The sequence below is a fragment of the Castor canadensis genome, chromosome 16 (genome assembly GCF_047511655.1).
Source record: "Castor canadensis chromosome 16, mCasCan1.hap1v2, whole genome shotgun sequence".
NCBI lineage: Eukaryota > Metazoa > Chordata > Mammalia > Rodentia > Castoridae > Castor > Castor canadensis.
The window spans coordinates 85614695-86191410 of NC_133401.1; the positions used below are offsets into that span (position 1 = coordinate 85614695).

At 46.0% G+C, this 576716-nt stretch overlaps 4 protein-coding genes, 4 long non-coding RNA genes and 1 pseudogene across 18 annotated transcripts; all 9 read left to right on the forward strand.

Moving 5' to 3' along the window:
* The first annotated feature begins 17283 nt into the window (after positions 1–17283).
* Positions 17284–298918, forward strand: Ranbp17 (RAN binding protein 17). Of its 10 annotated transcripts, XM_074057769.1 has the most exons (29): positions 17284–17422; positions 23443–23589; positions 27241–27331; positions 35139–35305; positions 38452–38517; positions 54409–54513; positions 56132–56297; positions 58411–58484; positions 59560–59679; positions 62005–62151; positions 62702–62874; positions 63718–63911; positions 76675–76780; positions 87560–87695; positions 199874–199933; positions 207247–207320; positions 208783–208863; positions 215555–215618; positions 215710–215818; positions 228751–228854; positions 234281–234369; positions 241295–241402; positions 243090–243172; positions 260018–260232; positions 261895–262033; positions 272912–273078; positions 293618–293716; positions 295485–295612; positions 297416–298918. In XM_074057769.1, exons 1-29 carry the CDS (start codon positions 17405–17407, stop codon positions 297510–297512), a joined length of 3327 nt encoding a protein of 1108 aa, XP_073913870.1. In that variant the 5' UTR covers positions 17284–17404; the 3' UTR covers positions 297513–298918. The 10 variants fall into 10 exon arrangements, with proteins under 10 accessions (XP_073913870.1, XP_073913871.1, XP_073913872.1 ...); XM_074057770.1 differs by lacking the exon at positions 199874–199933; XM_074057771.1 differs by lacking the exon at positions 59560–59679.
* Positions 48450–49207, forward strand: LOC109696987 (cyclin-dependent kinase 20 pseudogene; annotated as a pseudogene).
* Positions 102396–111892, forward strand: LOC141418016 (uncharacterized). Its single transcript, XR_012442653.1, has 3 exons — positions 102396–104900; positions 105229–105319; positions 105780–111892. It is a non-coding gene; the product is annotated as an uncharacterized lncRNA (long non-coding RNA).
* A 6762-nt stretch (positions 298919–305680) lies between the features above and the next one.
* Tlx3 (T cell leukemia homeobox 3) lies at positions 305681–307793 on the forward strand. The gene is made up of 3 exons (XM_020180314.2): positions 305681–306101; positions 306458–306701; positions 307583–307793. The coding sequence occupies exons 1-3, from the start codon at positions 305681–305683 to the stop codon at positions 307791–307793; spliced, it is 876 nt and encodes a 291-aa protein (XP_020035903.1).
* A 35924-nt stretch (positions 307794–343717) lies between these two features.
* Npm1 (nucleophosmin 1) lies at positions 343718–356428 on the forward strand. The gene is made up of 11 exons (XM_020180312.2): positions 343718–343900; positions 345486–345565; positions 347183–347302; positions 347502–347595; positions 347903–348009; positions 348110–348174; positions 351694–351751; positions 352285–352368; positions 352982–353083; positions 354853–354927; positions 356073–356428. Exons 1-11 carry the CDS (start codon positions 343843–343845, stop codon positions 356109–356111), a joined length of 882 nt encoding a protein of 293 aa, XP_020035901.1. The 5' UTR covers positions 343718–343842; the 3' UTR covers positions 356112–356428.
* Positions 356429–361954: 5526 nt separating this feature from the next.
* Positions 361955–390656, forward strand: Fgf18 (fibroblast growth factor 18). 2 transcript variants are annotated; one of them, XM_074057787.1, is made up of 5 exons: positions 361955–362109; positions 362254–362290; positions 373989–374169; positions 383932–384033; positions 389643–390656. In XM_074057787.1, the coding sequence occupies exons 1-5, from the start codon at positions 362078–362080 to the stop codon at positions 390512–390514; spliced, it is 1224 nt and encodes a 407-aa protein (XP_073913888.1). In that variant the 5' UTR covers positions 361955–362077; the 3' UTR covers positions 390515–390656. The 2 variants fall into 2 exon arrangements, with proteins under 2 accessions (XP_073913888.1, XP_020035902.1); XM_020180313.2 differs by having other exon boundaries at positions 361961–362109; positions 383927–384033; positions 389643–390044.
* Positions 390657–428701: 38045 nt separating this feature from the next.
* Positions 428702–443256, forward strand: LOC109696979 (uncharacterized). Its single transcript, XR_002213361.2, has 3 exons — positions 428702–429036; positions 429476–429606; positions 442058–443256. It is a non-coding gene; the product is annotated as an uncharacterized lncRNA (long non-coding RNA).
* A 9004-nt stretch (positions 443257–452260) lies between these two features.
* LOC141418018 (uncharacterized) lies at positions 452261–456169 on the forward strand. The gene is made up of 3 exons (XR_012442656.1): positions 452261–452979; positions 454705–454893; positions 455482–456169. It is a non-coding gene; the product is annotated as an uncharacterized lncRNA (long non-coding RNA).
* A 277-nt stretch (positions 456170–456446) lies between these two features.
* Positions 456447–485150, forward strand: LOC141418238 (uncharacterized). The gene is made up of 3 exons (XR_012442928.1): positions 456447–460355; positions 460487–460815; positions 484638–485150. It is a non-coding gene; the product is annotated as an uncharacterized lncRNA (long non-coding RNA).
* Positions 485151–576716: the final 91566 nt, after the last annotated feature.

Consider the following 576716-nt stretch of genomic DNA (forward strand, 5'->3'; position numbering starts at 1 on the left):
GCCACCCTTAAAGTCACCAGAATATAACCTTTTAGTGGCTCATTCCTGAAATAACCCCTCTGTGCTTTTATACCCAGAAAAAAAAATACCGCACTTCCATAGTTTTGTAATGCAGGAAAGAGATGCTTAAACTGAGCCGTTGCTAGTGCCACGAAATAATTTTATCATTCTTTTGCCCTTAAAACGCCGAAACTCACTACTTCCCGTTTGTCTCCATTTCAGCCTCACGTTCCATTCTTTCCCAGCCTGTTCTCCAAACAGAAAGCAAACCAAACGCCCTGAACGTTGCACCATGACCACGGCTGCTCTGAGCTTCAGGTGTCTTTAGCTTTTCAAATGCTGAGTACTACCTAAAATGTCTTGGATTTATGCACTCCATTATGCCCTACAAAGGACTTGCATGCACTTACTTCATAAAAATGAGTCATGTCTGAGGGAAGAGAGAGTGATGGAATGGAAAAAGTAGATGGGCTCAGAAATGAGATTCACCCGGGTACAATTCCTGGCTCTGCGAAGAATTCAATCCTGGGCAAATGATTGGCCTCTGCTTATATCTGCTCATTCGTTGAGCGAGAGATATGCAAGGCTGAGCACAACAGCTATTTGGGTCGAAGTTGGGCTTGTAAGGTTCCAAAGGAAGCTGAGCAGCTGAGACATGGAACCCAGAGATGTGTGGTGTGTCCCCACACTCGCATCCAGCAGGGCGGGGCTCTTATAACAGGGACTTAAAAGACTCCTTCATTAGGCCCAGGAATTAAGTAAAGGAATTAAGTAATTGTGCTGCCTCTTTTTTTCCATAGAAATGGGAGGGATGAGTTGACAGTAGGGAAAATGCAACCAGGACTAGAAAATGGGAAAACTTTTGATGCAGCCAGCTTGCATGCTGGCCGGTTTACTCTGCTTGTTTGTCAAACTGACATCCCCCACCGCCCCCATCTGTGTGCTGAAGAGCTCAAGGTTAAGACCCTTTACTCCTCACTTGAACCAGGCAGTCTTCCCTTATTTCTGCCGGACCACCAGAGGAGTAAGTCTGTCAGCCAAGACACACAGCTGTGGAGATGTGGTGCCAGGCACCTGGAGAACCAAGACCAGCACCCATGCAGGGTCATGTACTCAACCTGAGCACCTGAGAAACCCTTTAAAAAGCAGACATTTTCTCTCAGAAGTGGGATGACAACTTTGAGAGGTTGACTGTCCCTGTCCTCCTCCTCATCTGATGAATAATAAACCTTATTTCCTTTTCCCCGTGTTATTTGTGAGTTGGCATTGAGGCCAGCAGACTGGCTTTCCAGTAACACTCTCTGTGCACACTGTCCTGTTCTCCAGGATGGCAACTGCCATCTTTTCCTTTCCTGTCTCCAAACCTTTCAAATTCCTCTGTAAAACCTGAGTCTTTTGTGAAGCACACAGTGGTCTCTGACATGGAGATATCAAGTCATTGAATAAGACATGATGACAAATTTAAGAAGAATGGCACCAGCCCTTTGAAGAAAACCAAAATCAATTCCTTTTCCCTTTCTTCCTTGGGCTTCCTCCTTTCCCTCTGTCCTCTTACCTCATCTATCACCCTTAGACAGAATCCATATGTCCAGTTTAAATCTCTGTTTCTCGGGCAACAGCCAGGCCTCTTAGCAAGAGTCTAAGGCAAGCCAATACAATATTCTGCTCAGAGTAATATTCGGCCAAAGGTTACCATGGCAGAGTAAGTTCGTTATTCCAAGAAGACTTACTTTTACTGCAATTATCGATTGCCATGAACTAATGAAAAAAAAAAAAACCTGCCATTATTAAGTGTTTCTTTCTCCCTTGGAAGCTTTTACAGATATATTTCAGTTCATCCTCACCACAACTCCGTTTCATGGGCAGTTTTAACAGCAAGTTGGTGAAATTACCCAAGGTCAGCAACTGGTGATGGCAGAGCCAAGATTCAAACTAAGCCATAATTTATCATCTGATTGTCTGTTTTAAAATTTATGTTTAGCCAAGTAATATGTGTACCATGTGAAGACTATGTCTCCCAAATAGGTCAGTATCTCCAGAGAAAGATCTCTCAGGTTTTTCTGGGAAGGTAAAATCGGATGCTGGCACTCTGGAAGCCCAGAAGGAAAACAGATCTGAGGTCTCCATGTTGGGTATGCTACTCGTACAGCATCTTACCCATGGCGACAGGAAGTAAATCTTGCAGACGTTCCACACACCTTTTTCTTTGTCATCACCATCACCATCATCATCTCCTTCTTCTCCACCTCTTCCTGTTTGTTCTTTTGTTGAGCTGCTGCAATGGCTCTTGCTTTGCCGTGTAGTCATTTTCAAAGCTCCACTGTCTTCAGTCCCATCCCACAAGCCTGCCTCCAGGGTTTTCAAGTCATCACATTCTGGATTTCTGCAGTGTGATGGAGCCAACCTCACCATCTCACCTGCACCCCAACACAGATATCTGCAGACATCTGTGATCTCTCTCCCTCTCTCTCTCTCTCCCTCCTGTACTAAGTCAGTTACTACTTGTTCATTCGATTTCCAGCTTCCAAACCTTCAAACATTGTGACAAGTTCCCCCATTTTCAATGAAACCTCTTTTCTCTCCATCCTTATTACTTTGTGTTTTACAAATTCCTTCAGTATCATTTTAGTGGGATTTAAGGATAGACTGTTGAAAACACTTTAACCAGGTGTTATTCTTGAATAAAAATTCTTATGCTGAGTTATCACTTTGCAGTTATTTTAGAATCACAGCGTGTTAAATTCCAGAATCTCACTTGACCCTCAGGCAAACAGAGTCCAATCAGGTGGACCATAAACACTCTCCAGTATTTCAAAAACTGGTGGCCTACCTACATCTACAGTTTGAGTAGTCTCATGGCTAAGACAGAAGGAAAGAAGGAAGAATGGGAGAGAGGGAGGGAGGGAGGAAAAGAGAGAGAGAAGGAAGGAAGAAAGAGGAAGGAAGAAAGGATAGTAATTCCCTAAACTAATTTTTAAATTACACATGCTAATAAACTTTGAACTTTACAAAATTATTCTCCATTAATACTTCCTTGGGCTTTACCATCAGGCAGTATAAAACAATTCTACTCTCACACAGTAACTGCTTCAGGACTTGGCTCCCAAAACCACCCAGGAGGCAAACATTACAAGTCCACTGTCAAGAGTACGGTTTGTTTTAAGCTCAAAAGCTGTCCTTATAAAAATTGCATCCCAGAAGAGCGTTTGTGGATTTTGAAATATCCAATTTATCTTCTCTTGGCTTGGATGGAATCTGATGTCAATATCGGCTTAAAATTATCTATGACAGATTTGTAAATACTTTGAGGGCAAAGGAGGTACGTTAAAAGAAGACCCAGGAACACTTCTTCTCTTTTGGCTTAAATCAAAGGCTCAAAGCTGGTTTCCCTGCCTTGGAAATGAAGCCTCTGGGGAGTGTAGGGGTCTGTGTATCCCCAGAGCCTCCCTGCCTTGGGTCATGAGCACTGCTTTGGATTGTGGGGGGTAGGGGTACAACCTGGTCTTGGTGCTGATAGATAGAGAAGCCTTAAACTACAAACCATTTGTGCGAACCTGGAAATCGTCCATGGGCCCAACAACAAGGCCTGTGAGAATGTCTGCCCATTCAAGGAGCCAAATGCTTAGAGGAGCACTGGTAGCACCACACAATACAGATCTTGTGACTCAGGTAATACAGAATACTCCACCACTAAAGGGAGACTTTGAAGAATAAATGATATCCAGTGTTGCATGTCTTCTTCCATTTCTAGCCTTGACGATGTGAGTTGCAGTGGTGTAAGCATCTAACAGAAATTATGTCGGTCATAATCCAACATGATTTCTGGGTTATTTGGCCTCTGGCAGAGCTTAAAACTCAGGTTTGCAGTTAGGTGTCAAGGGCTTGATTCAGTACTCCACAAATAAAATTCTATAAGGATCAAAAAAATTAGTTATAATAGAGTTTGACTGTGTGGCTCCACATAGTCGATAGCAAATGTTTCTGTGTTCATATACTTCCTAACAACAGAAATCTCTCCTACAGTTATGTAAAATCAGCTAAGATTTTATTTAGTGGTGTCTATATGGAATTAAAAGTAAAAAGAAGCAATAAAAGAGAACACCTTAATAAAAATGAATTTTTTCAATACATATGACTAATATCAGCTGGATTCACATTTTAAAAGTATGGACACGATGTAATCAATCAGATGAATTGTGCTTTGGTGTGAGGGTCAAAAACTTATAACCTTTGAAGGAAGCATAGACATATAAGTTGTAAGTCTACATTACTTGATCAGAGGGTAGAAAAGACTTCCTAGGTCAATGAGAAGTCATTTGCATTGATGTTGGTGCACCAAAATGCCATAGCAAGGCAAAATGAAGTTCCCATAATACTGCATTTTCCTTGATAGGATAAAGAAGCCAATGTAGACACAGAACTTCTACACTCATTGGGGAAGATGAAGAAGAAGAACGCAATTATCACAGCAACTTTCCCAGGAAGCCCTGTGTTCATGTATCTCATTCTTCAAAACTCAGTTGCTCCCCTTTCTCATAGATTTCCTGATCTCCTAATGCATATTCTGCCGAGGTCTAAACTGCTTCCTAAACACTGTGAAACACAGTTCTGGAGACAACCACTATGCCCTACAGTTAGAAAGTTGCCTCAGTATTTAGGACCCACTGGGTGTTATCCCAGGCACACCTTATAAAACACACATGTCTCAGAGTTTGGATATTCCACTTAGTTTTCAAAAGTCTGTTGGTGAAATATCCCCCACTGCATTTCTTTCCAACAAGCAAACTCTTGTGATCTCAAGAAGGAGATTCCCTGTTTGTGAGGGGGTTCATACCAGTGGGAGGGTGGAAAGGTGGGGAAAGGGTGTAGTAGGGTGAATGTGGTGTAAATATGTGTGCACACGTATGTAAATGGAAAAATGAGACCTGTTGAACCTATTGCAGGAATGGGGGAAGGAGGGGGTAAAGGAGAATGGTGGGGGGGGTGAATGCAGCTATGACATACTTGATATATTGTAAGAACTTTTGTAAATGCCACAATGTACCCCCATCACAATAATAAAACAAAAATAAAGAGATTCCCTTGGCCTGAAGGTGAGGCTCAAGCAGTAGAGCACCTGTTTTGCAAACACAAAGCCCTGAGTTCAAATCCCAGTCCCACCAAAAAAAAAAAAAAATCCAAGGAGATCCCAGAACGGAATGAGTCTTCACCAGCCATTGTCATTGTGTCAACCCATTTTAACATAGAAGTGGAATGACATACACAGATCCACAGGGCCCAAGAGCCTCGAGGCTCTGGATGTGCTAGAACCCAAGACTCCTGGGAATTACATAGCTTAACAAGGATAATGGTTTTGCCTAGGCCGTTCAAAACAATGTCTCCCATCGGCTCTAGCTGGTTGCTATGAATGTATTCGGTCATTTCCTCCAGCAACAGAACCACAGTGACACTTGAAATAAGCCCAGTGACCCTGATATCATTGTCGTGTTTGTTAGCAAGGGTCACTCATGAGAAAACCTTTTCCTTGCACTGTCCGTTCTTTTCTTTAGTTTTTAAACTTCTAGCGGCTCATCTATCATCACTTTTCAAATGTCAACGCTCGTGTTCGGAAATCCTCTCCACTGCCCCCGTCACTGACTCCTCACCTCTCAGTATGATTTCAGAGTTCCTGGAGCTGAGATCAGTCTGAAAGATATTGATAACAATTATTCGGGAGTTTAGGGTCTTACCGTTCTTGACTTGGTGACCTCCTCAGACACTCTGATTTCGCATGGTTAACAGTGGCACTATTTAAAGTTGAAGTAGAAAGAAAATGAATTCAACGAGTAGGATTTGTTCAGGATCTATAACGAGCCTTTAAAAAATCACCATGTTTGCAAACATGAGCCTGTGAATTTATGCTCATACTTTCCTGTCATGGTCTGAATTCACACTCTACAAAATGCCCAATTTTACATTGTAATTATGATTTTCCTGCGTTCACATGAAATTGCTTAGAGTTGTGTGTGTGCACGCACACACACACACACGTCAGCAGCGAGCTAAAAGCCTTACAGGTATTTTAAGGGTTACACTTTCCTCAAATCTAGCTCAGTGTTTGTGAGATAAATAACACAAGCCTAATGTGGGCCTGATTTTTTAGGGGGGCCCTGATATGATGGATTGAATTTGATTTTTGATCATTCTGGGACTATGAAAAGCCTGGGAGACCCTTGGTGGACAAGTCAGGGAGGTTTATCATGAGTTACAACGAGTTTATTAAGTTGGTAATATGCAGAGAAATTAAAAGGCTGTTGTCACTGGCTAACATGTTAGCTGGAACAATGAAGCCAGTGCCGGTTTCCTTTGGCCTAGAATAGAGAAATTGATCTGCAGGCAATTCAGGATAAAAACAAATAGGTTTATCCAGGCATGGTGGTTATGCCTATAATTATAGCTACCTGGGAGACAGGGATTATGGAATAGCAAAGTTTGAGGCTAACCCTGGGAAAAAGAGTTCACGATCTCACAAATAAAAGCTGGGCACACGGCACACCTGTCATCTCAGCTACGTGGGAAGCATTAATTTGAGGATCGCAATCTGGGCCTGCCCAGTTATAAAAGCAAAAAAAAATCTATAGCCAAAAAGCTGTGGGGAATGTGGCTCAAATGCTAGAGCACCTGCCTAGTAAGTACAAGGCCCTGAGTTCAAACCCCAGTGTCACCAAAAAGCACCAACCTAAGACAAATAGGTTTGATTCATTTATGACAAAGAGTAGTACTGTTAACAGTCAGAAAATACCCTCCAAAGAGTGAAAACAAAAAGAAACTTATTTCCAAATGTTGGAAACTTTTAGCAACAGGGAGGACAAAAAAATCTGGTAATTAGGAGAACAAAGCCGCCACAGCCCTGTATGAGTTTTCTGTTATAAACTGTGCTCCCCAATGCTGAAAAGCAATGATTTCACCTTTCTCACTTTCTGTTTTATTTCTTCTCCCATTTATTTTTGATTGGATATGGACAACCTAATACCTTCCAGGGCCACATGCAGTATTTCTGTCCTTGAAAAGGGGAATTTATGTGATTTCTGGTTTTTTATTGGTGCCTGAACATTTCTGTTTTCCCATGACAAAAAGAAAGTTTAATGTTAAATTAACTGACGGCCCATCCTGATCTCCTAAGGTTACTGCTAATGAAAAAATACTTAATACTACGAAATAGAAGCCATTCTACCTTTATAGGAGCATATCAGCCATGAAGTAAATATATAACGTCAGCTTTTATCAATTATTATGTAAACAAATGAGTTACATAAGTGGGTAAGACAATTGCTATAATTTGATGGCTTTTTTTTCTTTTTACCCTAGGCCATAACAAAATCAAGTCAATTTTCAAGATATTGTATCATTTAAGATAAAATGAGCTATGTGAGCATGATATTGCATTATTTTTCAAAAAGAATTTTAGCACACATAATTAAATACTAATTAAATATATGCACATGCATATATTTGGAATTTTGTACTCAGATAAAAATGTGCTCTGAGGCAACGGGTAAAAGTTAGGGCATTTATGTGATTCTTTAAAGAGTAGAAATAACACTGAAATAGAATTCACTGTATTTTTATTTATATCTCATTTCTAAAAGAATGCTTTAGATTTAGTTCAATTATTAAAATAAAACTTTAAAAGTGGTTATGATATGAAGACCGAATGGTGTCTTGGGAAAATGCTTTCTTTGCAGAAGGACAAACATTGCCTAAATATGGGCTCTGCTACTCAACTGACCTGGGCAAGGTGCCAGCCTTCTTCCAGGTCCCCTGTAAACTTGGAAAATACCGACCTTGAGAGGGGTTGTGTTAAATAAGAGTTGCACAGAGCTAGATGCCCAAGTGCCAACAAAGATGTTTTTATTTTCTTTCATTCACATAGTGAAAATGAGAACCTAGAATAATGACTAATTTATTCCATATCTTGTATTATAAGGAGCATCTTTTGATTATGGCCCCCTTTTGGTAACAGCTTTATTGAGACAGAATTCACATGCCATACGACTACCCATTTAAAGTGTGCACTGCACACTTTAAGTATATTCCTGGGCTTGTGCATCCATCACAATTGATTTTAAGATATTTTTATTACTCCCCAAAGAATCCTTATTCCTATTCACCACCACCCTCCAGGCCTCCCATCCTGTCCTACTCTAGATAATTACTAACACACTTTCGGTCTCCACAGGTTTTCCTCTTTTGAACTGCTACAGTTTGGATATGGTCTGAGCACCTCCAGAAGTTTCCTGAATTGGAAGCTTGGTCCCCAGAGTGAAGCTGATGGAACCCTTAAGAGGTGGGGCCTAGTGGGAGGTGGACGCTTTAAGAGGTGGGATTTGGCAGGTGGGAGATGGGAGCTTGAAGAGGTGGGACCTGGTGGGAGGTAGTTAGATCACTAGGACAGGGTCCTCAGAGTGGACGAATGTTCGTTCGTCTCACTTAATGAGTTCTTGTGAGAGGGAGTTGTTATAAAAAGAGCAAGACTGGCTTCGCCACACTCTCTGGCTTTCTGTCTCAGCGTGACTCTTCTCTCCCAAACGCTTATGAGCTCTCGTCCTGATCTTTGCGTCGTCTTGCTGCAGAAAGCAGGTGACTTGTTCAAAGCCTCATTCTCCACCAGCATATAGCTTCCTTGGGGGTGGGCTGCTCCTTCATCTGTTCTGTCCCCCAGCCTTCCTCGTAAGTGGGTGTTTGCTCTGGAGACTTCTTGAGATCCAGGTTCAGTTTGGGGGCAAGAGCCCTTCCTGGGGTGCCATGGAGTTCCTGTAGCTACAAGTAGGAAAGGCACAGCAGGGTCTGGTGAGGCTTTACAATAAGCATTACATTGTTAGTGTGCAAGTCCCCCCACCTTCCTCATGGGCTGAGCTCTATGGGGTGTACATTGTTCTCTACCCCATGTCGCCTGGATTTCCTGTTGGGTTCCTTAAAATATGTCTCTCTTGGGATTGGTCTCGTCTTAGAGGCCAGCTTCAGGTGGAATCCCCTTTCCATTGTGGTGGAAAGGTCTCCTTGTGATTTGTGCTTTCTGGCACAGTACAGTTTTTACACATTTCCTCATTTTGTCCTGAGTTACCCCTCCCAGTTCAAGTTCCCTTATTTGTTGGCCCTCCCCCAATATCCACAAGCTCATCTGTAAGCAAGTGGCCAGAGTTAAATGCCTTGCCTTGAAAATGGACCACCACTGACTCCACTTCTAACAGCAAGAACCTGAAGCCAGGTGCTGGTGGCTCGCACCTGTAATCCTACCTACTCAGGAGGCAGAGATCAGGAGGATTGTGGTTCAAAGCCAGCTGGGGCAAATAGTTTGTCAGACCCTATCTTGAAAAAAAACCCCCCACAAGAAAAAGATGGGATGGTGGAGTGGCTCAAGGTGGAGGCCCTGAGTTCAAACCCCAGTACCACACAGAACCTGGAAACTCTGGGTAGAGGTGGTAATCTTGTTTCTTTCTCTTTGAGCCCTCCCAGACTTCTCCCAGCTCCAGTGGTTCTGGGCAGTAAAGCCTGATTCTCCATGGTAAACTTTGTCATCATTTTTCAGTTAAGTGATAATTATTGGCTGAATCAACCCTTTCATTGGGGGCTGCAAAATGGTGAATTCTACTGTTCCTTCCATGTGTATGAACTGACATTTTTCTGTGAAAAATATTTGCTTATTCACAGTGACTCCTAGATAATCCTGAAATACAGTGCTTAGAGGAAAGGAAAGATGAATGCTAAATTCTTTCCTTTTAATTGCCACAGTGGCTCCCCCAACCCTTTTGTGCTCCATTTGGAGCGGATCTTGCTTCACCTACTAAATGGATTTAGGACTAGTCCAAAGTACGTGTTAACACCTGTTCCTCTCACCATCAAAAGTGTCCTGTGTGAACAATAAACCACATGATCCACACTGTATATGATAAACTTGAGAGCTTTTTCAGAAGCAATTTCAGAAATACATACCCTGAGGGCAAACGCTTGTCTTTTCTGCCTCCTGCTGGTGGATTCCTTAACGTCACTGTTACAAACACTATTTATAGTAGTAAAAGGAAACAGACAAACCTGTTCCTCTTTGCAAAGGATTCATTAACTAAATGTCATAGTATATCCTTGCAGTGGAACATGGTGATGTTCTTCAAAAGTGAGGTAGGTATATAACACTGATGGTGAAAGACAGGTACAAATAGTGTTGCAGTAAATCCCTTGCATAAAAGAGTTTGCCCACATATGTGTCGGTGGAGACAGAGGTCTGGAAGGATAGATAATCTGTCTTAAGATTGGATATTTCTGAGGGTTTTCCATTCTTGGTACCATTTAACTTTTGATTTTACACAATTCGGTACCATTATGCTTTATGCAAAAAATGTGAATTTCTTCTAAAATCAGGCATAGACATATTCATTTAAAAGTAGTCATTGCAATTGAAAAGGAGTAAGTGAGAGCACCAGCACTGATTGATCTCCACCAAGCTCCTTGGCACAAGGATCTGATCATAACCTGATCTTGGGTGAGGCACCGTGTTGGGTCAGGGGCGCTGAGAGGCATCAGAAGGAGATAGGTGAGGACTTGGTTTTCTTTGATTCTTCTTAGGTCCTTCCAGCCTTCCTTCAGAGATTTGCCTGGTGATCTGCTTGACTAACTAGGCAAATTATATCCTGGCAGTAAATCCATAGTAACCTTGTATCCTCACAGTGGATTGGACACAATTCTTAGCAGAAGGAAAATGTTGACTCTTAAGGAAAGAATTTAGGTTCCAAAAAATGGTGTGCTTTTCAGGCTGCTCAAGTAATATAATTTGCAAAGAACCTAAGTGTACATTTTAACCCAAATTAACTTTACTTTAAAAACTATTAGGCAGCATTGCTCGTGTTGTTAAAGCCTAAACAGATGTTATGGCAATCTCTTAGAAGAAGGCACTTGAAATACTGACATGTCTACTTTTGGGAAATAGCTATGTGCATAAAATAGGTTACCATGGTGGCAGTTTTTTCTCTACCTTATTCTTTCCCAGAGTACACACGTTTTATATGCTCCATTTCAATTTAAATTCACATTATTTTTTTAAAGCTGTGTGTGTATGTGTGTACAGCTATCTGGTTAGGTTCACCATTTTTGATTGGCCTTTCCCTCACTTCTACACCTCCCCATTAGTGCTGCTTTAATAAGTACTTGAATGAAATCTAACCAGATCAGATCTGACTTTTCATTACCACATGAGTTTTTCTCTGATCCCAAAAAAAGGATTGATGTGCAATCTTGATACTGCAGAAACATGAGGAGGAAAAAAACCACCCATTAGCTCCACCATTCATAAGATTGCAATATAAACATTTGTTCGTATTCTGTTCCATCAATTATTTCTCTGCTTTTTTCACTTATGCCAAAATGACTCATTTTTGCATTTTGCATTTAGTCACAGAGAACTTTCCAAGTTTTAAACTAAGCTGTCCATAAACATAATTCTCTTCTTATTTTACTGAACTATACAGGCGACAAAGTGATGTCATAGCTTATGAAGAGAATGTGGAATAGTGAGATAATTTGAATTAACAAATCCACCTCTTGTATACTTACATGGTGAGAACACTTGAAATTTCCTCCTAGAAACTTTGAAACATGCTGCTATTAAACATTCATCCTGTTGAACAACCAGTCTCAAAAGCCTTTTTCCGCCTGTTTCACCGAGATTTTGTACCCTTAGGCCATTGTCCCCCCAGTCCCCACACCCTGGCCTCTGCAGCCAAGTTCTATGCACTCCAGCTCCCACACACAAGAGTTAGATTGTTTTAGATCCCACTATAAGCAAGAACATGCAGTTTTTGTCTTTCTAAGCTTGGCTTATTTCTCTTAGTATAACATATACATAACTCCTAACGACGCTACAGCATTTTGCATATGTTACACAATCTCTTCGGCTTTTCCCTATTACAAATCAGCTGTAATAAATATCTTCACGTGTAATTTTTTCACTTTGGATGTTTTTTTAGGATTGCTTTTGCGAGCTGGGCAATGAGAATGACTATTTTAGGGTTCTTTATATAGCCAATTACTTCCAGAAACGCGGCACTGTTTTGTTTATCCAATGGCATTGATTCTTCTTCTTCTTCTTCTTCTTCTTCTTCTTCTTTTTTTTTTTTTGGTGGTGCTAGGGTTTGAACTCAGGGCCTCACTCATGCTGGGCAGGCGCTCTACCACTTGAGCCACTCCACCAGCTCCAAAGGCACTGCAGGTAAAGTGACAGTTTGTGATATTCCTGCTTGGTGGAAATTTTAAGGGTACCTATTAACATAATATTACTCCCTTGTTTGCATAATCAATGCCTTAAATATTATTATGTGGAGGTGTTAATACACACGTACAGAATGAGAAATATTAATTTTCATTTTTCAAAGTGCTGGCATTATTATGCATAGTGGCAGACCTTTACTTGCCCTATGTTAAAAGTATAAAACTAGCTAAAGAAAAGTATGTGTGGTTTTAAGTGATATATGTTATACTCAAGACTGTGAAATAACTTCTGTCCGTGTTATCAGTGGGGAAGAATACTTTCTTACTGTTATTCTGGCTTTGCACTGGATAGGTAAAGAACTGGAGTTACTGGTTAGTGACTTGGCAAGACACGCTTGAAATCACTCAACATGAAAAAACACACAAGGGAATATCTTATGCCACTATTTTAGGGGTTTTAGGTAAATTATCTCCTCCTATTTCTCTTGACTCCTGCCTTCTGCCAGATTCCCAAAACTTACTGAGGTCTGAAGCAATCTTGCTGTGTATATTTTTTAAAAATTGCATTTGTAGAATGAGTTAAGGGAATTGTATCCCATGTTTTCTGTGTTCTGTTTAAATGTACTGCTAAGCACATAAATGAGTATAGCTTTACATTATAAATTGACAGAGAATTTCAGTCAGGTGTTTTGAAGTTCTAGTGTAACAATTTATGGGAAAACATGAAACAGAAAAGCTGTCACTGTAGGTGATGTCGTAATCTTTCGGAATTTTCCAGGTTGCGGCCAAGAGCCAGTGGCTCGCACCTGTAATCCTCGCTACTTAAGAAGCAGAGATCAGGAAGATTCCAAGTCAGCCCCCGGCAAAGAGTTCACAAGACCCCATCTCAAAAAAAAACCTTTAAGGGAAAAGGAACGGCAGAGTGGCTCAAGTGGTAGCGTGCCTGCCTAGCAAACGTGAGGCCCTGAGTTCAACCCCCGGTGCTGCCAAAAAAAAAAAAAAAATTCCAGGTTAGAGGAGCTGAGTGGGGTCAAGTGGGGCAGTAGGGAAGTGTCTAGCTTGAAGATAAATTTCTAAGTAAAAAAGTCTCAAGTAATTCATTGTTTGATTAAAAATATTGTCAATTGAAATATAACTTAAATATTATATCCAGAGCATGATATAAACTTGTTTTGATCATAATTTTGCATGGCACTTATGATTTGCCAGGTGCTTTCTAAGTACTTCCTAGTAATTATATTTCCATTTCACAGATGAGAAAACAAAGGCAGAGAGAGGTGAAATAACATTACTATCTAGTAAGTGATGCACCTGGCATCCAAATTCATCCATTTATGTGGCCCCAGAGACTGTTTTCTAACCACTATGCTCTACTTCCTTATTGTTTATAAAATTTCTTATATTATAGGCTTTTTTGTCATCTTAATCTTAGAAATAACAAATCAGAACTCAAGAGTCATTAGTTGAATTTCCTAAAGGACCAGAATTACAAATATTAATTGAATCCTAGGAAAAAAGGACAAAGATCAAAGATACATCTGTCTTTTTTAGAACGCTAGTTGCCATTAAGAAAGATAATTCTGTAATTCCTAAGGGCTCTAATGTCCTTTTCTTTAATTGAGTTTTGTAACAGAAATGAATTATTTGACATCCTGGAGCATCTTCTGTGCTAATTTTAATATCCATAGTGACATAATTCCATCTTAAATTTTATTAACTGATAAAAAGATCTGGAGTTAAATGCGTATTTTGTTGATAGACAATCATGGGGGGGGGTTATGATTGAAACAGAGGTCTTAAGCAGTCACTGTAATTTAGTGGTACAAACAAGTGGTTTCTGCTTCCAGGATCACCTGGTGAATTCACAGGGCAGTCAGCATCCTCTCTTGTTTTTTAATCACAAGCCTACATTTGTACCAAGGATATTCTGGAGCAGAAAAAAAGTCAAAACTCTAATAATTGTTCCTTCCCCCAGGACCTAAAATTTGAGCTGAAGTGTGACTTTAAAGCAGTAACTTAAAAGGTGGCTGGGGTTTAGAAGCTAGGCAAAGACAGCAGGCAGTTATAACAATGGAGTGTTGTAAAGCAGAGGTGACTTGAAGGTGAGAAGACATCAGTGGTGTTTGGGATGTGGGAGTCAAAGAAATTGGGATGTCCAAATCATAGCTGAGATTGTACATCAAAAGTCACGAGATGTGGAACTGGGACTTAGAATACAGTCATCAGGAATCTTGGGATCTAGAGGTAAAAATGGCAAAATGAGGGCAGTGAAAATATTTTAAGGTTCAGAAGTTGATTTGTGGGGATAAAGATTCAAGGGTTGTGGATAAGTCTTGAACATCTAGGGTCAGGACTGAAAGTTGCAAATTGAGTGTCTTCAGTTGGGTTAGATCCCTCACTGAAAACAATTATAAAAACAGAATTATAAAAACATGACAAAATGTGTGTAGATTTTATTATGTGTACTGCATATATGTAAAACAACTATACATAAATATATGTTTAAGCACAATCATATGTACATATTCACACACACACTATAACAGACAAATAAATACATTTAACAACTGAAGGGACTAGGGGACAACCAATGGAGACAGAGGTTAATTGGCTCCAATCCTTGAGAGAGTTTACACATATGGCAAGCTCTATATTCACCTCCCCACTCCCCTGAGCATTTTCTAAGTGGCAATGAGAAGAAGAGAGATAAATAGCAGCAGTCTCTGTTGGCCAGGAGCAGAGGTTGGAGCTCAGGAACAAATGCAACTGGGATTTGGTGACAGAATTCTAGGGAGAAGAAAACCACAGAGATGTTAGCCCCATGATCTGCTCATAAATTCACTGAAAATCTTGAGTCATTTCCTAAAATGTACATGCACAAGGAGAGATTGGAGGAAAGCCAGTGGAACCACAGTACCTAAAAAGTTGGATGGAGATTTTAATAGATGCACAATGCTTGGGAGATGGAGACTAGCATCTAAGCCCCTCCAGGTAGAGGGGTCTTGGTAAACATCCCAGGTGTGTAGGTATAAGATCCAGTAAGGACCGTGACCTAGGTGTCAGGACAAAATTGAAATAAACCGGGAACCAACAGCCTAAAACCAAGCCTGAATGGGGTTATGGTGATCTCTCTAAACATAAGAAAATTTAAGCCACTGTGGAGAAACCTGGTATCAGCAGTCTCTATAATTTTTCTTCCACACTGTCTGAATTCAACAAGAAACCATAAAACATGGTGGGGGGGGGGAAGCAACAATAAAACAGGGCCAAATACCAAAAAAACTGGAGGACTCAGATGAATGAGATATTGGAGTTATCAGATAGGAACCTTAAATAATATGATCAAATAAAGTTTAAGAAAATAGAGAAAAGATAAAGAATTTTCCACAGCCTTGGAATCTATTTCAAAAGTAGAAAGGGGGGGGTCACATGTTCCACATGTTGGAACTGAACATATTATACATAAAATTATGAACTCAAGAGTGGCTGTATGGCAGCACAGACACAGCAGAAAAGTGTTTCTACTGAAGGGGGAACAGGTCAGCAGAAAATATCCAGATTAAAGTAAAGGAATAGTCGGGCACTGGTGGCTTTATGCCTGTAATCCTAGCGACTCAGGAGGCAGAGATCAGGAGTATTGTGATTCAAAGTCAGCCTGGGCAAATAGTTGGCGAGACCCTTTCTCGAAGAAACTCATCACAAAAAAGGGCTGGTGGAGTGGCTCAAGGTGAAGGCCCTGAGTTAAAGCCCCAGTACTACAAAATAAATAAACAAATCAGTCAATAAAAGTAAAGGGAAAAAGTAGGTACAGAAATGAGTGTAAAAGTCCTAAGGACTATGGCAAAAAGTTCTAACATACAAATACTTGGAGTTACAGAATGCAAAGAGATACAGAGCAATATTTACTGAAATATTGGCCAAGACTTCAAAAACTGACAAAATCAGATCACACATTTGAGATAGTTCTGAGGAGGATAAACACCACACACACACACACACACACACACACACACACACACACACACACTAACTTAGTGACATCAAGTTCAAGACCAAGAGAAAGAGAAAATTTTTCAAGCAGCAGGGATGGGACTAAAAGACAATTATCTTCAAAGGATCAACAATCAGACTGATGGCAAAAGCAGTGACAACCAGAAGACAATGGAAAAATGTGTTAAAAATGCTGAGAGGTTTTAAAAAAAGGGGGGGAAAGCCAATGTGGAGTTTAATATCCAGCTAAACTATCATGTAAAAAACACATTGACTTTTATACTCAGCAAAACTATCATTTTAAAGGAAGAGTTGTCAAGAGTGCAGAGAATTTGTTGTCAGAAGACCTGAACTATTAAGAAATATTTCAGGGAGTTTTTCCTTTAAGTATAAAGTTCAATGCACCCAGATGGAAGTGTTCTAGTTCAGAGAAACGAGCACGACCAGGAAGGAGTGACTTTGTCCCCACCTGTCACCCAGTGAGATACTTTGCTGTAAACTATAACTTAATGTTAAATAGAACTGAAGAGAGGGAGTTACAGTGTAATTTTACCCAAGATAAAATTATAATTTTTAAAAACACAATGGAGGTTGGTTGGGGGTGAGGAGTGAAGGGCAGCACGCGGCTATGGGGTGCAGGGGGCGTCCGGAGCCGTGGCAATGTCGAGCGATCCCTGGACAGATTTCAATGTCAGTGACCTTGGCTGGCAGTTGGATTGAGGGTAGTTACGGGGAAGGTCAGGGGTCACGACCCTCCAGGAGCAGCCGTTGAAACCTGAGCACAGGGAGCGGTTGGGTTCCCCGTGCAAGCGGCCCCGCCCCGTCGCCCCCGCGCGCGCCGCGGCCCCGCCCCAGCCCCGCCCCCAGCCCCGCCCCGTCCGGCGCCTGCAACGCCGCGGCCCCGCCCCCTCGCCCCCGCGCGCGCCGCGGCCCCGCCCCCAGCCCCGCCCCGTCCGGCGCCTGCAACTCCGCGGCCCCGCCCCCTCGCCCCCGCGCGCGCCGCGGCCCCGCCCCCAGCCCCGCCCCGTCCGGCGCCTGCAACTCCGCGGCGGGCCGAGCGGGCTGAGGCGGCGAGGGGCGAGCAGCGCAGGCCCCGCGGGCCGCCAGGGCTTCCGCGGCGCCCGCCTCCTTCCCGCCTTCCCCGCGGGTGCTCGGGCCGGCGCCGCCTCCCGGAAAGATGGCGCTGCACTTCCAGGTCAGGGAGCCCTGCGCCGCCCCGGGAGCCGGCGGGCGCCGGGCTGTGGGGACGGAGGCCGGCAGGGTGGCGGAGGGAGGCCGCAGGGCTGCACAGCGAGCCGGGTCGGACCGGGTTGGGCTGGGCCCGGTGCAGCCCACCCGCCGCTCCCTGTTCGCCCCCGGAGGAAGCGCGGCGGCAGCGGTTGGACCGGAGCCGAGCGGGGCCGGAGGGTCGCGGGGCGCCGCGCGGCGGGCGGGAGACGCACGCCGTCCTGAGGGGCTCGGCCCGGGGGTGGGGGCGGGGGCGTCCGCGCGTCCCTCCGGTTATTCATTCAACAAGCCTCCCGCGAGCCTGCCCTCGGCCAAAGTTGAGGGGCTGGAGGGTGACGTCATCCTACCCTCCCTGCGCGACGACGGCGACGGGCGTGCACGTGGGGGCTGTTGGGGTGGAATCGGTCACGGGCGTGCCGGAGCAGAACCCGGGCGGGCATCCAGGAGTTGCACGTGAGGGTTTACTGGGGGGAATCGGTCACCGGTGGCCTGGAGCTCCCGAACCCCGGCAGGCAGTCGAGGAGACCGGCTGCACCTCCCCAGCAAAGGATGCCGGCTCGGAGCAAAGGTCCGTGACTTCAGACTGGCAGTCCAGTGGGTCCTGAAGTAGATGTTGGGCAGGTGGAGGAGAAGGGGACAGAAGGATCTTGCGAGGCAGGCATACTGCGGAAAGTTCATCCGTGGATGGCAGATGACCTTTGAGAGTTGGGGGGATTCAATGACAGTGTATCTAAGTGTCCCTCTTCTGTAGCTCCTCTGTGGTCACCCTCATTTACTGCTTCCTTATTTACTGATTCTTCCAAAAGGTCTTTTCTTTCCTGCCAGCAGCTCTGTGACAGCCAGGATGTTATCAAGCAGGAGACAGGTTCGCACTCACACTCTGCATTTTGACTTCTCACCCCTTTTTAAGGAACCCCGGGTCAAAAGAGCACATGTATTACCACATTAATAAATATACCCTGAGGGAAATTTTCACAGGAAGCATCTCGCAGAGAGGACTGTGGCTTGTAAATAGGTGATCAGATGGTCATAGAGCAGGTGTAAATCTTAAGAGGGAATTAAAAACTATGGGAGTACTTTGGAACATTCTCAGGGTTGGAAAGATCCTAAATGACTTCTTCATGGTCAGGTGCAGGGTTGGGAAAGATGGAATATGCTTTACAGTGCCATGGTCACCTTAAAAGTGGAGTTTGGACAAACAGAAGTCCAGACAATCTTGGTGACCAGAAAAAAAGAGAAGCTTCTTAGTTTGAATTCTTTTCAGCATATCATCAGTTAACTAAAGGAGCGTTTGTAAGTAGTGATTACCAGTACCTAGTGTTTTGAGTTTTCACATGTGCTCTGTATGGGTGAGCTCCACCACTAAGAGAACAGGTATATATATACTTTATTCCTTTTACAGTGTGCACATACATTTCTTTTTATTCCTGGAGATGCTGAATCTTGTAACAGTTGTGAGTTGCCTGAAGTTACATAACTAAAGTAGTCTTGATAACTAAGTTCCATATTTATCTGTATCTTATTGTCACCTGTCTGACAGGACAGTCATCCAGATGGTGGTAAAGAAACAAATTTCTTTAGGGTCAGGCTAGGGCATTGCTCCACAGGCTCCTTCCTATCATGGCAGTTGGGTGACTCACAGGGAAAGGCCATCAGTGGGGAGCATCCCTGTTGTGTATCCCTGCCTCTGCCCAACTGCCCAAGTCCTGCCTGGTTACCTGGAGGGCAGGGATCACATGATCCTATGCCCATTCAATCACAGGCTGTCTGATTAGAAAGCTGTGAGTTAGGGTATTTGACCCAAAAAGAAGAAATGGGTCTGTCTTGTCTTTGAGGAAGCAGTCCAGGTAGAGAAGAGAGTAATAAGGAGAAAAAGAAGTGGGAAAGCAAGCTGTGGTCCTTTAGAGACATTTGGGGGACTTTGAAGAAAATCAAGAGATAGTATGAGAAACAACTTAGCAGACATAATTGAGTGTTTTGTTAGGGTTCCCAAACCAGAGAATGTAGCCATGCCTTTTAATCCCCAGACTACCTGCTTTGATCCAGATGTGATTGAGAGCTGCTGTGTTTTAAGTCAACGGTAGCCTGATGAAAAAGTGATGTTGGAAAAGCTCATTCTGGCAGCATGGATTGTCAGCACCTGAAGAATTAGAACTTTTTGTGGCTCTGATGTGTGGTTGGTACTGGATTAGTCTTACCCTGTCTTCTCTTAGTCTTCACAATTATTTTAGAAGGTGGATAATTTCTGTCTGCACTTTCAACAGTGAGTCTTAGAAAGGATAAACAATTTTACCAAGCTCACTTAGTAGGCAAGTGGTAGGTTCCAAAGCTTGTGTCCATTCCATTGGACTAGTGGCCACAGTGGTGCTTCTAAGACCCTACTGCCCCCCTCTCCTATTCTTCAAGCAGTCTCTGAGAAATGAGGGCACTGGGGGCAACAGTTAGAAAACTGTTGATTGCCCCAATGTCTGAATATTGTGGGAGGGAGTGTTGAACCTGTCTTACAGAAAAAGAATTAGTAAAACTTTATCTCAAATTAGGGTTGTGCCTGTAGTTGGCCACACTGTGGCTAGAGGGCACAGTCTATAAGACCATCCTCACTTCTGAAACCAACTGCATGATCAGGGGTTTCCCAAAGCCACCCTCAGGTCTGACAGCTCATCAGGGTTCACAGAACTCAGAAAGCTATGAGGCTTACACTTGCAGTTTATTATAGGGAAAGGGTACAGATTCAAAGGAAGGAGACACAGAGTGTGTTCTGGGAAGGCGCCAAAACAAGTTCCTGTTGTTTCCCAGGACGTGCGATTCTCCTGGCATCCACGTGTACAATGGACACTACTGAGTATTCCAAGCAAAGGAAACTCACCTGAGCCTCAGTGTCCAAGGTTTGTTTTAAAACTGAGGTTTAATTGTTTAGGCATGGATTGAATGCCTGTGTGGTTGAACTCAATCTTAGTTCTGCTGATACCTTGTGACCCAGAGTCATCACCCTAAAAAACACATAGTTGGTCTTTCTAATGTGGCCAGCCCCCAACCTGTGGCTACTGGCCAGTGTCTACCCTAAATAAAAACAGCCCTGCCAAGTATAACATAGATTACTTCTGGGTTACCTCACAGAAGCTGAGTGGAAACGCCAAACCTCATTTTGGACAACGTCAAACTTTTTACTCTACTGGAGGGACTAAGGAGAGGGAAAAGCAAAGTAACCTCAAACTTCTAAATCTGAATCCTGCTGTGGACTTGAAACCACAGATAACGGACACCCTGCAGAGGTCTTAGGAAACATGGCAGTTTAGGCTGTGATACAGGGGCTGTTTTTAGCTTTTTTCTGGAAAGCCTTAGTAGACAGATGTAAAGATGTGAACAGGTGGTGTTGGAAGCAGGATTAGGCACCATCTGCAGGCAGATGAAGAAAAGGGTGAGGAGATAACAGATGCTTGGAGTCTGTAGACTAGAACTTAAGTCAAAAGTGACCCTTTACTCCAGTCTTGTGTCTGATCTGTTAGCTTCAGTTTTTCATCTGTAAAGTGAGCATGCTGAAAATATGTACTTAGTAGGTATAAACTGTAAAGCCACTTAAACAAGCATTATGTAGTTTATGGAAGGAAGAGTTCCAAGAAGCCCAGAAAGAAGCCTTCAGGGATGCTCAGAAAGTGGTAAAAAAAATAAGAGAAAGAAGAAAGCAGAGTTTGTGGGGAATGAGTAGCTCAGCAGCACTCATTTCTCCTCTCTTCCCCTCCCCTCACCTCCCCTCACCTCCCCTCACCTCCCCTCTTCTCTGCACAAGGTCTCCTTATGTTGTCCAGGTTGGCCTTGAACTCTCTGTCCTCCTGCCTTAGCCCCCAAGTGCTGGGATTACAGGCTTGCACCACTGCGCCTGGCTTGCCTCTCTTTTTTTCTTACCAAGATACTTGTAATTGGGTTTAGAGTTGGATTTAAGGCCAACTCTGAATCCAGGGTGATCTCATCCTGAGATCCTTAACTAAGGATTTCTAAAGATCCTGTTTTCCAATAAAGTCACATTCATAGGTGTTGGGGATTAAGACTTGGACAAATCGTTGTTGATTGAACCCATTGCAGTATAAGGGGGTAGTAGTAGTGATAATAAGCAGCTAGCCTTTATAATGTATGCAGTGTGCACATAGCACTAGCTTATTTGGTTCTCTAGATGAACCTATGAGGTATTATTATTAGTCTTCATTTTTTGTGTGCCTTTTATTAAGCATGTCACTGCTTCTGGCCTAGTTCTTTTTGCATTTAAAGTCTATTTCTTCAAAGACTCTTAGGCCTAAAAAAGATAAATCCTGAGGTAAAAGAATTGAGCACTCTCTCAAATACTTATGAGAGAAAACTAAAGCAGTTTGACAGGCTGTTACGTTCCTTAACACATGTAACCATTGAGCAGCGTTTGAGCAATTAACCAGTTAATGTATGAACTGGTGAAAACTTGTCTATCTAAAAAGGCAGAACCTGTGCAATATAAAAAGGGCTAATTAAGAGAAGGCGAACCAGAATTCATTGATCAGGAGCTCCAGGTGAGCAACAGAGACTGGATGAGTGCATGACAGCAGAACCAGTTATTAAATTACTCTGATTATTGTCAGTTCTAGAATTTGGTTCTTCAAATTTACTATATGAAGGAAAAGTTTTGAGGTTGATAATGGGTTTCCTGGAAAAATAGAATTCGTGTGTTCATGAATCAAATTTTTCTATACATTTCAGTATTGTGAGTAATAATATATAGTAATCTGGGCTCATTGGCCAAGTCTAGGTAGAGGAAATGTTTAAAATGTGGTTTACTGGGGTCCTTTATCTTACTTCAGTTGAAACTTTTATTTTCACTCTTGTGAAAAATTCCCAAATCTGGGGAACCGGGCTGTACCTGCAAGGGAAGTGCAAAAATGCTGTGAAGAGGCTCAGAAGAAGGGAGATGCGAAAAGGGTAGAGGAGCCACAGGAGATTCCATTCCAGTGCAGTGAGACTGTTTCTAGTAGGGGAAGGAACTTGTAATTGAGGGGATGTGTATCCTCTGTAACTAAAGGCTGCTGCTTAAAAATGCAACACAGAAAGGACCCAACTTGGGACTTCTTCAGGAATATCCCATTACCTTTATTTGCCTACCTGATTTTTAAATTCATGACAATATTTTTGTCTTCATGGGATAAGTCTGTAATTCAAGTTCCAAGTGAAATAATTTGCATTAGTAAGATGGCTTTAACAAAAATTCTTTTATGGTCAGAGGAATGCCAGACTCTTTTTAAAATTCCTCAGGTTGTTTTCCATGGCCCTGTAAATGGAATGTTAATAAGTGGAATGAATTAATTGTGCTTATAAGATAAGAGCTTCATAATAATTACTTAATTACATTGTTAGACATACCCCAAACTATGACAGTTTACCTGAATCACTGTGAGTTCAGCAGTCCAGATCAGCGTGTATTTATCATTAGTTTTTATAGATGGAGCAATTGCAAACTACCAATATAAAAAGAAAGAAAATAAATTATCTGCCATTTGGAATACCCTCTCCCCCAGCGTCCCGTGGCATTACCACCTTGCTGTGTGGTTACCACTGACAATGACTTTTTAATGCCTTGAAATGAAGGCATTACTTCAGGGCTGGGGTAAGTGCTTTCTCTGCCTGGATGGCTTCTAGTCTCTTCTTCGTTTGGCTTACCCTTTGAGGTTTGAACATCTCAGCATGACCGATCCTCCTTCAGGTGCATCTTTTCTGATTTCTTGGATTAGGAAGTCTTCCACTTTCTGTACTCGTACGGTCTCCATTGTGTAACAATCAACTTGTAAGTCTCATGGGGGGTAGAAGATAGGCCTATTCAGTTTGCTCCTGTGTCCCTGGTAAGTAGTTGCAGCTCAGTAAATATATATTGAGTCAGTGTATGCGTCCATGATATTTGAACCTCTTGTTTTCTGTGGTTATTATTTTTTTTTCATTCCAGTAAAATGTTTTTTTTTTTTTTTCCTCCTCCAGACTTTGGCCGAATTAGAAGCGTTATGTACTCATCTCTACATAGGGTCTGACCTTACACAAAGAATAGAGGCTGAGAAAGCACTCTTGGAACTTATTGACAGCCCGGAATGCCTCAACAAGTGCCAACTGTTACTAGAACAAGGAACAGTGAGTATATGATAACAGCCTTTGGCCATGAATGATCAGTCTTGATGTTGTGTGTTAGCAGTGATACTCATAGACTTTGCCACATCTTTTTACTGTGGTTTATTTCACTGACAAAGAGATGAATAAGGGAAAGAACTGGAAAGCCAGAGAAGTAAATTTAGAGAAGAGCCAGGAGGTGGAAATGGAAATTAATTGAAATACTTTCTTTGATTCCTGTTGGCCCCTTCTGTGCCTCAGATTAGTGAGCAAAAATTACACTTAGAAACAATATTTTTAATAAAAATCATCTAGATGATATAGGCAGATTGTAAGTAACTTTTAAATAGGAAAGGATTCTTCAGAAGAATGCTGAAGCAGGTCTTGCTGCCTGCTTTCTAGGTATTCATAGCTATTCATTCAGCAGTCAGTTAGCAGATACTTAAATATAAAGCCAAGCACATACTGTCAACTTGGTGTATGAACGTGCATGAAGGTAGCTCACTGCTTAGATGGAGAGGCATAGCTCCACATGCTGGGAGGTGGCCTGTATGACACAGAGCACAATGGGACAAACTTGCTGGAAAAGGTAACATAGTAAATGTTTTAGGCTTGTGCAGCAAGAGGTGAAATTAATGATATTTGTGAATACAGTAAGCCCACCTTATTTGTAGATTTATTACATGCATTTTTACCAAGTATGGTCAAAAATAAGAAAAAGCAATTTCAAAACAAAAATTTTAATTTTTTGTGTACATACTGTGCAGCTCCAGTGGACATGGAGACACTGTCAGTCAGTCCTGTGTCATTGTCAGTTGTGTTTAAATCATGAGGTCTGTAGAATGTTTCCTTACCCTTAATTTTGTGAAAATGCCCTTCAAAAAACAAGTGGTGCCCCAAAGCAAGGTGAAAGTAAGTGTGCTTAATTTAAGTGGCAAAGTGAAGATGTGAGGTTTGTTGGAGGGGCATGTCTTTAGCAGCACTTGGGAGCTGGTATGGCATGCACAGCACAGCATTGAACTATGTGCATTCTGCACATTCATGGTTCTAGGAACCGCATACCTGCAGAAAACAAGCATACCTCCGCTGTATATCTACACCAAGAGAGAAACAAACGTCTGCAGGGTTTCATTGGTGAAATTCAAAATATAACACAAGTCTTTTAATGAAAAGAAAGAGCAGTTCCTTTGGGATTTCATGGAGTTCTTTTCTGCCATCAGCATCGATACAGGTATTCATGCTGATGTGTAATGAAATTGTACATAGTTCATCTTTGAAACTACCTTTTCACGTACATGGGAGCCCCAGACACCAATACCAGTCCAGGAGCAAGTGGTGTGAGTTAAGCATATTCATCACTTAGAAGGCATTTATAGCACTCTGTTAAATCTTCTCTTGACGTTTGCATGTTAGCACATCGTTACATTAGATCAGCTCTTTTCACCTGAAGACTAGGTGAAGCTCTTCAGCTGCACAGTGAGCTGGGTGTTGAAGTATGGATAGTTCCCTTGTAGCTGCATCAAGGTCTGAGCACACTGTTGGAGCAGTAGTTGGAGTTCAGAAGTCATATGTGAGTAGAGATCTCACTTCTTGCGTAACTGCCGGCATGCAGGAAGTATGTCAAGCAGGTTGTGTTGCTTGTGATCTCCCCAGTATTTTCTGAAGTGACTTCACTGTGGTCATTCCGGCTGACAGTACTATACCGTTTGTCTTTCAGGCCATGTGAGGTTGAATTCTCTAGGAGACATTATCAAGTTCACAGTAAAGAGTAATTTCTAAAACCATTTAATATTGAACAGCAGTAACTTGGCCTTCTTATCCAGAAAAATTTCATTCTCAGCTCTGAGCTAAAAATATTGCAATATATCTTAACCACTGACAAGATATTAAACTACTGTGTGATGGGGCAAGTCAAGATATTGAGCTTCTGTCTATGATAGAAATTCACAGAACTGAAAACAAGTTCACAAAAGAGAATAAATGTTCATTGTCAATTCTCCTCACTTATGGTAAGTTCAGATATTCACTACAGAATATCTGCTAATTAATGGTCATAGGCTGTAAGCACCTTATGGATTTACAAGCTTTGTGTACTTGTCCAACTAAGCCCCTTTCTGCTCCATATTTTTTTTACCACCAGCATCTAGCAGATTCTATTTAAGGTTATATTGAATTAATGTTTTCTCAACTTCTTTGAAAATTTCCTTGAATGTAGTTACAGGGACTCTTCATGGAGGCTTATTTTTCAGTTGCTTCACACTCAGCATTGACTTGTAGAGTAAGTAAATAGTAAGTATGGGTAACATTAACAGTTAGACAATATTAGCAGCGTCTGTCCACTCATTGCAAGCTAACATCCTCTTTCCAAATTAATTGTCGTGTCTTTAGATTGACTTTTGATGTTGCTCTGGTGTCCACCTCTTTAGCATTTGTCCTCACTGACAGGCTGGTCAAGCTTATTTTCTCTGTACTCATGACTAGCTGCTACAATAAACAGTGGTGATTTGATTACCTTATCATTGCTAAGTAGCCCTCTTTGCTTGGATGGAAACTTCAGTTTGATTGCAGCTTCATTTTTTTTTTTTTTATGTTTGTAAAAATTCTGCTGTGATGGCATTATCTTTTAAATTTTCTTTTTCTGACTACTGATTTTCTGTGAGTTGAGAACATTGTGATGAATGTTTGGTTTGGTATTGTCAACACATTTTGTATTCTTTTGGGATAGCTATGGCACCATTGGAAAAATAGTACCTTGCTTTGCCTTCTAATTCAGTACTGTGCCTTGAAAGTTAGGTATTTGAAACCCGTTCATATCTTTTCTGGTTTTGACATGCTGTCATGAACATGTTCTGGTAACAGTGAAAGGTACATGTCGTGTCATGGGGATGCTGTGTACATTGGAGTTATAATTCCATCTTTTCAATTTGTGGTGCACTGAGCAGCAGTAGAAAGCAGTGAGCACATATGGTCCGTCTGAACTGTCAGTTAAGTGTGAAAGCAGCCATAAACAGTGTGAAATGAATGAGGATGGCTGTGTTTTTAACAAGCCTTATTTATGGACATTGTTACATGTTGCAAGATATTGTTACTTAAAAATTTTTTCAACTGTTGAAAACTATAAAAACCATTTTCTAGCTCACAGGCAGTGCAAAAGAAGGCATGATTTGATGCATGGACTTTTCTTGGCAAGAAATTCCTAGGGTGTAATGAATAACTGAAGTGAATTCTGAAGGGTGACCATGCACTTACAGAATTTGAGTACACTATTAAAGTAAGAGAGTTGGTGGCAAAAGAGTACAGTCAGTCACGAGTCTTGAGGGAACATGGAGGTCAGAGAGGGAAAGGCATGAAAGGAACTGAAAAGTTATGGTGATCACAATGTAATGAGGCATGAAGCCAGGTGATCTTATAGGGGATGAGAGGCAGATGTGCAGAACTGTGTAGGCCGTGGTAAGGGTGTTTTCTTTCAGCTTGCTTTGTTGAGATGCCTACCTACCACCCGCCTCAGCCAGGGATTGTAGACATCCATGTGTGTGTCTCAAACAGGTATGTTTTATCCATTATAAGTCCAGAAAACCAGAAAAGTTCTCAGTTTTGCGTAGAAAAAATTCCCTGTCATAATATTTTGGTTATTTTTTTTTTTTGCGGTAGTAATAAAATTATTATTCTTTACAGACTTCCTATGCCCAGCTCCTGGCAGCAACGTGCCTTTCAAAACTTGTTAGTCGAATCACCCCTTTACCTGTTGAACAGAGGATAGATATCAGTAAGTGATTATTACGCTTTTGACAACTTCTGCTTTAAAAATAAACTTTAAATATGTTAACCTGTGCCAGGTTTGCAAATTACCTGATTCTGTAACTTTTTTATAGTTAACCTGTTATTTTTTGCATTAAAAATCCTAATGTATATTATTTTAAGTTATCTAAGTGTATCAAAAACTAACTGGTTTTTAAATATTTTCCTCTTGCTTTTTAAAAGTGGTTTTTAAAACCTTGTCTAAAACTGGGTTTCATTATGACATTTGCACACGTGTATCCGATGTGCTTTGACCCTGTTCATCATCACCCTCTTACTCTCCCTTGTCCATTCCTCTCACCCCTCCCCTCCAAACAGTTCCTGTTTAGTTCATGCTTTTTTGGTCATGTGTGTGTTTGTATTTATGGATCTAATGTCATGTGTGAAGGAAAATGTGATACTTGTTTTTCTGAGTCAGGCTTATCTTGGTTAATATAATGATCTCCATTTCCATCCATTTTCCTGAAAATGACCTAATTTCATTCTTTATGATACTCCACTGTGTGTGTGTGTGTGTGTGTGTGTGTGTGTGTTGCCTAGGCTGATACTGTAACTTGGCTGTTGTGAATTGGGCTGTGATATATTCACTTTGGTGTGTGGGTGTCTCTCCTGTAAGCTGGCTTACATTTCTTCAGGTATATACTCAGGAGTGTCATAGCAGGATCACATGGTACTCATTTCCAGAGTGACTGCTTTAACTACGTTCCCACCAACAGTGTGTGAGGGTTCCTTTTCTCCCTCATTCTTGCCAGCGTTTGATACTGTTTGTTTTTTTGATGGCATTCTGTCTAGGGTGGAATGGAATCTCAGTGTTGTTTTGCGTTGCATTTCGGTTATAACTAAGGATGTTGAACTTTTTTTCATGTATAATTGTTTAATTCATTTGTTAATTGGATTATTCTTTTGGTGTTTCCTTTTTTGAGCTTTTTATATATCCTGGATATTAATCCCTTGTAAAGATTTTCTTCTGTTGGGTGTTTTTGCACTTTAGTAATTGTTTCCTTTAACATGCAGAAGCTTTTTAATTTGATGTAATCCCATTTGTCAGTTCTTGGTTTTGTTTCCTGAGCCATTAAGAGTCCTATTCAGGAGTACATCTTTAAGTGTTTTCCTGTAATAGTTTCACAATTTAAGGTCTTACATTTTTAATTCTTTTTGAATTGATTTTTGTACAAGGTGAGAGATAGGGATCCAGTTTCAGTCTTCTGTATGTGAATGTTCAGTTTTACCAATACCATTTGTTGAAGTGACCATCTTTTTTCCACTTATGTTTTTGGCACCTTGGTCTAGAATCAGATGGCTGTAGGTATGTGAGCTTATTTCTGGGTCCTCTATCCTTTCCATTGGTCTGTGTGTCTGTTTTTGTACCTGTACCATGCTCTGTTTGTTATGGCTCTGTAGTATAATTTGAAGTCAGGTATTGTGATACTTCTAGCATTGTTCTTTTGACTTAGGATTGCTTTGGCTATTTTGGGTCTGTTGTATTTCCGTATGAATTCTAGGATTTTTTCTGTCTCTGTGAAGAATGTGGTTAAGGTTCAGATGGATATTGCATTGAATCTGTAGATTGACGTTGGTACTGTAGCCATTTTCACAATATTAATTCTGATCATGAAAGTCATCTTCAATTTCTTTTTTCAGTGGTCACTTTTTATGATTTTCTTTTTTTTGGTTTTGGGATTTGAACTGGGCCTTGCACTTGCACTTTACTACTTGAGCCACGCCCTGGTCCCTTTTGCTTTAGCTACTTTATTGATTAGAGTCTTGTGTTTTTACCTGGGTCTGGCTGGTGACGATTCTCCTATTTACGCCCCCGGCATAGTATGTATACCATGCCTAGCTTTATTGGTTGAGGTGTGGTCTCGATAAATTTTAGCCCAGATTGGCCTCAAACCACGATGCTCCCAATCTCGCTTCCCATATAGCTGGAATTAGTTGTGTGAGCAACACACCTAGCTTCTTTGGTGTTTTACAGTTTTCTTTTTCTTTTTGTAGTACTGGGGTTTGAACTTAGGGCCTACACCATGAGCTACTCCAGCCCTTTTTTGTGATGGTTTTTTTCGAGATAGGGTTTTGTGAACTATTTCCCAGGCTGGCTTGGAACTGCGATCCTCCTCATCTCTGCCTCCCGAGTAGCTAGGATTGCAGGCTTGAGTACTGGTGTCTGGCATAGTTACACACACACACATATTTGAGGCTGTTATGAATAGAGTTGTTTTCCTGATTTCTTCCTCAGCATGTTTGTTGTTGGTGTGTATGGAAACTACTGATTTTTGTATTTTGATTTTGAATCAAAGTAGTAACTTTGCTGAGAGTGTTTATCAGGTCTAAAAGTTTTTCTGGTAGAGTTTTTAGGGTTTTTAAGAATAGGATCGTATAATCTGCAAATAGGGATAATTTAATAACTTTTTTTGGTATTTGTGTCCTTTTAATTTCTTTCTCCTGCCTTACTGCTTTGGCTAAGAGTTCAAGCAGTGTATCAAGTAAAAGTGGAGAGAGTGGTCACTGTTGTCTCATTCCTGACTTTAGAGGAAATGGTTTCTGTTTTTTCTCAGTCAATGCAGTGTTGACTATAGGTTTGTCATACAGCCTTTATTATGTTGAGATATTTTCTTTCTACTATTCATTTCTTCAGGGCTTTTATCAGAAACGGATGCTAGGTTTTGTCAGAGGCTTGTTATGCACCCGTTGAGATGGTCATGTGGCTTTGGCCTTGATTCTGTTTGTGTGCTGCATTATAGTTACTGACTTGCACATGTAAGCCACCTCTGAATGAGGCATCATCTTCCATTGCATGCGAGAACAATATACATGCAAAGGGATAAATAATTATAAAAAGCATTTGTTAATTTAATAATAAATAACCTGCATTTCTGTGTGCATAGTGTTTGCTAAGATTTGCACTATCTCATTTCATCCTTCAAACAAATTAATGAGCTGTCTTCATTTTTCATAAGGAATGGATTTGTCACTTGCTGGAGATCACACAGCTAGGAAATAGTAGAGTTGTCATTGAAGTCCGCTCAAGCTCTGTGGAGTCTGCTCTTAGCCATGATGTGCAGATAAGCAACTGAAGGACAGGGAAAAAAGTCAGCTCTCCAGTTTGTGTCGGGATGTGTCACCACAGTTGGGAACAGACTCCTCCTCTCTAGGACGATAGCTTGTGTATGGGTAAACAGTGCTTCGAATGACTGCGGTCGGAATGCTGATTCTATAAAACAGATTAACATTTTCAGAAGTCATGTATTCTAAGCTTTAGTGTACATGGAAGTTTGCATTCCATATGGACAAAACTAATAATTGAGGCATGGAATGTTTTTCTTTTTTGTTCATAATAGAGGTAGATTGTTGACTCATTTCTCTTCTTCAGCCTTCGTGTTAACATGATTATATTTCTCTTCAGAAAAATTAAAATAAATTCTGTTACGAAACTTTAAGCTCAAATTTAAATGGACAAAATCACATAGTGATATGTCACGTGCCTCATATATTTAACTCCCAGTTCCACAGCACCTCAAATCTTAGGCACTTCATGCCCTAAAAGTCCTCTGTGCTCTTCCAGTTCCTCCCTCTGCCCCCCAACCTTTCTAGCTTCATAGTTTTGCTTCTCCAGAATGTCATATAGTTGGAATCATACAGTATGTAGCCTTTTCCAGATTGGCGTCTTTCTTTTAATATGAGAGAATACACGTTTAGTGTTCCTCCATGTCTTTCATGGCTTGATAACCTTATCTCTTTTTAGTCATGAATAATAATAACTCACTGCCTGAGCATTCCACCTACTGAAGGCCATTTTGGTTGCCTCCAGATATGGCAGTTGTTAGTATATAATGCTGTAACGCGTACATGCAGGTTTCGTGCCGACATCTTTCCACCTGTCTCGGGTGAATATCCGAGCGTAATTGCTGGGTCTTACGGTAAGGATGTGCTCAGCCTGTCAGAAACCTCAAGCTGTCTCTTGAGTTGGCTGGACTGCCCTCCCAGCAACAAATGCCACTTCCTGCCAGCATTTGGTGGTGTTAGTGTTCTGAATTTTACCATTTATTTATATGTCCTTTGAGTTCATTTGTTACAGTTTTTAAATTTTTCTCATTCAGGTCTTGTACATATTTTATTAAATTTATGCCTAAGTAGTCAGTTTTTGGGTTGCTGTATAAATGATGCTGTGTTTTTAATTTCAAGTTGCACTTGTTCATTGGTAGTACAGGAGTGTGATTGATTCTGGTGTATTAACTTTGTAGCTTTGTATTTGTAATCACTCCCTAGTTCAGGAATTATTTGTTGATTCTCTTGAGTTTTCTGCATACATGATCACGTCATCTGTAAGCAAAGGTAGTGTTCTTTCTTTTTCACCTATGTGCTTTTATTTCCTTTCATTGTCCTCTTACATTAATTGGGGCTTCCAGAACATACTGACAAACAGTGGTGAAGCTGGGTGTGGTGGTCCTGCCTGTAATCACAGCACTGGGGGAGGCTCAGGTGGGAGGATCCTAAGTTCAAGGGCATCCTAGGCTACATAACGAGGCCCTATTTCAAAACAAAACAAAGCAAGACCCTGGTGAGAGGGGCCATCTTGCCTTGTTCCTGAGCTTGATGGGAAAGCTTCAGGGTTCTCAGCGTTGAATATAACATTAGCCATAGGTTTTTATAGATGCTCTTTATCAGCTTGAGCGAGCTCCTGTCTGTTCTCACTTGGCTAAGCGCTTTCATCACCAATGGATGTTGCATTTTGTTAAATGTGTTTTTTTTTTTTTTTTGCATCTGTTAATACATTATATGATGTTTATTCTTTAGTCCATTAATGATTTTTGAATGCTAACCAGCCTTGCATACCTGGGATAAATCCTACTTTGTAAGAGTGTTTAATTCTTATGCATTGTTGCATTCAATTTGCTAATATTTTATTGAGAATTTCCATACCAGTGTTCATGAGGGATATTTGTCTATAGTTTTCTTGTAATGTCTTTGGTTTTCGTGTATTAGGGTAACATTGGGGTTGAGGGTGTAGCTCAGTGGTGGAGTGTTTGCCTAGCTGCATGAAGCCCTAGGTTTGATCATCAGAACTGCTTCAGGAAATGCTGGCTCGTAAGGCGGGTTAGGAAGAACCCCTCTACTCTGTTGAAGACACTGTGAAGAACTGGTGTGACTTGCTCACGTTTGGTGGTGTCCTCCAGTGAACCCATCTGGGTCTGCTGCTTTCTGTTTTAGAAGGGAATGAATTATCAGTCAGATTCTTTAATAGATACAGGCATTCATATTGCCTGTTTGACTTAGTGTTTTTAAAGTGGACACTTTCTCTTTAGAAGTAGGGATACAGATGCTCCCTGACTGACTTTTTCTTTCACTTTACTATAATGCAAATCAATACGCATTCGATGGAAACCACACTTAGATTTTGAATTTTGACTTGCTTTGAAGTTGACTTCTTCAAGGGTACGATTAGTGGTGTTAACATGTTTACAGCTGTATGGACATTTTCACGATTTGCTGTTAGGAGCCTTGAGTTTCATCTGTGTTAGATCAAGCATCACTATTCTGTCCTTTTGATTGCGCAGTAATACTTCCTTGTGTAGCTATGTGACTTATCTGTTCACTAGTTAATAAACATTAGGGTTGTTTCATGTTGGGGCCACCATAAGTGACTCTGTGAACATTTTTATACAAGTATTTGGGCCTACATTTTCACTTCTCTTAAATAAAAACCTCAGCATGCACTTGCTGAGTTCTAAAAAGCTTATGTTAACTTTACAGTAATATCCCAACTGTTTTCCCAAGTGCCTGTACACTTTGACTCTTACCAGGAGTGTTAACAGCATCACTTTCTCTGCATGGCCACCTCATGAATCTTACCTTGATCTTGAGCTTCTAGCTTTTTTTGCTTATTTTCTCTACCTACCTCCCCCCATAAATCATAAGCTATGCAAGGCATAGATTATTGCTCCATTTGTTTGATGATACAGAGTTTGAACTCAAGGCCTCACACTTGCTAGTTAGGCACTCTGCCACTTGAGTCACACCTCCAACATTTTTTGCTTTAGTTACTTTTCAGATAAGTTTTTTTGTCCTGAGCTGGCCTCAGACCACAGTCCTCCTACTTAGGCCTCCTATGTAGCTGGGATTTCAGGCATGAACCACCATGCCTATCTTGTTTGTTCAGATGGGATCTTGCCAACTTTTTGGGCTGACCTCTGTTCACGATTCTCCTAATCTCCATCTTCTGAGTAGGTGGAATTGTATGTGTGAGCCCTTGCACCCAGTCTGTAGCTTTTTAAAAACTGTCCTTGTTATTTGGAGGTGTTCCATCAACGCATTTCTAGTTAAATGACATCTAAGTGTATTTTCGATGTTATCTTTATGCCAACCATTACTTCGCTCTTCTGTTCATGTTTTCTTTAACTTATGTGCTTGTTTTTTCATATTGGGCTATTTATTTATATTTTATATCAATACAATAGTCTTCAGTTTTTTGTTTGTTTGCAGCACTGGGGTTTGAACTCAGGGCTTTGCCCTTGCCAGGCAGATACTCTACCACTCGAGCTGCACCTCCAGCCCTTTCTTGCTCTGGTTGTCTTGGAGAGCTGGTTTTGCTGGCCTGTATCACAGTCCTGTATTAAGTCCCACTGTGGGTAGAATGGCAGGTACATGCCATCACCAGCTTTTTTCTCTTGAAATGCGGTTTCACAAGCTCTTTTGCCTGGCCTGGCTAGCTCGGGATGACAGGCATGTGCCACCATGTCCAGCTGTTGGTTGAAATGGAGTCTCCAGAATGTTTTGCCCAGGGTGGCCTCAAACTGCGATCCTCCCAATCTCAGCCTCTCAAGACTGCTGCTGGTGCCCAGCTGCAGTCTATTTTTTTAAATGATTATAATCTCTTAGCCTGGTCAGAGGGATCTGTTTTGTTTTTTAAAATTTTTGTGGTGCTGGGTGGGTATTAAACCCAGGCCCTCGCACATGTGAGGCAAGCTCTCTACTATTGAGCAGCATCTCCAGATCCCAGTCACTTTTGCCTTAACATGACTTATGTATTTATACCTGAAAGTGACTTGCTATACAGTGTTACAGACATAACACTGTTATGTGTTATGAAAGAAATAACACTATGGAAACAAAATTCAAAAACTTTGCCAGTGATATATTTAAAAAAACACAAAAATCTAATAAAGCATTGTAGAGTTTTACCCATGTTTTAAATGGTTTAGAAACACCCAAGTAGTAGAGCAAGTGTTGCATTTTTGTCCTGAAAAGATCTGTAATTTGTGCATATCTTTTTTACTGTTGGAGATTGAACTCACGGTCTTGGGCCTGGCAGGCAATCTCTATACCAGTGAGCTTTCTGCCTAACCCTGTGCAGCTCTTCATTTGGGTTGCACCTTGGGAATTTCTGCGAAGTGATGGAAGGGAGGTTATCTACACAGGATGGGAAGTGGTGACACCAGGTAAGGATGGGTATGGTTGGTAGCACACAGGTGAGATGAGACCCTCAGAAGGTGTTGGAGGCATGTGCATTTTGGGTATGGCCTGGTTGCAGTTTTCTGCATTTACCCATCATTTTTCTGAAGATAAAATCATGCAGAAATGAAAGTGGGGTTTATATTATATGCAGATTATCCCAGTTTATCAAAATACAATGGAACACATTGGCTATTTTCAAAGCAAACGTTATAGAAGAATCGATACATAATAAAGTACATGACTTGAGGAGAGGGTCACCTCATTGTCACCAGCACATCTCTGCTTCTCCAAGGTCCAAATGATGATAAAGTGTTTCTTTACAGGAAACTACATTCTCAACTATGTGGCATCACAGCCTAAGCTGGCTCCTTTTGTCATCCAAGCTCTTATCCAAGTCATTGCTAAAATCACGAAGCTGGGGTGGTTTGAGGTTCAGAAAGAACAGTTTGTCTTCAGAGAGCTTATTGCGGATGTGAAGAAGTTCCTGCAGGTGAGAGGGAATTGCTGTCTCATCAGGATGCCACTACTTGCTGTTTTTGGCTTAATGCCGTTGTCTTTAAGGCTGTGGGGTTTTTTTGTAGCTACCATTACTGTATTGCTATTTATTATTTATCCTTTGGGTCTTTGATTGTTTATTGTCAGTAAGTGAAAATCATGCTGTTACATAACTTCCACACCAGAAGAATGCAAAAAGTCATGGTTTCTAATTCAAGTGTGCATTCTTTCACTCACAACATGCACATGCACTGCAGGTATGCAGACCATGCATGTGATGTTCTTTGTCTCAGTCTGTGCAACTCTGTGTGATGGCTTTCATCTTGTAATTGAGCCTTACAAGGGTCATTAGTTTATACAAGGTCACACAGTGATGTACTGAGTATACAACTAGAATGGCAGCAAGTCTTCTGACACCATACTGTTTAGTTTTATAAACTATCACATTGACTGTCATCCGCTTAAGAATATTTTCTCCCTAACTCATTAAAGTCATAGGATATGCACATTTAATATTTAATTTAGAATATTTAATTCACATACTTGAATTGCAAAAAAGAAGCAAATCCAAAACCAACAGCAGGATGTGAGGGCAATCTGGCTGTGACATCTGTCACCCCATTTATAGCCAGGGTTGATCCAGCAGGTCTGGCTAGCTTGGCAGGTGTCCCCTTCCTTCCTCTTTGCTCCCAGTGGATTGTCCCTCCAGAAGCTGCGTGCTCTGTCATAGAGGATGATGAGCATCCCCAATAGAGGAGGACCATTCTTGGGTCAAGGTTATACAAGTAGCTGGGCTCCCCTGCTAGAACCTCCAAACCAGCTCTCAAAACCAAGAGGACACTAAGTTATCCCATGATGCCTCTTGTACTCTGCATGGTGACTATAAGTCCTGAGGTGATGTAGGGATTCCTGAATCTGCTTATGGATCCTGAGTGCCTTTTCCTTGGGATAATTAGATACTTAAAGAGACATATTATTTAATGCTGGCATAATCCCTAATCGCAAGAAAATTATTTTAGCTGGTGTCCAGTTGAAGATTAGTGATCTGTTAAATTCTTGATGGAGAGATGGCTCAATATTGGTTTATAAGTGATAAACGGCAGTATGGATTCTCTGAGACTTAACTTCTGCAGTAGCTTTGACACATACCCTGTGTGAAAGGAAAGTCCTTCACAGAGTGCAGTGCCAGAATCCTCAGAATACAAAGCACCAGACTATGCAGCTGCTCTTTTCTTCATGTGTAGAGACCCTGGTCATCTAAAACTTGCCAGGAGTAAGCACATCTTTACCACCTGGGAGTTCGGTGTGCAGTGGGACAGAAGATACTTCATTTAAAGACAGATTGAGTTTATAATTTTGGCTGACATAATAGCATCCCCCTCTTACCAGTAAGACTTACTGAGATTACCAAGATGCATTAGAGTAGACAGAGATAGTCTTGGAGTTCTTTTACAATAAAATCAAGGTTGAAAGCAGAATGGAATGAATCACTCTTGTTGACTAACATTTGTAAGATTCCTCTTCAGTGGCTGGTAAATTCAGCTTCAAGTTTTGGGTATTTGCATAGCTTCATCAGTTAGTCTGTTTCTTCATGAGAGGAAAGTGAAGATCTTGAAAGTTTACTGTAGGTCATCACAGAGCATTGTCTACTGTTTTCTGGGTGTGTGACTTGACCTAACCTTCAGTTACCACAAGACAATGGACCTGATCTGTAGTTCTCTGATACAGTCCTATCAGACTATATCAGTGGTTCCTTTGTGAATTGCAGCTTCTGTGAACTTTGTCCCAAAAAATTATCTTGAGTTCATTAAATATTTAATGGCTGAAGTCTTAGGTGTCCTGCTTATCAGCCTGCTGCTGCTGCACTCCACACGTCCTGCTGCCGCACTCCACACGTATTTATGTGCCTTCTTTCTGTGTGTACACTGAGGGGATTGTCGTCCAGGGCAGTGCTGGTCAGAGTGCTGGCCTACCGTAAGACAGAGTGCTTGTGTCAGATTGGAAATGAGCTTGGTGTTCCTTTTGTTGTAAAAGGGTTCTGTGGAAAACATGCCAACTTACCTAAGCAGCATGTATTCAGTGTCCTACCAAGCTCATGTTCTAGTATAGTACAGGCCTTTGTTTTGCTTTGGACCAGTACTAAGCCATTTTCAGACTGCCTGTGGGTTCATGGACCAGTAGTTGGCCAGGGAGCCACCCAGTAGACACTTACTGACCACTGTACCAGGGTGGGTGCTGCAGTGAGTAGGACTTCAGGAGCTCCCTCAGGCCCCTTGACTAACCTGAAGGGTTGTAAAGAGCTGAAATGCAAAAATTGCGGGGTGCTTCTTTCGTTAATTTTGTTGACATTGAGATAATTTGAACGTAATTACACCTAGTGAACAATGTCATTGGATTTGTGTGAGTTAGAAGGGATGACAGCTTTACAATGAAGATTTGAAAAGTAAACCATCTGTGCCAGTGTTTTTGCATGATTGTACTGAAATCTGTTATACTTATTGCGTACTTCTATTGTGAGGTTGCAATAAGATGATTTGTTAGTGATGGGTATATAAAATCTGAACTTTGACATGAAGGACGTTTTGGATGAAACTATTAGCTGGCTAAGTGGAAAGCAGGGGAGACTATGAAGCTTTACACATGCTGGCAGTCATGTACTTCCTCCTCTGCACTGGGTGCTTTAGGTGTCTTCATTAGAGGTGCCAGTGAGTCCACTCATGCACACCAAGTGACATTACCCCGATATTAGACCCAGCAACTTGAAGTAGTTCTTAAACTGGTTGTCAATTATTTACTAAATGTCGCTATCAGAGTAGGCTTCAAGCAAATTTCTTTATTCTCATTCTTATTCATAGTCTTATAGAAAGGACTAAGTGAACCCCTCCTATTTTGCAGCTTAGTTTCTTAGGCATCCCATGCACTAAAGATGTTTGGTGGGGTAACATACTGTTTAGTTGAGCATTTTCTGTGTAACGATATTTATTGTTCAAAAACTGAAATTCTTTTATTTATAGAACTCTTGTGATTTTAAAGATATTTTGTAAAGTAAATGTGTTTTGGTATTTAATTAAAAGTTAGTTTATACATTAAGAAGCAATCACATTTTTTCACTTCGGCTAAACTTGGTTGTTTTCTCTAAAGGGCACTGTGGAGCACTGCATAATAGGAGTAATAATCCTCTCTGAGTTGACTCAGGAAATGAACCTGGTAAGCTTTTCCACCTAACTGGACATTAAGTTTGCTTAAAGAATGTTGTTTCTTTGCTGCTTTTATTTGTGGTAAAATATATAAGTCAGTCATATTTGTGTGGCATAAAGCTGACTAACCAAGTGTGTTTTATTGGTGGGATAATTAAGTAGAGGGATACTTTCTTTTTTTCTTTTGTTTTTGCAGCACTGGGGTTTGAACAAAGGATACTTTCATTGCTATTGAAAATACCAGCAACAGTAGAAAGTACCACAAAGAACAGGGAATTAGATGTGGTCCTTGCTCCATGGACACTTGAGAATTGTCCTTTTATCCTCTTCGTGTATAGTGATTACTAACCATAAGAAATAAATTAGATGCACGAAGTAAGCAAACCTTTATTTGCTTACAAATAAAAGACAAGTGGCTTGGTGAACTGATTTTCAGCAGTGGATGCCCAGCAGGACAGGACTCCTCAAAGACAGGCCCCTTGGCTCTTTGCCACTTTGTAGCTTGGTTTTCATCCTCCAGGAGAGCTTTCAGAAGCTGTACTGCCCCAGCAGTGCTTTTATGAGCTCAGCAGCTGAGCACTTTGTCATCTGCTTCTCTTCCCTTTTGCTTTGAGCAAGGTTCCAAACAAGACAGAAGCAGAAGTTGAGTTATATGTGGAATAATTTTATAATAAAGGGGATTGGAGAGTTTAAATTTAAAATTTTCTTCATCTTGATTCTTTGTTTGTGTGTGAGTGTGTGAGTGAGAGAGAGAGAGTGTGAGAGTGAGTTTGTATCCCCTCAGGACCACTTGCCAACTCCCTTTGGCACATGATGGCCACACGTATTTTTAAAAATCTCAGATACCTGTTTCTGCTGATGTTCAATCAAGAATGAGAAAAACTGCAAGTTTATAGGGAGGAGTTCTACAATTTAAAGCAATCTGAATTTATCATGGCCCTTATCTTCATGACTTCTATCCCAGATAATGTGAAAAGTTCTTTACTCTCTCTTCTTCTCTCTCTTCTTCCCCCACTTTTGCCCCTCCTTCCTCTGTCTGTCTTTTTCCCTCTGTCTGTCTCTCTTCCCCCCTCTTCCTCTCTCTTCCTGTTCTCCTCCACCCTTACCCCCCTTCTCTTCTCCAGGAATAGTAATAACAGTGTGTTCACAGGGATGCTATGATGATGGGGACCTTAACTAATCTTGTTAACTGTAAATGTGTCCAAATAGCTGTTGCTTTTTTAAGCAAGATATTTAAAAATAATTTAAATATGGTGATTTTACTCATAAATGTGAAGAGCCTAGTATAATAACTCTGTGTAGCCATCATCTTGCTTTTATACTTCTTGCTAATCTTAAAACTGGCAGTCTGATTCATTTCCTAGTTTATAGCAAAGAGAGCAATGTAGACTGCCCTGGATGTGAGGCTTGTAAGTGTTTAGTTTGTTACTGAAATCAGATTAGGTAAATGTGGAACAACCAAATATCTTTTTGAAAATACGAACTAACTTACAAAAAGGTTTCAAGAACAGTACAAAGGTTTCTCTTCACCACTTGACACCAGGTTGCCAACATGACCCCTACTCTCAGAGATACTTCAGTGTGTTTCCTACATAGAAGAACATTCTCCTGTATAATCACAATACCACCCTTAAAATGAAAAAATTAATGCTGATATGTTACTGTTATCTAATTATTGTAGCCCATTCAAGTTTTACCAGTTACCCCCAAAATGTTCTCTAAAGCAAAAGAGCCAGTTTGGAATCATGCATCATATTTAGTTTTCATGTTTTATTACTGTCCTTCAAACTGAAAATATTTTTCACCTTTCCTTCTTCTTTATGACGTTGATATTTGGGAAGATTATGGACGAGTTTATTAAAGTGTCTTCCATTTTGAAATTGCTTGATGCTTCCTTATTGTTAGATTCAGATTGTGAATATTTGTGAGGACATCACAAAAGGGACACTGTGGCCTTCTCTTCAACCTGCTGAAAGGATGTGCATGGACTGAGTTGTCATGTGGCGGTGATGTCCACTTTAACATCTTGACTTCAGGCTTCTCTCCAGGCTTCCCACTGCAGATCTGTTCTTCCCCATGGAGTTAACACTTGTGGAAAGGTTCTTCAAGCCTCTGAAAATACCCTGCTCCTCCCCAGACTTAAATTTATTGGTTTATATTAATATATATTCCTGGTGTTCAATTTTATTTAATGGGGGCTTGGTGGAGTGGCTCAAATGGTAGAGTGCCTGCCTAGCAAGCGTGAGGTCCTGAGTTCAAACCCCTGTACTGCCAGGAGAAAAACGTAATAATTACACTAATCTTGAGATTACCTTCTGATGACTTTGCTAGTGGTTGTCATTGGTTCACCATTGCTGGATGAATTCTTTAAACCACTTATTCAAGAAAGGAAAAAGAATTTCACAATTTTCAATTTTATTTAATGGGTTATAATTCTTTCCTCCCTCTCCCACCCCCCTTTCTTCCTCCCTTGTCTTTCTTGCACTGGAGTTTGAACTCAGGGCTTCATGTTCGCTAGGCAGGTACTCTACCACTTGAGCCATACCTCCAGCCAGTTTTCCTCTGGTTATTTTTGAGATAGGGTCTGGCTTTTTGTCTTGGCCAGATTGATCCACAATTCTCCTGTGTATGCTTCCCCATGTAGCTTGGGATGACACAGGTGTGCATCACCACACCCAGCTATTGGTTGAGATGGGGGTCTCCTGAACTTTTTGCCCTGGCTGCCTTCAAAGTATGAGTCTCACAATTTCTGCTGAGTAACTAGGATTGCAGACGTGAGCCACTGGTGCCAAGCATGTGGTTTATTTTGATGCACGAATTTCCCAAGATTTGGCTGGTAAGAGATCTTGAAAGATGGCGTTTGTGTCTACTTGATATTTCTTCACCATTCTTTGAATACTTTCATTCCTTCTGGTGCAAGAAGTTCCAGACTTATCTTGCACAGAACCACGTACCTTTTAGAAAAAGTTCCAAGCTGGATGTGGGGGCACATGCATGCCATCCCAGCATTCGGAGACTGAGGCAGGAAAATGGAGAGTTTGAGGCCAATGGGGGCTGCATACTGAGTTCCAGGCCAGACTGGGCTACATAGTGAGAACTGTCTGAAAGAAAAAGAAAAGCTTCAGGATCTGAAGTGTGATTTGGGCTTCAGATGAGAAAACATGTGGCTTCTGTCTCCAGGGACATTTTACTCAATCTCAGTTTTTGACATTCTTATTTTCAGCTAGTGTGTGCTAAGCATTTCTGAGCCAGATGTTCTGGGGGTGATCTGTGTTGCACTGGGAAACTCTGATATTTTAGTGGTCCAGTGTGTGTTGAGTTTTCCTAAAAGTTAAAAGAGGATTATATAAGTTATCCAATGTTTTTAAAGAAACAACTGCACTGTTTCTGGAGTGTATTCAGTGTGTAATCAGTAAGAAATAAAGTGCCCTATTCCCTATGGGGGAGGCACAGGTGCTTAGCAGGAGGTGAATGTACAGTCTCTTTTCTCAAAACCCTGGCTGTCTAGGAGGAGCCTGAGTAAAGTAAGTACGCAGGTCTCGAAGGAAACTCCACTCTTGCAGAGTTTTGTACAAATTTCTTAATTGCTTTAAGCTTACGTACTGTTCTCTGAAAAGGAGAATGACATCTTTTTAAGATAAATTGCTAGCACAGCACCTAGTATGGAGCAGATATTCAGGAAATCTGAGTTTTTTTCTGTCCCTCTATGGATATGATGGTAGTAAGAGGTGAGCCCCAGATAGTGTGCCTATAAACTACGTTTTTTCATGTTTTAAGACAAGTATCGTACCCAGCTTAAATTTTAATTTTGAGGACTGTGAAATAATGTGTGAAGAGTACTTTATACATTGAAATTGTAATGCTGGATGCTGTTATTAATTTGTATATGTACCTGTACACCTAGATATGTGTGTGAATGTATATGTCTGTGCGTACACGCACACATACGGAGAGCAAAAGATTGAGAAGAATTGTGTGGGAGAGAGAAACAGACTTTGAAGGCTGACTTATGGGTGAAACACTGGAAATGCTAATTCAAATCGTATATATTGAATACTGATTCCAGTAACTACTTTCTGTAATAACTTCAGACCTCTAGTGTGGTTCATGTTTTATAAGCAAATGTAGCATTCACATATACTCTAAATTGTATGTTGGAGCTTAGGAATTGTCAGATAAATCAATTTTCAGCTCACTCTTTTTCAACTCTATAAATGTTAGCAAGAAAAATGGTTTATATTTGTTCTTCCAAATAGCAAAAGGAATAAAATAATAATGCTGTAGCAACTCTAGACCACTGTGTTAATGATCACTAGATATCAGGCCTCAGCTTTGTTTGCTTATTTCCTATTGATAAGGAAAATATTTCCAGTATTAATAATGTAGTTAGTTTTTTTTTTTAAGTTTTAGTGCTGAGGGTTCCAAGGTCTGATGTATTCTAGGCATGCACTCTAACATTGAGCTATCATCCCAGCCCCAGTAGGATAGTTTTAAACGTATTTTAGGTGAAAGGCTCAAGATCTAGTCTTAGTAACTTTGTCTTAAAAATTATTTGCCACTAATGTTCAGAGGGAATATGGTGTTGCCTACATCATTTTTTTAATTTTAAGTATCAAAGCATTTATTTATTTATTTTTCTTTATTCATTTATTCATATGTGCATACATTATTTGGGTCATCTGTCCCCCCTGCCCCCCCATCCCCACCTTCTCCCTCACCACCCTCACTTCCAGGCAGAACCTGTTTTGCCCTCTTCTCCAATTTTGTTGAAGAGAAAACATAGCAATAATTAAGAAAGACATAGCGGTTTTTTTTTGTTGTTGTTGTTAGTTGAGATAAAGACAGCTATACAGAGAGAGTCCTAGCATTGCTTCCATGCACCAGTGTATTACAACCTGAATTGATTCATCTCTGCCAGACCTCTTCACTACTTCCCTGTCACCTTCCCATATTGACCTCTGTTGTTTTAAGGTTTCTGTATTAGCTCCTCTGCAGTGGGGACATCAAACATTTTCAAGTTTTGGGTTTCCTACCTTTCCCTATTCCTCCTGTATGTGTTCTCCCCTTAGCATGTGACGCAAGTCCAACAACATTACTGCCTTTGTTTTAGATCTAAAATCCGCATGTGAGGGAGAACATACGAGTTTTGGTCTTCTGAGCCTGGCTAACTTCACTTAAGATGATGTTCTCCAGTTCCATCCATTTACTTAGGAATGATAAGATTTCATTCTTCTTCATGGCTGAGTAAAATTCCATTGTGTATAAATACCACATTTTCTTAATCCATTTGTCAGTAGTGTGGCATCTTGGCTGTTTCCATAACTTGGCTATTGTGAATAGTGCCGCAATAAACATGGGTGTGCAGGTGCCTCTGGAGTAACCTGAGTCACATTCCTTTGGGTATATCCCTAGGAGTGGGATTGCTGGATCATATGGCAGATCTATGTTTAGTTTTTTAAGAAGCCTCCATATTGTTTTCCAGAGTGGTTGCACTAGCTTACATTCCCACCAGCAGTGTATGAGGGTCCCTTTTTCCCCACATCCTCACCAACACCTACTGGTGGTGTTTTTGATGACAGCTATTCTAACAGGGGTGAGGTAGAATCTTAGTGTGGTTTTGATTTGTATTTCCTTTATGGCCAGAGATGGTGAGCATTTTTTCCATGTGTTTTTTGGCAATTTGAATTTCTTCTTTTGAGAAAGTTCTGTTTCATTCAGTTGCTCATTTCTTTATTGGTTCATTAATTTTGGGGGTTTAGTTTTTTGAACTCAGTGTATATTCTGGTTATTAGTCCTTTGTCTGAAGTATAGCTGGCAAATGTTTTCTCCCACTCTGTGGGTGGTCTCTTCAGTTTAGGACCATTTCTTTTGTTGTGCAGAAGCTTTTTAATTTTATGTAAGTCCATTTGTCCCTCCTTTCTCTTAGTTTTTTGAGCTACTGGGATTCTATTGAGGAAGTCCTTGCCTATACCGATCGCTTCCAGAGTGTTCCCTGCTCTTTCCTGTACTAACTTCAGAGTTTCGGGTCTGATATTAAGATACTTGATCTGTTTTTAGTTGATACTAGTACAGGGTGGTAAACATGGATCTAGTTTCAGTTTTCTGCAGGCAGATAACCACTTTCCCCAGCAACATTTGTTGAAGAGGCTATCTTTTCTCCATTGTATGTTTTTGGTACCTTTGTCAAAAATAAAGTGGGCATAGCTGTGTGGATTCATTTCCGGGTCCTCTGTTCTGCTCTACTTGTCTTCATATCTGTTTTTGTGCCAGTACCATGCTGTTTTTATTGCTATTGCTTTGTAATATAGTTTGAAGTTGGGTATTGCGATACCTCTAGCAGTGCTCTTTTTCTGAGTATTGCCTTAGCTATTCATGGTCTCTTATGTTTCCAAATGAACTTTAGGGTAGAATTTTCAATCTCCATGATGAATGTCATTGGGATTTTGATGGGAATTGCATTGAACATGTAGATTGCTTTTGGTAGTGTAGCCGTTTTTTTGATCCTACCAATCCATGAGACGGAAGCTCTTTCCACCTTCTGTAGTCTTCCTTGATCTCATTCTTCAGAAGTTTGTAGTTTTCCTTGTAGAGGTCATTCACATCCTTTGTTAAGTTTACTCCTAGGTATTTGATTTATTTTTGAGGCTATTGTAAATGGAATTCTTTCCATATATTCTTTCTCAGTTTGATCATTATTGATGTATAGAAAAGCTAATGATTTTTGTAAGTTGATTTTGTATCCTGCCACCTTGCTGTAGCTGTTTATGGTGTCTAAGCGTTTTTGGGTAGAGTTTTTTGGGTCTTTAAGATATAGGATCATGTTTGCAAATAGGGACATTTTGACAGTTTTCTTTACCTATTTGTATTCCTTTTATTTCTTCTTCTTGCCTAATTGCTCTGGCTAGGAATTCCAGGACTATGTTGAATAGGAGTGGGGATAGTGGGCACCCTTGTCTCGTTCTTGATTTTAGGGGAAATGTTTTCAGTTTTTCTCCATTAAGTATGATGTTGGCTATAGGTTGTCATATATACCCTTTGTAATGTTAGGTACATTCCTTCTATTCTGAGTTTTCTTAGCGCTTTTATCATGAAGTGGTATTGGATCTTATCAAAGACTTTTTCTGTATCTATTGAGATGATTAAGTGGTTTTTGTATTTGCTTCTATTAACGTGCTGTATTACATTTATAGATTGGCGTATGTTGAACCACCCCTGCATCCCTGGGATGAAGCCAACTTGGTCATGGTATATGATCTTTCTGATATGTTGTTGGATTTGGTTTGCCATTTTTTTATTGAGGATTTTTGCCTCAATGTTCATTAAGGAGATTGGCCTATAGTTCTCCTTTTTAGAGGTGTCTTTGTCTGGTTTTGGGATGAGTGTAATATTGGCTTCATAGAATGAGTTAGGCAGTGTTCCTTCCATTTCTGTTTCGTGGAAAAGTTTAAAGAGAGTTGGTATTCTTTAAAGGTCTGATAGAATTCAGCAGAGAATCCATCAGGTCCTGGACTTTTTTGGGAGACTATTTGTTGCTGCTTCAATTTCATTTTGTGTTATGGATCTATTCAGGTGGTTAATATCCTCTTGGTTCAATTTTGGATAGTCATAAGTATCTCAAAATTTGTTCATTTTTTCAAGATTTACAAATTTATTGGAATATAGGTTTTCAAAGTCGTCTCTGATGATTCCCTGGATTTCCATAGTGTTTGTTGTTGTCTTCCCTTTTGCATTTCTGATTTTACTGATTTGGGGTTTTTCTCTCCTCATTTTAGTCAGATTTGCCAGGCGTCTGTCAATCTTGTTTATTTTTTTTCAAAGAACCAGCTTTTTGTTTCGTTGATTCTTTGTATTTTTTGTTTGTTTGTTTGTTTCTATTTCATTAATTTTGGCCATTATTTTTATTATTTCTCTCCTTATGCTTGTTTTGGGTTTTGCTTGTTTTTGTTTTTCTAGGAGTTTGAGATGTAGCATTAGGTCATTGATTTTTTGAGGTCTTTCTGTCCTTTTAATATATGCACTTATGGCTGTAAGCTTTCCTCTCAGGACTGCCTTTGCTGTGTCCCATAGATTCTGGAGGTCATGTTTTCATTTTCATTGACTTCCAGGAACCTTTTAATTTCCTCTTTTATTTCATTGATGACTCACTGATCATTGAGCAATGTGTTGTTCAGCTTCAATTGTTTTGCATATTTTCTGCTGTTGTTTTTGTTATTTCTAGTTTTAAAGCATTGTGATCAGATAGAATGCATGGGATTATTTCTATTTTCTTATATTTGCTGAGGCTTGCTTTGTGCCCTAAGATATGATCAATTTTGGGGAAGGTTCCGTGGGCTGCTGAGAAGAACGTATATTGTGCCGAAGGTGTATGCAATATTCTGTAGATGTCAGTTAGGTCAATTTGGTCTATGGTGTCATTTAGTTCCAGAATTTCTTTATTGATTTTTTTGTTTGGATTATCTATCTATTGTTGATGGGGGTGTATTAAAGTCTCCCACTACCACTGTGTTGGAGTCCGTATGTGCTTTTAGGTCCTTCAGAGTGTGTTTGATGAAATTGGGTGCACTGACGTTGGGTACATATAGGTTGATAATTGTTATTTCCTTTTGGTGTATTTCTCCTTTTATTAGTATGGAGTGTCCTTTTTTATCTTGTTTGATCAATGTAAGTTTGAATTTTAACTTTATTCGAGATAAGTATTGCTACTCCTGCCTGTTTTCGGGGGCCATTGGCTTGGTAAATCTTCTTCCAGCCTTTTATCCTAAGCTTATGCTTATTTCTATCAATGAGATGGGTCTCCTGTAAACAACAGATTCTTGGATATTCCTTTTTAATCCAGTTTGCCAAATGGTGTCTTTTGATGGGGGAGGTAAGTCCATTAACATTCAGTGTTAATATTGATAGGTATGTGGTGATTCCTGTCATTTAATTGTTTTTGTTAAGGGGTTGATTATGTGCAGCTGAATCAGTGTTACTTTCTGATTCCTTGTCTTTTCTTCTCTTGTGGTTTGGTGCTGCCTGTCCTCTCATGGTTTTGTTTGCTTTCATTTTCTGTGCAGAATTCCTTAAAGAATCTTTTGTAGTGGTGGCTTGTTATTGTTTTAGTTTCTGCTTATTGTGGAAGACTTTTATTGTTCTATCTATTTTGAATGATAGTTTTGCTGGGTAGCGTATCCTAGGGTTGACGTTATTTTTGTTCAGTGCCTGGAATACCTCACTCAATGCCCTTCTTGTTTTTAAGGTTTCCTTTGAGAAATCTGCTGTGATTTTGATGGGTTTACCTTTGTGTGGTATTTGTTTTTTCTCTCTTACAGCCTTCAGTATTCTTTCTGTATTCTCTGTGCTTGTTGTTTTAATGATAATATATTGTTGGGAAGTTCTGTTTTGGTCAAGTCTGTTTGATGTCCTGGAGGCTTCCTGTATCTGAATGGGCACAACCTTCTCTAGATTTGGGACATTTTCTGTTATTATTATATTGAATATATTACGAATCCCTTTTGCTTTCACCTCTTCTTCTTCTTCTTCTTCAATGCCCATTATTCTCAGGTTTGGTCTTTTGATGGAGTCGGTGAGTTCTTGCATATTCATTTCACAGGACTTGAGTTGTTTAGCTAATAGCTCTTCAGTTTTTCCTTTAATTTCCATTTTATCTTCAAGCTCTGAGATTCTGTCTTCTGCTTGTTCTAGTCTGCTGGAGTGGCCTTCCACTGTGTTTTGTGTTTGTTTCATTCTTTTTTCCTGAGGTTTTCCATATCGTGGGTCACTTCTTCTTTAATATTGTCAATTTTTGTCTTTAATTCATTTGTCTCTCTATTTATGGTGTTCTCTGTTTCACTTTGGTGTTTATTTAGGATGCCTATGAGTTCATTTATTTGTTATTTGGTCCGCGCCAGGCACTGGGGCGGCGCAGCCATCGCAGTTCGGAGGCCGCAGTGCGCGTGCGCTATGCCGGCTGGGGGGCGGGCGGCGGCCCCGGCAAGGAGCCGTCTGGCTCGGGCTGGGCCGGCGGGAGCGCGAGTGAGCCATGGCGGACCCGGACCCGCGGGGCCTGCGGAAGGCGGCCTCATCGGCTGGCAGACTGGTGAGATCGTTGCCCTCAAGAAGGTGGCCCTGCGGCAGCTGGAGGAGGGCATCCCCAACCAGGCCCTGCGGGAGATCAAGGCTCTGCAGGAGATAGAGGACAATCAGTGTCTAACTAGAAATGCAGGTGTGAGCCACTGGCCCCAGCACAGGTCAAGAGTTACCTACGGGTGCTGCTCAAGGGTGTTGCCTTCTGCCATGCCGACAACATCGTGCATTGGGTTGTACCGAGCTCCGGAGCTCCTGTATGATGCCTGCCAGTATGACCAGGGCGTTGACCTATGGGATGTGGGCTGCATCATGGGGGAGCTGCTGAATGGCTCTCCCCTTTTCCCAGGAGAGAATGACATTGAGCAGCTTTGCTGTGTGCTTCGCATCTTGGGCACCCCCAGCCGTCAAGTCTGGCTGGAGATCACAAAACTGCCTGACTACAACAAGATCTCCTTTAAGGAATAGGCACCGATACCCCTGGAGGAGGTGCTTCCTGGTGCCTCTCCTCAGGCCTTGGATGGCTGGGTCAGTTCCTCCTCTACCCTTCTCGCCAGCGCATTGCAGCCTCCCAGCATGGGGATTTAAAACGACAAGGCAAGTGCTCTACCACTTTAGAGATTTTGAATCACTAGGTATAAGGTGAAACTGAGAAACCTATATTTGACCAACTACTCCCTCCCTTTCACTGATTCTGGCATAGGAAGTTCACAAAGTACCCTTTTACAGTAACCAGAGTGCAAGTATGCGACTGGCTTTGCTACTGTGACGAAGAGAAATAGAGGTGACAGGATGAATTCACAGAGTCCTCCAGGTTTCTGCTTCTAGGAGCCTTCAAGTGGAATTATCATTGGTACTAACTCACCAAACTAGAGTATAAACTTTGCAATCCAAAAGCCTTCCCAACTGCAGTAAAGGTGCAGAACTGATTTCTCACACTTAAAAAGTAAAGTAATCCTAGGGCATCAGAGAAGAGGGAAGAATCAGAACTCAAAACCTGCAACATTAAGTGTTGAAGATTCAGATTCTTAGGAAGTTGTTATGAGATTTTGGCAAGAATTCGTTCATACCATGGTCTGTAGCCACATGGAAGGAACTGTTGTGGATGAGATGAGGAGGCTGAATTCACTTATGATCTCAATGACCATCAATCATTATAACACAGTGTGTTACTCCTATGGCTGGAAAAGGATTTGTCTCCATGAACTCATGCAGGACTTTAACCCCAAGATCCTAAGTTCAAGGTATTAAGATGGTGAAGGTTTAACCCAACTATTGTGTTTATAGTTGGGTTTACTAAGTCATTGGCTAGTGCCCCAAGAGTGTATCCTGGTGCCTTTAAAGGAAAGGGAGAGAGACTGCACAGTGATAGAGCTACATGAGCCATGCACACCACCTGCCTCCTGTATTGAGATGCTCTGGACCACTTCAGGACTAAGCCAACAAATGGCTCTAACCAGATCCAAGTCAGTGGGGCCCTGCAAGAATCATGACAAAAATAAAAATCACTTCTTTTTAAATTTATCCTACCTTACGTAGTGCATTAGAGTAACTGAAGCTAATTAATACAGTTACTTACAACAATGAGCAAATGTTAGAAGTGCTTATAGGAGAAGATAAATAGCTTCTGAATAGGTTTCACAGAGGTGGTTAATGACACAGGTCTGAAGGTGGAATGGAAATTACAGAGAGGCCTCCCCTGAGTATTGTCTTTGTACCCTTTATTGCTCTTGAAATTTCAATTAAATGTAGTAAAAACCTCTTTTGTAGACCTAGTTTTTATCATTTATACCATGGAAGCAAAAGGGGTTAAATGAAATGACAATCAGAGTCTTGAAAACATCATAAACGGATTACATCTAAAATGTTTACAAAGGCTGTATGTCATCATTTGGGGCTGTATATACAAAAAAATAAAAACAGCTCATAGCCTCACCATAATCTCACTGACTACAAATATGCCTTCTAACTTGACAAGCTTCTTACTGGCAAAAAGTACCCTTAGTTTTGGCTCTGTGGTTGAACCCAGAGTTGTTTTATGAGTAATGTATTATTTTTACATATTTAATAATAGGCCTAAATTCTTGCTTAAAATTTTTTTGAAAACGTGAGAATTATTTTTGTGAAACTGCCACTATGTACGACATACTTTGCTTACAGGAAGTGTTAAGTAAACAATATTTGACTGCATTTTTACCTGAATATGACTCCCTTAGTGTATTCTGTTCCTTCTTGATGAAAGTATTTTAATTTGGACTGTACTTATGAGGGTGCCTGAGAAAGCTTTACAACCTATGGGAAATCTGCGTAGCTTTATATAAGATGCTGGAGCCTCTTCCCAGCCAGATCTTGCTGAAACCTAACAGAGGGGTGGGTGGCATGAACAGGGAGCTTCACAAGCATGTGTGGACAGGAGCTGACCTGTGTTGACCTGAATGCAAGGGTAAGAAAGTGGCCTAGGTTCTGCCCCATTGAGCATGGTATCACCCCCTCCCCCCGCATCAAGCTGCACAGTGGTCTGTCCGTGTTTCCAAGTGAGTGTTCAGGTTCTATCTAGAATGTTGAGTGTTCTCTATTGCCTTCTGTGGCCTGGTCAGGCCTTGGCAACAGACAGCTGCTCTGGCATCATGGAGGGAGCCAAGGCTGCTACTCAGTGGTACTTGAGACTAATCCTGAGAGAATTCTTCAGGCATGTGGCAGGAGGTCCTGAAGAGTTGAAGCTAGGCCGAAATCCATATGCATTGCCATGGGAGCCGGTGATATGTGTGGTTATCCTTGGACTTTTTATTCTTCTGTGCTGTTTGTGGCTTTATGCAATGAGAGAAAAAAATCTTGCCATAAAGCTTTGTGAACTGATGGAAGAAAAATGCGAACTCCTTCAAAAAGTGAGCCTTGCCGAAAAAGAGCTTGAAGACTTAGAGTCATCTTTGAAGGATGCCAGCTTTGAGAACGGCTCAACAGAGCTAGTAGAGAGTTTGAAGGCAACCTATGAAAAGCTGGAGAGATCCAAATCTCAACTGGAAGATGAAATACTCTTTGTAGAAAAAGAGCTACAAGAAGAAAAATGCAAACATTCTGAACAATGTGAATTGAGGGCAAAGTTATCAAAAATGGAGCAAGTCTTAAAAGATAGACTAAAATCCCTAACAGAACAACGAGCTGAAGCCAAAGAAGCCTGCCTAACACATCAAAACACTGAAGCACAACTGAAGGTGTCAATGAAGGATGCCTGGAATGAAAACTCCCAACTTCAGGCACACCAAAAACAGCTTTTACAAGAAACTGAATCCCTGAAGAAACAAGTGTGTGAACTTAAAAAACAGAAGATAACAATTGAAGATTCCATAGTACATGCACAACAAGTTCTAAATGATCAAGAAGATCACATCCAGTCTCTGACTGCCCATTTGCTGAACATGAAAGACTGGACTGCTATACTTGGAGAAGATATATGTGACGGTGACTTGGAATTAGAAATGACGGATGGATCAGAAAAGGCAGCTTACCTAGAAAATCAGCCAAAAGGAGCTTTGAAGAAACTGATGTATGCTGCAAAATTAAACGCATACTTAAAAACCTTAGAAGGAGAGAGAAACCAGATTGAAACTCAATTGTGTGAAGTGAATAAAATCAATCAAGACCTCATGGAGCATATTAAAATTCTCCAGACAGAACAAGCTTGTTTACAATCACAAAATACACAGCTTGAAAATGGAAATCAGATGCTTCAGCACAAAGTTAACATAATGACTGAACTGTATCTATGTAATAGTAGGGAACAAAACAAAAACTTAATAGCACAAGGCAACTGCCGGCTAGAGATGGAGGAGAAACTTTCCAAAGTGGTGGAGAAGATCCTCTATGCATCTAGAGAACTGAAGAGCTACAAAATGCAAGCCAGATATCTTGAAAAAAAAAATGCAGACAGACATTCTTTATTATCAAAACCAAGTTGTTAAATATGAGAAAAAAGAGCAGCTTTCTTTGATGTTAGTTGAGACTTCTGAAAAAAACCTCCATTATTTCAAGGAAAAAAACGAGCAGATGAGACAAGAATTAATTGAAATTAGGCTTCAAAACAAACTTTTAATCAAACATTCTTATTCACCTGATGTTCCACATACAGTACGTGGTGAAGAGCCTTGCCAACAGGGCCTCTCACCATTGGATCAACCTTCATCTGAAGAGAAGGCTTTTCTCTATCCTTCTGAAATGGAATTCAGTAGAAATGATACCAGTGAAGATCTTGGTAATTCAAATGTGCCTGACTCATCTCTGCCTGCTGGAAGCCAAGTAGTGGGCCCTGACTTTATTCCTCCTGTCACAAGTCCCACATCCAATGGGTCCAAGGAGACAGTTAATGAAAAAGCGGCCTCTTTTCCTTCCACCGCCTCTAGAAAACATGCATGGAGCCTCTGAAGTTTATATTCCATCAAGAGATTTCATTGCCACAGGAGGTCCTCAAAATTTTAGTATGCTAAATATATCAAACATAATTGAAAAAGTTTACATTTGATGTTTAGAAAAATATCCTTATACTGACCCATCATTTTCAGTTTAAATAACTGTGGTTACTTCAATGATTATACTTTTCGTTATGGGATTAGGATTCTCTGGATAGTCTTTTCTAAGTAGATGATTTAAAATTGACTCTTATTTTATTTAGATAGTACATTTTATTTCCATTATATATTATTGTAGATAGAATACTTATTTTAACATGATTGTATAATACCTTATTGCATGAGCAATAATAGGAATTTTATTTATGCAATCTTACAGTAGTAATATTTTCACTGCAAATGTGTCTTTATGTCAAGAAATGTATTTACTATAGGTTTACACAATTGTGAAAGTATCTTCTTGCTTAATGAAATAAATTTCAAATTATTTTAAAAAAAAGGATGCCTATGAGTTCATTAATTTGTTTCTGTGTCTTCTTGTATTCTTTATTTTTGGTGTCTTGAAATTTCTTGAGTGCTTCTTGTACATTTTGGTTATCCATGTCTAGTAACATCTCCATGAAATTCTCAGTGATTACTTTCAGGATTTCTTCTTTGAGGATGTTCTTGTGGGCATCTTTGGGTTCCTTGGCGTCGTTTATCTTTGTTTAGTTGGAGTCCAGAACTGGGTATCCATTTTCTTTGTTTCCCTCTGAATTGTATATTAACTTATTTTTTGGGGGGAGAATGGTTTCCATCCCTTTTTCTTCTTCCCATTGCTCCACTTGGTATTGTGTAACTATGTTCTTGATAGGCTAGTTGGTGATTTAATTCTACATCAGTTTTTGATCATAGTTTCTGCTTTCCTTTTCAGAATAGCAGTGACATGTTTGGTAAATGTAAAAATATTTCATATAGAAGAATTTTTCTCTAATTGTTGGCTGATTCAAGAATGTTAGAATTTGAAGAGTTTTAAAGACTTCTAATTATATAGGTGGCATCTGAGACATAGGGAAGTTGTTGCTTATATAATGTGAAATTTGGTATGTGGTTCAGAAGTTGATAGGGTATTACTTTATAATGAGCATTTTTTATACTGCCTCTGAAAGTATGATCAAGTCTGCCTTTTAAATTTTGGATCAGTGTGGTCTGTAAAAAGAGCACTAAATTAAAATAGTCCAGAAATTGGGTTTTAAGCCTTTGTCTGTCATTGACAAGCAAAGTAATCTTTGTCTTTGAGTAATCTCGAGCAAGTCACATATCCCAATAGGTTTTTGAAAGCTCTTATAGATATGTGTTTTATGATTTTTTAGCCATTATTTCCATTCTCTTAGTAAATTTTTGCATTGCTTGTTGGTAAGTCTGGTTAAACTAACTCATTTTGATATTTTTAGGTTGATTATACTAGACCTTCAGCAAAACACAGGAAAATAGCTACCTCATTTCGTGATACTTCTCTCAAAGATATATTAGTGCTAGCATGCTCTCTTTTAAAAGAGGTAAGTTATTTAATCACTCAGTTTTCTACAGTATTTAGAAAATTTTAAGAGTCACAAAGGAATTTCAAATGGATTTACCCCTCCAATTCTGCCTTTAAAAGGATTGTCATATACCGACTTAATTTAAGTACAGCAAATTTATGCAAACCTTCATGAGGTTCGAAGGACTTCACTTTTACCCACTGGGTGTAAAAGGTAAAACCCAAGGAAAATTTACTACTTGCCTTTACTTAGTAGTCTCATGGTCTTCCTATTGTCGATTCTTAGTTGCAGAAGCTAGTTGAATCTTAATTTCTTTTTCTGCCTGCCTATATTTTGATGGGGTACAGATTAAAAATGAAATGACGGTAAATTTTAACCAATCAGGTATCAAATTTTATTCATAGTTCTGCCAAGGTAGCCGACTTTAATAATTTTTTGGGGAAGCAGGGATTCCCCGTTGGCTATGTAAGATCCTGTGGAGCATTAAGCATAGCTTGCTTCAGAACTGTATTGTATTCTGTTGTACAGTAGGGATTTCATAATGCTCTTCAAGCTTATGAGTTGGCACGTACATAATTTCCCCAAGGATATTTGACTGAACACGTGTTTGTGTTTACTTCAATTCTCTGTACAGCTTAAGTGGCCCTTATCCTAAGTATTTCGAACCAGAAGTGTTTCAGATTTTGTTTTTTGATTTTAGAATATTTTCATTGACTTTGCCAATTGAGCATCCTAATCCATAAATCTCAAATCTGAAATATACCAAAATCCAAACCACCTTGAGTGTCCTATGGATGTTCACAAAAGTTTGAAGAGGACATTATGGATTCTGGATTTTTTTAATAGGGATGCTTACCCTGTATAGTAACATGATAATTGCCACTCTAGGTCAGACTGACAGAACCTCTATTTTCTTAATTTTTTTTTTTTTAGTATGGACAAAGTTTAATGTACACAAACATAGATAGAATATTATAATTGATGCCTTTGAACCCATCTACTAGTTAAATAATAGCACCTCACAACCAGTCTTGTTTTATCCATACCCCTCACTATCTACTTTCTTTCTTTGTATTATTCTTGAAGAATCCCAAACTTCTTACCATTTCCTCTACAAGCATTTCACAACATGTCTTTATAGTACCATCCTTCCTGACTGTGTCAGAATGACAAACACCATTGGTCACGATTGTCCTCCAGAAGCTCATGAGTGTCCTCCCACACTCAAATGGTCCTCATAGCTTTTGTGAGCTGGGATGGCTCCTTTATACATGAAGTTAGCCCAGTTTTTCTGGGCTAAGGTTATATTTTTCAGCTTGCTCAAAGTAACCCTGATCTAATGACTCTTTTATACTTAAGCACTTGTGCTATGTAAAGTCTTTGTCCTAGCATGTCACCTCTTACAACTTTAGAAGTTGACCTACAATATGTACTCAGATGTAAACATTTTTATTCTCATTTTACAAAATTAAATTTGAAAATAATGTATTATAGAAAGTGATTTTATCCTCTTTTTCCTAATGTTTGGGACAATATGTTTTTTGGGGTTTTTTTGCTGATTATCATTTGGCATTGAATTATTTAAATCCATGTAGTTAAAATTCATATGTTTTGTTTTATTTTGAATGGTTTTCAGGTGTTGGCCAAACCTTTAGATCTTCAGGATCAAGGTCAACAGAATCTGGTGATGCAGGTCTTGAAATTGGTCCTCAACTGCCTCAACTTTGACTTCATTGGCAGCTCAGCAGATGAATCTACAGATGATCTTTGCACGGTGCAGATCCCAACCTCCTGGAGAACAGGTGAGAGAAAAGCTTACCAGGAGGGACAGCCAGCATCCACAGCACAGAACTCAGCAGTCGAGGTTTGTAGGCATGGCTTGCTTTTGGTTCACAGTCAGAAAAGAGCACCCATGGTTGCTACTGATACCCAGAACCCCAGTCCATAGTACAGTAACTATCCTATTTTGATTTTGCAAAAAAGAAAAGATAGATCTAGAGTTATACGGAAAGCAGATTTAGGAGGAAAAATCAAGAGTTCTGTGTGGAAACTTTCAAATAAACAGTGGGAAAGGATCCAACAATTAGCAAGAGATGTGAAAGTATTTTTTAGAGTTATAGCAGAGTGAAAGTTAATGACTTAGCAGAGAAGCAACTTACTTTATTGGAGAGGGGATGCTAAAAAAAAGGAATGATTTCTTCCCCACATCCCAGAAAAAAAAATAGCACTTAGCACCCCTGAAGTCAGAGGCAGAAAATGGGCTGAAAGGGTTGATCAGAAGTCTGCACTCTGAGCAGGGTCTTTTTCTACCACCTGTGCAGCAGGGTGGCTGCCGCTCCATGTCTGTTCTACCCCCACCCACATTGTTTTAAACAGGAAAGTTTAACAAATATTCTAGACTTAAAAGTCATTTAGCAAAGCATTGAGTAGACGAGTTGGAAGAGAAAATTAATTAAATTTAGAAAACAGAGTAAGAAAGCAAGGAGATGTTTGGTACAATAAAACATAGAAGAAAATTGAAGATAAAACTGAGAGGTTTGGCCCTCAACTATTAGGAGTTGTAGAAAGAGAGGACAGAGAAACAGAAAGAATTGAAAACAAATAATACCCCCAAGAGTTCTCAGGATAAAGGTGTAAGTTCGGGGATTTTAGGTGCCACCAAGTACCCAGCATAATGAATGGAAAAACGAGCAGTAAGCTTCACAATCATGGCATTGCAGGGAGGGTAACAAGGGTCCTCAAGTGCAGGAGAAAGGAGAAGTAGTCATCTACAAAGCATGGGTGAGAAGGATGGTGTTGGACTTCTTAATAGCAGTAATATCCTCAGATTTATGAGGAAAATTATTTCCAGTCTAGATGGAATTATCACATGTAAGAGAATAAACACCTTTCCAGACCAAATTTATTCCTTATGTACTTGCTCTTAGGAAGTTATTTCCTTTACAAGCCAAGAATATAGAAGAAAGGGATTTGGGGGCTGGAGACATAGCTCAATTGGTAGAGTGCCTGTGTAGTGTGGTGAAGTCTTGAGTTCAAACCCCAGAACCACAAAAGAAGGGGGACGGGGTGGGGAATTTGGGAAAAGGACATCTCAACCCAGATGACAATGAATAGATATAAAAAGGAGACAATTGTGTGATAAAGAGGTTAAAACCTTTGAGAGACAGGGAGGAAGAATGGATATGATGAGTTACTTGGTGCGGTGGAATGTGTGGAAAATGGTACGAAGAACATTCAGTGCATCCATCAGAGCCTTTGGAAGGAATTAGCAACAGGTGGGTGTAGAGCGAAGCACAGAAAAGATGTGATGGTTAAGTACAGAGAGTATTGTGATATAATTATAGTATAGTCTTGGCTCAGCTGTTGAGATCTTTACATAATTATAATAAATGTAACCACTTTAGGCTTGATCACAAATTGTGATCATAGTGGTGGAGGTGTAGTTTCAAGATAAGTAGTTAGGCAAGTAAAGCCTCAGACATTAAAATAAAGGTTTAGCAAATATCTAAAGTTAAAAAAATCAAATGAAGAGATAGGACAGACTCTTTGGAAACATGCAAGTATATTGAACAGTAGTGGGAATGGGTTAGGATATAGCTATTCTTTTTAATGTCACCTTTTTCAGTGCTGTTTACTTTTTGATGCTTTTTCAGTTTTTAAACAATGTCTTTGTTACTTTACCATGAAAACAGTAAGACTGTCCTACCTGGAACTGTAGATGCTATGTAGAAATAAAGACCATCTTAGTTAATTACTATCTGTATTGTTTCATCTCTCAAGGTAAGAAGCCAGGAATTTAAAATAGCTCAAACTGGAAAGAGTGGCCACTATACAGGTCTTAGAGTTCTCAGTTTGCGTAATAATACATACTTAAGATCTCTGTTCAAAGTAATGGTATTAGAAATTTTCTTCTAGTTTTCCTGGAGCCAGAAACATTGGATCTTTTCTTCAATTTGTATCATTCTCTTCCACCACTACTGTCTCAGTTAGTAAGTAAAAGTTATTCATTATGTCATTTAAAAATGCTTGTGGATTTTTTTGTTGTTGTTTGAGAAAGGGTCTCACTATGTAGCCCAGGCCGTCCTTGAACTCATAATCCTCCTGCCTCAGCTTCCACAGTTCTGGGATGACAGGTGTCATCCAGAATAGGAAAGTCACAGATGCAGGGCAGCAAAGGAAATACTGGCCTGAGATTAAACCTGGGCCTTTAGGCCTCGAGCCCTGGGTGCTTTGCATTTAATATACTGATGTTCCCAGGCCTGCAATCAGAGGTGGGTAGTGAGGATTGTTCTTTGTTTTCTTCAGTTTTGGATTTTGACAAGAGGGGCTGTGACTTACTGGAGCATACCTAAAAAAAGGGAGTATTCTGACTTTTGTTCCAATTCTCACCCTTAAAAGAGAACCAGACATTTTGTGTGAAATCTAACTGAAACATTTAAATTTCGACAGCTAATTTTAATTTTAAAATAATCAGGCAAGCACATTTGTGGACTAAAAAAAGTCACTCTGGTCTTAAAGCTGCCAATCTGGGGCCTCTCACTTAAGAAGTTTCCAGTACCACTAGAATTAAGTAGTGAACTTGTCTGGAGATTGGAAAGGTAAGCAGGCCTCATTTACTCTTCAGGAGGTTCTAGAAAGTCACTTTCAACAGTTTGTTCCAGACTGTTCCTGAAGATGCTAGTGGATGTGTAAACTTCCATGACCGAGTTCACTTGGGATGTGCTGGATTGGGCCAAGTGATAGGATTTTTCTCTGTTGTGGGATCCACAGTGCATGAGCCACAGTACTTGTCAAACATTTGCACACTGAATGGCTGTGGTAAGTGGTTGGACCTCCTGAACATGTGCATGTGGAGGCCCTGTTCTGGTTCATTCCATACATGGAAACTACACAGAAGTAGGATGTTAGTGGTGGAGAAGGCTTGTGGCTGGTAGTAGTAGTATATTCTTATAATTCTTTACATCATTAAAACTAAGTACTTTTTAATTAAAGACTAGTATTCCTTGTATGTGGCCATAGATACTTATAAAATTAAAATGAATTTTTGTGTTGTTTTGTTTTTAGGCCCTTTCATGTTTAGTTCAGTTTGCTTCGACAAGAAGGTCCTTATTTAGCAGTCCTGAACGTGCCAAGTACCTTGGTAATTTAATTAGGGGAGTAAAGAGGATACTTGAAAACCCCCAGGTATTTATGAAGTAATCTAATTAATACTTAGTATGTAGAAATAGTATTTCTGCTCAAAGGCACATAATAAACTCATGAATTTACTATGATTCTGGAAGATTATATTCATCGTCTACAGGTCTCATTTGTACTGAAAAAAGGCAATTTTGTTTTTTCTTTTAGGCAGATATGAATAGAGGTCTTATATCTTAAGCTTCTCTCTCTGCTTCTGTTCTTTGCTTGTACTTGTTAAACTAACTCAGAGTGTGTGTCCACCTTCTGAACAAGGACACCTGATATAAATGTGAAATTTAACATTGAAGTAAGTGGCTTTAAATTATGAGCTAATGTCTTTTGCCCTCTTGTGGACAAATGAGAGTTTGTGGATTTAGAATCTACTTTGTGTTAGTGAAGGAGGTTTCCTTGGGTGCTCATTTTAGAGGACAGGAAAGCCTTTGGTAATGAGTGCTTTGGAGTGCCTGGGAAAATGCTTTGCATTGCTTTTGATTTTGTTACTGCTTAAAAACGTCTGTAATTACAGATTTTAAAAGGATAAATGATAATTTAAGAGGCTTACCTAAGCCTCTTGGTTAATAATAACTTTTGTTTGAAAGGGAATCAGATAATATCTTTGTACAGAAATAAAATGTGATCCTCCCATAAAAAGCACTTAAATTTGCAGGAACATCTTATGGGTTATGCATTTGTTTTATCTTTTCACTGTTAGTGTAAGTTTAAAATTTACTTGTTATGTGAATATAAATAGGATTTCACCAATATTTAAAACACTTAAAAATGTTATTTTTATAATTCACCATTATAACCCATATATTGAAGATACTATGTCAATGTCACATGTTTCATTGTAAAAGTTAGTTTAAATATTACATTATTTTAGAATCACAAGCATCTACTAGAAGATGTACAGTTACCCAATGGTCTTTTTTTGGAATCTGTTCTTGGTTATTAGACACTATTTTATATTCTTCTATGGAGTTCTATTAGTGGAATTTCTTATATTCTTTCAGTATCAATCAGAAATTTCTTTTTTTTTTGGTTTTATTTTATTTTATTTTTTCATTTTTCTTTTATTATTCATATGTGCATACAAGGCTTGGTTCATTTCTCCCCCCTGCCCCCACCCCCTCCCTTACCACCCACTCCGCCCCCTCCCTCTCCCCCCCCTCAATACCCAGCAAAAACTATTTTGCCCTTATTTCTAATTTTGTTGTAGAGAGAGTATAAGCAATAATAGGAAGGAACAAGGGTTTTTGCTGGTTGAGATAAGGATGGCTATATAGGGACTCACATTGATTTGCTGTGCGTGGGTGTTACCTTCTAGGTTAATTCTTTTTGATCTAACCTTTTCTCTAGAAATTTCTAAATTTGTTTTCATACCAGCTGCAATATATACTGCAAAGTGTTCAAGTTATAGAAATAATACATATGCCCTGTTTTCAAGAGCTCACAGACAAATGGGTAGATCTTTTTTGGGGGGTGAGGATTGATCCCAGGGTCTTGTGCTTGCTAGGCAAGTGCTCTACCACTTGAGCCACACACCAGTCTGGTCGTCTGGTTGTTCCCTTTACTCTTCTCATACTCCAAAGTCATCTGTATATCATGTAAGTATTTTGTTAGACTTTGTTCCGTACATGCAGTGATTTGTTTGAATGAGTACCCACTTAAAGATTTGAGTTAGCTTGGGAGCACAGTGCATGCAGGTACTCAGTTAGTATTGAATTAAAAGAAATTTGGGGGATGGATGTGTGGTGGCTCATGCCTATAATCCCAGCTAGTCAGAAAGCTTAGCTAGGAAGATTGTGGTCTGAGGCTGGCCCAGGGCAAAAATGTGAGACTCTTCCTGAAAAATAACCTAGTGCAAAAAGGACTGGAGGCCTAGCTCAAGTGGTAGAGGGTCTACCTAGCAAGTGCAAGTCCCTGAGTTCAAACCCCAGTACCACACACAAAAAAAAATTGTTATTTGTGTGCACACTTGTGTCATCTAACTTAAGTCTGGTCTGTACTGCTCCTTGGCAGAGTTTCAGGAGCCCATTGTTACTTTTCATTATAAATATCTTTCTAAGATCATAGTTGGCTTCTGTTTAAGACAAGTGCACACACACCCCCTTGTGTAATAGGTGCCTAGACATATTTTGATCATATTGGTACAAAGCTTCTTCCCACAGCTCTACTTGGAATTCCCTGTTTTAATAATTGACATTAAATCTAGCAGGAATCACTTGACAACAAAGTACTGTAGTTGCTGTGAAAACTAGGCAACTTAGTAAAAACTTTACTCTTGGTAGACTGGTTGTTTGAAAGTCTTTCTTTGTTCCCATGACTTAGGGCTTGTCTGACCCAGGCAATTACCATGAATTCTGTCGCTTTTTGGCTCGCTTGAAGACAAACTATCAGCTGGGAGAACTTGTTATGGTGAAGGAATACCCCGAAGTAATCAGATTGATTGCTAATTTTACTATTACAAGTCTACAGGTAAGTAAGATACAGAGTTAATGTAAAGCTTGATGGGGTATTTTTTTTAAACACCCATTAAATACCTTGTTGAAAATGTTCTTTGCATAGTTTTTAGGTAAAAAATTCATTGTGACATCTATAATAATAAAAATTGAGAAAGTGCTTAAATGTCTAATTGTTGAAGAATGACATGGGGCATTGTAGTAAAATACATGTGAAGAAACGAGTATTTTTAGGTTGTATTACTGGAAAATTGTTTTCTTAAGTTGGGGGCGAGGTTTTTAAATGTTTTGTACATGATGTTAAATCTGAAAAATACTTGTGGAATGATTAAAAGGAAATACAGTAACATGTTAGTAGTGGTCATTCCTGAGTGGTGTGATAATGAAGATACTAATTTCTTCTGTGTGCTTTTGCACTTATAACCTTGCTGTGTTAAGCGCTTATTAGTTACATGATCAGAACACAAGTTAATCTTAAGATGTATCTTTAGTAATTTTGCTCTGTGATTCTTAGTCTAGAAAGCTGTAGTGTCATTTTGAATAAATTTTGCTTTGTTTCTTTGTAGCATTGGGAGTTTGCTCCCAACAGTGTTCATTATTTATTAACTTTGTGGCAAAGAATGGTAGCATCAGTTCCTTTTGTGAAGTCAACTGAACCCCACTTATTGGACACTTATGCACCCGAAATCACCAAGGCCTTTATAACTTCCCGCTTGGAATCTGTTGCCGTAGTTGTGAGGTATTAAAAAACTACATGTTCTGTTATAATTTCCCTTTTGCATCTTGGAATTTTTTAAGATTGAAGTAAAATGTTAAAATTCACTCTCTTCAGTATACAGTTCTGTGAGTTTTGACAAGTATTTACAGTTATATTACCACCTTCACAATCAAGATATTGATTAGTTTTGTCATCCTAAAAGTGATTTTTGGGTCCCTTTGTAGTCAGCCCACAATTCTGGCAATGACTGATTTGTTTTCTCAAACTGTAATTTTTGTCTTTTCTAGAATGTTGGCTTTGAAGCCTACTTCCTTTCACTTGCACAATGCATTTGAGACTCCTCTGTGTTGTACCATGGGCAACGAGCATGTCTGCTTTTAAATGTTCTCAGCTTTTGGATTTCTCCATCAGTGTTTTTAGCATTCCAGCTTTCAAATCTTGCATGTGTTTAGTTAGGTTTACTTAGTATTTTCTGTGTTCTTTGCATGATAGGTTGTTTTTTTGTACTGGGGTTTAGACTCAGGGCCTTGCACTTGGTAGCTATGTAAGCGCTCTACCACTTGAGCCATGCACTAGCCCATATAATATTTTTGTATTTGACAGTTTCTAGTTGTTCATTGCAGTCTGTAGTAGCACCTCCACACTGTGACTTTAGTAAGTTCTGGCAGCTTTTCTGTCATTTCTTTGGTGTTTTCTGTGTACACGATCATGTTATCTTACATAGTTTTATCTCTTACCTTCTAACCCATCTGTCTTTTCTTTCTTTATTCTTTGTAGACTTTCATGTAACATAAAAGCTTTATAGTTGTGACACTAGTTCATTGCATTCTGATGTTGTCTGCACACTTACTCTTGTGTTTGCAGAGATCACCTAGACGACCCACTGGATGACACTGCCACAGTGTTCCAGCAGTTGGAGCAGTTGTGCACTGTCAGCAGGTGTGAGTATGAAAAGACGTGCACTCTGCTTGTGCAGCTGTTTGACCAAAATGCACAGAATTATCAAAAACTTCTGCATTCAGCTTCTGGGATGACTGTGGACATGGCAATTCAAGAAGGTCAGTAAACTTGACATGACTATGGTGTGGATAACATGCCAAACACTAGACAGTATCATTAAGGCCCAGTACTGGCAGCTCATGCCTGTGATCCTAGCTACTCAGGAGGCAAAGATCAGGAGGATCATGATTTGAGGCCAGCCTGGGCAAATACTTTGTGAGACCCTAGCTCAAAAATACCCAACACAGACACACACACAGACACACACACAGACACACAGACACACAGACACACACACACACACACACACACACACACGGCTGGTGGAGTGGCTAAGTGAAAATTATTTTTATATATTTCCCCAATTTCTAGCCCTTCAGCAAACCATTAATTTTATTATTCTGGGTGTTTCTGTGCCTTGATAGTTGATTTTCAGTTTTCCTGTCTAAGATTCTAAGTACTTCTAAGAAATACTTCACTGCTGATTCACCATCAAGAAAATCTGGCAGTGACCCTTGAGCAACCAGGGTGACAGGACTTGTGTTTTACTTGATCGTGTTTCCTCCTTTTTTTTGTCAATTGTAAAGTCAGAGCCAAATTTCACCCAGAAAAAAGTATATTAAGGCCTTGTTATAGGCCGGGCCTGATGGCTCAGACCTAACAGCCCAGCTATTTGGGAGGCAGAGATCAGGAAGGTTGCGGTTCCAGGCCATCTTGGGCAAAAAAGTTAGCAAGACCTCCATCTCAACCAAAAAACTGGGGGTGGTGGTTCACGTCCTTAACTCCAAATACGTAGGAGGTGTAAGTAGGAGGGTCTTAGCCCAGGCTGGCCCTGGCAAAAATCATGAGACCCCCATCTAAAAGGGCTGGGGGGCGGCTCAGGTGTACTGAGTGTTTACTGGCTATTTAATACTTTAGTTCCTTACGTTTCTCATTTTGTCTTTGATTCTTTATTGAAGGAGGGCACATTTATTTCTCTATGTTCAAGGAACACAGCAGGGAATAGAACAATACATTTTCAGATTTTAAAAATGGAGCGTTTAATAAGAAAGAAACTGGATTTATACTTTTCTAATAGGAAGCAATTTCATTATAGGTTCAGATCACACCCCCCCATTTGCTGCTTATCCTGTCTGGAAAGTGAGTGTGGTAAGGGATCATAGTCAAATTTACTCCAATGATGTCTGGTCAACTCTTTAAGAATCCTTAAAAAGATTATCTTTTACATTTTCATAATGTTTTCTGAAAATGCCTTTTGTTTATTGTATGCCATGTGTTTGTAAGCCACCCAGTACTGTCAAGAAAAACTTCTACTCTCAATGTCCATTCTATTGGGGATTGATTTTTTATAAATCAGTTGCGGGGTCACTAATACTTTTTGCAGTATTCATTGTCTTCAGTTGTTGATTTTTTTCTTTTTTTTAGAGTGTTAAGAATCATTAAATACCAACTGCATAAAAAAAAAACACTAGCCATCTTGAGACAGAATTGCAATAACAGATGCCATCAGCTGGCTTAGAGCCTGGCATGCAAGTCTGTGCAGTGCCCTTTCCTACCTTTCAACTCTGTCCTCCTTCCCACCACAGAAAACACTCACAGTCTTGAATTTTGGGGTTATAGATTGATGCCTTTTCTTCTTGGTTTAATTGCATGTGGGCATTCTAGGACAGTACATGGCTTTGCATATTTCTGAATTCATAAAAGGGGAATCATACTATACTTTTCTGCATTTGTGAGAGCTTGTATTGATATATGTCATTCCTTCATTTTTACTGCTTTGTACTATTGCATTGTTTAAATATGCCACAATTTATTCATGATTCCCTAGTCAATGGGTATTTGTTATTTCCCCTATTTTTTGCTAATGCAGTCTGTGTTGCGGTAAAGATTGTTGTCTGCCTGGATTACGTATTCAATTTTAGTAAATAATGTTGAACTTTTATCCAGTGTTTTTCTTGCTTTACATTCACCAATAGTATTGAAGAGTCTACATCTCTCTCTGTTGGGAATTGGCAAACTTGTTCTTACAGTGTCAGGTGGTAACTGTCTCAGGACTTTGTTGAATCTGTCAGCTCTGCTTTTGTAGCTAGGAGACAGTTGTAGGCCTTAGGCACAGCTTTGTTCCAGCAAAACTTTATTTGTAAACCAAGACACCATAGTTTGCTTACCCTGACTTAGATCCTCAAACAGCTTACATTATTAGACTTACATCTTATCAATCTAGTCAAGGTGATCCCTTCCTGAGTACTTTACTTTTTACCCTGACTAAAGCTAGCGTTGTGCCCTGTTCATTGATTGCTGGTGTACTGTCCTCAGTGAGGTGTGTGCCTCTCTGGTTCATTTCCCTCTGCCATTGGATTATTTGTCTATCTTCTGCTGATTTATAGGAATACTTTTAATACATTACACATATACCTGTATAATAATAATATCTTTACTGTGCTGAAGATTGAATCCAGGGCCCTTGCATAGGCTAGACAAGCACCCTCCCATTGAGTTATACCAGCCCCTAGCCTTGTTTTTGACGCAAGTCCTTTTGGGTTTTTTTTTTTTTTAATTGTAAATATCTTCTGCAGGTTTGTAACTTAAGAAAACTTTTCTATTGAAAACTTTGTGATTTAATATTTAATGGATTAAATAACAAATTAGTCCTAAGTCAGGAAAGAATTTAAAACTCTCAGTTCTGAAGAAATTTTGAAGCATACTGAAGAGAAAAGAAAATGAAAATGTTGGACAACTAGTTAACAAGATGGTATGAGAGTGGCAGATGTGTCAAATTGAGTCCCAGAAAGAAAGAACACAATGTTCAGAGCAGAGGTGCTCCCTGAGGAGATTCCACCTGGAAATTTTTCTGAATCACAGAGGGTGTAAGTCTCCATAGCAAGCCCAGAATGTTCCAGTCAGAAATAAAAAATAACACTACTTTCACCACTGTTTAATCCCCAAACAGGAAATTTTCAAAATAGCTAGAGAAGAAAGATGACTTACAAAGTAATGTAAAACATCGATAGCTCACTTCTTAACAGTTGAAATGGAAAACAAAACATGATGGAGAATTATTCTGAAAGACTTGGGCAAAAATAACTCCCATCCCATTGTATATCAGCAAACCCATCTTTTAGGAACAAGGATGGACCAAAGAGATTTTCAGAAAAATGAAAGCAGAATTTTTATGACCATTAGATCTTTACCATGGATTTAAAATACATGTTTCTAAGTAATTTACAGATAAGAGAAGTCATCTTTAGGGAAACTTAAAAATAGAGCTATAAAATGAGTCTGAATGTAGTGGGCAAGCTGAGGTTGTATGTGGTCACGTCTCAGAAACCTGAGTGACCAACTGTCTGAAGAGCAGATCGCAGAGCACAAAGAAGCTTTTCTGCTTTTTGGCAACCATGGTGATGAAAGTGTAACAGCAAAAGGATTGGGACTGTAATGAGGTCTCTTGGGCAGAATCCCACTAAGGCAGAGGTACAGAATGTGGCTAATGAAGGAGGTGCTGATGGTGATGTCAAGGTTGCCTTTCCTGAGTTTTTGACAGTGATGCAGAAGGTGAAAGACAGGAAGCTGGAGAAACATCCTTGTGTTTGATCAGGATGGCAAGGACTGCGTTAGTGCAGCTGAGTTTCACCTTGCGATGTCAGGGTTTGTAGAGACGGTCACAGATGGAGAGGTTGATGGGATGGTCAAATAAAGTGTGAAGCACTGTGCATGTGACAGCAGGTGAAGACATTGTACAGTTGTCAGATTTCTTGTACGAACTCGTTTGCCTTTTCTTTGTAACTTATTTATAAAATGTTACCCCCTGCTGTCACAAAAAGTGTTCATGAACAGTAATTAGGACTTTATTCCTCCATGCTTTCTTCCCTATTGTCATTGCCTTGAAACTATTGGAAAAGTGGTCAAGTAGCATGTTGCATGTGGTCTACTCTGGATATATCTATGACCTTCCGCACATGTCAGTGTAGATGAGTTTGTCAAAGAAGGAATCTGGGCTGGGTCTTAAAGTAGCTTTCTCTAAGGACTGTCATTGTGTTGTCAAGTGGGGACCTGTTACTGCATGGACTGTGGACAGTCCACGTTTATGGAGCTATGCACTATTGTATTGAAATGCTGCATTTGTGCTAGCACATTTTCTTCTGCTGATAACTTGCTTTTTAAACTCTGTTTAGCCACTTATAAAAAAATCTGCTATGGCACAGTTTGCCTCAAATCTATTCCAATTTGCATATTTGTTTTCCAATAAGAAATTATAGTTTAAAGTAAATGAAGATAGAACTACCCAGTAATGGAAATGCAGCAGCAGATTTAACTCAAAGGAAATGTATTGAACAGCTCGGTTTAGAGCAAGGAACTGAACACGAACATGCACGCCGTAGCCCAGCACGGGAAAGCTGAGGTGGGCGATCACCTGAGCAGTCAGTCACTGGCTGAAATAGGGAAGTGGAATGAGGAGCAGATTGAACCCCACGACAGGAAGAAGAAGGAAACAGAAGAGAAATCAGTGAACTAAGAAGCAAATTTCACAGGAAAAAATCAAGTTAAATCTCCAAAAAGACTAGTAAAATTAACATCTCTCATGAGATTAAAAAAAGATTTTGCAAAGTAATATTAGCAAAAAGTGATGATAGATATGGCAAAAATTTAAAAGGTAAAGTTATTCATAGTGTTTTCTGAGGTCAACAAATTAAGAAACTTGATTAAATTCATGGAAATGAATAACGTGTTGAATTCACTCAATATTAAAAAAGTTAAAAGACCAGAAATTGTGGACTGGGATGTAGCTCAGTGGTAGAGCACTTGCCCAGCATTCGCAAGGCTTTAGGTTGTATTTCCAGTGCTGAGGGGAAAAAAAACCTGAAAAAGACCAGACCTAGAGCAAGATATTTCCAATACAAATCAACAACAACAACAAAACAAGCAAGGATCACTCTCTCAAAGAATCAATAAACAGTTCCTTAGGAAAATGATCAGTAGCTATAAACAGTCATCTTGCCCAAAACAAAGCACAGATGGCGCATAAGTGGAAAGGTGCTCAGCCCCATTACTATTAAGAGAGTGAGCTTAAAGACGTGGAACTCACTTTTATTGCCAGTAGACTGGCAGAAACAAGATCTCACAGGAGAATGTGGGTCATAGGGAATTCTTACATACTTCTGGTAGGTATATAAAAGTAATCCATTGGAAAGGGAATGGAATGAATCTGGTGTTTTCTTGTAAGGGTGAACTGTTTGAATACCTGTTGACCTGAAACTTGTACTCTTCCAGGTGTCCCTAGAAAACCTCCACTAGGACAGTGCAGCAGGTGCAGTGATGCTTGTAACATCATTGTTCACGATGATGGAAAGTGGGAACAGCACAAATTCTCATCACCTGAAGATGAGTAATATAATTACATAATTAAGTCATAGTATAGTTACACAAAGGAATATTATACAGCCATAACAAGGATGGACTACAGATGTACTTAATGAGCATGAATGTCAGAGGTGAGATGTTTAATGAAGAAAATCAACTTTCCGGAAGCTACATACAGTATGAAACTTAATGTCCCCAAACGAGTGGAACTATAGAAATACATTGTCTGGGAATCTGTGCATAAAGTGATAAGATTAAATGTGAAAAGAACAGCAAGCACCACATGCAGGATCATGGTATCTCTAGGTTGGGAGGTAAAGGGACAAGCTTAGGGCAGGGAACGGAAGCAGGTGCGACAATATCGGTGATATACTGGTTCTTAAGTTAGATGGGTGTCTTGTTACATTTGATTGGAATTATATACGGCTTCCATTTAAGTGCAGAAAGATCCAGTTGCAAAATCGAAGGCCTGCTTTTCTTCAGAAGAATATTGAGTGAAAGTTCAGATGGCTAAAGATGCCTGACTAGGAGAGCAGAAATAACAGTGATTTAATGGTATGAAATAGGTCCGTATTGAATAAATTAAGCCAGACCCACTTCTTCATTAGTATAAATTAAAGGACTTTTTATGCTTGGATGCATGATGTAGTTTTCATAAAATCACATTTCAGGCTTTCTAATACAGTGTCTGGAACATAGAAAAACTTTAATAAATGCTGTTTTTCACCCTCCTAGGAGGAATCTACCTGCCTTTACTGTAGTGCTTTCAAAAATAATTGTTTTACATTTCCACAATGCCTAACTCGCTCCAGTCTGTATATTGTGTGTAGTACTGCCCAGTCTCCTTTGTGCAAACCACTTCAGTTAGTGCTGAACAAAGAAAATTATATGCTCTCGTGGTATGTGCTTTAATTTAGATGCGTAATGGCTTTTAATGTTACAAAATAAGTTTATTATTATATTATGGTCTCATTTGTACTATTCTGCCTTGCTCTTTTGTATTTGTGATGATATGGTCATGGTTTACAAAACAATAATCCCTAAGAAATAGGTCATTAACAGTAGTTAACGATTACTCGTGATCTATGGTAATGACTGATTTCTTTGGGATTATTGCAGTTATAAACCATAATTACAGATTATTACAGCAATAATTATTTTGTTAAGGAAAAATGTTATGTTCTTGAACAGCTGCTAAACCAAGTGCCCTGAACATTTCAAAATAAATAGAAAAATGGAAATTTAGTATTATTATAAAATGAGATTTTAAAAAATTTGCAGAGCTGAAACTGCTCATATATTAGATTTATTTTTCTGAATGCAATTTAGATTTCTGTGTTTTCATGGCTGTTTAAACTTTGTGGGTGCAATTCTGTTACCAAAGTAAATTCTTTTTGATACATATTTAAGGACGTGATTTTATATACATACACACAGTTAAGTGAATACCAGAGTCAGGCAGAGTATCCTGTCTGTCATCTTTCATGGTTCCTTGCATAAGAGGTGCAGTGAGCTCAGTGTGGTGCAATGTGTTCATTGTGGTCCTCTTGCTGTGGATGGGGTGTCTCGATGTCGTGCTATCCTGTATCACTTGCAGGTTTGCTTCCTCTGCCTGCCTGTAACCACAGTTCATCTTAGTTTACACAAAAGGATCCCTCATGTATGAGACCCTGTAATATTTTTCTTTCTTTTTAGTTTATTTCTCAAAATAACTTCTTGGTATTTTTTATTTTGAACTCTGAGTTTAAAATTGTTGAGGCTTAAACGAATGGTTTAATGTTTATGAGAAATACTACCTCTTGTTTAGCTAAATATTAAAATTGTATTTGCTAGCTTAAGAGTGCTTTTATATTTCATTGTTTATTTCCAGCATGAATTCTGACTTGCTTAGCTCGTTTCTGAGAGTTAGGGAATACCTGCTTTTCAGTTTCTCATACAGCAGAAATCATTACATTCTAATAGGCGCTCTCTTTTTCTACATAAGTAAACTTCCATTCAGAACTTAACCATTTTTTTAGGAAAAATGCTTACAGTTTGTCATGCCATTTTTGCATGGCATTCTTTGGTATTAAAGCTGTCACTTCAAGCTACACTTAAATGAATTGAAGAACACAAATTTAAAACTTGAGAAATTTTGTCTTATGTGCAATGTGGACTGTTCCATTGTTAGACGGGGTGCTCATGTCATAATGAGGTGGGTGGATTTTTTTCTCCACCATATCTTATCTCTCACTAGACTTAAGTTTCTTGAGTATGAAATCTCTCCTCCTTCCCACCTTCCCCTAGACATGGACACACATGACTTTTATATTCTACGGAAGGTGACAGGTACTCAGCAACTGTTTTTTCTGAATATTTTTTACTTGGAATTTTTTTTTTTTCAGTTTGAAGGGCTTTTGGTTATTTTACAAGCCACATTAAATAATATATATAATATACGTCCAGGTGCAACTAGTTTTCACCTTTAAAAAGTTAAAAATTCTTAAATACTGTGTGATTCATTTTCTTGAAAAGCTTCTAAAGTAAGACAGAATGAATATACAGATGTAACATATTGATATCCTTTGTTTTTTTTGTAGTTATGATACAGAGCCATTGTTAGAGTAGTAATATAGCCAACATCTACTGAGCACTTTCTCACAGGGTTACAAATTCTGCGTGCAGAATACTGTTTGTGCTTGTTACAACCCTGTAAGCCAGGTGGTGTTACCATCTTTGTATTTGAAACTGAGGCAGTGGAACCCTAAGAGATTAAATAAGCAGTGTAATAAATAAGATTTGAATGTAGACTGTGCTTTTCTACTGCATCTGTTTTTTAAAGTAAATATTTATCTTCCAACAGAGAAATAAACTACAGAGAAAAAAATTGCATAGTTGGTGAAGTCTTTGTTTCTGTTTGAAGTAGGCTCATTTTATCAAGAACTAATTGGCATATGTTTCTGTTTAAATTAATGAAAACCTCCCAAAGTAAGTTTGCTTGTTTTAAACATAGTTGTTCAGCCAGTTTTCATTTCGTGTCACATGTTATTGATTTCATATTAAGTGCTTTGAAAATGAAAAGTAAGTCTGAAACTTCTCTGTAGAAGTGATCCAAAGGTATATATGCAGTCTCATCGGCGATCAAGACTTGGAAGTCAGCTGGAGGACCGTTGGGATTAGGACTGAGAATGCCTTTACTCTTAAGAAAGTATGACCTGGAGATTTCATCTCAGGGTCTGTCACGCCACCTGGCAGCTATGCTGCTTGAGAATTCTTCTTTACCAGACCTGAAAGGAAGTACAATTTAATGGCTTGAGATTGGAGTCCTGAAAATTCATGGCCTAGATTTGAGTCCTAGCTCTCCACTTTGTAATAGAGATTCATGATGTTAAACGAGTATCACTTTTGGTAACAGACACAACTTAAGAGTATGTATTGTATAGTAAGTTGTGCAAATGTTTGCCATTATTTTTAGTAATAATAAAGCTTCCTTTAACAACTGGTGCTAGGGTGGGCACATGAGTATAACCCTAGCACTCAGGACACAGAGGCAGGAGAATCGAGCATTCAAGGCCATCTTGGGCTACATAGCAAATTCTAGGCCAGTTTGAGCTATGTAGCAAGATACTGTCTCAAAAGACCAAGGGCTGGGAGTGTAGCTCAGTGGTAGAGCTGGACCTTGCCTAGCAAGTGCAAAGTCTGGATTTGATCCCTAGCACTGTCCAAAGGAAAAAAATCTAAATTGATAAAGCTTACAAGGGAAGTAATTATTTACATTTAAATAATATTTTTCACTTTGAGAAATAATTTATAGTAGGATATTTTAAAAATAGCCCATTAGGGCAGATAAAAGTATTACTCACCAAAAATTATGCAACATGACCTCAGACTCTGAGGAACAAAAGTGATGATTTATGAATTGGTAGTCATGTTCTGTAGGGTCACCGTGAACACCAGCATAACAGGTGCTGCAGGTGTCCTGTTAATGTGATCATCAGCCATCAGCCTATGCACAGACCCTTGGTTTCTATGTTTTTGTTTTTATTATATGTTGTTGGCTTGGTAACATTGGACTCACAGCCAGCACCACTTGCTGACTCATGCCTGGACAAAGCATGCCTAACACATGCATAGTAGATAGAGTATTAGCAGGCTTTTTTAAATTCAGGAGCACCACACGACACTTGGGCCATCTCAAACAGCAGTAACCAATAAAAAGGGTAAAAATTTTAAAAACATGGTAATAACTCGACCATGGAAAGAGTACTTGTTTATAGCGTGAACTGAAATGAGTGGTGTTACATTGCTCCACCTGAGCTTAGGACATGTGCACTGGGCAACTCCTGCACACCTATCTGCTGAGGATTTTGAGTGTTGATTTTTAGGTTACAAATAAATTTCATCAAGTGATGGAATCTGTAAATAATGAAGGTAATTGTACAGCATCTTGTGTGGAATATGCTTTGAGAAGAAGGTGCTTAAATTTAAGCAAGTAATGTACATAAAATTCCAGTGCTAATCTTTTCTTGTTTCATGTTACGTAGTCTGTGTCATAATTTCTTAATTCAGTAACCCGTGTCCATTCCTAACCATATACCAGATGCTTTCTTAGGCTCTGGAGATAAAACAGAGAACCATACAGACAAAAATACCTGTTCTAATGCAGTTTACATTCTATTGGAATTAGGTAATAATGAAGAACAAATCTATATTATGTTAGAAGATGATGCCAAAATTAAAAACAAAATGAGGTGGAGTAGGATATGAAATTCTGGGGGATTGTGTCCTGCGTATCTATTGCCAAAACTTTGTGATGATCAGTTACTGGTTGCTTTATGCAGGAGTTTTCTATAACTCTAAGAAGAAAGTATAAAAGTCAATCTTCATGGCTTTGTTAGGTGATTGTTTCTTAGACAGGACCCAAAACCAGACAGCAATAACAAAAACTAGATAAGTAAGTCTACGTCCGAATAAAAAAATTCTGTACATTAAAGAATACCAGCAAGAAAGTGAAAACATGATCCACAGAATGGGAGGAAACATATGCAGATTATCTGAGAATGTATAAAGAATGTTTACACCTCTATAATGAAGACAGCAATTAAAATGAACAAAGGATTTGAATAGACATGTCTCCAAAGAAGGCATACATGTAGCCAGTAAACACATGAAAGGATGTTAACATCTTTAGTCATTAGGGAAGGGCATTTCACAATTACAGTGAATTACTATTTTCACACCCACGAAGATGAATACAATAAAAAAAAGACAGATAGTAACAAGTGTTGACAAGAATCTTAACAAGTTAGAACTTCATGTGTTTCTGGTGAGATTGTAAAATGGTTCAGCTGCTACAGGAGACGTTTTGTGAAGTCTTCAATATGTTCAAAGGAGAGGAACCATATGACCCAGCATTTCCACTCCTAGGTATACCCAAGAGAAAAGCAAACGTATCTCCACGTAAGAAGTTTATACAAAATGTTCATTGCAGCATTATTTGTCATAGCCAGAAGGTGGAAACAATCCAAACACACACCAACTAAGAGAATGAGTAAAACGTGGCATATCCAAATAAAGAATGAAGTAAGTTAGTCATATATAGTACCACATGAATCCACAAAGACCACATACTTTATGGCTCTGCATGTGACGAAACCAAAGAAAGGTAGAGGGGCCTCGGGCTGGGAGTGGACATGGAGCAACTACTGGGTGACTGTGGGTTTGTCTGGGGAGACGGGAAACGCTCAAGCAGAAGAGCACCTGCCTAGCAAGTATGAAGCCCTGAGTTCAAGCCCCAGCACTGCCAAAAAAACAGTTTTAAAATTTTGTAGTGATGATTGTACAACCCTGTGAATGTACTAAAAACTATTGAGTTCTATCTTTTAAGAAGGTTAGTTGAATGATGTATGAATTATACTACAGAAAGCTGTTTTGAGAAGTGACAGATTCATGAGTCTGAGCTTCCCAGTAGAGCAAAGGATTGTTGAAGTCACAAGGTTCATCATTGTGCATGTTGAACTCAGATTCTGATAGAGGTGTAGTCAGAAGAGTGGCGGCCGGGTATTTGAACCAATACCTTGAAAAAATAAGGGGCAATAATCTGCGGGAGAGCAGACAACTGCATCAGTAAAGAGTATTAATAGCTTGATGACATGATGGAGGGAGAATGTTCTGGAAATGGGAATAAGGAACATGTTCAAGACCCAGGATGCACAAGGCTTGGAAGACAGAGCAGCTCTACTTTTAGGGTATCGTCATGTTGGTCCTGAAGCACTGAAGTACATCTTTCTCAATGCTCAGTTTCCTACCTGGCCTTTCTCTCCTCTGGTCCTTTTCACTGAGTGTGTATGCCCTGGAACCTGAGTGATTTGTTCAGTTTTTTTGTTTCAGATTAAGGGATGTATATACTTGCCAGATTACGTTTCATTTATTATTATTGTACTGGGGGTACATTGTGATATTTACAAGTGTTTACGCTATATCTTTGTTAAATTCACCTCCTCCATCATTCTCCTTTATCCCCCTTCACCCATTCCTATAATATTTTAACAGGTCGTATTTTTCCATTTTTGTACATGAATGCATAATATGTACACCATATTCATCCTCCTACACACTTTCCATATATCCTCATAGAGTATATTCCTGAGTTACAGGAGATTTGTCTTAAGGCATGTTTGGTCATTGTAGTGTAACCATGGCCATTAATATCTGCAGGAAAATAGGAAAATGTGTTCTCCCAAATTTATTCTTCCTAAGTCTTCTAACAAGAACAAGTAACCTATTTCTTGACTGTTCAACAAACTAACCCAGTAGTCAAACAAGGAATTACATGGTGAAGATCTCAGATTCTACAAAATAATGCATAAAATACAAAGGGAATAAATTTTGTAGCATGTGTTATGCTCCAGGCAGAAGCAATTTCAACATGACCACACTGCACCACCGTGACAGTGATATTCAGAAAAGTGTCATGGGCCACAAGTCCTTTCTCATCCAGGGCCTCCCTGTGTGGCTTAGGCTGGCCTCAGACTCACAGTCCTTCTGCTCTAGCATCCCGAGGGCTGGGGTGCAGGCAGGTGCCGCCATTTATGGCCCATAATAGTGCTTTTAGATTGACTAACAGACCTGGTCCTAGACATTACATTTAGTTTTTTGTTACCAAATTTAACTTTTATCCTAACTCTTCATGGTAGGTATTTTTCTCCATTTTGCAAATGAAGGCTTTAAGACTGGAAGAGGTAAATGACTGATGCAAAGTCATGGCCCAGTATCGAGCTAGGTGCAAGAGCAGTCTTACCTGACTGTTATAGTTACACTGCCTTGGGACACTTAAAGCCCAACTCTCCACCATCTTTTAAGAACTGAGCTCACAATAATTACTTGTTTGGAGGAATTAATCACTTTACTCCTTTTGTAATTTTCTGAAAGTGAGTTTATTTCTATTGATCTGTCTTAGCTTTTTTCCTTTCTTGTGTGTATTAGGGCGCCTTGCATGGCTGGTGTACTTGGTTGGCACAGTTGTGGGAGGAAGACTGACATACACCAGTACAGATGAGCATGATGCTATGGATGGAGAGCTGTCCTGTCGGTAAGTCATGGGCACACAGTGTGCAGGAATTTAGTTACTGAGTTAGTGTGCTTGGCCTTTTGAGAAAAGTACTTTTTATTGATCAGAAACTCAAGGTTTAGTAATTCTAGAAGCTGAACCTTTAACAAATGATAGACTCAGATATTCTTTAGAATATATTGTACGAACTTTTGTAAATGCCACAATGTACCCCTACCTAATACAACAATAAAATAAAGAAAAATATTCTTTAGACATTTGCACAAATACTATAATCAGTATTTAGGCTGTTTTTGTTTGTTTGTTTGTTTAGTATCTGATAAAGCACACAAATTGGTATGTATTAGCATGGTACCAAAATTGGGATGACATACTTCTGGTCAAAAAGTAACAGGTAGACAAACATGGTAGTCTATGGCTATAATCCCAGAACTCAGGAGTGTTGCACGTTTGGGGCCATCCTGGGCTGCATAATGAGCCCCTTACAAAACAAAACAAAGCCAAAATGTAGTCAGTTATTCAGCATAGCCTTTCCTTATGATTATCGACTAGAGCTCTCACCCGATGATCACAGCCATAATGAGAAGCAATTGGATTCTTCACATTTCAGTTCTAAACTGAGAATTCCTAAATGCAAATAATATGAATGAGTTGGTAGTCCATATGTTTTAATTTATTTTTTAATAACATCTTTCTTTACAACAGTCATGCTTTTTTGTTGTTGAGGGCTGAAAATTCAGATGTAAAGAAAATTTGGAGATTGCTGTTACCCTTTTGGTAAAGGTCCTTTAAGTCTTTTAAAGAATGTTATTAGCATATAATAGTTGTGTAGGGGTATTCATTGTGACATTTACATATGTATTTACAATGTATCTTGGTTTGATTCACCTGCTCCATCATTCTTCCTCTTCCCCTCTTTTCCCCACTTAGAACAATTTCAATGAGTTTCATTGTTCTGTTATGTTTCATTGTCTTTATAATTAATGTTTATGGGCATTTGTAAACTACATGTGTATTTTCAACTTTTTTAAAACAAAAATTATTACAGTGTTTTCTAAACTAAAATGGAGATGATATCTCACTGGAAGCTATTGTAAGAATCAAATAAGTTAGTATTTTTACATGCTTAGAAAAATGCCTGACAAATAATGAGCACCCCCCCCCCGCCCCGCTTTTTCTTCTTTAAATCAAGCACAGTATTTGTGAGCATTTAACCTAGATATTAAGTAGTCTAAGCTCAAAAGAGTGGAGTTTGGGAAGCATTTTAGATTTTGGATTTTTAGGCTGGAATGTTCATCCTGTAAGTCTGTGCAAAACCCCTGAAAGCCAACCACTTCTTATCTCAGGCATTTCAGATAAAGGATATTCAATCTACAGCACTTCTACCCATACCTAAAGATTATAGCGTTACCATTTTCCAGCTGCTCCTCGCAAGATAATAAGGTTGTTACGGTTGCTGTTTTAATTTGTATTCCTTTGGTTACTTGTAGCATCAGACATTCTTTTGCACTCATGTTTTTGCCATTTGTGTTTTTCCTTTTTGATTTTTCTGTCTGTCCATATCAATTCTGTCATTTACTTGATATTCTTTTGTGATTTTCAGTTCTAATTTATCTGTAACACTCAGTATATATTAAAGATCATAATATTTTGCTATTCAAATATTAGCAATACTGCCATGCTTCCCTTCTAGTGGTTTGAAATGCCATTTATATCCTACACAAAAGTCTTAACATCTTTTACAGGCCCTTGGTACTTTCCCACTGTCCTCAAAGTCTGTTGTCACACCACTGTCACACTAATGAAGTCTTTAAAATCTTTGCATTTATTTGTCATAGTCTTCCTCATTATTAAATGTATTCTTAAATGTTTGATTGCTGTAATTTTGAATAGAAATTTTCTTTTCATTCCTTTTCAACTTTACACTATCTTTTTAATAAAACTTGAACTTGAATATTCATAAATATTTAGTTTTATTAGTATTATTTTCTACACCAAATTAAGTCACTTTAAATATGAATAATAGTTGTTTTGGGGACTTCTTAAAATACTAAATGAATTGAAATATTTGTCTTTAAAAAACCTCTATTGGCATATAATAGTTGTAAGGTGGATATATTGTGATATTTACATATATGCTTACAGTGTATATTAGATTTATTCTCTCCATCCTTCCCCCTCTTTCCCCCTACCCTCCTTCTTGGAACAATTTCAGTAGGTTTCATTCTTCTATTTTTATATGTGAATACTAAATACATCCACCATATTCGCCCTCATTCACCGTTTCCTTTTGCCTACCCTTCTCACACAGGTGCCTACCCCTGGGAAAGGCCTGTGTTACTCCGCTGCTGTTCATTTTTTTTCCTAAGTGTATATTGATAGTCCAGGGGGGGTTTCACCTTGGCACTTCAGGCCTGTATATATCATGCTTTAATCAAATTAACCCCCCCATTACTTACTTTTCATCGATCACCATGCTTTCCTAATATTCAACGGCTTACAGTACAGTGCATTGTATTATATTCATATATGAATATATGTATGTATATATTCATTATTATTCATTCTGTAACATTTTCTTTCCTGCTTCCCATAGTCCCTCAGACAGGCTCACAAATACAATTTTGTTCTCTCTCTCACTATGTGTGTGTGTGTGTGTGTGTGTGTGTGTGTGTGTAGATAGATAGATAGCCATTTATATATCTCTACATACATTTAACTTAAAGGTCTACCTTCCACATATTAGGGAAAACATGTGACCTTTGAGTTTTTGAGCCTGGCTTGCTTTGCTCAACATGATGTTCTCCATTTACCTGTAAACAATGTAATTTCATTCATCTTTAAGGCTGAATAGAACTCCACTGTGGATATATTCCTCATATTCTTAATCCATTCATCAATCATGGAGCATCTGGGCTATTTCCAAAGCTTCGGTATTGTAAACAGTGCTGCAGTGAACATGAGTGTGCAATCTGTTGTATCCTGGAACACATTCCTTTGGATATATGCCCAGCAGTGGTATTGCTGGATCCTGTGGTAGTTCTATTTTTATTTATTGAGGGACCTCCATATTGCTTCCATAGTGTTGCACTAATTTACATTTCCTCCAGCACTGTAGAAGTGTTCATTTCCCCCACATCCTCGCCAGCATTTATTGTTGTTTGTGTTATTGATGATGGCCATTTTGACTGGGGTGAGGCAGAATCTCAGTGTCATTTTGATTTGCATTTCCTTTAAGGCCAGGGGTGTTGAACTTATTTCTTCATATGCTTATTGGCCATTTGTACTTCTTTTGAGAATGTCTGTTAAGTTCATTTGCCCATTTATTTAGTGGGCTGTTGATTGTTTGAGAGGTTAGGTTTTGAGCTCCCTGTATATTCTACTTATTAATCCCTTGTCAGAGGTATAGCTGGCAAAAATTTTCTCCCATTCTGTTAGCATCTCTTCATTCTGGTGACCATTTCCTTTGCTGTACAGAAGCTTTTTAATTTCTTGTAGTCTCATTTGTCAATACTTTCTTTTAATTACTGAGCTATTGGAGTTCAGTTCATAAAGTTACTATCTATGCCAATGTGGTCCAGTGTGCTCTCTGTTTTTTCCTGGATTAATTTCACTGTTTCAGATTTCACATTAAGATCTGTAATCCAAATAAAAATTACCTTTTTAAGATGACATTACACGCTTAGAAAAACTGAAAGTAAGTAATTATTTTGTTAAAGTTAGTTCCTTTTTAAAAAGTTTTTATCATTAAGCAGAAAAAATACATACTTGGCACTATTTCTTGAGAAAATCTGTAATAGGAATTAAAACAGGTATTTATTTGCCAATTAGAAAAAGTTAGTCTTTTTTTTTTCTTTTAGTAACTAACATACTTGACTTCAGATGAGATTTATCTTGTGTGCTAGCCTGCATTCTCAAGGAAGCAGAACTTGATGGGGCAGATGGTGGCGTTTTCAGAGAAGAAGGCAGATAAGGGTGAGCAAATGGGAGAGGGCAGAGCACCGCCAGCCTCCGTGCTGTGGGCCCTCGTCTTGGTGACTTGCCTCGCCTGCCTTGTCCTTTGCTTTAGAGCACAAGTTGCACCTGCAGTGCTGTGGGTGTCCTTGTAGATGTGTGCACAGAGATGAAAGAGTCTGGGTTGCCTGTCGCAGTTTCTCAGCTGAGGTTGTATGAAGGACCTCTGCCTTTTTGCTTCTGCTCTTACATATAAACAAGGTATCCTTTTTGCAGTCTGTTTTGTGGCACATTTGTTTTTGTGCTTTTTGTTAGTTTTTTCACAGTTTAAAATAGCCCTGCAGTAGTGCAGAAGTACTGTGTAGTGTTCCTCAACATGGAGAAAATAGGTGGGATGGAGAAAGCTCTGCTCCTCTGTGAGTCTCAGTACTGTCGACTGTGAGGGCAGTGGTGATAAACCAGCAGTGTGTATGCAATAAGGTGTCTGAACAGACGTACACACAAAACAAGGATAGGATGCATTGATGAAATTGCGACCAGAGGCTTATAGGAACCTGGCCTTGTATTTTCCCAGGAACAGTGATTCAGTGTTCACAGATCAGTTGTTCTCCATGACTGTAGAGAATAGAACTACCCCGAAGAATGAGCAGCAACTGTATACAGTGGGGCATTACTGAGAAACACAGAGGCCACATAAGAGTCACTGTGGTCAACTTGTTGGACAGGTCTTAAATGGTCTCCTTGTTTCCTCTTTGCAGCCAGAGTCACCTTTCTGGATATAAAACTGATTAGTTTGCTACTTTGCTTATGCTCTGGAATGACATTCCATTGCTTTTTTTTTTTAAAGCTTAAATTGTGTTTTAATACATTGATGCTGCATTATTGCTCCATTTATCAAAAGAACTCCAAATTTAAGGTTTCAGAGGCAAATCAAACATAGCACACCGATACAGCATGGCACAGCATGTTCCCTAAGATAGGCAAGGTAAGAGCTGCTGTCAGACCTGCAGCATGCAGCACCTCTGCTCTGAGAATGTAGTATGCCTGTTGAGAAAGGCCATGAACAGCAATATCATAGACACAAAAGGGTCATACCCAAGAAAAAAGTGAAGGCAAGTCAACAGGAGATTTAAAAAATATATGCGTAATAAAATAAAAATCTCTAAGAAAACGTGTCCTCCTTAGGACAAGAGGAGGTAATAGATAGATGTAAGAGAACTATATGTCTGCTGTCTGTGACCTCTGGACATGTACCTGAATTCTTACCTGGGAACGAATGGAGAAATGGTAGTAGATCACCGGGGATGTTTTGGTTTTGTTGCATCTGTAGCAGTGTCTCTGGAGTTGAGGGGTGTAAGGATGAGAAGCAGATAAAACAGGGTAGACAAGAAGAATAATTATCAAGATTAATAGGGCTCTGATCCATTTTGCTATGGATCCAAGCCCTGAAAAGTCACATTTAAAACTTCAGAAATGCACTGCACAGAATTGGTTGGGCAGTATACCACACAGAACTGATCTGTTCAGTACGCCTCCCATGCACTCCGCCTCCAAGCACACTCCCTAGAATAGCACAGGCAGAGAAGAATTGGGAGCAATCCCTAGCACTTGCCAGAGTAGAGTTCTGACAAGTTCAGAGAGAGTTCCTCTTTTAAGGATTTTAGAAAACAACTCTGCAACTTTATTGGTATTGGCAATGTTTGTTTGGGGCAACTTCGACTCTAGGAGCTGCTAGGTTGGATGCAGGAGGAGTTCCACCAATTGTTCCATTTCCTTCCACTGTGGAACGTGGCCAAGCATTCAGTCCCAAGGTTCCATCTGTCATTGTAGTGACGGATCCTGAAGGAGCTGGGGTATCGGCTGGCATAGGAGCAGGGAGAGCTGAGCACACTCTCATGCGTATTTCTCACTGTTTCAGATCAGGGAAGTTTCTCTTGAATCCTTCCTTCTGTTACTACTACGTTTCTTCTCGATGCCACTGCGTTTCTTCCTCATAGCACGTGTTGTCCTCCTGCTGTGTGAGCTCCAATTGTTTTCATTTGTAGTGCAGCTCTTCCACTCTGAAGTACCTCATCAGATCCTGCATTGTTAATGTGACCCGGTGCTCATGGTGAGCTGCCTCCATCTGTATTTTGTTTCTCATAAGCCTCCTGGATGTTTCCATCCACTTGGTCCTGCTGCTGTCTCTCTCTCAGTGAATACCTTCCAATGCATGGCACACTAATACTCAAAGGAGCCACGCTGTGCAGATCTGGGTGGTTGATCTCACTCCATTGTTAGCAGGAGCCTTTACTACATCTGTCCGGAGTTTTCTGAGGAACTGGCTTCTCTGAGAACTCAACTGTCCCTTTTTCCTGTGGGCCTTCCTGGATCATCCCCAATGATCACAGCCCTCTCCAACAGTTCGGTGGACATGTACTGAAGGTTCTGACCTAAGGGATGCACTCTGGCAAGCAAAGTGCACGTGCTGCTGCTCTCCATGGAGGCCGTGTTGCCCAGCTCTGAGTCGGCAACCTGCCTGCTTCCGAGCAGGCAGCACCAAAGCCTTCATCCTTGGAATGGGAACTTCACCTCCTTGCCATACCTCTAGATAGTTTCCTCATGTCCTTTTCAATGATGACAGGGAAAGAGCACCCTCAAAGGGATGGCCACATTGGGTAAAGGTCTTCTCTCCTGATTCCTTGAAATTTGTCAGGTCAATAGTTGAGCCTTGTTTTTGGTTGCTGACCTTTTGCCCATTGCAGGTATTGGCAGTGGCTGCTGTTCCTGCTACTGGTGATGCTGGTGCTTCTTTGGAATAGGGTTTTGTTTCTTGGATTTGCAGGTTTTCTTCTGCATTTTTGCACCCCTCTACTGACAATTCATTCCGCAGAGTAAAGGCGCCCTCCATTGTTCTTCATAGATAATGTTCCATGGATTGAAATCAACGTGACTTATCAGGCTTTTCTTGATGTGGCTCCTGCCTTGCTCGTTGTCCTTATCTGGTGCCATTGATTGCTTTATGGAACAGTTTCTAAGTGAGCCACTTCTTCTTCTCTCTCTACATGGTTACTCATACTTCTGTTTTTTTTCAACACTTTCTTTGACCTGCTCTATTTCCAGAATAGTAAGCCCTTGCTGATTTCTTTATACCATATTCTAATCATCTGTTTGTTTTTCCTTATATTATAAATACATAACATGTAGAGGATGGGTATATATATATATATATATATATATATATATATATATTCACATACATATGTCTTACCCAGTGTTACATTATAAACAGCTAATACACACTTGGCATATGGTGGATCCTCGAGTATTTGTTGACTTAATGAATACTTATTAAACTGGGTTTCCAGAGTAATTCAAAACCAGTTATCCAATATCTGTTTCTTCATATTTGAAATGATATGCATATACTTGGATGAAAATTATGTGATGATTTATCTATGCTTTTAACAAAAATAAAGTAAAATTAGATGTGGACAATAAATTGAAACTGCCAGTGAATAGTGTGTGTGTGTGTGTGTGTGTGTGTGTGTGTGTGTAAAATATAAGCACTTGTGTTCTGCACATGTTAAAGTGGCCACAAGTTTTGAAGGACACTGATGAAGACTGATAGTTGTCCCCTGTATTTCTCCTTGCTTCCTTCTGTTGTAATAGTATCCTGGTTGTTTCGCTGGGTAAGTGGCCATTCTGAATAAAGACTAGATTTATTAGATGGTCTGGCCGTAAGGTATGATTAGTGATTATTTTGTGGGCACTTGGACATAAGTGAATGTGGTGTATGCATCATATGTGGCGGTTATGGCTGGAACTGAAGAAGCCATCTTCGGCTACAGGTGCCTGTGGAGTCAAGTTAACAGCAGGATAGAAGGAACCTGAGCCCCAACCAGCCCTGGAGCACTGCCTTGGAGTTTTGCTTGAGAGAGAAATAACATCTCTATTGCTTAAGCCATTGTAAATGTGGATTTCAGGCACTTGCAACTGAACCTGTACAAAATTTTTTTGACAAATGGATGGTGTGCCCTCCTGAGAATTCTCTCCTACTTACCTGCTTGGACATCATTGCCTCTTAGGCAAATGCAAGTCACTAGTATATAAGTTATAAAGGCACCCCCAGAAAGCTGTCACGAGTTGTAAAGGCACCACCCTAACAAACCAAATTGCTTGCACATCTTCCTTGGGTGAGGAGGTTTAGCAGGGGAAGGGAGGACTTGCTGAACACAGTTGAAAGCAAGACATGTACGTCTTTCTTACATTGCTGTTGGGTCACCTGATCCAAAGACGGATTTAACTTAAAATGATGCCAACAGTCTGCTAACTCACTAACGCTCAGACTTTAATTTAAAAAGCCAAATTAGAGGATAGACACATCTTCTTAGTAATCTAATTCTTCAACAGATTCTCTGTCATGAATCTTAGCAATACTGAGGAATTTGGTATATGAAGGATACTTTTAGCAAGTATTTTAATAAAACATAATCACTATAAAAATGGTTGTCAGGTGTATGAACACTTTCATGATATGTACCACTTTCTTTTTAAAAGTTCAGATACTATGACTTAGACATTTTCTTTGTGGAAGTCTTAGGGGGCTGAGGAGAGAACAATAGTTATATTTCATTTAAAAATAGAAATTGATATTCAAAACAAAATGAATGAATTTTGGCATAGTTTAATGTTACGCAACCATTAAAATGCTTCAGAAAATTATTTAGTAATATAAAACATTGATCAAGATATGCTCAGTAAGGATCGTGGAAAAGCCAGTGAGTGCACACATGAGTCTTGTGTGCAGGGAAACAGAGTTGGACAGTGAGCAAAACTTCGGCCCTATAGAAACGGGTGGTCCTGCAGCCACAGCAGCTGTCTGGAAAGATAGCATGGGGTTTTGTCTGCCTGTCAGTGATTGTAAGTCACATGCAGCTTTACAAAGGCAAATGTACAAAGTGAGATCCAGGCACAGCTGTGCTGTTACACAAAACTCAAAAAAGAAAAAAATTTAAAAATTGTCTCAAGAAAAAAACATGGTTATCACAACTAAGAGACAAATGAAAACTAAGGGAAATTATTTATAGCTCAGTTGTAGACAAGGGTTCAGTTCTCTAATACATAATTATAGAAGCCAGTAGTAACAAGATATCCTGATAGAAAAAGCCAGCCATAGAAAAGAGCACATATACCTCACACACACGGAAAACGTTAACTTTACTACATGACATCAAAACAAACTCAACCTACACTGAGAGGCCTTGCCACTTCTCAATTCTCAGATTTTCAGAGATTCTGAAGTGTTTTGTGTGTGTGTGTGTGCAGAATATAAAATAATATATGTGTATGTATGGGCAGTAATGATAAAAACGTATATTGTAAAAGCACATGTGAAAGACTCAAGATTAATTGCATCATTTTTGTCACACATACAAAAAAATAACATAGGGCTGGGCATGGTGGCCGATTACTGTAATCACAGCTACTTAGGAGGCAGAGATCCTGGCTAAAATGTGAAACACCATCTCAACACATGCCAGGCATGGTGGCATAGGTAGGAGGATAGAGGTTTAAGGCCAGCTCAAGCAAAAAGAGTGTGACCCTATCTGAAAAGCAACTAAAGCCAAAAAGGGTTGGAGGCATGGCTCATGTGGTGTAGAACACTTGCCTAGCAAGCATGAAGCCCTAAGTTTAAATCCCAGTACCTCCAAAAAAAAGAAAAAGAAGTAAACAGCCTTGGAGTCCATCGATAGGAGAGTGTTTGAAGACATCATGGTCCACTCGTCCAGTGGAATGTTAAGTAGGTGCAAAAGAGTGAGGAAGCTCTTTATGCCTGAGACATTGTTAAACAACAAAGACTGGGCTTAAAACCATCCCAGAGTGTGCTCCCTGTGTGCAGAGGGTAGGACAGACAGCATACAGTCCCATTTACTTTCTTAGGAGAATATGCAGTTTTACAAAAACATGTCTTTTGCAAGGACACGTGAACCATAAGTGATGTGTGTACATTGTTCAAGTGGAGCTGCTAACAGAAGGAGCCAGGTAGGTCAGGGCTGGGCAGCTCCTTCCTCAGCAACCCAATGGCCTCTCTTCCTATCTAGCTCCTTAAAAAAATTATTATATATATTTGGAAGCACTCACCAGGAAATTTTAGTGAAAATGGGTAATGTAGGATTTCTTTTTTGAGAAGTCAAGACTTTTCATATTTACATTAAGTTTTTCTCTAGGAAATTTAACCTAACTTTCAGTTTCTAAAAGTAGTTTCTAATAATAATAAAGAGAAAATTTATGATTTTTCCTATAACTAGTAATAGTTAAATTATACTTTTGTGTTGAAAATGTTTGATTTTGTCAAGATCATCTTCTGGGTTTTTTGGGGTTTTTTTGGTAAAACTTTTGCAACTCAAGTGATACAACCTGATAGAGACAGTTCTTGATATTTTGTTTAATTTTGAGTAATGCAATCCTAAAATGGTTTTTAAAAAATGAAATACAAAGCTACATCCAGTATTATTCTGTTATCAAAAACATATGCACACATTTACTTATATATATATGTACAGTGAATATATTTGTATATATATGCCATATATCTATATATATAAACTTTAGTAAAGAAATATCTGTATGTTAATGTATACGTTTATACTGATATGTACATATGTGGATATCTTAGATGAAAAAGACTAGAAGGATTTAGACCAAATTATAGTGCATTCCAGAGGTAAGATTTCCTCTGATTAAAGCAACATTTCCTTTATATGGTTTTGTGTGTTCTCACTTTTTAGAACCATTACCTGTTAGAAAAATGTTTTTGCTGTTCTGTAAGACTCTGTACTGAAGCAGTTTTTCTCTCGTGGAAAGCGTTTTCCAGCTGATCTCTCTTATGGATACCAGATTGCCTCAGTCTTCCAATGAGAAAATAGAGCTTGCAGTACTGTGGTTCTTGGATCAGTTTCGTAAAACCTACGTTGGTGATCAACTTCAGAGAACATCAAAGGTAGGTTTTTATGACTAGAAATGTTTTTAAATGCTGTTGAGTTTGAAGAAAGGTGTACACGCATAACAGCTGTGAGCTGAATGATGTATTTGGTGGATTTCTACAAAAGAAACTTAATTGATCAGTTGAGCTCTTTTGATGAATTGGTATTGAAATGCCATGCAGAATTTGCTTGTTTTCTACCTAGATATACTATTTTAAATGAAGGTTGATTGGCAGAGAGGTAGTAAGTATTTTTACATGGACAGTCCTTAAATAGTTAACAGCTATTTTAAATGCTTTAATTTATTTTGCCTTCTGTATTCCAAGTTTGGAAACAAGATGCTCTCGATAGCTCTCAGTTTTGGGGATGCTGCATGGTTCCCAGTATGCCACACTGATTCCTTGGTATTTTTATGTGATAAGTGACACGGATAGGAGAATTTAGATGTGTACTTGACAGGTTCAGTTAAACAACCTTAGTGTAGGGAATACTTGTCTCATGGTCATTGGAAGCTGAACATCAGCAGGTTTTGATGGTGAGGCATCATGAGATTGGTGAGGGCATTTATATGAGCCCAGGCAAATACTTAGCTGTACGCTTAGCCCTTGTATTCTTGGGTTCTGTATCCATGATTCAACCATAGTCAGAAACATTAAAAAAAAAATTGCATGGTACTGAATGTGTACAGATTTTTCTTGTCATTACTCCCTAAATAACAAACTTTCTGTACTAAGTGTAATAAATGATGTAGCAATTGCTTAACATAGGGGAACTTATGGGTAGGTTATATGCAAACAGTACACCCTTTTTATGTAAGGGACCCGAGCCCCTGACAACTTTGGTAACTACGGAGTTCCTAAAAGCAAATCCCACTGACACTGAGAAGTGACTGCTTGTGACCCTAAGCAGTGAGACCTGCTTCCTAAAACCTCTCTGAAGAAATTTTACAGATGTTCCTGATCTTGTTTCCACTTGTGTTAGTGATATTGAAGCATTTATTTTAGGGAATCAGCTTAACATTCGGTTTACATAGGATATTTTGGAGGAGAGGAGGTACAGGGATATAAACTCAGGGCTTTGTGCCACTCTCCAGCACTTTTTGCTGTGGTTATTTTGGAGAGAGGGTCTCCCTTTTTTGCCCAGGCCTGCGACCCTCCTATTTTAAGCTTCCTACCATTGCTCAGATGATAGGTGCTTACCACCATGCCCAGCTTTTTCCATTGAGATGGGGTCTCGCAATCTTTTTTGCCCATGCTGGCCTGGAACCTCAGTCCTTCTGCTCTCAGGGTGACAGACATGTGCTGTCACACCCAGATATTGATGCAGATGGGGGTCTTGTTAACTTTTTGTCTGGGCTGGCCTCAAACCATGATCCTCCTGATCTCTGCCTCCCAAGTAGCTAGCTAGAATTACAGGTGTAAACCACTGGCACCTGGCCCTTATTTTAGGTAAAGTTTTTCTTTGCTTTTTATGAAAGTGATATAGCTTGATGCTTCCTTGGTCAAATATGTACTGGTATTTTATCACTGTTTAGGACTAATATCAATAAAATATTCTTAGAATTAAGTGCTACTGATGACATCATTAGGAAGAAAAAGAAGTAGCTACAAAGAAATGTTTTAGGTCATCACTAAGACAGAATCAGACAGGAATTACATAGTATCAAATTTATACAGGATGCCTCGTTTTAACTCCCAGATGTGCTACTTGGAGATTTGAATGTAAATCAAATTATGATAATTGTCTTATTTAGTAATGTACCCAAAGAACTTGCTATTTTGCTTTTGTAAAAGTGACTGCTCCTGAAATACTACTATGCTGATATTAAATGAGAACAGTGTAAAGTGGAGTAGAAATGCCTTCTGTTTACTGTCTGAAGTATTTGGAAAGAAATAGAAAATGAGACTACTTGTCTGAGAGTAGAGTCTGATTTGGGTTTTTGTTCAATTTTTTTTTGTTTAAAATGTAGACAAATGTAACTTTGAATGTAGTGTAACTATGGAAGAGTGAATTAAAGATTATTGGTTTCCCTTTTTGAAAAAGGGAACCAGGAGGCATGTCATCAGAGTGACATTGCTTCTGTTATTACAACTAACATTTTTGGTGCATGCACCTTACTCTACTACCGGAGCAGTTTAGTCCTAAGGCAACTTTATTTCTGAGCCATTTGTGTTAGTCAGTTTTTGTCTCTGTGACAAGAGAACTGAGAAAAACAACTTGAGCAAGGATTTATGTGTCTCATGGTTTCTGCAGTTTCAGTCTGGGCTGACATGGTCCCAACACTGTGGGCCTGTGGTGAGGTGGAGCATCATGGCAGCAGGAGGGCACAGAAAGCAGAGTTGCTCACCTGTGGCCTCCAGGAAGCAGAGGCACAGAGAGGAAGGGTTCCAGGACAGAATGTGCCTGTCACACCCCAGTGATGGCTTCCTCCAGCAGGCCGTACCTTCTGATAGTCCATTCAACCCTGAATTAATCAGTGGGTTAGTCCACTGAAGAAATTACAGCCCTCCTGATCCAGTGACTTTTCTTGAGGCTTATCAGCTGCTACCATGTCCTTAACAAGTGAGCCTTTTTAGGTTCAAACTGTAACATTCCCATTGCATAATCTCAACGTGATCCTGCAGCTTCCTAGTTTTCACTTTCTCTGGCTTATCTGCTGATGTGTCTCAGTAGGAACCATGTTTTGGAATTCTTAGTATATGCCCCATCACCCTTCTCAGACTGTTCGCACTCTCTTCCTTACAACAGTCCTGGAAGGTTTATATTATTGTTCCCATTTGACTAATGAAAGAATAGACTCTTAAGACATTTAATAAGTACTACATAGACTAGTACAACCACTCTGGAAAAAAAATTTGGAGGCTACTTAAAAAGCTGGACATCGATCTACCATTTGATCCAGCAATACCACTCTTGGGGATATACCCAAAAGACTGTTACTCCAGAGGCACCTGCACACCCATGTTTATTGCGGCACTATTCACAATAGCCAAGTTATGGAAACAGCCAAGATGCCCCAGCACTGACGAATGGATTAAGAAAATGTGGTATCTATACACAATGGAATTTTATGCAGCCATGAAGAAGAACGAAATGTTATCATTCGCTGGTAAATGGATGGAATTGGAGAACATCATTCTGAGTGAGGTTAGCCTGGCCCAAAAGACCAAAAATCGTATGTTCTCCCTCATATGCGGACATTAGATCAAGGGCAAACACAACAAGGGGATTGGACTATGAGCACATGATAAAAGCGAGAGCACACAAGGGAGTGGTGAGGATAGGTAAGACACCTAAAAAACTAGCTAGCATTTGTTGCCCTTAACGCAGAGAAACTAAAGCAGATACCTTAAAGCAACTGAGGCCAATAGGAAAAGGGGAACAGGTACTAGAGAAAAGGTTAGATCAAAAAGAATTAACCTAGAAGGTAACACCCACGCACAGGAAATCAATGTGAGTCAATGCCCTGTATAGCTATCCTTATCTCAACCAGCAAAAACCCTTGTTCCTTCCTATTATTGCTTATACTCTCTCTTCAACAAAATTAGAGATAAGGGCAAAATAGTTTCTGCTGGGTATTGAGGGGGTGGGGGGGAGAGGGAGGGGGTGGAGTGGGTGGTAAGGGAGGGGGTGGGGGCAGGGGGGAGAAATGAACCAAGCCTTGTATGCACATATGAATAATAAAAGAAAAATGAAAAAAAAAAAAGTACTACATAGAGTCAACCCTCCATTTCCATGGATTCTGCATCCATGTATTTAATCAAGTGTGGATAAAAAATATTCAAAAAAGAAGGACTGTGTTGGTCTGTGCCTATAATCCCAACTCCATGCGGTGGTAGACGTAGAAGGATCACTGAGTCCTGCTATAGGCACAAAAATGTTCAACCCTACCTGAAAAATAAACTAAAGCAAAAAGACCCGGGACCATGGCTCACATGGTAGAGCGCCTGGCTAGCAACACGAGTTCCTGAGTTCAAACTCCAGTACTGTCAATATATATAGATAAGATATATATAAAATAAAATTGCTTTTGTACTGACCACTATTCCTTAAATAATCTAGTATAACAGTTATTTTCCTAGCACTTATGTTGTACTTGGCATTATAAGTAATCCAGGAATGGTTTGAGTTATATGAGAGCATGTGCATATTTATATTGCAAATACCATGCCATTTTACATAGGGATTTGGGCATCTATAGACTTTGTCACCTGTGGGGAGTCCTGGAACCAGTCTCCCACAGATACCAAGGGATACTGCATACTTTTTCTGGCAATGAAGGAAGAGTAGGTAGAAATGGTTTTTTGGCAGGTGTCTTGTGCGGCCAAAAAGACGACAGTATTGGGTAACAGTAAATAATATTTAATAATTAGAGCGCACTTCCTTGAGTGCTGTCGTATCACACTGTGTTTGACTTACCTGGCTCTTCCCAATCTCTCCTGTGCATTTTGTCGGCTTCATGCTTAAGTACTCCATTCCTCACTCCGTGCTTTATATATGCTGGATTTTTTCAACTCCGTTAACAGTCTGTGCTCTCTATCAGTTCTGGGTATTAGAACAAAGTATTCCCTCTGCCTAGGACACTTTTAAAAAATTCACCTTTTCCTCACTGCCTTATTCTATTACCTCCTACTTACCTTGTACATCAGACACTTCATCCTGTAGGATGCCTTTTAAATCCCAAATTCTAAGAGTTCCTTTCGTCTATGTTCTGTGACACCTGTACTCCCCTGTTCTGGCACTCATTGCACTCACTGTATTGTGAGAACACTGTTCTGCCTTGGTTATTGCTACCACTCCCAAGGGCTTGCATATGGCTTGTGTGCTTACTACTAACTTGACTATATATTCAGTAGAATTCTTAGGAATTGGGTCTGGATCTCATGTTTAGTACTTTGAGGCTATATTCTTGAGTTGAAAAATGACGTTGACTTTAGTGAAATTATTCAGCAATTTTAAACCTCTTGGAAATTTTACAAAGACTTGTACATACAACAGAATATTATTGATATAAATAAGTGCCTTGGAGATCAAGGTGAAATCACTGAAGAGACTTAAGTGATGTATGTAATAGAATTATGTCTGATAAGTGAGAAAGAAGCGTTGGAAATGGCAGCCGTAGGTATCTGTGGAATGATTTCTCTGTGCAAGATACTTTTCTCAGACTTCAACAAGCATATCTAATTTCATTCTCAAAACACCATTATGGAAATTGTTACTTTGTTGACACCCTCCCTTTTATAGACATGAGAACTGAGGCTTAGAGTGTTGTATTAATGTGGTTGAACCTGTGTTGGAACTTGGACGCCTGACTCCAGAGTCTTTTCTGCTAATAACCACTGTGCTGTATGCCTCTTAGTAATGGATCTTTACACTAGGCTACCGAATGGCTCTTTATTAGACTACCTGTCTAATAAAACCCGCCTCTTCTACATCCCCATTTTAAGGAAGAATGATACTGAACCCCAGATTTCTCCTTCGTAATTCTGGTATCTGATCTGTCACCTGATTCTGTTGGTTTTATTTTTGAGTATCTTTCAAGTCACTCTTTTCTTCTGCCCCTTTCTTTATGTCTTCATTGTCAGTGCTTTCATTCCTCATTGGATTTCAAAGTATTCTCTTTTTCTCTTTTTCTTTTTCCCTACTCCAGTCTATTTTCATATTGCCACCACGGTAACCTCTTCTTTATTAGAGAATGTCTGATGTCTTGAACTCTCACAGCCCATTATCCACCCATCACATGAGAATGCTTTGGTTTATTTGTTTCAGATCTAAATGTCTTTAACTGAGCATTGAAGACCCTTTGCTGCTGATTCTGTTTTTGTCATATCTTGCTCAAAAGAAACAACAATCCTAAATTTAATATCTTTTTCACCCATGATTTCAATCATTGCCTGCATTTCTATGTATAAACAGAACATAGTGCTTTAACTTTGTGTAAAAGTATGCAGTTTGGATCCTCAGGAACATGCCTCTTGAGCAAAACTACTGTGGGATTGCCTGTGGTGGTGTGCATGTGTCTAATTATTGAATGGTATTGCAGTGCATTACTGTGCCATTCCATCCTCCTTTTTCTGTTGGTATATGTTAGGCTATTTCTGGTTTTTCAGTTTCCAAAACAGTCTATAGTAAATATCCTGTGCCATTCTCCTCATTATGTATGAGAGTCTCTGAAGATAACCAGCAGGAGTGAATTTCTGGACTATGGCACACACATATCTCTAGATTTTCCAGGTGGTCAGGTTGTCTTTCTAAATGTCATAACAGTTTCTTTTTCCTTGCCCACTGGATATCAGAGGATATGCTTCCGTCGCTCTGCATTTTTTTCATGTTTGCTTTGTAGACTTTACATTTTGCTAGTCTTTAGGAAACATGTTTCTTCTTGTGCTAAGAATTCTGTATTGGTCTCCCATGATTTACAAAATGGCCAAGATCTATCCACCTTTGACACCTTCCTCCACCCCCTCCACTCTGTGACAGAATTGGCACCCTCCAACTGTGCTGCCCTTCCTTACCTGTTCTCATTCATTGCACTGATCACTCGAAAGCAGGATGGTCCATCTCCTAAGTTTTCCGTCCAAAAGGAACATGGGCAAATAAAAATATAAAATGTATGCATTCAAATAGAGTACAGTGAAAAAGGAAGAGAGAAGCTGTTAAGTACATGCTGCCGGGACCTTTGATTACCTGTGTGTGAAAATTTGGATTATGACTTCCTGTTGTACAAAGTCAGTTCCCAGTAGATTAGAGGACACTATGAGACATAGATGATCTTCATGATTTGGGGGTAGAGAATAATGTTTTAAGTCATAAAAAGCCCCAATTCAAATCCAAAGGCTGATGAATTCTACCTCTATTAAAAGTAAAAGCTCTTGTGGATCAGAACACACAATAAACAAAGTAAAAAGAAAAGCCATCGACCGGGCAAATGTTCACGGTACATGTAACTTAAAGAGAATCAACATTCCAATATTGATTTATATAGTATCTATGAGTAAAGCAGAGGATATATGGTTCACAGAAGACATTTCAGCAGCATATGAACTGTGCCTTAGCCCTTCAGTCTGTTTTAAGGAATGCCGTGAGCAATGGACACTCATTTTCACTCTTCTGGGGACTGGGAAGTCCAAGAGCCGGAGCCGGAGACCAGATGAGAATGACTCGGAAGAAGTTGCGTATGGCAGTGGGTTCCAAGAATACCCCACATGCTAGCTCATGAAGCAAAACTTTGGAAGGACTGAAGTAACATACGGTGTGATCACAACAGGAAAAACGTATGCATTTGTTTACGCACTCAGGGAGTCATACCAAGGCTTCACAGTGCTAAAGCAAGTGCTCTGACAAGCGCCACTGAGCTACATCCCCAGCATCTCCATCCCTCACAAGGGAGTAAAAATACTTGCAGATAAATAAAAATGAAGGCACAGCATACCAAAATGTCTAAGACACAAAGAGTACAGAGGAGCAAATTTATAGCCATAAACACCTACATTCAAAAGAAAAGCCAGGTGTGGTGGTACACATTTGTAAACCTAGCTCTCAGGAGGCTGATATGGGAGGATTGAAAGTTCATGGCTAGCTTGGGTGCAGAGTATGACCCTGTCTCAAAAGTAAAAGAAAAAAAGATTTCAAATCAGTAGTCTTAACACACTGGAAAAAGTACAAGAAACTCAACCAGAAGTGAGCAAAAAGAAAGAATACAATACAGACTAGGGTGGAAATTAATGGCATAGAGATTGATTGATTTATTTTGAAATACTGAGGTTTGAACTCAGGGCCTTAGGCTTGATAAGCAGGCACTCTACCACTTTCAGCCACTCTCCCAGCCCTTTTTTGTGTGGGGTATTTTCACGATAGGGTCTCGCAAAGTGTTTGCCCAGGCTGACTTTGAACTGCCATCCTCCTAATCGCTGCCTCTCAAATGGCTAGGATTACAGGTGTGATCCACTGGTACCAGCTGTAATAGAGATTTTAAAACAATAACAAAAATCTACAAAACTCTTAAGTTGGTTCTTTGTAAAGAGCAACAAAATTGACAGACTTTTAGCTGGATTGACAAGGGGTGGGGGAGAGGAGGGAGAAGACAAAATACTAAAATGAGTCAAAATTATGAGTATTACTACTGATCTTACATAAATGGAGTATAATGAAATATTATGGACAGTTGAATGCAAATAAATTAGATAACTTAGATGAAATGGACAAATTCCTAGAAAGACATACATTCCTGAAAATTTGAATAGACATAGAACAATTGAAGAGTTTGAGTTAGTAATCCAAGACTACCCAGAAAGAAGAACGCAGTTCCATATGGCTCCCCTAGTGAGTTCTTCAAACAAAAGAACTGTGTCAGTTCTTTCCAAGTGCTACCTGAATGTAGGAGAGAAGCAAACAGAGGTGTGGCCCTGATACTAGAACCAAACAAGTGCATCACAGGAGAGACAGTCAGTATCTTATAAAAATAGTTGGAGAAAATACTAAAAAAAACTGAATCCAGCATAAGTGCTTCCCCTAAAATCAAGAGTAAAATAGAATGGCTACTTTTTAGACTTAAGCATTATTAGGAGTTCTGGCCAGTAAATTGAGCAACAAAATGAGGCAGAAATAGGAAGGGGGAATTAAAACTGTTTACCGCCTACATAGAAAATTGTAAGAATCCAGTAAAACAAATGAACATCAGTAAATACGCAATATGTAATAACATTACTAAGTGTACACAAGACAAAAAGTTGAATTTCTGTGGACATGTAATGAACAACCCTAAAATGAAATGAACATAGCATTCTATTTAAGAATTAAATACTTATGAATATATTTAATGAAAAGAGTGTAAAGCCAAGTGCAGTGGTTCACACCTGTTATCCCAGTTAGGAGAAAGGGAGTGATCAGGAGCCAAGACAAAGTTCACAGGACTCCAAGAGCTAGGCATGGTGGCACACCCGTCATCCCAGGAAACATGAATAGGAGGATCACAGTCCAGGCTGGCCTGGGGATAAGTGGGAGACGCTATCTCAAAAATAACTAAAGTAAAAAGGGGTGGGACCTTTGGCTTAATTAGTAGAGCACCTACTTAGCAAGTGCAAGGCCCTGAGTTGAAACTCCAGTACCACCCCCCTTCAAAAGAAGTATAAAGCATACATACACTCATTGAAACAAAGTAAAGGGGATATAATAACTAGAAAGAAGACCCTCTGGTCATGCATCAGATGGTGTAGTGTTGTTAAGGAGGAATATTCTGCAAACTGACCTGCAGATTCTATACCCTCTACTAAAATCTTTGCAGGAATTGACAGGCTTATCCTAAAATTCACATGAAATTAAAAGGACCCAAAATAAAATAATTTTGAAAAAGAACGATCTTGAAAGTTCATCGTAACACTTGATTTTTTGACAAGTGTGCCAAGGAATTCTGTGGCAAAAGAGTAGTCTTCTATAAATGGTGCCAGCACAAGTGGACAGCCACATGAAAATGAATGAAATTGAATCCCATACACACACTGTACACAAAAAAAGGCATAATGAATCCAGCCTAATTGTGGCAATTGAAAATACAAAACAAAACTCTTAAAATATAGGAATAAGTCTTCATGACTTCAGATTGGACAGTGGTTTCTTAGATACAATATCAAATGTGAATTGATACAGTATCAAATATCATCAGTGAAAAAAGTAGATACTCTGGATTTCATCAAAATGGAAGTCTTTTGTGCTTCAAAGGACAACATTTAAGAAAATCAAAATATATCCCACAAAATTGGAAAAGGTATTTGTAAATCGTGTAGCTAAAGATCTTGCATCAAGCATATATAAAGTTTTACAACTGATAAAAATACTGACTCAATTTAAGTATGAGCAAAGTTGGCGGGGATGTATCTTAGTGGTAGAGCACATGCCTTACGTGCTCAAGGCCCTGAATTGAATCTCTAGCTTCAAAATAATAAATAGTAATGCAAAGGATCTAAATAGACATTTCTCCAGAGAAGATGCACGAGTGGCCAGTAAGCACATGGAACGGTTATTTAATGAGGGAGGCTCACATCAGTACTGCAGTGAGAACTACTTCCCACTTACGAGGATGGGTATAATAAAAGCGAGATATATTAAGTGAAGGTGAGAATGTCAAAAGATAGACTTTCTGAAGGGAGAGTAAAATGGTGCAAATAATTTGGAGAGCAATTGTGAGTTCTTCAGAAGGTTAAACATAAAGCTACCATAAAATTCAGTAATTCCACTCTTGTACATATACCCAAGGGAAATGCAACCCTGCATCTGCATTAAAAACTTTGCACAGATGTTCATGGTAGCATTATTCCTAGTAGGCACAGAATAGAAAAAAATCTGAATGTCCATCAACTGGTAAATGCACAGACACAATTTGGTGATTCTCAAAATGGAATGTTATGAAGTCATAAAAAGAAATGTAGTACTGACACATGCTACAATGTGGTTGATCACTGAAAATATGTTCAGTGAAACTAAGCCAGTCACAAAAGCAAATATAATTCCATGTATATGAAATGTCCAGAATAGGTACATTCATAGGAGAAGGAAGTAGATTAGATTATGCATTGCACAGGAGTCAAATTGTTGGAGATTGGGCACTCCTGGCTAAAAGGAGTATTTTTTTCTGGTATTAAAATAATCGAACAATGACTTGGGGGATGCTTGCATATGTCTGTAACTACATGGAAGACACGTGAAATGAAGGTGCATGAGTTGTGTGAATGCCTCAAAGCTGTTGACAAAAAGAGACTAAAACATTTCAGATAGACCAAAGATTCAAATAAGCACATTGAAAAAGGGTATCCCCATGGTTAATATGAATATAAAGATGTTCAGTGTTGTTATTGATCATAAGAGAACTACTCATAAACATCCAAGTAAAATGTCATTGCACTTTTGTCAAAATGGCTAAAAATAAAAAGACTGACAAAACCAAGCCCTGACAATGATAAGAAACATATGGCGCTGTCATTCATTCTGGTGGGAGTGTGAATTTGTGTAATTTGCTGGCATCTACCAAGTTGAACATAGCCTACTCCTCGCTTCTCATCTTAGATGTTTTCCCAGGGAAGATGAGGTTACCAAACACAAAAATGTTCATAGATGAGATCCAAGAATGGGAAGCAACCCAAGTGTCCGTCAGTAGACAAATGGATAAATAAATTCTTGTATACTCATAGGATGTAATATCACATAGCAGTCTTGAAAAAGGAAAAAACTGTGCTGCACAAAGCATTAGGTTCAGTTTATGATGATGAATTTATAATAATTGGCTTAGCTGTGATGATGAATGAGAGAGACACAAAATGTGCAGACTCTGTGATCTCCTTTCCCAGTTTTTGGAGGAGAGTATAGCTAGGGGAGTAAATAAATGTGCCTACTGGGGACTCGAAGTATTTTGTTATGATGGACTTACATATATATACACACACAAAGACTTACCAAGCCTGTCATTTAATTAGGATTATGCACTTTGCTGTGTGCATATCATACCTCCTTATAGTTTTTTTTTAAACAAAAGATTATTCAGAGAAGCCTGCTGTATAATTGTGGAAGAAAGATGAAAAGGAGAAATGGGTAAATGATGACGCCGTGGGATTCTTATGTAACAATGAAACTAGTGATCTGAAATGACGTTCACATTTGGATAAATCAAAGCCTCCATAATATCATATGGAAAAATATATGCACATATGGTAGTCTCTGTGTCAAAATGTCAATAGTGTTGTTTGTTCTTTAAGTATGTAGTGAAAATACAGAGATAGGCATAGGATTGGTGAATACTAAATCCTGGATAATGGTTTTCTCTGGTTACTAATGGAATGGAATAAGGAAGGCACTTTCATCTGCATGGTGAGAGTGTGCAGCCTTTATTGGATTTTGTGCCTTTTTCAATAGTTGAAGTATTTAGTAATAAACAAAAGGAATTTAATTTAACATAGGCTGAGTACTCACAGTTATGCCTCCATTCCATAGAAACTCTAAAATCATGATGGTAGAGGAATAAAAAGAAATAAATACTTCTGAGGGAAAAAGTTGGAGTAATATTAGAAGATCATGAAGCAACTCATTGTCAGGTGGTGTTTGTTGTAATACTCCTGGGAGATCTGGACCTTAAATTCTTATGGGGAAGAAAGCCAATAGTTAGCCGGATGATTTGCACTTAGAGCCAGGCAAAACTAAGAACACTGAGTGCCAGGGGTCAGGGTCTATCTAAAAACAGGGGAAATAGCCAGCATGATAGTCCATAGCTATAATCTCACCATCTCAGGAGACAGAGGCAGAGACAGGATCAAGAGTTGGAGGCCACCCCTGGCAAAGTTAGGGAAACAAAATACAAGCTGAAAAGACTGGGGCATGGCTCAAGTAGTAGAATGCTTGCCTAGCATGCTTAATACCCTGAGTTCAATCCCTAGTCCAGGAAAAAAATATGAGAAGTGATTGAAAATGTATATTAGGATTAATTCAATTTCCACAGCCCCTTCCTATCCCAGTATAGCTAGAAACTTTCTCTCCAAGTCTCTCTTCTAAGAGATACGTAGTTTTTGTTTGTGAAAATCTGAACAACTAGAGATAAGAATGAGACACTGGAGCAAAAGACTCCTAGATACTTTGCAGCTATTGTTACGGTAAACAGGCTAACAGTTCACAAAAGCAGGAGTTTGGCAAAATGCTTTTGTGATAAAGAAGTGTCTTTAAAAGTGAGACCTGCAGATATTCAGACATAGATAATCCCCAATTTAGTGTGTGTGTGTGTGTGTGTGTGTGTGTGTACATATATATATACATACATACATACATATATTTTTTAAGAGTGGGATGTTTGGGAATGGAGAAACATGGCAGACGTGTTCCCTGCTTGTCTAGAGAGCAAGGCGACTTGAGACTTTAGGCCTCTACAGACTGGCCAATTTGTCCTCCAATTGTGTGGGCTCTTCCCAAGATACATAAATATTCTACTCAGTGGTTAAGTAATGTGTAATCACAATTATCCAGCATAATCATGGTGTGGCTAACAGTCAGAACTGTATGTGTGTGTGAGACGTGGTTTAAGACAGAAATCTGTGTATATCCAACAGACTTTCTTATAATGAATCAGGATTTCATAGCACTTACTCACTAGCAAGTGTCACTAGTGTTTTCCTCTGTTTCATTATATGGCATTTGCTACCATTTACCACAATTACAAATTTTCTCAGCTTATTAATTGAGCACAGTTTTATTTTTTTCACTTAAGATTTTATTATTATTATTAAGTACCATTCCTGTTTCTCTTTGTAGTGATATTTTTTGGTTTTCTTTCTTTTTTTAAATATTGTTGTACTGGGAATAAATTGTGACATTTACAAAAGTACTTAGAATATATCATAATTGAATTCACCCCCCTCCATTGTTTTCCTTTATCCCCTCCCCCCCATTCCTGGAATAGTTTCAACAGGTCTCATTTTTCCATTTTCATACATGAGTACATAATATTTCCACTGTATTTACCCTTCTGACATTTTTACTAGATATCTGTTCATTTAGTAGGAAAATTCTTTAAATTTTAAATCCGATTGAAATTTGGTTTTAAGTTTAAAATCTTGGCTTTTAAATATCTACCAAGAGTTGGATATTTGGAACTTTGTTCTTAATTCCTTTATTTATTCAAGCCAACCCTACCATACACATCACTTTTCCCTTAATTGATTACAAAAGCTCACCAGTTTGTTAAATTCTAAAAGTTAGTGAAAAATGTGATTGTTTAGATTCCCAGAATGCATTTTCATTTAAAAATAGATCCACAAAGACCTATTTGATGACACAGGTAAAACATTATTCATGTAGTTTGCCTGAATTCTGGTCTCCCAATATAGGATGTCTGAAATTGGGAAGGAAGCAAATTTCCATTTAAAAATTTGAAAGTTAGTCATATAGATCTTCTCCTTTCTTTGTTCACTGTTTCTGTATCCCCTCCAGTCTGTCACTGTTCAGAGTTTCATTATCTAGAGTCATCCGTGTCTCCCTTTGTTCCATCACATGTGGACATACTCATACCCACTAGGTGTAAACTTGTTTTCTTTTCAGCACCTGGCATCTGCCAGATATCAACTGGAGAATGCTCCAGTTAAGAGGTATAATGCTAGTGCAGGAATGAATTTTCCCATAAAGAATCTGCCCTTTCAAAAGAAAACACTTAGCAGAGTCAAAAAGTTCAAGTGAAATAAAAACGTGAACTAAAAGTCAGGCCATGTTGTGGTTCTCAGGTAGGGGCACCACCTCAGCTGGTGTATAGCCTCATGTTAATTTCCCGTTGTTGTTGTTTGTTTGTTTGTTTCCTTGAACATTCCCTGAAATTTTCTTAAGATATTTCAGGTTGCTTTTCAGGAAAGTTTGCAAGGCACTGGGAAGTTTGTGATGCCAGAGAGAAGGCAGGATAGCAATTTGTAAATATGGTGCCATGTATCCAAATTTGCCAAAAATTTGTCAGCTCACACTTGTTGTCATGGTAAAATTGTTAGTAGCCTCACCTTCCATTTTTAAAAGTTGTCACTGTTTTGGAGGATAAATTATAAGACCACCTTTTGTATGGGTCACATGTTTATAAATAGATTGTAGTAATTTATAAATAGGAAATAACTTTCCTTAACATAAAGCAAGTGATGCTTTCCTTTTGACTCATCTGAGTATCTGAATAGAAGCCACATTCACAAATGTCAGCTATGATGGTAAGTATGTGTATGCCTGAGAGTCTGGAATTACTTGGAATTTGCAGTAAGTGCTCATTGGTGTATTTTCAAATTGTCTGAAATAAAAACCAAAATTATCTTAACTTTCTTTTCCAGAATGATTGTGTAGTCCTCCTTGCTGTCCAGCCTCTTCTACTGCCGACTACGTGTAGGAAGCAGTAGATGGCATTCTCTCCCTACATTTAGGTCCTCTGTATTGGGTGGGCTGACATTATGTTGCTGAGGAAAGCACTGGAGTAATGAAACAGAAAAACATAATGTAACAGTACCTTAAATGAGCTGCTGTCCCTGTAAGTGCAGTCCAGTGTTGCTACATTGTTACGTATCAGCTGCTGTTCCAGGCATTTGGATTTTTTTTATTGTTAGTAAAATGAGTCTCTTTATGCACAATTTTCAGGAAAAGTGTTTAGGAAGTTCAGCCACAAGAAAACTGTTTTTTGCATACAGTTTTCACTCTGGTAAACAATAAGAAACAGCTTTAAAACATTTAAGCATTTCAAATATTCCAGTGTAACAAATATCTTATGCAAAGTACAGAGGAAGTAGCTGTGAGGTTGAGATTGTATTTTGAAGCTTGATTGCTAGAGAATAATGCTCCATGATGTCTGGGATTTTCTCTGTTAAGTGTTTGAACTTTTTAGACTTTATTTTGGGGCTGCTTGCAGATTGCCATATTCTGTATAAATGTACCACAGTCTCTTTTTGTGAAGGTGTTATTTGATGCAGATAGGTTTTTCTTCTTGATGAATGGTTAGTGCTCTCAATCCGAGGTATTGTTCGTATTGCTAGATTGTTGTATTGCTCAGAGATCTGTCCTTTCAGTAGTCACACGACTTAAGGCCTATGCATGCGTATTCAGATAAGCCCCTTAAAAATTATTTCTCGATACCCTTTCATCCTGGATGATAAATGTATATAAACGATAAAAAATTCTGTCACTTACATAGACAATGTCAAGCAAAGCAGACTAAAGGACTAATTATCTCATTTTTAAAGTGCTGTATAAATGAATTTGCCAAGTTACACTTTTAAGTATGAACTCCCTAAGTGCACCTAAATGTTGATTCAGGAACATTAAGCAGTACACAAAAAGGTTTGAGGTAGACAATCCTAAACTTAAGACCTTAACATCACTGGTGATTGAAATTAGGATATAGGCTGTCAGTTGGAGAAATACAGGCTTAGATTTTTAACGCTGACTCCTGTTGTTTATTTATCATGCATGTCAAAGTGCACTATTATTTGGCACCACATCTTCAGTGACTCGCATGCAGTTATGCACTTTTTTGCACACGCTCATCAAACACTTCTTCCCCCTCTCAAGCCAAGTGCTGTTCTAGGCCTGGAAGAACACAAAGATGATTATTCTTTGTGATTACTTGATACAATGTATGCTTGCCCACAGAGCATTTTTAATCTGTACTTTGTTACCATTTTTCAAATTTATTTTTAATGATTGTAAATTGTAAAGTATTTACAAAGTTTGAGAACTGGATGGATAAATGCACAAAGTAAAAAAACATTCCATACATGCACATTCTAAGATTACAAATGACATTTTTTGAAATGCTCTCTTGAGTGATTATAATTTTAAAAGTAAGGTGGAAAGTGATAAGTTCTTCTTGAGGAGGTTCTTAAGTTTTCTGTTTCATGTACATTTGTTCTAACTTCTGATGCCTGAAGTTTTAAGTGGTTCTAAGAAAATGAAGTAATCAGAATAATAAATGAAATATCATGAATTATGCAACTATAATGGATCTTTAGAGAGTTTTCAGCACTAATACTCTCAATTTAAAGAGATGCTAGTTACTAAAGTTGATAACTCTAATCACCCCTGCTTGGTTTGTATCTTTAAATGGTCACTGGGTCTCATGGAAATCATGCATGGGATAATCCTACCTGTGAATGAAAAGGTGAGGCATGTGTCTACATTCTTTTCCCTGATGAATATTTTCCATAGTTTAGAATTAAGCCCACAGCTCGTGATCTAGACATGATCTTGCATTTATTTGACAGGCCTTTCTTCTGAGACAAGAATACATATTCTTGAAAATTCAGAATTCAGTAAATTCAGTAAATGCCTTACTGACCAGTTCTAGGGAGAAGATAGATTTTATTATTGAAGTCTTGGGGTGGAATCTGCTACCTTAAAAATATTTAAGTTCCTTAACGCAGGTCATCTCTAAATACATGTCTCTGTGGCCTTACAAATCAGAAATGTGCTCACCTGTGAAGCTAATACTAAAATTGGTGTTATGTAGTGAGAATCTTATACTGCAACTCTGAAAGTATTCATTTTCTTTTGCTCACAACTGTTTTACGTCAGGTCCTTGAAGGGAGTCAGGGTGAGAACAAATCCGTCATACTGCTGCAGCAGGAGCCCTGAAGCTGCTGTCTGTGGACTGTCCTCCGGGCATGCACCATGACTTGAGGGTTGATTGGAAAGAGGAGGAGTTGTGAACTGTTAGCTTAAAAACAAGTGCAGTTCAGGTATTTCCAAGACAGTGTCAAAACTGGATGAGAAGTGTTGTGGATCTTTTCACTTTTAATCGTCTGTTCCATATTTCTTTACAAGTTATTATATTAATTATTTAACCACTTAGCTACGCATGCATTATACATTTTTGTTTGATAAGTGTAAGAAAATAGTCATAGGATGTTATTCTGAAGGCACATTGCTATTTGAAGAATGAATGTGTTTAGCCCAAGAGCCTGGCAGTAAGTAACATTTTAATAACATATGGGGTCATGCACTTATTGTCTTCTTCCTCACATATATACTGTTCATTGCTAATTTGTGTTCTTGTCTAATATCCAGGCAGAAAAAATGAACAGATTAGGCTTATTGAAAAAATGTACGGGAACGTGGAGCCAGAACTGCTGACTGATTTTTGACTTCCATGCATTTGGTATGGTTACAATGGTAGAAAGCAAACAATAAAAGCTGAAGTATCAGAATGAAGACAGAAGAAATGTGATAGAATGTTTGTTGTCTCTAGTATTGAAATGATGAGCCATTATTTTTCGTCATATTTTTACTGTTTCCTTCTGGTTATTTCATATATATTTGGCAAATTCAGTAAAGTCCTGTTGAAAGTGCTTAACTACGCTTTGTTTATGTCTGATCGTATTGACTTTGTTCCGATGATGCTTTTAGGCAGCAGTTTAATTGGTGATAAGTGGGCAGTTGGATGGATTTTTAAAATGTTGTCAATAAGTATTCTCCAGTTCTTGATTCAAAGTCTTAGAAATGTAGGTTCTACTGCACATCAACGGCTGCACCGTGCATGTATTAGGCTCCTACTGTCTTCAGAGAGAATCCTGTGCTTTTTATATTTCTGCTTATTTTGTCAAACTTGCTACCTATAGGTTATGTAATGCCTCTTAACCACCATGTGACAGAAAACTAGGTAAGTTGAAACTTCAGTAGAATGAGATGTAAGAGTTAATTTTTATATTCCATTTGGTACATTTATTTTTTCTTTTCTGTGAAAAGGCCAAATTCTTTTTTGGCTTAACCAAAGGATAAATGAGCATTCTGAAGGAGGCTCTTTTACTGTCCTGATGATTAATGATCACTGAACACTTTTGAAAGATTAGCATTTTTCAGAGCTGCTAAAAACTACACTGTTTTATGTAATTACAAGAAAGTAAAGGCTGTGCACACTGACAGGTGGTGGGAATTAGCAGGCCGTACTGAAATTGTGCTGTGCACAAGAAATTAGATCTCATTTTAATTCTGCTTTTCTCAACTAGCAAATGAGGTTAATGCCATACATATTCAGCTGATATGGATGAAGAAATTGATATAAAGTAGATCAGCATAGCTACGGGGCTGGATTAATTTATAGGTAAAGAGGCAGTGATAAATGAAAGTAATGTAGTAGTGGTCACTAAACTCCTGTGCCATGAGGGATTCAACAGCGTCAGTTGCTCATTAAAGGCATTGTCGGTGCATCAAATAGAAATTTGAAAAGGAATAGCCAACTAACCCCTAATTATCAAAATACAGAAAATACTAATTATGCCTTAATTAGCTTTTCTTTTAATGTACTGAAATTTGTTACTTTTTGTGTGGCACAAATGGATAGTTATATCAACAATAAATAGGTTGTTTTAATAACTTTCTTTTACCTCTGGGAAAGCTACACTCCAATTTTTAATATGCAATAATGCTTCTTTCTAGCCTGTAGGAGATGAAAATTATTAAGTAGCTTTATTTTTTTTTGAAGATTTTACAGCAGCTTTGGGAAGAATTATTTCACCATGCATCAATTACTTTTAATTGAACTGAATATTTTTCAGATTGTACCAAATGCCTCTCATTTAAGTTTAGCAGTTAGAGTTTAAGAAAGCATCATAATGAGAACTGCATATAACCTCTGTCATGTGTTATAATAAGATCGGGATGATTATTGTTTAGCATTAAAAAACCCCCAAGGTAGAAATTGTAAAGGTAGTCACCTTATTTATTTCTAGTTAGGCTATCTCTTCTAGACACTTGACTTGGGACTCTTTTCCTTTCCTACAGTAGGGTAGAATAAATAAATAAATGCAGGTTGGACTTCTAAAGTCTACTGGACCTTTAGGCCCCTGGCCCAGAACTCGTTAGGGAAAGCCATTAAGTTTGCTGATTATTAGTTTCCTCACCTATCAACAAGAGTGATGTCTGATGTTGTGACGATCAAATAAAATATGGCAAGTACCTATCAAATTTAATACAGCATTTAATACAGTGTAGATGCTTACAAAAAAAGAAAAGCTGCTGTCATTGGTAAGAATAAGATAGGATTTTTTAAATAAAGAATTATCTCTACACAAATTTAAGATAATGCTAAAATTCTCTTTGAAAGAATCTTACTTTAGAACATGTAATATAATTCTCAATCTGCGTTGGAGACCAACCAGTTTATTCCAGTATTTTTTTTTTCTTTTGGTAGAGAATTTGGAAACAATTTGTCTTTGAGGAAGTATTTACAGTGATTATTTTACTGACAGATAGTCTTAAGTCCATGTTGTCTACTGATGCCACAAAGAACTGGGAATTAAAGTTAGACAATTTGATGCAAAAGCAAAGACTGGGAAAAGACAAAAATGTGACTTCTGACCTAATCAAACTCTTAATTAGCTCAAAAATTCTACATCCTGTCTTGTTTTTCATGGTTCCTCCTATTCTGTTTGGTTACCTTTTGGGGGCAGTAGTCATGAGATGCACTGCACATTAACTAGATCTGACTCTCACCCTCTCCATTTTGTTTTCCTTGTCAGTAAAATAAATAATAATATGCATGCCCTTTTTGGCAAATGTTTTGTATATCGCCGGCATCTTTTTATTAGTTACATTGTAACTGGTCAAAAGAACAAAAAACAAAAGCAAAACAGGTAAACAATTTGAATAGGAGAAAAGGAATAGATCACCAAAAGAGGCATTTTGTACAATTTATCAAAATCTAAGTACTAGTGTCACCTTAAAAATAAACATTTCCCAGCGTATTTAATAGAAATATCAGTGGAAATTAATACATGTGGAGTAAGATGTAGACTATGAAGCATTGTGCGTTATTTCCATCTTGCACATAAAGTGAGAATACTACCTTTCACCTGCTTACAAACCAACCAAGAAGGAAAACGAGAGAATGTCGCAATGTAAGAAAGGAGGTAAGATTTGTATGTTTCTGTTTTATCAGAAGGAATGGGATTAGAAAGTTAGAAAGGAATGGGATTTGGAGCAGTGACCTCAAACTGAGGCTGCAGAGGAGTGGCATTTAAATGCCTTGGAAATTTGCCATCAGTGTAGTCTCCAGCTATACTGTAGAGTGCTGAATCTGATCATAGCCAGCTCTTCAGGTTGACTCTGAAGAGGATCTCTGAATTGGGCAGGTGCTCTCTCTTGACTCTCTTTGTCATCACAGGAAGCTAGATTTTTGGTAACTGCCTCCACTCCTTTTAATGAAGTGCCTGATTTCCTTCTCGCTTTTATGTTAACCTAAGAAGGGGGCAGGGGCGGTGAGACCAGTTGTCCCTTACATGTTAAGCATCCTGCTGCTGAAATACCCTAAGTGAATGTTTATGTCAGTAGGATGTGTGTTCTCCTGTCCCATCAACTAAAATGCATTTGGTTAGGCAAGGTATATATGTAAAGATAAAGTTGTTTTTAGATCAAATTTTTCCTGACATACTGCCTTAGGAAAGTACGATCTAAAGGCTTCCACTCAAGACGCAGATGTCGTGAAAACCCTAACTCTTAAAGTGATGTGCTTTTAGAAAAGTACCTCAGACACAGTGTAGCAGAGTTATATCAGCAGCCACACTTCTGTTTCTAGATTCTTGCTTTAGAATCAGATTTTATGGAGTTGTCAGTCCTCTTTTAGCCTTGTGATATTAGACAATGCATAAATCTTTTTCCCCTTCATCATCTAGAAAGTAGGAACATTTGAGAGTAAATGAAATGCTTTTAACAAGGTTGGCCCAGTGCCTGGCACCAGTGGTGCTAGGAGGACAGTGGCATGGCTGCTGCTTTGTATTTCAGGGTAGCCAGCCACACACTGTTCCTGAGTTGCAAAATGTCAGAATCCAAGAGAGACTGCAGATATCTTGTTGGTGAGCCTTTCCAAGCTATTTACTACAGATGAGACCTCCACAAACATAATTTAATAAGTTAATGGTACTTTTTAAAAATGGTTTTCATCAAGTAAATTTGGAAATTCTGAAAACCCAAGGTACTATATTTCTCTCTTGGAAATTTGTAATGCATATTTACATAGTAAAGGTTTTAAGGAGGTCCTGCCTGAAATAGTCCGTGGCATTTAAAGGAAAAAAAGGAAAAGGTGCTTATAATTTAAATTAAAATCTAGGACTTCTTATGTCAGAAAACACTAAAGAGTTTTAACCGAAAAGTTTGATGCCAAGAAGACTGGGGTGGAGTTCAGTGGTGAAGCTCTTGACTAGCATACACAAGACCTTGGGTGTCATCCCTACCATCACAGAGTTAAAAACAGGCAGTAAGAATTCCCAATGAAATGGGAATATATATATATATATATATATATATATATATATATTGCTTCCAATATATAGTAAAATGTCTGCTTTCAAATGCATACCCATAGTTAAATCAGTGAATTGCAGAAAGTCAGACAGACATTATTTGGGAGAAATAAATGTAAAGAAACTATGTTGTCACAAAGATTTTGTGGGGTGATTTCATGTGTAATAGTTGAAACACTTTGGAAATTTGTTGTATGATCTTTTTTATTTTTTAATCTATAAATTTATGGCCAAGCTATTGCCAACCTAAAAAGAAACTTAGAGATAGGCTCTTCAAAAAGAGTTTATAGGGACCAGGTACGGTGACTCACATCTGTAATCCTAGCTATGTGGGAGGCAGAGATCAGGAGAATCATGGTTTTGAAGGCAGCCTGGGCAAATAGTTTGTGAGACCCTATTTCAAAAATAACCCAACACTAAAAAAGGGGCAGGAGGAGTGATTCAAGTGGTAGAGGGCCTGCCTAGCAGGAGTGAGTCCCTGAGTTCAAACCCTAGTTACCCCCCACCAAAAAAAAAAAAAAGAGTTTACTGGGAGTAACTGAAAACTGTAGTTTGGGAATGTATGTCACACAAACCATGCTTAGTGTGCCCTGTGTGGCAAAAGCAGGTGGTTTCAGGGCAAAAAGAGAAGACTAAATATGTTGTCAGGAGACAAAGAGAAGTTGGTTACTGGGACGTATTACAGAAGCTGAGAACAGTCTGCAAGAGGGAACAGTGTTTTGGGCCTGTGTTCTATATCCACCTGGCTGTGATAGTTGCTCATCACATCTCTGGCAGTAGTCCCTTTCATGGCCTCCTTACTCTGTGTGGTTAGGGTTCTGCAGAGGTGACACCATTTTCCTTCTGACCATTTTGATGCTACTGTACACATCTTCAGAGTTAGTGTCTTTATTATGATATTAGATTGAAGGTATGCTTGTGTAGTTTTGAATTTTAGAGTTATAATGCTGTTACCTGTTGTTCTCCAACTTACTTCGTGAGCTTCTTTTCTTTCATCCTTTAACTTCAGAGAAAGCAAACCAGGTAAAATGTCCAAATTAAGGTAAGAATGTCTACATCCTTAAACTCTTGTCTTTGTGGTGAGAGCATAAAAATCCTCTCTTCTGGCTTTTTTTTTTTTGTAGTAGAATGCCAGAACTAGAGCTGGTGGAGTACCTTAAGTGGTAGCGTGAGGCCCTCAGTTCAACCCCCAATACCGCAAAACAAAACAAAACAAACACCAGAACTTATTTAATCTATCTAACCAATTTAGTATCAGTTAGCCAGGCTTCCCCCTCCTTGTTCCTCCCCTGCCCAGCTTCTGGTACCACTGTTGTACTCAGCCTCTAGGACACCCATCTTTTTAGCCTCACAAATAAGTGAGATGCATTATTGGTGTTTCTGTGTCTTTTAAAAAAAAACCTTATGGATAAAAGATAATCTTTCTGCACTGAAAGGGCTGAACATCTATAAAGGTTAGAGAGAGAGAGGAAGGGTACTTGAGGAAGGACCCTCTCCTTTCAGTTGTTACTAAATCTAAATGTTCAGTTGAAACTATTTTGTCCTAGCAAGGCAATGAGTGAAATGATAAGGGCACTAGCACACAACAATGCCAATGAAATCATTGGTCTGAGGAGTGGAAAATTGTTTTATGAAAATCTGAGTTGGATGGAGCGACTGTAGGCAAGCATGGTTTTCGTGAGATTGGTTGTGGTCATTTGAGATTGGGAATGTGTTTCATTCATATACTATTAAGCCACTTCTAGACGGCTTTGATTTCATAGTTAGAACACAGGAAGAAGTTTTCACAGATAAAATGTAGTGGGCTGGTGGAGTGGCTTAAGTGGTGGACCACCTGCCTAGCAAGCATTAGACCCTGAGTTCAAACCCCAGTATTGGAAAAAAATGTAGTGAAACAATTCAGATGTTGAACATGTTCCAAAACATTTGCTCTGTATGTATATCGTGTTTAGACTTTTAATTTCTACCTAAGATGTACTCCTTTCTTCCTTCCTCCTTTCCTTCCTTCCTTCCTTTCCTCCCTTTCCCTCCCTCCTTCTCTTTCCTCCCTTTTCTTCCTTCCTCCCTCCCTCCTTCCCTCCTTTCCTCCCTCCTTTCCTTCCTTACCCTCCCTCCCTCTCTTTTTCCTCCCTCCCTTCCTTTCCTCCCTCCATTCCTTTCATCTCCTCCCTTCCTTTCTTTCCTTCCTTACTTCCCTCCCTCCCTCTCTTCCTTCCTTCCTTCCCTTTCCTCCTTCCCTCCCTTCCAGGAGTTCTTGAAATCACTTGAGAGATGTTTCATATGCTGTGAACAGAGAACATGCGCAATACTAAATACACAGTAAGATCCCAACTATATGAAAGAGGAGGAGCGAAAGAGCCATAGGGAAAGGAGCCAGTGTTCATATTCTCTCCCTCTCTCTCTCTCTCCCTCTCTCTCTCTCTCTCAATAGTTTCAGAGAATTTCCTCTGCTTTTCTGTTTTCTTTGGTATTGTTTCTTATAAAAGGAAGCACATTGATTTAAAAATATCTCTGTCTTCACAATTAATTTGATTATATAGATAAAACTCTATAAAGATTTTACATTTCTATCATATTTAGTTTTGCAGTATGCTATGAAGTGCCAAATGCATACGTTTTCTCATTGACTTGGGAGAATTGTTGTGTGCATATCTTTTTAAATATAGCACTTTACACATAATAGCCATGTTTGAGCAATTGTCATTTTAAATAATTAAGAACACTTGGACCATTTTGAAGTGGAACTCTTTGTTAAAACTTTTTTTAAAAAACTTATGTTAGGCATATATATGCATGTATAATTATCAGTGTGATTGTGCTTAGACCTACATTGTCAGTTATTTTTGTGTGTACCCTGTGGAAAGTGTGTGTGCATGTGCTCACAATCTAAGTGTGCCGCACACTGCAAGCAGGAAGAATGGAGGCGTGGGCGGAACCACACATCGGTGCCAGACCTAGACAACTAGTAGACCTGACTACCCATTGTACTTTACCCTTGTTTTGGGTGTCTGTCTACAAACTTCTGCTGATGGAAAATGAAATCGTCTTTTGTAATTTCAAAGAAAAAATGTTAAGAGGGCTGCAGGTCTCAGGGCTATGCTTTTAAATTTGTATAGAATATTCAATTTTGACCATAGAATTCCAGTTTTTAAGTTTTTATTTTGTAAGGTTTTTCCTTGTCTGGAAAAAAGAAAAAAATTATCGTGAACCCGGATATTGAGTATTGTGCTTTAGGATGTTTTGCTTTCACGTTTTTATTTTATATTTATATATTATAATAGCCTTGTAAAGCTTAGAACTAGAAAAAATAGTAAGAAGTCATCTGCCATGAAAAACATTTTAGAGGCTGAGGATAGAGCTCAGTTTCTGAAGTTCTTGCCTAGCATGTGTGAGGTTTAGGGTTCCATGGCCACCGTGTCAGAAAACAGCAGCAATCAAAAAGAGTAATTGAGTTGTGCTAAGAGTCGATTACCTGCCCAGGATCTCATAGGCACTAAGTGTTAGAGAGAAAGCTACAATGTGGACCTTAATTTTCCTAAAGTCATGATCTCACTTAATTATTTTTTCTTAGATCATTTTGTTAATATATTTTTTCCAAGTGGACATGTATCAATCTTGTGCATAATTGTTTTCAAGTATATTTCTAAAATTATAAATGAAATTCTGATATGGGGTATTACAGGGATTCTTTTCTTTTATCATATTTTATAATAAAAATTAAGCAATTATGAAAATAAATAGCCAAGTTTTTCAGTTGGGAGAAGCTGGCTTTATTTTATACTGCTAATAAAGGCACGTTGTGTTTGCATACTGCGGTTGTCACTGAAATGCATGCTCGTGAGCAGAAGCATTAGATTGAATGCAAAATTATTGTCTGGACCAGCACCTTTGTGAAGCTGCGCCTACAATGTCAGACCATAAGCATATTGCAGACTCACATTTATATCATTCAAAATTGATAGCGTCTTCTGTTAAATCATAAGCAGTATTGATGAACTAATAATTAAATGGTTCAGAATTGATACTGTCTTTTGCAACCTTAATTTATGCCCTCTTTGATTGGCTGTTTTATGCGCTTAGAAAAATACGGGAATTCTCAAAGATGATTGAAATATAGCTTGAGATAGATGAATTTTAATATAGTTACTAAAACATATGTTAACCTTTCTGAAATCTTTCTTCCAAAATTTCCCATTGTGTACATTTCTAATACATTATGTGAAATAAATTCATACTGTTATGCGACCATCACCATTAACCACCTCCACACTCCTCATCTTGCAAAACTGAAATAGGTACCCATTAATCAATGAGTGGCTGACTTTCCTCCACCTTGGCAGCCCCTGAAAACCACTGCTCTCCTTCCTGTTTCTGTGCTTTCTACTGCTCTGTGTTCCTCATGCAAGGGAATCATACAACGGCCATCTTCTTTACTGATTATTTTATTTTGGTGGTACTGGGTACTGGGATTTGAACTCAATGCCTAGAGCTTGCTCGCCAGGTGCTCTACTGCTTGAGCCAGGCTTCCAGCCCTTTAATTTTGTATGATGTCCTCAGAGTTCATTCATGTTGTAGAATTTACTTTTTTTTTAAAAGGCTGAATGATATTTCATTGTCTGCATATTCCACATACTGCTTGCCTGTTGCTTCAATGTTTTTAGCCATTTTGATTAACGCTGTTAATGAATAGGGGAGTACAAATACATCTTTGAGACCCTGCCATCAGCATTTGACCCCGTTATTGGAATTGGTGGACAGGACTTTAAATTTATTATGATAAATCTGTCTAAAAATCAGCATGAAAGAGGTAATGGATGAAGGAGTGAGGCATTCCAAGGCAAATACGAACATCTTTTTTAAAGACTCAAACAGAAATTCTAAAGCTGAAAATTATAATTTCCAAAATAGAAAATTCACCAGATGAGATCATCAAAAGATTAAACACAGAAGAACAGCTGGCAGCCTTGTAGACAGTCCTTACAAATCATCAAAACACTGGAGGTTTAAAAAAAAAGGCAGAGCCTCCATGCAGGAGAGCATTAGCCCCTAACACATGTGTAATTGGAGTTCCAGGAGATGGGGCAGGACAGAGAAAACTTTAAGGAAGTGTTGGCCGTGTTAGTCCACATTGGGTTAAAGAAAACAAGCCCTTGGGTTTGGGGAGTTCAGTCTGCTCCATACAGCACATTGTAGCACACTCAACAGTTCTGGGATATATACATTTTTTTTAAAGTACACATAGAAAAGAAGATAGGCATATGCTGGGCTGTAAAACAAATCTGAATAAATTTGTGGATGAAGCTAAAGCAGTGTTTTTATTACAAAGTAAGTGAAGTTTAGAATCAGATAGCTGTGTTTCTGCCTTACATTGCCAGGAAAGATGAACAACTTAAACCCCAAATACAAGGAGGTCATTAAAATGAGTACAAATAAATGAAATACAAAAAATACAGTCAAAGGAGAGCATCAGTGAGTGAAAAGATAAGTTATTTTTAAAGAACAATAAAATAACAATCCTGTTACCAGTGTCAGGAATGAAAGGGGGATATAAATAGATGCTGCACACACTAAGGGTAACTGGAGAGCCTTGTGAGTAACCTTATGCTGGTAACTTTGAAGGCTTGGAGAAGATGCTAAAATCTTCTGAAAGCAGAATTCATCAAAACAAAAGATAAAAATTTAAGTAGTTTACATTTTAATAAAAAATTAAATACATATAACACCTTCCCATAAAGGAAATTCCAGGCCTAAAATGTCTTTACTGGTGAATTCTTTCAAACATTAAGGGGAAGAAATAGCTCCACTTTTCACACATACTTTCAGCAGACAAATGTAGAAAATAGCTTCCCAGTTTCTTTCATGAGTTTGGTGTAACCCTGTTGCCCAGTGCCAAGAAGGACGTAGCAGAAAAAAAGAGTAGACCAGCATGCATTGCTAGCATAGACCCATGCACACTGTGCAGTTCGCAAAGTCTTAAGGAAGAGAGTGATGCTGCACCCCTTGTTTTCTGTGGTTGAACCATCACAAGAGGACATTGGTGGGCACTGGTGTTTTTGCCCTGTCTGTAATCAGCAGTGGCCAGTCACCTGAAGATAGCCAGTTATAGAGTATATGGCTTCTGTAGACTTTCCTAGTGTTCCTTTTGTTAACTTTTTATATTTATTTAAAAGGAATTGAGTTTCAACCCATGTTTTCATGATAATTGCAGATAATTATTTTTCAGTTACATATTTTCAAACCTACAGAAAAAGAGTGCCTTTCTGCCCTGTGTTCTGCCACACCCGCCTCTTTCCATGTGCATGTGTACACACATGTGCACATGTTATGGTGCGAATATTTTTGCTGAACTGTTTGAAAGTAAGTTGCATGTGTCATGAAGTTCAGCCCTAAAAGCTTGCCTGTGTTTCTGAAGAAACCCAATGCCACTATTACACTTGTGTTATGATAATATGCGGTCCTTTTTAAGTTCCTCCTTTTGTCCCAGTATTGTCCTAACAGGCACACATCGAGTTTAGTTGCTTGGCTCTTTAAAGTCTTTCTGCTGCCTTTTTTTTTTGTTCTTTCAAAATACACATTTTTGAAAATTACAATCTGGCTGTTTTTAGGAAGTTGTGCAATTTTGTATTTTTATGATATTGCTTCAGTATTAGATCTGTTTAAGCTGAGGAAAGATAATTGTTCATTGTTTTTCAAAAGGAGTACCTCCGACCAGTGAACTGGGGAACAAATAGATAAAATGACAGAGCAGCAAACACTCAGTGCTGTGGTCATCCCACACATGACAGTTCCTCAATGCATGGTCTGATACAACTGATACAGCTGCTTTCATTTTCTCTTGATCAGGATTAGTGTGGTATGTCTTTTATGATTCTCTCACATTTAACTTATGTCTATATGTAAACAGGGTAGTAGGCTTAGTAGGCTTTGGTCTTCTGTTGTTTAACCAGGTGGTAATCTCTGCCTTTCAGTTGAGCTGTGTAGATCATTTGCATTTATTGTTACTATTCACATTTGGATTTCATCTACTGATTTCCCCTACCTTTTTGGTAGCATTGGGGATGGAACCCAGGCCCCGTGCATGCTAGGGAAACCCTCTACCACCGAGCCCCAGCCCCAGCTTTACAGTACTTTTTATTATTGCCCTTGAGCTCCTTTTTGGGCCTAGGCTGCATTGCTGGTGAAGCGTTAGCTGTAATTGCGCTGCACGTTTAGTACTAGCTGTAACTGCACCATTGCATTCCATAGTTCTGCGTGGACTGCTGCTTTCCTAGCTGCTCTGAAACCTCCTTCCCTCTCTGTTGAGGGATGCCCACTTCCTCATCATGATCAGAGTCTCACAGCACTGCACCTGCATTTTACTTACCATAAGCCCTACAGTACTTCGGTGGTGGTCTTGTTGTAAGCAGACAGTTGCCTTAAATGTAAATAGTAAGGAGACTGGCAGAGTTGTTCAAGCAAGCATGAGGCCTTGAATTCCAGTACCACAAAAAAAGAAATTGAAATTATAAGGAAGTAATTCTTTCTTGTTTCTTTTACATCGTGTCTTTAATATACTTATATTGTTGATTATTTGTGCATGTGCAAATCTTCACAGATTATGTAATAGATGAAGGCAGAAACAGTCCTAAATCTTTTTACCTTTTCCTCATTTTGCTATGCCTGATAGCTCCAGGACATATGAACCCCCAATAAATCTTACCTGCTTTACCATAGCTTTCTTTGTCATGATAGTTCATTTGTGTGTGTGTGGTACTGGGATTTGAACTCAGGACCTACACCTTGAGCCTCTCCATCAGCCTTTTTTGTGAAGGGTTTTTCAAGATAGAGTCTTGTGAACTATTTGCCTGGGCTGGCTTTGAACCATGATCCTCCTGATCTCTGCCTCCTGAGCAGCTAGGATTACAGAGGTGAGCCACTGGCACCAGGCTATGGGAGTTAATTTAATTACAGTTATTTGGGGGGGGGTGGAGGAGGGTTATTATACAAAACAATGGGTTTCATTAAATTTCCACATGCATATAACACACTTGGATCTTATTCACTCCCATCATCGTCCCTTGTCCCCCTTCCCCAGTAATCCTCCATTTAGGTTCATGACTTTTTCTTGTTTGTATTTATGGATCTAGGTTCTTCGTATGAGAGAAAACACGGGGTACTTATCCTTGTTTAGTCTGGCTTATTTCACTTAACATGATGATCTCCTGTTCCATTCATTTTCCTACAAATGACATAATTTCATTCTTTATGGCTGAGCAGTACACCATTGTGTACATACACCACATTTTCTTTATCCATTTTTGCATTGCTGGACACCTAGGCTGACTCTGTAACTTGCTATTTTGGATTGTGCTGCAATAAACATGTGCGCAGGTGTCTCTATGTATACTGACTGATTCCTTTAGGTATATGCCCGGAGGTGGTATAGCAGGATCATAGGGTAGTTCTGTCTTTAGTTTTTGAGGAACCTCTGTACTGATTTCCACAGCGGCTGCACTAATTTACATTCCCATCAACAGTATGTAAGGTCCTTTCCCCCTGCATCTTTGCCAGCATCTATTGTTTGGTTTCTTCATGGCCATTCTGACTGGGGTGACATATATGGTCTCAATGTTGTTTTTGATTCGCATTTCCTTTGTGGCTAAGCATGGTGAACATTTCTTCATGTGTTTATTTGTCCAACCATTTGTACTTCTTTTGAAAACTGTTTAATTCATTTGTGTGTTAATTAGGTTATGTATTCTTTTGGAGTTTCTTTTCTGAGCTGTTTATGTGTTTTGGATATTAATACCCCATCAGATGAATAGCTTGCAGAGATTTTCTTGCATTCTTTAGACTGACTAATCATGCTGAAAATTGTTCACTTGGATGTGTAAAAGCTTTTTAATTTGATGCAATTCCATTTATTCTTACTCTTATTTCCTGAGCTATTAGAGTCCTATTCAGGAAGTAGTTGCTTCTGACTATATCCTAAAGTGATTTCCCTGTTTTTTCCTCTAATAGTTTCAAAGTTTCAGGTCTTATATTAAAGTCTTTGGTCCATTTTACATTGATTTTTTTTGTACCGGGTAAGAGGGTCCAGTTTTTCCAGCACCATTTATTGAAGAAGCTATGTTTTCTCCACCATATATTTTTGGCATCATTGTCAGGAGTCATGGCTGCAGCTGTATTTATCCATGGAGTTACCATTTTCAGTGCTGTTCATTTTCTTTGTGCAGTATGCATTTCCATGTGCTGTCACTTTCTTTCTGTCTGAAGGATTTCCTGTAAGATTCCATCTGCTGTGGAGGTTCTGGTGATAAATCTTCATAGCATTTGTATGTCTGAGAAAGCACAATGTTTGCTTTCTGTTTTGATTCTAAGCTTACGTTTCCTCACTCTTTACATTAAGGAACCTGGCCATTGTCTTCTCACTTTCATTATTTATGACCAGAGATTTGCAGTAATCCTTTTCTCCACAGTTTGCCCTTTTCCTTTCTCCTTTTGCCTTTTACTGCTTATAAAATTTTGCATTTTGCTGGATTTAAGCAATTTCCAGATAGGTGTTATCTTTTTTTATCTTCCATTTGAGAAAACTTCCTTTAACCTATCTTGCAGTGCAGATCTGATAGAAATGAATTCTCTCATTTCTTTTTCCTCTAGCCAAAAAGGTATTGAGAGAGACATTTTCACTGTATATACATTTCCACTGTCTATAGAATTACGGTTTTATATTTTCTTTCAAGTAGTTAAAAGTGCATTCCATCGTCTTCTGGCTCTCATAGTTTCTGACAAGAAGTTTATGAGTAATCTGGAGCTCTTCCTATAAGCTCCCATTGCCTAAGCCTTGGGCTCTCACCTCTGTAAGCCTGATGTGCTGTCTTGAGGACCTGCTGCCTGCTCTGCAGTCCAGAGTATGTGCTTTGCTCATTTCCTTTTTCACAAGGATTCCCTTTTGTACTGCCTCTTTCCCATTATCTCTAAACTGTCATATATATTCAATCCAGTTTTCTTGCTGCTTAAGACAGGAAGGTAAATCTGGACACTGTTAGTATATTACGGCTAGAAAACAAATTCATTCTTTCAGAAAGTTAAAACACTCATTTAAGGCACTAGGGTCTACATCCCTGCTTTTAGATGCTGGTGATTTAAAAATGTGAAATGTGTGGGCTTTGTCTCTATTCTTGGGAAACTTAATATTCCAGAGGAAGCAGAGACATTTAATAACTGAGCAGATCACAAACATAATAGGTAAGCTGTGGAGACATGGTACTGTGGCCTGGATGTTGTGATGGAGGAGAATACCCTTTACATTGGAGCAGCATCGATGCCTTGCTGATCTGTGACTAGATGGCTATAAATAGCAATTGCCAAACTATGGTCTGAGTGCTGGTGCTCATTTTGGAGCTAAAGTTCTGTTTGAATACAGTTGTGCTCATTCCTTAACATACTGTCTAGCACTGTTTGGGGGCAACAGTAACAAAGTTGAGTAGATAGCTCGCAAGTATAAGATGCTTATTATCTGGTCTTCTCAGAAAAAAATTTGTCCATCCCTGACATAAAGGAACCACAGCACTTGTTGCTGGAGCTGTGATCATCACCCATTGCAGTATTGAAAAAGTTGGGCCCAACTCCCTGGCCCTACTTCAGCCTCCCTTTTCTCCTCCTTTATTTCTTCTCCCCCTTGGCTGTTCCTCTTCTGCTTCTCTTACATGCGCATTTTCCTGAGTCTGGCCTCTACTGCTCCCCTTCTTGGGGCATGACTCTTTTCTCCTTAGTCTCAGGTACTTCTGTGTCTTTGATTACCATCCTTCGCTAATGACTCTCAACTGCATGTCTTCCACAGGCCTGTCGCTTGTGAATCAGCTGTCTACTTGATGTCCATTTGTCACCTTGAATTCCATTGACTTTAGGCAGAACTCTTGACATCCCTGCAAACACTGCTTTAGTGTTGAATTTCTCTCTTTCAGCAAATGGCAATGGCTGCTGGTGTTGATAACCTGGCATTCATCATTGCAGCTAGTCATCACAAACTATTTCAGTTCTTCCCCTTGAGTGTAGATTTGTTTATAGTTCTATGATTCCTCGCTCCTTATCCAGGCCACCTCTCTGTGACCTCTTTGGTTGCTTCCTATTGGTTTATGGGCATCCATTATTATATCCCTCAAAGTGGTTCAGCAGACACCATAGCCAGAATGATTGCTTAAAAATGAAAAGCAGTGACTTCCTATTGCTTTTATGATAAAGATTGACATTTTTTTCATGGTTTATGGGGTCTGCTGAAGAAACCATCTTCTGTCTCCCTCTTCAGCCTTTTTTTTTTTTTTTTTTTTTTTCTTTTTTCTAGGTTCTTTCACTTCCTAGAGTTTCAGGGCAACCTCTCTATCACTTGAGCCACTCCCCAGTCCTTTTGCTTTTCAGTTTGTTTTTCAAATAGGGTCTCTCTTAACTTTACCTGGGCTGGCCTTGAACTTTACTTTCTCCTGCCTCCACCTCCTGAGTACCAGGATTACAGGCTTGCACCACCATGCCAGGCTGAAATTCTCAGGGCCTTTTATTGTTTCTTCTACAGAAGACTGATCTGTCTTCTTTGCCTAGCTAATTCCTCTTCTGTTTTCTCTAGGCAGCCTTTCCTCCCACTGCTTCCACCTTCTAGGTCCTCCAGTTACTTTGTATCATGTTCTTTTCCTTGGTCTTTGATACACTGATCATGTCTGTGATGAAGCAGAGCTATGATGAATGTACATATCTGTGTTCCTTATAAACTGTAGGTCTCATAGGGGAAGGAATTGTGTCTGTCTTGTTTGGCATTGTATCCCCAGCACCAAGTACATTTCTTGGCAATCAGTAAATATTTGTGAAATAATGAGTATATTTTATCTTTTAATTATCACAAAATGCTGTAATTTATAACTTCTGTTTGGGAGGCTTTTTAATTCCTTGGGAGAAATTTACCAAAGAATAATGATTGTAGCTGTCATTTATTGAGCAACTCCAGCAAGCTTGCTATTCACTATGTTATATATACATTCTTATCTTAACCCTTATAACAACCCTACAGTGTATTTAGGCTATCCCCATTTTTACACAGGGAAACTGAGGCTTAAAGAGGTTATTTTATTGCTCAGTGTCACAGCAAGATCAAACCCACCTGACCTTTGGTTAAGCCCTTCCTTATGCACTACCTTTTTGTGTTGCTGCCTCCTAACCAGATTATTTGAACTTTACTCCAAGCCTTCACCTACGTCTCCCTTTTCATTCAATTTAACTTAAGGAATTAAAGTTATATCTATACATGCTAGTTCGCATATTCATTGCATTCTCAGTGACCGTACAAATGCATGTGTTTCTTAGATTACTAGTGTGAAATGCTGAAGAAGTACTGAAATTTACCAATTTAGGTGTGCTCTGGAAGAGCTTTGCAGAAATTAAGCCTGAGTTGCAAATGAATTTAGTCCATTTGATACTCAGTTTTGTCCTTAATTGTCATTAATAATGAAAATTGTTTTGACACCAAGATTAGAATTTTTCGCAAATTTAAATTAACAGAATGTTTCATAGTTCTTATACTTTATAACATGCAGTAAAACTAGAATGGATTTTTTTTTCTAAAATAAGTTTATCACGTGAGTCAAGACACCGCTTTGAAGAAGTGACAATTAGCTTTTTTCTGTGGTTACTGCATAGTTTGGGATTCTGAAGGTTTGGCTACTTTAAATCAGTTTTGTGAAGAATACATTTTTATCTTTCCTTTCAGCACTGGCAAACTCCTTTTTGCCATGAGCCTTCTGAGACTCCTGTAATGCTTATGCTGTATCTGTGGAAGTACATGTGACATTGTGGTCATGCCATATTTTGCCTCCTGAGCGGGAGCTCTGCGAACAGCATAGTGTGGTAGTGCTTTCTGGAATTTTGTTTTCCAACTTCCCTTCATAAGAAATTCATCTACTTGAGTGAATGAAAGGTGTTGTGGGACAGCTGAACTTGATACCCAGCCGTATCTTGTCACCATTAAGGATAGCACGACCTTGCTCAGGACCGCCTTCATAAGAATTTCCTTTCACACCTAGACTTAGCCTCCAAACTTTGTAGCCTTAAATATGGTGATTCTCACTGGGCACCAGTGGCTCATGCCTATAATTCTAGCTATTCAGGAGGCAGAGATCAGGAGAATTACAGTTCAAAGCCAGCCCCAGCAAATAGTTTGCAAGACTGTATTATGAAAAAAACATCACAAAAACAAGGCTGGTGGAGTGGCTCAAGTAGTAGAGCACCAGCCTAGCAAGCATGAGGCCCTGAGTTCAAATGCTAGTGCTGCCAAAAAAAATAAGTGATTCTCACTGATGAGACCAGGTTTTTTTAATTGCCCCTTGATGTGTGTAGACCTAGTAGCTATTTTGCAGAATGTGAAGCGAAGTCTAGAACTGCAGAACAGATTTTTATTTCATTTAAATTTGTCTGCTATTAATTAGTTGGTCTGTTAAATTTTTGTAGTAGCTATTGAATTTTTGCAGCCAATCTTACTCTGAGAGCTTTATTAAAGTATCATTTATTAGCTTCCCATATCATCACACTCATGTGATACGGAATTTTTTGCTTATTGACTTTTTAATAAAAATTAAGTGATACCCCACACAGAGCATTGAAATGCCCACACTTGCCCATGAAGGAGAACAGTTAAAGTAATGCTAGATTTATAAGCCACTGCCAAAAGAAAAAAGAAACTTAATAACTTTTTTATTAAAAACAAAAAGTAGTGTTGAGGAGGGGGAAAAATAGACATTGCTAAATGTGGAGCCTACCACTTCTCTAAAACAAAATCATACGTAAGAAAGACTAGCCTAAGGTTTTAGAATACAGATTCTCATATTAGAAGGCACTCATCAGTTTTGGAGATGCAATAAACAGTTTTAGGAGTCTTGTTTGGCAATTTATAAGGATATTTTATATCTATGAAAAATCTGATTGGAATATGTTATATAGATACCAAGTATTGGCCTTTGAAATACCAGATACACTAAACTTTAGAAAGGTATTTTCTTCTAAATTTCCACTGGAGGAGCTAGAAGATAATGTAATTGTTTGGGCTGATGCTAGATTATGGCTATCGTCCGTGTCTGACATTAAGCTTTTTTTTTTTTTGTTAATGCTCTAAGACTGACAATTTTTTCCATGAAAACACTCTTCGCAAAATGGGATTGTCAGGGGCCATAGCATGATGGGCTATGGGTCGTGCCTCTGGTTGCAGTCTGCGCTCCAGCTTGGTTTTAGACGTTACAGCTTTGTCTCTCCTATCTTTCACCAAGACTTTGCCTTGCTACAGAAAAGTGCAAGTAGTTAATGGAGAGTGTGCACACATGACTTTTTCCTCTCTGAAGAAAGGAGACTTCATCCACTGTCACTGTACCTTTTTTCCCTTCTCTTTTTTGTCTTGCGCAGAAGCCTGACATCTTCCTGTTGAAGGGCTTGTGGCAAACCGATCCCACTCGGGTTTCTTCCTCCTTGAGAATGATCTGACCCATCATCTGAACCAGGGACCACAGTCTTAAGGGTCCAGGTGAGGGCAAGTCGGTCTCTGTTAAGCCAGTTTCTTTTCTGGTCAGGTAAGTCTCACTCAGGCATGATCTCAGCGTCATTCAGCCCTACTCTTCCAGTGTTTCCTAGTCCTCAAAGATAGAGACACTAGGTGGCTTTTAAAATCCACCTAGACTGTTCACGATTTATATATCACTAAAAAATCCTCTTTGCAGTATAATGCGATCATTATCAGAATACTAGCTCATCTTAAATTCCACAAGTCTTAAAAGAGTGTTAAACCTTGAGAGTGGTGAGAGAGACGGATACTGAATGAGAAGTGTTTGTAGGTGTAATTTTAGAGCTGATTCTTATTTCATTGTTAGGAACTTGTAGAGGTTTGATCCTGACTTAAGATCAGTCAAGAACGATTCTCATTTTAACTATATGTGTGCAGAGGGCTTGACACCAGAAGTCAATTTGGACTACTAGGACTGAAAGAATTTTCCTGTCCTATGTCCAACTTCCACGTATTAGTCATGAAGAGAAATGTGTGATTGCTCCTCAGGCAAGTGGTCTTAGCTAGGTGAAGTCTGGTTTTGCTCCTTGATGCGGTCTTATAACATGGGGAATGAATTGTTTTCTAAACAATTTATTTTATTATAAAGTGTTTTTTAATTGGAGAAAAAAATCTACCTTTTGTTCTGATATTCATAGTCTCCTTCAAAATGTACTTGTGTATTATGTATGATTTGTTTTACAAGTGATCATTTATGTAGCATAGTAAATTAGCTGTCATTCTTATAAAACATTAATTTGTTTCTTCATGATGACATTGTGTGCATTTGATTGTGAGGAAAACGGAAGTACTCCTCTAGTACATCTTATCTGTGCCGTTTGCTGGGCTTTTATTTCCTCCTATTGGTTAATTCTCCAAATCACTCATGAATTAAGAATTGAAGTTGATATACTTCAATGAGTTTGCTAAAGGTGACTCCTAGTCACTGAAAAAAAGGAAAATTGCCTTCCTCTGAAATTTTGCCAACTGTGGGGTAAATAAAGGGTATTACCCTTTATTGTTGGCTTCTAGAGATATGTTGTTTTCTGTTTGTTACTTTAAAATGTCTGTAAGAGCACTTGTCTGGAAAGGCTTGAACCCAGGGCCTCATGCTTGCTAACAAGCACTCTACCACTTGAGCCACCCCAGCCTTGGAGAGGCAACTTTTAAAGCAGTCATCATTTGGACCCACCTGATTTTTACTGTTGGAACCTGTAAAAGTCACTGCTTATTTCGTTCTGTGCCAGTACAAGTCCATTGTTGGGCAAAACTCTTGTTTCTACCCACTTAACGTTTAGTGTGATGTGTGCAGAAGAATGGAAAGTACTTATCTATTAAAAATGTCTCCAGTGATAGCTCTCTGGACAGACAAGGTATTTGTTTAACTCTGCTTCAGATTCTAGTAGGAAATAATCTTCCACTAGATCATAACTACTTTAAGACGATTAAGTTCCTATATATGCATCATATGGGTATGTAACATACCCTAACCCAATCATGTAAATATATAAAGTAATTTAAATGTCTACAAATCCAAATCACATTACTAAACCAGGAATGTTGTACACATTTGTTGGCTATTAGAATCTGCATTGTAATGAACTCAGTGGGCATGTTCCAAAGGCCTAGGAACCAGCACGGGCTTCCCGTGATGCTCTTGTGCTGGGCAAACGTACTACATTGTTGAAGGATTATAATTTTGAAGAAATTAGCAAACTGTGAATGAAATGTGAAGATTATATTTGACTGGCCTTTCCTGTTTTCCTATTTTCATTCTTTTTTATACTCTTTTGTAACTTGTAGTTTGGCCGGGGGGAGGGGGTAGATCCCTATGCATGTGGACAGTTTTGTATCTGTTATATGGAATCATTGGAACATCTGTTTCAGTAAATGAATGAACTAAAATTTAGAGACTTGCAAGATCTCTGAGTAGATGGGAATGCTTTGCCTGCATTCCCATCTACTCAGAAGACAGGTGACAGGATCGCTTGAGCCTATGAATTTGAGAGATTCTGGCTCAAAAAAAAAAAAAAATATATACACACACACACACACACACACACACACACACACACACACACACACATATATATCAGTTTTAACTTTTTAAAACATTAGAGTGAGATGAGCTTTTAGTCATCTGTACAGAGATTTGTAGACATTAAATGGGTTACTTGTGGTGGTTTCCATTCTGTACCAGCTCACACATTTCAGAGCCCGCTGGTCTGTGTACTGTGGGGCATACTAACTGATTTGCATCCCTATAAGCAAAACAAAGTTAGAAAAGCAAATATACTCAGAAAAAATGAGGAATTGATGAATTCCAAAACTAAATATGTGATCGGGGACTTTTCCTTGTATTGATAGCATTGATTTGCCTTTTCTAGTACAAGGGCATGCTGTTGACCACTGTAAGCCTGGAGTTACCGTTTGAGTAAAATACGCTGTGTGTCTTCAGTGAAGCCCAGCCCAGAGCTGGGCAGTATGTAGGTGTGTCCTGACAGGTCCCTTTCCTCATTCTTCCTGCCCAGTTAGGATTCTATTGTATTACTGTAGTGAGCACTAATGGTAAGGTCATGGTTTTGTTTCTTCATATCCATTTTCTGTCATCCGTAAGATTGAAAATTTTTTTAAAAAGACCAATAAGTGTCATTTCTTTGAAGAAGCTCTTTGAATGGACCTAAAATAGCACAAAGATCTTTCCATATCTCCTGAGTAGTGGCAACATGCAAATGTGTAGGAATATTCAACCCAGCTTCTCTTTGGGCAATGTCTTACCATTAACTCATAGAAAGTTCTGTCCTACTATTGCCTGTGCTAGACCTTCATGTCATTGCTTGGATTGTCTGATGGCCAGTATTGTCTCAAGTTAATCACCACAGTGTCTCAAAAAGGTGGCGCCTGCTTCATAAGATATATCTGTGAAGCAGATATAAAATCTTCCTGGACTTGGAGCAACTAAATATAGTTGATTCTAAAATTGTATATTGTTAGAATATGCTGCTTAAAACAAACAAACTGTGATTTACTTTCAGTTCTGAAAATATTCAGAAGGATTTGTTATCTCGTGCAGACCTTTCTGTAGACTACTAATGCAATGAACACAATATATCACTTTTATAATAGTGAGCTATTAAAGGCAAGCATAAAGCAGTCTGAAGCCCATAAGTGCTGCCAACAGCTCCTGCTTTAATGAATTCCCTTTTAGATGTCCATTAAATGCTCGTGGCAAATGTACTCATAATGGAAATGGCAAATCTAAATGGGTAGATATGAATAATCCATGGAGTTTAAATTCTGTTTATGATCATCTTCACATTTAGTTTTCAAGACAATGCAGTTTAGTTTTCATTACAGTTTGGAATAAAGAGGACAGGGAGTAATTGATTGCTTCTAGCAGATTAAAATCAATGGTTTTCTTTTCAAAGAACCAGTTCAATGCAGTAATTCCAACTTTAAACATTGATTTAGGATACTCAACAAAATGTTTTGTGCTGTGTGAACTTTTATAGAGAAATACTAATATTAATTTTATTTCCCTATATATCTATATAGTGAAATACAGAGGTTGTTAGTAGCAAGTGCATGACTTAATAGTGATCTATATTAAGTCATTCTGATATTACTGCAGTCATGTAATGAATCAATGGGATTCCCGTCATCACTATAATACTGTTTGTAACCCATTAGCACAGAGAAATTACAGCCCATCACACATCATTACCATGATTGAGGCTTTATTACCATATTCTCAAATTGCTTGCTTGCTATAAAACTAAATAGACACAAGACAACTATAGGTGGAGTATAGACTATGCATTACTGTGTGCAGTAATGAGGGATTATTGTACCGTAATGGGGTGAAACTTACGAGGAAAATAAAGTTGGCAGTAATAGAAAATGGAGACTCTTTTTATATTTGTTTTTATTACTTTAAAGGTCAAATATATTTGTTATACTCAGGTTGCTGTTTATGGATTACATGAATCATAGCCTTTTAATATTTTCCTTCCTAATTGTCTTCTTTGGAAGTGTGAGGTTTAACATACTTTGCGTGCTCAGGACTGGATGTGGAGCCTGACATTTGATTCGATGTGGATGGGCCAGTGCTCTTTTGGTGCCTCGGCTGAATAAAAGGAAGAGTGCAGAAATATTCTAAGCAGTGAAGAGGCAAGTACTGACCAATGCCTGAGGCCCATCTATATTTCAGAGAGGAAAGTGCGAAAACTGTTGCATCCCCTTTAGAGACAGCCCCTCATTGATTCCATGTCAGTTAAATCACGCACATGTTCACCCTCCCTGTTGAGTCTTCTGTCTGGGTTATAATAACACTGAGAGCATCATCTGGAACAGTGCAAGCCCAGTACTCAGACTTCAGACTTAAAGCCCTGGCTAGACAGTTTCTTCCAGCCTCGTGATCTTTGGCACCCTGACAATTTAAGTATCAAATAACACTAAATAAATAAATAATAAGTAAACAAATAAGTTTTTAAAAACTGCAGCTGGCATTGAATGCATTCATGATGTAAGGCACGTTACATATACATTCTTAGTCAAAATTAGAAAAGGCAACATTCCAAATAAGTTTATTAACACCCTATTCCCAAGCCGTAACACACTCACAAGGCACGTCACATCCCTTTTAGGCTCATTGTGTCACCACATCCTGTGTAAGGCCTATTTTTAAACTTGCCACACATGGTTTCAGCAGCATAAAACCCAAGTGCTTATCAGGGTGGGCCTTAACCAAAAGGAGAGCACTCTGTGCAAGGAAGGCTCAAAGTTGCCTGGGAGGACTGGGCCGAGTGGCTTCAACAGCTATAGCGCCCCCGCTAACCAACTTCCTTTCACACACACCAGTGTGCAGCTTTTTGAATCATGTGCATGGTCTTGTCACGTTCTTTTGGGTCATTTCATCACTCCTCGGGAGCACCATTCATGTTAAAAACAGAAAGCAACGTGAAAGCAAAGCACCAGGAATGATAGAGGCAATGTTTCGAGGAGTGCTTTTAATTTTCTTATAAATCATCTATGACTTTTGCCTACTTTAAAATCTTTTGTGCGGGGGGGGGGGGCGGGAAGAAAGTGAATGAAGTAAAAGGTTTTTTAAATAGTCTTGGACAGATAGCAGTAAATTAATAGTTTGGGAAACGAGTGCAACAAGAAAAGAAACGGTAACTACCAACATGAAAAGTAAAATAGGACATAAGAGTATAGTAAGTGCTGGGCAGCACTGTTTTATAGAGAGTGCTTATGAAAGACCTGTAATGAGATGGCATTTAAGTAAAAAGCTACTTAAATAAAATAGAGGACAAACTGTAAGAGTTATTTATCTGTGGTAAAAATATCCCAGAAACAGTGAATGAAAGACTCTGATACCACAGCTTCCTTGGTGTTTTTGCAGAACAGCAAAGCTACCAGGCTTGGCAAAGTAGGTGGAGAGTGGGGGTAGGAAATTAAAAATAATATCTTAGTAATTTTTAAGATTCAAAATGAATTTAATAATGTTAAAGGGTTTTTTTTGTTTTGTTTTGTTTAAGTTTTTGCTGTAGAAAGGTGGTTCAAACTCAGGCGCTTCCAATAGTTTTCTTAATATACTGGAAATGGTCTGGCTTTTAACTATTTAGATACATGTTTGATTCCTTAACTCTCTCATATATCACTCGTGTGGTTCTAGGTTCTTCTTTTTGATAAACTGTGGCAGAAGGTCCTGAGGTGTGAGCCGTGGGCTTTCCTGTGTTCTTTCAGAGTTCACATCATAACCTTGTCTTATGTGTATTTGTTGCATATAGTTTTGACCAAATGTTTTTATCTTTACTGATAAAATGGGTTTCATTTTATTTCTAGCACTCAGTAAAAACAAACATTTCATTTACTTGTCCATTAAAACCTATAAAGTTATTTTATTTGTTTTTCTTATTTATTTGGGTTGCTGACAAATGGAAATAAGTGAGCTGTGAAGTTTGGTGGTCTATATATTCCTGTAAAGGGGTTCTTCAGTTGAAAAACATCTGGAAATTTAGTTTGCCTTCTTTCAAGGCAGATGAGGAGCAGAGGATCCAAACATGGTAAAGTGAGGTAGAAAGAGGTTCTCAGGAGAAGCCTGAGACTAGAGAGAGTAAGAAGTGTAGAATGTGTGAAGTGAAGCTTTGAAATAGAAGTGGAAGCTTCCAAGGCAGAAACTCTTCCTGCTTGGAGTCTGCATTTGTTATCTATTACCTTGTAACGAATTACCTCCAGACTTTGGAGTTGCAGGAACAAAAATAAATGTTTTATTCCACAGAGCTCCTGAGGGGCAAGAATTCGGGAGCACTTTAGCTGAGGGAGTCCAGCTTAAAGTTTTTCATGAGATTTTTTTTTTTCTTAGTCAAGATGTTTAGCCAAGGCTGAAAACTTTAGAGAGCTGACTGGGATTGGGATATGAGTTTGTAGGATGGCATGATCACTTGACCATTGACAGGAGGCTCCCTCGTTTCTTTGCTGATTGTTGATACAGGCCTGCCTTATATTCTAGCTGCATGAAGCTGACATAGGGCCTCTTGAGTTTTCCTCGTGGTGCTGCAGCTGACGTCCCCCAAGAGAGCAAGAAGGAAGCCACTGAGCTGTCACCACATGGAGACTGCTGTGTTCAAAGGGAGTTAGTTTAGCTCAACTTCTTGACAGGATGGGAATAAAAGAATTCAAGGACATATTTTAAACCTTCCACATTTAACCATGCCTAAATCAGCGTAGTTGACCATATGGAGACTCATTGCTGTGAAAACAGTTCTCTGGAAGTAAAAGGAAATGTAGACATTGTTCCTGGAACATTCTTAGCTTACCTCCCCCATCCTGGAATGTAGGAGATTTTCCTTGAATTTCAACTCTCCCAGCATTATGTGGCAATTAAGCAGTAGGACTTCAAGGATAAAATTTAAGAAGTGAGTCTAAAAGGTGCCTTAAGTCTAAGAAGTAGGAGATTATAGTTCCTATCTATTCTAACCTTTTTACTATGGCTCCAATAGAAACCCATGCCCAAAGGTCTGGTTAAGAAAGAGTGTTATTGGCTAGCTGTTGACAGACATTACCTCCCTGTGAAATTTTCAGTCACAGTGCTGGCCAGTCTTGAGGTTCAGGAGCCTTGCACAGACCACACACGTGTGATTACTAAAGACCTACGAGTGGAAGTGTTCAAGAACCTTGTAACTCTTCTAACAGAGTTCATATACTTGTGATTGCTACCAGTCTGTGAATCAAAGGGTTCAAAAGCCTTCTAACTCTTGGTGTACAGAGGGATGGCAAGATACGTAATGATGAAAGTTAACATTTTAATTTTAGAATCAGTATGTTGATACTCGTTGTGCAGTTTTTTCAACTTTAGTATTTTTAAAAATTCTCATAATAAAATGTTGGGGGAAATAAACCCTATTTTTATAATATGACCTAACTATTATTCTTTTAAATGTGAGTAATTTCTTCCTCCCAACCTGAAGAACATACACGAACGATGGTCAACGACTGGTGTCCTGAGGCCTGGTGACAGCTAGTTCCTTCTGCTGCCTCCTGTGCTTCCTGAGGTGCAAAGCAGCACCCCCGCTCTGGTATCCTCCTGTGGGCGGAAAGGGCCCAGTCCATCACATCGGAGCAGCTACCAGTGACTGCACCTTATCCCAGGCACTGTACTGGCTCTTCTGGTGCTTGGGTCTGCACAGAAATCCAGATCTGTAGGAAATTATAAGTGAGAAAACGTGCCGCAATATTTGCGTTCACAGTGATGGTTCTGCTAAAAATCTGCAGTATCACAAATCACTGTCTATAGTTTGCAGCTCTAGCATGTGACTGCTGTTGATTAGCATGGTTTATACAAAACGCCTAGACACAACTAGTGACCTCTCATATGTCTTTTAATTTCTTAACTGCTGTGGCTCGTGGCATGCAAAACAGTCAGGTAGTTGAAAGAGCCTCATTACTTAGAGTCAGAAAGCTATGTGTTAATCTAGCCACAGCTGTTAAAAATGTCTTGGCCATAAAGGGAATGTGAGTGAATGATACAGAAAAACTCTTTGTAACCTTTTTTGCAATTAATTAGAGAAAAAAAAAGAGAGAAAAATATATATAAGAGCTTCATTATATATACCTAATAAGAGCGATAAGAATTACTAACAGAGGGGTGGTGCAGACCTAAATGTAGATAACTATACTTCACTCTCCAGACTTACCTTAGGCACTCAGTAGTTCCCATGCACAGTTAAATGGGCACTGGGTGTTCACTGAGAGGTGGATGGTCTTGCTGGATGCGGATCCCCGTAGTCTTGTGGATCTGGACGATTGGATTCAGATCCTGATTCGCCCACTGATGATCGTGGACTACTGATGGGATCCTGTCATGCTTCACTTTGTCCCACAATGGTGTGGAACAGGGGTAAGCAGCCAATACCTGAAGGCTTTTGAGTTACCCCATAGAAAGCTACTGTAAAAACTCAGTGCCATGTCATGTAATATTTATTAAGCAGTGAGCCATTTCAGTAACTGATGTCACTCATTTGCTTCATTTATGTTGTGATTTCTCATTTTTCTGAACCATCACAAGACAAAATGGTAAATCTCTCAAAAAACAGAAATGAAACTGGGTGAGGTGTCTCGTCTTTGTAATCCCAGCACTTGGGAGGCTGAGGCAGGAGGACAAGGGGTTTCAAGCCACCTTGGGCTACTTAGTGAGTCTCAAAAACATCTAAAAGGCGGCAGGGGGTGGGGGGGGCGGGGAGTGGTCAGTGAATATCAATATACTGAACCACCTTGATTCTAAAATTAAAATTTTGTTAACTTTCATTATTATGTCAGTAGCCAAGCTACCTCTTCTGATTCATAATCTAACTTATAATAAGATACAGAAATATTTTATTTGTTTAGGACATCCTGTATATTGCAGTTGAGATCCCTTTTTAATGACCGAGATCGTTGTAGGCAGAGGCGATACTTGGGTGCACTTGTTTTCCGTGTTCACTTACCATCCTAGAGATGGTGAGTGAAGGATGGTGAGTTGTTGGGATCAGACAGGAATTCTCCATTTGCTAAGGTCTTGAGGAAGATTGTATTTGAATTAAAAGATTTTAACTCGTGTCCTTTTCCATTGGTTTTCTTAATTATAACTATAAATCAAAAACATGTAAAACTACAGTGGGCCAATTATTTTCTAAGAACCACTTAATGTTTGTAATAACCCACTCTAGAAGGAGGGCTTCATCTTTTTGTCAGGAAGGCCAAGTTTATGAAAAGACTTCTTAAATCTGTGCTTTGCACAAAGGAAGTGTATATTATGAATACTAGAAGAAATAGTTACATAAAGTCTTTTCTGCAGTATTTCTTAAGCAAACATTATAATTTGTTTAAAAATAAATAAGAATGTGTTTAATGGGCACAGAAGTGGATGAATATGGAAAGAGATCAGAAAAAAAGAGATTAGCTGATGTTAGATATTGACAGATGATGCTGTCCTGTACCTAATGAAAAGTTTGGACAATGCAAATATTATGTCTACCAAGTGACTGACAACACTACTTTCATGCAGATATTCCTGTAATGACTTTGGTAATACATAATTTTTTGAAGCAAATATGTAAAATCAAGTGTTCTTTTAAAAATTAAAGCTAAGTTCATTCTTTTTTACTTAAAATATTTTATTATGAAGATTGCAAGAATATACATGGGATAGTTTTTTCAGCTGATTTGCCACCAGTGGAACTGAGTCTTCAACCATGGTATTGCAGAAGCAAATGGCTGTTGCAGGGAGCCAGAAGTTCCATTGGTTCTGTCTGTCTCTTTCTCGGTTGCCCCACGGTCCCCTCTGGCATCCAGAGCTTCTAAGAACTGCATTTTGAGAAGTGGGACATATGCAGGAGCTGGTAGTTTATGGGATGCATTACTCAGTTGGCCATTGGATGACGATGCTTTTTTGTCACCACAAGGTCACTGGGCCAGCTCACAGTAGCCGTAGTTCAGCAGGAATGTTTATTGCGTATAAGTTACTATTAGTCAACATGTCTGTTGAATCCACACTGATGACACCTCCACTTCTTCATATGTAATGTAATAAAAGGGAACCTTAGCACCTACCAGTCTATCATTTTGATAATAAATGTTTGTTGAACATCAAGGAAGAGTCTTCACCTTTGCTATTCTGAGATGGAAAGTCTTAAGCCATGCTGCATAATTCTTAGGGATTTGGAGACATAAACTAGCTCACAGACCATTAGAGACAATGCATTAAGAAATCTTTAGGAAGTTGTTTTGGATTCTAAGAGCCACACTTATAAAAAGTCACCTGGATATAGGAAGGCTGTTTTTAAAGGGGAGCGGGGAGGGATAAAGAAGAATGATAGAAGAGGTGAATTCTACTCTAATAGATGGTAGGAACTTCTGAAAATGTTAAAACAATAATTTTAAAAATGCAAAAAAGAAAGGTTCTGTTTATAAATCTTCACATTAAACAATAAAGTCCTTGTTTGAAATGTCATCTCTTTTTGGTAAATTAACCAGTTTTACATGTGTGCATCTCCTGCTGAGACCTACAAGTCAATCCTGTTGCACTATGATCTTACAGATATCTGAGAAGATGTAGAAAGACGCTGCTTTCTACCTCATGCTGTCTGTAAATATTAATGTGACTCTAATTTTAATGCTCTTGTGAGATCTGGATTCTTAAAAATAGAACTGGGAGTCTGTACTCTTACACTTTAACAGTTCACATATACTCGGTACATGGCTAGAACATGATGATTGAAGTGACAGGTTTTCATAACTGTTTATGAGCACAAATGTTTTTCCTATGTCCATTCTTAAAATGAAGTTTTAATTTGTCATAAAAATATTTCAGAATATTAAATATTTTAGTAATGATTTTTATACTGAATTTTATTTTACTTCATTAGCAACTTAATTTGTTATTTTTCCTTTTGTGTCAATACCATATTTTCAAACCGTTATAAATTCATAGAGAATCTTGTATCTTATATTTGACTATAATACCTGAGTTGGTTTTGCTTTGCTCACAAAGGTAAAGAGAATTCCAAATTTACTCATAATAAAAGTATTAGAGAAACTGTCAATAAATTTACTGTTATAATTGAATCATGTGATATCTAAATTGTTGATAATATGATCTGCTCGTTAAACAACGGTGTCTGGAGAAAATGATGGATTAATTGACTGATGGCTAAAGTTTCCCTCAAATATAATGGTTTACCCAGTTTGATTTGATTTGTGTAAAATAACTTTCTCTAATAAACAATTTGCTCAGAGGCAATAGAAGAAATGAATGGTTATCAAACCAAACTTAATTAGTCTATCCTAGATTGATATTACTTGGGGAGTCTTCGTTTTAATTGTGGAGTGTTGGATACAAAGAGTTTGTTCATTATTTTTTCCTGTATAAACACTATTGTGTAACTACCTATGGAATAATAACATGTGAATTCATTTTAATAAATGCTTGTAAAGTGAATTAGCTAATTATACCAGGCTAAAAATGATTCCTTTAATTATTTTGGATATTTAACTGGTACTTCAATTTTATTATTGTTAGTCTGTAAATGTGATTTGTATTAGCTCTGCCAAGCTAATTATAATGTATAACTTAACAAACAGTTTGAACAGTTTCATAGTGCTCATAAAGCTCTCCTCTCTCGTGCAAGAGAAAAATATTATTTCTAGTTTGCATGAAGATAAAGTTGTGACACAAATTCAGACCAAAAGAAACACAATATAGGTGTACAAAGAGGAGAATTCCGTCCAGCTTAATGCTTCACATAACTGTATGTATGAGAAGAAGGAACAAATGCCATTCACTAAAACTAGCGACTCAGTAGTTCATCTTTAGAGATGGTATAGCATTGAAAACTTGATTACTTCTTAGCTTACAGGCTAGAAAGGTTTTCTTCCTGACATTAGCATGGAGGGAGCACCTTTTCCTCATTCTCAAACAGATTTATATCAGGAGCTCATTGTGGAGGTCAAAAATAAAGTGCTTCTAAATCACTTTTACTTATTAGTAGACTAACTCTGATTGTCTTTGGAACAGAGGCTTTAGTAATGAAAAATAATAGCATCCTCATTTAGTCCTTCTGGAATAAAAGCAAAATTGCCTTGACAAGAATATGCACCCTAAAACATTTTCTTCTTTTTTAAATTGATATATGTATATAAGTCACTTTTTTAGTGTACGGTTCTGAGTTTTAATCTAGATATGAATTCCCGTAGCCACTGCCACAGCTTGGGTAGCACAGCTGTTCTCCCCCACCTCTGGCCACCACTGATCTGTTCTCACTGCAGTTGTGTCTTTTTCTGGAATGTAGTATAAATAGAATCATACACAGTTTAACTCAGCATGCCTTTGACACACCTCCTTATATTTACAGCACAGCTTGCTTCCTGTATTCCCCTCTCCAGATGTAATTGAGCAGCATTAATGTCAGTTTTTCAGAATATCCTTCTCAGAGCTACAGCTTGATTTTTACCATTATTCATTCATTATGTTGCCCCAGCTGGCCTTGAACCCCCAATCCTCCTGTGTTGCTGGGTTTACAGGCAGATGCCACCACGCCTGGCAGTTCTACCTTACGATGTCTACAGTGTCATTGTATGGATGCGCCTGTCTCCAGAACAGATGCTTGGATTTTTTTGTTTTTTTTAGAGAAATGCTACAGTTTGTGCCATGGTAAACGTGTGTGCATATACGTTCTGCAAGCATATCTGCCCTACAGTTCCTAGAAATGGAATTTTGAGGTGAAAGAAACACAAAAAGTATATGTGGATTACAGTCTCCTTCCAAAAAGATAGAATGAACTTGGACCTCACTTTACTGTTTCACCTTTATTATTCTTTGTAATCTTTGCAAATCCATATTGAAAAGATCTCACCTTTATTTTAATGTGTATTTCAGAAAAGTATTAGCATTTGAACTAACAGTAACTCAGCTCTCTGCAATCTGATCTGTATTTCAAAACAATCATACTTTTTATTAATCCCAGCAGAGTTCTTTGTTTATTTGGTTAGGTTTTTGGACATTTGACATTTTAATAGGATTATAAGGTACCCCATACTTTTAATTTGCATCTTCTTAGTGAGTAGTATGTTAAATGTTTTTCCATGAACTTAATTGCCTTCCATGTTCCCTCTAGAAAAGTTCTGTTTTAAGTCTTCTACATATTTTAAAAGTCATTTCTTTTCTTGCTGTGAAGTTTTGAGGCTGTCTTACAGATTTTGGATACAAGTCCATTGTCAGGTGATTTGCACATGTTTTCTCTTATTATGTAGCTTACCTTTTTCATTTTCATAACAGTGTCATTAAATAGTAAAAGTTGTTAATTTTGATAAAATCTAATTTACCAGATTTTTTCTTTTATGGATTATATTTTTGATGTCATGTCAAAGAAATCTTTGCCCAATACTAGGTCACAAATATTTTCTCCTAATGTTGTATTGTTGTAAACATTGGATGGCGTTTGGGGCCATCCATTTTCCTTTTGTTTTACGCTACTGTGCCTTAACGTTTAATGTGGGTGTCTGGTCCTAGCTTTTATCTATTCACGTAATCTCTGTCTTTTCATTGGTCTATTCAGACATTTGGATTTTGATTATTACTGATGTTTGGGATTAGGCTTACCCTTATTTATTTTGTTCCCTCTTTATTTAATTCCTGTTCCTTTTTTCCTCTTTCCTTTTTAGGTTATTTAAATATTTATAGTTTTCCATTTCATAGTTGCTTTAGGAATTATTATCTATACACATTTAACTCTTTCTGCAGTATCTACTTATAGTTAATATTTTACCACTTAAAGTGGAATGTAGCTCTTTATGCTCAATTTTTATATTATAAGTATGAATTACATGTATTACAAATGTAAGTGATATATTACATACATTTTTTTCATACATTGAAAACCCCTCATAATGTTGTAATCTTTGCTTTAAACTTTCATACAAATTTTACAGATATTCCCAGATTTAAAGAAAAAAAGGCTAAGGAAGTCCATTGCTGTTAGTTAGACCTATTTTAGACTGCCAAAGGAAGTTCTCCAAGCTGACGTGGACACCATACTGTAACTCAAAGCCATGCAAAGAAAGTTAGGATGTTTTATTAATCCATTTTGCTAATCCATCTTTTCACTGGTGAATTTACTCTATTCATATATATTTTAAATTATTACCAGTAGTGAAGTACTTAGTTCTGCCTTAGAAATAAATATTTCTGTTTATTTTACACATTTTTTGTTGCTCAAGTCCTCTCATATTACCTTTTTTTAAAATTTTATTTCTAGTGCCAATTTTTATTCACCAATTCCTTTTCTCTAATTTTTAAAGCTGTTCTCTTAGTGATTACCATGGAGATTGAATTTATAACAATAATTTAAATTTATACCAAATTAACTCCAGTAGCATGTATTAACACAGCCCTACCCACCCCTGTTAGGTCATTATTTTCACAAATTACACCTGTGTACATTGAGTGCTTAGTAACATAGACTTCTAAGTATTGTTTTTAGGTATTGTATTTTAAATCACACTGGAAGCAAAAAATGATTTACAAAACAAAATAGTGTAATAAGCAGCTTTTCTGTATACATCTATGTGGTTGCCTTTGCCAGAGATTACTGTTTCTTTGTACAGCTTTGAATTCCAGCAGTGTTCTTTCATTTCAACCTGAAGAACTTCTTTTAGCATACCTTGTAGGGCATGTCTACTGGTGATGGACTGCCATAGCTTGCTGTCATTATCATCATCACATCTAGGGTGTCTTAAGTGTTTCTTCACCTGGAGGAAAGCTTTACTAGACAGAGGATTCTTGGTTGATAGTATTTTCATTCAGTGTTTTTTAAATACGTGATCCTACTCACCTCCACAGTTTCCAATGAGAAATCTGCTGGTAATCTTATTAAGGATCCTTGATGTGGTAGGTTGCTTCTCTTACCACTTTCAAGATTTTTCGTCTTTCACCAGTTTCATTGTAATGTGTCTCATTGCAGATCTCTTTTAGTTTGTCAAGCTTCAAGTTGATTGAGCTTCACGTTTTTCATCAGATTGGGACTTTTCAGCTGTTACGTTTCTGCTCCTTTCTCTCTCTTTTCCTTCTTTAGTTCCTATAATGAGTATGTTGGTATGTTTGATGGTTTCTCCAACGTCCCTTAGGTACTGTTTGGTTTTCTTCTTCCTGGTTTTGTTTTCAGACTGAGGACTTTGAGTTGCCCTTTGTTCAGCTTCACTAATTCTTTCCTGAGCATGCTGGTGTCTGCTGTCAAACCCCTGTCGTAAGTCTTCATTTCATTTCAGCCATTGTACTTCTCAGCTCCATAATTTCCAGATTTTTAATTAATACTCCCTTCTTTTCCATATCGTTCTCCTGATTTCTTCTGTTCTTTGTCCATGTTTTCCCTTAGCTCTTAGAGTGTATTTAATAGGGTTAATTTAAAATTCTTTGCCTTAGGAAGCAAATGTGTAGACCTCACTTAGGGATTATTTCTGCACAGTTTAATTTTTTTCCTGTGAATGCATCATGCGTTCCTGTTTCTTTGCATGCTTTGCAATTTTTTGTTTGTAAATGTATAATTTCAATATTATAATGTGGTAGCTATGGTAACCACATATTTTCTCCCTAGGGATTGCTGTTTTTGCTTGTATAGGATTGAAGTTATTTGTTTAATCACTTTCCAAACTATTTTTACAAAAGTTGTTTCTTATGTATGGCCACTGATGTCTCTGCACTGTTTTCTACAGCCTTCTTGTTATCCTGAAACAAGTTTACTTGACTTCCTGGATCCAGGAAGAAAAGAGAAAAAAATTAGATGTTGTCTTTAAATTTTTTCAATAGTAGAGGCCTCTGGTGATTGAAACAGTGGTCAGCCTCTGTGTGGCCCCTCTGGGAGCTGCTAGGCTGGTTTAGACATACTTCTCTGATTTTTGGTAAGCAGCATCCTTTTTGTTACCCCGGCAGCAGCAGGCTACCAGCAGTTCAGGCCTTCTTCCTCTTGCTGCTGGAGGCAGCTCTGGAGGTATTTTTTCTGTGTCATTCTCTCTCTTCTTGGTCTCCAGTGCCATGGATGTTGTACCTTTGGTGGTTTTCCCACAGGCCTCTGAGGTTCTGTTTATCACTATCCCTCTCTGCCCCCCTATCTCCATTCGTATTGGATTTTATTGTATTTTTTCCATTTGGTTCTTTCTTGTGTCCTGTTGTTTTAGTGAGAATTTTCACCTTTCCATTTATTTCTAGTTTTGGATTATAATTGGAATAGCTATAGGACTATTATCATTAATTTTATTTTCCCTTGAAATTTGCAATGTTTCCTAGTTCTTTGTGTGAAAAATGATTTGGGATTATGTCCTGGACTTTTGAGTGTTATGTAATGTGATGCCAGGGCTTGTTTAAAACCTTAGGAGAAGGTGAATTTTCCTTTGCTCATCTCACCAATCACTTTACCTGCTTAGTTTCAGGATACAGTTTTAACCCTCCTTTTATGATGTTTGGTTCCAATGTTAGTTTAGTTCTCATAGCCCTGTTAGGACCTGTCCAGTGTCTCTGCTACGTAGGGGCACATTTGGAACCTGGCCAGCACTTTAACCCAGTACAGTCCGCAAAGGTTTTGGTGTGCTGCTTAGTGGTAAATTTACGTGTGTGCAAATGATCATTGAACCAGAAACATTCACATGCTCCTTTGTGGGATAGCTTCTTTGAAAAATAGTAGTGTCTTCAGCTCTATTTCCTGTGCCTCATTTTGGGCTGGAAAGCCAGGGACTTAATTTTTCCCTTTGCCACATTCATCATGCAACTGTGTCTGTTTATGAGTAATAATTACTGAAAATGTCATTTTGTGTTTAGTAAAAATGAATCATTTACAAACTTGTTTGATCATAATAAACATGACTATATAAGCTATATTTCCTTGATAAAACACTTTAAACGTTTAATCTTAAACTTTATTAAGGAAACCATATATACATATATTCAAAGGATATAAAATATTAAAAATATTTTGTATTTTTTTAAAAGGGTTAGGTGATTTTTTTGGTAAAGCATAAAAAGTATTGTCTGATAAGAGTATAAATACAAGTCATAAATTGACATACCTAAATTAAGATAGCTAAGAGTTCATTAAATTATATATGTAGACATTAATGGCCATAGGAAAAGCACAGAAACTTTAGTATCAAAAAGGAAATATGTTTGATAGTATTTGCTTAAGAAACGGGACACACACTGGGTTCTACTGGCTCACACTTGTAATCCTACTTACTTGGGAGGTGGGAATCAGGAGGATCATAGTTTGAGGCCAGCACTGGCAAAAAGTTCATGAGACCCCATCTGAACCAGTAGTTGGGTGTGGTTACACATGCCTGTCATCCCAGCTGTCTGGGAGGCTGAGACCAGGAGGATTGTGGTCCCAGGCCATTCTGAGCAAAAAAAAAAAAAAAGAAACCCTCTCCCCCTTCTCACAGAAAAAATCTGGGCATGCACCTGTCACCAGCTTACTTCAGGAGACATAAATGGGAGAGTCATGGTCCAGGCAAGCCCAGGTGGAAAGTGAGAGCCTCTCTCCCGAATAGCCAGAGCAAAAGGGCTGGGAGTGTGGCTCAAGTGGTAGAGCACCTCACAAATGCATGGCCAATAGTTTTACAAATTTCAAGATCGTGTCGATAACTAAAATGAGTTTGATCTTCAGAATTAATTTAGCTGTAGAAACTTGAGGTGGAGACTTCCTTTAAAATCCCCCAGGACCTGATTGAGGCCATTCCCGTAGTCTGCAATTCCATTAATGTTCAAGCTTAGCATTTTGATGTTCTAAGTGTTGAAGTTTCTTCAACTTCTCAAGGAAATTTGTTAGGATTCATTTTCTGATACCAAATTTTCTCTAAAAAGTCAAGTCTTGATTTTTCACAGAACAGATTTATTTAGCTACTTTTTTTCTTCTTTCCCCTGGCTAGCCACGAATTATCATTAAGATGCTTCACAATTTCTTAGCAAACCTAAAGGTATAATTTAAACTGCTTGATTGCAGTGCTGCGCTGTACTCTGGGTGCAGTGAAACAGACAATAAGCTTTCAGTCCTGATCGGGGGGCTCTTGCTCTTCGGGGGAAGGGGTATATGGGGCCATGAACATGTCCTTCGGTAGGCATGATGCCATTGAGGTGACATGCTGTCGAGAGTAGAGTGTGCTTTGCTCAAGGTGGACCAGGGATGAGGGGCAGCTTTGTGACTTAAATTCTGAAAAGCCACAGCACAGAGTAATGTTGAAAAATTATTATGGTGACATGATGAGAAGCTCAGAAAATAGAGACAAGCTAAGTAGATTAGCTATAATATGGCAAAAGATTAACCTTCCAAGAGAGCTTCCAGTCTTGAGTCTTAATAAAAGATGTAAATGGTGGCAATCTTGTTACCAAGATTATGAAATAAAAAGCTCTTGTAACTTAATAGGTAACGAAATCTCTAAAAGACACCTTTAAAGGGTGAGTGTGTCAGTGTTTGTTCTATCTTTACATTTAAAAAACTTAACCCTTCAGTGGACCAAACCAAGAAAATTCTGCTTATTAGAAAACTAAACTGTAATGGAACAGATTATCTGGGAGTGTTCTTATTTTAGGAAACTTAGTGATTTTCTTGCAAAGTGTAGAGGACAGAAATGCTAAACAGTAGAGCAACGTGGCTCCAGCCCCTCCATGTTCACGGAGAGCCAGATGGTAGCATATCTATGTTATCCTTCCTGAGTCCCATAATCCTAATCACACAAGAAAACATCAAACCTGAATTGAAGGAAGTTCTACAAAATACCCATTACTCTTCAAAACTCTCACAAGTATAAAGCAGAGTCTGCACAGCTCTCTTAGACAAGGCTGGTGGAATGGACAGACAGTAAATGCAGGCGGGGCCTGAGTTAGAAGGACACAGTGGGAAGGGGGTGGACCAATCAGCAGTACAACCACAGTACAGCAGTACAGCTGGGCTTTGCTGACAGAAGATGCCGACACTAGCAGGAAGTGGAGGAAGGAGATGTGGGGACTCTGGGTGTTATCTTTGCAACTTTCCTACAAATTTAAAATTATTCCAAGATAGTTTATTCAACACAGATACACGCTATCAAAGTATATATTTATGCTGGTGAACAGATATAATAATATCTGATCATCTTTTTATGAATTGCTTCATATAACTTTGCCTGTTTTTTTGGTTAGGTGCCATTTTGCATGTTATCTGTGCTCTAACCACTGCATGGGCTTGTTTTGGACTCTGTAAATTGCATCAGTAATTGAAATACTTGACTGTGTTCATTTACACACTGTTTTCAAGACTTTGCTGTTCTAAAAGGAAGAGTGGTTTTAAAGGTGTCCTCATCTTGGCTGCTTTAGATGCTGGGGGCTTTTATATTCTGTGTCACTTAATCGTTGTTCAGTACCTGGTGTTTACCTACTTTGCAGATAAGAAAACTGGGACTTGGCAGTTAGTAACTCACTGGGAATTAAACTTAGCAGGCACAGGATTTCAATCCAGGTATTGCTTTGGTCTCCTTTCTTTCTAGAATGGTAAATCGTCTATACTGCATTACAGTAGAACTTGAGAGAAAATTCTTTTTGACTATTTAAAATCAAATGGCATACATTTACAATATGTAAAATAAGAGAACATCTTTTTTCTACATGAATTAGGAAATTGGTCAAGTAAGAAGAAACTATTGAACTAGTGCGTTCTAGTTGGACAAGTTGTCAGAAAATCCATTGTGCTTTTTACTGTCTGTTAGAAAGCAATGAAATAGTACACCACTGGGCTTTTTGAAATTTAAGCTAATAACAGCATGGTCATTGGCTACAGTTTGTTGAATTTCAGGATAGAAAAGGAAAGGCTATATGCTACTGTTTAGACTTGCTTTCTGAGACTGGGATTGTACTTACTGATTCAAATAAAACTACCCTTGAATTTAAGACATTTACTTTCCTAAAGGCAGGTTTGTGTAGGTGTTGGAAGCAGCTGTTGGTTTGAGTCTCTGCTTTTACTCCGTTGTGTTATTTTCATCTCTCTGAGTACCTCCTTTCTCAGTTGCAAGTTGTGGTAGCATATCTGTACAACTCTACCTTGTTAAAAATGTAGCATAAATCCCTTTAAGTATTTTAATCCCTTAGCTGACACTCCAAAGAAAAAAGATTGACCATCTCAGCAGGTTGTAATGTGATGGAATAATCTCTAGGAATTTCTTCTTAGTGCCCAAGTTCTATGTCCATCTCAGGAAAGACAGGTTATGGTTGAGGAACTTCACAGGAGTGTGCTCACACAACTAACACATACCATACCTTTAAATTAAAGAAATACATACCAAATTATCTGATACGGAGATTGCTAGTACAATACTATTTTTTTATTTTGGCACTGGTGAAAATTGACTTAGGCGTCTCAGATCTTAAATACCTTCCTGTGGGTGAGGTATGGTGACTCCCTTCCCATAGGGCTTAATACCTCTTTCTTTGCATTAATTATTAAGGACTGACTTAAGTAACAGCTTCACATAATCAGGATAATCTGCTATACTTGACACCAGAGAAAATTGAAGGAAGAAGGGGTTTATATGTTTTGAGAATGGGGATTTCTGGTAACCTTGATGACACAATAAGATGAAGTCTGAAGATCAGGTTGTTAAATTGTCCTTTGAAGAGATTGTTTGAATTAAGTGATGGTGCAGACATCAGAGGACTTGGTACATTGTTTTGTATTTTCTTGGGAGGTGACCACACAGTTACAGCCACAAGAAGGAACAAAGGAAAGGCACAGGGGAAAAGAAGTTGTCATACTTGCAGGCCCTAGAGAGAAAGTCACTACATGCCAAGGAAGAGTCAATGAGCAGAGGGACAGGGAAGACCCCTAGGCCAGGTTGGAGCACAAGAAAATTTCATTGGTAGTTTAAGTGTTACTTAGGTCATCCTTAGGGGACAGTAGAAAGGGAAAACTTCAGCAGGTGCCACCAATATCACACTAGTGCTCAGGGCTGGGCAGAGGACTTACAGCCAATTGTAGGGATGTTGAGGCTGTAGGAAAATACAAAGTTTTAAAATTTACAATATACACTGTAACTGCTCATGTCTGTCTCCCCTTCCAGACTGAGTTCTGTCTCTGTTGGCAGCACCAAATGTTGGGCCTCAGGTTAAGTGTCAGATAGATGACTTTTTTGAGAAAAAGGGATGGCGGCTAATGGGGAAACTTCAAGCCACCACAAAGATGTTTATTTTTATAAAAGATGGCATAGGAAAGTGGGAGGGGACCATAACCAAGTGGGAAGCAGTTCCCCAAACTGAAAAGACCCCAGGCTGGAAGGAAGGCACTGAGGAAAGTGGGGAGGGTCAGTAAAGCAGCCTGTGGAAATTTAGAGTATTCTGCAAGTAGTGGTGAGGGCCCAGCTGAGGGAAGAGAGCACTAAGAAACACTCAAGCCCGCTCTAGGGCTGAGTGTCTGCAGCTGCTGCTGTTGACTTTCACTGCCTAAGGTGTCATCAGAGTGATTTTGATATTTCCATCTATTGTTATCCTCTGTCCTTGAAGTTAACCATATTGATAGTGATGCCAACACTAAAGGGGTGTCTAATGTGATCTTGTCTAGGTGCCATTACCTGTGTGGTCTGAAAGGTTTGTCTGGATTATTTTCTGCTTTGTGTTTGGAATCTTTAGCATGGAAGAAGGACTGCAGTGCCAACCCTCCAGGAGGAGACAGTCTTGTGGGAAGAGACAAGAGGTGCCTTCAGGTAGTATTTTATTTGAAAGCATGTGGTGCCCAACTCAAGGCACTGAATCCCTGATGCTGGAATATCAAGGACATCTTGATTGCTGCTGGAAAGCTTAGAGGAGCTGGGGAGGCTTTGAGAAATGATACTTAGCACCAGGCATGACATCATCTCCTGTCCCACTTCTTGGAAGGTGGAGGATCAGGTTCTAGGCACCCAGACAAAGTTAACCAAAGACCCTATCTGAGAAACAAAGGCAAAGGGACTGGGTAGGGGAGAGGGGGACATGGCTCAAGTGCTTAGAGCATTGCCTATAGGCCATGAATTCAATCCACAATACTGGAAAAAAAAAAAAAAAGGTAGTGATACTTAATTTGCATCTTGAACACCAACTTTCCAGTGTAACCAGGAAGAACGGGGACACTGTTAACCTTTTTATAAATCCATGACCCTCTGATAGGAAAATCTCATGTTTTTCTTCCATATTGTTTAAAAATTTCATCTCAAGTGAAATATGGCTGAAAGTAAATCCAAACAGTGGGACTTAGTCCTGCTTTGTTTTCAAATTGCACATTCCTTTCCTGCTCCTTACTCTTCCCTGCCCCCATTACTGCTTCTGATGAGGGAGTACGAGTCACCTGTCGCTGCTTGACACACATTCGCAGCACCTGCAGTGTGGACCTTACATGATGGCAAGGCGAGGCCTCTTAGAAGACACAAGTTTTATGTCTCCGTGCGTGGTTATGAGGCCCTTGTGTATGTGAGCTCCTTGCACAGATTCTTCAGTGTCTGATCACATAGCCGTGCTTTCCACTTTTCATTTGTCCCTTGGCTGAGTTCATAGTAGGTTTTCAGTAGACTCTGGCATCTTTTCGCCCTTGTCAAGGTCACAGTAAGGTTTCAGTGGATGGTGACATCTTTGTGCCCTTGTTGAGTTCACAGTAGGTTTTCGGTAGATCATGATATCCTTGTGCTCTTGTCGAGGTCACAGTGGGTTTTTGGTAGACTCTGACATCTTTGTGTCCAGATGAGCTTAGAGACCCTTTTACGCACATTCTTAATTCCTTGAGCTATAAATTTGGGTGCTTATCACTTTAATAATTTACCTTTTTCATTCACCTGTGACCCCTAAAGTCCTAAAACTGATAGAATGGAGATTATTTTTTTGTACTGCAGATCCTTATTCCCTGAAGAATCAGGTACCAAGTGGGTAGTGAATATGTATTTTTTGAATGGATAAGGAAGATTAAAAGCCATTTGATGGCCAGGCTGAGTATAGTGGTACCCATCTATAATCTTAGCTCTCAAGAGACTGAGGCAGGAGAATCATGAGTTCGAAGCCAGTCTATGCTATCTAGTGAGGCCATATCTCAAAACAATAACAAAGGAGGCCTATTGATTGTCAGGCAAACTCGTCTTTCTGCTTTGGTCACTCCAGCACTCTTGTGCACTCTCTGAGGCCCTCCTCCCACTTTTCATTATTCCCAGCCTCAGAAGCTCTGGTGTTGAGGCAGTGCTGGAGATGTCAGGGTCTGATTAACGTTGTAGTACAGAATGACAGTCTTTGGCCAAGTGTATTTATTTTGGCAGTTTTCCTGTGTGTTAAAATGTGTATTTCTGTACCTTCCCGTGGAATAGCATCATGTGGTACACAACGTAAAGCAAAGGTAAAGATGTGCATTGACGACAGTCCCCTTCGTTTTGCCTCTGAGCATCACAGTTTGGCCCCCAGAAACCATGACTAACCAGTTTCTTGAACATGTTTGCGAAACCACTTACAACTTATAGTTGTTTCTCCTCCTCCTTCCTTCTCTCTCCCCAGTCCCCTTCCTCCCTACCCTCTCTCCCTGCCCATAACAGGGTCTTGCTGTATAGCTGGGGCTGGCCTCAAAGTCAGGATCCTCCTTCGTCCGTCTCTGCAGTGCTGGGATTATGGGCATGGCCACCAGGCCTGGCTGTGTGCTCTCTTTAAAGGCATTTTTCATTTTTCATTTATCAGCAGCCTGGTTATAATGTCTCTCACAATCTACATTTTGCTGATTCTGTCCCATGGCGTAGTTGACCATGGTCCTCCGCCCCTGTGTTTCTGGTTGACTAGTACAGCAGTGAGGTGCATGGTGATGCGTCAGTGACCGATGGATGCATGCATGACACTGGTCCCTAAGATGATATCTCCTGATGACGTGATAGCCATCTTGGTTGGTGCAAGTGTACTCTGCAGTGCTTACATCGTAACAAAATTGGCTCACATTTCTAAAAGGTTCTCGCTGGTCCCTAAGCAAAGTGTGAATGTAGTAACATCTAGAGGCGCAGGTTCGGCTTTTCTTTGATCTAGACTATATAAGTCGAGTTGTTACATTTTTAGGAGCCACGTAATGTCTGGTGGTCTCTCCATTGCTAATGTTAGCGACCACTAGTAATCGTAGTCTAGATCTTTATTTCATTAAGCATTGCAAAAGTGGAACTGGAGCCTGGCTCATGTGGTAGAGTCCCTGCCTAGCAAGCACAAGACTCTGACTTCAAATGCCAGTAACACCAAAAAAAAAAGAAAAATTAAAGTTTAGCCAGGTATGGTGTGTGCACTTGTAATGCCAGCACTTAGAAGGCTGAGACAGAAGAATTGAGTTCAAGGCCAAATGGGCTCCATAGCAATACCCTGTCTCAAAATGAATAAATAATAAGGTGCTTAATTCAGTGACTTTCAATATATTCAGAGTTGGACATCTACCGCCACCATCAATTTTAGAAGTTTTCATCACCCCCATGAAAACACTGTCTTCACCTTTCTCCTTCTAAGCTTCCCTTCCCTCCACCTGTGGCAACCAGTAGTCTACTTTCTGCCTCTGTAGGTTTGCCTGTTCCAGACATTTCATTTAAATGAGTTGACAGTATATGATCCTTGTGAGTGACTTAGTTCATTTACCATTTTTTCAAGGTCCATCCGTGTTGCTGTAGCTTGTGCCAGTAGTTCATTTCCTTTCATTGTTGAATTAAATCCCTTTGCATGGCTCACATATTGTATTTATCCATTAATCAGTTGATGGACATTTGGGTTGTTTCCACTTGTGGGCTCTTAGACATATTTCTGCTGCTGGGTTCAGGTGCATGTTTTGTGTGGGTGCGTGTGCTCATTTCTCTTGGGTGTATTACTGGTAGTAGAATGGCTACATAATATGGTACAGTATACTTAACATTCTGAAGAAATGCCAGACTGTCCTCTAACATAGCTGCACTGGTTCACTCCACCAGCAGTGGATGAACATTCCGATTTCTTCAGGTCTTTTCCAGCATATGTTTTTATCTGTCCTTTTTATCATCCATCCTAGTAGGCCCGCAGTGGTATTTAGTGGTTTGACTTTGCATTTGCTTGATGACTGTGTTGAGCATCTTTTCACAGAAGAGATGTATATGGTTGTTCTTCTGTATCCCTGGGGATTGTTCCAGGACCCCATGGTTACCAAAATCCAAAGGCGCTTAAGCCCCTTCTATAAAATGCATAGTAATTACATATGACCCTGTGCACATCCTCCCATATACTTTAAATCACCTGTCGATTACTTCTGATACCTAACATAAAATAAATACTATGTAAATAGTTGTGTATATTGCATAGGGAATGATGACAAGGAAATCATTGGTACATGTTTGGTGCAGATAGAATTTTTCTGAGTAGTCTCAATCTGCAGTTAATTGAGTCTATGGAACCTACAGATGAAGGCCAGTTTATCTTAATTTTTTCTTCTTTTACTCAAGCGTTTAGTATTATATCTAAGAAACCACTGTCTAAGGTCATGAGGATTTATAACTTTTTTTTTCTATGAGTTTTATAGTTTCAACTTAGATCTTTGATTCATTTTACTTTAATTTTTATATGTAAGGTAGAGGTCCAGCTTTGCTTTTTTGTAGTGAATATCCATTTGTCAAGGAGTATTCTTTTCCACAGTAGATGGTCTTGGCAAAATCAGTTGACTAAAGGTAAGAGGTTATTTCTGGAGTCCAAATTCTACTCCATTAAGCTGTGTGACCACATACTCTTGATTACTATAGCTTTGTAGTGAACTTTGACATAGAGAAGAAAATATTCGTTGTCAAAAGTTATTTTGGCTATTCTGGGTCCTTTCAATTTTCATGTGATTTTTTTAGGATCAGTTTGTCAATTTCTGCCATGACATCACCTGGGGTTTTGCTGTATTGAATCTGGAGTAATTTGAGCATTATTGTTACCTTAACAGTATGTCTTTCAACTTGTAAACATGTGCCATCCTTTCACTTATTTAGGTCTTCATTAATTTCTTTCAACAATGTTCTGTAATGTTCAGAGTAAAATTGTATTCTTCGTTAAATTTGTTTCTAAGTAACTGTTGGTGTTTAAATGGAATTTTCTCAATCTCAGTTTTGATCAGCTCATTGCTGAAAAATATAGTTGATTTTTGTCTGTCAACCTTACGTCCTATACTTACTGAACTCACAAATTTTAGTTCCTTGAGAATTTCTTTATACAGGATCATGTCATGTGTATGAAGCAACTATAATCCTTGGTGTAACAGCACATAGTGCTCGGGACAACCAAGGCTGTCTTCCTTCCTCCCTAAGTTGTCCTCTGTGTTTTCTGCTCTAGTTCTTTTTTCTCCTCATGGTACTTTCTGCCTTCCTTGCAGCTTTCTCAGTCCTCCAGCTTTTAGTTGCTCTGTTGAGTGAATCCACCTCTACCTTGCTCTTTTGTGTTTCATTCACTCACCTCTTTTTCCCTGCACTCTCTTCTACTCTGTGTCTGTGTTATTGCCTGCCTGTGGACACACTGACTGTGTGCACCTGGGAGTCACTTTGAAATATAAATTACCTAATGTTCAGTTTGATGAGTTTTAACAAATGCACACCGTCAATCAGTGTAACATTGTCCCTGGAAAATTCCAGCATTTCCCTTTCCAGTCAGTGTTCTCTTTCCCCAGCCCACAAGCCAAATGCTTACTTGTGTTTCAATTGTATAGTAATAGAAACATACAGCATACACTTTTATGTCTGATTTTTTTTCACTCAACATAAGGTTTTGAGATTTGTTCACATTGGCGTGCATACAGTGTTTTACTCCTTTAAATCACTAAGTAGTATCTGTTGTGAGTATATACAGTTTGCCTATTCATTCTCCTGTTGGTGGACACATGGGTGTTTTCACTGGTTGTTTTTTAATAGTGTAATATTTTTCAAATTGTTTTTAACAAGATGAAGAGAAAAATGAAAAGTAGAAGCCCGTCTTCTCTCCCAGCCTGAGGAAACCTCAACATACAGTTCTTAGGTCCTTTAGACAGTACTGTGTATGTCCAAGTGTTTGTATATCTGTGTACATTTTCACACAAGTGGAATCATGTGCATACACACTCATAGTTTTCGCACATGGCATTACTTAAGCATTATTCTGTACTAGAATATCTGAGTTACCTTGTTGATTTTCTTATTTTTAGAAAAGTTACTTGCTTTGCCAGTACTGGGGTCTGCACTCAGGGCCTTGTGCTTGCCAGGCAGATGCTCTGCTGCTTGAGCCACGCCTCCCAGCTTGTTGGTCTTCTCAATTGTTGAAGAGCACGCATGTACCCCATTGTATAGATGTACAACAGATTAACTAGGGTTTTAGATAGTGAGTGACTGGTGTTTTCCATTTTATTTCTTTGCTTTCACAGGGGTTTCTGCCATGGACATCCTTGTGGTTGTAAGTATTTGCTCTTTGTTCTGTATATAAACATAACTTTTATATAAGAAGAATTTCTAGATCAGAGAATATGTATGTTTACAATTTTGATAGGACTGGACAAATTGTTCTTTAAAGGCTTTGCATTAAATCAAACCAACATTGCCATTTGTACTTTAACTTTTGAGGTTTTTCCACACTTGATTGCAGAGACTTTCATCTGTTTATAGATTCTCGGTCTCACAGTGAAAGATGTTTTAGTTGCATTTCTGTGATATGAACAGCATCTTCATACATCTTTCTGTTTGATTTGCTTTACCTGTAAACTACCTAGTTGTATTCTTTGCCCATTCTTTATTTTTCTCTTTTTCATATTGGTTTATGATAACTCTTTATATAAGAGAAGAATTAACTCTTTTGTCCTGTGTTATAGTTCTTCCTAGTTTATTGTTTGTGTCTTGATCTTACTTCTGATAGCTTTTTCTAAAAAAGAAACTTTCCTCTGTGTGTTTAGTGGTGTTTACAGATTAAAAATAAAGTGTTGCTTACCCAAAAGGATTGTTATTCATGTGAAATTTAAGGTGTGTTAACAGCTAAGTTGGGAAAAGCATTTTGGTTAGCAGGAGAAATATTAAGAAGTTTTCTGGAAGTTTCATCTAGGGTGAATATTTCCTTCAAAGGTCTGTCTTTATAGAATGGGGATATTTGATACACTATCAACTTTTACACTATGAGAATAAAAGTTCAGATAAATATATAATAGTATGTTATAGGTGAATAAGTATATACAAATTTCTTATAATGGGGCAAAAGGCTATTTTGTCATATGCAGTAAGTATTACAAATCTGTCACTCACATCCATTGATTGTTACTCTCACAAATAATAATGATCTGAAAGAACTGATGTGTCTTAGAACTGTAGCCTTGGAAGGGTTCTCTTATGGTTTTCAGGATGGCTATGAAATTATCTTTATTCAGCCATCAAAGCACAAAGTAGACACTTCTGCTTAACTGAGAAGAAGAAAATACTAAATGCTTCATTTTCTTCCTCAAATTTTTATCGAGACTGACTAATACCTTATGTGAGAAAACATGGAAATAGAGAACCTGAGCAGATTTAACAAGGGATCCACTTCTTACTCATCACTTGTCAACAGCACCATGTCTTCTGCTCAGTCCAGCTCTGCACCTGCCATAGAGTGAGTACCTACTATGTGTTAAACACAAAAGTAGGTGCCTTAGTTGTGTGCTTTAGTCTCTGTGAGGTAGATCCCATCATTCCTGTTTCATAGATGAGGAACCTGAGGCACCAAGGTGTCATGTATCTTCCCTAAGTCACTACTGAAGGACAGATGGAATATCCTGTTGGTCTTTTCAGAAAGCAGTGTTCAGAGTCTTACTGTTTCTCTTAGACCATGGGGAACTGACCTCATTGCCTGCCTCAGAAATGAAAACATGACACAGGCCTGGCCCGTCAGGTCATTCTTTCCTTCTGACCACAATAATTGGTTAAGACAGGCATATGAAGCAAGCTAGGTCCAGGTCAATGAAGTTAAATTCTGACCTGATGAGACTGTTTGGAAAGAGAAGTTCTCTTTTTTACTGAATTTGTGGCTAGGAAAATGTAAAAACTATTGACCAGTTAGGAGCTACTGTACTGAGAAAACCTGCTTGAGTGAGTCAGCAGGGTGAAGAGAACACAGAAATGGAGAATGACCAGCTCCTGAGAGTATTTTTTAGCTCTGGATCCCTGCATGCCTATAAGAAGACATAGCAGTGGTTGGTTAGTTCAGATATGGGGCAGCTGACACTCCTCCACCCGTGCTCCCAGCTTTAAACAAAAGAATGTGATTTTGTAGAAGCAAATGGCTGGGGTTCACAATTTACAGTAACGAAAGTGATCTCTCTCTCTCTCTCTCTCTCTCTCTGTCTTTCTCTCTCTCTCACTCACTCTCATATCCAGCATGGCTTAGTAATTCCAGTTCCAAACTGGAAATGACGATGAAGATGCCAGGAGCGAAGGGGAAGGGTCTGACTTATTACCAAGCCTTTTTTTCACATCTCCAATGTACCTGTATTCCGTAATGGTCACTGCAACCCTTTTTGTGAACTGTTTACATGTCTGACTTCTTGTTTGGATTTTACTTGGTGATTTGATATGAATTTTTAATGTGAAAGCACTTAGCATTAGGAGTTTGACATTTTGTCTGACCTTAATCACCAGGAGGATCATGAGAGGTTTATTCAGTGGGAAGAGAACTGTTACTGCTCTGACAGAAATGATGGGAAATAAGTAAACAGCCTTTTAAATCTTCACCAGAAATCAATAGGGTTTAAAGATGATGGACGTTGGTGTTTTTTGCTGCTTAAGGACTTCAACCTTTTACGGGAAAATATCTTCTCGACGTGTCAGCAGTTTTCCCATGCATGCACTGAATCGCTGCTGCAGAGACCATTCTGCATAGAACACTCTTCATCATTATTATAAGGAAGGAAGTGGATGTGAGTGGCCATGATAACATAATGCCTTTTGGGGCACTTTTGTATGAAAAAAGAGGGCAGTAGCTCACAGTTTTGTTGTAGTCTGAAGTGTAACTTACGTGCCAAACTCTTTCCTCAACAAAACCATCATAGTGTTTGTATATCAAGCACCTCCCATGCTGAGCATTGTTTAAGAGAGAAACTACAAGTCCTTTTCATAGATGGCAAAATTGAGACCCCAGGCTTTAATCTAAGTTCACGGGATTAGAGATGAACTGGTATGTAAAATCCAAGTCCACCCAAGCTTGTGACTTACGCTTTCACTGTTCTTTGAGGCCACACACTCAGCGGCATTTCCACCATGACTCTGTTTCTTGTGCAGTGTATCTTGTACTGTCTTCCTTCCCTCTTTTTTCCCTAGTCAGTAAAACTAACCTAAGTGACTTATCTCCACGTCATTTTAATAAGAGAGTAAGCGCTACACCACGGTCATTGAATAAAGGGCTATAGGCTGAGAACTGCTTCTCGGTATACTCTGCAGATTTGTTTTTATGAATGATTTATGAGATGTTAGCCTGATATAGCATTTTGCAGTAAATTTACAATCAGCTGCAATCAGATGCAAGTGTTCAAATATTAACCGAACATACCACGCAGGATCCTTTGTTTCAAGGTACAGAACTGAGGATTTCATTGTGAAAAATACTTGTAAATACTTTAAAACGTGTTAACCTTCCCGTTACAGGAACAGCTGACTTTTTAGCTATTCACCTAATTCATACGTATCACCATCCAGCATTACCCTTTGAGAAAGTAAGATATTTCACACTGAGACTATCATCTCAGTCTTGTGGTAATGAATATCATAGAACATGTACTGGAGAGTAAAAATTTTCACATAAAATCTCCTAATTTGACGTTGTGATTTTCAGTTTTAGTTAGTTAATTGGGAAACTTCTAAAGGAGACATGAACTCGCTGTTTGCCAGCTCACATCTGTAATGCAGGTCTAATATGCTGAGTGCAGGTGGCAGGCAGTGCTCCCTGCTCACTAGTCGTGGGGCAGCTGCTCAGGCCCCGTCACCCTCCGTTTCTCTATTAAGAACGAATGAGCTGAATGATCTGAGAGCCCTCCTCACTCTGTCTTTCTCTCATTAGGTTTACAATTTTTGTTTCAAGTCTCTTTTTTTTCTGTCATATACTTTGGGACAGTATTGGGCTGGAACTCAGGGCCTCTCACTTGCTAGGCAGATGCTCTGCCACTTGAGCCTCGCCTCAGCCCTCTACCACATGCTTTTAATTATAATTTTGTTTACAGCATTCCTAAATGCTCCTCCCCTTTTGCTAAAAGCAGCTCTTTTTTCTAATATCCATGGACCTCCTTGAATTGGTGGTACTGTATTACTCACCAGATCTGTGTTTAGCTCGTTAAAGTGACTTACCTTTTTATATGACACTATAAAAAATTGAGGAAACAAAAAAAGCATTGCTACTGCAGCCATTCTTTAGGGCCCTGGTCAAAACTGATGGATAAGCCATTTTCTTGTGTTGTCTTGTGCCTGAGCTGGAAGATGCGTGGTGCTTACCTGTGATTGTGATAAAGGAGTAAGTCATCGATCTGAAGAGGTAATTAACTGTAACCTTGTGGTGAGAATGTGCTCATCAGGTCTCAGTAGAGGAGAGGGCTTGCAGGTCGCTTCGCTCAGCATTTACAATGACCAGGATTTGTAAAAAGAGAGTGCAGCAGAAGTCAAGAATCCCCTGTTTCAAGATCACCCTCTCTGACTTTCTGGACACAGGAACAGGGAGGCTATGCACCTTTAGGCCGGTTTTTCTTGTCTGGAAAGTGATGATGATAACAATAGCTGCAAATAAATTATGTGATGGCATTTGAGTTCTCATATAACCTCGGCTTTGTCAAACAGTGATTTATGAAGGTATCTTATTTGCTAACACAAGTTTTTGTGACCTGGATATTGTATATAATCTCAGATTCTTATCTACAGCTTTTGGAATGTTGTATAACTTTAAAAGAGAGAGAGAGATGCTGCTGCTGAGTTTATTCACTGAGTGTTTCATAGTTTTCTTCTTTGCCTCTGTTATCAAGCACATATGTCCATTTTTTAATAAAAATCACTTCTACGTAGTAGAGATTACAAAATGAACAGTATGGAGTGTCCCATTAAGTTCAGGTCCACTTCTCATTTGTCTTTTAATTTTTAATTTTCTTGGCAAATATCAGAGTAATCCCCCCCCCCATTCATAGGTTAAAATCTAGTCCCCATCGTGATGGTATTTGGAAGCAGGGTCTTGGGGAGATGATTAAGTCGTAAGTGCACTTGAATGGAAAGGGCAGAGAGCTGGCCTGGTCCGTCCCCCCTGGTGAGGATACAAGCAAAAGTTGGCAGTCTGCACCCCAGAAGAGAGCCCTCCACCTAACTGCACTGGCACCGTGATCTTGGATGTCCAGCCTCCAGAACTCTTGAGAGCATCAAGACTATTAACGTTATACCCGAACTGACTGAGGGAATACTGCGGGTTTTGTTTTATTTTGATGAGATGGTCTCTAATGGTTTTTCCTGTTAACATCTGCTTGGGGCATCAGAAAGTTTTCCCAAGGACATGCTTTGAACTTATTAAAGTCAGTGGGAAATAATGATTTGATACCTAAAAAAACTAGTAAAGCAAAGGAAAAACTTTATACCAAAATCTCTTGCTTAAGATTAAGTACTTGTAAAGTGTTACTTTCCAAGTAGGTCTCACCTGCGTGTTTGTAACTTGTAAAGAACACATAGGTTTCCTCTTGGTGAAATCTAAATTTGAATTTTAAAATGGTTTTCGTATCTCACTAAATAACCTTAGGAGTCATCAGTCTCTGCTAGGACAAAAGTTATTTCTCCAAAAGTTGGCATTATTTTTTCCTCTTCTCCTAGCTTCTTCCACCTGCTTTATTTTAATGATCGCCTTGGGTATGTGCCTCTTTCTTCTGGCACACTAGGAGGAGCTTCTTAAGTTCTGAGAAGTATTTGCTTTATCTCTAGATCTTAAGTTTCACCTTTGGCCTGTTGTGATGTCTCAGTAATATTCTGAATGATAATTCAGATTATGTTGGAGATCTAAAACTATTTGGCTAAATTAATCTGTGACTACATAGACGAGTTCTGTTGCAATGACTCTAACAACAATATTCCCAATCTGTGACCTATGTCTATTGTCATATTTTCTTCTGAAATAGTCACCTTTCATACTGTGTCAGACTAACAACCTGTGGTAAAAGGGATTTGCTGAGACTCCTCTCCCACGTATGAGACTTTGCCTCCATTTACCTCACTCAGATCTGATTTATAAGATGACACTAGATTATTGCTAGAAAAATTCTCAATCCCGGATAGCTTAATGGTATTTATCACCTGTGTATTTTTCCTAACAGCTGTTTCACATATAGAGTGATATGGTCTTTCTGGTATCTCCCCATCTTCTGACAAAATCTGGGAGCCCATACATGAAGAACCTGTCCTGCACTGTGGTAGGAGCTTTGCACATCTGAGAAGAGTCGTGACCCACTGGGGCCTCTCGTCCTGATTCTTGGTCCTTGGTGTTTTGTCAGTGTCCACTCAGGTTTGGTCTGCTCAGAGTTTCATGGAATGGAAGGTGCTCGTCTGTCCATAACGTGTGTTTCCACTCTGTGGAAAGACAGTTGTCATAAAGTTGGCTTCTCATTGCCCCTGTTTTCTGCCACCACAAGTCCTTGGGATATGCTTCGGTGCCCCGATTTTGTTCTAAGAGATGGAAGTACATTTTTCTGCATGTTGTAGATAATAGATCTTACGTAGATAATTTGCATATGACTTCTCCTGTAAGCTCTTCTTATCTCCTTTCAGTATCTATTACTACTTAGCATGTATTATGTTTACTAGGTTGATGATTATATAAAAGCACACATGATGTAATAGGTAAATTGTTAATGAAAAATACTCCCTTCATAATGATTCCTTTCTGCAAGAAGAAAGCATAGGGAACACAGGTTTTGGGGGTTTCTTTTTTTTTTTTTTTTTTTTGGGTGATGCTGGGTCTTGAACTCATGGCTTTGCGTTTGGGAGGCAGGCTCTGCACCATATGAGCTCCACTGTGGCGTGCCTGTGCTTCTCTGTTAAATGGAGATAGAGCAGTAGCCATATTGGGCCCAGGCAAGTTGCTTGGGACTAGAAGAGCCTAACTCTAAGGTTACATACTCTCTTGTGAAAATAAGGCCAATAATATTTGTGTTTCAGAGTTACTGTGAGGATTAGTGGTTATGTTTCCAGAATACCCAGTGCCTGGCAGTTTCTATAAATTGAGCCTTTTATGTTTTGTTTTTTTGAGACAGGCTCTCAGGCTGGCTTTGTACTCTAGATCCTCCTACCTCCCCTCCTGAGTGCTGGGATTATAGAGCTACCCATGCCTAAAAAGTTGAACCTTTTAATTTTTTTAGCTTTCAGGTCATTTTTTTGTCATTGTTACCACTGCCATTGCCATCTTTCTGTGATGATCTGTGCATTGAAAGGTGTGTTTGTTCTTTGTGGATCCACCCATTATTTCTGTTCCTTGGAAACAGATCCTTTACGTAACTACACAAGCTCTCAGCATCAAGAGCAAAAGGCTTCATGGATTCTGTAGCTGTTTAACCTCCTGTTTTCACTGAAGCCTGTTTTCCATCACTGAGCCTTCTGGTCTTTTAGAGTTCTTTCAAAAGAACTTACTGTTCTGGGGGAGTGGGGGATTTGTAAGAATGTATCCATTTGTAGGAATAGATGGAGGAATGTATTCATTTTATGCTACTTTATCTGATTGTCCTAATTTACTCATATTGTCAATTTTCAGTATCCTACCCTTAATTCTTTCTTTTCCTGTAATAATTTCATTGAGTTTGCTCCCTCTTATTATTTTTTCAGACCCAGCTAACCCTTAATATGGTGAGCTAGTGAATTCCACATGCACTCTCACTGAGTAGTTCTTGATGCTGTGGAAGTCTGTTGTTGTGCTCAGACGTTTTTGTCCTCACTCTCTGTCCCCTTAATGTGCTTGGTGTGTTGACTTTAGTCATGTTTAGGTTGGTTTCCAGAAAAGAGAGGGTACTACAGGAGCAGGAGTGACAGCAGACTTCATGTGGCTCTGTGAGTCTTTTCTCTTTTACTCTTTAGGAGTTGAGCTTATGAAGGACTTCAGTGGATACCATAAAGAAATTATTAAAAAGAAAACCCAGTCCTTTGCATCCCTTGCTAGATTTATAAGCACACCCCTCCCCTCACAAAGGAAATCCATTGTTGATGAAGAAATGCATGGAAATTCAGAAGGGTTCCCGTGGTCCAGTGAGCTTCCCCAGGCCATAAGCTTTCTGGTTACTTTGCACAGCACAGCGGGCATATCAGCTTCACTTGCCAATTGAGTGGATTGCAAAAATGAGGTGAAGTAATGTGAAATGAATGTTATAAAGGATTTTTTAGAAAGTCACCCATTTTCTGGTTATAGAGTGTTAATGACCCTTATTCTTTGAGGAATAAGACTTAAATGTTGGCATGTCATATTGCTAATGTATTCATGCCTGTCTTCTTCACAGAAGGACATGAAGCTGAGATCAATGATGGAGTCATTCAGTTGAAGGTTTTTTTTTTCTTACAGGCAGGAGAAGTCAGGACATCTGAGGAGGAAAATGTCTGGTGAGGCGGGTCTTTGTTACTTTAGGCAATAACTACTGAGGTGACACATTCTCCCAGGTAGAATAAACGTCCAAATTGAATTGTCATTGGCAGACACTGGATTTTAAAGAGATATTAACAGTCAGTAGGTCTGGAGAGAGAGGTTCTTTAACAAGGTGAGATCTTCTGAAGAGATGACAAACAGGGAAAGTCAGTGGCCCATGTATCTTGAGAGACTGACTAAGCTCTCACTGCTTTGAAGACCAGCGACTGTTCTGCCCTAAGGCCAGTTTAACAGCAGCCTGGGTGAAGGAGGAAGAGGGAGGGAGTTTCATTAATCCTGAGATCCTGGTGGAAATTGCAAAGTTGCGGTGGAACGCTTAGAAACTCACAATTTGTACCAAAAGAATTATAATTGAAATATTAGCCATGAGTATGTATTTAAACTTTGTGATTCTTGACTTTATATTTTATAAAAAGACTTTATTTTTACTTCAAGGAGGTCTTTAGAAATTTCCCTTTGTGATTTTCCAGCTTTAGTGCTGAGATTGTTTAGGCTGTGAATAACAAATAGAGGAGAGAGATTAGAATTGCATTGGCTTTATTTTTAGTGTTTATTTCATTAGCTTTTTCCTTCCTTCAGTTGAGGTATCTGTTAGATCTGTAAAATTTCAGAACACTGTGTCTGTACAGTTTTTCATTCTGCATAATTACATTCGAAAACATAAGAGGAAAATAATGGTCATTGAGCACTTCTACTTCAAACAGCAGGTGTCAGCACATTACTTGATCTTCAGACACCTCTGCAAGACTCTAATGTACTCAGTGTCGTGTTGGCTCTCGGTCCACACCAGCTCTTGCATTGACCATGCTCTCAGTAAGTGGAGGAATTAGTGAGCAAGTCAGTGAATTATCCTCAGTTCAGAGAAGAGAAAAGAAGGCTCTGAGAAGTTAGGTTTCTCACGTAGTCCCGTGGCTACTCAGTGGCAAATCTCTTTGTACTCTTTAATTATCTCATGAATATAAATAGTGAGCTTGAGTTTCAGCACTGAAGGATTATTCAGAAAGAGAAATGAGAATGTAATCAGTTTTGGTGTTGAGGATGAAGTAGGCATTTGGTACATGGCGTTACAACCTACTCAGTTGCCTCTTCATTTCCATCAGTGGATGAGTCACCACTGCACCTCTGAATGCCTTTCCACAGACTAAAGTTGACCTTGGTGGGTCTGTGCTTCTGATAGGGTTGGGGAGCCTGGACCCAGAGCTAGACAAATACATTGTCGTGCCTGTCTGCCATGCTGTTTGCCAGGCAAAGAGCATATCCTCTCCAGGGTCAGTTTTGTCATAAATGGCAAGTAGCACCCTTCTGGGGGCAATGTGAGGACGGAGGGAATAGGCTTCCCACAAAAACTGCTGTCAAGAAAGTGCTTGATAAGAATGAGGTAAGATTTCCATGCTTCTGTTGTTGATGTGACTGTTGCTGGGAAAATACCTGTTACCATTTTTGAAGAACACGTTTCTTTTTCCTGGTGGTCCCCTAAATAAAAAAAAAAAAAAATCTTTGGGAAATAGTCACAGAGGATGTGTTTTTATAAATGGTGACGTGTTATATATCGTACGTTAATAAACTTGCTCGTTAGAATGTAGCTTTCAACTAAAACCTTGGAAAGATTTCCTAACTTAAAAATTTCCTCTATTTTATATCTTGAATAGCAAAAACCTGTGTGTATTTTTTGAAACCAGTCTCTTGAGACACTGGCCTGATAGAGAAACCAGGGCTTTGAGGGAAGGACATGCTGGGCAGTCTGCAGGACCATTACAGATCCTCCATTGCCTCATACTACCCGCCGAGCAGTGGCCCCTGCCTGCTGTCCAGGCCATCACCTGGGTGTGGTGCGAGGTATTCATTGTTCTGGGTGTTGGGGCCAAGGAGCAAACTGCTGAGCATTCCTGCTTTGTTTCCAAGAGAACACAGCCTACCTTTTGAAAAGGTGGCTATTTATGTATGAAATGGCTGCCTTTTTAAAATAGTACTGTGTTTAGTGGTGAAACAGACAAGCCACAGGACCTTCGACAGTAACTGAAGCAGACACGACATGCCAGCAGGTGAGACTTGGCCAGGTAGTTGGGGCAACGGGGTGGACAACACATGGAGAATAACAAGATAGGAGTAAAGATGAAAACTTTGCACATGAGAGAAGTGAGATTTCTGCAGCTGTAATATTTTCACACCATAAGTTAGAGGAAATATTTTGTGGAGAGGAAAACGTGAATTCAGAGGAGGAAAATGGAGGCAGTAGTACTGACTACACATTTTATTCTGCTGACTCGGTGCCATTGGAGTGAACACTCTGGAGCCTAGATTTCTTTTCATTCCTTTGTAAATTAGAAGAGCATTTGCCCATCCTGTGGCTCTCAGCATTGGCTGTACACTAGAGTCACATGGGAGGTTTATTATGCCAGTATGGATTTGCTACAGGTACTTGAGTGAAGATGTTTTAGACATTGGTAAAACACTCCTAATCACTGACTCTTGGGAGTGTGTTCCCAGTGTACTGTGCATGTTAAAAAGTGAAATCAGAACAAGAAATACCCAAGCCTGGGCTCCACTCTAAGCCAGTTAAATCAGTTTCTTGAGGTAGTACCCAAGTATCTTTTGTTCTTTTAAATTACAACACAGTTATAGTGTGTGACATGGCCGAACACCTCTGCTGCAGACACAGACAGGGTAGTGATTGTTCTCACTTTGTAAACTCAGAAGGCGAAGCATTTTGTTAAAAGGCCGTGCTGATAGTGAAGAGCCTTATGGTCTAGAGCTCATACCACTCTGTCTCTCTGCAGACCGTGTCAAAAGAATGGTTTTGTTGCTAGTTATTGTCACATTATTGACTCAGAAGTCTGCTAACTTGAAGTTAGCTCAGTTCCTACAGTGCTGGCTGTTCTGAGTCATTCCCAGTTCCTTTTCTTCTTCAAACTGGCAGACACAAAGGCTTCTCTACTGGTTTTATTTGTGAGTAGATGCTCATAATTCAGCCTGACCTTTGTTTTGCTTTTATCATAGCCTATAAATAAGGAACATGGCAGAGCTACTCAGGAAGCTAATATTGGGAGGACTGCGTTCCAAGGCTAATCCAGACAAAAAAGTTAACAGACCCCATTGCAACCAATGAGTTGGGCATGCCTCTGTAGTCCCAGCTACAGGGAGGGTTAGGTAGGAGGTACGCAGTGCAAGGATGGCCCCAGGCAAAAACATAAGACTCTATCCAAAAATTAACTTGGGCTTGAGGGCATGGCTCAAGTAGTAGAGCACTTGCCTAGCATGAGGCCCTGAGTTCAGACCCCAGGATTGCCCAAACAAAGGGAAAAAAAGCAAGCAGAAGTGCCTCTCAGAAAGAGAAGATGCAGGTATTTTTCTAATGCCCTGAGCACTGGGCAGTAAGTCTGCATGCAGATTAAAGGTTTCAGTGACGAATGATAACTTCCCTGTCTGATCTCTTCCGAGCATTCCTGGGTATTGTTAACCCATGGCATAGTTTGGACTGACTCACTGTTACTGATTCCTGGACTTGGTAGATGAGGAGGGAGCCATTGCCTTTGCAAGGGAGACATGGCCACCTAATGCTGGCTTCCTGGCAAAGCAGGAGGGGCGGTGGGGATGGATTGTGTAGGTGGGGTTGAGTGGGTGTGCATTGAGGCCAGGGTGCCCGCCACCTGTCAGTGCACCTGTGGCCCACACAGTGTGCCTTCATCAGGGAGCATACAGCAGTCAGCGTCGGATTTCTGGATGAGCCTGTGGCCAGGCTGTAATTAACCTTTTGAACTTGGAATTGTAACAGAATGTTCTATTGGCTTAGGTTATCAGTTATGGTCAGAGTCAATTGATCATCGCTCACAGAAGGCTTCTGGTGATGGGTATCGTAAGGTACTCATCTTCCCACTGGGGGATTAACAAGTCAAGGTGATGTGGAGTTTGCAGGTTTTGCTTTTCAAGAGGTTATTTTGTAAACCGATTGCCATGCTGAGGTCTGCATAAGCAGTAGGGCTTGTGTTGCTGTTGGGCTGTTGGCATTGGTTTCTTAAGTGAGAAGCAGTGCAAGTGCGGGAGGCTCAGGAGCAACAGTGTGTGTCAGACAGATGCAGCAGAAAAGGCACAGCAGGCTGCACCCTCCCTGCGTTAGAACCGAAGCTCAGGAAAAATGGTGCACCTGTTACACTTCTTGTATGTCCTATGCTTTGCTATCCAATGTTTCATTCAAATCAAATAATGCCAGAAAAATGGCTAACACAATTTCTCTCATTTCAAGAAAAACTTAATAGGCTATGTATGCTGATTAAATAAAACAAAAATATTAATTGCCAGTCCAAATGGGGAAAAGTTGCTGTTTGAATACACTTCAAAACAGTCACTGTAATCTAAAGGTAGCTGCTTAAATTAAGAAGCTATTTTGGGGCCGGGCATGGTGGCTCGAGTCTATAATCGCAGCTACTCGGGAGGCAGAGATTGGGAAGATCGTGGTTCAAGGCCAGTGTGAACAAAAACTTAGTGAGCTCTCGTCTCAGTCAGTAAACCAGTCATGGTGGTTCATGTCTATGATCCTAGCTCTGTGGGAGGATCACAACCTGAGGTCTGCCCTGTGCAAAAACGCAAGGCCCTACCTGAAAATAATTAAAGCAAAAGGGCTGGTAGCATGGCGCAGGTGGTAGAGAGCCTGTTGTGAAGCTCAAGGCTCCGAATTCAACCCCCAGTACTGCCTAAAAAGAAAAAAAAGGCTATTCTTTTTTAACTGTATTTCTTTTTCTTACGTTAACTTTATTCTGCTAGTTTTAGAGATAACTTTTATTAAAATTAATAATGTGTCATAGAAGTTATTTCTAGGAAAAAGGTTTGCTTTTTTTGTTTTGTTTTGTTTTGTTTTCAGACAGGCTCTCCATATGCAGTCCTGACCTGCCTCAAAGTCAGGATCTTCTGCCTCACCTCCCCAAGTGCTGGGGTTCCAGCTGCTCCCCACACACAGCAGGCCGACTGAATTAGATACTCTGCGTGCAGAGGATATGTGGACCGCAATGTTCTTGGAGCAGTGAGGATTAAAACAGCCATTCGCACATGGCTAGGACAGGATTGAATATTGCACCTTGATTTTAAAGGTGGCCAGGAGGCTGCGTATTCAGTATGGACTACGGCTGAGAGTAGAGGGGGCCCAACTGAAACGTGGCCCAGGTGCCTGCCTGCAGGGGTTAGGTGCCCATCTCTTATGTTTCTACTAAATATGTGTTTACATGAGTGTATATAAATTTCATTTAAAAGTAAAATTATAATGAAATTTTGTTGAATATTACTATTTTTATTATCAGAAAGTTTTTAATTTAAATTTAATTACAGGTTTCTAAAACAACAGGTTTCTGAAACAACAGTTTTCTAATCTCATTAGCATAGCACAGCATATGAGGGAGACCTGACTGCCTGGGTCAGACTCCAGTTGTGACTTCCTATCCATGTAACTGTGAACAAACTTTTATACCTCTTTTTGTTGTTGTTGTTGTTTGGTTTTGGGGGGTTTTTGGTGGTATTGGGACTTGAACTTAGGCCTCGCTTGCTAGGCAGGTGCCCTACCACATAAGCCATGCCCCAGCACTTTTTTGTATTAGTTATTTTTCAGGTAGGGTCTCGTGTTTTTCCCAGGGTTGGCCTCAGCCCAACAATCCTCCCTTCGCCTCCCATATACCTGGGATTACAGGTGTGTACCACCATGCCTGGCATACTGACTGTGGTAGAGTCTCGCTAACTTTCTCCCTAGCCTGACCTGAAACCGTGATCTTCCCAATCTCTGCCTCCTGAGTTGTGGGCTTACAAGTGTGAGTCAGTGTACCTAGCCCTGTTGAGAACTCTTCCTGCTTTATTTTCCTAACCTGTAGTGTGGAGAGTTGACGTGAAGATGACGTTAGTTGATAACATGCAGGCTGTAAAAAGTGAACACGTGCTCACATACTGCTGTGAGCTCTGTCCTGGGCCCAACCCCTCTGGGAATATAACACAGCACACGGCCTGGTGATTCACTGCTTACTGTGCTCCAGCCATTTGGCTCTCACATCTGTCTTCCTGTTCTGTGTCTCCATCTGTCTATCTCATGGGCTCTGTAGGGCGGCAAAACCTTTTTTCTCTTCTCCTCTTAGGTTTTCCAGTGCTAGCCCTATAAATTAGACAACCAGAAACAGATTAACAGGAGAAAGACATAGAATTTTTATCTGTACATGAGAGCCTTCACAAGAAAATGAAAACACAAAGAAACAGGGCCAACATTTTGTATGCTAAGTTGGACATAGTCTAGTCAACAGTGAAGATACCATAACATGAGTAGGCTGGGGCTACAGGCACTCAGTTGTAGGAAATGACCAGGAGATAAGGAGCACTTCAACAGGTTTTGCCTTATTTTGCCCTCTGTCCCTTTCCTGTGGTCCTCTCCTATTGCAGGAAAATAGGAAGTCGAGTGGTTTTCTTGCATCTGATGTTCACAAAGTGTCTCTAACTCAAATGTCCTTATTGTGCCAAAGTAGCATCTTCAGCCTACAGTGCAGTGAGCCTCAGTCATTTCCTTCTCCCCAGCACCTCTCCCTCACCCCACATCTACTCGCAAAATGAAAGATACGGAAGTCATTTGGATCTTCCTCTATCTTCCTGAGTTCTGAAAGCTTCTGGGATTTTTCTCCCTTTCCTTCCCTCCCTCCCTCCATCCTCTCCCTCTCCCGCTCCCGCTCCCGCTCCCGCTCCCGCTCCCTCTCCCTCTCCCTCTCCCTCTCCCTCTCCCTCTCCCCTCTCTTTCCCTCTCCCCTCCCCATGAAAATGCTGAGGGTGGGACCCAGGGCCTCGTGCATGCTTGGCAAGCCTACTACCACTGAGATAGATACATCTGCAACTACCTCTCAATGGGTTCTCCGATTCCGGTTTGGCTTCCTGCTCCCCAGCATCTAAAAGGTACAAGGACATTCTTTCCTGAGTGTAGATCCTTCAGTGACTTCATGTGCTCTCAAAATAAAATCCATTCCTCCAAATCCTAGCCCAAGAGCAGGGGCTCTAGGATGGACTCCACATTGGGGCAGCCATTGCTCCTTCACTGCTCTGGGCCCCATGTGTGCCCCTCCCCTCTCTGGAATGCCATCTTACTTTTCTTGACTTCCTTCCACATTGGGTGTGCCCCCAGATTAGGTTAGCACCATATCGATGAGAATTGTTGACTCATCTCTGTGTACCCAAAAAAATGGAGACACTCAGCAAACAATGAGAGAGAGTAAACTTGATGGAAAATGAGACAGTTCAGCCCAGGAGCTTACCCTGTCGAGCATGGCTTTGAAGAATAAGTAGCTTGGATTAAAACACCAATTGTTTCAATAGTGCTGTGGGCATGTCTCCATTTAGAAGGTTAGGTGTCCAGCCTTTTCACCGGCAAGTGGTAACATCTAGCACAGTCTGGAACATCCCTAAGAGCGGGCTGTGATAGCATCTGTTGCTACCCATTATTCTGTTATTATATCGAGCAGACTCACCTTGTCCTCATATTTTTCTGTCTTATTTTTAATTTTTTAAGAAAATGTGGCTGTTACTGGGGTTTGAACTCAAGGCCTCACGCTTGATAGACAAGCACTCTGTCACTTGAGAGCCATGCCCCTGGCCCTTGTTTGCTTTAGTCATTTTTCAGTTAGGGTCTCATAGTTTTTGCCCTGGGCCAGCCTCAGACAGTGATCTTCCTTCCTACTTAGGGTTGCCCATGTATCCTATATTATAGATGCATCCATTATGCCTGGCTTATTTTGTTCAGATGGGGTGACACTAACTTTTCTGCCTGGGCTTGCCTTGAACCTCAGTCCTCCTGATCTCTCCCTCCCAAGTAGCTGGGATTACAAGGGTAGCCTACTGCACTATAAAAAAAAAAAAATTCTCGGGCTTGGGGTGTGGCTTAAGTGGTAGAGCACCTGCCTAGCAAGTGCAAGGGCGTGAGTTCAAACCCCAGTACCACCTAAATGAATGCAAGAATGAATGCTTCAGTTTTGACCCATGTGTATACACCGAGTCAGAAGTCTTAGAAATGTAATAGTTACTGAGCAGGGATAATGGTACTACTGAAATGATCGCTCTTGTCTTACACAAAGCTAAAGCAAAATCTTGTTGTGTACTGGTGTTCCTGCACCACAACTATCATTCCACTCTAATGGTGGTGAGGCCTTGGGTCGCATAGCAGCTTCTGTTCTGTAGTGCGGTTTTTCTTTCCTCTGAAGTATCTTCCTCCCTTGGATTGGATACAGTCTTCCATCTTCATTTTGTAAACATTTACTAAAGATAGTAAACTGCAGGAATTTGACAGATCTCTGAGAAAGCTTTGGCAAATGCACCAAGAAACTGTGTAAAGTAGGAAAACCCAACCCTTCTTGGTTTTGCCAAGTGTTAGCTCTGTGCTTGCCTCAGTCTAAGTTTCCTCCTTGTACCTTGGACATAAAAATCCTTGTTTCTCAAAGGCATACCTGTCATAGAGTAGATGTTTAATAAAAGCTGGCTTCCTTTTTTCCTTCCTCCTTTCCCACATGGCATAGGTACAGCGTAACTGTAATAACAGAGCCCAGCAGCCCTGCAGGTTGCAGCTGGACCTGGAGACCCTTCACTACCCATCAGCCTCCTCACTGAAGTGACCACCATGTCATCTGTCAGGGCTTTCCCTTGGCTACAACATGTCCAGTGGTTAGTTTTTAAATTTGAGCACTCTTGGCAGCCTGTACCCACACTAATGATATTTAGAAATAGAGAGTAGTTGTGTTCTGTGGGATCTGCATTCAGTCGTCGGGTGCACAGCCACGCAGCCATTGGCTCACCAAAACGCAAGCACCTCCTGTGCTCTAGTGTGGTCCAAGCTGTGCTGGGTGTTACCAATGTACTGATAAATAACATGGGTGGACCCATGAGACGGTACACGGAAGGCATTTTCATTTTCATCTTAGCTGCTGTATTATTCAAAGTCACTGGGTACCAGGCCAGGCTCTGGAGTGGGCTATGTCATTGAAGTCTTACAACAGCTCCTCCAATGTCTCATAACCCTCTTCACAGGAGGAGATTGAGAGCTGTATATGTTGAGTGTACACCCAAGTTACAGCTAGTGAGAGGAGGAGCCCTGAGATTTTAAGTTCTGTGCTAGTAGGTTTCAGCGAGTTCCGGAAGCTTTGTGGAGACTCCCAGAGCCCTCTCTTGGGGTCAGTGATGTCAAAACCGTTTTCAAAATAATGCTAGGATGATATTTACTGTTTACTTTCATACTCAGTTATACTCTGGAGCTTTCTAGAGGCTACGTGCCATGTGATATCACACAGATTGAATGCAGAAGTGCTTAGGAGAACAACATGCTGACCTTCTCAATAAGCAATAATGAGTCAGGAGTGGCAGCTCACTACTGTAATCCTAGCTACTCAGGAGGCAGAGATCAGGAGGATTGCAGCTTGAAGCCAGCCTGGGCAAATAGTTTGAGCAAACTTATCTTGAAAAAACCCTTCACAAAATAGGGCTGGTGGAGTGGCTCAAGGTGTAGGCCCTGAGTTCAAGTTCCAGAACCACAAGAAAAAGAACCAACATGCTTCTGCATCTATTAAGTGAGATGTTAAAGAGATTATGAAAGTGTGAACTAGCACCTCTCTACTTACTAATCTTTGTGTTTTAGGAAATGCAGCATTTTCAGTAAAAGTATGTTATTTTATTAACATGTAATAGATTTATTTTTAATAAATTAATGTTTTTAGCTCTCAATGGTTATTTCTAATATAACTATCTCAACTACTACTTCTAATATGGTAACTATTGATAGATATAACTTATACAGACAGAGCTTCTTGGATTCCTGCACACACTTAGAAAGTTGTAAAAGGATCCATGAACCAAAAAGTTTGAGAACTCTACACTCTTACCCTCATGGTCCAGAGCCTTCCCTTTGGTATATATTTTCAGTCTTTAAGTTGAACCCCAAAATGCAGCAGAGCAGGTGACCAGACCCTCCTTGTGTTAAGAACAGCACTTTCTTACAAGTGCAAAGTGGTCAAAGCAAGGCTTGGGTCTTGGATCCTTTGGGCTGCGCCAAGAGCTCACCACACAGAACACCAGGACTCACATGGTCTTGTGCACCTCAGTCAAACCTCCAGTGCTCATTTCATGAACTAAATAGAAAAAGATATGACTATAGTAGGTTCTTATGAATGAACATTTGTATTTTATTAAATGACTGGTATGGCAACTAGAATATCACTACTTCCAAAAGTTACCCAACCACAAAAAATGACTCTCTGTTTTCTTTCTTATAAATGAAATGGATGGATATTTTAATAGGATTTATTTATTATGCATTTTCTCGTATTTTAGAAGCATGGTCGAGCACACACACTCTCTCACACACTAGGTGGTTTCTAAGAGACCTGCTTAGCACAGTTACTGGAACATATACCAGACTGTCCTAGAATACCAGGGAGATAGAACAGATGTGGTCTTGGTTCTTAAGAGTCTTGTGTTAGTTGGAGGTGATAGAAAAAAATAATAAACAGGATTTTTTTTGCAAAATAGTGTAAAAGTTCTCAAGAATAACATCTCTTTCAATCTAAATGATTGTCATTGATTCCATATGAATAGAAGAATATAATTAAATTTTATCCCCATTATGAAATAGGAGGTGTTTTTAAAGCAATGAATGTAAGTGATGTTTATCTAATATCCATCAAGATAGAATAAGTATTATCTACGTCATAGTAGACGCAGAATGTTCACTCAGACAGAGTCGGTTGCCTCGGACATGGAGACATAGATCTAAAGTATCTAGACTCCATACCCCAATATTTCTAGTGTGTATCCATGTGCTCCCCCCCCCCCCACACACACAATTCTATTATGCTGAAATGTGCTCTCAGTTTTCATTTAGGTAGCAAGGGCTCCTTTATGGATCCCTTACGTCACGCTTCCCTAGTGCCGGGTCTCGAAGCGTTCCGGCAAGCATCACTAGCTTTTCATACGCAAAGGGGCCATGGGGACCCGGCTTGGCAGACACCATGGCCTGGACCTCAGAGTCACAGCTCTCTTAAGTCGTAGGTTTTAATCTTTTAAAGCCTGGTAGCAAAATGTTTGCTGCTGCAGATTTATTGTAATGATGTGTAATAAGCCAAACCTAAGACTAGGGTAACATCTTTGGAGGTACAGTGTCAAGCTAACCCAGAAGAATACCTGAGTCCTAGCTCAGCCTTTCAGGCCATGTGGTTTCTAGAGCCCGGGAAAAGTGGACATGAGCGAGGGGTACATTTTAATGAAATGGTGGCTTTAGGATGAATTTACTAGCGTCATGCTGGGGTTTGAACCAGAGCCTCACTCATGCATCCTGGGCAGTGCTCTACTGACACTTCTTGCCTTGATGTTGCTGTTTGTTATAGGAGAAGGGAGACATAGTTAGAAAAGTATTCAATATCATACTTGCAATTTTTCAAAAACTAAAATTTTATTCTCATTATAGCAGCTATTGTTGAAAGAAAAACTCAGCAAAATCTTAACTGATGATGATTCTGCTTTGCTCTGGAGAAGAGGCAAGTCCTCACCGTACCCCATTTCTACTGAGAGAGATTTGAGACCAGCTCTGGACTTGGTTTGAGAACTTGTTTGTCAAAGTAGGAATGGAGGTGGGAGGAGGGACTGGGTGACAGCTCCAGAGAGAGAGAGACAGGTCAGCAGCATGAAGGTAACACCAGAGCACACCCAGGCCTGAGCACTGATGGGTCTGTGAATGTCAGAAAAAGTTTTAAAGTGAGTTGCAATGATGAAGACTGGAGGTGTGCCTCAGCAGTAGAGTTCCTGCTTTGCAAGCATGAAGCCCTCAGTTCAAATCCCAGTCCCACCAAACTCAGCCCCCAAGTGACAATGAATATCATGTTTGCTTGTTTATTTTTTCAGCAAAGAATATCAAAATAAAAGTTAGTCCTGGCCATGTCCTCAGTGAGTTTACAGTATAATTAAAGAGGTTAGATTCCTCCTTTAGTGGGTGAGCTCAGGACAGGGGCTATGTGCATGAGTGTATATTGTGTGTTCATGTGTGTCCCTAAATGTATCCATGTGTGTGCATGTGCAAGTGTGCACACAGACCTTACCCTGGGTCTTAGAGGTTTTTAATTCGTTAACCTCTGGTAGAGGGGATGAGGAAGTAATATGTGGAGAAACATGACGCTACAAGCTAAGCAATCCTTGTTTCTAGAAAACCATTCAAAACAGAAGCACAGTGTTATCAGTATCACCTCTGAAATTGCAATCTAGGTCAGTAGGAATAAAACTGTTGCCGCACATTTGTTACAAAGATCAAATGCAGCTCTCCCTGTGTCTGACTGACTCAGATGACAGTTCTGACAGCTGGGTTCTAGCTAAGGAAGGTTGTGTGGACTTGTAACAGAAGAGAGGTTCTCCTCCTGCTCACCCCATGCCCCAGCCTGTCACTGACCTCCATTTGCTTCATTCAACTGCAGTTGAACCCAGAGCGCCATCTAGGGGCCAGGGAGGTGATGGCAGGTGCTTGGAAAGTGCCTAGGGACAGCTTCCCACCCCAGACCCCCGCAGCTTGTAGCGTCAGCTTTTTCAAACCCTATTCCAAAGCATGTCTGATGTGGTGTTAGCCAGTAGCCATCAGAGCCACCAACTCCAATTAGTAATTCTGGAAAAAATTACTCCAGAGAAGTAAGTTTGTATGAGACTTACAGAAAATGTTCTCCTGGTGGCAGTCCAAGAAAGCAAATTTATACCTGTGCAGAAGATGGAACTACATCCATCATGCACACGTGGTGTCATACAGGCCGTGTCCCAGAGTTACCTGGGCTTGGATCCGCCCTCTGGCCTAGCAGGGTTTTTCTGTTATAGTGTGTACAGTGCTTGGGAAACAGTGTAGCACTAGAAGAGCTATCCTATTGTGTCTCGGGATCATATGGATAGAATTAGATGGACCAGAAAAGGGGCTGAAGTTCCATGAAACAATGAAATTAGTTGTGTGTAACGTAAGGGAACAAAATGAACATTAGACAAACGTATTTGGCATTAGGGCTCTACTTTTTAAAAGAAGAAGTATGTTCTGTGGTGTGTACATTAAGTCAAGGAAGAATTTACCTTCAAATTAATTAGTATTTATTTTGGTTGCAGTATGATAAGAAGTACATCATGTTGAAGTTAAACCGACTGAGGCTTCAGAATGTTATTACATTGTAGTTCGCATAAGAATGTAATAGATCAATGTGAGTCAATGCCCTGTATAGCTATCCTTATCTCAACCAGCAAAATCCCTTGTTCCTTCCTATTATTGCTTATACTCTCTCTACAACAAAATTAGAGATAAGGGCAAAATAGTTTCTGCTGGGTATTGAGCGGGGGGAGGGAGGGGCGGAGTGGGTGGTAAGGGAGGGGGTGGGGGCAGGGGGGAGAAATGAACCAAGCCTTGTATGCACATATGAATAATAAAAGAAAAATGAAAAAAAAAAAAAAAGAATGTAATAGAAATTCTTAGAACACTCTCTGCCCCCATTACCACCCAAGACCCAAGAAACCTGTAGTAAACACCATTTTTCCCCTCAGATTGAACATGAGAGAGACTACAGATTAAAAGAAAATGTCATTCATTATTGTTTTCATTTTCTTTGGAAATGGTACTTTTATTCCTGTGAATATACCATAATACTGTCTTCTTTTTCTTACACTTTTAAAATATATTTAATTAAAATATTTTTAAAATACTTATTGCTCATGTATAGAAGCACCATGGGTCCTAACCCTGACCTTAAGAATTGCTTAGGAAATAGGTTACTTGATCAAAGAGACTGTGACCTTCACACAACTACAAGTCATGTCATGATGGTGAAAAGCCAGCTCAGGATCCAGTTGTTTCTTTTGGTGAATGGAAATTAGCAATTTGATAAAATTTTATTTATACTGGGAATACAATATATTTGTATTTAAACAGTTCTTTGAGAAATGTGTCATATTTCATACATCCATAGACTTTGTCTCCAGAATCACTTGCTCATTCTACCAGATATAAGGGTATAAACTTGTCAGGTATACAGACTTGGGCTCAACATGGCTCTGTCACTTGGTGTCCTTTGGTCAGTTTTCTCAAACTCTTAGGTCTTTGGCTTTCTTGTCTCTAAAAGGTGTTACTCACAGTGCTGTTGGGATCAAAGGAGATGACATACCACGGGCGCTCAAAATATTAATTTCCTCAAAATAATAGGATTGTGTCTTAAACGTTCCTAGGTGCTGGAAACAGTTTACATTTGTATCTGCTACTATTTCTTCCAGACCTGAGAACAGCTTCCCAGTAATGGTATTACTTAAAACAGAGCAATGCTAATTTATCAAGCTTGCTGCTACCACATTGTACAGCTTGGGAAGATGTGCTGTTTTTGCAGTCTGCTTGCTCAAATGGTTTATGAATTAAAAGCAGGGGCCTAGCACGTTCTAAGCTCCAGTAGTTCATTATTGCAACACAAAGTATCCATTTATTAGGCAATGATTGCCTACAGTGTCTGCACGAGTAAACAGACCCACTCATAAGAGTAAGTGTTGCCTTCAAATTTGTACTGAAGTATGCTGAAAAACATGGATACTATGGCTGTGATAATGAGCAGCACAGTACAGAGCTGTGATTTATGGTACCTGTGTCTGACAGCTATAGTGCAGAGATTCCCAGGGTGTCTGATCTCGACATTAGCATGCTGACGGCTCAGCATTTAGAACATTATGATAATTTATCCTGCCTATGCTGTCACCTGCACTGTCAGAGTTTCTTTCTAATGATGGTGTAACTATTTTGTTTGTTTGTGCTGCATTCTTTTCATTTGGCTAATGTCTTCTCATTAGATTGAACCTGGTAAATGAGAGTAATTAAGTGCTTCCTATAGCTCAGATGCAATGATTAAGTTGCAGGGCTGCTACTGATCATGTTTTGTCATTTATCTCTATTAATCTGAGAATAATCCAGATGATAAACACATGTAATTTTTTGCTAATGTTGAATAGATGAAATTTATAGTTTCTCAATGGAGCCAAGCAGTAAGTATGTATTCATATATAAATAGTAAGCTGTTGCTGGTGGACCTGCTTTAAATAAACATGCAAGTTACAACTGAAGTTCAATACAAGGAAAAGATACTTTTCCTAAGTCCCGGGGCACCACTAAAATGTTATAATATAGTATATTTGAATTTTCTTTTCAATCACCCTGTTCAGACAGTTTTTCAATTCTCACAAATTCTGATTTTCTAAACTATAATAATTTATAATTACTCCAGAAGAAATTTTTTCAACTAAATCATTAAATAACTACCTAGCTAGCTTTTGAATGTTTCTAGGAGTAGAAGGCTCAATGGATTGATTCATTCCGTTTGCAGTGAGGAGGCAGAATCTACCTTGCTCTTGTATTTTAAAAATCGTCATTTTATAAAGATTTACTCCCGACTGTCTGAGATTTACTTATAAAACCATAATTCCAACAGACCTGCAGACATACTAAAAGAAAATGGAGGACTATTTTTGGAGACTACATTTTTGTAGCAGTATTTTTATAAATGCCTTTTAAAATCATTAAATTGCTCTGTCCGTGTCTGTGTGCATAGGGTGCCCTGAGTTTTCAGTTCATCTCTACAATGATAGGAATGTTGAAGGAAACCAGTTACTGTATTGAGTTGTATTTCTCAAGCTGACTTGATGAGGAGTGTTTGCATAGTTGAACTGTATTTAGTCCACACATGTATTGCACTGCATTAAGAGCTGCTTCTACATTTCATTTAGGGAAAAGGCCTTCTGGGTGTCTGCACAGCGCTTTGTACACATCTGAGTCATTTGTGCAAGTTTGCTGTTAACGTGGTATCCCCGAAAATTAAGTATTTCAAGCATTGATGTTAATTGCACCTGAGTTAATTTTAATGAGCTATTTTTTTGAAAATGAAGACCTATTACACAATTCCTAAATGGAATTTGATACTTTTTAATGGTTATTGATGTATTCTTCGTAAAATGAATTGCTTTGACAAGATGGATTTAGACTTACACAATGAACTCTTATGCCCCTTTTTGGTGTAGAAACGTCCACCAATGCAGACTCACAAATATTGACAGCTTACTAAGTTCAGAAGTCCAATCAAAGAGTTTTTCCTACAGTTTTAGAATATTTGAGGGTTGGCCTAATAGACATTGTCACCTTTCTTAGGGATGGAATTTTTCGTTCTGTCCTTAAGGCCAGGTTGAGGGAATGATCAGATTCGATAAGAAGTGATGACCTGTTCAAGGCAATGCAATAAAAGAATCTGCTCTGGAAGTTGTGGGAAATGTCTCTGCTAGGCACTGTCAGTTACTGAAGGGCCAGGTATCGCTTTCTGTTAGCTCCTTCACACATGAGATTCTCGGATGCACAAAGGGAGGCATTACACCAAAGTGACGTTCTTTGAATGTTAAATTATAAGATGAGTACCCCGAAAGAGTAAGTGTAAAAAGTCATGACGGTTCCTGTCACCGTTTCCTAAGTTTTTAGGCAAAAATTGGGTAATGCTTTAGGATGGAATATTTGCTAATCTAGAAGATACTTCTTTTCAGTAGTTTGAAAGATGGGAACGTAGGTTTTGATGAGCTGGATCATTTTGATACTGAGCAAGTAAGAATATTTTTAGTGTTAAATACCTATTCTTGAATACCTTTTAAGATAGCAGTTTTAAACATTGCAATTCTAATTACCCCAGGCCCACACTGCTTGTCCCTACAACAAAGAGACAAAAGTCTGTTTGAGTAGTTAATGTTGAAATGACAAGATACAAATGTTCCTTTGTCCTTGGTTTAAAAATAATTATAAAAGTGAGGCAAAGAGAGAATTCCTTTTTTCTCCTTGTTGGTCAGTTCTGTAGGAGTAATTTGAAATACCGTATATTGAATTCCTTGATCATTTCTCCTGGGTGGACTGGGAAAGAAGTCAAAGCCAAGGCAATTGCTTCTGGGCTCTCTTTCTGTGTGCCTGGTAAATGAAACACAAGGAACCTCACCAAACCACATGACTAATGGCAACCTCCAGCGCCGCCTGCAATCAAAGATTAATTTGTTTTATCAAGTTTAAAGAATACCGGGTGATAAATCATGTCAAAAAGAAGTCATCAGTCAAAGGCTGATGTTCTTTTCTACATATGGGGACAGGTGCTACTAGACATGCACTTGTACATACAGTTAATTTTGTTTATGCATTTATGTTCATCTTAATTTGTATTTAGTTGATACTTGAATCAAATAATTTCTCTCATTAAGATCAACTAGCAACTCAGCCAGAAAGCTGCAATATTATAGATGCAAAGGGATATTCCTCTTTAACTTGTATTAAATGTGTTGTCATGAGGGAATTACTCATAAAGCTTTGTTTTCTTAAGACACAAGCTAGCTAATGCCAAGTGGAATGTGAATAATACTTTCTTTACATCAAAATGCCTAAGAATATTAACTGGGTGTCCACATATGTAATAGTTGTTTGTGTATAATACATTCACATATTTACTCAAATCTCCCCACCCTTTTCTTTTTCTTAAAGAGAGAGGGAAGGAGAGAGCTGGAGAGTCTCTCTCTGTCTCCAAGTTCATAATGCAGGATTCATTTCAGGTAAGCTCTTTATTCTAAAGAGATGGTCTTCCCAGTGCTTTTTAGATGTTTTTAGATGCTGTTTTTTTTTAAAGATGATGTTTTGAACAGCATCCAACACCCAGTCTGGTAGTTTTTAAAGGCCGTGCTGTAGAATTCTTTTCAAGTGAGACCCAGAGTATCATTTTGGCAGAGTTACTTCTAGTTACAAGTGTGTGAACTGGAGCTTTATGAAATGCTTTTGGTATATTACCTTCTAGCCTAGGTCTTTTCACCTCACTCTGCCTTGAGTGGGTAATTCTAAATTTAGAAGTTAGTAATTTTCCATCTAATATGCAGAATTAAATAAAATTCATCATATGAAATCTGCAACTGTAAAGGTGCACAGTTGGAGCCATTGTTGGAAATCTCAGTCCTAGAGTGGATCTTCATTTTCTTTTTCTTCGTTGTTTCTCCCAGTCTTTTTGTCTAGCTTTTGACCCTTTTTCACTCTGTTAATTTACTGGTGGTACAGGAAGGCTTATGGTTGGCTTTTGTTTTCCTTTTTTTGGTTTCTGATTCCTAAGAATTATCTTAAAATAGTTATAAAGTTCCATTGTGGATATCAATAGCATCCTCAAGAGAGAGTATCTTGTTAGATATAAGATAGGGTTTAAGGCTTCTTTTTAAGTTGAATAGGAATTTAACTTGCCAGTATTTACATACTATTCAGATGAAAGTATTTTGTGTCTGTTTCACTGCTAACATGAGAAGATGTGACAAGATGATTAGGTCCCATCCAGTTGGAGAGAGTTTCTTCACCATACATACACATGTTCTGATAGAAGTTAGGCCACCAGTGTTCATCAGCAGTCTGCATAAGAGCTGTCTGTGTCCATGAATTGCTGTAGTACAGAGTGGATGGATAGTGGAGTAAAAAAGTTCGGTTTAAAGATTGATCACTTCCATCCAAGGTTTTACTCCAATATTTGTATAAATGATAACTGTATTTGCTTCAGGGATACTGAAAGTATTGCCCCATTGTATATCTTGGTGGTCCTTGCTTGAAGCCACCTCAGGAATTTCTTAATTTAGCAGTGGGATATGCTTCTATTTATCTTTTCTTAAAGTGGGGTGGGGGGGGGTGGGAACACTATATTTTCCCTTAGAAGATAAACTACAATATGGTCTTTCTCCTTTCACTTAGGCCACATGCAAATTTGGCACCAGTTGATGGCTCACCTATGTAACTATGTAGTCTTTACAATCTGCTTTGGTGAATTTTGATCACTGTTCTCTGCTTCTTATCCATCTTTGTATTGTTGCCTGACCCTCGTGTTTCATTTTAATGTGCCTTTTACTTTTTAATATCTGGGTTTCCAATATGTCACAGTCACTACATAAATACACCCACAGTCAGTCTTTTCTTGTAGCGGTGGTACTCTCATTTAAAACATATGGAAGGAACTAGGTTGCCTCTGAGATCTTTTTTGACTTGCATTCTAGGATTACAGAACCTAGAAGATTTCAGGTTTCCTTTGGGGACTGTAGAAAGCTGTAAAGGGTGACACACACACACACCCATTCCAACCACAAAAGCCTAGGCAAACTGCAGGCTTAGGACTTTTCTTGAACCTGTCAGAGAGCTGAGGTTACAGAACAACCAAACAGCCAGAAATAGAAGAGATAGTTATTGGCTAGAATAAAATGAATGTGAACACTTACTTCCTGAGCCAGACTCATAGAACACCAGTTCCAGTAATGGACTGGACTAAGTTAACAAGTGGTGGAGGCCAAGTGTGGGCCTCCAGCGGCATTCCCTCAGGCTTTTTCCACACAGACTCCACCATGCGGTACCCATCTTGGGGTAGGAGGTGAGAAGCAAGAGTCAGGAAAGCATGGGGCGAGGGAGAACCCAGCTGAACCTTGCTCCTCTGTTTCCTGTACTGGAAAAAATGGAGAGAATGGTTATTTTATACAATCCAAAAGGCAACCAATGAAAAGTCATTATGTAACAGAGGAAAGGAATTATGGGGAGAGCATTCTTCTCTGCCCTCAGAGGGTAGCAGGGACAAGATTGCATGCTGCAGAAGTTTAAACACAGATCATTAGCACATAATAGAGAAGCAGAAATAGACCTTCTAAATACAGCTTGCTGATAGTTTACAAAGGCACAAAGGAAATTCAATACAGAGAGGGCCATAGTTTTCAACAAACAGTTCTAAATTGTTTGGTTGTCCCTAGGCAAACAGATCTCCCCATATCTCACACCTTATACAAAGTAAATTAAAACATTAAAAGGCAGGTAACCAATTGGGAGAAAATATTTGCAAATAATATTTCTGATTTGTATCTAAAACAAGAAGTCTTGCAATTTTTTGCAAGTTAATTATAAGAAAACACTAAATGAATAACAAAAGATCTAAACAGACTCTTCAATGAAAGGATATACAAGTAGTAAATATGCACATGAAAAGCTAGTATTGCCACCAGGAAAATAAAAAATTAAAGACATATAACTATTAGAATGGCTTAAGTTTTAAAAAGAAAAGAAACTCATAATCCGAAGTACTGTAAACTGTAAGACTCAGATTTCTCACTGTTAGAGAAAGAGTTGCAGATAAGGAAGTGATCACACTGGACTGGTGTTGAATCAGGTTTTTTCCTACATGTATACAGAAGGTACAGGAATAAATACAAACGTGTAGGTGGGTTAGTAAACACACTTTTATATTTTCTTGTTTTGGCATTGAAAGAGCCTAGAATCAATGAAACTCCAGTAGCAGTGAGCACACATAGACCTCAGAGCTCCCTTTCTAAATTCTATTTCCCAATAAAAGGAACCAAGACTTCTTAAAGAAGTAATTGATCCCAAAACTGGATCATGGAAAGTAGAAGACATGCCTGGTTTACTTTGTAATACAAGCAGATAAGGAGGAGTCAGAGGGACAGGGGAAGGTTTGAGAGGATTGAGTTATAGCTCACAGAATAAGGTAAGTATTTATTGATTAGTACTGAGATACCTGCGTAATCCAATAACTAAATGGAGAACAAGGCACAGTTCTTCCTTATGGGCAATTTCCAATTAATTTCAATGGAATAACAAAGTATAAAGTCATTGGAATACCACCATGGGAGCTGTTGCAGGAAGATCACCAACAGACACTCATGTTAGCAAGCATAAATTTAAGGAAACTAGTGTGTCTCACAAAATATTTCTTAATTACAAGAGGAATAATCATCAGTTTATGCTGGAAAATGTGGTAAGAGATCAAAGTTGACATCACAGCTGGTAAGCTCTATCGACACTTACTCTCTCTGGTTATTCTTGCTTAAAACGTGTAACCTCAATCTAATCATGAGGACCATCAGACAAATCCAAATTAAAACACACCCAACAGCCTAATTGCTTAGAATTTTTTAAAACTACCTCAAAGTCCTGAACGTCAAGGGAAGACTGAGGAAACATGTCAACTAAATGTAGTGTGGAATTCCTGACTAGATTATGGAACAGAAGAAGGACATTGGTAGAAACAAGGATGGAATCCAGCAGGTCATTAATTTTGTTAATTGTAATGTGCCTTGACTCATACGCCATGATTGTATCAAATATTAACATTGAGTGGTATACAAGAACCCTATTATGCTTGCCACTTTGCTGTGTGTCTAACATGATTTTGAAGTGCAAAATGTAAAAATGCAGCAGGGTAAGGGGTGAATTCAAGTAAGATATATTTGATGTAAGAACTTTTGTAAATGCCACAATGTACCCCCAGCACAATAAATAAGAATAGAATATAAAAAAATAAAAAAATAAAATGCAGCGGGGCTGAAATGTAGCTCAGTGGTGTAGTGTTCACCTAATGTACACAAGACCTGGACTTGTTCCCCAGCACCTCAAACATAAAAAGGTAGCAACTGTATTCCTTTGAAATAGTAAGAGTCACCTTACTTTGAAGATTAGGGATCTAGTGCACGAAGTTCACTATGGAGAAGTTCAGTTTTTATGAGAAGAATTTCTGCATAGTTACCAACTCGTGAACTCCCCGCACATCTCTTCCCTGATCTTCTTCACTGTTTGCTTGGGCATCCTTCCTTTCTGTGATTATTCTTGTCGTGGTTTGTTTTTTTTTTTAAATCCCATTATGTCTTGTCTCATGCTTATCTTTCCTTCAAATTTTCAGTGTGTGGTCCATGATACATACCAATATTGACTAAAATAAACCTGGTCTTCTTCTCTTGGTACCATTCTAGCATAAGCCAGAAATCTAGGAATCATTTTTATTTCATCTTTTTCTTATTCTCTTGAAACTCTGATATATGTGAATGTGTATGCACATATATACACATTCACATACACTTTTTTAACCTTATAAATACCTTACCAATCTTTTCCCATCTTCTCTGTAACCCTTGTCCAAGTTACCATCTCTTGACCTTTAGCAATTGCACTACATTCTTGACTTGAATTCTTACTTTATTTCCACTCTCCAATCTCATGTCTTCAACCTATTTTATTTTTTATTATATTATTGTACAGTACATCATAGTTGAATTCACCCCATTCCATTCTCCTTTGTCCTTTTCCCCCCCATTCCTGGAATAGTTTCAACAGGTCTCACTTTTCCATTTTCATACATGAGTACATACTATTGCCACCGTATTCACCCTTCTACACCCTTTCCTTAAATCCTTCCCCTCCCACTAGTACCAACCCCTAGACAGGACCTGTATTACCTTCCTGCTTTCCATTTTTGAAAAAAGACTTTTTGTTTGTTTAAGGTAGTTATATAGGGAGTTTCATTGTGACATTTCCACATATACATGTAGATAGATAGATAGATAGATAGATAGATAGATAGATAGATAGATAAAATAGGTTGAAAATATATTTTTTCAACCTGTTTTCTACATGGATAGAATAATCTTCAAAAAAAAAAAACTTGATTCTATATTTTAAATGGCTTTCCATTGTATTGGGGATGAAAGCCAACTTTACATGTGTACATGGCCCTTGCTGATGTAGACTCAAGTTCTCTCTTGAATTCTACCCCTGCTCTGCTTAGCAAGCCCCTGGCCTTCAGACCCTCATATAACACCAGGCATTCATATCACTCCTTCAGTAGGACACACTTCATCCCTCAGCCTTCACAGAAGCCCGCCCTGATTTCCCAGAGCAAGTGATGATCATATGCACGACCCAAACCTTTGCATTATAGCAGATCTCAGGCTTATAATGGATCAGTTGTATGATAACTGTATGAATATCTACTTCTTTCATTAGAACTATATCCTTTATGGGTATAGGGACCTTGTTTTGTTTATGGAAGCATCTGACACATGTTAGAATACTTATTCAGCTCACACATACCAAATTCAGTTGAATATTTGCTAAATAGGTAAAAGACTAAGCTATACTGTGTGAACTGGTAGAGCTGTAACTGCAACTTGAATATATGTATCCCATATTAGATCAGCTGTCTGTAAATAGAGTGGGTTAGAAAAAGCTTGCAGGTGCCACCCAGGTCCTCTTGGTAGTCTTTCTAACAGGGTATAGACTCAAGAACCCCTGAGTACAGGGCGCAAGTGGGATAAAGTGGTAAGTAAATGCAGCCAAATGGAGTGATGAAAATATTGATTATGGCAGTGCTTACATTTATGCATTCATTAGAACTCATAAAACTATGTGCTGTTGACAGGATTGAATTTTATTAGATATAAATTATATTAAACTTTGAAAAAAGAATCCTTGAGCATTTTGATGTAGGCTCTGTCCCCAAGGACCTCTTGGTCTTGTCCTTACTGTGGAGGACGGATCCATGCGCCACGAAGACAGAAAATCTCTTTCAAGTCCACACTGTGTGTGTCTTCTCGCTGCCCACTATCGTCTGGTTTCATGAAGTAGAACATATGAATGGAAAGCAGAAACTGTTGTTGACTCCTTGGTCATATGAGAACAGCTCTGAGACCCGTTATGTTCCCCTTGATGAACCCTTGCTCATTCCCACCTAGGTCTTCCATGTACTATGCACTTAAGAGACATTACCAGACTCCCTAAGAGTGCTTTCTGTCCCTCCTCTTTTCCCTACTGGGATAGCTGTTACTAAAAATGGAAGTGTTGGAGAAGACCTTTCACTATCACATGGTCTCCTAAACGAAGGCCAAGACCTCTTTCCCAACTAAAGCTAAACATATTCAGACACAAGAGTTCAACTAAGTTAGTATTTAAAGTTAATCTGAAAAGGATAAAGCAAAAAGGATCCAGCAAAAGGCCTAAACTGGAAAATTTTTGGTTCATTTTTTTTTCTTATTTAAAGACTAAAATAACTGTGATTATTTTGCAGAAGTAGCTGTTCTAACTTTTGCTACTGCCAGCATACATTGAGTTGAGTCACTCAGTGTGTTTTATGGTTGCATGCTTATTCAAGAGTTCATTTTTAAAAGCCAGATGTAGTGATACACACCTGTAATCTCATTACCCAGGAGGCTGAGGTACTGAGGTTTGAGGTCAGCCTGGACTATATAGCGAGACCCTGTGTCAAAAAAAAGAAAAAAAGTTATTTTTTTAAGTTACGAATGATGAGCTAATGCTGAATTGTACCTGTAGCACAGAACAATTAGCACGTCCATCACGGGGTTTGTATACTTCTATTTTTTGGTTAATTCTTTGGTTTCTTTTTGGCCTATTTAGTATGTTACATACAGACATTTAACAAACATTTCTTAAGAGTAAAATCAAAACTAAGAAATTCACAATTATTGGTGAATTACCAGCAGCTACAAGTCGCCTAAAATACACAGACCGTTCATTAGTCCAGAGTCTTTTTATGCAGTAGCATTGGAGACTCAGCTGTGTGATCATCAGCTTCATCCTGGTCGTTATTAACTATGGAGCTGTTCTGTTTGTCTTCTGTGACCAGAATGCTTGTAGAGCCCTTCTTTCAAGGTAATAGGTGATTTTTTAAAGCAAGACCTTTGCACAGAATTTCCTATTCGAAAGTAGGTTCAATTGTTCCAACTAATCAAGAAAAAAAGATTATTAGAAGGCAACCATTAGTACTATGTCCCTAACTGGCCATCCAGTAAATATGTGTTCCTGTTAGGCAATGAGACCTTAGAATCCAGCGATGATGGCTGAATCAAATGTTCTACTATATCTCTTATTGAATAAGATCATTTATGCCCATCAAAAATATGGAATTATTTCAAGTTTGCTTTTTCAGTTATAGTTCAAATTTGGGTATATTCAGGCATGATCTTCTCAAGTTAATAAATCACCATTTGGGGATTAGGGGAAGGGGGTTACTGGCTAGTTGTGAGTGCTGTCTAAGATGTCTTTTTTTGTGGAGCCCTGGAAAGCCTGACCTTTTGTGTTTCCCTTCATTGGTGAATGAAGCATAAACTGCTTCAGAGTTCTACTGTGTACCAGTCAATATGCTGCATAATTTACTTACTTTGGTCCTTATGACAACTATGTGAAACAAGTACTGCACCAGCTTTAGAGTTGAGGAAATTAAGTCTCAGAATAAGTGGCTTGATGGTTGCTAATGAGTCATAGAGCAGTGTCGGACCCAGAGCTGTCTGTTACAGAGACACATGAAGATTGATATTATGGGCATTTATATTTCCTTTCTAGGCATAGTCATAGTTTTTTAAAAGATAATTCAACAGTTTATTTTTCTTTTAAATAAATTGCAATGTCTGTACCTAGTTGCAATATATTGTGTACCTAAAATTAGTGATTATCCGACTACCTCTTTTATCTGGTCTGCCCATGGGATAAATGACTCAGATGTGCAGCAGAGTAAGTCCAGATCTGATGCACACACAAAATAACCCACCAGAGAAAAATGTAGCTCCAAACCGAGGTTTCGTTCCTAAAGGACAGTAGAAGAACAGACTTTCCCACTTGATAATCCTTGCACATGTTGCTTTTAAATACTGTAGAATAACATCACAGAGGCATAGCACATTGGAACTGAAAGAGACTGTGAAGTAGACTCTGCAGAGGAGCTTTGCACTCTGTGACTTGGAGTATGATGAAGAGGAGTTTGGCACGTTCTCGTGCCCTCTCCTGACACAGAATATTCTGCCTTGGTATGCCTTTCATGTTGTCTTCCAAGAAAGTGCTCATTTTTGGAAATTATTTCACAACTTTAGTTTTTTTCTCAACATTTCCTGATTTTACACATGGCAGTTTAAGGCCCAAGGGAGCAATTTTCCTTTCCAAGGTGATACTTGTTGGAGTAGGATTTTCAATGCTGTAGTTTATTCACTCCTTCAGTAAACAGTTATTGAATATTTGTGTGTCCCAGTCACTATGCTTAGTGCTAGATCAGACAGATGGGTAAACCAGTAATTGACAGCACCAAATGACAGGAAATTTATAAAGTGCCATATTGAAGAAATTAAGACAAGCATTCCATGAGAATGACATTTGAACTAGGCCTTAAAAATGGGGATGACTTGTCGGGTCAGAAAGAAGAGGGGGTTATTTTAGACACAACACCACTGGAAGTATGAAAGAGCATGTTACGTTCAGCCCCATCAGAGGACTTGTGGACCCGGTTCTTGGGGAGACAATGGTAGGCCAAAGAAAGGTGGGTACTCTTGTGGGGAAGAGCCAGACCAACAAGAGTGCTCCACAGCAAGGAAGAACACTTGACTTTCATACAGAAAGTCATGTCACTGAAGACTGTTAACTCAGTGAGAGAAGTGATTGATCATTTATGTGTTTAAAAAATACATTTTGGTAGTAATGGCCTAGTCTTAGGGGGAGGGAAAAGAGATAGGAACTGCAAGCTGCCCTTTAGCCACTTGCCTCTTTCACTTACTGGCATCTGTAGATGCTGCCCTCTGCCTTCTCCAATGGCATTAAGTGTCCCTGGTATCATCTTGTTTTGTTTACAGTGTTTTGTCCTTTATAGTGTCTGCCTGCCACAACAGAGCGTATATCAGATTTGGAGAACCTTTTAAAACTGAGTGTTTGACTCTCTGTGAAATCCCTCTTTGTGTTTTGCTTCACTTGAAATGACATTATGACTTACTAGGAGACAGGATAATTTGTAGTTTCTTTTGTCACCATCCTCTTTGGATGTCACAGACCATGGAGTGCTCTGCATTGGTTCAGAGGAACTGAGAATGGGAAGGACACATGGTTTTGTATTATCATTTCTCTGGAGTATTCTGGCTTGTGCTGGGTTTTAGCTCCAGGCATAAAGTTGTGTGGAGGAGCAGCCTGCCGAGAGATCACGTTATGTCTCAACTTGGCTTTTCTGTGGCTCAGTACGGTATGGGGTGATTTGTGTGCAGTAGAAAGAGCTGGTGGTTTTTTGTTTGTTTGTTTGTTTTTTATCAGAAAGGACTTCAGCATGTACTGTGAAGGCTACACACTAAATATCAGAGTTTCTACATGTATAGAAAGGCCAACCTAGATTTCTTAGCTGAACTTATTTTAGTTAGTAGCCTTAGCTCTTAAGAAATCAGAGGCTTTCCTTCTTGCCAGAACTCCAAACAGGTAATCTTTGGGGACCATTTTTTCTGGACTGAACCAGCATCCTAGATAAGCCAGCACCTTTAAAATACAATGTACTTACCTTGTCCTGAGCAAAAGTCATTTATTTTTCTCCAGTGAAGCACAGAAAGGGGCAGAAAGTTTTCTTTGGTTAAAAACTCCTAGCAATAATTCAGACTCTGAAAGCTTAAAACAGTTGACTTGCCCTTGTTTCTTTCCAGGGTTTCTGTGTTCCCTAACCCTTCACACTTTTCTCAGCAGCTCTTTTAGGGATTTCTGAATGCTTTAGTAAAACTAAAGAAATGCCTTTTAAACTCATAGCAATTAATAAGGAAGAACCAATTATGTAACTTTAAGAAATCTCACACCAAAAGTTACTCCTGATGGTAATAAAACCAAAAACTGGAATAGGCCCAAAGTCCATGTCACATCTGTTCTAAAAGCCACGTTGTTCCTGAGGAATCATCTTTCCATGTGGTTGTGCAGTACCTCACCTCTCCTTTAAAACTAAAAAAATGAAAGAAAAAAAAAAGACAGAGAAAAGCATAATTTCTTTTAATCATTTCATTAGCAAAGTGGTTCTTTAGGTACCCACAGGGTAGCATTTTGGAGAAAACCCCATATTGTGTATAATAGGTCCCAGGAGGAAGAATAAACATTTATTAATTACTTATAATAGGCACTACCAAACATTTTCATGGATTTTCCCTATTCCTTGCAACAGTTTCATGAAATCCTGCCTCTCACAACGGTATGGGAATGCATCCAGGATTTTCCTTCTCTTCCTTCCTTTCTACCTTTCACTTTAGGCATTGGGGTGAGGTGAGCAAATAATAATTGCAGTAACAAGGATAAACACCAAGTTTATTTGACAAGCATAAAAGAGTCAAAAGAAGCCATAGGTAGTATGCAGTATGCCAAAAGATTGAGAGCATATTGAAAAGTGGGTAAGGCTTGCTCTTGTGGAAAGGGTAGGACAAGAGAAAAGAATTATCAAGATTTATTGTGTAGCTTCTGTGTGCCAAGGCTCTGCTAGTTGTCTTGTGCATGTGGTCAGTTTAAGTTTCACAAGGTCATTCATACGTGCTCTTTTCCTCTTTTCACAGAGGGGAGCCCGGGCTCTGCATGGTTACATAACTTTCTCAGTGTCATACAACTAGGTATTCAGCTCAGGTTCTGCATGTAACATCCTCCAACACCAAAAAAAGAGTATTCAATGTGTTGCATATTTCTGGGAGAGAGGCAAGAGGTTTGATGAGATTACAAGAGTTTGTAATTCTCCCAAGATAAGAACTTCTGTATTATGCTGCCTTAAGCTAAGAGGTACAAGAAGAATGAAATTTTGTCATTTTCAGGTAAATGGATGGAACTGAAGAACATCATCTGAAGTGAAGTTAGCCAGGTTCAGAAGGCCAAAAGCTGCATGTTTTCTCTCATATGTGGAATATAGACCTAAGGGGAGCTAACATAGGAGAAGGGGAGGATAAAAGAAGGAAATTAAAGAAGGTGAATATGGTTGATGTACTCTCTATACAAGAATGAATATAGAATTTTTAAACCTGTTGAAATCACTGTAAGAAGGGGACTAAGGTAGAAAGGACAAAAATAGAGGGGTTATAATACATATATACATGGAAATGTCACAAGGAAACTCCCTGTGTAGCTATCTTAAATGAACAAAAATGTCATTTTTCCTTTACAAAAGTGGAGAACAGGAGGGCAGAACAAGTTCCACCTGGGGGGGTTGGTGCCAATACAGGGGAGGTGGGGAAGGGTGTGGTGGGGTGAATGTGGTACAAATACTGTGTATACATGTATGTAAGTGGAAAAATGAGACCTGTTGAACTGTTCCAGGAATGAGGGGAGGGAGGGGACTAACGGAGAATGATAAAGAGGGGGTGAATTCAAATATGATATATTTGATAAATTGTAAGAAAAGGCCACAATGTACCCCCACCTAGCACAACAACAAAAACAAAGATAAGAAGTACAAGCTGGGGGAATGGGAGCTATAGAGCCTTGTGTGTATATTCCCTTTCAATAGCAAGTTAAAGTATACATGTGCCTTTCACAGCTCTTGTGTTAACAAAGGCGTTTAGTGTGCTAGGTAAGAGTAGAGGTGTGCAGTGTAACTGCTTAAACTTGAACTTCACCACTTGTTACTTCTGATTGCATGCTCAGTTTTCTCATCTGTACAACTGGAATCGTAATTGTCCTTGTCTTATGGTAGGCATGACATTAGATTAGTAAACATGAATAAATCACGTAGTGCACACAGTGGTTCATTCCGGAGATGACTTTCATCTCCCAGAAGATATTTGACTGTACCACAAGGCATTTTTGGTTTTCACAGTTTAGGGGAGGAGTGCTACTGGCATGTGGTAGATACAGGTCAGCGGTGCTGTTACACATTTGAAGTGCACAACAGCCCTCCTAACAGAACTATTTGACCCAAAATGTCAATAATATTAGCTTCCACATACATATCAAAGTATTCACTGTTGTTTTATGTTAGTATTTAAGAAAAACATGCCAGGGGAGGCTGGAGGAATGACTTAAGTGGTAGAGCATCATTCTAGCAGAAAAAAAAAAAAAAACAAGAATGAGTGAAATGATACACACTCTTCTAAGCAGCTAAAGAAAAAAATTAATCTCAGATATTAAGTGACAAATTAAAATCAGAACTTCAATATGTGAAAAAACCCACTTAAAGAATGTGAATTCTGGATTGATGAATGTGAGACTGTACTTAGGTCTGTCCGACATACTTTGCAAGTGGTTTTATGATTTAGCCTCTCTAATATGGAAGTGCATATATGTGCATCTTTCAGAGCAGCCCATGACCATGTATGAAAGTAATTGGTTAATAATGTGACCTTTGGAATTGCTCAGACTTGTTTCAAGTTACAGCTCTGTCATGCACAGACTGTGCCTTTACTGACACATAATAACTTTTCTGAGCCTGATTCTCTTTAGTGTTAAATTGGGATGTCCGTGACTCTCTGCTTCACCACGCTGACATAGTGAGCACATGGAGAAGGAATGAAAAGTGCTTAGCGTAGTGCTTCCGTCTCATGAGCGCCCTCACTGTCTCTAGAACTTCAGTACACACAAGTGAAATGCTAAAAACTAGGCGAGCCAACTCAAAAGCTGACTGCTAGGAAAGTGACTCTGACCAGGGTACTGTAGCCACCAGGGACAAGCTGTCTTGCTCCTCGTGCTGGTTTCAGACTTTCGTAAGACCACCTTAATTCCATGGCCACTCTGAAAGGTCTCTTTCCCTCTCAGCATCTCTGACCCCTTTTGGAGATACCCTGGCTCTTTTAACTCTTTTTATTGAAGTTTGATTTATGCTTGTTTTTTGTAAGTGTCCATTAAAATGCCAAGTAGTTTTAAATATACACATATGTATGTGGGTTTTTCCCCAAAAATCCCATACCACAAAGACCTAAACTGGAAAATTGGTTAACTTGGAGGAAGCTAAACTAACAATGGCTATTTTGCTGAAATACCTATTCTACCTTCTGCTACTGCCATACCACACAGAGGAGGGAATCTGAACCAGGAGAACGGTCTTCTCTCTGGGTTTTCCCATCTTGTGCCTGCGTTTCTGGCCTTCTAAATGATCTCACAGTCTCCTTTGAAAACCCTAGCTTAGCTGGTTCAGAGGCAAAACAAAAGTGTAAGGCTTTTTGAGAAGTAATGTGTAGTTTGGTTCTGCCTATGGTAGAGACAGTGACTGCTTTCCTTCTCTCTGGAAGCTAATTTTTAGTAATTTACTCTTTTCTTATACTTTAACACTATAGAATTCAGTCTGCAGACATGGTTGAAACTTTGAGTAAGTTTGCTTCTAGCTGTATTAATGGTTTCTGTGGGCTAGGCCTTAATATCCTTTTATTAAATCTAAGGAGTATGTCTTAATTGTGAAGAAAGAAAAAAATTTTCTACCTCTCTACAATTAAAATACCAAGAGCAACCTGCAAAGAAGAGGAGTCCCACTTAAGATCACACTGGTCCCTGGATGAGCTCATGGCCTGCAGGTCTCTCTTTATGCTCTGAGTTGGTTGAGTGCATAATGGGAGCCCCATGAGCAGACGCAGGTGGCGGAGAGGCCAGCGGATGTGCAGGTCAGACCAGCGGGGCTGGCAAGCTGGTGAAAGCTTGCTTTGCTGAGCACCTGCCTTTCATGCTCAGCCTGCCCCAGCCATCTGCTTCTCCATTCTCCCACCTACTGCCAGCCATTTTGGAGTTTTAAAAAGCCTTCACAGTAAACCCAGAATACATACCACTCTTTAAGGCCTTTGCTTTTAGGATACCTTTTAATGTCGGTGCAGAGTGTCATATGTTATGCAGTTTTAATGTTTTTCTCCCTTCCTCGTTGCTTATTCTCAGACATCAAAATTTAAATAGCCGAGTAGCAGTTTGACCACAGTGTAGTGAAAGAACAACAGACGCGTAGCGATGGATGTTACTGATGGTTTCCATGTCCATTCTTACTTTTAAAACACAGAGCACTGCACGATTTAATGAGCGGTCCCAACTCTATAAGATTAATTATTTTCTAGATATGTAACTTCTTCTCTGAATATAACATTTTTGCCCACATCAATGGAACCCTCTTCACAGCATTGTGAGGCAGTGCGACTGTCCTTGCCTTACAAATGAGGATAAAGTGATTCTCAAGTGAGACCCTTGAGACTGGAGATGTATGTGATTCTGATTCGTCTGACTCTTCTACACCATTTTTCCAAAGCATTAGCACATCAAATTGATGATTCAGTGTAGGACAGAAAGTTTCTACTTAAGGAGTCAGGGAGGGTACATTTTACTTAGTTGGAAGTGAGCATACTTCACTTGGTCGGTGACGCTCCCACCTTTGAAATGATCTGGACATTTTAGTTTCTTCCCTCATTATAGAGGAATAGTGAGCACTTGGTCTCTGCTTCTTCTGTTCTCAAAGTTTTTAAAAATGCTTTCACTTAAGAAAGAAAAGGAGCAAGATATGGCCTATTAAGCAACTAATTTGCTTCAAGTGTTAATGTCCATTATTCCGCTTACAGTAGCCTTTCAAGATTATAGTCAGAATCAAATGGCTGTGTCGACTACATTTGTCTAGACCTTTGTCACTGCCAGAAATGTGGTCTTGTCAGTCCCACCCCACAGAAGCAGTAGGTAGAGAGTCAGTTGGGATGATTTAAAAGCAGTGTTAATATATATAACTCATACTTGTATTTCACTTTTTAGGGCAGAGTTCACATATGTACCATAGAAATGAACATTATGGTCCCCTAAGGCCCCTTTGGCCTAGAAGCTGAAATAGTTAAGAAGAAAGACCAGGTGTTTCGATGTTTGTTTGTGTTGAGGGCATTGTTAAGATGTGAAAATTTCAGAAATATTTTCATTCAGGGATCTTCTTAAATCTACGTTAAGTTCAGAGCTATCATTTCTGATCTCCTGGAGTAGTTTATGTTCTGTGTCCTCATTTTCTTATCAGAGTTTGAGATGTTGAGGACAAGGACAACATCCACCTGTACTGTGGTGTATCCTATAACAGACAGTGCTAGATCATCATCTCTTTCCTTCTTGATTGATTGGATATGGATCAGGTAGGGTGATGTGGGCAGATTTTATGGTGACAAAAAGAAAGAACTCTTACTCTTGATTCTGGCAATTTTTCAAAAGTAAGTGTTGTTAATTAGAACAGTGTCTTATTAGGAGACAGTGTATTGGAACCAGCCAGTGTTCAATTTTTTAAGAACTGTAAATCAAAAAAAGGATCATTATATTAGCTGTACTATTTGGGGGCTAGATCAGTGCCATTTTTAAACAAATATTTGTTACTACAAATTGCAAATCCGTTTCATTATGTACTAAATGCTGAGCCATGGGATGCAATATTGACTGGCGAGAGAGTCCTGCCATCACAGCTGACAGAAAGCACAGAGTCAACAGGTTCGACATGAGAAGGCCCACCAGTGCAGTGTAGCACTGTAGGAAGTGAGAGGAGGTTGCTTTCTGTGCCATTCGCTGCTCTGTGTAACATGGACATGTAGTCTATGCAGCTAGAGTTCATTTGGTGTGCAGACGGACTGAGAGTTCAGCTTCATGTTCCTCCTTTCCCACTCAAAATCTCAGTGTTTACCAGATTAAGGAGGTTGACCACAGACTATATGGTCTCTCTTCAAAAAGATAATCAGTAAACGAATTTAACTCCAGGTTATTTTCCATGCATTGAATGAAATAGCACCCAGAAGGAAGCTTAATTTGGATCTTGAGGAATCTCCTAACCATTATTTTATTTTTCCCATCTAAAAAATAAAGTTAATGATAGCTGATCATACCTACTTTGAATGTGCATTTTTTTAATTTGTTTTTTGTTTGTTTGTTTGTCTTTGGTGGGACTGTAGTTTGAACTTGCAGAGCAGGTGCTCTACCACTTGAGCCATGCCTCCAATTCATTTTGCTCTGGTTATTTAGGGTCTCGCAAGCTATTTGCCCATGACTTCGAACCTTGATCCTCCTGATCTCAGCCTCCCAAGTAGCTAGGATTGTGGATGTGAGTCACTGGGGCCCCACTTAAATTCATCCTTGGTGATCTAACTGGAAGAGTACAGTGAATAACCTTACCATTAACCATTTAGGAGAGAGAGAACCAGGAGACAAAAGGGAACCATAGAGAAAATACATTTTTTGTTACTTTCCTTGGTCACTAATCGAGAGTATTATCATTTAAAATCAACTGCAGTGTGGGAACAGGTCATGATTTCTGCAAACATGAGCATTTACCATTAAAAAGAGGCATAAACAAGTTTAAGAAACACACCAGGGTTTCCTACATACATAGAAATGTTACAGAATATTACGATGGTAACAAGTCCCTCTAATCTGTGATGCTGAAATAAATTTATCTCATTGAACTCTTCAAAAACATCTCCAACAAATTCCTGTTTATTTACTGTAATCAAGCTGATTTCAAAAGAAAGGGAGGAAATAGTGGGTTATCATCTTGAAATAAAAATGAAATGGAACAAAGTTGTTTGTGCTTTGCAAATTGAAGCATTGTTCATCATGCATAATTGAACAGAGTTGAAATTTTGTAGGTATGAAAGAAAAAAGCCACAGCTATGAAAGCTATTACAGGAAATGGAGGAGATTAATAATAAAAGGCAATACATTACCTCATAAATATATTCTTACCATGAGATTAGAGAATGAAAGCATTATAAAAATACCCTGATTAATTTAGCAATTTAATCCTGGGATTGGAATACAGATAGTCCAGAATGCATTTGCACATAGACAAACCAAAGAGACAAGATAAACAACTTCCTCTCTTAAAGTAAGGTTTTAGCATAACCCACTTCTTGTGGGTTATGTGAAGATCATATTAAAAAAGAAAAAAGAAAGAGTCAATGCTTCTTAAATAACCAAGTGTACCTATGTTTCTAAAAATAGAATGTGCCTTACGGAATAGAATTGGGGCGTCTTATCTTGTACCCCAAATCTCCCTTTTATCATTTGTTTCAAGTCTCTACTGGGAGGTACGACTCTTAAAGGCCTGTGCGCTAGGTACAAGAATTAGTTCTGAGTTCTCAGTAACTGAGTCAGCTTTAAATTAGTCCTGACTAGACTTCCTTAAATGCCTTTTTGATGTGTAAAATAACTTATCAAAAACATATTTTTGAATAAATTTTGGAGGATTTTTAGAAAGTGCAAACAGCATAAGGATAGATTTTTTTGACCAGCTTTTATTTTGTGTCATGGGCATTTGTGGATTACTTTATTGCTTTTTCTATCAGCTATTTGGTAAAAATCCACAATTTGCCAAAATGGTTAATAGAACACAAAATATAGACATTTTGTGTGATGTACCATGTAAATGTAAACCTTTGTAGTTACATGTTTTTGTAGCAAGAGAATTGTTTTAAAAGGCATGTAATTTATTAGCTATCGGTAGCTTCTTTATTGCCTTGCCGCGCTGCAGTAATAAATAAAAGAAAGTGAACTGATTTTACAAATGGCACACAAGGTGCACATTTTGTGGGGAAAAAGTCTTTTTTTAAAGAATTGGCATTAAATCCTTTTTTTGTGATGACAAAGAGGCTAAGAGTGCAAACTGTATTTTCTGTTTATCGAAAACAGTCTTTTTTTTCTCCGGGGCATTTTTTCCTATGATCATCAAGGGACTTCAAAAGCAATAAAGTGTGGAATCATTGTTCGACTTGAGCAGTATTAAAACTTAGGTTTTAATTTCAGTGAAGTAATAAGATTTGAACCTGTCTCACATTACAGCACTGTAAGGCATTTAGCAATTGTATTTTAAAGGAGGTTTTTTAAATGCAGCTCACTTGGAAACTAACTGTCTGTCAGTAATTAATAGTTTTCTTCAGCATAGGCTGCTGTGATCAGACCAAGAAATATCTGGGTTCTTGGTAACACATTATGATAATTGTGAGTGTCTTTATTCCTAATTAGTCTAAATGTGTAATAATTTTCAGCGTGTTCCAAGAGTGACACTTAAAGCTACAGTGTGTCTGGGCTTTTCAAAATATGAATGTATATGTGTGTGTATTTCACCAGTTTTACACACAGCAAGATTACAGGTCAGTTTGCTCATTCATTAACCAGATAGTTTATCCTGCAATATCACTTACTAATTTTTAGATTTCATGTCATTTATGTATGTAAAAAACAAGGTCAGATGAGGCACTATGTGACAGTCTGGATTCTGCTGTTGAAACTTATCTTTATGTCTCCAAAAAAAGTCTTTAAAATATGAGCGCTTGTATTAGATCAGTGTGGCAACATATTTGCTGATGAAAGATTGTATTTACCATTTTGGATTGCTATTGAAAATAATTGCCTCTACAAAAGGAAACATTGTATGACAGCACATGGTTAAAGCTGCCATCAATTTTTAACATTTGAGGGTTGAGCTATGACCTTTTGTGATGGCTGTGAACAGTAACTGCCTCCATTAGCCATAAGTTTTGTTTCTGTATTTTAGTAGATGGCCTAGACTGTAAATATTAGGGAATCTAAAATAAATCAGCATATTATCCTAAGGATACAGAATGTAAGAGCTATTTGTGGTTGGGAGCCTTGACAGATCGTTTGGATGAGGTAGATGATTGCCTGCCTAGCGTATCTGGTCTCCATTGCTGTGCCTGCAGGCAGTTTAGTGCTGTGCTTGTATATTGATGTCAGGGTTAGTACTGAGTGGCTAGCAGTGACAGATGTCTATAATTACAGGCAATGCTTCCAGTATTTCTGAAAAGCCAGCCTATGTTGAACAATTATCTTATTTCTGCCTTGCCAAAGAGCATGTTCCAATTGCTAGTATTAGCCGTGGTGAATGCAGAGCTTCGTCTGCTGCCTTGGGACAAATGTGGAGAGAGCACTTGGTATAAAGCATAAATGAAAACTATTTCTTCAACATTTTAAATTAGCTAAGTTCAGTGTTTTCCTAATTTTTATCTTCCCGTGATGTTTCTGTTGAAGGAGTCTTGCAATATAAAAACACATTTGGCATACTTCTTGGGGCTTTGTTTTCCCCTAGGTCTGCATGGCTCCCTAGTGCCAGTCTCCCTTGCTTTACCAAATAGATGTGTTTAAGCAAGCTGGCTTTGAGACAAGTTTCTCCAGTGTGAAGTGTACTTCCTGGCTGATTCCCATTCAAAATTGGAAAAACATTTCCACCGAAATTTCTCACACCCAGTAACTTTAATTGAAAACTCTTAATGGAATAGGAGATGCTGAAAGGTGCCCAATCCCTTAGTATACTGGTGGCCCTACGTTTGCTGAGACTTGCAATTCTTAAGCTTTGTTGTAACCCCTACCCTTTTGGGCCTTCTGGCCAGTATTGGCCCTCCTATCCCCAAGTTTATGCTCACCCCCTCCATGCTCCCACTTGGCCCACTTGCTGACTCATTAGCAATGTGTTTGCGTGTAGTGGTGAAGTTTGCAACTGTCATCTTTGTATCTAGCTATTCGCACTTCTAACACATGGGCTGTGTGACACCATACTTGCCAGGAGGTATGGCCACCAAACACATGATGTTCTTCATACTTCTTAAGGTCTAAGGAGTTGTGCAGCAAAATACTATTCATGGCATAAGTTCCAATTCTGTGTTTCCAGGTAGGATAGAATGAGAAGTGCCCAGGAGGAACATTTGAGAATACAGTTTATCTTCAGCCTTCATCTAGCCTGTATTGGATTTCTACTTTTTGTTTAACCACTTTGTGGAATTATTCACTACTTTTTCTCACTTAGACTTCTCAACTGTCTTCTGATTAACAGATACCATTATCTTCACTTTGTAGACAATGAACCAGAATTTCGGAAAAGTTAAAGACTTGTTCAATGGCAGACTCTGGATTCCGGGCAAATTATCCTACTTTGTCCAAACCCAGTTTTGCTTTCCACTGCATCATATTGCCCGAGTATGCATTTAGGATGTGTTACGGCCTGATTAGTTGATCAGTTCCAGAGTATAGTGACTGGTAAGACTAACACCATGAGTTTCATCCCCACAGTAGTTATTTCTCAAGGGTAAACTCATTTCTGCAACTACAGGTTGGACCTCGAGTTCTAGCTAGTCATCAGTCACAAGAGAACTAAGCACACAGTCCATCCTAGAACAGGAGAGTTGACTTGGCCTGTAGTCCAGTGTCACAGGCCAAATGTTGTACTCATACATGGAAGGCATCCTCTTTTTGTTCTTACTGTGAAAGACTGTCCCTTGGGTGCCTAACACACAAAATCTTTTAATAATTTAAAGCTCTGATGATTATGTTCTAGAAACTCTTGTCTGTGTGCATTTAGTAAAACAAAATTTAGTAAAAATTTAGTTTTAAAGTCTTGGAGTGTTGGATTGACTCATTGATCTGAATTGGGAAACTGATGATTTATTGGGCTATAAAGCACGTAGTATCCAGTGAGCAGAAAACTTGTGGTGGAGGTATGAAGTGGGGACCATGAGATGGGGGTGAGGGCTTCAAGACTGGGAGCTCAGGAGATGCAGGTGAGCCCTGGAGGCCAACATCGCCAGCTGCCACAGGCCATTGGGTTTTCTTCCTGCCTCCTTTCCCATCATTTTTCCTGTTGCTTTGCAGTATTGAAAGACGATCCATTATGTAAATTAGGTGTCATGCTCCCTTTCATGAGGGCTCTCTCCCTTCTAAACATTCTTCCTTAACCATCGTTAGAGCTACTCACATGCCATCTAGATAAAGGACAAAGAAGAGGTCCATGCCAAAACAGCAATAGCTAACACTTGTGGAAATCTTACAGTGTGCTAGGACTGCTCTACTGCTCTACAGAAATTAACCATTTTAACCCTTTTTAAAAGTCCGCCAATAAAGTCCTAAAAGCCTCTTTATCTTATAGTGTAGGAAACTAAGGTTTAGAGGGTGAGCAGCTTACGCAGAATTATTCAGTAAGTGGTAGAATCCCACTGGTCTAGAGCTTCAGATGCATCCCCAGCCACACCACTGCACTACCTCCTAATTAGTGTTGTTCTTCTTTCCTTCACTATGCTTTTGTATTGTACAGATGAGGAAACTGAGGCTGTGAGAAACTAACTAGGGTTATAGAACTAAAAATATGTCTTGAATGATTGTCCTCCGTCACACCCTGTGCTGGGTTAGCAGGCAACTGTCGCCCATAAAACTTCCTATGTGTTTCTCCATAGCTGAAGTGTCCCAAAATTACATGCTCCGTAAATTTGCTCATTTCTGCTTCTCACTGACAAGAATATGCTTCCTGAGCAACTATGTGTGGTCTTGGTTCTCCAGTTGGACTTTGGATACAATGTAGCCCATTTTCAACATAGAAGATTTAAGATGGAAAAGGGATTAAGCCTGGTGCTGCAAATGTTGCCTGCTTTGAGTTAAACCCAGGCATTTGTATTTGAAGGAATTAGTGGCCATTAAAAGGTGAACTCTAATCATTGCATTTGGGATAAATTAAAAGTTTTCATTAATTAGACTTGTATATGACAGGAATTAAATGGTACAAAGGAATATTTTAAATAAAATGGAAGAATATAATGAACACAGCAGACTTGACACGGTAATAAAATGTGAATGATGTGATTGACATCTGTTTTTCATCTCTTGGGCCATAATTTCTCCACTCTTCATGTCATAAGAGTTTTCCTAGAGTTAAGTTCTCTTGGGAGGGAGGTACAGGAGATGCTTTGGATATAGGAAATGGGACATGGTTTCAGACAGGTGATGTGGAAAGAGAAATAGAATTACATTAATAGAAAACCTGTATGAATTAAATGAAGGTGTTAAAGGTAGTGATGGGGTCTGATAATGGCTTACCACCACTGTAACCGTAGGTGTGCCTTTTACAGAGAGTGTAAATTAGATTAAGTGGTGGAAGACTCAGTGTGATTCAGTGACCTTCTGAATAACTGTGGCAATGAGTCTTGTTATTAAAAATGCACTTTGCCCATCAGAAGGAGATTTGGCCTACTGAAGGCATTGGCTCTGCTTTCCATACTCATATAATGAAAGTGCCTCATGGAAAACACAGAATTGGAGGGGGAGGGCGGATCTTAAAATAGTTCTGTCAAGCTGAGCACAGTGGCTCAACGCCTGTAATCCTACCTACTCTGGAGATGGAGATCAAGGCCAGCCCCAACAAAAAGTTAGCACAACCTCACCTAAACCAATAAAATCTGGGCGTGGTAGCATATGCCTGTCGTCCCTGCTACAAGGAAGCATAAACATGAGGATGGGAAGATCGCTGTGCAGGCATAAATGTGTGAACCTATTGGAAAAATACAAAAGCAAACAGTTCTGGAGTATGGCTCAAGTGATAGAATGCTTGCCTAGCAAATGTGAGGCCCTGAGATCAACCCCCAATACCAAAAAGAAGTCCTGTCATTCTTTACAATTGTTTCTTTTTTGTGAGTAATGGGTTTCTTGAATTATTCCATTGAAGAAAACCTATTGTGATCCATATAACCTCAGCCAGAGTTAGAGCAGGACTTCATCATGCCTCTTATGGGCTCCAGTATAAAAGTTCCAAGAGTATTTTAAGTGACAGACACAAAAATTCTGAGCCACCTTCTCCCTGCATCTGAGATTAGGAAGGCCTCTGCTCTTCTCTTAACTCTGGCTCCAGGTGGCAGGTCCCTAAACTCTGTGCTTTTTAGGTTATACGCCCGAGGAGTGATGTATCCAGAGTTCCAGAGAAGGCTTGGAAAATAGTGAAGGTGAGTTGAGTTGCTGGTTCTGGTGATGGGATTGCCAGTTTTTATGCTTGGCTCACTGTGGTTCAGATTATTGTTACTAAAAAGGCATGGGCACACAGTGATAAGGGTGGGGTGCACTGTCTTGTTCTGATTTAATATACTACGTAATTCTACAGTGTGCATGTTACAGCCACGTGATCAATAGTCAGCTAACAAGCAGTAATAGCTGTAAATTCTGATCATGTGAAAGAAGCCCCCGGTTTCCAGATAACGTTCCTGAGTAGTTCATTTTACCTGAAAGGAGAAAGTTTTATTTGGCTGCTTTGGGCAGTATCTGTATCCTTTGTCCCAGAGAGGGGAAAAAAGGGCCGGGTGGGGGGGGATGTAAGGTGTCTGGTCTCTGAGAGATAGGGGAAATTAGAGTGAACAAAATACTTTATTTCCCAATTTCCCACCTCTGCCATCACCCTCTGATCAGCTGCATCCAGCATCAACTTGTTTACTGTAAAATACACTCGTGTCGTCTGGTAAACTTGTTATCGTAAAGAGCTATAAATATGTCCTTAAAACGCTGCCTTCCAGTCCACAGTCTCAAAAGTCAAGCCTTTTCCAGTAGTTTTGTGCTGCAGCCATGGTTGGCATCTTTTCAGTGGGCTTGGGAAGGTACTACATTTACCCAGGGCTTTATCCACAGAAGATGGGTTTAACAGAAGCTCGGCCTTAGACATGGAGTGAGTTGGCAGCCGGCAGGAGCAAAGCTGTGTCAGGACAAATGTATGCGCTCTCTCTTCTCTGGTTGGCTTTCAGCTGGCAGCACCACAGGAGTCCTTCTATGGGCTGAGTATCCTGTGACCAATAACTGGTGCACTCGACCCAGGTCCCTCTTGGCTACTGAAGGCCTGTCGGGAGGCATTAGGTTCATGCTGGTGAAGAGCCTTACTCAGTGGCTCCCTGAAGGAAAACAAGGCAAATAGCCAGATTCTGCTGAACAGGTGGTAGTTAGACCTTAGGTCTGGTCATGGGGGTGGGGGAGAAAGAATCTCCAAAATCACCAGTCTTGCTGGTTTTCACACTACACCTGTACTTCTCTTTTAATCCATGATTGTTTAAAAACGAATTCAAAACTGTCTTTGGCCACATCTGGAGCCTTCTAACTTTTCCACCTTCCTTAGCAGTCTGGATTTGGGCCCAAGGCAGGAATGGAAACCCCGCTGGGGTGCAAGCAAAAGAGGAAGCATGTTCTTAGCCATGCATCAGTGGAGGCCCCTACTGGGAAAGGGGATTACCACAAGCAGCAGGCAGCCCTGCGCCCTGGCCTGCTGAGTCCATGCTTTGTACCACAGGATGTGGAGTGAAGGACATGTGAGGCCAGAGTAGCCTCTCCAAGTTTTCTTGCACAATAGCTTATTCAAGCAGATTGGGAATGCCTCTGACGAGATTTGTTAGGTACGTCTTCTTAGCAAGATGGCCACCACAGATGGCGGGCTCAGATATTCTCACTGAAATAAAAACTGAACACTCACAATAATTTTAGTGTTATACTTGCATCTCCACTTTGTTTCACTGAAGGAGGGCACAGATTGCTCACCTTTTCCACTGTTTTCCAACATGAATTACGATTTTAAATTCTGTGAAAAGACTTTTCTACCTAATTTCTGTATTTCTTGAGGCTGTTTTAAATGATACAGGAAAATTAGTTAGCCAAGATTAATATGTATCTATTCAGTATCACTGTCTGTGTTTAATATGCATCAATGATGTTTGTGGCATTGATTTTCTTGATGTGGTGAAGAGTTCATTGTGATGTTCTTATTTTATATGCTTCCAATATTAATGGAAGATCTCAGTACCCTTGCTTCCAAATGGTTCAGCTCTACACCATTAAATGCTCTTTTAGTCCCTTCTCTCCTTCCTTCTCCCTTTGGTACCAACACTTTTCACTTCGATTGAGGTCTTTCTTATAGGGAATGCCAAGTTGACCTCAAGGGCACTGGAAGCCAAGTTACTGAGAATAAGTGATTTCATGCTCAGCTCCTAAATTCTCTTCCTAAGAAATATTAAAGTTTTCATTATTTCGGGTCCTTCCCAGTGACAGATTTTTGCTGTTCCGAATCACAGCACATTAAGAACCTTAACTGACACATCATTCCAACAGATTGAAACAGTGCTTTACAATTCACAACGGTTTGAGTCGGGAGCTGTATCAGTCTTGTGTCATTTGATGTGAGTTTTTGAGACTATATCGGTCCCAGGAAGATGCATCATGTGGTGGCAGGACACTTTGCTGATTTCCACAGCACTGCCGAATCTCTGCATCATGTGTGCTCTGCATTGTGTGCTCGCGGTGCACTGAAGTCATCTTAGACATTTGCACAAAGCCTCGGGGCATTAACTCACGTAATCTTCTGAAAATTCATTAACCAAAATCTTAATTCATTATGACAGTTCTGATGAAAATCTACAGAAGCAGTGTTTTCTCTTATTTTCTTATTTGCACAGAATGAGACATTCATTGTTCTTTTTAATTTGTTTCATGTGGTGCTTTTGAGTACATTTCATAGAGGGCTGTTATTGAATCTCTGTGACTATCATTATATATCCATACAACCTTTAGGAGCTAATATTCTGGGTTTCCCAGTTCTGTAATCTACTTCAAATTTAAGGATTGACATAATTAGTTTCTTCAGAGTTATAACCAGAATGTTACAGATAGTGCTGTGGGTATCCAAGAAAGGATTACGATTGGAAAAGAAAAGCAGTTTTTAAATTACCACAGCAGCTGCTTCCCCTCCCGCCGCCCCCCCCCCCCCCCCCGTAGTAGGGTTTGAACTTGGGGCCTGCTGTTTGCCCCGGCTGGCCTCAAACCACAATCCTCAGCCTCTCAAGTAGCTAGATTACAGGTGTGAGCTAACATACCAAACACAGTTTTCCTTTTCCCGTTCCTTTTCCTTTCCTTTCCTTTCTCCCTCCCTCCCTACCTCTCTCCCTTCTTTCCTCTTTCTTTTTCTCCCTCCTTGCCTCCCTTCCTTCCTTATAGTTCTAGGCTTCTAACTCAGGGTCTCTGTTAGTTAGGTGTTCTCCCTCCTGAGCCATGCCTCCCAGCCCTCTTTCATTCTTTATTAAATTAAATTTACAACTAAAAATCATGTTGCTATTTTTATGTTATTTCCTCATCTGGTTTCTTACCTGGCTCCCTTTGTAAGCCATATGTAAGATCACTGAAGCTACCTGTTAGTGTACAAGCAAGATTTGTCATTGAATTAATTCAGAAGTCAGAGACTATATTAGACCATGAAAACACGTGCATATCCAAATGCTCTTTTCTGAGATTTAAGAGGACTTCTGCAGTAAAATAGTGATAAGAAAACAAATGCAAACAGTTTTTAGGGCTATGAGTGCTTTTTCTAGCGTCTGAGGCATAACTATGTAGAAGTGGAAGGAATTAGGACTTCCATCATGGAATTGTCAGGGGTAGCTTCCTGCCTTTAACAAATGCAGTTCCTGTGACTAGACGATGTTCAGGCGTCAAGCATCTGGGTCAGTATTTCAGTATTACTCGTGCAGATTTCAAGGTTATCTCTGCTCTGTCAAAGTCTCCACGAGAAGTACCTTCTTACCTTTCTGCTGTTTTGAGTACGAAAGGCCTTTTCTTAAAGACACTAGCTGACAGTTTTAGCACCTGCTCTGGAGAAGGGTCTGTGAGGAGGCATCAAGAAGGAAGTAGCATGTGTAGATGGTAGGCTCTGTGCTAGGAGTCACCATGGGATCTTCCCTAGGACCAATCATTTTGGTAGAATCTGAAATAGAAGAAGATTAGGGGGCAACCCCCCCACACACAAACTTCTGTATGCTTCCTTAAATTGATAAAGTGACATGATGCCTTCTAGTATCATAAACTTATTTTTCATAAAATTGTAAAAAGTGTTGAAAACTCTGAATATTAGAATTGTTTTCTGTAGAAATTTTCATTGACTTGTGCTTTATGATAAATAATTGTAGATATTTCTTCACTGAGCCGGCTGTTCCCCACCCCCAAATTATCTGTGTCTATTGCTATCGTTAAATTCCAAATGTTAAGAGACATATTCACATTTTCTGCATGTTCTCCGAATTATAGGTGCCTTGGAAAATGTGACACGGTCTTTTAAAAGCAATGCTGTAATCATACATTGATTTTAAATGACCCTGTCACACGTGAAAACAAATCAGATTGTTGCTCTTAATGAGCTTTTCAATTTCCTATTCAGTAGATCAGATAAGTGGATTTAAGAGGTAATGATCCTGTGTAGTGCTGGGCTTGACTGTCAGGTCCTAGCAGTGGGAGAAATCCCCAAGGACAAAAGCGTTGACACAGTTCTAGATGGGATAATGGGAATCACAGCTAATGGATGATAAAAGGGATGGTGCAAGTTACAAGGATAATTGTGGATTAAAGCACTGCCATGTGTCAATGTTGACTGTTTTTTCCAGCATGTTATTGGGTCAAATTTGACTCTTTGAGAACTGTTTTGACAGCAGAGCACAACAGACCTGCCTGCCTAGTTAGCGCCCCCTCTCTTGCCTGCCAGGGTCCCGACAGGAATACTTCTGGTAGGAGATATCAGTTTTCAAAAATACGTTTTTGAATGTTTTAAATGTTAAATATCACATCTCAGTTTATTACTCAGTGTGGAAGTTAAAATAAAATTTGGTTAATTCCGAATTTTGCCATTTAAAAGTAGCATGTTTAAAGCCTCAAAAAAGTAAAATTTGACTTTACAGAAGTATAGTGTAGTCATTATATGGTCCAAAACAAGAAAATTACCCAGGAGATAACAGAAAAAGAAAGATGTAAATGCAATAAAAATAAAACAGACCACTTGATAATACCATGGGCATGTCCTTACCAAAGATCAAATATGTCAGAACATGGAAAGTGTGGCTAATTTTATTTACTTATGAAGATGATGCTGTGTGCCATAGGGAGAACTTGTGCTCTGAGCCCCAATAGGAGTGGTTTCATGCTTTCATCCTTGTGACAGTTCCAGTTCAGCACAGTCTACAGCCTGGAAAGGAGCAGAGTTGAGCAGAAGAGGGCAGCTGGCGGGGATCAGGTCCCTGCTGTCCTCTCATTTCATAAATTTTCTTATGTGAGAGATCTCATTTGATTAGGGAGCTACTAAAATAAAGTTCAAAGACAAACACAAGAGTCAACTGCTAGATATTCTTGATTAAAATTCAATCCAAGCTGTAGCTTTTCTTTTTCTCTAGTAATTTAAGACTTCATCTTTTTTCCATGGAGTCCAAAATATGCTTAATAGGAAAGCTCCATTTTTTATTGTTTGTGTAATGTTCACGTTATACGATCTTAGTGGATTCAGACAGTGACTTCTGCCATTATATATGAAACACACATGTAGTAGTCACTTGACAAACATCATCTTAGGTGCTGGTACACAGAAAATAAGGCACAGAATCACCTCTCAGGGAACTGTCCAGCATACTGGAGGAGACGGCTATTTGAACAGTTGCAGTGTGAAAAGAGCCTCATGGAGGAACTGATCCAGTGTGGACAGTGTGCAGGGAGGACTCAGGCCTCTGAGGAGATGGCTTGTGAATGGGAATCAGGAGAAGAGGAGGAAGAAGGCGAAGTCTAGCAAAACAACGAGCACACAGATATCTGAAATTGGCCGAGAAACCTCGGTGATCCTTCAGTGTTGGGTTGTGGCATGAAGTTGAGAGAAATGGTAGAAGATGAGGTATGTTGAGGCCAAGATGTGAAGGGCTTTGGGTGGCACAAATCGTATCAACATCAGCTTTTCCAAGGCACCTGGTTTCAACTCTACCGTCTGTGAGAGGTTTGGGGTCATGGAGCGCCAAGGGGAACTTACCTTTCTCCTTACCGTTCTCCTCTGGCCCTCTGTGCTCAAAGGCTCTGACCTGTGAGCATTGGTGGTTTCTAACTTCCCTAGGTTCTCTCCCTGGCTCTCCCTTTGCCCTACACATTGTAGGCCCCACGGTGAACACTTCCTTCTTATAAGAGATGTTAACCTACTCTCATGGCAAAGTCATAGCATATCATCATTGAAATGCTTTGTTGTAGGGCTCGGTATTTAGCAGAAGAGGTGACAATCTTCCTTTCTCTCTTCCCCAGCTTTTTGCCACCATTCTACCTCTTCTTTCCTTCTCTCCCCCTCTACACCAACTCTTCCTTCTCTCCCTTTTTCTCCCCTTCATTCACCCTACCAGATTGAGGAAGAGGCTTTCAGACGTAGTCAGGTTGAAACCCTGTAACAGCTTCTGATTTGAATGATACTTAAAATCCAAACACAAGACTTCTGCAGTGAATAGTTTCTTCCCCTGCACAACTCTGTAACTCCAGGTGACTTCTGGTTTTTGGTTACAGTCATGGCCTGTGGCTGTATGTCAAGCTGGCATTTCAATATGAAAACAAAAACCAGAATGCAAGCTTAGTTGTCGGACTTAGTAGAAACAGAGCAGAAGAAGGTGAGAGGGGCGCGATCACAGGGGATGGGATAACAGAAGAGAAATCCCACACAGCTGGTGTCTGGCAGGGATAACCTGGAATCACACCAGAGTGCTGGGGAGCATGGAGGTGTCAGCCACGCTCAGCTTCTCAGGCTACCAGGCAATGTTGTATTGGCTGCTGCGGCATGTTCCTCCTTGAAGGTGGGACTGGAGTGGGGTGTGTTCATGAGCTCCATGTGCCTTGGGTCAAAGCTCTGCAGCCAGCATCCTAATTGGGAGCTTAGTGGATTCCCAGGTCCTGATGTTTTCAGCAGAGTATCCCTGAGCTTGGGATTTCAGTTTCAGCATTAAAAGTAAGACCTACCTCTATCTGAGAGAATGACTTCACTAGGAAATATTTAGGGAGGATTTCTGTACATGATTTAACTTCTTTTGGTTTTTCAAATCCATAGTTTCTTGACTGTCTTGCATGATCTTGAATTTGCTGTTCTGCTGAAATCTGGAGCATTTGGAGAATTGTAACGTAGGAGTCTCTCGTTGAGGCTCTCTGCACATAGAGTTTCATACACCTGCTCCCATCTTCAAGAAAAAAAGAAGAAATTGTGTGGTGGGGATAAAGTGGTGTGTGAGTGTGTTTGTGTGTAAGTATGTATATATTTCAAAGCAGGAGAAGTGCTTTCTGGAGGGAAAAGTTAATCTTAAAATTATAAATTTGTTTAAAAAAATCCTTTATTAACTGTATGAACTCACTCCCTACTTCAGCGTGAACACAACAATGCAGTAAATCTTGCATTTATTCAACTTGGTAGTCTTTTGAAAATATAGGTTAAGGGTAAAGCTTTTAACAATGGACTTTTCTCACGCAGGTATATGCCCGTATGTCAGAAGTCCTAGGAATAACAGATGACAACCACGTTCTAGAAACATTCATGACAAAAATGTGAGTTCTACTTGGGTTTCTGATTTTTTTTCTTTTGTTTTACATCTAACAAATCATTTCACTGCACTCAAATTTCTTTGCAGACACTAATTTTTAGTAAAGATTTAAATTTTTGCTTTAGTTCTTTGAATATTATTAGCATTGTTTTTTTTTAATTTTTATTTTATTCATATGTGCATACAATGTTTGGGTCATTTCTCCCCCCTTCCCCCCACTCCCTCCCTTACCGCCCACCCGCCTGCTCTCTCCCTTCTCCCCCCTTACCCCCCGCTACCTGGCAGAAACTATTTTGCCTTTATCTCTAATTTTGTTGAAGAGAGAGTATAAGCAATAATAGGAAGGACCAAGGGTTTTGCTAGTTGAGATAAGGTTAGCTATACAGGGAATTGACTCGCATTGATTTCCTGTGCATGTGTGTTACCTTCTAAGGTAATTCTTCTTGAACTAACCTTTTCTTTAGTTCCTGGTCCCCTTCTCCTATTGGCCTCAGTTGCTTTAAAGTATCTGCTTTAGTTTCTCTGAGTTGAAGGCAACAAATGCTATCTAGTTTTTTAGGTGTCTTACCTATCCTCACCCCTCCCTTGTGTGCTCTAGATTAGCATTGTTCTTAATTGAAACTTAATTTCACATATTTAAAACTCACCTTCAAAAGGACATTGTAGTTTTTAAGATACCCATACAGCTGTAGTGTGCAACATGGGAACATGGCTTAAAAAAGGTTTATACACACTGACTCTGTGGGTGAGTGGGGCAACACTTTTTTTTAATTATTATTAAAAAGAGCTTATGGTAAATTGGACTCATGATGACCTTAAGACTGGATATTCATTGGTTCCACCAGGAACCTGTACTGTCAGAAACCTGGTCATGGAAATTCTCCTTAGTTAGCCTTAAAATAGTAGCAGAATTAACGTCTCTGATAACTGTATATTTAGCCTAAAATTGTGTGCCTCCACTTGGCACCCCACTTCATCTGATTGACAGATAGGTAGCACCATCTTGTTTGCAGACAACAAAGCTAGATAAGAGGTCATGATCATAAGAAGTGAGTTGTGGAACCATTTAGTGATCACTCATTTTTTAGCAATCACTGTGAGCCTATATTTGACCTCCTTTGCAACCCCTGCTTTGATTCTCAACTACGTTTGTCTTGGTTACAAACTTAATGGTTCTTTGAAGCACTTAAATAACTTTTTAATTTACAAAACTAAATTTATAGAATTATGCTCCATTTGGAGAGTGCTGTTCATTGTAGATTTTATGAAACTTTAAATATGCTATAAAGAGAATTTTTTAAACATTCCCTTGTAATTTAAGCCTGCTTTTCATTTTGTAATTTAGGTCATCTACCCTACACAGAGGCGTGTGTGTGTGTGTCTGTGTCCGTCTGTCTGTCTGTCTGTCTTTTGTCTCCCTACGTAAGCAAATATCTTATAACTTGAAACTTTTCTCTCATATTTAGTGTTACAAACCTTAAATACTGGGGAAGATGTGAGCCTGTAATTTCAAGGACTCTTCAGTTCCTAAATGACCTTTCTGTTGGATATCCTTTTCACTGTGTAGCTCAGACTATGTGTTAATAACCTAACAAGTGAGTTCTAGTAGCCAGGTATTTTCCTGTTAATAATTTTACAATTTTTAAAAATAAGAAGCCTTTTCATTTAGACTGATCCAAATGCATGTTTCTGAAAATTTATAATAACTATATACTATGAAAAATGTTTGGAGTCATAACTGAAATTATATGGACATGGGTCCTGAACTACTAGTTAGCTTTGTTTATACTCACCCAGGGTAATAAATGGTTACATAAGGAAGTGTGCAGCCACATTGAGTTAGTCCGTGACTGTTTATCATTGTCAGAACTTCTTTTCCTCAAAGAAAGCATGTAAAGATCAAAGTGTTGTAATTGCCTTATAAAAGCTGAATTCAAAGAGTATATACATTTCTAGCATTCTAAGGTTGAAAAGAACAGGGTTTTGGGTAGTTGCAAGGCCCAAAGGAGTAATGGAAGCAAAATGGCAGGCTTGTTGATCTCTTTGATTATTGGTCTCACCAAATGAGCATCTTACTTACTCCAAAATAAGATTTCCTATGACACATTAAAATTTTAGAATTCTCTCTCTAGCAGATTCTTCAAAATCTAAAACCTGCAATCATCCTTTCGTACTGGATTATAGTTAATCCTATTGTCATATTTCTACCGATGAGAAAAAATGTCTTTTATACCTGAATATCAAATGTGTTGGTCTTGTGAAAAATAATTGTTGGTTTAAGGACAAATTCTGAAAACGGGTGGCTTTGGATGGAAACTCTTAATGTAGGTTCATTCCAGGGATGTGTTTGTATTAGTTAAGCTTACAGTTGTGTTCCTTGGCAAACCATAAAAGATTTCCAAAGTATTAGACACCCACTTTTGTGCTGGAATTTAATATGCAACTTTTTATTGAAAAATAATCGTCCTTGTCTGGCAAAATCCACCATGCAATATTTCTGTTAGTAGGTATAATGCAATAAAGACAGGGAGGGCTATTTATCACTACAAATTTTGAGGATTTCAGGATTCTTTTTATTATTTTAATATATTTCTTTGATATTAAATCAGAAAAATGATGAATTACACCTGTCCAGGCTGTTTTTCCTCTTTACTGGAAAGTGATGTACAAGCCAATTCCAGTGGTCATTCTGGCTTTTTAAGATATGTATTTTCTCTTATTAAAAAAAAAAACTCAACCTGTATGTTTTTTCCTAACAATAATGCTGAAATACTCTCTTATTTCTAACATATGAAGTGGTTTATAAGTACTTCTTAGTATTGCAAACTCCAGCCCTTTCACAATGAATTACTTTGAAAACATGTTATCTGGAAAGAAGCCTTGGTTATTTTGTAGCACATTTCTCTATTGTTTAGATCTACTCTATTTTTAGGTTGAAATTGATATTTAATACAGAATTAATTTGATTTGTATTCTTTTTAGTGTAATTTGCATAATGTCTAATTTATTAGTATCTGCTATTTGAGATCCTTTTTCTACTGCATATTCTTTAATCCAGATATTATAATCTTTTATTTTATAAGCTGTTTGTTTTGAACATGTCTTGAAGTTAATAAAAAATCTTATTTTCAGAAAACTTATTAGATAAAAGTTTAAACCAACCAATACAAATGGTTTCAACATAGGTGCATTGGTTTATATTTTTTAACAATTATTTCAGGTTTGCATATTTAGAAATACATATTAGCTCAATTTGATTTCAGTGTTCAGTTATTTGAATTATAAATCATTATGTCCCTTCTAGCTGATGAGTCATGAAATATCTGAATTCATTTGCATAATGGAGTATGTGAGTGGTGTATCCATTTCAGTGTGGTTGCTGGCTACCTAATGCATGTTTTGTTGCTTCCCATCAATTTCTTTATTGTAATGTGTTTTTTAATCTTGATTTTAAAGCAATACATTATTTCCGTATTATATGTGTGTGTGTTAAAGATAAGATGCCATTCTTCAGCAATAGAAAGTTGTACCAAATAAAAACAATCACCTCTTGGCTGCCCCTATTAATAGAAATCTGCTAATATGTTAGTATTCAAAATGTTTAAGATATTAGTAACAAACAAATGAACTATGTTATCTTACTCTGAAATGTTTAAATGTTCCTTACTACTTTATAGTGCATGTCTTCAGTACTTTTGGTTTGGTTTGGTTTTTCTATTTTTTTCTGCTTCAGGTGAACCTTGCACATTGTTTATGGCACCCAAAGACTGTCTCTGAACTTGGATATTTTTTTATCTGACCATTTGTTTGGAAATTGAAATCACAAAATATCTTCATCTTTGGAGCTGCTGAAAAGCCTTAAAGCCGTGGTCTCACACTTAAGGAGCCTCAGAGCAAGTGCTTGTGAGGAGACATTGTCAGGCCCACTCCCGAGAGCATGGCTTCCAGGGGTGTCTCAGCCATGTTGGCTCAGGGACAGACTGTGAGAACTGATAATTAGGAAACGGAGCTGATGTTCACGCCCTGAGCAGAAAGCACACATCTTCCTGAGACATTGCCAGCACGGGGTCACACAGCAATGTGGGGACTTGGAGGGTGCCGTGACCCAACCCCAGATTGTGACAAAGGGAGCCTTTATTCTCCTCCACAGTTGAGCCTTCTCCAGTGACTTGTTTTGATAGAAAAGTAATATTTCCCTATCAGACTTTTTACACAATGCATTTAGAGTACATTTAACAAATACATTTGAGTAATCTTTTTTTTTTTTTTGAGACAGGGTCTTGCTCTGTAGCCCAGGCTGACCTTGAATTCACAATCCTTCTGTCTCAGCCTCCTGAGAGCTAGGATTACAAGGGTGAAAAACTATGCTCGCCTTCATTTGAGTCACTTTTGAACATAGAATTCCTCATTATAAGTAGATTTTTCTAACATGCACACAACTGTGACCTCAGAGAAGTGTTTGCTTGTCTGAAATTCTTGTTTCTACACAAATGGGAAGGGTGAGAACATGCAAGTGACCTCAGCAAGGAGCTGCTGGGAAAACCAGAGAGCAAGGGCCATCAGAGTGGTCACGTGGGTTGGCGCAGAGAAGGAGGCAAGTGCTGCACCTCTTGAAAAATAATTGACCAGTGTTTGTCCTGCAGTTCGCTGTTTACTAAAGTTACAGCAGCAACATGTACAGAAATGAGAAAAGAAGCCCTCTGTGGATAATTTTCTTTATTACCTAACCTCAAAGATGTGAGAAGAAAACAGCACCTCCCCCCCACACCCAGGAAAAGAGTTCATGAATTTATTCAAACTCATGTTTTTTATTTTATTGATAATTTTAACCTCAGCAATTCTCAGAACCAAAGACTAGGTTGTGTTTTTACAAAAATACTTGTGTAATTCTGTGAAAACTCTGCTTGTTGGTTTACTTCAGTTGTCCTGGTTTTTGTACCGAAAGTCCATTTCCCATCAGATCACTTGATCACCATGGTGGTTCTAATTTTGATCCCCATGTTTGTCCAGACTTCATTTGTCTTTGTTTTGTTTCCTTGTTCATTGCCTAAAGTCAGTTAATGTTCTTTGTCTTTTCCTTTTTAAAAAAATTTAACTCAAATAACTTACATACAAATAATGTGGGTGTGTGGCATTGTAATATTGTTACTTAAGTGAGTCTTTATTCAGGGCTGTTTTGATGCAGCTTACGTGCAAGTCAGAAGTGCAAAACTTTCAAAAATTACCCAGTAACATGCAAACCAGGCATCATCACCCTGCCCTTGACCTTCCCACCACTGATGTATGACTCCCGAACATGACAGGGGTCAGGAAAGAATAGAGGATGAGAGGTGAAGCAAAGGTTTAGCATAAAATAACAATGAAGGATGAAAGTTAAATTGTGTGTGTCTGGTACCAGAAATATTTAGTAATAAACAGGAATACCTCTGTTTTTGTGAAACTGTAAAATAAAACTACTTCTAACACACATCCCTCAGGCATCCTTCTAGTAACATTCTCATCAGAAGAAACTGTTGTTTTATTTCTGTTTTCTGTCTCTGTCAACCATGGAAAAGTCATCCCAGAATCTGTCTCCTTTGTTTGTTGCTTTTACACTAAAATCAGGGGTGAGAGTCCTCTCTACTTCTCTAGCCCTTATCCAAACCTTTACCAAGTGCTTTCAATCCTTGCTTCACAAAATTGCCTTCCACAAGTACTGTTTGGCCCTGATCGTTTCTCTTCCCAGAAGTCCAGGATCACTTCCACTTACTGCTTAGGTAGGTAAAACTGCTGATGTGAATTTGAGTCCTTTACCAGTACTTGACTTCCTGAGCCCCTTTAAGTTGTCTCCCAACCCAACACTCAACCTTAATTTGAAGATGGAGTTTACTAAACATTAATTCCTTTCATTTTCTTTCCCATCATTGCTTATTTTTCTTAATGTTCCTGAACACTGTGTTCTTATGCATCTATCTAAGTATGGATGTAATATATCTTAGTATTTGCTTAGTCTTATCTCCTAGTCGGTTGTAAATTACTAGCCATTGAGACTCACTTTTAGCTGGGTGCCAGTGGCTCACACCTGTAATCCTAGCTACTCAGGAGGCAGAAATCAGGAGGATCGAGGTTAGGAGCCAGCCCCAGGCAAAAAGTTTGTGAGACCCTATCTTGAAAAAACCTTTACATAAAAGTGGAGTGGCTCGAGGTGTAGGCCCTGAGTTCAAGCCCCAGTAACACCAAAAAAAAAAAAAAAAGGCTAATTTTTCCCTTTCTTTATAGTTGCACATTCTCACCTTGTTGGGATTTGCAACACTTAAACATCTTGCTACCCTCCTGTTGGGTGACTGAACCTAAGCCCCTGCTCCTTGTAAATAATTATTATTATCATTGGAGATGCTTAATCCAAGGTTGGGGGACGTGGCTAAAGTGTAGAGCACCTGCCTTGCAAGCACAAGGCTCTGAGTTCAAACCCTAATACTGACAAAAAAAAAAAAAAAGAAAAAGAGACAAACTAGTGATCTCTGGAGGAACAAAGGGAAGTCTTTTTAAAATCAAATGGGCACAATATAACCTAGTGAAAAGAGCCTAGTGTGTTTTAGAGTCTGGCAGACCTGAATTTGAATCTTGGCTCCATAACACTGAGTTCTCCTACCACTCAGGACTCCTAGCAGTGTTGCTGTTATTGTTGCCACCTTACCATGTTTGCTGCTGTGAGCTACAGGTCTCGGAAATCTAACCCACTAGGGCCATAATTCATTGAATGCTCCCTCCCAACTAAATTGACAACTTAGGAGAACCCTAGTCCCTTAGAGAAGAATAAAATAAAAGTGCAAAGATCATAAGCATGTGCCCATTTGCCTTTTCTAACATTGCAAATCCTCTTAAGGCCATAACTGTCTTTGAATTGAATTACCGCAAGGGAATGTAAATATTCAGATAAATTCTCCTGTATTAAAAAAGTTAAAACCCTTAATCATTTATTTTATTTCGAATATAATTAAAAGGCAATGAGGCTGGCCTTGGTACAGAGTGCACAGATGCAGTTGTGTAGAAAATGTGTGTGTGGCAGATGAGGTTCTGCCTGTGAACGTTGTGTTTATTGCTTCCATAAATATTCCATTGTCAAAACATGACTTGCTGTTTATTAACATCCCTGACAGGAAGATTCCCACTAATGGCAGCATTCGTATTACCCACAGACCCTGTCACTTTTAACTTTACAATTTTAAGAGACTTAAGATAGCGTCTAAGTTTATTGATCCCCACCTTGTTTAACTGAGGGAAGCTCGAGTGGCAGTTCTGCCCAGTGATGGATGACTTTGAAAAGTTGTCAAATCTCCATCTTCAGATACAGGAGAGAACATGCTGCAGATCAGTCCTGCGCTTGTCCTTCAGCCTGCCAGCGCCACAGTGATGGAGCACTTGCTGAGAGTGGTGCCCTGAGGAAATGTGAGGGTACTGGCCAGCCCTGCCCTGGAAAGCTTACAGTCTAACGAGAGTGTGAATATATGTGCTTTCAGACTAGTTTTATGTGTTTGGGAAAGTTATTTAATTTTGCTTAGTTTCCTTATCTGAAAAATAGAAGGGATACTGCCCATCTCCTGGAATTGTGAGATTAGCCGTGCAGGTAGCAGGCATTCTGGAGTTTCTCTGCATCTTTGCGTCCTCTTTGCTGACATAACCAGCTCCTGCAGACAGTGCTGTCAGGTGGCCTGGGCAAGGGCATCATTCTGTTTCCTCTTGGGCAGAGAGTAATGCTGGTGCAGTTGTGGTGACTTGGTGAACAGACATGAAAAACACCTTCTGCTTTCCTACTTAAGCTTCCTTAAGCTTTCTCTGACACTTGATGACTTGCAGTTTCGCTACATCCTCCTAACTAGTTTGAGCTCACCTTCTGCTTCTGAGTTCAACGTTTCTTTTTCTTTTTGCTGTTCCAGGGTTTGAATTCTGAGCCAAAAGGGTCAGTTTTAATTTTCCACTGTCAATACTTAATAGTAATTAAGGAGCTCTTGTCTTAATTATAAAGTTCATCCTTTCCATAACTAGAGTGTATACAAGATGGAAAATTTGTATTTACACTGGTTAATAATGGATTATCATTCTTAACTGAGTGGAAGACAATTCTGCAGGAATACTCTTAGAAATGATATTTATTCTTCATAAGTAGAAACTGATGCCATTTTAGTTCATTGTTATTTTGTGATTTATTACATATTGATAAGACAAATACATATCACCAGATTCCTTAACTTGTATTACCTATATCCTTTTAAAAAAACTGGTGAAAATAGATGCTGTGAAATTCATGCTAAAAAACCACACGGTAAGTCTCTTAACTCCTTCATTGATGAGCAGAGATTTCTGGGTAGTTAGGCCAGCCATAGTAACTGTGAATGCTCTTTTGCTTTCGTCAGAGTGAACACTTCCCCTTTCTTGGTATCAGTGATACTTACACTCTCAGTGACTTCAGGTGCCGAACAACCTTCTACACAGCCCTCACTCGCCTTCTGATGGTAGATCTAGGTAAGGTTGAGAACCTAAGCTTTCTTAATAAGGCGTCAGCACTATGCTGTGAGTAAAGGAGGGAGGACCAGGGGTGTAACGCTTGACTGCGAGGATTTGCCTCCTGTGACAGTTCTCTGCAGCTCTAAGGCTCGAGCATTCACTTCTGAGCATCACAGCCAAAGGAGAAATCTTTGTGCTTTGATGATACTGTTCACTTCAAATAGCTGTTGTCTCGATTCTTTACCTCACATTTATTTTTGCTGTATCCTTTGACCCATTAATTTTACTTCTATGAATCTAGGATCGATTTTAAATGTGGAACATTTTTATAAGTGTTTTTGTAGTGCCATTTGAGCTATAGAGAAATGGAAGTGATGTAAATGTCCAACAAGAGAATTAAAAAATTCTGGCACTTCGGCTTGCTTGGTGGAACAGTCTGAGATCATTAGAGGTGATGACTTCAAGGGTGCAACATACGATGTTTTGTGTTACAAAGCGACCTGGACAGTGGTCAAAAAAGGCTTCAATGATGGTGTTTAAAAATGCTGAATTGCTGAAATAGCCATTGTGGGCAACAGTATGGAAGTTCCTCCAAAAATTAAAAAATAGCACTACCTCTTGAACCAGCAATCCCGCTAGCGGATCCATATATCCAAAGGGAATGAAATCAGTGTGTAGAAGAAACATCGTCACTCCATTCGCTGCAGCACTGTTCACAGGAGCCAAGAAATGGAGTCACTCCAGGTGCAATGAAAGTATGGTCCATGTTCATAGTGGAATACTATGCAGCCACTGAAAACAAGGAAATACTGCCATCAGCAAGCAACAGTACAGGTAAACCTGGACACATCTAAAAAGTTTATCTCAAGAGTAGAGTGGCACCTACCAGGGCTGGAGAAGCTGGTAGGCAGTGTGAGGTGGTATTGTCAGAGCTCTGATGCAGAACGTCAGGTCGTAAGGGGACACCTGTCAGTCAGCAGGTGGTGGCTGTAGCTAAGAACAACATATTGTGCTCCTGGAAAGTGCTAAGGAAGCGATGTTGAGAGTGGATGAAGGACTTGCCCACAGCGGTATCGGGCAAAGCAAGGCCCTGTCAATCATAATGCTAGATCCAGTCATTCCACAGTACATTGCACATGGTACCACACGTGCTTCACCTGTGGATTAAAAATAGTAACAGAAATGCCAAATGTTGTTTTTGGGTGACAAAGGTAGACTAGATAATTTTCCCCATTTCTGACCAATAAGTTTTTTTTTAATGTATTGTTTTTATAATGGTAAAAAGTAACTTCCAATTTTTAAATTTTTTAAATTTACTTCAACTGATATATAAAAACATAAAAATTGTACATACAAATGGGGTACCGTGTACAGTTTCAATATGTGTATACACTGCATTAAAAATGTTTAAACCATGTTAAAAATATCTTTTATTCTTTTTTCCCCTTTCGGTAGGTCTGGGATCAAACTCAATACCTTGTACTTGCTTGGCAAGTGTTCTGCAACTGAGCTACACTGCAGCATTAAGCATATCCCATCTCCTTAGCGTTTATCATTTCTTCCAGCTTTTTGAAATGTGCAGAACACCACTGTTATGCACAAGAGAACGTCTTACTTCTCTACCTCGCTCTATATAAATAGTCACTCATCAACCTTTCCCCATTCCCCACCCCTCGTCTACTGTCCCCAGCCTCTGGACATGACCAGTCTACTGTCACCTTCTATGAGATCAATTTTTTTAGATTCCACATGTGAGTGAGTACCAGTCTTTTTGTGCCTGGCTTATTTCACTTACCGTAATGGCCTCCAGTTCTGCCTCTGTTATTGCAGGTGACAGAATTTCATTCTTTTATGGCCGAGTACTATTCCACAGTGTGTGTGCACCACGTTTTCTTTGTTCATCATTGATGGACATCGAGGCTGACTTCATTTCTTGGCTCTGGTGAACAGTGCTTCAGGGAGCACGGAGTGCAGATGTGTCTTCGGTACACCTGTTTTATTTCCTTTGGATACACATCCAGTACCTGGATGCCTGCACGATGAGGTAGTTCTCTTTTTAACGTTTTGAGGACCTCCATATTGTTTGTCCTCCATACTGGCTGTGAGCACCCAGCCAGTGTGCACCAGAGTGTGCCAGTGTGCAGTGGTTCCCTTCTCTCCCTTTTTTCACATCCGCCAGCACTTGTCATCTGTAGTCTTTTTGACCATGGTCATTTCATGAGGATGAGATGGTCGATCACTGTGCTTTGATTTGCATTTCCTTGATGATTAGTGCTTTTGAACAACTCTTTCGTGTACCTTTTGGCCCCATCATTTTATGTCTACTTTTGGGAAATACTACTTAATTCTTCTGCCCAATTTTTAATCAGGTTTTGTTTTGGCGGGGGGGGGGGGTGCTGTGGGGTTTTTGGAGTTCCTCTATATTTTGAATATCATCTCTTTTTCAGATGAACAGCTTGCAGATATTTTTCTCCCATTCTGTAGGTTGTCTCTGTATTCTGTCTTAATTGTTGCGCAGAAGCTTTTTAGTTTAATATAATCCCATTTGTCTGTTTTTGCTTCTTGTGCTTTTGGGATCTTGTATGAAAACTCCTTGTCTGATTTTTCTTCTTTAATTGTAAAGGTGAAGTTTGTAAGAAGCATCACAGGGCACTTGAGCTTTCTGTGTGACCAGATTACGCTGGGTTCCCATTTTCTCATAGCTGCTACCACAGGTTCAGTTGGTCAATTACAGACACGTGAGAGGGCTCCATCCGTGGAAGTGCCGTCCTTAGAGAGTATAACACTGATGACATTTTTCCTTCCTTGCTCTTCAATGTACTGATTGATCCATTGACCTAAATATGAATTTTTAAAAATATGATTACACAAAAGGAAAGAAGACAAGCAATTTTGTTTTTCACTTAGAAAACATTGAACCTTGAAGTGGACAGGTGACTAAACATCTCCGTGCTCCACACACATTGTTTTCATGTATTTCACTAGAATAAATAAATCATCAGAACGACAAACAGCTGAAAGTTTAGAGAAATGCAGCTAGAATGATTAAGGAGCTTAGTGGGATTGATTCTAAGGAAAGATTAAAAGAACCATGTATGTATAACTTGGCTAAGTGACAACTAAGGCTGGAGGCAAAGAGAATTGTCTATAAATATTTGAAGAGCGTAAACCAGGCCTGCAAAGCCAGTCATCTGCAGCCTTGGGCGAGTGGGGGTCTGAGGGACAGCTCTTCCTGCTGCACACTGGCCCGTTTGACCTCGGGGCTGCCGCCTTTGCAAGAAGAGGAGCAGCCCCAGACTCTGTCTCTGTGGTTGACACTCATCCAGCAAGCACACTGCCCAACTCTGAGCTCAGGGCCCTGGCCTCGAGGAGCCTGAGACCCTGAATAGACTCCATCGTGTACCAGGCCTTAAAAATGCTCTTCCTATGACCCTGTCACGCAGAGTGAAAGAGTTAGGGGACCAGTTAGAGGAATAGTGTGAGATTTCCTGCAGATAGGCTCATGTCACCTACACCTTCGGGACCTGGAAATGGAATGGGTCACGATTTCTTTCTTCACATGATCAGTACAGGCAAAGAAATTCCTTGCCTGTCTGTGTTGCTATAAACCACAGGAGCCTGGGCCCAGTGCAGACTGTCCACAGCACTGCTGCACATTCGTGTGGATGCCCAGAAAGACCCTGCATTGCACACTTTTTGAAGGCAAATTTACTTTTATATATAATACTGATTAATGTAAACTGCAGTATAAGAAACCAAACTAAACATACAATTTGAATAATCTTATTAAGTTTCCCTCAGATTTTTTTAAGAAGATAAATATGTTATATTCCAATACTTTTTAGATACTTTGCCTAAAATAGAAAGAGATAGAAGTGGTTGGTGCAGACTGGCAGAGTGGCTCAAGTGAGATGCCCTGAGTTCAGACCCCAGTATCACCACACACACACACACACACACAAAAAAAAAGTGGCTGGTTCACCATAGGTGCTGAGTGTAAGTCAGCTGTATGTGTATTGCAGAGAAAATTGAAAACTGACAACAACCTCATGGAACTCTTAGGTTAATTAAAAGGAAGCTCCTTATCAGTAGTTTCTACTTTTTTTAATAATTAGATGTATAAGCTTCAGGTCATGATTTATGTTCTAAATAACCAGAGTTTCTTCCCTTGTTAAAAATCTCAAGTTGCTGGGCTCCTCCAGAGCATTCACCTTGCCTTTCTCCTGTTTTCCTAGCACCAGGTTCAGGGTAGGTGCTCACTAAATGCTTGTTGAATGATGACAAAGAAGTGCGCAGTGACAAAGATGTTGCTGTTGTGGCTTCTGGGATGACTCTGCCCAGCAGGGCATCTCTAGACATGTCTTTCTCTTTGGCTTCTCTAAGACAGAGCTATTACTTTCACCGGTCACTAAACCACACTTGGCCATTCTTGTGCCCGATTAGTCATTTGTTGCTGTCTTCAACATGTTACCACTTTATAGGCAATCATTTGTTGAGCGTTGTTTGAGCCTTATCTCACAAGCTAGGCTGAGTGGAACATTGCTATCAGAATTTCTCGGCCAGTGGCTTCATGTTTGCTGCTGTGTTCACTGTCATGGAGATAAGTGAGAAAGAGCACTGTCATCAAGAGCAGCACAAATCTGCCAATTAAAAGAAAGCAAGAAATATCAGGTCATGAGAACCATTCTCAAACTAAACAAAAATCATTCGAGGGAAAACTTTGTATTTCACTGATTTGAGGAATAAGAATCAAGTAGGAAAAAAACACCAAATCAACTGCTTGCAAAAGCTCTGGACGTGATTCTTGGATTGAAATAGAAAGCATATTCTAATTGAATCCTGCAGAATAAATTGAACTTGTTGTGTATATAAGCCATGCACATTGGTGTAATTAGAAAAGGAGAAAGAAATTGGGTGTCACTTTAATTGGCATTTACTTTGAAATGCATTTTGGTTTCTAGTCAATAATTTGCACTTTGTATGATTTAATTAGATGCTATGTGCCCCAGGTTGTATTTCAAAAGAAAAGGGGGGATTTTTTGGCAACAAACAGTTGTATCACTTTATCAGATTGCTTTAGCTAAACTAGACAAAATGTTCACTTTATGAAGGACAGGACTGAAAGCATTTCATCATTAGAATGATGATGTGTCGAAACGTAAGAGATGTTGGCTGTGTCCTCTTTGAATCCCAAGAAATTATCAAACTCAGTGCAAAAATTCCCTTCACAGGGTAACACACATGCAGAAAAAATGCGCGGGCAGCCGTGTGCTTACGTGTTGCCCTTTCAGGAATCACTGAAAGCTCCCTGGGTTATTTTAAAATTGACTTTGCCAATCTAATAAACTAACAGAAAGAGCATTACCCATGCCAGTAAGTGGAGAACCTCCAGGGAGCTGTTGAGTGTGGAAAACTTGAATAAATAAAAAACCTTCTATTTTGTTTAATTTGAATGGAGGTGAGTTCAGTTGACAAACATTGAAAATGGAATTGTGGTGTTTAAGCGTTAAAAAGGAGGCATATTTTTAATGACCAGGGCAATAGTAATGTTGAAATGGTGTTTATGAATGTTAAGTCACCACAGTTCTATCTTTAGGGATGAAGGTGACCTCCTATCCTTTACTTTTGTAACTTGTAACAACAGGTAATTGGCACCTGAGGATATTACTAGCTTAAATTTAGAATTTTTATTGTCTTAAACAAACAAAACTGCCCTTTTTTCAAAACCAGAGAGCAGGAAGGTAAAACAGGTCCTGTCTGGAGGGTTGGTACCAGTTGGAGAGGAAATAAGGAAAGGATGTAGGTGGGTGAATATGGTGTAAATATTGTGTATACGTGTATGGAAATGGAAAAATGAGACTTGTTGAAACTATTCTGGGAATGGGGGAAGGAGAATAAAGGACAATGATGGAGGGGTGAATTCAACTAAGATATATTGTAAGAACTTAGGTAAATGTCACAGTGTACCCCTAGTACAATAATATGGTAATGAAAAAATTTAGAAATGTTACACAAGTTAATGACTTGAATAAAAAGGAAAGAGTATTCTAAGAAGGGCTACTAAAGGTAGAATTAAAAACACACAGACTGGAGCTTTTCCTTTTCGTTAATAATCACACCGTTGTTCACAAGCCACTCGTGGTTTTCCTGTCTGACTCACTGCAGGCTACACTAGCTAGGTTGTTCCTTGGCTTATCTGTTCAGAGAGATTAAGTGACATGCCAGGGTCAGTCATGTAGCCACTGGCCATCTGATTGCGTAGTCATCCACTCTGCCAGACTGTTTATTCACCTTTCAGTATATTACGGTCTGATGGTCAGTGAAAGTTAGAGGTAATTTTTAACATTTGGTCTTATTTCTAATAGTTGGGCAAAGCATACTTCTTTTCATGGACTAGCAAATGTAAAGGTAGATTTCTGGGGAAGAGTTAGCAGGCAAGGGACTTGATCAGAAATAGATAGAAACACACATGATCATTTCACCTGTGTCCGTGGCTTGGCAGAGACCACTTGGAAAGGAGTTATGTGGGAACAGTGGAGGAGTGGGGATGAAGAGGAAAGAAGCAGCTGGAAACACTTAGAGTCTGTGATGAGATAATTAAGACTAATTAGCTGGCCCTGTAGGCAGAAAGCAACCCATTAAGTCCCGATCCAGGTTTAATAACTTACCTGGTTTTGAGGCTGGAGCATCCAGAGCATCTCAGGGGACGGATGCTTGGGTTGCAGGGTAGATTTCTTACAAGACAGCAGCAATAGTCTGCACTCAAGGGTCAGCATTCTGGTTCCCTAGGGAGTAGGATTACAGGAAGCCTCCGTCTTCTCATCTATTAGATGGAGATAATGTCTTAAAGAACTGTCATGGGGTTGGGCTGGGACATGGTCCAGTGGTAAAGCCACCTCCCTAGCATGCATGATGCCTCGGTTCAATCCCCACCACTGCAAAAAAAAGTTACATGCTTTAAATAAACTAAAGATATACAAAAGGGCCAGAGTAACTCCTAGCACAAAGCAAGCATTCAATGAACTTGAAGAAACTCATTCATCTCAAGTCAGAAGCACTGCCTGTCTGCCACTGAGACCTCAAAGTGAAGCAGGTCCAGTGCTGTTCATGCATCCGCTGTGCCATCACTATAGAAGCCGTCACTATGGGGCCGTGACTTCACTATAGAAGCAAGAGCTGATGACACTTCCTGACAGACACTGAACTGCCCTCCCCTGAGGGAAGCCACAAGTCATTTCAGGGGCAGCTAGAACCCATATCAGCTTAGGGGGAAACTGACGCATGCTCAGAGGGGCAGCTGAGCACACTTCTCAAGTCAGAGGTCTTAGTCTTAGTGAACAGTTTGAGAACGCGCTGTGGGCCTGGGCCGCAGACGTGAAGGTTGGGCTCCTCTGGGATCACTGCTTGCCTGGAACTTGCCATATAGCCTAGGCTGAACTCAAAATTCTTGATCCTCCTGCTTGCTCCTCCAAGAGCTGGGATTACAGGCATGCCCACCATTGCTAGCAGTGTGCAAGGTTTTGTATGCTTTCAGTTCTCGCTTTTGGGACAACTGCCAAACTTTTCCATGGTGGCTGCTGTTTTATGCTCCCACAACTAGAGGTGTTGTTTTATGCAAAATCATAAGTAAAATGTACAAATCAAGCATCTGCTTACCAGCACACTCAAAGGGTTGCTCTTCTGTTCTAATGTGGTTTTTCTAAAGGGAAAAATGTTTGGAACTGGTAAAATAGTAACTTTCTGTTCAGTCCTATCCTGAGAACTCCAATAGAGTTGATCAGCTTTGAGTCTTACTGAAAAGCCAAAGAATTTATGGTTGCTTTCTGAGACCTTAAATGACTGAGAATTTATAATGTTACGTTGATACTTACTTTTCAATGAAAATATTAGTCTGTAAATTGTCATTTTTTTCCTTCAAAATCTCGGCTTCTAGGCCTTTCTCTTGTTTAAAAAAAACTGGCAGCTTCAATTATTATAATTTTATGATACATTTGGCATGTTACATATGTAGAGAACTACATACTTGAAAAAGCTCCTGTTTTCTCCTGTTACATCAGAAACCGTGCATGATACCTCTAAACCACCTTTAACAGATAATGTCTGAAATGGTTTGCATGGTGTTAATGACAGGGCCAGTCCTCCACAGTGGCGGAAAAGTTCTAGATGAAGCAAACACATCTCTGTAGTGACCATCACTGGTGTCTGCCTAGGACTTCCATTCTGCTCAGCAGAACCACAGGGACTGGCGCTCGCCCGCTTCTGACTTCACACAGCTCCAAGCTCAAAGTTCTGTGGCACGCACTTCTCTCCACATGCTTGGACTTCTGCTCCATCAAAGGCACAGGGGAGGAGCATGGGCTTGGAGTAGTGCAGACTGGTGAGAAGGTATTGGGCAAGCTGCTTAACTCTTTGGGTCTCTGCTTCACTCCATAACAAAGGAGACCATGCAGCCTCATGGGGTTATTGTGACGACACGGCACTGACAGCTTTTCAAGTAAAATCGGTGTCACATCCATTGCCTGTGCATAATCACTCAGGAATTAGTGCTGTTCAGGCACTTCACAAATATTTCTTGACTGCCAGACCTGTTCTAGACACTGGGGATATAGCCACGATGAAAGCAGATCAAGTTCCTTCCCCTCAAGAGGCTTATATTCTACTCAAGAAGGCAAGCAACGAGTGAATAACTGTAAATTAGCAGCCAATCATAGTAAGTCCCATAGGAGAGTAAAGCAGGACTGAAGAGTGATTGGTGGGTACACTTCCAGCACAGTGGGCAGAGAAGAGGCCTCTCTGAGGCGGTGGCGTTCAGAGTTGCTGCTCACACTCTTGTGTTCCTGACACGACTTGCCTCAAAATTTGATTGGAGAAAGATGGAGTCTGGATGTTTTTAAATCTGAGGTTCAGAATATTAAGTGAGGGGTTTGAAATATTAAAGTTCTGAATAAATGTCTCTGCCTTGGAAAAGTAAAGCTTTACTGGGAAAGTTTTGTTCCCAAAGGAAGGGTCCTGTGACTGGCCATTTTGTGGTCATATTGTTCAATTACCACAGTCACCTAAGTCCATGTTGAGCTCAAGACACCCAAAATGCCAATGGCTGTCACTTATGAAGGGGAGCTACAAGCATTCTGTCATGCACTCCTCACAGCTAACTTTGTGAAGTAAGTGTTAACGCCTCTTAATTACAAATGGGAACCCTAAGGCTTAGATGCCACATGGCTAAGATAGCAGAGCCAGGGGTCAAGCCTGGGTAAACCTTCTGACTTTCAAGATCTACTCTTTGCAGACACCTTCTCTGCCTGCAGTGACAGGTGTCACTATTCTCATTAATAGTCTCATTTAGAAAATAACTTACCTTAGCATGGAATGAAGCCATGTTTTTAAATACAAAGTGCATACAGCAAGCCTGCCTTACATGTGGCTGTATTACGTTCAGTTTTGAACAATTATGATCAAACATAAATAAGTCCAAAGTAGTTCAGGCAAGGCCCAGTGGCTCGCACCCACAGTCCTAGCTACTAGGGAGGCTGAGTTGGGGAGATTTCCACTCCAAGCCAACCCAGGCAGAAAGCTGTCAGGATCCCATCCCACCCAATAGCTGGGTGTGCTGGTACGCACCTGTCATCCTATCTATATTGACTGAGGAAAGTATAGAATAGGATCGTGGTCCAGGCCAGCCTGGGCAAAAAGCAAAACTCTGTCTTTAAAATTGCCAGAGCAAAAAGAACCAGAGCATGGCTCAAGAGGTTGAACACCTGGCTAGCAAGTTTGAAACCCTGAGTTCAAACCCCAGAAGTGCACACACATACACAAAAAAGGAAAAAATTCAAACACAAATTTTTTTAATTTCTACACATGCATTTGTGACTTAGCGGATGTGGAAAAGCGCTGAGTCCCTTGTTATCATCAGTTGTTTTAATCATTTTGTCATCTGCAGAGTGTTTTCCTGGCCCTTTATTTTGTGAAAATCTGCCTCACAAAAAGCAAATGGTGCCCAAAGAGCAAGGTAAAAGTTATGCAAGTCAAAAAAAGGCACACAGTGTGCTTAACTTGAAGTGGTCAAGTGACAATCTGAGATCTGTTGGAAGGTGGCATGCCTTTAGTGGAAGGTGGTCTGTGTGATGGGAAAATCCATCAGCACAGCCCTGAGCTCAGCATCCTGAGCCCGTGCCGTTTTTCCTCAGTGGTGCTCTCCTGGGAGCCATATGCCCACCAGGATTCGATAATGTTCACTTCGACTCTTTATTGGTTTGGGTTTGGTTTTTTTATTGTAGGATTTTATATGTACATGCATACATTGCTGGGATTTGAACCCAGGGCTTCACATATGCCAGGAAAGTGTTCTTCCACGGAGCGTACCAGGGTGTGCTACATCCACATCCTGATTGTGTTTTTATATCATGTGTTAAGAAAATAAGAACTTCTGCATTTCACCTTTATTGAGCAAAGGTTTTCGTTCAAACACAGTATTTCTCTGATAATGCCAGGCACTGTTTTCGATGTTAATACTGAAATACCAGTACCACCACTGTTGTGTATTGAGCATCTTCTGTTTTCTGTTACAACATTTAATCCCACAGAAACCTCAAAGGTAAGTAGTTTTACCCTTATTTTATAGATGAGGACACTAAGAGAAACTTGGAAAGCATCTAAAGTTAAGTAGCCTGTGAAGGATTCCCATTCTTGGGCCTGTTGACAATAGAGCCTTGCCTCCCAGTCCTGCACAGAAAAACACAGCAGCTCACAGCCTCATCACTCCAGAAGCAAAGCCCAAGACACCATCTGTGTGGGCTGCTCATCAGTAATTCCCATATGCACTTATAAATTGTATCTCACTCATTCCCCACAGTGATCCTGGTCAGATGCAGTGATGGTATTACGTCGGTGAGATCATGGTATCAGTGTTATTAGAGAGAAGCTTAAATGCATAGAACTCATGACATCCTGACACTACAGTAAAGACAGGAGTCAGACAAGGACTTGGGGGTATAGCCCAAATGGTAGGTGTGTGCTTATCATACATCAAACCCTAGGTTTGATCCCAGCCACACACACACACACACACACACTCACACTCACACACACTCACTCACTCAAACAAAATGCTATGGAAATCCAAAGGGGAAAGGAAGAGTACTCACAAAGGGACTAGGGAGAACTTAGCTCAGACAAGAGGAAGCTGTCATTTGATGTGGACCCCAAATAAGAATAGCTTCATACAGGTTCAGTGTTGCTACCAGTTGACCAAGAGGGTGAGTCCACATAGCCACTTGACAGAGCAGGGTTTATAATTTGGTCTCCTTCCTCTTTACCTAGGATCTTGACCCTTGTCTACAACAGCATCTTAGGAAAGATTCATTGGCCTTTTGGCATCTTTTAGGAACAGAACTAAGTCTATGATTCTGTTGGACTCCTGATACAAATTATGTGAGTTTGAAAGGAAGAAAGAAATTATAAAAGACTAGAGTCAGCCAGAATCAGAGGAGGCTGACTGACCTCAGTGGCTCACAACTGTAATCCCAGCTACCCAAGAGGCAGAGAAAGGAAGGATCAAGGTTTGAGATCAGCCCAGGCAAGAAGCTAACAAGAGCACCTATCAACAAGTAAGCTGGGTATGGTGACATGCACCTGTCATCTCAGCTCTTCAGGAGGTAAAAATAGGAGGATCACATTCCAGGCCATCCCAGGCAAAGATGTGAAAAGAATAACTAGAGCAGGAACGTCTGGGGCGTGGCTCAAGTGGTTGATAGAGCACCTGCTTAGCATGTGGAAGGCCCTGAGTTCAAACCCCAGTACTGCCAAAAAATAAAAGTCAGAGGACCCTGTTGTTAATGTCTTAGATGTGTGGCCTTGGACCTCAGCTTCCCATCTGTAAGATGATGTATGTGTGCAGGCGTCTGAATCACCTGGAAAACTCTTCCAAACAAAATTGCTGCTCCCCACCTACCCCTAGAGTTTCCAATTTAGTAGATCTGGGGAGCATCCCCAGGTGCTGTTCATGCTGCCAGGGCAAGGACCTACTGAGGACCATGGGTCTCCTCTCTGAGGTCTTGTTTCTCTAAGGTCTTGTTTTAAAACCGTACTAATAGCACAGAAATCGGAAGGTCTAGACTACATTGCTCCACCTCCAACCATGTCTGCCACCTTAATTTAAGCAAGGCACATAACCTTTTTCTTCAGTGATGTGGACTCAGCGTTCCCAGTGTCATAGAGTGAATGAGAGAATCCAGTCTCATTTTCAAAGAAACTGCTTTTAGAAAGGATAGTATATAAATTATCATTCATGCATATCCATGTGCAAAGTAAAAGTTGTGCTTTGACAGAATCTTCCAGGAAACACAGTCCACCTTTAGTGAAAAGTTAATGGAAAATGTCTTTTTCCTCTTGTCTGTAGTGAAAAGTAAGCTTAGTGGAAGAGGAAGTGTACCCATGGAGAACAGTTAAAATCCAGATGACCCATGAGGTGTCCCATCCTTTTTGGCAGATAAGATTTTCTTTACTGTTTGTACAATAAATTAATTTTTAAAAAAGAACATAGAAGAATAATAACTCGGAGCTACTTGGGCACCTGAGTCTGTGAGCCCTTTAGGGCCTGGCACCTAAAGAGCAGGGGGGAAAAAGGCCCTTGTCTCTTGAGGATTTGAAAGTGGCCTTCCTTGAGGCATTGGGGAAGCTCTAGGGGCCCAGGAGCTACAGTGCTGAGACGCCTGGGGCGTGAATCTGTTAGATCTAATAAAAGAGACTCGGGGAAAACGGCATTTCATTTGGCGCAAGAGAGAAGGCAAAACACCAGAATACTCAATGAGCCAAAGCACAGATTGCGGCACGATGTGAATGCAGGCTTACCTCTTCTCGGGACATTTCTGAGCCTGAACCGGGTGCTCACTGTTGGAACTAATGTACAGTAGCATGCCTTTTAAACCATGCTGACCCTTTTGTTTCTCTGATAGGCGAAGATGAGGATGAATTTGAGAATTTTATGCTGCCTCTCACAGTCTCTTTTGAAACAGTATTACAGATATTCAACAACAACTTTAAGCAAGAGGATGTAAAGGTGGGTTTGTTCCCAAAGATGAGGAAAGGCGCTTTTGATCTTTCCCAAGTATCTAGGTCCAGGAAAAGGGTTTGCACATCTGCATGCCTCCTCAGACATGCATGCCCAGTTGCATGTGTTGGACTTTTGTGCTGGACTTTTCACGTAAGTGCTTTTCTAGTTTCTAACACAAATGGACTTTGAGTCGGTGACTGCTTTGGACAGCCAGTTCATGATGAGATGGTGCAGATGTGTGTTACTATCTTCACTAGAGCATTTCTTGTGGGTACACCACTTGACACATCTCTGTTCCCTCCTCCACCCTGCACTGTGCGTTTCAACACATCCATATGGAGAAATGCACAAATATACACGTGCTAAAACACTACATCTCTAAATATATTTTTAAACAAGAATTTTTATAAATCAAGCTTTTATTAAATGGCTAGGCATATATGTGTAAATAGGAGCCGTCTTGAAGTATTGCATTCTTAAACTGAACAAAGTGATTAGGATAACTGATAGCTAAATAAGGGTTTTATGTGCCTGTGGGAGCCATATTAGGATTGATTTGACAAGTCAGTTCAGCTGTGGCAACAGTCATAATATCTAAGACAACATTGTGTTTTATTAGTAAAATCCTTAAGTATAGCAAGCTGTTTGTGACTAAACAGCCCCATATTTTAGTGTGGGGGATGGTATGGAAAGGGTGGGGTGGGTGGGGTGGGAAGCAAGCTCTGCTAAATAGAAACGGTATCTCCTGAAAGGGTAAATGGATCAGGGCTCTGTTAGATAGCCCAGGCTTGTTTCTAAAAGAGTAACAGACTCCAGAGGATGGAGTTGCCTTCCTTGGTGGTTCCTAAGTCATACCTTACATGCATGGAAATATATTAACCATCTTTTGCCTGGCTCCTCTTTACAAAATAAAAAAAAAAGTGAGAAACCAAATAGAAAAATAATGTCCTTTGATATTTGTGTAATTTTACTGACAAAAATAATTCTCCAAATGCTGTACATTTACAGTAATTTTTAAATAAATGTTCATGAGATTTTAAAACCGAAAAAGATCTTACAGATTTGCTTATAGTCTTGCTGAATTCTTGGTCAGTTTCCACTCAGGTTAACTACGTTTTTAGATGTCTTCCAGCTGTTTCTACTGACCAATAAAATCTTTGCAGCTGTAAGGTAGCCATGGCTGCCTTCATCAAAAAGAAGCAGTGAGGTTGAGGTTGGAAAACACCATCTTTTTAAAAATTACATTTGTCTCATTTGAAGATTTCATTATAGTCCAAGCCTGTTTTGATGTAATCCCATCTAGTTTGATAGAAACCATCTTCCTAGAGTCATTTTTAATGGAGTTCCAGTGATATATCCCTAAACCAGCAAGTTCTTAACGACTCTGGAAAGTGACTGCTTGATTACACTTTAACGGTATTTGCAAATAAAATCACAAGTAATTAAGGGAAATCTCCAGGCTTTTGAGCAAGTTTGATGCATGATAACTGCCTGATTCAGCTTCATCTACAGTAATGCTGTGCAGGCAACAGCTACTGAGATCAATAGCAACGTAATGATAGTGGCAGAATTAAGTGAGTAACCTGAGAACTGCACCTCAGAATGCATGCAGCTGCCACGAACCAAGGCCACACAGTGCACTCCATGCTTCCGTCCTGAATGTTCATCAAAAGACGCCCTGCAGGAAAATGCAGTTAGATGCTCTTTATTGCTGATCGTGTCTCTTGCCACATTTATCAGGGAAATTGGATTAGCAGTTGGCAGCTGCAGGTAGACAAGACTCTGCAGTGATTAAATATGCAGCTTGGCTGCATTTGTTGTGACAGACCTTTAGTAAATTCTACTGTAAGCACCATCTGTCTAATTTGTATAAGAAAACTTGGTGCTGTGAGCTACTGGTAAAGAACTAAATCTGTTGCTTTGTCATAAACAAAACTTTTGCACTAAATGCTTTTAAATGTAATTTATTAGGTTAAGGCTATTTTGCTATCATGATGAATAAATAATACATGCAAAAGTGCTTTCAGGTACTTCATTTTGCAAGTACTAGAGATAAAAACAGTTCTGTTTTGTTCTTCAATAGTGTTCAGTATTCCAGTCCACAGGAGGTACTACAGTTAAAATATCTCTGTGAAAATGCCCCAGGACTGCCAAATTCACTTCATTTGCAACCCTTACCAGGATCTTCCAACTCCCTATTTATAGACATTTCTCAGATGCAGATTTCAGGAAGGACCTAAACATTAAGGACCTGTATTGCCAAATTGAAATACAATTGTGAGGAGAGGAGATGCTGCAAAGCTCGTAAATTTATGGCTTTGTTTTCTTACTTAGGCCTAATAACATTGAAGAGAGCATGGAATTTTTGTCTTAGGGTTTTCTCTCCAAACTAAAGGGAAAAGGAAAGAAAATACTATGATAAATCCTGGCTCTGGAGCATTATTTCAAAATGTATTTTCCCCCCTGTAATTTTACCCACAGTAAAATACAGTGCAGTGGTCCCCTGACTCATGCATCCTCTTTGGTTTGGCCATGACATCACTGGTTTTGAGGAAAATGAATGAAAACTTCTCAGAGACAGAGGAGCAGTTAAATAGGGACCTGCTATCTTTAGTCCTTCGTAAGAACTCCACAATGTTCAATTATTTAAAATCCTTGATTTTCAGCATGTGCACATTAAAAGTTTTCGCACTAAGTGCCAAATGTTGCAAACAGCACTTTAACAGAATGATTTTGCTTTGATCCCTGTAGCAGTTCCTGAATAATTTATCACAGGTTATTGCCTTAATTCTGGAGAGGGATAGAGCAATAAAGGCAGATGAAAACACTCCAGTTGAAACACCTTGGGGCCTGCTCATTCCTCTGACACGGCTCTTTTGTTGGAACTATTTAGAGGTTATTAAGATGTGTCTCCAGAATTAAGAGTATGCTGTAAGGATGAAGACAGCCATCTTAATTCTAAAGACAAAGCACAATGACCCTTCACCTTCTTTTGCTTTGTTGTTATTATATGGGAGAATTATGAGGATAATATTATAGCTGCCCCCAGTAGTGCCACTACAGTAAAGGGCCTGTCAGACTTTCCATTAGAAACCCTGTTTGGGGGTCAGGGTGGAGGAACCATGTTTCAGCTGTCTGCAGACCATCCGTCTCACGCTTGGCACACGGACAGCTCTTCACCATGCAGCGCACTGAAGCTCTCGGCACTTTCTCCTTGAACTATCCAAAAAGGAATCTGTAGGATTAGGTCACCAGGCCTACCCTGCTTGCCAAAACAGACTCACTAAAAACAGGGGCCATCGCTTTGAGGTCAGTGATGGTAAACTCTGGTTCTTCCTCCCTAGGACTTAATCAGGTCACCTCTCCTCTCAGATTATTTAGTGCCTGGTTGAGCTCCTGGTTAAGCCTTTCCTGTCTTATACCAGAGCTAAATTTTAAAACATATTCTACACTTAGTGTTGTGTGTGCGTCCGTCCAGGCTATCACAGTATTCTCCACTGCTTTGTGATAAAAGGTATTGTTTGAATATAAGCAGTGTGTTTCTGCTTGGGTCCTGGCTCAAGTGGTAGAATGCCTGACTAACAAGCTCAGGGCCCTGAGTTCAAACCCCAGTACCACCATTTAAAAAAAAAAAAAAAAAACTATATATATGTGTGTGTTTGTGTGTATTTGTATTCATATTAACACTGTACTTTTCCTATTTAAAACCTACATTTAGTTATATACTTTCTGTGCTCTATTAACATTTTCTGAAGTAAAATATTGATATCATTTTATGGCCACGGGTACTGCATTAAAAAAAAAAAAACTACAGATTTAAGTCAATTATAGCAGTTCTATTATCTTGGTACCTTTAAGGAAGAAAAATTATAATCAACTAAAAATTAACCATTTGTATAATGATATTTTAAAATATTTTATGAAAAGCACTTTTGACTGTACACAAAGTAAAACGCGTATTTCTTAATGACTAATTTAGAGTGGAATGGTGGTATCTCGCTTGTATGTGGAAGATTAAAATCCCTGGAAGAGCAGCCTGTGGCCTGCTGCGTGTATATAATGAGAGCAGAACAAAGGCCATGCTAGTAGATGGCAGACGGAGTATAAGGGCTGTAGGATTGCTTAGGCTGCAGTCAGAATGGAATCCAGAGACGGCTGCTCAGAATGTGTGCTTTGTTCTGAAAACTGCAAAAAATGGGGAGCTGTGAAAGAAAAGAACAGTTCCAGGTAGTGAAAAGAAAAAAAAAAAACCCTGCATAATAGGAAAAAAAAAAAAACAGCCATAATAAAATAAACTAGTCCACCATCACTCTATGCGCCAAGTCCAGTGGAGCAGGTGGGGGGGATACTTCTGACAGGTAAACTGTTATTTGCCACTTTGATGAGGATCAGGACTCACTCCTCCTTGATCATTTAAATTCCTTACTGGAGATTTTCATTTATTGCCAAAGTGTGAGGGAAGATAAAAATTTGAATAAAAGTTCAGAGGCCATTTTGTGGCCAAATGTTTCTACTGAAATGGATCATTCAGAAATCACAGTGGCGTATCTCAAATTATCCCACCCTTCTGCAGTTATGTTTATTTATGCTCTTTGTTCTGACATTCTAGCATCTGTTCATGGGTTTCCTTTTACTCTTCCCAAGCATCATCCTAAGGACAGCTTAATTAGGAGTCCAGAGTACAAGTCAGACCTCTTTTATTTTCCCTCCTCTACAAGTAAGTAGTTGTGCTCATTTGCCATGTGTCAGGCTCGAGCTTGCTCCCCACTATCTTCTGTGACGGTGTGTTGTCAGCCCCTTCTATGGATGAGAAAACTGAGGCTGATACACTGCCATGCCCTGCGAGCTAAGTGAAGTGAGGATTCAAATCCTGCTCTATGACATTGAGTATAGGACTTTTTTCCTCACATCCTTTCTTGCTCGAGGAATATGCTGCCATTCTGGGTATAACATAGTACCAGCAGCTTACCTAGCCAGTTTTATTTTGTCCTGCATTATGAAGGATTTTGTTAACAATCTGTAAAACACTGGTGTGTTTCCAGTATAGACTAAGTTATATAGCGAGACTGATTTTGTACAAGCCAGCGTTGCTAAGATTTGTTATTATTAAGTATTGTCTAAACCCTGTGCATATCTGTTCTGTGAAATTACCAATTGTGGTCTTTTTTTTTTTTCCTAATTTGGCGGTATTCGGAAACAAAATATGTTAAAAATCAGAACGTTCCTAAGCTGTTAGAGCTATGACATAGCAAAGGGGAGTTGGTCAGCAGACGGATGGTCTGTTTAAAAAGTCTTGGTTTTTAAAGGGGTCTGAGCGAGACATTTGAGCTAATGAATCAGAATCAGATCTGTGGTCATTATTGCCTGATTATTACTCCATCTGCTCTGTGCTAACGTGAAAATCAATTACTGTGTCTCTTTCCCACTGACAGCGTATGTTGATCGGGCTGGCAAGAGATCTTCGAGGAATTGCCTTTGCACTGAACACAAAGACCAGCTACGCCATGCTGTTTGACTGGATGTATCCTTATTGCGCTGTGACAACACCAGCTCTGTGCACAGGGGGGTGCCAGGCCCCTCGCTCTCGTTAATAGTGTGGCACAGTAGGGAAGAGGAAACAAAGCTAAATGAACTAATGTGCAATCAGCTAAAAATTACAGCACAGTGCAGCAGTGCAGATAACTGAGCACAGCATTTGCACACCCGGCTCACAGAGGTCACTTTTTTGCTGCCATTAAATATTGACAAGTTCAAAATCACTTTTCCCCAAATGCTTGTTTCTGTTGGGGTTGCAGGAACAATCCGGCTGACATCTTTACCTCAGGATCAATGAATCTTACTATTCAGCATTTTTTAGGAGATTTGAATCTCAGCTCCTTCTCCATTAGCAAGGTTGAGAAGGAAACTTTATGTCTGGGACTTGACTCCTCATGCACAGGTTTTCATCATAATGAAACTATTAATGTACAGGAAAATGTTGGGAATAAATGGTTAGACTTGTCACTTGGTGTAAAATTGGAATCCCCACAGACATCCCTTCTCATCACGTAAGATTAAAAACAACATGGATTCTTGGGGTCAAGCAGACGGCTGCACTTAACTGTGTACACCCCAGCAGTCATTCCACCTCTCTGAGACTTGGTTTTGTTCACAACAGAAGGAGACAATTCAGTGAACTGGCTTACTGTGCCCATTCGGAAGTTCATACACAGTTACTAACATTTTAGCATCTTTGAGCCGAACAGAAAGTGACCGTTTATGTAAGTATAAAATGGTGGATTCACGCCTTGCATACATGAAGCCATCAGCACTCACAAGAAAAATTCTAGTTTAAAGCTAATTTGCTCTTTAAATTACATTATTTCTCACTTGCTTTCAAGTCTTTCTTATCCAAACTTCTTTGGTAAACTGCTTAAGAAAGAAACTTCTTAAGGACAAGTCTCCCACTACTGTGCCACAGTGTGGTCTAAAACGTAACGGGTCTGGGCGTGTTTTAGAGAACTCTGTACATTGTGATGCATTTTAAACATTAATTGGGCACTGGCGTAGTGAAACCCGACCTCCTCAGGTCTGTGTGTATGAGGGAAGGTTGGGTGTGGGCTCCTCCACATTGCTGAGTGGTGCATCCCATGAGCTCCTGATAGGCCTGCTCAGTGTTCTTGATCTTCACTAGGAAGTCTGGCAACGAGCGTCAGTCCTAGAAGTCTGGTTTTGTATTTAAGATTGATGGTGCTATTGAAAATAAGCTACACCTCCAGCCTGTCCGACAACGGACATTTCATACCTTCCTCTTCAGTAGTTTTGTTTTGTTTGGGTTTTTGGTTTAGGGTTTTTGTTTTGTTTTATGGTACTGGGATTTGAACTCGGGGCTTCAAGCTTCTAGGCAGAAGCTGTAGGTTTTGAACTATGCCTCCAGCCCCTCTTCATCAGCTTAAAGTCAGGAGTCAAGGTCGAACTTTCCTATCAGTGTCAAAGAATAAAGTCTGTTTTCTATTTCTTTACTTAGCTCCTTCTTTTTGGCACCTGTCTGAAATGCCACTTTTGTCCAGCAGATGGCAGAAAACAGCAAATGGAACATCGTGGGACTTGATGTTTTGTTTTGAAGTGAAACCATTGTCTCCTGCATTCACCCATCAATGTGGGCGTTATTAGGGTCAGGGGCAGAGGGTGAGGTGTCAGCTCTGCAGGAAGCTGAGCTAGATTGCCAGTGCAGCAGTGTGGCACTGGCCCTGCTTATAATAATTGAGTTTCAGTAGCAAATCAGCTTCCTTGGGAAAAGGCCAAAGGCCTTCATAATTGTATTGACAACAAAATGAATATGATAAATGGTGTTCATTCAGTTGAGACAAGATTTATAGTTTTCCTTTGGGCTAGAGATGAACAGCAAATATTTATAATAATAGTAAAATTTGTTTAAAAGTTACATTATTTGATAATTCAAAAAGCTTTATTAAAATATTTCGAAATACTTTAAGCAGTTTCAGGTGATAAAGTACAGATTCTTTCTAAAGTGTTCAAGTGATGCAAAAATGAATAAGTATATGATAAAAACCCATGGATATGAAAGTCATTTATTCTTCCTGAAATATTGATGTGTCAAACCGTCAGTGAGGATTCCCACATTACTGCTAGGGAAAGTTTATTTGCCTTTTATCCACGTAAACGTGTGTTCTTTAATTTGTTATACAGCCCTTCGCATGCAGAAGAAACATTCCTGTAAGAGCACATGTCATCTTAAAGTCAAAATGCATTTTATTAATGGTGATTATTGGATAAAATGCTATTTTAGTGCGTAGCTATTTAATTCAAAAACATGTCCATAAACACTGACTGCGTTAACTGCTACACAAACTCCATTGCTTATCACTCTGTCCTCCTAAAACTGCACTGCCTGGAACCACAAGCGCCATCTTGATGGATTGTCTCCATGACTAGAGAACTCGAGGACAATCTTTGCCCCTATAGTGAGAAGGCAGCGCTAGGCAAGCACCTTACCTTGTGGTGCATTTAATCACATTACTTAACGTTGTCCTAGATCATACTTAGACTGAAGCATCAAAAATCCAGAGGGAAATTGAAAAAAATGTAAATGTGAGTCACACTCAAATCTCTTCGTCGTGAAGAAACCATGTTTCCGCTGACTGTTTTTCAGTCAAGCAGCTATGCTGTTAGTGCACGTATAGACAGTGAGACGACGAGGTGGGCAGAGGAGCAGAGCCTTGGAATAGGACACTCCTAGACTCCGCTTCTGGTTTCCCACTTTACAGACTAAGTTACTTAATGTCTGAGAATCACAGTTTCCTCTTCCTTAAAACAGGGCTCTACTGCCCATCTCACAGCTGTGTTGTAAGAAGTCAGATTCTGGGATCTTGTGAGGGTCCTAGTACGATGTCTGACACAAAGTACATACTCTTCCGCTGTTGTCACTTCCCGTCCTAATGCAGAGTGGCAGAGGTAGTCCCATTTGCTCACTTTATTCAGCAAACTGGGCAGCTTCAATATGCTAGACTTCATGAAGGATGTATATTACTGTAGTATGCTATGAGATGAGCTCATAGCTCAGTAGAGTCATATCTACATAAATATCTTGCAATGACATACAGAAAGTTGTAAATGACAAAACAAAAATCCTGATAGAAACATGACTGTACTTAGCTGGGTGAGCAGAAAGGCTCTTAAGTGGAGGTGTGGCCCCAAGTCTTGCAAGCAAGTCGAACTGGACATGTGGAAGTGGGAAAAGGAAGACCCTCAGCTGGCTTGATTCCTAGGGCTAGCAGGGGATAGAAGGATGGTTTATCACAGGCACCATATAGGTCGACTGGGCCTTGAAGGTCAAGCTGCAGAATGTAGGTCCTTGCTCCACAGATGTTATAAAGCCTGTGGGATAGGTATTGATGGTTTCAACTAAGTGGTACCGTCAGAACTGTGCTTCCAGAACAAAGTAATTGGAAATAGTGTGTTGGAGAAACCAAAATTGGGAAGAAAGTCACCTGCGAGTCACTGTTGAGCAAGCAACCAGGCTTGAACACAAGAGTGAATGATTGTTTTCTAGAGGTTTACAGTCAAGCAGGCGTACAAAACTCGTGAAAACTAAGTGTCACTGTGCTGTGACAATGCACACAAAGGGCTGTGTGAACACATGCGAGGAAGAGATTGCTGTGCTTGACAAATGGCTTCCCAAGAGAATGGAAAGTTGCACTAAGCTTTGAAAACTGGGTAGGCATTTGCAGGCGGGAGAGAGGAGGCTTCCAGCTGCGGTTCCCCCACCCCACCCCACCCCCGAACAACCGTGTGGGTGTTGGCATGCTCATGGAGTACCTGTGAGTAAGCTGGCCTGCGCTGGGGCACGCCCTCACCCCTTCTCCCTACAGTTCTTATGGAAACTTCGTGTTGCCTTCTAGTGCATTATGACGCTTTCTCTATTGTTAAACCCCGGGGCCACAGAATTAGTTTGTACTCTTTACTGCACATAAACTGATGGATGGATGGATGGATGGATGTCCTTCAGAAGAAGCAATTCAATACTTTTCACTTTCATGTTGGTTATCATATGAAGCAGTGTCGTATTGTTAATGCCTTTGGATGTTCATTTATCTGATGTGGACCCTCAGAATTTGTTGGGAAGATCTAAGTGAAAGTAATCAGATCTCCTCTTCTACCTAAGGCTCCCATTCTCTTCCTCCTGTCCACATACACATAGTCCTCCCAGGCCACTAGAAAATTAAACTCCTGGTGGGCTTTGATTCTCACCCTGTAATCTGAGCTGGGCTCTGTCACTCTGAAGTCCTTTAACCTCCCTGCTTGGTAAACCTCTCCTTTGCTTTCCACTCATCACTCATTTTCTCTGTGGCAGTCACCTCTGTTCAGAAGCATATTAGAATTGTCACCACTCTCATTGCACACAGAACAGGGAGCATCCCCTCATATCCCCTGGCCTTGTCCTATAGTGAGTGCAAGTGTGTTCTGAAAAACATGATGGTCCTGATGTCTTTAGAGTGCTTTACAGAACGACCTACCTGTTGGGCCTCTGGTATTGGGTTCTGAAATTGGAATCTTTCTGTTTCTTGATGAGCCCCCATTGCTTTCCACTAATGACCCCAAGGTTTGTGCTCAGGAAAGCTCTTTTTAGAACTTAGCATCCCTTAGGTGTGTGCCACCCTGATAAAGTATGAATTCCCCAAGAGTAAAAGCCCTGTCATCCTTACCTCTAGATCCCTGGCCCCTAACACAGTCAGTAGTACACAGTGTCTGCCATCTACTAATAAACGCTGTTATTGCAGCGTTTCTAGTCCATAGAAAAGCAAGACAGTTATCTGACGATAGCCAAAGTTAATAGTTTGATTTTGTCATTTTCATCCATCCAATGTCTCGTCCACACCCTCCTTACCTTCATCCCCTGCCTGATCTCCCTTTGTAGCACTTTCTAACGTGTGTGTTTATTTTACGTTGCTTTATTAGAATATCAATTCCATGGGGGCAGAGATTTTTTTGTTCACTAGTGTCTCTGGAGACCATAAAACAGTGCTTGTTGCAGAGTAGAACTTAGTAAGTACTTAAGGATATTGTTTCAGTATAACTACAGCCAAACATATCTCTAGTGGGGAGATGATTACTTTTTGCACTTTTAGGGAACATGGTACCCTTAAAGCTTATTTTCATTCAGCATTGTATAAATTACTTCCCAAAGCTTCAATGTGAAATGCATCATTTTAAAAATCAGACAGATACTTCTGATCTAGTGTTCTCTTACCTCGTTGTACACTGGCAGGTTTATAACCACAAATACTTGTTGAAATCTGCTTTGTGCAAGGCTTACTTATACAATAAATGCATGGTCCTGCCCCCTAAAAGCTTACGATGGAGAGGTAGACAAGTGTCAGGACCGTGCTAGCACAGAACTCTACAGCCACAGACAGGAGTCACTCCCACCTAGGGTGAGGTGGGTTGGGGTATACCCGGCATCAGAGAGACTTTCTAAAATAATTGACACCTGTGTTGAAATCTGAGCGACAAGTGGGAGTTAGCAGGGAGAGGATATGGAAGCACAGGTCTTTGCTCTTTAGAACTCAGATCTAATGGGGCATGCAGTTAACAGAAGCACCCAACCCTGATCCACTGAGCTCCAGGACGTAGTCAGGAGTGCTCACTGAACATAGATGAGAAGGGATCGATGCCTTTAGACAAAGTGGAGGAAACATCCGAGGGAAGCTGAGAGGAGCTAGGTAGCAAAGGGCCTCAGAGGAGGCAGTGTGGAGAAGAGGAGTGTGTAGAGACAAGTTGCCATCAGTTGATTGACAGAGCTGAAACTGGGGGCAGGCTGGGGCCAAATCCTATGAGGCTTTCCAAATGCCATGCCAAGGAACTCCAAATTCAGTCTAAGAACAGGGACGAAACTGATGGTAAAGTTTCTCGCTATGGAGCTCTTACCTATACCATTCAGAAAAGAAACATCGTTCGGTGATTTAGCTCAGCACTTTGATCTGAAACAGAGATGCGTGCTTGGGAGTTGGGGAAAGAAAGGAAAATGGTGGCATCTTGGTTATTCTGCTATAGTTTTAGACCTTAGCCCTGTATTTATGTGTGTATTTGGCTAGCAGGAGGCCCCTTGTGGGCTAAAGGCCCAGTGAGGCCAAGCCAGTTGTCCAAGCCCTGGTGGTCCCCAGCACAGGCTGTCAGAGGCCTCCACTCCTCGGTACTAACGAGGAAATGTGAAATTTTCTTTTTGCGTGTGCATGGGACTGCCTTTCAGCAACACTGACCCTGAGCAGATCGGTAGTTGCCTAGGCTATTTCTTGAAGCTAACGTCCCAGTGTTCCTTGGAGTTACAGTGGGACCACAGCAGAGAAGTCTACAACTTAGAAGGATGGGATGGTCTTGAAGCTGAAAGACAGACAGATGAGATTTAATGTTACTGTTCCTTTCCACTTTTATAGATTTTTGTCATAATTAAATTGATTTCCTCAGTATAGTGATAATAATGACTCAAATATGTTTTATTCCTCATTAACTAAATTTATTTTCCTTCCCTCTAACATTAAACGTAATTCTTTAAATGTGTGGTTTACACAGTACTTTAAAAGGATAGCTCTCACTAGAGGCATGACTCAAGCAGCAGAGCACCTGCCTACCAAGCACGAAACCCTGAATTCAAGCCCTAGTACCACAAAAAGAAAAAAAAAAAAATAGTGTTCTCTTATACATAATCCCAAGAACAAAGCAATATAACTTATGTACTATTTTACAAATAAGATCAAATTGTCACTCCCTGCCTCCCCATACACACACATATAAAAAAAGAGCTGCCATTGTACACTAAACAGAACAAGTGTGAAATTTCCTTTTTTTTTTTGTGATGCTGGGGATCAAACCCGGGGCCGTGCATGTGTTAGCATTAAACTACGTCTTCAGATCTTGACCCTCAGACTCTTTAACAGACTTTATAAAAGGTACCCAGCGTATCTTCCAGTTCTTCAGAGGGCTATTGAACGGTGGTATGGAGAGCCGGTGTGTACAACTCCCATCTTGAAGCTTATGGCAGAGCTGATGCAGAACAGGTGAGCAGTGGCAGGGAGTGGAGAAGCCATCTTCTATTGGCACCAGTCTCCAGAAGGTCACGCTCCTGCCTGGTGTGGGCACTCGAGGCTCAGCCAGGGCCCGAACCTAAGGTTATAGAGCTCTTGAGGAGCCCCTGCTTTGACTCTGAGTGCTCTGCCTCCTCTGTGCCAGATGCATGTGTTGGGAGGAGCTCTGCACTCACACTTTGCATTGAAATAACAACCCCAGCATGTCTTACAAACTGCCTAGTTGACATTGTAATTTGTGAAGACCAATGGAGATTCAAATACTCTTTATATAAATATTAGCAAGGAGGTAGCTAAAGGAGAAAAACTGCAACAGCCTAATTGGGCTTACCTCTGTGTCACTGTGGATATGGCTTGGCACCAAATTACCTGTCACTTAGCCATCTTGTCTTATCACTGCCTATTGTAAACAGCCTCCTAGCAGGGAGATACCCAGACAAGAATATGGGTTGTAACTCTAATTTTATCTCTGCTGCTGAGTTGTTCACCTCAGTAATTTAGATCTTTTACTCTGAAATGAGAAAATGAGGTGGAAAAAGACCTTTCAAAGAAATGTGAGTATTATAATTTGGAAAGCTCTTAGCTTTTTAAACTGTTCTCATAGGTATTATAAATACTCAAGGGAGATGGGTTTGTATCTTATATTTGAAATTTAGGTTTACTTTTTATTAAATGCCATTTTAATCAGATAACATACTATATGTTACTGACATAACTTAATTCTAAAGAGAAAAAAGTGTTATTTATTATAAGGAAGTTTATATCTGCCATTGGTAGAAAACTTATAGCACAAATGTCCTCTAAGAATTACCTAGTTTAAAAAAATCTGTTACCTCAGAAAAGATGTTATCTATGTTTCTTGAATCTAATGTGAATTCTGTATATGCATTTTTCTTTAACTAGTCTACCTGTTAGTATAACTTATCAACTGTATCATTGTGTCAGTACAATTTTCAAATGTTCATGATATTATTTCTAAGATTTTATCATATTTAATACTAAAATATCTTGAGAAAGCCTGGAAAAACAATTCACTCCATTCCTGGCAATACCCCAGCAGTATCTTTGCTTGTTGGAAATGTTTTAACGATATGCCGTTATATCTTAAGAGCACAGTGGCAGGGCATGTCAGAGCCAGGGAGGTGGAATTGTTCTCACAGAATTTGTCTCATTTGTTTCTCTTTACTTAAGCTGTGTGCCATGGAAACTGTAATCTGTAACGTGATTCCATGTTTGAAATGTGCTTACAGTATGAGACGATTCATTATGCACTTGTGCAATATTAAAGGTGCCTTCGTCTCCTGTCACTTCAGAGTTTGTTTTAATGTGTCCATGGGAGTGTCTGTGGACACTTCCACACGCACACTTGGCCCTCCACACCAGAGTCTGTGTACACTCACACGCCTGGGCTTTTTTGCTGTTACCCACCAGCCACTTTGCATGACAGGAGGAGTAAGAGTCTGTGATAAAGAATGACAGGTTAAAAATGAACTCTGACTCATGGAATACATACAGATTTCATCGGCCATTGATTGGAGTGGCACTTGAAAGGGTAATTGCACTGCTGCTGCTTGTACTAAATGAAAATGATAGACATTTTAAACCTGCTTTGGGTTTCTCTGTCTGCACATAGAGTCTGATTTGGGGCTGTATTTCTTAGGTCCCAGCGTTTGAATTTTGATGTGTCATCTCCCAATGGAATTCTTCTCTTCAGAGAAGCAAGTAAAATGATTTGCACTTATGGTGAGTCTCCTTTCCCATATTTGTCTCTGCAGGGTAACTTTATCTCTTTGGAGGAAGGAAAGATGTTAGTTATTTTGCTCCTTTGACCCGTCATGGCTGTATGAATTTGTAAAGTGGGCAACAGGAACGCACCAAGCCAGGTGGCTGTCTCACTGACATCCATAGATGCAAGCGGCCAGCCTGGCCGCCTCAGCACACTTACTTTGGATAAAATAGCAGTGACAGCAGAGAAGGGAAGTACACTAGAAACGGTATTTTAAAGTTGTAGCACATTCAGAACGGCTCAAACTTCAGGGAGTTTGCTATCTTTTGTTAAGGAATGTTATAGATAGTACATTACTGAATTTTGGTGAGATGTTCTGTAGAGAGCAGTAAATATTTTACTACAGGGAACTTTTGGACACCACAGACCTGGACACAGAGTTCTACAGTCAGAATTGTCCTTCGATCATTGTCTAAAACTTTCAGAATTTGGTTAGCAATTTGGGCCTAAGTACTACCATAAATCCTAATACTTGCCAATTCCAGCAGCTCCACCAGTGAAATTCTCACCTCTCCGAGTCTTTTATGTGGACAGGAGATAGGGAAGGATGGGTAGAACCCTCTGTGATCTGACGGGCGGGGTCTGGCTGAAGACCAGCTGCGAGCTGCGCTCTGTGCAGCACTTTTCTTCCGGGCAGGTGTTGCCTTGTGTCTTCTTTTTCTTTGCTGGTGCTTTTTCTTGCCGTCTCTTCCTTCTTTCCCATATAAGTAGCCAGTTCTGATGTACATTTGATCTCAAAAATTACCTGTTATTCTCATTTTAAAATCTGAGAAACAGATTGTACACACTTTTGTAAGACCCCTTTATTTTAGCTGGGCACATGTGTGAATTGTGCGTGTGTGTGCCCGTGTCTATGCACCTGTGTGCACTCCTGTGTGGGCGCGAGTAGAAGCAAACATTAAAAGCGTATTACTAGGACTAGATGCAGCTCTGCGGCAGGGCTCTGCCTAGAATGTGCAAGGCCCTGGGTTCCATCTCCATCTCCATCTCCATCTCCAGCACCTGGTGGTGGGGGTGGTGCTGGGGAAGGAGAGGCATAGGACTCTTCAAAAAGTAGAGGTCTGTTATTTAAAAAACAAAAACTGAACGATCAATGTTTTTAAGTGCTTTTACTTCCATTGAAAACACATCGTTGGGCTCTGTATATTACAGGCCTCTGTGAAAAATGCTTAGTTTTGATTGTACATTTTACTTGCAGCTCTTGAGATGGTAAGTGTGTAGAAAGGACAGAACCACCTGTTTAACACAGTAAACTTGCACTCCCATTTTTCTGTCCACCAGTAACTGCATTGCCATGGCTTGTGCCTCTGTGGGAACGCACACACTGTAATCACATAAAGTAAAATGTGTGGCCTCCTAGAGGTAAAAAAATGAACCCCTTTTTAAATATTCTGGATACAGTTTGCCTTACTTTCGGTGCATGCCTGATTCCTTTCAATGTTTCATCATATCAAGATACGGTTAGACCTTCTTCTATAGACATGCTAAGTATATATATAGATACAAATACAGATATCTCTTTAAAGCATAATTTGGGGAGATTAAAAAGATCTGAGTACCAACCCTAGTGCCTATGCTTGTCAACCACTCCACTTCCGGCTAACATACTGTACCACTTTGTGCCTGGTATTCTTGTATGGAAAATTAGGAATGATAAACACCCACTGGCCAGCCTGCCTACTTAGGACCTGGAGGTTAGCTGAGCTTGTGATGAAAGGCCTCTTTCGTCCCAGGCCATTCTTTTCACTCACCACACTAGCCTTCTCTGGACAGAGCTTTGCTGACCCACATCACTGTATTGTCAGAGAAAGCCTTCTGCTGAGAACACACTTCCCTGCTTCTTTCTTTCTGCCTAGAGCCTGTACTGAGTTTCTTACTTCCTTACTGTTTCAAAGGAAATAATAATTCCCATAATGAAACATACGTAACAATCACTTAGTAACCAATAGAGCACTAACTATACAAATGTTTGATTCCTGTTAAGAGGCACAGTTGTGTCTTCCCTGTCCCTTTTTCTGGATCATTTCTTTGATTAAGTGTACTTTTTTCCTTTGGGGCTTATTCATTGTTGCAGTGGGGCTAATAAGAGTAGTGATTTTTTTCCTCTTCCAGTACTACTGAGTGTCTAGGGCAGAATATGCATCCAGCAAGTGAACCTCATAGGACAGTGGCCACCCAGTCTCCCATCGGGTCTGACATAGACAAAGGCATTGCTGTAAAAGTTGGAAAAGATAACCACATGAGGATTCCATTGGAGTAGGAGGAAGAGAAGACTGAGGAAGAAGGAAAGGCGGAGAAAAAGTGAGGAGGAGGATAGAAGCGACAGTCTTCAAAAGCAGTCTTGAGAAGAACCAGTAAAGCGTTTCTTTAGTCTAGGCAGTTAGAGTACAGCTCTGCTTCTCAATTAAACCAACAGGTGTAGCTTTTGTTACCTAGCTACTGTGTCCTGCTCCTATATGGCATCATTTCTCACACATCCCCTAGGGAACCCTCCAGGGAGGTGGTATCCATAGTTCATGAAATGACACCTCCGAGATGGTTGTGCAGATTCAACTGGGTAAGGTATAGGAGGTCCTGAGACCAGCTAGCCACGGTGGAATGGAGGCTGTGGAGGCACGGAGTCTGCTAGATACCGCGCAGCTAGCAAGCATCTGTCCTGGGACTGCACTGGCACTCAGTGGCCATAGACAGCGTCCTTCCAAGCTGCCGCTCAAAGATGGTGCCTTGGTAGTTCATGCTGGAGCTCTGTCCTTAAAGTTTGCAGGTTATCTCGAAACGTAAGGGAGACCAAAGGTTCGCTGGGAAGAATATCCTCCAGCTGTGTCGCCAGAGTCTTTGGCACATGCGCTTTACCGAGAATAATAGAAGTGTCTCATCTTCTGCTGGCTCCCATCGGCCAAACCAATCTATGCCTTTACCTTCTGTGATGTTCAGTACATGCTTTTACCACTCACTGGAGGGAGATCACATGGTCGCCACCCAGGCATCTGGAAGGTGAGGGAGGGAAAGAGTGACTGAGAGAGAGGACACAGCGGAGCGATTATTTATTTCTTCAGTAAGCCATGGTGAAGGAAGGAGAAACCTGTGGAGGAAAGAGGCCAGTACATTCTGTGATCCCTCTTGTCCCTGTGCTCACCTCTCCTGGCAGCGTTTGGGTCAATAATTAGGTGGTGAGGGGAAGGACGTGTTGTCTAATGCACCTGATTGCTTATACATTTTGTGGAGTACCTCCACCTCGTTGCTCTGTGAGACTGGCAGAAAAACAATACTTTTGATATGCTGTTTTATTTATCTGCATTCTGCCATGATGTACTTTGATGTAAGTTTTTAATTTTGCTTCAGCTCTCAGCTGCTCTGGCCGTTACAGCTTAGGGTCAGCAATGAGGTTACCCGCAGTAGCACAGAACAATTTCCTGTTTGCACAGCCCAGGTAACATTTGGATGAGGATTGAATTTCACCACGTTTCTACTAGCCCAGGCCCTATTATTTCTAATGAGTTTGAAATTGCTTTAAGAACATGTATTTCAAACTTAGTGCTATGATCCATTCAGCCTGAACAACTTAATAAAAGAAATTTCTTTCTTAAATTTTTGGTTACAGTGTTGCATGCAGTGTAATAAATGTTATTACTTTGGAAACCGACTTCTCACTTTTAAGAACTGAGTGTTTTTTATGTTCAATTTCCATTTGTCTAATCTTTTCTTCCCTTGCCTCTGGGTGCTGGTGTCTTTAGTGACATCTGTTGGTTGAAGAGTGCACAAAGTGAGAAATAGTGATCATTTTCCTAAGACTGCCCAAAACGGAACTGCTTTTATTCCTTCCTGGGTTCTCGATTTAAGAACGCTTGGTGGGTGTGTAAAAATCTAAACTTTAAAAACAGATAGAACAGACCATGATTACTCACTGTACTTAAGGATTTACATCTTCTGGCAGTGTATGCCCAAAGTGCACTGAAGGCTCAGCGTAACGTGGGAGTTTGCTGGTCACTCCTGTGACCCAGATGGCAACAGTGGTTTGCAGAGCTATAGAGGCCTGTGGAAGGAGGGGAAGAGGGGGTCTGTCACCACCGTGACCAGAAACAGCTAGCTGTGCTGCTTCACTATATAAGCGTGTGAAAATTGCTGACGTGTGCCATTGGAAGTGTTTTGAGAACAGAGAGACATGGACATGTTTACAGTAAAATGATGAGAGGATAGGTAAAGACTGCATTGGTCTTTACCAATGTTACTGAAATAACTAGAGCCTTAAGAAGATGTCAGCAGGAAATAACAGTTCTTGAAAGCAGATTGTCCAGAAACTGTGATGTGGCCTTCAGTCTTCCCAGAAACTTGACTGGAAATATGATAACAAAGCAGCAAAAAGTAAAGCTCACAGTCTTGTGGAGACTGAACTGATAAGGACCTGGAGGATCCCAAGGTCAGGTGGCTCACCAAAGACAGAGTTAGAGAAGCCTTCCATCACCCCACATGTCACATGTTAGACTGAACTTCCTTTGCACATGGGCCAAAAATGCCAACACATTCCTGTATCCATGCAGCTTACATTGACTGATCATTTACTATGTGTCTGACACTGATTGAGGGTTACAAGGGTTAGGTATATAAATATGACACATGGAACAAGCCCCTTTTAATTCTTCCCTTAAGGAACTCTAGTCCAGCAGGGGACTCAGATGAGTGCATGCGGAATGACAGTGCATTGTGCTCCCTGTGTGTTACACTTGAGAAGTAGTTTGGGAGCCCACGTGAGACTTGTAATTCAAACTGATGGGTCAGAGAAGGCAGGGTTTCTTGAAGGAATAGGAATGAGGCCCAGAAGTTTAAAGGAGCTGGGTTGTAGTGCTTGCCTAGCATGCACTAGGACTTGGGTCCAATCCCCCACACCAACACACACACACACACACACACAACATTTGAAGCAGAGAGTAACTTTTAAAAGTGCATAAATACGCAATAGCAAGGAAACTGCAGGGATTTCAGAACTGCTAAACACTACAGCTAATGTTAGGGAATTTTCGGCAGTAAAGTTAGGAAGGGACAAATTATGAAGTAAATATGAATCAAAATAAAGGGCTAGCAGAGTGGCTTAAGCGGTAACAGTACTTGCCTGAAAGCCTGAGGCCCTGAGTTCAAGCCCTAGAGCTGCCAAAAAAAAAGTACCTGAATCAAAGTAGTGGAGATGCATGTCCTTCCATCCTCCCAACTTTACTCTTCTCCAAGCTTTATTGTATGTGTCTTCAGTACACACAGATAGTAAAAATGCTCCGGCAGAGAAGCAGACAGCCATGTTCACCATCTCACAGAATTGCCTTTTTGTGCTTATGCACCAGGGGTAGAAGAAGCCTATCTGGCATTTCCGTGAATGCCAGATACAAGGCACTTTTATTCCTTGTGGTTGTGGAGCTGTGTGTTATATCCCTAGACTTGTTCATTTTACGTACCTGCCACTTTGTATCCTCTGACCTCCATCTCCATTTCCTCTCTCCCATACCATCCCTGGTAACCAGTCTTTTCTCTGTGTCTGTAATCTGAAATTTGTGTTGTTGCCGCACACGTGAGATTGCGCAATATTTTCCTGTCTGTGTCTGGCTTGTTTCACTTAGCATGATGTCCTCCAGACTCATCCAAGTTGCAGCAAGCAGCAGCATCTTGGGGATTTTAGTGCTAAATAATGTTCCGTTTTATAGGTGGACAACTTGTTTCTTTATCCATGTGTCCATCAACAGGCAGCAGGTTGTTTCCATATCTTGACTGCAGTGAGTATGGGGGTGCACACCTCTTTAGGAGGTGTTGCTGTTACTTCCTTTGGGTGTGTGCCTAAGAGGGACTGCTGGATCTCATGATGGTTGTATTTTTAATTTTGTTAGAAACCTGCCTACTGGTTTTCTCAATGCTTTACCAACATACATTCCCACCAGTAGTGTACAAGACTTCTGTTTTCTTTGCACCCTAGCCAGAATTTGTTATCTTGACTTTTTGGTCACAACCATCTTAAAGTGTGTGAGGTATCCAGCCACTGTCCATCTGTTAGTGGATTTGAATTGCATTTCTGTAATGCTAAGTGACGTTGAACACTTCTTCATATACCTGTTGGCCATTTTTATGTCTTTAAAGGAATATATTCAGGTCTTTTACTCAAGTTTGTAATCAGGTGGCTTTTTTCCACTATTAAGTTGGTGAGCTCAATGTAAATTTTGGATATTAATTCCTTATCATATCATGGTTTGCAGATATTTTCCCTAGTCCATAGGCAGCCATTTTGGTTTGTTTATTTCTTTTTCTGTCCAGAAGCTTTTTACTTTAAAGTAGCCCTATTCATTTTTGGCTTTTGAGACCTAAGCTCTGGTGGGATGTCCTCAGACTCCCTGCCAAGTGTCCAGAAGCTCTTCCTGCAATATCTTGTAGGGTTAGGGTTTCTTGTCCAATATTTAGGTCTTCTATCCACTTTCACTTGATTTTTTGTGTATGGTAGAAGATAAGGGTGCAGTTTAACTTTTTGCATGTGGAAAGCCAATTTTCCTAGCACCATTTGCTGAAGAGTCTTCCTGCCCTATTGTGTCCACTTGGTGCCCTTATCAAAAACCAGCTGACTTCATACGTTTGGATTTATTTCTGTCCTCTCTATTCTTTTCCACCAGTCTATGTGTCTGGTTTTATGCCAGTGGTGTACTGTTTTGATTAGTAATAACTTTGTGATTTAATTTTCCTCTTAGGAATTTTGCAAAATAATGGGTTTCATTATGACATTTTCATTCTTGCATACTGTGCACTTTGATCATATCCCCCCCCATCATACTCTCCTTCCTCTTGCTGCCTCCTCCCGCCAAAATGTACTTCTACTTTCATGTCTTTTTTAATCTAGATTCTGCATATGAGGTAAACGTGTGATATTTATCTTTGTAAGACTGATCTATAGAGCTTAAAATGACTGTCTCCATCTCTGTCCATTTTCCTGCAAACAACATGATTTCATTCTTCTTTATATAGACCACATTTTCTTTATCCATTCATCTGTTGATGGGCACCCAGGCTGGTCCCATACTTGGCTGTCATGAGTAGTCACGGTAAATGTGGGTGTACAGGTATCTGTATTATATGCTTACTCTGACCCTTCGGGCATGTGCCAAGAGTGATAGAACCATATCACGCGGTAGTACTATTTAAGGAAGTGTGGTACTTCCTTCTTTGTTTTTCTTTCTTGGGATTTTTATGATTCCATATGAATCTTGGGATTATTTTTCTGTTTCTCTGAAAAATATATTGGGATTATGTAGAGACTGCATTGAGTCTGTGTACTGCTTGAGGTATTTTGCGCATTTTAACACTGTCACGAACAGAGGACGTCCTCCTATTTACTTGTGTTTTCTTGAGTTTCTTTCATCTGTGATTTACAGTTTTCAGTGCATAGATCTTTCAACTTTAGGGATATAATTTCCTTAAGAAAAATATGATTTTAAACAAAGCAGTATGATAATATTTGTACTTTTGTAAAACCACTTTGATAGTGGGTATGGTAGGTAAGTCGTCTGATGCAAAGCTCAGAGAGAAAGCAGAATTAGCCATTTAAATTAGCACTTGGTGTTTGGAATGATTTGTTTATTCTCCCTTGTTTAGCAACAGGATTCTGTCCTACATGGTAGTATGGTTTTACAATCTACTGGCACACACACAACAGTACACCATTCTTGGGAATTTATAAAACCACATTTGCTCTCTTATACTGCATGTATTTTCTTGAAGACAGTTCTTCCCATCTTCTCATCATTCAGTCTGGATGAGACTTGCTCGAGCACATGCTGGCTCTCAGAAAGTTGTTGGGCCCATTGAGCACCATCACCTCAAAAAGTAGGTTTTGCTGGAAGTTACTGGTCGGTCAGCAATCGTACATGTGGTTAAAATTGCATGTGACTGAACAATTATAAAACAAACCCTGTATGCGCTACATACTGGCAGTTACTTTGTTTTTCTGTTTTGTCTGTTTGTTTGTTTTTCCAGTACTGGGGCTTGAACTCAGGGCCTATACCTTGAGCCACTCCACCAAGCCCTTTTTTTCCTGATCTCTGCCTCCTTTGTAGCTGGGATTACAGGCATGAGCCACTGGCACCTGGCTGTTTGTTTACTATGTAACCCAGGCTGGCCATGAACTCACCATTCTCCTGCCTCCGCCTCCCAAGTCCCGGGATAGCAGGTGTGTGCCACCGCACCGGGCCTTCTGTTTCCTTTCAGTTGCTTGGTACAGATCCATGGAAGAGCAAGAGCCATACAGAAGTGTATACTCTTTGTAAACCCATATTTCTATTTTTTTCTAAGAAAATAATCCAAAGACAGTGCTAAGCACATAAAGATCTTTGATGCAACATTATTCATAATTGTGAAAAACTGGAAAACAATGCTTCAAAGAGTAAAATGCTTAAGGATATATCAAGTCAGTGAAATAACCTGTATCCATTAAAAATTATATTTTGATTACATAGCTTTTGGGAAATATTTATATATAATGCTGTATAAAAGTAGAATTTAAATTTAGTCTGTGCTTCCAGTAATGTAAGACTTCTGTGTATGTGGTGACAATTGAAACAAAACAGAAGAACAGTCTGGTTACAAGTTCAATGTGTGTGTTTTCATCTCTACTCGCGTGCTTTTATAGTAACCTGCGGACAACCTTTTATTAAATGGAAGTATGCTTCCTTGTTACGACAGTGGCTCCTAGACTGTGGGACAGCATTACCCCGAAACTCTGAGACCCAGTTACGTCGGTGCTGCTTCCCTGTCAGGCCCATCGAGTTGGAGAAGGTGTCACCAGCAGCTTGGAGCCACTGTCCGCACGCAGCCCGGGTCCACTTGCACTGCCCCATCTTTTTCTACCATATTGTCCTGTATCTGTTATCTTCTTTTCTTCCAGAACAGAAACATCTCTCTTACTTTTTCTCTAATTATAAAGTAATACACTCAGGACTGGGAGTTTAGCTCGATGGTGCTAAGCTAGCCTAGCATGTATGAGGCTCTAGGTTTGATTCCTAGCACTAGCAGGTCAATTAGTCAGTCAGTTGATTGCACTTGAGGTGGGATTGGGGCGATCCAGAAATGTAGGCTGTAGAAAGTAAAACATCTCTATACCATCACCAAGGTAACCATTATTGTCTATTTAGTGCATGCAGCCTTCTGTACTTTTTATGTATACATGTATACATGTTTTATTTCAAAATAGTATCATAATATAATTGGCTGGTTTTTTTACTTACATACTGGCCATTGCTCCATGCTGATAGGTATAAATCCTAGTCTTTCCTTTCTTCTTTTGGCACCACTAGGGTTTGAACTCAAGGCCTCATACTTGCTAAACAGGCGCTTTACCACTTGAACCACTCCACTAGCCCTTTTCCTGGCCTTTTTAAGTAGTTATGGAGTATTCAATTTTATGGTCATGCTATAATTTATTATATACTTTTGCCAAAGATCTAATTTTTCATAATTGTAACACGGTGTTTCATTCAGTCAGTTTGAACATTCAGTTTTGGTGAACTTGAATCATTCACTTACTCCTCAAATGTGTATGAAGAACAGTAGATACTGGTCCAGACTCTTTGGATACGTGAGTGTACAAATTAGAAAGGAATTATCTAATAGTTAGACGGTAATAAGTGCTGTGAAAAAAAAAAATCGGTCAGGATCAAGAATGTTTGGGTACCAGAGAGTGGAGCAACTGACACTCAATTATCCCTTGTGGGAATGCAGAGTGCTACAGCCACTTTGGAAGACAGCTGGACAGTTTCTTAAGAAATTAACATGTGCCAGGCACTGGTGGCTCACACCTGTAATCCCAGCTACACAGGAGGCAGAGCAGAATCACAGTTCAAGGCCAGCCCAGGCAAATAGTTCATGAGACCCTATCTCAAAAAAAAAAAAAAAAAAAAGACTAAAAAAGAGCTAGTGGAGTGACTGCCTGAGTTCAAACCCCAGGGCTGCAAAAAAACAAACAAACAAAAAAAACCTAACATGCTTTATCATACAATCCAGCAATCCTACTCCTTGGGTTTACCCAAAGAAGTTAAAACTATGTGTGCACAAAAACCCGCATACAGATGTTTATAGCAGCTGTACTCACAATTGCCAAACTCAGAAACAACCAAGACATCCTTCCACAGGGAAATCAGTGAATAAACATTGTCCATCCAGACTTGGAATGTTATTTAGTACTACAAATAAATGTGCTGTCAAGCCATCAACAGACATAGAAGAGCCTATTACTAAGTAAAAGAAGCCAAATTAAAAGGCTGTTGACATTCTAGGAAAACAGAAATTGTGGGGACAGTACAAATATCAGTGGTTGCCAGAGTTTAGGGAAAGAGAAAAATGAGCAGGCAGAGCACAGAGGGTTTTAGAGCAGGGAAGCTGTGTGGTAACATGGCAGCATGTGCGTATCTTTGCCTTTGTCCGAGCCTCTGGGGTGTGAACCCTGGACTGTGACCTTTGAGTGCTCGTGGAAAATCTTTGAAAAGAGTACAAGAGTAGGACCATGTGGTACTGTTACAGTGGTCAGGATGGGCCTGGTTGAGACAATGTCGTCCCAGCAGACTTCAGTAAATGAGACTGAATCTTGTGGACATCAGGGAAGAGCATTCTGGGCGATGGGGAAAGCAAGTTTTAGCATCCTAAGGCAGGTACATACCTAGTATGTCTCATTGCTGGAGAGGCATGAACAATGTCACACAAGGCCTGTAGGCCACTGTCAGCCTTAGACTTAACTCCAAGTAAAGTAGGGGCTCTTGAGAACATTGTAAGCTGAGGAATGATACGGTCAGACTTTAGTTTTGAAAAGGCCACTCTGGCTGCTGTATTTAAGGCAGACCATGCAGGGGATCAAGGCTGCATGCAGGGCAAGCTAATAGGACAGCATTGCAGTAATGTAGGCAGAGTTGGATACTGCCTTCGACCAGTGGTCAGGTTCTAGATATATTCTGAAGGTAAAAGCAAATCACAATTTTTGACAGCTTGGATGAGCAGTATGTGAAAAAGAATGTAGTCAAAGGAATTTGGCACAAGCAATGGGAAAGATGGAGTCAATTAGACAGCCAAGACAGATGTTGAATGCAGATTTGGATATATGAGTCTAGAGTTTGGAAAAGAGATCAAGGTTAGAGAAACTAATATGAGGGTCATTAACTCTCAGATGGTATTTAAAGCTACAGAATTATGTAAGGTGATGGGGGAGAGAAGGGCAAATATAAAAATAGACCATTTTGCTTTGAGCCCCAGTGTAGGGAGGTGGGGGAGGAGGAACCAACAAACAATGAGTGGGGTGACACTGTGGTGAGAAATCAGTAGAGCGTGTCTTGGAGAACGAGAGAAGAGGTGTTCACTTCAGGTAAGAGGAAGACAACGCTTAGCAACAAGAAGGCCATTCATAATCGCTCAGTGGAGGAGAAATGAAGACAGTCAGTACAGGCGGTTCTCTGTGGAGTTTTGTTGAAAAGGGGGCGGTATTTAGTAGAGTCATGCCTCGAGAAAGCTTTTTAGTGTAAGAGATAATAGTATGTCATATATTCTGATGAGAATGCTCTTATAACAAAAAAAAAAAAAAAGTGTAGAAAAAAGGGGAAAATGTCAGTGCTTTGACCTTAGCACATAAAAGGTGGAGCTAGTTGAAGCAGTTGAACTTTTGCAGAGGGCAGTGTGTGTGTATGATGGTCATAGGAGAGCGGATGTGACCAGGAGAGCTTAGAATTCAGATAGATCCCCAGAAGTGCATTCCTGCATTTTTTTACATTTTAGCAAATACTATCAAGTGCTGCCTGGAATTATTCTACTAATTTTATATTCCTAACAATTTGCTATATTTTCTACATCCTCATCAACCCTGCATTGATCTTTTGTAGTCTAAAAAGGGAAGGTTCTGTTTCCTCCCACTCTTCACTGCTTCAGTTCTGTTCCAAGTCATTTATGTCCAAAGGCCTTAGCTGGTTTTCAGAGGCAAAAGTGGATTGAGCTGGGTGCCACTGGCTCACACCTGTAATCCTAGCTACTCAGGAGGCAGAGATCAGGAGGCTGTCAGTTCAAAGCCAGCCTAGGCAAATAGTTCATGAGATCATGTCTCAACAATACCCAACACAAAAAAGGACTGACAGAGTGGTGGCTCAAGTGGTAGAGCACCTGCCAAGCAAGTATGAGACTCTGAGTTCAAACCCCAGTGCCACCAAAAAAAAAAAAAAAAAAAAAAAGAGTGGGTTGAGTAACCCAAAGTATAGGAATGTCAGTAAGCCTTTGTTCTCTTCCCTTAACTGTTCTGATGATGCATGAAGACATTTGACCTATAGAGCTGTCAGCTAAATATCAAATTCAAATTCAGTTTAAAGTTTTAGAGATTAAAGGGGGAAAATAAAGGGTAAATCAATGTAGTGGATTGCTTTATAACCCAGGAAGCAGTGTTGTTTGTACTGTTAGTTCCTCCTGGTACAGGATATTTTTATGGGTATCTCTGGTCCCTTGTACCATTTTCTAAGTGCTCTTTTGAGGTAGAGACTGGTGGGTTGTGGGGAGCACAGCCAAACTAAAGATCCCTAATTCTCTATTGAAGGAACAGAGAGAACTCAGCAGTCAAATAAAGTATTGACCTTACTTTGAATTTTGTAAATGAAAACTATTAGAAGGAAGTGACATTATTCCATACCACAGATACCTAGCTTCATCTCTTGAGGCTGCAGCTCCTCCACGTATAAACAGCAGCTATTAGACTAGAGAACACATGAGCTCTGGGAAGTGTGAATTGTCCTAGCTACATTTATCAGCGCTGTGCCCATTGCTGTGGGTAAGCACCTCACATATGCTGCCTCCTTTCTCCACATGAGAGCCTGTGAAATGCAGGCCTCATTGCTCTCTCTTTACAGATAGGGAAGCAGCGACTTACATAGCTTGATAATCTGCTCAGATACCCAGGCAGTAAAGAAAACTGAGATGGAAATCAGGTCATTGTGACTCAGATGCCTGCACTGTTAATCGCCGTCTTCTGCACCGGGTGTTTTCTACATGTTAGACTACTGTCTTGTGATATAGTTCTTCAGCTGACACCTGTGAAGTAAGCCCTGCTCTAGAGATTGGAGAGTTTCTTCTACAGAGAACCTTCTGCAATTAGTCACACATGGAACAGATGAATGAGGTCTTAGAGAAAGAGGTTTTTTTGTTTTGTTTTGTTTTTAAAGAAAATAGACCTGAAAGTCAATCTCAGATGAACAGAAGAGCTTTTGTATCCCTCCATCTCATCAATCAAGAGATAGATAGATAGGTTATAAATATAGGTAGGTAGGTAGGTAGATAGATGTCTGAATCTGTATCTTGAGAGTTGTCTAGAATGGTGCTTCTGAGTACCTAAGCTGAGGATAGCAAGCACAAAAGCAAAGGGCCTACCCATAAAGCATAGAGAAGAGATTAAGAAGGAGAAACCTACGCAGTTAATATACGGTAATCATGAGGAAAATGCTTCTAATGAGCCAAATGATGTTGATGAGGAGCCCTCTGTGCTACTTCTTGTTTGGGTTTCCTTATTGTTTAACGAAATTTCTGAAGTACGTGTCATGCTTCACTGCCATTAAAAATTGCAGCTCCATAGTGCTCCAAGTGTTCCCCTTCCCTTGTTACTGCCTTTGACTGGGTTAGCCGTTCAGTTCACAGCATTCTTCTTCTCTGAGCCCCTGTCTAGCCTCAACAATGATCGTATCCAACCATAGTGTTTAGGATGGGGATTTTCCCCGCCTCAGCTGTAACAGATGTGCTCAGTGGGAAACAGCTAGATTTCCCTTTTGGTTCTAGCCCTTGAATGTTTTGTTTCAGTAAGGAAATGTCATTTCCTTTGGTGCTACTATAGCAGAGCCAAAGACGCAGCTGTTACTGATTTCAGTGACTACCAGCCTGGCAGGACCTTCACCTTCCAGCCCAGTGTAGTGTTGTGTAGACCGCCCTCGGAGGAAGGAGGTGCAGAAAAGGGAGAAGCTGGGCTCTCCAGGTGTGGAGTACAACAGGGAAGACAAGAGAAGCCATTACACCTAGAGGTACATGGAGACCCTTACCACTTCTGCTGACAGTGATGTGAGTCTAGCTGCTAGATTTTAAGCTTTTTGAAGGTAGGGTCTCCAACTTCAGAAAGTACTGTTGAATAATACATACTGAATAAAGCTGAATTATAGTGAATAAGTGATGGCTTGGCCAAGCCTTCTCTGTCGTAATCTCTTAACAACCCCCATGGAATACTAAAACACTTGAATAAAATGAGAGAGAAGTTCCTGTCTCAAAGATATTAATCATCCCACTATTTTAAGGCCATAATACTAAACTGCTTAACTGTTTTAGGTTGGACATGTCTGATACAGTCCAGAAGACAAGAAATATGTGCCAAGTTGCATCTTTAACCTGGCAATAGAAGTTGTGATCCTCAGTAACCTTCTTAATGATGATTTGCCCAGTCCATTACAGTCAGTCACATTTTCTATCACAGTTTTTGGTCTGCCTTTTAAATCCTTTGTGGCAAAATCAAGATCTTTACTTCCCCTATAAAGGACATCAGCACAGAACAGTCCCTGGCCTCGCCCAACAAACAAAAATCTGTGAACTACCTTCCTCATTCAAAAATTACCCTAGCTCTTTCTGCCATATGTGTATAGGCTTTTCTTTGGAGGAAAGGGAAGAAGGAAAACATCAACTTTGATCTAACCTGATGTTGAGGCAAAAGCAGAAAAGCAGCAAGTGAGAGCTATCCTCTCCAGCATACGCTGCTTTCATAGATGATCCTTCCATGGCCTCAGGGAAAAGTGCAACTGATCCTTCAAACATAAGCTGTTCTTTGAAGCCTTCCTCACTGCCCTGCTGCTCAGCAGAGTTGGTGTCGTCTTCTAAACTAAGGCATCTTCACACCTCTCTGATAGCATTTGTATGGAGTAATTTTCCAGTCTGTTTCTCCAGCCAAAGTGAATCCCCTTGGAACATAGATTTTTTTTATTCATTTGTTTATCCCTGCACCCCTCACATAGCATCTGTCAAGTAAATGCTGTCGTATTGGATCGAATCTTTATGGAACTACTGTATCTCTCTTAAGTTAGAATTTGCTACTGAGTAAATTCCAAGATTTAAGTCAACATTCCAGACAGTATTTTTTGTTATATAGATGTATAAATCATAGGTAAAGCCACATGGACTTCTAAGGTTGTACAGTGGGAAACATGTTATGTGGGATTGCTTTATTAAGGGAAATCAAGGTGAGGAACCATTCGCCCTGCGGTGGTCCTGTGTTTCATTTCCTGTTAGAAGTATCTGTCCTTCTTAACTTCTAAGTACACTTGTGGTTACCCTGCTACACCTCTCATGATACACCTCTTGAATCTCAGGTAGGATTCAAGCGGAAAAAGAAGAGCACAGTGTTACTTATGAAACAGAAATTATTTTAGGAATTAGACCTTGTACAGTCTTGAGTGAAGATGAAGAAAGGGTCTGAGGGGGAGAGTTGGGTTCCGGGGGAAAATGCCGCCGTTCAGCCTTCCTGAAATAACAGGAGGGATGGACATGTTGGAGCTCACAGGGAAATCTAGAAACCAGGCACACACATCTTCTGGAGTGGGATCATGAGGATGAGAATGCCTAGGGCTTGGTGTCATGGTCAGAAGTCAGGGCAAGCTGTTGCTTCAGCATGGCTACTTCTGTAAGTTTACTGCCAAGTGTTCGGCGGTGGACTTGAGGTCATTAGTCAGCAGAGCTGGTAGTTCTAGACACAGAGCAGGAAAGAGCCATGGGCAAGCTGGAACCTAGCAGCATTTCTACATCTGCACTCTCAACACATCTAATCACAGCAGCTCTCAAAGATGTAGTGACTGTGTCACTTCTGCCTTCCAGATCTCACAGACATTTCTCCTTTGACCAGTTCTACCTATAATCATACAGTGAAATGGGTTCTGAGAAGTGTAATTCTTAGCCAAGCTGACACAGAATAAACCACTGTAAATTTTGTACTTCTAAATTTTGTAAATTGAATTTAGTTTCATAAGCAGTGCTTATTGAGCAGGAAGAAGCAAAGCTAAGGAACATTATGACTGTTGTATTTTTAAAAAGAACAAAAAGCATTCTTTATATTGTCTAGCACACATTTCAGGAACGGAAATTATTGATTATATATGCTAACTAATGCACAAAATTTCAAGTTGATTGGTTATATGAGCATCTTTTTGTCGTTAGATACAATTTTTAAACTAATCATTTCTTGAGATCTTCTGAAAAAAAGATTTAGACGAGAAGGGAAATAATACTTAATGTGACTACGCCAGGAATGCCTGTGTGTCTCGTCTACTTCATGTACCAGACCTGTGGCTTCTGAACATGAAGTAGCTCAAGGTAAAGTTACATGTAAGGCTGGGGATTTACCTGGGGTTGAGAATAACTTATATCTTAGGCTGTCTTTTTTTCTGTGGCTTAGTTAACTTTTTACTGAAATGATAATATATACATTACAATACATAAACTAATATTAAGAGTGTAGCTCAGTGATTTTCACATATTATGTATACTTCTATGTAATCACTAGCTAGATAAAAAGACAAAGCCTTCCCAGTACTTTTCTTGATTGTCCTTGGGTCCTTTGTACTTCCCAGGTAAGCAGCCTTGTATATTTATATTTCTCACCACAGTAGATGGTTCAGATTTTGGAACAATGCTGGAGGGAAGTCAGTATTCATAGTAAAGTGAACACGTTAAATAGCATGCCCCATAACTGCTTTGAATTACATCTACTTATGTCACTTTATCTTTCTGCTTTTACCCTAAAACAGGTAATCAGATCCTGTCCCTTGGGAGCCTCTCAAAAGATCAGATTTATCCAATGAAACTCAAGGGCATCTCCATCTGCTATTCAGCTCTCAAATCTGCCTTATGTGGAAATTATGTCAGCTTTGGCGTCTTCAAGTTGTATGGGGACAACCATTTTGACAATGTACTCCAGGCCTTTGTCAAAATGCTGCTGTCAGTGTCCCACAGTGACTTGCTAGTAAGCAATTGCGTACCGTGGGAGTCTTTGTGTGAGATGTGAAGGAACACCACCACAGGCTGGAGTTGTGATAATGAAGCCTAGGGAGTTAGAGTACGTCCAGAACATTTTATGTTTTAAGACAGCGTTCTCACTCTAACGTAGTGAATTAGGATGACTGTAGTGACTGTGTTTGTGTACTTAAGTGTGCAGATTAGAGAGGTGCAGCTCCCACCTTCTGGCTAGCTGATCATCCAGAGCACTCCCAAGTTTTTCATACAGAGAAATGCAACAGTAATTTCAACTAACTGCTTACAACTGTATTCATAATTCAAAAAAGGCCTGTATTTTTAGGAGTAGGGAATATGGGTTTAGCTGCAAGATGTCCCTTTCATTCTACGCCAAGTTGTACTGATGGTAGACAGAGCGCCAAACTGAAAGCTGAGCAGCCTGGTATACAGACTGTCACTCATTTGGCATTTGCCTTGAATTAATTACTGCCTCACCTTTTAAATGCTTGGGTAAGCTGAGTATCTGCTCTGCCATCTAGATCCTGTGGTTTATACAGCGGTCTTCACACTTTGAGGCCATTCAAAACCCCTGGGTGCTCGTTGGAAATTCAGATTTCCAGACTCCTCCGCACCTTCCCACCTGACCTGCCCCAAGGTCCAAGTACAATCTCAAGGGTTTTTGTTCACTGACCTTGTAATGCATTAGTGCACCTTCTTCCACCGTCCTAGCTAATCTTAACACAGCCACATCTCAAGCAAAGTTATTAAGCCCCCTTACAGGAGAATGGAGTGAGTGCTCATATAGGGCTCTGCCTGCATGACAGAAAATACAAAATAGAAACTGGTGTCAGGTCAGTCCTGTGTAGGGACCCTTGATGACAAGTGAAGTCCACCAAGGAAGCTATCATCACTCCAGAACTCTTCTCTCACCTTTTCTTAGTAGTCAAGCGAACCTCCAACTCAGTAATTCTCAAACTTGAGGGTACACAAGACTGTTTTGGCATATATGTTAAAAATGCTCACTCCAGAGCTTTTCATTCAGTGAATCCCACATGGGGATCAGGAAAATGCATTTCTCTGTGATTCTTAGGGAGGTGGTTCTAATATCTATTTAGGAAATGATGCTTGGGTTTTTATTTCTTATGATTTCTTTGATATTGGTTTGAATTGTATTTGAGATTTTCAGGTATCTTTCTTATATATTGACCTTTTATCATAGTAAATGGTAAATATTAAAGCCACTTACCAAACAGGGATTTAGCTACCTGGGTTGGCATTGTGCCAAATCATATAACAGCAGTAAACGTCTTTGTGTCAAAAAAATTAAAAGAAAAAAAAAAAAAGACTGCCTATCCACTATTCACTGTTAGAATATTTCAGTTCAGAGAAATAATTCAGTCTTGTAAATGTCCTACTTCAAGGATTTTACTAGCATTACAGTGTTGACCATATAGTGTAAAACTGAAGTAATCTGCTATGCTACAGCTCCAAATTAAAGTTTCTAGGAGATGAAGAGATTCCTGTTAGAACCCCTTGAAATGCTGAATTGGAAGTTATCATTTGATTGATTGATTGATTGATTGGTTTTCCAATATTATAAATGGCAGTTTCCTCTGGACTGTGGCAAGCTTTCTTCCTTTGGCTTAACATTTAGTGTATCTCTGTGTTGTAGCAATATCGGAAACTGAGCCAGTCTTACTACCCACTCCTGGAATGTCTCACCCAGGACCACATGTGCTTCATCACCAACTTAGAGCCACCTGTGCTCCTCCATGTGCTCACCTCCATCTCAGAGGGACTCACTGCTCTGGGTAAGGACTGTGGGGAATGGTGTTCCACAGGAAAAACCTGACCATGGCCTTTGACCTACAGGGTTGAAGAGATGCTATGAACCCAAACTAAAGGCTTACTTTACTTTGTAACGATTACTTGCACCTAGGAATCTCATTTTTTCATATTTTGATACACAGTTTGGTGTTTTTAACCAGCTTTATTGGGGTAAAACTTAAATACAATAAAATTTGCTGATTTTAAGTAAACATTTCAAGAGTCTTGACATGCACCACCACAACCCATGTATGGAACACATTCATCACTACAAAAAACTCCCCTATGTACCTTTCAAATAGGTCCGTTCCTTATAACTACCTCCAGCCCCAGGAAACCAACTGTCTACTTTGTCTTTGCAGAATTCCATGTTAGCGGACTCATGTAAATAGGGAATTACTTGCATATGGCTGCTTTCAGCTCACATGCTGTCTTTGAGATCCGTCCATTTTGCTGTATGCATCAGTGACTTTGTTCCTTTCCATTGTATGGATGACCACCCTTGTTTATCCTTACCCCAGCTCTGGATGTGTGGACACTTGGGCTCATTTTCATTATTTGACTTTTGAATACAGCCACTATAAACATTTCATGTACGAGTGTTTATGTGACAATTTTTTATTTCCATTGGGTAAACACCTAGGAATGGTATTTCTGTGTTGTATACTACATGTATTTTTAACATTCTAAGAAATTAACAAATTATTTCCCAAAGGCGACTGTGTGAGTTGCTCTGTGTCCTCACTAACACTTACTATAGTCTTTTTACTCTTGGCCATCCTGGTGGATGTGAATTGAGTAAAGGACTTCTTTCTTTCCCCCCTCCCTCCCTCCTTCCTTCCTGTACTGGGGAGCCCAGGGCCTTGTGTGTGCTAGGTAGGCATGCACTTTTCCACTGACCCATGTCCGCAGCCAGGAGATGGAACCTCATTGTGGTTGCAGCTTTGATACTACTAATTAACTTGTGTATTACTAATAAATAATGATTCGAGATTATTTCCATGCTTACTTGCCATTCATGTGTGAGGTTACTCAGCATTCTACCACAGTAGCAAAATACCTGAGAAAAACAAACTTTTGAGGAGGAAAGGTTTGTTGCTCTCATGGTTTCAGTCCTTGCTCCCTCCCACCTACACACACTTTGTACCTGAGGCAAAACGGACCTGATGGCAGAAAGCATGGTGGAGCGAGGCTGCTCACCTCATGCTGGCCAGGAAGCAGACAGAGCTGGAGAAAGGGGTCAGGGACAAGATATACCCTTCAAACTCACACCCTCAGTGACCCCCTTCCTCCACCCAGTTCCCACCTCCTAACAGCCACTGGGTTGCAAACTCTTCAGTGGACTGATCCATTGATGAGCTAAGTGTCCTCATGATCCAGTCACCTCTTGGGACCAAGCCTTCAACATAGGCACCTCTGGGGATATTTTATATCTAAACCATGAACTGTGTTTTCTTGATAAGGTGTTTGTTCAGATCTTTCACGCTTTTTTTTAACTGGGCTGTTAATCTTACTAATGTTGTAAGAGTTGTTGTGTCATCTGGACGTGGATGCTTTGTCTTGTCTGTCTGTATGTATGTACACATGTATGCCATGTATATGTACATAGTATAGACATATGCATGTCGGATATTTTTCAGCTTGTGGTATGTCTTCATATCTTCTGAAAATAACTTTTTGCATGTTTTGTTTGATTAGCATAGATGCATTGAGCAAAGGGCTTCACTGTGATACTTCCATACGTGTACATAGTGTGCTTTGATCAGATTCACCCGTCACACTCCCTCCTGCCCTTCCTCCTTCCCATGCGTAACTCGTGTTACACTAGCAATAGTATTTAGGGCTAGATCCCTCATAGGATATGTGATGTCTGTCTCTCTGTGCCTGGCTCATCTTACTCAATACAGTGGCCTCTGGTTCTCTCCATCTTCCTGTGAATGACATGATTTCATTCAAGAGGGAGAAATTTTAAGGAAGTCCAACTTATTTTTTATGGTTCATGTTTTAAGAGTCCTAGTCTAAGAAAGCTTTGGTTAGCCCAAAGCCATAAAGGTTTCTCCTGTGCTTTCTTCTCGAAGTTTTATAGGTTCAGCTCAAATGATTAAGTGTATGACGCACTTCAGTTTAATTTTCATATATGGTATGAAGCACAAACTCAGATTCTTTTTTAATACACAAATATTCAATTATTCTACCTTTGTTGGAGACTATGTCCTTTACCTGTTTGGTTATCTCATGTCAGTACTATAATGTCCTAATTTTATAGTAAGTCTTCAAACATTATAGTCCTCTAAAGTTATCCTCTTAAAAATTGTTGTGACTCTCCTAGGTCCTTTGCCTTGTTTTTGTTTTGTTTTGTTCTCCAGTACTTGGGATTGAACCCAGGGCCTATGCATGCTGGGCAAGCCCTCTGCAACTTGAGCCATGCCCCCTGCCCTCTTGTTTTTATTTTGGTATTTTTCTTTCTTTTCATTTGTTTGTTTTATTGAGACAGGGTCTTGGAGGTGTGACTTAAGCAGTGAAGTGCATATTTTGCAAGCATGAAGTCCCGAGTTCAAACCCCAGTCCCAAAGAGAGAGAGAGAGAGAGAGATGCTGCCTTTTACACGCACTGGCCTGGAACTCATGATCTTCCTGCCTTTCCCTTTTGAGTAGCTAGGGTTGCAGATAGGTGCCACCACACCCAGTGTCCTTTGCAATTTCATAGAAATTTTAGAAGAGGCTTGGTTGAGAAAGAAAAGGAAATTTTGATTGGGATTGTGTTGAATCTATAGCTCAATTTGGGAAATAATGGACATACTAACAATAGTTAATGTTCAACTCCTGAAAATATGTCTGTATTCATTTAGGTCTTCCTTAAGTTTTCTTAACAGCACTTTTATAGTTCTGAATTTATAAGTCATGTACATATTTTGTTATTTTTATAACAAAGTATTTTCTGGGGTTTATGCGCTTGTAAATTATGCTCTTAAATTTCGTATTCATTACTGTAGTGTAAAATTGAAACTGATTTTTTGAATATTGACCTCTTATTCTGTACCCTTGCTAAACTTACTTATTCTGCTAGCTTTTTGTAGACTTAAGATTTTCTACATAGATGCATTGGTGAATAAAGAAGTTATACCTCATCCTTCCAATCAGCTGCCCTTTTTGTTGTTTTAGAACCTGCAATACAAGGTTGATGAGAAGTAAAACACCTTTTCTTACCTCCGGCGTTTGGGGGAAGCTGTTGAATCTGTACATTCAGTAGGTTAGACTTCTCTTAGATAATTTTTGTCCTGTTTAGGAAATTCCTTCTACTTGTAGTTTTCTGAGAGTGTTATTGTGAATGCATGTTGAATTTTATCAAATGCTTTTTTCTGTGTATACTAATAGGAATCCATAGTTTTCTCTTTTTAGTCTGTTAATCCATTAGTATCAAATGGTCAACATTGAATGATACTCAAATGTTAACCTTACATTCCAGGTTATGGTTACATATGACTGTGTCCGGTTTGCTAAAATTCTGATGTATTTTTGCATCTTTGTTCTTACCAGGTAGTGATTTGCTCTCAGGTAGTTCTTATAGCTTTCTGCTCTCTTGACACTGCCTTTTTTTTGTTTCATTCTAGCGCCCCCCCATAAGGTAAACCGAGAGTTGTTTCTTTCTCTGCTTTCTGAAAGGACTTGTACTGAGTTGTTACTAACTTTTTCCTAAATGTTTGGTACAAGTGCCATTAAAACCAGCAGTCTATTAGGCTTGTACTTTTCTTTGGAAAGTTTTTAACCACAAATTAAAAATTACGATAAATATACAACTATTGTTATTATATATTGTATCTTTAAAGAAATTTGTCCATTTTATCTAAAGTTCATCTAATATTATTCACACAAAATGGTTTATAATAACCTATTACCCAGTTTTGTTTTTGTAGGACCTACGGTGTTGTCCCTAATTTCATCCCTGACATTGGCAGTTTGTTCTTTTCCTGTCCCCCCACCTCTCTCTCTCCCACTCTGTCTGTGGCTTATTAGTTTTATTGCAAAGCATTGTCTTTGGTTCTCAATGATTTTTTCTGTTCTCTGCTTTTTATTTTACTGATTTTAAGAAAGATCTTTATATCCTTCCTGTTTCTTTTCTAGTATTTTTCAGATAGAAGCTTAGATCATTGATTTTTAGACCTCTTTTTTATACCCTCAATGCTTTAAGCACTGCTGTATCTGTATCTCACAGATTTAGCTGTTTTGCTTTTATTTTTGATCAGAAAATTTTTTTCTGATTGCCCTCCTGGTTTTTCCCTTGGGCAATTGTTTTACATGTTTAATTTCCAAATATTTTGGAGATGTTCTCTTACCTTTCTGTGATGGATTCCTCTTTTATTCCATTGTACCAATGCTTTTTATACCCCTTAAATTTAAGAATTTTTATGGTCCAGACTATGGTAAATGATACACAGGTCCTTGGAGTGAGCGGGTGTTCCGTTGTCAGGACAGCATTCTGTAAGTGTCAGGTCTAATTGACTCGTGATGTTCCGGTCTTCTGAATTCTTACTGCTTGTTTGCTGTAAACTAGGAAGAAGCAAGGCCCTTAGTTGTAATTACAAGATTTGTCCTGTGTCTGTGTTCATTTCAGTTCTGTGAGTTTTTGTATCAGATATTTCAAAGCTCTGTTATCAGGTTGCAGAGTGACTTAGAATCACTCTACTCCCTTGACGACTTCCCTTTTATCATGAGGAAACTCTCCATCTGTGGCGACATTCTTTCCTCTGGGATTTTTGTCTGATAACATCTTCAGTTTTTTTGTCAGTGTTACCTTTTTCCATCCTTTGACTCTTAAAAAAGTGTCTGTGTATTTCAAGTTGATTAGTTATAGACTGCATATATTTTCTATCCCCGCTCTAACAAAGTACTAAAAGAAACTTGGTGCCTTAAGGTACTGTTTATTTTTCAGTAGGTCACAAGTCCAACATTGGTGTCATTGGACTGAAGTCAAGGTGTCAGCAAGGCCACATTCTTTCTAAGAGCGGTAGGGTTGATTCCTTTGCTTGCCTTTCCGTCCTCTAGAGACCACCTGCCTTCTGGTCTGTGACCCCCTTGCCCCATCTACAGCAGCGTATGTCTCTTGGAACATTCTTCCAGAGATACATCTCCCCCTGCCTCTCCCTTCCAATTTTAAGGACCCTTGGAATTCTGGTGTTCACCTAGGTAACCCAGGGTAATCTCCCTATTTTAAGGTCAAGTTGGTCATCAGCCTTAATTCCCTTCCATGTAACCTGACATGCACAGCTTCTAGGGATTAGGGCATGGACATTTCCCAACACACGGCATATCGTTGTGTTTGACTTTTATATCAGGCCTGAGCATCTCTGCCTTCTAATTAGGGTGTCGCTAACACCGTCTTGGGATGCTATTTGTTTTTGCTTTGTCCTGTCTGGCCTTTCTTCCTTGTTGATGTTTTCATGAGTCCACCATTCCTCTTTATTTGTCAGTGTTCCTCTACCTGTTTAACATCTGTCTTTAAGTGTTATTTCCCGACTTCACTTTCCACTGCCTCTGTCCACTTCCTTCCCCAGAGCTCCACTTGCACATGTGCTGTGCATTCTTAGCCTGCAGCTCACTAAGCCTCTGTTTGTTTTTCTTTTTTCCTCTTCACCTCATTTAGAATAGTTTCTATAGCTGTATCTCAAGTTCACTGATCTTTTTTTGTATGACATCTAACCTGCTAGTAATCCTGTATTTTTTTTTTTCATTTCAAACATTGTACTTTTATTCCCTAGAAATCCCATTTTGGAGGGTGAGCTGTCGCATAAGAGATGGGATATCACTTTGTTTCCTGGGCTCAAGCTATCCCCTTTCCTCGGCCTCCTGAATAGCTGAGCCTGCAGGCATGCCACAACTCCAGTCTTTTTGATGTCTTCCATTCTCCTTGTCAAATTCATGTTTTCCTTTACCTTTGATCATATCTATGAGATTTACAGCAACTGCTTTAAGGTCCTGTCTCCTACAGTCACTTCTGGATCTGTTCTTACTCCTTTGTTTTTCACCTTTGCCTGGGTCGTATTTTTTTCATATTTTATGCCTTTTGATATTTTATTGGATGCTAGACATTATTAATTCTATGTTGTTTAGTGTCGGATTTTGATTTTTTTAACATTTGGGATTTTGTTCTTTCAGTTGAGCAACTTTTGGATCAGTTTCAGCCATTTGAGGTGAAGTGATGACTATTTTTGAGTAATTGAGCCCCACTGCTAAGGCTCACACCTTAGCACCCACAGCAACGACACCAGTAAGTGCTCCACATAGCTGAGTTTCTCCCACAAACTACAAGAGCTTGTGATCTGTGGGATTTGGCTCCCCAGCCTTGGGGAGTTTCTTCTCACACTTGCATAGGTACTTGTGCAGGCAAGTACTGGAAGGACTCCCTTGCACGTCTCCACAGCTGCCTCCTCCAGGTCCCACAGTCAGTGCTCTGCACCCTAAGTTCCAGCTGCCTCGGCCTCCCCAAACTCCTGTCTGTTTCTCAGCTCACTTGGCTTTATTTGGGTTTCCTTCCTGGCCTGCAGCCTGGAAACTGCTTTGGGCCGTAGGTATTGCCTCACTTATTTCCCTCTCCTCTGGTTTAATAGTCCTACACTACTTGTTGTGCAAAATTGAAAAGTGTTGCTTCATCTCTTTGTCCTGTTTTCTACTTGTTTATGGTGGTAGGGCAGACCCTCGTAGCAGCATTAATCCTTCATGGGCAGCAGCAGAAGTCTTGTCTTTTCTTATTACAGTTCAGTTTGACATTCTTCTGTCTCACAGCATAGTAACACTGAAGATTTAGAATTAGTTATGGGCAGCTATGCTAAGCTATGCTGTTTTCCAAGTATGATCTTGATCAGGCCTGGAATCTGCATCTCAACAAGGCTCTTAAGAGAGTCAACAAAGTAGCATCATGGAGAGAATACTGAACTTGGAGTCAAGTCCCCACGTGTGTGACTAGATACATATACTCTGTGCCCAATTCTGTCATGCGTGTTCTTGTGTTCACTCATTTCCTTCTCAACCACCCACCCTGCTACCAGAGGGAGAGGTTCTCTGGCTCATCCCTGCTTCCTGCTGGACTGTAAGCGTCTGTCTTGACCATTGGTGACACTCATTTAGTGAGTGAGCATGCGCTAAATATTTGTAGAATGAATTAGTTAGGTTAGCATTATTTTCATTATACAGATGAGTAAGATGTGGCTCAGAAAGATGAATTCACCTAAGATCCTTCAGTAAACAAGTGTCCAATCTAGGAATCTTTTCCACTCTCTTCACACCTCCCTGCTAGATCTGGCTCATAAAGGTTTCCCTAGGTGCCTGGTGGAAATGGTTTCCTTGTATTCAGGTTTTATGTTCAGCCTCTTACATTGTTGCAAATTGGCCTTGTAAACATGGGGTGACTCTGGCAGATGAATTGTGTCCTGTGTCTTCAACAAAAACCATTCAGAATGCTGAAAGAACTACTTGGATTTTTCCTTTCCCAACACTGGCAGAAGGTATTTCTGCCTTTGTTTAGGTTTCAAGCAGGTTTTAGTTTGCTATAGATAGCCTCAATGGAAAGAAATGAGAGGGAGGATAAGAACTGTCGATGCGTGGCAGATCAGCTGGCTTGAACCCTGAAAGTGACATCTTTTTTAGATGTAGTCACTTAGCATTCATTAGCATTTTCAGTTTTAGGCCTTTTTTTAAGTCACCCATCCACCCATCCACCACACATCCCCATTCTTTCTACACCAAGCCCAGAACTTACAAAAAAAAGATGCTCCTGTGACTCTCAGATCCTTCATTCAGCAACTATCAGTTGTGCAGATGCTATATACCAAGTATTATTCTGGACCTCAGTAGTACTGGGAGAACAAGACAGATAAGGCCCATGCTCACATAAAAGCTTGAACTGAGTTTGGAGAGAGAAACACAAAAGCAAACACAACAGGAAAATGCCAAGTCATGATCACCATTAAACAAAGAAGTAAAATGGGCTAGTGGACCCAGAGGATTTGTGCTGTTTCCAAGGAAGATTAGCTGTGAAAGGAAAGGGGGGGGGTGGGTTTCCAAGCAGAAGCAAAGGACAGCCAAAGACCAAGCCAGGGTGGCTCAGTGGTTGAGTGCTTGCTTGAGTTAGGGCTGACAGAAAGGTGAGCCAACTAGAAGTGAGCAGATCTTCTCCCATGAAGCTCACCATTAATAGAATGTACATTGAGAGTAAGACTGGGCACATTGTTGCTTTAACACGCTGTTGAAGCACACAGCATGATTTTAATGTAAAGTGAAATATTTTAGAACTTGGAGATGTCACACAGTAGCTCTTCTCCCCACAAATAATGCTACAAGAGAGAAAACTTCGAATGAGTTTAGTAAACTGTCAGACTTTGTGTTTAAGGGATCAGAATATGCAGGAAAATAAATGGAAAGTGAAAAAGGAAAGCCCACTGTGTGCCAGGACTGTTACAGTCTAAACCTACTGTATCAATGTTTCACGAAAGTACATACTGTTTAGTATGTTTTACAGAAGTGCAGTTGAATCTCAGTGAAGCCAGACATCTAAAAACAGATTTAAACCTATACTCATCTGTTTCCAAAACTACACCTCCCAAGTAGGCCTTTTATCTCTGAAATTGCCTCAGACCAAATTTTTCCAAAGCCTTCATCCTTCCTTCTGCCACGATAAGAAATTTTGAGCTGAAGCCAAATTTCAGCCCAGCCCCACTCTCGCTCTTCCTGACTGTCAGTCAAGCAACTCCTTCCTACAGTTAACTTTCCCAACAGCTTTTGGTGATGGAGGGCTATTGATGACACCTGCGCTTCCTGTGGAGGCCAGTTGCAGGAGAAAAGAAGCACTGGTTCTTTTCAGTGCCAAACAAGAAGTTGGCTAGAAAGAATGGAGTACGTAGTAGACTTAAAAATTATCTCCAAATGTGTCTAAACTATGGATGTAATCTGTTTTAAAATTTTTTTAAAGCCAAGAACCAGGATAGAATCTGGAAATCGATGACATGTGCCCACCTTTTGTCATCATCATGCATCATTTGAATCTGACACTCTAGCTTGAGCTACAAATAAAGAAAAGGCAATGGTGTGGTCCTCAGCATTACTCATTCTGTTTTTAACCAAATGCCCCTGGATCGTTATGATTCCATGTGTTTAAATCTACTTGGAAATATCATTTATCTTTTTCAGAGCCCCCAACCATAAATCAGCCATAGTGAAAGCTCTTTTTACTTTAATGCAAGGATATGTACCCCTTCCTTTGTGTCTAAAGTATTTGCCTGGGTTTTTCACAGCTGACTCAGTGGATTGAAACCTTCTAATGCAACTTCATGGCATGTAGTCACCAAACCTTCTGAAGTCTGTAACATTTTTCTATGATTGATACATACTGCTTTTCCCTGGTGAGGGAAGAGCATATCTATTTCCTGCTCGCTGTTATAGGTGTGAAGCTACTTAATCTGTTTGTTTCATGATTGGGACTGCAAATGTGGAAATGTGAAAGAAAAAGAAAAGGAACGCTGTCAACAGATCCATATCTGCATTTTGGGCCTAGGCCTAGCCTGCCTTCCATAGCTGTAAGACCAGTGCTCCTTTTCTAGCGTTAACCCAGTTAGTAGGAGAAGAGAGAGAGTAAATTGAGCAATCAGTTCATCAAATTGCATTGCTTCTAGTCCCACAGTTTTCCACAACTCTCATTGGTGCTTGTCTGTAGGTCTTCATCCAGCCCCTGCCCCCATGGCCCCGGATCAGCTAGCACTCCTACTCCTGCTTCACACCTGCCCCCAAACCTCCTCCTCTCTGTTTTCAGTCTGCAGCTCTCTGAAGCCATGTAGGTATTATTACTAAATATAGCTCATGACTGTCTCTGGAAAACATGCTCAGGTTAGCCTAGCTACCCATTCTTCAGTTGGCTCAGCCAGCACTTCAGCTCATCTCTACGGTGCACGTGTGTTTGTCTCAGACTCTCAGGCGTGAGCAAGATGAATAAGAAACTATTCCCTTACAAAGTTTATAATCTACTGCTTCCCAGGCCTACTTTCTCAGTTACTTCTCTTCTGAGGCTACTACAATTTGCCGTTTTTAGTTATTTCTCTTATTGATCAAAAACTCCCAGGGATTGTGTCAACATGCCATCATTAGCCAAAAAGGATGGTCAGATCTGGTGCTGGTGGCTCATGGCTGTAATCCCAGCTACTTGGGAGGCTGAGATGGGGAGGATCAAGGTTCAAGACCAGCCCAGGGAAATAGTTCTCAAGACCTTATCTCCAAAATGGACTGGAGGTGTGGCTCAAGTGGTAGCACTTTCCAGGTGTGAAGCCTTGAGTTCAAACCCCAGTCACACCAAAAAATAAAAAGCTGAGTAGAGGTTGTTCAAGTCTCACATGGAAGATTCTGTCCAATTCAGGACAGGAATCACTTTCTTGCTAGGGTATCTCTGTGCCAGGTTCTGTAGTAGACACTGGACTTAAAGAGAGAAACAAGGCAAAATCCCATCCCTCAAAGAACTTACAATTTTACAGAAGTGCTTGAAAATCAGTTAGTAGTTCTTTTTTACTGGGGGATGGGGGTAGAGTTCAACTCAGGGCCTCATGAGGCAGGCGTTCTACCAGTCCAGTCTCTCTAGTGATAGCTGGCGTTAACAGGCATGCACCGCTGCACCCAGCAATTAGTTGAGATGAATTCTTACAAACTTTTTAGTCCAGGATTGGTCTCGAACAGTGATCCTCCCAACCTCTGCCTACCAGGTAGCCGGGATTACAGTCTCCAGCTACCTAATCACCTGCCCAGCAGTTCCTTTTTTAATGAAGACTTTGTCATGGAACAAAGCACACTTCAGTGATGCAAATGAACTCTTATTTATTGTTTGTACAGATACAGTTGTTTCCTCCAGCTGTTATACCAGTTTAGACTCCATCGTCACCTACCTCTTCAAGCACATAGCAAAAGAAGGCAAGAAGCCACTTGGATGCCGAGAGGCTGTGCAGGCTGGTCAGAGACTGTTACACTTCATGCAGCAAAACCCGGATGTCCTACAGCAGGTAATCCAGCTTGAAACAGCGTTTCTCAGAAACCAGCCTGGTCCTGGGGCATCGCTTCCATGTTTTGTTGACCTCTGTAGCAGTACTGCCTAGAAGTGTTTTCCCTCCAAGCAGACGGTGCCCTGACCTCAGGATTACGTGCCCTCAAACATCCCATGTCATTCAGTTCATCACAGTGAATTCCCAGTTTAAGATCAGGAATCACAGTTCAGGCAGATTAGGTGATATTCCCAAGAACATTTCATTAATAAGTAATAAAGGCACATTTTTTTATTTTCAAATGTATTGTCTATTTGACCAACATGGGTTAGGTTCAAGTTTAATGTTATTTTAAATAACTCACTTTTGCAAATTACAGTAACAACATGCATTAAAAAAATGAATATACAGGACTGGGTGTGGTAGAACACACCTGTAATCCCAGCTAGTCAGGGGACAGGCATAGGTAGGATTACAGTCCAAGGCTGGCCCTGGGCAAAAAAATATGAGACCCTACCTGAAAAAAACTAAAGCATAATGGGAGGAGTGTGACTCAAGCATAGAGTACTTGCCTAGGCAGCACAAGGCCCTCATCCCAGTGTGGCGAAAACGAAGAACATGCACACCGGGAACATTCCACAGAAAACAGTGCTGTTTTCTAGGTATACCGCCACTGTGATATTTCTACTTCCACTAAATTTGGAAAAACCGTATCTTTATACTGTTTTCATTTGCCAGATTGCATCCATAATAGTAAGTCCTTCAGCAGTGTCTTGCTGCATTGTTGTTAGTGAGCAAATAAGTCACATGCGATCAGCAGAAAACATCATCTGAAGTAAAAATGATGGAAACAGTATGAGGCAGCTAGCTGGGGAAGAAGTTTCCTTCCTCGGTATAATTTTTTGCTAATATTTAAATGAAATAATGTAAACTTTATTTGTAGTGACATTTTGGCTAACCAGTCATTTTCCGGAGAGGGGTGAGGGAGCGTAACTCATATTCTGAGTCACTAGCAAAGGGTGGGCAGCCTGGAACGATCTGTGTGACCGGGAAAGGTTGCTACAGGCTGGCAGTGCATTAAGGGAGGAGGATTCATTGAGGCTCTGGCCGACACATGGGTATCTGTTTTCTTCAGTGACTGACTGCGTGCCCTACCTCGCTGGTCATCACCCTTCTCCCTGCAGAGCCCACGAGGGTCGGGGTGGACTAAAAATGAACAGCCACAGATGGGCCAGAAATCAGACCCAGCCTGCCCCCCACCACAGCAAGGGACAAGTCCATGACCAAGTCTGTCCCCCTGACATGCAGCCATGGTCAGCGCATTGTCCCACACACTTGGGCAGAGAGTGATAGGCTGGTGTGTGCCATGCAGGAGCACCGGGCATGTCCCGCCCGACTCAGAGCTGCTGTGCATCTGATGGATCCAGTCTTTTCTGTGTGTTAATAACACTTGGTAATCTTTCACTTCAGAGCATATGACCAAGTAGTGATATATCTTTATTAAAAGTGGAATACGTTCTATTTATTTGGAATGTAGGCTTTCAGATAGCCTTTTAAATATTAACGACTGTCTCTGGTAGTCAGCATAAATCTGATTTGCATCTGCACTAGGTTGTATCATCCTGAGTGCCTCTGATGTCAGCTATTGGGTATGGTAATATCTGACATCATCTCCTTAGGTCGCTGACAACTTTGACCTCTATTCTTATGCACAGTTTTTGTCATCTCAAAAGCTCTTTTGAATTGATTTGAAATTTTGACTCTTCCCTTTATGAGGCACTAAAATTGATAATTATTCAGATGGGAACTGAGCGCTGAGTGAAAAATCAATTCCACCCGCTCTCTGCTGCGTATAAAATTACTTCTGAGTCGGCTGGACTGAAGGGATGGCCAGAGAGAGAGCAGCAGGCAGGAGTAGTGGGAAGAGCCGGCTGGGCAGCACTAATAGCCTGCAGGGATGGACCTGGGGAAGAGGGAGTGGGCCAGTTGGGGGTTATTAGGAGCAGGGATCGGTCCATTGATCATCTGTTTACATAGCTTTCCAAGACCTTATAAATCAGCCCTGAAGAGCAGCAGAACCCAAGATTCAGCCTTTTACCAGAGGGACTTTGTATTAGATTATTCTCGTTTTCACACTAAGATGAAAAGTGAGCCATCGATTATTCATTGACTGCCCATTAAATGCTGGTTTTTGTAGATGATTTGCCTATCACAGAAGATAATGAACAAGGCTGCTGCTTCCTAACTTGAGGTTTCAGTTTTCAAGGCATCTGTGTCTTAAGTAATGCCTAACCCTATTAAAAGGAATGGGTTACAAATTGCTTAACAGTGCTGAAAAACTAGACCCTAATGACTAATTGTGCTTGGGGTTTAGAGAGGGCTTGTCAGCTCTTTAAACTAAACTGATGCAGTGATACTGCAATTATTTACTAGTTTGAACTGCCCCCCTCCCCAACCTGGACCTGTTTTGCTAGAAGCTTAATTGAGGAAGAGTGTCATTTTCAAACTGCAGGAGCCACCTCCTCAGGCTCCGTAGGAGCTGCAGCTTGAGCCTGCATCCAGGGTTCCCAGCATCCTGAGGGCCTTCTGTGTGTATGCAGCCGGGAAGGTGCTTCCAGTGCCTCGCACTTGGATCTGTTCATTATGACCTGCTACATGGCTTTAGATCTTCAGTGTTTTTTTAAAACTCTTCAAATAAGCCCTCTTCCATATTTTGCAAACTGTAGCTTTTCAAATATTAAAATTTAGTCCGTTATAATTAAGCAAATCTGTCTGAAATAAAAATTGTTACCTCACCATCATTGCTTTGACTTAGCAGTTGAGAAAAACCTAGTTTATATAAATTAGGGAAGAAAAGTCCCCAAGTGTTTTCACATAATTAGGGGGATAATCTCAAAATTTAAGAACCAGATCAACAGTAACAGTGATCAGTGATCACTACTGATTAATTGTATATTAAACACTGATCTACAATAATTTGAGAGTTAACATTTTTTGCAGTTTTTTTCAATTTCATCTCTGGTCATATTAAGTATTTGCATCTGTAACCAACAGATTAGATTCTTTTGATTCTGTCACAGAGTGAAGGATTTGCCCAGTTCGAGTTAGAGGGCACCTCAGCGACATGACTATTTGTTTTGAAATGACCAGGACAGGAGCTGGGTTGGGTGCTAATTGCTTCTCAGAATCAGAACTTGAGTGAAAACTCGAAAGAGTGGCACCTTCCACAGAAGTAGAACAGGAACTATGTGATTTTCAGGGTCACTGATTGGATTGTGCAGCTAACTTACGAGCAAGGTGTCTTGGTAGTTACCATCTCTCACATCTACACACACACAGCAGATTTAGAGATGTTAGACTTGAATTTGTCTTACCCTCATCTCTTTGTCTCTCTGGCTCAAGTCAGTTGTGCTAAACACCCAGCAAAGTTCTAATTATGACTCTGTCTGTCTGTCTCCTTTATTTCATTGCTGTTGTTATTTGCTAACGTGGCATTTAAACTACAGACTGTGAAGCACTGTCAGAGCTATCAGAATCATACTTCAGGAGGGATGGAAACTGAAAGAACATTCACCCTTTCCTCAGTCAGTCAATGAAAATTGCTTTTGTATGCTGTTCCTCATGACATGCATCCCAAAGTGAATTACAGCAAGAGGGAAGTCATCTACTCTTTTCCCATTTCTGCGTTTAAACTGAAATGATATTGCTCGACATTTTGACATGCTACAAGACATCTTTCATACTTAAGATTCCGTTCCATAACACTAAGTATGAGACGATGCAGTCACACAGTTAACACATGTTGAAACTTTGGCTCTTAGAACCTTAGCAAGATTCTGCAGTGGGAACATGTAAGCAAATGAGACAGTCACATCTCTTACTCTCCCTAAAAATAACTAAGCAGATATCCTACTGTTAATAAGACCATTTCTGAAAGAGAAAGTTGCTCTTCTTATAACTGAGCTAGTGCTCAGTCTGGTTGATTTGCAACTCTATTTAAAAATACGACAGTAGATCAATATCAAAAACAAGCTGAAAGAACACTCAGAGACCGGACCAGCGGGTTTAAAGGAAGCCAGGCTGTCTCATTAGATAAGGAGACAGAAACAGGAGTGTACGTTTCATGACAGAGTTGCTTCTCACGTAGGTGGCTGCAATCTTGGTGGTCTTCAGAGCAGTCCCTGGTTGTGCTAATGTGTTTACCATGTGCACACGCTACCTGAAGTTCATTGTGTGTGTACGGCCTGGCTGAGTCATCACAATGGTAATACCACCACCATTTTTCAGATACAGAAACTAAGGAAGGAGAAGATTAAGTAGCTTCCCCAAGGTCACAAAGTCAGTAAGTTGAAGAAATAAAATTTTAGCCAAAGTCTGTGTGACTCCAGAGTTCACATACTCATCCAAAAAGGTGTCTGCTTCTTAGCTTCTTTGTGGCTTCTGGTCTAAGAAAGAAGTACCGGAGTACTCACAGCAAGGTCCATCAGGCGTCCAGTAAGCCCCACTGTCAGCCTGAGGGCACAGTGGTTTGTGTGCTCATCTGATACCTGACCTTGTGCTGCAGCTAGGACAGAACAGATGGGAGTGACCCAAGGAGGCAGCAGCAAAGGAGAGGGAAGTCGCTGTGCGATTCTTTGCCAGACAGGGAGGCTATAAAATGTAGTGGGACACTCGTGATGCTGTCTCGTGATGCTCTTGTGAGACTTGCTTCTCTAGGTGGCCATCAATGTGGAGCTGTGTGATGAGCCTCTGTCCCTACCAGCATGTCCGCTTACCCTCATTCACACCACTGGTGAGCCATCGTAGGGTGCCAGTCTTCGCCTTTTTTTCCCCAAGGAAACCCACTAGTGAGTGCCATTAACCTTCTGTAGCACCCTGTGGATGGCGTTCTTAAGGTCCACATCTGAGGCCTGGTTTCCTCTATACCAACATCACAAACTAAAGTGCATACCTGTCATGCCACACGGGGAACACATAGGAGGCAGGCTGCCAAGAGCCCACAGCTGAATACATAATCTGCCTGCAGGGGCAGCTGGACACAATGTCAGCTGATTGTTGCCTTGTAGGAAGGTAAGATCTACTCTTGATAGATATGTTGAAATTTCTGTCCTGAAGAGAGGGCAAAAACACAGATTTTTAGTGTGGGTTACTGATTGAAAATGAAAAACAAAACAAAAACAGTTGACAGGCCATCACTGTACATCCGGCTGCCAATCATTCTATCCCTGTATCATGTAATCCGAGGGAATGTCAGAGCTAAGTCCCCCAGTGCGTAGCCCCTGGTGTTTCTCACAGCCATCCCTCCTTAGCACTGCTACGGTGACACTATTTACATCTGATTTTTTTTATTTTATTTTTTCGCTGTTACTGGGGTTTAAACTGAGCTTCATTCACTAAGGAGGAGCTCTGCCACTTGAGCCACACTCCTAACCCTATTTGCTTTAGTTATTTTTTGAATAGGGTCTTGCATTTTTTTCCCAGGCCAGACTAGACCACAGTCCTATTTATGCCTCCCACGTAACTGGTATGACAGGCATGTACCACCATACCCAGCTTACTGATTGAGCTGGAGTCTTGCTAACTTTTTTTCCTGGGCCGGCCTCAAACCAAGATCCTCCGAGTCACCACCTCATGAGAAGCTGTGATTATAGGCATGAGCCACCAGGCCCTAATTTTTTCATAATTTTTGAAGCATACTTTTTTGGTTTGTTTTTTTAGATATAGTTACTTGGTTTCACTGAAATTTTTCTACTTTATTTTGCTTTTGCTTTTACTGTACTGAAGCTCATATAGGGCATTTGACCTCGTTTAAGTTGTATCTTTGTGTACTGGAGGGTGAAACAGAGCTCAGTCATCACTACCTAAACATTTTGTTATTTTTAAATAACTAGACTTGATTGAGGCAAAAATACAGTTCAGTTTGGTTTTGTGTGTGCGTACAATCTTATCGCTAAAGATGAAATCATAGAAAGTACTGAAGTGGCTGCCAGGTACAGTGGCTCACGCCTGTCATCCCAGACACACTGAAAGCGTAAATAAAAAGACTGCAGTCCAGGATGGTCCAGGCAAAAACCACGAGACCCTATCCTAAAAATAAGTAAAGCAAAAAGGACGAGGAGCATGGCTCAGATGGCAGAGCACCTGTCTAGCAAGCACAAGGCCTTGCGTTCGACCCCCAATACCACCAAGGAAAAAAAAGCATCCAGGTAACAAACAGGAGTAAAAGTTGAAAAAGTAAACCTCTTAAGGACTACTACCCCCCAAAGTCCAGTCTAGAAAGTTAACGTTTTCTCTTTGTTTAGATTTTTTTTATTATTAGCATATAATAGTTGTACAGGGGGATACATTGTGATATTTACTTATAAAATACATTGTTCTTACAATATATCTTAGTTAACATTGTAATTTTAAAAAGAGAAAAACACTAGCATTATTAAAATGGCATTCTACAATATTATAAAATTATATTTTCATCTTTAGAAGGATGACTCTAGCCTAAGTCTTTGTTATTAACCGTATCTTTGCCATTTTGATTTAATTTTTATTGTAGAAGTATTTGTTGGGTGACTGTTTCAACTGTAGCAAAAAATGGTGTTTTTAAACAAGAAAACTACATAAAACGGAAACCTATTCTTGACTTACAAATCTTCAAATTAATGTTATAACCATAATTATGTGTTGTCACTGAGTGCCTTTTCTCTCTCAAGATCGCATACATCTTGACACTTGTCCCAGCCCACGCAGGGATGGACAGCTTGCCATGGTTGGTGATTCCTGGAAAGCAAATGCCCCACAACCAGTTTTCACAAGTACAGTCTGCAGGCTGTGAGCTGAGCTATCACATCTGGCGTAGTCAGCAACTGCTGCTGCTTCATAACCCAAGTGCTGACGCCAAACTTGCACCACAGTGTGCTGCAGAGTAACAGAAGAACCTGTGTTCTGAACCTGGGCAATGAGAGGAAAAAGTAGTTCCAGTACTGTTACCAATAGTTAACAGACAGAGAGGGTCCCTCCCACCCCACTAGGTCATGTGTGCTTCCACCGCTAAGCACAGTTTCAGGTTGTCATCCACTGATAACATAACTTGGCTTATTAATTGAAAGGGATGGAATCCACCAGATGTAGCCCAAACCAGCAGAGAGTTGGGTGACTAAGCAACAGCAAAGACACCATATTGAGCGAGCCAGAATCCAGTCTCCAAGTCATTTATTTCAGCCAGTGACAATACATTTAAACTCCTGTGCCTCAGCAGTGATTGATGGTTTAATATCATATATAATTTTTTTAATGAAGGAAAACCATTTAAATATGTTGCCATTTGCACTGGTATTCTCCTATGTACATAACTGCATTTAATCATTATGGGGATTGCTTTATACTTGTGTAATTTGTATCCAGGAAATAACTGTCAGAACCATCTCGTGCTGTTGCTGGAAATGGTACAGTGCGCTTCGTACTTGAGCAGATTCGTCCTTCCCTGCGCATAATTAAGAGTGGTGGGCTTTTCTGCCACCGCGCAGGAATTCTGTGTTTACATTTCTGAGAATGAAAACTTAGCCACTGTGCGCTTTTTTCGGGTCTTGTTTCCGAGGCGCTGGTATTTAAGTGCTGAGTTTTTGTACCAGTGTATGATTTGAAAGAGTTTGATTTTAAGACTTTTAATATTAAAATACATAATAAAGTTTTATTATCTAATTACAAGAGGGTTTAGCCTCTTATTAAAGTTGCTAAATCAGGCCTAGATTAGCATTATAATGGCACAGTTTGACATGGAGTACTCAGAAGTCAAGTTCCTGGGAAGGGAGGGCTTCTGTTGTTGTTTTGGGGCTTTTTTTTCCTCCTGTCCCCACCCCTCACGTTAAATAACAAGGATGAAACGCATGTATGGAAACAAACAAGGAGCAATTTGGGAGCTGGCGAAGGAGTGGAGGTGTCAGCCTGGGATGGTGCCCTAAGGCAAGGCAGCTGGTCTATGTGGCCTTTTGTTTATCTGCTGCTGGTTTGTGTAGCCTTTAGGCCAGCACCAGGAACAATCACTCCTACAGGGTCAGCTGCTGGTCAGAAGCAAAGTAAGAAAAGATTTTGCGTCCAAACGCGGCAGCCATAATTTCTGTACAGCTGGCACCTGCTACTGGTGCACAGCATGAAGGTGAAAGGTCAAAGAGGCAGTTGTTCAAAACTCAAGAATGGCTTAAAGGGACTTGTAGATTAATCTGCTTTATTAACTTCTGTATATTAGATAACTATTGCTGTGAGTGACAGTGCATCTTTTTGAATAAGTCGTATCTCTTTCTCTTTTAAATTAGCTTTTGAGTAATGAATATTAAATAGAAGACATTTCAGGGGTAATTAAATGAAAACAGAATGATGTCATTTTACAATTATATTTGTATATTTATAGAATGAGGGGTTGTAATGTTTTCCAAGGAGTTTCTTTTTCAAAAAGGAAAGTTAGCTCTTCGTAAATAAGAATTTGTAATAAGTCACATATTCATTAACCTTTGTCTTTAAACTAAAAAATATAATGTAGTTTGTGTCTTAGTGAAGTCATTGGGTACCAGTGGCTTGATTTGGCATTCCCAGGGGCTCTAAATGTTTTCCTTATGAATTAAAGTGACTGCAATATGTCATCGTTCCTTTATCTACAGTTTAGCACAGTCAGTCTTGCTGTTAGTCTGCAGCAAACGTTCTCAGAATAGCAAAGGAGTTGTAAAAAAGTGAACAGCAGCCTTACCTTTTCCTTCACACTCACGTAAAGCAGATGGAGAACACTTGAAAGGGAAAAGCGCAGCCTCACACGGGGTTTGCCAGTCACAGTCAGACATGACTTACGACAGCCCCTCACCCAGAATTGGCAAATGACAAGCAAGTTGGTGTTCAGCCTCTTCATTAGTAGTGACTGGCATAGTTAGCTATTGTTGTAAATTACGAAGAAAAAGGTTTGGTAAATGTGTCTTTAAAAAAACACAAACAAGATATTTGGTATTTTATTTGTTCCTCCCAAGTTTTGACACAACTGCAATTTTTCTACTGTGAACAGCGCTTCTGTGACATACCCAGGCCAATCCAGGACTTACCAGAGGGTCCTAAACTAGTTTGGCTGTCACAGAGAGGCTTGCTCTCTTGGGATTAGGAATGCTTCCTTACCCATCACTCCAGAGCAGAAAAGCCTTCACATCACACCTCCCTCTCGAAGATCTAGACTGCCCCGAAATGCCACTGCAGGAGGAGAGCCCCGACTCGTAGAGACATACACCGACTCTGCTAAGTGCTCTGTAGATACCAACATGTGTGTGCACATGCCTTTCAGCTCCGAGGTATTTTTGTCCCTACTTTATAATCAAATATTGAAATGGAGGCTCTAAGAAGTGAGATAACATACCCCTGTCATACAGCCAGGGAACCGCAAAGCCTGTGCTCTTCATGTGGAAGCAGTACTGACTGGGAGGAAGCATATGATGCTCTTGTGACTGGAACTCCCTGCCTGAGCCCCAGAACTCCTTTCACATGTGCAAGGCAAGTGCTTTTACCGCTGAGCTTTGTCCCCTGCCCCTCCTCCCAAGATTTAGAAGCCGGCATTTAGTGCTGGTCAGCCAAGTCCTCGCTCATGTTGACAATTTTAATACACAAGAGCTACAGGACAACCATTCCCTTCCATAGGGTCAGAGAAGTAGCAAGTCCATAAGGAGCGTGCCCAGAGGAAGGCCCTGCCCACCACCCTGTTTGTGGTCCTAAGCCCCGTGAGGCCTGGTGGCACTGCCTAGCCTTGGGGTTCTCAAGCTTGCCCCCTGAGAGGCCTAGGGTTTCTTGAACTGGTCTCCATCCTCAGTCATTTTCATGACTGAGATGGAAATGGTGAGGACAGAATGGATGAGTGACTCATACCCACCCAACACAAAGGCATCTATTTCATTGAGCATGTGAAATTAGCCTTCCCTTTAAAATGGTATGCCCTTGGGGTAAAGTACCCCTGCTGCTATTCCGCAAGTACGAAAAAGTGACCTTTCTAGGAGCGTCTAAGCCCAAGCCTTCCTTTCATTGGATTTTGAACCCCCGGCTCCAAGCAGGCTGTCAAGCTCTGTAGCTGTGTGCTTTGCGTTCCTTTCCGCGAAGAAGAGCCTTCTCAGAGTTGCGCTCACTAGATGGACTGCGGAGTCTGAGTTTGATCCCTGTCCCCAGGGTTTTTTCTCACTCTCTTCTCGTGCACACTTCAGGCATCACCTTACATCAGCAAGAGTGAGAATAAACCTCACAATTCTTCCCATATCTAAAATCACTCCCAGTGCTCACAATACCCCTAATGGGTAGCTGTGGTCAAATGTGAATTTTTGTTCACTTGAGAATGTAGGTACATCAGCAGTAAAGGTAAGATTCAAAAGAGGTGAAATAATTTGCCCCAAGTCACACAGCCAGGAATAGTGATGCCTAGTGCCACGCACAGAGGTTCATGTGATTAGAAGCTTGGTCCCAGTGGGGCAAGCTTGAGAGGTGGGCCTTGTGGAAGGTCCTCAAGTCACTGGAGGATGAGGTAGTTTTCAGAGAGGTTGCTGTAAAAGGAGCAAGTCTGGTCCCTCCAAAACTGTGAGCTAAATGAACCTCTTTTCTTCATATGTTGCTTGCCTTAGGCATTTCATTATAGTGACAGAATAGTAAGACTTCCTGCCACACCAAGGCTTCCCAGGACCTTACCGTACCATTCCTCCCTGGCATTTCTTCTTATCCCTCACCCTTGTCCAAGAGAGATGGCAGGGCAAGACACAAGCGTCTGCTGCCTTCATTTGTCTGAGTGGCATTGTGAATGGTATGAGAAGCCCTTTGAGTCTCTTGAAAAAAAGATGGCACAGTATAATGTGACAGTGGCTTAGAAATGACATGACTTACTCATTTTACAGTTACTGCCAGCTTTCCAGATGCTTGTAGGTTAAGTTTTGTGATTCTCAGAGTTGCAGTAGTGTGCTAGAGATGTGACACCAACCTAGATACTCATCTCTGTTAACTCCGAGAAAGAGCCATTGGTGGAGCAGTGAGTTTCTGTGTATGTTAAAGGAATCTACTTCTGCAGTATGGTCACCATTTGGAGAACAAGGTAGAAAGAGGCTCCCTAATCCTCTGGCCTCCCATGAACTAGTGTTGCTACCCGGAAGAACTCTGACCTGTTAATTCTGTGCCGTTGGCCATGCTTAGGAAAATGTAAACTGACTGCTCTTAGACTGCTGGAGTTTCATCCTCACCGTTCATAGTTATTGAGGGTGTACTAACTGTGTGTCCTTGGAATAGCTGCTTCTCCTCTTTGAGGGTCATACCACCTCAATCATGGGATCTCTTAGCGTACTTGACTTGGCCCTCATGGTCATATGGCTGAGCCAGTCCCTCCCGTGCTCTCATGCCCAGTCTCCCCAAATCTGTCCAATTCCATCACCTCCTCAGCCTTCTACACAACCTGGAACACTGGTAACCATGGACAAGAAAAACATTCTGGTGCCTACTTAATGGAGGTCCTGTGAACGAGGAACATGAAATAAACTGCCCAGAGGACAGTAGTGGAAAGTGCCAGGCCTGAAGAGAAATCTCTTAGGCCCCACGGCAAGCTATCAGAAAGGAATCCCAAAGCAAGAGCTCTGTTAATGCCTTTGTTAATGTGGCATCTCGTTTTAGATGGACACAGAAGCTCCACTCAGGGAACTAACAGCATCAATTAGAGATAAGTGCGTGGAGAATGGTCTCTCCAGACCCTGAAGGTGGAAGGAAATAACTTGATGGAGTAAGAGGTCAAGGAGCACATGAGTTCCTTAGGGCCACAGAGGCCACATTTTGCTCAGCGCTGTACCAGTAGTGCCTGACACATAGTAGGAGGTCAGGGATGCCTTGAGCAGTGAGTGTGAGAAATGGAAAAGGCGGGAAGGCAGGCAGAACTGTCCCTAGCACAGTGCCAGGCACGTAGCAGGTACTCCTGCGGCTGAGCTACCTTGCAGCTAACAAGGGGTGCATGCTCCCTCCAGAGGCATGGCCAGTTTAGACACTGCAGACCTTGTGCCCCAGGTAAATAATGTGCTCTTGTCCCACAGAGGAGGAAGTCCCCTCCCTCCCACCCACCACCACTCTCCTCAGCCCTGCATTAGAGAGAGGCTAGAAACAAATTGACAGAAATCTGGAGGAAAGTAACTCAAGTGATTTAGGAGAATGGAAGGCTGGCTTATGGGGCCAGATTAAAGAAGCTAAATTTGTATAGCTTGCTTAAGTGACAACTAAATGGGGCATTTGATAAGTCTGTAAATACTTGGAAGATGTAAATGCCAAGGAGGAAAGGGAATTACTTAGCATGGCACAATGGAGTATTGGCGTAATGGGGTGATATTAAGAAAGGGAAAATGAAGGTTGAACATCAATAAAAAGCTTCCTGACAAGGAGAACCATTCCTGACAGGGGACACTATTAAGTTATGTGCTTGTGGGCCAAGGGAGGTAATGTCGGTGCCATTTCTCAGAGTACTGACAGCAGAGCCACAAGGGCTGAACAGAGAAGTGTCCTGGCTGAGGCACAGGACCCAAGCAAGCGACCTTCTGTGTCTGTGGTTAACCAATCCCGGCATAGGAAGTTCCTGTCTCCTCAGGAGAGCTGAGCCAGCCCAAGATGCCAGGCTCCAGCCCCGTGAAGGGTGTCATACCAGAGTCCATCCACGTTACTGCCAGAGATATCATTCACCTCTGATGACACCTCATTCCCTGTGGATAACTCCTGTGCTCTCCAGCACATCACAGGATGTCCCCACGACCCAGTCCCCACTTACCCAGCAGGCCTCCCTCACAGCCTGTCCAGTCCCAGAACTGCTCACTGTTGTCCGACCATTCCACACCCCTTTACACACATTTGCCCTTCTTCCCACCTGACTCACTGCCACCCTTTGCTTATTCTTTACAGCAGATCACATGTCACCTTCTGGTACAGCCGACCCTGCCTGCCCCCACCCCTCAGCAGAGTTAGGCAGCCTTCTCTGGCCTCCCAAAACCTCATGTGCTGGCTTCTGTTTGTAGCACTCACTACACTGTACTGTGCTGTGTGTGGTTCTCCTCCCCACCTGGGCTGTGAGCCCTTTGAGGGCTGATGCTGTGGCGCGTTCACCTGCATAGCCCCAGGGTCTGCCTCGGAGCCTAGCCAAAGCATGTGGTCAGTGTTTGAATAAATCAAGGAATGAGGTTCTGTTCCAGCACTCTTGGTCTCTGTCATTCCTTTCAGCCCCTATGCAATTTTTTGGAAGAGCTTCTAGGTCTCAGCAGCATCTTTAAATCATCGCCCACAGCCTCTTGACCAGCACTTTCTACGCCATTTAGACAACTGTAAATAAAAACCGTCAAGACTGAAAACAATGTGCCATCCACTGTGTTTCAGTATAAACACTAGAGTAACCTTTAATGGAGGGGCCCCATGAATTGTCCACCAAAATACTTTTTTCTCCATATAAAAACATTTTGAGCTGGGCATCAGTGGCTCATGCCTGTAATCCTAGCTACTCAAGGATTGCGGTTTGAAACCAAGAGACCCTATCTCGAAACTCGAAAATACCCTTCGCATAAAAGGGCTTTGAACATAAGTAAAATAATTCTGTACTGATGACTGTGGAGATTTTTTTTTAGGTCCATCTAACCCAGTCCCTTTGGGAAATCAGGGAAAATGTAGTGACAGATGAGAGGCGGTGTAACTTTGAACCTCCTGTTATAAGGAACTTAAGAACTACAGTGTTCACACGCTGTGCTCTGATGACTGCATGAGGTGCCCTTGTGTCGTCATGCGTCTGGTCTTCTGTTGTGGAATGACTGTTGGATAAAGTAGCGTGGTGATGTTTCCATTGCCCTCCTTTGATTCCGAATGGCCTGAGTTAGTTTGTGCTGTCATCATGGCCGTCCTGCACGTTCGCACGTGCTGGCTGGAGTCCACTCATTGCTGCTCATTCCCAGTTACTTGTGTTGTCAGACGCTGGCAGCAGCACCTCTGCACAGCTTGAAGCATTTCTGGGCTGGGCTTGCATCCAGCCCCTTCTCTCTGTTGGAAGCCTTGAATTTGAGGAGATGTTCTTAAAGTTCTGAAGGTTATCTGCAGCTTCAGAGTCCAGTTGTCTGTCTTAGAAAGATTGCATTCACTGGGAAGAAAGTGGGATGTGCACTCAAGGATCTGACCAGCCTCTCTTCTCTACTGTCACAGACTTCTGAGGCCTTTGTCATTTCTCCAGTGAGCTTTTACAGTAGTATCTAAACTTGCAACCTGGCTCCAGTACTTAGCCATAATTGCCATTCTCCAGAACCTCATCATCTCACTTCCTCCTTAAAAATCCTTGGAAGGCTATCCAATGTCCTGGTGCAAGCTTATCTCTGTATTGGCGTGGCATTCAAGGCTTCATGTAGCCTGGACCCAGCCCAGTCTTCTCCTCACCCTCAGCTCCACTCCCTGCCACTCCAGAGCTTCCTGGACAGGGGCTGCTTGTTCTTCAGGGATGCCAAGCAAGCTGCCTTGGGCTTGCTCTCATTTTATTTCCCCTCGTGATATACCCTCTTTCATGGACAGAGCCATATGCCTCTTGTGAGACCCAGCTGTCATCTCTACTGTACAGTCAGTCATAGCACGGGTGCCTTTGCTAGTTTCTCTCAAGCTTGTGCACATGTGTTTGCTAGTTTGGGGAACCCCAGAGTCTGGTATAGGTTGTCAAATGTGACTCCATGTTAGTCAGGCAGAATGAACCAGAAATAAGTGTCACTCGAATGAAAATTAGGGGAAACTGGCTTCGGAGTGGAAGCTATTTCACAACATACAGGTTGGCCCAGCAATCATTCGACAGCGCTTAATTTTGACATCAAATTGAAAAGTGTTCTGTTTGGTTTTGGCAAGGGAAGAGTGAGAAAGAGTTTCCCAAATAGTGCTGAGTGGCAAACCCTGCAGTCTTCCAGTGCCCCAGGTTCTCTGGTTTTATTTTAATGCAGCAAGCTGCTTTATGAGATCTGCAGCCACTTGAAATATGATTTACTACTCATAAAAAGTTTCAAATGGGTAATGAAGATTCAAGAATGAGACTTACAGTAGAGTGTAGTCAATTTTGTTACGTTGCTCTCCAGTACATCTCTGCCATTGAAATGAATTATTTATCGTAATTTATTTCAGCCCTGGAAAATAAAACTGTTTTCATCGTGATGTGCACTGTAACATTCAGAATAGACACATTGCATGCAGTGCTGTCTGTTAATTAGTCCTGAAGTTTCATTCCACCTTTACCTCCTTATAAGCTAGGAGACTGGCAGGTAATTCTTTCCCCAATGAGCTGTGATTAAAATGAATGTTTTGAGTTTTGAGAACTAGGGATGAAGTTGGTTGTAGAGAAAACTGACAGAACAGCAAAACTGGGTTGTGTTTTTTCCTCAGATTTTTACGTTGGCTGGGAGAGTTTTAAATATTCCAAACAGCTCCTCACTTGGAGCAAGAGCGTCCGCAACTTCCTGTAAGGGGGTGAGGGAGATGCTGTTGGCTTATAGGTGAAGCATGCATGCCAGGGTTTGGGCAGCTGAGTTCACCAGCCCTGTGCTGCCTTTGAGGTCAGAAGATTTCTCTTTTCTTTTTAATATTGGAGCAAGACTCACATTGTGTAAAGGTCAAGTGGGGCTCCCCACTGATTCCAGGGGAGAATGGGTCACCTGTAATTGATTGCACTCTTGTTTCCTTGAAGGAGGGCTCCACCTCATCTTGCATTTCATTCAATTTTTTTTCCATTTAAAATGCTAAATATGGGGCTGTGGAAACACTAGGTGCACAGGAATGCGCTTAGTATATACAGATGCCTTAAAATTGGGGTAATTTGGGTGGTGGGGCGCGGTTAATCCAGGCGAGAAGAAAGAACTGAATCCATGCTTATTTACCCAATGCATTCAGCTTTTAAAACATGTCCTAGTATCACGTAGGTAGGCGCAGGAGAAGAGAACAATTGATTCCTTTTCCCTAAAGATGACTGCTATCTAATTTGAGCAGGATCACATTTCAGTCTCTGCTGTGCACGTGGCCTCAGGACAGCACTTGGTAATGGCAGAAACTCACTTCTCCTCCAGCTGCTCCCTGGTCCTGGACTCCCAGCCAGGGCGAATGGAGTAGAAGATGTCTCAGCCTTTTCAGATCTACTGCACAAGCTAGGCAACGATGTTTCTGTGTGTTTTGTTGTCTTTGTTGCTGTTAGGACCAGTCTTCCCTTTCCTTTCTTCCTGGCCTTCTGAAGGCCACTTACCTGGGCTGCAGAGTTCCTGAGACTCAGAAGAAGCAGCTGGTGTGTTTGTTATGGGCTGTTCCTCAAAGCATCGTCAACTCGTTGCATCAAAATCAGGGATGATCTGGCTCTGCCAGGGGTATGGATAATTTTGTATCATACACAGATAAACAGATTAAAGCCCTTGTCCTGCACTGCAGACACCCTCAGCAGTGGCCCTGGTCAGCTGCCTTTGCTCCTTCCCCATCCCCTCACTCGAGGCACAAGAATGCTCTGTCTTCAGTTCTCACCTTTGCTTTGGTCTTTCCTTTTATTTCACCTTCCTTCATCTAAGCGAAAGCCTCCTCTTCCAGCCATCCTTTCTACCACTGTTCAGACAGAATGGGTTTTTCTGGCCCCATTCCTGTTTTCCATGTTTCTTATCATCTAGCAGCAAAATTGCAGTATGCCTAAAGTGTCATACAGCCCTAAGCAAAGAGGTGAGACAGGGAGGCAAGACCTGGAGCTCCCTAATGAACTGAGCATCTGATCCCTGTAGGACCAGAGTTCACATGTCACTTCAGGCTTAGTGCTGTCTCTGATACAAATGGGGACGGGAGGGAGGGGCTTTAGTTTTTTTTTTTTAAACTTATTTATTACAACATCTTATGGAACACTTTCTGTTACGTTATTCAATGCACTCAAAATTAACACTGGAGGGCGTTCACTTTATAGGGAGTATTATAACTCAAAGGAAATCAGCCACACATCCAGAAGGCCCACTGAAGGGGCAGGTGAGCCATTCATCCCATCCTCTCAGTCTCCACAAGTCATCCTGCCTCAGTTACCGACAGCCTTAGGGTAGCAGACAGCAGGTTGGCACAATGGACTCAGGTAGACCTTGGCATACACCATGCTTCAGCCCCTCATCCTGTAGCCGCAAGGCCTTGAACAAGTGACTTCCTCACTCAGGACCTCAGAGCCTTTGCATGTTAAAACAGAAGGCTGCGCCTACTTCCCACAGCCAGTCTGTATGCAAGTGTCTCGAGTGCGAGCCCTCTCCTCAAACCATAGCTTCTATTATTAGATGGTGGGAAACTCGTCAGACAAGGCCACTCCTAGATGGACATGCTTGTCTTTTAAAATGATGCTGCCTCAGCCTTTGGCCTATGTGACCTGAAAGCCCAGAACAGTGGCCTCCTTGGGAGCTGCTGGATATAGGGACAGTATAACCAGCAGAAGAGTTCTCAGGCTGAGTCATATAATCAAGGTCCTGGGAAGTAAACCCTGGCTTACTTTAGGTATTCAGCATTTCAAGGTTGCCCATAGATTGAGGCCAGAACTTGTGTTTTCTGTACCATGCCCTTCAGCTCTTTGCTCTTTACATCAAAGTAGCGTAGTACATGCTTACTGCCAAGCATGAACCACGAATCCTGCCTGTCGTTCAGCAAGAGGTAGAGCCGGACACCTGGGAAGCACCTTGCTGCAGACGGTTTAGAGAGGCAGATGTGCTCTGCTCAGTGCCCATCCCGTGTTACCCTGAAAACAGGAGAGGACCTGGGTCATACAGCACTGCTGTTTGATTTTTTCTGGGTCACATATTTGTAGAGGAATTTGGTGTTTTATTTATGAGATTACAATTCTTCAGAGCAGCAGGGTCACTGCATTCAAAATCTGTACTAACGTGTGCCAAAACAAAAGTTCCAGCCTGCTTCCTGCCTGGGGTTAGGTTTGGGCTATAGAGCTCAGTGAAGGTAGGTCATAGCAAGGAGACGTTGACCTCATTCCTCTGTCTAGTTCAGGACATGAGCTAGGGTCCAAGGTACTTCCACTAGGTTGTGCCAGGGAGGCAGCCACAGTGGCAATAGGGAACGTTACATTGAATGCCTACTGTGTGCAAAGCACAGTACAAAATGTTTGATGTATGTAGAAAGAGAGTCATCATAGTATCCCTTCCAGGCAGTCGTTGCAACCCCTACTTTCTTTGCAAGGATGAAAAGGCTCAGAGACTTGGTAGTGCCTCAAGTTAAGTGGAAGATTGGCCTCAATCCTTCATTGAGAGAAATTTCCTGCAAACTCCTACCAAAACCTGAAAGGAGGGGAGAAAAGAGAATGAGGAATCACCTGAGCAGCGTGGGTTGTAGTTTTCCCCAGCTGATGGGCCGGTCACCCGACTCCCCTTTCCAGACGACCCATCGCTGCTTTGGCAAAATAGCTGCTTCCGCTAATGGCAGTCGGTAGCATGTGTTTCTGGACATAGGCCCTCTGAAATGTAGCCGGGGCCAGGAAAATTAGAAGTGGCCATGCCGTCATGCCCCTGGCAGTGTTGGAAGTGAGTGGAAGTTGGGGGCCAGGAGCCCTAGCTCACACAGCCATTCCTGCCCAACACACCCATGGTGTCTGGTGACAGTGCAGGCCAGCCTTGTCACTCGCTGTGTCCTTAGCCACAGAGACTTTCCAGGGCTCTTCCATGTGAGAAGAGATACAAGAACACTGATCCCAAAGGAACTACCCCACACATCCTACTCCAGGATTATTAGGAAAAATAATTGTGGAAATGGGCTGCCACACCAGAGCCTTTTAAGCAGGTTGCTCACTACTTTACATATTTCCAGAAAAGTAAAAAAGAAAAAAAATCATCCATTTTGGCCAACTTTATTTTTAGAAAAGCATTTTATTCAAACATCCCCTTGCTTATTACAGACATAAATACATGCATTCAGACAAATGAATACACGAGAGAACCGTAAGAAGTAATTGGCACATCACTTCAGGATGCTTTGTCAGTTACTGGAGGAATTTGGTGCCTCTAACTTTAATCTTCTCCATTGAAATATCCATTCTGCCTTCAGATTGTGAAGCCCATAATATTTTAGATTGTCTCCATGGATCTGTTAGTTTTGCTTGTCAATTTAATTTGTGGCTCTATGATGACTTTGGGTGGCTTGTTAGATTGTACATGGAAGCGTGATCAGCAGATGACGTTCAGTGAGACCAGGCTGGATGTGCCACAGGCGGGGCACAGAAGGTTGTATCTGCACCCATGACCAGCACACTGGTGTGCGGTTGGCAGAGCTCAGAGTGGCAGAGGATACTCGTCACTGGCTCTGCACCTTCAGTGTCTACAGCACTTCTGGTTCTTCAGACTCTCACATGCATTGTCACATTGGCTTCTCAGCACCTCCTTGTGCTAGATTCTTATTTCCCTTTTGAGAGCTAGTGAAACTGAGACACGGAAAGAGGTTCAGTAACTTGCCAGACAACACTGTGCCAGTAGGGTTGCCAGAAAGGCATGAGAACCCAAGCAAGTGAGTTCGAAGCGGTCCAGTTGGAGTCAAAGCCCTGTTGACCAACAGGTGGTGGTCCTTGTCACATAATTGCTCCATCCCCTAGATCCATGGGAACAGGAGGCTGCCGTGGAACAGGAGTCCAGGAAGGAGAAGCTGTAGCTTTAGCTCCATATAACAAGTGCCATGGCCTGGGCAGCAGCCTCGCCCAGCCTCCCTCCCGTAGCCTCACCTGTACAGGGCACATGCCATGTTCCTGCCTTTGCCACAGGGCCATCTCTGGCTCCCTTGCCATCATGGTGAAGTCCAGATTCCTCAGTGTGGCCTTCCAGCCTGGCCCTGGGGGGTCTCACTTCTGGCTCCACACTCCCCCTACCCCTTATCCCCTCCTCTTTGGGGCTTTCTCTGCTGAGCTGAGCACGTTTCTGACGAGCTTCTTAAAGGTTGCGCTCTCTGCGCAGTCTCCTGACTTCTCTTCGAGAACTCAGAGGCATCTTTCCTTCCTCTGCACGCCCTCAGCACTTTTCCAGCCCTGTTCCTGTTACTTCCCTTCTGGGAGGTCTTCCCCAGGAGGCTTCCATCTCCTCAGGCACAGAGGCTGTAGTAGATGCCTGTGTGTCTTCTGGAATTTAAGAGAATGGACAGGTGAGTGACAGTGAAGGGAGAATGATTCAAGACGGTCAGCAGTCTGAGCTGGCAGGAGTGGGTCCCAGCCTCCCTCCTGGACTGTGGCCTCTGGAGCAGCGAGCAGGGCCTTTGCCTGCTGCCCTCAACCAGAGGAACACGTAAGGGACAAGAGGCCTCTGTGGCCTCAGACTCCGCCCACCCAGCATGTCCTTGCTGGGCTTTTGGTGATGGAGAATCTTCCTCAGGGAGCTGGGGGTCTTCCGAAAGGCGGTACAGGCAGGTTTCGAGGCTTCCAGAGCCAAATCTGCCTGTCTAGGAAAAGCCACTGTGGCCACTGGCAAGATGGAAGTGTGTGTCATAAGCGTACCAGAGGCCAGGGAGTCGGGGGCTCTGAGCTAAGGCCTCCCAGGCTTCATGTGGCTCTGTCTTGCAGATGATGTCCATCCTCATGAACACCATTGTCTTCGAAGACTGTCGGAACCAGTGGTCAGTGTCCCGGCCTCTCCTGGGGCTCATCCTGCTCAACGAGAAGGTGGGTATGATGCAGGGAGGTCCCAGGGGGAGGGAGAAGTGACGCAGGGCAGCGCTGTGGCACTGAGGATGAGGAGCAGAGACTTTGACAACCCCAAGGCAAGGCCATAACACCCCAAGACTTTGGATCTTCCGTTAGCAGAGGCCTCCGGGCCCCACACACTGGGTGTGGGTTTGCTCGGCGGTGTGTCAAGGTCACCCTCACTTCCCTCACCTGTTCCAGGGTAATTCCGAGGAAAACCCTTGACCTCCCCCCTTGGCCTCTTGTTGTATCTGGGATCCCCACCACTATTGATGGGCTGCTGCAGCCCTTCAGGGACTCGTGCATCGTGTCACTGCCCTTCATTGGGGGGCACGTGTCTCTCCAACCTCTGCAGGGCACTGGCCACCCTGGGAGCCTCTCCAGCTTCCTCTGGAACCCACCCTGGCTCCCCAGCACAGCAAGAACAGTGCATTACTGCTTGGGAGAATGAATTGTCTATACAATGAGATAGTACGGGGAAAAAGTCAGTGAGATGCAAGGCAGCCGTATACATTAAAATTCAAACTAAAATCCCAGCCTTGGAAGGAAACTAATAGAAGAAGAAAATATATCAAAACGAGCAGCGCGGCCCCATCCTTCACCTGTGCTGAAGGATCCAATTTTAGCCACATTCAATAGCACTGTCATTCATCTTCCCTTGGTGCTACTGTGATTTAAATCCAAGCTCTATAAAAGAAAGCAGTTCTTTTAAAATGATTGAGAGGGAATAAGGGCAAATTCAGTGTTTAGAAAAAGCTTATGACATCACAATATTATACTTTACTGATGGAGGCAATATTTCACGGTTTGGGATGAAAAACTAATAATTTTCTATTTGGTGTGAGTCACGGCATCATTATAAAAGGGAAGAATAAGTAGTTTTGTGCATTCCCAATCTTGTTCAGGAAGGCATTGTGGTTTAAGTGTAATGCCTCTGATAGATGGTATTTAAGTATTAGTCTGACTACATATTAATTACGTGTGTTTTTTGATGCGAGCTGTTTTAATGCATGATAGAAATTAAGTACCATGCTGCTTGAGCTTGGGAAAATGAACACATGCCTGGCAAAGTGTGTCTTTGTGCTGAAATTAGGCTGTTTCCAGTGATTAGGAGCTCTGTGCCGTGTCGAGGTTTATGCTTGTGTGAAAGTCCACACACAAAAGGGGCTGTCCAGTTATCTGTGACCAGGCATTTTTTTTTTTAGTGACAAGATACTTTTTTTAGTACCAGCAAGAACTAAGCGAGCCCCTCCAGCACCCAGCCTCCGCAGAGCAGACCTGTCCATCCCACAAGGACAGAGACTTGGAACACAGCCCAGAGCTGTTGGCAGAGCGGTTCACGATGCCAGGAAAGATGAGGCCCCTCAGTCACCCAGCCTGCTCCCTGGGCGTTTTGTGAAGTCCTTCCCCTCAGTCTGGGGGCTTCCTCACTCTGCCTCTCTGATGTGTGGAGATGAGACTTAGTGTGTTCAGCCCTGCCTGGAGGAAGGAAGGCTCCACGAGCCTCACGGTGACAGGAAAACACTTCCAGCAAGATGGGTTTGTGAGAAGGGTGACACAATTTGCACCTAGCCTTGTCTCTGGCTGAGGTTTTCTCTAAGGGCTTAAGGCTCAGTACAGCCCTGGGTGAAAACCCCTGTGAGCACCAGGGAGCCCTGAACAGACGGAGCTGGTCTGCCTTCGGCCCATTGCTTTCTTGGGGCCAGGTGTGGAGTGCAAGCCTTGACACCGCTTTGTCTCCCATTAGTACTTCAGTGAGCTGAGAGCAAGTCTGATAAGCACCCAGCCTCTCCCCAAGCAGGAGGCCCTCGCCCAGTGCTTCAGGAACCTGATGGAAGGGGTGGAGCAGAACATGTCCGTCAAGAACAGAGACAGGTGAGCACAGCCCGGGAGGCATCTCCAGTTGAAAATAACTGCACTGCTCACACACCGACAGGGCTTTTCTGCTGTTCCCTGTGGTCCTGGCCAGTTCACTTCCAGTCAGTACACACCACTGCATGTTTGCTCCCCTCCGAGCCAAATGCTAGGCACTGCACAGGGATACAAAGATAAATGAGATGCAGCCTTTGCCCTGAAGCTGCTTACAGTCCAGCAGGAGGGAGGTGACAGATACTGATGGGAAGGTCACAAGAGGAAGGTCTGGATCTGACCTGCCTCAGGAGAGGAGGAAAGACTTCCTGGCGGTTTTGAGTTTTACCCCTGCCCCCACTGTAGGCGGCTCTGCTTCCCCAGCAGCAAAATGGAGATGGACTCATTGTGATGTCTGAAAATAACAGACTGTGTGAAGGATTTGTTCCTTCCAATGCCTGTCCTTTAAGAGTGGCTAGTGGCAGTTGCCAGTGAGATCTAAATGAAAATTTATCAGCCATTCATTCAGTCCACAGACTTTGTTGAGACTGCTGTTGCAGGCATTGAGACTACCTTTGGTACGCAACTGCTGCTGGCTCCTGCCCTCACGGAGCTTGCACTCCAGGGGAGGAGACAGACAGTAGTGGATGACAGAGGAAGAAAGTGTGCAGGACAGACATTTCATCAGTGTAGTGGGCTCAAACACTCCACCATCAGTCACCCAGGGACACAGCAGTGTGACCTGGAGCCACCAGCCTGGCTCTGGAAGTGCAGGCACACTCCCTTCCTGTCACTTCACTCTCAGATAAGTGCAGGGGACCAGAAAGAGTCATGATGAATGAGGGAACTGGTGCTGCCAGGGGGCTTGTTTCACCTGAAGCGTGGGAACTCAAGGGGTACCCCTGCACTGATGTGAGAGATGCCATCAGCAGCCCTCCTGGTGTCAAGAGCTCACGTGATGTCTGCAAGGACTGGCTGCTTTCCCTGTGCCCAGCGCAGTTGGGCGTGCGGCGGGGCGGGGCGGTGGGGTTGGGTGGTGAGTTGAGTGGGATGTGGCAAGGAGGGGCCGCAGTGGGGAAGGCCCAGCTGACCCAGAAAATGTCACCCCTCAGTTCTTTAAGGAGCTTCTTGCATTAGGCACCAAGACGAGAGGTTAGGTATTCATCCAAGCTCACCTAGCTACAAGTGGCAGAGCTATAAGTTGAACCCAGCTTGCCCAACCCAGTGCCCCCTTTTCTCTCTCCCTCCCTTTCTCTCTCCCTCCCTTTCTCTCTCCTCTCCCTCTCTCTCTCCCTATCTCTCTCTCTATCTCTCTCTCTCTGACAAGGTTTCATTACATAGCCTAGGCTGGCCTCAAATTCATTGTCCTGCCTTAGCCGCCCGAGTGCTATAGGGATTACAGGCGTGCACCAGCATGCCTTTCTGCCCCTCATTTTCAACCACTAAATTCACTTTGGGATGAGGGCACTAAAACTTACCTGTGAGAAGACCTGAGATACTAAATTATTAAATCAGTTCTAGTACTCAGTCCAGCACTTGGCACATAAACTTTGGTTCTTCTCTTTTCATTCTTTACCATCTATATGTCATTTGACTTTTAAAAAATGTTTTAAATAGTAGAATCTTTAAATACACTCCACCCCCAGAATGGTCAGCGTGGATTTGGATTGGGCGGCCTGTGGCCAGCAGCAGTGGGGGCAGAAGTGGAGGGAGGTGCTCAGAGCACTCTGGAGCTGCGTCAGGAGGGGCTCTCTCCAGGATCCTGCACTCCGCAGTGGCCCTTGTCCAGAGGGCCAGCCAGGCTCTGAGGTCCTGCCCCTCTTTCCGCAGGTTCACCCAGAACCTCTCTGTCTTCAGAAGAGACGTAGCCGAGGCCCTGCGCAGCAATGGCCACATGGAGCCATGCAGCCTGGACATGATGAGTTGACAGTGACCCCCAACACTGCTGAGGAGCCCTCACCAGGAGACTCGAGGGTCCGGGACAGGACAGGGATGCTGGCTAGCCCAGGGGATCTATTTTTCAAAACAAAAGCCCTACTTTTTTTTAAGTCTGACCTACTTATAATAATTTATAATAGTGCACAACAGTGTAAACCCAGCCCTTGCTCTGGAAAAGCAAAACATATGTTTTCAGTCTTTGTATCCGAGACCATTGTCTCAGCTCTCATAATGCCCACAAAGGGTTACAGACAGTGTTTAACCAAAGAACCCAATAAACCAGGTTTGCCCCTAAGTGTGTGCTAGTTAATGGTCCTGCAGTCGAGGCTGTCAATTTGTTGGGAACGCAGCCTTCAACATGGATCCTGGATTGAGACAAATGCCACTTGATTTGAACCTGTTGAATTAGTAGCTTGCTCTGCGTCTGGAAGAAGCCTGGTAAGGGAGTCTGGGCTGGGGATGTCTAGAGCAAGCCTGGGAGCCACAGAGCCTCCCCCAGGGCCGCACACAGGCTCTCTGCCTCAGCAGCATCTGATAAAGTTGAGAGACAGTAACACAATTAAATGACTTATAAACAACGTTTGCTCTCCGCTGGCCTAAATCTGAGTGGCTCCGTCTAGGAGGAAGCTGTGCAGTTCCTGCCTGCAGAGAGCGCTTCAGAAGGAGACTTGAGGCCCAGTGAGAAGTTCTGCTGCTCCTACACCTACACCTTCTGATTTTTAAGAGAACCTGAAGGTAACTGAGTAAGACACAGCATTTGGAGCAGTTCCGCCTTCTTGAGCCACCCAAATTGGTTCCTGGTGCTAAAGTTGAGGTTTTCAGCGATGAGAGGCCACTGGTCTCCATCCCTCCACAGACCTCTTACTGCTGTGGATTGTGACTCAATCCAAACCCAGAAAAGTGAGGGAAACCTTTACACTTTTCAGCCCACGGTAACCAGGCTGCTTAGTTAAGATTGCCCCTGCCGAGTGCTCTGTCCTCACACTCAGGCTCACAGAAAGTGGTGAATTTCTCCCAGTTTCTGGTGAGACACGAATGGCTGTTGAACAAGACCAAGTGTGCAGGCCCCAGTGTAATCTCTCCTCTCGGGCACATCACCCACGTTTATCTCAGAAGGTTATCATTTCCACACATGAAAGAAACCGGGGTACTGTGCTATAGGTGGGAAAACCTTAGTATTTAGGGGGTGCACGAGACTGGGCCTTACTCAGTTTCATTAGGAAACACAGTTTTCCTTGAGGGCAAGTTCTGAACACAGTGAAGAAGCATCAGTTGTTCAGATAAGCTTGACAAGAATTTCTGTTTCTTGGGGCTTATAACTGCGCCCGTTCCAAAAACTGCATCATAGAAGGCATGTCCCGTGCCAGCACTGCTCTCTCTACTGTTTGCATTAAAATGTTCACAAAAAAGTGCCAGCGTGTGCTCACTTCTGTTTGCCTCAGTGCCAGAGGTCACGTGGGGGAGGCTTCATCAGACTTGGCCTTGGAGAGCTGCTCTGGGGAGGTGGCGGGGGGGACGACTGGCCAGCATGGAGCATCCTCTGGACTTTTCCACACACTCTCCCTTGGTGCTCACAACAGCCCCGTGAAGGCAGGCAGCATTAGTCCCCATGCAGATGTGAAATATGGCTGAGAAAGGTTACGGTTGACACAAGACACGTAGGCAGAACGTGAACCCAGATTTCTAACCTCAGAGGAACTCCTGGCCACCTCCAATGGTGAAGTAAAATGTTAAGGTTTAGAAGAACTCTTATTCCTACCAAATGACCCTAGAAGTTAGTGGCTTAGAACAAAGCCTACTGTCTCCCAGCCCCTGGAGATGGGCCCTGGCTCAGCATCTCCCACGGACTGCGCTCAGGGTTATTGCCACAGCTGTGATCACCTCTCGGTCCAAAGAGGGAAGTCCCTGCATCTGAGCTCCCTCGTGATGGTCACCTCGGTTCCTTGCCACATGGGCCTCTGACAACATGGAGTCCGCCTTCACCAGAGAAGGCCTCCGTCACCTTGTCTGTGTTCTGTCCACAGTTGGAAGCTCTAGGTCCAGCCCATACACAGGGGAGGGCCACACACAGACTGAGGGCTAGGACGTGGGAACAAAAGCCTTTGCTCAGCAAGGTTAAGTTTGGGCTCCGGGTTTCTCCCTCAAAACTGGGAAAGGAATCATGGTTTTCCCTGAGGACTAAGTTCCATCATAAGCCGTTCCTCTAGGAGGAGAAGGAAGTGGGAAGCTGAGTGAAAGACCCCAGACCCCACAGGGTGGGGGAACCTGCTTCAGGACCTTAGAGTCTGTCTTGTGGGGCCACAGTGGGACTCATGGGAAAGTGGTCTCAGTGGTCTCTGTAGGGCCATTCTGTCCCAATGTTATAATGGACACGTAAGAACACTCCCAGAACACCTGTGGAGAGGTCACAAAAGCCCACTGGTGTCACTCCTGTGCGTTCTGATCAGATCCCAGACGTGGGCAGCAACAGGAAAACTGTGCCTGAAATTGTATGGGACTGCCACCCCATCGGCACAGGGCTAGAGTGGGGACGTGGCACATTTGGTCAGTCACCATCTTGGCAGGTTCTTGTGCAGACAGATGAGTTGTTCATGCAGTGTAGCTGCTAAGCTAGTGCACGCAAGAAGCAGCCAGGAGGGGTCCTGACTCCAGAGCCTGGCCCTGCCTGTTCTAGATGTTTGTGCTTTTCCGTGCTTCCCCATTAGCCTTCTCTAGGAAAGAGACCGAAGATCACAGGGTCCCTGCACCATGTGCAATGATCTGAACAGCCCAGAAAAGCCTCCAGGGGTCTTGGGAGCGAGGACCCCTTTCAGCAAGCAGAACTGGACTGGCATGCGGCCATTAATTGAGATCAGCACCCAGGATAGCTAAGTGCCCACAGAGCTGAGCACAAAACAAAGAGTAGGGTAGGTGGGTTTGGGGAGAAGAGTTGCAGAAAGAAAGGCCTGATGTACAGGAACCTCAGGCAGAGCCCGGCCAGTCCAGAGGCTGGGAGCAGTAGCATCTGAGAGCACTGGCTGCTTCTGATGGGGAAAAGGAGAAGGGCAGGAGCCAAGCACATTCCATCCCCAGCACCAAGGACAGGGCAGACTAGGGTAAGAAGGGAGAAAGAAGTCTCAAGACAGACCATCTTTTGAACGTGCCTTGCAAGTGGCCATCTCCTCAATTTCCCAGTTAGCATGTCAAGTGTGACACCCATTTTAGAGATGAGAAAGCTGAGACTTTCTGAAAGACGCCCGTGGACACGGTGGACAGGCCAAGATGCAAAGTCAGGTCTGAAACGTGCGTTTTCCACAAGAGTCACTTGAGCCAGGGCCTTCATGACTGGGACCTGGGACCCTTTGTGACTCCAGCCTGATAGGACATCCCAGAGAGAGGCCAGTCTGTACCTGGGCCTTGGCGCTGTGTCTGGGTTCTGCCACCCATTCATCCTCCTGAATTTCATAAAATCGTTCTTGACTTTTTAATGTTTTATTGAGGTGCAAGTTTACGATGACAGCAAACCTTTCCAACTACAGCGAGAGTAACCTGCTTCCTTGGCATATTAAAACTAATGTCAGTGGATTTTACGTCCCATAGTTTGGATTGCTGATAAGAGCGTTTCTTTGACAAGATTCTTTTTGAGGTTTACAGAAAGCGTAATAAAATATGTAAGTTACATTTCCACAAACAAAAGCCATAACATAAGTTATTTATAAGCGCGAGATACAAACAGTTTCAAGGTAAATAAACCATAAAGGGTACCTGCAACATCCATCTTAATGTAATTTGCCCAACAAAACTGTTGAAACAAAGTCAAATTTAGTAGAGAAATCTGTCAGGAAGAGAGGAAAGCTGTAGAGCAAAAATGGGAAAATGGCTGACGGGTTTGGAAGAAACAAAATGTGAGGTCAGGCTTGGGGCCCTCAGAAGACCATGGCCTGTGGTGGCCGCAGTGGCTGCTGGGTCCCTGCCACAGCACACCCTGCCATCAGCACGAGCTCAGACTCCCCAGGCATGGCTTCCACCAGCCCCTCCGAGGAGGAAAGGAGTCTCTCCTCCCTCCCCTTTCTGCCTGCCAGCTCCCTGCCAGGCTTGGTCCCCCAAGGCCAGGGTCTGGGTCTGGCCGTCCAAGGACCCTGGAAATCATTCATCTACCCATTCGTTCACCTGCCACAGACAAGGCCTCTGGCCTCATGGAGCTGGCACGCAGGATGAAGGAGACAGGTAGCTCTGGTTCCACAGAGGTGGAAATAAACAGGGATGAAGAGTGACTTAGGGCCAGAGGATGGGCCAGAGCCATCCTTTCCCCAGGGGGCAGGGGCACCGGCCATGAAGAGCAGCAAGGAGAAGGCTGAACTGTGTCCCTGCAATTCCAGGACCTGGTTCTGACCCCTTTGTCCTTGTCCCTCGCCTGCCCCATGGTATTTAGTACTGTCAACTCCTGGTGTTGATTCTCCAGGAGCCAGGCCCTGCACCCAGTCCAAGACATGGAATCCAATGCCGCCCACAGTTCTGCCCTAAACGCACCCCACCACGCCAGCCTCAGGGGCCCTGGGCTCCTTCACAGTCCTGCGGCCAGGAATCTTTACTTCCTCCTTCCAGAGTAAAGATGGACACGAGGCAAGCGAACAGTGAGGGGGCTTTCTGGGCCGGACAGTCCTGGCATCCCACTCCCTCCACACCCCCACATGCTGCCAGGCAAGGGATCTCACAGCCCCAGCTGCAGTGCCCAGCCCTTCAGTCCTCCCAGTGGGATGACGGACTCCATCAGGTGGGGAGACTGAGCCCCAAAGTCAGGATATGGCCCAGGAAATTTGAGTAGGTGTTCAGTAAATAAATATTTGTCAAGTGAATGTCTTGAGAACAAGAAGGCGTCAAGTCGCCCAACACAGGTCGGTCAGCGACCGTGACATGAGGACACGGGGTGTGTGCCAAAGTATGTGCTTGCATCTTTTTCTGTGGAAGTAGCCCAAGTCTCGCCAGTGCTTCACGTCGATGATAGCTGACCCCAATACACTTAAGAGCCCTGATTCAACCTCTACGCCACTTCACCGAGAATTTAATCCAAAGAACACAGGAAGTCCAGGCAGAGTAAACCTGCAGGAAGCTGGGGCTCCGGCACTGGGCTCAAGGACCAGTTGGAAACTCCAGCCTGGCCTCTTGTCCCTCAGCCCCACCCACTCCCCCGGGATGCCCAGCAAGGCCTCCACCTGCAGCCTGGAAGTCTCTGGGTCCCAGGAGCCCTGGCCCGGTCAGCTGCTACCAGGTACAAATGTACAACCTCAAGTGCAAATTGAAACATGCGCGTTCAAACCAGTGCTCACGAGGAAAACATACGCCTCGTATACATTTATTTTAAAAAAGAAAGAAAAACTGACAAAATGAATTAAATTCTCACCTTAACGAAGAAGAAGTTAACTCATCAAAACATTCATGAAAGACGAAATCGGAATGATTTAAGACCAATAAAACAGAGCAGCCTTCAGCAAGCGTGACCAAGACTCCCAGAAGAGTAAGGGCGCTGCCGGTGAACAAGGGACATCAGCTGCCACAGCCTCCCAGGAGTCAGGTGAAGAGGCTGTCCCAGCATCACAACCCTGCACCCGAAAACCTGCATGAGACACTAGAAAGTGGCCCCGTTTCCCAACTTCTCATCAGACCACCACTCCCTCCCCAGAGTTTCTGGTTCAGGGGGTCTGGGCTGGGGTCCAAGAAGGTGCATTGCTAGAAGGTTCCCAGGTGCCACTAGCTGCTAGTCTGGGAACGCGAGAAGCCCCTGTCCACCGCAGGTTATCAGCTGGGAAAGCAGCTCACCAACACATGCCGGGGCTGGGGCTGGCCACGCTGCACCTCTCCCTCCCCACCCCGTGCTGGTCACCTCTGCGGCCGCCCTGTCCTTCGCCTGCCCCTGGGAGCGGTCAGGCAGAAGCTGGCCGGAAAGTGGAGCTGGTGAGGGGCCAACCCCATGCGGGGGGAGGGGAAGCCTCTTCTGCGCCCCAGTTCCCTGTAGGTCAAAAATGGAGGTCAACAAGAGCCCTTTCCCCACAGGCTGAATAATGACCGCCACCCGTGCCTGGCACCCATGGTGCTTCGCCTAGCTCTCTCACAGATGTCATCTCATTTCCTCCTCACTGCCACCCTGAGGGTAGCCATCGCCCTTTCTGTTTTACATACGAGGAAAATGAGACTTGGGAGGCGTAATGGGGGACCTGACAGCCCCCGGAGCGCTCGCCAGTAGCGATGCCTGAACTGGAAGCAGGAGGCCCCCAGAGCCGGCACAAGGCAGCCACCCCATGTGAGGGTCCTTGCCCCGAAAGGAAGAGCAGGAGCCTAGCTCAGAGCCCGGGCATCTGCCCCTCTTACCCAACACCGACAATCTGCAAGGGCCAGCCACCTGCCCAAGGTCACACAGTGGCCAAGTGACCTAAGCCCAGAGCAGGCCTGGAGGCTCTGCAAGTCGCGCTCCCGGTCTGGGGACAGTGGCCAGGGCCTCTGGATTGTCCCGAGCAGAAAGGGAAAGTCCCCAAGCTACAGCTTCCTGCCCGTCTTTCCCTGTCCTCTGACCCCCACCTTTCTCTCCAAACTACTGAGCCTCTGCAAATAAAATAAATCTGCAAACAAACAAACAAACAAAAAAATCAAGAACCGTAGCGATAATCCCAACCATCACGCTGGCGGACAGGGCCAGAGGGGAGCGGTGTCGCCCTGGGCCACTGCGCCAGGCCCTACCCTCGGCTCTCCCAGCCTCACCGCTTCTGATCATGCCCATTTCACAAATTTTAAACCGAAGCCTAAAGTGATGCAGTCACTCACTCAAGGTTACTCCGCTAGGAAATGACCCGCCCAAATCTGAACCCACTGTGGCCAAGGGCACAGGGAGCTCTGGTCCCTTCCGCGCGAGGAGGAGGCCGGGCCGGCGGTGCGGAGGCCGCGCTCCAAGTTTACAGCTAACGATTTTAGAATCCGCCAGGCGGAGATGGTTCTGTGTCAACCAGGTCCAGGAGGGGAAGCTGCCCGCTCCACGCACGGTGTCACGCGCGGTGCCCCGTCCCCGCGTGGACAGCCCCGGGGCGCCCGCAGAACGGGGCGCGCTTAGGCTCGCGGCTCGCGTTTCGTAAGGGGACCCCGCGATTCGCTCTCACTAGGAGCCGCCCCCCCCCGCCTCCGCCACGCGGGAACCAAGGTCCTTAGATCTGCCAAACCTCCGCCGGGTCCCCACGCGCGCGACCAACCGCCCCATCTATCCTGCAACGAATTTCCAGGGGCCAGATCCCCGCTGCCCACCAGGTGACACCGGGTCCCTTGCCCAGCTGGACCCGGCACGCGTGGGCACCTGCGAGTCACGCCTCGGTCCGTCTGGCTGCAGCCAGGGAGCGTCTCCAAAGTGGCCGCGACGCCTCGGCCGAAGCCCCGGCGGGGGCGAATTCTCCCCACGCGGGTCGGTGTCCTCGGTCGCGTGGAGAAGCCACGGCGCTGCCCTCGGCCCGCGCGCAGGGAGCGCGGAGCTCGCGCCGGGGAATGGGCGTCTTTCGTTGCTGCCGTGGGGGTCGCGTGTCCAAGAGGCTCCCGCAGGTTCCGTAGGGTCGTTCCAGGGTCGCAACTCCATTGCAATGGGAAAGAGTCATTCGCTTCGGGTTTTTGCTCGGATGAAAAAAATTTGGAAGGAAACGAGGACCCCGTCAGCCCGGGACCGAGGCGCGAGCCGAGCGCCCAGCCCGCCCCGCGCGGGGAAGCGGCCCCCGCCAGGAGGAGCGGGGAGCGTCTGCTAATTGCGGCTTCGTTAGATTTCGGGTTTGCCGGGCTGCGGTTCGGGCGCTAATATCCGCCGCCCATTATCCCGGCTAATAAATTTGACCTATTGTTCGTTTGTTAAAATGATGTCACCTTGGAACAGTCCCTAAGCTCCTATTTCCATGAATTAGGCCTTTATTGAAAGCCGGGAGCCAATGAGAGCAGAGAGGCTTGTTGATCGCAGCCAATGGCTGCGGCGGGAGAGGAATTAGCAGCGGAAACTCCAGGTTCGGTTCAAGAAAGATGACACAGAGCCTGTCGGGCCCGCGCACTCTTGGCAAAGTTTCAGTGCGACGAGAGGCGCCGGGCGCTCCATGGCCGCGCCGTAACGGGGACCCAGCCGCCTCCCCGCCCAGCCCAGCCCAGCCCTTCCGCCCGCCCAGGATGGAGGCGCCCGCCAGCGCGCAGACCCCGCACCCGCACGAGCCCATCAGCTTCGGCATCGACCAGATCCTCAACAGCCCGGACCAGGACAGCGCGCCCGCCCCGCGGGGCCCCGACGGCGCCAGCTACCTGGGAGGACCCCCCGGGGGCCGCCCGGGCGCCGCGTACCCGTCCCTGCCCGCCTCCTTCGCCGGCCTTGGCGCGCCCTTCGAGGACGCGGGATCTTACAGTGTCAACCTGAGCCTCGCGCCCGCCGGCGTGATCCGGGTGCCGGCGCACAGGCCGCTGCCCGGGGCCGTGCCGCCGCCCCTGCCCAGCGCGCTGCCCGCCATGCCCTCCGTGCCCACGGTGTCCAGCCTGGGCGGCCTCAATTTCCCCTGGATGGAGAGCAGCCGCCGCTTTGTGAAAGACCGCTTCACAGGTGAGCAGAGCGGGCGAGCAGGCGGGCGCCAGGCCTCGGCCCTCGCGGGGCCAGAAGCGCCGCGCCCTATGCGCACCACCCGCGGAAAGGAGTGCGGAGGCCCAGGCGCCGCGGAGGCCTCAGCCAGGGCCCGGGCCCAGGCCCGCCGTGGAGGGGTGGGGGATGGAGACTTGGGGACACTGAACCCGCATCTCGGGAAGGGGGAGGGGGAAGGGGCGTCTCCAGACTGGCTGGGGACGCGCGGGACAAGCGGAAGAGCTGAGCGCTGTGTCCCACGGGGCCCCACGGGGTCCTCAGGAGGCCTGAACGGTGGCCGAGCCCGGCAGGCTTTCAAGGGGCCTCGTGTGTCTCCGCAGCTGCGGCCGCGCTTACGCCCTTCACGGTGACCCGGCGCATCGGCCACCCGTACCAGAACCGGACGCCGCCCAAGCGTAAGAAGCCGCGCACGTCCTTTTCGCGGGTGCAGATCTGCGAGCTGGAAAAGCGTTTCCACCGCCAGAAGTACCTGGCCTCGGCCGAGAGGGCGGCGCTCGCCAAGTCCCTCAAAATGACGGACGCGCAAGTCAAGACCTGGTTCCAAAACCGGAGGACCAAGTGGCGGTGAGAGAGGCCTGGCCCGGCCCACCTTGCTCCTGCCCCGCCTCGCGCCGCAGCCCAGCTTGAGTCCCCCTGCCTGTTCCCCCCACCCCAGATTCACCCCGTCCCCCCGCGGGCCTGGGCTTCTCCTCCATCTCTGCGCCCCTGCTTCTCCATCTCCTGCGCATCTCCCGTGAGCCCCTCGGTTTTGTTGCGGCTCCTTCGCTCGCTCTCTCGCTCGCTCTCTCGCTCGCTCGGGCACCTCTCACCTGCCCCGGCCTCGCGCGCACCCAGGCCTCTCGCCCTCTGCTCCCCCCTCCACCCACGCCATCGCCTCCCGGATTTCTCGCCATCCCCGGGAGCTGGGGTCCCTGCAGCTCCGAGTTCCCGCTCCAACCCTGTTTGTGTTCGATCCCTGTTTGCATCCAACCCGTGAACAGCGAAGCCACCGCGTCCTGGAAGGACCTGGGAGGACGCATCAGCCTGGCCCCGCCTGGGGACGCAGCGCTGGCGGTGCCCAAGCAACCCGTGCGCCCGCGAGTCCGGGTGACCCTGCTGCCCGCAGGGCCGGGTCTGCTGCACATTCGCGCTGCCCTCGGTAGCCCGCGGGGGGGAGGAAGAAAACAAAACGAGCTTTATTGTTGGCGAAGCCACCATATCCGGGCATGCAGGTGGGCGGCGGGCAGACTTCCCTCCAGACGCCCCCGGGGGCACAACAAAAGCAAATGGTGCCAGCCCAGGCTCCAGACCCGCGGCCTCGCGCGGAAAGCGCGCGCCCGGCGGCAGACGGTCCCGTGCCCGGAGGCTCCTGGCTGGCCGCGGTTCCCGGGAGGGCTGGGGCCCTGCCGATGGCCCCGCAGGGCCGGGCGCGTGACAGTGCTGTCCCTCTCCCTCCCCCGGTGCAGGCGGCAGACGGCGGAGGAGCGGGAGGCGGAGCGGCAGCAGGCGAGCCGGCTCATGCTGCAGCTCCAGCACGACGCCTTCCAGAAGAGCCTCAACGACTCCATCCAGCCCGACCCGCTCTGTCTGCACAACTCGTCGCTCTTCGCACTGCAGAATCTGCAGCCCTGGGAGGAGGACAGTTCCAAGGTCCCCGCTGTCACCTCGCTGGTGTGAGCCGCCGCGCGCACCGTCGCCACGGATCGCCGCCCCCACCTGGCGGGGCGCCTCGGACCCCCAGCCGGGCTGGGGAGGGGGGAACCCGGGCCGACTGCGGGGTCCAGGGCCGCCGAGGGGGGCTGGGCCGGGCTCCGCGCGGCCGCACAATCCGAGCCCCCGGCCCGCGCCCGTGCGCCCAGGCCCGGGCCTGACAAAGAAAGCGCCTTACGTTTCTCCGCCCCCCGCCCGCACCCCCGGGCTGGGCGCCTGTATCATACTTTGTACTTCTGCCCAAACGTGTAAATAATAAAAAGTTTTGCCTTTTTTCTTTAGAGCCGGCCGCCTGCTTCGCCTGCGGGGGCCGCTGCAGGAGGGGCTGCGGACCCGGCGGCTGCGGACGCGCCAGGACCGAGGCATCCGGCGTTAGGCTGGGTTCACGCCTCTCCTTTTCCGTTCCTTTTATTTAAGTCGTTTTATTTAATAAAAAAAAAAAGTTAGCTATTTCACTTAACGCCGCTTTTATTTCGTTTTCGTTCCAAAAATTGCTCGCCGACCCCCGGCCCTGCGACGCACCCCTTGCTGCAGTGTGCGGGCCGCGAACTCTTCGCCAAGTACAACTGCGTTCGCTCGGCTCGAACCCCGGCCCGGGGTCCGCGGAGGACGCGCGGTGCAGGTCAGTCGCGCCGGCCGCCCGCGGGATGGCAGTGGACGCCGCACAGCCGCTCTGGGACGGGAGCGCTGGGGAGGCACTGGGCGGTGCCAGGTCAGTCACCTGGCGGGTGGGAGGCCACGCAGGCCGCCCCGCCAGCACCCCGCCTGCGGCCAGCCCCGGGCCACACTCACCGGCCCGTCTGCGGGGATCTGGGCCCACAGTGAGCACAGACCCCGCGCGCGTTCTGCGTGGCCAGACGCCCGGGGAGCGAGCGCAGCGCACAGCCCCAGGATCCCGGCTCGCTCTGGGCTTAGAGCAGACCCAGGTGTGGCGTGACGTCACGTGACGCCACTGCCGCCTCCACTGCGTCGCTGGCCAGGAGGGGGAGGGGAACACCCGAGCCCTAAGTCAGCGGGTGGCGCCGGCATGGCCCCGTCCTCCAGGTTTCCCGCAGCTGGAAGTTTCGGGATCCAGACAAACACGTCCAAAGCCTCCGTCACTTTCTCTTGGCCCTGGATTTGTGTCTGGCCTTCCCTCGGTCTTCTGAAAATCCGCTGCTCTCCAGCCTCTCCTTTGCTTTCTCCAGCACGGTCTCGGTTTTCTGAGCTGGCCACTCTTGCTCTCGGTGTTACTGTGTCTTTCTTTCTCTTGGTAGTTTGATACTTCTCTCTGTGGTTTGTTTGTTCTTTTTCACCTCCTTTGTCATAGTCTCTCTCCTTCTTCTCTCTTCTCTCTCTCTCTTTCTCCTCTGTCTCTCCTCTCCTCTTTTTCCCTTCCTAGTTTCCCAAAATTTCTTTGCCTCTATTTCTCTCCGTGTTTGCCTCTCTTTACTTCCCTTTCTTCTCTCCCTCCCGCTCCAGGCCCGGCTCCCAGCCTCTCCCTGAGGCCAAACACTTTTGGGCCCGTGTCGCCCGGGCCACGAGCCTCTTCCACTGCCTCCCCGGGGCATTGCGGCGCCCCGAGGGCTCCCGAGCTTCCGAGACTTCGTTACACGCGGGCTGCGGGATTGTCCGCACTCGCGGGGCTGCAGGAAGGGGAGGCCGCTCAGAAACCCACCCGAGCTCCCAGCGCTCCTGCCCTCGCCTCCGGGTCCTACCGATCCTGATCTGCGCCTCTGGGACGCGCACACACCCGGGAGTAGTAGAGTGACTCCTCAGAGCTCGGGGCGTCTTCGTGGCTGTTCTCCTGAAATGCTTTTATTTTCTCTGCTAAAAGGCCCGATGGACGTCGCCTTCGGGATGCGGAGGGACGAGGTGGGCCCCTTGCTGGGGACCAGAGGGACTTTCTTTCCTTTGTTGGCCGCGGCCTGGCGTGGCTTTGCAGCTCCCTTCGGTTTTGTAACGCTGCTCCATAACAAGGCCTACTGATTTTGCTCGTCCAAATTATGTGTCGTTTTGCTCTTGGGCCTCTTTGCGACACACCCGTTGTCTTTTTCGCTCACTCAGGACTCGCCTTGCACAAAGGGCTGCGGCCCGTGGCGGGCGCCCAAGCGGGTGGGGATGGGGACCAGACCGGGCGGCCCTCGATGGACCCTGGCGCTCCTTCTCCTGCCGCGCTCGCGGTGTTCAAGGTCCCGGGGCTCTTTGTCACCACTGAGCCCTGCTGAGCAGGAGGTGGCTAGGGCTGTCTTCGAGATAGTGGCAGAGCCCACCCGTGCATGGCCGGACAGTGACCACCTGCCGCCCACGTCGCCCAGGAGGGCCCTGTGCCACTCCGTGTGCCCCAGGCCGCCGCGCTGTCCTTCCGCAGTAACGGCAGTTGGGGGACATGGCGCCGGGTCCGTCCCAGGAGGCTGTGTGCAGAGTCCGGGCGCCTTAAGGTCGGTCCGGGCCGGCTCCCTGCAGCTGAGATGAAGGGACAGAGACACCGGAGTCATCCGGGTCTCCGCTTGGGCGCCTCCGGAGCGGCGCTGTCGAACCTTGGTCCCGCCAAGCGCGCTGAGACCGGGAAGCTGAGGCCGACCGGCCGCAGACGTCGCCTGGTGCCCTCCCCGACCTTCCTCGGCCGCGCCCATTTTACAGATGCTGGACAAGCGGACGCGAGGAAGCTCCGCCACCCAACGCGGGTTCTCCCCGCGCTGGGTTCCCCGGCTGCACCGGAGCGCACCGGCGGCGGCAAGGCCCGGCGAGCGCCAGGCGGGCAGGACGAAGTGTCCAGGCCGGACGGGGGCTTAGGCACCGCCCCGCTCTCCCGGGGAGTCTCCGCGGCTGCTGGATGGAGTCTGGGGTTGGGACTCGTTGGGGACCCGGCCCCATCAGAGCCCTGGAGGAGGGAGCAGAAAACCCTCAGTTCTGCAAGTGGGCCCCGCTCCCCTTCGGCAGCACTGGGTCCCGCACTAGCAGGGCGCAAGCGTGCGCGGTGTGGTGTGTGACCTACGGGGACTCGCAGCCCTGCGAGGTTCGGTGTCCCCACCCCAATCTGTAGACAGAAACACTAAGGTTCAGGGAAGCTCAAGCATTGTTTCGGGTCGCGCAGCCGCGGAGGCGGGCGTTCTGGACCCCCAGTGGGTCTCCGTGGTGCCTGGTGTCTGGGCGGGTGGAGCTGGGCGTGGTGATGAAGGATGAGCAGGCGGCCTCGGGGCTCCCGCAGCACCCAACCCTGGGCCCAGGCCTCGGTGGAGCCGACGGGCCTACCTGCCCCGCTTGGGAGATGGCCCACGTTCGCCATCCGTGCACGAGAGGGGGTTGCCGTGGCCACCCTGAGCTCAACACTGACACCAAAGACCCCGCTGCTCCCCGGGCCTGGCAACCTTCGCCTGCGCATCGTGGGGACGCGCGGCACGCAGGTGCAGCGCGAGGCGCTTCTTGGGGACTTGCCGTCCTAGGACCCGGCCGTGTCGGGGTCCAGCTGCGCTCCCTGCTCCAGGCAGCCGGGCCGGGCTGTCCCGGCGAGGGGCCGCGGAAAGTGACCTCCAACTTCCCGCAGAGAAGCCAGGCAGGGCAGGGTCTGAACTGCCACCACGTGAAGGTTCCTGGGAACCTTCGCCCAAATCCCAGCCTCGGCCTGGGCGCCACGAAAAGCCAGAGCCACAGGCGTGATGGCTGCGCCCGCACTCGGAATAGCGACGCTTCCCAGCCCCGACAGCGGATCCCTAGTGAGGAAGCCGCGACCCGCGCTCCGCAAGCACCCGCTCCCAGCCCGCGTCTCCTCTCCAAGACGGCCCGGCCCACGCGCGCCCGTCGTCCTTCGCTCAGTCTCGCAAAGACGTCGCAGAATCGCCACCACAGATCGGTGACTTCCCTCCACAGCCACCAACCGCTGGTGTGGCCCTGAGTGAGTGAGTGAGCGGCCTTTTCTCTCTGCGCCTTGGTTTCTGACAACAACAACAAAAAAGGAAGATTCTTCCAGAGAGAATAAAAAACAAAATAATAGCCTATGGTACAGCAGATTATCAATTTATCTTAAAAATCGGATAAAAATCTAATTGAACGCATAAACCTGGGGCTTTGGAGGAAAGGGGGGCGTGGAGCAGTGTCCCTGTGCATCCCTTCTCCGAGTCACCCATGGTGCACACTGAGGCGGTTGTGGGACCTGGGCCTGGCTAGACCAGGATAGACTTTTGAAAATACTGGTACCACTCCGCCCTCGGCCCTTACACCTGTCCCTCTCACTTCAGTGCAAAGGAATTGTCTACTGACTGCCAATTAACCAGTTAGTTACTAAAAGCCTTTGCAGGTATCTTTTTTTTTTTTTTTTTTTGGTGGTACTGGGGTTTGAACTCAGGGCCTCACGTTTGCTAAGCAGGTGCTGTATCACTTGAGTCACTCTGCCAGCCCTATGAAATCCCTTTGCTATGCTCCCAGTTGGTGTGGAGAGGAGGCGGAACAGGAAAAAGACAAAACATTTTTATTTTTTAGCTGGACTGAGGTTGGAACTCAGGGTTTCTATTGCCCTGAGCCACACCTCCAGTCCATTTTGCTCTGGTTATTTTGGAGATGAGGTCTTGAGGACTGTTTGCTCTGACCTTGCTCCTCCTGATCTCAACTTCCCAAGTAGCTAGAATATTTGAGCTGTTGTTCAGATGCATCCCCAGAGCATCCCTGTGTTCCCATCCCGCAAACAGAGAGTTGAGGAGCAGAGAAGGCAGGTGGAAGATTCACTCTGGATCCTTAACTGGGCTCTGGACACTAAAGCCTACACCCGGGAAGACTGGCTGTGGGGCCTGAGCCAAGCTGTGTCCCCATCCAAGGGAGCCTGGAAAAGTTCCACTGGCTGCGGTGTTCATTACATTTGTGCTGATCCAGGCTCCCTGGTTTTAAGAAGCGAGTCCTCAAGTGGAGATCCAGTCTCAGCTTGGCTTTAAAAGCCTGCAGACCCAGCGCGCTGGGGTGTGGCCGCAACCTGCAATGCACTGGCTGTGCTCTCAACCGAACTGATGATGGACTCTGAAACTCGCTGAAACTCTCCAGAGCCTGGGACCCAAGTGGGCAGCCCGGCGCTTGCCACTCCATCCCCACTGAGGAAAAATCCACTCCTTGCCCTGCCAGCAGGGAGCCGCCCGTGGGAGGATGCAGCAGGAGAGGCCCATGGCGGGGTTCCCTGGGGCTGGAGGAGACTGGCGAGGGGCGCCAGTGACTATCCACTATGCTAAACAGGCCCTGGCATCTGCGGATCTGCCCACAGCTGGGTCATGTTTGTTCCTAGGACCCTTTTGTTCCTAAGGTGCCAGGAGACTAGGGAAGAAGGGGGTGGGGAGATTGGAAAGAGAACCCAACCCAGGGACAGGACACAGAGTGACCCTGCACAGGGCTGGACTTTTTTTTAACGCTCCACTTTCCAGTTCCTTTGTTGGAGGGTGTGGCTAGGGCTGGTTTCTCAGTTCCAAAAGCCACCTCCAGGTGCAGCCACCTGTGCCCTCCTGGTGGCACGGGTGCCCAGCAACTAACTGGCACGTGCTGGGTATCTGTGACCCTAGGAGAGAGGTACTGTCACCATCCCCACTCTGCAGACAAGGAAGCTGAGGTTCCAGCAGACATTCCCAGGCCCTCTGGTGCCAGGACTTTAATGGAAGGCAAATTGTTTGGCTTGTGGGTTTTTATACACAAAGACCTCTCAAACCTTCTTCTTCTTATTAAAGCCAGCGACTTCCAAGAGCGTCAGAGGGAAGTCGGCCCACTGGTCTGTTGTCAGACTTAAGGTGAAACTTAACTTAGGGTTGCTGGGGCCCCTGGCTGTCATTCTCTCCCAGCCTCCTGGCCTCCTGAGTGGGGTGGAAGGTGCTGGTTCTTCAGGATTTGGAGAGGACGGGCAGTTCCACTACCCAGCCCACTCTGCAGTCCAGGCTAAAGCCAGGCTTCTGTGGACCCCCGCTGGTGGTGCTGCTGCAGCCTGGGGGCTGCAGCTCTAGGGACAGACAAAGGGACATCTGTGGATTTCATCTCCTGTACCACATTTGGGGCTTTTGGCATGCCTGAGGCAACAGCCGACTTTTGCTGTGCAAGTGGACATGTCACTTTCCCTCTCTGAGCTTCAATGGCTTCGTCTGCATCCTGTCAGGCTAGTTTTCATTTACTGTTCTTAGTGGTAGGTGAATTCTTACGGCGTAAATATTGTTCTTGTTACAGAAAAGGAAGCAAACCTAAAGTAATGAGTATCTTGCTTGTGGCCAGACAGGAAGTAGCGGAGCTGGAGTTCAAACCTGGTTATGTCAAGTCTGCAGCGCTGTATTACTTCAGCCAGCATGTGCAGTGTCTCCCCTGAAGAGGACGAAGTGGTCCAGAAGTGGTTGTTGATTGACTGTTGAAAACCCAGACTGTTCTACATAAGAGTAAGCGTCTTTTGGTCGCTGATATCTGGCACACTGCATACATGTTTACTAACTAGTAACAGTAAGTAGCATTTATAGAATGCCTACTGTGTGCCAGGCAGTGGGCTAAGCATTTCACCCATACATGGTACTCACTTAATTCTTAGAGCAAACCTTGGGGTCAGTAGTTGCTGAACTTCTGTTTCACATCAGAGAAACTCAAGGTTCAGGGTTGTTACACAACCTACTCAAGTCACATCGGGTGTGGGTTGGAATCCAGCTGCTCTGAATCCAGAGAGAGAAGGAACCTGCTGTGTGCTGAGTGCTATGCTGGGGACCCCTCTTATTGCTCTCAGTGATCTTATAAAACAGTTTTGAAAACCCCACTTTCCAGATGAGAGAACAAAGCCTGAGCCACTCTGCCTTGTGTTTGCTCAGGGTCTTGCAGCTGGGATGCTACAGCCCCGCCTCTCCCAGCAGGAGACTCCACTGCGATCAAGGTCACAGCCCAACTGGTGCTCGTGGACAGGGGAGGCTGCGGGGCAGGCGGGATGGGTTCTCACCCGAAATGCCAGGTGGACTTGATAGTTCCTGGGCTCTCTCTGAGGGAGGGAATGTCACCGGTATTTAGTAAGCAGACACTGATGAAGGGTCTGGAGGCCAGAGGGGAAAGAGAGAGAGAGAGAGAGAGAGAGAGAGAGAGAGAGGAAATCAAGGCTGGAGTGGGCAGAGGCTTCAAGCCCTGTCTGTAGCCAGAGCATAGCAAGGTTGCCTGGCTTGGGGTGGCCCCCCCCATGGCTTAGTCTTCCTTCTGTCCCCTCCTGTTTCCCTTCCCTCTCTGCTTCTCTCCCTTCTCTCTACACTTTCACACCTGTCCCCTCCACCTCCAGAAGAAGCTGCCTTTGTGAACTACCCAGACCTATTACACAGTCAAGTTCAAAAGCAGATGAGAGAGACTGACATTGGTTACTAAGATTTTGAGATAAGTAGGGTGGATTGTTTTGTGTGTCCTCAAATTCATCAGGAATAAATAAATAAATAAAAATAAATACCTTGAACTTGGACCTGTTAATCCTGAAGGGCAATGTCTGGGCTGGTGTCTTGGATTTCTTCCCTGGAAAGCACATTCTGCTCACCTGGCCTCCGTGCTACAGACCAGGTCCCCGTGACACTCTGCACTTAGTAGGTGGCTCATGGAGTCCTGGCGACTGTCCCACCCACAGCACGAATGCCACCCGTGGGCTGGTCAGTGGGGGTCAGGTCTGAGTCTTCCCTGCAAGAAGGCTGCCTGTGTCCCCCCAAGACAAAGTTGAAGCTGCACGGTAATAGTTTAAAAGCAATTTGTCAAAAGCGACAATTTGCAGAAATACATTCCTGTCCCAGTGTCTCCATTCGCCAGGATTTATGGCTTCATCTCCCAGGTTTGAAAGCACGCCCGCACGCTCCAGCAAATGGGAAAATGTATGAACAATTTGTTGGCTTTTTTTTTTTATCAACTTTCCCCAAATATGTAAACTCTGAAAGCGCCTTATTCTTTTTAAATGATCATTCATTTGTCTCTGGACTCTATCTTTTGGCACAATTTATTATTCCCTATTTCAAAAACCTTAAATGCATTTTGCATATGAGCACGTAACTCTTGCTCCTGTCTCCTCAGTTGTGGAAAGGGCTGGATTGCTTTTATAAGAAAAAAATGGCTAATAAAATTGGCCTCAGCACCATTGCTCTGCAATTCTTATGAACACTAAAGTGGTGCTTCCCGTCATGGATGTTAAAAAGCTATTTCTAAATTATGGAGCCATTTATTAGCTCCAGTGTCCAAAGTAAGTTTAAATGATGCTTATAATTCATGTTTTACCAAATTTCCCTTACCCCCGAGGATACCTCTGATTAACTTACGCACATTAAAGCGCTTTTTAAATTCTTCTTTTATTGCCATTATTCTCTGAAAATCTCAGCAATTCTCAAAAATGGGTAATAAAGTTGAGATAAAATGCTGCAGCTTTAGATCGATGCTGACATATCACTGTGGTGATTTCTACAGAGCTAAAGTGATAATGTTTCATATTTACGGAATATATACTAGGTTATTACTACAGTATTACCATTTTGTTCCAAGATGAAATGAGTAATTTACCAATTTATTAAACAGTTACATTTAAGTATTGCTTAGGACATTTACCACCCCAATCTGTTTACTTAGCTTGAAGAGTTACCATTAAGATACCCTGTTTATTTAGGTAAAATTTGTACTCATCCTGCCTTCCATTAACCAACTTATTTTTCTGCAAGGCTAATTGTCTGGAAATGAGTTTCTTCTTATTTACTGTGCGACATTCTGCTTAGCTGGCTAAAAATGTCATCCCAGCAAGAAGAGCTAGGGAAATTAATAAAACATACAGAGAACAGTTTTAATTAGTATAATACCAAAAGTTAATAAAAGATTTATGACACCGTTAGAAAGTTCTAACAGAAGAGATCTTAACAGCTTCAGGCTCAATTTGCCAAGAGAGCACAGCAGAGGCAGCGCCTTGCGTGGGAGGCCGGGTTTGGGTGACTCAGGCTCCCGGGAGGGACATTTGCAGGGAGCTGGTGCAGAGCCAAGCTAGTGGACAGGGATCTGCGGCCTGGGGGTTGAAAGCTGGTGCTAACTAGGAACAGCACCCCCAGCCCAAGACCCTCCCCAGACGTCCCCCGGAAGCCCCAGGGGACAGGACTTTGAGAAAGGAGCTTGCTGGTGGTGGTTCAAAGACCACGGGGACATGGCTCCACCAGTGCCCAGGAAAGGACAAGAGGCGTGTTGAGTCTGCTGAGTGTCATTGGCTCTGATCTTCATGCAGAGAAGATGGGGACACAGAGGTGACCCCAGAGGGTGAGGTCCTTCCTTCATGAAGTTAAACAGTCAGCTAATGGGAAGAGTTTTCCCCAGGTGTGTGAAAACCTCTGTGAGGAGTGAGCGTCCCTGATGGTCCCCTGCGTGTTTTGCCAACATAATGTCAGCCAAGCGGGTGTCCAGACTTGGAGGGGGGGTGTTGGGGGGCACAACTGGGTGCTTCCATTTGGTCTGGATGGATTGGTGCTTTTCCATCTTCAATTGTCAGGCTTGGCCTGTCCCAAAGGGGCAGTGCCCCCCAACACACACACTGGGGATTGAACCCAGGGCCTCCTTGCTTGTGAGGCCGACGCCTGGACAAACACCGTCTGTATCGCAGGAAACCGCCAGGTCCCAGCCACCATCCTGCTCGGCACACTGTGTGCGGGTTATTATTGTTCCCGGGTTTTCCAGCCCCCAAGGGCCAGGTCTTAGGAGCAGCGGGAATCCTTTGTAGAGTGAACTGATTCTTTTTTAGCACACGTAATAAAAACTGACCAAGCCAGTTACCTTCCTAACATTCTCCCCAATTTGAGAAACTCCATACCATGAGGCACTTGAGGGGTGATGCTCCTTTGTCCTACCCTGATTAAAAGAGAAAAAACAAGACCGGCTAGCATCCTGGGTCAGACGTTTGGCAGGATGCGTGGCAAGACAGCCTGGGCCACTTGTAGAAAAAGAAATACAATGTCCGCCTGACACAGAGGCCATACTAGGAAGAGCCCAGTACCCTGCACCTCAGGACTGTTCCCAGGGAGGAAGAATGGTGTCCTTCCACAGATGAACAGGTGAACAAATTGTGGTATGTGCACACGTGGAATATTACTCAGCCATAAAAAGGAATGAACTTTTGATACGTGCCACAGCACAGGTGGGCCTTGAAACCGTTACACGGTGTGAAGGAAGCCAGACACAGAAGGACACAGGTGGCTTGAGTCCACTTACACGAAATGTTGAGAACAGATACAGAGAGAAGGCTGGTGTCTGCCAGGAGGCAGGACCAGGAGTAATTGAGAATAATTACGTAACGGGTAAGGGGTGTTTTCTGGGTGATGAAAAAACTTTTGAGAGTAGGTAGAGGTGTCACACAAGAGTGTAAATGCACTAAAAAGCACTGATCTATGCACTGTGAAATAGTTAATTACTGTGATATCAATCTGACCTCATTTTTGTTTACATTTTTGGCACACTAGGGTTTGAACTCAGGGCCTCATGCTTGGCAGACAGGCCACCCTAACACTTGAGCCACTCCACCAGCCCCTTCCTATGCTGCGTATTTTCAAGATAGGGTCTCATGAACTATTTGCCTGGGCTGGCTTCAAACTGCGATCTTCCTGATCTCTGCCTCCTGAGTAGCTGGGATTACAGGCGTGAGACTCACCTCATTTTTAAAAAGGCTGTTTAGGAATATTCTCTTCAGTGTCCAAAGCTACATATTCCTGGATGTTCATCTCAGCAGTGGCTGGTATGAACAAACCATATATCATCCATCATTTAGAGGTTAGTCACTCAAATCAACCATCAGAGCAATGAGAAAAACTGATAGATGGTGACACAGAAAGTTGTTCACAATGCCTTACAGAGTGAACTCATTCCCTGGGCGTTGTTCTCACACCTCTAATCCAAACTACTGGGGAGGCAGAGAAGGGGAGGATCACAGTTCCGGGCCAATCCCTGGGAAAGAGTTCATGAGACCCAGTGTGGTGACATTTCTATAATCCCAGCTATGTGGGAGGCAGAGGTAGGAGGATCTCGAGGCCAGCCTCAGGCAAAAAATGAGACCCTATTTGAAAACTGACCAAAGCAACAAGGACTAGGGATGTGACCCAAGTGGTAAAGCACCTGAGAGCAAGGACAGGGCCGGGAAGGAGGTCAGCACAGATTCCTCAAGGTCACGGCCCGGGTGCGGGGAGGCGTCTGCCTTTTATTATGTCACCTAGCAATTCGATTCTTCTAAAATACATGAACATATTTTGAATGAAGTCACAAGTTACGACAATGTACAAGATGCGTAAAAGCAGCGAGGAAAAGAGCACAGGACCCAGCTTCCTGCGACCACACCTTCGTCTTCAGTCTGCGTGGGTCACTGTGGCTTTGTAGGGCAGGCTGGGAATCGAACCCAGGTCCTCACACACGCTAGGCAGGGGCTCCACCGTGCCGAGCGACATCCCAGCCCTGGTGGGTTTTGTTTGGGTATATGGGACACTGAAGTTTCTTATAGCACACCGCCAAGCCCCTGTCGGACCCCAGAAGATGCAGCTTCAGGCCGACAGCCAGCCTCAGACGGCCGTGTCCTCGTCGTGGCTCCTCTGATGCCCAGCACGGCCTCGGACATAACAGGAGCTCAGCGAGGCTCAGCCGCAAATGTTTGAAAGATTTAAATATGTCTGCGTTTCCCTAAAACTTTCAGAATGCAGCATGGCGATACCGACCATAAAACCTTTATGGTACAAGATGGCTGTGCCACCTGTGCCAGGTGCCCGGGCAGATGTGGCTGAGTGACTGCAGACCCACGGCCGGGCAGTGGCTCAGGCTCCGTCACGGCTGCTCCCGGAGGTGGTTTCTTTACCTGAAGCACCTGGGGCCATTTCTCCATTCTTCCTCCCCTTCGGCCAGCTGTGCCACCACAGCCCAATTCAGAAGGGGACAATTTCTCCAACTAAACATACTTTCAAACTCGTAATGTCACCTCCTCACATTTCTCTGTCGTCCACAGCCTGTCCTCAAACACAGCCAGCACCTTCATTTCTGAAGCTTTTCCGAGTGCCATTCTCTGAACCTGGAAGAACAGAATGCAGGGATGCGTGGACGCTGGTGTCCATGTGCGTATGCGTGTGTGTGTGTGTGTGGCCTGTGGTGGCCCATGTCAAATATTCAAGGCAGAAGAGGAAGCTAATTTTTCTCTCTTATTTTTAGTGCATTGTTTTCTACGGGACCTGAATAATTAATAAGGAGGTCCTTTGCCATAATTAAAATGGATGTCCCTGTACCAGCTCCCAGTAAGGAGCCAATCCACATGCACATTAAGCCTGGGATGTTTACTCAACCATCTTGGCACTGCAGAGCATACAGGGGACTGGGGAGAAGGAGGTACAGGCTGATCTCAATGGGTAGAAAGGTCAGGGCCTGGAGATGATGGAGAAAAGACCCAGTCTGGTGCCACCATCTGCCTTGGAGCAGTCAGTGAGCCAGGCACAAGGAGCTCTTTGGTGCCCCCAGAACCCAATTACCTGGTCAAGGACATCTTTGAGGGCCCTGCCTGCACCTTCCCTGCAAGGACAAGGGCACGGTGGGAACCTTCCAAGGTATGTAGTAACTTCTTTCCAATGTCAAAGTCTGTTCACCTGTGCAATCAACAAATACTTTCTCCTCCCCTATCACATGGTTGCTCTGTGACCTGTGCTGATGACCAGTCTGGCCCACGCTGGGGCTGGGTGGTAGCTCGGTGGTAGAGCATTTGGCCAGCATACGCAAGGCCCTGGTTCCATCCCCAGCTCCACAGGGAAGGGGGAGTTGCAGCACGATTCAAGACATGGAGGCAAGCTAAGCATCCATCAATGGATGGGTGGACAAAGAAAACTATTCAGCCTTGAAAAAGAAGGAAGTCCTGTCACTTATGACAACATGGATGCTCCTGAATGACATTATGTTGAGTGGAAGAAGCCAGGCACAGCGAGACACACACTGGGCTAGCTGAGTGGCTCAGGTGGTAGAGCGCCGCTTAGCAAGCACGAGGCCCTGAGTTCCAATTCCAACACCACCAAAAAAAGAGAGAGAGAGAGAGACAAGCACTGCCTGATCTCGCTCACATGTGGAAGCTAAAACAGAGTCCATGGTGAGAGTAAAAGAGAGGTTGGGTAGGGGGGTGGAGCCTGGGAAGGCACTGGTCAAAGGAGACCTGAGTTTGAGCAATCACTACTTGTCGATTGAAATGGGAGGACTGGGGACACAACTCAATCGTATGCTTGTCTATCATGCACGAGGCCCTGGGCTCCATCGCCAGCACCGCAGAAAAAAGAAAGAAATGAAAAATGGCGCACTCACTCACACACACACTCGCAGCCTCTGCAAGGGCTCCAGGCAGGGGCTGAGCAGCAGGTGTTCGCCAGGCAGCAGAATGTGGGGTGATGGCCCAAAGGCAGGAGAAGGAGAGATCTGTCTGAGCCCCTGCCAGTGGTGCAGGAGCCCCAGGGGAGGGGCAGTGGGTGCGGATGCCCCTCCCCTGGGCTGAGTCCCACATCCAGGAATCTGAGTGTGACAGAGACAAGGACAAGGAGAGGCTGGTCTGAGCCCAGATTCTCCCTGAAGACTCAACTCACCCCTAGCAGGGTGAAGCCCTGCCTGGTGGCTCTGTGACATTGGACAAGCCACTGCCCTCTCCAAAGGGAAGTCTTCATCCTGAAATTTGATGGTGACAATAGTCGCTTTCCTACATCTGCCAGCAGAATCAACAGTGGGGATTTTATTTTTATTTTATTTTTTTTTTGAGATGAAGTCTTGCTGGGTAGCCCTGGCTGGGCTTGAATTTGCTATCCTTCTGCCTCAGCCTTCCCAGTGCTGGGATTACACTGTGTGCCATTGAGCATAGCAGCAAGAATGATTATTATCTAAAGTGTCCCACAAATGCATTTGCAGAGGACATACATAGTAGCTCATGGACACAGAGCCCTGCCCTCAAGACCTGAGGATGGGCCATGGCTGTGGGAATCAATCATGAAAGCCCCCCTGGAATTGGAGACTGAACAAGGGGAGGAGGGAGCTGCAGATCAGCCTGGACACATTTCCAGGCTCTTGTCAGAGGAAAAATAAGGGTGGCTGGGCTTGTGCGAGTTCTGGCAGTGGTGCTGGAGACTACAGATGCACTTGCTCCCCAGCCCTCCCTTACTCACCCCCATTCTCGCTCTCTCCCTCTCTCTGGCCTCCTGTAGATGTCTTGGTTTTGAAACCACCAGCTGACTCCAGAGAGGTGGCAGGAGGGGACCTCAGGGAAGGAGCTCGATGGTCCAATTTTGCCATGGCTGTTCTTATTCAGCTCCTGGGAAGAAAAGGGCTCAGGCTAACAAACTTTTCCAAGTTTTTTAGAAGCAGTCTTACTGAGATGTGAAAGATACATAAATAGTTATTTGACTTCTTTTAAATATGTTCAGTGTTCAAAGACCCTTGGGAACATTTTCCAAAAAAGAAAATAAAATCATTTAACACTAATTCCAGTGTTAAATACTTCCCTTGAGGAAAAAAGCTAACGGATTTCTTGCTTCCACCAAAAGAAAATAAAGAGTGTACTTTTGGGGAATTGCAGGACCTGGTCACAGAATGACACCCTTGCCTGAAGGAGCCTGTGGGCACAGTGGTGGGGATGGGAAGGCCAGGAGGAGAGGCCACTCATTCCTGGAGGCAGCCTTCAGAGTCCTTGAACAGATGGGAGCTGTGAGTCACCAGGAGGTTACAAGTTTTACACTTCAACAAAGAAACTGGTGGTTTCCCTACAAAGTTGCATGTAAAACATGGCCTACTTGAAAAATATTGCAAAAAAAAATCTGGGCTACCAGGCATGGTGGTGCACACCTGTAATCCTAGCTATGCAAGAGGCAGATGGGGAGGATCACAATTCAAGACTCCGTCTCAACCAATAGCTGGGTGTGGTGTGACATGCTTGTCAGCCCAGGTATCTGAGAAGCATATAACTCATGGTCCAGTCTGGCCTGGGCATAAATGCAAGACCTAGTTCACAAATAAAGCACAAAGGACTGCGTTAGTTATCAAGTGAGAGAGTGTGTGCCAAGAAATCAAGAGGGCCTGAGTTTAAGCCACAATACCAGGAAGGAAGGGAGGGAGGGAGGAAGGAAGGAAGGAAGGAAGGAAGGAAGGGAGGGAGGGAGAGGGCAGGAGGGAGGAAAGAAGAAAGGAAGGAAAAAGAAAGGAGGGAAGGAGAAAGAAAAAGAAGAAAGGAAGGAAATAAATCTGGCAAAGAGTCCTGGACCCCCGAGTCCTCAAGTTGCTCCGTCCTCTGTGTAGCTCTGCTAGGGTCTGAATGTGGTTCGTCCCCTCAGAAACTCACATTGGTGTTCAGTCCCCGCGTGAGGTATTGAGAGAGTGAAAACCCTGTCCTACTGTGGTCAGCTATGGTGGGGTGACTAGAATTAGATAAGGTCATGGGAGAGGGGAGCCCCTTGATTGCACCCCAGCAGTTGTGTAAGAGGGAGAGACCTGAGGACACAAGTGACACTTATGTGCTCTGTCTCCTGCCACAGGGGGCCTGTGTCACTTGGGACTCTGCCAGCAAGAAGGCCCAGACTAGATTCAGTCCTCCACCAGAATTGGGACCAGAACTATGAGCCCAAATAAACCCGTTCTTTGTAACTTACCCAGGCTATGGCCCTGTGTTGTTAGCATGGAGCTGGCTTGGGTGGCATCTTCTCCTGCCAGTAGGGGACGAGGTCTGCATGCCCGCCCTTCCTAGCTCAGGGCCTCAGAGCAAATCTAGCTTATATCCCGTGGGTGGGGGTCAAGATGAGTGCATGAGTTTAGTCACCTGGGGTGGCTGGCCACTCAAGTCACTGCAGTGTGGGTTAAAGGAAGTGACTTCGAGGAACTGGGCAGTCAGGAGTCAGGACCCCAACAGCTCTGACCCAGCTCATGCATGACTCCTTAGGTCCCACACCTGTGCCTCCCTGCCTCCCCCTGTCTGCTGCAGCCAGCTTTCTTGCCTTACAAGCCCGGCATGCTGGAACAGAAAGAGTTACTGAGTCACAGGTTCTCGCCCTCTACCTGTGGGCAGGTAGCTGTGGACTTACATTGACCACTTGACTCTGTTGAGAGGCTATCCTGACATCGAGGTGGAGCTCCTGTCCCCCTCCTGGGAAGGAGCTGGAAAGCACACCTGTGTCACTGTCTCCCCTTCCCATCTCACAGCTCTGTGCTCTTGCCAGTTTCTCTGGATCACTGTCTGATAAAGGACTGGCACCCACATCCTCATCACAAAGTCCACTTTGGGGACACTGAACCCAGCCAGGTAGGGTACATGGAGCCTAAGAGCTGCTACCCGCCACCACAGCCAGTCCACACAGCCTCGCTCATAATTCCTGGTGCACAAGCTCTGTATGCTGACATGTCAGAGTCTGACCTCTGTTACCTGAAACAGATCCACGCTGTGAAGTGACAGCTCTGTGCAGGAGCCACCTGTTATGTCCTTCTCCTTGTATGTTTTCTATCCTGATGGAAGTCCCGGGCTCTTAATTACAATGATTACCTGATATTCCATTGCCGCACCCCCCATCCCGTCCCCCACGTAGGTGCCTGACTGTTCACACCAGCCCGGTGCTTAGCAGAGTCCTACACTGGGGCTGACGCTCTCCGGCTGCTGTCATGAAATTCCCAATATTGTCTGAACGAAGATCCCATGTTTTCACTTTGCAGCGTTTCTGCCTGCATGGTTCTGACTTTGAGTGTCTCTATCAATAGGACAGCAATAATTAAGAAAGTGAATCTTGTCCACTTGGCTGAGATTTAAAACAAATTGATGGGCACTTAACACTCTGTTGGTGGGACAGTTATTTGTTCAACCTTTTGTAGTGCAATCAACAACAGCTCTACTAATTGAAAAGGTCCAATAGCTTTAGCTCAGCAACTGGAAGAACAGGATTTTATCTAATAGATACATTTCTACATTTGTTCAAAGAAGTTACCAGGAGACTCCTTGCAGCCATTTTCAAAAGCAGCTGGCTGTAAATGGCCTAAATGCATCTCTGGTAGGAACTGACTTCATAGCACTGGACACTATGTAACCATTTAAGAATGTATGCAAAATAACATATTTGCATAAACATGGGAGGGGCTAACACCCCCCCATGGCATCACACATCAGCTCTGGAAGGGTCCTGAGAAGCAGGTACCAAGGCTACTGAAGGGAGGAGAGGGGGAATGGGACGATGGATTTCCAACCGCAGCAATTGCCATTTATCTGTGGTCTCACTTTCCACAGTTTCGGTCACCCCCCAGTCACCTGTGGTCTAAAAACATGAGATGGAATATTCCAAAAATAAAATTCCATGAATTTTAAATCGTGTGTCCTGAGCAGCATGGCTAAGTCTTACCCATCCTGCTCCATCCCACGTGAGTTGTGACTCGTCCTCTGCCCAGCGTGCCCAGTGTGCCTACCGCGTGTGCCACCTCCCTGCTACTTAGTAGACAGTAAGGCTACAGTCGTGATATCGTAATGTTTGTGTTCAAGGAAGTATTATTCCACTTAGTGCAAGAGGAGTGCAAACGTGGCACTAGAACCTGAAATGCGGAAGGACAGGTAATTCTGGCACTGTGTGCAACACTTCAGGACATGTAGAGAAAATGTAATTACATTAAATATTATAATAAAATATTATATATATATATATAGCTCAGGACTAACAGTTTCCAGCATCCCTGAGGGTAAGGGGACACTTCTGTACTTACACCCCTTTAGGTTATTTTAATTTTCTTTTTTTTTTCTGTGTGCATTTTCCATCAATTTCAAACATTTAGCACTTAAAAATAGCAAGCAAGCAAGCAGTGAAGTAGGGTGCCACACCAGCCAGGTGCTCTGAGTTCAAGTTTCTAGTTCAGAGTGATCAGGACTCCACTGCTGCTGGACCTCATTTCTGGATGAGCTACAAGGTCAAGTCTGTATTCTCCTGCCTGGGGCTGCCAGTGCAACATCCCAAGGGGTGATTCTTTTGAATTCAGAACAAAAGCAAAGCCTCTTATTTCCCTGGATGTATGTTTCCTATGCTTTGGACATAAGAACATAAAGTGACGGTGTCTTCTCCTCCTGCCCTCATTCCTTTTTTGGCTGCCAGGAAGCTCAGAGAGACATTCTAAGCTCGATCTCTGTTAGCCCCATGGGCTGAGTGGCACATGCTTTTCTGTTCTTGGATTTGATTTTTCCATTTCTATTGCATGTTCTTTGTTCCAGCTTCTCTATTTTTATTTTAAGTTAGATTGATTTTATTGTGCATGGACTAAAATAATACTCAGTGGATGATTTTTCGCCCTCCATTTCCTTGTCCCCCTGCCCCCACCCCCATTCAGTCAGCAAGACCAGGTGGCATCCTTGCCTCAGGGAAAGGATGTCACAGTAGAAGGACGAGGAAAAAAGCTTGTGCCTTTACAGCCCAAGCCCCAGGGACGAAGGGCCGGAGGAAGAGACTTGGGAGAGGAGATGCAGTCAGATGAGCAAAGCTGCTGGAACCTTCCCAGGCCTGAGGAGGAGGGAAGAGAAGGCTGGGGGCTGGGGTGGGGTGGGGTGGGATGGAAAGCAGAAAGCCCAGTGTGCTGGGGGACTGTCCCAAAGGGGCCTGCGCCCTGTCCCCACTCAAAGCTCAAAAAACACAGTCCACCAGGACAGAAGTGGCTGTGTGCCTACACAGATGCATTGGAGACCCACCAACTCCCAGAGTTCCCCGCACCCAGGGGCACAGAGCCTGTGTCAAGTGACTCCCATGATTCTCTCTGGGATTGCTGAGAGAGAGAGAGAGAGTCTGGAGGGGCTTGTGGTTAAGAATGAAGACCACATGGTGGCATCTATTATTGGCCAAGACCCAGGTGAGATGGTGGCCATCATCTCGGATGCCAGCCTGGACAGTGGCGAGGATAAGTGTCCGGCTTGCCTTGATGCCTTGTGGTCCCCAGAATGAGTTGGATCAGTTCAGGGAATTTGTAACTTGCCTGCAGTGAACAAGTTACAACAGCTCATAAAAGAAGCTGAAGCGGCCCCTCTGAAACATGTTATCTTCTTGTAACCCTGAGCTTGCAAACACTGATACTCCATGGAGTGTAACAGAAACAAATTGAGCAAAACAGCAAAGAGCCTTTGCCTAAAAGGAATCCTTCCTGGGGCCTTTGTAAGAGATAAAATCTGTGTCCTTGACACAGCCAGTCTGTCCCCCGCTTCTGAAGGGCAGGAAGCTGGCAGCCACTTTGCTGTAGCAAAGCCTCTGAATCCACTGAAGCAGCCCCAGCTCAGCTGGCAGTCTGGGAGCCTCCCAGGGGCTGAAGGGAGGTGGCATTGGACCTTCTTAGCTTTTGTGGCCAATGTCCTCCTCCCATGCTTTAGGAATAGCAGCAAATGCTCACCTGTCCTGGAAGTTCTCGCTAGCTGCACTCCCAAGTGTCCTTACCTCGCTGACTGATGGAGCCTGGCTGTCAGCTGTCCCAGTTATCTCACAAGTCGAACGGTTCCTTTACCTGTCTTTCAAGTGAGCACAAGAATAATTTCTTCCATGGGGACTGGTGCTGCACAGATGTTCAGCATCAACGTGACAGGTCCCTCTGTCAGGCTGAGATGGTTGTTATGAAATAATTTTTCCTCCTAGTTTGATTAAAAAATGATACATGCTCATCCTTGTCGATGCTCTGGAGACAACTCCATCCATCCCAGAGAGGAAGGACGGTGTCCCTGAAGCCATACCCTCACAGCCAAACTACAGCTGAGATGTCAGTGACCTGGGCTCGCCAAACAGCGGGGGCCGGGACCATCAGATCCCAGCGCGCCCACCCGGTGGCCACGGTAGACTCTGGTGCCCTCTGCTGTAATGCCAGAAACAAACGCTTCTTCAGGGAGCCATAAATGTCTGCCTCAAAGAAGGAAAGCGAGCTGCTCTTTCGCTGCTTGGGACATTCCACCTGACTTATTTCACTCAACACATCCTGTCCTCCGCCCAGCACACAGGGTGACTCAGTGCACCACAATTTAGTACATATTTCATAGAGAACCAGAAGTTGTCAAGGTTCCCAGCACAAAGGTGGCCACGCTAACTGTCCTGACTTCATCCCTGCACCTTCTACTCTTTTGGGTCACTTGGCTTGGAAGCCAGGTTTTTCCCATGCAGCATGGGGTGTCCTGTTATATCTGATCCAAAGATGGAGTCTGGGCACCTTGGAACAGAAAGGAAGAAGATCAAGGGCTCAGAACCCCAGAACTGAACCACTGAGCCGTTTGGGAGACCATGTCTTGCAGGAGTGCTGTTAGGGCTCCCTGATTTCAGACAGGCCCACGCTCCTGTGTGCTGAGGGTTAGTTATTTGCTCTAAAATTCCCTTTTAGTTGTATTTTTTGCCCACCAAACAGAAAGGTTGGGTTTGGCTTGAGGTGTGGCGCTCTTGGTGGGGTTTGTCCCTTCTGCCTGTGACTTTCCGTCACACCTGGGTCTGACTCAGAGATGGAGTGCTCATTTACTCTGAACGGGAAAAGGATATTTGCCCATTAATTTCAACTCCAGTGCCCCAAGCCCCATATAAGGCTCAGTTAATATCATCCCACTTCAGATGACACCGGGAGGAGCAGGAGGACAATTTGTGGGGAAGGAATAAAAGGCAGCATGCATTTGTCGGGAATGTTAATATTTACTTGCTGTGCACTTGGTGTTTGGGAGGCGGCAGTCGCCGAGTGAAGATTACATCTCCAATTAAGCAGTGGTGGCGGGGGAGAGGGGGGTCCGTGATTCTTCACAGAGGGAAACTGCCCAAAACGTACTTTAAGGAGAATAATCTTTTTTTTTAAAGCTGCAAAAAAATTGAAAGAAAAGCCCGAGGGAAAATAATAGAGGGAACATTTCTGTTTGGGGAATCCTAGCATTTTGGCTGAACACATTGTGTAAAATTAAATACTATTTTAAACCGAGGAGATATAATATCTAATTAAGTTTTTGTGGTTGATGGGCTTAGAGAGGATTGTGAGTGTTGCAGCCATTGAGCTGAAAGAAGTAGAAAGATTAAATAACGCTCTGTAGTGACTTCTAGCCAGACATCTGAGCCGACTTACATGTTCCTCTTTTAGGGTCACTGAAGACATGAAGGAGAAAATGGGATGGGTGCAGCAAAGTCATTAAGCCTCACAAAGGCCCCAAGGACCAGGTTTCAGGAGCTGCTCTTTCAGCCTCATTTTCGAGCTGTGACCATGGGCTCTGAGAGGCCAAGGGACTGTCATCCAGGGTCATCCACAGGCGAGAGTCAGAGAGGAAAACGAAGGGGCCACGATGTCCAGACCATATGGACTTCCTCCTGCCCCAGAATGCTTTGCTCAGTCCCAAGACTCACACTGCACATGGAAATGGAGGCCTCTGTGACCGACCAACCAGAGCTAAGATTGTAAGGCTCTTTGGGGTTTTCGGAGACTTTCAGTGAAAGGTATGGAGATGCCAGAGATGTACGATCAGTTTTTAAAGCATTTGACTTTTAAGAGTAACTGTCACATGAAAGCATGTGAAGGCACTTTACACAAGAGTTTTTAGAGAGGAGAAATTACTGTGCCTGTAGTCCCAGCTTCTTGGGAGGCTGGAGCAGAATGATCACTTGAGCACACGAGTTCAAGACCAGCCTGGGCAACATGGCAAGACCCCATCTCAAAAAGAAAAACAAAATAAAAGGAAATGGATTTATTATGTGATTTTTTTGTGGACAGTTTTAAAAACGTACCTCGAGCAGTAAGCTTTCAAAGTGAGTAAAATTGAAATGTCTACACTATTAAATAAGCAGGGCCATAGTTAATATTTGAGGAAAAGAAAAAAAGGAAACTCTCAGGACATCTTCATGTAGAGCTGAAAGATATTGGGTCACAAGGAGGTCTGAAATTAGGATATCCAAACCATCAGTAAATGTGAGGAAAGAGCTGCAGCTTCCTTCCCAACTGCCTCGAGAAAGAAGCAGGATTTAAAAGCAGGTCCTCAGGACAGAGCAAGCGTTTCTGGCAGGCACTGGGCTGCAGGAGTCTAGAAATTCCAATTCTTTAACAAATCGTGCCATTAAAAGTCATAATAGGTCTAAAAGCCATTCTTGAAAGAACTTACTAAGTAATCTGACCTACGAAAGCATCTCGTTAACTCGTCTGATACCGGAGACGGTGAGCGAGATGCTTCCATGGCCAATCGCAGCTGTGAGCTGCCCATAAAACTCCCAGACATGATTTGATCTGATTTGATTGCTGTTGTATCATTTTACTTTGTGACAAATGGGGGGAGGAGATTACAGGTCTGCTGCTGCTCACAAGGAAATATTTAACGAAGAATGTTTTATTTATTAGCATAAAGAGACACAGTGGATTATCGGTGATTAAAGTGATGGTGTGGCTGGCAGACTTGTCAAAAATGTGCTCTAATTCAATAGCCAGGCGACAGTCAGTCTCTGAGTTGATCTGCACCTCACCAAACTGACTCTGAAGACAGGGACGTTGCTTTCCGAAAAGATATCCGTAAATTTCTATAATTGCACATTAGCAAAAGCAAACAGAAACAACAAACCCACAGAGCCACCTCTCAATCGTACATTTGCTTTGCGTCTGCAGGAGCCCTGTGTTTTATCTTCCGTATTCCTAACATCCCGAATCAATAAGCAAGAATGAGCTGCAATGGGACTGATCTTTGTGGGAGACGCAGTATTTTTATCAGAAGAAAATTCAATAAATGAGCAAAGAAAGAAACGAATGAGCACTTATTGAGTGCCTCCTGTGTACCAGGCACCGAGCACTTATTGAGTGCCTTCTGTGTACCACTAGACTAGCTCATTTAATTTTATGGAAAGCCACAAAGTGAAAAAGGAGACTAGTTTTTAAATGTTGAATTGACCAAAGTATAGTCACAGCAGGGAGACATCGAGAAACTCCTTTGAACATCAACTTAAATATTAATAATGAAAGACAGGACTGTAAAACAGGCACAGATTGTGGGGCACTTGTGGGAGGGGGAGGGAGAATGAAGGGATTAAGGTAGGGAATATGGTGGATGGGCTTCATAAACTTATACGAAACAGAACGAAGAAACCTCTTGCAATTGCTTTAAGTGAGGCGAGGAGCAGGTCGAAGGGGAGAGACGGTGGGGGTGACCCGACCGATGTACAATATAAGCCTGTGTGGAATTGTCACAATGGGTCCCCCGAACAATGAATATATGCTAATAAAAAAATTAATGGAAAAAGAATTACACACATATTTACCTGCAGGTCCTTTGTTTCCCTTTGACTTAGGACATTTCAGTCCTGAGAGCTACATGGTGTCCTCACACCTGGCTGGGAGGAGAACACTTGCTAAGGTCACTTGTCAGTGACAGTGTTTACTGCAAACACACTGTCCACATCTTATCTGTCTTTAAGTTTTAAAAGAGAATGGTGGTCAGAATGTCACTCTGCAGACAGCCAGGCATCAAATGTGTCTCCCTTAGAGTACTTGCTCTGTGCTAGTCCTTGTGGATTTAAAGCCATCTTAGAAAAATCTCAAACTGCTCATAAATCATTAACTTGCTCTTTAATATTTGGTGTCTGTTATTTCCTTCCACAATAAAGTTAGCGATATTTCAAGGTGAGACATTAGAGGTTCTGATTTATTTCAGGTTGGGTGCGTCATTTTAATGTAAAGTGAACACCAGCAGCCAGTCACAAATGTCCTGAGCAGCTTGGATGCACAGCACCCTCTGCTGTTCCTTGTGAGTTTTTCACTCTCTTCCAGCTGTACAGAAGGTGTGATCGAGGAAGTGTGACCATGTCTTCAGACAGTTCCCCACAAGCCAGGGCGAGGGCCAGGCGGTGAGCTTTTAGGGGACTGACTCAGAGACCTCAGTTCACTGACTGAACTCCCAGGACTTCTCTTTCACCCTGCCCTCTCCCAAGTTCCCAGGCATTTTACACATTTATATCTTGTATAAGCGTTTCCAAGTCCCACCTCTGGGTTTCCTCATTCCCTGCTCAGTCACGACCCACCTCCCAGTTTCCTTGTATCAATGCATGGATCACCACCCAGCCAGGTGCTCAGCCTCCAAACCTAAGCGTTTATCAGGAACTTCTCTTTTCTCTCTCCTGGTATTTAGAAGGCCCTTCCTGAATATCTACCGAACGAAGCAGAGTTCAGTGCAATCATACCACAAGATAGCAAATGTCCATGAAACAGAAAATGATGTCAACATGTTACTTCCAGGTGGGAAACCCTGCATGGACGAGCCCAGCACCAGTGTGTGCTTTCTGGACTCCATTAGGAAGGCAGGACAGACTCCCAGCAGTCAGTCAGGTGTAGATTTCTAAGGTGTAACTGGGTGTAGCTCCTTGCACGGGAGATGGATTGTTCCAATCCTGCCATGAGTCACACCTGCAGATGGTGTGACTCAAGTCACACCAAATGTGCCACCAAGTGTGCAGACTCTGTCACTTGCTGGTGGCAACTGTTTCCTTGTTCTGAGAGACACTATGAATGCTAACCTTTATTCATTAAGCATGCTAGTCAAAAGTATTTTTTAAATTATCTTGGAGAGTTCAGTTTAGACAGACACTTTGATTTAAAATATATATGACATACATTTTGACGACACACAGCAATTCAAAATATTCACAGGCTTGTGTGTAACTCAGTGGTAGAGCACTTGTTCCCGAGGCCCTGGCTTCATCTGCCACCAAAAAAAAAAAAAGAAAAAGAAAAAGCAGCAGGTTGATCTCACCAATCAGATAACTTTTCTTAACATTTCATGGCCTTGTCCTTTGTGTGACACCCTGGCCTGGCTCACGGTCATCTCTCTGGCCACCTTCCTTGTTTTCTTTACAGACATAAAATTTATGCATTTTTAAGCATACAACTTAATGTTTTGAAATACATGCACGATTTCCACAATCAATCAAGCTAATTCACACAACCATCATCCAAAAGTTACCTGTGTGTGCGTGCCTGTGGTGTGTTTGTGTGTCTGTGCGTGCATGTGTGCACATGTGTGTGTGTGGTGTGCGTGTCTGTAGGTGAGCACGTGTGTTTACACGCATCTGTGTGTGCACACTTATTTGGGATGTGTGTGTGCGTGTGTGTTTGTGTGTATGGTGGACATTAAATCTCAGAATTTATTCACCCTCCATAACTGAAACTGCACGCTTTGGCCAACCTCTTCCCATCTCCTGGCCACCTACTCCGTGTCTGTGACTTCCAGGAGTTTGGACTCCACCCACATCTAAATGAGGTCACGCAGTGAGTGTCTTTCGGAGCCTGGCTTATTGCACTTGGCCTGATGGCCTTTAGGCTTGTCCATGTTGCTGCAAACAGCAGGACATCCTCTCTGTGACCGGCAAACGACGTCTTGTTGCACGCACCCCTGTGTCACGCTGGACTCATCCGCTCGCTTGCCGTGGACACAGGTTGTTCTCGCGATGTGAATAGAGCTGCGGTCAGTACATCACCTCACATCGACCTTGGCGGGTTCCCAGGGTGGGCTCACTGAACCACATACACGGCAGCTCTATTTTTTAACTGTTCAGGAACTTTCATTCTGTTTTTTTTTTTTTAATTCCCACCACCTGTTCCCTTTTCTCCACGTCCTCAACAACACTTGTTATCCTTAGTCCTTGTGAGGACAGCCATCGTGACAGGTGCAGGGGACAGGTGTCTCACTGTAGCTCTGAGTTGCATTCCCCAGGTTAGTGGTGCTGTACACCTCTTCAAGCAACTCGTGGCCTTTGTGTGACTTCCTGAGAAATTTCAGTTCAGGCCCTTTACCCATTTTTAAATCAGTTTTTTTTTGCTACTGATGGAGTTTGCCATTGTTCGACTCTCATGGGTTTCAGAGACTAACTCATCGTCATCTTGCACAATGGCTTGCACGTTTTCTCTTGTGCAGGTTCTCTTTGTTCTGTGCAAAGTGGTTTAGTCTGATGCAGTCCCACTTCTCTCCCTGCATTTGCTGCAGGGAGCCATATCCAAAACAAAAAATAACAATCGCCTAGACTAATGTCAGGGAGCTCCCCCCACCTCTGTCTCAAGACTTACGGTTTCATCTTTGCCCATCTTCAGCTGACTTTGTGATTTCTGGAAGACAAAGGTCAATTGCATTGTGCGCACCGGCACCTGAAGGGGCCATGCTCTCTTCCATGCATCCGTGTGGAAGGTCGGTTGACCGTGAATGCCTGGGATGACTTCTGGCTCTCTTGATGCTGCTTTGGTCTGAATGTCTGTTTCTATGCTAGTAATACTGTTTTGATTACTATAGCTCTGTCATTGTTTGGGTTCATTTGTTTTTGTGGAAGGAAACAGGTTTATTCAAGGCTGGCCCTGAGGAAGATGGAGAACACCTCTCTTTCAAATTTCCATCTTCCAGGGCTCACAGAATTGGAAGGGTTTTTATGGGACACAGGGATTACAGTCAGACAGTAAGCAGGAAATCCCTGGGCTGAGCAGGATCTCTCTCTCCTGAGTACCATAGCTTTCCTCTCGTTTTGAAAGTCTGTCTGGATCTCAACCTCATTGTTTTTAGAAAATATTTATTTAGTTATTTATTTATGTATTTATTTATGGGGTTTGAACGTAGGGCTTCATGCTGGCAAAGCAGACACTCTACCACTTGAGCCACATGTCTCCAGTCCATTTTGCTCTAGTTATTTTGGAGATGAGGTCTCATGAACTATTTGCCCAGGCTGGCCTCAAACCTCAGCCCTCCAGAGCTCAGCCTCCGAAGTAGGTACAGCCACCAGCGCCTGGCTAGATAAATGAGAACTCAATTTACAAGAACATACACAGCGAAGGGGGCATTGTAGTGAATATAGTGAAGGATAGATGTTTAAAGAGTAGGAAAAGAGACCAGGTGCCAGTGGCTCACATCTGTAATCCTAGCTACTCAGGACCAAGATCAAGAGGATTGGAGTTCGAAGCCAGCCCAGGCAAAATAGTTCCTGAGACCCTATCTCAAAAAAACCCGTGACAAAAAAGGACTGGCGGAGTGGCCCAAGAGGTAGAGCCTAGCAAGTGTGAAGCCCTGAGTTCAAACCCCAGTGCTGCCAAAAAAAAAAAAAAAAAAATCAGGAAAAGAAATGGAGGGGAAGGCAAAATCTAGTGTCCCCAATCAATCACCTCACATCCCAACTCTTCTTCGAAATAGCCCTGGACTAAGTTTCCTGGTCTGGACATTTTCTGTGCTTCCACATTTACAGTGTAAACATGGTTTCCACCCGTGGGGCTGCACTGGCTCCGTCTGTTCTCCACTCCACGGGATGTGGGTGACCTCTCTGTTCTGACTGCTCCCTGCTGAGTGGGGGCCGAGCTGGGGGTGTCTGGAATGGAGGTCTGGACAGAGGAGGAGCATGCAGGTCCAGGCAGGGTCGGCTCATGGTGAACTTGGACCTCCTGCGGTCAGGTAGCTGAGACCTAAGGAAGGGCTTCTCCTCAGTGAAAAGGATTGGGGAGGGGAGGAAGGCAGAGGAAAAGGGGGAGCAAGGGGTAGTTTGTAGTATGTTTTGAAGTGAGGTGATGTTCTTCTTCTAGCTCAAGGCTGCTTCGGTTATTTAAAGACTGATTTTTCTGTTTCTGTATATATAAAAAAATGCCATTGCATTTTTGACAGGGATTGCATCAAATCTGCAGATCCCTTTGGGTAGTGCGGACCTTTTTTGTGGCACTGGGGTTTGAACTCAGGGCTCTGCGCTTGCTAAGCAGGGCTCTACCACCTGAGCCATGCTCCAGCCCTGGCTTGTTAGTGCTTTATCCAGGATTTTTGTATCTATGTTTATCCAGGACACAGCCTGTCATTTCCTTTTCCTGTGGCATTTTTGTCTGACTTTAGTATCAGGGCACTGGACAACTTAAAGGAGGAGTGATGTACGTTGGCTTACAGTTTCAGAGGGTTCAACCCAGGTGCCTGGCCAGGGCAGCATGCAACAGGAGCATGTGGCAGAGGGAGAAAGAGAGAGAGAGGGAGAGAGAGAGAGACTGTGAGTGCAGGGACCAGTTACACACCCTCAGTGACCACTTCTTCTACCTAGCCTCCACCTCCCAAAGTAGTACCAGCAGCTGGGGACCAAGTCCAGCACACAAGCTGGGGGATGTCCCTGTTCAAGCCATAACAGCACTGGGCTCATCCTGGGATGTCTGCAGGATTCACCTGTGAACCCCCAGGTTCTGCCCTTCTGACTGAGGTTTTTGATTGCTCCTTCAATCTCCTTTGTTGTTGGTCTGTTCAGGCTTTCTGAACCTTCTTGGTTCAGGAATGTAGCCATTTGATTAGGTCATCAAACTGATTACTATATAATCACTGTTAATAGTTCCTTCCATTGCGTCCCATCCTGAGGTATAATGTCTTTCTTTCACTTCTTTTTGCTTGTTTATTCATATGTGCATACAATGTTTGGGTCATTTCTTCCGCTTACCCCCGTCCTTCCCCCACCCCGTCTCCCTCCCTCCCCCTCCCCCTCCCCCTCCTCTCCCTTTCTCCATCCCCTCCCTCTCCCTCCCCACCCCCTCACTTTCCTTCACTTCTGATAGCACTTGTTTGCATTTTCTTCTGTTCTCAGTATAACTGAGATTTTATTGAACTTATTTTTTCAAAAGATCGCGTCTCAATTTTGTTGCTTTTCCTTATTGTAATCTATTCTCTGATTAGTTTCTACTCTACCCTTGATTATTTCTTCCTCCTGCTAACTTTTGGCTTCCTTGGTTCTTATTTCTCTAGTTCTTTGAGGTGTTGCTAGGTTTTTCATTGGGGATCTTTCTTCTTTTTAATATGGGCATTTATTACTACAAACTTCCTTCTCAGTATTGCTTCTGTGGTATCCAAATAGACTGTGTTTTGGAACACTTTTAGGTTCATGGCAAAATTAAGCAGAAACTACATGGAGTCACCCTATTACCAACCCACACACACACACACATCCCAAGGCACAGCCTCCCATACAATCAGCACCCTGTACTACAGGGGTGCATTTCTTACAATTAATGGGCCTGCACTGACACACACCATCATCTCCCCAAGTCTACAGGTTACGGTAAGGCTCCCTCTTGATTTTGTTCAAGTCTATGAGGTTTAGGGTTTTTTTGTTGTTTTTGTTTTTGTTTTTGGTGGTGCTGGGATTTGAACTCAGGGCATTCCGCTTGCTAGGCAGTAGCTCTACAACTTAAGCCATTCGGCCAGCCCATGTTATGGAAAATTGTAAATATACATGAAAAGAAGAGAAGAAAGCACAACGGAGCCCGTGTGACCAGCCAGTTGTGTTCCATCTACCTCCCTCTCTCCTCTTCTGTGGACTACCTTACAATTTGTCCAAAGCATCACATCATTTCCTCTGTAATGCTGAAATATGTGTGCCTATAAGTTACTTTCTTCATTTCACATGACATCACCAGTATTTTCCTCTATCATTTACCATAACTGGAAATGTAATTTTTAACAAATGCTGAATGTTGTCATTACCTGTATGCATGGCAAACATTTGGGTGTGTATCTGATTGTGTCCTTAGGGGACATCTCTAGAAATAAATTACAGGATAGGACATAGGCGATGTCATCATGGCATTGTATCGGTATATAGCCAAACAGTGGGGTGCAAGCCCTTCCCACTTGGAAGATTTCAGCTCTAGGGGATCTGGGAAGTGTAGTGTTTTGCCTTCCAGCTTTTAGTGGGTATAAGACACCACAGCAGGTGGTTGGGATGGAGTGGATGAGCCAGTCTGGTGTGTCTGCTACAGTCCACCCCTCCTGGCAGCACAGCACACCTCTACAGCCTCCTGTCAAAAAATGTTCCAAACAAAAACCCAACACACTCAAATACAAATAAGCTTATCCCAAAAGGAGATCCAGGTCTAGAAGATGGGAATAAATTTTATCGTGAAGCAGGGAAGAGTAAGGACAAAGTGGGATCCATGAACACACTAGAACCACATCTCTTTTTCAAAGCCTGCAACCTTGACGCCCTGCAGAAGAACCTGGTGTCCTTTGCCACTGAGCTGTTCACCATCCTGAGACAGCCCTCAAGGAACTGAAGGAACAGATTCAGAGAGGAGGAGCCAGGCTTTAGCTCTTCACTTTTCAACATGTTACGAGGAAGCTTTTAAATGTGAACGAAAATAGGATCTTATGATAAGCACCATCTTCAGCAGCTGTCACCACATGGAGGTAGCCAATTGTATTTCACCTGTGCCCTTCCATCCACGGATTTTGGCATCCTGGGGTGGAAGTCGTGTCTTACAGACCCTGAAAGACAACCAGAAAACTCTATTTCATATCATGCCACATCACACCACCACAAATAATGTGTGAGGACATGCCTGTGTTGATGGCCAGTAGACATTCCACAAAGTGGACATATTTCAAGACATCATGTCACACATCACAATATACACATTTTTATTTGCCAATTAAAGACGAGTGGATAAATGTTCCCTTCACCCCCACCCCCCAAAAAACCTTCCTGTCTACGAGCAGACAATATTCAATGTGCACGCAGGGACGGAGAGGAGAGGTGAGATCATTCGGGGGTCTTGGTTTAACTCCTTAAGAGGCTGCCAAATGACTTTCCACGGTTGTGCCTCTTCACCACAGTCACCAGCAGTGTAGGCGAGCTACAGTTCCCACACATCCTTGCCAATGCTTTTGTTTGTTTTGTTTTTGGTGGCCCTGGGGTTTGAACTCAGGACCTTGCACTTGTGAGGCAGGAGCTCTATCGCTAGAGCCCCCCGTTTTTTTGTTTTTTTGTTTTTTATGCTATGTGCCTGACCACTGAACTACAAGCCCTAACCCAGTGTTAAGTTCTTTCTTACTGCTGAGTTTTGGGAGGGTTTTATGTATGCTGGATACAAGTCCTTTATCATCTCCGTGGTCTGGGGATATTTTCTCTCCGAATATGGTCTGTTATTTCGTTCCCTTAACAACTTCTTTGGAAGTTTTTGATTCTTCTTCTTTTTTTTTTGGTAGGATTGTGGTTTGAACTTAGGGCTTTGAACTTGAAAGCAGGTGCTCTAATGCTTGAGGCACACCTCAGTCCATTTTGCTGTGGTTATTTTGGAGATGGAGTTGCACAAACTATTAGCCCAGGCTGGCCTGGCCTTGCACCTCCATTCTCCTGATCTCAGCCTCTCAAGTAGCTGGGATTACAGGGGTGAGCTACCGATGCCTGGCTGAAGCTTTGATTTTTTCGTTTTTTTTTTTTTTTTTGACAGTACTGGGGCTTGAACTGAGGGCCTTCACCTTGAGCCACTCCACCAGCCCTTTTTTGTGATGGGTTTTTGAGATACGGTCTTGCGAACTGTTTGCCCAGGCTGGCTTCGAACTGAGATCCTCCTGATCTCTGCCTCCTGAGTAGCTAGGATCACAGCCATGATGAAACTTTGATTTTTACAAAGTCTCATTTATCACTTTTTTCTGTGCTGTCATCAGTGCAGCATCTTACAAGGGCAATTTTTCTTTTCTTTTCTTTTTTAGAAGTTGTTTCTTTCAGTGATTTGAAGATGTTACTCCACTCTCTCTGGACTTGCGTGCATTTTTTTCTAACAGAAAGTCTGTGGTCATCTGTGTGTTTGCTCCTCTCTCCCGCCTTTTTCTTCTGACTGTTTTTGTGACTTTAGACAATCTGATTACAATATGTACCTTGCTATAATTTCCTTCATGTGTCTCAGATTGTGGACATATAGTTCCCATCAAACTTGGAAAAATGTTAAGCCATTATTATTTGAAATGCTTTTTATCCTCTTTTTTGTGTCCTCAAGGATTCTTCTTCTTCTTCTTTTTAAAGAGACAGGGTCTTGCTATCTTGCCCAGGTTGGAGTAGCTGGGACTCCAGGGGCATACCATCCTGCCTGGTTTAGCTAGGTGATTTCTGATTGGATGCCAGGTAACGTGAGTTTACCTTGATGGGTGCTGAGTAGTCTTATCTGTGTAAAAAAGCACACACTGGGTTGAGTTTAATTTACTGTGAGTTTTGCATTGACGTTTCTTCCAGTGGAATGAAAGCAGTTCACTGACTGCAGCAATACCCTCTTGGGCTTTCTGCCTGGTGTCTGGGGGGATCTCCTCCTCTCCAGGACTCTGCCCTGCATGTGTTGGACACACCCCAGCCTTCTCCAACTCCCAGCTGCATCCTCCCAACTCAGGGAGACCACCAGGCTCTACCTAAGCCCCCTTCCCTTTGCTGCGGCCTGGTCATCTTAACTTTGGGCTCTGCTGGTCTTGGGGTCTTTGATCCCAAGGAAGGAGTGCATCCACCAGGTGCACAGCAATGCTGCCATTAAACTGGAATCTGAGACTGCCGCCTGCCCACTGTGGACTCCCCAGGCACAGTGGGACTTGTGCACTTGCTACATGATTGATCTTTACTGTCAAAGGGAGACTGCGGGTCTAGGGGGAATCTATCTGAAGGCAGTCATTCTCGTGGGGTGCACCTTAGTCCCCCCATGTCCTGTAACAAATCTTAATGAAAAATTACAACTCAAATGGTTGCAGGACATCAAAGGTGGAATGCAACTCACAAGATGGGACTCTGTACCCTTTTTCTGAGAGAGGGCTAGCGTGCTTTTTATGGCAGCAATGTGCTACCCAGAAGCATAATTAGCTATTGCCTTTATTTGGAAGATATAGTTAACGAGGTGGGGTGAACTGAGGTGGTTTTATACTCTGCCAAACTGGCTAAACTATGTTTTCTGGAATTCCCTTTCCTTAACTCCTCCGTAAAGAACGGTCAAGAGAAATAGTGTCATGAGATGTGAAGGAGAAGAACGAGACGGTCTGAAGGTCATGATACAGCTCCGTTAGAGCTTACTTGCAGGTCCCTCATTCAGCCTGTCTTTCCTCTTTTGAGAATTGTCTAGATCATTTGCCTGTTTTTAGTTAATAACTTTCTTTGTTAAGGTTTTTTTCCTCTCATTCCGCAAGCTGTCTCTTCACTCTGTTTCCCTCGCTGTACAGAAGCTTTTCTAGGTATAATCCCATTCATCATGTCTACACAAGTCCATTCCTTAGAATATAGTCTACAAAAGTACTTTTACACATCTGTAAGGCTACAGAGCTATTTACTAAGGCACTTTTTTTGGCAGTACTAGGGTTTGAACTCAGGACCTCCTGCTTGATAGTCAAGTGCTCTACTTCTTGAACCACTCCATCAGCCCTTTTTTAGTGTCAGGTATTTTTGAGATACTATTTGCAAACTATTTTCCCAGGCTGGCTTTGAACTGTGATCCTCCTGATCTCTGTCTCCTGAGTAGCCAAGACTACAGGAGTGAGCCACCAGCACTTGGCTAAGGCGTTATTTTTAATAGCAAAACTATGGACATACTTTTGGGTCATCAAGGGAGGAGTGAGCACTGAATTATAACATTATCCATATCAAGTACAGTGTGACAAAAATGTCCAGACAACATATTTTTTGAGTATTAAAAGCAAGCGGAGCAATATGTGATTCACCCGCATTAAAAAATACACACACACCCCCCAAATATATATTTCTGGATGTGTGTGCGTACACACACAAACACACACTTTAAAAGAAGTCCGAGCCTGACGTGGTGGCTCTCTCCTGTAATCCCAACACTTGGGAGGCTGAGGCAGGAGGATTGTGACTTCCACAGTCCACCCTGAGCTACATAGTAAGTTCCAGGCTACATAGCAAGACTCTGTCTCAAAGAAAAGAAAGTCTGGAATGATATCACACCACTGTTAATAGTGGTCACCCCTTGGGAATAGGCCCATAGAATCATAATTAAAGTGACAGTGGTATTTGTAAATCTGAAAAATGCAAGTTTTTAATTTCTCTTGCACTAAGTGTTTTTTGACCCTTTAATTCTATGAGGTCCTAGCCAGACTGAAATGTTGAAGCAACGAATGTGTTATTTCTGTCAGCAGTGGCTCCCATATGGCTTAGGTTCTGCTGAGAGCTGCAATCAAACAACCATGCAGAATCCAGAAGCTACAAAGTAGTCCTAACTATTACCAGCACTGGCTGAGAGGACTTTCTGCTCCCTTCCTCCTCCACCAGTCTTGAGACTCTCATTCTAAATGTCCCAATTCTCCTTTTCTGCTTCCCTAGCTGTGCCCAGTTCCTTTACACAGATATTCTTCCATTCCTTAGGACTTTCTCTAGTAAATGTTCATATTGGGCATATTGAAAGAGAAAGGCTGAAGACTTCTTTATTGGGGGTGAGGAAAAGGGGAGGAAGCATTTGCCCCCCCCCCCCACACTTTTTTTTTTTTTTTTTTTGGTGGGACTAGGGTTTGAAGTCAGGCTTTTGCACTTGCAAAGTGAATGCTCTACCACTTGAGCCATACCTGCAGTCCATTTTGTTCTGGTTATTTTGGAGATGTGGGGGGGAGGGTGTCTCATAAACTATTTCCTCTGGCTGGCCTCAAACCATGATTCTCCCCATCTCAGCCTCCCTAGTACCTAGGATTATAGGTGTGAGTCACTGGTGCCTGGCTCCCATTCACACATTAATCCCAGCTGACTTCTCCAAATTTAGGATTTTGTTAGTAATTGGTTCAGTGTGTATTACAGCTGATTTTATTAGATTATATTTGGAGTAAAGGGAGTAGGGACATTGCTGTCACTATTTTTATTACTCACATTACTTCTTAAGTTTATTTGCTATATTGAGATAAAGATACCGATAGTAGCCTCAGAAAAGCCCATGCTGAGGTCTCCAGGTGTCCTGTCTGTCAAGACGTAGTTGAAAATGCTACTCCAGGTACACCTCCAGAGATCTGAATTAGGCTTTGCCATTTCCTACAGGCCACAGTTTTTCCTTCAAGACCAAGCAGTGCCTGCACCCCTCTCAACTTTTAGGATGCTTGCAGCTCTCAGCAGGAGACTTGACTCAGTCCCCTTTTGATCTCAAAAGCGCAGATGCAAACTTGAACCCCGGAGTTGTTACAGATGTCTTCAGCCCCAGGCCCTGTGTTTCACAGGCCCGGTCTGGCTACTTGCCCCAACGGAAGGAGTAATGGTGAAGGGCAAAGAGAGGAATTTTCTGAGCAGCTGTGGGAAGACAGCCCTTCAGCCCATCTTCCCGGAATTGACATTTGTCTTAGTTTTACACAGAAGTGCAAGCAGGCGGTGGACAGGTGTGCACGCTTAGGCAGTCCGGGCAGGTGTGCTCCGTGGTCAAAAGCGGCGGGGTGCTCACGGTCTCAGGCTTGGCCGGGTGGGACCTTGCCAGAATAAGTCTTCCAGGCCTGGCAGGTGGTCTGGTCCTGCCCGGGTTCCAAGATGGCTGCAAAGAGACTGCAGGAGAAAATGGCTCAGAGCAAAGGACATGGATACGTCACGGAGGCTGGGGTACCTAGCTCCTGCAGTTGACTCGTGGGCGCATTAAGAGTCAGGGCTCCCCAGCAAAAGCACCTCAAACAGCTGCTTCCTGGGAAAGGACAGAGCTATGGGAGTCTGGCCAGTAGCTTCATCTACCTACTCAACAAATGACTCGCAAATGACCCTGACACTGAACTCTGCAGGAGGAGCTCTGCCCGCCTGGACGCTGCGGGTACTGGAGGATGGAGAAAGATGGACCGAGCAGTTCTCAGGCCCCCTGCGCGCGAAGGAACCCTCTGGGCCCAGAGCAGCAGAGGAAAGCCGCCGCCATCTTTCAGGGTGGGCTGCGCAGGCTCCGGGCGCGAGACCCGCGCGCGGGAGCGGGAGAGGACGTGGACGGGCTGGAGGCCGGGAGCGCGCGCGCGGCGCGGCTGGGGGTGGGGATGGTGGGGGGGAAGGAACGCACGCATGCGCAGGGGCGACGGCAGCGGAGAGGCGTGGCTAGCGCTCTCGACGCGCGTGCTCAGTGGGAGCCCGCGGAGCACCTGGAGGCGGCGGGGGGAGCGAGGTAGAAAGGCGCGGGGTGGGAGAGCGCTTGCGCAGTAGCGCGTCCCTGCGGGGAGGGGAGTTGCCGGGCACGCGCGCGGGGGCGGGGCTTGGGGAAGCTCTCGCGAGATCTCCTCGGGCTATATATATGTGCGGGGAGCCCGCGTCCTTTCCCTGGCGTGATTCCGTCCTGCGCGTCTGTTCTCGAGAGCGGTAGTCGGTTATCTCTGTCCTCCTTCTCTCCCCACCTGAGCGTGTGGTACCGCCCCATGGAAGATTCGATGGATATGGACATGAGCCCCCTGAGGCCCCAGAACTACCTTTTCGGCAAGTGCTGGGGGGGTGTTGAGGCGAGGCCGCACAGGGCCTGCTAGCTTTGGGGGGGTCGGGGAGCCTCTGAGGCCTGAGCGGGAGCCTGGGGGGCGGGGAGGCGCGCGGTGCGAGCGCGGCGGGCGGGCGGGCGCAGGCGGTGGGCGGCGGCCGGGCCCTGGGGCGGTGGAAGGCGGCCGCGGCGTGGCCCGGCCCGCAAGGCGCGTATGACTTTGCTTCGAGGTGCGTGGAAGTTTGCAGGTTGGTGGGGGGAGGGCCTGTGTCATACACGGGCTTCGGGGGTCAGCACGGCCCCCCTCGGTGGAGGGGACCCGGCCCGGCGTTCTTCAGGCCGCAACCTGGTGCTCCGAGACCAAGACGCAGCCCCGGAACCTTTGCCGGTTCCAGGGGGAGGGGAGGCGCGACGAGGGGCCCGCTGGCCACGTGGTCGCCACGTGGTCGGGGAAGGGGGTGTGGGCTCCACATCCGGGCTCGCGGGTGCCCTGTGGCCCTGAGCCTGGGGTCCCGTGGCGGCAATGAGACCCATCGTGGGCACAGGGATTCCTAGGGCCTTTGTTCCGGCCAGTGCGTCCTCTGTGATGGCAGCCCGCCCTCTTAGGGCCCGTCCTGTCCACTGTGGGCCTGGACAGCGCTCATGAGTGGCTGTGACTCCACACATGCTTCTGACCTGAACCAGAACCCTTCTCTACTCCAAAGCTGGGCTGCAGTGGCCTTCAGCGCAAACGTGCCTGGGTCCAGCCAACTGTCCCCAGGGGTCTGGGGACCCCCCCCTCCCCACACGCGAGCTGAGCTGCTTTGGACAGCCCTGCTTCGCCTTTCAGTCAGTAAGCATAATCGTGAACTTGTGCCAGACTCAGATCTAGGTGTGAACCCTGTCCGCCTTTTATCTCTTCAACCACGCTGAGATTTGTTAATTGATCAGTGGCTGTTACATCATCTATTTAAAACATTTTTTGGAAGTGCATATATGACCCTTACATATTAAGGGTTTATTCCTAGCCATTTTGGATAGTTGAACTTGCTCATCAATTTGTATCAAAATCTGTTAATTCTACTGGAAATATCCCCGGATCTTCCGAGTATAACGTGTACAAGTCAATTTCTGTTGCTTAGAAGGTGACCTCTCAAAAAAACAAGCTTTGCTTTTGTATTTGTAGTTTTTCCGTTTTAATTGCAAGCTGTTCGCTTTGTTCAGCCATTCTCATTCTAATTTTCACTTTTCTTGAGATTAGAGAATAAAGCTGCTTTAAAATAAATGGGGGAGTTAGTGTCGTACATTAGGCTTTGCTTTAGGTACTGGGTTCAGTTGCAGACTTAATAAATCACAAGCCTGTTTGTAACTGTAGAATGAGTGGTGGCTGTCATATTGTAGTTGAGAATGAAACTAACTACACTGAGAAAATGGAACATGCAAAGTCTTACAGGTGTTACTGTGTATATAGAGTTCATGTTCAAGAAATGCCTTGCCCCTCCGATAACTAGAACTGAAAAACTAGTTCACAAGTTAGTATCTTGATACTGTTAACAAGTAGAGTTTCAGGTTATTTTCTTCCTGGTTAGATTTGTTTTTCCTTATTTACAGGTTGTGAACTAAAGGCCGACAAAGATTATCACTTTAAGGTGGATAACGATGAAAATGAGCACCAGTTATCCCTGAGAACGGTACTTAAAATGTAACCTTCCAGCCTTCCGTTTCCTGTTCATGTGGCTTATTTCTTTTGCTTCCTTGATGGCTTGTAATATGGTATTTGAATAATCGGGTCCCATATATGTCATCTGCATACTGGTGGCAAGGACCATGTGAGTCATGTCAAGTCTGCCTGCTCCTGTTTTGCTGTCCTTCAGCTGCGGTGAAAAGCCCCCGGGCAGTGGTGGGCCTCTGCAGTAACTGCTCACTTGGTACTTGTAGATGGTCCACATCAATGCTTGCATTTTTACTGGATGTGACAAATCAGTTTTCCATTGTACTTTGTTTTTATTTTTTTTATTATTATTTTTTAATCACTTTATGTTGTATTTATGAGTGGATACATTTTTAAGAAATAGTTGTGTATAAATTAAATGAATTTGGCTAATTTACTCAGTCACTCTGGACATACAACCTCAACATTACTAATGCAGAGATAGCATTTGTTGATTGTGAGTATTCTTGTTATTGTTCTTTAAATTCTTTTGTTGTCTAATTGGAAAACTGGTAAAATACTATCATTTTCCAGATAAAGTTCTTGGCATGATTTCTCTCCTTCAAACCCCCTAGGACAGTCCACAGATCCATGAAAACATGAGTCAAATACATTACAAATTTCCCAAGGATAATCAACATCTTTTCCAGCTGTTTGGATAGTCTGTCTAACATCTGACCAAAGTTCTCATATCCCAATATTGTTCTGGGCTTTTATACTTTGACTTTGATTTGTCCAATGTTATAATTTTAAAAGCTGAGCCAATAGTTTGAGTTTACTCTGAATGACTTTTAACTCTTATCACTTATAACAATAATAAGTTTTATAAAAAAGAACAGCCACAGAAGATATTGTCATTTCTCTTTAACAGTTCAAAACTTCTTCCTTAACACTATCAAACTCCCCTTTCCCCTCCCCTCCCCTCCTCTGCCCTTCCTTCCCCTCTTTCCTTCCCTTCCCTCTCTCTCCCCTTCCCTTCTCTTCCCTCTCTCTCCCCAACTCCCCTGGTAATTTGTTATGATTCATAAAGTGAAGTATCTCCCAACTATAACATCAAAAAGAATTAAACTTGTTTTGATTGATTAGTTTCAGGTTTTCTATTTTAGATGTCTCCTGGCACTGACCAGTGTATTTTAATTTATTCAGAAGGAATACATTTGTGATCATTCCAATTAATTTCTTGTCTGTTTTGTCTGGCATCTGTGTGAAACTAGTTTAAATAACTTTAATGTTTGGCAAGCTATATAGTAAACTGCCCAAGGTGGGATGGAAAACTTTCAGGGCCCAATTAACAAAAGCCAGCTTGTCCTCCAGCCTATCTACACAAAATCATCTGTTGCCTCAAGTTGTCTCTAGAACTGTTAGTAACATTTGACTAGTGGTTCAGGGCAAGGAGGTGAAACAGAACAAGTGTGTCATTAAGAATGGCTTCCATGGTTAAAAACCAGATATTAGCAAATAAATGCAGAGTGTCTGTTTGTTCTCACATGCTTTTGCTTTTTCCCTCTTACACGTTGTACTTTGTTTTTAGCACATACAGATTGGGGGAGGGTTGGTCATGAAATACCTGGGGCTTGAACTTGTGCTTTGCTCACAGGTCAGTTTAGGCGCTGGTGCCAAGGATGAGCTGCACATCGTGGAAGCAGAGGCAATGAATTATGAAGGCAGTCCAATTAAAGTGACATTAGCAACCCTGAAAATGTCTGTACAGCCAACGGTAAGGGCAATATCTATGGCTTTAAGATAGGTGGCATTTGGGTAACAAAAATGAAAGGTATATTTTATTTGGCTCCAGTCTGTCCCTGTGAAGTTGAATGGTCAGGTCTGGAGTGGGTAGGTCAATTGCATTCAGTTGTGTGGTTTGTTACTGCAAGCATTTTCACTATGATCAGTGATTAACGATTTCTGTCCTGTAGGTTTCCCTTGGGGGCTTTGAAATTACACCACCTGTGGTCTTGAGGTTGAAGTGTGGCTCGGGGCCTGTGCATATCAGCGGCCAGCACTTAGTAGGTATGCTACTTGGATTTACTGTAGTGGCTCCATTCCTGATCTGGACTTTGTACAGTGTGCTTTATTCTAGATCGTTACCTTTTAATTGGTTCAAGTAGGAATTGAGTAATTTATGTCTAGGAAGGTCTGATTTTGCTTTTTAAAATAAATAGCAGTGAGCATTAGCTCAACCATCTTAATTTTCTGATCTCCCTTGTATTTTTAGTAGAATCTGTCTTTAAAAAACTCATTCCTATGCTATCAGTGTTCATTTTTTACTTTGAGTTCTTGCTTATTGGGAGTACGGTCGTGTCTAATTTTATTCCAGCTGTGGAGGAAGACGCCGAGTCAGAAGATGAGGAGGAAGAAGATGTGAAACTCTTGAGTGTGTCTGGGAAGCGGTCAGCCCCTGGAGGTGGTAGCAAGGTTCCACAGGTAGAGACCTGGCCTTAATGCAGGTGTGGCTTCTAGCCTTGGGTGTGGTGAAGGTCAGCTGTTGCTCATGAGTTTTTTGTTTTGTTTTGTTTTTTTTAAGAAAAAAGTAAAACTTGCTGATGAAGATGACGACGAAGAGGATGAAGATGATGACGATGAGGAGGAGTGAGTAAATGCTTAGACTTGTGTGGTTGTGTGAGAAGGATTTTAGGACAGCCACTTGCCAGCCATCTTCTGTAATTGATAATTAGAGATTGGTGGCTGTTGAGCCTGGGTTAGCTTCTGTGCTTCAGAAGGGTTGTGGGTGTTTACTGTCACTAGACCATGGGTGCTTTACACTAACCAGCTTATACATGAGTGGATTGGGTGGGAAGAAGAGGATAGATAAAGTAACTTTCCTTACTGATTTTGTCTGTGGCTCTTGAGCTCTTTATTGTATTGACAAGCTAAGATTCAAAAGGGAATTTAAATTTTAGTTGGAAAGTTTTAGTACACTAGATCAAGCTGTGTAATACATAGTACTGTTGACAACTTCCTAATTGGTCTTATGTGTCACTTGTGCTTAGAAAGCTTGTCTAAGTTTTGTCCCTACTACTGAACTACTTGCTGAAGATATTTGAGATAGAATTTAAGGCTTCAAGAGAAATGTACTAATGAACAAATCTAGAGGCTGGGGCTTCAGAAGCCTCAAAGCAACATTGGTTGTTACAGAAGAAAAAACTGAGCATACGTGAAGGCAGAAAAATGGCTCAGGGCTGAAGAACTGAGTCCTTGGGAATACCTGCATGTCAATCTTACAAATAATCTAGTTGTTCACTGTCACAACCTGAAGAATGTGGCGAGAATTAAGCTAGGAAACAAAGGGGAAGTAATGACACCAAGTTAGAGTATATAGCAGCATATTAGCTGAGGGCTCAGACCTCACTGTTCCTTCTAGGAGAGCTTTGGAGTAGGGCCTGAAAGTTGTACTGATTCTGCTGGGCCTGGGAAGTTTTCCTCTCTTTAAATTTAAAATGAGTGTAATTGCTGATAAAATCACAGTTCAGGAATTTTTATACATTGTGTTCTTCTGGATCTTAGGGAATGGATGTAAGCATAGATGTTGAGATCAAAATAAGTTTTAATGGAGCATGGGTGGTAAGGGACAGTCAGTGCAGGCTAGAGGAACCCATATTGTAGGGTGAGATGATAACCACCCAGCATATAGGTGGCAGGAAAGTTTGAGTTGAAGTTTGCCTTGTACTGGGAAAATGAGGGATCCTGTTTGGGGGGGGATGGGATGGTGTACACTTACTTGACTGAGGTTATATTCGTGTTTGTATATAACCGTAAAACCATATAATGCATGTTCAGCTGACCCTGTGTCTGTGGAGTCTGCATCTAGCTTCAACCAACCACAGGTCAGAAATACTCTGATCCTTCTAAACTGTACTCAACCTGTACGTAGGCCTTTCTGTTACCATTTTTTAAGTAATACAGTGTAGCATTTCTTATCTGAATTCAGGACCTTGGCCTTGGTAGGCATGCACTGTACTGAGCTATACCTTCCTAGCCCCTCAGTATAGTTAGTTATAGAATATTTACATTGTATTACGTATTTGAAGTATCCTGAGATATATAAGTGTGTATATGGAAATTGATCCCAGAGCACACCCCAAATGAGAAGGTAGGTAAGAGTTATGCAAATGCTGAAACCTTTTATATAAGGTGCTTGAGCAGCATTCCTGGTATTGAAAGAGCCAAGAGGGAATGAACCCCCTGTGGGTGGCACACTGACAGCATGCATTTGCATATCCTCTTGGTCAGTGGTGTATGGCCTAGTGACCTAGCCGTCTTAGTTCGTGTAAGCACATTATAAAATGTACCTGTCTTCAGGTGGTGCATGACTGTTGGAGTGGTAAGCCTTTTCAGATAAGTTAGGGAGTGTCCTTAAAGGTAAAGCATCTTGTTTCTAGTAGAAGCACCTGCAAGGATGGGTTCCAAGGCCAGTGTTAGCACTGAGATGTAAACCAGTTCTATTACTGCTAATACAGATTCTGTGGACTTCCCAAAAGGAATTTGATTTCTCCTCTCCCCTACCACTCACCCTTTTAAAGTACATGGTGCACCTGAAGAATTTTCCTGCCCATTACTCCATAGAATAATAAGCAGATGCCATGAGATCAGGCCTGGACCACTGAGATCCAGGCCATAATCTCAAATCTAGGACATGAGTGAGAAAATGGGAAGACCCTTCTGGAAGACATAGTGAAGAGGCAACACTCGTGGATGGAAATGAGATTACTCTGTTGATGCCGGCAGACAGCTTTAGGTTAATGAGCGTCTCTAGGGAGAACCAGGGGCTCCCACATTCAAACCTTGTCACAACCCACTGTAGCAGTCAGGCTTCAGTGGTAGAATCAGCAAAGAATCAAAGGCTTCCCCAGTAATGTTGGAACATCCCATCGTCTCAAAAAGCGTGCTGCTCAGGCTCTGTCCAGCCACTGAGCTTTGTCCATACTTGTTGCAGATACTCAAAGGGAATTGGTGTGTTTGTCATTGCCTTCATGTGGCATTAGTATCAGTACTTAATTATTGTGTGGCTGAATAGTCATTGAATTCTAGACTTTCCATTGGGTTTATTCACTCAGTGAGTGAGAATTTTCGTTGTTGCACTTTGGCCTTGGTTCTATGAATGTCTGGGCACTTTTTCACTTTTCTTTTTCATCAGCAGTGTTTGCAGTTCTGGTTTGTCCATATCCTAACACTTTGTGTATAGCCATCAACAATTATGTCAAGTGATAATATTGTTGGGTTTGATTTGCATATCCCTGAATAACGATGTTCTTTAGTATTTACTGACCATTTGTGTGTCTTGTAAGGAATACCTGTTCAGATTCTTTGCCATTTAAAAATGAATCGTAAGAATTCCTTATGTAACTTGGAAACATGATTTGCAAATATTTTGTGTCATTCTAAGGGTTATATTTTGCGTTTTGTTTTTTGGTTTTTGCAGCACTGGGGTTTGAACTCAGGGCCTCACACCTGCTAGACAAGTGTTCTTTCGATTGAGCCACTACACTCCACCACCCTGTCTTTACTCTTGATGACCAGAACACAAGAGTTAATTTTCAAGAGGTCTAATTTTACACTTGGGCTCTTTAAAGTCTCCCTACCTCTTGATCAAGTGTGTATCTGTCAGTGATACTCATTTTCAAGAGTTTTGGTACATCCAGTCCAGTCCCTTGAACTACATGAATTTTAGGATCAGTTTCTACAGACAAGCCAGCTGTGATTCTTAAATTGTGTTAAACCTACATCTGTTTGGGAGTGCTGGCATTTTAACAACATTAAGTCTGCTGGCCTAGTCAAGCTTTGCAATTGCAACATGGTGTTACTACAGAGCTGAACAGGTCTGCATTCACCAGCTGTTGGCAAGCACAGCGTGTTCACTTTTGATACATTATAAGTGGAATTATGCAGTATTCACCCCTTTGAATGGCATATTTCACCCAATGCAATAGGTTTATGTTGCAGTGTGTGGCAGGATGCCTTGTATGTGTGTATGCTTCATCCAGCTCTGGCTGCTTTTACCTCCTGCCTGTTGGGAACAGTGCTGCAGTGAATGTGGGTCACTTCTCTTTAGATCCTTCTGTCAATTTCCCCAGATTTCAAAAGAATCTAATGTTTTGGCTTCATTTGTAGTGACGATGACGATGATTTTGAGGAGGATGAAGCTGAAGAGAAGGCTCCAGTGAAGAAAGTAAGTAGACAGTGACAGAGAACAGGGTTTGAGAAGGACATAGCCGTAGTTAGTGGAAACTGGCTTGGGAGATGATCTATTGAAAATAGTCATGAGATAGGATTTGCCCAAAACTTCACTTTAAACATGTGGCCTTCTACAGTGCTAACTTTAAAATACTTTTTTTTTTTGGTGGGACTGGCATTTGAACACTGCCTCATACTTGCTAAGCAGGCACTCTTGCCATTCTGCCAGCCCACTGCTGCTTTTTCTTACCATGGTTTGGGATAAGTTTATTTGCACTGATGTGTACAGTGGGAGAGAGGAGACACTGATTATTATTATTTTTTTGTGGTATTGGGATTTGAATTCCACCTACTCCTTGAGCCACTCCAGCAGCGTGTGTGTGTGTGTGTGTGTGTGTGTGTATAGACTTTCTTCAAGTTAGGATCTCAGTGAACTATTTGCCTAGGCTGGCTTTGAAGTATGATCCTCCTGATTTCTGCCTCCTGAGTAGCTAGGATTACGGGCTTAACATTAATTTTTTATTGCAGTCTATACGAGATACTCCAGCCAAAAATGCACAAAAATCAAACCAGAATGGAAAAGACTCAAAACCATCAACACCAAGATCAAAAGTAAGTGGCACCATGCATAAGAAAAAGATTTTACTGAAGAAGTGAGGGAGAAACCAGCAAATTGTGCTGGGAAAGAGTCTGATGGGTGCATGGGGAGCCCTGTAACTGGTGTCTTAAAGAGGAAAGTGGCCTGCATGTTGATCTTGCCTGTGATCCCATCTCTGTCTTAAAAATAAAGCAAAAAGGGCTGGGGGTGTGGTTCATTCCCCAGAACCACCAAAAAACCAGGTTTAAACAGTTTTTCCCATGAGGAGTCTTGAAATGCACATAGCAATGTAGAGCAGATGACCACTCCTGGCTGCATAGGAGACCTGTGGTCTACTTAAAGAGGTGACTGTACTTTGGGTGGGTCTAGATACAAGCTGCACTGCATTTCTGGGGCCCTTCAGTTGTACTTTTGAGCTGAAAACTTGGAATATTAAATATTCCTGAATTTCTAATTCTTAAAGGAATGGTTCTTAAGAACACAGTAATTGTGGCATTAATCTTTACAATAGCAACTCTAGTTGTGTGCTTGTTTTTATAGGGGAGCATTGTAAGGGTAACAGGAAATCCTGTAAGGTGGGTTTAATAACAAGCTGCAGTGTTGTGACCTTTTGAACTTTTTCTCCAGGGTCAAGAATCCTTCAAAAAACAGGAAAAAACTCCTAAAACACCAAAAGGACCTAGTTCTGTAGAAGACATTAAAGCAAAAATGCAAGCAAGTATAGAAAAAGTGAGTGAAGTATCTTAACTAGATGAGGTCTTTCCCTCATTGTACCTGTGTGGAGGTTTGGACAAACTGTTCAGGTTTTACCCTTTCAGTACACCTATCCCTTTTGAGTGGTATGTGGAGTTTTTTCAAAAGTGGGTTATAGAAAGTTTATAATGTCTTGTTTGCATATGTGAGTTTTTTTAAAAAAAAAGCCTATCAAAGTAGGAAATTCTGATCTTAAATGATCTGATAAAAACGAGGACTGCTCTGTTATTATACTGCAGAGCCAGCAGAGGGCATGAGTCTTCATGCAGTGGGGAGCAGCTGGAGAAATGGTGACTCTGACACTTTGTTAGTTATACATAATCACTTGTGATTAAACATTTTCTAGGAAATTGAATCATTTTATTTGCCCTTTTCCAGCAAGTGTCCCTGGATAATACCTGTGGTGATACCTTGAATTTGTGGGACTGGCAGGCTCTGGCTCCTTTTGTCTGTGTGAGAAGAGGGGAGACTTGCCACTTACCTTGGCTGGGGACTGGAATTCACTATCAAACTTAACTTTAGTGCAGCCTATGGAGCAGTCATTTTAAATGTCTTGGAATCACAATTGAGACAATCTCAGATTCCCTTGCATTCAGTGCTGAAATTGTGCCCCTCCTCATTTTAATGTGGCCCAGTCTCCTTGGCTTAATTGCAAGTGCATTAAATAGTCCTGAGCACTACTGGTATTTAACCCAAAGATGGGGAAAAAGTAAAGAAGAAACAAATGTAGTCCACACTGAAGTCTTCTCTTTACTGTTCCCTTTCCTGACTTGCTCCCACACCCTTCCAGGCTGGCAGCATCTCTTGACGCGCTAAAGCGCTTGTTTGCTGCTGTGACTTAGTGAGCCCCACTGCTTTCTGTCACTTGTGCACACAGCTAATCTCTTTGGTCAAGTGTTAATCACTGTTTTTTTTTTTCATAGCAGCTCAATAAATAAATTCAATTGCATGAACCAAATACAGATATACATGGCAATCACTTTAAAATGGAAACTTACAGTGAGGCTTTTTCCCTAGGTGATGGGGCAGTTGACTGTCTTAATACCATAGCCAATTGTGGCATAGTCCCTGTGGCATTTGGAAGTCTTGTCAATCTTGTTAAACTGCATGAAAGGATACAAAGAAAGCCAGTTAAATTTTAGTTGATGGGTCATAAAACTAGTACATGCAGCACACTGATAATTCCATAGCGGTGATGACATTTCAAGTTATTTGCAATAACTGTAAGGTCTGAGAGTTTGGTGACAAACTCTTAGGTAGTGCTGATGGTGTTGTGTTGTTTACTGCATTCATGATGTGAAGGAAGTTCCAAGTTCAGTTTGGAGGTTGTGAAGTACAGTACTGCTTCCTGTGCCCAGGATAGTATTGTGCTGACCTGGGTTCTTGGTGAACAGTGGGTATTTGGTTATCTTCAGTCTTGGTCACTGTGACAAGAAACCCAAAGGGAAGAAAGTGTTGTGAATCTTTCTGGGTGGTGGAGGAAGGGTGGTGAAAATGACTGGCTCAGGCAGGTGAGCTGCCTGCTTGCATGCGATAGGATTTCCAGGGTAGCTGCTGGGGAAGACTTGAACCTTACAACAGACCTGTTACTTGGAAACACCATGGTCCTGATGGTCTTTTGGGTCCAAAATGACAGTTTTTCTTTTTTAGACAAGCTGCTCTTGGGAGCAGCAAACCTTGGGGTATTTCCTGATAATCTGAAGCAGTGTTACTGTGCTGATCTTTAACCGTGCCTCCTTCTCTAGGGTGGCTCTCTTCCCAAGGTGGAAGCCAAGTTCATCAACTATGTCAAGAACTGCTTCCGGATGACGGACCAGGAGGTAACTGAATTTTCTCATGGTGATTTACTAGGATGCTCCTTTTATAAAGCATTCCATAGACCGTACTTACAGGAACTTGAGAATGTACTTGGCAGAGGCAGAGAAAATACCTTTGGGTACGTTTCCCAGCCTTTGTATAGTTGGTAAATTGTTTTCTGAATGCTGAGCAGCTCAGCTGTGCTTTTGGTACTGTCGTGGCTAAAGGAAGTGAGCTGTGGTTGTCTTGCTCCATTTATTTGACTATTAGCCTGCTCTTTGCTTTTCTTTTATCCACAGATGGCAAACACTGGAAACGTTTCACTAAAGTCAACCTAATGAGAAATAAGCTCTCTTAGCTTGAGTTCAGTGTTTTTTATAGTCCTTACCTGTGGAGGTACTCTTGACCTGGTGCTAAGCCAGCACACACCACCTTCACCCTTTGTGCTCTTACTTTTGAACCACTGTAGAGGAGACTGAGGCTACAGGGCACCCTGCAAAGGCATGACAGTCCTGTGGTTTTTTTTTTTGTCAGAACTCTACTTCTTCAGTAAGTTACAAGGAATTGACAATTAGCTATTTTTTAATTCATTTGTCCTAAAGGTGCAGGTTGTTTGATAACCATCTTACACACAGTTATTCATCCAGTACTGAAAATGGTTGTAAAGTCAAGCAAAGTCCATAGTAACAGCTGTATTCAACTGCCCAAAAGAGAATTTTATTTTGGTATACTGGGGTTTGAACTCTGGTCCCATGATGGATGTAGGCAGGTGCTCTACCTCTTGAGCCATGCCAATAGCCCTTTGTGCTTTAGTTATTTTTCAGGTAAGGTTCTCCTCCCCCACCCCATGCTACCTCACTTAGCTGGGATCACAGACCTGCCACCCCCTGCCCTGGCTGGGCCTGATCGGGGAGGGGTGGTTGCTCATGCCTGCAATGCTAGCTGTTATGGAGGCTGAGACCAGGAGAATCTTTGTTCTTGGCCAGTCCAGGCAAATAATGCTCAAGACCCTATTTCCAGAAGAACCTTAATTACCTAGAGGGAACACACTTGTGTGTTACAGTGAAAATGAGGATGTTCACTGTGAGGATTACTTTAACTTTTGATGCCTATGAAGCATTGTGCTGCCTAACCTTGGGGTTTTTTTTTTTTTTTTTTTTTTTTCCAGGCTATTCAAGATCTCTGGCAATGGAGGAAGTCTCTTTAAGAAAAATAGTTGAAACAGTTTGTTGAAATTCCGTCTTATTTCACTTATGTAAGAGTTGATATCTGGCTGTCCTTTTTATAATGCAAAGTGAGAACTTTCCTCCCGTGTTTGATAAATGTTGTCCAGGTTCCATTGCCAAGAATGTGTTGTCCAAAATGCTTGTTTAGTTTAAAAGATGGAGCCTCCACCCTTGCTTGGTGTAAGTGTGTATGGAATGTTATGCTAGGACGTAGTGGTGGTCAGACATGGAGATGGTGGGAGACCAATACGTGTGAAATAAACTCCGTATTTTAATAAAGCAGCCCTGTTTCTTTCTACTTACTGAACTGTTTCGTACTTGGTCAGAATTAAAACGTAGGTGATTAAAAACATAGTATCAAGTCCTGTGAGAAAATCCCTGCCTAGCCCTCCAAGAAGAAAATCATCACCTAGAGTCAGCTGTCATCAAGAGGATTTGATTTAGCGCCGAGCATTCCCAGCTCGTGATGAATACGCTAACTATGCGAACATGGTTCCAAGTGGCCCGTCAGGCGTCCTGTCTGCTCACCTTGCCTCCCAAAGGGAGCCTGGCGTGTTAATGCCTGGAGCAACCTCATCACCCAGTCCTTCATCTGAATGGGTAGACGACTGCCGCCGAAGAGTAATGCAAGGTGTTTGTGTTCTGCCTTTGAGTGACTGTAAGGTGTCCTATTGTTGTGGCATGTCCTCCAGTGATGTAAGAACACATGGGGAAAAGAATATTCAAAGTCCTTGAGTTTGAAAACATCCTGGTTATTATATTTCTGCATAAAACTCCATGCTCCTTTGGCCAACTCTCAGAATTTTAAGTGTGTGCCTCTTTCTGCTTTTGAGTCCATGGTTTTAATGTGCTCTTTTGTGAGATGAGTTTTCTGAAGTTTTTGCTTTTTTGGATTCTTGAGCCGTGGTGGTGGACTGTAGGCCTAGTTCCCATTCTGGGCATTTTCTTGAGATTACAGTACTCTCTTTCCATTCATTAGGCTTTCTGTTGGATGTTGTTCCTCATTCTTTTTGTTTAACCTTTGAGGAAAAAGCTATTTTCTGCCTTTTCAAAATTTTCTGTTGGTTTTATTTTTCCTAAATGGATGGTTCTTTGGTTGTACCCAGAATTGGGGATGTAATTCTGGAGTTGTCTTTTCTGACTCATTTTCCTTTTCTTCCTGTAGGCCTGCTGTGTTTAATCTTGTTGATTTAGGAGCATAGCAATTTTGTCTGCTTGTAGTTGGAAAATGCATGACACTACTTACCTGGTAACAGCCAACTGGATAGCTAGGCTTGTGAGTTAGGAAACTTCTGATCTTAGCCTTTGTACAGAGTAACCCATTAGTGATTCTCACCACATTTACATGCAGTTGGTTTAAGTACTTTAGGTGCTTATTAGGACAAAACAAGTGTCATTGTGGAGATGGGGGTGGAACCTCTTGTGCTACCTTGGGCTTGTGCTCAGGGACTGGACTACATCCTCAGTCCCTGGTTTTTGGGTTTTAAGACAGGATCTTGGTAGGCCGCTGGATAGGAGTACCTATCATTTCTTCTGCAGTTTTCTTTTTTTGTGGATTTTTATCATTTTAAATCAGCTTTCAGAATGACGGGCTGGTGTCCTGCAATCTCTGAACCCATGGGTTTATGTATTTGCATTTCAATTCATTGTTCAGTCTCCCTTCAAAATACGGCCAGCATGGACCATGCTCTGGGCATTGGCTCCCTCTTGTGTGACAGTGTTTCAAGTTCATCTTGCTCATTTTCTTAGACTTGGAATGAGCTGTTTCCCCAAAGAGCCTTTGTGCCTGTATAAAAAGAATGGCTTTTATAGCGCACAGTTGGAATATTGCTTGTTAATACTGAGATCTGGTTGCAGGATGGGATTTGGCCAGACCCTTTGGAAAAGTAAGGGAGGGGAAGAAAAAAAAAAACAGGACATGCACTGTTTGACGGAGCCCAGAGCTTAGCCAGAGAGTAGGCAAAACTAGAAAACTAACCCTTTTCAGCAGTGGCTAAGGGTGACTTGAGGTTTATATTTGCTTTGCAACACTTGGAGAAGCTACTGCCTGCTTTTGACTTAACCTAGCTTAGTGAGCAAGGAGAGAAGAGCAAGCAGGCTTTGTTGAGATTGTCTCAGAAGAAAAGGTTGAGGCTCCAAGTACATTGAAGACTGATGTGGGTTCTAGAAACTGGATCAAAGGAAGCGTTGCGCATCTTCCAACCAGTTCTTCACCACAGAGCACCTTGACCCATTGGCTTGGCAATAAGGTTTTGGTGCTGTAAAGGTTGCAGGAGGTGCTTTTGGGAACTAGAGATGCCTCTGCAAGGGTCTACTTGCTTACTCAGTGTGGTCCTGCAGTATGGACTGTCCTGTGTTCTGGGGCTAGATGTCCCTCTTGGGCTCCAGTGTTTCCGTCATACTTTCTCTGAGTCATGGGAGTCTAATCAGAGTGGGAAAGGTGGAGAACAAGTGTCAGACGGCTCTGCTCCCTTGTTCACTTCCATACTGGCAGGGATAGGGAGAGGAGAGACATCTCAACACAGGACCCAAGGCTCTGCTTAGTAAGAAGAGCACTTTAATGCTGTGCAGGCTTCCATTTCATCAGGTCATCTGTGTTCCCATTCCCTCCCTCAGCTGCCCCAATTGACTGCCCTAGAGCTGGGAATTGAACACAAGGATGCCTGATGCCCAACACGTCTACCACATCGGTACTGGACTGAAGCCCTCAGCCCCTTTACTCTTCGCTTAGCTGGGGTAACTAGACCTCAGTTTCAAAGCTTTTGATGGGTTACATTGACAAACCACATCCATACAGTGGGAGTCCAAAACACTGAGCCAGAAGTAGAAGGGTGTGTACTGCACGCGTTAACTTAGGTGAAATGGGTCCGTGGTTGGAGGGAGATCACCAGACAAGGCGATGCTTACACAATAAGCTTGTCAATTGAAGTGCACACTTCATGGATGCATTGAAATACTTTATAACAGTACCTTACAGTGCTTGCTTTCCTGTGAGAACCTGCTTTCACTATCCACTCACCACTGTTGACACACGCCAGCCATCTGACATCTTTTGCCTGGAATATGCCTTTGTGGCTGGCCGCCTCCCTTTGGGTCCTAGACTTCATATAAAAGTAGGTCTTGCCACTACTGTTCTAAATCATCCTGTCTTACTGGCTTCCAGAGCTCTGGGAAGGATGTAGCACCTAACGTATGGGCTTACCTGCTATTGCTATTTCTGACATGACTTTTTGGTAGAGCACTGCTAGACCACTTGAGTCCTAGCCTCAGCTTCAGTAGAAGCAGCCAAGTGTGTTGTCAGTGTGTCTTCAGCCAGGGCCTGACAATACAGCAGGATCTCAAGTGCCAAATGAACACAAATCCAGATAGAACTGCAAGGTTCATGCATGTGGCTAGTAGGTTATGTTGGTAGCATCTCTGTGAAGAGGATGTGGGTGGAGGGAAGGGAGGTAGTAAACAGCCGAGTTGGGAGGAAAAGGTGTTAGAGCCTTCAGCTAGGAATGGTTGACCTCCCTACTTTGTGAGGAAAATGGAAAGCCAGAATTGATATCAGCCTTCACTGTGCCGTGTCTCACTTGTGCATAGCAAATCTGCAAGTGTGGTCCCTCTCTTCCTCATGCTCTGAAGGTGAAGACAGCCTCAGACTTACCTGTTGGAATTTGTCAACCTTGGACTGGGACTCGAGTTTATGCTGGTACTCAAAACTCTTTACTGGGCTTTCTGTGTTGTCTTGCTTGTGCGATAGATAAGAAAAACGTGAAGCAGTTTAGGTGTAACAATAATTACATACCTGTTCCACTCAAGATAAATAGAAAATTGTAACTGTCTACAAACCTACAAGTGTATCTTAGCCAGAAGATTTCAGACACTTCAAGCAGGTGGTAAAACTTGAGCCACCTTGGCTGTGCAGAAGCAAGGTCAAGCTGAGGCAACAAAGGGTACCTGGGAGCGATTCTGGTCATTTGTTCAAAGTTGGTCATTTGATCCTATCTTGGGATGGGTTCATTTTCTCAACACTTAGGAAGTTCCTAGTAACTTCACAAGACCGGGTCTGGCAATCGGAGAATCGACATAAATTCAGTTCCACAGCTTTGTGCGAGATGGTTTCCTGTCAGGCAGCACCTGCTTTTGCAAAGGTTTGCTCCGGTGCTATCTGTTCAGAATAGTCTTAGCTTGGAAAAGGAACTGAAAATAGCTTGCAGGGAGGTCTGGTACATGGAACAAATACTGGTACTTCACATCCATGACTTCTGGAAACAGCATGATAAGATGGCCTCTTCCCCAATTCATGCTGGAGAGAAACGAGAATATCAGCCAGAGCCAAGGACACAGGGAGGCTCCAGTTTTGCTGGGAAAAACAGGTTTTTCCCACTGTGTCCCATTTCCGCCAGCCTCAATCCAAAGCAGAGCTTGGCCGACCTGGGCTCCGGAGGGAGGGAGGCAGGCTTGTGACAACGTCTACAGTTAAGTTAGTGTGAGGGACAGGAGTTTGGGGTCTCTGGGCATGGGCGAGAGTCCTTACTGTGCAAGCAGACGCAAATCTTAGCCTGGGTTTGGGAAGGGGGCCTGCAGAGGGCTTGGAGCAGTCGCTGACCAGAGTCCTGCAGGCTATCCCGGGCAGCTCGTCCGTCCGGGCTGGGGCTGCAGCGACGCCCGGGGCCACTAGGTGGTAGCCGTGTGTTTCCAAAGCTAGCTCGCTTACGAAGAGCACAGCTGGGATCGCTACAACCGACCCTGGAGCCCTGGAGGGGGAGGGGGAGACGCCCCGGAGCCCTCCCCACCTCGGGCGGCAAGGACGCGAAGAGAGGAAGAGGGCGCACTTGGCCTGGTCATCCGACCAGGGGTGTCTGGGGGAAGCCCCGATCCTGCGTGGACTCGGGGCGAGTAAAATCGGCCCCCTCTTTGGTGGGGCCGCCCCAGGGGCTGGTCCTGCCCGCCCTCTCCCTGCTCCCCACTCACGCTAGTGGACGTGAGCGCAAACGGCAAAGGTGGGTGTGCCAGGACGCCGCGCACCTAACTGCGTCCTGGGGACCGCCGCTGTCCAGTCGGGCTGACGCGGGCGTGGCGGTGCGGGCCACCGCGCGCGGGCGCGGAGCTCCGACGGCTCCCCACGCTCGCCGGCTGCCGCCTCGCGGGTGTTCTGCCCCTTCGGAGCTGCCGGTCCCGTCGCCGAGCGTCTGCGCGCCTCCCCTGCAAGCCGGAGCCGCCAGGAGGAGGAGGAGGCAGGGGAGAGGCCGCGACAGGCCGGCGAGCGGGCAGGGCCGCCTTTGATGTGGGCGCGGCGCACCCAGGCGAGCTGAGCGCCCGACCGGCCGCGCCCCGAGGGGGGAGCCCCGGGCCCCGCATCCTCATTGTGCCGGCTCGGGCCCGGGCCCGCCCCCGGCCCCCCGCCCCCTCGCCGCCCGCGCGTAGAAAACGCCCCGGCCGCCGCCAGTGGTGGGAGGCGGCGATGCGCACGGCCGGAGAGACGCGGAGGAGGAGACATGAGCCGGCGGGCGCCCAGACGGAGCGGCCGTGACGCGTTCGCGCTGCAGCCGCGCGCCCCGGCCCCGGCCCCGGCCCCGGAGCGCTGACCCTGGCCCCGCGCCCCAGCCTTGCTGCCCGCCGCGCATGCCGCCCCCGGACTGAGCCCGGCAGCTAGCTTCCCGCGGACGCCCGGACGGCCGGCCCGCCCCGAGCCAGCTTCCCCGCAGCGGCCGGGCGCCCCCAGCACCGCGGCGGCCGCCCCGCAAGCCCCCGCGCCAGCCCGGAGGGCGCAGCGCTCGGGAGGAGCCGCGCGGGGCGCTGATGCCGCAGGGCGCGCCGCGGAGCGCCCCGGAGCAGCAGAGTCTGCAGCAGCAGCAGCCGGCGAGGAGGCGGCGGCGGCGGCGGAGGCGCCCGGTCCCGGCCGCGAGGAGCGGACATGTGCAGGCTGGGCTAGGAGCCGCCGCCTCCCCCCCGCCCAGCGATGTATTCAGCGCCCTCCGCCTGCACTTGCCTGTAAGCGCCCGCGCGCGCCCCGGGGCCCGGGGCTCTGTCTGCGAGCCAGACTTCCTGCCTGCGTGTCTGTCTGTCTGTCTGTCCGTCCGAGCGCGCGCCCCCTGCCTCGAGCCCCACTGATGCCTGTCCCTCTCTCTCCCGCAGGTGTTTACACTTTCTGCTGCTGTGCTTCCAGGTTCAGGTACGTGGGCTCCCCACTCGCTCCCCGGTTCTGCCTGCCTGCGTTGCACGCGGACCCCCTCCCGGGGCCGCGCCCCCTCCCCGGCCCCACCCCTCCCGGGCGGCGAGCCCAGTGCACCTGTTCCCAGGGCCTGGAAGGGCGGCTTGGCGCGCGCCCCGCCTGCGCCCCCGGGGCACCGGCCGGCCGAGGGCGAGGGGCACTGCTGCGGGGCTCCAGCCAGGCCGGGATGTCGCGCCGCCCCTGTCGCTACCCCTGCGGGCCTCGGTTGGGAGGCGATCAACCCCGAGTCGGCGGGCTTAGCCGAAACCCCCTTTTCCCACCTCCGCCCCCCATCCCCGAGCTCCAAGACCCCTGGTGCCACCAGCGCTGAGTTGGGAGCTAGCGATTTTGTGTGCCACAACTGTCCTAGCCTAATGTCGCGCTTCCAAACAAAAAGGCTGCTTTCAGCTGAGTGGATTTCGAGTCTAGAGAGAGAGCACCAGTTGTAAATTACTCTGTGGTTGAGGGAGAGAGCGAGAGAGTGAGAGCGAGAGAGAGAGAGAGAGAGAGAGAGAGAGAGAGGAGAGAGCGCGAGAGAGCGAGCCACGGCTGCTCTGGTCGGCCGCTCCGCGCGCGCCCTCGCCCAAGGTGGTGCAGCCCTCGCTGGTCCCCGCCAGCAACCCGTTCGCTCTCGCTTGCTCGTTCTCCGTGAATCAGAAGAGGGCTTGGCGCTCAGCCTGGAAAGCACTTGCTAAAATCTGATCTGTTACTTCAGCAGCTTTCAGACTCGGGAAGGTCTTGGCACGCAGACAGTTGGAACGCTCTGGCTTCCAAAGCCGTGGAAATGAAGGAAAAAGTGTGTGTGGGGGGGAGGGAGCAGACTTCAGCCCCGATTAGAACCAGACCAGAGCTGCCTCAGCAGGGAGGGGGCAAAGGGAATAGGAAGCACCCGCTGCCCAAGCCCCCACCCACCTAAAGCTGGGAGGAGGGAACCCGGGAGGAGCTGGACATAGGCCAAAAGGGGATTATCTGCACTTCTCCTCTCGGTAAAGGCAGGTGTCCTTGCAAAGTCAGGGAAGGTGCTTAGGCTTCTGGGTCCTGGAGGAGTGCAGTCTGTGTTGAGTGCGGTTGCATGAAGCAGCCTCCTGCAGCGTTTGCTGGTGGTGGTCCGTTATCTCCCTTCCTGCCCCTGGGAGAGGACCCTCAGGACGGGCAATGAGCTGGGGACAGCCAGTTGGGGCTGGGGGCTGGAAGAATGGGTGGATGGACAGACTGATGGGCTCGTTCCTCCTGTTGGTCAGGCGAGAGTCCCCAGTGGCTCCTTGAATCGATACAACTGGAGTCAGTAACTTAAGGCTGGCTGTTTGCCAAAGCAGATGTGACCCTGTGTGGTGAAGGGGGACGGGGGCGGGGAATGGCTGGTGTGAGAGAGAGAGAGGCTAGTGCGGGCATGGGCTTGTCTGGTCTGCAGCTCCGTCCCTCAGCAGAGCAGAGAGCAGGCCCTAGGGTCACTCCAGGGGGTCTGCTCTTCTGGCTTGAGCAGAACTCTTTTTTTTGGAGCAGTAGCTGGGGCAATGGACAAGGAGGAGAAGAGGAACCTTCAAACCCCTCTGCCCAAGCCTCTGGATGTTTACTGGACGTGGTTCTTTCTGAAGCGGGGCCCAGGAGGGGCTGCTGGGTGGTCTTTGTGTTCTCTGAGGGGAGAGTGAGGGCGGGAGTCTGTACTCTTCGTTCCACCTCCACCTTCCGGCCAGAGCTAGAGTAGCATCTTGGGCAAGAGGTGGGTGGTCTGCCTGCTAGGTCAAGAGGCAGCCTTCCCACAGGTGAGCGAGCCTCCTCTCCACTCTCTGCCCTCGCTCTGTCTTTGCCTCCCTGTCCTCGCTGGGCTTTCCACGTGCACACTGCCACAGGGCTGATGTTTTAACCCTGGTCCATGCACCCTGGGGGTAGCTAAAGTACCCTTAACACACTGCACAAGAACTAGCAGGCCAGTGTGTGTGTCCGGAAAAGGGTGCTCGGCTGCCCAGATTTTCAGAAGCACCTTGGATCTCTGGGGTTTCAGGGAGGCTCCTCTTCCCTTCTACACTGTGGGGACAAATGCAGGGTGGCCTCAGGGAGTGAGTTGCAGGGAGTCTGAGTCTGGTCCCTGTGGAGGCAAGATTGGCAGATGCTGGGAGAGAAAGCAGCTGTGTCCTGGGCAGAGTGCACCAAGAGGGCCGCAGAGGAGTGCCTTTGTGCATGCAGGAGCCTGGAGGCCTTCCTGCGTGGTGGGAAGGGACGAGGGCTCCATGTGCCCTCTCTGTGCCTCTTTGGGAGGCTTCATTTCATCATTTGTAAAACCCAGATGTTGAAGGGCTGTATGACGGGGCAGAAGAAGTTTTGCAGACTCTCAGCCACCCAGGAGGGTACGTTGCTTAAGCAAGGAGTGGGTGCACCTGTGTCCGTCCCTCCCCCTGCCTCACTAGTTTGGGGGACTGGTCCAGTCTTAGCAATGAAGTTTCTGGGTTCCTCCCCTCCTCCCATCCCTCAGCCACCAGGCCTTGAGCAGATCCCTACTCCCCCCGCCCCAGCCTCATTTCCATGAGCGCATTCAATGCCAGACACTGTCTTCCGCCCACCCCTGGTGTGGCGAGCCCCGCCCTCACCCGCCAGCCACCCTGGGAAGCAGGAAAGCTGGGAATTTAATAAATCCCTTCATCCCTTCTCCATATGTCTCAGGACACCACAGATAGCTCAAATCGGAAGAATTTTAAAAATTTCCGCGGGGAGCAGGCAGCGTGACCAGTAAATTGCTTTTCTGCACTTGGCTGAGCTCTGACAATGACACCGGGCTAGGTCTTTCACACAGCTTGGCCGGCACCTGCCTGACATTGTTCCTGCTGCCAGGCTCCACTAGGTCCTGGCCTTCCCCATACAGACCGGGCATGAGGCAGGCCAGGGGGGTGGGGTGGCGGGGAGAGGGGATTCCTGCCCTTGTCTCTCCTGCCAACCCCTGTCCCTCCCACAGCCCCCGTCCCTCCCACAGTGCTACTTCCCCTCTACTTCCTTTCTTACTGTGAGGTGCTCAAGTCTGGAAGTTTCTTCCTATGGCCCCTCTCAGCCTGACCACCCCCCACACCTAGCCTCCTCAGCAGTGGGGACAGGGAAATCCAGTGGCAGTGTGCTTTGGGACAGAGGAACATGGGAAGCTGTCCTGTTGTGTGGCACTTTTAATACCGTAAAGCAGTGTCATCCATCCATCCATCCATTCAAGTCAGGTTTTCCTTCAGCACTTGCTTCGCAGGCTTGAGAAGACCTACTTGGTCTCTGGCCTCAAGGAGCTCCCAGTCTAGGGCTTTTTGCACCTCCTCTCCCACTGCACCGTGAGCAGGAGGAAACTGAGGCTTAGCAGTGACTTGCCCAAGGGGAAAGGGGCTGGTGTAAGAATTTCAGAGCCTCTGTTATTCTGCCTTCTCGGGGATTGGAGAGGATGGAGTGGCAATCCTGCTTCGCAGATGGGGGAAGCCAGGCACAGGTAGGGAAGGGATTTGTTCAGGCCATGGCTCAGCCCCAAGACTGGATTCAGGATTCCGTATTCATCTCGTCACCTCAAGCTGACTTTTCTAGGAAGAATCCTGCAGTTATTCATAAGGTCTCCTGAGGGTAATGGCCCCTCAAGGCAGGCCAAGGTCCTTAGCGGGCAGTTCTGTCTGGATTCTGATGTGGGGGATGATTGGTGTCTCTGGGTTTGAGGATGTCTGCCTGGCATCTGGGCCCCTGGTCGTACTGGACTCAGAATTAGAATTAGAGGTCAGCCTCTTTCCCAGGGCAAAGGAGCGGGGCTGGCGTCCTGCCAGCATTCCTGCAGCTGGGGAGTGTCACCCACTCTTGCTTTGTGATAAGGAGGTAGATTTTTTAAATCTCTGTGGTTGGCACACCCAGTGTCAGTGGGCTGGGGCAGTGCATCAGGGTCACGGGTCCTGCCCCCACCCTGCCCCTGGGCAGCTCTGTGGGGACTGGGGCCCCCCAAAGGGAGGCTGGAGGGAGACAGGGAGGAGACCTCTGTCCTCAGCAGGACCTCCCTCATCCTCAAGAAGGGAAGTTGTGGGTGGGCAGAATTGACCACAGCAGCCACAGGCCTTACGGCCGCCAGGTCTGGGAGTTCACTGTGTGCCCTGAGCTTTCCCACACAGTCCAGGCCATGGCCACAGCTAGCTTGGAATTAGTGAGTTCTTGGGATAAAGAACAGAGGCCCAGGGACATGCGACACTCTGCCTTGGCCACACACGAGAGAAAGAGAGAGAGAGAGAGAGAGAGAGAGAGAGAGAGGGAGAGAGAGGGAGAGGAGAGCCAGGCTCACCTCTGCGGCTGTCTGGCTCTAGGACCCCAGTTTATTGAGAGGCAGAGCGGGGCTCAGAGTCAGCCAGCCTGCTCAAACCTAGGGGCCCACCTTCTGTTTGCTCTGTGACCTTGGGCAAGTCACTTAACCTCCCTGGATCTTAGCTTTTCCTTGTGTAAAATGGCAAAAACAAACAAGTAAACAACTCCCCCCCCCCAAAAAAAAAGAAAAACTCCCCAAACAACCAACAAAACAGCCCTTGCTCCCTGTGGGGCAGGCCATAGCTGTGAACTCTGGTTTGTCTTCCTGACCTGGCTCCTGTGTCTTTCTCAAGGAGGAATTCCCTTGCTTGCCCCTCCTGTAGGCTCTGCCACCTCCTGCCTGACTGTCTTCTTTTTGTGGCAGGAACTACTTTGCCCAAACTTTGTGTGCCCCTGTAGTGTTTGTGGGGTCAGTGTTGACCCCACCCACAGGATCTATGGCAGGGCTGGCCTGAGGACAGGAGGGGGTATAGGTCTGCTCCAGTGTGGGGTTTGTTCAGGAACACCAGCCCTTAGGTAGCCAGGCTTGCTGGTAGCTCCTTTGCTCTGATCTGGGTGGCACATGGCCTCAGATCCATTGAAGATGCTGTGTCAAGGACAGGGTCGAAGACTAGCCTCCTGTGGGCCCTAAGCAGAAAGCCCTAGGACTGTGGGTTCCAGTCCTGGCCTTGATTTCCCACCTGGGTTTCAGCAAGTGTGCCTGGTGCCTTCTGAGGGACATGAATGTACAGGTGTGACACAGGAGACATCTGGTCTTCAATCCTAGCAGTATTCAGCAAACACTCCTTAGCCTTTTACCCTCTGCACCTCGCTTTTCCCTTTCTGTAAAATGGGGTACCAAGAAGGACCTGCTTCTCAGGAGTTATTGGGAGAACCCAGTGGGCTGTGCACAGAGAGCAGCAAACACTCGGCAGGTATTTAAGAGATTGCTCACTTGGTCACACGCTGCATGTGTCCTAGGCACACAGGTGCTGCGCTAGAGGAAGCGGGAATTGTGTGTTCCTTGGAGCAGTGGCAGGCCTCCTCCAACCTGTGTCATAGCCTAGGCTTTGGACTGAGTTTCGGACTTACGCGACATTCTGCCAGTCACAGGCTGGGTTGCTTTGAGCACGGTCCTTAGCTTCTCCGGGTCTCTGCTTACGCACGACGTAGAGCATACTATGATGATGACACTGCCCAGGCCAGTTACTGATGAAAACCTCGTCCTGGACCACGTAGGCACTCAACTACGTGCCACTTGTCACCCTCAATGCAAGAACGTTGATGGGACTCCTGCATGTGCCCCCTGGACTGGGTTCGAAGGAAGGCACCTTGGGCTTGGCCTCTCCCAGTGTCCCTGTGAGGAGACTGCAGGGACAGAAGGTGGGAACCTTCTGCCGTGACACTGAGCAACTGGCCCTCTATGTACATGGCTTCTGTGCATCGGGGCAAAGCCTCCCTCCCAGGGTGCTGGGAGGCAAGTTGTGGGGAGCACTTGGCACAGCACCTGATTCTTTATGGGTGTTAAGTAAATGGAGCTGCAGCTGCCTGGGGTCCGGGTGTCCCTGGGGTCTGCCTGTTCCCAGCTGCCGGTCCCTTCCCGGAGGTCTGAGAGCTGCAGGCTCGGTGGCACTGAGCCCTCACCTGGCTTGCAGGATGGACATTGGCTGGGTGAGTGGAGGGCTTGGGGCCAGGACCTGAACATGTCTCTCCCGCCACTGTCCCCATGCCAGGTGCCCAGCACTTGTCCTAGTCTTTGGGATTTGAGAGAAAGCAAGGGACAGTGCTAGAGGACAGGGAAGAGGGCTCCGGTCTTTATGGGTCTTGTCCACACCCTCAGGCTCTAGTGTGCCCAGCGGCACCCATATTGGCTGTCTGTAAGGAGGAAGCTGATGTATGGGAGAAAGAGGCTGACCCTCGGGCCCAGCCCCCTCACCGCAGTGTCCCTCCCGTGCTGATGGCTTGTTCCTGCCAATCAATACATTGATAGTCCTGGGAGCCTAATGGACAGGCTGGGGGGCTGGGGCAGGCCCTCGGAGGCCTCACTCTGCCCTGGTGCCGTGGGTGTGGGGATTGTGATGGGAGATGCCAGAGTTTGAGCCGAGGGGAGGGTGGTACACTGTCAAGGCTGGGGTGACCCCATCTTCCTCCTGTCCTTTCTCTGCAGCAGTGCCAAATGGGGGGATTTCGGGGCTTCAGAACTGGAGGTGAGTTCTGCTCTTGGCACTTTCTGTGCAACTGGGATCATCCCTTGGTCTCCTCGTGTCTTCTGTCGCTGGGAGCACAGAGACCTGCTTAGGTTGTGGGAGGAGGAAGCAGGCAGTGCCTGGCCAGTGCTCAGCCTGGGCCCTGGTATGGAGCATGTGCCTATTGGAGGGTGCTAGTGCAAGTTTTGCTCTCAACGATAATAACCCACAGAACACAGCAGCTGGCAGCTCCCCTGGCCAGAGTGCAGGCAGCTCTCCAGGATGACGTTTGGGGGGTTCCTTTTGGGGTGGAGAGGGAGGCTGACTGTACTGGCAAGAAGTGAAGGTCTTGAGTTTGAACCCAGAGTTTGGAGAAGCTGTAGCTGGAGGAGGTGTGTGGAGGTGGAAAGTGGCCAGAAGTCTGTGGGATGCTTTTTGGGGGACCAGGGAGCCCTTCCTTTTTCTGGGAAAGCTGCCTGGAGGTGGGCACAGGCTGCATAAGGCCTGAAGGACTGGGGATCTGGGTGGGAGAGTGTAGTGGGACCCCGTCCACCTCCTTGCAGGAGAACTTAAGGCCTCCAGCTCTTCACAGCAGTACCCCTCCCCTTTCAACTATGGCTTGTGTTCTGACCACTTGCTGTCCTGGAATGCTCTTGTCCCCCCTGGTCCTTCGGGGACTCATCCTAAGAGCCAGTGGAGGCCTGAAACCAAGGATAAGTACTGTGATACTGAGATGTGAGAGCTGGTGCAGCTGCTCAGAGGGTAACGGGTAGGTAGGGTATACAGCATGGAAACATCAGGCACAGGTGTCGTGAGAGTTCATCACGCTGTACAGAACGGTGCAGAACTTAAAACACATGAACTGTTTATATCTGGAATTTTCCATTTAATACTTTTGGACCTTAGTTGCCTGGGGGTAATAGAAACCATGGCCAGTGAAACAAGGGCAGAGCGTGGAAGGAGAGGGAGAACGGCGCAGGGGAGTAAGTGAGTGAGAGAGAGCTTGAGCTGGATTTCTTCTTGAGTCTCGTCACTGATTCTGTGACTTGGGACGAGTGATGTGGCCAGCTGGAGCCTCAGTTTCCCCACTTGTAAAGTGGGGACAGTAATCGTTCCAGCTCACAGATTGCTCTACCAGCTATGTGATGACTCACCTAAAGTGGTTCTTAGCCCAGAGGAAGTGCTCAATGAGTCACGGCTATTAAGAAAACAGAACCCGAGCAAAGCAAAGCAAACATGGTCGCGATGGCTCTCGATCTGATCTTTTTCTGCAGTAAATGTTATGGATGGCCCCCACTTAGCCAGTGAAAGCTGAGGTTAACAAAATCAAGTGAGTCGGTGTTTGGGTGGAGCCAGGTAACAGGTAAGTGTGTGGGGTGTGCAGATGATATGTGATACGATGGAGATCTGTGGGCGGTGGAAATATGGCCTGGGAAGCCCCCCTCCTCCATCTTCTCAGAGCCAGGGGACTGAGTTCTCCAGGCCGGAGGGAGCACTGGGGGATGTCCGACGCCTCGGCGGGATGGGACACCAGAAGCTGGTGGAACCTGTTTTTACTCTGCACAGATTCCCACCAAGGTGGCTGAGGAAGGCTGATTGTAGGGGAGGCAGGAGCTCGGTCTCTGGGTGACCCTTGGACACTGTGCTTTGGGTGGTGGGAGACAGGCAAGGCTCTGAGCAGGCAGATGCCTTTGGTCCTATGCTGAGAGCTGACCTGGGCGAGGATGAGACTCAGGATGGACTCTGACACTGAGTACTGTGTTAGGTCCTTGGACCCCAGGGCTTCTGCGGTGCTGGGGGGAGATCCGAGCCTGTGGGGCCCGGGTTGCCTCTGTGCATCTCCTGGACTTGAGGCCCTCAGTGCAGGGGAAGAGCCAGGTGCAGGGTGCTGTGTCCTATGCTGCAAGGGGCTGTAGACTTCTTCAACCCAAGAGACCATCTGTGAGCATGGTGTGGGAGGTACAGCCACAGACTTCCCTCCAGGGGAGACATCCATTATGTGCCAAGCCTTCTTGCTCTGCCAGAATTATGACAATTGGATTTTGTTCACCCTGCTGCTATTCACCACCCCCGATTACGGTGCACTCAGAGGGGTCCAGCCAGCCTCGGCCATCCTAGAAAGGCCTCCAAGACAGGCTTCCTCTCAGGTTGTGAGACCAAGAATGGCCACTCACCCAGCAGGAGAAGGGAAGTTCTCTCGGTGGCCCTGTGCTGTGTGCTCAGGAGGAAGAGCTTAGCATAGCTCTTCCCATGCTCTGACTCTGTGGCACTGGAGAGATGGCCTCCAAGTCCTGTCTGTGAAATGGGCTCTCACCGGTGCTCGCTGCTCATACAGTTGAGGGAGTTAGAGGAGGGCCAGGCAAGGGGGGAGCATGGCACAGCCTAGCTTACAGCCTCCCTTATGGGCCCCGATGGGTGCTTGTCTAGGTAGGAAGCGAGGGGCTGCTGTTGGCCTCCAAGCGTCCCCTGCTTAGCCACAACCGTTCAGCAAGTATTTGAAGATTGTCTCCTGGGGCAGAGCTGACACCCAGGGATGAACCGAGAAGCTGGACTCTGGGGACACTAACATGTCCAGAGGTCCTCCCTCTGTCTGGGATAGCTTCCAGGGCAGGTGCCCATAGGCAGGTGACAACTAGGTAGAAGGGGCCAGGGTGCCCGAGTCCACCAGAGGCCTTGTCCAGGTGGCCCAGGGCATTCCCTGCCTTTCAAGAGGATGAACCCTGCTCCCGGCAGAGGCCTCTCGATCTCCCTTGGGGTTGGACTGGTCACAGAGTGTGACTTAAATGGTAGAAGCTGGACAAGATGGACTGTTCCCCCTACATCCTGGGGAAGGGCCACCCGATCGCCCCTGCTGACCCTGGGTCACCAACATGGCCTCTGTCCAGTGGTCCAGGGAGAAAATCATTAATGGAAGACCGGTTTCTGGAGCAGGACAGCTCCCCTTGGGGACCCAGGGTGAGGAGATTGGTTTGACCTCTGGTCGATAGGTCTCCCGTGAGTGAGCAGAGGTGGGTGCCAGACCCCTACCCTTGGGGGAGGGGACAGAGCTAGGCCGCCTCTAGAAGTCATTCCAGGAAGGTCAGAGGTCACAGGTATGGGGTCTTCAGGACAAATGCTTGCCAGGTGTGGCATCCTGGTGTCAGGGTGGGAAGTGAGACCAGTCCGGTGTCAGATCCAGCCTATGGAAGCTGTGGGCTGCCGTCACAGGGTGGTGGAAGTGCAGAGTCTGACCAGGTAGATGGAAGGGCAGGTCCTGCCCCACCAGGCTTGGAGAGCAGTCGGAGCTTACTGAGCCTCAGTTTCTGCATGTTAAGGTGGAAGGCACGTGTTCCCGCGGCACTGGGTCATGGGGACCCTCAGAAGCAGTGCCATGCCTACACACTGGTCTGGTTTGCTGGCTTCTCCAGAGCTGCTCTGCCTGAGCCGCCCAGCTCTCGGCACTGACCATGGGACTTTGTCATGTGGCCTTTGTAGCAACCCGCGCTCATTTCGTAAGTGAGGCACTGAGGCACAGAGTCTGGGGACTTGCCTTAGTTCCCTTAGCTGGAGAGGGTCATGCATGGGTGTTACATCTGGATCCAGCTCCTGCTGGCATTGAGGTGGCAGTGCTCCTCAAGCAGTGGCCGTGCTGTCCAGGTGATGCACAGGACACAGACCACTGTCTTCTCAGCTGTTCTGCCTCAGTTTCTTCATCCGTAATGGGGTATAAAGGCATCCAGCCAGAGAACAATTGCAAGATTCAATAGTTGGCTGAAGTACCCGTGAGGGGTCCCACACTAGGCTGGAAGGTGCAGGTCAGTGTGGGCGCAGAGACCCCGGGGCCATGTGTGGGCCACAGCCATGAGGACAGCAAAGTCCTTGCCCTTAGGAGCCTGCAGCTGGGGTGGGGCAGATGCCAGGGTCTCAAGAGTTCCACCTTGGGGAGGGGGTGCTTTCGTGGGAATGGGGTCCTGTGCTAAGCGTTAAGCCAGACACTGAGGATATGGAACCACTCGCAAGCTATCTTGGCCTCGGTGGACATGCACCCAATGAGCAAGGGCACAGGAGAATCTGATCTATGCCACATGGCACAACAGGGCTCTGAGTGTTGTCAGTGTGCATCTGTTCATTCATTCAGTCAACAATCGCTTGGGTGCCTGCTGCGTGGATGATGGTGAAGAGTGGTGCCAGCATTCACGCCACCTGTGTGCAGCAGGTGCAGCAGGTGGATAAGTGTGGTCGAGGATGGGGAGTGACAGAAGCCAGAGCTGCCTCACAAAGGCAGCCCCAGAAGGCTTGGCTGAGGAGGTGACATTGAGCAGAGACTCCAGTGAGATAGAGGTGAGAGAGAGAGAGAGAGAAAGGGAGAAAGGGTATCAGTGTAGTGGGAGAGCAAGTGCAAGGACCCTGAGGTTGGTGTGTGCTCCGTGCTTAGGAGGCTCTGAAGCTTGGTCAGGTGGTCAGTGTGGCTGATGTGGAGGAGCAGGAGGAGGCTTGGAGCTGGCAGTGAGGACTCCATCTGAGTGTGATGGAACTCGGGGAGTGTGCTCAGGGAGGACTCCAGGAGAAGGCTGCACTGGTGGAGGATGGATTAGCAGGAGGTCAGTGCACACTGCCCAGATGAGAGGCCATGGAAAGGGGAGGGAGAAGGAGCCCTGTGTGCTGATGCAGTCAGAGAGGACTTCCTAGATGGGGTGGGCAGATGGAAGCCAAGCCGCTAGGGATACAGGAGATTTCTATGGGAGATGCAAAATGGAGGCTCCCCAAGAGGGGCAGAGAGCAGGGGACCACTGGGGAGTCGGGGAGAGCTCCCCACCATGTAGCTCTGGACTCTGGCTTGTGGGTCCCCAGACAGAGCACGGCCAGGCTGTGTACCTCTTAGGTCCCCCTTGCAGTGTTTCTCCCTGTAAGTCTGGATGCCGTCGTTGTGGGTAGGACCTCTGTTCTACCAGTTCACCCAGAAGGGGTCTGCAGCCACACGCCCTGCGCCAAGGTCACACAGGAAACCGTGCTTTCGCGTGGCCCATGCTGGAAAGAGCCACAACTCTTCAGTCCCGTGGACCGAGCCCGATTCTTGGCCTTGCTCCTTCCTAGCTGGGCTGTCTTGGGCACCGTGCCCCACCCTGTAGCCTCAGTTGCCTCATCTGTGAAATGGGGCGGTTCTGAGTGTGTCCTGAGGCCTGGCTGGGCCTCACCATTTCCCACTCCTCGCTCAGGTGCTGGTGGCCGAGGAGAACGTGGACTTCCGCATCCACGTGGAAAACCAGACGCGGGCTCGGGACGATGTGAGCCGAAAGCAGCTGCGTTTGTACCAGCTCTACAGCCGGACCAGCGGGAAGCATATCCAGGTCCTGGGCCGTAGAATCAGCGCCCGTGGCGAGGACGGGGACAAGTATGGTATGTGCCAGCCCCACGCCCATATAGATTCCAGCCTGAGCTCTCCCACATTCAGTCCCAGCTCCACAGTGTCCCGTAGGGCCTCGGGCCTACCACAGAACCCTCTGGGCCTCGGCTGCCTGATCTGTAAAATGGGGATTTAGTAGTGATCCTTTGGGGGACTCTTCAGGAGCACTGACAAAGACGTGAATGAAAAGTGCTCGGCTGGTAAACCATGTCTCAGCCCTCACGGGGCTTGGTGGCTTGCCTGGGGATGTCCCACTGCAGTGCAATGCAGGCTGCTCCTACACCATTGTGTCACCAGCCCTGGGTTCCGGCACTTGGAGAGGTGGGAGACTCTGGGTCATACCTCTGAATGTTGCTGGTGGCGGTGGTGGAGTCAGTCTGGTGTCTGTGCGTGTGTGCCTGTGTGTGCCTGTGTGTGCATGTGTTGGTTTTGAGTTTGAGCCCCGGGATGCTCAGACATTGAGCCAAGGGATTCTGACCTGCTCTTGACTCTAGAACTGTCCATCCCTACTCTGGGGGGCTCATGGCTCCCGCCATGCCACCTCTTCCCAAGCCCCCAGCCCACAAAGGCAGCGAGCACAGTGCCCTACCTTCCCGGAGTGAAGGAGTCTCGCCAAGAAAGACACAAATACATAGCATGTAGATTTATTTAAAGTTGCCAGGCAGGAAAAACTGAGGCCACCGGGAGGCCTCCTGGTCCCGGGAAGCACCTGCGTCCGTGTTGTCTGCGGGCACCAAGGCCCACAGAGCTGGGGCCGTGGGTGGCCAGGGCAGTGGGTGGGGCCGGGTTCCGTGTGCACGGCTGGGCCAGCAGCCCCTGCCCATTGCAGTTAGGATGTGACAACAAGACAAATAATTTCTTGAACCTTTTATCTTGGACACCATTTATTTTCTGGCAGCCCCAGGGCAGGACTGACCTCGTAGTAGGACCCGCATGTGACAGCTGCACCTCACTGGGGGCTGGGCCGGGCCAGGCCGAGCAGGCTAGGCCAGGGCCCGGGCACCTCCAGGACAGCTGCCGACTCCCCTCTTGGCCCTGTGGCTCCGTGTGCCTGGCTGCCCCACCCTCTCCTCTGGTATTCCTTTCCTGTTCTGGCCGCTTTCCAAACCTCTATTGTTTCTGTCCCTCTCTGTCCCTCTGTCCTGTCTCTGCCCTTCTCCCCGAATCTGGCCACACCGTCCCAAGCCCTCTGCTGGTTGGGGCTCTCAGCCCCCTCTGCAGCACGCCTGGCTGTGCTGGGCAGACCAGGTGGTGGCTTTCCCTGGGACCCTCTGTCCAGTTGCTACCAGGGAAGAGGCAGCTGGCTGGCCAGGCGGGAGGAGGTGCCTTCCTGGTGTCTCTGGAGCGCTCAGTGGCCCCTTCAGGCTGAGACTTTACAGGGGGGTCAGACTGTGGTTGAACCATCTGTCCACACCCTGAGACCAGAAGGTAGGAGCTGGGGGGTGGGCGGGTGTGGGGAAGGAGCCCCTCAGTGGCCCACCCCTCGCTGCAGAGGCTGCTGGACCTCTCATGTCCTTTGCTGTGTGACCTCAGACAAGCCCTTTGCTGTCTCTGTGCCTCGGTTTCTCTTCTGTACAATGCAAGGCCTGGACTAGAGCAGGGCATCCTGAACGGGGTCACCCAGGGATGTGTGGACTCAGCAGGCAACTGCATTTACAACAAGCATGCAAATAACACGAGAAACCCATCTGGACTGCTCTTTTCCTCCACAATTCCAGGACTTACCCCTTCACCCTCTCTCAAGGAATAGAGTTGTGTATTCCTCCAGCCCCCTGTGCCCAGGGCTGCAGGGCCCAGGGTTGCCGCTGTTCCCTTTAAATGTCCCATTAGAAACACAGATGAGGTCGAGGGACCCCATCTGCGAGCCCTGGGAGAGGAAGTGAGACAATGGAGCCAACTGAGGCTTCCAATCTAGATGATCAATACAAATATTATCGGAGGTGATTTATGTGGCCGCTCGGGGGCTCTGTGTCAGGGGCCGCCTGGCCTGGGGGAGGGGCAGCCAGGGCCCAGGCCCATCAGAAACCTGCTCCTCTCCTGCAAGCTGAGTCCTGCTGGAAGACCCCTGCTGCCGAGACTCAGAATGCCCACTTGGTTGGCATCACAGCAGTGTGTGACATGCAGGTGCCACATGTCCCTGTGAACACCTGGAACTCGAATCCTCCGGACACTCACAACCTCAGCTCAGCATCTGTGAAGGGCTGGAAGGGCTGGCACCAGAGGCCTCGCCTCTGTGCTCCATGCAGGGACCCTGTCGGGTGAAATCCGCTCAGATGTCAGTGGGTCTCTGCACCTTGTATTCTGCACAAGGGTCAACCTCTTGTCCCCAAACTCTCTGGAGGCAAGTTGGGCTATTACAGAGACCAGAGACTTTCTCTGCTTTGGCCTGGCTGTAGATGGGACAGCTGGGATTATATTCTTGCCTGCAGTCCTGGTCACTTCTGTCCTGCAGGCAGGTGCTGCCTGGAGTCCCCTGGGCTCAGCAGCAGCTCAGCCTCTGGGCTCCTGCAGAGCCCAAGCCCAGGGACCCCACTCTGCATCTGCATCTGCCAGTCGGGGGTGGGGACCTGGACCCACTCTCTGTCTCCCCAAGCCTCAGCCCCCAGCTTTTGTGTGGGAGTTAGGACTGCACAGGCTTCCTCCGGCTTGGCCACAGGAGGGAGATCTGTGGTGGCAGGGACGCTGCAGGGTCAGCGTGCCCTAGCTCAGGGTCTGCTCTGTTGGGAAAGTGCCCCTGAGTCCTGCACTCACCCTGGTCCCAACAAGGGTCCTGCAACGGGGAGCTGTCTGTACACTTCTGAGTGGTGAGCTCCATGACAGTGTGACTTCATCTTGCTTTCTGCTGTGTCCTGGTGTCCAGCACAAGGCCTGGCAGAGAGCAGGTCTCCCTTTGACTGGCTAAAGCAAGTTTGGGACAACTTATGCAAGGCATAATCATGGGCCAACCTGGTGACAGGCTGGGATGGGATCCTCTTGTCCGTCTTTCCCTCATCTTGGTACTTGCTGGAGGGCTGTGTTTGAGCCAAGAGCAAGGTCATTTGGGATGGCTCACTGGCATGGCTGAGGCTGCAGGGACCCCTACCCACAGTCTGACACCCCCATATTTTGCTTTCTGTCTGCCAGTCCAAAATGTCACTGTAGTGCTCAAAGACACTCATGTCACTTAGAATAAAACCCAAGCCCTTGAGTCAGCCAGAAGGCTGGGATGGCCCAGCTCCTGAGATTGCTTCCATTCTCTTTGTCCCTGTGCTCCAGCCACTGCAGATTCTTGGGGCCCCTAGGTCATGGCAAGCTTGTTTTGTCTGTGGCCTTTCATGTTTGCTGTACCCTTAACCCCCAAGACACTGTCATGGCCTGCTCCCACACTTCACCCTGGCTTCTGTTCATGGTCATCTTGTTGGAGGGTCTCCATCACCATCTTTTCAAGGGTCTGCTTTCTTTCTCAGAGCATCTCGCTGTCTGACACCCTATTACACATTTAGTGATCCACTCTGTCTCTCCACCAGGATGCAAACCCCCAGGGGTGGGGGGTTCTGTCTGTTTTGTGGCCTATTGTACCCCCTGTGCACACAGCCAACCGCAAAGGTGCTCATGTGCTTGAGCAGGTGGCATAGGGACAGGTGAGCATATGCACCTTCTGTGTGCACCCGAGTGGGTACTCGGAAGGTGCTGGCACAGTGCCCAGCATACAGTAGGTACACAGCAGACCACTCCTTCCCCCCATTCCATCTGTCATTGAGTTGAGCAGTGAGGGGGGATCTTAAGCAACAGACCCAGCTTCCCCCAGGAACACCCCAAGCTGGGAAGGGACCTCCAGATCTCAGCCAGAACTTCCTGCCTCTGTCCCCGGGGAGCAGTGGCCACCCACGTCTCGCCAGCCCCTTCTGAAAGGGCCACACTAGCTACAGCTAGGATTAAATATAGCTTCTGATCAATACATTGATTTTCTCCCCTTCTTCCTTTCCGGTGAGCACACGTGGTCTGAGAACCTCCTCAGGGGACTTCAGGAGAAGGGGCTCTTTCTCTTTGCAAAAGGGTCATAGAGTGTGTGTGCGTGCCCATGTGTGTAGCAGTGACGGGAAGTGTCTGCAGGAAGGCACCTTCTCCCCACCCCAGCTCCCTCCCTTCCCCTCCCCCTTCTTCTCCCCTGGCCCACCTTCAGTGGGGGGACGGAGGCTGACCCAGTGCAGCTTTCTTGGTGAAGGATGCTTCCTGGAGCAGGGCCCCCTGGACAGGACCCTTAGTGGCCGGCTCTGCCCAGCCTTTCCCAGCTCTGAGCTCTTGCCATAGGGAGTTCACCCCATCTTGAAGAACAGCCCATCCTCCACCGTGGTCCTCTGTCTGGGGCTGTCTCCTGTGTCTCTGGCCTCTCTCCAGGTTCCTGCTGTGTCTGTTTCTTTCCCTGCTGTTTCCTACCCTTCAAACCCAAAGTCCTCAGAGGGAGGTCCTGAGTCACCTCCTGGATGCCCAGCCAGCCAAGGGTCTCAAATCGCAGTTAGCTTGTTGGTCAGCAGGGGAAGCCCACTGCTCTTTCCTCTGCCTGGTGCCTGACCTCACAGAGTCTGCAGGAGTTGGTCTGGATGTCTGTCCATCTCAGACAAACTCTGAGTTGCTCAGCCTGTGTGACTCCAGGCAGGTAACCGAGCTGCTCAGTTAACTCCACAGCTCAGGTTCCTTCCTCATGTGTAAAATGGCAGGATGGCCCCTGCCTCAGAGGGTGGTTGAGGGGATCTGATGAGACTTTCATCCCATGTTCAGAGTCTTATCCAGTGCCTGACACACCGGAGGCACTCAGATAAGTACTAGCTGTTGTAGGTATCACTGAGATGGGGTCTCACTGTGTTGCCCAGGCTGGCCTTGAATTTGCAAACGTCTTGCCTCAGCCTCCTGAGTGATGGGCTCACAGGGGGCAGGAAACCTCCCCCCTCCCCACCCCCATTTCTACTCCAAGCATTTACAAGAATCAGGGGAGAGTCAACGGGGTTTTGTGCAGAGAGAATGTTCTTTGCAGCTGCTCTTTGCTCCCCTTTCTCCTTTGGCCTCCCTCTCTGGAGGCCGCAGAGGCAGAGGAGGAGCTCAGAGCTCCTTTCCCTGTCAACGCCGCCACTCCAGCCTCCAGTTGTGGCAGGTGCTGGGCACTTGCTCAGTGTGGGGCTCTGTGGAATCTCCTTTGAGGGGACTTTGGGGAGGCTCCCCATCTTGGACTCCCTCTCCTGCCCTTCCTCTCCTACCAGGTCCAAAGCATTCCCTGCCTCTCTGGCTGTGAGCTGAACCCAGCTCTGGGGGAATCCCAAGGATCCTCCATCTCCTAGTGTTGGCTGGCAGGTGTCCTCCTCAGGTGACCCTGGGGACTCCTCCTCTCTCATGGTTATTTGGAAGTGGACTGGGGCAGGAGTGGGCCCCACCTTTTACTCTGTGGGCATCTCATACCCCCAGACTTCTGCCCCAAGAAAGTGAGGCCAAACAGATGGTCCCCCCATCCCCATTCTGTACTCATACTCCTGCCCCTGGGAAAGGGGCTGGGCGGGGGGAGTGAGGGGTGGGGTAGACAGGCCAGGACCAAGACCTTAACTCAGCCTGCCTGCTTTGACTCTTTGCCCCATCACCATGTGTCCTTGGGACTCAGTTTCCCCACCTGTGAAATGGGGACCAAGACCGTAGTGCCAGCCTTGCAGGACTGTCATAGGGTTATGTGAGAGAGCATGTGTGAGACCCAGCGTGTCACAGCCCCATGTAAAAGTCAGTTGTTGAATCTCTGGGAGACACCCTTTGTCACCCAGCGAGGTCTTTTCTCTTTGTCACCAGGGCTTGGGTGGTGGGAGTCCACGGTTCTAGCAAGTGGTGTGATTGGTGCCAGGGGTCCCAGCAGGAGAGAGTAGATGGGCTGAGGACATTGGCTGTGGAACCCGAGGTTGGGAACCCTTCCCCTGCCGTGCCCTGGGCTGTCCAGGCACTTGTTAAAACTCACTGTGACCCAAGCCTGGACAAGGTGCTGGAAATCCTAGTGTGAGTGAACAGATAGGGCCTTGTCCCCACCGAGCTAGGTGAGTAGAGACAGACAGTGAACAGGGTAACGGATGTGGGAGTCAGCTTTCCATCACTGTCACAAAACACCCAAGGAGGCCAACTTGAAGAGAGAAAAAGTTTGCTCTGGGTCAAGGTTGGCCGGCCTGTTGCTTTTGGGCCTGTGGCGAGGCAGCACACAGTGGTGGGAGAGTGCAGCAAAGTGCCTGGAAAGCTGGGGGCGTAGGTTCCTGAGATAGGAAGGCTGGGGGGTAGCTCAGTGGTATAGCACTCAGCTAGCATGTGTGAGGCCCTGGGTTCAATCCCCAGCACTGCCAGTGAGAGAGGAAGAGGGAAAGAGAGAGGGAGATAAAGGGAGTAGAGGATAGGGAGGAGGAGAGAGAGGGAGAGATAGAAACAGGAAGGGGCTTGGGTCCCAATATCCCTTTAAAGGGCTCGCGCCCTGTGGCCTAACTTCCTCCCACTAGGCCCCACCTCTTGAAGGTTCTGCCACCTCCCTTAGAGCACAAACGGACAATTTTAGAACACTAGAGGTACAGTGCAAGGCAATGGGGTGGAGCCAACAGTACCCAGTGTGGTCAGGGAAGGCCCCTCTGAGGAGGTGACATTTGGCAACCTGGGAGATGCAAGCCATTGTGGCAAACACTGGGCAAAGCTACCTTCAGGCAGAGGGAACAGAAAATGCAAAGGCCCTGAGGCAGGAGTGGGTTTGGTGTGTTAGGGAGGAACAGCAGGAGGCCAGTGTATCTGGAGGGCTGGGAAGGAGGCCGGGAGGGAGGACGGCAGCAGGCCAGGTGATGATTCCCAGTAAAGAGTTCGGCTTTTCTTGCAGGTGGCTTGCGAGAACATACATAACTGAGTTGCTACTTTCAAAGGACCCTCTGGCTGATGTGTGGGGCAACCGTGACGGAGGGAGGTGGCTGTGAGCTGCACAGGCTGGAGGGGGGCGATGCACTGTTGCCCCTCCTCCACCAGGCCTGCCACAGGCCTGGGGATGGCACTGAGCCGAGATGAGGCTTCTGGGGGTTTGGATCACGAGAGGGGGGTGTGTGATGCGGGGCCCAGGCAGGCTCTGGAGCAGACCTGTTTTGGGTGGAGTCTCTCTCCTCTCTCTGCTATTACTCCCCGAAGACTTTACATAATTCTGGCTGGCTCCCTGTTCATTATGTCATGTGCTGAGTACAGTCTAAGTCACTCCATTGCACGCTGCGGTCAGGCAGGCGGGAGGACCAGACTTCTTCCGCCCCCTTGCCCCCAGCCACGGCCAGGCACAGACCCTCCCCAGGCCTGTGAAGGGTGTGGTCAGCCCAGCCCTTGGCTGCACCATCCCAAGGCTGGGGCTCTGGCTGCTGAGTGGGGGGCTGTGATCGGAGGCATCTCCAGGCTGGGCAGCAAGAGTCCAGTAGTCCAAGTGCCAGCCCTCCTGCTGGGCCTCAGTCTGAACTTCACTCGCCCACACTGGATGATTGGAGGTAAAGACAGAGAAGTATATGGGGCAGGGCCTCAGTGGGCTCACAGCTCTTCCACACTGCAGGGGCTTTCCTGAGGACAGAGGCCCACACATGTTCTGGGAGGAGGCTGGCAGAGCAGAGTCCCTGCCTCCAGAACTATTTAGGGTGTCCTGGCCCCCAGCCCCAGTGCTTCTCCCATTGGGAGACCCCCACTCCCCAGCGTCAGAGAGAAGCAGAACAAGGTGGAGCCTTTCCCCTTGCACCAGTGAGGAAACGAGGCTCAGAGAGGACTGTGGTCACACACACACAAAGGACGAGCTCACTAGGGCAGCAGTGCCAGAAATGGGGGCAGACCTGGGAGTCCCAGCCCTGGGCATTTCCCTGGTGCTTGTAGTGTGGACGCCTGCCACCTGGAGGATGCCAGCAAGGTGTCGCGTGGGACAGGACCTGGCAAGGCAGGCTTGGGTCCGCCTTTGAGCACATTTGTCTTTTTCTTTCAGTCTGGTTTTGCAGTTTTCAGGAAGTTTAAGCCATAGCTGCTGAGTTTCCCCTGCACCTGAGCACAGGCAGACCTGGCCTCCTGGCTCTGTCAGAGTCGCAGCTGCCCCTCTCCACACACAGGCAAGGAAGCTGAGGCCCGAGGTCACATGGGTGGGGCGTCTGTGCACCCACTACTCATCACCCTCACAGAAGCTCTGGGAGCCCTCGTCATCTGTCACCTGCCCCCACTGGGAGCTGGAGCTTTATGAGGTGGTGGTAAAAGCAGGTCCCAGAGCCTGTGATATTCCATCCTGGGACTGGAGCTGACAAGAAATTGAGGGGACTAGAGCGAGGAGAATGGGGTCAAGGCTGCACCCCACCTGCCCGTCTCAGAACGGGTCAGTAGCCTGACTCTGCTTACTAGGCATGGGGGAGGTGGAGAGAAGAATGTGTTTCCCCTCGTTTCCAGAATTACTAGATTCTTGTCAGATCTTTAAATTTTATGTAAATTCTTCCTTTTCCCTTTGGAAAGGTGAGTATCGTATTTTGGTCAGCAGTGGTGTCAAAAGGGGGGCTGGATTAATGACTGAGACCTTCGGTTCCACCTGGTTTCAATTTTCCCAGCAGGGCACCAGGGTCTGTATTTGTAAATTTTTTTATTAAAATCATACCTTGTGCATTTTAGGGGCACTGAGGTGCACTCTCTGTGGCTCCAAGGCTGCAGAACTCAGGAATTTGGGGCTGTGATTTTTGTGATTGAGAAGCAAGTCCCTTGTCACTGAAGTTTAACTTTGGTGGATGAAGGAGGGTCAGGCGCTGGTAAGCTGTCGGGGGAGAGGGTCAGGGAAGGGACTCTGAGAGTTGGATGGACTGCAGCCAAGACAGCAGCTGTGGGGGGGGGGTGGTAATAGGAACACCAGCACAGGTTTCGTGATCAGAGAGGGCGCATGGCTTGCTGACATCACACAGCACCCCACTAGACAAACGTGGACTGGCAGGGGGAGAGGGAGAGTTCTGGACATGCGTGCCCAGTCAAGGGACAGGCACCTTGTGACCCCTGATGCCCCTTGTTTGGTCAGGGCTTTGGGATCAGCTCTGGACACCCTCATGTTGAAGGAGTACTGTGGAACATGGCTGTGGCGAGCGTGGAGTGTCCTACCCTGGGGCCAGGGGAAATCAGGTCCTGATTGGACTTCGGGTTTTCAGGAGTCAGTTACCCCTAAGCTCTGGTGGCCTTAACTAGGGGGCGTGGAATAGTGGAACCAGTCTTTTCTCCCAAGGGGGCTGAGCCACTGCTCCCGGATCTCCCTGCTTCAAGGGACAATGGTGCTGAGGGCCACTAGCAGGGGTTCTGGGTGTTTGTCCTGGAGAAGGGGCCCCTGAGCTATTGAAGGTGTGCGTGTGCATGCATGCACGTGTGTGCGCACACGCATGTGTGCCTGTCCATCTCTTCTCTTCCTGCAGAGACTGCTACTTCTCTGGTGTACTTGTGTGGCCGTCTGGCTTTGGGGAGTGGAGCTGAGGGTGGGGAGGTGTGTGATGAGGGGCGGCATGCTGGTATTTACCCACAAGGGACAGAATCCCCCTCTGACTGGAGCCCTTGGATCCCAAGTGCAGCCAAGAGGCTGGGGGGGGCAGGGGGGGCAGGCAGGTGCTGGGCAGCTTCCCTGTCACCGAGGAGGGACCTACCAGAGACATCCCCCATGCCTGACTTTGGGGGAGCAAGGGGACAGGGATAGGCCAGGGCCATGTCACTGGTTGGGAGGTGTGACTCATTCTCCTTTTGCCTTCGAAGCCCAGCTCCTCGTGGAGACAGACACCTTCGGGAGCCAGGTCCGGATCAAGGGCAAGGAGACCGAGTTTTACCTATGCATGAATCGCAAAGGCAAGCTCGTGGGCAAGGTGAGTGAGGGCCTGGCATCACCAGGGCCTGGCACTCCTGGGAGCCACACCTGGACGCAGGCTGAGCAGGCGGCAGAAGCGTGAGCAAGATCAGTGCCCACCATGGCCTCTTCCTGTCACCTCCTTCTGCTCTGCCCTGCACCTGCCCCTGGCCAGGCCAGGCCATCTCTGGCTGCTACCTGATCTCTGCTCGGTGCGCGCAGGGCTCTGGTCTCCTTTTGGTGCATGGTGTGCACAGGGCCCTGGTCTTTGCTGATGGATGTGGAGCTCTGGCTTGCTCCAGGCTCTGGGGCGTCCTGCCTACGTGTGCTCACGTCTGGGAATGGGGAACCCACAGCCAAGGACTGTGGCTGCACCAGCCTTGTAACAATCACCAGGGGTTTGCAGCACGGTGCAGCAGCAGCCTCGGGAAGCCGGTGCCGGGTCAGCGCTGGGCCTCACGGTTCTAGCGTTTCAGGACGATTTTATTACTTTGGAGCGGGCGGGCCAGGGGGCTGCAAGTAAGGCGCTGTGAGGTGGTGGTGGTGGTGGAGGGGGGCGGACCCATGCACGGGGCTCCCACCGAGCTGCCCTCAGAGACCTCTCTTTTTCCGGAGTGTGCTTGTTAGGAGGTCACACGCTGCTTCCTCTGGGTGTTCAGGGCAGCAGCTCTGTGGTGAAGCCTTGCTCTCTCTCCCCTTTCTCCACGGGGACCCTTCTCACTCCCATATGCATATAACTGCCTGGGCAGGTGGGGTGGAGGTGGAGGACTGACCTGATTCCAAGGGGATGGGACTATAGCCCTGGGGTTCACTACTCCTTTTGGGGTACGTGGAGATGGTCAGTGTCTTGAACCCCCAGTTCTTTTCCTCTCCCTCTAGCCTGTATCCACACAGGCTGGGACGGCTTCCAGGCATTGGGTGAAAGTGCTCCCAGATCACCGCCACCCCCATTTCACAGAAGGGAAAGCCAAGGCTTGGCCGGCCCAGACCAAGGTCCCAGGTCCCACAGGTCCCACACGAGAGCCGGGCAGGACTCAGAGGCTGGTTTGGAACGAAAGGATTCCAGCCACGCTGCTCTCTAAGCAGCATAACAGTGATGTGAAGAGCAGCCGAGGGCCGAGGAGTGGTTTTAATTAGCGGTTCACTTTCCGCCCGTCGCAGGCCCAGGCAGAGAGGGGTCGGGGTGCGGGCCTAGCGGGCGTGGGTCCTCCTGCCTGGCTGTCCTGTCCTGGCCACGGCAGACGCTTTGTTCTGCTGCCTGCCCGGGCCTCTGCCCAGGCCCAACCTGCTGGAGTTTGGGGCTTGGTCTGTCTTCCCCGAAAAGGAGGGGTGGTGGCAACCCTAGTGCCCTTCCCGGGGGTGTCCAGACCCCAGGGGACCATCACAGGGTGAGGGAGCAGCCCCGGTCTCACTCCCCGACGCTGAGTCACTGTGTCCACAGGAGCCGGCTCTGATTTCCTGCCCTCAGCCTCCCCCGTCATTAATATTGGTACGGGTTCAACTGGCGCTCTAGCGGCCGCTCCTTCCACCCCCTGCCTCCAGCCACAGGGAGAACCACCCTTCTCACCCCTGTCTCTCAGATGGACTCTGAGCCCTGGATCCACCTGCTGTAATGACCTCACCACTCACCCTCTAGCCCTGGAAGCCGAAGCTGGGCTCTCGTGTGGCTGGCCTGTCCTAGGTTCCTTGTTTGCTGGCTGGGGTGTGTTTCTTATTCCTGCCCACAGCCTGGGTCCTGGCCTCAGACCTTCCCAGACATTATTGCTCCAAGGCCTCACCCATCCATCACCTAGGCTAGCAGCCTCCAGGCAGTTTCCCACTGCCAACCCAACCTCCACCTTCTAAAGCAACCCCCAAACTCATCGTGGTCCTCCCCACCTAGAGGAGAAGGGCCTCCATTCCTAGACAGGACGCCCAGGCCCTAGAGACCTCCCTGGGCTGTGCCTACTCCTTGTTCCCTGAAGACCACTGGTCCTAGGATGAGATGGGAACTTCAGGCTCTGTCCGTGCTGTGCCCTGTCTTGGGACTGCTATGTCCTCTGCCCATGTGCCTGTGCCCTGCATCCTGACTCACCTTCCACAGCCTTCCCTGCCCCTAGCCAGCCCACTGTCCTCTCTCCTGTGTGCACGTGGTGTGTTGCTGTCTGTCCTTGTGCCTGCATCCCCTGCCACCCTAGAACCCATCGAGGGTCCATCCACCTGTGTCCCTGGCCAAAGAGCTATAGGAGCACCAAGAAACATGGCTGTTGCTTTTAGAGTCTGAGAGCCTGCAGCCAGAATGACACAGGCACACTGACCTGCTGAGTTCAGGTCCTCGCCTGTTAAAGGAGGCTGACCATCACGTAAGTAGGCTCTCGTTGAATGCCACTCCACTTTGAAGCCAGGTCTTGAAGTCTCTCCTTTGCCCTTGGGGACCCCTGGCCTCCACTCCTTTGGAGTGTCGTAGCAGGACTGCTTCCTTGCTCTGTCTGTCCTGACTGTGAGTGCCAACCTGGCATACTCTGGCCAGAGCAGGGCACAGGCGTTGGGCCTTCACCAGAACTGTTTCAGATGCTCCAGCCCTCAAACTATAGTTGCTTCCTGTGCTGCAGTGCCAGTCATTTTCCCTTGCTTTGCCTGGAGCCCTGCATGCTCAGCTAGCTCTCTGCTCCTTGCCTCTTCTTTGAACCCACATCCACCTGGCCCGGGGGGGAGGTCACACTTTCTTTCATTCCATGAAGAGTTGTGGAAAGCTGGGCATGGTAGTTTACACCTGTGCCCTGGGGGCCCCCTGTGTGAGGAGTCCATCCAATGTCCAGCGCCCTGGCCCTCCAAAGTAAGGAAGACATGTGTTGAACACACATGCTGACCGCTGTGCTGGCCCCTTCCACATCTCAGACCTTACCTTGCCCCCCTGGTGGCTCTGTGGGCCTGGGGGAGGGAGGACTTTTGGTGGGCAGCACCTGCTCTTCCTCACACTGTCTCCCCATGGACTTCTCTGCAGCTGGGGTGAAGACAAGCATGCTGAGGGGTTGAGAGCAAGTTCAAGTTCAAGCCCCCTGAGCTGAGCGAGCCCCTTTGCCTCTTTCTGTCTTCCTCCTCCAGGAGGAGTCAACCTTGATGACTGAGATTATAAAATGACAATGAATGTGGAAATGTCTGGCCTGTGACCAGCAGACAAGTGCTGGATGAATGAGTAGGGGACAAAGTGGGCCAGGTAGAGGTCTCCTCAGAGGGACGTTCGTAAGGGATCCAGGAGGCGATTCATTTCCTTCCAGTGCTTTCGTGGGTTACTCCCCCAGTACATCATGGTGAGATCCTCACGCATTTAACTGGGCACCCATCGCAGGCCGAGGCCTCTGCTGGCCACACAACAACCCAGAAGCAGCCCTGACCCCAGTCATGGGCTAAGGAGAAAGGTGGCAGATTCGGAATTGCTCTCTTGGAACCTGGGGCTGATGGAGTATATGAGCTCAATAAAACTCCACAGACGGAGTCTTGATGGAAGAGGAGTTGCCCAGGGAGAGAAATGGCAGGGAGGGCTTCCTGGAAGAAAGCCTTCTGGGGTGGGGTAGCAGGATGGGATGACCTTCGTTCAGATTGCTTTGACTGTTTTGTCAAGACCAGGCAAAGGACCTGGACTCAGGTTGGACAGGCAGTTCCCAGAACTTTCCGTGGGGGATTAGCCCAGAGCCTAGGAATCACTTCCTCACAACCTGCCTCATGCATGTCCCTCACTGCCATCCCCTTGTCCTCTGCACTGCCCTCTTTCCGTTTTGCAGCCTCCTCGAAAGATGTCACCCTCCCGTGTTTTCTGACCCGGCCTGTCCCTTTCTGCAGAGTTCAGCACTCTGTGTGCAGGCCTGGGCTTGCCCTCCACTCAAAGGTGAACGTTCCTGGAAGCTCCGGCCCATTTTCCACTTCAAACAAAAGGCTGGAACCCGCGCCCGAGTCTGCACACACGGCCAGACCGCTGGGCTTCCAACTTGGCTGGGCATCCGTCCGGAAAGAGGAGTGGGCCCGGCCTAAATTTGGAGATGTTAGTTGGAAACTTGCGTGCTGCTAATTCAGGCTCCAAATCTGTGTTTCCCACTCTTCCCCGTCCAGCCACCCGGGCTCCCACCACCCTCTGTCCAGGGCATTCTCCTCTCAAAAACAACCCAGTGAGTTCCTCTAGGTGTCAGGCTCACTGAGAGGCATCACTCCTCCTGGCAGCTCTGTGACGCAGAAGCTGTTGCTCCCCTTGGCAGGGTCAGGAATCGGGGTCTGGAGAGTGGAACTGGTCAGCCCGAGGTCACACGGGAAGTGCTAGAATTCACTGGCTTCTGACTCCAGGTCCAGTGCTCTCTGCCCTCCACACCCAGTCCCCCAAAAGAGTGCACACATCTGCTCAGAGCCTGTGCTTCCAGAACCAACAGCGTAGGCCTTGGCGTTCGGCCAGGTCAAGTCTCTTACTTTACTTCATAGCAAGTATTAAAATGTGCCACATCCCACATTAAATGGAATTCATGTTTAGGTCACAGTGGAGTTGAGCTGCAGCTGAACAGCTGACTTAATGGCAGGTTTTGTGCAAATCTGTCAGGACTCATTTCTCTTGCAAGCGATAGAACATGGTATCGACTGGCTTAAAGAAAATGAGACGTTACTGGACCACAGAACGGTGAGGTAACTTGCAGTTCATATGCGGCTGGAACCAGAGCCCAGCTGATGCCACCAGGGCTTGTTTTATCTCATTCTCTTCTGTGCGGAAGGCTGGCATCATAGTCAGCCAGGATTTCCCTCCGATGGCGCCTCTGTTTCAGCCTTACAGACTCCAGAAGTTTAAACCTGCCCATGTGTTTGCGGTCACTTACACAAAGTTCTCAGGAAGCGCTTTGATTGGATGGCTTGAGTCACATGCTTTCCTATGAACCAGTCACAGAGGCCAGGGGAAAATACTGTTTTGATTGGCCAGCTCTGGGCCCCTTGCGGTGTTAGGGGTGAGGTGCAGCCTCAGTGGACAGTGGGAAAGAAGTGGACTCCTGAGTGACAGTGGGGGTCTGTTACAGGGCCAGCAGTCAAAGTTCACTCTGCAGGTAGGGATGGAAAGCTCAAGGCCTTCTCTGCCGTACTGCCCCAGCCATGGCCACCTGCCCAGGGCCTCCCCACAGAGCCCTGTGCCTTTATCACCTCCTCCCAAAGACCCTTTGCTGGGGTCAGAATCAGGCTCCTGAACCTTCTGCCAGGCCCATCTGTGCACTTCCTTGTAAAATCCAGTTTTAGCAGAAACCTCGTAAGTCATTACAGCAGGAACCCCCCACCCTTGGTATCTGATCACCCTCGCTGTCTGACCCCGTTCCTCCTCTGTCCCCAGGTGATGTCTGCTCCCTCTGGCCTGTCTTCAGTGGAACCCCCGTCCCCTGAGGCCTCCTCTTAGTCGTTCCCTCCACTCACCCCACCCTGCTCCTTGGCTGTGGACACCCCCTTGCCCACGCTGTAGTGAGGGTCGATCCCGTCTCCCCCTATTGCCAGACCTGCGCTGTGGGCCCTGTGCCTCTGGCCGTGTTGTGAGCAGCCTGCCTTAGTGCACTCGAACAGGGACCCTTGAGTCATTTTGTGCTTAACTCTCTGCCTCCTCTCTCTCTCTCTCCTCTCTCTGTCTCTCAACAGCCCGATGGCACCAGCAAGGAGTGTGTGTTCATCGAGAAAGTGCTAGAGAACAACTACACGGCCCTGATGTCAGCCAAGTACACGGGCTGGTACGTGGGCTTCACCAAGAAGGGGCGGCCCCGCAAGGGCCCCAAGACCCGGGAGAACCAGCAGGACGTGCACTTCATGAAGCGCTACCCCAAGGGGCAAGCCGAGCTGCAGAAGCCCTTCAAGTACACCACGGTGACCAAGCGGTCACGGCGGATCCGCCCCACGCACCCCGGCTAGGCCCTGCGGCCCGGGCCGCCTGCCACACTCTCTCCCACAGAACTGCACCAGAGAAATATTTTTACATGAAAAATAAGGAAGAAGCTCTATTTTTGTACATTGTGTTTAAAAGAAGACAAAAACTGAACCAAAACTCTCGAGGCGGGGGAGGCGCGGTAAGGATTACATTGTTGACTGGAAACCCAGGACAAGGGACAGAGGCACACAGAGGGCCTTGTCGACCCACCCGTGAGGACTTGAGTGCAGACGCCAACACTGAGAAACCAAAGTCCTTTTTCCCAAAGGTTCTGAAAGCAAAAAAAAACAAAAAAAAACAAAAAAAAGGAAAAGAGAAAGTAGCACCCCTTCCCCCAACGAGCTCCCCCCACTTTTTCCCAGTCCCCGATCCCTGCTCCAGACTCCAACAAAAATCGCTCTCTGGTTTGCAGTCATTTATTTATTGTCCGCTGCAAGCTGTCCCGAGACACCGCGCAGGGAAGGCGCCCCTGGGAAGTCTCCGTGCCTCGACCTTCGACGACAGACGGCCTCGTCCAATCGTGGTGACCCTGCCTCGCTCGCAGCTCTGCAGGATGCTGCTATGGACCTTCCGTGACCCCCGTGACTAGTACCAATGATAAGGGAATATTTTAAAACCAGCTCTATTATATATATATTATATATATAAGCTATTTATTTCACCTCTGTATATTGCAGTTTCATGACCAAGTATTACTGCCTCAACAATTAAAAACAACCGACAAATTATTTAAAAAACCACGAGGCGAGTGGTGGCTGGGCGTGTAGGGCCTGCACAGGGCAGCTTTGAGTTTCCTTGTCTTGGTCTGTGGTGTTTGTGCTGATGGCTGGAGCCATCATTGCTCATTCATTCATCCTCATCTATCCAACCATCCTCCCACTCATCCATCCGTCCATTCGTCTGTCTACCCTCCCATCCATCCATCCATCCGTCCATTCGTCTGTCTACCCTCCCTTCCATCCATCCATCCATCCATCCATTCATCTGTCTACTCTCTCTTCCATCCATCCATCCGTCCATTCATCTGTCTACCCTCCCATCCATCCATCCATCCGTCCATTCGTCTGTCTACCCTCCCTTCCATCCATCCATCCATCCATTCATCTGTCTACTCTCTCTTCCATCCATCCATCCATCCATTCATCTGTCTACTCTCTCTTCCATCCATCCATCCGTCCATTCGTCTGTCTACTCTCTTATCCATCATCCATCCTTTCATCCGTCCATTCGTCTGTCCATCCTCCCATCCATCCATCCATTCATCTGTCTACCCTCCCATCCATCCATCCATCCGTCCATTCATCTGTCTACCCTCCCATCCATCCATCCATCCATCCATCCACTTGTCTATCCACCCTCCCATCCATCCATCCACCCACCTCTCCGTCTTTCCATCTACCATCTAGCCATCCAGCCATGCATCAATCCACCTATTCACCTACCCATCCATCCATCCACCCATCCATCCGTCCATCCATCCATCCCTTATCCACAGATCCTCTCGGCATTCCGTGAGCACCAAGTGCATCTGCCTTAACCCAGATGAAAACCTTCGCCTTTAGAGAGAGAGAGTACATTCTACAGTGTCATTGACTCAACGATTGACTCAGTCGCTCGTTTTCATGAGTCCCAGCCCACCAGGAACTCCATTCGTAGTAGTTCCCTGCTTCATTGCTTCAGTTATCGATTTATCGGTGGACTCATCCAGTCAGCATGTATTTATTAAGCCCTCCTAAGTGCCAGCCCACAACACACACAAGTATCATGGCTTGCGGAGGTCGCAGTGTTAGGGATTGGTTGAGTCATCTGGGAATGCCACAGCCATGTTTTGCCGATCACAGGCTGGACAAGTAAATATGGTGGGGATTCCACGGCAGTTTGGGACCTGGGATTCATTCCTCCTCCCCCGACCCCTTTTGCAGTACTGGGGATTGAACTCAGGGCTTTGCTTGCCTCTGTCACTTGGTCCATGAGTCCTTTTGCCTTTTGTTTATAAGATGGGGTCTCCTGCTAACTTTTGCGTGGACTGGCCTTGAACTGTAGCCCTGTCTCTGCCCCCTGAACATCTGTGATCACAAGCCTGTGTCACCACACCTGGCCCAGGACCTGGAATTTCTCTTTCCCTCCTCTCCTGGGCTGGAGGGTGAGGAATGAGGTCTTGTTGACTTCCAGGGATCCAGACTTCAAGGTTTGCTCCAGGGCTGAAAGCACACAGAGGGCTGGAGTCCCCTGTCCTGGGGCCTGACCGGGTGTGAGCTGTCAGACAAGGGAGGGAAACTGTTTCTTGCCCTTTCTCTCCTCCCACCTTCTAGTCTGAGTCTGAGTCTGTTCCCTAGGCAAACTGCATTCCTGGTAGCAGAAGGGTAATGGAGGCAGAAGGTACTTCCTCTGAGTCCTTGAAAGCTCCTCCAGCTGAGACTGGTGTAGAGGTCCCCGTGAGGCACTAGGTGGGGAGGGACAGGATGGGGTCAAGTACCTTCTGTGCAGGCTCTTGACTAGCAAGGGACTCAGTGGCTTCTGAGCTGTGGGCTCCCTGGGATCGGCCTTGGAGTCAGGCCAGGCAGTTCCTGGGGCTGCCCCTCCTCTGTGTTGTGAGCGGCCTTGCCTGGCTGTGGCTCGCCCTCCTGCCTGCCCATTCTCCCCTCAGAGCAAGGGAGCCCTGTATCCTCAGTGTATCTATGTGGAAGGTCCTGTTACTGTCCCCACTTCATAGATGAGACTCAAAACCACTAAGCCACTTGACCAACATCAAGTGAATGAGAAAGTGTGGGGCCCATATCCAAGTCCTGGGCTCCCCAGCACTGCTGCTTGCTGAATGCTTACTGTGTGTTGGACCCCCTGCTGGGCCCCTTCCTGGGGCCACGGCCTGGGCATCCATCAGCAACCCTGTGTGGGAGCTCCCACTTTCATGTTTGACAGATGGACAGACTGAGAGTCAGTCACTGACTTGCCCAAGACTTCATAGTGAGCAGGTGACATCTGAGGTCCGTGGTGATAATCCTAGCCTGTGGGTCAGTTTTCACTGCTATAACAAAATGCCTGAGGTAATCAACTTATAAAGAGGAACGTTCTTTTAGGCTCATAATCTTGGAGGTTTCAGTCCGTGAGCAATAGGTCCCATTGTTTTGGGCCCATGGTGAGGCAGCACGTCATGAAGGAAGCACTCTTGTGACCAGGAAGCAGAGAGAGGTAGAGGAAGGGGCAGATCCCACGTTTCCTTCAAGGGCCTCCCACAAGGCCCCTCTTCCTCCCAATAGCCACCCTAGGGACCCCGCTTTTTCACACATGGACCTTTGGGGACCCTTACTGGAACCACAGCACCTAACGATTCTGACTGTCATCGGCTGAGCACCGCCTGCTTCTGTCTGTCCTCTGCTTTATTTCATCGAGACAACTCTAGAAGGTGGGTGTCTGGTGTCTTTCAGAGGAGTGAAGTGTCCTGTAGGAAGGAAACTGTGGCACCAAAAGTCATTCAGTCACCCACTTATTCACTCAGTCAATGCACACGGAAAACTCTCGTCAGTGCTGCTATCCCCGGGCTGGCAGAGGCAGGCAGGTGAGCCACCGCTGCTCCTGTGGAACTTGTGGAGGTCAATAAAACCAAGGACGCACGACAGGTAACACCAGGCAGGGTCCACCATAAGGAAAATCAAACCAAGGCGAGGCAGGGGGGTGAGAGGCCTGCTGGTGTTCACACATGGGCAGAGGAGGCCTCTGGAGGGGGTTTGGTGGGCTTGAACCCTGAGAGGAAGGGCGATCCTGGCAGAGGCCTGGCTTGGAAGGAGGAGGAAGCCGGGGGGCTGGGGGAGCGGATGGGTGGGCGAGGCTGCAGGGACCACGCTCTGACTTGAGCTGCGGAGGCAGGTGACGGGCCTTCAGTTTGAGGAGGGCAGACAGGCTCCAGCCTCCAGCTGCCCTGGGAAACTGGCTTCCACCCCAACCCACGCGTGGCCTACTGCTGGCTCTGGCCATCCTGGTGGGTCCCAGCACAGGCTTAGGCCTCGGCCCTCGACCCCCAGGCTGTGGACTTCTGCCCTGAGGGTCTGAGATTATCCTTGTCCTGCCTCTGAAGAGTCCCTGACGTGGGAGGATGCAGGCTCGGCTCTGTTTACTCTGGACAGCTCTTCCTGGATGTTCCCCCAGTTATGAGAACTATGTCAACGATAAGCACAGTGGGCTGGGGGGAGGTCGCCCAGCCACGGCTGATGTCTTCTTAGGAACGCTTGCTCTGGGGGGAGGCGGGGGAGGCCTCCACGGTCCAGTCTCATGCAGAACCCCAGAGCGAAACGCAGCATGTCAGAGCCCCCATCACAGCAGGACGAGCCAGCTGGACCCCCCCAGCAGCCTTTGTGGCGGCCATTGTAGCCCCACGTTAAAGTGCAGCCTCAGCTGGTACATACAGGAGCTGGGATTTGAACCCAAGCCTGTCTGTCCCTAGAGCTGTGGCTTGACCAGGTGTGGGTGCTAGGAGCTCCCAGAATTTGTCCAGGTCTGCAGTCTCCCTCATCTGTACCCCAGAATGGCCTCCGTTCCCAGCAGACAGAGCAGGCAGGCACAGGCCTCGTGCCCTCTTCTCCAACCTGGACACTCCCGCTCTCTCTGTCATGGAAGGTTCAAGATCTGGGACCTAGAGCCCCTGAGTGGACTTTCGGGTGTTGAACTCAGGGTCTCTCCCTTGCTAGGCAGGCGCTGTACCACTAGAGCCACTCCTCCAGTCCTTTTCATTTTAGATGAGATCTGTGGACCCCTTTAGTTTAATTTGTCAGGTCTTGCTGTGGCCTGGGGCTGGTCTAGACCTCCATGCTCCTATTTGTGCTTCCTGCTTACTCACGCCACCCAGCCCGGCTATTGTTTGAGGCGGGTCTCACTAACCCCCTCTCCCCCTAGGCTAGTCTTGAACCTTGATCCTCCTGATCTCCTTCCAAGTAGCTGGGATTAAAGGCAGGAGCCACAGCACCAGGCCCCGAGTGTGTTTGCTACAGGTGGTCTCTCTCATGGACTGTTTCACCTCGTGGGATCTGTGTGATGTTCCAAAGAGACGGCAGAGTGAACACGGGGATTACTCCTGCCGGGCGGGAGTTGGGAACCTTCGATTCTTGGTCTTCTCTCTCGATCTCCCTTCACTCCAGAGAGGAGGGGACGCAGAGCACAGAGGCAGTGACTTGGAGCTGTGACAGAGCCTGTTAGATAACCGATGAATATCGGAGCAGCAGAACAGACACGGGAGACATGGCGCAGGAGGTGAGGCCGGCTCTCCCAGGGATCTGGAGTCAGGACGCCCTCCGCAGCCCACTTCCCAATCCACTTCTGAGCTCCAAAGAAGGGAGGCTGGAGAGGGCTTTGGGTCTCTTGTACTGAGCCCTTGCCCTCTGCCCACCCTAGCATTTCAGGACGCAAGCAGCACAGAGCAGCAGGGTGGACCCACATCTGGGCTGGAGTGGCGCTGGGGACAATGTGCTCTGTGCCCTTCCCCCACTCGGGGTGTCCTTTGGGTCATCTTTCCTGCCTACTCTGCACTGCTGTCTAGATCACAGCACACGCCCTGCTCCGCGTGTGGCAGAGGACGCTCTGGGCATCTCACTTCTTCCCATGATCTCGCTGGGTGAGGTGTGACAATGGCCATTTTGTAGATGGGGAAACCAAGGCCCATAAAAGACTGGAATCGGCCCCTGGTCTGCTGTAGAAAGCCACAGTTGAGATTTGAACCCGGGCTCTCTGTTCCTCTCTTCATTTCCCTGGTCTTTTTTGGGGTGCAGTGGGGACAGAAGTAAAGCCACCTCCTGGGGTACAGGAGGGGCAGCACAGCCCATGCTGAAGAGGAGGGCGAAGATGCTCCCTTGGCCACAGGACCACCTGGACCCTTGCCAGGCCATGTTGGGGTGCCTGGGGCTTTCAAACCCCACAAACAGGCAGAGCGTTCCCTCAGCCGCGGGATTGAGGCTGCAAAGAAACAGAATTCCATGCTAGAGCTGTGAGGGCAGCACCCCAATGTGCAATTAGCTAGAAAGTCTGCCGCAAGCATTAGACCAGGCTGGGGACCAGATGGCGGCAAGGCTCCGTCTCCCCCGTCCTGGGACCAGGACGGCCTGGCTTCCTGGCTGGAGTTTCCTGCTCTGGCAAGGAGCAGGGGTGGCAGGTAGCCCCGTGTGCGGCCCCCTGCAGAGCAGGCATTCCTTCCCCTCCCTGGGCAGCCAGCATCACAGACCTAATTAGCACTTGCAGGAATGCCTGTCCAGCTCCACAGTGTCCTGCTTCCCAGCTGCAGGCTTCCTGTCACCCTCTGGGGTGGGTCACCAGTGCTAGCCACTTTCAAAAGATGGTGGTGGCAGGCTGAACTCATTTGTCCACCCTGTGCAGTGCTGTCTGTCACTACGGAGCTCTAGCTCTGTGTGGGCCTTTCTCTCATTCTGTCATTTAATTTTCACTCAGTCTCTGAGATATTTTTTTATCTGCTTCCTACCAATGGGAAAACGGAGGCACAGAGAAGGGAGGTCACTTGCTCAAAGTCACATGGTCCTTAAGTGGCAAAGTCAGGATTTGAAACTAAGTCTAGCAGGTTAAGGGAGCGTACCTGTCCTGTCCTCTGTACCTCCGCTCTGTCCAGGTATTAAGCAGCATTCTTTGGCCTGCCAGGGATGTAAGTGGACTGAAGTTAAATAAGAAAATTTAAAAAGCTCACGGGTTCTGGCTTCAGGCAAACCTGGATCCAGATGCGTGGTCTCCTGTTCCTGCATTCAACTGTGTTTGCTTCACTCTCAGGAAGGTTGTCCGTTGTTCCAGGATTGCATCCTACTGGATTAATAGCTTTAGCAGAAAGAGAATGTAAAAGCCAAAATCCCAGTCAACCCTCTCTTTTGCATAGTCTTCAGCCAGTACTGGGCTCAGAAGGACAGAAGGACGGAGCTAGTCCCTGCCCTAGTTAAACTGGGGTCAGAGGGGGACAAGCCAATTCCTCCCACATAAAAGACCTGACATGGGACAAAAGAAGATGAAAGTGATATTCCCAGGACAAAAGCAAGGACGGCAGCATGGTCCTCACTCGTGAGCATGCGTCACAGTGTGAAGGGGACACTCAGTTGCTTTGCAGGGCCCCACGACAGAAGCTCAGCTTCCATGGGCTTAGTGCAGGCCCGAGAGCTGTATGTCCAGCAGGTGTCCAGGGCTGTGGCTGCTGCTGGTCTGAGGGCCGGACTCCAGAGCCTGCACCTTTCTGCTCCACGCCTCAGCTGCACGGTCACCGCATGGCGCACACTACAGCCTCCATCCCGCCCCACGGTATGGGACAGCCTTTCCAAGAGCTGCGGGGCTGCAGAAAGCTCCAGGAGCCATGCCACGCACAGAGTTCTGGCTTTCCTCAGGCTCTGGCCGGTCCAAGCTGCCACATGTGCTCCTCCTCCCTCCCCCTCCCCAGTGCCCTCTCTCTACCTCACCCCAGAACTCCACAGCCCTCCCGTGTCCTGGTGGAATATTGGTGATCACGGTGTGGGAGCTCTGGACTCATGGGTTTGTGGTGCCCATGCTTTTCCCTGCCTTACGTGCTGATCGCCTCTTGGTCCACGTTGGGCTGTTCTGAATTCAGGCCTATCCTATGTCAGATGGTGACAATATTGGCAGTTTGCTTTAATTGCTTTGTCACTTTAGTTCTCCAAATGCTGTCCTGGAATGATTCACTGCTAATGGGTGGTCTTGTTGACACCAAAATAAACATTAATGGTAGGAGTTACTTTGTTCTGGAGACACAAATTCATGGCTAAATTCCATGCCTTATTTGTCTATCTGTCCTCCTATCTATGTACTCATCTGCCCATTCGTCCATCCATCCATCCACCCACCCATCCACCCATCCACCCACCCACCCATCCATCCACCCACCCATCCACCCATCCACCCACCCATCCACCCATCCACCCATCTACCCATCCATCCACCCACCCATCCACCCACCCATCCATCCACCTCTCCATCTTTCCATCCCTCTATCCACCAGTTGTCCACCTTCCTACCTGTCTACCAAATGATATGAGAATTGCAATATTTAAGATCTGGAAAATGCACGCTAAGGAAAAGCAGTCTGGTAGTGCCTGGTGTGTTTTCTTATCCATCCCTTCATAGTCTGTGTCTCGGTGGAATATTTTGCCTGATTTCAAAGAGGAGACGAAATGTTCCATTTATTCAGACTTGTAGGGAACACATTCTCATTGAGCTTTTGCAAAAAGATTTCCAGCTACTGTAAATACACACTCTTCTCTCCTCCTCCTCCCCTCCTCCTTCCTCTAAAATCCAAAACCCATGCTTGGAGACCGGGTCTCCTTACGTAGACCACACTGACCTTGGACTCACTCTGCGACCCAGGCTGACCTTGAGCTCTTTTTTTTTTTTTAAATTTTTTTTCTTTTATTATTCATATGTGCATACAAGGCTTGGTTCATTTCTCCCCCCTGCCCCCACCCCCTCCCTTACCACCCACTCCACCCCCTCCCTCTCCCCCCTACCCCCTCAATACCCAGCAGAAACTATTTTGCCCTTATTTCTAATTTTGTTGAAGAGAGAGTATAAGCAATAATAGGAAGGAACAAGGGTTTTTGCTGGTTGAGATAAGGATAGCTATACAGGGCATTGACTCACATTGATTTCCTGTGCGTGGGTGTTACCTTCTAGGTTAATTCTTCTTGATCTCACCTTTTCTCTAGTTCCTGGTCCCCTTTTCCTATTTGACCTCGAGCTCTTGATCTTTCTGCCTCAGCCTCTGCTCCTCCCTCCCGCCCCTCCCATCTCCGTCTTCCTAACTGGGTGTACGCATCTTACTCACGGTCACTTGTCACTCTCATGTCAGTGGTTACCAGGTTTAGATGAGCTGTGGATCCTATAGAACATTACGTAGCTGTTAAAAGCACCAAAGGGAGCTTATGACAAAATAAATGGGGCCCACTCGCGTCCTCTTTGTGGATCTGTGTGCTCTACCCCACACAGGTGTGCAATCCCAGCCTGGAACAGACCCCTGGCCAGCGGTGGCTTGTCTGCCTTTGACCACCAGTCCCTGGGGGGACTTGGGGGGGCAGGGAGCTGGCAATGAAGTGCCAGGGGCGGTAGATCAGAATGGTAGTGGAAGAAAAGTGGGGAGAGGGAGGCCTCCAACACTGGCTGCACAGAAGAGGGGTGCTGGCTGGGAAAGGAGTGTGGGGTCGGGGGCTTGGGGGGAGGAGAGCGGACAGAGGGGCAGTCATGGAGGGCTGCCTGGAGCAAGGGACGTGGAAGCTAAGACCTGAAGAGACAGAAGTGAAAAGGGGTGAGGGATAAAATTCCTCCAGGAAGAAGCTGCAGTTGTGCAAAGACCAGGCTCAGAGAGCACACAGCCTGCAGGAGAAGGGACTGGGGACGACCTGTGACTCCCGTGTAGAGTGGAGGCTGCTTTAGCAAAGCCTGTTGTAGGGACTGCCCTGTGTTCTGGACACTCGGGCCCAGGGTGGATGGCGATTGGTGCTGGTGGTGAGGAAGGAGACTTCCCCAAGCTCCTGGGGTGCTTGGTCACGGGGGTGGTCTGTCCCTTGTCAGCCTCCACCTGATGGTGTGACCATCCCTGAGGACCCCTGGCCTGGGTTGGTGGCTCTGAATTGGGTGATGTCATCTCCTAAGGACGCTTGGCAGTGTGAGGTTGTCACAACTGGGGGCATCCAGCAGGTAGAGTCCAGGGCTGCCGCTCACATCCTACAATACACAGTCACTTGCGCTGAGGCTGAAAGTCCTCGGCCTGGACCCATTATTCAGGAGGTCGGCGAGTGGGGACTTCCTAACTAACCTCTTCCGCTTCTTGACTGAGATTCTTCCGGGAGTCCCCCACCCATCCGCTGCTTGGTAACCTCACGATGCAATGCAAACAGAAAGGACAGGCAAGTCCCTGATTCTCTGTATTTACTGCTTTTCAAAATAGTCAGTTAACTACACCCCGCAGAGACGGCCGGTGCATTTTGTAAGCACCACCCAGGACCTTGGGAGTTTCAACCTATTCCCTGTGCGTCAGGACCTTGAGCTCGCTAGGCAGGTGCTCGACCACTGAGCCCCCAGCCCCCCTTTTTTTGGCTTTAGTTATTTTTCAGGTAGGGTCTCACATTGGTGCCTGGGGCCAGCCTCAGACCACAGTCCTCCTAAACCCCATCCGAGTCCCTGGGATTACAGGCGTGAGCCACCCTGCCCGGCTTTCATGTGGAGGGTGAGTTGTCCCATCTTTGGCCGATGAGGACCCCTTCAGATGACAGCTCTGTGTCCTTTAGTCTATCTGGCCTCTTTGCTTTCGGCTGTGTGACACAGTGTCCCAGAGTGTCCCACCTCCACCCTGGGATCAGCCCTGCCTCCCAGGGCCCCAGCTCATTTTAGTTGGGGAACGGCAGGCTTTCCCGAGGCCTCAAAGGAGACTCACGCCACGGTGCTCAGCAATGTGATGATTTCTGGGACAGAAATCAGCTCAGCTGAGTTGCTCTGATTCTGCTTCAAGGTGACAATGTGACAGTGGCTTTCGTCTCCTCCAGCTTTGCTGGGCAGAGGGACCTGCCAGCCAGGAGGACCCATCCATTAGACTCGAAGCCAGTGCACGGCCGTGGGGGAGCAGAGCAATTAGCGAAGTCAGGAGCCAGGGCTTGCTTTTATTTTCCTGGCAACTTTAATCTGGCAGTAACCTCTGACCGTGGCCTGGAGGCGGTGGTGGACTTGAACCTGTGCCTTCCTCTGGCTGAGTGGCCTCTGAGCTCTGCTACCTGCGGTTCAGGTGAAAGGTTTCCCACAATGCAATCGGAGCAGCTCTTACAGCTGGTTTTTACTGGCTGCCATGTCTTTCCTCCTTGCCTCCTCCTCCCCCGGGCCTCTAATTCAGGAAATTCAGTGGCACCGGCTCTCGGCCTCCGTCTCGGTCCCCAGGCCCAGTCTCGAAGAGCCTCACGCCTGTGCCAGGTGCTCGGCAGTTTGGTTGAGTTGGCATTTGGGATGGGGCAGGGCTCGGCGGCAAGGGGCTTGCCTAGCACGAACCCCAGCACCGCAAGACAAAGCAAATACATATGGCATGATCAGGGTAAAGTTACCCCAAAGTCTAGACCACAGAGACGGATGGCCTTTGCGCAGAAGGGTCCAGACAGGACCAGACTGGGATGAGGTGTTTTCACCACTGACTGTGACACTCCCACAGGCCACAAGTGTCCTGAAGGGTCAGTGTTTAAGGGGCAATGATGGAAGATTGTGGCTGACTTCTCATTACAAAATGCAGATTCAGTTGGGATTCTCTGCTCTCTAATAGGGTCACGCATGTCAGAGCAGCCCTGCCGATCTCTTAAGTTATGAGTCTGGATTTTGGTGAGGGTGTGATGGCTGGAGCTGTTGTGGCTGTTTTGCAGCCATGAGGAGATTCAGCTACTGTATTTAGTGAGGGTGGCAGAGCCAAGAGATGGAAGGAACCTGATGACATGACTCTGAGGCTGAACAGAGCCACATGGCGTCTGCAATGACAATGTTCCCTGTCCCCAGCTTTCTCAGCTGGGCTTGGTGGTGTGTGTTGGGCCCTTGCCCAGCTGACACAGGAGAGGAGGTGGAGTTTGATGCGACCTGAAGAGAAGCTATGTGTAGAAAGGACCCAGGGGCGTGCTTGGGAGGCCGGGAGGCCATGGCAGGTCCGGCTCTGAGAGGTGAGGTCGTCCGGGTGCAGGCAGGTCGGGAGGTCAGGCAGCGCCCCCCCAACGTGACCCTCTGTCCTCCCTTCCTCTTGGATGCTCCACGTCCACGTCCGCCGGGGAGGGACAGCAGGTGGCAGCAGCCTGAATCTCGAGCTGCGGGGGTCCCTGTGCCCAGCTGAGGACCAGGTGTGACCCTCTGCACAGTCACCCACATGCACAGCCACAGACTGACCCACACCTGGGTTTGTAGATTGGCTTTCTGGGGGAGGGTTTTGGCTCAGTCAAGGACTAATATTTGCTTTTTATTGAATTAACTAATTATTTGTTTTTTGCAGTACTGGGGTTTGAAAACTAAGGTCCTCACACTTGCTAGGTAGGCTCTCTGCCACTTAAGCCACCACCCCTGCCCTTTGTGCTTTAGTTATTTTCCAGGTCGGGTCTCCCACTCTTTGCCTGGGCTGGCCTTAGACTTTGATCCTCCTCTCTATGCCTTCTGTGTAGCAGGGATTACAGACACGAACCACGATGTCAGGCTTATTGGTTGAGATGGGAGTCTCTGTTTTTACCTGGGCTGACCTTGAACTCCCTGATCCCCACCTCCCAAGTAGCTGGGATTGTAGGCATGAACCACCACACCCAGCCCCTGCCTTATTTGAACATTCTGAGTTCATTTTTTGATGATCAAATTCTACATGTGGAAGAAATATCAAATTTCCTTGAACATATGAGCAAAGGACAGAAGAGGTAATTTCAGGAAAAGTAGTGGCTGACGTTGCAGGTGGCGCGTGGAAATGTGCAACAGGAATTAAATAAATGCACCTGTGCACTTGAGGGTGGGCGTGATTTTTGTCCCTTTTTTGCTCATGTGAGCACAGGTTTCTGTTCCTTTTTTCATTTTTATGGTAGTACTGGGGTTTGAACTCAGGACTTCACCCTTGCAAAGCAGGCGCTCTACGGCGTGAGCCACACCTCCAGTCCATTTTGCTCTGGTTATTTGGAGATGGGGGCTCACAAACTGTTTGCCCAGGCTGGCCTTGAACTATGATCTTCTCGCTCTCAGCCTCCCAAGAGGCTGGGATTACAGGTGTGAGCCGCTGGCCCAGTGCAATTTCCAATCTCTAGGAACTGGTGTGCCTGGATTTCCTGTGCCTTCCCTGGGAGGCACCATGTGCAGAGGAGTCCCTGCTCCCTGCTATAACTGACCGGCCAGGAGTTTGCGGCCCGTCTGCGTGAAGAGGTAGGGGCCGAGGCTGGGCGCTGTGGGCAGGGAGAAGGACATGGAGAAACTGGAAACGAGGCTGTCACGTGGTATGAAGTCACCATGGTTGTTCCGTGCAAAGAGCTGATCCAATATGTCCTGTTGACTTGTTAGCACCGAATGCACGGCTTCTCCTGGATAAGGTTCATCCAGCACGTGTGCTGTCAGCAGAGCCACTTCAGCCCCTTGCACTTAGCACTGCTGGAGGACCCTGCTTGGGGACCGAGTCACACAGAAGGCACAGAAATGAGCGAACTGCAGCGGTAAGTGGGTCTCGAAAGAACCCGCGTCTACAACACGGGACAAAACAAGGAGGCAGAGCTAGCGTCACCTGTTCAATCCAGGCTGGGGACAGTAGGTCCATCGTTGGCCCAAAGGGTTTGCATGGTTCTGTGCGAGTCCTCGCATGACTGAAAGTGCAGCGGATATTCACTGGGAGTCAGGTGAGTTTTAACAGTCGGCACAGTCACCAGCACAGAGTCTGTGAGCAAAGAGAGTCGACTTTGTCACCTGTCTGTCTTTCATCCATCTATCCATCACCTAGCAATCTGTCATCTATCTACCTATTTGTCAGTCTGTCTATTTATCTATCTATCATCGATTTATTACCCATCTGTCATCTTACTATTATCTGTCATCTGTCTGTCTATCTGTCCATCCTCTGTCCATTCCTACCTGTGTATCCTATCTAGCTAGGTGTCTATCTGCCTATCTATCATCTATCTTTCCATCTAGCTGTCATCTGCTTGCCTGTCTATCTGTCTATCCATCCATCCATCTATCTATCTGTCTATCTCTTGGGCCCTCCTTTCTGTGGGGTTTGGGTCCTTGGGTCTTGCTGTCTCCCTGTCCTTCTTCTGGCTTGGCATTCAGTCTTGTTTGAGTGTATGAAATACTTCAAGACCCTTTCGCCATCAGCCCCTGTGTTTCCCTCAGGTGGATTCAGTTGGCGACCCATTGCTTGTGACCTGGAAGCCTGGCACACAGCAGGTCTTGGAGTCTGTGAGTCCCTCGTGGAATGCAGGGTTGGCTGAAGGTCACCAGTGATGTAGGTCGTAGGGAAAAGAAAGGCTGTACAACAAAAAATCTAGGGAGCCCCCCTCACCCCCAGCAGCCACAGAGTCACTCCTCGTACAGACGGAAAAGTCACTGGATTGCAAAGCCAGTTGCAAGCTATTTTCGGTGGATTCTTGGCCACCGCCTCTGTCTGTATCAGCCGTCAGCAAATCAGAGGCGCCACTCACGTTGTCATAACTCATTGCATTAATTAGCCACGCGTGAGAACTGGACGTGGGCCAGCGGGGAGGAGGGGAGCCGCACCGTCGGGCCTCAGCCTCCCAGGTCAGACTTTCCGTGGTTTGAAAGGCTGCCATCGTCTGCACGTGTCCCCTACCATGAGGACCTTGGTGAAATCATCGTGTTTACGTCTTCGAGTCTTCTCTGCAGATGACGCCCGTGGAAGGAAGCCAGGGGCCGAACACATTGCCGAACTTGGCTCTGGAGGCCCCGGTCTGTCCCCAAGAGAGTTTGGAACTACCCCCAGGTCTGACACCAGCCTGGCCCTGCTCCAGCCTGGCCCTCCCTGGCCAGTCCCTTGCGCTGCCAGGCGCGGGGGCCCCGCTGTGTCTTCACCCCTGCCCATTCGCTTTGGGCTCCCTGAGTGGGCTCCTCCACCCCTCATCTTACCCGGCTTTCTCCCCCTGCCCTCCATCTGCTCTGCGGGTGCAGCCAGAGGGAGTAACCAGGAGCGGGTCACTGTCCTGCCTAAATCCTGCCTGCTGTCCTGGACCTCGGGAACCGTGGTGACGAGGAGACCTGGCCCTGCAAACGCTGATTCCTGATGCTTGCAGCCTGCTCCCCGGCCTCCCTGTCACATCTTCCCATGCATGTCTTTGCCTTACGTTGCTTTCTGTTGCGTGCAACCAAAGGCCTTGAATCCTCACTCGTCAAACCTTCTATCTTTTCTGCATGTCAGATTCGGGGTATTTCTGTTTATTTTTCAGCAAAAACATCCTAGGCTCTTACCGTGTGTTCAGTAACTGGGCTACCAATTAGCGTGAGACACTGAGTCTTTGGTGCTGAGAAACTTGGTCTTTGGTGACATCATTGAAGCTACTAGGTCACACCTTATCTGAAGACATTGCCCAAATTTTCCAGTGACTCGAGCCAACAGATTCTCCCTGTTGACTAAGCTAGTTAAGTTTTCTGGGACTTTCAACTTAGCAAAGATACTGAATTGCAAGTTGTTTCTGGACAAAGACAACACCTGCTTCATTCTCACCTGATTTTCTGCTAGGAGGGGCTTGCTCTTTCCATGAGCTGACTCTATTACCAACTTATTCCCTATTAGGAATGTGAATAATTAATCTGCAGACCGCACGCAGTTTACAAAGCACTCTCACATCCCTTATCTCATTTAAACTTGTCAACAATCCTGAGACGCACTGGTAATCATTTCCATTTTACACACGGGAGAACCAAATCTCAGAGAGGTAACAGGCTTGCCCAAGGCCACATGGCAAGCAAGAAGCAGAGCTAGTGTTTAGCACTATCTTCTGGCTGGGCGTGGTGGTGCACATCTGTAATCCCAGCTACTCAGGAGGTAGAGGTAGGAGGATTGTGGTTTGAGGTCAGCCTGGGCAAAAGCACGAGACCCTATCTCTAAAACAAACTAAAAGCAAAAAGAGCTGCAGGCATGGTTCAAGAGGTACAGCCCTTTCTAGAAATCTCAAGGCCATGAGTTTTATCCCCAGAACCATGGAAAACAAAAAAACAAAAAACAAAAACAACCCAACAACAAAATCCTGTCCTCCGACTCAGGAATTTTGTGGCCTTATATTCATTCATCAACACCTACTGTGTGCAGGCAGCTTGCTAAACTTTGGTGGCTCATCAGAGAACGAGGCGGGGTGTCTGTTCTTTGGGGACTTGGGGACACAGACAATGGCAGTTCTGATGATGTACAAACATCTGTCTCGGGGAGGGGAGTCCCCTCTTCATTCTGAGTTTGAACACCTGGGCAGCAAGTCCCCACTGAAGCGCCCAGGACTCAACTACGGCTGGTCTCTTCATCTCACTGCTTCAGATTCAAGTTCCAGACTCTGGTGGAGTGGGCGGCAAGTCAGGAAAGATGAAACAGAAGGTGTGCAATGGGCCCAGACAATTCCTCAAGGGGCAATTGGGGCGTTGTTAGAAAGGAGAAGAAGCCATGACAAATGACAAATGTGCACTGTCTTATAGGATACTTTCTGCACTGGGTTTTGGGGTTATAGCACCCAGGTGATGGCTAACGGTTGCTAAGCTGGGTGCAGTGGCTCACACCTATAATCCCAGCTACTGGGGAGGTGGAGATCAGGAGGATCCAGGCTCAAGGACACCCCAGGAAGACGGTTCACGAGACCCCATCTCAACAACAACAAAAATGGGTGTGCTTGAAGTCCCAGCCGCATGGGAAGCTTACACAGGAGGGTCACCAGCCAGGCTGGCTTAGGCGTGCACACGAGCCCCTGTGTGAAAAATAATGAAAGCGAGAAGGGCTGAGGGAGTGGCTCGAGTGTTAGAGTGCTTGTCTAGCAGCACAAACTGAGTTCAAACCCCAGCGCCACCCCACCAAAGAGAGTTGTAGCTGCTGTGGGCTCCACACTCCAGCTTTTATTAAGTGGACATTGGGGTTCCCCCCCTCCCCCATAACCCCGAGCCCATTTGACTTATTTTGGCACCAGGCAAGTGCTCTGCCACTGGGCTGCACTCCTAGTCCCCTGGGAGGCTGCTAGGCCTACAGCCCAGAGTGCTGGGGTTTCCTGAGGATTCCCCAGGCCCAGAGAGGAGGGTCCCACCTGAAGCTCTGAGAAGAGGACCCACGGGGAAAAGCAGGGGATCCAGGCCTGGGGGCCTGTGACATGCCCAGCTGGGGACAGGTGGCCTGCTGTGGGTGATGGGCCCACCCTTCCTTGGTCTCCTCCTCCCATCTGAAACCCACCCTCCTCTTGCTCTCCCCTCCCCACTTCCCACCTGATAACCTCCACCCACCTTACCCAAACCCACGCCTGCGGTGTGAGGATCTGACCCACGGTCTCCTCACCCACAGCCTCCTCCAGCCTCAGACTGTCCTGAGTTGACCCAGAATGCTCGAAGGCAGGTCTTGGATGTCGGCCTTGGAGGAGGCATGGCAAGGGAGTGAATGAGGAGACTGAGTTGTGAGGCTCGCCTTCCTGGAGTGACGATGAGCTGGGGGCTCTGGGTGGCCCGTGAGGTGGTCCCGGCAGCAGGGCGGGCTGCATTGCTCATCTTTGGGGAAGGAGCAGAAGTAGATGAGGGCTCTTCTCCATCTGCCCCTCTCCTGGCTCCCTCGGCTTCCTGCGGGAACCCTCCTGGCCCTGCCCTTGGGTTTTCTTGGCTGGGACGGCCTTGGAGCCTGTTTCTCTTGGATGAAGCCTTCTCCTGACCCCTCCTCCCCTCCCCAAATCCCCATAAAAGGTTCAAAGTATTTTCTTTTACTCGATAAAGCAAACAGGCGAGGGCTGCCTCGAGAGCTGAATTTGCGTTTCCTCCCTTTGCTCAGCCTGGGCCCCGAGCCCTGGCCTCGGGACCTTCTGGACCATTCCGCTTCACAGACCACCAGAAAGCCACAAGGTCACTGCTAACAAGGACTTTGTTAACCTGACTTTGGAAAGCCCTTCTCCTTCCTGGTGACTTGTTCCTTCACTTTGATTCCGGGGTGACAGCACAGGGCTGTGTGGAGTGGCCAGAGAGTCTCTGGATCTTTCTGTGAGAAGCTTCACTGTGAATCTGTGCATCCTCTAGTGGACATCACCAAAGGCCAGCAGGAGGATGGCAGAACAAAGGAGGGAAGGTCCCCACTGAAGAAGGACCGGGTCCTCGCCTGGGGCCCCAAAGGTCCCTACCCTGAGCCTGGGGTAGGGGTTACGAGTGAGCAGACCCAGGTAGAGGAGGGTGTGTGGGCTGAGCGTACTCTAAAGCCAGGGGCTCTCTTGACAGCCCCCCTTGTGGGTACTAGGTGAGCTATTTTACAGATGAGGAAATGGAGGTCAGAAAAGTGGCATGACCTGGTCAAGGCCATAGAGGGCTAATGGTAGGAGCCAGGATTTATTGACCGGTTTACTTTTCAGATTAGGTCTCACTGTGTAGCCCAGGCTGGCCTGAGACTCTCCATCCTCCTGCCTTAGCCTCCTGAATGCTGGGATTACTGGTGTGCACCACCACACCTGGCAGGATTTATTTATAGACTTGTTCATTTGCAGTGCTGTAGATTGAACCCAGGGCCTTGCAGGCGCTTGGCAAGCATGGAGCAGGGACAAAAACCTGGCATTTAACAGGCTTCTAAGCCTAGGCTATAACTCCTTTTCCTGACTGAGGCTTTCAGGTAGGACGTGTGCGTGCACAGGTGTGGACTGCAGTCATCAGGTCAACAGGTGCCCAGCTCCTCAGTGTAGGCACCGAGTGGGTGTTCGTCTGGACCTGTCAGATCAAAGGCTGATGGGGTCTCTGTTCTTGCAGGAGTCTGGACTTCCTTCTGGGAGGCTTTGCACTCGCTTACATCTTCTGTGCAGCAGAAGACAGATGTCTTCCAGCCGCAGGCTCACTGGGTCCGGCTTTCCCCGCAACCCTGCCCTATATCCCTGTGCTGGGCAGAGCTGGCTCCTCGGGCAAGGGGATTCCCTATAGACAGTCCTGACCTCCACAGCCCCTTTGCACTGGCTGGCCTGGCTGGCCCTCTGGGCCTCGGCTGGCGAACAGACACTCACCCTCTGCCGAGCACGGAGTGGGAAGGGAAGGGCTGCGCAGCCCAGCCAGGGTCCCAGCCAGGGAACTATCAAGAGCAGAGGGGACAACTGGGGCTGCCGTGTGGGGGCCTGGACTAAGGCATGGGGACCTGGGGTGGGTGGGCCAAGGGATGGCCGGGAGGTCGAGTGGGGAGCAGGGGATCCCCAGCCCCAGCTAAGCCTTGGTGTGAAGGTCCAGCTGCAGCTGGAGGGGCACTGGGTGGGAACTGGCCTTGCCCACCTCCGTTCTTAAAGGAGCCAGTAGACCTTTTAAAGGGGCAGCTCTGGGGCTGGGCTAAGCAAGGGAAGTGTCAGCCTTCCAGTCCCAGGTCAGATGTTGATCTGACGAGTTGCCCTACCATGGAGATGGGTGCCCAGTTTTCCTGCCACCATCACGGCACCCTGCAGGGCTGCCTCCCACTGGAGCGGATTGTCGAGTGGGAGCCTACATCTTATTCTTCCAGCCCACGGGATCCCCTCAGTGATGACTGAAGAGCACACAATTTGGGGACTCCAACCAGAGCCCTTCCTGACTCTGTTTCTCTTTGGCTTCCGAAGTTAAATATCTGTTTGGGCCAAGTGGACCCTGGCAGAGGCAGGCATGTCCTGGTCAGTCTGTTCTCAGCGCTGTCAGCAGTGCTGCTTTAGGGCATTGGACCTGCAAATGCAGCGAAAGCAACCTAACGGTCCCTGACCCCAAAGGGTACAATGGTTGTTTTGTTTTTTTTCACAAATGCTGTTTGTAGAGCAAGTGATACCTCGTGATCATTCAGGAAACTGAGATGCAGATGATATGTGCAAGGTCTCACAGTAAATGCACAGCAGATCAGGATTTGAACAATGTCCACTGGCCCCAGGACCTGCTTCTATTCTGATACCACACATTACCTCAACTGCACTACCCTGGGACTACGTAGGTTTTGGGATCCGGGGTTGGTGATTACTGGGGTGGGGGCCACTGCTGAACAGACTCCCCCCTCCTGCATCCCTAATCCTCTGGGCCTCCCCGGGATGAAGGACAGTGACGGAGAGTTGTACTGGGTAGAAAGGGCCCTGCAGCCCACAGCACCTCTGTTCCCAAGCCTCAGCTGCCTCTTCTGCAGGTCAGGATGGTCTCAGGAAGGGGCCAGTCTCAGAGCTGCAGCTCCTGTCAGGCCTAGGACACACAGCACCGGAAAGCGGCCTGTGGAGTGGGGAGTGAGCTGGCTCTGTCCGCAGCCTCCAACCCACGACCTCAGCCCACAGCTGGGCCTGGACTCCTGTTCGTGGCCGTCCCCACTCATGGCCTTTGGGGATTTCCCTGCTCCAAGGTGACCCCTCCCTTGCCGGTCAAGCTTCTGTCCCCCACCCCCAGGTGTCCCCACTCTGCTGTGCTTGTGCGTAGGGGGCGGGAAGGGGTCCTCTTGGATTCTGACCAGAGGGGATCCTGAGCACACGCTGTGCCCCACACATGGAGCCCCGTGAGTCAGCCTGGGCCGCCGGCTCCGGCTCAGCTCTTCCCAGAGCCTCTGCAGCCCTCCTGGCTGCCGCGCCCAGAGATTCCGGGTGAATGATGTCCTGAGACCTCCGTGGGTCCAGGCTGCGCCATTCCCGCCCTCTCTGCACCGGGAGGCCGGGCAGGGCTCCAGCTCTGGGAACCCAGCCTGCTCCCCTCTTCTCTGAGACGTCACTCTCTGATTCAGTGACAGGCCTTCTGCTTCCCACTGCCTGGCTTGGCCAAGCTGACCTTGCACTGCAGGGCAGAGAGCACAGGACCCGAGGTCCAGGTGCTGACCGGTCTGCCTAGGTGTCCTCCTGACCTCTGGAGGAGGAGGAAAGGGAGAGCGTCTCTGGACCCCTCGTGCCTGTCTCCTAGCTCTGTGGTGGGCACCATCCATCCCTTCTTTGCTGAGTTCCCTGAGGGCCAGGCTGGAAAGTTCTACCCAGCCTCCTTACCTAACCTTCCTACAGATCCAGGTCCTGGGCTTGGCTGTGCTGGCCCTTGGAAACCATCTCCAGTCACAAGCAGGTCGTTGCTGCCTCTGTTTCCCCCCCCACCCAGACCTAAGCCCCACTGCCCCTTCCCTGTCTCCCCCAATACTGAAGGTGACAACGCCCCCACCCAGAGGGGCTCCACCACTAGAGGGCGCCCGTCCCCCAACATGACTAAAAAAACAAAACCCAAGGGCTCCAGCTAAACTCAGGAGCAGTGTTTGTTATGCACCGGGTTTGCCGTTGGGCCCTCGAACACCCCAGAGGTCAGTAGTGGCATCGTAGCCACTCAACAGACAATGCCATGTCTGGGACAGTTGGGACCAGCAACCATGGTCAACCAGGGTCAACCGTAGACTCAGAGTTGGGGCCCAGTGGCTGCCCAGAGCCAGCTGTGGTGGTGGGGGACAGTGGCTGGGATGGTAGGACCACACAATCAGAGGTCACCAAAGCAAGTGGGTGAAGGTCAAACGTTCTGCCAGGTGACATCCACGGAGCTCGTACATCCATCTAGGCACCAGGTGTGGTACCGAGCCTTCTGCGATACGATTTCACCTGATACCATCGTCCCTCTGCATCTGCAGGGGACTGGTTCCAGGACCCTCTGCTGTCACAACCGTGGATGCTCAAGTCCCTTGTGGAGAAAGGCACGGCCCTCACAAATACTGTAGGTGTGTCCCCCTCCCCCTCACTGTGCCCGTGTACTTTAAGTCATCTGTCGGTGACCAGTACAGTGCAAATGCTATACAGATATTACAGCATCTGCTCAGGGAATGACTGAGGCTGGACGTGCTCGGTAGGACACAGTTTTCTCTTCCTGGCTTGAGGATTTCTAGTCAGGTGATGAATGTGTGGATGTGGGGCCCTCAGATGCAGAAGGGCAGCTGGACTTGAAACAACCCAGGAGGGTAATTGTTCTCGTGTTATTTCTTGTTTGAAGACGGGGAAACTGAAGCTCAGAGAGAAGTGTCTTGCTGAGCTTGCTCGCTGGCGCTGGAGCGCGTGGCGCTCACCTTCTGTGCTGTCTCACCGGGAGATGAAAGTGGCTGAAAGCAGAGGAGGTGGGAGACAGCAGTCCGAGGCTGCCCAGCCCCCGGCAGCCCTCTCTGGGTGCAGAGAGGAGTGGGGTTTGCCAAGGTCCAGGGATGGTTAAGGGGAGGGTGGAGGAAGCCAGGCCCCCTGGACATCAGTCCGCTGGGGGCTCATGCCACATGGTGCACTGACTTCCAGCTAAGGGCAAGGTCCTCTCTGGACAAGTCTGGGGGTGACTGGGGTAGATGCTTCTGTCCTAGGTCTCCATGATTGGTCAGTGAATGTCTGTCCAATGACTCTGAGAATGACTCTGGGACACATGGGCTGTCATAGGCGCTGGTAGCTAAAGGGTGGCTTGGGTGATAGATCATTTCTATCAGTCCCGCTCCCAAGTACCCTAAACAAGAGGCCCCTGTCTCACCTCCCAGCAGTGTGCCATCCCAGTACCTTCCTGGGAGTGGCCTGTGGTCCTGTACATAGAAGCAGTGGCTCCATGGCAGTTGGTTCAGCTTGGGAGGATGGGGTGGGGAGGGGCATGGCCCTGCCCACAGTGAGGCTCTCCTTTGGTGAAAGGGAGTGAATTCCTGACCCAGGTCCTGCCCAGGGACCACCCTTCTCCTTTGCAGGAGCCTAGGCTATGGAGTTTCCAGAGTTGGGGTAGCTGAGCGAAACTTCAGTCCCTGCAGCAGGAAAGCATCACAGGTGAGTGCAGTGGGACTAGGGCATGGGAACTGACGGTGTGTGGTAAGCACTTGGTTGGGGGCCAGGCCCAGTGCTAAGTGGTTACACAGAGCCCAGTGATGTATGACGCTTGTGTTTCTACCTGCTTATACAGGTGGGTAAACTGAGGCTCAGAGAGATTGAGTGGTGTGCACAAGGTGGTACAGCTGATAAGATCAGAGCTGGCTTGTGCCCTGCTCAGGTGGACTCAAGGGGACTGTCCTCCTGGGTGCCTGCAGTAGGCTTTTAGGTGCTGCTAGCATTTGTGCTCTGTGTAGATACACCCACCCTGGCTTTGGTCATGACTGTCACACATGCCTTGTCAGAGGCCCACACACTGGGGCTTGTTCTTTTGGGAACTTTGCTCTTGCAAGTACTATATAGAGAGTTGTCACTACTCTGCTGGAAAAGAGCGAGTGAGAGAGAGAGAGAGAGAGAGAGAGAGAGGGAGAGAGAGAGAATCAGCTAGCCTAACTCTCCCACACCCTAGCAGAGGTGGTGGATGTGTGAGTATAGAAGCCTCTTAAGTGTCCCAGACTCAGCAGATGCCACATGGAGCAGAAGAACCGCCCAGCAGAGCCCAACCCTGCTGCTGTGTGAGGTTATGGGGTGACTGGTTATGCAGCAGCAATGGCTGTCTCAAGTACTTCCTCCTGAGGGGTCACCGAGTAAGACTGGGGTGAGATAGAAAATGGTGTCCTTCTTAGCTCCTTGCTCTGGAAAGAAGCAACCAGTCTCCAAAGCATGGAGTACTCCCCAGGTCTCCTGAGCAGAAGCGGGGGACAGGTGGCTTGGCAGAGAGAGGCAGAGCTCCTTCTTGTTCACCCCAGACTGGCTCAGCTCCACCACTCTGCCCTGTCCTCCTTCCACTCAGAGGTGGCCATGTGACTGACTGCTAGGCTGTCACACTTCAAGATAAATTCTCCACGTGACCTTGCTCAATTGTCTTCCAAAAATGTTGGCTTCAATTCATTCCTGGTAAATATGTACGAGGGCCTGTTTTCTCCTAGCAGAGCTCAGACAGCATTGGGCACATAGGAAGTGAGTGAGTGAATAAGTGAACGAAGGAGTGAATGAGTGAGAGAGTGAACGATGAGTGAGTGAATAGTGAATGAGTGAGTCAGTGATGAGTGAGTGAATGAGTGAGTGACTGGTCAATGATGAGTGAGTGAACAGGTGAGCGAGTGAGTGTGTGAGTGAGTGACTGAATGAGTGAGTGGTTTAGCAGACGGAGAAACTCGCCATTTGGTTCCTCGTTCAAAAGTGGGTCTTCTGGGCTGGAGTCCCCTCAGCCCCTTTCACTCTGGTTATTTTGGAGACAGGGTCTTGCTTTTTGCCCAGGCAGGCTTGGACCACATCTTCTTTTTTCATGTTTTTCACTGTAGCTGGGATGACAGGTGTGCCCCACCACACCCAGCTTTTTTCCATTGAGATGGGGGTCTCGCAAATGTTTTTACCTGAGCTGGTCTGGAACCATGATCTTTCCTATCTCAGCCTCCCAAATAGCTTCTGATAGCAGGTATACACCATTGTGGCCAGTTATTGATTGAGATGGGGTCTTGTCAACTTTCTGCTCATGCTAGCGTTGAACCCTGATCCTTCTGATCTCAGCCTCCCAAGTAGCTAGGATTACAGATGTGAGCTGCCAGTTCCCATCTGTGTTTTAATTTTGCAAGATGAAAAGGCTTCTGGAGATTGGTTGTATACCTATATGTACTTGACACCACGGAACTGTGCACTTAAAAACTGTCTGCACCTGGCCAGACAAGGAGACACCAAAGCCTCTCTCACAGAGGCAAGGGCTTGGTGCCAAGGTCCCAAATCAGCCCCCTGCCCACCTAGAGAAGGTAGACGTCTGCATCACACACCTGTGACTTCCCACCTCTGCCTTCATCCAGGGGATGTGTTTTGGAGGCATTTCTATGCAGAAATCGCAGAGCTGGACATCTGGTGAGCTTTCCTTACAGAAGACAAAAGAACAATAACCCAGGTACAAAGTCAAGTACTGGACCTGCTGTGGCTCCAGAAATTACTGCCCAGTGTGGGCTAGAGCACAGGCCATGCCCACTGTGGGTCCAGTCAATGAGAACCTTCAGAGTCCGAGGGAATCTGGCCAACCAGAGTCAGCGTCCCTTTGATGTGGAATCCTCATTTTGCAGTAACAGAACTTTGGAGGGTTGGTTAGGAAATACTTGATGGGGACACTTTCCAGACACTGGTCAGCCCAGCAGAGAAGATCACTAACAGAACGGTGGCCATTCACACATCTGAGCTCTGGCACCTCCATCCTGTCCATGCTGCCCTCAGAAGGGTTAGGCAGCTTGCCTGAGGTCACCCCAATCAGTGGTGTGGAAGTCCTCGTCCCCGACTCTGCCACTACTTCTATGCACAAGTTGTTCAGTGCCTCCTGTGTGCAGGGACTGTGTGGTGACGTTAGGCCACTGTGAGCTGGGCGCCATTGCTCTTCTGCTATGGCTTGGGTACATGGTGGCCCCAAGGTTCATGTGCTGGAAGCCTGGGCCCCAGTGCAGTGGTGGAACCTCTAAGAAGTGGGGCACTGTGGGAGGCCATGATCTCACGGAGTGGGTCAGGGCTTGTGGGGCTGAGCTAGCTCCTGCAGGAATGGGTTGTTGTAAGTGAGCCTGTGCCTTCCCTGCTTGGCATGTCTCTTGCCTTTGCTGCATGTCACCATTTATGGGCCTCTGGCCACTGTGATGCCATCCACCACAAGGGTCTGGCCAGATTCTGGCACCACACTCTTGAACCTACAGAACAGTGAGCTAGACAAACTCTTCTCCATAATGTACCAAACCACAGGTATTTGTCATAGCCACACAAAACAGACTAGGACAATGTCATCTTACATAGCAGATGACAGTATCATAATAAGAAATCTGAAACATTCACTGGGAGAGAATTTTATGAAGGCAGAAAAATGTGACTCCTGATCTTTCATGAAAAAAAAAAAAGCCCACAAAACCAAAGGCCAGCTCGTGTAATGATTTTTTGAATGTTCACTGAATGAATGAGTAAGCAGCAGAGACCCAATGAAGAGTCAGGAGTGACAGACAGTGCAGGACTCCACGGAGTGCTTGCTGGACGGCCGGATGGATGGAAGGATGCAGGGCTGTGCCTCACAATACCCAGGGCGAGGACATGAGGAAGCAACTCACGACCTTTGCCCTGTCACAGTCGTCAGTGCTCAGGGCCAGCTTTGGCCTCTCCAGGTGACACACTTGCACAGTGCTCTTACACACAGGGAATCCAGCACTGCCCAGGACACACCCAGCACAGAGCACCCCACACATAGCTGGTTGAGCCATTATCCCAGAGATGCCATAGGTGACAGCTACCCCCACCATCACAGGTGCACCCTTCTTTGAGGGTCACCCAGAAATCCTGAAAGTCCCTTGCCTTCGTGTTGCTGTTGTTGACTTGATCCCATGTCCATGGGATCCATGTCCACGGGATCAAGTGCCAGCACCCCTAAACCTGGGACTTGTCCTCAGTGACCAAGAAGGAGTGGCCCCAGCTCAGGAATGGACAGGACTCAGGTTAGGGGAGAATCATCTCTGGCCGGTGGGACGATTCAGGGCAGCCGGGTGTGGGTCAGACCTTTCCAGGAACACGGAAAACAGTCGCATTCTTCCTAATTTTAGCAGGGGAAACACGCGGTCACAGAGAGGTTACACTGAGACATAGCTGGCTGACTCTGTCTCTCTGGCTCAGGTTTCAGCCAGGCTGGGTGGTGACATGGTGACACAGTGACACTGGCAAGCAGGCCAGGGTGGCCTTGGAAGGGGAGGGCCCACAGTCTCTCTCCTGGTGGGGTCCTGACCCTGGAGTGACGATGGGGTGTCTTAGGGCAAGTCCCAGCTTATGTGACCAGTTTCTCTCAGGCCTCTGGGCTGGAACAAACTGCCGAGAGGCTACCCAGTCCTCCAGCCCCTGTCCTTTCCCCCAGCTGTGGATCAGAGAGCTTCGGGGCCGGGAGGGCAGTCTTGGGTCTTGGGTGGTTTAGAAGGTAACTCGTGGAGGTTGGTTCTAAACCCTGTCTCCTGTCACCGTCACCAATGCTGACTTCTCCATCCCAGTCTGAACCTGCCAGAAAGGCTCGGCACCTGTGTGGGGAATGAGACAGTCGGACCCTGTACCCCATTCTCTGCATAATGGTTCTCAGGAGCCCTTGTCTGATCCATGCCCCACCAAGAAAGGAAGGAAGGGGGAAGAACAGAGGGAATGGATGGAGGGAAGGCAACTAATTAGTTTAGAGTGAATGTAGGAAATAATGAATGTGTGAAGAGTGACCTCCTGGACTTGCCAAGTGCTCGCATTGTCTGCACGGTGTCTCCTCGATTGTTTGCAAGGGCCCTGAGGGCAGGAGCCGGTCTGTTCTTCCCGGGTTCCAGGACACACACATTTCAGTGCCGTCTGACTGAGCCAGGGAAGCACTGATGGAGGCCCTTATCCCTATTTACATAACCTGAGGTGCCCTGGGGGCAGTGATGACACTGTGGGTTGCCTTTAGATCGGCTCTGTTTGACTCCAAAGGCTCCACTCAGCCCTGCACTCAGCTGCTCACCTTTGTGCATTGGTGCCAGTGGCTCCTGTGAGCAGAGTCTGGGGATGGGGAGAAGGTGACTCAATAGCTTCATGATTTGGAAGAGGTCCCTGGGGCTCAGAGAGGTGAAGTCACTTGCTCAAGATCACACAGCTGCTAACTGAGGTGCTGGGTTCCCGGGCTGGTGTGCACTGCTACCAGGCCAGAGCGTGCAGGGTTCCCAGGAGCCTGTCTGACGGCCAGGGTGGAGCAGCACAGACCTTGTCGGCTCTTCTCACCCTGAGACAGAGCTCAGCCGGGCCCCAGGGCTTGGCTCAGGAAAAATACGTCAGTCTGTGTTGGGTGTCCCTACAGGGCAGCAGGTAGTATGGCCACAGCCATAGGGAATGGCTGGTTGTGGTCTCCTGGCCACAGTGCTCTGGCCAGTTGTTCCAATGCTTTTAGTCAACAGGTCACATAAACTGATGTTATGCTTGGCCCCTGGGCTTCCACAGAGCCTGAGACCTCCTTCCGAGATGGCCTTCTTTTCCTCCCAACTGCCTGAAACAAGCTGCAAGGCAGAGAGACGTGGAGCTAGACAGAGCAGCTGCTGGGCATCCTAGACACTAGCAGTTCACAGTGGCCAAAGTGGAGAGAATGATGGCCTAGGGTGGGGTGTGCCCTGGAACCCATTTCAATGCCGTCGCACTGAGCTCGAGCCCTATCTCAAGCTAAGACCGTGGTTGTTTCTGCAGTCTTGCAAAGGCTGTGGCCTTGGTGAGGGCTGCGGTGGCCAGTGGTTACCTTTGTACTTTATAAAGACCCTCCTGAAGCTGGCAGTGTGAGAATTAGAGGGAACTAGCCGAGTCAGGTAATCAGTGAGCAGGGTGGTGTCTTCTAAGAGGGAACAGAGTGAGTCCCCAGGTCCTGTGGCTGCAGGGAGTCATGGCACCCTTGCTGCGCGGAGGTTGAGCAACACTAGGCAACAATTTCAGAACTCCACTTCCCTGCTCATCTGTCACCCGGCCCCAGAGATGTCCATGGCTTCCCATTGCATGGGTGACTGGCTGGGCAACACCTGGACAGCTCATACTGGAGGCTCAGGCATAAGTGCCAGTGGTGAAGGAGGTGGAGGAGGTGGAGGTGGAGGTGGAGGAGGAGGTGGAGGAGGAGGAGGAGGAGGTGGAGGAGGAGGAGGAGGAGGTGAAGGAGGTGGAGGAGGAGGAGGAGGAGGAGGTGGAGGAGGAGGAGGTGGAGGTGATGGTGGAGGTGGAGGAGGAGGAGGAGGAGGTGGAGGAGGAGGTGGAGGAGGAGGAGGTGGAAGAGGTGGAGGTGGAGGAGGAGGTGGAGGAGGAGGAGGAGGAGGAGGAGGTGGAGGTGGAGGTGGAGGAGGAGGAGGAGGAGGAGGAGGAGGAGGTGGAGGAGGAGGAGGAGGAGGTGGAGGAGGAGGAGGAGGAGGAGGACGAGGAGGAGGAGGTGGAGGAGGAGAAGGTGGAGGAGGTGGAGGTGGAGGAGGAGGAGGAGGAGGTGGAGGAGGAGAAGGTGGAGGAGGTGGAGGTGGAGGAGGAGGAGGAGGTGGAGGAGGAGGAGGAGGAGGTGGAGGAGGAGAAGGAGGAGGAGGTGGAGGTGGAGGAGGAGGAGGTGGAGGAGGAGGAGGAGGAGGAGGTGGAGGAGGAGGAGGAGGCGGAGGTGGAGGTGGAGGAGGAGGAGGTGGAGGAGGAGGAGGAGGAGGAGGTGGAGGAGGAGGAGGAGGACGAGGAGGAGGAGGTGGAGGAGGAGGAGGAGGAGGAGGAGGTGGAGGAGGAGGAGGAGGTGGAGGTGGAGGAGGAGGAGGTGGAGGAGGAGGAGGAGGAGGACGAGGAGGAGGAGGTGGAGGAGGAGAAGGTGGAGGAGGTGGAGGTGGAGGAGGAGGAGGAGGAGGAGGAGGAGGTGGAGGAGGAGGAGGAGGACGAGGAGGAGGAGGTGGAGGAGGAGAAGGTGGAGGAGGTGGAGGAGGAGGTGGAGGAGGAGGAGGAGGAGGAGGTGGAGGAGGAGGAGGAGGAGGAGGAGGTGGAGGAGGAGGAGGTGGAGGTGATGGTGGAGGTGGAGGAGGAGGTGGAGTTGATGGAGGAGGTGGTGGTAGTTGAGGTGATGGCGGAGGACAGTGGTGGAGGATGGTGATGGCGGAGGAGGTGATGGTGGAGGATGGTAGAGGATGGTGATGATGGAGGAGGTGATGATGGTGGTGGTGGTGGAGGAGGTGATGGAGGATAATGGTGGTCGAGGATGGTGGTGGAGATGGATGGTGATGGTGGTGGTGATGGAGATGATGGAGGAGGAGGTGGAGGTGATGGAGGAGGATGGTAGAGGATGGTGATGGTGGAGGAGGTGATGATGGTGGTGGTGGTGGAGGAGGTGATGGAGGATAATGGTGGTGGAGGATGGTGATGGTGGAGGAGGTGATGATGGTGGTGGTGGAGATGATGGAAGAGGAGGTGGAGTTGATGGAGGAGGTGGTGGTAGTTGAGGTGATGGTGGAGGAGGGTGATGGTGGAGGTGGTGAAGGTGATGGTGAAGGTGATGGTGGAAGAGGTGATGGAGGATGGAGGATAATGGTGGTGGAGGAGGTGGTGGAGGATGGTGGTGGAGGTGGATGGCGATGGTGGTGGTGGTGGTGGAGATGATGGAGGAGGAGGTGGAGGTGATGGAGGAGGTGGTGGTAGTTGAGGTGATGGCGGAGGACAGTGGTGGAGGTGGTGATGGTGGAGGATGGTGATGGCGGAGGAGGTGATGGTGGAGGATGGTGATGGTGGAAGGTGGTGGTGGTTGGTGGTGGTGGAGGGGATTAGCTCCCCATCCTGCACAGCCCCTCTGCCCTTTGCTCTTTTGCCCTCTGCCCTGTTTTTTCCTAATCCTAGTGTATATTTGCTGCTCGGTTCCCTGACCTGATGATTTGTGGGTCTGAAAAACCCAGGTCATCACAGGCACCTCTATCCCCATAGTCTCTTAGTGTCCTGTCAGGTGCCACCTCTACCAGAGCCTAGAAGCATATCAGCAGATGTTTCTATTATAGTTGTCCCTTGGTAGCCATGGGGACTGGCTCCAGGACCCCTAAACACCAAAATCTGCAGCTGCTCACACCCCTGACAGGGGTGGTGTCTGCACAGAAGCTTCGCACACCTCCCGCACAGACTGAATCATCCTACATGACACAAAGCCTAATGTACTGCAAGTTACATGCGGATAGTGGTTATGCTGTGCTGTTTAGGGAAAAAGAGGAAAGCAGTCTGTAATTGTTCAATACACACAATTTTTCCTGAGTATTTTTGATGTGTAGTTTGCTGAATCAGCAGACACAAACCCCATAGAGAAAAAGAACTGGGCATGTAGGTACACATGCATGTGTGTGCATTACATTAAGTTTTCTGGGATAATTCAGAAACAGCCACTAGTATTTAGGAACTACTAATGCTGAAAACAAGGGTGCAAAGGAGACTTTTCGTTTCATACTCGGTATGGTCATTTTAATCCCTGGGCACATATGGGAAATAAATAAATAAATGACAGGAAAATTAAATGCAGTAGGGGAGAACATCACGTCATCCCCAGGCAATCATAAAAGCATTTGCAATCACACCTCCCCTGCCATTGGTCTTGTCTGGTCATTTTTGCACCCGTTCAGCAGATGGTTTTCTTTCCAAAGGGTTCGTTGGCAGGGAGATGCGCACTCAGCTGGCCACAGCACCTTGCACCTTGCCAGGGACCTCACTCGATCCGCACCACCCTGGAGGGAGGTGTCGGGATGATCCCGGTTTCACAGGTGAGTGGACAGGCTCACAGATTAAGTCATTAAGTCTGTAGATTCTTATCAATGACTCCAAATGGCCCTGTTCCTTTTATCTCCAGAGTCTCCTCCTGGGGCAAGGCAGGGCTCCTCAAAGACAACTGCTAGTGAGGAAACTGAGCCAGACAGGTAGGGAGAAGGGGACAACTGATGGGGAGCCAGGGTATCACTGGGTCCAGCTGTGCTCTGACTCCCAGGACAGAGCCTCATCTCAGAGCTGGGGCCTTGAGCGGGCTCATGAAGTCTTGCAGGGAACATTAGGGTGGCCTGGGAGCCAGAGGTCCTGGAGTGAGGAGGTCGTCACCTTGCCCTGCCCTGCCCTCAGTTTCTCACACCAGCCAAGGGGTCAGGGGGGAAGGGACTTTATGGCTGAGGGGATTTATGGCAGAGACAACAGTCTGTACTCTGAGCTGCTGGCCCGAGCCACCCAGGGAGCAGTTTAACACGCACCCCTGTGGTCCCCAAATGGGGTTTCCAGCTGGAGCACAGAGGCCCACCCCTTGGCCAGAGTCTGAGATGGCCCCAGTTCCCATCTGTGCAGACACCACGGGGCCTGGCTGCTCCCAGGAACCCTCCATGAGCCCCAGAGAGAGACCTCATGGCAGGGGCCCAGCCCCTAGAAGGGGGAGGTCAGGACTCCAGCCAGATGAGCAAGAAGTGGGACCCTTCATGTTCCCATCTCTGGGCCCGAGGTCCTCAGTTCAAGCACCATTATCACCTCCTCGCTCGTTCTGATTTAGCAAGTGTCTGCCCCCAGCTCTAGGTCCCTTCAACGCCAGCCACCCAGGTCTCCTCACCAGCTTCACGTCACTGTGGAGGATGCTCAGGAGTTGCCAGCCGGATATGTCCACACTTGACAGCCATGTTCTCCTCCTCTCCGTCCCCTCCTCCTCTCCCTCGCCTCCTCCTCAGCCCGTGGGACTCCACAGAGCCCACCACTCAGGCCAGAACATGAGTCCTGCTTGACTCCACCACCATCTTCCAGTCTCTAAGTCCTGACAGTGCTTCTTGAAAATCACCTCCCAAACTGGGTGCAGTGGTTAACACCTGTAATCGCAGCTATTCAGGAGGTAGAGATTGGGAAGGTTGAGGTTTGAGACCAGCACGGGCAAAAAAATTCGCGAGACCCCTATCTCAACCAATAAAAGCTGGGTGCACCTGTAATCCCAGCTTCGTGGGGAAGTATAAATAGCAGGATTGTGGCTCAGGCCCACCTGGGAATAAACATGAGATCCTATTTGAAAAATACTGACAGCTAAAAGGGCTCGGGGTTTGACTCAAGTGCTAGAGTGCTGCCTAGCAAATGGGAGGCCTCGAGTTCAACCCCTCAGTGCCACCCCAAATAATCACCTCTCAAATCTAGAGACCTCTGTTCATTTCCGCCACTCTCACCTGGCTCCCAGCAGCCTTTGCTTCCCCTAGAAGCATCATCACTGAACATCATTCCCTGGTTTGCCCCTCTCTGTCCTCCTCACTGCTGGGCCCATACTGGATGCCCTATGAGGTTTCAAGGGCAAAGTGGCGAGTCTCCCTACACAACTCAGATATTTACAGGAAAAAAAATCACTAGTTTTATATTCAAACACATACGAAATTCTATGGAACCATACAAACGTTACATGAGTTGGGTGGATGGTTAGGATAGATGGTTGCTTTGGGGTATGTGTGCGTGTGCATCACTCGGGGTTTCCCACATAAACAGAACGGTAGGATGTGGATATGGATATAAAGGTCGTTATGCAGATGTGGATTCATAGATTTATTTTAAAGTGTGGGCTCCTGTCACTGTGGAGACTGCCCAAGTCCAAAATCTGCAGGGGTCACTGGCAAGCTGCAGATCCAGGGAAGACCCAATGCTGCAGCTGGACTCTGGGGGCAGGTGGAGAATTCCTTCCTTCATGGGGACCCCGGGGTTTTTTCTCTTAAGAACTTCAACAGAGTGGCTGAGGCCCTCCCATATGGTGGAGGGTAATTGGTTTTACTCCACACCCACTATTCTAAATGTTAGTTTTTTCTAAAACAAGAAAAGAACAAAACCAAAAAAAAAAAAAAACAACAACAACAACAAAAAAAAACCTTCACAGCAACATCTGGACTGGTGTTGGGTCAAATAGCTGGGGATGGTGGCCTAGCCAAGTTAACACAGGAGATTAGCCATCCAGCATATACGTGCTTTTGTATCCACGAAATGTGATGGTTGGATGGCCGACTGGCTGGGTGTGTGGATGGGATGATGGAAAGTATGTGGGGGGGCTGCCTGTTTCCATGGAGGATGGATGGATGGTTGGACTGATGAATGAATGGATGGATGGATGGACAGACTGATGGATGGATAGATGGGTAGGTGGACTGATGGATGAATGAATGGATGAATGGATGGATAGACAGATGGATGGATGGATGGATGGACTTATGGGTGGATGGAATGATGGATAAATAAGTGGGTGAATAAATCCTAGAATAATTGGTTGAATGAGCAGGTGGGTAGACAGGTAGGAAGGTGGTATGCTTAGGGTAGGTGACTTGTTGTGCAGCAAATGTGGGAGTGGTTGAAGAATGGGTGGTTGAATGGTTACTGCAGTCTAGTGAGACCTGCAGTTGGGTGAAGTGCTGATGGCCGCCCAGTACACAGGGTTTGCAGACAGCTTGAACACTTGCATGAGTGGATGGATGGACAAATGGAACCACTGAGCTGTGGACATGAGCTCCTTTGAGGTCTGTTTTATGGAGAAAGAGTTGGGGGAAGAGAAGTCACCTGCCATGTACCCTTCCTGCATCTCTCAGAGCCTCCATCTCTTCGTCTTGAGAAGAGGGAAGTAACAGGCTGTCTACTGGCAGGGTTGAGAGATGCAAGCCAGCATTTCGGCACAGTGCCCTGAATGTCCTGCAGCCCTCAGACGTTAGTTTTCTGCATCCCTCTGCCTCTCCCCGCCTTCCTTCTTACACTGGGTAGGCATGGCTTGCAGGGCCAAGTCATACCTAGGGCTCCTCTGTACCCCAAGCCCGGCTTCACTGTGAACACGTCCCTGACATGGCTGTGTGACCCTCTGACCCTGCACTTGGGTACAAAATAGAGCCCTTGGTTTCTCTCACCCCAAAAGGGACAGCACTGGCTGAGCTTCTCGCTCCAGCTGGGATGACTTCTTTGTCCTCGAGGGACCAGAGACAACATCTGGTCTGGCTACTGCTTCTCCTGGAATCTTCTCATGACTCTCAAACATGATGAGAGACACATTTGGCTTCCTCAGCCGTAGAACACTTTCTCCCTGAGAGATGGGAAGAGGGAGACATACGAGGCCACACACAGGCACGTGCTACACACACATGTGCACAGACACATGCATGCACACACACGTGCTCACATGTGGACTTGCACAAGTGCACACACACAGGCATGCACACATGTGTGCACAGACACATACACAGGCACACACATGCACACACGCTCGTCCAGGCACACACATTCATGTGCACACATGTGTGCTCATACACAGTGCTACAGGGACCTGTGGGGGAGAGGAAGTTTGTGGTGTAAGATTAGAAATCTGTTGAACCTGAGTTCAAATCCCAGCTCTGCCATTTTGGGCTGAATGATTTTGGAGGTGTTTCTTCCTTGTCTGAGACTCAGTGTCCTGATCTGCACAACGGGAATGATATTGTCCACCCCGCAAGGCCTTTGTAAGAAAGAATTAAGGCAAGATGGACCTGGTGTCTGGCACAAAGTAAAGACCAACTCCCTTCCTCACCAGAGAAAGTCTGGCTAGGGAGGAAGCTGAAGTGTCCATCAGGGCTACATCTGTGACCAGCGCCGAGTGAGAGGAGAGGGGAGGGGAGTGGACTGGACAAGTCACTCATTCGCTAGCATCTTTTTTAAAAAATCAGCTTTACTGAGCTCTGACTTACAAACCATAAATGACATCACTTAGAACAAAAAACTCAATGGGTTTTGACAGGTGTACACAGCCGTGAGACAATGGCCACTGTCAAGACAGAGGCATCTCCAACACCCCCAAGAGTTTTTGTGCCCTTTGCAGTGCCTCCCTCCCCCCAGAAAGCCACTGGTTGCCTTGGGTCACCCCAGACTTGTCTGCGCGTTCTGAGCTTTACATAAATAAAACCACGTATACACTCGGTGTCTGGCTTCTTCCACTCACTTGGACATCATCCCCAATGTCGCACACCTCTGCCACCCAATCCTTGTTTCTCTGCACTGCTTTTATTTATTTTCGTGTATTTTTAGTTATTTCCCCTCATTTGCTTGTTATTTACAATGCTGTCCTTTCATTCATCCACCAGTTCCACGAGCACACTAGCCCTTCCTTATCCCTGGACATATGTTCCAAGACCCCCAGTGGGTGCTGAAACGGTGGGCAGCACCCAATCTACCCATGTACACACCTATGATGAGGGTTAGCTTGTAAATCAGGAGCAGTGAGATACGAACAACCATTAATAATCCCAACTAAAACAAGATACTATAAAAAAAATTGCCAGCATCACAACTCTGATGCTTTGGGGCCATTATTAAGTAAAATAAGGGCGACTTGAAGACACCTCTGTGATGCTACAATGGTCGTTCTGGTAACCGAGACGGCTGCTAGGTGACGCATGAGTGGGTAACATACAGATATGGGAACATTGGTCATAGGAATGACTCATGACCCAGGTAGGACGGAGCAGGGCATCAGAATGGTGTGCAATTAAAAAATTTTAATAGTTTATTTCTGAAATTTTCCATTTGATGTTTTTGGATTACTGTGGATGGTGGGCAAGTGAAACCCTGGGTAAGTGAAAGCTTTCTCTGGTTTCCGATACCCACAAGGACAAAGGGGAGACCATTGCTTTTACTGTGTGCACACTGCATGCAGACTGGCCTGATACAGTGCCGGAGTACATATTATTTGTATATTTTAAAGGTGTAAATATAAATATCTTTAAAATATGCTGGAGATAAAGCAGGAGACGAAGTAGAGAAGGTGTGTGGGAGTCAACTCTGCAGGTAACTGGGGATAAGTGTACGGGATGAGAACGTGCAGGGGTCTTGATGCAGGTGTGTGCTGAGGTCTGGACGCTGGTGCTGGGGATCTGGAGGGAGGAAGGTGTGAGAATCCTGAGGTGGGAGGGTGTGGATGGATCGAGCAGCACAACTGCAAGAGGTCTGGACTGAGGATGTCGGTGTGGGAGTCACTGACGTTCAGAGTGTATTTTAAAAGAAACTGACGAACCCCACCTCCAAGGACTGGTGTGGACAGTGGGGCTCATGTCTAGGAACCGAGAGCCAATTTCAGGCCAAGGTAGCTAGGAGAGGGTTGGGGTGGGAGGTGGGAACCAGGATGGGGTGTGTCTAAGGGCAAAGTGCAAGGCTGATTTCAAGACGGGGGAGGTGTCCTCACCATCAGATGGATGCTGCAAATGGACCAGGGGCTCTGGCGACGGGGGGCTTGGGGTTACTGAAATGTGGGTCCAGGCCAAAGGAAGAGAAGGAACTGGAGAGGTGATCACAAACCTTTCAGCCATGGCTGCAAGAGGAGAAAAGCGGGGTGGTTGCAGAGGGGGCTGCTGGTCAGGAGCTTGTCATCCTCGCGACGGGCGGGACAGTCAGCGTGTGCTTCTGGTAGCGAGGCTCATTCTGCATTCACAGAGTTTCTCCGTGGTCATGAGCTGCTCCCCTCTTTATTGCGGTACTGGGATTGAACCCAGAGCCTTGATAGACAGGCACTTTACCACTTGAACTCTATTCCTGGCACTTTAAAATACTTTTATTTTGAGACAAGACCTTGCTAAGTTGCCCAGGTGGCTTTGAACTCATGATCCTACAGCCCCAGCCTCCCCAGTAGCTGGGATTACAGGTGTGCACCACCATACCTGGCGAGAACATTTACCCTTGCTCCCCATTCTTACCCCCCATGGGTTCCAAGGATTGTGTGTCCCCGTTCTGTTTTCGGCAGAGAGGATGTGTGAGTGCATCTGGAGGACTAGAGAGGACAGGCTGCAGAGAAGGAGGAGAAGGCAGAGGGGAGATATTTTAGCTAGTTCAGATGACCTTTCTCTCCGTGGTCCCAGGCAGGGACGGCCAGCACCGGGGACAGGATAGGCCTGAGTCCTCCCCTGTCTTGGCTGCACCAGGCAAAGTCATCCAGCCAGCTTTCTGCCTCTATGGAGGGGGCGAAGAGGTCCAAGGAAGGGGACTGGGCCAGGTAGGAATCATGCCCTGTGCTGGTGACTGGGCTGGCTCTGGAATGAGGGGAGTTCAGCCCCTGCTCTGAGGTGGCCTTCCTGGCCCACAGGCCTCTGACTGGCCCTTCCTCATCCCCGTCTCCACCAGCATTGCAGGCTTGGGCACTGGGATGCCTGCAAATAACAGCCGCGGGTGTGTGTGTGGGGGTCCCCACCTTCAGCGGGATCCTACTTGGACCTAACTGCTCTTCTTCTTTCAGGGGCTGCTTGGAAGGGTGGGTGTAGAATTAGAGAGATGTACGTGTGACTCGATCCCATGATGTTCCCAAGGGGCTCAGGGTGGCCAGCTTGTCCCATTTTGCCCAGGAATCTCCTGAATTTAGCACTAAACATCTCGTCCTGGGAAGCTCCCCAGTCTCTGGCAAGCCAAATTGGTGGGTCACCTAGAAGGAAGTAGTGGACATGCCAGAGAAAGATTCCAGTGTGGAGCTGTGACTTATCCAGTCATGGGAGAGGCAGTGCAGCAGTGGGCAGGAGCACAGGCAGCCACCCTGGCTTCTTTATCTGCCAGTTGTGAGACCTGGGTAAGTGCCTTAACCTCTCTGTGCCTCAGTGTACCCTCTGCAAAATGGAGACAGGCATGGTTCTTTTCTTGTAGGATTGTTGTGAAGACCATATGTAAAGCTTTTAAAACTGCCTGGTTCGTAGCAAGGACTCAATAGATATTAGCATTATTATTTGTAACCTCAATACCCAGAATAGGGACATAGGTATTCAGCAAATATATATTTATTGATTGATTGACTCTGTGAGTGAAGAAAGGACTCTAGAAAATGCCTGGGATGGCCAAGAGCAAGAAGAATCGGTCCAGTGTGAATCAGAGGTAACTTCAGGGGTGGGGGGATGTTAGGGCTGGGTGTTATAGGTTGAGTAGGAGTTTTCTAGTTAGTCAAGAGTGAGGGAAGGGGGCAGAGGGACTAGCGTGGCAAAGGCACAGAGGTGTAAGGGCAAATGGCACCACTGCTTCCCTCTCACCCCAAGGACAAGCTGGCCTTAGACACAGCTCAGCAACTCCATCACCTCCCAGGAGGTGGTTTTCCCCACAACCGCCCATGCTCCCTGTCCCTTGCCCGGTCTGATTTCCAGTTCCGGGTCCCCCATCCTGCTCGGGGCCTTGTACTTGTCCATGCTCCGTAAACGCTTGCTGCTCATCTGCTCGGTGCCAGTGTGTGTCCTGGGCTTTGTGCATTTTGTCTCCTTGGCCTTTGCTGTTTCCATCCCCATTCTAAAGCCGAGAAGACTGAGCTGGGGAATAAGACTCTGCGGTGAGGTCCAAGAGCTCACGAGGAAGCAGGGAGCCCGCTCCCGCCGAGCTGAGTTGCAACCCTGCCCTGCATGCTTCTCCAGTGCCTGGCAGATGGTGCCTCTGGCTGCAGTCCTAAGAACAGAAGGAGGCTGGTTGAACTGTAGGATCTCTGCTTCTGCCAGGGGGGGGAGAAATGAACTCAGTTTCATTTCACTCGGCCCACAAGTCATGGGTCCTGCCTTCCCACATGAAGCCTTGTACTGCAGAGGTTGGGCTCAGTGGCCACAGAGCCAGGGGGCCTGGGCTGCCATCCTGGCTCTATGTTTCCTTGTCACGAGGTCCTGGGCCAGTTCCTGCTCCTCTGTGGCCTCGGTTTCCTCTCCTCTAAAATGGCCTTTGTGGTACTGTTGGGAGACCTTGACGGGTGACCTCTTGTGAGGCACTTGGTGTGGTGCCCAGCACAGGGCAGGCATTCAGTTCCTGTTAGCTGCTATTATAACTAACTCAGTACAGGATCTTGTGAGGCCACCAGTCAGCAGGGACACGGAGTGGACTGACATGTGACTGTCCCTGGAGGAGTTCAGAGAACAGCAGGAGAGGATGCCATCCCGGGTGCAGACGAAGCAGCCGGGCTCAGGCCTACCCAGCAGAGCAGGCTCTGTGCAAATCCGCAGAGGTGGAAGATAGCATTTGAGCAGAACTGCAGAGCCAGAGACCAAGCACCGGGTCTCACTACGCACCAAGAAGGTGACATCCCAACAGGAAGGCCAGCTGCACCTTAGTCCTGGGCAAACTGGGATCTCGGCTCCCCTGACCCCAGGAGAGACTGAAGGAGAAATCCAGGCAGGTGAGGGGAAGGTTTGGGGAAGCAGGGAAAGGTGGCTGCCAATGCTGTATGGATGCCATATTCGCTGGTGACTGACCAGGCCTCTGGATTTGGCGACACAGCCATGATTGGAGGGACTCCATGGGAGCAGGTCTGGGGTTGGAAGTTTGACTGGGATGGGTTGGAGAACAAAAGCGGGTGAGGAGGGAATGAGCAGACAATTCTGAGAAATTCAGTTGAAAAGCAGAATGAAGGCCAAGATGTTTTCCTTTTTGTCTTAAGATGGGGGCACCAGACTTTTAAGAAATGCTAAGTGGGGAGATCCAGCAGAGAAGGAGGGAATGGAGGTTCAGGAGGGAGGGGCTGGGGAGCCCAGGCTGGGTTACCATGTCTATGAAGGAGGAGATGTCGGGACGTCCCCACCCATTCAAATGTCCCCATCGTCTTTGTGAAAACCCAGACAAAGCCACATTGGAGGGGAAGGAGACCACTCTTGCTGAGGAGAGTGGCGTCATGGAGCAAGGGAAGCTGGCTGGCTGGAGAGCTGCCATCTGAGGAGGCCATGGATCCAGAGAGCAGATGTCCACCTGGGTGAGTTCCTTCAGCCAAGCTCGGCTGTCTGGGGACGGGAGCAGAGGCAGAGGCGGTGGCTCAGCTGGGTGAGGGTGAGGGTGAGGGAGGCAGGGCGAGCATGAAGGGGGAATAGGTAGAGAAGACAGTGGTGGCCATGGGATGGAGACGGGGATTCTGGGACATTGGCAGTGAGGAACTTGAGAACCTTTGGGTGTGGGGTGTGACCCACAAAGCCCAAGGCTGCACTTGTAGAAAGTTTGAATTATTATTTTTGAGGCAGGGTCTTGCTCTGTAGCCCTGGCTGACCTTGAACTTGTGACCTCCTACTTCTGCCTCCTTAGTGCTGGCATTACAGGTGTGCACCACCATGTTCAGCTCACTTTTCAATTCCTAATGGTGGAGGTAGAACAGTTTGTGCTACGACAGCAATGTGGAGTGGGATGTTCTGGGAGGGTATCAAAGTGACCCACAGCAATGGAGTCCTCAGCTAAGGAGTGGCCAAGAGGCTGTGGGATGAGGGATGGGGCTACTTGAGGTGGGGGGGTAGACGGATGGAGGAGGGAGCTGTGTGAGGGAGCATGCTGGTTGTGGAGCCTCTGCAGGGGACCATGTGGTCCTGAGGAGAGGAGGTGGGAAGGGGCCGGTCATGTTTGTGCAATGATGCCCTCAGGGACCTGAGGCCTTGCTGTGTGTTCTTCCAGTGGACACTTGGACCCAGCAGGGTTCTGCTCAGGCCTGCAGGTGTGAGTAATAGCGCCAAAGAAGGGTGGAAGGGAATTCTGTCACCTCTTTGTCACCTCCTGGGTGGAAGCCTGAGTCATTGGAGCTGGGCCCCCACGGGCCATCCCAGCTGGTGTCATCTCCTCCCCACCCCGTGCCTCCTGGGTCAGGGGCCTTCTCAGGAGCTGGAGATTTGTGGCTGGCCAGCCAGCTGCCTGGACCGGAGGAGGCCCTGCAATGACCGGCTCTTTCACATCCCAAGGAAAAACAAGCCCATCTGCAAAAACCCAGAGGTGTGAGGTGGGGGCTTGGCAAATGGGACAGGGGGAGGAGTCTCTCTTCCTGCTGAGACCATGTGGGAAGGCTGGGACCCAGCCCCCTTCCTGGGCAGGCAGGCGGCCTGGACAGGGCCTCCTTCCAGAGAGCAGTATGGGGCTGGGAAGGGCTCGGAAGCCCCTGGAGGGACGGAAGCTCTGAGGCTCACAGGGTTCCAGAGACTGAACACAGTGCAGGAGACCTCAGCCACCGCGTCTCCAAGACCTGGAGTACCTGAGTTTCAGGCCTCAGTTTCCCCAGTCGTCCTCCCACTACTGGTGTCTGTGGCCTGGGATGCTCTTTCTGGTTGGCGAGGATGGTTAGGCGCTCCTGGTATGGCAGAGGGCCTGAGCCTGCCTGCTCCTCCAGGCACCAGAGCAGCTCAAGTTCCATTCCTGAATATCAATGAGCAGGCCTAGGAATGTCTGCCACACAGCTGGCTACAGTGGGCGGCTGCTGGCAGGGCTGGAGGGAAGGGGAGGGATGGGGAAGGGAAGGGAAAGGAAGAGAAAGGAAGGGGAGAGAAGGCAGGGAAAAGGAGTGGAAGGCAAGGGAAGGGAGGGAAAGGAAGGAGAAGGAGAGAGAGAAGACAGGGGAAGAAAAGGCTAGGGAAAAGGGAGGTCAATGGCTCCATGGTTCACCAGCTTCCCAGACCCACCTGCCCTGCAAAAGCAGGTCTGGTGAACAAGGCAGGGGGTGGGGCAGACTTTCCAGAAGCCCTGCACCCCTCTGCCCCGACACGTTTAAGTTCAAACCAGCTAAGCGTTGTGCATTGACACCCGGTGACGGGTCCACTTTCCACTCTGAGAGGAGGCAGACTGGAATTCTACCCCAGGTCTCTTCAGCTTCAAACCTGTAACGCAGGTGCATCTTCACTTTAGGGAACAGGGGTGGGGCACTGCAAGTGTGGGCAGCTCAGAGGCAGAGAGCCACATTTTTCCTGCAAGAACCAGAGGCTGGTGTTGGGGGCAGGTGATGTACTCGTTTGTGTACCACACAGATGTCAGGGATCACAGAGAGAAGATTGACATTTGCGTAACCCAGTGCTCCATGCTCAGTCCCCCAGCAGGATCTGAACAAGCTGCCAAAGTCCTGCACTCTTCTGCATCACGGAGGCTCAGGTGTGCAAGAGCATTTCAAAATGAGTCCCCTCTCAATGCTGATCCCACCATGCAGGAGAGAAGAAGCCTTCACAGAGGCAGCAGTGACCAGCTCCCAAATGTGCCAGGTCTTGGGACTGACCAGGGAAAGGGAGAATGTTGAGATGTTTGACAAGGTCTCTGTTGCATGGAGCTCACAAACTGATGTGGGAGACAGGGAGGCCATCATGGAACCCAAGGCTGGGACAGAGCTGTAGAAGGCACCGGGTAAGAGCTCACCGGTGGGCTGTACAGGAGGAGTGAGACTCCATGAGGGGTAAACTAGGGCAGGGCATCGGTTATAGAGCAGAGAAGTGCATTGCAGCATGGCTATGACCTTAAGCAGGCAGATGGCAAGGTTGTCCGAATGCCAAGGCAAGGAATGGGCAGCCCAGGGGACCCTTGCTTGACCTAAGGCGTAGTGTTTGTTCCCTGTCCTAGAAAACAGTTCTAGATGTTTAATTGTGTCTAGGGAGCTTACTGGGTCACCCATGAAGCCAGAGGCTGGCCGTTCCAGAGGCACAGGGCCACATCTGGGTTACAGCATGTCACATATAAGAGGAAACTGTGACCCACCTGCTTGGGCACAAAACAGCATATGAAGTCCATCCTGCCCAGACTGAGTTCAACCCTAGGTCCCAAGGTGGAGTGAGCTTGGCAAATGCTTTTCCCTGTCTGTGCCTCAGTTTTCCTGCAACCTTAGGGGCGCTCGCCAGCATTCTTATTCTTATGTCTCCAGGAGAAATCGAGTTGGGTGACCCCAAAGGTGGCTGGAGAAGCAGATGTAATTAGCTGGAGTTGTCATTTCCGGTCCTGGTTCCTTCTGTGAATGGCAAGAATGGGGAGATTAAGACCTACATGGGATAGTTGGTTTCACTATTGAGATAGTTCCTAGGAAAGCTCACACACCTTGAAGTTGGCATGCAGACATGTGGAGTGGGGGTGGGCCTGGGAAAGGAAGTAAATGCAGAATCAGGACCTTGGTCCTTGTATTCAGGGAGACCAAGATTCACATTCTGGGCCTGAGATTCATCCATCCCTCCATCCCTCCATACCTCTGCCCATACATCCATCTGTCCATCCTTCCCCACCTGTCCATTCATCCATCTATCCATTCACCCATCTGCCAATCTTTCCATCTATCCATCCATCCATCCATTCATCCACTTATCCATCCCTCTGCCCATCCATCCACCCATCTGTCTGCCCATCCATCCATCCGTCCATTCCATCCATCCATCTACCCATCCGTCCATCCATCCATCCATCCACCTATCCGCCTATCCATCCATCTACCCATCCGTCCGTCCATCCATCCATCCATCCATCCATCCACCTATCCATCCATCTACCCATCCATCCATCCATTCATCCATCCATCCACCTATCCACCTATCTATCCATCCATCCTTCCATCCACCCATCCTCATTCTATGTGATTAGCAGTAGGTGATACATGGCACAGATGTTAGAACGGTTTGAATGAGCCCCTCAAATTTCCTGACTTGGAAACTTAATCCCCAGATTTATGTGTTGATGGTATTTGGAGGTGAGTCCTTTGGGAAGGATTGGGTCACAGTATAGATTAATGGACCAACAGGCTGCTGAGGGAGTGGCTTTGTTACAAAGCAGCTCCCTGGCTCGCCTGCTCGCCTCCCCATGTGATGCCCTTGGCTATGTTCTGATGCAGCAGGAAGCCCTCACCAGATGCCAAGCAGATGCTGGTGGCTGCCAGCGCTGTGCTCTTGCACCTCCCAGCTTCCAGACCTGGAAGCTAAATAAACTTCTAGTCCTTATGAATTACCCAGTCTGCTTTGTTCAGCAGAAACAACAGAAAACGGACCAACTTGAAAGATCTCACTGGCCATGGATCCATTTCCACTTAGGGAGCTGCCCTGTCCAGAGAGGTCATTAGTCCTCTTCAGCCTCAGTTTTCTCACCTGTAGGCTGAGCTTTAATGACTGTCACCAGCAGTGCTGTTTTAAGTTCATGAGATGGATGGAGGGGGAAGCCACCTTTAGATTCACCCCGTGCACGGTCCAGCCCTAACCTGGACCAGTCATGGGGAGAAGAAAGACAGCAGCAGGGGTGGACAGAGTGGGTCACATCCCAACCGTGTGACAGGGGGCCAGTCTTTCAGTGTTTCAGCATCTTCACTGTGGAACGGCAATAATAACCGCTGCCTCACAGGGTGGGGTGAACCCGAGGTGACAGCAGGGGCAGTCTGGAAGTGCTGGGCTGGAGGCCATGCCCACATTAGCCATCTTCCTTCGTGCTCTGAGAGGATGGACTCCCACCCTGACTTGCAAGGCTGTTAGCAGGAGAACTGGGGAGCCTGCACAGTGCACTGGAGAGACTTGTCATTCATTCACGAGTTGTCTGGAAAGTTCTGTGCCTGGTGCTGGGGACTGATGATGGACAGGCCGATGAGGTCCCGAGATGGAGGGCAGTGGAGGGGAGGAGAATAACAAACTGCTCTGCAGATCAGGAAGGGGCTGCTTGAGATGGGCAAGCCCTCTCGGAGCAGGTGGTCTTGGGGTGAGGAGTGAGGAGGAAGGAGAAACCAGCTGCTCAGAAGTTGGGCCAAGACAGAGCACACCTCAAGTGCAAAGGCTCTGGGGTTGGAAAGACTTGGGAGGCCTGAGACAGCAAAGGATACCATGCCCTCGGGTGTTTCACGTGTGGTGAGAAGAGAGTCAGTTGGAAAGTCAGGTAGGGGGAGGATTACGCAGGCAGATTTGTTTATGTACATGGTAATGACTCCTATTTCCTGCTGGAGGACACTGAGGACTCAGAAAGGTTAAGCCACCTGCCCAGAGTCAAGTTGGCAAGAGCTGGAGTCCAGCTGGGTCTCCAATGTCAGAGCCCATGGAGAGGCAAGGGGCAAAGCCCCCGCCCTGTGAGCAGGGAGGACAGGAGTGGCCCCACCCAGAAGAGAGAACATCGTGTCTGTGGGTGAGAGTCAGGACCCAGCAGCCTAAACACATGACAGACCCCGGCCAGCCCCGGCTGCCAACATGACTGCCGGGTGACTGCCAAGGAGCAGATGCTGCTGGGGAAAAATCTCTTCCTGGCATGGCGCTGGCTGGCCAGCAGGGGAGGAGGGCTGCTGAGTGTGGGCTCACCTCGCACCCCAGAACACTGCCGTGCCTTTGAAGCCAGGGCAGGACAGGGAAGGGGGGAGCGGGGAGGATGCAAGCAAAATATTTTCGCTAAAAATATTCTGGTCCAGAAGAGCTTTTCTCTCCCTCTCTCTCTTTTTTTTTTCCTCCTACTCTTGCTGGAAAACCAAAGTCTTATTAAAACAACACCAGAATATTTCATGTTGATATCAATTAGGCGAAAGAGAAGGAATCTCAAATTTTACTTCCTGACATAAAAGGAATAGTCTCCCAGAGGCCAAAGGATGAAGGGTTTTAGGGTTGTTTTTTTCGTCCTTTCTGAACAAAATTCCTGCAATGTGGATGGAAAGTTCCTGGTGTCTGAGAGTTTCCTGAGAAGTTAGGGCTCTAGCTCATGAGGCCAGGTTCTCCTCCTAAAACGAGTGTGGTGGGACAGGTGGTCCCCCGGGAGAGCCCCTGAACCTCTCAGGGAGGGACGCAGCCAGGCCCGCCCGCGCCGGGGCCCAGCCAGCCCGACCTGTACTCCAAGGCGCCCGGCCAGCTGGATGCTCAGCCGAGGGCCGGGCAGGCAGCAGATACAGACCAGCATCTGGCCGAGCCGGTGGCTCCTCATCAAAGCTGCCGGCCAGGCCAGGTCAAGACAGGGAGTCACGTTGAGGTGCCAGACCTGGCGGAGGCCCCTCTCTCTGGTTGAGGCCTTTTGTGGCAACGATGGTTGCACTGTTTCTGCACACCGACCATGTGCCAGGCACTTACAAACAATTGACAATATGGCAGCTCACGTACTCCCACATGGTCACAAGACGGGATCGTGCTGTCCCCCAGATCCCAGGGAAACTGGGACTTAGCGTCATGAAGCTACAAGCTGCGATGACAAGGTTTGAACCCATGTCTGTGTGATGCTAACGCCTGTGCTCTGTCCTCTCTTTCAACCTGCCTCTCAGACAACCTGTAGCTCAGCATTGTCTTCCAGAACTATTTGGTAGTAAGTGGGTTCTCCAGTCCTTGGTATTAACTCAGTCCTCAAACTCAAAGTCAGAGCTTCTGAAACAACCCCAAGCAGTATTTTCTCCTTGACTCAAGCTTTCTAAATATTTCTTATTTATTCCTTCATGCAGCCATCCATCTATCCATTCATCCATCATTTCAACCAACTACCCACCTACCTACCATTTATCCCTCCTCCTACCTTCCCTCCACCCATCTACCTCCATTTATCCACTTAACTGCCCATCCATCCATCCGTCCATCCACCACCCATCCATCCGTCCGTCCATCCACCACCCATCCATCCATCCATCCGTCCGTCCATCCACCACCCATCCGTCCGTCCATCCGTCCGTCCATCCACCACCCATCCATCCGTCCATCCGTCCGTCCATCCACCACCCATCCATCCATCCATCCATCCATCTGTCTGTCTATTGTCCATCCATCCACACATTCTTTTACTCACCCATCCCAAGGTTACTAAGTGCCACCCATCAGAGATATAGAAGTGACAGATCGCACCTGTTAAAGTCCCACCTGGAGTCATCAAATACTGGAGGTGGAATGTCATCTTAGGAAGCAAGTGACCCACACCCTGCTGATATAATCTGGGGGAGAGGAAGTAGCTGCATTTTGCAGACAGGAAACAGCAATACAGACAAAGCAATGAGGCTTGCTGGGAAGGTGGGTGTTGTAGAAGAAGGTTTGAATCCTTGAAGTGAAGACTGACCTGAGCTTTAGTCCTGGCTCTTTCCCTTCCTAGCTGGGGATTCAGCTGGCTACTGAGACTATAAGGGACAGGTAGAGCTGTCAGTAAGGTCAGGGAGGCCCAAGGCTGCTGAGAAAGATGGGTGCCATGGCAGGGTTTGGAGCAGAGGAGACATATGCTCTGGCTTATTTTTAAAGGATCACCTGAGTCTTACGAAGAGAAGAGTCAGTCAGGAGGTAAGGGTGTAGGAAGGGTGAGGACCAGTCAGGAAGCTGTCTCAGTGTCCAGAGGGAAGAGGATGGTGGTTTGGACCAGGGCAAAGGGAACAGAGCTGCCAAGAGCCATCAGTGTTGAGTTTGTGAGAGGAGAGAGATGACAAGGGTGTCTTCCTGGCTTTGGAGCTGCCCCCCACCTGGTGTGGAGGAGGCTGTGGTTGGAGCTGGTGTGGGGGAAGGTCAGGAGTTAACATCCAGACAGGTGGTGTCTGAGTGCCCACGGGATATCCAGTGTGATGCGTGTGCACAGTTAAGTGTGGTCTCAGATGGGGGCAGGTTCAGGTGGGCGTGTGCACCTGGGAGTCATTGGTGCATGAATGGGGTTTGAAACGTTGGGATTGGATGGCATCTCACGGTAAGTGAGCATGGACAGAGGAGAGGAAAGGACGAGGACAGACCCTCCATCACTGAGGGTGCTTTTCATCCACAGCGAGCCCTGGGTGTGGCCCACACCATCACTGCCTTCACGTGCACAACAGATAGCCAGGCCAGGCAGCAGTTCCTCACGCCTGTACTCCTAGCTGAGATCAGGAGGATTGCGGTTTGAGGCCTGCCTCAGCAAATAGTTCTGAGACCAAAATAACCAGAGCAGAGCAAAATAGACTGGAGGTGTGGCCCAAGCAGTACAGCTCTTGCTTTGCAAGTGTGAAGCCCTGAGTTCAAAGCCCAGTCCCCAAAACAACAAAAAAGGCAACAAATGCGGAAGGAAGTAGGAGTTCAAATCCACCAGGATTTGTGAAAGGGTCAGCCCCAGGGCTGTGGAGCCCAGAGTGGCACCTTGTCTAGCAAGCCCGGCTTGAACCTTGAAGGGGAGGTTCTCTTCGAACCCCCATTTTAGGGCTGGGGAAGCTGAGGCATGGAAGAGGAGGCCACCGGCCCCAGGTCTAACTTAGAGGTCATGAACTTACCACAAGGAAGGGGGCAGGGAGGGTGTAGAGGAGCCTGAGAAAGGAGACGGAGAATCCTCACGTTAGGACTAGGACATGGGGCTCTCTGCCGAGGGGGCTCCCAAGCCTGGCACAGCCCATGCTCTGACGCCTTCAGGAGCCAGGCAGGGGACATCCATGGGCTGGGGCGGGGAGGGGCACAGCCTCATGGAGGGGCAGCTGCTCCTTGGCCCAGCCAACAGTGGCCCTGCGGAAACAGGGGCCAGATCTGGTTTCTAAAGAGAAGCCGGAAGCCTGGGTTTTTATGTGAAGTTTCCCACTTTTTAAAACAGTGTTGGGTCCAAACCAAACATATGTGCGTGTTGAGTTGACCTCACGGCCACCGGCTCCAGGCCGTAGAGCCTTTTGGACTGGTGATTAAAAGCAAGATGATTTCAACCCACAGACCAGGTTTGAATTCCCCATCCCTCCCTACTGGCTCTGAGACCTTGGGCAGGTAAATTCACTTCCCTGGGGCTCATCTCTCATCTGTCAATCATTCCGGGTGTCAGAGCCCATGAGAATCACAGGGACAATTGGATGAGCGCCTGGCCTGGTGTCTGACTCCTCCTCTCAGATGCTGGAGAAATGGTGAGGAGGTAGTGCGTGTCTCTGTGTGTGCGTGTGCATGTGTGCGTGTGTGTGTGTGTGTGTGTGTGTGTGTGTGTGTGTGTGTGTGTGTGTGTTGTGGGGTGGGTCACTGTGGCATCCTGGACACGACCTCCAGCCCCAAGCCATCTTCGCCAGTCTGGCTCCCTCCCCACCACCTCTCCCTGGGCAGGACAGCATGGGGACGATGGATTCCTGTGGAATGTTTTCCACATTTCTGGAAACCCACTGTGGTTTGGTTTTCCGTGGTACAGAGCTTGGCAGGGGCTCAGCCAGTGCAGCGGCTGGTGGCTGGGAGAAGCCAGAGTCAAGGAGACATTCACGGAGTGCCCATTGTGAACGAGGCCCCGAGGACTCACACAGATGCGCGAAAACAGTCCTGGGCCCTCCCAGACTTCGTTATCTTGTTATGGATGCAGACTTGAAACGTGAGATGTTAAAAACATCTTAAAACCAGAGTTCTTGTCCCTGAAGCCAGGAGCCTCCCTCCCCTGCTTCCTCCTCCTCCCACTGGAAGCTGGATTTGCCTGTCTGTGTCCTCCACACCTCGGGGACCTGCCAGCTTGTGTCCACCTCATTGCCCAGGCCTTGGTGTGGGGGCTCCATCTTCTCACCCATGGATCATGGCTGCTGACTCTCTGCTTCCTGTCAGCTCTTCTTCTGTCCTCCCCACCTGACTCCCCGTCCTAAAGTCCTGGGAACCTTGGGGTCACATCCAAACTCCCCACATGGCTCCCAGGCCTTGCAGGGACTGCGCTCACTGTCCTGGACAGCACCCGTCTCTCTTTCCCCGCCTCCCTCCCGCTGTGCGTTCCAGTCTGGACCCATCCACTTCCCTTCAGCTTCGGGCCCTTGAACACACATTCCTCTCTTCCTAGAATATTTTCCACATCCTGCTTCCCAAGAGGACTCCTAGTCATTCCTCAGGTCACTTCCTCCAGAAGGTGTTCCCCACCCTCCCCCTCTCCAGGCTGGACTAGGGCTCGTTGTTGTTCTGTGTCCCCAAGTGCTTTGCATCATGACAACCCAAAAGCCGAGGCTACTGTCAACGAGAACATTAACACCAATGAAGGAGCACCAATGGGTGCCAGGCTCCATTCCAAACACGCTCGGTACATATTAGTCCATTTTAGCCTGACCAGGAGTTGTCACATGCCACTCTTTGCAGGTGAGAAAACTGGCCCAAAGTCACAAGGATGGTGAGCAGTGAAGCTGGATTTGTTAGGGTTCACGCATTAGTCTGTGCTGCAAAGACCCCTTTTTTGGTCTTCCCCCCTCACCAGGCCCTGAACTCCAGCAGGACAAGGCCCATTGCTGTCTGGCAAGGTCTCTAGCGCTGGGCCCGGTGCCTGGTGCATCCTGGTTGTTGAATGCATGACTAATGGCTAGAAGAAAATGTGTTACATGCATTGGAGAATGCTGTTGACTTGAACTTGGGGCCTAGTGTCCAGGGTTCTTATCCAAAATCATCTTGTGGGGGAAGTACAAGTGGGAATTCACAAAATCCCAATGCCCTTGACACTTGCTGTATTAGCAATTAGGAGAGTCCCCAGTCACCTTGATCATGGGTAGAGAGGGAGCGCTTACTGACAGTGAGAGTGGACAGGTGCTCAGCGCGGCCACAGCCCAGAGGAGGAGGCTGGGCCTCCAGGACGGGGTGAGTGCGCCAGCCAGCGGGTGGAAGGGTGGACGTTTAAACTTCACGAGCTGCTTCTCTTCCTCCTGAGGCCCGTGGCCTCCATCACCCGTGGCTGACCCATGGATCCGTGGTAGGGAACATGTTGACATTTCTTTTGTGACGAGGGCATTTCAGCCTCTTTCCTCTTTCCTGCCTTTCCTCTTCTGCTTCACCCAGCTCTTCCCATTTCTGGGGTTTTTTAAGAGCAGGTGAGCTGTGTTTGTGTTTCTCTGTCAGTTCAATGGCACAGCTATGCCTTCTTTTCCTTCCGTCCGGGCCTCTGGCTGTGCACCGCGTGGACCTGCTGAGTGTGTCGTCCCACGTCTCGTGCGCTCAGTGGACGAGGGAGGCAGCGCGCGGCTTCTCTGCGCCTGATTATCTGTGACTTGCAGGGTATCGCACCCATAGTTTGGGTCCGGAATGAAATTCAGTCCACCTACTTCTTTTCACCATAAAGTATTAAGGGAGTGTTGACTAATGAGTGAGAAAAGCCTCACCTCACCGGTGAGTTCTTCCTTGTCTTTGTGTTCTGCTCACTGTTTACGAGGTTGTGCCTGACTTGCCTTCACTGAGTGGTGTGGGAAGCATTTCGTGTGAATACTTCATTCACACCGATGTAAACCTGTGTAATTTCAATGAGTGCCACAGCGTCTGCTCAGTCATCCTGGTGCTTCTGAAGGTTTAATTGTTTTAAATCTTAAACTGTTATAAATGCAGTTTATTCATTTATTTATTAAAAAAAGACTGCTGCTGGGTGCTGGTGGCTCACACCTGTAAGCCTAGCTACCCAGGAGGCAGAGATCAGGAGGATCACAGTTTGAAGCCAGGCCAGGCAAAAAGTGAGACCCCCCCCATCTCAAAAATACCCAACAAGAACAGGGGCTGGCAGAGTGGCTCAAGTGGGACAGTATGAAGACCTGAGTTCAAACCCCAGTACTGCCCAAACCAAACCAAAAAAGACTGCTTTCCTAAGATAGATGCAAAGAAATTAAGCTAGTGAGTGAAAGGTGTCGAGGCTCTTAGAAACTGCTGCGGTACCTGTGAATTTCCTGCAAGTATATAGACACACACGTGTATGTACAAACAAGCACTGAGCATGCCCTGAACTCTGTCCTCATGTGCATGGCTGTTACAGATTTTCAAAGCTTCAAATCCTCACTTGGAAGCTGGGCGCAATGCCTCATGCCTGTAATCCTAGTCAGGATGCAGAGACTGGGAGGATCAGGCAAATAGTTGGTGAGACCCCATCTCAACTAAATAAGCTGGGAGCAGTGATGTGTGCTGTCATCCCACTGACTTGAGAAACATAAATAGGAGGATTGCCAGCTAGGCTGGCTAGGGCATGAGAGTGAGACATGATTTAAAAAATATCCATAGCAAAAAGGGCTGGGGTTGTGTCTCAAGTGGTAGAGTACCTTTCTGGCAAGTGCAAGGCCCTGAGTTCAAATCCCACACCACCAAAAAAATTGTTGCTTTAGCATCAGAGGAGTGACAACTTGTTTTAATTTGCATTTCTCTGATTTCTAATGAAATTGAATCCCTTCTTTGCTTAAAAAAAAACTTAAATAGATTTTTTATTCTTTTTAACTTCTGCCTATTATTTTTTGACTTTATATGTTGCTTAACTAATTTGTCCTTGACAAAAATTTTAGCTTTTTGTCATTTTTGGTTGAATTTACTTCCCTCTCCCCCAAATTCTGGCTCTTGTCATTTTCCTTGCAGCCTTTCTCTCCCTTCTTGTAACACTCTAGTAATAAACGACTCATAAGCTTTAAATGTCTTTTATCGTCGTTCTATTTTATCACTTATTATTGTTCCTCTTTCACAGTGCCTGCTATGAGTGAAACCTGGTCACGGTGCGCACGCACAGGACACCGTGGTCAGTGTAGGTGTAGCACTATCTGCAGGTGTAGACGTGCACGGGCTCCGTGTGCGCCTGTGCTGAGACTGTTGTGTACATCGGCTTCTCTGTTGTCCTTTCCCCAGATGCGTCCATGCCTAACCCGCCTGTGTCTTCCCGAGGCTGAATGGGGCATCCTTCTTCCATGAGGGCGACGGTCTACACTCGCTGTTCTTCTATGGCGAGTGACTGTCTATACTCACCATTCCTCTGCACCGACCTTGGGCTTGGGACATACAAGTGACCTTTCTGCTCCCCGCGTCTCCTCCCCGCTCCCCTTCTTTTTTGGGAAGTCTTGGCGCAGCTCTCAGGCTGCTGACTTCTTCAGGCCATACCTGGTTCCATGATTCTCACATCGGACCACTGATGGATGGAGCCGAGGCCGGGACGTGACATCACAGGCACAGCCGGCCACCCCTCCAGTGCTTGCGGGACCAGCAATCCCATCAGCAGTGACCAGGACACAGTGTCCTGATGGGGCGCAGCGGGGTTTAGAACACCCGCCCCGTCTTTCTTTCCCCGCTGTGTGGCATCGGCTCTCTCAGCGCTAGATCTGGGCTCTCTCATGCCTCACCCTTCCATCCTGGCTCAATGGTACGACTCCCCGAGGCTCGTTTCAGCCGATCACAGGAGTGGAAGATACCCGACTTTTCCATCTGTCGTAGCAGCAGTTTCATCTGGTTCAACCCGAAGTCTCCAGAAACTCTGCAAGGGATGTAGAAGTAGCAAAAGTGTCAAAAGGAAACAAAGAGAGAAAATGCACGGACATTTTGTTACTGCGTCCTTGTGTAATCTCCTGAGCACTTCCTGTGGTGTCTGCACACCTGCTTTCACACTGAGATTTACAGAACTGGAACCCAGCTACAGCCCTTCCCCAGCATCTTCCTGGCACTGGTTCTAGAACCCTCCACAGATACCCTAATCCACAAATCTGAGGATGTGAAATGGCTTAGCATTTGCACATACACTTTAAACAACCCCCGCTACACTTTGAATCTCCTCTGATGGCTTATAGCCCACAGTAAAGTGTAAATGTCACGTAAATAGTGGGTGCTCCGTATTATTTAGGAAACAATGATGAGAAAAACCCTGCACATATTCAGTACATGTGTAGTGTTTACCTGGATATTTTCAATCTGAGGTTGGTTGAGTCCACAGATGGATACGGAGGGCTGACTGTACCTATTAAAATGTTGTGATGTAATGTCAATATATTGGGAGTGACTTTCCGTGTCAATTTACATTCTTCTTCACCATCATTTTGAATGGCTGTGTAGTGCTCCATTGTGTGGTTGTGCCATAATTAAACACAGCTAGCATTCCAGGGGAGGCAGCAGGTCTGTGGGGCAGGAGGAGAATGGGAGTCAGTGGGGGGGCAAGGTGGTGTGGCGTAACTGAATCAAGGCTGGGAAGACTTTTAAGATGGTCCGTATTGTGAGAGGCCGCTGGAGGACGTGGGTGGATGAGAGACAGCCTCCAGCTTTGGAGAATGGCTGTGGCAGCCTGAGAAAGGATTGGAAGTCCTATTCACTTATCTGTTCATTCAAAATATTGATTGAGCTTCTACGAGCAGATGTTCTAATGGGGATATTGCAGAGAATAAGACAGAAGAGTCCCTGTTTCCTAGGGCTTGGGGGAGACCATAAACAAATAAAATAATCACATGTTAAGAACAGTACATGGAGCAGATAGGAACAAGGACCTGTGAGGAAGGATCCAGAGGTGCTGAAGGTGTGGTGGCAAATCTTGGGTATGATGATCAGGTATGGCATCCCTGGAAAGGGTACATGTGCATCGAAATCTGACATTCAGGGGAAGAAAGGTCTGAGCAGAGCCAAGTACAAACCGCGAATGCAAGCCCAGGCTTGAAACGTTTCACGAGCTCATGTCTTCATTCAACAGGTCTGTGCTGAGCTCCTCCCCTGTCACAGATAAGAATGGAGAGTTGTAATGTTACTCCCTCCCCAGGGGACAGACATCCACCACCCACCCACCCACCCACCCATCCATCCCCCCATCCCCCATCCCCCCATCCATCCATCCACCCATCCACCCACCCATCCATCCACCCATCCCCCCATCCATCCACCCACCCACCCATCCATCCATCCACCCACCCATCCATCCACCCACCCACCCACCCACCCATCCATCCCCCCATCCCCCCATCCCCCCATCCATCCATCCATCCACCCATCCACCCACCCACCCACCCACCCACCCACCCATCCATACCCCCATCCATCCACCCACCCATCCCTCCACCCACCCATCCACCCACCCATCCCTCCACCCACCCACCCACCCACCCATCCATCCCCCCATCCCCCATCCCCCCATCCATCCATCCATCCACCCATCCACCCACCCATCCATCCACCCACCCACCCACCCACCCACCCATCCCCCCATCCCCCCATCCCCCCATCCATCCATCCATCCACCCATCCACCCACCCATCCATCCACCCACCCATCCCTCCACCCACCCATCCCTCCACCCACCCACCCACCCATCCCCCCATCCATCCATCAACCCACACATCTATCCATCCATCCATCCACCCATCCATCCACCCACCCATCCCTCCACCCACCCACCCACCCATCCATCCCCCCATCCATCCATCAACCCACACATCCATCCACCCATCCATCCACCCACCCATCCACCCACCCATCTACCCATCCATCCCTCCACCCATGTGTCCCTTCATTCATATACCTATTCGGCACCAGATCTTAGCCATTAAAAAGAAAACAACAATGGGTAAGAATTACATCTTTTTCTCCAATGTGTTTGTGAGTAAAACAAGGAAGATGCATTGGAGCAGCCCAGAGAGTCTTGGTGGCCAGCTTGACTGCAAGCCCCAGAAACAGAACTAGGAGGAGGCTATCTGGTAACTGGAGTTCTATGCCATCTTACCCTGTGACTCTGACCTTCCTATGTCAATCTTTGTTAACCTAAGGTTAGAAACATAGCTACCACCAGCCCACACCTGGAAAAAGCGTTCAACATTGGTATCATTAAGTTTATAATGATTGATAAGACTAAGCCTATAAATGGTTCTGGTTCGTTCTCTTACATTTACTAGCTGCCATTCCCTTTAACAGACACCTGTCTGTTAATGGCCACACACTGAAGACCCAGAGCTGTGTCTGAGCATACCCCAACAGCAATTTGGAAGCCCTGGTCCCATTGACTGCCACTGTGATCGAGCCCTCTGGTCACTGAGCATGGAGTCTCATCTACACTTGGGGTAGCCAGGTGAGCCCAGGCAGAGCAGAAAGTGTGTAACTGGCCAATGGAAAATTCAGGGATGCCCATAAAAATAGGTCAGGGTGCACATCCTCACCTGTTTTCACGGCACTGTGGAAAGACCCCTTGGTATGGAATATCTTGACTTGGATTTGAACCCCACTTCTGCTTCCCACAGTGTGAGTGACCTTGGGCATTTCACTTAGCCTCTATTTCATCACTTGTAAATGTGATTGATAGACACTTTAGCCCACTGACTAGTTGTCATTTGCACGGAACAGAGCCCTGGTTCACCCAGGTGATGAGGTGTTTACCCTGGAAATGCATCACACTTGATCTAAGCCAGTCATTGGCTTAGGAGGCAGTATGTGACTAAATCCTGACCAATAGGAAGTTAGGTTGGATGTTTATGCAAAACAGTTTCTTTCCCTTTATTTCTTGCCTTGAATTTATGAGTGCAAAGATGTCATAGTTGTAGCTGGAAGTGAGCATCCTTCAATTGTGAGATGATGAGATAATAAAATTCTGTGTTCTGGGGCTGATGAAAGAATTTCAGTGACAACACTGAACTGTTGCATGAAATGGGGACTCCTTGTTACAGGAGCCAAAGTCTGTTAGTCTTTGGGGGTCTGTTTCTCACATCCAGAGCACCCTAAACTGATAAGGGATAGTGATAAGTATATTATACAGCTCCTGAGGACTTAGGTGACGCATGGTGTGCACTGTGCTAGACATACTCTTGTCACCCTCCTCCTGATCTCCATGGTTTGTAGGGTGCTCTGAGAGCCACACTGGGAGAGAATGACATTTCACCTGTCTTCTCAGCCTGAGGCCTGTCTCCTGTCACCCCTCTGGATCAGTGCTGTGTCCTTGTCCCTGCGTTCTGCTCAGCAGGTTTCCAAGCTTTATTCTGAGAAAGGATAGAGACCCAGCTTCTAAGGCAGCCTGCTCCCCCATCTTCCTGTGTGCAGCTCCCCTGGCCCTTCTCCTAAACCCCTCTTCCTGCTGCCTCCCTGCCCAGGCTGCCCCTTCCTCTAGAGCTGACGAGTGATTCTCACCAGTTTGCACACTACAGTTTCAGGGAGCTTTAAAAACACAGATGCCTGGGCCCCACCCAGACCATCTAGAATGACCACTGTGGGAGCTGGCCTGGAGTTTGCCATCTGAGAACCTGCTGCTGTCCAGTGTGTCCTTCCTTCACCCTGTACCTTTCCCTTTCTGAGGAAATACAGTCATTAAAGGCCCTTCATGAGTCCCTCCTCCAGGCTGTCTTCCATAACCACTTCCCTCTCAGTTAACCCTGGTCTCCGTTTTCTCCATCCCCAACCACTTTTAGAGCCCTCAAGTAACTACATTGTGTGTCCCATCCTTAGAGGCCATGAGTGCAGGCCAGGTTCCCCTGTGTGACCGTGGTTTGTTACTCCCTGTACCACAGCACCCTCTGCTCCTCTCCTGAGGGGCTCACTCCCCTTTTGTTTACCTAGTGAACTCCTCTTCAACCTTCAAAGCCTTGTTCAGACATCATCTCCCCAAGGCCTCTTTCCTGATCTCCACTGTGCTATCCTGTCCCTGTGCCAGTGTCCTGTCCCTGTCCTCCTCTCCCCAGGTAGGTGGGTAGGTGGGGGACCTCAGTCAGTGCTGGTGAAATAAACTTGCACTCATACCTTCACCCCCAGCTAGCCAAGCCCTGACACAGGGTGGGCACTAGAAATGGGCTCGTGGAAACGAACTTGAATGAAAAGCTATAGGAGGGAGGCAGAGAAGGAGAAGTAGAGGAGGGAGCAGGACATGAAATGAAGAAGGACACAGAGAGGAAGGAAGGTGGAGTGAAGGAGGGGAGGGATTCAGAAATGAGGAAAGAGGGAGGAGAAGGAAGGGAGCAAAGGAAAGATGGGAAAGAAGGAAGAAAGGACGAAAGAGAAGCAAAGAGCTGTGAGAGCAGGTGGCCGAGGCTCTGTGGCAGGGGCTGCTGTGGGAAGTGGGACGCAGGGAGGGTGCACCACACTCTCTCTTTTAAGAAGCCCACGTGAGGGTGCTGCAGCCCTTCCACTGAGTTCTCCACCCAAATCCCCAAAGAAAATAAACACATCTTATAGGGAACTTCTCTTAACCTCCCCAGGCCCGCTGCCCAGTCTGAGTTCCTGGGGAGGAGCTCAGGTCCCAAATGCCCAATCACTGGACATAGGACAAATGGCCAGGCCAGTGGAGAGGGAGGCAGAGGACACTCAGGCTGTCTCCACGCTAGCCCGCATGGCCCCTCATCTCTGGAACAATGGTGCCACTACTCAGGTCCTCACCAGTGTCCCTGCCCTAGGGCTACTCGGACTGAAGGGCCACTTGGGAGTCCCTGGGCCTTTGCTCCAAAGCCACAGAGCCCGGTGCAGATGAACTGGATCCTGAGCTCGGCCAGGGCCTCGCCCCTGACTGGGAACACTGCCGTTCCAGTGCTGTCCTGCTTGGCTGACACCATCCTGCCTTGGGTCCTGAGTTTGGCCTGGCCCCTGTTGGAGCTCGAGCTGGGAAGAGGTGAGGGAGATTTTGGAGAAGAGTCCTTGGCTCAGCCTGCCCTGGAAAGTTGGGATTGCTGTTCCATTTTATAGATCGATTTGTGGGAGGCGATCTGGTGTGACCTCTGTCACCTCATTGATGCCCGGGGTCAATTCGGCTGATCTGGCTGGTGAGGTGTCCCCTTCCTCCCTCACTGCTCGTTTGTGTTCCTCCCCACCCCACCTCACCCCTCCAGCTGGAAGAAGACGACCTAAGGATCTGGAGGAGGACCGTTCTTCTGCCGAGGTGTACAAGGAGCTGTGCTCCCTGCCAGAACCTCCAGTGGCTCTCGAGGTCCGTGGTGGAAACCAAGGCTTGCTAAGCACAGAGAGTCTCCAGAGACCACAGACAGGAGGTGACAGCTCTGCCTGGGTCCCGGCCTGCTCTCTAGGGGTGGCCTCCTTCTGCTGGGCCTTGGGTCAGCATCCTCAGCAGGGCTTTCCATTCGCTTGTCGGTGAGAGTGGACAAGTCATGCTAAAGAAAGAAGAATGGAAGAAGAGGAGGGTGGGTATTTGGGGTCAGAAGATGACCTCTGCTGTACTTGGAAAACAGCAACCAAGAGGACAGCTGTTTTTCTCTTAAGGCTTGGGAGGTATTGACTGAGCCTGGATCCTTGTGATCCTGGTCAGCTTGTGGCCTGGGAAGATGGGGGTCTTTCTTTCATGGGGTCCACAGTCCAGGTCTTGCTTATGCCTGACTCCCTTGCAGCTGCCAACTGGTTCTGTGGCAGGAGCCCGGGCTCTACTGCCCCCTGTTGCTTGACCTAACATCTTGGACTCTAGGTTGGGGAGGGCAGGGCAGAGGAAGGAGGAAGGACAGACGTTAATTAGCCGGAACGAGCAGGAACAGTGACAAGGAGCTTTCGTGAAAGAGGGAGGGGATGTATATTTAGAAATAAAGAGTCTGACCAGTTTAGTGTGGAGAAGGGAAAAAGCCCAAGTCCCCGAGGTAACCTGCTTGCAGGAGCTGCCTAATTTAGCAGAAAATCACACAAGCCGGCCCTGGCACCGGCTGGTGGAAGGTATTTCCTCTCCAGCCTGGGTCAAGTTTCATTCATAGGTACTGTCTAAAATTAGCCCCTCCGCTTTCATTCTGGTCCAAGCTCCCTGCCTCGCGTAATATTTGGGAGAAACAGCACTCCATGAAAAGCGTGCCTTCCTCCCGCGGCCCCTGGCCTGCAAGGGCTGCACCCTGTCCTCGCTGGCGGCCGCTGCGGCTCATAAACCCAGGTCTAAATTCAAAGTATCCGCTCTGACTGGTGACCCTGGGCTTCCACACAAACCCGGGCTGCCCCGTCCCGTTCACACGCAAGGCCTGGCCAGGTCACAGGGAGGGACTCACGTTACGCCTGTGACCCCTCAAGGTGTGTGTGTCCACCTGCTCAGAGGGAAGAGGGGCCTGGCACCCCCAGACCAGGTCCTGCTGTCCTCGATTCTAGGCTCAGGGAGCCTGCCAAGTCAACACAGCGGTTGGGTGGGTCAGGACATCACAGCACCATGTTCGGAGCAATTCATTCACTCACTCAACTCACTGAGCGTCTGTGTTTGGGGCACCAGTAACAGTGAGGACTCCATGGAAACTCCAGGACTCCAAGAGCTGGTGTGGCCTACGAAGGGGGTGGCTCTGGGCCTGGGTGTGGTGGGGACCCAGGACTGCCTCGCTTTCTCTCCTGCTGTTGCTCATCCTGCTGGGCCCTTCTGCTCACAGTCCTCAAATGACAACCCTCCTTTCTGTGGCCTCCGCTCTGGCAGTTAGTGCACAGCTGGACTCTGACTTGGGTTCCGACTCTGAAGTCCCAGGGAAGGCTTCTGATTGGCTTAGAGCTTCCATTGGGTGCCAGCCTCTAGGCCAATCAACAGCTGCCAGAGGCGGAGCCCTTTCTAGCATGGTGGATTCTGCTGGGACCATGTCAAGGGCTTGAAGGGTCAGGCCCAGAGGCAAAGGTCAGTTTTAACACTGTGTGGTTGCCACCTGGCAAGCTGTGTCTGAAATACAGAGAAAGGTCTTAACTCAGGCTTGACAGGTCAGGGAAGGCTTCCCAAGGACACGACCTTGAAGCCGAGCGGTGAGATTTTTAGGACCTGAGAAGGGCAGAGAAGGTGGCTGAAAGAATGGCACATGCAAAGACCTCAAGGCAAGCCCCAGACCTGCTGGAGTGGGAAGCCTGTCACTGCCATTACCAGCTGAACGGACCTCAGTTTCCTCATGTGTGGACAGGAATCTCAGCACCTCTTCCTGTATATGCATCAGAGCAGACAAGGGGCAGCTCAGTGTGTCATCAAGTCCACCAACACTGGGAGCAGGGCCCTTCCAGGGCAGGTACTGCTCTATCAGCTGGCTCCTTGTCACCTCAGGTGTCAGCTCAGACATCCAGGGGACATTACCAGAGAAGCCCTCCCTGAGCAGCCTTCAAAATAGGGTTCCCTTTTAGCAACTTATGTATCACCTTGTCTCTTCCTAAGACTTTTCTCTGTTATTCAGTTTGTTTTCTTGACTATATCCTGCTTTTGACAGGAACTGAGAGGTGAGAACTGTGCCTGTGTTGGTCTCTCTGGATCCTCAGAGCACCCAGGGCACAGGCACCAGCAGGTCCTCAGTGTTTGCAGAGTGAATGAATGCAGGAGGGCTGACATGCAGAAGTGACATCTTGACCATGATGAGGGTAGGGATGGGTTTTCTTGGACAGTCTCTGGCTGAGGGCAGGTGCCTTCCTCAGACTCCCAAATCCCGGGACACAGTCTTCCCAGACACCCCAGTTTAAAGGCCCCTCACCAAGCCCTAAAGTACCAGGAAAACTGGGACCACTGCCATTCTGTTCTCTAAGACTCCCCAGTGGAGGTTCCGGAAGTTGGCAGGGAAGGGGCTTGGATCTGGGGCCCTTGTCTGTCCTCAGTCTCCCTAGGACTTTGAGTCCATTCTCTTTTTCCTCCCTCACTCTCATGAGCTTGGTCCTACATAGCAGCAGACCGAGCAAGTGAGATGTCTGGGGGGCCTGGCCCCGGCTGGAGTCCAGTGCTGTATCAACTCCAGCTGGCAGCTGACCTCACCTCCCACCGCCCACCATTCTCCCCCTCCCTCCCACTCTCTCTCCTCACTGAGACCTTCTAGAAATCTCCTCTCGTGCACCCCTCTTGTTTCAGTTTGGCTCTCCACAGATGTAGTGGAAATGAGGGTGTGTGTGCAAGGAGTTTGTTTGGAAGGTGATTCCAGAAAGTGCTGGCTGAAGGAATGGAGCCCAGAGACAGGGCAGGGCAGGAGCTCAACACCGAGAGCGCTTCCCCACACCAGCGGGGGACTGTGGCCCAGTCCTGCCGGGGCTGTGTGAGATGCTGCAAAGCACAGGCCTTCGAGCTGGCCTGCCAGGGAGGATGCAAGGGTATGATCTGCACAGTGCCCACAGCCACGGGCGAAGGGCCTTGCTCCCGTGTTAACTCTCTAGCACTGTCCCATTTGTAGGAAGTCCTCAGACAGATGGTGGGAGCTTCCACATGGCCCCCTCTGGGTCAACGTGCAAGGCAAGCGTGAGTGTCAAGGCCGTGGAAAAGGTCCCAGACGTCTGAGGGACCTCTCCAAGCTCCCCAAGACTCCCTCTGATTGTCCCCATCCCCTTCCACCCAAGGATCCCTCACTTAGCCCTGATAGTGGACTTTTCACTGGTCAGCCAGCTCCTGATGGTTGTCCACCTCAGGCCCCTTCCCAGGATCCATTTAACCTTCCATGACCCCTTTCCCTTTGCAGAGTTTGGGATGTGAGTGGGATTGGGCTAGATGTGCTGCTGTTACAGCAGGAGGGTGGGTCTGTTTCCTGAATGTCCCCTCCTGGGACTGAGTGAGTCATGTCCTCCCGCCCTGCACCCGGCCCCCTCCTCGTCTCCCAGACAGAGACTGGCTCCTGTCCCTGCCTGCTCCTCCCATTTTCCCACTGAGGAACAGGCTCTGGATGGCTTGGGGACAATGAACTTTAGCCTGGGTCACCAATGGGCCCATAGCTGGTCTCAATAGTCTATCCCCCATCAGGCGCTCTTAGGGACAAGGGCTTGGGTTTTCCTGGCTCACCAGGTCTTGGAAGCACCAAGTGGTTCCGTTCTCTTGGGCTCTAGACGAGGGCTGGCGAGCAGGAACAGCACCCCGAGTTGAGTTGAGCACTGTGCTGCAGAGCTACTCTGATGGGCACTTGCTATCTGCACTTGACAGTGGAGGACACCAGGCTCTGAGAAGGTGAACCCCTCTCCCATGGCCACACAGCTGGCCAGTCCCTGTCTTCAAAGCCTGGGTTCCAACTCCTTGGGATTCCTGACTGGTGTGTGACCAGCGCCATGCTGTTCACCCTGAGAGGGGTTAAGAGGAATTAGACTGGGGTCACCACAGGAAGCTGGGGGTGCTGAGCTGGGAGCTGGGACTGCCCTCTACCTGAAGTCTTTGCTTGCCTGGAATGTGATGACTGCCCCTGCCTCTGTTTCCCCTCCTTCTTCTGCAGTGGGCCCCTGTGACACAGAGCAGCCAGGGAAGTTGTTCACGAACTTCAAAGGTTTCCTGTGGAAAGAGAACAAAACGGAAGTTGGAAGTTTCCACAAGGGCCTGTAAGGCCTCCCTGGCTTGCCTATACTCCCCTCCTTGACCTTAATTCCTGAACTCCACGCTTCACCAGCAGGCACCCCAAGTTCCTTAGGGGTAGCTGACAACTCTCTTGGGAGCACACGACCGCCCCCCCATCGGGAACAGCCTCATGATGCCCGGAGCAGTCCCTCTCCACCCAGTGCCACCTATCTCCCAGGCTCTCGCCAGCTTTTGTTCTCTCCATCCCAGTTCTCACCTGAGGGACCTGAGGGTCCTCCCTCTGCTGGGGCAACTGATGTGTCAATTGAAGAATTTACCCCTGGATATTTGCACTAAAACATACGAAATCCCAAAGTCAAACATCTTATTAGTTAACAGGAAATTGTCTGACAGAAGCAGGAAGAGTTTGCAAATCACTCACGCCACATACATCTGACCAAGCATGAGTCCACCTGGTCCTGTGGTTTACTTCACTTTGGTTCCAGTAAGACTTGATGTGCACAGCTCCCCCCGGCCCTCCCAAAGATGACACAGAACGGAAGTTGGGATCGTCGTGGTTAACCTGAGCTTGTTGGACGCCTGGGACAGCCCGTGACTCAGAGTGAATGGTAGAGCCAGGCTCAACTACACTTTGCAAACTAGGCAGGTCTGTCTGGGCAGAACAGCTGACAACTATTTCCAAATAACCATTCAGTGGTTGATGGGCAGTATATGCAATACCAAAAAATCCCATTTTCCTCTCTGGGAACTTGACCTGAAGGGTGGGGATGAATTGTTCAATGTATGAATCAGTGAAGAAGTCAGCAGATGTTCGGTTGCTCTCCTCTGTCATGGCTAACACAAGAGGAAAAGTGGGGAGGATTGGATCGATCAGATATTAGGGGCAAGGTTTGTTGTTATGTATACCACTTTTGCCCACATTCCATTGGTTAAACTCAGTCACATGGCAGCCAACAGCTGCAGGGCATGCTGGGAAATGTAGTCGGGAAGGCCAATGGAGGCAGTATGGACCAGCATTAGTGGTATCAGCCTCAAGATGTGTGTGTGTGAATACAGGTGCGAGGCCTCCTTTCTGCTGCAGGGTTGACAGCCTTGTTGCTCCCCCTTGTGTAATGTCCTCCAAGAGCGTTCTTCATAGGGTCACAGCCTCCCATTCGAGGTGCTCAAATCTCACAGTTTTTTCATGTCAGGGTCCTGTGCTCTCCCCATAGTGACCCACTGCTGCAGAGTTGTGTCCAACTTAAATGAGTAATGGGGTTATCATGTGGAAGGGGAGTCTACTGCCCCTCGTGATGGTCTCTTGGTCTCCCTGGCAGCACCTTCTTCTTTGACCCTGTCCATTCAAATCTCTCCTCGATTTGGAGACACCATAGGTGTTGGTCTTGTTCCATGGCTCACCCCTCTTCCCCATAGCAGGCCACCCCACAAGTCTGTTTTACCCAGACCAGACACAATGCCACAGTGGCTTCCAGGACCGTGTGGCTTTGCCTTGCTGTATGCTGTAGAGCCATCTGGGCTGTGTGGACCAGCCATCCTCTAAGGTTTCTTGCTGGAGCTCTCTCTCCCTTCCTACCTCCCACCAGACACTCATTTGCAGAGATATTCTTCTCTAACGAGGTCAAATTTCAAAGGCATGCAGTAGTTAGGAACTTGACATCACTGAGTCCATGGGACCAGTTACAAGATGATTCATGATGATTACAGCCCCAGTGCTGGGAGGTGCCAACAGATGAGGACAGTGGCACTGGACAGCATGAACCCACCTCAATGGGGAGTCCACCACGCATCTCCAGCCAACTACTCTTGTGCAGGAGAGGAGTGGTCCCTGGAGTCCACTCTTCCCATGCTTCAAAAGAAGCCAGAATATCCTGTGAAATCTGCCACCCCATTGATGTCCAGGGTTGATCTGACAGATACAGCTGGCTGGGTGGTGTCCCCTTCCTTGTGGAAGAGGAAGACCTCCACCATCCAGTAGGACTGTTCTCCTAGCAAGGGTACACGAGCCACTGCACACCCTGCTAGAACCCCCAAAGAAGCCAGAAAATCATTTTCTAAAAATCTGAAATCATTCATTTAAAAACATGGACATGACAAGGATAAAAACAAATTTAAAATACTCTATGGGTGACATAGACCACATGTGCCAGAAATGACCCCCGGGCTGTGCGTCAAACCTGACACTTCTGCTTGGGTTCTAAGGACACCGAGTGTGTGCCGTGCTCTGTCTCCCTGTTGTGCACACGTGTGTGTGTGTTCTTCCCTCACTTACAGGTGGAGTGTGCTTGTCCACACAACTGTACCAACCAGGATTTTCCCGTTCCCTTTCCTGTTCTTGAACAGCTAGATCACGTCAAGGTTTTTACCTCCATAGGCTGCGCGGAGACCTCCCTTGAAGACGGTGCCTTGTACTCCTCCCTCCTTGCACCGCATCTGTCGCGAAACTGGACCTCAAAGATTCTTTCTACCTCCGACCTCTGAGGACAGAGAAAAGAACACCTGTTTCTCTCCGAACGCCTATCGCCCGGCACTCTGCTCGGATCACAGAAGGCCTTCAGTGAAGGTTTGGTGAATGAGGGAAGGGGGTGAGGGAAAGGGAAATTAGCTTTCTCGTGCCGAGAGAGTAACTAGAAAGAAAGTATTTTTTACTGGGGAGATGAAGACCAGAGCTCTGCAAATGACACCTTATACACCTGAACTACCTCTCTGCATCCTGGAATCCACCCGTCCCATCCTATACTTAGTGGTTACGTTGTGGAATCCAAAGACATTCACACTTCCCTGGGATAATCGCTGTGATTGAGTTCACAAACCTGAGGATTTCCTTTCAGTTTAAAACCATTTTGAAAGCTCAAATGATAGATAGCATCTTGTATTGAAAAAGCCGAGAGTGACTGTTTATAGAACAGACGTGGACTTGATTCCTGGAAGTCCAAGATCAGGTGCAGTCGGCATCTGCTCTGCACCTGGTGCGGGCAGAAGAGCAGGTGTGCCAGCTCAGGTCGCTCTTCCTCTTCTTATAAAGCCACTAATGTCCTCCTGGGGAGCCCATCCCCATGACATCATCTAACCCTAATTACCTCCTGAAGGCCCCGCCTCCAAACACCATGTGTGACCTGTGTGACCCTGGACATGTCCTTTGCGCCCCCAGGGTCTCAGGCGTCCTGTGAAGTTGCCCAGAGTGTTAACAACGCTGGTGTTTGAAGACGGCCCGGTGCCAGGCTGACACGCAGCCAGCACTCAGTAGGCGTGCTGATCAGTGGAGGGAGAAGCTTGGTGTCTGGTTATTCTAGGAAAAGGTCAGTGGAGACTAGGGCTGATAGGCTGGGAGCAGGGGACACTGTGTGATGGGGAAGCCTGAGCATAGGGAGGGGAGGTGGGTGCTGCTCTGGGGCCCATTGCTGGGGACAAGTCAGCCTGTCACGTGCAAGACCTGGGGTCTGTGGGTGGGCACTGAGGGCCAGCCCTGGCCCAGCTCCCCTCACCAGGGAACAGCATTTCCCTGCCTGGCCTGCACCATGCAGCTCGGCAGGAGCAGATCCTAATCTTGCGTCCATACTGAGAACAGCCAGGGCTGTGCCCCAGGACAGATCACGTTGGTGAAGCCACTGAGGTGATGCAGAAAACGTTCACGCATGGTGACAGCCAGCACTGTCTGACTGGCACAGCTCCGGCAGGTAGAACTCCAGAGCCTCACATAGGCCTGAGCAGTGTGACACCAGGCAGGTAGAGCTTCAGAGGAGGCTTGGAGTGGAGTGTGAACTCAGACCACAGGCCAGTGGAATCCCTCCCTCCCCCTTCCTCTGCCTCTTCCCCTTCCCCCTTCCACCCCTTCTCTGTCTCCCTCCCCTCCTCCACCTCTGCTACCTTCTTCCCTCCTCCCCCCCTTCTCCTTTCCCTCTTGTATTCCTTCATACTCCTCCCCATCCTCCTCTTCCTCTCTCCCTTTATCTCCCTCTCCCCTCCTCCCATCCTCTCTTCCTCCTTCCCCCTTCCATCTCCCACTCCTCCCCTACCTCCCCCTCCTCTTCTCCTCTTCTTCCCCCCTTTTCCTCCCTCCCCCACTTCTCTCTCCTCTCCCTCCTCCCTCCTCCCTCATCTCTACTTCTCCTTCCTCCTCCTCCCCTCTCCCCTGCTCCTTCCCTTCCCCTTTCCTTCCTCTTTCACTTCACACCCTGACCCAGTGGGCAGATGAGAAGTTCCAACTGCACAGAGGGTGTCTCTCCAAAGGACGTTCACCTCATCTCTGTCTCCCCGTCCCCCATCACTTGCCCAGAGCTCAGGTGTAAAGTGCTACAGGTACAGGTTTGTGGGAAGTTTACACAAAGAGCAAGCCATAAAGATTTTCTGTGCTCTGCTCTTCTCACCTAACGTCTTTGGAAATGGCTTCACACACATCTGCCTTAATCCTTTTAACAACCGTGAGAAATTTGATGATACGGGTACACTACAATTTATTTAATCTGGTCATAATTGATGAACATTTAGGGTGGCTCTACTCCTTTGGTGCCTATAACCCAGCAAATACGATTCATAATCACAAAACTGTTGATGACGGTTGACACCGTTGGCCTCTTCCTGGGCACCGTTTCATGTGTTTCCCACGTGACGCCATTTAATCTTCAAGATCCGTGTAGACAGCAAGGACCATTCTTACCATTTTAAAGATGAACCTGAGGCAGGGATTAAATACCTTGCTGCTGTGGTTGGAAGAGAGCTCCACATTTCATGTGTTGGGAACTTAGTCACCAAATTCATACTCTGATGGGAACTGGGTCTTCTGGGGGTGACGAAGGTTAGCTGATGGCCTCAGGACCCACGTCAGGACTGGTGGCTTTGTAGGAAGAGGAGGAGGGAGCCCAGCCAGCACAGTGTCACCATGCCCCTCACAAGAGTCTGGCGTTGCCCTGGGACTTCCAGACTCCAGATCTGTAAGAAATCCATTTCCTTCCTTTATAAATTACCCATAAGTCACCTGCCCACCTCTTGCATACACTAGTGACTTACCCATAGGACAGACTCCTAAACATGTACTTAAAATTTTGATAGTATTTACCAAATTGTCCTGGCCCAATTTATAGTCTCATCAACCTAGTATATACCTTATACTATTTTTTCAATAAAAATTACATATAAAAATCTTATTTTTTCAATAGGAGAGGAGACTTGTACACTATTGGGTTAAATGTGTCTTCCTTTTATTATGAGTGAAGTCGAGTGTCTTTTTATATATTTAAAGTCATTTTATATATTCTTCCACCAACTACTAAAGTCCCTTGTGCACCTTTTCTACTGGATTGCTGACATTTTCTTATTTTATACCAGTTTATTGTGTGTAATAAGAACCACTTTCCTTATTTTAAATTATTTTCTCTAGAAATGCTTTATCAGGTGCCTCACACAGAGGAGATGGTTGATGACGTGTATCTGATATAAGGAAGAATGAGGTGAATACACCGATGCCTTCCATGGCTGGGCTGATGAAATGGAACTGTGTTAGGCACCCATGTTGGATGGACACTGTAATCCTGGCTACTTGGGAGGCTGAGATCAGGAGGATTGCGGTTAGAGGCTACCCTGGGCAAATAGTTTGTCTAAACCCTATCTAAAAAACACCCAACACAAAAATGGTCCGGTGGAGTGGTTCAAGTGGCAGAGTTCCTGCCTAGCAAGTGTGAGTCCCTCAGTTCAAACCCAAGTACTGCCACCCCTCTCCCCCAAAAAAACCCCAAACTCAACAACAACAAAAAGAGTAGAACTTTGGAAATTTTTTTCCTCAGTGGCATTTCTGAAGTCAAGAGAGTCATTTCTTTGTATTTTTGTCACATGGGTAGGCATTCCTACGGCTGCCTGGCGTTGCCTGGTTTTATGCTCCTTATAAGAGGGACTAGCCTGGATTCATTTTCCTGCGACTTTCTTCTTTCACCCTCACGGTTTTGGGGTGCCTTTGTGCTCATGCATAGAACCTGGGCTTCATTGGTTATCGATACTATGAATGTTTGCAAAGTCACTGAGGGTTGTCTTGTCCTGGCCTCTGCTCTCTCCCTCCCACTGCTCCCACCGCCATGACACTCTGGGTAAAGCAATGAGCCCAGCCGCAGTGGACCAAGACCTCTGAAGCTGTAAGGCGAAGTCAGACTTTCCTCCTTCAAGCCATTTCTCTCAGGTGCTTGTCACACAACGAAAGAGTGACTGACACACCGTGGCAGAGGAGCTGTGGTTTTCATTCTTTGGCCACATGGTAGACCCTAGTCTTGAACCAGTATTCAGGTTTTGTGGCTTGTCTTCAGTGCCACTGAAGAAATCAGGTGTTGTTACTGGATTCTGTTCTTTTATGGGGTCCTGTTTGCTTCTAAAAGTAGATGTACAAAAGGTGCAAACTTACTGCACACCCGAGGCTCTCTTTCTTTGGGGAGGCTCTTCTCAGAGTTCTGTAAGAAATCTCGATGTCCGATACGGCACAGAGGACTCTCCTCTCGCCTCTCCCTCTCAGGAGTCTTTGGGCTATTTGTGGCTCTTTACTCTTTTTTAAAATATTAGAATCATCTGTTGAGCCCCACGAAATACTCTGTTGAAATTTTATTTGGAATCGCAGTCCCCCGAGTGCTAGGCTTGCGGGAGTGGTGCCACCACGCCTGGCTTTGTGTGGGATTTTTGTATTGTCTGTTCAATATCAACAGCATCTGTTTTTAGTTCTCTTGTTTCATTCTTAATATTGTTTATTGTGTCTTTTTCTCTTTTTTGATTAGTCTGACCAGAGTTGTGTTTGTTTTACTTTATTTGAAACAGGGTCTCACTGTGTAGCCCAGGCTGACCTTGAACTCTCCATCCTCCTGCCTCAGCCTCCTGAGTGCTGGGATTCTGACAGGTGTGCACCACCACACCTGACTATTTTATTAGTCTTTTCAAAGATAAACGTTTTGGCGTTGCTGATACTGTTGATTATGGTTTATTTCTCAATAGCTGTCTTCTTGTTATAACCCCTCTCACATTTTCTTTGGGTCTGTACTGTTGAGTGCTTAGGATATGAATGTTGAGCTTTCTTCTTTCAAAATGTGAAAACATTCAAGGCTTTGTGCTTCCCTAAGTGTTCAGTGGTGATTGTGTTGTGCAGGTTGCTGTATGTAGAAATTTTATTGTTGTATAGCTGAAAAGTGTGTCTCTTGGTGGCATGAATTTGAACTCAGATCCTTGTGCTCCACAGGAAAATGCTCTAGCACTGAGCCACACGGCCGGCCCTTTTTGCTTTTCTTGTTTTTCAGATAGGGTCTCACTTTTTTGCCTGGTGCCAGCTGAGACCATGATGCTAAGGCCTCCTGCGTGGTTGGGATGACAGGCACGCACCACCACGCCTGGTTTATTGGTGGAGGGGGGGTTGTGCTACTTTTTACCAGGGCTGGCCTTGAACCACGATCCTCCCAATCTCTGCTTCTTGAGCAGCTGGGATTGCAGGAGTGAGTCATCCTACCCAACCAAAACTTAAATGGTTTAATAAATGTATCGATCTTCTTAGATCGATGGGTTAGTTAGAAATTTGTAACTTTCCAGTTGTTTGTTCCAAAAAAATTAACATATGCTTTTCTCTCTCTCTTTTTTTATTAGCATGTAATAATTTTTAAAGGGGTCTCATCATAATAGTTCTATTTATCTAAATAAGACAGAAATTTGATATCTCTGTCTTCCTACTGAACAATAAAACCATCTTCAAAGGTCTTCATTCCAATGACCTCCCTCTAAAACATGGTATTTTGACAGTGCCTTTGTTTCCCTCCACGCTAGATGTTACTGTGTTTTGAAACTAAAGTCTATGCTAAGACTTGCTTCACACTTAACTTTTCCTGTTTCCAATTGCTGTTCACCTTGAGAAACTTCCTGCTGCCAGACGCCCAGCTTTTGGAGTCTCGGTGGCAAGCTCTGCCATTGGTGTCCTCGCTGTCCCACAAAAAGTCAAATCCGCGGTCTCGGCTCTGTGAAGAGGCACGGTTGGGATATGACAAAGTGCACGCGTTAAAGCCACGCCATTTGGTAAGCGACGATCTTCTCTGGTCACATCAGTCCTCCCGCCGCTCCCAGGCCACATCTGTCACTGCAGAAGTTCTGAAAACGTCCACGAGCGAAATCACAGCCCTGTCCTCCTTCCTCACCTTTCTCCTTAGGAGAAGCAGCAAGAGGCTGACCGCTGTTCCATGCATCTGTGGCACCTTCCTGTCACCACTGAGACCTGTCCCGTGACACGGCAGTGCCCCAGCTCATGCATGGTGGACTAGTGCAGGGAGGGCACACAGCCGCTGCGTCCTTGTCTGGACACTGCTCTCATTCTCCTGAGGAGACCATGCAGGAGGAGGACGGCTGCATTGGGTGATGTGTCACCAAGCCGCTCTCCAACCAGCTGCCCACCGCCCTGCCCGGGGTTCACAGCCATCGGCGGCTCCGAACCCACGCGAACTCCTGATATCGGCAGCGTCTTTGATCCCCGTCCTAACAGGTGAACCGTGTGATTGTGGTGATTCTGGTTTGCGTGTCCCCGATGACAAAGGGCGTTAAGCATCTCGTCACATGCGCCTGTGCCATCAGCTTCTCTTTGGGGGAGTTTCCTGTTCAAATATTTTGTCTGTTTTTCAGCTGGGGGCTGAAATATTTGGGCTGTCGGTTTTCTTAGTCCGGGGTTTTGAGAGTTCCTTTTTTTATTTTATCATAGGGATGGGTTGCAGGTGTTTTCTCCCTTCACGTGGCTTATCTTTCATTGTCATTTGAAGAGACAAAGTCGATGAAGTCTACCTCGTGAGCGTGTTTTTGTGTGGCTTATCCCTTGATGTCTATATCCTTCGATTTAGGAAATTCTTACCTGATCCAAAGACACAGATTTTTTTTTTGTATGTTTTCTTCTGGAATTTCTGTGGTTTTTGGTTTTATATTTAACACTGGACTTCACTTTGGGAGTGACTGCCACTGAGCTATGCAGCGAACTTTTCCACCATTGTTAAAGACTCTTTTTTTTCCTCTGAATTTCTTTGCATCTTCATGAAAAAACAAAACAGTTGTACCTACATATTTGGGTCTATTTCCAGACTCTCCAATTCACCAGTTAATTTTGTCTGTTTTTCCCCCAGTCCTGCCCTGTCTTGGCCATTGGAGTTTTATAGTGAGTCTTGAAGTCAAGTGGTTTTAGTCCAACTTTCTTCTTTTTAAAGTTGTTGAATTCTACTTGAGTTTAAGAATAAGCTTGTCAGTTTGTACCAAAAACCCTGCTGGTCTTTTGCCTGAGACTGTGTTGACTCTGCAGATCAGTCTTACATTAATTGATCACTGGTTCTCCATTTACGTCTTCAGTTTCTCTCAGCAATGGTTTGTAGTTTTTGGTGTATACTTGCATATCTTTCGTCAGACTTCTCCCTAAATACTTTCTATTTTTCATGCTATTGGTTTTCAATTTATAATTTCAAATGCTTGATTTCTAGCAGATAGAACAACTGATTTCTGTGTGTTGATCTTGCATCCTTGCTAAACTTACCTTTAGTTCTAACAGATTCGTCTGCTCCTTTAAATTTTCTACATAAAATGTCATGCTGCTTGTGAAAAAAGGATGGCATTGCTCCTCCAATTTGGGTGGCTTCCCTTTCTTCTCAGTACCGTCTCCTATTTGCTGGGGCCTCGCATACAAGGCCACATGGAAGGGTTGGAGGTGCTGGGCCTCACTTAAGGAGGAAGCACCCAGTCTTGCTCAGTGATGTGTGATGTTAGCTGTAGGTTTTTGTAGACATCTTTGTGGCTGAAGAATTCCTTCTGTTGCTAGTTTGCTGAGAGTTTTTTGTTTTGTTTCTATTTATTTTTTGTTTCTTTTCTTTCTTTCTTTTTTAATTGTGCTGGAAGTACATTGTGGCATTTACAAAAGTTTTTACATCAAATGTATCATTCTTGATTTTACCCCTCCATCATTCTCCTTTATCCCTCCTCCCACGTTTCTTTATGTTTTAAAATGAGAGTAAATGTTAGATTTCGGGGGGGTCAAATGCTTTTTCTGCATCTATTGAGAGGATTCTACAACGTTTCTTTTAAATTTTTACCGTGATGAACGACATTGATCTTGAATATTAAGCTACCCTATTCTGAGGATTAAACTCCATTTCATCTGAGTCATTATGCTTTCTATGCTGTTCAGGTCGATATACTAAAATCTGGTTTAGAATTTTTGCATCTGTGTTCATGAGAGATATTGGTCTGTAATTTCTTAGTCTGGTTTTGGTTTCAGGAAATGTTGGTCTCATGGAAAGGTTGAAAGTACTTTATTCTTTATGATTTTCTGGACGTGTTTGTGAGTAATGGGTATTATTTTCCAGTAAGCATTTGGTAGCACTTATCAATGAAGCCATCTGGACTTGGCGTTTTGTTTTGGGGATGATCTTTAACTGAAAATTCATTTTCTAATGTTTTAGTGACCTAGTCTGTAGTGTTGTTATTTATCTCATTTCTCATATTGATAATTTGTATACCTGATTTCTAGTTTTTGATTTGTTGAACTTCAGGGCATGAATTCGACTAAGACATATCATGACCACGTTTGTAAATGTCACAGCAACAATGTGATCATAAAAATAAATGTTACTGGTCTTTTCAAATACCCGGTGTTTGGTGTAATTGATTTTTTCTTTCTGTTTCATATTTCATTAATTCTGCTGAAACTTTTTCTGATTTTCTCTCCTCTGCCTCCTTTGGTTAATTTGTTTTCTAGTGTTTTAACGTAGAATTTGAAGTCATTAACTGGAAAACACCTTTCTTTTCTGATATAGGGATTTAACAGTACAAATCTCCTCAAAGTGACTGAAGTAGTAGCACACAGCAATTTTTTGTAAGTTGTGTGCTTGCTTTCATTTAGTTTGAAATACTTGTAACTGCCCTTTTGTTTTTTTTTATTGACCTTCCAATTATTTAGAAGTGTGTTATTTAGTTTCAAATACTTGTGGGTTCTTCAGAGATCTTTCTGTTATTAATTTATAATTTGATTTCTTCGTGGTCAGAGGGCATGTTTTGCAGGACTAACTCCTTCTAAGTTTATTGAGCCTTGCTTTCTGGCCCAAGTGTGGTCCATCTTGGTGAACGTTCAGTGGGAATTTCAGAAAAATGTGTGTTCTCCGGTGTTGGGAAGAGTGGGATGAGGAGTGGATGAGGAGTGATGAGGAGTGATGGGGAGTGGATGAGGAGTCATGAGGAGTGATGAGGAGTGGTGAGGAGTGGATGAGGAGTGGTGAGGAGTGATGAGGAGTGGATGAGGAGTGATGAGGAGTGATGGGGAGTGGATGAGGAGTCATGAGGAGTCATGAGGAGTGATGAGGAGTGGATGAGGAGTGATGAGGAGTGATGGGGAGTGGATGAGGAGTGATGAGGAGTGGATGAGGAGTGATGAGGAGTGGATGAGGAGTAGATGAGGAGTGGTGAGGAGTGATGAGGAGTGATGAGGAGTGGATGAGGAGTGATGAGGAGTGATGAGGAGTGATGAGGAGTGATGAGGAGTGGATGAGGAGTGATGAGGAGTGGATGTGGAGTGATGAGGAGTGATGAGGAGTGGATGAGGAGTGATGAGGAGTGATGAGGAGTGATGAGGAGTGATGAGGAGTGGATGAGGAGTGATGAGGAGTGGATGAGGAGTGATGAGGAGTGATGAGGAGTGATGAGGAGTGATGAGGAGTGGATGAGGAGTGATGAGGAGTGGATGAGGAGTGATGAGGAGTGATGAGGAGTGATGAGGAGTGGATGAGGAGTGGATGAGGAGTGATGAGGAGTGGTGAGGAGTGATGAGGAGTGGATGAGGAGTGATGAGGAGTGATGGGGAGTGGATGAGGAGTCATGAGGAGTCATGAGGAGTGATGAGGAGTGGATGAGGAGTGATGAGGAGTGATGGGGAGTGGATGAGGAGTGATGAGGAGTGATGAGGAGTGGTGAGGAGTGGATGAGGAGTGGTGAGGAGTGATGAGGAGTGGATGAGGAGTGATGAGGAGTGATGGGGAGTGGATGAGGAGTCATGAGGAGTCATGAGGAGTGATGAGGAGTGGATGAGGAGTGATGAGGAGTGATGGGGAGTGGATGAGGAGTGATGAGGAGTGGATGAGGAGTGATGAGGAGTGGATGAGGAGTAGATGAAGAGTGGTGAGGAGTGATGAGGAGTGATGAGGAGTGGATGAGGAGTGATGAGGAGTGATGAGGAGTGATGAGGAGTGATGAGGAGTGGATGAGGAGTGATGAGGAGTGGATGTGGAGTGATGAGGAGTGATGAGGAGTGGATGAGGAGTGATGAGGAGTGATGAGGAGTGATGAGGAGTGATGAGGAGTGGATGAGGAGTGATGAGGAGTGGATGAGGAGTGATGAGGAGTGATGAGGAGTGATGAGGAGTGATGAGGAGTGGATGAGGAGTGATGAGGAGTGGATGAGGAGTGATGAGGAGTGATGAGGAGTGATGAGGAGTGGATGAGGAGTGGATGAGGAGTGATGAGGAGTGGTGAGGAGTGATGAGGAGTGGATGAGGAGTGATGAGGAGTGGATGAGGAGTGATGAGGAGTGGATGAGGAGTGGATGAGGAGTGATGAGGAGTGATGAGGTGTGGATGAGGAGTGATGAGGAGTGATGAGGAGTGGATGAGGAGTAGATGAGGAGTGATGAGGAGTGGATGAGGAGTAGATGAGGAGTGATGAGGAGTGGATGAGGAGTGATGAGGAGTGGATGAGGAGTGATGAGGAGTGATGAGGAGTGATGAGGAGTGGATGAGGAGTGGATGAGGAGCGATGAGGAGTGATGAGGAGTGATGAGGAGTGGATGAGGAGTGGATGAGGAGTGATGAGGAGTGGATGAGGAGTGATGAGGAGTGATGAGGAGTGATGAGGAGTGGATGAGGAGTGATGAGGAGTGGATGAGGAGTGGATGAGGAGTGATGAGGAGTGGGATGAGGAGTGGATGAGGAGTGGATGAGGAGTGGTGAGGAGTGATGAGGAGTGATGAGGAGTGATGAGGAGTGATGAGGAGTGGATGAGGAGTGATGAGGAGTGGGATGAGGAGTGGATGAGGAGTGGATGAGGAGTGGTGAGGAGTGATGAGGAGTGGATGAGGAGTGATGAGGAGTGGATGAGGAGTGATGAGGAGTGGTGAGGAGTGATGAGGAGTGGATGAGGAGTGATGAGGAGTGGATGAGGAGTGATGAGGAGTGGATGAGGAGTGATGAGGAGTGATGAGGAGTGGATGAGGAGTGGTGAGGAGTGATGAGGAGTGGATGAGGAGTGATGAGGAGTGGATGAGGAGTGATGAGGAGTGATGAGGAGTGATGAGGAGTGGATGAGGAGTGGATGAGGAGCGATGAGGAGCGATGAGGAGTGATGAGGAGTGGATGAGGAGTGGATGAGGAGTGATGAGGAGTGGATGAGGAGTGATGAGGAGTGATGAGGAGTGATGAGGAGTGATGAGGAGTGGATGAGGAGTGGATGAGGAGTGATGAGGAGTGGGATGAGGAGTGGATGAGGAGTGGATGAGGAGTGGTGAGGAGTGATGAGGAGTGATGAGGAGTGATGAGGAGTGGATGAGGAGTGGATGAGGAGTGATGAGGAGTGGGATGAGGAGTGGATGAGGAGTGGATGAGGAGTGGTGAGGAGTGATGAGGAGTGATGAGGAGTGATGAGGAGTGATGAGGAGTGGATGAGGAGTGATGAGGAGTGGGATGAGGAGTGGATGAGGAGTGGATGAGGAGTGGTGAGGAGTGATGAGGAGTGATGAGGAGTGATGAGGAGTGATGAGGAGTGGATGAGGAGTGATGAGGAGTGGATGAGGAGTGGATGAGGAGTGGGATGAGGAGTGGATGAGGAGTGGATGAGGAGTGATGAGGAGTGATGAGGAGTGATGAGGAGTAGATGAGGAGTGATGAGGAGTGGATGAGGAGTGATGAGGAGTGGATGAGGAGTGATGAGGAGTGATGAGGAGTGATGAGGAGTGGATGAGGAGTGGATGAGGAGTGATGAGGAGTGATGAGGAGTGGTTGAGGAGTGGATGAGGAGTGATGAGGAGTGATGAGGAGTGGTGAGGAGTGATGAGGAGTGATGAGGAGTGATGAGGAGTGGATGAGGAGTGATGAGGAGTGGATGAGGAGTGGTGAGGAGTGATGAGGAGTGGATGAGGAGCGATGAGGAGCGATGAGGAGCGATGAGGAGTGGATGAGGAGTGGATGAGGAGTGATGAGGAGTGGATGAGGAGTGATGAGGAGTGATGAGGAGTGATGAGGAGTGGATGAGGAGTGATGAGGAGTGGATGAGGAGTGGATGAGGAGTGATGAGGAGTGGGATGAGGAGTGGATGAGGAGTGGATGAGGAGTGGTGAGGAGTGATGAGGAGTGGATGAGGAGTGATGAGGAATGGATGAGGAGTGATGAGGAGTGGTGAGGAGTGATGAGGAGTGGATGAGGAGTGGTGAGGAGTGGTGAGGAGTGATGAGGAGTGGATGAGGAGTGATGAGGAGTGATGAGGAGTGATGAGGAGTGATGAGGAGTGATGAGGAGTGGATGAGGAGTGATGAGGAGTGGATGAGAAGTGATGAGGAGTGATGAGGAGTGATGAGGAGTGATGAGGAGTGATGAGGAGTGATGAGTGGATGAGGAGTGGATGAGGAGTGATGAGGAGTGATGAGGAGTGGATGAGGAGTGATGAGGAGTGGATGAGGAGTCATGAGGAGTGGATGAGGAGTGATGAGGAGTGATGAGGAGTGGATGAGGAGTGATGAGGAGTGATGAGGAGTGGATGAGGAGTGATGAGGAGTGGATGAGGAGTGATGAGGAGTGATGAGGAGTGATGAGGAGTGATGAGGAGTGGATGAGGAGTGATGAGTGGATGAGGAGTGGATGAGGAGTGATGAGGAGTGATGAGGAGTGGATGAGGAGTGATGAGGAGTGATGAGGAGTGGATGAGGAGTGATGAGGAGTGATGAGGAGTGGATGAGGAGTGGATGAGGAGTGGATGAGGAGTGATGAGGAGTGATGAGGAGTGGATGAGGAGTGGTGAGGAGTGATGAGGAGTGATGAGGAGTGATGAGGAGTGGATGAGGAGTGGATGAGGAGTGATGAGGAGTGGATGAGGAGTGGATGAGGAGTGATGAGGAGTGATGAGGTGTGGATGAGGAGTGATGAGGAGTGATGAGGAGTGATGAGGAGTGGTGAGGAGTGATGAGGAGTGGATGAGGAGTGATGAGGAGTGGATGAGGAGTAGATGAGGAGTGATGAGGAGTGATGAGGAGTGGATGAGGAGTGATGAGGAGTGATGAGGAGTGGTTGAGGAGTGGATGAGGAGTGATGAGGAGTGATGAGGAGTGGTGAGGAGTGATGAGGAGTGATGAGGAGTGATGAGGAGTGGATGAGGAGTGGATGAGGAGTGGTGAGGAGTGGTGAGGAGTGGATGAGGAGTGGATGAGGAGTGATGAGGAGTGATGAGGAGTGATGAGGAGTGGGATGAGGAGTGGATGAGGAGTGGATGAGGAGTGGTGAGGAGTGATGAGGAGTGGATGAGGAGTGGATGAGGAGTGATGAGGAGTGGGATGAGGAGTGGATGAGGAGTGGATGAGGAGTGGTGAGGAGTGGTGAGGAGTGGATGAGGAGTGATGAGGAGTGATGAGGAGTGATGAGGAGTGGATGAGGAGTGATGAGGAGTGGATGAGGAGTGGTGAGGAGTGGTGAGGAGTGGATGAGGAGTGGATGAGGAATGGATGAGGAGTGATGAGGAGTGATGAGGAGTGGATGAGGAGTGATGAGGAGTGGATGAGGAGTGATGAGGAGTGATGAGGTGTGGATGAGGAGTCATGAGGAGTGATGAGGAGTGGATGAGGAGTAGATGAGGAGTGATGAGGAGTGGATGAGGAGTGATGAGGAGTGGATGAGGAGTGATGAGGAGTGATGAGGAGTGGTTGAGGAGTGGATGAGGAGTGATGAGGAGTGATGAGGAGTGGTGAGGAGTGATGAGGAGTGGATGAGGAGTGGATGAGGAGTGATGAGGAATGGATGAGGAGTGATGAGGAGTGGATGAGGAGTGATGAGGAGTGATGAGGAGTGATGAGGAGTGATGAGGAGTGATGAGGAGTGGATGAGGAGTGATGAGGAGTGATGAGGAGTGGGATGAGGAGTGGATGAGGAGTGGATGAGGAGTGGATGAGGAGTGATGAGGAATGGATGAGGAGTGATGAGGAGTGATGAGGAGTGGATGAGGAGTGGATGAGGAGTGGATGAGGAGTGGTGAGGAGTGATGAGGAGTGATGAGGAGTGGGATGAGGAGTGGATGAGGAGTGGATGAGGAGTGGATGAGGAGTGGATGAGGAGTGGATGAGGAGTGATGAGGAGTGGGATGAGGAGTGGATGAGGAGTGGATGAGGAGTGGATGAGGAGTGATGAGGAATGGATGAGGAGTGGATGAGGAGTGGATGAGGAGTGGATGAGGAGTGGTGAGGAGTGATGAGGAGTGATGAGGAGTGATGAGGAGTGATGAGGAGTGATGAGGAGTGGATGAGGAGTGGATGAGGAGTGGTGAGGAGTGATGAGGAGTGGATGAAGAGTGATGAGGAGTGATGAGGAGTGGGATGAGGAGTGGATGAGGAGTGGATGAGGAGTGGATGAGGAGTGGATGAGGAGTGATGAGGAGTGATGAGGAGTGGGATGAATAGTGGGAGGAGGGGTGGGCTGGTCCCCCGTGTCCATCATGTTTTCTGTGTCCTTCTGGTTTTGTACTCTTCTATGAGTTCTCCAGCGCAGGGTGTAGGAGTGCTTGAGTGCAATGATGGATGCGTCTGTTTCTCACTGTAGTTTAAGTCTGTTGATTTTCTGTCGTATGTTTTGAAGCTCTGTTATTTTGGACACTTTTAGCATTGCTATTTCTCAGTGAACTGACCCTTTATCATGGATAAATAGCCTTCCTTACCCTGGAAATATTATTTGCTCTGATCTGTGTTGTGTTGAGGCAGTTTAGAATTAGGGAGAGTTTGGGACTGAGACCCTTCCCTGACTCGCCTTAAGAGCTCCATTGCAATTACGGTAAGTTAGAAAGAATGAGAACTTCCTCCCTCCTGGGTGGGGCACCTGAGAATTAACACAGCTGTATATGGGAGTCCACCCAGCTCGTCCCCCTGCCTCAAAGGTCAATGGAGCCAGGTAATGACAAACCCACTCCTTCCCACTCACTGATTGGTGGATGGGAATCACCTGGATCCTCCCTTCCCATAGGTCGCATTTGCTCTCTCTGCTTCCAGCTTCCACCTGTGCTCACCATGCTCCCTTTTGTATTTCCCTTCCCTAACTTTTAATAAATTCCAAATAAACCCACATGTTCTGTCATGGATTCTTCCATGTGGGACACAAAGAATTTGGAAGACTTCTGAACACTACCACTGCCAACAGTCTGGTACTCATTTGCCGCTGGAGCTTTCTTTTGATTAGGGATAATATGTGGTATCTCCACTTTCAACTTGCTTCTGTCTTTACCTAGAAAATGCACTTTCTATAGGTAGAGTCTTCATTAATTGTTAACCTGAAAATCTCTGCCCCTTTAATTGAGGGTTCTTAGAACATTTACTGTTAAGTGATTGTGCGGCTAAGGGTAAACCTAACATTGTGGTGCTCTACGATTCTCATCTCATCTTTGCTCTCTTTTCCCTCTTTTTCTGTCTTCTTTTGCAATGATTGTGTGTCTTTTATTACTCTATTCAATCTCTTATGTTAGCTGTGAACTGTAACTCCTTTGTAATTTTAGGGCATACTGTATAAATTTTTAACTGTCACTGTCAAGTGATCTCATGCACTTCACCTACAGTGTGCTAAATATTCAATGTGAATACACGGTATCAAAGCGAATGGCACTTCACAGTGTTAGGACCTTGCAATAGTAACTGTGTATGTCACATGTACTTTTCCCCTCACAGTCTCGGACTATCATTCTTATGCTTTTATTTGTGCATGGGTTATAAACTACAGTCATTACGCTTGTTTAAAGAATCAATTATAATTTAAAGGCCTCTTTCACATTTGTCTGGTTAGTCACCTTCTCCAGGGCTCTTCATTCCTTTGTACACAACCCTATGTCCACTCTCTCTGCCTGTCACCTTCCTCCTGCCCAGGAGAGCGACTTCCAGCGCTTCTGGATCTGCACTTCTGCTGGAGAATTCCTTCCCAAAAGCCTTTGTTTTGGGGAAAAGCTTTTGCTGGATTGTGATTCTAGCTTACTAGGTTCCCCCCTTTTGTACTTTAAGATGCTGCTCTTTGCATTGTTAGAACAGAATTTTGATGTCATTTTTTGATTTGTGCCTCTGCCTGTCTTTTCTTCTGTGTGATGTTTTTTAAGGCATTTTATTTATCACAGCTGTTAAGCAATTTAATTATGTCATGCTTTGGTGTGCTTATAATTGTGCTCACTGAGCTGGAGAGCTGTTGAGTTTCTTGGCTGTTGGGTACATAGTTTTCCTTCCATTTAGAGATTTTTGTGCTATTGCTTTTGTCCCATTCACTCCTGCAGGGACTCCAGTGACATGTGCATTAAGCTTGTCAAGTGTCCCCCAGCTCAGGACACTTTTAAGGTGTGCTTTCTTTCCATGTCTCAGTGTGGATGGCTTCTGTTTCTGTAGATTTACTGACATGTCCTTTCCCAATGTGTCACCAGGGCGTCTTCTCCTCAGATGTTGTAGCTCCCATCTCGGTGAGTCTGGCCTGTCCTTTTAGCATCTCGATTCCATTTCTTTACTTTCTGAACGACTGCAATAGAACTCTAAGGAGCAATGCAACGTCCTTGTCGTCTAATTGTGATGCCTGTGTCAGTTCTGGGTCCGCCCTATGAAGTTTTCTCTTCATTATGTATCATTGTATTTCCTTTGAATACCTGGTAATTTGGGGGATGCATTTTCTTTAGACAATTACATGTACATGTACGTGTTAGAGCTATCTTTAAGACACTGGAGTGTCACGAGGGAGATGACACAACTCAGAAGTCAATGGGCAAGGCAAAATTTACTTCTGCAGAAGCGTGTGCACCCGACAAAGAGTCTGGGAAGCAAGCACACCAGGCGGGGAGTCCACTCGGATTTTAGCTCTATGGCAATGCTGCCCGTCCCCTGGTTTGGGCAGGTATTGGATTCAAAGGCTATGCAGGTGGCTAATTAGAAAGGGGACAGGTCAGGGAGAGGGGCGTCGGAGACAAGGAAGTTTAAAAGCTCAGGGATGCAGTAACTGTTTTAGGTTATCAGCTCCAGAACCATGGCATCTAGCGGAATTTTGCCCAGCTGAGGATAACAGCCCTTTGTTCTTAACAGAAACTTTCACCAGGTTCAGCAGAGTCCATGAAGACAGCATTTGGGAAGCAAGTAAGCGAGACCAACGCTCCTAACAGGGGTGGTTACTGGTTAAATCCTTTGACAGAAAAGACCCAACCTGAGCTGATTGTTACATACATACACATATACATACACACGTATGTTTAAGTTGACAGATAACTTTTTATCACGTACAGCGCAGTGTTTCGAAGTATCTACTCATTGTGAAATGGTTCAATCCAGCTAATTAACAAATGCATTCTCTCACAGTCACCACTTTGTGGTGATAGCACCATCCAGGCTCTATATTTTTGAGGAAAACAATACAACACAGTGATTAACAATGGTCTCCTGGCAGCCGAATAGATGTCTCGAAATTTATTCCTCCTGTGTACCTGTCACTGTGGTGCTCTGACAAACACCTTCCCGTCATGACTCCAGACTCTGATGACTGCTGCTGCACTTTCTACTCTGCCGAGATCAACTTTCTAAGAATCCCACACACGTGTGAGGTCAGGAATGGCTTGTGTTTCTGGGCTGGCTGATTTTACCTCACGTGACGTCTTCCAGGCTCATTCATGTTGTGTTGAGTGGCAAGGTGTCATTCTTCGGTGGAATAGTACTCAGTCATGAGTGCACACATTTCCTCGATCCAGTCATCCATCCATGCACAGTTAGAACAGTTCCATCCCTTGGCTACTGTGAGTAAACACAGGAGAATAGAAATCTCTTTGGCAGACTGATTTTATTTTCTTTGGGTATATCTCCCGCAGTAGGTTTACTGGATCATATGCTAGTTCTATTTTTAAATTTTTGAGGAACCTCTGTACTGTTTTTCATAATGGCTATACTAATTAACACTTGCTAATTTTTTTGGATTCCAGTTATAAAATTTGTGGTTGTTTGTGCACGTGTTTACTGTGGTTTCAGTCTTTATTTATTTCCTGGCAGGAGTGGGGTTTGAACTCAGGGCCTCACGCTTGCTAGGCAGGTGCTCTGCCTCTTGAGCCCCTCTGCTGCTTACTGGGGTTTCTACGTGAATTGCTTTTGCCATTCTGACGTCATACACCCTAATTTGAATTGATACTAGCTTGACTTCAACCGCATGACAAATGCTGCCCTCTTCCATATCTTTCTAACCCTTTTCAGTTTGTTGATGTTATTTTCTTAAATTATGTAGGAAACAAATGTGGAGCTATAAACCATTCTTACAATAATGCCAGTGTTTAGGCTAGTTGGTATCTAAAGAAAATATACAGAGTCACCAGTTTATGATTCTTTCACTCTGTGATGGTATGAAAGTGCTTCAAATGTTGAATTTTGGTTCAAAATGTTTTACACTAGCTTTATTATGAAGTAGGCTTCACGTTGGATTTTATACAACTGTAGACTGGTGTACACATTCTGACCGGGCTTGCTGGGCTAATTCTTGAGGTGTTGTAGCTTAGGTGTACCAAAAACATTTTTAACCTTCCTTCCTTCCTTCCCTCCCTCCCCCTTCCCTCATACCCTCTCTCTCTCTCTCTCTCTCTCTCTTTCCTTCTGTTTCTCTCTCCTTCCTCCTTTGAACTTGAGATCTGTAGCTCCCAAGTGCTGGGATCACAGGCATGCATCACCTTGTCCACCTCTATTAAAAGGATTTTTTTCTGATGGCAATTTCAACTTATGCGTTTACCAGGGCATAACCCCATTATAAGTCAAGGAGCACCCATCTGAGTTTTTTAAAGCCTGTAGAAAACAAACAAGTTAAGTTAAAGCCATTATTACAATAATGCAGGTTTTATAGCTGACGATGTGTTTGCCTTCACTGAGATTGTTATTTCTTTATATGGCTTCGAGTCACTGCCTTGTGTCTTTGTTTCTTCCTATGGGATTCCCTTGAACGGTTCTTGTGGGGCGAGTCTAGTGGCCACAGACTCCCTCACCTTTGCTTATTTGGGAAAGTCCTATTGCCGTGGGTTTGAGGACGGTGCTGCAGGGCAGAGGACTCGGTTGTCAGCTTTTTCTTTGAGCACTTTGAATGCCCAGGCTCACTGCCTTCTGGCCTCCAAAGCCTCTGATGGGAAACACGCTGGGATTCTTACCAAGGACCTTGGTGCAGGGTGTCATTGAGACTTTATGGGGCAAGGGGGTGAGGGGGCCTTTTCTCTTGGTGATTGCAGGATTGTCTGTCTGTCTTCCAAGAGTTTGTACTGCAATGTGTAATTTGATCGTAGTGTCTCTGTGTGAGCGCTGAGCTCTAGGAGTCGCTTCAACTTTTGGGATGTTTATATTCAAGCCGTCATCAGCTTTGGACATTTCAGACATTGCGCCTTCTCCCCTCCCCTTGACGGTGACGCGCAGGCCCCGTGGGCTCTGCCCACTGTTCTTCCGTTTCTCTTTCTCTGTCCAGACTCAACGACTCCCATTTCCTGTCCTGGATCTGATTCACCGGCCTGCCCAACTCTGCCTTTGAGATCCTCTAGTGAACATTTCTCTCTAGCTTGTGTTTTTTAAGTTCCAGATTTCTTTTTTTGGGTTCCTTTTGGACTTCTTATCCATTTTTCAATATCAATACTCCCAACTCTGTTCAGACATTGTTTTCTGTGAGCATCCTGAAGATAGTTAAAGTCTTTGTCTAGTAGATCCGTCATTAGTCTCCTTCAGAGACACTGTCGACGAATTTCTTTCTTTTGAATGGGCTGCATGTCCTTGTTTCTTTGAAGCCTTGTGATTTTTTTTTTGTTGTTGTTGTTGTTGAAAACCAGACATTTGTAAACTTGGTAACTCTGGAAACTTGGTTCTCCCTTTTCTTGGGGCTTGCTGTTTCTGTTATAGTTTATTTATTTTTGTTTTTATAGGCTGTTTATGCACCAAGGGCAAGCCTGATATGTAAACTTAAGATACTCTAGGGCTTTGTTTTTATTCCTTTTTGTGGAGCTGAGGTTTGAATTCAGGTCTTTATCTGCTAGGCAGCCCTTTTTGCTTTTAGTGAATTTTCAGATAAGATCTCACACTTTTTGGCATGGGCTGGCCTTGGACCATGATCTTTCTGCCTCTGCTTCCTGCGTTGTTGACAATACAGGTGTGAACTACCACACCCAGCTTGTTCTTTGAGATGGAGTCTCACTAGCTTTTTTGGGGGGCATGGGCTGACCTCACACCACAATCCTCTTTGGTCCCCTCCCCAAGATTCTTAGGTCTTTCTGCATCAGTGCCTTTCTTTGGATATGTGTAGTCACGTCCTAATTTCAATATTTCTGAATATTCTAGTCTTTAATGTCTGGCTCCTAAATGGGAAAAAAAGAGAAAAGTAAAGGGAGAAGAGGGTGAAAGTGCCTCAAAGAACTTGGAAGCCTCTCAGAGAGGAAGGCCCTTGCTCTTCTGGGGCAGGGGCAACAGGGGTGACACCTGCCTCTTTATCTGCACCTCTGGGGTCAGAAGCCACCATCAGAGATCAGACCACAGATGACCACCCTGTAGAGGATGGCCCTTTTCACTTGCTGTGGAGTGGAGGCAGGAAGGAGCAGCTGCCACTGTGCTATCACAGCTGAAACCTTGCCACCCAAGGCACCCTTGGGATTTTCAAGCCTTGGGGGAACCCCACAGTTCCAAAATAATCAGACCAGACTCTGCAGGAGTTAGGGGAGACACAGACTCCATCGTCTTTTCAGAGCACCTCGTCAGTTAACTTTTGATTTCCTGAATTTCCATGGTATCATCTTTTGCAGTTCTCTTCAAAAACACCTGATCTCTGTACCTATTATAACCTTATTTACCTCTGAAGTACTAAACATATTTGTAACATTCATTCCAAAGTCCTCATCTGAATTCCAATAACTGCACCCATGGGGTCTGTTTCTGTTGACTGTGTTTTCTCTTTATTATGATCAGTTTTAAGCCTCACTTCTTCAGGTGACTCTTCACTTTTTTTTAAAATCACATTCCAAACATTGTGTAAAAAGAGCAGTGAAAACCAGAATACACTGTTTGTTTTCTGAAACAAAAACCCATTTGTTATGACTGGTGGCTAAGGCCGTAGCTGATCCTATCTGGCCAGCGTGAGTTGGGCTGAAGATTTAACCACATTGGCTTTGTCTCCAGTTGCCTTTGGTAAAGTTTAAGTCTTGCTGAGACATGGTTGGCTGCACATTCGGGTATTTTGAGTTCACTTTTGAATTCAACTCTGTCAGGGCGTAGGATCTTATTCTCACAAGACTGTAGGGGACTGGGCTCTGGTCCCCAACCTTTCCTCACTGCTGCTCTCTCAGGAGAACTTGGGATGGGGTGGGGAGAAGGAAAGAATCTGGGGTGAATGACCTCATGTTTGAAACTCTGCCTGACTTTCAAGGACACAGTGCTTCCCCTTGACCTCTATAAGTCTCTTCTTTGGTGACTGCTCTGCTGGTATTTACTCCATGTCCCAGTACAGAAGGAGCCAGGGGTTTATTTTTGTCTAGAACTCAGTTCATCAACCTTCTTTGCATCCATTATTCTTAAGTTTGTCCAGGTGTTTCTTTTTTTACCACCGAACCAGACATCTTTCACGTGCTATATCCTAAGTGGGGATGGAAGGCTCTTCAGTTGGCTTTTTTCCTTCTCATTCTTGTTTCTTGTATAGTTTCTTTTCTTGTGTGCTTTATAATGTTTGACTGAGAGCTCATATTGGCTCTAGGAACTCTTCCAGGCTTTGGTTCAAAGGTTTATTCCTTCAAGAATTCTTCTACTAGCTACCTGGAGTACTGGAGTGACACACATTTTTCCTTTGGGGATTTCAGGTTTCATAAGTCATTTAAGCTTGTCCTCAAGTGCATTTGTTAATGATTCTCTTGGGAGACTTTCCCCCACACATTCAAAGCCCAGGGTGACAGACAAGGAGACCACTGTCTCCATGCCGGTGTCTGACCCACGGTCTCAGGTTGAAGAGCGACTCTGACCTTCCTGACTTTCTACTTGTGGAGGCTTCGGTTTGGACCTCCTATTTCCAGATGTGTAGCCAGGTAAAATCTAAGCTCCAGGCTCCAGAGCTCCACAGATGGCCCCATGGATGATGTCAGCTTTAGCGCTTATCTTATGGAGTCAAGTTTCTTGTGGTTTCGGTCTTCTGAGGTTTGCTTGTGTTTTCCCACTGTCTTGTCTGCATTTAAAAAGAGGTTTTACTATTTTACCCAGCATTTTCTGGTGTTTGTACTGGGACCATTTCTTTAGATCTGTCAGTATCTTTGAGTCACGTGTGGTAGGCCTGGGAGCCATAGGTGACTGTGTCTCTGCTGCATTCACCATGTACTGATCTTGAATTTCAGCCTCACAGCACACATTAGTGTCTTGCTTTTTAGGTTCGTAAGGGCACTGTGGTGAAACCTGCAATGTGACAATACTGTCCCACCCCAGAGTAACATCTCATGGATGGTTTGTCTGTACCCCAGGGAGCCTGGGCCCACTAGAGAGGAAAGAAGCACAGTTTTGGATCTCGGGTGACGCTGAAGCTCCTGAGCACAGAAATAAACTCTAACATTTCATTTCTGCCATGTCTCTTCCATCCTCCAAAGAGAAAATTAGGGAGGGCCTCTGGCCTCCCTGCCCCACCTTTGCCTGTAGGTTGGCTCTTTGCCCTGATCCTTTTTCAGCCAGAGGTTCTGTGGGGATGGCAGGTGGAGTGGGTGTCCCCATTTGCCATGTCCCTCAGGGTCCTGGGGAGTGAGCTGAAATGGATCCTTGTGACTGTTTCTCCTGGGCCCAGCAGGAGCTCACATGTGTGTACCCAGCACACCAACCACCCGGGATCCTGAAGCACTCACAATGCACCTTGTGTCACAGACAGAGTGTCCATGGATCTCCACTGATTCTCACAAAAACTCGGTCTTTGTAGGAGGGAAGATCGCAAATGTCCATTGGGCCTGTTGTGAGTGGCTTCAAATGTCATCCTAAGGCTTTGAACTTGATTTTTCTGCCATCTTCTCTCACCCTGATGACTGCCGTGTGTCACCACGTGCTTCCCATATACCCTCTCTCCCCCTGCCACACCCAGAGGGCAAAGTCTGGAAGTGTCTAGAAGGCAAGGGTCCCTTTGCCACTGTCCTGCTGTACGCTCTTTAGTGATGCCAGTGCCTTCAGGACAAATCCACAGAGCCTTGAAGGTTGGGCTTCTTTCTAATCCTCCAGCCCTGTTTCTGCTCTCCTTCTCCTCACTGCAGCCATACTAGATGTTATCCAGCCCCTTCTCTGGGTCCTACTCCCTGGAGCGCACGTGCACGATGCTCCTTTTATCTGGGACACTCCATTCCCTCTCCCACATTCTAGCATCTGCTCATCTATCAGGTCTCAGCTGACTCCTGAGTCTGGGTTGGGTGCCTCCCCTGGGTGGTGGACCCGTGAGTCACTTCCATCCCATTGCCTGGCTCACTTTGCCAGAATGATTCCATTGCTGTGTGCTTCTCACTAGAGCGAGAGCTGCAGAGGGCAAAGCCTGCGTGCACCTCACCTTGCTCCAGTCTCTAGCCCCAAGCACTCCCTGCTTGAATTCTGCTCATTGTTTAAGGGATCAGCTCCTGAGCGCCTCTTGTCCAGCTCTGGGCTTGGATGAGGCTTGGAGGAGGAGGAAGGGCGCTAAGGCAGGACGTTCATACTGCTGACAATTTTCAAGAGCTTTACACTTCCACCCCACATAACATGAGAGCAGCCCACACATTTGGGACTACAGGTGCCATCATCGCCCCACCTAACAGATGAGAAAATGGAGGCACACACGGTGGAGCAATTCGCTCAGAGCCACAGAAGTCAGAAACGGTGGCTCTGGGTTCAATCCAGGCAGTGTGCCACAGAGATCTGTTGTGACCTTCCAGACTTCTCAAGCTAAGACAGAGACGCCAGTCCCAGATGCCCAGCCCTGGATCCTCAGCCCCGATGCCTGGGCTGCAACCTCAGGCCACTTTCTGGAAAGTCGATGCTGGTTCCCCCAGTCCTCTGGAGGAGGATTCAGCACCTCTTCCTCCCAGTACCGGGTGACCTCAGGCAGGAGGCAATGTGCAGGCCTGGCTCCAGTTCTAGCCCAGCGGCTCCTGAAAGCCCCAGGTGGAAAACAGCTAAATGTCAGGGTCAGGGCTGCAGCCAGGCCTGGCTGTTCTGTCCTGAGGTCTGTGATTCTGCCCTGGAAGGAAGGGCAGGGAGAGTGTCTACAGGAGCCTTCAAGAACTTCCACAAGGACCACCCCCCGCCCCGGCTCCCAGCCAGGGGACAGGGAGAAGCGGGGCGCTCTGGTGGCCAGGTCAGGGTGGGGAGTCTGAGTCTGTGTGGGGCAGCCAGCAGCTGGGCCACCCGGACACCTGTGACAGGCAATTTCCAATTTCCTATGGAATGAAAGTGTCAAAGCAGAGTCCGTCACTGTCTGCTGGCTCCCTGGGAGGGCAGATTTACTGCTCAGGAGAGCAGGGCCGGCCTTTCCCAAACAAACAGCAGCTGATGTGGGGTTCAGAGCCCCAAGCTGGAAATTGGGACCCCTGGGCTTTCCATCTCTACCTGCTTGGGTGACCTTGGTCAAGTCCCCTCTATTGGGCCTCAGTTTCTTCCTCTGTGAAAGGAGGTGTCAGACCAGAGGCCCCTTCCAGCTCCGGGATGCTGCTTTCGGAAATAAGGTTGGGTGTGGGAAAAGATGCAGTCCAGAAGAGAGGGGGAAGGGGCTGGAGCCATCCTGGGCTGGAACGGTTAAAGGGACCTCTGTTCAGTCCCAGCCCCAAGGCTCCCGAATCCAGCAGCAGAACTGGGATCCACCCAAGCAAAATCAGTGCAGGGAAGCCAAAAGCATGAGTAAGGAGAGGCTGGACCATAAACATGTCATCCACACAAACATCCAGCCCCCCTCTGGGGTCCCCTCAGCCCTGCCGCGGGTGGAGGCTGCTGTTGGGGCCCCTCAGCCACCACCTCAAGCTTGCTCGCTTGGCCCAGGGCTATAGGGTGGGGGAAAACCTGGCCTGAGTTGCTGTCAGGCAGGGGCTGGGGGAGGCCAGGGCCCCACAAAACCAGGCAGCTGAGAGTGGCTCTGGGAGAAGGGAGGATGGAGTCCATCCTGCTGTGACACAGGGCTTTCTGGGATGGTCTCCACTCTGTGCATATTATTAGTGGTAGTAGGGTTTGAACTTGGGGCCTTATGCTTTTTAGGCAGGCACTACACCACTTGAGGCATGTCCTTTGTCCTTTTTGTGTTAGTTATTTTTCAAATAGGGTCTCACTTTATGCTCTGGCCAACCTGGATCTCCATCCTCCTTTTTACACTTCCTGTGTAGGTGGGAAGACACGGGTACACCACCACGCCCACCTTTGATTGGTTGAGATGGGGTCTTGAGAACTTTTTGGCCCATCTGGCTTCAAAGTCCCACCTCTTGATCGCCACACTCCCTGCCTCAGCCCCCTGTAGCTGGGATGACAGACGTGAGCCCCATGCCTGGCTTGCACTTGGATCTTCACAGGCATTTCGAACATACTTCTTCATGCCCCAACTTGTCTTCTTCCTTGGGTTGCTGCTCACAGATGGCCCCATTGCCCCGTCACCATGCTGGGGTCTCGGACCTGATCTCTGTTCTTCTCCCTCACCACCCACTGTACAAGGTTGGTCCCCAGGGTCTGACTCTGACCCTTTGTGCGCCCATGTATAGAGTCATTCCTTTCTCAATCTTTCCCAGGGGTCACAATCGGACTCACTGTTATCCAGTTTCCATATGGCCTGCTTTTCAACTGTTGCTTATTTTTCACAACAGAAAAAAAATCCATGACCAGAACCTGCATTCAGAATGCACTGTTCTTCCTTCTGTCATCCCGGGAGCTTCCTCAGGTGTCCTGTGGTCCTTGCTCTCGCTTTCTTTATAAAACAACGACAAGGCATCACCTCATCTATCTGCTCCCCAAAGTGTAATTCTAAATTTGATACAAGGTTACCATTTTGCACATAATTTCTCGGAACTGGATTTTCGCACTTAGTGCCATGGGCTCTCTGCCGTGTGGCCCTGATGATCTCTCTTCCTGCACCCCAAACGACTTTGAGGACCCTTCTCTTGGGAGGTGGAGTCTACACCCCCGTCTCTGAACTGGGCTTGCCTGGCGTTGCTGAAAGACATGGGGCAGAAGTGTCATCGTGCACGTTTTGAGTTTAGGCCTTTCTATGACTTGAATGTGTCTCCCCAAAGCTCAGGTGCAGAAGACAATAATCCCCCAACTCCATGACTGCCTGCTGCATGCGTTGTGGTCGATTATTTCCACTGCTGTATAATATTCTACAGGGTGTATATATCACGGTTTACTCATCCATGCTTTTGCTACTGTGAAAACACATCTGTGCACTTCCTGTTGCATGTCTTCTGTCGGATGTGTGCAAGAGATGGCTGTTCCTCTGTACCGAAAACCCTACATCCATTCACGCCATCCCAGAAGGAGCCATGGAAAATGAAAACGGACCAAGACATTCCTCTGCTCAAATCCTCCAAAGTTCCCTCCACTGTTAAGGTCAAGAAGATGTCTCTTCCTGATATAAACAGGGCATCTCCAGCCTTATCTCCTCTGACAACAAGCCCTGCACTCACTAGCTTGAGACCTTGGATAAGTTTCTTACCCTGTCTGTGCCTCAGTTTTCCCTTTTGAAAAATAAGACTCTTAATGGCCTATGTCATAGGGTTATTTGGGGGTTAGTGAGGTGATGCAATCAAAGCTGTGGATCGTCACTTGACACAAAGTGCCCCACAAATACTTGCCATTACTGCTGTTTGTGTTGTGACAAAAGTAGCCCAGTGGTAGGGTTGATATTTCCCAGGGTGCATGGCTCCTCAGGTCCTTTGCACCTGTCACCCTTCTGCTCAAAAGCCACTCTCTCCTTGTTTACCTGGCAGACTCACCTGCCCAGACCTTGTGTAGGTGTCACTCAGTTTGATGGCTTTCCTCTCAGTAGAACTGACCTCACCTCCAGTGAGGCCCCTGCACCATGGCCATTACTGCCCATGTCTGTTCCAGGGCCCCCTCGAGCTCAGAGACTTGGTCTCAATCATCTCTGTGGCCCAGAGCCTAGCAGAGCCTGGCACAGAGTGAATCCATGATACACACAGTGAAAGAACAGCTGAATAAGTGCGTCACTAGCCTCGTCTCCTGTGCAGTCATGCCCTCCTCATCCATCCAGCCGACATCTCCTTGTCTCGTGGATGAGCGCCAGTTGTGGTCCTGACTGTCACGTGCACATCCCCTCCCCAGAATAGGAGCATCTGACACTGCAAAAGGCACATGACAGAGATTCAGAACACCACAGCTCACGCGGAGCCATCTTGCTCACCCTCGGGTCCAGCTGGGACCCGGCACAGAGGGGATCAGCATAAATATTTGTGGAACATGTGATTAATGAGGAGAAAGTCTGGAGAAATGAGACTGCATTTCAGTCCCAGTCTGCCACACTGGGGTCGGTGACCACAGCCAGGACAGCCAGCCCCCTCCCTGGCCACAGATGTTTTCTGACATCTTGTCCAGCTGTCACAGCCTCTGGTGATAAGGAGAGGTGGGTTATGGGCTCAGCATGCTTTTTGACCCTGTCTGTGTGCACACACAGAGCACATCCCAGAACAAAAGTGTGCTATCTATTGTTGTTGTTCTGTGCTGCGGCGGAGGGAAAGTTCACGTGCTTCACATGCACTCTCTACTTTCACCCAGACCTCATGAGCTGGGCGATGTCCTTGGCCCATCTCACAGACAGGGACGTTGAGATGGTCCCGCAGCCAGCAAGTGGCAGGGGTGGGAGCACCTTGGATTGCGTCTCTGGGTAGGCGTCACATCTGGTGAGAGCACCAGTTAGAGCGAGTGCTTGTGCCTCCAGCCAGCAAGCAGAGAGAGAGAGGTGACGGGTGGGGGCTTCTTTAAGGGCAGCGTCCCCAGTGACCTGACCACCTCCACCAGGCTCTCCCACACACCTGCAGCACCCCTGGGACTGAGCTTTACACAGGGACTGTTGGGGACACTGGTGCAGACTACAGCAGTCTTCTGATTCCTAGCCTCAGCCACTGGCCCCTTGGCTACCACGAGAGTTCTGCCCTCAGCTTCTGGGCTCACACCTACCACCCAAGGGCAGCTTTGGTGATGGAACCAGGCTAGGGATTGAGAGATGACTGAGGCCAAGGTTGGAGAGCAGGGCAGGCTGGGGTGAGCATTGGCAGTTGGCTTCACTGCCTCAGGCCTCAGCTAAGGAGCCAACTCCCCCATGGGAATGGCCTGGCCTGACTTCCAGGGTTGCATGCGAGTCTTGCTTTGCTCAACCAAGGGCTTCCTGAGGCGCGCTGGGCTGTTCCTTCCTGGCCAGGCAGAAGGGAGGCAGAGGTCAGTGGAGGCCCTGCCTTTGGCTGGCCCTCCCAGAAGGTGGATTTCCAGCCAGCCTCAGAGGTCCTGAGATGGCCTCTTGGCCCTGGGGTGGAAGTATGGGGCCAGTGTGGTTCCCACAACCTAGCACACGGTCACACATCTGCGGAGAGAGGACCAGTGTGCTTTGGAGACCCGGCCAGGGTGGCCTTGAATGGTGTTCTCTTTCTTCTAGTGCTTGGGGGTGCAGGGAGAGAGAGGGGCTGGGGCGGGAGAGGGAGAGAGAGAGAGACTGGTCTGTTGAGTCAAGTTCCCTGACAGCTCACCCCCCAATCACGCTTGCCATGTGTAGACGTGGCAGGAGGCTCTTGCACTTGTCCCCAGTGGACAACCATGGCCTCTCCTGCAGCTGCAGGCTCCCCGCTCCAAGGCGCCACTCGGCAGGTCTGATGGAAGGTCTTGGATGTTGATTCCAAGTCGAGTCACCCTGGCTGGGAGGGACTGTGGGGGCCTCTGGGGACAGATTTGGATGGTGGGGACCTAAGATGCTGCAGCTGACGCCCCTGCCCTTCCAGCAGGGCGGGCGAGCTGAGAGGCCTCCCTCACTGCCCGGGCTTCCAGGAGAGCATCTACCCACCCTTCAGGGACTGTCCCTGGAAGAGGCCCGAACTCCAGGGACGCGGGCCAGAGCGGTGTCCGTGGAGACTTGTGCACACGCCCCGGACCCGCCAGCGAGCGAGGTGTGGGGGCGGTGGGAAAGTCTCGCTCATCCAGCCTCAGAAACATCCCGACACACTTTCCTCCAGCAGCCCGAGTCACTTTGCAAGCATTTCCCTTTCACTCCTCCTCCAGATCTGCTAACAGGGTGTTCCTGCCCTCTTCCCCTCGCTGACCCCTCTGCCTGGCCCGCCCTGCCGCACTTCTGCAAGTCCTCGGCTCCCAGAAGCCAGGCCAAGGCTCTGCTGGACCCTAAAAAAGGCGCCAATGTGGGCAGCAGGCCCTGCCTTGCCTGCCATGATGGCCTCACCATCAAGCCTAAGGGATGAGGGAGGGGCTTGGTGGGGCCCTGGCTTTGGGGTCTGGCATCTCCAGCCAGCTGTCACCCTGAGAAAGCATCCTAGGCAATCTGAGCCACAGTGTGCTCCCCGTGAGGTGGGGGTCGTCCTCTCTGCCACACATGTGATGAATGTGATTCCACTCCAAGTGCACACTCGTTCACAGATGGAGTCCGCGCTGCTTTGAGTTTCGAGGGACAAGTTGGCTCTGTCTCTGGGGAGACAGCCTCTGGTGTCTTTCTAGGCACACACTAGACACCCAGGCAGGAAGGGCAGACAGAATGGAGCATGAATTTGGGTCACACAGCTTCCCAGCTGGGGGACCTTGCCCAACTCACCCCACCGTTCTGAGCTCCAGTCACAAACCATGTCACCTGCAGACCAAACAAACTCTGTCCAGGGGCTGAGGGCAGGGTTAAGCGACACGAGGCAGGCCCTTGGCCCAGTGTTCATCTCAAGGGCCAGTGACAAGTCCTGGTGACTCTTTGGGATCAGGGTGACAACAGAGTCTCCAGGGCTCTCCCTGGCACAACCTGGGAGGTTCTTGGCTGGGAAGCCGGCTGTGTCTTTGCGTAAGGAAGAAGATGCTGGATGCCTTGCTCTCACTCACCCCTTTCCCCTCTCACTCACCACCGCCCGTTTTCTTTTTTCCAGAGCACATGAATTGCAGAGCACACTGGGCAGCAGGGAATGACAAAAAGGAAAGGGGGAGAGATCTGAAGCCAGAGTGGGCGTCCCTCTCTGGAGCTGCAGCACAGACAAGACACGCTGTCCAGATCTCCCAGGCAGGGCTCAGCCCACTTTGAAGTGTTGACAACACAAAAAATTAAAAGCGTCACAACACGAACTACCACGTTGTTTCTTCCTCTTTGACAGCTCTACCAAGCACTTCGTACTGATGAAACAATACGAATGTCTCTTCACAGAGACATCAGAAACCAAAACAAAATTCTTTTTGCCCTAAGGGAAACTGACTGACAAAAGATTTAGCTCTGATGTGTACAAGTGCTCCAGGTGACCCAGGGAGTTTGTCTCTCTTTTTAACAGCAGTGTAGGAGGCCACCGATGTCCTCTTGCTCTGGTCACATTGTCCAGCCTGGATGCATTTTTTGCTTGCTGATTAAGCGGTTCCCCAGATGAGGAAGCCCAGGCACAACGGCACTTCTGCTGTCTTGTGACTGCGCGTGTGTACCTGGACATGCACACATGTGTTCCTATGTATAGACGTGTGTGCATCTGTATTAAGGTGTACATGTTACATGCATGATGTGTGCATGGGCGTATATTTACGTATAATGACGGTACATGTGCATATACAGCTATGTGTGTTGAAATATGTACGATGTGTGTGTCTGTATTTGTGATTTGGTAAAGTAAAGCTTGCAAATTAGCACTAATCTGTAACTCGGTACCACTCAGTTACTGTCTGGGACTCCCTTCATGTTACAGCAGATGGACTTTCGTGTGAAATATTTTCCCCGAGTTGCCATGGAGACGCGAAGCCATTCCCTGCGGGCCTGTTTGTTGTGGTGCCCAGCACCAAATCGCTTGCAGGCTCCTGGAACCTGATGAAGGAGCCCGGGAGCCCTGGGCGTCCCTGGCCTGTCAGCCAAGGCCACCAGGGATGGGCTGCCGGGATTGCTGGGGCTGGATGGTGAGGGAGTGGCCTGGTGGTGGGGACAAACCCACGTGAGCCAGGTAGGTGCAGGGGAGATGGCCACGTGAGAAGAGACAGCAACTTGGACTCATCAGGCCTCCCGCGTGCTAGATGTGGCTTTGAAAGCTGTCCACCTTGGATTTGTCCAGTCCCCACAGCAAGCCCCAGGCGGGGTCCTGTTATCTCTGCCTTTTGGGTGGGAAAGATGCAGCCGGGAGGAGGTAAGTGGCTTTTGAGCTAGTGCCACGGCGTTCACACCACATCTCTGACTCCAAGCCTCACACCGGGGTGCTGCTCAGATGGGGCTGAGTGAGATGGATGACGTGATTCAGACCCAGGATCTCAGGGGAACTGAGAAGCCACAGGCCAGGGAGGGTGGCCAGATGTAGCCCTCTGCCAGTTCCTCGGGCGTTGGAGGACCCTCAGCCAAAACCTCCACCCCCATCACGCAACTCACAGTCCATTTGGGCCGACACACTCAGGCCTGTCTGACAAGCCACGTAAACGTGGCCAAGCACCGAGACGCCACGGGTCCCTGCTCTTGAGCCAGAGGCCACGCATGAAAGCCTGTCCCCCTCGGTGCCCCCACCCCCTGCCCGTCCCCCTCAGGCAAAAGCACAGCCGGGGGAAGTTTCCAGAGAGCAGAGTTTACAAAGACACTGGCTGGAGGGAGACAGGGCGCGGCTTTGAAGTCAGACCCGAGTCAGAATCTTGACTGGGTCCTCCTCGGTCAGGGACGCGACAGCAGGCAACTTCCTCTTCCTCTCGGGGCTCTGGCCTTCCTCATCTGTGACAGGGGACGCAGGCCGCCTTCCTGATGGGCAGACACGGGTTTCCCCCTGGGGATGGAAGCTCGGTGGAACAGGGCTTGGCACACACGTGTTGTTAAACACGTGACTAAATGAGGGTACTTCGGTATGTCTGCCATCTAGAAGTCTTCAATACACCGGTGGCAACAGTTTTCCTCTTTGGGGTCTTCTTTCATATTCTTGACTCCACCCCCAGGCAGTGACCAGGAGGATCCCACGTCCAGGCGTTCGCACCCCGCCTCCCCGACCCATTGTAGAGAACACTAACGACCCCTCACGCCATGTCCCCTGCATCTGGCAGGTGTCCAGTGGAAGGACATTGATCTTTGCATGGTGTGCTGATCGGCTTTCTGCGACAAGTCAACTTAAAACGAGGGAAGGTTTACTTTGGACTTATGGTTTCAGTCCATGGTCGCTTGGCCCTGTGGTGGCCCAGTATGTCGTGACGGAAGCACACGGTGGAGAAGGCTGTGAGTCATGGCAACCAGAAGGCAAAGAGAGACAGGAAGAGGCCAATGTTCCCTTCCAGGGCAGGTGTCCAGGGACCTGACTTCCTCCCACCCTGCAACAGCACCACAGGCTGGTGATCAAAGTCTTTAACGCATGGGCCTTTGGGGGCAGGTACCTAAGCTGTACCCGAGGCCAAGGACAGACACTTAACTCAAACTGTTTTGGAGTGTTTTAGCAAAGAGGCTTTCTGGTTGGAGTGATATGGCTGGATGCAGACATGCAGTCAGTCTCCAGTCATTTCCTAAATTCCTTCTCGTCCAGTTTGGATTCGTCCTCAGGTTGACTCTGCCCTGTGATTGACTGTCCGCCTCAGGACTGTCTCACCAGCCCAGCAGCTTAGCAAGCAGGACTGACCTTCACTGGATGCACTTGGTTACATGCCAAGTCCGGTCAAGTGTCCATCCCAGAAGCCTGCACAATGTGGTCAACACGGCCAGAAGAGGAAAGGGGTTCCGAGCAGGCCCAAGCAGCCGTGAGGGGGAAAGTCAAACTCTTATCCCCGTGGCAATCTGCTCACTTTTCACCACCCTGACGCTCAGAGGACAAGGTCTGGGGACCTTGCCCAAGACGCCTCAGCAAATCAGGGGCAGATTTAGGTGAGGAAGCCCCAAGCCCATGTCCTTGCTGGGACTTCCTAAGAGGAAACGAGGCACAGCAGGTTGTGGGGAAGGCAAGCGAGAGGCTCAGCTTCAGCCAGGGAAAATTCTGGCACATGACCGAGCTGTTCATGGCCCTTGTCTCAGCTGTGCCAAGGAAGAGGAATCACGAGACAAGCAGGCGTCTGCCTTTCTTCATCTTCCCAAATTCCAAAGCATGTTGCTGTAATGTTTGCAATTCTGTTGTTGTTAGGACTGGGGTTTGAACTCACGGCTTCCGTCTTGTGAAGCGGGCACTCTTCTGCTTGAACCACTCCTCTAGTCCATTTTGCTCTGGTTAGTATGGAGATGGGGTCTTGTGTTTTGCCCAGGCTGATCTGCACTGTAATCCTCCTATTTTACACTTTGCATCAACACTGGGATGACAGGCACACACCACCACACTCAGGTATTGATTGAGATGGGCTCTCACTCAACAGCCTCGAACTGCTGTCCTCCTGACTTCAGCCTCCCAAGTAGCTAGGATTACAGGCGTAAGCCACCCACCAGTGCCTGGCTAATGTTTGCACATCTTGCAAGCCATTTGTTTTGGTTGTTTCAAGTCAGAAATAATTTGGCGTTGGCATTACTGAGACCTGTTCTCACACTTTTTCTTTTGCAGACTCCTGGTGACTTTCTCTCCCTGTGTCTCAGATCTTCCCGTCCTCACGGTCAGTCTTGTCCAAGGTCTTGGACAGATACAGTGTGGGTCAGTTCTGAAGACCCAACTCTGTGTTCTCCTCAGTCCACTTCCAGCCCACACTCAGGTCCCAGTCTCGCCATCAGTAAGGTTCGTGAAAGGGGCTTTAAAAATTACTTACTTAATTAATTGAACTGGGATTTGAACTCAGGGCCTGGTGCTTGCTAGACAGGTGCTCTGCCACTTAAGTCATGCTGCCTGTCTCTTTTGGTTTTGGTTATTTTTGAGATGGGGTCTCATATTTATGCCCACGCTGGACCACGAGCCTCCTACCTAGGGCCTCCTGAGTACCTGGGAAGACAGGCACGTGGCTTTTTTTTTTGGTTGAGATGGGATCTCACAAACTACCTCCCACCCCAAGGCTAGCCTTGAACACAGTCCTCTGTAAGGGACTTTTTATAAAGTGATATGTCATAAAATCTAAGATAGCCTTCCCTTCACTGGTCCCTTGGTTTCTTTCTGCAGGTTGGTATGTGCTCGGGCTGGCCGCTCACACCTGTGATCCCAGCTGCACAGAAGGTGGAGACGGCAGAATTGTTGTCTGAGGCCCGCCCTGTGCAAAAGCATGAGACCTGATCTGAAAAACTAAAGCTCAAAGGGCAGGGCGCCTGGATCAATCGTAGAGCACTTGCAAGCACAGGCCCTGCCTTCAAAACCCTGATACCTCAAAAAAAATGGTGTATAAGTAACCAAAAACCCCCTAACTCCCTCAAAATAAAGTATGGAAAGTCTAGACAGACAGACAGATGATAGGGGAGTGTTTGTCCATCTCTTCAGTAAACATTAAACTCCATGAAGGTAGCACTTGCTACAACTTCAGTCCCCAAACCTGGGAGAGCCCTGGAGTGGACTAGATGGTCCATGGATGCTCACTAAATGGACGAATGCTTGAGTGAGCGAGTGAGCAAGTGAGTGAGTGAGTGAATGAGTGAGAGAATGAACAAGTGAGTGAGTGAGAGAGGAGTAAGTGAGAGAATGAATGAATGAGTAAATGAGTGAGTGAGAGAGTAAGTGAATGCGTGAGCAAGCAAGTAAATGAGTGAGTGAGTGAGCAAGTGAGTGAGTGAATGAGTGAGTGAGTGAATGAGTGAGAGAATGAATGAGTGAGTGAGTGAATGAGTGAGTAAATGAGTGAGTGAGAGAGTGAGTGAGTGAGCAAGTGAGTGAGTGAGTGAATGAGTGAGTGAGTGAATGAGTGAGAGAATGAATGAGTGAGTGAGTGAATGAGTGAGTAAATGAGTGAGTGAGAGAGTGAGTGAGTGAGCAAGTGAGTGAGTGAGAGAGGAGTAAGTGAGAGAATGAATGAGTGAGTGAATGAGTGAGTAAATGAGTGAGTGAGAGAGTGAGTGAATGCGTGAGCAAGCGAGTAAATGAGTGAGTGAGTGAGCAAGTGAGTGAGTGAATGAGTGAGAAAATGAGTGAGTGAGAGAGTGAGTGAGTGAGCAAGTGAGTGAGTGAATGAGTGAGAGAATGAATGAGTGAGCGAGTGAATGAGTGATTAGGCGAGTGAGGGAGTGAATGAGTGAGTAGATGGGTCAAAACAGCCTAGCTTTCCAACCAGATAACCCAGCACAGGTCCTGGAACCAGCTTCATCTGTTGGTTCCTGGCAATGTGACTTTAGGTCAATGTCTTTAGTTGACCTTCTGCATATCGGTTTTCTCATTCTTAAAATGGGGACAGTACCACGCTGCAGTGAGGCCACTGGTTAATTTAGTCTTTGGCATTGTAAGCACTCAGAAAACGCCAGCGCTCTTCCCTGAGGCTGCAGTCATGGGCCAGTCTTGGGGGGTAGGAAATTCTTTTTTTGGGGGGTAGGACTGGAGCTTTTAAACTCACGGCTTGCTCAAACTATTTGCTGCGGGTTGGCCTCAAACTGTGATCCTCTCGATCTCAGCCTCCCAAGTAGCTATGATTACATGCGTGAGCCCCTGGTGCCTGGCTTAGGAAATACTTTTGATTGACAATGGATGAACCATCAGAGGGCTGGAGGGCACACATTGGGGAGGGATTTCTATTCCTGGTTGAGTGGAGCTAGATGTGTACCTGAGTCAAGAATTCAGAGGCACACCGAGGAGGAAGTGGGAGCACGGAGGTTGGCAGGTCTGTGTGTGTACGCACGTGTGTGTATGGGGAGACGTATGCAAGAAGGAACTACGAGTAACTTCAAAAGCCACTGATTCTAGGCTAAAAAGTTCAAGTTTAGAACCAAACAGGAAGGAACCTGGCAGCCCCCAGAAGTTCCTAGGAAGGAGACTGATGGTGGAGATTCCTCCAGCATCACAGGAGGGACAGATCTGGGCAGGGAGAGGCTGTCAGTTCTGTTCTAGTAAAAGAACAAAAGAGAGAAGGGATTAGTACATACTCAATAAACCATGCCGACAAAAAAGACTAAGGCGCGACAAGTCTAGAAGGCACATTGAAATATTTATTGAGTATGGACCAAAAGAGAGGAAGGGACCGAATTTGTTTTTAATTTTTCCTTCTGAAATTATACATGTGATCTTTCCATTGCAAAATAGTATCGCCCCACTACAGGGTAGAATTAGAAAATGAAAGGAAAATTGTCACCCATGATCCTAGAGCAGAACACTACCACGACTGCATTTTATGAGCCGGCCTAGGCCTCAGGAGGATGAATGGGTCTGCTGTGTTCCCTCTGGGGTTGGAGGAGGAGGGTCAGAGGATGGGCAAGAGGCCACTGCTGGACGCACACACCCAGTTGCTTGTTTGACCCGGCCACTGCTAGGGAGACCTAAACAGCAAAAGCTGCCCCTTGTCAATGTGGCAAAGTTTCTAGGCTCTGTGCAACTGTGCGTGTCAATGCCAGGTCACCTCCACCACGACCACCACGATCCCCTTCCCTCCTCACACAGTGGGCATTCTGTCTTTTCGGCACCTGCTGTCATTTCTTTGAGGCACTGGCTTTCTGACAAAATGATCCGTCAGTCAGTCCGTTGATCTGGCTGGCCATTAGTCCATCTATCCCTCTGTGGGGCAGTCTGTCCATTCACAGGTGTATCAACCACCCCATTGGCTCAACCATCACTTGGTCACTTCACCAATCTGTCAAGCTGTTGGTTGGTTTCTCCATTATCTGGTTGGCGAGGGAGCTCCTCAGTCAGTCAGTCAGTCAGTCAGTCAGTCTGTCAGTTGCCAGCCAGTGAGGGGGGCACACCCCAAGGACCCCCTCCAGCTGGTGAGCTCAGTCCTCACCTGAGTGGGGAGGGAACAGAGGGAAAAGCTCATTTCCTCCCTGGTGAGGTGCTTTGAAGTGCTCTGCCAATCCCTGGAAACTTTCCATCAGAAGTTATTTATGAAGAACCAGCATGAAAACAACCTCGGCACTCTAAGTTACCAGCAGGCAGCTGGAGTCCGCTCGTTTGCTCTCCAACATTTTAGAATTCAGAGTCGTGTCTCTCTCTTGCTTGCTCTGCTCCCTGGCTGGCCTCCTCCCTCTCAATGGCTGGGAGATTGGTTTTCAGGAGCGTGTGACCTCATCAGCTGCTCCAGGGGCCAGCAGAGTTGCCAAGGCCCATCAAGGGCTGAGTCACTGCCTGGAGAGGAGGCTAGTGAGGGGCCAGGCAGTTCCCAGACCCTGGGCCTTGGGCCTTGGGCCTTGGGTCTCTGCTCAGGAGCTTGCAATGCCAAGAATAAAGCTTCAGTCCAGGCTGTGGGGCCGTTTTCATGTGGAGCCCTTGCAGACCCAGTGGGCCTGGAGGACAGTTGGCCAAGGCTCCCCAAACAGGGGTTGAGTTGCTTTTCCTGTGGGCTCTGCTTTCTTTCTGGGAGCCTGGGGCATAGAGGGGTGAGGAGTGGGGGAGCACAAGCTGCTTAATAGTCTACGAAGGTTTCCTAGTGCCTGAGACAGCAGGCAGAATTCTGGGCGCCAGGACACCTGGGTTTTGGCCCAGTCCACAGCCAAGAGCAGAGGACAACGTTGGCTCTTGGCCCTTCCTGCCTCCCACTGAGCCACTCTTTCCAGGTTTCCAACACCATCGTCCTCCCTCACCTCTATCTCAGCTCATCAACAAACCTCCAAGAACTGACCCTGTGTGTGAGGTTGAGCTGTCAAGGTCAAATCCAATAACAGGCATTTACTGAGTGCTTCCTGAACTCCTGGTTGTGCCCCTCAAGGGGCACAGCTGCCCACTGGATCATGCTGCAGATTGTTCTCCAAAGCCACTGGGCTAGGCGTGGAGTTGCAGTATGAGGACAAACAGACCTGTCCTTGCCTGCGTGGGGGTTAGAGTCTAGACAGATTCAGACACTAATGGAACAATGACCCAAAAGACAGTTAAATCTACTGAACTAGGTGCCCCATGGAAAACAGAAGTGCTCTGTGGCAGAACAAGGTCTGGTCTGGTGGTGGTTGGGAAGCCAGCCACAGGAGCTGGCTGGTGAATGACCACAAAAATGAGGAGTTATTAAGGCAAAGTGAAGAAGGGGCATTCCAAAGACAGGCACAGCGTGCGTTGAGACCCTGAGGAGGGTGGCAGACTGGCTTCGCAGCTCCGGCCAGAGGGGGTGAGAAGCGTACAAGGTGACGTAGAGGCAGGGAGGTGCCTCTGTTGTGGTGCGTTCATGTGTGTGTGCATGTTAACCATGCCTTCACACATATGCACACACATTCACTTCCTCATCTGTCCAGGCAGTCGACAAATACTGACCGGACGCCTAGGTCATGTCTGCCTCTCTCATTGATTGTGATCAGCAGAGATCAGGGCCGGCTCACAGTGCTGGCCTTTGGGAGGACGCTGCTGAAAACCACAATGTAGAAGGAGCAGGTGAGAAAGGAAGGTTATCTGGCATCTCTGGGGTCATGGTGACCATCCTGCAGCTGGCCCGTGGTCAGCCATTGCAGCCCTGGTGAGTGCCCTCAGCTTCCGTCTTTCCTTGCAGAATGAAGATCTGAAGGCCTGCTAGAGAGCCCGGGGTTGGCTGTGACAGGACTGCCCCCACCGTGCCAGGTCTACAAGAGAAAGGACATAGCTCCTTGGCTTTCTGACTAGGAAGAAAGCCTCTGGATTTACTGTTCCGCCAAGACTCCATGTGGAGAAGGAGCCGGGGTACAAGGAGGGAGGATAAACAGATGTTAGGTGGCCCCAGGTTATCTAGAGTTCATAACAACCTTCCCATCCTCAAGATCAAGCTAGGAGCTCCCTGCAATGATTTTCCTCTGGAATTCTAGACAGCATGCTGGATGAGGTCAGTACAAGAAATAACTTGCACATACCTGCTCGTGTAGCCTTTCTGCCCGGTGTCTGTACTGTTCCCTGGGTACTTACTTCCTTACCACGGCCCCAGTCCCTCTCAGATATGGGTGCAGCTGCTGGTGGTGGTGGGGTGACCCTCGTAGAGTTCAGGTATGACTTGGCCATGGTCGTATGGTGCTAGAGACAGGATTTGAATCCAGGTCGTCAGGCTCCAAAGTCTCACTCTAATCTGAGGTTTCCTGAAGGAAGCCAAACCAGACCAAGAATGTCCTCCAGTCCTCAGGGATACGCAGGTGTGGGGATCAAAGACGCACCCTCCTCGAGTGCTTCCATGTCTGGCCTCTTGAGGCACACACTTTCCAGACAAGACCTCAGGGTCTTCATTTGTGAAAAGGACATAAAACTCCTCCTTTGGTACCAGAACTAAGGTAAGAATAATGCCTGCTGAGTCTCCCAGAGGACAGAAGGAGAGGTCTGCCTGGCTCTGTCCTCCAGGTGGGTAGAGAGGTAGGGGAGGGGAGTCCCGGGGCAGAGGAACCTCTCTCCTGCCCCAGGGAACCTGATCGTGGCCCTTGGGTGGGTGAGAGATGGCCCTGCTTTGAGGCCAGAGGCAGCAGGAGTGGTGTAGGACATTTTCCCAGCCTGAGGAGAGTTCGACCCTAAGGACCTCTCCTCTCACCTCTGCAAAGGTCAGCTTGGTGTGTGTGTCCATGTGCACAGGCGTGTATAGATGTAGGCGCAGGACTGTCTCAGTGTGTATGGAAGTCAGATAAACCTTGAGCAGGAGGTCTGGTGGGACAGGCTGGCCAGACTTGACATAGATGAGGAGCAGGAGTTCCCTGGTGTCTTGGTCAGCTGTGCAGCTATACAGGAATGCTCGACACAACACTTATGAAGAGGAGGCTGGCTTGCTCCTGGGTTTGGAGGTTTCAAGGGCATGGTGTCTACCCGACTCAGCTCCAATGGGGCCTGTGCTGGCTGGTGGAAGTGTGTGTTGGGATTGTGACATTGAACGAGGTGAGGCTGAACGTCTAATAACCTTCTGGGGAGAGCTGACCCCCCCAGTGATTCACAGACATCCTGCTAGCTCCACCTCCCAACAGTTCCAGCACCCCCAAAGCCACCACAGACCAAGCCTTCAGTCACAGAGGCCCTTAGGGGACGCTCAAGCCACTCCCGAACACAGCACTGGAAGAGAGCAAGGATTTAGGAAGCTCGTGCTCCAGAAAGTACTTATTGAGCAGGTATTGAGCAGGTACTCCCACGACGTCTGCTCTGTGACCTTTGTGACGCTAGTTGAAGTTTCAGCCAGCACGTGTTGACTTCCCAACCTTCGTAGAGCAGTGGAGCACTAGGACCTACGGCTCACTGAATGAGGGAAGGGATCAATGGATAAAGGCCACGAGCCACCCATGGAGCCTGAGAGTAGGCTTCCAAGGGAGGCTGCGCTTGGCTCTCGCAAAGGAACTCAGTCATCCCTTACCCAGCTTTTGTGTTTTTCAGAGCTGTGGCATTTGCTCTGAAATTCCTTTCCGTTTCCGTCTCTGCCTTTCCGTTTCCGTCTCCAGTCTTATCTTAGTCTTGGAAGTTAGGAAGGGGACGTCTTGGGCCATGGGCCGAGCTGGGTGCTGCTTTTCTGCCGCTGAGGTCAAGGCTGCAGCCACACCACACTGCTCTCTGCTCTGCCACCTGTGCATATGCTCCCTCTGTGCCTTGGTACATGCTGTTCTCTCGGGTTGGAATGCCATTCCTGCTCTGCGTTCATTTTAAAACAACCTCCTGAAAGGGTCTTCCAAGCTTCCGGCTAAGTAGAGCCTAGCTATCCTGTGTTCTGCCCTGGGGAAACTTGCACTCGTCCACTGCACCTCTTCCTGCGTGGTGATGGCCAGGCTCCCACTGCTCTGTGAGCTGCACCAGGCAGGCACCGCCCCTGGTCCACAGGTGTGACGTCACCTTGCTGCTGACCCTTTGGGAACGGTCACTTCCACTGCTCAGCTGACAGCAGGCCAGTCCAGTCTAATATAACGTGAGACACAGATACCTTAGAAATATCCATTCAAAAAATGAGCAGAGAGGTCAATTTTAATATGTATCCCAAAATTACACCCAAATATTATCACCCCACTTACAACCAACAGGAATGTTATTAATGAAATCCTTCCCGTTTTTTTCCAAATGGGGGCCGGGAGATCCAGCATATGTATTGCACTTGCCTTTCAACTGGGAAGCTGAGTTTTCACCAGAAACGCCTGAAGATCGCTTAGCTCTCACAGGATGCCCGGGAGGGATGAGACCCACGTTCCCACGTTGTTGCAAACACGCCCACGCAATTTGCAATACTGGTTAAACAGTTGTCATGCTGAAACTAACGCAAAAATTGACAATTGGGCTTCTTAGTGGCACTAGCCCCACGTGGCTGGCGATCACAGCCGCAGAGGGACTCTGACACTAAGCAATCTGTGCTCAGGCAGCGGAGGAGACCTGGGGAGAGTGAGCTTCCTACCTCTGATGCTTTCTGCTCCTGGTTTACCGTCAGCCCGCCTTGTGCATTTATCACGTGTGGCTTTGACCGAGTGCAGACAAAACAAATAACAAAAAGCAAAAGAAATTCAAGCAAGCACAAAAAATTTAAATTGCGTTCTGCAGCTCAGGGGACGTGGAGAAGCTTTTAGTCAGTTCCGTGTTACCGTCAGTTGGTTAAATCCTTGTGTGATCTGCTGAGTGTTTCCCTGACCTTGATTTTGTGAGAAATCTGCCTCCCAAAAGCAAAATGGTGCTCCCAAAGCAAGATAAAAGTGAATGTGCTTAACTGAAGAGGTAAAGTGGAAACCTGGGATTTGTTGCAAGGCCTGTCTTTGGCAGAGGCTGGGCAGCCTGGGGTGGGGGGGGAATGAATCCAGCAGTTCAGCCCCGAGCTCTGTGCATCCTGAGCAGGGCGGGTTTTCCTCTATAGCAGCCTTCTTGCAATGCCAAGGGTCTCCTGCTCCTCTCTCTCTCTGTCCCCAGCTCAGGTGGCATGGATACATCGCAGGCAGGGAGGTGAGAGCTGGCCCCGCTCGGCTTCCCAACAGACAGGACCATGGTGTCTGGAAGTCCCTGGCTTTTTCTGAGCAGGGGTGTAGCAGCCTCTGCTGAGCAATGAGGAGGGTGGCTCTGGAATTTGTTCTAGAAGAGACCAGAGGACCCAGCAGTGAGGCCCACTGCCCTCAGCCCTGAGCTAGACTGGGGCAGATGGAGCCACGGTCAAGATGCTGGTTCCCTCCACTCTTGGGAGGAGGGTGTGATGGTAATCGCTGCGGTTCCGGGAAGAGCTCCTCCCTGGGGAGGGCTGTATTCTTGCTACAGTTTCATTGCTTTTGTGTGCATTGACCTCAGAAGGAGCCAGAACACAGAAGTGGTGGGAAGAACGGGGCCCTGGGGTGAGCAGCAATCCAAGCTCTGCCAGTGGCCAAGTCACCCTGGGCCAAGTGACCTCATGTCTCTGCAGCTAAGCGTTCTCACAGGAGGGCTGTTAGGAGGCCCCTTGCATTGTGTGTGCACGTGTGCACGAGCGTGTGTGTGCACGTGTGCAAATGTACGTGTGTGCCTGTGTTTATGCGTTCTTTCTCTGTGTGTGGGCGTGCACGCACGCGTGAGCACGTGTGCGTGTGTTTGTTCAGATGGTGGTGGTCATGGCGGCACCCGATATCGCGTGACTCCCCTCCATGCGTCTGCATGGAGTTCTGTAAGGGCTCAGGCAAGGACGGCTATGGATGTCATATGGTCACTCACATAGCAATGTCTACAGTTTATTTTAAATGCAAGAACGGGGTTAGAAGTCCATGCAGACTTCAGGCTTATCACATCCCAGGGCAGGAGGGGTCGACATGGGCACCTCAAGATGGTGGGGATGTCTCCTTCTGGGGAAAACTGCACAATGATTGTGGTCATTTGTATGAAGCCAGCTGGCCTGGTAGCCTCCCAGCTCCACCACCTACTAGCTGTGCCTCAGTTTCCTTGTCTGTGAAATGGGGGCTCGTAGGGGTCTGAGCCTCATGGAAAGTTCTGCTTGCACTAGTGTCACTGTCACCAGTGTGTCACAGGCAGAGCTGCAATCTCTGGCTCACACACAGCCAGCATGGTGGCAAGATGAGAATTTGGGCAGAGGTCCACTGGGGAGGGAGGCGCGGGGAGCCCCTCCCTGGCCCTGAGTGGGCAAGATCCCTATGTGGAGCACAGGGCTGTGGGGACAGCTCAGAGCAGGCCATGCCCACAAACTATTGCCACAGGTGCAGTGATGGGCAGTGGCATAACTGGGCAAAGTCAGCTCTTAGAAATGACCAGAGGTCACATTTGTGGCTATGACCAACAAGACTCACTGGCAATTTATCAATGCCTTGTGACACCAGAGTCATCCAGGAAGGTCTTTTAAGAGAGAGCTTCCCAGGCCCTGTTCCAACCCACGAATGGACTCACGAATCTGCATGTGACTGTGATGTCTGACCAGACCCAGAGACCACCGCTCTCAACTCGGAAGTAGGTGTTGGCCATCAGAACAAGCCAGGGGTGGTGGTTGTTTTTGAGACCTTTCCCCAAAGTCCTCAGCTATAATGATGGTTGCATACACTCCAGGCCCCAGAATGAATTAATTGGAAAGAGTGTGACGGGGCTTTTAGTCTGGGTGGCTTTGTTTTCCTAGAATGCTACTCAGCTTCTTTTTCTTCCAGCTGCAGCCTTTAGGGAGGAACGCAGAGAGCAGGTGACAGGTGTCAGAGTCACGGGAATGCAAGCCTGAGCTTACAAGGAGCTGGCACTGTCACCCACCCAAGCACTGCTTGTGACAGCAGTCAGCAAACAGACAAACAACCTGTCACCCACTTACACAGCAAGCACTGTTTCTGCAGCTCAAAATAATGTCCAAAATCTGTGTCTCCACAGGTACCATTCTCAGGAAAAATAAGTCGCAAAACACAGCTGCTACACTTATTACCTAGATAACTCCCCAAAATATCTGACTCTTTAGATTGTGGCCACACCCCTGTGTAGAAAAAGGGCTAAGCTTTTGTGGAAATTACGCGCCTTCTATTCAAGCTAGTGATTACGTCTGGAGAGAAGGGATGGACGATGTACCAGGTCCAGGACAAACAGCAAATAACAGCATCTGTTAAGCCTCAATGGCAGTGCAGTGAGCGCTGCACCATTTTTTATACTTCTCAGTCCGTTTCAAATGTTTTATAATGACCATAACACAAGAAGGCATTAGACGAATTAGAGATGTCAGAGGATAGGAAAAGTCCTTGAAAATTTGGGGATCAGTGTAGACATATTTTAAGAATGTAAGGGAAAAAAGAATGGCCACACACACACAGTACTCTGAAGCTAGTCTTTGTCTTTTGATAGCGGCATCTAACCCATTTATATTTACTTCACAGCTGATAGACTGATCTTACTTCTGTGGTTTAGGCCCAGACTTCTGGCAGCACTGAGGAAAGGGAGTTCCACAAAATCTTGCTTGTCCCACACACAGCTCGATCCCAACACCCCATGTCAGCATGCCAACATTATCAAAGGATCTGGGGTCAGCACTGACCTTTGCTTTTGACCACAAGGGCTCAATCATTGCCACATCTTTCAGATTAATCTCAAATAGAAAGAAAAGAAAAGGAACCATCTTCACACAGAAATGGGTGTTGCCTCACAACAAGGGACCCCATGGGACATACCACCAGAAGACATGTCCCTTGGAGAGGTGAGGTGGAAAGATGTGGCAGGAAGCGCACAGATCTGTGGTCAGACACCAAACATTGCTATGCAGTCTGCCAGCGTTGGACACTGGCTGTCCCTGGGTGAATGCTCGGCCCAGCCCCACTCCCACCCCAGCAGACACAGAGTCAGACAGCTGGGTGTGGGAGTTCCGTGCCCTGGGTGGGCTCTGTCATCGGTTCGGCCCTTCATAAAAGCCAGGCCACGTGCATCTCCTCAGTAGCACATTTGGCGGGTTGCATGAGCTCCCTGATGTGATCCTTGACTCGAGTGGGCCCTGGGTCCCATCCCCTGGGTCCTCAAGTGCACCGTTCTGCCTCACCCTTCCAGGAAGATGGGGAGGTAGCCAGTCCAGGCCTGCGTCAGGCTCGTCAGAACAGCTGCCAGGCCATTATTGCCTTGCTGGTGGTCTGTGGGGAAGGCAGGGGGTTCTGGCCATTTGGGGGAGGGCAGACCCTTCTCCACCCCCAGCCCTCCGATGTGGCCAGCTCTCCTTCTGAGCCGGCATCAGGAGAAAGACACAGCGTGCCGGGGCCTGGCCGGGTGGCTCCACGCTCCATGTGCCCTGGCCCTGAGACACCATTTGTCGAGCAGCAGAACAGAATTTCCTCATAAATAAACAAGGTCTTGGGTTTCACACTGGGGAGGCGATGACAGCAGAGGGCCTGGGGCTCTCGACGTTATCTGCACAGGGCCTGCCAAGTCTTTGCCGCCGCCTGGAAGGGCCGAGAGGAGAGGGGAAGGAGGCTCCGGCCAAGAACACATTTTTGGGCTGTGGAGTCACTGCCTGGCGGCCGCCGCGCCTCCCCTCACTTCCCGCACCGTCCCTCACACTGGCCACCGGGACTCAGCATCTCCTGAAGCTCTGCCCAGCCGAGCTTGGACACCTGAGATCTACCGTTAGGATGGCGAGGGAACAGATGGTTTGGGCCTGCAAGATGTCAGGCCTGCAGCAGGAGGTCCCTGGAAGTTTCTTGTGCAGGTCACCTGTCCTGAGTGAGTTCTCAGCCCCGCTCCCTGTATGGGGCTTGTTCCATCCTGTGACACGCCCGGTGTGACTGAAGAAGAAACTAAGAACAATCCCACAGGAAAGTAGCTCACTTCCCGACGTTAGGGGCAGGAAGGAGTGGAATACTACACAACAAGGAAAAGTGTAGATTATTGCTCCATGCATCCCCATATGAAGAGTTATATATTTGTTTGAGCAAAATCAACAAAAAACAGATACACGTGATTCCACTTATATACAGCTCAAAACTGCACAACTGTGATGACTAAATCGGGGTACAAGCCCCTGTAAAAAGACCTGAAACAAAGGTGTAGAGGCCAGCTGGGGGCACAGCCAGGAAGTGGTTGCTGGGGTGGAAACCCGGGTCTGGCTGGGCCAAAGTCCCTCTGAGGGCTCTGCCCCTGCCCGGCCTGCTGTCTGGGGCCCTCTGTCTGCAGAGCAGGGACGAGTCTGTAGGATGGAACCTAGAGTCCCATCCTGGCGACTCTCGGGCCCCCGGCCTCGGAAACTCCTGTGGCGGCCTGACAGCTGTGTTCCACTGAGGCCCCCTCCCCACGCTGAAGGTTCCACCACTTTTTCCTGGCAGCCCAGCGGCTCAGGAAAGCTACTGTGGTTGTGAGAAGTGAGGTCAGAGTGCGTTTCCATTGACTGGAGGAGGCAACAGAAACAAACACGCGCTCGGCTGAATGTGCCTTTTATTCAGCAGGACCTGTCCATGGGAGGCGTGATTTATGGTCACCCATGTGTCCAGAGCGAGGTGGGGAAGCCCGGACGGGCCGTGGCCCTGGCTGCCGGCTGGCAGGGGCTTCAGGTCCTTCATCCGAGGAGGGGACACAGGATGGCAGAGAGATGGCTAGGTAGGCATGGGGTTCGGCTGGGGCACGTCTGGGATAATGAATCAGGAAAGCAGGGCAGCTGCTTCAGCTCAGCTTTGCACAGACTGCCTGGAAGGCCCTCCTGCTTCTTCAGTCCTGCAAACTCCTACTCACACTTCAAAGCCCAATTTAGCCTTTCCTAGATGCTCTGGGCAGAGCTGGCATTCCCTGTTGGAGCTTTCTTTGTGGGACAGGCCACAGGCTGTGAGTCCTTTAGACACAGTCTATGGAGACAGGGGTCATGGTGGGGCCCACAGCCGGTAAGAAATGAGCACAAGTGAGAGAGCAAGGCTGGGGTGCGGGGGTCCCCACTCTGCCAGATGGTAGGCTGAAGGAGCAGGGGACCAAGGCTGAGCGTGGGTGCTTGGGAGTCATTTACTGAATGGTGGGAATGAAAGCAGGGGGGTGTGGGGGCAGACAGCAGAAAATCACCCTTCTGAGGGGAGTTACTTGAGCCACATCCGGGCTGAGACGGGGCAGGGAGCTGCCAGTTAAACTCTAACTCCCGCAGGCCCCAGGCCTGCCCCCCAACCTCAGCTGCACCCCAGCACTCCCTGGATTCTCACTTCCACCCCTTCCTCTCCTGTAAAGGGACAGGAGAAGGATCCTCTGCTTGCTGGCCCTTTCTGGGTTTGTGGGCAAACCCAGAGCTCTGGGGGCCACCCCCTCGTCCCCCGGCCTCTATGCAAGGGTCACAGCGAGGTTCTGTTGCAAAACGCTTGGTCTGGTGCTTGGACCGTGAACGCTGTTTCTTCCTCCGGTCTTTTCCTCTTCTGATTCTGAAGTCCACACCTCCTCCTTCTGCCCCCAGCGAAGGGCCACCAATCAGACTTGTCCCCAGCAGTCTCATGACCTTTACGACTTATGGCTCGGGAGTCAGACAGGTGTCAGCTGGCTGCCTGCCCCCTTCCACGCGCCCCCTCCAGACGTAAAAGGCTGGGAAACTTGACTTCATTTATTTATTTTCTCAGAGAGGCTGTGGGGAGAGGGGTGGTGGTGGCAGCCAGGGTGGAGGGCACAGGAGGGGATCCAGGAGGGGGGGATGATTTTGGGGACCTCGGGCCCTTCTGTCTCCTGGTCACCCAGGTCTGTACCCAATGACAGATGACTCAGGAGAGCAACAGCTTCTGCAGAACTCAGGGACCAGTTCACGTCACCAGGGAGGAGCCACTGTGGCCACTCCTGGGGACCGAGGGCCCTTCCTCTCTTCCTCCTGCAAGTTTTACCTCTGGAGCCTGGAGGAATGTCACCTGTAAATTACTCTCCGCCATAGACAGCGCCCCTTCTGTTTGAACCATGCAGCATCCGCCTCCGGCCTCAGTGTGTGTAAAACAACAAATCAGGAAAAATTTGACTTAACCCAAGTCAGGAAATTTCCATCCATCACAAGAGGAAAATTTTGGCACAGCAGGGAGTGGCACAGGGCCGGTGACAGTCTAAGGGGCTGTGGGGGGCAGGGCCGGGGCCAGTGGGGGGACGGTGGTGCTGTGGAACCTACAGATGTCAGGGCATCAGGCTCTGGGTGGCCGCGGCTCCCTAGCCTCTCAGCTAGCTCTCCTCAAACCTCTCTGGTTCCCAGGTATGGCAGGCCACCTGGGTCCAAGTGGACCTTCCCAGCCTGTGGACGCCTGTACACCATGGTCTCCCTCTGCCCAGGGGGGAGCCTAGCCTGTTGTCTGGGTGTTTACTTGTCCAGGTGAGTTACTGACCCTCACCTGGTAGACCCCAAGTGAGCTGGCCACACCACCCTGCAGCTCAGTGAGGGACTGAAGCCCCCCGTGAATGTGGGCTGGGCCCCCCTGAGCCTCTGAAGTCAGATGCACAACACTGACACAACACCCTCCTGCCTCTCTCCATGCCAAAGTGCCCTCCCCGACTTCAGGACAGAGCTTTGTCTAGGGCAGGGAGGGTGAAGCCTGGACATCAGTTGGGAACCAGATTAACAGAGGTAGCTCCTGGGGACAGAAGACGCCCCACACTGCCCTGTTCTGGGAGGTTCCGGACACACCTCTGACCAGCCATATGCATAGGTTAGACTTCTTGTCAGGGCCTGGGTTCCATCCCCCCGTTGTCCTCACCCTTTACTGCATGACCTCAGAGGGTCCTTATTCCTCTCCAGACCTCTGCTTTTCGTGTTTCTGAAAAAGACCAAGTGTACCTGTCGTTTGTCACTGCCTTTCCCATGCCAGCCTCTGTACTCAGCCTTTTAGCTCCTTCATAGCACCCCACTGCAGGAATCGCCTGTGTTTTTCAGAACTCGCTCAAGAGACTTTGTTCTCCTGGAACTCTGTCCTCCGAGGGCGTTGCCTGGTCCCCTGTCTTCCTAGGGACCCGCCCAGGATGACGCAGAGCAGGTGCAGGTGAGGGTGTGCCCGTCCCGCTGGGGACACGGCTCTGAAGGGTGCAGGGGAAGGGATATGTCTCCATATCTGGTTCATGGGCCCCAGGGAGGGTCACTTCTGAGCACTCTTGTCTTCTGCATCTCAAAATCGTTCTTGGTAATTTAGTTGGTAGTTCTTATTTTAGTCTTAAAGGCAGTGTTCAAATTTGGCAAACTGTATCATGTACAGGCTGAGATTCCCACTTAACCCAAACACACGCATCACGATTTGCAGCCTTTCCCGCTTCCATTTTGCACTTGAAGCTGTCGCACAGGATGACAGAATTGGGGCGAGTTGCATTGCTTCTGCTTTGCTTTTGGTAGGGTAGCCATGTCAGAATATTAATTCTACTGACTACATATGCTAAGCAGGGGGTCCTTTCACCAACTCTTCTTAAACTTCTTCCCTTTCTCCCTCTCTCTCTCCCTCTCCCCCATCCCCTGTCTTTCCTTCCTTCCTTCCTTCCTTCCTTTCTTTCTTTCTTCTTTCCATCCATGCTGGGGTTGAAGTCGGAGTCTTGCACTTGGGCACCTGCTCCACCCTTCAAGCCACTTCAGTTTCATTCTCTAACGTCTTATGGTTTTACTGTAGAGGTCGTTCACCTCCTTAATTAAGTTTATTCCTAGGTATTTTTTTGAAGCTATTTAAGAATGTGGTTGTTTTCCCAATTCCTTTCTCAGATTTCTCATTATTGATACGTAGAAATGCTGCTGATTTTTGTAGAGTGGTCTTGTACCCTGCTAGTTTGCTGAAAGTGTTTATCAGAGCCAAGTTTTTTTTGGTGGAGTCTTTAGGGTTTTTTAAGTATAGAATCATATTATCTGTAAGAAGGGAAATTTTGACTTTTCCTTTCTTGTATCACTTTTATTTCTTTTTCTTGCATTACTGCTTTGGCTAAGATTTCAAGCATATCGAATAAGCCTGGAGAGAGTGGACACCCTTGTCTCATTCCTGATTTTAGAGGAAATGGTTTCAGAGTTTTCCCCATTTAGTATGATGTGGGCTATAGGTTTATCATACACAGCCTTTGTTATGTTGATGTATGTCCCTCCAATTCCTAACTTGATTTTATCATAGGAGACATTGAATTTCTGCATGTTTTGAGATGGTCACATGATTTTGTCATTTATTCTGTTTATGTGCTTCTCACGTTGATTGATCCGTGTATGTTAAACCATCCTTGCATCCCTGGAATGAAACTGACTTACAGTGCATGGTCTTTTTTAAAGTGCTGTTGAACTCCAGATGCAAGTATTTTATCAAGAATCTTTGTGTCTCTGTTCATCAAGGAAGTTGGTCTGCAGTTTCCTCTTTTTGTTGTGTTCTTACCCAGTTTTGGAATTGGGGTAATTCTGGCTCCATAGAGTGAGTTTGGTAGTGTTCCTTCTATTTACGGAACAGTTTGAGAGCACTGGTGTTGGCTGTCCTTCGATGGTGAGTCTGTCTGGTCCTGGGCTTTTCACTGCTGGGAGGCTATATTGCTTCATCCTCATTGCTTGTTATTGAGCTGTGTAAGTGGGTTTATATCCTCGTGGTTCAGATTTAGTAGATATCCATTTCTTTCATGTTTCCCAGGGTGTTTTTTTTTTTAATATAAGGTTTTAAACTATTCCCTAACAAGCATTAGGATTTCATTGGTATTTCTTGTGTTATCCCCACTTCTCTAATTTTTGGTTACTTTGGTTTGTCAATCTTATTTATCTTTTCAAAGAACCGGCAACTCACTTCATGGATTCTCTGTACCACCCATTCTTTTAGCTCTGATGCAGTGATTTCCACCCCACTTTTTATTATCTTCCACTTCTTCTCTACTCTGAGTGCCTAGCTTGCTCTTTTTCTACTTCCTTAAGGGGGAAACCCGATTACTGATTTGGAACCCTTCTTTTCTAACCATATTTCATGCTATGAATTTCCCTCTATTTGCTGCTTTAGCTGAATCTCACCCATTTTGACATGTGTTTTCTTTTTCACTAAGTTCAAACTATTTTCTACTTTGTCTTGTGATTATTGCTTTGACACATGGGCTGCTTAGAAATATGCTAATTTCAAATTTTTGAGGGATTTTCTAGCTATCTTTCCATTATGGATTTGTAATTTCATTTCTTTGTGGTCAGGTTACACACTATTTTTGAGATCTATTTTTGATCTTTAAAAATTTGGATTAATTTTAGGCTTTTAGAAAAGTTATCAAATGTGTGGAGAGAAATCCCATGCATTCCTCAGTCTGGTTCCCCTAATGATAAATCTTACCCAGCCACAGTACAAGTGCCAGAACCAAGAAATTAGCCTTTAGCCTTGGTTCAGCACTTTTAAGTAAAGGCCATGTTCCTAGTTGTACAGATTTCCTATTAATTTCATTTTTATTACCTAGGATTGCTACCCAGGCTCCCATTTACTTATTTTTAATCATTTTTCCTAAACTCCTGCAATCTCAAATATTCCCTTATGGACCACCATCTTTATACTTTCAAAGTTCACTGGTTGGTTATTTCTCTCAGTCTGTTTTTATTTATTTATTTTTTTCTGGCAAGAATACACAGAAATGAAGAACACCCAAGATTCTCCTTAGCACATCACAGTACAGAGTCCAGGACGCTGACATGTCTTATGACTGGTGATGCTGACCTTGATCGCGTGGTCAAGGTGGTCCCTGTTGAGTTTCTATTATAAGAATAACGTTTTTTTTAAATATATAACTAATAAATATCATGGGAGAGGTATTTTGACACTACGCAAATTCTGTTTCTCTCACACTTTCACCATTGGTCTAAGAATTTGTGACAGTTATCGCCGTGGCACTGTCTGACATTGCCGTCCTCCTTCCATCGTGAGGCATCGGGATCTGCTGGGTGGAAGAGCTTCTCCCTCCTACTTATCCGTGTACCTGCTGTGTGTATCGACATGGACTCGTGCCTGTTCACTTTAGTCCAGGTTATTATCTAATAAAACTTTTGTTATTTTTTGCTCAAATCACTCCAGCTTTGGATATCAGGAACACTTCAGTTTGGCTACTGTTATTCTTTTAACAAGAATTCCATCTTTTTAGTTTTCTGCCACCAAAAGGTGTTCCAGGCAAATTTTATATTTTTTCTGTCTTATTCCTGGAATCATCTACTCATACAAACAGCCTTGGCTCCTTTTTCTTATTTAATGATGTTTACAAACCAAGATCTGAGCAGGACATGGTTTCATTACTACTGGGGTTATTGCTTCTGGGCCCTGTAGTGGGCAGAGCTGCTGAGACACACCTGCGTCTCTCTCTCTCTTATTCTCTCTCTATCTATTATCTATCTATCATCTAACTATCCATCCATCAATCCCTTCAGAATGATGTATTTTTCTGATATTTAACATTACAGCCTAACACTACAGAGACAAAGCTCGCCCTTCCTTCCTTCCTTCCTTCCTTCCTTCCTTCCTTCCTTCCTTCCTTCCTTCCTTCCTTCCTCCTTTCTTTCATTTTTGGCGGTGCTGCCTTTGAACTCAGGGCCCCACCCTTGCTAAGCAGGCCTGCTGTATGGTTGACCCACACCCCAGCAGAGTTCTTTGTTCACATCTTTCTTCAATAGTGATAAATCTGTTTTTTCTTCTCTAAAACATGCATTTTCACAAGCATTTGTTTTCCAATTTATTTGCAGAAAAGTTTGTCAAGCATTAGCACAGTTTTTAAATTTCACTGGAGTCCATGGTTACTTTCCTTCCTGTCTTTCATAGTCTGTGTGTCTGTCCTTTCTTCCTTTTGTCTTTGATTCAGTTGGCACATATTTTGTGCATTTTGATGAGTTTTTAAACCAAGATTTCGATTTGTTAATTAAGTCTCACTCATTACCTTCCCCATTGGTCACTGCTTTCACCTTTGTTACTCCCTTCCTCTTGTTTTCCTTGCTGTTGGTCTACTTTTTTTGAGCAAGGAATTTAATTAATTTAAATTTGCTTTTCATATTTATTGATTAAAGTATTAAGGTAATGAGTTTCCCTCTGACCATCACTTTAAACGAATTCCATAGATTCTGACGTGCATGCGTTCATTGTCCTAATTTTTAAAACATCCTGTTATTCTATTTATCCTTTACCTAGGAGTTGTTTAATAGAACATATAAAATTTCCAGGTGGAAGAACCTGTGTGCATTTATCCAGTTTTATAGTTTCATATGGTCAGGAGATATTGTCGATCATATTTCTATGTCACAGACATAACTGATATTTTCTTTATGATCTTTTTTTGTAAATATTCTGTGGTCATTTTAGAGTTCTCTGGTATCAGGATGCAGACTTTACATCTCTAAGATTTATCCTATAATTATGTTACTTACATTGCCTGTCTGTCTCTCCACTCTACCTACCATCTACCCCCATCTACCACCTGTGTACTCTCTCTCTCTCTCTCTCTCTCTCTCTCTCTCTCCTTGCATCTTTTGTAGCTATTGCTTCATGGAGATGGCTGTAGTGTTACTTGGTGTGTAGACACTGATAACTTTTATTTCCATTGTAGACTGTGGTCTTGGACATTTATGTCCACAATCCAGTCATGTCCGTGATGGGGGATGAAATGTAGGGTGTGATGTGGTCGTTTCACATTGCAGGACAACACGGCCTCTCCCGGGTGATGTGGGAAGCAGGACTGATGGACACCAGCAGTGCCTTGCCCCTGCCCTTCCAGCCAAGCCCAGTCCACTCCTCACATGGAACCCAAGGCCACCTCAGGCTCTCCACCCTCCTCGCCTCGGCCCCATTCCTTCCTTAAGAGTGAACTCCAGTCTCTCAGGAGTCTGTTCAGCTGTCTCTCTGTGATGGTGGCAGGGGTAAGACTGTGACCGTCTGCAAGGGACAGCACCCATGCACCCTCCACCAGAGCTCCTCCTTCTCACCTTAAAGGATATATATATATATATTTTTTTGAGACAGGGTCTCACTATGTAGTGCAGGCTGCCCTCAAACTCACAATCCTCCTGATTCCGCCTCCAGAGTGTTTGGCTTACAGGTGTGTGCCACCATACCTGCCTCAGCTTGCAAGATTTTTTATGTTACAGATCAACCAGGAAGTCCCTAAACCCCTTAAGTCTCACCCAGGGGACTCCTCTTATGTCCTGTGTCCTCCTTCCTCTCCTTCCCGTTCTCCTATGGGATAGATGCTGGTCTCCCATTAGAAGGACTCTTTTGGAGTAGGGGCCATTCCTTCTTGCTCACTGCGGGGTCTGTAGACCTCAGCACAGGCTCCATGTGAGAGGGATGCAGGAATCTGACGAGCCATTTGCTACTGATCCAGCAGCACTGTACTCTTCACCCCTGGGTGTAAGCTGCCGAGAGGGTTACGGTGAGAAGCACACAACGTCCCGTTTGCAAGACGCTTCCTGGCCCGGGCAGCACTGGGCACTCTGTCAGTACTAGCAGTCCTCACTGCTGCTCTGGAGCCTCCCATGGCTCCGTGCTAGTGTGACGTCCTCTCTGACATGTAGTTTGAGAAAGTAAATAAGAGAAGAATATGAGCAGAAAACGGAGGTTCTTCAGAAAAGTAACCAATAGCCGACGCCCAGGGCTTCAGTCGTATTAACGGGTCTGCCTGGCAGTGTTGACAGCTTGCTAGTCGAAAAAAGTAAATGACTGACTTTGAAGAAACACTAATGGTACACCCAGAAAACATGACCATGTGTGGTCTTGGCAGAGTTGCCAAGCAAATGTGGTAAAAATCCCAGACAGACACTGGCTCCTCACACGTGACCTGAGCATCCAATGGAGATGGAGCATGTGTGAAATGACCTCATCATACCCTGTGCCCAAAACCTTCCAAAGTCTTTGTGCTGCGTTTGGGGGACACCGAACTCTTCACTATGGCTCCCAAAACCCTGGTGACTGGCCTTGCTGCTTTCTCAGAGCTCAGCAGCTCCATCTGTGCTATAAGTTCCTTCTAACAGTTGCTCAGCTCATCCTGGCCTCAGGGCCTTGGCACGTGTGCCTGGAGTGCTTTTCCTCCAGGTCTCTGCACAGCGGCTCCTTGTGTCACTCCAATGTCACCTTTGCAAGGAACCCTCCAGCCTGACCATTCCAAAGTCACCTTCACATCGGTCACCATCTCAAATATGCAATTGTGTGACCAGTACTGTCTGTCTGTCTGGGAGGGAATGGACACTGTCCACTTTCCCCACATCTCCAGCACCGGGAGCAGTGCCTGGCATTTGCAAATGTCTCTCAACTTAGGATGAGGTCACAACCCGATAGACCAGAAGCTGAAAGTGCTCTTAAGTTGAAATGCGTTTAATATGTGTAACGGACCAGACACCACAGCTGAGCCCAGTCCCCTTTACACGCACCTTCATAGGCCTGCAGGTGGGCAAAACACCTGCCATGGAGCCTGGTTCAAAGTCTGAAGACCTCGGGGGCTCTGTTGACGGTATTGAAAACCTGTCTGCAGAGCAACTGTGAGTGCTGACCGGGTCCCTCACGGTCACGTGGTCCACTGTGAGTTCCCCCTCAGGACTGTGTGGCTCACTGGGAACTGTGGCTTGCAGCCACCAGCCAGCATCACAACAGAGGATCCGACCGTATATCATGAGTGTGGGAAAAGATTAAAAGGAAAGCCTGCTTCCTACTGAATGCCCACCTCTTTCACACCATCGTATGGTCAGAGCATTGTAAGGCAACATTTCGCGAGTGGGGGACTGAGTACAGTCTGTGCTCAGTACCTACGTGCTGCAGCCCGAGGGACAGGGCAGCAGGTGGAGTTCTGCTGCAGTGGCTCACACCCAGCGCGCTGAAGCTTGCAGATCTAACAGTGCTGCTCGTTGGGTTTTCACTGGTAAGGTAGTTTGCAGAGCAGAGCACAGTGGCAGCAGATGGGAAAACCACGAGTGGACTTTCAGACAGGAGCCACTGTGGGAGGAAGGGGAGGGAGTCAGCCATGGAGTCTGAAGAGCAGCAGGGCTGCAGCCTAACTGCTTCCCGGCGCTCGGAGCAGTAAGGAAGCACGGTGCGCTCACGGTTGTGCCTGTGCACAAGGACAGAGCCTTTGCCCTTTTCATGGACACGAAGTCTCCCTTGCAGAGTTCTTCCTTCTCCCCTGGGGCAGGTGACAGTCCCAGTGAGAGGTGGTGGTGCCACTGAGCCTTGGGCTCTGTAAACTTGCTTCCTGCAAAGCCTGGAGACGTGGCAAGACAAGGACAGCCAGGTGCGAGGCCTCAGAGACACAATGGCAGCTCACTCCACCACTCCTGCCGCTGCCACCTGCCGTCGTGTCTTCTTTGTGTGGCTTTCTTATCTGCAACACGGGAATATGTGGCATTTTTCTTAAAGCTACCAACTCATAATGGAAGAACAAAGGAGAGATTATTATTCTTCCTCCAGCCCCTGAGGCATCTTCTTCCCCACAGTTTGTCCAAGAGATAGGCAAGCTTTTGATGAATCCCCGGGGACTCGCCTTCTGCACTCATTTTCTGCAACACTGCTGGGCATCAGCAGCTACAGCAAGAGGACGCTTGATTTCCCAGGATGGGCTGGAGGGAGGTCTCCCTCGGATTTGCAGGGACGGTAATGATCCTCTCTCTTCTCTTAGAGCAAATTGCTGCGTGGGCTGCCCACCTGGGGCCCAAGTGCTGCTCTCCCACGTGTGAGGGTATCTTTAGCAAGCGCTCCCGGGAACCTGTCACTCACTCTGCCTGGTCCCACAAAGGATCCCAGAAGGCAGAGCTGGATGATGGGCAGAGGACAGCAGACAGTGTCACCTACCTCTCACTGCCAATGCCCCTCTTGGCCAACCCTGGGCAGCCGCTGGGGGATCTGCACCTGACTGAGGCTCGGTCTCCATTCCACCAGGTGGGTGCTCTGTCCTGACACCAGTCCAGATGGAGCCTTGGGTTATGGGGGGACAAAGGGGCTTGCAAAAGAGCTCACATCCTTGGAGAGGCCACCATGAGCCATTTCTGTTGACAACGTTGTTTCTTCCAGTTTCCCACAGCACTCAGGGCACTGGCATTGATGACCAGAAAGCTTAAGTGACTGACTTTAAACCACACAGTCATCAGTGGTGGAGCTTATAGATACCCCAAAGGTGTGCTCTTTGCGTGGGCGCTGAGGAAGGAGAGGAAGAGGAGGGAGAGAAGGCAGAGCCAGATACGTTGATGAAAAAGGGAAAGGAGGAGAAGGGGAGGAGAAAGACAGCGCTGGAAGACAGGAGAAGGAAATACAAGAAGAGGTGGTGGAGAAGGAAGGGAGGAACAGAACAAAATGGAGTAGGACAGGGAAGACCAGGTGTAGGTGCCGTCTTTGTTTCTTTTTGCTGCTGCAACAAATCCCCATGAATGCACTTGATCAAACCATGACAAGTGCTTTGTCCTGTATGCAGGCTTTCAGGCTGACCTTGAAGTGGGGCAGGTTTCATCCCTTCTGGAGGCTCCAGGGGACGTCCTGCACCTGTGGTGGACGTCCAGCTTCTCTGGATGCCTGCATTCTGGGGCTTAGGGCTGCCTCCATCCTCAAAGTGCTCACCTCTGCTTCTGAGGACATCACCTTACCCAGGTGATCTGGGGTGACCAACCCATTCAAGATCTGTGCCTAATCCCCGCTGCGGTCTCTTCAGCAGGTTTGGGGGTTTGTGCTGTCTCACAGTTGGGGGTCATTTGGCCTATCAGATGACGAAGAAGAGAAACAGAGATGTAGGAGCATGTGCAGGCAGAAGAGAAAGAAGAGGAAAGTGAGGGTGGGGAGGACTTCACGCAGGCTGTCACCTCTCAGCCTCGGCTTCCTCCTCTGACAAGAGGGGGTGATGGCAGAATTGGCTGCTGGCGGGGTGCAGACTCCATGGGGTGTGCACCAAAGGGGCTCGCCCAGCTCTGTTCTTTCCTCCCAGGGGCTTCCTGAGGGCTCTCTTTTGCTTTCCCTCTGGAAGACCCCCCGCTTTTCACCCTGTGCCCTCCCCACTCCCTCGGCTCCTCCCTCCCACCCCCCAGGCCCCGAAATCATGCACTGCAGCTCCAGCCTGTGGATGCCTGCTGGCTGCTCTGCCTTGATCACTCTGCACCCAGTCCCAGGTAACTTGCAGTGTCCAGTACTGAGCATCCTGTGGGATCCACCAGGCTGCCTAGTGGTCTTGTCTGGCTCTTAGACACCAGTACCAGTCCTGGTCATGAACTCAGCCCTGGATTGTGGGGGGGCTGATGCCAGTGGACTCCAAGGTCAATGGTTCATCAGCTCCTCTCCCTCCAAGGCCCTGGGGCTTTTGAAAGACATCAACCTGGCCACTGCACCTTCCCCAGTCATCATTATCCCCCCACACACTGATCTCTCCAGTCACAAGAGAGAGCTACAGCAAACATCAGTGGCCAGGAGACCACCAGGCACAGCTGGTTTTTTATGAAGGGCTGCCACCATTTCTTGAGCATCTCTGTGTGCCAGGTACTTTGTAGACCTGATCTTAGGGAACCCCAGAAAGATGATTCTCTGTTATGCCCAGTTACAAATGGACAACCAGGACTCAGAGAGAGCATGCATCTTCAAGAACACACAGCACCTTCCTCTCTTGTTCTTACTTTGTGCCTATCTGTCACACACCATCCTCAGGTATTGGTCACCTTCCCTGGCCAGGTGCACCAGGGTGAATTGTGTCCCCCAAAGGAGTCCTGACTCCTCTACTGTGACTGCAACCTTATCTGGAAACAGTCTTCAGATACATAATCAAACTGAGGGGGTCAGACAAGATGAAGATGGGCTCTAATCCCAGATTGGTGTCCTATATGAAAAGAGGATTTGGGCACAGACACAGGCAGAGGGAAAGCCATGTGAAGCAGCAGAAACTGGAGCCAAGGAACACCACAGTCCAGGTGTCAGCTCTCTGACACCTGGAGCTGGCAGGGCAGGGATGGCTTTGGCTGGTGGGGGTGTGGAGGGGCCCTGGCTGCATCTCCATTTCAGATGGAGCACTGGCTCTGTGAGAGAATGGATTTTTTTTTAAGCCTCTCATTTGTTGGTGGTGGCACTATTTAATCCTTGCTACAACCTGGTGCAATGGGATCAATTTCTCCTTTAACAGAAGGGGAAACTAAGGCTGGACAAAGCCTTAGTCCCAGCCACTGAGAGCAGACCCCAATTTAAATCTACAATTTAACCCAGGCCCAGCAGACCCCAAACCTTTAGGGGACGGATCACTGCCCTCTACAACCATGAATCCTCACAGCTCCATAAGCCCCAAAATGGCCCAGGGCACTGGCTATCGTGGTGATCCCCAGGGCCACCCCCAAAGCTGCCCATGGGGCCCGAGCCCCAAGACAATGCAGTTTTAGGCATTTCAGGGGTTCTGAAGCAGAGTGGAGACACATCCTCAGGCCCTCCAGTGACCCCAGAGCCTGCAAGTCGAGTCCTTTGGTGGTTTGACATAGGGAGGACGGGGTGGGGTGAGGCGGCCAGGTGAGCTGTAGGCGGTGGTAGGGGAGGAGGACAGCCCTCCTCACCACTCTGGAGGCCCAGCCCTCTGCCACCTCCCACCTGCGCATGGAACCTTCCTTCAGCCCCCCCAGCACTGGATCTAGAAATCCCCATTTGTATCTCATCCAGCCGCCCCACCACTCCACCACCCCACCACCATTTATAGTTTAAAAGACTGAGGCCCAAAGAGGGAAAGGCTGATCTTGGACAGAGCTTCACTTCCTGTTCCCTGACTTGCAGAACATTCCACATTAGGCCAGAAAGCAGTCAGAGGCAGAGGGTGGCAGTGAGCCTCAGAAGACCCCCATGGTGAGAGAGACTAGAGGGGTAGCCTACACCGAGCAGACCAAGTCACTGTCACATCTGCTCATTTTAATAAGCCCCAGAGGACACAGTCACTTGGCCAGGCTGGGACCACCAGTTCTCAGTGACTGCACTGGGATTGGAACTCAGTCCTGCTGGCCTGTACACTCCAGGCCCTCCCTGGCCCTTCAGCCCCATTCCCAGCCACACCCCATGCAAGAATCCAGTCTGCAAACCCAGTGTGCAGTGCCATTGGCAAAGGGGTGCAGCCTTGGGGCTTTTGGTTTGTAACAAGAGCTCAACTGGCTGCACAGAGCCGTCCAGTGGGGTTGTCAGCAGCTGCTCGCTTCCATATTTCAGAGGAGAGATTGAAGCCACATGTTGGAGGCCACAGCCAATGGCTAGAGGGACATCCCACATGAGCAGCAGAGGCCAAGCCAGTCACTTAGACGTACCTTGGGCTCCCACCTGGGCTCCAGCCCTCAGAGCCAGCATGCCAGCCCGCCCCTCCTATAATTCTGGCTCCAGGGGGTGCTGAGCCTGGCTAGGGGGAGGAGGGGGACGGCAGAAAGCAGCAGGTGTATGACAGGGAGAGCCAGGCTCCCCCTGCCTCAGGGGTGGGTGCTCAGGCAGCTCACTGAGTCTGGGGGAGGCTGGCCTCTATTGGCCTGGGCCTCATCCCCTCCCCTCCTACAGAGTCTGAGGTCTCACTCCTTCTCAGCCCTTTACCTGGGGCCAAACCACCCTCCCTCTGTGCCCTGGTGTCCCCAGCTGAGATAGAGGGGCTCCATTGTGGGGTCTTTCCCTGTCCCAAGTTCTTTGGGTCTTGGAGCCCCAGATGGCTTCCCTTGGCAAGGCGCTGAGCATGGAAAGTGGCCCTTGGAAGACACAGGTGGGGCCAGAGAGGGGTTAGGGTTACCGAGCCAAGGCAGCACACGAAGGGTTGTGTTTCAAATTTTCTTTCAAGTCCTCCCTGTGGGCTTGCTCCGTCCCCCTCCCCCGACCCGTAATCAGTTTGCACTGCACTTGGGGGAGGAGCAGGTGGGGAGCTGGGAGTCCTTTCCCGTTTTGTTACCTGCCAGCAGCTCCCAGGCCCATGGGGAGTGAGGTAAGGCAGGAGACGGGACATTGCCATGCAGGAAGTGTGGGTCGGTAGCCCGGGGGTGTGGACAGCGAGGAAGCCAACAGCCTGGGCTCACCCCACAGCTCTGTCCTTGGCTGGCTGCGTGGTTGTGGCTGTGTCATGTGGCCTGGTCCGTGAGGTGAGGCCTTGGTGGCTCTGAAGGGTAAATCAAACACGACAGGGTACTAGTGCAGGTGGCACCTGCTTCAGGGGGTGTCCCGATGGGAAAGAGGGAGAAGCAGGCCCCTTGCTGGGGGCTGGGAAGTCCCACCATAAGCCCTCAGAATTCTGAGACCTTAGGTGCCATAAACTACAGCCACAAAGCAAGCCACCCTCCCACGTGGCTCCTGATTGCAGCCGTGTCTGCAGACGTCCATGAGGAGCTACAAAGACTCTTTAGCCAGACATCTTCTCCTAAGGCCCTTGCGTGCACTTCCTGTAAAATCTCCTGTAAAATCTCGTTTTAACAGGAATCCCCACCCTTGATATCTGATCACCCTCGCTGTCTGACTCCATTCTTCCTCTGTCCCCAGGTGATGTCTGCTCCCTCTGGCCTGTCTTCAGTGGAACCCCCGTCCCCTGAGGCCTCCTCTTAGTCATTCCGCCCACCGACGCCACCCTCCTCCTTCCCAGCACGGTGCTGAGGTCTCGCCCCTGTCCCCATCTATGTATGATTCTGGTTTTGTTGCTGTGACTACTCCCCGGCTCAGGTCTCCGGTGACAGAGGGTGGAGGTGTCTGTGCTGAGATAGAGCCACCAACCTCCCCTTCCAAAGCTGTTTTCTTCTTCCAGGTGGCTGAGCCCCTGCCTGGACCTCCTGGCCACCATCACCCAGCATCTGCCCAGAGTCACCTGGGCTGCTTGTCCTTGCCTCAGGGCCAGCCTGCATTTGAGTGTTGAGGGCTTAATTGTTCGTTTTCTCTCCTCAGTCTGGGCGGCCACTCTGGCATGGGGCAGGCTTGCCTCCCAGGTTTCAGGCCACCCATTCTGGACTTTATTGAGGTCACAGGGTCCCTTGAGAATCAGCTGCACGTGGAAGGAACAGAAGCCAACAGCCTGGGCTCCTATCACACCTCTGCCCCTGGCTGGCTGAGCGGCTCTGGCTGTGTTATTGCTCATGGATTCCACGGTGCAAGGAAAACCAGTCCTGAGGCTGGGGTCCCTGCCCTAACGCTGGCCTCAGTGGGCGCCTGCTCATCAGACCTGGCAAAGGGAGTCCAGAAGTCTGAGGCCCAGCCCCAGGAAGGGCTGGCCAGCCTGTACACTGTAGCTGAGACCTCCCCTGCCCAGACCTCAGGAGCCACCATTGCTGTGCATGTCAGAGCAGGGGTGCCCTGTCCCCCTCCCTGCCCACCCTCATTTTACAGTGGGCAGCCATGCTCAGGGGAGTGATGCCTGGCCTCAGCCCCAGGCCTGGCCCTCAGGTCTTCTGAGGCCCGTGGCACCCTGTGGGCCTGGAGCTGGGAACCCTTCCCGTGGAGGGTCAACTGGCCAGGCCTGCAGAGATGGGGGAGCCCCTTCCTCTCCCCAACATGTCAGCTACTGAGGAAAGGGCAATGAGGAGGCTGAGGTTTGCATCTTGCCAGTGCATAGCTGGGAGAACAGACAGCCAATTCATTCCTTCAAACTTGGCACCTCGAACAAAAGAAATAATATGTGTTTGGCTCCCTGATCTTTTCCTCAGGTTCCCAGGCAGGTGACTGGAAAGTCTGATGACAAGAAAGCCTCGGCAGGCTACCCGCCTGGCCATTGTTCTGTCCCTCGCTCCACCCACCCAGCCCCCCTCCTGCCTCCTGAGGCTGCCCAGGCAGCATGGAGGGCAAGCTGGAGAGGCGCCCCTGCTCAGTGTCTCTCCCTTCTCTGCCTTTGGCTCACGCAGCCTGTTAACCCCACTGTTAGGGTGAGGGATGACGTGGGGCGTGTGCTCTGTCTGGAAGAGGGCGCCAGGAGGGATCTCAGAGCAGATAGAGATGTGTGTCCCCTGGGGCCAGGGCACCACCTTGCAAACACGCCCAGGTGCCAGATCTCGGGGAGGTGGCAGGGCCTTGTACGTGGGTCTGGCCCATGCATTGCCAGAACGTCCCTCCACGGGGCTTCAGAGATGTGGGGATGGAGGTGTCAGGGGAAGGTCTGCAGGGTTTCTTGCAGCATTGTGATGTGTGTGTGTGTGTGTGTGTGTGCAGGGGGAGTGGTGGTAGGGCTCCTTTCTCAGCCCTGGAGACATTATTGAGCACCTAGTGTGTGCCTGGCGCTTGAGATATGTCTACTGTGCCTTCCTCCACGGGCTCTGTCTTGTTTATGTCATTGTCACAGAGTTACAGATAAAAAAAATTCAGTCACACAATCAGTTAAGGGCACAAGCTAGGACTCTCCACAGCTTTGCTGTTTCTCTCTGTCTTCCTCCCCCTTGCCCTGCTGGCCCCAGCCCCAGCCCCAGGGAAGGTGTTAATGAGGCCAGCACAGGAGAGGCAGGGCGAGGAGCTGTGCCCACAGGTGCCAGCAGGTCTTCTGTGGTGGCCAGACCAGGCCTGGCGCCACTCTGCCCCGTGTGTGATGGGGGCTGATACCCCTCTGGGGTGGGGTGGGGTGGGGGCCCCTGCATGTGCCAAGACCCCGCCCTGGAGACCCAGAGTCTGTGTCCCAGGAACAGCCATCCTTTCCACTCCAGGATTCCTGGATGGCGTGGGTGGTGGACTGGGGAACGCCCAGGGCCACTACAGGCCTGGGAAGCCAAGGACACCTGTGGGAGGTGGTGAAGCTCGTGCTGCAGGATGTCAGAGGCCTGCTCTTCTCTGTGTTGTCTTTGTGTCTGGCTGGTTGGGTCTTTGACACTTTCCCTCTCTTTTCTGGATGACTGGAGTGTTGGCAAGAGTCAGGACAAGAATTGCAGAGGCCTAGTTTTAGTCCCACTTGTGCTAGGTGACCCCGGGTGTCCTTTGCCAGCTTGGGGCCTCAAGCTGCTGGACTTCAATTTATAGTCCACCAAGTCCCCTCGATCCTGGTGTCTGGACCATCCCCGCGTAGTGAGGAGCACAGAGCCAGTGCGTCTGCTTTCGTCACACGGAGACCGTCTGAGAGGCAGCTCTGGCCCTCCCTGGAAAGAGGTTTCAAGGGAAAATGACAACAATGCTGACAAGCATGGCCCCGATAGCTTGACCTCTGCTCCTACCTGCTGCCCTGATCCCTTTGGGATTTACAAGCCATTTTTCAGACCCACAGCCCCCCTTTCCGCTCCAGCCTCCTCTTCAAGCTCCTTCCCAGGAAAACTCTACGCTAAATGTTGAGTCAGGGAAGATGAAAAGAGAAGGTTGTCAAATATCTATGGAAGACCCGCAGAAGTGACTGCGCTCCAACAAAATGTACCACACTGTCACTACCTCCATCCCAGCTATACCACCATCACCACCTCCACCTTCATCTCCTCCACCTTCATCTCCTCCACCATCACCACCTCCACCACCTTCACCACCTCCACCATCACCACCTCCACCTTCATCTCCTCCACCTTCATCTCCTCCACCTTCATCTCCTCCACCATCACCACCATCACCACCTCCTCCACCTTCACCACCTCCACCATCACCACCTCCACCTTCATCTCCTCCACCATCACCACCTCCACCTTCATCTCCTCCACCATCACCACCTCCACCATCACCATCACCACCATCACCACCTCCACCTTCATCTCCTCCACCATCACCACCATCACCACCTCCTCTACCTTCATTACCTCCACCATTACCACCTCTACCATCACCACCTCCTCCACCTTCACCATCTCCACCATCACCACCTCCACCTTCATCTCCTCCACCATCACCACCATCATCACCTCCACCTTCACCACCTCCACCATCACCACCATCATCACCACCTCCACCATCACCACCTCCACCATCACCACCATCATCACCTCCTCCACCTTCACCTCCTCCACCATCACCTCCTCCACCATCACCACCATCATCACCTCCTCCACCTTCACCTCCTCCACCATCACCACCATCATCACCTCCTCCACCATCACCTCCTCCACCATCACCACCTCCACCATCACCACCTCCACCTTCATCTCCTCCACCATCACCACCATCATCACCACCTCCACCTTCATCTCCTCCACCATCACCACCACCATCACCTCCTCTACCATCACCTCCTCCACCATCACCACCATCACTATCACAATGAGGGTAAGAGCACCTCCATATTTATTATGATTACTGTTAATATCAGCATATAACAGAAGTGATAACTAACATTTGTTTAATACTTACCAGAGTCATGTGCCATACTCAAATGGCCAGGTAGTATCTTAGTATGAATTCCCCAGAAGCTAACACTAGAGCAAAGATTCAGATGCTAGTGATTTATTTGGGAGGTGGAACAGTAGACTGGGAAACTGAGACAGGGAAGGGGAGTCAGCTATGAAAGTTTTGTGTCAAGGAAGTGACAACTGTGGGCATTGCACTTACTCTTGCTGGGGAACTCTGGAAGCCACTGCAGAACTCCCACTCAGAGTCCACCTCATCCAAGGATGAGGAACTTGGGTACAGTAGTCCCCTCATCCGTGGTTTGCTTTCCATGGTCTCAGATAGCCACGTCAACCATGGTCCAAATACATTAAATGGACAACTCCAGAAATAAGCATGCATAAATTTTAAATAACTGTCATTAAAGTTTTTGTTATGATTATTTTGTTACTAGTTGTTATTGCTAATCTCATACTGTGCCTGATTCATCACAGGTTCGAATGTCCAGGAGAAAACATATACCTACAGGGCTGGGTGCTCTGAGGTTTCACCACCCAGTGGCAGTCTTGAACATATCCTCTGTGGGTAGGGGGCTACCATATTTGTATTTGGATGTTGCTTCCAGGGGCAATTCCCCATTACTTCCAGGCAACAGGGAAGGCTCAGAGAGGAGAGAAAGCCCCCAGGCAAAAAGATTTAGGTTAGGCCAGGCATGGTGGCTCACACCTGTAATCCTAGGTACTTAGGAGGCGAAGATCAGGAGGATCATGATTTGAGGCTAGCCCCGGCAAAGTGTTAGCAAGGCTCCATCTCAACAAACAAGTTGGGTACAGTGTTGTGTGCCTGCGATATCAGCTATGTGGGAGGCAGAATAGGAGGATCCCAGTTTGAGGATAGCCCCAGACACAAATACAAGACTGTACCCAAAAAGTAACTAAAGCATAAAGGGCTAGAGTGTGGTTCAAGTGGTAAAGCACCTGCCTAGTAAGCACAACACCCTGAGCTCAAACCCTAGCATCACCAAAACAATAAATAAAAATATTAAAAGTTCTGGTAGTTGAAGTTCAGACCTGTGTCCGCCGAGATGGAAAGAATTGGGGGAAGATGGAGCAGGACCAGAGGGTGGAGAGAATCTGCTGCTGGCAGTAAATGATGAAATAAAGATTTGAACCCAGACATTTTCTTCTCATGGTTCCAAGGCTCGAATCAAGGCTCTCACATGCTAGGCAAGTGCCCCACCGCTGAGCTACACCCCCAGCCAAAACCCAGGCCTTTTTTATTTCAAGTGCATGAATAGATAAACACATGGGTGCTTGGCTGAATGGGTGGAAAAGCAAACATATAGACAGCTACATGGACAGATGGACAGGTAGATGGGCAAATAGTTGGATGGTAGGTGCTCAGAGAGATGACTGAGCAATGGAGGGATGGCAGGTGGGTGCATGGACAGATAGGTAGTGGATGATAAATAGATGGGGATAGATACATGACTGGACAGGCAAATGGATGAATAGGTAAACGGATGGGTAGGTAAATTGATGCACAGATAGATGGGTGGATAGCTAAATGGATGGATAGGTAGATGAATGGATAGGTAGATGGGTGGATGGGTAAATGGATGGATAAGTGAATGGATAGGTAGATGGAGGGATAGATAGATGGATGGATAAGTAGATGGATAGGTAAATCGATGGACAGGTAGATGGATGGATAGGTAGATGGGTGGATAGGTAGATGGATAGATAAGTAGATGGATAGGTAAATCGATGGACAGGTAGATGGATGGATAGGTAAATGGATGGATGGGTAGATGGGTAGATGGGTAAATGGATGGATAAGTGAATGGTGGGTGAATAGGTAGATGGATGGATAGGTAGATGGGTGGATAGGTAGATGGATGGATAAGTAGATGGATAGGTAAATTGATGGACAGGTAGATGGATGGATAGGTAAATGGATGGATAGGTAGATGGGTGGATGGGTAAATGGATGGATAAGTGAATGGTGGGTGGATAGGTAGATGGATAGGTAGAGGGGTGGATAGGTAGATGGATGGATAAGTGAATGGGGGATGGACAGGTGGATGGAGGGATAGGTTGATGGGTGGATGGGTAAATTATAGATAGGTAGAGAGGTAGATGGGTAGATGGATGAGCAGGTAGATGGATGGATAGGTAGATGGGTGGAGAGATAGTTGGATGGGTAGGTGGATGGAGAGGTGGTGAGACTTTGTTACATGAGTAGATTATTGAAAAATTGTGTCTGCGATGCAATGACTGGATAGAAACATGGATAGACAGAATGGGCAGGTGGAGGGAGGACAAATGGCCAGTTTGTAAAAAGAGAAGGGCTAGCTATGGCTTAGCAGAGCAGAGCCTCCACAGTGCCTTTGGTTGAGGTGAGCTCAGTTAATATCATCCCCATTGCATCTCACCTCCCACTGCTCCAGGAGGACCCCTCCTCTCAGTCTCAGAAACATTCCAGCTGTGGTCCCATGTGGACGACCCATCACATCAGGAATGACGTAGGGATCAGAGCAGATCCAGGGTGCCCATAGTAGAAGGCATGGACTGGGGAAGCCTGGGGGATGGACATGGAGGAGTAGGGTGGAGCCCACGTGACCTCGCATCTGGAATGATGTCTTGCCTGGAGCTGTCTGGGCCCTATCCAGAAGACAGCATCATAAGCTGACTGTGACCACCCTGCCCTGCGGGTGGATGCTGGACACATTCAGGCTTGTCTCCTCAGCCAAGCAGGGCAGTGGCTGCAGAAGACAGCTTTCACAGTGGGAGCAGCACTGACTGGGAAAGAGGGAAAGGAGGCTGACATCATGACAGGAAACCCCGCCATGTTGGCAGAGCCAGCAGAGTCCAGCGGAGCCCAGGGACACCTGGCTCCAGCCCAAAGCACAGCTGACGGGCTGAGCTCTGCCAGGTTTCACTGCCCAGGGCACATTTTTATGACTAAAGAATAGTGAGAGGCAGGCATCTGATTCCTGGCCTTTCCTGGTGTGGCACGCGCGTGGACACACACACACGTGCTTGTGTATGTGCACCTGTGTTTGCACTAGGGAACATGAATGTCACATTCAGGTCTCGGTGTGTATGCTACAGTGTGTGCATATATGCTGAGATATGTGGTATGTATGAGTTTGTATGTGCTAGCATGTTTGAATACAACAGTGTTTTGCATATGTGTGAAACATTTGTGTGCATGTGCTCACTTATTTGCATTTGCATGAGCACGTGTGCGTGTATATTCTGGTATACTCGTGCATTCACTCTGCATATTTGGGCATATAGCTGCTGTTTGCCTGCATGGGAATGTGTGTGTGTGTGCGCACGTACACACACAGATCTCAGCGCTCATCAGGGAATGGATTTTGTGGAATGAAGGACCCCATTCTCTAGCCCCATCCTCATCTCTTACTATCCCTCTCCCACCACTCCCTCAGCGGTTTCACCCATCCTGGGCTGTTGGGCTCCATGGCATTCCATGCACTGCTTGGAATGCTATCTTTTCCCCTCTCCTTGGTCAGACCCTTGTTCATCTTCCAGGTTTTACACCCTCGGCACGGTCTTGGTTACCTCAGATTCCAGCCTCTGAGTTTCCTGCTGCCTGTCAGACATCCCTTTCTTACAGTCTTTAGTGGTGTCTGCTCTTCCCATTGACTGTGACTGACTCGAGGTCAGGATCAATTTGAGCCTGATTCCTTTCTGGAATGCCAGAACTTGGCATGCAGTGGGATGGATGAATGGATGGATGGATGGACAGATGTGTGTGTGTGTGTGTGTGTGTGTGTATGTGTGTGTGTGAAGAATGGATGGACAGATGGATGGATGTGTGGATGGACGGATGGATAGATGGATGGATTAATGGACAAACGGATGGTTGGGTGGATGGAGGGAAGAATAGATGTATGTATGTATTTTTTTTTTTGGTGGAACTGGGACTTGAACTCAAGCCTTCACACCTGCTAAGCAGGCATTCTACCACTTGAGCCACTCTGCCAGCCCTATGATGTATATATGTATGCATGTATGTGTGTGTGTGTATAGATGGATGGATGGATGGATGGGATAGGGTGTTTGGATGAATGGACAGGTTGATGACTTAGACATGTGTGGGTACATAGAGGAGCGGGTACATGGGTGGGTGGACCAGTGGATCGGCCCTTCTTCTAGAGAATGCCAGATGCAGAAGTGAGTGCAGTGAAGCACTTCCACGTTGCATTCCTCTGATGCAGAACAAACAGCCTCCTCCTCCTCCTACAGAGGAAGGTTGTGCCTTGGTGGAGGCCGTGGTAATCTGCTCTCTCCCCTCTCATCATCCCTGGCTCTCAAGAGAGCCAGCTCCAGATTGGTCACCTACTTCACTGAGGAGCAGATCAGGGCTGAAGAGCCATTGCTAAGTGGCTTACATTAGCCCTTGTTTGTGCTCGGGCTTTCAAAGGCTGGGGAGACTGCAGAGGAGGGGCCTGACTTCAGGCCCGACCGCTGAGTGGGCCAGGATTGTAAACCCACCAGGCCTGGACTGCAGGCAGCTCAAAGAAGGGCCCTAGGAGCTCAGAGACAGGAAAATAGCGTTTTGTCTTGTGAATGCATTCACTTGGCTTTGCCCTGGAGAGTAGGCAGGTGTCCCCAGACGGCTGCTTTGAGCTGGTCCAGGGGCGGGGGCAGGGCGCACTCAGGCCCTGGATTACAGAGGCCTTCTAGGGAAAGGGCCTTTGATGGGGCCGAGCCTGTTGTCCAGAATCTGCTTTGCTGGTGGCTGGAGCTCCCTAATGAGGGGAAAGGGCTCCAGTCGGAGGCATTCCCTCAGCTTCCCCTGGGTAGCAGGCAGAGACCTTCTTTGATGTTGGAGTCCTTAAGCCAAGTGGGGACTAATTGCCACAAGGTCTAGAATGTTCTGGTTGCTTGGGGTGTCTGCAGCTTGTTCACAATGCCACAGCCACCCTGGGGTCGGGGAGAAGGCAGCCACTCTGTTGATATGAAAGAACTCAGGGTCTTTTTAAAATTTTCATACACACAGACACACACAGAGTGGGAAAGCATGCTACATCTCACACGCACACACTCTACACTGCAAGTTTGTCCAAAGTGTTCTATTTGAAAGCATCTGCCTTTAAAATTAGAGTCAGAGCAGGGGGAGGAATAGAGAAAAGAGAAGGGAAAGCAGACAAGGGCAGTCAGCCCTCAATGGATTCATGTCAACATCTCAGTCCCACTGACTTTTCACCTACCAGTATACCTGGAGCCCTGCTCTGCCAATGCAGGACCCCAGCCAGACACACAGTAGGTTCATCTGTCTGTCTGTCCTTCACCTGCTGCAGTCACTGCACAATTGAAACTGTAACTGAACACAGAGGCCTCGGTCCTGGCTGATAAGCGTCTGGTCAAACCTCCTTTGACTGGAGTGAGGGAGACATGGCTCTCTTGAGTTCTGGTGTTTGTGTCACCTGGTTTCCTTCTCAAAGGAAGGTACCCATAAATTCCCTGAATTAAGCTCAATCCTACCCATCCCACCTCCGCCTCTCGGTGGAATCTGGACTCTGACGAGAGCCATTATTAAGGAAAAACTTGCAGTCAGCAATCATGTTTGTATACCATACCATGCATGTGCTCATTGACTGGACTACATTGTCACTTGTCTTCACAGGAACACTCTTAGAGATTGGGAAACCAGGTTCAGAGACCAATGACTTGCCCAAGGTCATCCTATGTGGGAAAGGGGGAACCAGCTCTGTGAGGCACCTTACTCGGTGGCCAGGTCCTCTTCAGCCCACCCCAACTGAATTAGCTGCTCAAGCCACTCTGAGCCTCCTCTGCCTTCTGGTCCACCCACGGGGATGCAGAGCCGGTCAAATGAGATCCCCTCTGTGAAAGCACCCGGAGGGGTCCCTTAGCCAGGCAGGGACTCTGTACATAGCTGCTTCCTCACTGTCCTCATCTCCTGCCTCCCAGCAGCCCCCCCTCACCTTGTGGGTTTCCCATTACCCCACTCTTGAATCTGCAGAAGAGGCAAATCTATCCACGCTGTTCTTCCAGGCTATGGTCCCCTTCTGAGTGGCTCCATCCTGACCTCTGACCTCTGGACAGGGACCCTCCCTGCAGCCCCTCTAGGGCAACCTGCCATGAGAAGCTCTGAATTGCTGAGCAGGAGCTAGACATGGATGCTAGAAACCATTACAGACTGACACTGGTGACCAGCACAGACACTGACGTCAGGGACCAGCACAGACACCAACTCCAGTGACCAGCACAGACACCAGGGACCAGTGGGTGGGAGGCAAGGAGTCCCGGGAACCACCTTACATTACAGCATGGCTGGCGGCCACAGCAAAGGCATCGGGAGAATGGGTCTCCCACATTCTTATGCTCCTCTTAGATACGTTCCACACACAAGCTAGACGTGGTGGCCTTAGTCACACACACGGAGGCTCTGAGAGTGAAGTGACACAGCTGGAGAGATCCCTGCTCCAGCTGATTTGGGATTTAGGACAGTGCCTAGGACCTGGGAAAGATGAAGGGTTTGAAAATGGGCATCAGACATGTCCTGTGGTCATCACCAACTGAGGGCAGTCCTGAGGCCCCGCCAAGAGGAGTTGTCCCCAAATGACTTCTGAAACATATACTGAGCTGTCCCAGGGAGGGAAGGTCCCAGGCCACTGGGGGTCTCCCTGGCTGAGCTCTGTGCACCTGGACCAAGGAAAGAGCCTCCCCAGATGGCACCCCACCCTTCCCTTTTAAAAAATGTGGAAAGTGCTACTGTCTTATAGTGAAAAATATCCTCCTTTTATAAATGTTTAAAATACAGATAGGCAACAAGGGGAAGATGAAATGTCCAGAGACGGCCACCGTCCCTCGGAAGGGGGGACGCGGTCAGCCTTCAAATCTGTGCCTTCTGAACCCAGGCATTTGGCCAACCATGGATTGAAAATATTTGGGAAAAAATGTGTATTCTGTATGAACACCCACAGACTTCCTTCTGGTCATCACTCCATAAGAATGCACTGTGACACTCTTTACAGGGCATTTGCATTGTGGTAGACATTGTAAGTCAGCCAGAGGTGACTTAAAGGGGGACGGGTCTGAGTTCCTCACAGACTAAGCAGTTTTATATAAGGGACTTCAGCATCCTTGGATTTGGGGGTCCTGGAACCCGTCTCCTGCAGGTACTCAGGGACAACCACGTACACATTGTGGAATGACGACTGGATCGCCTCTACTTATTTTGTCATGGGCACCTTTCCAGATATGTGAATCTCCATCGTGACTTCAAACTCTGTCACCACATGGCCAGGAAGGTGATGCTTTATTCACCAGTCCCTGACTGTTGAGCAGGTCTCACTATCTCATCCCTCCCGTTCTCAGACCGGTTCATGTGTAGTGCCACTGCTGTGTTAAGGAGTGGGGACATTTTTGGAAGCCTCCGATGACCAAGTTGCCCCTCACCTGCACAACAACTTGAAGGGCCCAGTGTTATTTCTTACCACCGGTATCAACACATGTATGAAAAGTCACTTCAACTTTTGGTGACCTGACAGGTGAAAATAATATCTTGTTTCCAAGTGAATCTTTGACCACTACCTCCACCTGATTCACTCACTCTACAGACATGTCTGGGACCGGTTGCACCTCAGACATCACCAATGGCACAGTTATAGTCATCCCCTCCACCACACTAGCCATCAGTGTTTGCAGCACTGGAGGTCTGAGGAGAGGAGCTGGTGGGAGCCCTGGCTTCTTCATAATCCCAATCAGATTTGATTTTCCTTTGTGTGGCCATTAGCCTTCCTAATCGTCTGTGAAGTGCTCTGTGTTATCTTCCTATCACTGTAACAAAATACCCGAGGTAATCAACTTAAAAAGAGGAAAGGTTTGCTTTGGCTCACAGTTTTGGAGGTCTCAGTCCATGTTTGGTTGGCTGCATTGTTCTGGAGCCTGGGGTGGAAGCTCCCACTCACTTCATGGCCAGGAACAAGAAGAGAAAGAAGAGGCCAGGTCCCTGCAGTCCCCTTCTAGGGTAACTGTAGGGACTTTAGCCCTCCCACTGGGCACCAGTCCTCGAAGTTTCCACCAGCTTCCAGCAGCACGGTGCCCAGGGACTTAAGACGCAAACTACAGCAGCTCCATCCACACTGCTCCTTTTGGCCCCAGATTCCAAATCTTCCTCATATCTCCTAAGCACCTTCCTCAATGGCATGACCTTGTTAAGATGAACAGGTGCAAAGAAAAATTCTCTCTCTCTCTCTCTCCTCATGCTTCAGCCTCCCAAGTAGCTGGGATTACAAGCATGCACCACTTTGCCTGGCAAGGCAAGGCTATCATCCAAGGTCCACTTTGGGTACTTCATTCTCCAAAAAACCTCTCTGATTTCCCCCGAGGCAAATTCATCTCTTACAATGTCTTTCAAAGACTTGAAGAACACAGTGATATGACCAGAAAGGAATCGTTTTTCTCCTGCAGAGTGCGTGGACGGCAGCAGCAGGCCCTGGATGTGGCTCGTGGTAGGAACACAGGTGCTCCTACCTATCCGTGGTTTAACACCGTTTTATAATGGGAGAATCTTTTCTGGTAGGTGAGGTTCACAGAATACTACCCCCCTTTTTTTGTGGTATGGGGTTTGAACTCAGAGCCTACACCTTGAACCACTCCACCAGCCCTTTTTTGTGATTTTTTTTTTTTTTTTGAGGTAGGATCTCACAAACTATTTGCCCGGGCTGGCTTTGAACCGCAGTCCTCCTGATCTCTGCCTCCTGAGTAGCTAGGATTACAGGCGTGATCACTGGCACCCAACAACAGAATACTTTCTTGATGCTTGCTTGGATTCACAGAGAAGGCAGCCTCAGCTCAGGGAGGACCAGGGGCTCGCCCAGGTTCACATACACAGGCAGGGTATGCTTCTGCGTCATGGTCAAATTCAAGCTCTCACTTTCTCTCCATGCCAGGGAGCCCCGGGGCCCCTATGTTGCTCTACAAAAGGGCTGCGACAGGAGTGGGCACCCCCAAATGCAAACTGAGTCAGAAGCCGGCAGCCAGCATGCTTGTCCAGATAGTCATCTGCGGCTGAGCCGGGCAGTGGGCTGGGCATAGTTTCCCTGCTGACTGATGTCATGAGCTCATTAGAGCAATGGAGTTTACAGCACAAGGCAACTGTCCAAACAATAAATTAAGCTGCACAATTTAGCACTTAATTATCTCTCTCTCGTCTACTTCACTCAGGTTCCCCGGGTGTCTGTCTGGCCGTCCAGTGAGACTGGAAGACCTTCCCTCTGCCTCACACTCCATAGTCAGTCTGTCATGCAGCCCTGTTGGGGGTCATCTCAGGAACACCCCTCGAATGCTTTCCCTTCTCCACAAGCCCGTGACCTTGACCTCCTGGTCCTTGCTCTTTCTCTGCCTCACCCCTGGATGATTGCCACCCTGGTCTCTCTGGCTTCAATTCCCTCTGTTCTGCCTGAGCAGCAGGTGTGGGGCTTACCTTGACCTGAGATCCAAAGCCCCCAGCAGCTCGACATGCAAAGCCCTCCTGAGCAGGCCTCCTCTTCCCTGTCCCCCATCCTGGCCACCCCATCCCCCTTCCTCAAAGCCTGAAGATCTTCCCCCAAGAGGCCAGAGCCAGATTCCAATTACTGCAGCACACAGGTCCTCCCCACACTCAGCCTCGCCTTGCTACACTCACTCAGGCTCCTCCCAGTGGTGCTGTGATCAGGAAGGCCAAGGCAAGTCCTACAGCAGGCTTTTTCTCTCTCAGATATTCCTTAGGACATCCCCTCCCCCCCCAGTACATACACACAGGGCTTCCTGGGACAATGGCACCATCATCAAGGCTATCCATCCATGGAGGGCACTGGACGGCTTGAAGCACTGTTATGTTCAGCCACTTTGAAGTCCTCATAGGACAATCTCAGTCAAGCCACAAGTGGCCATTTTACAAGTTCTTTGGTAGGGAAACAGCTGTGGATCCAGAGCCAGGCCTCACTACCCAACCCTGCCCAAGTCTAGAAGAGCAGGAACAGGGACTTGGGGTGAGGGAGAAGTGACAAGAGGACTCCACGGGCCCCATGGTCTGCAGGGAGGACCAAGGAGGGCACTGGGGGACACAGGGGGAACAGCCTGGATCAGGGCTGCCTTTGACCCTAAGAAAGCTTGGCTGGTCAAACACCAGCACCTTTCCAGACCTTCCCCCATTCTGCAGTTGAGTAAGTGAAGGTGCAATGAGGAGACAGGAGGAAGAGCAACAAGGCCACAGAGGAATAGGGGCCACCTTGGAGCTGGGTGTCCACCCAGTGAGCTGCAGGTGCAGCTCCTTCCCGTCCCTCATCCCCTCACCCAATCTGTGGTCAGACGTTGCCTTTGTGCCCCCTAGGTGCCTGGTCTTGCATGCTAACTGATAAAGATGCAGAGGGCCCCTGTCCAGCCACTCACTGCTGCGCCTCACACATGGCAGGCACTTAGTAAACGCTATTATGTTTAGTCTAAATAATGAATAAGCAAATAAGCATCAGGATTGTAATATCCAAGACTGCAACACTGTGAGCACCAGGATTGTAACATTCAACATTGTAACACCATCAGCACTAGGATTCAAATATTTCCAGAAGGATCTAAAGGGATGAGTGAATGCCTACCTAAGCCCTTTAAGGACACGGGTCACTGCCATCCTATAAGCATCATCAGACCTATTTTTACATAGGAGGGCATGCGGCACACAGGGAGGATGAACTGTGGGAGGAAAGCAGCTCTCTGCCATCGTCAGATGCTCCGTCGACATGTAGACACACTTCGTGTGCGTGCGCACACTGTACGTACACGTGTGCAATTGCTTTTCCAGAAAGGATGTGTTCCTCCGCTGTCTAAGCAGGAGGCAGCTGCCTGGGAAGCTCTGTGCAGGGCTCTGTCGGCTCTGTCAGCATTGCACAATGTGCGGCTCCCAGAACATGTCCCAAGCGCGACGGCAGAGAAGATGCCTGCTTTGAGGGCAGGAGCCCTTTCCAAGCATGAAGCCCAGGCGCCGCAGGAATTGGGAGCTGGCCCCAGGCGCTGGCTGCAGTTCCAGGGAATTCCCTCCATCTCCGCCAGGGGGCGCCTGTGCGCAGGAGATGCCCGGTCCAGCCGGAGCGGCTCTGCATCCAGGGACCGAGCATCCAGGGGTAGCAGTGGCCATTTGGGTGGCGCTCTTGGGGCAAGCCACAGGGTGAGGAGTGGAGGTTCTCCCCCGTTTATCCATGGGACCAGGGATAATAGAGATGGGTGCAAGGCTCCATGCAGAAGGGACCCAGCTTTAGAGGCAGACAGGCCCGGGGCTCACCGCAGCTGCAAGCTTCATGACTTGGACTGGTCACCCCTGCTGGGCTGTGAAGTGGATGGTTGCACCGAGCCGCTACTCCAGGGTCTGGGGCACAATATGACTTAGAAATTAAAGGACCGTGACTATGATGCCTGGGATCTGGGTGATTGAGACAGGTCTGGATTGCTACTCCAACCCTCACAGCAACCCTCCGTCTCCAAGGAAGCCTTGGATGATTCGCGGCCTCTCTGGGCCCACACAGAAGTGTGGTGACCCTGCAGAAGGTCACCAAGAGCTTGTGGCTGCAAGTGTGAGACCAGGTGCCTATCAGATGTGGATGAGAGGAGCGGGGAGGGGAGGAGAGGGGAAGGAGAGAGCACCCCACAGCTGGGGTGCGCACCCAGACCGAGCAGCCAGCTTGTATGCGTCTTAGGCAAAGCCCTGGTGCACACCTGTGTGGTACATTTGTAATATACCAGTGCACGCCACCTCCTTTCACGTGGTCCCTGCCAGAAAGCACCCATGCCCGCATGTCACAGTGTCCTCCCCCGGGAGGGGGAGGCGGGATTGGGTTGCTCTGCAGGCCTCACTTTGCACACAGACAGACAGACCCTGTCTTCTTGAGACTCGCATTTTCTTCTTTCAAGATAGAAATAGTATTTTCTCCCTGATTACATCATAAAGAGTTGGCATTGCTGCAAGTCTCAAAAGCCACCCCGAGGTCACCATTGCTAACGCTTGGTTGACTTCATCATCAGGTGCACACGCAAGCCCAGTTCCAACACAGGCAGCTGTGGGATCTGCAGTGGGTCGTGGGTCCCGTCTTCTTCGTCTGCCTCTGTGGCTTCCCTCGATTGCTCTGTTGAGTGAGTACCGCACAGTGCATCCGCCCCACCCCCATTGTTGGAAATCTAGGTTATTTTTTTTTCTGTTTTAGAATTTTTCTTTGGAAACGATAGATTCTCAGGAATTTGAATGTAGCGATTCTGCAATGGTTACACCGGGCTTAACTAACCTGCAAGGTAGGAATCAGGATATTGACTTTGAATGGTACAATCTGGGTCTGGGTCTGTGTCATTTCGTTGCAGGGGTAGACTTGTGTAACCACCACCACAATCAAGATGCACAACTGTTCATCACCGTGATGACGTCCCTCATGCTACCCTTTTATAGCCACCCAGCTTTCATCCCCTTTCCCCAACCTCTGGCTAACCCTAACATACTGTCCACCTGCATGTTTTTTGCATTTTGAGAATGTTTTACATACATATATGTATTACATGACACAGGATTACATCACATGTAGAATATTGTATAGACATGCTCTCCCACATAGCATCCACACTGTCGAGTACCATTGAGCGAAACTATACTTCTGTTTTCACTGCTGAGTAGTATTCCATGATACGAGGACAACACGCCTAGTAACCATTCCTCTATTGTGGGGTATTTTAGTCATTTGTGGTTTTTACGATTAGAAATGGCACCGATATGAGTGATCTTGAGGAGGTTTTCCTGTAGGCATATGTTTTAATTTCCCCGGAACAAATACCAGAGTTCAACTGCTAGGTTATTTGTAAGTGTCCGTTTCATTTTTTAAGAGAGTGTGAAGGGAATTTTCCCACCAGCGTATGTGAGATCTAACTTCTCCGCAGCCTCACCAGCACTTGCTACTTGCTGTGGTTTGGAGAAGTGCCCGCCAAAGGCCCTTGGCACTGTTGAGAGGTGGGGGACCCTCCCAACAGAGGGAGGAAGTTAGGTCACCAGAGGCCACAGCCTTGAAGGGGACAGCGAGACCTCAGCAGTTCTCTGCATTTGTTTCCTGGCCACCCAAAGGTGAGCAACCCCCCAGACACCGAGCTCCAGAGCTATGTGGCCAAAACTGTGGGACAAAATAAACCTTTCCTCCTTCTAAGCTGATTATTCCAGGGGTTCATCCCAGTAGCAGTATCGTCACGATTGTCATTTTTCTGTTGCAATAGGTGTGTGGCCATCTCAGTTGCCATTTGCCCGAGGGCTGCCAATGCTGAGCGGGCATCTTCCCAGGTGGCTGTGCACCGTCTGTGCTGGATTTTCAGCTTGTGCCCGAATTCAGGGCCTCATGCTTGATAGGCAAGTGCTGTACAATTGAGCCCTTTTGCTCTGGTTATGTTTTGGGCAGGATGAATCCTGGTTCTGTGAGTCCTGGAGCTGTGAGTTCTTGTACCTGTCACCATGTTTCTTTCCAAGGCAGAGAGGGCTTTGAAGACTGACTATGGATCTTGAGATGGGACTCATTCTGGTTTACCAGAAGGTCAAAGACATCAAGTGTCCTGTAAGGGAAGGGGACGCAGGAGAGCCAGAGGTGGCAGTGGTGATGTCACTGTCTGAAAGGGGATCGCAGGCATGCAGGCAGCCCATAGGAGCTGGGGAGGCAGGGCTGCTTCTGCCCAGAGCCTGCAGAGGGGACACAGTGGCCAGGCCCTTGGATTTTGCCCAATGACACCTAATTTGGATGTCTGACCACCAGCACTGTAAGACAATGAATTTGTGTTGCTTTGAGCCACTAACCTGGCGGTGATGTGCCACAGAAGCCAGCGGAAGTCACTACCGAGGTCTGATGAATGTCAACACACAGACCTCTGCCCTCTTCCCACCATGTCCTTAGGGGCAAATCCCTGGTGACCAAAGGGAAGGGGTCCATTTGCTTTCATGGTTAGCGTCTTGGTTCATGCTGTGTGGCTGTGATGGAAGACTACAGGCTGAGTAGCTTATGAAGAAGGGAAGGTATTTGGCTTCTGGTTCTGGAGACCAGGACACCTAAGGGGAAGGGGCCACATCTGGTGAGGGCTCCTGAGCTGGGTCTGCCATGGAAGAAGCAGAGGGAGGATAAGGAGCCAGCAGTGCACATCCATCCGCAGGACAGAGCCTCAGAGCCGAGCCACCTCCCAAGGTCCCGCCCTGGACGCTGTCACATTGGGTCAAGTCTCCCAGGAACGCTGTTGGGGCCACATTCACCCCAGCATCCAGCTCACGAGGATTCCAGACACATGGTTCAAAGCAGTGTAAATCACGATTTGATGCCACCTTGCCTGCCTTCCCTCCCTCCCCCTCTCCCTCCCTCCCTCCCCCTCTTCCTCCCTCCCTCCCTCCTTTCCTTCCTTCCCTCCCTCCCCCTCTCCCTTCCTCCCTCCCCCTCTCCCTCCCTTCCTCCTTCCTCCCTCCCCCTCTCGCTTCCTCCCTCCCCCTCTCCCTTCCTCCCTCCTTTTGTCCCTTCCTCCTTCCCTCTTTCCCTTCCTCCCTCCCCCTCTCCCTTCCTCCCTCTCTCCTTTCCTTCCTTCCTTCCTTCCCTCCTTTTCTTCCTCCCTCCCTCTCTCCTTTCCTTCCTTCCTTCCCTCCCTCCCCCTCTCCTTTCCTCCCTCCCCCTCTCCCTCCCTCTCTCTCCCTTCCTCCCTCCCTCTCTCCCTTCCTTCCTCCCTCCTTTCCTTCCTTCCTTCCCTCCTTCCCCCTCTCCCTTCCTCCCTCCCTCTCTCCCTTCCTCCCTCCCCCTCTCCCTTCCTCCCTCCCCCTCTCCCTTCCTCCCTCCCTCTCTCCCTTCTTCCCTCCCTCTCTCCCTCCCTCTCTCCCTTCCTTCCTCCCTCCTTTCCTTCCTTCCTTCCCTCCTTCCCCCTCTCCCTTCCTCCCTCCCCCTCTCCCTTCCTCCCTCCCCCTCTCCCTTCCTCCTTCCCTCTTTCCCTTGCCTCCCTCCCCCTCTCCCTTCCTCCCTCCCTCCTTTCCTTCTTCCTTCCTTCCTTCCCTCCCTCCCCTCTCCCTTCCTCCCTCCCCCTCTCCCTTCCTCCCTCCCCCTCTCCCTTCCTCCCTCCCCCTCTCCCTTCCTCCTTCCCTCTTTCCCTTGCCTCCCTCCCCCTCTCCCTTCCTCCCTCCCTCCTTTCCTTCTTCCTTCCTTCCTTCCCTCCCTCCCCTCTCCCTTCCTCCCTCCCCCTCTCCCTTCCTCCCTCCCCCTCTCCCTTCTTCCCTCCCCCTCTCCATCCCTCCCTCCCTCCCTTCCTCCCTTCCTTCTGTCCTTCCTTCCTTCCTTCTTTCCTTCCTTCCTCCATCTCTCCTTCCCCCCTCCCTCCCTCCCTCCCTCCCTCCAGGGTGACCTGGAACTCTGTGTAGCCCAAGGTGACCTTGGACCTGTGACTCCCCTACCTTGCCTGAGATTACAGGTGTGCCCCACCATGCTCAGCTTGCCTTGATTTTTGTGTGTGAGTGCACTGTGTGTATTTGTGTGTTTGTGAGCGTACGTGTGTGTGCATGGCCCCAGGTGTGCGTGTAGGAGGTGAAGGAGAGGAGAGAGGAAAGGAGGAGTTTTTCTCTCATCCCTCAAACTTGCTGGACCTCACACAGCAGCCACTGGTCATGTGTGGTTCTCAAACATGAAATACAGATGCTCCAAATTGGAACGTGCCATAAATATGACACACAGTGGATTTCAAATCCTTACTACAAAACAAAAAAGACAGGAAGGAGGGAGGGAGGAGTCTCAGTTGTGATGTTTCATACTGCTGATGCATTGAAATTATATTTGCATATGTGGTAGGTTAAGCAAAATACATTACTAAATGAACTTTACCTGTTTCTCTTTATGTGGCTAATGTGGCCACTAGAAATTAAAAGCCATGCCCATGGCTCACTTGTGTGGCTCCTGTGTGGCACATGGGCAGTACGGGTGACTCTCTCCCCACAGCCTCTTGTGGTCAGCAGCAGTGGGCAGTTGCAGTGGCCAGGGCCAGAGCCAGGGCCCAGCCTCAATCACCATATCAGAGGTGGCCAGTCCCCGTGGTCCAGCTGCAGCCTCACAGTGTGGTGGAAAGGACTTGAGGTCCTGCAGAACGATCTGTCACTGGAACCTGAACCCACACTCGTGTCCTCATCAGTGAAATGGACAATCAAGCCCTGATGTTGATGGAGACCATTTCTCCTGCTCACCCTGCCACACATGCTGGTCCAGCAGTACCGCAGAAGGAGCCCGGATGTCACGTTTCTCCTCCTCCTCCATCTCCTCCTCCTCCTCCATCTCCTCCTCCTCCTCCATCTCCTCCTCCTCCTCCATCTCCTCCTCCTCCTCCATCTCCTCCTCCTCCTCCATCTCCTCCTCCTCCTCCATCTCCTCCTCCTCCTCCATCTCCTCCTCCTCCTCCTCCTGCTACTGCCACAGACACTCAATTGCCACAAAGGATGTCTGGGGCCACACCTTACCCTTCACTTTCTATGAGGAGTTCCCTGGGATGGGACTCTCCTCCTGTGTGACCTTGTGACTTCACTACAGTTTTGCCTTCTCCATTTCTCAGTTTCCCCTTCTACAAAGTGGGGACGATAACATCTTCACCTCACCCGAGAGGGTCAAGTGAGGTGACGCACACAGAGCACCATTCCAAGTGACCGTGTTGATGTTACTGAAACTGTTACTGTGGCCATGGTTACTGCTCTTGTCGCTTAGACTTCCCATGATTCCAAGAGGCGCCTAGGAGAGATGGCCCAGGGCAGGGAGGAAAGATCTGGACAATCGTCAGTCTGCAGGTGATCAGGGAGCCCTCGGCCTACAAAGAATCCAAGTGACAGCCATGACCTGGACCTCGTGTGGCCCATGTCTAGGGCTGCTGACTCTAGGCCATGCTAGGAACATCAAAGCAGGCCTCACCCCTGGTTCAGATCCGGTCCACATGCCTCTGCGACCCCTGGGGACTCACCTCCCTGATGGACACCTGCTGTTTTCTGTCCAATTTCTTCCACTGATTGGAACCTGCCAGGCCTGAACTCAGGCAAAGCTGATGTGCTGGTCAATGCCATCAGAAGGAAGCAGCACTCAACAGCAGTGGACAGGGGCCATGCAGAAGCACCTCAGCGTCCTTGGCCCCGGCCAGCACCTTCCAGGTGTGTCCCTGCATTGCCCAGCATCCTCAGGGAGATGGGCTGAGGACTCTGGGTGCCACGGGGCACCACCCCCGCTGGCTGTCTTGTCCCCTCTGTCCCACGTCCCCATTCTCCTGTGGGCCCTCCAAACAAGGAACTTCAAGTTCTGTTTCAGAAAAACCCAAGCGAAGCGTTCCCTTCTGCTTGTCAAGGAGACCTTGGTTTGAATGAGTGACCCCACCTCGTGTGGAACCACGTGTAAGGTGACTCCCCTTCTGCTCCAGGCTCCTCCGCACCTGGACAGCCACTGGTCAGGAATGCAGACACCAGGGTGTGACAATGGCTAGACATTGCTTCTCCTTCCTGAAGGGAGCTACAAGAGAGGCACTTGGTCTTTTTGGGGTGTCCTGGTGTTGGAGGGGAGCAAGGGGCTTGCAATGCCATCTTGTTTGCCCCTCAGGACTGACGCCCTCTGCAGAAATCAGTCAGAGCTGAGCAATGGAGAAGCTTAGGCCTCTGACGACACCCGCCCTGCAGCCTCTTCTACGAGGTCATACGTTTCAAGGGCACTTAAAGCCACCCTTGCATTTGAGTTGGGGTTTTATTACTGGCTTGTTTTTCTGCTAGCAAGAGTGTCTTAACAGCCTCTGCCCATTGGTTGATCTTCATCCCATCCAGAGGGCGAGCTTTTACTACTGACATCCTGGCTGGCAGATGGGCAAACAGACCTGGGGGATGGACACGGACGGGAGCCCTCTCCAGGTGAGGCGGTCTCGTATACACCCGTAATGATTGCTCTCTTGAGAAACTGCAGGTGCTACGAACGTAAAGTCCACTTCATGGGCTTCCTGCAAAAAGTGAAAAACCCTTCCACAAAGGGATGGTCAATTTCCCTACTTAAGAAATGAAATAAAATGATTCTTGAAGGTGCAGCACAGGCCCGGCTGTCTCCACTCATAGCTGAGGACACTGAGGCTCAGAGAGGGCCAGTAACTTGCCGAAGGTCACACAGCCTGGTAGGTATGGAATGTCAGCCCTGAGTCTGACCCTACTGCTCCCATGAGGGCTTAAGTCACAGAATGTCACAAACATGCTTTGCAAAGAGTAAGGATGATCACTTTTCAGTTTGCGTGTCCCAAGTTCAGAAGATGGTAGCAAGCAAACTACACCCTCATCCTACCCTAATTCATTTCCTCCCAGAGCTTAACTCCCATCGTGCTTGCTTCCTCGTCTGCACCTTCTTCTCTTTAAAAAGCTGTTATTTGAAAAACAAAAACTTTCTTTGGGTTGTGTGTTTCCATGTGCCACTTCCTGTCACCTGTTTGGCTCCTTCGATTAGTAAGCGTGGGAGGAACGACAAGAAAGGGGAAGAATTGCTGTCGTCCCGGCCGTGGGAAGCCTGGTGCTCTGAAGTTCCCACAGGACGGAAGTGGAGGACGCCTTTCTTCTCGGACCAAGACCGAATCTTCACGATCTTCACAGGAAAACTCTGAGGCTGTTCAGGTACCGGCCTGTGGCTGTGATGTCTGACGGGGGAGACATAAGCGTGTGACTTGGCTCTTGAGCTCTGCCCTCTGCAGTGGGGCCTAACTTGGGCTGGCCGTGCTGCTCCTGGCATCAGCTGGTCCTCCGATCCCAGATGCTCTCTGCTGTTTGCTGCGAGCTCTTAGCTCCTTGCTCCCAGCTACCTCCTCTGCCTCCTCCACTCCCGCCATGATGTCCTGTGCTGCCACAGACCCAAAGCAGCAGGCCCAGGCAACCATGCACAGAAACTTCTGAAGCCATGAGCCAAACAAACCTCTCCTCCTTTTAAGTTGATCGCCTCGGGTATTTTGTCACAGCAGCAGAAAGCTGACAAACACAACGGAAGGCCAAGATCAGCCCAGGTTTTGGCTGGCGGGTCACAGATTTTACACACTTTGAAGTGAAGTCCTTGGTGTGTGCAGCAGGCCTCTATGTTTCAGAAGAGAACTGCCTGAGGCTTTGGACACAGTCCTGGCGTTCTCTTCCCACACTGTTTGTGATCTTTGTGGTCCTCAACCCCGTAGCCCTTCTGAGGGTCAGGAAGGTACAGGCACCAAGAGCCAAAAGCCAGCAGCCCAAAGGCCTCTTCAAGACATGGGCATTTTGGTTTGGCCTGCAGAATTTGCAAAAAAATTTTAATTTACCGGTCTTCAACAATCCCATACTGTCTTGAAAAGTAAAAGAAAAACTGGCAATCTAATGGCACTAGGAAAGGACTGGCCAGGGCTGAGTGGTAGCCATCCCAGCGTTGGCTCCTCCGGGCACTGCAGTCCACACCCCTCTCTATTACTGTCCACTCCCGACCTCATTCCTCCCCTCAGTGGCTCAGCGGGGGGCCTCTGGGCTTATTTCTTAATTTCTGATTCACAAAAGACAATTCCTAAACCAGGGCTCTCGGGGAAGGGAGTGTCTCCGCGGGTGAGAAACCGATGACAGCTTCTGTCAGGCAGAATTTCTCACTTAATAGAACTTGCTGTAATGCCATCCATCCTCGAGGTCCCCTCGTCCCCAGCCACTGAGTGTGGAACTCTCCTAGATACCAGTGCTCCACTCGTGCTTGCTTCTGCCAAGGTCACCAAGGTCTAATGTTTCAGTGATCATTTTGGGTTCCAATCTCATAGGTTCCACAGGGAATTTTAGAAAAACCCTCATCTTTGATTTGTATTTTGCCGCCAAAACTAGCTGTGATGCCCTTTGGTTTGTAACATCAAAAGCGTAACTCATGAGATTCTCTGAGCTCCGTACGTGGACTCTGGCTCAAAATTTGGCCCTGCCACCGCTAGCTGTGTGACTTTGGGTTGTTCCTTAACCTCTCGGAGCCTCAGTTTCTCCTCTCTGCAAGGGTCAGAATAACACTGTGACATCGCACAACTGCCATTAGGATTTGACCTGACTATGTCAGGCTGATGGGTGAAAGCTGGAGCACCAGCGATAATTATTACCTTTACTGCTCCTTCCCGCATGAGACCACCGGGTTCTAGCTTGGGAAGTACAAGCCTTGGATGTGAAGGTTTTCCCTTCACACGTGCCCAGAGTGGAATCCTGCTTTGATCTGCAGACCTCAGAGAAAAGGACGGCACTCTTGCTGACAACGGTCAGAGCTGATGTTGACTGCATGTTTCTTAGGCAGAGATAAAGGCTTCCTCCTTAGTTCCCCAAATGCTGCTCTTCTCCTCGGTGACCCCGGATGCTTGGGAAAAAGTTGTGCATCAGTCTGCTGTGTCATGTGACCTGGAGTAAGACAGCACCCTTAAAACTTACTGACTTACACCCCAGTCCTGTCTCCCTAGCTGCGGACGCCAGCCCTGTGAGTCAGGTCAAGAGCTGATGGGCAGAGGGTGCCGTTGGACGTGGAGAGGCCAGTGCTTTATCCATGCTGCACTGTGGCGGCTTCCTATGTCCCCAGCAGTCCCTGTCCCCCCACAGCCACCATTAGCGACACGAACCGGCTGGGGAGAATAGCCAAACTTTCCCAGCCCGGAACTCGGGCCAGACTCAGTGTCCATCTCTCCGAAACTCAGCTTCCTCGCCTGTCAAATGCTGGAGTCACACCCACCCTGCTGGGCTGCCGGACAAACCGTGAGGGCCGGTGTGTGTGACCTGCACAGTGCGCACAGTAGGTGTGCAACGCTTGAACACGACAGGGTACAGTACGGCACCACGGGCCCCGGCTTCCCTTTTCCACCGATTGAGTTCCAAGTGGCAGGGCCGAGGGGATTCAAGACTTCACTCTGCCCTCAGTGGAGGTCACTGGAGAAAGAAGGCCTGGACTTAACTTGGCCTGGGTTTCACAGATCCCGCATGCACCGCTAACAGCCCACTCGGGGCCGTGCGTGGTGTCGGGATTCTTAGCCTGGGCTCCAGGCGGGTTGGTAGAGGAAATGTTGCCTTCGATTATGGCTGATTGGCCCTGGCAGTTGTCTGGGTGAGGTTTATAAGGTAGGTCTAATCTAGATGCATCTGGTCAGGAAATGCAAAACAAGGCGTTCCCACCCACACTTCAACTCCAGATGTGCTCGTTCATGGTGACTGACACCATATTTTTTGCAGCTGCCCTACATTTTAAATCTTTTTCTATTTAAAATATATTCATCATAATTGTGGAATGCCATAAACAAACCTCAGCCTGGTGACAAGCTTTAAGTATAAGAATGTTTTAGCTTAAAATACACGCCTCGAGTCCTCAGCCCAGGATGGAGGCAGCACTGACGCTCGTTCTCCAAGGGAGCCTTGACCTTGTCACCATAAACCAGACACAGTTATTTTCCCTCAAGTATTGACTGATATTTGGAGGGAGGGACAGAGGGAGAAAAGTCAAAAAACTGTATCAGATAAGAAATGTATGTAATTCATCAGCAAGCCACCCTTGTAGAACAGAGCAGAAAACTTGGCTTCCACTTGACCAGGTCTCCCAGACCTGCCCGAGGTAGGGTGGAGCACTGGCTGTGCACTTTGACCTTGGGACCAGGTCACCTGATTTCAGACCCCAGCTTCGATATTCCATGCTTTTAGCTCGAGCATGCTTTGTCACCTAACCTCTGTGTGCCTCAGTTTCTTTCTTTATAAAATGGAAGGTGATCACTGTGCCTCTTACATGGGGAAACAAATGAGTTATTACAAGTGAAGCGTTCAGGACCAGATCTGGCACACAGAGTGCAAGATGTGATCCTGCTGGAGCTCAAATCCTGGTCATTTGACTTCACTCTGAGACGTGCCTGTGCGGTCACTTTTGGTCGTCTTTGCATTTTCTGTCTCATTTTCAAGTTCTACCTGGTTAGCTAGGAACAGAAAAGCATCTTCAGGTTTCCCCTGCTGCCTCAGACACTCCTCTTTTGTTTTTCATGCTGTTTAACTAAGTCTGTAATTCAGACAGCTAAATAAACAAGCTCTTTGGTTAATTATAGAAAGATCAGTCTGTGACCAAGCTGCTGGGTCCAGTCACTTGTCGGACCTCAGACACGACCTAATAATTCTACCATTAGTGATGTGGACAACTTAGTTCCTTCCCAGGGTTCCTGTCAACAGTCTGCTCCTCCTTAAAATGCAGCTGTAAGTCACAAACCCTCCGAGTGCCCAAAGAAGTGTCTGCAGCTAAATTTGTATCTTGACGCTGATAATTGTCCTCTAGTTAGGCTGATGACAGAATCAGCAATGCCGGCCCTCTGGGGCTAAGCTACAGCTTGAGCCAAGCTGGAAATGACTCTGTGAGCTTTAGTTCTGGGATGTGTAAGAGGCTTGTCCATCACTGGGCTCATGGGCACAGGTTCAAATATCAAGACAGTGTGTGGTGCTCCTCGCAGTAGACAGACTCCATTCCTGACAGGCTCTCGGAATCCAACAGGAGTGAAAAGCCTTTGCCTGAAAGGGGTGGCTGTGTTTTAGTTCCTTCCAGACCCTTGGAGGGGGTCCAGTGATGTCTCTGAGCCTTGCCTGACCTGCCGTAGACCCATTTCGGGGAGGTAGTGTGCAGAGCTGGCAAGGCAGGCCATCTGGACAGACCGAGGTTCAAAGACAGGTCTGCCAGTAACGAGCCATGTGAGCCGTCCAGGCTGACCTTTCAGCCTCAGCTGTGACGTTGGATTGATAACCTGTAGCTTAGAGAGTTGTCCTAAATATATGGATAGGACTGGGCTGGAGTTCGTATTCAAGAAGGAGAGACTGAGGTTTTGCTTTTAGGCAAAAAAATTATGACCATTTACTTATTCATCCATCCAACAGGCATCTCTTTAGTGCCTATGATGGAGAAATTCTGGGGTCATTGAGGGTCATTTAGTTCATAACATGCACACTTGTGTAGTGGAACAGTACCAGTCAAGCTAGGCTGCAGTGACAGATAACCCCACGTCTCAGACTAACCTGTGAAGACTTTGTCTCTGCTCTGCAAGGACAGGGCAACTGCTGTCTGCACGGTGGCTCTGTAGTCCTGGCTGAAGGTGGCGTCCCACTCCCAAAGAGCATTGTGTGGAACTTGAGTCTTCCCCAGCCCATGCAGAAGAGGGAGGGAGAGAGAGAGAGAGAGAAAGAGAAGCTTCTCACACCGACAAGTCAGAGCCCTAGCCTGGGAAGGACATTTGCACGCCTTTGCTCCCACCATTGGCCTAAGTGTGTCCTCTGCCCTGCTCAGCCTGGGGACATGCACAGAGACAGACAGGCAGCTCTAAGCGTATCTCCCGCAGAGCGTACAAAATGATTGCTGGTTTCTTTTTATTTTCAGAATTGCTTAAACTCTAGCTTCTTTCTTTCTCTGATATCAAATCCTGTAGCTATTATCATTTCTGTTTAACAGATGCAGAAACATAGCAAAGTCTGCAGCAAACAAAACAAGAGAGAATTTTTAAATACTGTTTGCAGCATCACTCCAGAGACCACCCCTGCCACACACCTCAAGTGGGGTGCAGGGGACTTGGACTCTGGCTTCTGCCTTTCTGCTGAGCAACCAAGGACCTCAGAAAAGTTATTTCACTCTCCAAGTGAACGGGCTTGGTAACTCTCCAGCTGGCCTCCTGACCCCAAAGGGTTGTCTTAGGATAAGCTGCAACAGCAAGCATGTGCTCAGTATTGCTGAGGTAAGGAAACTCCACTCCTTGTTGTGTCTGTGGGTCGCAGGCACAGTGAGGCATGCACTTGTCAGAGGAGATCTCTGATGGTTTACTTCTTGGTCTCAGAAGTTCCCTGCAGAATCCCCAGTCTGCATACGGAGTGCTTGGTATGTCAGGTTTCAACTCTAGGCAGCCTTGTGGCCTTGGGCAGGCTGTGTCCTGCCCTGACCTGCAGGCTCTTTCCCTGTGTGACTGAGGTTGAGGCCAGAGCCAGGGGAGAGAAGTCCCCAGGGTGCTGGGGCTGTTCTGCAGGGCCAGCAGCCTCTCCTGAGGACCGGTGACAGAGATGTGAGGACCAGAGGGTTTGCTCCTTCAAGGAAGTGTGAACGAATGCCCATATATACGAGTGTGCACATAGGCGCGTGTGTGAGCACATGGGGGGGGGTGCTGTGGGGAAATAAAGTCACCATGGAGATAAACAACAGGACATGCAGTGACTTGCTGAGGAGAGCCACTTCAGTGGTCTCCTTAGCCCTCTACACATCAGTTCAGCTGTTTTTGGAAAAATACTTAACTTGCCATAGGATGCCAATGAGAGAAAGACGGAGGGAGAGAGAGAGAGAGACTATTTTAGAAATTTGTCTGTCACTCTCCTGAAAGGAAAAGGTCTATGGGAAGGAAATGGTTGGCACTTGCTGGTGACATTCTCTGTATTATTTGTTCTTTGTGTGACAGAACTGGAAGGAAGTCAAGAGTAAAAGTTTTCTTACAGGATACTTTTTAATTGGCGTGTGCAAAAGTGACATGGTAAGGGGTTCACATGCATGTGATGTACTTCGGTCGTGTGCACCGTTTCTCCGTCTTTCTCCCCCACCTCCACCTCCTTCATGGCCCCCCTTTTACTGCCATGACCCTGGTATTTTTGTTTTGTTTTGTTTTGTTTTGCTCTGTTCTGTTTTCCCCCTTTAGCGTGTTATTCTAAGAGATGGAGAGAAAAGGAGGAAGAAAGGGAGGAAAAGGGGAGAAAAACCCAGAAGGGAAGAAAGGATAGAGGGGTTATATTAAAAAGGAGAAACAGGGAAAGAGATGGATGCAAGGGAACAAGAGAGAAAAGCAGGAAAGAGGAATGAGGGAGGAGGAGAGAGCAGAGAGATGGAAGAAGAGCCAGGAGACACAGACAACGGACAAGGGGACAGGAGCCAAGCCACCCAGGCCACCCAGGCCACCCACCATCCCCTCCATCTCCAACCTGCCCCCTCTGTACTTGGTTACAAGGTTTCCTGGGGAGTGCTGGCTTCTTTTCTTTGAAAGAATGTTTCAATTTAGTGTTTTAAATAACATTCCAGCCATTGTTTTGGGCTTTGCAGGAATTCTCAAGGATGTAGGCAGTGAATAGGTAAAAACCTGCACCTCCCCCACCCATCCCCAAACCAGGGCTACTGAAGTGTCTCAAGTATTGGGGACTCAGGCACACACAGCAGGGGTTGGGTTCCAGGACCTCCCCCTTCTGCAGCTTCAGAACCCAGGGATGCTCATGTCCCTTACATAAAATGGTGTATATTTGCACAACTTCCCCTCACCCTGCACAGCCTCCCAGATACTGTCAGTCATCTCCAAATCACTTATAATCCTTAATGCAATGTGCACACTCTGTACAGTTGTTTTGCTCTATTATTTAAGGAATACCGACAAGAAAAAACTCTGTACATGTTTAGAGCAGAGGTGACTTTTCTCCTGAATATTTTCCAGCAAAGGTTAGTTGAATCCATTCACTCAGAGTCCATCTGTCCAGCTTCAGGGCCAACTGTACACTCAGGGCAAAGAGGCAGGAAGGCCTGGGCTGGTGGAGCCTCCCATGTTCAAGTCCTGCTGTGATCTGCAGACGGGAGTGGGGCCGTCACAAGACTTCCCGCTCACTCAGATTTTATGGTCTAGCTTGAGAGGGCAGTGGCTAAACAGACAACTCAAGTTTCCAAAAAGAATCGTGCATGGTACTTGGGGAGCCCAAGAGGGGAACCCAGCCCAGCTTGGAGGAGGGCAATTCCGCTCCACAGAGGCCCCAGTGACAGGAGTTCCTAAGAGCAAGGGTGCAGATGAGCACTCTGGGAGGAGGCGGGAGAGACCAAAGCGTATCTGGGGTCCCAGGAAGACTGTAGGACATGGACCATGATATGGAGGAGGGACGGGGAAGAAGTGAAATGAGGTGGGATGGATGGATGAATCCAATGGGAAAGGACTTTGAACACTGTGCTGAGGGAGCTGGAGAAAGCCTGCAGGCAGTGGGAGCCATGCACAGGTGTCTAGAACAAGAACAGCTGGATCTCTGTGGGGTAGAGGCCGATTTTGGAGACTGTGTGGGGGCAGCTTGAGGGCCCGAGCCTAAGGCAGGAAGACCACACAGACCACAGGTGCGGTGGTGGTGGCCAAGGAGGCAGAGAAGAGACTGTGGATTCCGGAAGTCTGTGTTGGCAGAACAGCTGCCAGATTTCCCCAAAGGAATCTGATTTGCATGAACACTGGGTCTCTGCTAGCTTCTGCCCCAAGCGATGGGTGGCTAAGGGAATTCCTTCATTCAACAGTCAGCATCTGTAGCTGGGAGCCCGAGGTAGGGGCTGAGTGAAGACTGAGGAAGAGAAGATTGCGCCCAGGAAGGGGAAAGCCACCAGGAAACCTGGCTTCTTAAAAGGATTTTATGACCCAGCAGCCCATAAAGCAGATGGTTACTCTCCCCCACCCCCTTTCCAGCTCCCAGGTTCCCTGGCTCGGAAATAGGCACAGCTGCCATTGAACCCAGACAAGAAGAGCCAGCCCTCCCTGACAGTGTACCGTGGGTCCAGCAAGGGGCCTGTGGATCCTCACCAACGGTCTCACTGTAGGGTTGAGTTCAGGGCTGGGCAAACTTGGCCAAAGGGTCAGACAGTCTCAAGTTGAGGCTTGAGAGCCACATGGTCTCTGTCACACCTGCTCCACTCTGCCATTATAACGTGAAAGCAGCCACAGACAGAACGCAAATGGATGGACAAGACTGCCTTCCAATAAACGTTTATTTACAAAACAGGTGACAGGCTGGATTTTCCCTGGGCCACTCTTTGCCAACTCCGGATGGAGTGCTCAGGACTCCAGTCCCGCTTCAGATGAGGACAGTGAATGTGTCAGTCAAGGTCCAAAGAACTGATGGCCACTCAAAGGAGAGTCTACTGAAGAGGCTGATTGCAGGATAGAGGTAAAGGGGGCCATCAAAGTCCTCCATGGATAGCCACAGTGAGGGGCTGCAAACCCCAGCACGCAGGGGCAGCTGAAGGTGGGCAAGCCCACGGAAACCATCCTGGGGTGGCACAATGAGCCAGAGAAGCTGGGGACACTGACTGTTTTCCTCTTGTGTTCAACTCCCGCTCTTGTCTCCCTTCCACCGCCCCAGCAGAAGGACAGGGCACAGGGGGCCCACAGCAGCACACACAAACGGAATCCCACACTGAGGCCCCGCAGCTCGGTAGGCAGGTCCCATGCCACAGTCCCCACGGGTAAAGGCTGACGTGGAGTCGACGGGCAAAGGAGAGGAGCCTCCAGGAGAAGGAGCAGAAGGAGCTTTCCCTGACAAGAGACCCCATCCCAACACTTTGGAATCGGACAGGCCTGCTTCCAATCCCTGTAGGGAACCACTGCTTTTGTGGCCCATGGGAAGTCATTGTACCTGAATACCTCAGCTTCTCTCTCTGTAAGACCAAGCGAGATTCTCTCTTCACACAGCTTGTTTCTCAGGTCGGTCAACAGACCTCCAGTCCAGACCATGTGGGATGTGGATAAAAAGCAAACAGCCAGACTCCACCTCACATGACTGCACCAGACCCAGCAGGGGGGTCAGAATGCACGGCCTCCTCAAGTCCTGGGGGTGATCTGGACATCACACTAATATACCAGAGCTCCCCAAAATGAAATAAACCACACCATCCCAGGCACACTTATCATCTATGGGATAGACCCCTCATTCGTTCACCAAATCATCATGGTAGCCAGAGAGACAATGTTACTTCCATTCCCACTTTACAGACGAGAAAACTGAGAATCAGAAAGACGCAGACGTCTCTCCGGATCAGGTGGGTGAGATCAAAGATGCCCCGCAACCCTCGTCTTCCCTGCACATGAGGACAGGGCCAGGGTACAGTGGAAGAGGGGTCGTGTGCAACCGAGGCCCAGAGGCCCATGGGAGACCTCAGGGCTGAAGGGAAGGGTCACAGTCCCCACAGGACCACCCAGGAGGGCATCTACCCAGGCACTGGCCCTGGAGAGGCACTGCTCAGCCAAGGGGAGTCTCTCTCGTAACCTGAATGACCTGCACCCTGGCTGGTTTCACAGCGTCCACGCAGGGCTTCCCTCCTCCTCCTCCTCCTTTGTCAAACGGTGGCATTTGGTGCTGGTGAGGGCCCCTAAACACTGATTCCTTCAGAGAGGGACACGCGTGTTCTGGGGGAGTGAGGCTCCCTTCCTTGGCGTCTATGTGTGGACACCTCTTGAGATGCACTTTTTAAAAGTTAATAAATTATAAAACTGTTCGAATCCTCAGTCCAGAACAGATCAATGCTCGTGGTCAATAGACTTGGACTTGCGAATAAATATGGCTAGAGATCAAATTGCTGGAGAAGCAATTTTCCTTCTCCGTCTCTTTCTGTCTTTCCTAGATGTGGCTGTCAAGGTCAGCTCCGGGATCCGGATCGTCTTCAAGCTATTGCCTCGGTATTCTGCTGGCTCACAGAGGGAGAGGGAGTGCCTAGGCGAGGACTCTCAGAGTTCCATGTGCCCACCTGTCCCCAGGATCGGTCATGGCCGCCTGGAGCCTGGTGCTCAGAGAGCACCAGGCTGGACACAGCACCATGAGCGAGCGATCGCTTAGCAGTGTCGGCCCCAGGACTGGGAGCAGCTTGGGAGGAAGGGGTAAGGAGCGTCCCTGTCACAGGAGTTTCAGGGCCTGCTACACTCAGGGCAGCTTCCTTCCCTAACAAGCCTCACTTTATTTCAGGTGGGGACAGTGAAAGTTTAAGGCACAGAAGTGGCAGCATTGGCTTGCCCTGTGATGGCTGTGGCTGAATGATAGCTCAGTGGTGCCCTCTCTCATTCATCCAGCCCTGGGCCCGAGGCAGAAGAACTATGACCGCCAGAGACTCCTGGCCCCTGGGTGGCCCCGGTGGGCCTTACCGTGAGTGTTGACCTTTACCTGTGTGCTGGTCTCCTCACTGGAACACCAGCTTTGTGAGGACAGGGCCATGGCCTGGCTGTGTTCCTCACGTCATAGTTGGCAGAGTCCGGCACGTAACGGGGACCAGATAACTCTTTGCCATGTGAAAGCCATTTCCTTTCTCCCTCGTACACGTATTAATCTGTACCTTTCTTACTCTGGGCTTAACACAGGGCTGGGCCTGCAGATTCACATATAAGAAAACAAATGAGAAGCCACCAGCCCGGTGAGAGAGTCAGACACCTGAGTTGATGGTTTTAGAACAGAATGAAAGAGACAAGAATAAAAGTAGGTGCTGGGACAGAGGTGACCATCAGAGACAGGTGATGAGTTAGAGCACCAGGAGGCCTCTCGTTGTCCTGGGGTTTTGAAGGATGAGTGGAAGTTTTCCACACAAAGAGCTGGATGTGGTTTTTTTTTTATGTCTTTGAACCCACTCTGACCCGGTCTACAAGGGCAGTCTTAGGGTCCTCCCTGGTGTGATTTCAGCAGAGACAGGTCTCCCTATCCCCAGTCCAAATGACCTCAGTGAGGACCTTGTTAGTGGAAGAGCCTGTCCCCAGGACTCCACTCCTCCCTCCCTGTCCAGAGGACACAGTCCCCAGCATCCCTCTGACAGGGCCAGGGCACCTCCAGCCTATCTCCAGCTTTGTGCTTAGCTGAGCTGGGAGGAAATTCCAGCATAGTCTGTTTTCCTTTCCTGCTCTCTAGACACATGTGAGGGAAAAGCCAGCTCATCGCAGGTTGTCACAGTCACCTTCTCTGACGTCACTGCCCCAATGTTACTGCAAGAAAGAACAAAGCTAGCGGCCACCATGATAGTGTGCTTGCTCTGCACAGTCCCTGGATGGCCACTTTTCTGTGGTACTGGGTGTAAACCTCACCAGGACCCGTGACCCACACCCCGGGTGAAGGTGACAGGGCCAGAAAGGAAAGCCACCTCCTCAGTTTCCTAAATTCACAGCTCACCCTGCAGCATTTGTGTGTCTGGTTTTACTTTTTAAACTTGTTGTTGTTATTATTCTGGTTGCCTGAGACCAAGTCTCACATGCTGCCCGGGTTGGCCTTGAACTCTCTATGCTCCCAACTTAGCCTCCTGAGTAGCTGAGACTGCAGGTGTGTGCCACCATGCCAAGCCGTGTTTGATGTTTTATTGGCACTGTTTCTTCTTTCAAAAAGGTTTGAGTGAATACAGAAAGAAGGGAGGGAGGGAGGAAGGGAGGGAGGGAGGCAGGAAGGAAGGAAAGGAGGAAGGGAGGAAGGGACGAAGGGAGGGAAGGAGGGAGGGAAGGAGGGAGAAAGGGAGGAAGGAAGGAGAAAATCAACCAAGGCCTCTGGAGCCCGGAGACTCTGGGACAGGCAGCAAGTGTTTTCTGCACTTGGGGTTTTGAAGGATGATGGAAGTTTTCCACACAAAGAGCTGGACGTGTGACCCGGGAGGTGCTGCTGGCCCCGTTTGCTGACCTCGTCATTCAGATCTTCCGCACCCCTTCTGCTCAGTGAGGAAGGTGTGTTTCTGTGGCTCACCATGGCTTACTCTTTCTCTCCTTTTTCTTTCTAGTCTGTCAATTGTTGCTTCATTTTTTGCTTTTTGTTTTTCTCGGTACTAGGGATCAAACCCAGAGCCAGATGAGAGCTGTGCCGCGGGCCACACGCCAGCCCTCAGGCTTTGCCTGAGCCGCGTCCGGTCTGGAGTTCCGTGTCTCCATGGAGCGGAGTTTCCATCCTCATCGGGGATGCTCCACTTCCACGTGAGATTCTCCCGTGCTGATCACACGATATGGAAGGTTTTCCCTCCCTCTCTACTCAGCCGGCCTCTCTCAGTTTCTATTCTTAAGATGTAACTCATAAGCACCATGCAGTTTTTCTTTGTGTTTTCAGTTCTGGCTTGACAATCGCAGTCTTTAAGTAGAAATATTTAGTCCGTTCATCTGTAGTGTGATTATGTAGTGTTGAGGATCAGATGCACCACTCGGCTACTTGTTTTCCGGTACTACCATTTGTTCTTTCTTGACTTTTTGGTCATCTTTTTAATTACTCTTTTCTATTATTTAAATCCTACTTTTTTGGTGGGGGGGAGGTACCGGGGTTTGAACTCAGGGCCTCACACTTTCGAAGAAGGTGCTCTATACCACTTGAGCCACGAAGCCAGGCTCGTCATGACTTCTTTTCAGTTTATGTTTTTGAACTGCTCTTTTATGCATTTTCTTCACAAGCACAGTAGGTGCTTCGACTTCTCAGAGCTCAGTGTAAGTCGGCACTGTGATCATTGATGGATGATGAAATTGAAACACTTTAAATGGAAGTGTGTCGAATGAAGTCACTTACTCTCTGAAATTCTGCGGCATTGCTAGCAAGTATTTTGGTTCTACATTTGGCTGAAGGCCATGAGATGCCGTTACCCTGCTTCCTCTGGGGTCACCGGCTCATCCACCCCTCTGTCCTTCTCAGTCCTCTCTGCATCTTTTAGGAGGATCATTTCCCTTGTAGAAGCTCCTCTGGACTTCAGTGCAAATCTTGCAGCCCTGAAATTCTCTGCTGACCCTGATCCGTCTCCATCCCAGCTGCCATCTCTGACCGTCACTGGCAGTCCGGAAGCTTTTTCCCCCGTCTTGCTTCTGGCTCTCGGGAGAATCGCTGTGGCGATCGGAGGTGTGGCTCCCTTGTATTTTTGCAGCTTGGGGTTCGCAGCGATTCCTCAACTTACGACATTTTCACCAGGTTTAAAGAACTGCTCAGCCTTACACAGCGGTCCTCTGTAGGACGCTGTCTGCCTGGCTGTTTTTCTCCTTTCCTAGGACTTCAAATACATGTGTTCAACGTCATTTTCATGTGTATTTTACATTTTTGTCTGTCTCCCCAGCCTTTTCATTTTTGTGCTTCACGCCAGATATTTTTATTAGTGTATAAGAGTTGTATGGGGGATTCACTGTGACACGTACATCATGCTTACGATGTACCTTAATAAGATTCTCCCTCCATCCTTCTCCCTCACTCCCTCCTCCTCCCTTCTTGGAACAGGTTCAGCAGGTTTCATTTTTCTCTTTTCATACATAAATACAAAACACACCCACCATATTTGCCCTCCCCAGGCGGGACCTGCCTTACCTTCCTGCCCTTCATTTTTTTAAGTGCATATTTTTTGTTCAGGGGGGTTTTCCTTGGTGTTTCACACTTGTATACACTGTGCTGTAATGAGATTAAACCCCGTTACCTTTCCTCAACCCCTGCTCCCCTTCTCTCCATCAGCTTTCAGTGCATTTCATCACACTCATCCCAATATTGTTTGCTCTTCCTCATTCTCTTTTGTGCTTAGATATTTCGTATTGACCCAACTTTTGGGTCAGTAAACTTTTCCCTTACTCTGTCTAACTAACCTGCTATGAAAACCATTGCATGTATTATTAAATTCAAGTTTTGTATTTTTCGTGCCTAGACTTTTCACTTGATTCTTAAAGAGTTTTAGCTGTCTAGTGAAAATTCTCAACTCATCATTAATTTTGTTCAAGAAATTAATCCCAGTCTTTAAAGCCCATGGTTGATGATTGCATTATTAGGAGCACCTGGGAGTCTGTTTCTACAGTGCATTCTTTCTCTTGGTCCTGTTCTTTGTGTGTCTGATAACTTTTGATTGAATACAGGAAATTTTGTGCAAGAAATCATAGAGGCCCCAGGAGATATTCTCTTCTTTCTGAGAGGATTTTCCCTCTCGCACATTGTCCAAGGGACTGTGCTAATTCAAGACTGCCCTTTTGACTGTACACAGACTGTCCATTTCCTGATCACCCTGTTCGTGGGTCAGGTTGACAGGAGCTCCACCCAAAAGCTAACTCCAGCCAAACAAACGGTGCTGCTGTGGGAAGGCGGGGTGTATCTGGGCCTTGGGGACCGTGGGAACAAGCAGCCAGAGCTGCTTGACTCTTGCCCCGATTCCTCCCTCACACAGGTGTGGCTGGACTGAGGAGTGTGCCTGGAGAACTGGAGAACTTACCTGTCCCAGAGTCTCTGCCATACAAGGATGAGACTCACTCTCTTGAAAATAAGGGCCAGATATCACCAGGAAAAGCAGTGGTCAGTTCACCTTGGGTCATCACAATAGCCAGGTAGGGAGCGTCTCGGGGAACAGGTGGCTGTGCGTGAGAAATGAGCCCATCTGAAAGGAGCAAAGAGAAAGGCAGACAGACACCACAACCGTCAAGTGCAGCCGGACACCAAGGCCGATATTTCCAACACAAATGTGCAGCTCTTGAAGAGAATGAACGAGTTCCCTTGAGTTCATGTGCTGTGAGCACTGAGGGGTCTCCCAGCAGGTCCTGCGGTGACGGTGACATCACAATGCTGTCACTTACCAAGAAACCCAGTCCTGGGCAGAGCCCTGTCCACACGTCCCCAAGAACGTCTACCATCCCTCTGCGGAGTCTGTGTAAACGCCCATGGTCAGAAGAGAATCCAGCTTGAAACCTGACTTACCAATTTACAAATAAAAATCAGTGACAAAAGTGAGTGTTTTAGTGTAAGAAAAGAAAGCTCACACCTTGAATATTTAAAAAAGCTGATAGACACCCCAGCGTCATGAAAATTAGGTTTGCATGGTATTTTAAGTTCAACAACTCAGGAATTCGAGCTTGCAAGGCAGACACTCAACCCCTTGAACTGTGCTCTCTGCTCTCTGGAACATTCTTCTTTCTACAGTTTGGCGCCACCGTTTTTATCTTGCTTTCATACAGCAAGGATGCAATGCTACTTCCTGCGAAGAGAATAGACAGTTCAGTCTTTCCTCTAGCAGGACTGAACAAAATTTATTTATTTATTGCTCTTAACAGACAGGGTCTTGTTATGTAGTCCAGGCTGGCCTGGAACTTGTTTATAATTGCGTTCATTCAGCAGCTTTCTGTCACTGTGACAAAACACCTGAGACAATCAACCTAAACAGAGGAAAGGTTTATTTCAGTTCACAGATATTTCGTCTATGGCCGCTTGGCCCCACTGCCTTTGGCCTGTTTTGCAGCAACCCATCGTAATGGGGAGGGCACAGGAAGAGAGAGAGATTGAGAGAGAGAAAAGGTGGCAGGGAGGGGAGGGGGGAAGGAGGAAGAGAGAGAGAGACAGAGAGAGAGAGACCAGTGCACACCCCAGTGACCCGGCCTCTTCCCACAAAGCCCCACTTCTTTAAGGCTCCACACATCCCAGTCACACCACATGCTGGTGACCAATCTCCCTGCACTCAATGCTTGAGGGACAGTTGAGATCCAAACATGGCAGTCACATGTGTCCTCTCAGCAACTCAGCCTCCCCTGGGCCTGGGAGAAAGTGGGGATGCAGAGACCTCGAGGACTGTGTTACTCAGCCTTCCCGTACTATGACCAAACCCCTGCGGAAATCAACTTGAAAGTAAGAAAGTTTTGTCGGCACACCATTTTGAGGTTTCAGCCCATGGTCTCATGGCCCCTTTGCTTTGAAGCGTGTGGAGTAGGAACTGCTTACTCCTAAGGCTTGAGATTGGGGGGAGCACCGGGGTCCCAGGATCCCCTTCAACAGCACGAGTACAGTGACAGCAAAACCCTCCACTAGACCCCAGATCTTAAAGTGTCTGCTGGGATCCAAGCCTGTAACACATGGGCCTTGGGGGATGCTCGAGATCAAGTCTAGCAAAGACCTGGCACGAGGTCAATCTGAGAGCAACAGAACCCTGGGCCGACCCAGTACAAGAAGCATCCCCTGCTCCATTCCGGTGATGACTTTGGTGGGATCTGAGTCTTCCCCAGAGGGTCAGTCAGGCCCAGTGAGGTGGGTGGGTGGGTGGGGGTGAGGGGTACAGGGGTGGGGACAAAGCTCCAGAGCCAAGCCTATGCCTCCATGGTGATCTCTCTGTCCCCTTTGGGACCTTGCTCGCTCCTCTCTCTTCCCCCTTGGGGACCTCATTCTCTCCTCTTTCTTTCCCTTTGGGGACCTTGCTCTCTCTTCCTTTTTGGGGGTGCTATGCTGTCTCTTCTCTCTTCCTCCTTGGAGACCACCCTCTTTCTTGAGCCATCCCCTGGGGAAGCTAAGGCCCAAGAACGTTCCTGACACCTGGAAAGATGGACAGGTGTGGGATATCGCGTCAGCTGGGGAAGACTCTGGACTTGCTTGGGGGGACTTGGAGTCCTGAACCACAGAGGCGCGTACTTTCTTTCTCGTGTGCAGAAGACTTTGTTATCTCTGAAAACAGGAATCCAGGGGGACGTTGGGTGGGTGGGGTCACTTACCGTCTAAGCCCCCCGTGGCACCTGTGTTTGAAACCTGGATCTCAGGCATCCACCCCTCCAGGCCCACGGGCAGAGCAGACTCCAGGCCGGTCTGGGCGGGCTTGTGGCGCTGTGATCACTGGAGACAGCCACGCGAGGCCCTGTGCAGTGTTAACGTGGGGGGTGAAGGGCCAGCGCTCGGCTCTTTGATGTGCCAAATACCAAGGACTCTAGCGTAATAGAACTGTAAACCTCAAATCAGAGCTAATCACACTAATTTGCTGAACTCCAAAACCAAACCGAAACATTCATTTCTTCTTAAATTGAACCGCAAATCCAAGTTGTTTTGATCTACGAATCTATCTAACAAAAGATTTGGGGTGGCTTACAAGAAATACATGCAATAAAACAAAAATCTAAGTAGATAAAAACCAGGATCAGGAGGGAAAAATCAAAACCAGAGGGAATATTACAACACTGACGTGTAAGACCTATGCTGTAATTTAAGTCGAATCCGTGAGTTCCTGAGCCCCCCGGCAGACAGAGCAATGTGGAAGACACACTCGTTGCACGACACGCATTATCCATAAAAGAAATCATTTTTAAACAGCAGTTAACCACTTTGAAACCAAACTAAATCTCCTTGGATAGCAGAGAAAATATTCTCTGAATCACACTTCAAAGTTCCTCATTTGGTTGGTTGAAAATCCTGTTTCTACACTAATGGTCTCAAAACCGCCATTACTTCATCACGGACTTTCTATTTTCTGCTGGCTCTCACCCTGCTCAAAGACATGGCAATTTCCAGCAGCCCAGGGCGTCCAGATTTTCCTTTTTTTGCATTCTTGCCCTAAACTATTTCGGGCTCTTGCTGTATTGGTTTTGTGCATGAACTCATTGTTTTAGCAATTAACGTATAAAACTCGCACGCGTGTCTCCAGGGAAATGAGAGCTCAAGACGTTAAGTGCTGGTCTTGCACTGCACTGTGGTTCTTCATCCCCAGAGAGCTCCCCTAAATTGTTTGGATAAACTGAGGAAATGTGAGGGGAGTTCTGACACAGCGCGTGACATTAATCTTTGTAACCGTTTCTCCAGATGTGCACGACGTCCTAGGACGCTGAGCATCCAAGTGTACGGCTGCAGCCAACGATTCCTGGGGGCGGGGGGCGGGCAGCCAGCTCGGTTCTCTCCTAGCTGTTTTCACATCTTCAGATCGGGCGCCCGTTTGCGGGGACGGTCATCTTGGCTCCTCGAAATAATATCAAAAACCATGAGAAACACCCAGCCTTTATCGTCACAAGAAAAGCAGGTTGTAAGGTGACGCCCGTGTACATGTAGCTACCACTGCAGCTGTGGCGACAGGCATGTCAGGCGCAGGTAGAGTCAAGTGTCAACGGTATTTATGAATATTGATTTATAATTGCATCCAGTTCTCTCATGGAAGACCTTTTACTGTTCACACATTTCTGTTTTCTACAACACGCAATGACTAAAAACCCAACCCTGGTTCCTCCCTCAACTTGAACTTCTAGAATATCCAAAGGGTGTCACCCCTCTCTCTGTAGCAGGAAACTGTCTGCCTGTGGCATACCTATAAGCTTTTCCTGGTGACCATAATCAGATTGTGACATATTGACTCAGGGACACACACACTACAGGCAAGGCATGCCTCAAAGATTTTTGAGTGGCTGCCCCTTTAAGAGAGCTTGGAGTTGGTTCTCAGATTGTAGCTCTCAGACCAGTTTGCAAATATTGCTGAATTTAAAAAGGAGTTTTAATACCCACTGCGTAATTTGTCCTCACCCCATCTGGCGACTGCAGAAACAAATTAGCTTCTCTCCACATGGCCCTGCCCTCCCCTCTCCCTCCCCACCCCCACCGCTCAGCGGAAACCCCTTTCCAAGAATCCAAGACTTGGGAGCAAAAGCTGAGTGCAATAGGGAATTTTTCTTGCCAAGATAAGAAGCAGCATGGTGGCACATGTCTGCATCTGTGTGTGTGTGCGTATGTGCATGTCTGCATGTGTGTGCATGAGTGTCTGCATCTGTGCATGTGTATGTGTGCGTGTGTGTGTGCATGTGTGTGCACCAATATCTGCATCTGTGTGTGTGCATGTGTGCACGTGTATGTCTGCATGTGTGTGTGCATGCATGTGCAAGAGGGTCTGCATCTGTATGTATGCATGTGTGCATGTGCATGTGTATGTGTGCATGTGTGTGCAAGAGTGTCTGCATCTGTGTGTGCATGTGTGCACGTGTCTGCAAGAGTGTCTGCATCTGTATGTGCATGTGTGCATTACATGTCTGCATGTGCGCATGTGTGTCTGCATGTGTGTGCAAGAGTGTCTGCATCTGTGTGTGCATGTGTGAGTGTGCATGTGTGCATGTCTGCATGTCTGCATGTATGTGCAAGAGCGTCTGCATCTGTATGTTGTGCATTGTGCATGCACATGCATGTGTGCACATCCACAGATGAGTTGGAAAGTCCGTGCGTATGGACATTTATGGAGATGACCAACAGCCACCCATGCTGCAGCGCAAGGTGTCATATGGGATCCCCTTTTTCTTAGTGGTCAACAACACCATCTCCTGCTTATTGTGAAGAGTCCTTCCTGCATGGGGACCTTTGCCGTGGTTTCCAGCAGTGTCCCCCAAAGCTCCATGAGTTAAAGGCTCAGTCTTCAGCATGGAGCTGTTAGGATGAGTGGGACCCTTAGGAGATGGGGTCTAGTGGGAGTCCTTACATCGTTGGAACCGTGTCCTTGAAGGGGACTGTGTGAGCCTGGGCCCTACCTCTTTGACTGCTTTGACTCTGCTCATAAACAAATGGTTTGCTCCCACCTTGATGTGCTGCCTGGCAGAGGCCCAAAGCCACAGGGCCACTGGAATCTGGGCTGGAAACTCCAGAACGGTGAGGTCAAAAGACCTCTTCTCTTCCTACATTGACTACCTCAGGTGTTTTGTTACACACCCTTCGCAGATCAAGTGGCCTAGAGTCTGTGCTAACCAGAGGTTCAGGCCTGGTCACTGTCTTCTAGGAGAGGACACTGGCGTTCAGACCATGTCCTCAGTTTCTGACGGTGTTTCTGGAGAAAATGGAGACCCACAGCTCCAACACAAAGTCCCTGTTACCCTACAGAGTGTAGCAGGAGCTGCAGCCCCACCAGGAAGGCAGCTGAAGTACTGGGTCTTGTTGCATGGAGGTTTCCATGGCTCAGGTCCTCAGGTTCACTTGGGATAGGCAAGGAAATCCCACCCTCCTAATGGTGTGCCCAACCATGGGTCTGTGCCACAGGACACCATATCAGAGGACATAGACAAGAAGGCTGTGCCCAGAATTGGCACCAGGGCCATCTACTCATGCACAGTGTTGAGCCGGGTTCCTAAGCCAGACCCCTCCCATCAGAAATGTTCTGGAAACTTTGAACCTTAAAGGTAAGAGTTGGAATCCACTGTCATTTCTCCCCGAAGTCCCCTTGACCTGTGTACAGACTGGCTCATCTCCTTCCCCATGGCCTTCAAGCCCAGGCACACAGGGAAGAGGGGTGGGTCAGGAAAGAAGTGTCCACTAAAAGTTGTCCCAGCTCTGAAGAAGACAAATCCCTTCCTACTCCCAACCCAAACCCAAACCCAAGTGCTGTCTCCTGCACATAATTAGAAAAAGCACTCAAGTGCTTTTGGCTTAAGCACAAAAGACCTTTTCTACTAAGAACAGAACTGGCTGACGGTTCTTAAGATGACAGGTTTTGCTTTTTAAGAAATAATAAAACAATAAAAATAAGCCCTGCACGAGGAATGGGTCCAGTACACGTGTCCAGGAATGCACACCTACAGTGCTTCTCCTTAACAAGCAGCATCCACGTAGCAGGGTCTGTGCCAGGCTCTTCATAAGCCATCCCCTCTTCTGTTCTGCAGACCTCAGTGAGTCCCAAACCATCATGAAACAGGCATAAAGAGGTCACCATCACATCCCAAGGTCACACAGCCAAAAGTTGCTTTAAAGCTGAGATGCAGACCCAAGTAATCTGACATCAAAGTTTCATCGAGTGCGTGATTTTTCACTTAATTAATAACCTTTATTTTTAGAATAGTTTTAGATTTAAGGAAAAATTGAACAGACTTCTCCTATGTCACCCCCACCCCTGCCTGCAAAGTGGTATCGTACATGAGGGTGGTCCGTTTGTTATAATTGGAAAACCAAGATTGGTGCATTGCTGCTAACCAAGTCTGGTTTACTCAGGGATCCTTTGGGTTTTATCTAATGTCTTCGCTCATTTCCAGAGTACTATCGAAGAGACTATTATGTCATCATGTCTCTTTAGGGACAGATTCTCAGACCTTCCTCGGGTTTTGTTGCTGCTTTATTTTGGAGGGAGGGGACTGGGATTTGAACTCGGGGCCTTGTGCTTGCTAGGCAGGTGTGACACCATTTGAGTCACACCTCCAGTCCTTTTTGCTCTGGTCATTTTGGAGATAGGGTCTGGTTTTTTGACCAGGTTGGCCTGGACTGTGGTGCTCCTATGTTACACTTTCCTGCATAGCTAGGATGGCAGGCATGTGCCATCACACTCAGTTTTTTTCCATTGAGATGGGGTCTCATGAGCATTTTTTGGCTGGAGATGGCCTGAAACCACCATCTTCCTGATCCCAGCCTCCCAAATAGCTAGGATTATAGGTGTGAGCCACAGGCACCCACCTCTTTCCTCATTTTTGATGACCTTGAGTTTTGATAACTCCTGGTCCGGTTTTTCATAGAATGCCTCTCTGTGGAATTTGTCTGATATTTTCTCATGATTAGACTGGGTTTTGGGGGAAAAAATCTCAGAGGTGAAGTGTCCTTTTCGTCAGCTCCTATGAAAAGGACATACCATCACCACAATTAGTGACTGGATGTTGACCTTGGTGGCCTGGCTGAGATCCCGTGTTGTGTGAGGTCCGGGCAGAAAGCACTCATCCTTGGGTCTGGATTGCTCTGGACTTTGCTTCATGGTGGTCCCCTGCACCCCCTGGACCAGGGGCTGCGAAGTGTCACTCCACCCACAAGGCTCCAGGCAGCAGGATGAGGTCTTCATTCTCCATAACTGAATCTTGTTCCAGGTGCCCACCGCTCCACCCTCCTTCTTCCTCAACGTCCAGGGTTCAGTCGGCCACACTGAAGTCCTTGTCACAGAACTCCAGTGTCTGAGGGACACAGTTCCTTGATCCTCTCCCCCACAGAAGGACAATTCTGTTGCTCCGAGCTGGGGAATGACGGATAAAGCTGCAGCGAGGACACTTTGACCTCGTTGCGTAAACAGTAAGACACAGTTACTGGATCATATTGAAACGGGTTTTAGGCCCAGACTCCTGGGATCCTACATCACGTCCATCCATTCACCCTATGGCGAGCTGCGGTGAGGGGCAGAGAAAGTTGGTTTATTGCTCAGCTCACCTGGGACGCGCTGTGGGAAGAGGCGAAGTCAGCACTCAGCCCATTGCAGTCATCTTCAGGACACGACATCGGCCTTAGGTTTAGAGGCAGGGGGAATCGGGGCAGGGGAGAGAGTTGTGTGTGGCTAAACACAAGGTCAAGGGGTCAAGGCGTGGCCTGATTGCTGGTTGTCACAGTTCTGGTTCTCCGAGGGTTCCTGGGAAGTTGTCATCACTGCCATCACTTGAGGGGAGCAATCTGGTTCCCACGGGATGGTCACTCCTGTTACAATTTGGTAAGAGTATATTTAGTTTTGTAAGAAATTCACAGTCTTCAAAGATGGCAGTGCCATTTTGCTTCCCCACCAAGCAACAGAGAAGGTTCCCTGTCGTTCACCATCCCCTGAATTTGGCATATTACCAGCGTTTGGGATTTTTGATATTCTCATAGGGATTCAGATGGAGTAAGGGCCGGTCCTGTGCAGTCCAGGACGACGCCAATGCGCTCGTTCAGCCACTCGGCACCACATTCGAGTCCTACGGTGCCAGCTATGAGGCCTGCGCGGCGTGTGGTGTGATGCAAGGAAGAGTCAGTGCTACGGGGGCTCCACCTCGTCAAATCTTGGGGAAGTCCCTCTTTCCTCCCCGGGCCTCAGTTTCCCCATCTGTAAAATCAGGTGACGAGACCAAACGATTGAAGGGTCCTTCCACTTCCATCAACTGGAGTGGATCCATCTCAAGCCTAACTCTGCCCAGCTTTAATTTCCTCATCTGTTGCTGAAATCGGGTTTTTGGAAACATGGTCTTGAGTTGCTGAGATAATTAAGTGAAAAAAAAAAAAGACTGTAAATTACTAAGAACCTGTGCCTAGCACCTACTCAGTGCTCATTACTCAACAATCTTGTCATTGCTGTCCCCCCTGCACCTGCCGTGTGCCAGACGCTGAGGCAGCAGAGGGGAGCACAGAGACCCTCCAGGGTCCTCCTCCAGGGGCCCAGCAGAGTGGGTGGAAGAAGGGAACTCAAACCCACAGGACAGGGAGCACTGAAGTCTGCTGGGGAGCAGGAGAGAGAAGGATGGGCCAAGTGGGGGGCGGGTAGGGGACCCCAGGAAGCCTCCTGGTGGGGTAGGGGGCAGGCCTGTGTCCTTCCTCCAGGAGTGCGCGGTGCAGACACGGCTGAGGCTGCGCTGGTGTGCCGAAAGGTGGCGTGTGGGTAAGTCCTTCCAGCTGCAGCCAGGTAATCCCTGGCCTTGGTACAGGAGAGATGACACCCCCCGAGGGCCAGTCCTGGTCCCGCTCAGGACGCCGGCCCTGTGAAAATGCTCAGCCGTCCTCACATTTCGGAGCGCTCAGGTCCAGCATGAATCATTCTTTTTGAACTTGTCTAAATGTGTTTATAAAATAAAGCTGGGCCCAGGGCCGCGCCGGGCGGAGCGGGAAGGTAATATGTTTTTAATTGGAGGGATCGGGGGAAAGGAGGCAGCCGGCCAGGGTGAGCTCACCCCGCATGCATGCGTCCGGGCAGAGAACAACGTGCGCTCAAATTCCTGGACTACAGGCCCCAGCCGCAGGGCCGGTCAGTGGGCAGCGCTCGGCCTCCGGCACACGCAGTCGGGGGCTAGCAGGGCCTCCATCCTGAAACCCTCAATCCCAAGAGCAGTGTGGGCTGGACAGGACAGGCTAACTGCAGTGTGACCAGCAGCGGCCAGCTCTGAAGTCCTTGCTCTCCAGGTGCAGACCCAGTGCGGAGCCTTGGCAAAGAGGCTGGTCACCACTAAGTGCCACCCAGCCCGTCCTCAGTTTCAAGAGAAACTAGAGGTCCGAGAGGACATGGAGGAGGACTCACTTCGGTTTAAATCTGGCTGCATTTTATTTTATCATGCTTTCTTACTTATTTTGGCTGTGTAGGCCAAAGAAAACAGGTGTGTAGCCAGGCGGACCTCACATTGGTTCCCTCCTTGAGGTCTTAGGTGTGGCCCTCACTTGGTCATTTCCCAGCTTTTAGGGCTTCAGGCAAGTTCCTTTGCTTCTGAACTTCGATTTTTCTTTGCTAGAAATCTGGGGATTTAATGCGTTCCCTGGTTTCCAAGGTGAGGATAAAGAAGACCCCACAAAGGAGGTGATTGAATGGTGGCGACAGGACAGGATGAAGTGGATACTCAGGCTCGTTGTTACATTTCACACTGGCAATGTGTGTTATTTAAGGATCCATGTTCTCAGGGAGGCTGTGCCAGTGCAGGCCTGTCATCTCAGCCCGAGACCCTATCAAAAACAAAGTAAAGCAAATAGGGCTGGAGGCGTGGCTCAAGCAGTAGAGCGCCTGCCTAGCAAGCCCAAGGCCCTGAGTTCAAATCCCAGGACCACCAAAAAAAAAAATCACTATTCTCCAGTACTGTCAACTTTTCATCCAGTAGCAAATCCCAAAGAAATAAGAGAGATACTGAATTAGCAGATTTTTGAATGTCCAGTTTCTTTGTCCTTTTTTTTTTTTTGAAGTCTATAGATCATCAAAAATGTACATATCTGCTTGATGTAATGAAACTCGTCCCATCCATTTTTTTGAAAATGCATTGGTCTGGAGCCAGGGATCACATTTATTTAAAAAAACAAAAGCCCAGAAAGAAACTTTAAAGAGGAAATCTCACAATGGAAGTGATTATTGTTGACTGGTAGGACTTGGGGTGACCCCCCCCACCCACACACACTTCGTTATACTTCTATGTGTCTCTCATAGTTTTTATAGAGATATTTCCTTAAAAGTAGCCAGCATACAAACCATGAAATGCTCCCTTGCTCGTGTGACAGGTCCAGGCAGGGAGATGGTCTTAGCTTTGCAGCACTAAATTCTCCCAAAACTAATGAACCAATAAAGAAATGGGCACGTGAACTAAACAGAACTTTCTCAAAAGAAGAAATTCAAATGGCCAGAAAACACATGAAAAAATGCTCACCATCTCTAGCAATAAAGGAAATGCAAATTAAAACCACACTAAGATTCCACCTCACCCCTGTTAGAATAGTCATCATCAGCAACACCACCAACAACAGGTGTTGGCGAGGATGCGGGGAAAAAGGAACCCTCTTACACTGTTGGTGGGAATGTAGACTAGTACAACCACTCTGGAAAAAAATTTGGAGGCTACTTAAAAAGCTGGACATCGATCTACCATTTGATCCAGCAATACCACTCTTGGGGATATACCCAAAAGACTGTGACACAGGTTACTCCAGAGGCACCTGCACACCCATGTTTATTGCGGCACTATTCACAATAGCCAAGTTATGGAAACAGCCAAGATGCCCCAGCACTGACGAATGGATTAAGAAAATGTGGTATCTATACACAGTGGAATTTTATGCAGCCATGAAGAAGAACGAAATGTTATCATTCTCTGGTAAATGGATGGAATTGGAGAACATCATTCTGAGTGAGGTTAGCCTGGCCCAAAAGACCAAAAATCATATGTTCTCCCTCATATGTGGACATTAGATCAAGGGCAAACACAACAAGGAGATTGGACTTTGAGCACATGATAAAGTGAGAGCACACAAGGGAGGGGTGAGGATAGGTAAGACACATAAAAAACTAGCTAGCATTTGTTGCCCTTAATGCAGAGAAACTAAAGCAGATACCTTAAAGCAACTGAGGCCAATAGGAAAAGGGGACCAGGAACTAGAGAAAAGGTGAGATCAAAAAGAATTAACCTAGAAGGTAACACCCATGCACAGGAAATCAATGTGAGTCAATGCCCTGTATAGCTATCCTTATCTCAACCAGCAAAAACCCTTGTTCCTTCCTATTATTGCTTATACTCTCTCTACAACAAAATTAGAAATAAGGGCAAAATAGTTTCTGCTGGGTATTGAGGGGGGTAGAGGGAGGGGGCGGAGTGGGTGGTAAGGGAGGGGGTGGGGGCAGGGGGGAGAAATGAAACAAGCCTTGTATACACATAAGAATAATAAAAGAAAAATGAAAAAAAAAAAACCGCTGCTTTTGGCTGCAGTTCTGTGGTGGGGACCATTTGGACCTTGAAGGTATATCTCCTTGGTACTGTGCCTGATAGGAAGTGTTGGTCAGTGTCTGTACCTGCCCTTCACGGAGCTGGTCACCCTTCTGACTTGGAGGTTCTTAACGAGTCCAAGATTTCTTGCTAAGAGTCAAGACCCTCACATTCTCTGAACAGAGCAGCCAACTTCTTGATGGGATGTACCACCTGCTGGGGCTTCATCCCTGTCCCTGTCATCCTTCTACATACACCCTTGACCTTGTGCCCATGGCCTGCCTCTCCTGTCTCTGTAGTCAACAGACTTGGAGCTGAACCCCATGCCACCTGGATTTTGTTACTGTGCCTTCTCAGCAGTCCTCCTTCCTTGTCCCCAAAAGGGAGAGGGGCAGTAGAAAGCCACATGACCCAGCTGCTCACTGGGTCAAAGGCCAACCTGTGTCTACAGCCTTGAGCACAAAACCGATGTCTTCCTTCTCCCTTCTCTAGGGTCTTCACCTTTCCTGATTCCAGAGTTTCCTAGACTCTGCCTCATGGGCACATCGGCCATTTCAGCATGTCACCAAGTCCTCACGGGGCTGGCAGCCCCTAGGTAGCTTCAGGATGGAGCTGGTGGCTGGAAAGACCAAGGCAGGATTAGAGGGTTGGACTTTAGGGGAGGCCAGGGTGGCTGAAGGTTAAGTTGGCAGTGATTTAGTCAGCTGAGCCTATGAAGTGAAGTCTACATAAAAACCCAAAGATTGGGGATCGGAGAGTTTCCAGAAGCTGAGTGCAGGAGGTTCCTGCAGGGAGCACGGAACTTGGCTCCCTCCCATACCTCGCCGTGTCTCTGTTCATCTGTGTCCTTGGTAATGGGCCAGTGAGCGTGAGTTTTTCTGCGTTCCAAGCCACATTAGCAAATTAACGGGATTTGAGGAGGGGTTGAGGAGCCCCGAGCTGCAGCCCCTCTCTCACGAGTACATGTAAAACAACCTGTGGCTTGGGACAGGCGTCAGATGAGAGGAGGGGTCTTGGGGACCCAAACCCTCACCGTGTGGGCCATGAGGCTACGTCCCATACAGTGTGAGAACCGTCTTCGGACTGGAAGGCCCCAGCTGGCTTCCTCTGTAGAAGCTGCCGCCTGCTTGCTGGTGGGGATCCCGTCTCCCGCAATCTGGGGTTGTGACAGTATGGGGAGACACCAAGTTTGGTTTTCCTATACCCTCAAAGTGTCAATTCATTTGCTCTGTTTTGGAGGGCATTGAGGTGCATAGAGGTGACATGGCAAACCTTGCAACGAAGTCATTCATCCTCTCCTCCCTCTTCCTTGGGATCCTCCAAGTTCACAAAAATGGAAACCTGCCCAAAACGGGAAGGGAATAATTGCGACTTCCCATTCTGGCCACATCTTTGCGCATCACTCATGTCCTTAGACAGGTGCACTTTTAACTAAGGTGCTCCAGCCGGTCCCCAAAACGCCAGTGCCCGGGAATCATGCTTTCAGGTGGTGATGGCTATGGACGGGGACGCACAGCCTTTGTGGGCAGCTCGTCCTCAGCCTCGTTCTCTACTTTGGCAATTCTTGAACACTTACATCGAGGTTGCTTTATAGGGAAAAAAAAAAGGCAATTCATCTTAGGTCATTCTACCTTAATTTTGAGAAAACAGGCACATTTTTACTTAATAACTGGAAGGTGAGGTGATGGGAAGCAGAGGACATGAGACTCAGGAAGAAAAGCCATCGCCAGCTCCCGCCCCCGGCAGTGTGACCTGAGCAAGGTACCCAAGCCCTGATTTCCCCACCTGTAAGGTGAGTGACCTGTGTCATGGGGTGTGTGCTAACTTCACCAATGTCGTTTGTGCTGAGCACAGAGCTCTCTAGCAGGGCTGCAAGTTTGATGGCACACAGTGACAGGAGTGACCCTGACCTTGCATGCTTTGAACGCTGTGGTCTTTGCTTCAGTTGGCTCTGGGAAGAGGACTGCTCAGGACGGGTGCGGGAACGTGGAAGTGCAAATGAGGCCCCTCTTCTTGCAGGCCATAAACCAGCAGCCGGACCTTCTGTACCACGCTGAGCGCTGAAATGCACTCCAGATGCTCTGAGAATGGGATATTGTACGAAACTAAAGCATGAGAGGAAAAGGCTTGAATATTTAGCAGACCTCTGGGGAAGGAAGGTTGGTTAAACTTAGAAGCAATAGACAAGGTCACAAAGAAAGAGATGAATAGTCAGCGGCAGAAAAATTTAGCACATCTGTGCATAAAAAAGACTGGAAATGCACGCAGAAGGATGAGAAGTCACAGCACACATGTCTGTACTGTGTGTGTGAGAGAAAGGGAGAGAGAGAGAGAGAGAGAGAGAATACACACCCACAATGTGTGAAGAAGACCCTACTAGGTACATGCATAAAGAATCCAAATAATTCACAAATGAACAGATACATTTGGGGAAGAAAGCAGCACAGGCAGAGCGTTATCACTTCTGTACCACTGAATACAATGATTTTAAAATGATAGGTGCACAGAGAGGGTGAAAGAGAACAGGCACACTTAGGCTCCCGTAGCGGGAATACGGGTGGTCTGACTTTTGAAAAGAGTTCATTCACCACGTGTCGTCAAAAGTTGTCTGGTCTCAGGTTTGGGGCTGACTGGAGACAAACTAGAGCCGTACCTTAAAGCATGCTCAAAGGTGGACTCTGTGGATGGTAAAACACCTAAGTGAAAGGCAAAAGTGGGAAGCCAATTGCAAAAGCTGAGGTGATAATCTTGTCCGACTCCTGTTCGCCATGTCATCTGGGGCAGGGCATTTCACACCCCGAGCCTCGGTTTTCTCACCTGTAAAATGGGGGTGCTCATGCTCACTGTAAGGGCAATGCACGCCAAGCACCTAGCACAGGTGGGTGTCTTTGACAGCGAGGGCTGGTTATCATTTTCCCTGGGTTCAGACTAGGTCACCTCTCCTGTGTTGATGCACAGCCCCACGTTCTCTGCCTACTGGATGAATAGAGAGACTTTGGCGTTCTTGAACAAGGTGGCAGGAGTGCAGCCTCCTAAATCCTCACCAGAAGGCTGTTTGGCTAAGAGCCCCTGATTCAAGTTTGTGATCGCCGTACGATGACTTGTCACAGCGGCCACGCATTACGAATGCAGCTTGACGGGCGAATTCCACCTGGGGGACTGCCGTGGTCGGGCTTGTTAAATGTGCTGCCCGGTGCAGCTCCTGGTGGGGCAGTGACAATCTTCACCCAGTCACCAATCTTTGCTACGCACTGAAGTGTAGCTAAGCCAGAGAAGTGGCTGACAGGAAAAGCGGATTCTTCTGGCTGACTTAGGGTTTTGTTCTGAATTGTTGACGTTGGGTCTTATACATCCTGAGGTTGGGATTGGCTGCAGTGTTTTGACTGGGCTAGACGAGAGCTCAGAAAACATGGCAGGATAAGCCAGAATAAAAGTAGGAGGGGAGGAATATGGAAGTATCAGCTGAGAATAGTCTGCCCCAGGTGCACAGCCAGAAAACGTCACCCTGCAGCAGCGTGTGTCCCTGTGCCTGCTACAACAGGTCTGGGCTGGCCAGCCCGGGGCAGGACACAGGTGTCACCTCTGACCACATGGAGGGATGGTCAGGGCTGTGTTATCTACACATGGAGGATGCCAGAAGCCACTAAGTACCTGTGGTCCGTACTGGAGGTCCCCAGCCCAACAGTCATTTCCCCTTCTTCCTAAGAAAGCCGTGCTGAGGACTGGGGTGCAGCGTTTGTCTGGCCTGTGAAGTCCCCCAGTGGTTTTCCAGCACTGCAAAAAGATAAATAAAACCTCACAACCAAGACACGGTGTCCCAGGCTCCTAGCTGCACAGGTCTCAGCCACTCTTCCCGGTCTTTCCATTCCCTGTCAACACTGATTGATTTAGGGTTAGACAGAGGATGTTCATCTGGCCACTAAGATGTTAGGGAAGGTTTGCTAGGGGTCTTTTGGGAAAAAAAATTAAAGAGAGGGGCAGTTGAGAAAATAGCCTTTCTTCTTACACCTCCCTTTCCCTTTTCATTTTGGGCTCTGCAGTTATTCCCAGAGATGCTGCAGCCATTTTGCCATCATGAGGGTAAGACCAAACCGATGCACAGAGACACTGATACAGAAATTTGAGCCTCAGAACCGACCTGGGACTGTGTTGTGTGAAATGATTGTCCTCACTATTCTCCCCCGACCCCAGCATCTGTCAGTTTACAGGGGCATTTGTTGTGCCATTTACATCTGTCCTTACAATGTATTTTAATTAGAGTCACCCCCCGACCCCTCCATCGTTCTTCCTCACCCCTCCACCCTGTCCTAGAACAATTTCATCAGGTTTCATGGTTCTGTTTTCATACAGGTAGATGAAGTACATCCACCACATTCTCCTTCCTTCACCGTCTCTGTGTCTGTCCCCTGGACAGGACCAGGTTTTCCTTCCTGTCCATCATGGCGTCCGTGTCTGTCTGTCTGTTTTTAACTAGGCGTCCTGCGGGGTCCTTCGCACCGAGTGCTGAAGGAATTCTTATGGCACCCACTGAGCTACACAGAGCTGCTTAGACGTGGCTCCTGACTTTCGTCTGGTGACACTAAGGCAAAAGCCAGGCTGGTCACCCGTGAAGACACACAAAGGAGAGGGTGGCGGTGGGAGGCACCTGTGTTTCCGGAGTTCGGCAGGGGAGACATGCTGAGTTTTCCCATGGTCAGAGTGCGTGGAACACAGGGCTCGGTCTTCTGGAGGAAGTGGGCGTGGGAGGAAAGGGGCCGAGTGTCCATCTGCAGCTGGCCGTGTCACTGGACATGGCGACGGCCATGTGTGACAACTTTGCCTTGGCTGCCAATAGAAGCAAGGTTAAGGACAGTTGAGGTGGAGGACCAGGTGAGATCTTTATAAACTGTGAAGTTCTTAGGCACAGTGAGTGACCGGGGTTCATATCTGCCTTAGAAATAAAGGTGAGCTGGGGTGGAGCCCGCTGGTACAGGCCTTGGTTGTGTCCCCAGCACTGCCGGGGGGGTTTGGGGAACCTTAAAGGTGAGTTGGTCCAGCATCTGCCATTTACAGATGGGGAAACTGAGGTGCAGGGATGGAAACCTAAGGTGTACCATGAGCCGATGACAGCACTTTGCTGCCTCTGTCTGTGCTGGAGACATCCAGACAGGAGAGCTCAATGGCTGGTGACCTCTCCCATCTGTTCCCTGAATTCCTAAGGATGCCAGGACCAGGAACTTCCTAGTCACTCAGAGAGAGCGTGGCTCTGTGACACTCCGCTGTCTTCTCAGTGAGCGTCTTGTTTGACAATTTCAGGGACAATTAGAACTAGATGCTGGGAGTCAGCCAAGCTCCAGGTGAGGAAGGATGTCTCCGGTGGGGAGGGCTGGCCATGGCTGAGTGAGGGAACCAGAGCTGGCCTCACTCTCCTCGGCTGTGAAGTGGGCAGGTGCACTAGGAAGAACACATGTCCCAGCCAAGTGTGCTTCCTGAGGATGTCCTGTGATGGACACAGCGGAACCAGTGCTCCCACAGGTGCCACACTGGGACTGCCTTCCTCCTCCTCTCCCCTCAGTAGCACCACACAGAAGATGGATGGAGGCCACACAGGCCCGCTGTCCCCCGCCACACATCCCAGGGCATGTCCCAAGTGGGGAGGACGAGTCAGGAAAGGACTGGACATTTCTTCCTGCGAGAAGCAGAGCCTAGTCTGAACCACCACGTTCATGTCTTCATGGACCGCCCCCCTCCATATTTTAACACAGTGCCTTGCAATCTACTAAGAGGTCGTCCGCACAGCAGATGAGGGCGTGTGTTCCCTCACAGGCAAGGGTGACAAAACAAATAGAGCCTGTGAGACGTGGTGTCTTACGAAATTAAAGGAGTCGTTAGCTCAGTCACTAAACCAGAGAGGACCACAGCATCTCGGGACAGGACCTGGCTGTCCGTTGTTCTTTCTCTCTCCACTCCCACTCCCCATTTCTCCCTTCTGGGCCCCTTCTCCCCGTCTTTCCTCAGAGCTATCTGGACTTCGTCCCCTCTGACCAGCTCACCCTGTGGAACTGGACACCTGACCCGGCCAGCAGCAACTCACAGCACTGGGACAAGAGAGGAAAGAGCTCCGTTCAAATCCCCAGCCAGAAAAACCCCAGCCCAGAGCCTGGCGGGGTGGCGTGCCTGTCCCTGGACTGATCACTACTGACCCTTGGCCACATTCCCAGGCCTGTGGCTGGGACATGGAGTTCCCTGAGTGTCAGCTTCCACCAGCCCCATGTGGCTGACTTGGGATGGGGTGTCTTTCCAGGAAGACCTCTCAGCAAAAGTCCACAACCCCTGGGTTCCCGTGCTCCGTGGCGACAAGGAGCCTGGTCCAGTGAACCATGGCTCATGCTCCATTTTGCTTGTTGCCAAAGCACAGCAACTCAGACCCCTCCTCTTGAGGACTCCACATCTGTCATCACTGTCATTTGTCCCCATGGCCTCAGCTGAGCCTACTGAAGGCCAGCAAGTCTGCCTCCGTTTCTTCCGAGATGGAAGCCTCTCTGTCGACTGGGTTGCTCTAGAAGAGACTACAAGCCGGAGTCTACTGAGGGTTCTGCTCTATTAACTCATGGTGCCCTCAGACCACTCCCCGGGGTCTCCATCTCCGCTTTACAGGCATGGTGACTGAGGCACAGGAAATGGAGGGACCTGCAGAATGAGGAAGGGGCAGAGCAGAGCTCTAAGGCAGGCGGCTGGACACCAGCAGTCACATCCCAAGCACCGCGGTGACAGTGACCTGCAGCAGGGCTGGGTCTGTTCCCACCCCAACCCGGGTGCTGGGACTCTGGGAGGTGACAGGGCCTCTCGGACGTCAGTGAAAATCCTTGGGGGTGCCAGCCTAGTCTAAGAGCTTGTCTTACCTCATCTCATTTTGCCTCTTACAAAACTCGTTTTGGAGATGAGGAAACGGGTTCAGAGAGGATCAGTCACTGCCTAGAGCCAGGAAGGTGGTGGTTCAGGTCTCCCTGGCTCCCAGCCATGTCCCCCACAGCGCAGAGAACCCAGGACTGAGCCTGGGGTGAGGGCGCGGGGGCTGCCTTTAGGAAGGTGACGTCCTTCTCTGCCTCAATCCTTGCCTATTCCCGCCCTGGGCACCGCTGTGGCCTTGGGGCAGGGCCCAGCACAGCTGCCCATTCCTCCCACGCTAGAGCCCCTCCCAGCCCTGAGTCTGCAAGTGTCCGGGAAGCCGCGCTGCCGCCCTTGACCGTAACTACGGCTGTGTTTGTGTGTGACCTGTCCCCACTCTGGACTGAGCACTGCCCTGGTGGCTTCTGATTCTCACAGGACCCCTGGACCCACAGCAGTTGTCACCCTGCTACCATTTCTTACAAGCGTGGGAGAGGCCAGGCCCATGTCTCCTTTCCTCTTTATAATGACTTTGGCTGTGGGTGTCCAGGACACTGAGAGTCCAGGAAAGCAACAAGGAATTGGCTGCACAGTCGGCAAGGAGCAGGGGAGGATTCGAACCTGTGTCTCATTAACTCATGATCCTGACACCAACTGGATGCTGCCTCTTAGCCAGGACAAGATGACAGAAGTAAAAAGGCACACCCTCATCCTCAAGCACAGCAGAGCTGGGCAAAGGGACAGGTGTGGCCAGGTGTAAGTTAGGGAGTGATGGCCACACCGGGGGGGGGGCCTCCCTCCAAAACTGTCAGTGACAAGTGGCAGGGTTCCGACTCACAGTGTTTAAAGAGCCATAGGGAGCAGTGTGGCTCGTGTTTCTGAAAAGTTTGGAGAACTGGCTTCAAGCACGGCTTGATCCAGGAACTCAGGGTGTGCACTGGTGCCTCCCCCAGCAACTTTATTTTTAGGAAGTCTCTGCTTCCTGAAAGCCAGCTGTCCACCCGGTTGACACGCTACAAGTCACATGGTTAACAACCCCCTGAAAGGAGCTCCTATATTTTCTTTTATGTAGCCCAGCCTGGCCTCACACTCTTTATCCTCCTGCCTCAGCCTCCTGAGTGCTGGGATTACAAGCATGAACCACTCCACCCAGCCCCATTTACATTTAATTGCAGCCAAATTCCAGAACTGAGGGTTCATTTGGGCCATGTACCCCTCCCTCCATCAATCACCTGGTCTCAGAAAAGTGGGATCATGGATTGGCCATTGGCCAAGATGGTCATCTGCTCACCCTGACACTGAAAGGGGGGCCGGTCCCCTGCAAGCTGGGCTGTCCTCCAGGAGAACGACAGCTGAGAGTGGCAGAGATGGTCAGTTGGGGAGTCCTGCAGGTGAGGGAGCTCCCAGAAGAGGGGCCTGGAGGCTGGGTGAGGAGCAGGGTGTCCCACCGAGGGAACAGGAGGCTCAGGAGTGTAAACTATAGTCATTTAGCATAGCTGGGGCCAAAGCGTGTGTGGGAGAATGTGTGACAAGAAGCTGGGGCGGGGGCTAAGCGAGAGCCTGGAGGCTGAACTTGGTCCTGCAGGGATCCAGGGGCTGCACCCCTGCCCTGCCCTCCCTCTCCTGGTGATGGTGCATCTGACTCTCAGCCTCCCCGGTTGGGGCATGGGAAGGGTGTCACAGAACGAGGGCACAATGAGGAGAGTGACAGAGACTCCATAGAGCGAGTGCTCAGAAACACAAGCAACCTGGACAGGTTGTGCCATCGGGGACGGCTAGCATCTGATTGATCCTGAAAGTTCCCTCTGAAGCCGAGCACAGTGTCTCACACCTATAATCCCAGCTACTTAGGAGGCAGAGATCAGGAGAATCAAAATCCAGGCCAGCCCAGGAATAAACCTGAGCCCTATTGGAGAAAGAACTATAGCAAAAAGGGCTGGGAGTCTGGCTCAAGCAGTAAAGACCCTGCCTGGCAAATGTGAAGCCCCAAGTTCAACCCCCCAGTACTGCAAAAAACAAAAAACAAACAAAACTCTCCCTGGGATGGAGTGGAGGCTGGGGCCAGGGAGCAGTGGGGAGTGAGGAATGTGACGGGTGACATGGGTCCCAGAAGGGATGGACAGACACTCCCTGGACGGTGGCGAACTCAGGGCTGATGGGAGGGAGAATTCCCTGGCACTTGGCAAGGGATCAGATGTGGGAAGGGAAGAATCCAGGATAAAAATAAACGCTGAAACAAAAATCTGCCCTTGACCTTGGATCCCTTAATTGTTTACTTTTGAACAAACACATTTTCTCCGAAAAAATTTCAACCAATTTCCCTAGCCTTCTTTCCTCTTCAAATTCCTCAAGAATTATCCCCAAATCATTCGATTCTCGGTTTGGAAGTCTTAGTGTTTTTGATTTTTCTACTTTTTCATTTAGCCTGATCACACTTAGAACACGCTCCTCACCGTCACCACTGCTTCTGTTTGCTTACCGCCTAGGCCGCCCTTGGCTCCAGGCTTGGAGGGATTGATTGGTGACCAACCTCATGCATCCTGAGTCCAAATCTCAAAAAAGTTCTTAGAACTCAAGTCCATCATCAAAAAAATGAAAGAAGAGGAAAAGGAAGATTGAAAGGTAGAGAAGGAAGAGAAAGAGGAGGAGGAGGGAAGAAGAGGGATGAGGAAAAGGAGGACGAGGAGGAGGGGGAGAAAGAGGAGGACAAGGAGATGGAGGAGGAGGAGGAGGACGAGGAGGACGAGGAGGAGGAGGACGAGGAGGAGGTGGAGGAGGAGGAGGTGGAGGAGGACAAGGAGGAGGAGGAGGAGGAGGAGGAGGAGGAGGAGGAGGACGAGGAGGAGGTGGAGGAGGAGGAGGACGAGGAGGAGGAGGACGAGGAGGAGGTGGAGGAGGAGGAGGTGGAGGAGGACAAGGAGGAGGAGGAGGAGGAGGAGGAGGAGGAGGAGGAGGACGAGGAGGAGGTGGAGGAGGAGGAGGACGAGGAGGAGGAGGACGAGGAGGAGGTGGAGGAGGAGGAGGAGGAGGAGGACGAGGAGGAGGACGAGGAGGAGGAAGACGAGGAGGAGGACGAGGAGGAGGAGGACGAGGAGGAGGAGGTGAAGGAGGAGGAGGAGGAGGACGAGGACGAGGAGGAGGAGGAGGAGGACGAGGAGGAGGAGGACGAGGAGGAGGTGGAGGAGGAGGAGGAGGAGGTGGAGGAGGAGGAGGAGGAGGAGGAGGACGAGGAGGAGGACGAGGAGGAGGTGGAGGAGGTGGAGGTGGAGGAGGTGGAGGTGGAGGAGGAGGTGGAGGAGGTGGAGGTGGAGGAGGAGGAGGAGGAGGAGGAGGAGGAGGAGGAGGAGGAGATGGAGGAGGAGGAGGAGGTGGAGGAGGACGAGGAGGAGGTGGAGGAGGAGGAGGAGGAGGAGATGGAGGAGGAGGTGGAGGAGGAGGAGGATGAGGAGCAGGAGGACGAGGAGGAGGAGGGCGAGGAGGAGGAGGATGAGCAGGAGGATGAGGAGGAGGAGGAGGAGGACGAGGAGGAGGAGGACGAGGAGGAGGAGGGCGAGGAGGAGGAGGACGAGGAGCAGGAGGATGAGGAGGAGGAGGAGGAGGAGGTGGAGGAGGAGGAGGAGGACGAGGAGGAGGAGGACGAGGAGGACGAGGAGGAGGAGGACGAGGAGATGGAGGAGGAAGAGGACGAGGAGGAGGAGGACGAGGAGGAGGAGGAGGAGGACGAGGAGGAGGTGGAGGAGGAGGACGAGGAGGAGGAGGACGAGGAGGAGGAGGACGAGGAGGAGGTGGAGGAGGAGGACGAGGAGGAGGAGGATGAGGAGGAGGTGGAGGAGGAGGAGGAGGAGGAGGACGAGGAGATGGAGGAAGAGGAAAAGAAGGACGAGGTGGACAAGGAGGAGGAGGACAAGGAGAAGGAGGAGGGGAAGGAGGGAGAAACCACAAATAGCAGCAGCCATCATGAATCTGAAAAAAAGCATTTTTTGACCAGAAAAGCCGCTCAGCCACTTAGCAAAGTATTTCCCAAGAGCTGTTTGATGAGGGCGGGTGCGTGTGTGAGCGTGCACAGACTGCTTTCAGCCACCCTTCAAGGCGTCCACCGGTCGGTCGGTAGGAACAGGCACGCAGGTCTCATTTCACCCGCGTCCCAGGACTTAAATCAAAGGAAAGGCGCTGTAGGGAACAGTCAAATCGTGAAAAGGCTTTCTGCATTTTTATTGTTGTTTTTGCTTTTGTTCAGGCCTGGAGCTTGGTACTGGATGAATGGGTTAGGCACACAAACAGGGCCAGGTGACGGCTCACTGTGTTTAACGAGCGTATAAACCTCCGTTTCCATTACGGCACCTCAGCTGCCCCGGTGCAGGAGAGAAGGAAGGAACAAACAGGTGGATGGACTTGTCGGTGTACCCAATAAAGTCTCCACGGGAACTTTCCCTGGGGAACCGGCTGCAGGCACAGCCTGCCAGGTCCACGTGGAGGGGGACTTTGAGGCCAGGCCTTCCATGCATCGATTGCTCCCTGCTGGTGACGCGCGGCAGTTCCCCAGCTTCCGAGGCCTGGTAGTTGGTGACGATGGCAAAATCAAGGAAGCCTGCTGAGTGTGACTGTGTGGCAGGCGTTGTCCCACACCTTGACCTTCATGACTGATGCTCAGGAAGGAGGTGTGGGGAAGGTCCCTGAGGCTCCAGCATGGAGCTGTCGCCATTCTGTTGGACTGCTGCCCGGGCACTGCTGAGGGCTGGAGAGCACCCTTCTCCTTGTCACCCCGCACCGGGGTGCAGAGATGTAAAGCCTCCCCTAAATGTCCTCCCCAACACTGCGGCCTCTCCCAAGATACCAACTCATGAGAACTCCAAACCCAAGTTCTGGGGGCCGGTCTTGATCCTTCTGGGCACTGGAGAACAAGTGTCTCTTGGACCAGGCCCCCCCCTTGCCCCTGGCCAGGTTGTACCCGAGTGGCTGGCAGAGCTGCAGGGGTGGGTGGCACGCACTTCCAGAAGAGATCATCGTGTTTTGTTCAAAGCCCTGAGTCTTCCGTGGTGACGGCCCTGAGCTCAGGAGAAGAGGAGAAGCTACCACAAGCGTGCCCCAGGCCCTGTCCCCATTTTCCTCAGCCCATTCCAGACCTACAGGGCCCTGAAAACCCCCAAGGACATTCCACCTCCCTGTCTTTGTCCATGCTGGTCCCTGAGGCTGGAAGGAAGAGTGTCCCAGGCAGAGGGCAAAGCCTGGAGGTGGGAAAGACAGCACGTTTGGGAGGTCGCCATAGTTAGGTGAGGCTGGCCTAGAAAAGGGATGGGGCTGAGAGCCAGGCCACAGCAAATCCTCCAGCATGGCAGATGGATGCCCTGGGTCCAGGAGTGCCATGGGCTCCGCACAGTGACCAAGGGGGCAACCAGAGGCAGGGAAAGCAGCGGATGGTGGCAGCCATCTGGGCACGACAAGGCCTATGGGCTGGCGAGTTTTCTCAGAGAGAGGAGGGACGCAGGTGGGGAAGACACGAGGTCTGCCCTCCCCATGTCGGAGGCGGCCTGGCCAGGGTGGCAGTGCCCAGTGAGAAGGACTGACCTCAAGGTCACGGCCGATGCCGTCAGGCACCTAGGAGAGCCGGCAAAATCAGGGCCCAACTCCACCATAACCTCAGGTTCCAG

Excerpts from the sequence above, each read along its gene's own strand:
- Ranbp17 (XM_074057769.1), top strand. Across the intron at positions 62,875-63,717 it reads TCTGTTGCCGTAGTTGTGAG|AGATCACCTAGACGACCCAC; the intron begins GTATTAAAAAAC and ends TTGTGTTTGCAG. Across the intron at positions 262,034-272,911 it reads AGAGGGACTCACTGCTCTGG|ATACAGTTGTTTCCTCCAGC; the intron begins GTAAGGACTGTG and ends TTGTTTGTACAG.
- Tlx3 (XM_020180314.2), top strand. The coding sequence starts at position 305,681 with ATGGAGGCGCCCGCCAGCGCGCAGACCCCGCACCCGCACGAGCCCATC. Across the intron at positions 306,102-306,457 it reads TGTGAAAGACCGCTTCACAG|CTGCGGCCGCGCTTACGCCC; the intron begins GTGAGCAGAGCG and ends GTGTCTCCGCAG. Across the intron at positions 306,702-307,582 it reads AACCGGAGGACCAAGTGGCG|GCGGCAGACGGCGGAGGAGC; the intron begins GTGAGAGAGGCC and ends CCCCCGGTGCAG.
- Npm1 (XM_020180312.2), top strand. The coding sequence starts at position 343,843 with ATGGAAGATTCGATGGATATGGACATGAGCCCCCTGAGGCCCCAGAAC. Across the intron at positions 352,369-352,981 it reads CATCAACACCAAGATCAAAA|GGTCAAGAATCCTTCAAAAA; the intron begins GTAAGTGGCACC and ends CTTTTTCTCCAG. Across the intron at positions 354,928-356,072 it reads TCCGGATGACGGACCAGGAG|GCTATTCAAGATCTCTGGCA; the intron begins GTAACTGAATTT and ends TTTTTTTTCCAG.
- Fgf18 (XM_074057787.1), top strand. The coding sequence starts at position 362,078 with ATGTATTCAGCGCCCTCCGCCTGCACTTGCCT. Across the intron at positions 362,291-373,988 it reads TGCTGTGCTTCCAGGTTCAG|GTGCTGGTGGCCGAGGAGAA; the intron begins GTACGTGGGCTC and ends CTCCTCGCTCAG. Across the intron at positions 384,034-389,642 it reads AAGGCAAGCTCGTGGGCAAG|CCCGATGGCACCAGCAAGGA; the intron begins GTGAGTGAGGGC and ends GTCTCTCAACAG.